At 38.1% G+C, this 576,716-nt stretch overlaps 1 protein-coding gene, 1 long non-coding RNA gene, 3 other non-coding genes and 1 pseudogene across 9 annotated transcripts; all 6 read left to right on the top strand.

Annotated features, from left to right (window-relative positions):
• Nucleotides 1-114,585: 114,585 nt before the first annotated feature.
• On the top strand, nt 114,586-114,658 carry TRNAW-CCA (transfer RNA tryptophan (anticodon CCA)). The gene has a single exon. It is a non-coding gene; the product is annotated as a tRNA-Trp (tRNA).
• A 75,216-nt stretch (nt 114,659-189,874) lies between these two features.
• BANK1 (B cell scaffold protein with ankyrin repeats 1) lies at nt 189,875-509,557 on the top strand. Of its 5 annotated transcripts, none has more exons than XM_061419553.1 (17): nt 189,876-190,334; nt 230,990-231,388; nt 280,465-280,619; nt 291,542-291,680; nt 300,631-300,770; nt 316,487-316,592; nt 338,002-338,198; nt 457,030-457,108; nt 460,508-460,810; nt 465,358-465,657; nt 481,126-481,191; nt 496,011-496,189; nt 502,656-502,719; nt 506,204-506,233; nt 507,245-507,300; nt 508,514-508,578; nt 508,841-509,557. In XM_061419553.1, the coding sequence occupies exons 1-16, from the start codon at nt 190,265-190,267 to the stop codon at nt 508,571-508,573; spliced, it is 2,343 nt and encodes a 780-aa protein (XP_061275537.1). In that variant the 5' UTR covers nt 189,876-190,264; the 3' UTR covers nt 508,574-508,578; nt 508,841-509,557. The 5 variants fall into 5 exon arrangements, with proteins under 5 accessions (XP_061275539.1, XP_061275538.1, XP_061275537.1 ...); XM_061419552.1 differs by having other exon boundaries at nt 465,355-465,657; XM_061419555.1 differs by lacking the exon at nt 465,358-465,657 and having other exon boundaries at nt 189,875-190,334.
• On the top strand, nt 501,926-502,028 carry LOC133250171 (U6 spliceosomal RNA). Its single transcript, XR_009737275.1, has one exon. It is a non-coding gene; the product is annotated as a U6 spliceosomal RNA (small nuclear RNA).
• Nucleotides 509,558-536,734: 27,177 nt separating the features above from the next.
• Nucleotides 536,735-576,486, top strand: LOC133249316 (uncharacterized). The gene is made up of 3 exons (XR_009736908.1): nt 536,735-536,939; nt 563,753-563,837; nt 575,992-576,486. It is a non-coding gene; the product is annotated as an uncharacterized LOC133249316 (long non-coding RNA).
• On the top strand, nt 538,310-538,381 carry TRNAC-ACA (transfer RNA cysteine (anticodon ACA)). Its single transcript has one exon. It is a non-coding gene; the product is annotated as a tRNA-Cys (tRNA).
• LOC133250070 (ubiquitin-like-conjugating enzyme ATG10) lies at nt 555,592-556,415 on the top strand (annotated as a pseudogene).
• Nucleotides 576,487-576,716: the final 230 nt, after the last annotated feature.

Genomic DNA, 576,716 nt, shown 5'->3' with positions numbered 1-576,716 from the left:
ACTGCTGTCATCGTTCACTCCCTTTATCATTCTTCCTCCTGCCGCCTGCCTCTGGGTGACTTATCATCCCTACTGATTTAATCCTGACTACACCTCCACATATGGTCCCCTCATTTAATTCTTTACAATTTAAATCCTTGGAGGGTAACATCTGTTTCCTGCTGGGACCTTGACAGTTGTGTATGTTATGTATCTCTTTGTTTTGTTTTAGTTTTGCCACATTTTAATGTTTAGATTTTGCTTTGTATCCATCTAGGATAGTTGTTTAGAGTAAGGGGAAACGCTCAAGTGTAATCTTATGATGTCATCTTCTAAATAAAAAAACGACGTCCTCAGTGATTACTTTGGAATGTATATCTATTTAATCAAATATTTCTCTATGGCTTTTTTCAATCTGCCATTCAGAAGACTGAAGTTGAAATAAAAATAAACATATTAAAAATGATTTACTTTTTTTTTTAGAATAAACAAACCAACAAAACTCCTCAATTTCCTTGCAACTTAGGATCCTGTAGAGAATGTTCTACCTTACCTTATCTGTTTCTTTGACACCCACTGCTTCCCTCTACTCTATACAACCTGGTATCTGATAAGAGGACCCATGGAAATACTCTGAGCTTGGATGAAAAGAGAGATTACACTTGGGTTTGCAACTTTAGACATTTTATGATGAGTTTCAGATCTAAAGCTAGACTGATGTTATGCATCAGTGTCTGTGGTGAAGGAAATATCTCTGCATTTGATAGAAGACACTTTGATAGCCCTTTATCTCTTTGCTTTGAAGCAAGAAAAAAGAAATCTTTAAACTAAAGGGACTATTTCTCAGGATCATCCCTATCTGTCAATCAGAAGTATGAAGGACTAATGAACAACAACTAATTTTGACAAATTAATAAAGTGGGGCATATAAAATGTCATGACTTTAAACCTGGGTGCAAATCCAACCTGAATAAGGAGGTTATAGAGAGGATGTGAGGTTATAGAGAAAATGCTCAAACTACCACACAATTGCACTCATCCTGCATGCTAGTAAAGTAATGCTCAAATTCTCCAAGTCAGGCTTCAGCAGTACGTGAACTGTGAACTTTCAGACCGTCAAGCTGGTTTTAGAAAAGGCAGAGGAACCAGAGATCAAATTGCCAACATCCGCTGGATCATCGAAAAAGCAAGAGAGTTCCAGAAAAACATCTATTTCTGCTTTATTTACTATGCCAAAGCCTTTGACTGTGTGGATCACAATAAACTGTAGAAAATTCTGAAAGAGATGGGAATACCAGACCACCTGACCTACCTCTTGAGAAACCTATATGCAAGTCAGGAAACAACAGTTGGAACTGGACATGGAACAACAGACTGGTTCCAAATAGGAAAAGGAGTACGTCAAGGCTGTATATTGTCACCCTGCTTATTTAACTTCTATGCAGAGTACATCATGAGAAACGCTGGGCTGGAAGAAGCACAAGCTGGAATCAAGAATGCTGGGAGAAATATCAATCACCTCAGATATGCAGATGACACCACCCTTATGGCAGAAAATGAAGAAGAACTAAAAAGCCTCTTGATGAAAGTGAAAGTGAAGAGTGAAAAAGTGGGCTTAAAGCTCAACATTCAGAAAACAAAGATCGTGGCATCCGGTCCCATCACTTCATGGGAAATAGATGGGGAAACAGTGGAAACAGTGTCAGACTTTATTTTTCTGGGCTCCAAAATCACTGCAGATGGTGACTGCAGCCATGAAATTAAAAGACGCTTACTCCTTGGAAGGAAAGTTATGACCAACCTAGATAGCATATTGAAAAACAGAGACATTACTTTGCCAACAAAGGTCCTTCTAGTCAAGGCTATGGTTTTTCCAGTGGTCATGTATGGGTGTGAGAGTTGGATTATAAAGAAAGCTGAGCGCTGAAGAATTGATGCTTTTGAACTGTGGTGTTGGAGAAGACTCTTTTTTTTTTAAATTTTATTTTATTTTTAAACTTTACAAATTGTATTAGTTTTGCCAAATATCAAAATGAATCCACCACAGGTATACATGTGTTCCCCATCCTGAATCCTCCTCCATCCTCCCTCACCATACCATCCCTCTGGGTTGTCCCATGTATAATATCATGTATGAAACAAGTTGCCAGTCCAGGTTCGATGCACGATACTGGATGCTTGGGGCTGGTGCACTGGAGAAGACTCTTGAGAGTCCCTTGGACTGCAAGGAGATCCAACCAGTCCATCCTAAAGGAGATCAGTCCTGAGTGTTCATTGAAAGGACTGAAGCTGAAGCTGCAACTCCAATACTTTGGCCACCTCATGAGAAGAGTTGACTCACTGGAAAAGACCCTTATGCTGGGAAGGATTGAGGGCAGGAGGAGAAGGGGACAAAAGAGGATGAGATGGCTGGATGGCATCACTGACTCGATGGATGTGAGTCTGAGTGAACTCCGGGAGTTGGTGATGGACAGGGAGGCCTGGCATGCGGTGATTGATGCGGTTGCAAAGAGTCGGACACGACTGAGTGACTGAACTGAACTGAGACAGGATGTGACTGCAGGTTGACCTGTGACCTGCACCCAGGTAATGAGGGGCTCCCGCCCCCTCCCCATCCCTGGAAAGGATGTTCTGCCCATGATTCCCAGAATGGGAGTGGGTGTTAAGGACTCAGCCTTGAGAGAGCAACGAGTGCTGAGACCATCTGGAGGAATATATGACTGAATCCAGTTAAGGCTGCTGTATAAACTTTTGAGATTCTGGCAGATGGATGTGGAGGTCTACTTGTCTTGTGGCAGAGACAAGCCTGGTAACTAAGTTTCCTTTGCTTATTAGAACCACTGCCTCCCGACCTGGAGTGACTGCCTCTTTCTTCCCTCATTACTTGTCCTCTGTGTTCGAGGGCCAGTTTGTGAACAGCATTATTTTACCTTTCTCCATCTCTTTTTTTGCAGAGTAATGCCTACTTTCCCCTGCTATGTCATGTAGGAAGGGATTAGTAAAGAACATTTTTGCTAACCCTATTATCTACAGAAGACTTTATGAAGCTAGGCTGAATAGAGCTTAAAAATCTGCTGTCTCCTAACTACCTTCAGCCCACCCTTGTTCCTTGCTACCTGGTAACCTTGAACAAGGGCTTAAACTTGCGTGGTTTCAGTTTCTTCATCATCAAAAGGAGTTTACATGTGCCACGTACCCAGCTCACTGCCTGGCTCATAGGAGGTACTCAGTAAGTATTTTTATTATTTTCTTATTAGAGAAATCACATTTTTGAGTGATATTATCAAAACAAAGTAAAGAGTCCTTAAAAGATAATATTGAGAACGCCTGAATAAAATAACCTAAAGAAGAAATATTTAGGGAATAAGAAGATATTGCATTTTGGCTTTAATACAATTATTTTTTCTTCTTTAAGATTTCATTGTACTAGTTTAAAACTGAGATCACCTTGATTAAATGCTTACAAAGTTATTTACCTGTCCCCCAAATGCCTAGGCATAAGCCTGCATGGGATAGTCAACAAGAGGGGAAGACCATTTTACTTTAGTAAAATACTTGCATTCTTATATTTACTATTCTAGTCCTCTTGGTAATAGAATTATAATATTTATCCACCTCATAGAGATGTGGACAAGGTTATTAACTTATTTCTTCTTAGAAATACATATTAAAATGTAAGTTCTTAAAATTATTTATTATAAGAAAACCAGTCTCTCTACTGTGAACAAACAACAGGATAGATTTTCTTGCATCTCTTGACAGTGATTTTGGGGTTTTCATGAATTCTGAAAGCTTATGAATAAAGCGAAGGGTGTAATCCCAGCAGTGAGTAGGACGTTTATGATGAAGGCTGACATCTGGATGGATGGCAGTAAGTTTCGAGAACATTCCTGTAGAGGTGAGGGAGACCACTGTGTGGGAGGAGCCGGCTCAGCTGTCTCAAGGTGCCATGGACAGGCCATCTTGAGTATCACCAAAGTCTAAGCCAGAAGGAAAAACATAAATACAGTATACTAACGCATATATATGGAATTTAGAAGATGGTAACAATAACCCGGTGTACGAGACAGCAAAAGAGACACTGATGTATAGAACAGTCTTATGGACTCTGTGGGAGAGGGAGAGGGTGGGAAGATGTGGGAGAATGGCAATGAAACATGTAAAATATCATGTAGGAAACGAGTTGCCAGTCCAGGTTCGATGCATGATGCTGGATGCTTGGGGCTGGTGCACTGGGACGGCCCAGAGGGATGCATGTATACCTGTGGCGGATTCATTTTGATATTTGGCAAAACTAATACAAGAGTCTTCTCCAACACCACAGTTCAAAAGCATCAATTCTTTGGCGCTCAGCTTTCTTCACAGTTCAGCTCTCACATCCATACATGACCACTGGAAAAACTTATATGCAGAGTACATCATGAGAAACACTGGGCTAGAAGAAGCACAAGCTGGAATCAAGATTGCTGGGAGAAATATCAATAACCTCAGATATGCAGATGGCACCACCCTTACAGCAGAAAGTGAAGAGGAACTCAAAAGCCTGTTGATGAAAGTGAAAGAGGAGAGTGAAAAAGTTGGCTTAAAGCTCAACATTCAGAAAATGAAGATCATGGCATCTGGTCCCATCACTTCATGGGAAATAGATAGGGAAACAGTGGAAACAGTGTCAGACTTTATTTTTGTGCTCCAAAATCACTGCAGATGGTGACTGCAGCCATGAAATTAAAAATTTCATATATTAACCATGATAAAAAGCCCCTTGGGGACTTTAATTTTTAACTCTGATAAATTAACCGCCTCCCCCCACTTCAAGTAGAACAGTTTTAGTACTATTCTGTGATGCTCAGTTGCTTCAGTGGTGTCTGGCTCTTTGCAACTTTATGGACTATAGTCAGCCAGAGTTCTCTGTACCTGGGATTTCCCAGGCAAGAATAGTGAAGTGGGTTGCCATGCCCTCTTCCAGGAGATCTTCCTGACCCCATGCCTCTTCAGAGGCATTATCCATGTACAACAGGTGATATTTGCTATTGCATAAATGGCTCCTTTTTCAGCAAGTAATCAAGGGCTATGCAATTGTCCAAAACCATTTTAGCCAGTGGGGCTTCCCAGGTGGCTCAGTGGGTAAAGAATCTGCTTGAGATGAGACGGTGCAGGTTCAATTTTCTGCTCAGGAAGATCCCCTGGAGGATGGCACAGCAACCTACTCCAGTATTCTTGCCTGGAGAATCCCATGGACAGAAAAGCCTAGTGGGCTACAGTCCATGGAATTGGAAAAAATCATACATAACTGAAGTGACTGAGTTAATATACACATGCATGTATTGTAGCCAGTGAGTCAAGGATTGTTGTTGAACTGCTGTTGTTTTGGCTGTGGCATCAGCTAGCCTTCTTAACTTTAGGGAAAGATTTCCAATTACATGTTCTTGGCACTTAATCTGACCCAAGGGAGAAAGGCTCTGTCAGTGGAGTCAAACCCAGAGTCAAGTATGTCTCTGGGTTGTTTTTGTCTGATTTTGTGGCTCAGGATTGGAAAGGTAACAGCCATGGAGGCCAGTAAAATTTTAAGGGTCTGTAGATCACACAGGGCTTCCCAGGTGGTGCCAGTGGTAAAGAACCCGCCTGCCAATACAGGAGACAAAAGAGGCATGGACTTGATCCCTGAGTCCGGAAGATCCCCTGAAGAAGGTCATGGTAACCCACTCCAGTGTTCTTGTCTGAAGAATCCCATGGACAGAGGAACTTGGCAGGCTACAGTCCATGGGGTCACAGAGTCATACATGACTGAAGCGACTTAGCATGCACACATACACGCAGATCACACAAGCAGTGTTATCCTGGTTAACTTCCCTTGTGTCCCTTTCTTTACTCTAAGCTGGAGGTAGAATTCCTCAAGGCTGAATGTTAACCAGACAGATAAATGAACCAGAGAGTCTCTAACATCATGAACAAATCAGTTTTTAACATTGCATCCAACAGTCTGAAAGATTATTCTCTACCGCCCAATCCCTCACTGCCCCACCACCCACCCTGCTTAGCAAAGACCTGAGAGACACAGGTTATGCCATCTTTCCAGGTCAATGCCAGAGTAAAGGAAAGAAAGGGAAGAATAAAGAGTTTTATGTTTAGCCAAAGTATGAAGTCTTGATCCAGGATCTTGGAAGGAAGTAGTCTACCTCAGTATCAAATGATCTATTCCTACTCAACTTTGTCTGGAGAGCTCTATCCTTTTACAACACCCAATGTCAGATGGAGCCTTTTTCAGCTGTGAGATGTGTATCTAAGGTCCAAGTCCCTAAAGCTTGGTCACTATCTGAGTAGTGAGGAGGACCCAATATAGTCCCCTCTAAGGAGACTCAAGAGCAATCTTTGTTCTTAGTGATTGAAATGTTTAGAGATTTGTAGCTAGGTATTTGAGGAAACTAGAATAATTCAGGAAGACAATAGACCCTCAAGCACAATTAACAGGGTTAGAATCTAATACGGAGAAAGGTGTGATTATAATTTCTCTTTTCAAAACTGCCCCCATTTTTTTATCAAAGATAATGACAGCCAAATTAATTTATTTGCATTAAATGTATTTGTATAAGTGCAGCAAGAAGAGTCATAGGCCATATAAGCTCTTTTAAGACTGCTTTAAGAACTTTTCATAAGGAATCTCAAATTGAGCTCTTAACAACCTCTCAAGACCAGGAAGCCAAGTCCAAGTAGTTTCTTAAAGCTGCCTGATCATATCTGAGTCTATGCATGTCTCTGTCATATGTGATATTCCAGTCAAAGCATTGTTAACATAGGCAATATTTCTAACTGCCCTGATATAAGAACAGATTTTTATTGAATTCATGTAAATAAATAACTATATTGCTGTGAAAAAAATGCTCAAAATTTCCAAGTTTTGGAGGGATCAGGTAGAGGAATAAAAACAAATATTTTATCTTTGTCTAGAAAGAAACAAAGTGAAAGTCTCTCAGTCCTGTTGGACTCTTTGTGACGCCATGGACAGTAACCCACAAGGCTCCTTTGTCTGTGGACTTCTCCAAGCATGAATACTGGAGTGGATTGCTTTTCCCTTCTCCCGGAACTTCTCCCAATCCATGGATTGAACCTGGGTCTCCTGTATTGCAGGCAGATTTGTTATCAACTGAGCCACAAGAGAAGCTCTATATCTTTGTCTACATAATGTATATTTTACCAAATTGCTGTAAGTCATAGTGTAAAAGAAAAGTATTCCTTAAATATTAAATACAAAAAAATAAAACATTAAGGAACCAGCATGGCTTCAAACAAAATGTCATAAAAATTATAATCATCCTCCTCAGTTAATTTCAGATCAGTTCAGTCGCTCAGTCGTGTCTGACTCTTTGCAACCCCATGAATCACAGCACTCCAGGCCTCCCTGTCCATCACCAACTCCCAGAGTTCACCCAGACTCATGTCCATTGAGTCAGTGATGCCATCCAGCCATCTCATCCTCTGTCATCCCCTTCTCCTCCTGCCCCCAATCCCTCCCAGCATCAGAGTCTTTTCCAATGAGTCAACTCTTCACATGAGGTGGCCAAAGTACTGGAGTTTCAGCTTTAGCATCATTCCTTCCAAAGAAATCCCAGGGCTGATCTCCTTCAGAATGGACTGGTTGGATCTCCTTGCAGTCCAAGGGACTCTCAAGAGTCTTCTCCAACAGTTTCAAACTTCTCCACAGTTCAAAAGCATCAATTCTTCGGTGCTCAGCTTTCTTCACAGTCCAACTCTCACATCCATACATGACCACAGGAAAAACCATAGCCTTAACTAAACAGACCTTTGCTGGCGAAGTAATGTCTCTGTTCTTCAGTATGCTATCAAGGCTGGTCATAACTTTCCTTCCAAGGAGTAAGCGTCTTTTAATTTCATGGCTGCAATCACCATCTGCAGTGATTTTGGAGCCCAAAAAAATAGTCTGACACTGTTTCCACTGTTTCCCCATCTATTTCCCATGAAGTGATGGGACCAGATGCCATGATCTTCGTTTTCTGAATGTTGAGTTTTAAGCCAACTTTTTCAGTCTCCTCTTTCACCTTCATCAAGAGGCTTTTCAGTTCCTCTTCACTTTCTGCCATAAGGGTGGTGTCATCTGCATATCTGAGGTGATTGATATTTCTCCTGGCAATCTTGATTCCAGCTTGTGCTTCTTCCAGCCCAGCATTTCTCATGATGTACTCTGCATAGAAGTTAAATAAGCAGGGTGACAATATACAGCCTTGACGTACTCCTTTTCCTATTTGGAACCAGTCTGTTGTTCCATGTTTAGTTCTAACTGTTGCTTCCTGACCTGCATACAAATTTCTCAAGAGGCAGGTCAGGTGGTCTGGTATTCCCATCTCTTTCAGAATTTTCCACAGTTTATTGTGATCCACACAAAGGCTTTGGCATAGTCAATAAAGCAGAAATAGATGTTTTTCTGGAACTCTCTTGCTTTTTCCATGATACAGCGGATGTTGGTAATTTGGTCTCTGGTTCCTCTGCCTTTTCTAAAACCAGCTTGAACATCTGGAAGTTCACGGTTCACATATTGCTGAAGCCTGGCTTGGAGAATTTTGAGCATTACTTTACTAGCGTGTGAGATGAGTGCAATTGTGTGGTAGTTTGAGCATTCTTTGGCATTGCCTTTCTTTGGGATTGGAATGCAAACTGACCTTTTCCAGTCCTGTGGCCACTGCTGAGTTTTCCAAATTTGCTGGTATATTGAGAGCAGCACTTTCACAGTCCCATGTAATTAACACTTGTTCTGCTTGAATTCAGTTTTCCATTAGTTCTGGAAGTTCTTAATTTAGTTTTATGACCTGAAAGTTATCAAAAGCCTACTCTTGTCAAAAGTCCTTTCCTTAAATTTCCTCGACAGTGAAGTACTTTTGCTGGAATATTTTTGTAAAAGCACCAGAATAAAACAATACCTGTCTATAAATGACAAAAGACTAAAAATGGCAATGGTTAAAGATCTGATGAGAGCTCTTTATATTGCAAATGGCAAGGCAATTTGGTTATTTCTGTGATACATATTTAAGATAGTAACTAGAATTATGACTGATAACATGACACCAGGACTTATCAGAATTTTAAGAATTTTTATACAGTTTATAGAAAATGTGTGTTAATAACATTCACTCATTCACCAGTGCTTTTTCATAGAAAAATTTCTTGGGATGGCATAAAACCTTTACTAACACAATCAAATATCTCTTATTTCTCTGTAAAAGTAGCAAAAAGTGGATAAACCTGTGTTCAATATTGAACTGAACAGGATGAACCTGGGTTCATCCTATTGGAAATTATTTAGATATTCAGTGAATTGAGCTTAAGGTTTAACTTGGGCTTAAAACATTAAAATATATTATTATTTATTTATTATGATAAAAAGCCTCATGTTTAAAACATTATATTTCTACTTCTGTGTACTCTATGGTGTGCTCATCATAAAAATTTAGTTTCCATTTGTTACCATTCAGTTGACCCAATTACCTGGCCCCCACCTCTCTCCATCTGGTACCACTACTTTGTTCTCTATATCTAGGTGTTTCTCATGGTTTCATTTGATTTGTTCATTTATTTTGTTTGTTTCTTTGCTTTTTATTTCCATGTAAGTGAAAGTGAACAGTTTTTGTCTTTCTTTGTCTGACTTATTTCTCTTAGCATCTATATTGTTGCAAATGGCAAGATTCTATCCTTTTAATGGCTAACTAGGCGATGGCACCCCACTCCAGTACTCTTGCCTGGAAAATCCCATGGACAGAGGAGCCTGGTAGGCTGCACTCCAGAGGGTCGCTAAGAGTCAGACACGACTGAGTAACTTCCCTTTCACTTTTCACTTTCATGCATTGGAGAAGGAAATGGCAACCCACTCCAGTGTTCTTGCCTGGAGAATCCCAGGGACGGGGGAGCCTGGTGGGCTGCCGTCTACGGGGTCGCACAGAGTCGGACACGACTGAAGTGACTTAGCAGCAGTAAGCCATTAAAAGGATGGAAAGGATAAGAAAGACTTCTTAAGTGACCAATGCAGAGAAATAGAATGGGAAAGACCAGAGATCTCTTCAAGAAAATTGGATTTACCAAGGGAACATTTCATGCAAAGATAGGCACAATAAAGGTCAAAAATGGCAAGGACTTAACAGAAGCAGAAGAGATTAAGAAAAGGTGGCAAAAATACACATAAGTGTACAAAAAAGCTCTTAATGACCTGCTGCTGCTGCTAAGTCACTTCAGTCATGTCCGACTCTGTGAGACCCCATAGACGGCAGCCCACCAGGCTCCCCCGTCCCTGGGATTCTCCAGGCAAGAACACTGGAGTGGGTTGCCATTTCCTTCTCCAATGCATGAAAGTGAAAAGTGAAAGTGAAGTCGCTCAGTCATGTCCGACCCTCAGCAACCCCATGGACTGCAGCCTTCCAGGCTCTTCCATCCATGTGATTTTCCAGGCAAGAGTACTGGAGTGGGGTGCCATTGCCTTCTCCCTTAATGACCTGCTGTTGCTACTGCTAAGTCGTGTCAGTTGTGTCCAACTCTGTGCGACCCCATAGATGGCAGCCCACCAGGCTCCTCCATACATGGGATTTTCCAGGCAAGAGTACTGGAGTGGGGTGCCATTGCCTTGTTAACCACAATAATGTGATCACTCACCTACAGCCAGACATCCTGAAATGTGAAGTCAAATGGGCCTTAGCAAGCATTACCACGAACACAGCTGGTGGAGGTGATGGAATTCCAGTTGAGCTATTTCAAGTCTTAAAAGATGATGCTGTTAAAATGCTGCACTCGATATGCCAGCAAATTTGGAAAACTCATGACTGGAAAAGATAAGTTTTCATTCCAACCCCAAAGAAAACCAAGGACAAAGAATGTTTAAATTAACATACAGTTGTACTCATTTACCATGCCAGCAGGATTTTGCTCGAAATCCTTCAAAGTAGGCTTCAGCAGTATGTGAACCAAGAACTTCCAGATGTACAATCTGGAAAAGGCAGGGAACCAGAGATCAGATTGTCAACATATACTAGATCATACAAAAAGCAAGGGAGTTACAACAACAACAAAAAAAACACCCCAAACCCATCTATTTCTGGTTCATTGACTATGCTAAAGTCCTAGACTATGTGGATCACAACAAACTGTAATATTCTTAAAGAGATGGGCATACCAGACCACCTTGCCTGCCTCCTGAGAAACCAGTATGCAGGGCAAGAAGCAACAGTTAGAACTGGATATAAAACAATGGACTGATTCAAAATTGGGAAGGAGTACATCAAGGCTGTATATTGTCACTCTGCTTATTTAACTTACATGTGAGTAAGAGTACATGTGAAATGCTAGGCAAGAGGAATCACAAGCTGGAGTCAAGATTGCCAGGAGAAATATCAACAACCTCAGATATGCAGATGATACCACTTTAATGGCAGAAAATGAGGAGGAACTAAGGAGCCTCTTGATGAAAGAGAAAGAGGAGAGTGAAAAAGTTGGTTTAAAATTCAACATTCAAAATTAAGATCATGGCATCTGGTCCTATCACTTCATGGCAAATAGATAAGGAAAACGTGCAACAGTGTCAGATTTCATTTTCTTGGGCTCTAAAATCAATGCAGATGGTGACTACCACCACAAAATTAAAAGACACTTGCTTCTCGGAAGAATAGCTATGTAAAACCTAGGCAGTGTTTTAAAAAGCAGAGACGTCACTTTGCTGACAAAGTTCCATTATAGTCAAAGCTATGATTTTTCCAGTAGTCATGTGAGAGTTGGACCATAAAGAAGACTGAACACCAAAGAATTTATGCTTTTCAACTGTGGTGCTGGAGAAGACTCTTGAGAGTCCCTTGGACAGCAAGGAGATCAACCCAGATAATCCTAAAGAAAATCACTCCTGAATATTCATTGGAAGGGCTGATGCTGAAGCTGAAGCTCTAGTACTTTGGCCACCTGATGCAAAGAACTGACTCATTGGAAAAGACCCTGATGCTTAGAAAAATTGAGGGCAAGAGGAGCTCGGGACAACAGAAGGATGAAGTGGTTGGATGGCATTACTGACTCAATGGACATGAGTTTGAGGAAACAGAGATAATGATGAACAGAGAAGCCTGATGTGCTGCAGTTCATGGAGTCACAAGGAGTCAGACATGACTTAACAACTGAACAACAAGTATTCCATTGTATATATACCGCATCATCTTTATCTGTTCATCTGTTAATGGTAACTTGGGCTTTTCCCCCTATTTTGGCTGTTGTAAATAATGCCATGATGAATGTAGGGGTCCATATATCTTTTTGAATTAATGTTTTTGTATTCTTCATATAAATACCTCAAAGTGGAATAGATAGGTCATATGGTCATTCTTTCCTACTGATAATTTTTTTGAGGACCCTCCATACTGTCTTCCGTAGTGGCTCCCCCAATTTATAACCCCACCAACAGTGTATGAGGGCTCCCTTTAACCACATCCTCTCCAGTATTTATTATTTGTTGTCTTTTCAATAAAAACCATTCTAACAAGTGTGAGTTTATATTCATAATGGCTTTGATTTACATTTCCCTAGTACATCATGAGAAACGCTGGGCTGGAAGAAGCACAAGCTGGAATCAAGATTGCCGGGAGAAATATAAATAATCTCAGATATGCAGATGACACCACCACCCTTATGGCAGAAAGTGAAGAGGAACTAAAAAGCCTCTTGATGAAGTTGAAAGAGGAGACTGAAAAAGTTGGCTTAAAGCTCAACATTTAGAAAACTAAGATCATGACATCTGGTCCCATCACCTCATGGGAAATAGATGGGGAAACAGGGGAAACAGTGGAAACAGTGTCAGACTTTATTTTTTGGGGCTCCAAAATCACTGCAGATGGTGATTGCAGCCGTGAAATTAAAAGACGCTTACTCCTTGGAAGGAAAGTTATGACCAGCCTAGATAGCATATTCAAAAGCAGAGACATTACTTTGCCAAAAAAGGTCCTGCTAGTCAAGGCTATGGTTTTTCCAGTGGTCATGTATGGATGTGAGAGTTGGACTGTGAAGAAGGCTGAGCACCGAAGAATTGATGCTTTTGAACTGTGGTGTTGGAGAAGACTCATGAGAGTCCCTTGGACTGCAAGGAGATCTAACCAGTCCATTCTAAAAGAGATCAGCCCTGGGATTTCTTTGGAAGGAATGATGCTGACGCTGAAACTCCAGTACTTTGACTACCTCATGTGAAGAGTTGACTCATTGGAAAAGAGTCTGATGCTGAGAGGGATTGGGGGCAGGAGGAGAAGGGGACGACAGAGGATGAGATGGCTGGATGGCATCACCAACTCGATGGATGTGAGTTTGAGTGAACTCCGAGAGTTGGTGATGGACAGGGAGGCCTGGCGTGCTGCAGTTCATGGGGTTGCAAAGAGTCGGACACGACTGAGCGACTGATCTGAACTAAACTGAATGTTAGTGATACTGAATACCTTTTCATGTGCCTGTTGGCCATCTGTATATCTTCTTTAGAAAAATATCTACTCAGATTCTCTGCCATTTTTTTTAATCAAGTTGACTTTTTTGTTTAATTTTATGAGTTTAAAGAAAGCATTTTGGATATTAGCCGAAAATTATTGAATATATAGTTTGCAAACATCTTCACAAATTCAGTAGGTGGCTTTTTGTTTTGATGACAGCTTCCTTCACTGAGCAAAACTTTTAAGTTTGGTGTAGTCCTACTTCATTTTTGCTTTTGTTTCCCTTGCCTTTGGAGTCAGAGCTACAAAACATTGCTAAAATTGAAATAATAGGTTACTTCCTATGGTTTCTTCTAGAAGTTTAATTGTTTTGGATCTTTCATTTAAATCTTTAATCTATTTTTATTTCATTTTTGTGCATGTTGTAAGATAGTGGTCTAGTCTCATCATTCTGCATTTGGCTGTCCAGTTTCCCCAATACCTATTTGTTGGAGAGACTGTCCATTTCGCTTCATATGTTCTTTGCTCCTTTGTTGTTGAATAATTGGCCATATACGTGTGGGTTTATTTCTGGGCTCTCAGTTCTGTTCCATTGGTCTATGTGTCCCATTTTGTACCAGGACCATAAGGTTTTAATTATTGTAACTGTTAGTATACTTTGGAATTGGGGAATGTGATACCTGCAGCTTTGTCCTTCTTTCTCAAGATTGTTTTGGCTATTTAGGGGTTTTGGTGATTCCATAGAAATTTTGGAATCATTTATTTTAGTTCTGTGAAATATGCCTTCAGCATCAGTAGGGATAGATACTGCATCAGGTCTGTACATTGCTTTGGTAGTATGGACTTTTTTTTTAAAGTAAGATTCATTTAAAAAATAGTTTATTTATTTATAGCTGTGCTAGGTATTCATTGTTGCATGGGCTTTTCTCTAGTTTCAGCAAATGGGAGTTCCTCTCTAGTTGCAGTATGTGGACTTACTGCAGTGGCTTCTCTTGTTGTGGAGCATGGGCTCTAAGATGTGCAGGCTTCATAGTTAGAGCATGTGGCCTCAGCAGTTGCAAAGCAGAGGCTCTGGAGCACAGACTCAATAGTTGTGGTGCATGGGCTTAGTTGCCATGCAGCATGTGGCATCTTCCTGACCCAGGGATTGAACCTGTGTCTCCGGCATCGGCAGATGGAGTATTTACTGCTGAGCCACTAGGGAAACCCCAGTATGGATATTTTAAACAGTATCAATTCTTTCGATCCATAAGCATGGAATATCTTTCCATTTTTGTGTATCTTCTTCAATTTCTCAGGTGGGTACCCCAATGGTACTAGGGATTGTTTATTCCTTAGGGAATTTGTCTCCTTTGGGTCTTACTTCAGACTCAAAACATTAAAGTAATGTTAATCTTTCAAACAAAAAGGTAAGTGATTTAATTAGAAAAGTTGAGTTTATTCAGAAAGAACAGAGAAATTACAAATTGGGACATGCAAACTATGGCAAAGCATAAGCAAGTCCACAGAACAAAGGGAGGACACATTATTTTACAGAGAAAAGGAGGAAGTCAAGAGGGACTGTTCTGAATGAAAGTTCTTTGGAGGAGAGCAAGAGTTTGGGGTTGTGGTTACTTATTGACTGAGTTCTGTCAACTTATTATTGACTGGGCTTTTGTTGGGCAAGGAAAAAAAATCTTCTTCTTGCTGGAATATGTAAAGTGAGCTGCAATGGATGGTACATATGTGAGAGATCCCTCTTCAAGGCTTTCTGGCTTTATTTTAAATGAAATTTTATTTTATTTTTTATATGATATTATACATGTTTTAATGCCATTCTCCCAAATCATTCCCCCTCCCTCTCCCACAGAAATTTTAAATGAAATTTTAAATATTAGTCTGGTAAGGTATTTTAATACAGAAGATATTTTTGAGTGATGCATTTAAGAAAGGAAGAATTCTCTTCTGTAGGTTTGTGAATGTGTTCAGTTGAATTATTTGAATGAGACTTATCCAACTTTAAGTTGTTCCTCACCTTTATTTTGTGTAAATGTAGCACATTAAGAGCTATTTCTAGCCTAAGACACAAAAGACCTTGAATAGCCAAAAGCAATCTTGAGAAAGAAAATCAGACCTGGAGGAATCAGGGTTCCTGGCTTTAAACTATACTACAAAGCTACAGTCATCAAAATAGTATGTTACTGGCACAAAAATAGAAATACAGATCTTTGAAACAGGATAGAAAACTCAGAAATAAACCCATGCACTGATGGCCAATTAATTTGTGGCAGAGGAGGCACGACTATACAACATTGGAAAGACAGTCTCTTCAATACATGGTGCTGGGAAAACTGAACAGCTACATGTAAAAAAATGAAATTAGATCATTCCTCAAGACCATACACAAAAATAAACTCAAAATGACCTGAATGTGAGTCCAGACACTATAAAAACTCCTAGAGGACAACACAGGCAGAACACCCTCTGACATAAATTGCAGCAATAGTTTTTTGAACTGTCTCCCAGAATAATGGAAAAAAAAACAAATGGAACCTACTTAAATTCAAAAGCTTTCTCACAGCAAAAGAAATAGTAAACAAAATGAAAAGATAACTCATAGATTGGGAGAAAATACTTGTAATTGATGTGACTGACAAGGGTTTAGTCTCCAAAATTTACAAACAGTTCATGATGCTTAACAGCATCAAAACAAACAACCCACTCAAAAAATGGTCAGAAGAGCTAAATAAACATTTCTCCAAAGAAGACATACAGATGGCCAAGCGGCACATGGAAAGATGTTCAACATTGCTAATTATTAGAGAAATACAAATCAAAACTACAGTGATATACCACCTCACATCTACCAGAATGGCTATTATCAAAAAATTAACAAACAATAAATGCTGGAGAAGGTGTGGAGAGAAGGGAACCCACCAATACTGTTGATGGGAGTGTAAATTGGTATGGTCCCTATGGAGAACAGTATGGAGGTTCCTTTAAGAACTAAAAATAGAGCTACCATATGACCCTGAAATCCCACTCCTGGGCAGGTATCTGGAGAAAAGTATGGTTCTAACAGATACATCCACCCCAATCTTTATTGTAGCACTGTTTACAATAGCCAAGACATGGAAGCAACCTAAATGTCCATTAACAGAAGAATGGATAAAGATGTGTTATACCTATATAATGGAATATTATGCAGTCAATAAAAAGTGAAATAATGCCATTTGTAGCAACATGAATGGACCTAGATAGTGTCACAATGAGTGAAGTAAGTCAGACAGAGGAGAAATATGACATCCCTTATATGTGAAATCTAAAAAGAAATGATAGAAATCAACTTACAAAGCAGAAAGAGATTCTCAGACTTAGAGAATGAACTTGTTGCTATAGGGGAGGATGGGGGGAAGAGATAGTTGGAGAGTTTAGGATGAACATGTACACACTGCTATGTTTAAAATGGATAGCCAACAAGGACCTACTGTGTAGCACAGGAAACTCTGCTCAATGTTGTGTGATGACCTGGACTGGAGGGGGAGTTTGAGGGAGAAATGATACATGTGTATACGTGACTGTCTCTTAGCTGTTCACCTGAAACTGTCACAACATTGTTTGTAATTTTCTATACCCAAACACAAAATAAAAAGTTTAAAAAAAAAGACAATTTTAAACTGAAAAAGGAGAAAGATTTCCAGCCTATATGAATAAAAGGTCTCACTTGAGCTGTGTTAAATGAGAATTTGCAAACTTGCAACCTACTTTAGCTTTAAGCAAAACTGAGATGTGTTTTGTGCATTTCATTGAAGAATATTAATTTGTACTTTTATTTCCCCAAGGCCAGAACAAATGCATACTGTGTATCTTCTCATCCAAATAGGAAAATTTTCCTCAAGAAAGTTTTGGTTTGCTTTGTTATTAAGGCATCATTTTAAAGTGATCATGGATATTTGTCATCTAAATCTTGAGAGTAGCTTTGGATCAGGAGAATGTAGTCATACATGTGCTGGAACCTGCTTGTACCAGTTCCTGAGGGCTAGATATGCTCCGGTCTTCCCAACTTTGTATCTAGTGACATTGCATAGACAGCTTGAACTTTGGCAAAGGTGGGAATAGTTACACCATGGAAATCAGTGAATGCTGTAAATCCCTTTACCACTCAATTTATCAGACCATTACTGATAAAATCAGCTAAAAGGCATACAATACACTGTGATAGTCACCTTCAGCTTATTTCCTCCAACCTACATCTTATAGAGCTTCCTACACATAATAACCATAATTTTGACAGAAAAGGGAATTAAGACCTTCTTTAAAACTTTCTTGCTTTACAGGTGAGAGAATGGATGTTTAGAAAGGTTAGTCAATGTACTCAGCATCACACAGTTGGTTTCAAGGTTGGAGCTAGAATCATCCTTATGACTCTCTTTGGTGCGTGTGTCCTCAGTAATGTCTGACACTGGGTGACCCCATGAACTGTGGACCCCAGGCCCCTTTTCCAGGCAAGAATACTGGAGTGGGTTGCCGTTTCTTATTCCAGGGCGTCTTCCTGATTTAGGGATCAAACCCACATCTCTTGCATCTCCTGATTGGTAGGTGTGCCAATCCACTGTTCCACCTGGAAAGCCCTAACTACTTGGCGAAAACAATGTTCTAATCATTCAGATTTGCAAGGTACCCCTACAGTTGTGTGGACTCGACTGTAGGATCCGAACCAAAGCTTTAAATATATTTGGGTCCAAAATCTATATTCAAGCTATTAGTTATGGAAAATTGTAAACAAGCTGTTGAGATTTTTTGTTTGTTTGTTTCATTGGCAATTTTAAGTCTTTTGAGAGCTGAAGAGCTCCAAGTGAGTTTTTTACCAGTACTTGTGTACACATACAGACTCAGATGTTCCTAAATGTTCCCTAAATGTCTCTTCGATCTCCTTGTTTTTTAAACTCACATGATTTATCGAATCTAATGATAAAAGAGAGCGATGAAGTTGATCTGATCATTGACCATCTTAATGTTTAAATGAATTATTTAAAAGATATAAAATATCTAAGACCAGAAAGACACATTTGTAAGTATATATAAAAATAAAGACAAAATATAAACAAAGTACTCTCAGAATCTTGGACTCAGTACTAAAAATAATTTTGATAATAACATCAGTACAACTTAATTAGTGATTTGCAACTTGGTAATTATTGGATTTAATTGAGTGTCAGGACAGTCTATAACTTAATGTACCAACATTGTTAGCACACTTCAGTGTTTCTGAGTGTTTTACAGATTATGGAGACTCCTTTCAGCTTGATATGAGAATGTTAATTTTCATAACAGGGATATGGAAAGCATAGTATTAGTTGGGGGAAGGCTTCCTGAAGAGAGTTTGTTCTTATCTCTGGATGAATTTGGGAAGCTGGTGTCTCCTACCCTTCCACAGTGAAGTTCTGAGATGCAAATGGTTCTAAGTATCTATCAGGAAAAACATTCACATTGTTCGCTGGCTTTACAAAGAATTCTATGAATTCCCTGAAGGTAAAGGTAAAGGAAAAGTCAATTAATTTTCATATGGTACCTTTTATGTCCATCATTGTACCAGACATTTAAATATCTGGTTGCATTTATTTAGTCTTCACAGTTGGAAAGAATACTTTTAATATTACCTGCTTCTGATCTGTCTGACTTACCTTTGTGATCTGCTCCAGGAAGTTCTTAACCTCTTAAGCCTCAGAGTTATTGCTAGTGGATTCTGTAGTTAATTGAGTAAATCAATGTATGAAACAGTAGATTGTTAATTTTATTTATTTTGCAAATCCTTATTATTCACTTTGCTTCCTTCGATTTATCATTATTTACCCACAGTGTTCTAAAGAATATTGACATCTTCTATTGGAAGCTTCCTTGGACAAAAACTTACAATCAAAGAAAGAAGAGAAGCATTCATATGAAGATAACATATTATGTAAGCTTTTTGCAACTGGCCTATGAAATGAACATGTAGAATTCTATACATAAAAGGCCAGTTTTCCCATTGAGTGTTCAGATTTTGAGTTTCTTTTTTTTTGTGGGTGAAACATGTGGCTGTAGTTTTCCAACATTCATTTGAAGGCTTTTGTCTGGACACAAAAGTCAGTAAAAACATATATTGTAGTTTGACTTGAAGTTTTCACCAAGTGAGCTGATGAGAAGGCAGGTGGTTACAATGAAGCAAGACAAGCCTTCGATTGCTGCAGGCATGACTCACTATGAAATACAAGTGAGCAATATATGAAAGCAGCAGAGGATTGAAAGGAGGGAATAATTTCATATTTCAACACAAAAGATTGCCTGGGATTTTTCCTGTTCAAAAGGTGAAATATGACCTTCTGTCCCGGCTCATAAACAAATCTATTCAACATTTTTCAGCACCCCTGCTCTTTCCTACATTGTTGAAAATATATCCCACAGACTCCGGAGAACACAGCAAGCTTAAGCCTGACAAATACCCTAATCCCTCCCCATCCATTTGAGAAGAACCTGAGATCCCAAAGTTCTACTCTTGTTACTGAAGTAGTTTTCAAAACCCATCTGAAAACAACTGGATTTTTTTTTTTACAAGAAAAATAGAAGTTGAACTTAGTGAGCTATGGGCACAGAAGTGGGTTTTCATGCTCTAAATATGCCTGAGAAACTGTGAGGCAGAGAGTAGGAATATAAGTACCTGTGGTGAATTGAGTTATATTTTAGAATGTCAAGCCATTGTATTCTTTGTGTGCTTAAAACCTTTTATAATGAATAAGTTAGGTGATTAGGGGAATACGCTCTCTTAATGATCTTTATAATCTTATTGACCTTTGGAGATTTATGGGTGCCTCACCTTTGTTCTTCTCAAGTGCTCAGTGGTAAAGAAATTGCCTGTTAATGCAGGAGAATCAGGAGACACAGGTTCTATCCCTGGGTTGGAAAGATCTTCTGGAGTAAGAAATGGCAACCCATTCCAGTACTCTTGCCTGGAAAATTCTGTGAACAGAGGAGCCCAGCAGGCTAGTCCATGGAATTGCAAAGAGTCAGACAAGACTGAGTGACTCAGAATGCACATTTGTTCTGTTGAAATTCTCGTGTGATATGGCATAGGTTAGTGTTTCAAGGCAAGGGCTTTGGAGCTAGAAAACCTGGACTCACATGTGGATTTATCACTCAGTTGTGACACCTCGGGAAAATTTGGTAATTTGTACTTTGCTTGTGTCCTGGTTTCTTCATGGATAAAATTAGAATCATAACAGCAACTGCCTTTGTGAGGTTATTTGCCAGGATTGCATGAAGTAATGGTTTTAAAGTTCCCGGCACAGGCCATTGCTTCTAGGAAACGCTTTGCATGTTAGTTCTTGTTGCAAAGCTGTTCTGTTAGTTACGGGAAGAAACCAGTACTGAGACATGTCCCGGCATCCTGGTTCTGCCAGATGCTGTCCAAATTGTCAAGGCAATTAACCTCTTTGGGTTTAGAATTCTCATCTGGCATATGAAAGGATTTACTGGATATAGCTTATATGACCAATATGATTGTAGGGTGATAATCATTAATATTTATTGGTTACTATTATAAGCAATTCACACACACTAATTTATTTAATTTTCATAACAACCCTATGAGATAAGGATTATTTTTAATGCCTATTTTATAGATGAAGAAATTAAAATGTAGAGAAATTAGGTAATTTAGCACATAGCTAGTAAGTGGCAGAGCTGGGATTAAGTGGTTTAAAAAGTAGAATATATAATATGATCCCATTTTGGGGAAAAGAAACATACATATATATAGTTGCATTTTACATATCTAAACTGTTGTATGTATACACACAAATACACACACACATGCACACAGTGTCCAGAAGAAAATGTAGAGAGCTTCACTTGATATAAATATTTTATTGAGTGAGAAACATATTCCTGGTGAACAAGGGGACTTTAAACCTGAAAGTGGTATGAAGCTTAGAGGCCATGATATTATAGGATGGCTTATAAAGAGAATAGCAAACAGAGATCATTGGAACAGGCCTTGGAAACAGAGATCCTTCTGTGTTCCTTGAGGTTGCACCCAAGTACTGCATTTCGGACTCTTTTGTTGACTATGAGGGCTACTTCTTCTAAGGGATTCTTGCCCACAGTAGTAGATATAATGGTCATCTGAATTAAATTCACCCATTCTTGCCCATTTTAGTTCACTGATTCCTAAAATGTTGATGTTCACTCTTGCCATCTCCTGTTTGACCCACTTCCTATTTACCTTGATTCATGGACCTAACATTCCAAGTTCCTATGCAATATTGTTCTTTACAGCATCAGACTCTACTTCCATCACCAGTCACATCCACAACTGGGTGTTGTTTTTGCTTTGACTCAGCCTCTTCATTCTTTCTGGAGCTATTTCTCCACTCTTCTCCAGTAGCATATTGGCCACCTACTGACCTGGGGAGTTCATCTTTCAGTGTCCTATATTTTGCTTTTTCATACTGTTAACGGGGTTCTCAAGACAAGAATACTGAAGTGGTTTGCCATTCCCTTCTCCAGTGGACCATGTTTTGCCAGAACTCACCACCTTGACCCATCCATCTTGGGTGGCTCTGTCTACACGGCATGATTCATAGTTTCACTGAATTAGACAAGTCTGTGATCCTTGTGATCAGTTTGGTTAGTTTTTCATGATTGTGGTTTTCATTCTGTCTGTCCTCTGATGGATGAGGATAAGAGGCTTGTGAAAGCTTCCTGATGGGAGGACTTGGCTGTGGGGGAATCTAGATGTTGCTCTAATGGGCAGGGCCATGCTCAGTAAATCTTTAATTCAGTTTTCTGCCAATGGGTAGGGCTGCGTTCTCTCCCTGTAGTTTGGTCTGAGGCCAAACTATGGTAGGGGTAAAGGCAGTAATGGCGACCTCCGTCAAAAGGACTTATGCTAGCATGCCATGGCTCCCAGGACCATGGCATTCAGTGCCTATGACTCCTCGGCAGGCCACTGTCGACCCGTGACTCTGCTGGAGACCCCTAGGCACTCACAGGCAAGTCTGGCTCAGTCTTTTGCGGGGTCACTGCTCCTTTCTCCTGGGTCCTGGTGCACACAAGGCTTTGTTTGTGCCCTTCAGCAGTCTGCTTCCCCAGTCCTGTGGGAAGTTCTGTAATCAAATCTCACTGACCTTCAAGTTCCCTGGGGCTTCTCAGTTCCTTTGCTGGATCCTCAGGTTGGGAAATCTGTTGTGGGCCCTAGAACTTTTGCAACAGTGCAAAAATTTCTTTGGTATAATTGTTCTCCAGTTTGTGGGTCGTCTGCTCAGTGGCTCTGTGGTGGGGCTAATGGTGACCTCCTCCAAGAGGATTTATGCCACACGCAGCTCCTCCCAGGTCTGCTACAGCCAGAGCTCCTATCCCCTGCGGCAGGCCACTGCTGACCCATGCCTCCTCAGGAGACACTGAAACACTCAAAGGCATGTCTGGCTCAGTCTTTTGTGGGGTCCCTGGGTCCTGGTGCACACAAGGTTTTGTTTGAGCCCTCCAAGGGTCTCTGATGAGTATGGGGTTTGACTCTAAATGTGATTTTGTCCCTCCTCCCATCTTCTTGGTGCTTCTTCTTTTCTTTGCCCTTGGACGTGGGGTATCTGTTTTTAGTGGGATCCAACATTCTCCTGTCTGTGGCTGTTCAGCAACTAGTTGTGGTTTAGGAGTTCTCACAAGAGACCTGATGCAAACAGCCAACTCATTAGAAAAGACCCTGATGCTGGGAAAGATTGAAGGCAGGAGGAGAAGGGGAGGACAGAGGACAAGATGATTGGATGGCATCACTGACTCAATGGATGTGAGTTTGAGTAAGCTCTGGGAGTTGGTGAGGGACAGGGAAGCCTGGCATGTTGCAGTCCATGCGGTCATGAAGAGTCAGACATGACTAAATGACTGAACAGATAAAGAGAATGATGAAGTTGTTTCCCTTTTACAATGATTTATTATTTCAATGGAGGTTTCAAGATAGCAGGGAATTGGTTAAAAGAGATTATTTTACATCATGTTAGGAAGACAACTTAGGTTTTATTTATGACTATCAGGGGCATTGATAAGGAATAACCTAAGTTAAATTTTACTTACACTCATGGACTAAGCAAGATTAAATTTTGTTTCTGTGGCTTAGCTAGTTTTGCCTTCTCAGGGGTTTTCAAGCTTGTTCTCCATTTGAACAATTCGCTCCTTTGGTCATTCTCTCAGTGAGCTGTTACTGTTGAAAACGGCTGTTCAGGTAGTTGCTAGGACGGAGGGTCATATAGTCACTATTACCAAGGGGTGTTCTCCAGATTGTCAAAATGTTAAAAGGAAATATATCCAGCAGGTGAAATCCAGGGCAACCTTACGTTTCCTCATTTTGCTTGATGATGTTTCTAACCCTAGTAATATTATAAATATGTTATTTGAATAATGAATACATTTTATGCATTAATAAATGTATGGGTTGGACCAGATGAAATTTCAGATCCTACCTTTCAATAATGTTCTGTGATTCTTCATACTAAATAAATACAGCAGGAAGGAGATTTTGTGTAGTGAGGTGGACAGTGCCTTCCCCACCATTTGTCTCCGAGAAATTTCAGGGTCACACACATGTGGGGAGTATCACCATTGCCTGTGCTGCCAGCAGCAGGGGAACTGCTGATATATGTGGAAGCTCTGCTATTCTATTGTGACTAGCGCAACCCAAGGCTCACTCTGTCTCCATTGTACTGGTTTCCAGAACAGCAGTGGAGTGACAGAAAGGCCTAAGGGATACAGTTTGCATGGTGTGTTTGGGACCATCATTATTCAGTGGCACACAATTCCTTTCCATGTGAATAGCAAGATATGATTATATTTAGATAATTTGAATGTTTCTATTAAAATCATTGCTAATTAAAGTACTCAAGAAGATGGGGAGAGAGGAAACAGATTAACTGCTGGAGTCTGGTGCTATTAGAGTTAATGTTTGAGATGTTGTCTCTCTGAAACCCCCAACAGATGAGTCAGGATTGTGTGTAGGGCTCAGCAAACAAAAATACCAAATCTGTTCTCAAAATAATTGTATATGTGATATTTAAAAAAAAATCAAAGTAACTTTGGGAAAAATCAGAAACTTCTTGTAATCTCTAAGATTTATTTTATAGTTTAGTACTAGTCTTGGTTTAAATGCATATGGAGTAATGTTCTCTTTATAGTATTTAGGGTTTCTAGAGGTCTTAAAGGAGCCCTTAGCATCATTACACCAAGTGATTAAAATGACTGTTGGAAACAGAGAATACAGAATAGTGGCTGGATGAGCAGAAAATAGGGTGTTGCATATAAGTTGATGGCTGAGATGTTTACTTAAGTAAAAATCACTGATTATTGATCACTGTATATAGCTCTTTACCAAAAGGCCCTTTACCTTTTCTTATAGGCCCCACTCCTTGTTTCTGGGATGGGAAAAATAAATGTAGCTGAAAGTAAGATTTTTGTATCTGTAACCAAAGAAACCTTGACGTTTTTCTCCTTCAGAACTGAGTGAAGAGGGAAGACATTTCTCATCTGGATTAAAGTTATTTTACTATCAATTATCATTTTAAGTGTTCCTATGACTCTTCTTTTCCATCAGAGGATAATCTAACCTAGAAGAGGCAAAGGGGGTTGTCTCAGATTGTTTTAGAGAAAAAAGTATGCATCCTAATTATATACTTGAAACGCAAAGCATTCCTCTTTATTAGCTAAATGCATTAATTTTAAATTTGTGTATGCAAAAATTAAATTTTTTCCCATCTGAATGATGGTTGGTCTTTGCATATTATGTATCATCTGATCCAGTCCTGTAACAAAAGAAGCATGAGATATCTATTTCTTTTTTAGAAGAAAAAGAAGACTTAAGAGTCAAGAGACCTTTTGAAGCAGGATTCTAAGGAAGAAAAGAATGCGTAGGTTAGAAGGAAAGGAGTTGGATTCAGTTTTCCTCTTTCCTTCCTCTTGCCTAATATGTAGGAAGCCAAAAATCAAGGAGCAAGTCACAGCAGTAAATTGCCATTTTAAAAGATGAAAGGAGTATGTGCTAGGAGAAACAGGCTTGATCTAGGAGATCTAGATTAAGAAAAAAGCTGGTGAAACATTCAACAAATGTTTAAGGGTTAGTAAGTAATGACCAAAATGCGATCAGTTAACTTTGTTGTAATCTGTACCTTGATGAATGACTCGCATACGTTTTGGAAGAAGAGACCCCGCTCAGCATTCCCCTGTGTGCTCCCAGCCCCCTGAGCTCCACTTATTTTCACTCCTTGGAACAGCAGCTGAGTCAACGTCAGGAAGCATGAGAGTCTTGCTTTCTGGAGAGTGTCCTCTGGTCGCTGCATCCTAACCCCACCAGGATTTAGAAAGAATAAATTAAAAACTGCTTTAGAGGGAGATTTAAAGAATTGACAGAGCAAAGCCAGTTAAGGTAAATGGACTTGCTCTGTCAATGATGCCGGTGATTGTTTATTTCATAAGGGAACTAAGCCCTAGCACGGCAGTATCAAGGCCCCGGATCTTGGCATTGTAGCTAAGAGTGTTGAGGTCTCAGTCCTTGATTGTTAGCAAATCTCTGACACTCCCCCGGTGAAAACACAGCTTCTGAAAATTTTCAAAAAATATCAGCAAATAACTCATTCACTCAATAAGTATTTGTGAGTACTTTCTACATGCCAGGTAAACCAGTTTTCTCTAATAAAAGATAAGGAAAAATAAGTGAGATTAATCTGTCTCCAAATATGGGGGGTTGTGCATTGTTCCTTCTCTCTAATTTTGAGAAGCATCTCTGACTGGACTTTTTAAAATGTGTCCAATTGATGCCTTCCTGATTAAAGTATAAAGATAGGACAATCTTTCTCAACTCTTGACTTTGATATAACACAGAAATCTCTAAGCCTCAAGTTTTTTCAAGTATATGTTGTTTATTGTGAATATATTTGTGATTTTCTTCTAAGGAACTGAAAAATTCAGTGAATAAGTAAGTGTACCAGAAATGGGATGCTCTGCAGTTGGTTCACAAAGTAAGATTAATGACACCGTGTCGTTGGTGATGACAAGGCCATGTGGAGCAGTCACGGGAGATTAGGTTGTAACCATCTGTTTTCCATGAGATGTCTTAATAAACACCGCCACCTACACTGAGGTGTTATTACAGTCAGCCTCCTGGGTATTTGTAGATCAGGGCACTTGGGCACAAGGAAGGAATTGTTGCTTACCACATGGAACGTTTGTGGCCTGTATTAAAACAGTAATCCCATTTTAAGGTTTTTATTTTTGCTTTTAATTGCAAAGAACATTTGGTGAAGGGACACTAAGAATGGAAAGTTCAGATGAAAAGATAGCTTAGAAAGAAATAGAAGAGAATTCAGAAAAAATAAGGCAGAAAAAATATCTCCAATCTTTGACAAAGAATTGAATAGAGAAAATGCTGGTTATGTATTATACTTAACATGAATGCGATAATAAAAATAATAAGGAGCTTCTATGATTATTTTCTAGTTAAAACTGTCTACTTATGACAAGCAATATATATATAAGTATTATCATATCATGTATTTATTCAATAAATATTCATATTTATGGGAACTTACCATATGCCAGGTAAACCAGTTTTTTCTAGTAAGAGATATCTATTTCCTCTAAAAAACAAGTCAAATACACACACCCACTCACACACCCACACACACACACACACACAAACACACATATATATACACTTCTCAGCTCTTCATTCATATCATATGATTTTATTTGTTTTCATTGCTATTAATTTTATTATTTTTAAATTGAAGTATAATTGATTTATGTTTCAGGGGTACAGCAAAATGACTCAGTTTTGTAGATACACACACACACGCACACACAAATATATATGTCCTCTTCAGATTCTTTTCCATTATAGGTTATTATAAGATATTGGATATAATTTCCTGTGCTATACAGTAGATCCTTATTTTCTTTCATCTATTTTACTTGTAATAGTGTATATCTGTTAATCTAATTCCTAATTTATGCCTCCTCTCGTTTCCCCTTTGGTAACCACAAATTTGTTTTCTGTATCTATGAGTCTATTCTGTTTTGCAAGTAAGTTAATATGTATGACGTTTTTAGATTCCATGTATAAGTGATATCATATGATGTTCGTCTTTCTCTGACTGGACTTAGCACTACAACGTCTAGGTCCATTCCTGTTACTGCAAATGATGTTTCCTTAAATACAGAGAACATTATGACAGCTTTGTTTTAGCTGCAGATTAGCAGGGAAAAGCTCAGGGGGAAGAAAAGGAAAGGAGCTTACTAGAGGGAGAGTAGTAAGTGAGAGCAATAGACTGACAAAAGCAAGAGAAAAACAATTAAAATCGTCACAATAAAGAAAAAGAAGTCAAAAAAAAAAAAAAAGAAAAAGAAGTCAATCTTGACCCATTTAGTTGAGGGGTAATGATCTTGCATACTTCAAGGGTAGTAGTATTTTTTTCAGTGGTCATATTATAACTGCAGCTTTTAACAATGACTTTTAAGTACCAGAGATATTATTATCTTTGTTTAGTAAGACAGGAAATGCTTAATAATTTTAGCAATATTTCCCTCTAAAATTGTGAAGAAAAATAAAAAGCTTGACTCAAGACTATTTGTGAAATTTTATTTTTGAGAAAAATGTTATCTTTGTGCAAGATAAGTGACTTTTTTATTATATAATAATTAATTATTGAAACAAACTCAAAAACTGTTCTTTCGTAGCCTATCATTCTTCCAGATTAAATGACTTTTAGATACCATAAATTCAGATTTGATTTTGCTAGCACACAAAGGGCAGGTCTCTTTTTAGAGCTTATTTTAGGAAAATTCTGTGCTTGTTAGATCCTTGTGAGGACAAAAAATATTACCTGTCATCCAGTAAATAAAGATTGTTATCTGCCATCAAGCCATCAGCCACAGCAGCTGCCCCTAGGGGGAATTCAGGATTGAGAAAAGCAAGATTCTGGCCCTGGTTAGTTAAGACACATATCAAAGGAATACATTCGGTGAGCCCAGACTCTTGCATCTTCCCATACAGAGAAAAGCACTCAAATTATTAACGTGAGATGTAAGGTTTTGTGTGTGTGTGTGTGCTAAGCAGTAATCTGTTGATATCTGATTACTTTTTTTTCTTTCAAAAACTTCTATATATTCTGGCTCCTTCCTTACCTCTTTGAAACAGTTTCTTCGAGCTATCTGAATGTCTCTCAGGCTATAGTCTTCAGTAAAGTGAAAGTGAAGTCTCTCAGTCGTGTCCAACTCTTAGCGACTCCATGGACTGTAGCCCACCAGGCTCCTCCGTCCATGGGATTCTCCAGGCAAGAGTACTGGAGTGGGGTGCTACTGCCTTCTCCAGGGGATCTTCCCGACCTGGGTCGGGAAGTCCTCAGAAAGGTCCCCAATGAAAACATAACTAGCACTTTTAGATTGTCGTTTTTTTTTTTTTTCCCCCAGTCAACACTGGATTTGGAGATGCTGCAGTTTCATTCGAGTGGCCAATGGCATTTATCTCTTTCTGTTCTAAAAGTCCATTTCAAATGGAGGGTGCAGGGTAAGGCCAGTGAGAAGCAGAAATTTTGCTATATCATTTCCGGTGTTTATGTGTGTGTGTGCTTAGTCACTCAGTCGTGTCCGACTCTTTGCGACCTCATAGACTGTAGCCCACCAGGTTCCTCTGTCCATGGGGATTCTCCAAGCAAGAATACTGGATTGGGCTGCCATTTCCTCTTCCAGGGGACCTTCCCGACCCAGGGACTGAACCCAGGTTTCCTGCATTGCAGGCAGATTCTTTAGTCTGAGCCACCAGGGAAGCCCACTGATGTTTATAGACATCCTGTATTCCTTGTAAGCCACCTTGCTTTTAGCAACTTCATATTTTTGCATCTCCCTGTCATTTTTCTACTCAATTTAATACTTTTGGTCTCTGCTCTAATTTGATACAGTGCTCTTACAATGCTTCAAATGCATTGTTTTAAAGGACACACGAAAGTAACTCAGGTCCAAATAAGAAAATGCTAAATTCTTTGCTGCCTCTTAGGGCCTTGTGTTCTACATTTCTTTACAGGCAAGAAAACAGAGCCTAAAGCACAAAGCTCATTTAGGAGACTGAGAATGAAGCGTCTTTCTTGATTAACAGTTGACTAATTATGAGTTACTGTTATGCCTGGAGGGAAATAGCCACTGCTTTAGCTTTTATAAACTCTAAAGTATATAAGTGCCTTTTTGAAAAACCTCATCCAAATTTCAATGAAATCTCCTCCTTTATTAGTCACTGCCCAGATTTTTCAAGTGGGAAAAGGCAAAAGCAAACCATCTAGAAAAAAATTTAGGGAGTGCCCTGAGGCTTTGAGATAATAGATCCACACCCTGCTATCCTTGTGCAACACAAAGACCCTGATAATGGGAAAGATTGAAAGCAGGAAAAGAAGGGGACAACAGAGGATGAGATGGTTGAATGGCATCACCGATTCCATGGACATGAGTTTGGGTAAACTCCGGGAGTTGGTGATAGACAGGGAGGCCTGGCCTGCTGCAGTCCATGGGGTTGCAAAGAGTCGGACACAACTGAGCGACTGAGCTGAACTGAACTGATCCTTGTGCATGATACACAGAGGAAAACTAGAACAATTAAAATATTTTGAGCCTTTTTTTGTTGAAAATTCAACTTGTATTCTAAGTTCATAAGGCACAATTAATATTAGGAAATTCTGTGTGTGTGTTTTCTTTTCCCATGTAGTTTCTTGAAGGACTCTGGAAGTAAACTAGCTTCCTTTGCTGTGTGTGTTGTCACAAATACTTGCTTAGAAAGTACAGGTCCTTTTGAGAAATGGGTAGCCACCTGATTAGCATTTACACAGAGGCTTCTGCAAGGATACTGGCAACCTCAGCTGAAAATCTGACTTTGGTGCCGAAAGCAGTGCTATCAAGACCTATGGAATTGCTGCAGCTTTTGCTAAGATTTTAGATCCTTCTGTTTATGATTTTCACCTTTTTCTTTTAGAATACAATTCACAGTACATATAGTGAAAGTGAACATCACTCAGTCCTGTCCCTCTCTTTCTGACCCCATGCGCTATACAGTCCCTGGAATTCCCCAGGCCAGAATACTGGAGTGGGTAGCCTTTTCCTTCTCGAGGGGATCTTCCCAACCCAAGGATCAAATCCAGGTCTCCTGCATCGCAGGAAGATTCTTTACCAGCTGAGCTACAAGGGAAGCCCAAGAATACTGGAGTGGGTAGCCTATTCCTTCTCCAGTGAATCTTGCCAAACCAGAAATTGAACTGGGGTCTCCTGCATTGCAGATGGATTCTTTACCAACTGAGCTATCAGGGAAGCCTGTAGTACTTACAGAGCATTATAATATTAACCTTCTCTAAAAATACAGACCTGATCCTATTAAAAATAGTTCTCAAATTTAAAATGTCAGGAAAGACTGCTTGTCATTCTCTGTAAAAAACTTACTTCAATAAATAAAATTCATTGTGCTTTCCTATATATAATTCAAAGTACTTCATTTTTGGTATTTTTAAAAACCATGTTTGGGCATATTGTGAAGCAAAGATGCTAATGCTTTAGCATCCCTAAAATCTGAAATAATTTCCAAAAAAAGGTTGAAATATTCTTATTGGTTTGGTGTTCTAAGGAATAGCCAATTAGAGCTACAATTCCAATTTTATTTTAAAATTATTGGAAATACTTGTGTGATGTTGAGTACCAAAAATTATGAAAACATCTTGATTACTTTCATTACAACAGTTTCTAATAAAAGGCCATGAGTTTTATTTTTCAATGCATGGTTTTCAATTCTGAAGTGTTAGAAGATATAATTCAATAGCAAGTAATACAAACAGGCCACTTTAATAACTGTTTCAAACAAATTATTTACTTTCAAAAAATGATTGGGCCTAAAATGTTCTTCCTTGAATCTTACAAATATAAAATGCAGATAGAACTTCATATTTTTAAAAAGTGATCAAAAGTAAATCAATATTGATGAAAATCATGAAAAATAAGATATTTGGCTTTATTGCGTTATTCCATATTTTAGAGAATATCCTTAGCTCTGAGTCAACTGTTTATTAAAACAATTATAATTGTCGTGAAGTGTTTAAGCAGGTATTACCTGTATGTGTGTGTGATGCATGTGTATGACCCGTAATAGAAACTTTGTATCTGTGCCTCTGAGCTCTCATTGTAACAGAAATAAGAACAAATTCAAGATGATCATTTATTTTCTCCCCAATATTATATTTAACCCAGTCCTATAAAATGTTAAAGCTTATAAAAATAAAGAGTTCTGCGGTGAAACACATTTTGGAAACGCTGCGTAAAATTTTAACTTGTCCTTTAAAGGTTCTCGGTTCTATTGATGGGTTAATGTGAACTCTGGATCTACAACAGAATGATCATTTATCAAATTCACTTGACAATTTTATTAGTCAGGGGTCTCCAGAGGAACAGAACCGAAAGGAGATTCTATCAGATTATTTTGAAAGATTGGTTCACACAAGTATGAAGACTGAGAAGTCCCTCCAGCTACTGCCTGCAAGTTGAAGGTGCAGGAAAACTGATGATGTAGTTCTGGTCCAAATCCAAAGACCTGAGAACCAGGGGAGCCAAGAGTGGAAATCATTAAAAATAATTGTGGAACGCAGGTATACCCGTGGTGGATTCATTTCGATATTTGGCAAAACTAATACAATATTGTAAAGTTTAAAAATAAAATAAAATTTAAAAAAATAATAATAATTGTGGAGTATCCCAGGGCCCATGAACCAGGGGGTATAAATACTGGTCTAAATCGGAAGGCCTGAGAACCAGAAGTGCCAGTGTCTGAGGGCAAGAGAAATTGGGTGTTCAGCTCAAGTAGAGAGTGAATTTGCCCTTCCTGTTTCATTTTGTTCTATTCGGCCTCTCCTTGGGTTGGATGATGCTCACCTGCATTGGTGATTGGAGGTCTTCTTTACTCAGATTGTGGATTCAATTGCTGATCTCTTCTCCAAACACCCTTATAGACATACCCAGAAAAAAATATATTTTACCAGCTATCTGATGTTTCTCAGCCCAGTCAAGCTGACACATAAAATTAAACATCACAACCTTAGAACTCTCTTCTCATGATGTATTCATGGGATTCCCTGGATGTTCTTTATAGGTTGCTGGCATATACAATATATATATACACTTGATCCTTGAACAATGGAGAGATTAGGGACAACAACCCTCACACAGTTGAAAGTCTGAGTATAAATTTATAGTCAGCTTTCCATATCTCAGTTCCACAGTGGTGAATTCACAGCGGTGAATTCCATTGTGGAATGTATAGTAGTATAGTATGCAAAAAAAAATTTATGTGTAACTAGACTTACACAGTTCAAACCTGGGTTGTTTGGGGATCAACTGTATGAAGCAGCTAAACTTTGCAATTAAAAAGGTAGAAGTATTTCAATGATGACATTTTTAGGTAATGAACTTTAAAAATATATAGCTCCCTCATTTTTAATATGGTATTTTTGTTTTATTTTATGTCATAAGATGCCTTTTCTTTTAACAATTGTTGGTCACTTATTTAAATTTTGATCACTTAAACTTGACTTAGGTGTCAAAGTATGTTTCCCTATAAATTAATAGTGTAACTCATGATGATTATTAATTACTCCAAGACCAAAAGAATAATGTATTGAGCTAGCAAAAGACCTATTGCTGTTAGGGAGAATACCAATTTGAGTCTTAGTGAAAAATGGGACCTTCTACAGCAACAAAACATAGCTATTAGCTCTAAGAACTGAGATGATGTGTGCCAACCTGACTTCATTCCAATAAATATTTGCTCTGAAAAGATAAGATTGCAAATCAGTAAATATTTTTTTACTGTTTGCTTTAGGAAATTTTATTTATTTATTTTTTTCTGAGATAACAATCTGCTTATCTGGGTAAATAGCTCATTTATCAAATGGCAATTTACTTATAAAGGCTTACTTAAAGAACTTCATTCACTGCACCCACCAACCCCAAACTATTACAAACTTTGCCCATTCCCATTTTATTCCTCTCCCTGGAAAACCGTGAAAGACCCACCTTAAAATCACTTGAACTCAGAAAACAAAACTCTATGAGTCTTTCCTTCTAGCTCCTCTCTTCTGAGACACAGCTAACATGGTATTCTGCTTTTCTAAAGTGAGTTCTAATAACTTTGTTGTTGTTGTTTTTTAGTCACTGAGTTGTATCTGATTCTTTTGCGACCCCAAGGACTGTAGCCCACCAGGCTTCTCTGTCCATGGGATTTCCCAGGCAAGAGTATTGGAGTCAATTGCCATTTCCTTCTCCACAGGACCTTCCTGACCCAGGTATTGAACCCACACCTCGTGCATTACCAGACAGATTCTCTACCTCTGAGCCCCCAGGGAAGCCCTCTAATATCTTTAGCTTTATTAATTATTTGCTTGGTGATATTTTGAAGAATTCAACAGTAGGACCTCAAAATATGGGAAATTAAGACTATTTTGAGAATTTTTAGATCCTGAGTAGGGTGATTTTAGGGGTTGGGCAGTTTACATAGTAATAATCTTATATTAGGCTTCCTAGGTGGTGTAGTGTTAAATAATCTGCCTGCCAATACAGGAGCTGCAGGTTTGATCCCTGGGTCAGGAAGATCCCGGGAAGAAGGAAATGGCCACTCACTCTAGTATTCTTGCCTGGGAAATCCCAGGAACAAAGGAGCCTGGCAGGCTACAGTCCAGGGGGTCACAAAATAATTGGATATGACTCAGCAACTGAGCACACACACACACATACACAGCTTTATTTTGGTGAGAATAGCACAGCAAGGTTTTGAAGCAAATCTTGAGACACAAACTACTAGTCTTAATGCATATGCTTTTTTCATTAGCATATAGTCATATCTTTTAAGAGCAAATACATTTCATTGAGCAGGCAGGTAATTATTTTTAACTTGGCCCCAGTGTTCATATAGTGACAGAAAAGTATTCATATAGGGACAGAAAAGTATTCTCATCCTTGTGTTTAAGAAAGGACTGAAAATTATGTTAGTTTTAGGTCTCATTGATACAGATAGAGAATGCACATGTATTTGTTCATTGAAACAACTCATCACAAGAGCATTTAAAAAAGGTTGAATTAAAATAAAATAGCTAGCTTAGCTATATCCTATGTGACAATAATACTGTAACTTTGAGACTGCCTTCTACTGAACAGAAATCATGTAAATTCTGTCAACTGAAAGAAAAGTACACAATATGAGAGCTGTAAATTGCCTTACTGAGGACTGTAGCTGTGAGACAGCCTTTCAGATAGCTTTGAGAAACTGCTCTGAAAAGGTGAGGGGTGGCCAGTATATTCATGATTTTGGCTAAAGGGAATGCGCCATCTGGCATACTCTGTCGTAGAAGGTTACTGATAGTTAACGCAGCAGAGATCTCAGTTAATGAGTTCACTCAATGATTTTTTTTCTAATAGGAAGATGCAATAATCTGGATTCAAAAAGAAATTTTTTTCTGAGATATAACAAGCTCCAGGAGTTGGTGATGGACAAGAAAGCCTAGTGTGCTGCAGTCCACGGGGTCTCAAAGAGTCAGACACAACCGAGCAACTGAACTGAACTGAACTGAACTGAACTATCTGAGGCCCTGTTTTACCTGTTTACCAAAGCACAGAGTGTGTCATTTTGATCTCCACCCTGAATTCCTTTCACATGTACTGTAGGTCAGCGACTGCAGTGGCTAATGACTTAATCCTTGTAGAACTGGATATCAGCAGCATTCTTTGTTTTACACGTCACAATAACTGATTTTTTAATCCATATATAAATAGCAATTTAAACAAAGACACCTTAGCCCAGATAACCTAATAGTCCTTGTTGGGCCTTTTTAACAAGTGTTCCAGTAGAATATTAAAAGGGTATGCCATCTACTTGATTTATTTCAAGTTTTAGACAATTTCTAAAATACCGATGATATGTCATTGGAAAAGAAATAAATCCTCTCATTTAACTATCCATGCTACAAAGCCTGGTGCTCTGTCTCATTAAAAGCTTTAGACTACTGTGCATCCGTTCAGTTCAGTTGCACAGTACACGCTTAAAAAATTCCTGCTGGATTGCCTTCCATTCAGCCTCTAAAAGTCTGTGTTCCTATGTATTTAAATGTGGCCCTGTTAAGTCTGAGGTTTGACTCAAGGTATTTACTATGCTGCTGCTGCTGCCAAGTCACTTCAGTCGGGTCCAACTCTGTGTGACCCCAGAGACGGCAGCCACCAGGCTCCTCTGTCCCTGGTGTTCTCCAGGCAAGAACACTGGAAATGGTGGCCATTTCCTTCTCCAATGCATGCATGCATGCTAAGTCGCTTCAGCCGTGTCCGACTCTGTGCATCCCTATGGACAGCAGCCCACCAGGCTCCTCTGTCCACGGGATTCTCAAGGCAAAAATACTGGAGGGGGTTGCCATTTCCTTCTCCAAGATATTTACTATATACTACCTCATTTCATGCTTTGCTTTTCCTCTTCCTAGTGACTGCCATTCTAGTTAATCAGAAAGCTTTAGTTCAGCAAGTTAAAGAGAGATGAATGAGTGCTATTGGTGCCTAAATGAGGTAATCTTCATAATTTTATCTGAATAACTAAAATATAATTTTAAATAAGGATGACTATAATTTAAGGGATCGGATCAGATCAGATTAGTCGCTCAGTCGTGTCCGACTCTTTGCGACCCCATGAATCGCAGCACACCAGGCCTCCTGGTCCGTCTGAAGAAAACGAATATAAAAACTTGAGAATGACATTGAGCATGGGATGTCTGCATATGATGGTGGTAGGAGGGGAATATTGGGCAAAAATTGGAGAAAGTGGTGAGAAAACATACCTGGAGAGAATTTTATGTTTCTTCTTTTTTTTTTTTTTAATTTTATTTTATTTTTAAACTTTACATAATTGTATTAGTTTTGCCAAATATCAAAATGAATCCACCACAGGTATACATGCGTTCCCCATCCTGAACCCTCCTCCCTCCTCCCTCCCCATACCATCCCTCTGGGTCATCCCAGTGCACTAGCCCCAAGCATCCAGTATCATGCATCGAACCTGGACTGGCAACTTGTTTCTTACATGATATTTTACATGTTTCAATGTCATTATCCCAAATCTTCCCACCCTCTCCCTCTCCCACAGAGTCCATAAGACTGTTCTATACATCAGTGTCTCTTTTGCTGTCTCGTATACAGGGTTATTGTTACCATCTTTCTAAATTCCATATATATGCGTTAGTATACTGTACTGATGTTTTTCTTTCTGGCTTACTTCACTCTGTATAATAGGCTCCAGTTTCATCCACCTCATTAGAACTGATTCAAATGTATTCTTTTTAATGGCTGAGTAATACTCCATTGTGTATATGTACCACTGCTTTCTTATCCATTCATCTGCTGATGGACATCTACGTTGCTTCCATGTCCTAGCTATTATAAACAGTGCTGCGATGAACATTGGGGTACACGTGTCTCTTTCCCTTCTGGTTTCCTCAGTGTGTATGCCCAGCAGTGGGATTGCTGGATCATAAGGCAGTTCTATTTCCAGTTTTTTAAGGAATCTCCACACTGTTCTCCATAGTGGCTGTACTAGTTTGCATTCCCACCAACAGTGTAAGAGGGTTCCCTTTTCTCCACACCCTCTCCAGCATTTATTATTTGTAGACTTTTGGATCGCAGCCATTCTGACTGGCGTGAAATGGTACCTCATAGTGGTTTTGATTTGCATTTCTCTGATAATGAGTGATGTTGAGCATCTTTTCATGTGTTTGTTAGCCATCTGTATGTCTTCTTTGGAGAAATGTCTATTTAGTTCTTTGGCCCATTTTTTGATTGGGTCATTTATTTTTCTGGAGTTGAGCTGTAGGAGTTGCCTGTATATTTTTGAGATTAGTTGTTTGTCAGTTGCTTCATTTGCTATTATTTTCTCCCATTCTGAAGGCTGTCTTTTCACCTTGCTAATAGTTTCCTTTGATGTGCAGAAGCTTTTAAGGTTAATTAGGTCCCATTTGTTTATTTTTGCTTTTATTTCCAATATTCTGGGAGGTGGGTCATAGAGGATCCTGCTGTGATGTATGTCAGAGAGTGTTTTGCCTATGTTCTCCTCTAGGAGTTTTATAGTTTCTGGTCTTATGTTGGGATCTTTAATCCATTTTGAGTTTATTTTTGTGTATGGTGTTAGAAAGTGTTCTAGTTTCATTCTTTTACAAGTGGTTGACCAGATTTCCCAGCACCACTTGTTAAAGAGATTGTCTTTAATCCATTGTATATTCTTGCCTCCTTTGTCAAAGATAAGGTGTCCATATGTGCGTGGATTTATCTCTGGGCTTTCTATTTTGTTCCATTGATCTATATTTCTGTCTTTGTGCCAGTACCATACTGTCTTGATAACTGTGGCTTTGTAGTAGAGCCTGAAGTCAGGTAGGTTGATTCCTCCAGTTCCATTCTTCTTTCTCAAGATCGCTTTGGCTATTCGAGGTTTTTTGTATTTCCATACAAATTGTGAAATTATTTGTTCTAGTTCTGTGAAGAATACTGTTGGTAGCTTGATAGGGATTGCATTGAATCTATAAATTGCTTTGGGTAGTATACTCATTTTCACTATATTGATTTTTCCAATCCATGAACATGGTATATTTCTCCATCTATTAGTGTCCTCTTTGATTTCTTTCACCAGTGTTTTATAGTTTTCTATATATAGGTCTTTAGTTTCTTTAGGTAGATATATTCCTAAGTATTTTATTCTTTCCGTTGCAATGGTGAATGGAATTGTTTCCTTAATTTCTCTTTCTATTTTCTCATTATTAGTGTATAGGAATGCAAGGGATTTCTGTGTGTTGATTTTATATCCTGCAACTTTACTATAATCCTTGATTAGTTCTAGTAATTTTCTGGTGGAGTCTTTAGGGTTTTCTATGTAGAGGATCATGTCATCTGCAAACAGCAAGAGTTTTACTTCTTCTTTTCCAATTTGGATTCCTTTTATTTCTTTTTCTGCTCTGATTGCTGTGGCCAAATCTTCCAAAACTATGTTGAATAGTAATGGTGAAAGTGGGCACCCTTGTCTTGTTCCTGACTTTAGAGGAAATGCTTTCAGTTTTTCACCATTGAGGATAATGTTTGCTGTGGGTTTGTCATATATAGCTTCAAACCAATGAAAGTTTGGAGAAATAAGTGAAACCTCTTTTTCATGAATGAAAAAGCCAGAATGAGAAATTTGAATTGATTTTATGAGTACTGAAAATAGGACTGTCATATATTAGAAAACTCAACTGAACACAGTGTTCAGGACACAGAAGAAAAAGAGCCTGAATTTAAACTGACCAGTTGAAAAGTCACTGTAATAACTCAGACAAGAAGCTATGAGAGTTTGGATTAAAATGAAAGGATGCATCTTAGACAGTTTGATGGATATGTTTATAGAATTTGATGACTGGATATAAAAAATGAAAAGTATATAAGAATCAAAGATAAATCTAGGACTTTTAATGTTCATCTCTGAAATGAGCAGTTTGGACTGTGGAATGAAGACAGAACTGTAGATCTAGTTTAGACATAGTGGTTTCGTGCTTTGGAGCATTCAAATTGTGAGACGGATGCTGAGGTGGAGAGAGAGAAGGCTCAAATTTGACAAAGAAATCAGAGCTTAAGAGATTTGAGAATCAGGCATCATTCACCTGTGGATGTGCATGATGTTTCTCATGGATAGCACAGAAAAATAAGAGCAAATGGTAAAGTTTGAGGCCACAAGAGATGGAGGAACAAGAACGGATATTAGTTTATTATAAGGAAGAACAGGAGAAAAAGCACTGAGGAAAGAATATTAGATTTTGCAAGAACAAAGCCTTTCTTGGCCTTAGAAGTTTCACTTAGGGAAAGTAGATTGCAAATGAGTTAATAAGAAATGGAAAGGTGAGAGAAAACAGCACTATGTATAGATAGAAACAATGCATTCAAGAAATCTGACAGAAATCATGCTAGAGCATGGATATGCATGTGGGAGATGATGCTAAATGCAAGCCTAGGAAAAGATGCAAACAAGGAAAGAAACTGCAAACAAGGAAAAGATGGTTGAAGGAGTGCATTAAATTAGAGAAAGAGTGAGTTCCCTCAGCAATAAGGAAAGAGTTTGGAAAACTCAGCAATGGCCACAGGACTGGAAAAGGTCAGTTTTCATTCCAATCCCAAAGAAAGGCAATGCCAAAGAATGCTCAAACTACTGCACAATTGCACTCATCTCACACGCTAGTAAAGTAATGCTCAAAATTCTCCAAGCCAGGCTTCAGCAATATGTGAACCGTGAACTTCCTGATGTTCAAGCTGGTTTTAGAAAAGGCAGAGGAACCAGAGATCAAATTGCCTACATCTGCTGAATCATCAAAAAAGCAAGAGAGTTCCAGAAAAGCATCTATTTCTGCTTTATTGACTATGCCACAGCCTTTGACTGTGTGGATCACAATAAATTGTGGAAAATTCTGAAAGAGATGGGAATCCCAGACCACCTGATCTGCCTCTTGAGAAATTTGTATGCAGGTCAGGAAGCAACAGTTAGAACTGGACATGGAACAACAGACTGGTTCCAAATAGGAAAAGGAGTACGTCAAGGCTGTATATTGTCACCCTGTTTATTTAACTTATATGCAGAGTACATCATGAGAAACGCTGGACTGGAAGAAACTCAAGCTGGAATCAAGATTGCTGGGAGAAATGTCAATCACCTCAGATATGCAGATGACACCACCCTTATGGCAGAAAGTGAAGAGGAACTCAAAAGCCTCTTGATGAAGGTGAAAGAGGAGAGTGAAAAGTTGGCTTAAAGCTCAACATTCAGAAAACGAAGATCATGGCATCCGGTCCCATCACTTCATTGGAAATAGATGGGGAAACAGTGTCAGACTTTATTTTTTGGGGCTCCAAAATCACTGCAGATGGTGACTGCAGCTATGAAATTAGGAGATGCTTACTCCTTGGAAGGAAAGTTATGACCAACCTAGATAGCATATTCAAAAGCAGAGACATTACTTTGCTAATAAAGTTCGTCTAGTCAAGGCTATGGTTTTTCCTGTCGTCATGTATGGATGTGAGAGTTGGACTGTGAAGAAGCCTGAGCACTGAAGAATTGATGCTTTTGAACTGTGGTGTTGGAGAAGACTCTTGAGAGTCCCTTGGACTGCAAGGAGATCCAACCAGTCCATTCTAAAGGAGATCAGCCCTGGGATTTCTTTGGAAGGAATGATGCTAAAGCTGAGACTCCAATACTTTGGCCACCTCATGCGAAGAGTTGACTCATTGGAAAAGACTCTGATGCTGGGAGGGATTGGGGGCAGGAGGAGAAGGGGATGACAGAGGATGAGATGGCTGGATAGCATCACTGACTCGATGGACGTGAGTCTGAGTGAACTCCGGGAGTTGGTGATGGACAAGGAGGCCTGGCGTGCTGCAATTCATGGGGTCGCAAAGAGTCAGACACGATTGAGCGACTGATCTGATCTGAGGACCTGGATAGTAGAGTTAATTTGATATACAAAGTATTATTTCTCAAACTATTGGAAAGGTAAGAGTTCAGTTCAGTTCAGTTGCTCAGTCATGTCTGACTCTTTGCAACCCCATGAACTGCAGCATGCCAGGCCTCCCTGTCCATCACCAATTCCCAGGGTTTACCCAAACTCATGTCCATTGAGTTGGTGATGCCATCCAACCATCTCATCCTCTGTCATCCTCTTCTCCTCCTGCCCTCAATCTTTCCCAGCATCAGGGTCTTTTCAAATGAGTCAGCTCTTCGCATGAGGTGGCCAAAGTATTGGAGTTTCAGCTTCAACATCAGTCCTTCCAATGAACACTCAGGTCTGGTCTCCTTTAGAATGGACTGGTTGGATCTCCTTGTAGTCCAAGGGACTCTCAAGAGTCTTCTCCAATACCACAGCTCAAAACCATCAATTCTTCTGCACTCAGCTTTCTTTATAGTCCAACTCTCATTCCATACATGACCATTGGAAAAACCATAGCCTTGACTGGATGGACCTTTGTTGACAAAGTAGTCTCTGCTCTTTAACATGCTGTCTAGGTTGGTCATAACTTTCCTTCTAAGGAGTAAGCGTCTTTTAATTTCATGGCTGCAATCACCATCTGCAGTGATTTTGGAGTCCAGAAAAATAAAGTCAACCACTGTTTCCACTGTTTCCCTATCTATTTGCCATGAAGTGAGGGGCCTGGATGCCATGATCTTAGTTTTCTGAATGTTGAGTTTTAAGCCAACTTTTTCACTCTCCACTTTCACTTTCATCAAGAGGCTTTTAGTTCCTCTTCACTTTCTGCCATAAGGGTGGTCATCTGCATATCGGAGGTGATTGACATTTCTCCTGGCAATCTTGATTCCAGCTTGTGCTTAGTCCAGCCCAGCATTTCTCATGATGTACTCTGCATATAAGTTAAATAAGCAGGGTCACAATATACTACAGCCTTGATGTACTTCTTTCCTATTTGGAACCAGTCTGTTGTTCCATGTCCAGTTCTAACTGTTGTTTCCTGACCTGCATACAGGTTTCTCAGGAGGCAGGTCAGGTGGTCTGGTATTCCCATCTCCTTCAGAATTTTCCACAGTTTATTGTGATCCACACAGTCAAAGGCTTTGGCATAGTCAATAAAGCAGAAATAGATGTTTTTCTGGAACTCTTTTGCTTTTTCGATGATCCAGCAGATGTTGGCAATTTGATCTCTGGTTCCTTTGCATTTTCTAACGCCAACTTGAACATCTGGAAGTTCATGGTTCACGTATTGCTGAAGCCTGGCTTGGAGAATTTTGAGCATTACTTTACTAGCGTGTGAGATGAGTGCAATTGTGTGGTAGTTTGAGCATTCTTGGCATTGCCTTTCTTTGGCATTGGAATGAAAAGTGACCTTTTCCAGTCCTGTGGCCACTGCTGAGTTTTTCAAATTTGCTGGCATATTGAGTGCAGCACTTTCACAGCATCATCTTTCAGGATTTGAAATAGGTCAACTGGAATTCCATCACCTTCACTAGCTTTGTTCGTAGTGATGCTTCCTAAGGCCCACTTGACTTCACATTCCAGGATGTCTGGCTCTAGGTGAGTGATCACACCATCGTGATTATCTTGGTTGTGAAGATCTTTTTTGTACAGTTGTTCTGTGTATTCTTGCCACCTCTTCTTAATATCTCCTGCTTCTGTTACATCCATACCATTTCTGTCCTTTATTGAATACATATTTATATGTTGATGATATACTATTTGTATGATATCTGAGAAAAAATTATGTAGATTGCACTTAGGTAAGACAGGATATGTACTTCACAGTGATGCAATATTTGGGGGATAAAAGGAGGTATGGAAGAAAAGAGGGTTTTTTTTTTTTTTAACATATATTTGAATATATTTAGTAAATATATTTAGCAAATAGTGTAGAGAGTTGACCTGATGCCCTTTCTTCCTGCTCATTGCTATAGGGAGCTGGCAGTTCTTGGTGAAAAGCTACAAAGCTTTGTTTTTTGAGCATAAACGTCTTTGGGACAGCAAGGGGTCAAGACCTGGAGTACTGATCAGATCAGATCAGATCAGTCGCTCAGTCGTGTCCGACTCTTTGCGACCCCATGAATCGCAGCACACCAGGCCTCCTGGTCCATCACCAACTCCCGGAGTTCACTCAGACTCACGTCCATCGAGTCAGTGATGCCATCCAGCCATCTCATCCTCTGTCGTCCCCTTCTCCTCCTGCCCCCAATCCCTCCCAACATCAGAGTCTTTTCCAATGAGTCAACTCTTTGCATGAGGTGGCCAAAGTACTGGAGTTTCAGCTTTAGCATCATTCCTTCCAAAGAAATCCCAGGGCTGATCTCCTTTAGAATGGACTGGTTGGATCTCCTTGCAGTCCAAGGGACTCTCATGAGTCTTCTCCAACACCACAGTTCAAAAGCATCAATTCTTCGGTGCTCAGCCTTCTTCACAGTCCAACTCTCACATCCATACATGACCACAGGAAAAACCATAGCCTTGATTACATGAACCTTTGTTGGCAAAGTAATGTCTCTGCTTTTGAATATGCTATCTAGGTTGGTCATAACTTTCCTTCCAAGAGGTAAGCGTCTCCCACCATCTGCAGTGATTTTGGAGCCCAAAAAAATAAAGTCTGACACTGTTTCCACTGTTTCCCCATCTATTTCCAATGAAGTGATGGGACCGGATGCCATGATCTTCGTTTTCTGAATGTTGAGCTTTAAGCCAACTTTTTCACCCTCCACTTTCACTTTCATCAAGAGGCTTTTGAGTTCCTCTTCACTTTCTGCCATAAGGGTGGTGTCATCTGCATATCTGAGGTGATTGACATTTCTCCCAGCAATCTTGATTCCAGCTTGAGTTTCTTCCAGTCCAGCGTTTCTCATGATGTACTCTGCATATAAGTTAAATAAACAGGGTGACAATATACAGCCTTGATGTACTCCTTTTCCTATTTGGAACCAGTCTGTTGTTCCATGTCTAGTTCTAACTGTTACTTCCTGACCTGCATACAAATTTCTCAAGAGGCAGATCAGGTGGTCTGGGACTCCCATCTCTTTCAGAATTTTCCACAATTTATTGTGATCCACACAGTCAGAGGCTTTGGCATAGTCAAGAAAGCAGAAATAGATGTTTTTCTGGAACTCTCTTGCTTTTTCGATGATCCAGCAGATGTTGGCAATTTGATCTCTGGTTCCTCTGCCTTTTCTAAAACCAGCTTGAACATCAGGAAGTTCACGGTTCACATATTGCTGAAGCCTGGCTTGGAGAATACTTTGGTGTAAAGTGAAAAGTTATCAAAAAGGTTTGAATAGTTCAGACATCTTTTAACAAGGTTGTATGGTGACAAAAGTACAAGACGGAAAGAGGAACAGTGGGCTGGTGCCTAAACTGAAAGTTGGAAGACTGACGGTCTCTTAGGTGGTTACACTGGAACCTGCTTTTACCCAGCTGTCCTGCTGGCCACCTTGTGTCCTAAGAAGGAACCATGCAAATGAGGAAGTAAAAATCCAAGTTACAAAGACCTATGACACTGGGCTAGATCTATGGGACACTTGCTATTGAGCATAAGATTGAAGACAAGTGTATCCTTCTTAGCACCTGAGAGAACACTGCAAGACCAGCGATTGCACTGAAAGGGCTTTGCACCAAACTGCTGGACTGTCCTAAACTTAGCAGCGATACCAGCCCTACTCTTCGCAAGGATTAGAGCTCCATTGTGAGAAACTGAGGTAGGCCAGCAGGGGGCACTGCTCAAATGTCAGGTCTGACAGGGATGGGTCGCAATGTGTACATCTGATTTAGTAAAATGGGTAATAAGCCCTAGAAGAATATGTTCATATGGTTAATTTGGGGGGATGTTTTTATGAATCCTTGGATAGGAACTCAGCAAAAGATTGTTCCTCTTGCCAGTTTGGACATATGAAGCTGAGTTTCTATAAATGGAACATCAGAACACTTGTGACTTGCTTTCTTATCTCATCTTGGAGAAATGGAATAGCTATACAAGAGTTTGTGCTGCTACAACAAAAAGTCTGTTATGTATGCCTAATGTTTAGAACACAAGCTTTATTTTGACAGATTATACTTAGGTTCTGGCTCTAGTATAAACTGAAAGGCTGTGTGATGTTTTTTGAATTATTTAAATTCCATGAGAGACTACATAAGAAGAATAACACCTGCTCTGAGATATTTTAGTAATACAGATAAAGGATATAGGTCAGTGTCTGACTCAATGTATGGAAGTGTGATTGTCATGATGGCGATTATTGTTATGGTTAATTCTAACCATGTCGGTCATCTACCATACTGGGTAAATTTCTGTTTCAGACAGCTTGCAAATTTGGGGGTTGAATAGGTAATTTTTGTCTATGTTCATTAACTAAAAAACATGTCCCAATCAGGGGTTAGTGCATTGGTCAGTGTTGGATGAGAGAGTCCCTCTTTCCCACCCTTGATGGTCTCCTTTCATGTGGAGAGATCTTCAACAGTGGAATTCTGGCCTCTCTCCACTCTCTTTCTTTATAGAGGATGATTTGGTGAGTTAATTTGATGGGTGAGTTTGGTATGCATATCTCTCCCATTTGTGTTCAATGGGATGTGAGCTGGCAGCGAGGATCATGCATTTCCATCTCCTCATCCATGCTGTATGTACGCTCTGCAGGGGGCCCTGCAAGTGAGGACGTCAGTCAGGATCAGAGCCGGAGGCCTGAGTGAACAGGTCTATCCTGTTCTGGATGTAACTCACTTGTTAATATATTTAAACCACATTTTTCACTTTTTCTTGCTCATAGATATTTTAATTTCCTCTTGGAAATAAGGTGGTTAGTTATCAAAGATTCATATATTTTGGAAATTAGGAAATTTTGAAAAAGCTACCAGGGAGAGAGAAGCCTAGGATTATGAAAGTATCCCAGCCATCCATGTTTCTCTTGAGGGAAAGCACTTTATACCTAATCGTATGTCTCATGTAATAGCAGCTCCAGCTCCAGCCAAGGGCAATATTAACACTGATGATTGACAGCATTTTAGAATCTGCAAAGTAGGTCCATAACAGGTTATGTCTTTGGACAGTTAACCATATTTGTTTTGAAGAGGCACAAGTAAGGAAAATCATGTTAAGTGAGTTAATTAGCTATTGTTATACATGCAGCATCTCCAATTTCTGTAAAAATCCTGCAGATTAAATACTATGGATCCCATTTTTCATATGTGAAAGTTAAGACTTTGAAAGGTTAAATAACTTTAACAGATTAGTAGGTTTTAAAATTAGGATTTTTTTCAACTCAGACCAAACTTGTATTCAAAGTTCATGTTCTTTCTATTGTATCATACCTTCTCTTTAAGACTAATATATTGTGAATTCAAGTCCTATTCTACTTTTATTATATTCCTTAAAATATTGAATTGGTTTGCATGTTAGTGACATCTGTTTACTTTAATCTGATAGCACCTACAGAGTTATTGCAGTTCCATTTCTAATTTTAACCTCAAAGAATGGAAACACAGGATGCTTAAATATCTTCCTTTCCTCAACTATTAACTCTGCACTGCATAGACCACTCTGCTGAGCACACCAAGTCTGAGGACTGAAAGAACTTTCAATCCTATATCTTGGAAAAGCTTATTTTATTTTAACCTGCTAGTGTCATTCATGTAGTTAGCAGCATGACTAAGAGCAGAGGACTGTTTTAACAGATACAGTTGGTCCTTAATAAGGTGTGACATGTGTGCAAGAGAGAGGAATTATTTTCTAAGAGAATTATCAAGAGAAGTTTATGAACTAATGTCCCACAAATAAAATTTGGGGTGAATATGGGTCTGCATGGGGTTAGTTTCTTGAAAGGAGTGTACAGTGCACACAACATTGTTCTGAGAGCTAAATGTAAACTGCACCTGAGAAATAAAAAAATAAAAATGACATTTAACCATTTTCTTTAGCCTTTCAGAACACTATCATTTTTACTCTATTTCTGCCATCTTATAGAAAATGAATGAAACGTAACTCTCTAGCTTTGGTGAAATATTTTGAAAAATTTGCCAAGAAGAAATCTGATAGGTTGATCATCCTTGCTCTTATAAAATTAGTTATTCCCTTGCAAATAGCATTAACTTTTACTGTTTAATTTGGATAGCTTTGTCTGGAGGAGGTAGTCTTAAATAACTTATGAAACAGGCTTATAGCATAGGAATGATTTTTCATTGCAAGGGCATGATTGTTTCCTTTTCTTGAAAAATAGAACTGCATCTTCAGCGAGATGAATTGAACACCTGATAACTAAGGTGTACCTGAGGTGCAGGTAAAGAATCCGCCTGCAATGCAGGAGACCCCAGTTTGATTCCTGGGTCAGGAAGATCCCCTGGAGAAGGGATAGGTTATCCGCTCCAGTATTCTTGGACTTCCCTGGTGGTTCAGATGGTAAAGAATCCACCTGCAATGCGGGAGACCTGAGTTCGATCCCTGGGTTGGAAAGATCCCTGGGTTGGGAAGATCCCCTGGAGGAGGGCATGGCAACCCACTCCAGTATTCTTGCCTGGAGAATCCCCGTGGACAGAGGAGCCTGGAACGCTACAGTCCACAGAGTTGCAAAGAATCCGACATGACTAACCGACTAAGCACACAGAAAGGCAGTGGAGCGTCGTTTCTGAGTGGACAGGCCATGGCTTAGTTCAGGTGCTAGCCCCTCATTAATGACTGTCCAACCTCAAATTCCTCACCAGTAAAATGAAAACAATGACATTACCTATTTGAAATATCTACATATGTAATTATTATCAACGATAATTCAAACAGTTTTTAAGACCTCAGACCACATGGTAATTATTCAGAGCATGTTGGACATGATAGTGGGTGTTGTCTACATTGTTCAACATTACAGTTGAAACTATGTTATAATTTATCAAGCTTTTAAAGAAAACCAAAAAAAACTGGGTATCACTCAAAGTAATTATAAACATTTACCAGTTTATCATGATTGCTGTTCTTATGCAAAATCCTTGGTTAGAATCTACTTTCTTAAATTCTGTCTATTTTTTATTGATATATACTTAATTTACAATATTGTGTTAGTTTCAGATGTCCAGCACAGCGATTCAATTATACATACGTGTGTGTATATATATATAGATAGATATACATACGTGTGTGTGTATATATAGATAGATATACATACGTGTGTGTGTATATATACAGATAGATATACATACGTGTGTGTATATATACAGATAGATATACATACGTGTGTGTGTATATATAGATAGATATACATACGTGTGTGTGTATATACAGATATACATACGTGTGTGTATATATACAGATAGATATACATACGTGTGTGTATATATATTCTTTTTTGGATTCTTTTCCCTTACAGGACATTCCAAAATATTGCATATAGTTCCCTGTGCTACACAGTAGGTCCTTGTTATATATCTCATATATAGTAGTGTATATATGTTACTCCCAACCTCCTAATTTATTCCTTCTCACACCCTCCTTTGGTAACCACTAGTTTGTTTCCTAAATTTGTGAGTCTATTTCAGTTTAGTAAATAAGTTTGTTTGTACCTTTTTTTTTTTAGATTCCACACATAAGTGACCTCAGATGGTGTCTGTCTTTCTCTGACTAACTTACTTCACTTAGTAGGATAATCTCTAGGTCCATCCATACTGCTGGAAACACATTGTTTCATGCTTTTTATGAGTAATATTCCCTTGTATACATGTACTACATCTTTTTTAATCCATTCATCCATGGATGGACATTTAGGTTGCTTCCATGTCTTGGCTATTTTAAACAGTGCTGCAGTGAACATCAGGATACATGTATCTTTTCCAATTATAGTTTTCTGTGGATTTAAGCCCAGAAGTAGGATTGATAGATCATATGGTAGCTCTAGTTTTAGCTTTTTAAGAAACTTCCATACTGTTGTCTGGGCTTCCCTGGTAGCTCAGCTGGTAAAGAATCCACCTGCAATGCAGGAGACCCTGGTTTGATTCCTGGGTTTGGAAGATCCCCTGGAGGAGGGCATGGCATCCCACTTCACTATTCTTGCCTGGAGAATCCCCATGGACAGAGGAGCCTGGAGGGCTGCAGTACATAGGGTCACAAAGAGTCGGACATGACAGAGCAACTAAACATAGCATGAAGTGAAGTGAAAGTCACTCCGTCGTGTCTGACTCTGTGATCCCCATCAACTATATAATCCATGGAATTCTCCAGGCCAGAATACTGGAGTGGGTAGCCTTTCCCTTCTCCAGGGGATCTTCTTAACCCAGGGATCAAACCCAGGTGTCCCACATTGCAGGCAGATTCTTTACCAGCTGAGCCACAGGGAAGCCTGACTGTTCTCCACAGTGAGAGAACACTGTGTGCTAATTTACATTCTCACTAATAGCGTAGGATGCTTCCCTTTTCTCCACTCCCTCTCTAGCTTTATTGTTTACAGACTTTTTGATGATGGCCGTTCTGGCCAGTGTGAGGTGATACCTCATTGTAGTTTTGATTTATATTTCTCTAATAATTAGCAATATTTAACATCTTTTCATGTGCTTTTTGGTGATCTGTATGTCTTTGGCTGCTAAGTCACTTCAGTTGTATCCGACTCTGTGTGACCCCAGGCTCCCCCATCCCTGGGATTCTCCAGGCAAGAACACTGGAGGGGGTTGCCATTTCCTTCTCCAATGCATGAAAGTGAAAAGTGAAAGTGAAGTCTCTCAGTCGTATCCGACTCTTAGCAACCCCATGGACTGCAGCCTACCAGGCTCCTCTGCCCATGGGATTTTCCAGGCAAGAGTACTGGAGTAGGGTGCCATTGCCTTCTCCAGTATGTCTTTGGAGAGATGTCTATTTAGATCTTCTGCCCATTTTTTGATTGAGTTTTTTTTATTGAGTTTATGAGCTATTTGTATATTTTGGAGATTAATCCCTTGTCAGTTGCATCATTTGCAAATATTTTCTCCCAATTTGAGGGTTGTGTTTTCATTTTGTTTATGGTTTCCTTTGCTATGCAAATGCTTTTAAGTTTAATTAGGGTCCACTTGTTTATTTTTGTCTTTATTTCCATTACTCTAGGAGATGGATCCAAAAATATATTGCTGTGATTTATGTCAAAGAGTATATGGTGCTCGAGTTTTCCTCTGAGTTTTATAGTATCCAGCCTTACATTTAGATCTTTAATTCATTTTGAGTTAATTTTTGTGTATGGTGTTAGAGAATGTTCTAATTTCATTCTATTACAATAGAATTTACTTTTATTAACCACAAATATACCTGGTATTTGGGTGTTTCTACCTAACAGAAGGAAGTAATTTCATTTGAATCAAAATCACAGCTTTCTGCTTTTTTCTTTCCCAAATGTATAATAGACCTTATGGTGGAATATGGTGATGCTACTAAAAAGACACAATTCTAAGACCATTTTCTCTAGCACAGGGTTCTTGGCTCCTTTGCTTGTTGACAGATGAGTGAGAGACAGTGCTGTTTTCCCACCTTAGCTTTGTCATCTTTAGCTTGAAATTTGCAATGGAGAAACTCACTGGAACCCACTCATTTGTACTGCCCTCAATGTCTGGATCTGAGTTTAACACTGGGGCTCTGAAAGGCTTTGCCAGGTTCACACAGTCAACTGGGGCAGAGCTGAGGTTGGGGCATAGCCCTCGTGAGTCTCCATCTAGTGTTCGTGCATGCACGCTTGCTCATTTTCCCAGTTGTGTCCAACTCTTTGCAATCCTGCAGATCATAGCCCTCTGGGCTCCTCTGTCTGTGGAATTTTCCAGGTAAGAATACTGGAGTGGGTTGCCATTTCCTCCTCTAGGGGAATCTTCCCTGACCCAAGAACTGAACCCACATCTCTTGCCAGTGCAGGCGGGCTCTTTACCCCTGAGCCACCTGGGAAGCCCACTAATTACCTGGAAGACAGCTGTCATTCTGCTTCCAGATTTGCCCTAGGTACTAATTTTTATGTTAAAATGAAACAAGCCAAAACCAAAACTTTATCTTTTTCACAAAGAGTATTTTTCCTCCCATCCCCTCTTTCTTTAGACCATTGTTTCCTGGATGAGAATGTGAGTGGAGATGTAGGTCTTGAAAGTAGAGCAACTAGCTCCTTTTCCAAAAATCTATAAGTTAGGAATTTTAGGGATGCTAGTATAAGTGTGTGCTATGGCTCTGAGAAAGTTGTTGCATAGATTTAGGTTCTTCTCTGTTTTTGATAAGATCCTTTAGAATATTGGTTTTCATCCATTCTTTTCCTTTGTTATAGCAATCTTTTAAATCCTTAATCATTAGAAATTCTCTCAGCCCAGTTTAATTAATTAAGAGAAGTTTGTGTGCATATGTTTGAAAAGAAAGGAAAGTTTAATGTTCAAATAATACAACTAGGGTCTTTGGATCCAAATGTATTTTTAAAGGAAAAGTATTTTATGAAAAGGACCTCTGGTCATCCTAGCCTTAATCATTTTTATTTTGGAAATGTTAGTTCTTTACAGTCTATGAAGAAATGAATTGGCAAAAGCACATTACTCCAAGTTAATGAAAATATGGAACTCAACTTTGAAATACTGGGACAGTTAGTTGAATTTCCTCAGCAACACTCTGAGTCAAAGCTGAAGGGCATCATTTGCTAGTTCTGGTTTATAAAGTCTCTTCCTCATAATGTCTTCCTTTAAGAAGGGAAGCTACTCAAAATGAAAAGGAGTGGGGAGTATTGAGTGGAAATGATGATTCATTGCCACAACTCCCAGCAATAGAATAATCCATTCACAGGGTTCACAGTCATCTGTTTTTCTATGCCATTATGCTAATGAATCACTGCTGTTTACTGCCTGGGGAGTAGGGTCTTTCAACACCTGTAAGAAAGAAACGCTGTTTGAAAGCTGGCTTCTTGGTTAGAATGCCAAAATGTTTTGTGACATGCTCTAGTTCCCCAAACCTAGTAGTAGAAAGGACTGCATTCATATTCTAAACTTTAAGAAAGTGTTCTTCTCTTAGGGAGGGCCCGTGTCCTTCCTGGGAGTGTGTCACTGGGATGAGATCTGAGGGCGCTTGCATCACTGTCACTGTCAGACTTGATCAGTAATTTGTCCCTGTTGACTCTGGCTCATGTAAAATAGACAAGTACAAATAAGCAGATATAATGCTCTTTTTGCATCTTTAAGAGAATTTATTATGTTTTGAATTCACTCTCTTGGCTTCAAACTTTCCAAGAAGCTTTGGGTCAAGATAGTAACTACCTCTTCTCTCGGTTATTTTTGGTCTGCAAATTGAGACTTTTGAAATTAATTCTAAAAGCAGTCGATTTAAAAAACATGTTGGAAAATAAAATAATCTCTGGGGATATCACATTTAACTGTATAACGTAGGGTTGTCTTGCTTAGATGTTTTGTTCAATCATTTTGTTTCTAATGCTGGTTTGATAGGGAGTAACACAGTCTATGTTCTGGTCCTTTGGAGTTGATAGATGAGGTACTTGGCCTCACTACTTGGAATGTTTATGACTATGGTAATTCATTTTTTGTTTCTCTAATAATGTATATTATTATTGCCCCAGCTGAGCTTCCTAGTAAGAAATCAATCTGTTGTCATTGAGATATTTGAAATTTTCATCTACATGAGTGATGGGATTCACTTTCAGAGTACGATGCAATCTTTCCAAAAGAAATAAAGAGGATTAGAATACAAAATAAGAGACCAGAGCAAACACTGTGTTTCTCAGACAATGCTGGGAGTAGCTGAGCAAAGAATTCTGGCTTCCTGAGTTCCAAACCAGCAGAAACAATTCCCCAGAGAACTGAAAAAGAGTAACTAATACAATTAAATCTTTAGGGATTAAATGAAAGCTCAACTAATCTCTTTCCTTTTAGGCTGAATAGGTTCGTTTTCTAGCGAACGGAAAATGGGTCCCCAAAATAGTATTTTAGTGTGGTGTTTTTCACTTAAAATCATTTAAGCCTAGTCTTAGTTCCAGATGGTCAAAATGAAAATCACTCAACTCATGATAGAGGTTATACTTAAATTGATAGCTGGGAGTTTACCAGGATTTTGTTGTATTCTGGGAATTCAGAATGTTTAAGGACCTCCAATATGCCTGAATATGATTCAGAGATTTAGTAAATAGACCTGATATAAGTATACTATGACAAAAGTAATTTTATACACGGCATTCATTGTCAAGTGGCACAGTATGGAAGATGTCAGCCACATCAACACTTGGTCACCCGTAATTCAAGTGGATTATATGGCAGCATAATAATTTTTTCATTCATGCCTGCTGGGGTAGATTCATTCTTTCAGAAACTATTTGTAACAAAGTAACAAAAGATAGAAATATTGACCATTTCCACGGGGATATTTCTTCTTAGTCTATTTCTATGGACCGTTGCTCCAGGGCTGATTAAAATATATGGAATTTTGTGGTTCTTGCTATTTGCTGAAAATCAGTATGACATAGTGGTGCATCTCAAATTGCAATAGGTTTTCTTGTTGTATGTTTTTAAACTTTTTATTTAGTATTGGGATATAGTCAAATAACAATGTTGTGATAGTTTCAGGTGAAAAGTGAAAGACTCAGCTATGCATACACATGTATCCATTCTCCCCAAGACCCCGCTTCCTCTCCAGGCTGCCATATAACATTGAGCAAAGTTCCCTGCGCTACACAGTAGGTCCTTGTTGGTTATCCATTTTAAATACATCAGAGTGTACAAATTGCAGTAGTTTACTTAATCTTTTTTTAGGACTTTCTTGGGTACTGACGTGTCTAAATTTCCCATAATTACTTATCATTCCAAGACATACAAAGGCATCCAGTGAATTACTTTGTGGATTGCTTTCAGTCAAAATATAATTTTCCTGCATAGGAAGAAGTTTGATTTCATTGAACTAAGTAAATATTTATACAGAGGTAAATACATGCAGGTATTTTCCAGATGCTTAAGATACCACCTAGGTGTCGGTAGTCCTTGAGAACTTACTAGAGTATAGAAAAGTAGGGGGACAAAAGGCTTTTATGTCTCAGATGTCTTTGTGGGGTTTGCAGGGGCTCACAAAGTCTCTGAGATATCTTTGAATTATGGGATTTCTAGCTTTGTAAACTATGGGATATTATGTTCCCTTTCTGAGCCTCGTGTCTATATGGAAAGTGGAGATAACACTTAACATTAAATGGTGGTTCTGAGGATTAAACTGTACATATATAAAGTTCTCAGTGTAGTAAATGGCAGAAAAGATGCCCTATGAAAACTGTTTATTCCTGTTATTACTCTAATGTTCTTAGGACGACCATGTTCATCTAAAAACACTTGGAATTTAGAAAAAAAAAGCATGATGATTTTGATTCACTTGGAAGTCTTCAGGCTTACTGAGATCATGAAAGATCTGAGGGGCAGAAAGGACCCTGGCAGCAGCCCAAATCCCTTACAAGAAGAAATGAGGATGAAGGTTTCCTAAACTCTTTTGGAGAATGAATCACTGAATAGGGAGACCTGTACTGAGTCAGAGAAGACACAAAGCACTGTGTTTCCCTTGGGAAGATTCAGTGAAGAGGCTCTGCTGATGCCAAATGGAAAAGCTCATCCTTTGCTGCTCAGCCACATCCTAGGGAATTATGTGTCAAGTATTCATTTTGCAAATACATATTTACTGTATGAGTACTACATACTGGGTTTCCTAGGTGGTGCAATGGTATAGAATCTGACTGCCAACCCAGGAGATGAAAGAGATGCAGGTTTGACTCTCTTGGGCCTGGAAGATCCCCTGGAGTAGAAATGGTAACCCACTCCAGTATTCTTACCTGAGAAATCCCATGGACAGAGAAAACTGGTGAGTTCAGCCCTTGGAGTCGTAAAGAGTTGACTCAGTACACAACTGAGGTACTGAGCATGCATGTGCGCTAGTGCACACACACACACACACACACACACACACACACACACAGTGGGTACTGGGCTTGGTTTTGAATGCTAAAAATAAAGCAGTGAAAAGTAATTGATAAAATTCGCTATTCTCATGGAACTTACATTGTTGTAGAGGGAAAAAGACAATAAATGTGGTCTCTAAATAAAGTTTGAGGCATGTAGTTAGTGCTTACTGAAAGTTGCTGAGTCGTATCTGACTCTTTGTGACCCCATGGACTAAACAGTCTATGGAATTCTCCAGGCCAGAATACTGGAGTAGGTAGCTTTTCCCTACTCTAGGGAATCTTCCCAACCCAGGGATCGAACCTAGGTCTCCCACATTGCAGGCGGATTCTTTACCAGCTGAGCCACCAGGGAAGCCCAAGAATACAGGAGTGGGTAGCCTTTCCCTTCTCCAGAGGATCTTCCCAACCCAGGAATCGAATCGGGGTCTCCCGCATTGCAGACGGATTCCTTACCAACTGAGCTATCAGGGAAGCCATGAGGCATGTAAGAAGATGAGAAGTGCCAGTGAGGAGAATAAATCTAAGAAGGGGATAAGAAGTGCTATTGATTGCAGCTTTCAACGGAATGGCCAGGGTAAGCTTCAGTGAGGATGTCTCCTGCAAGCAAATATTTGGAGGAAATACAGGAATGAGCAAGGTAGAAAATCAAAGTGAAGAGGTTTGGAGGGAAGGGAGGCAGGCCTGGTGTGAAGACTCTAAGTGGGAGCATGTTAGTGGTGTTTGAGGAGCGGGGTTGAAGATGAACAGGCTAGAGCAGAATCAGCAAACAGAAGAGAATTGGGACGGATAGGAAACCTGGTCACACGGGAGTGTGAAGGCCTTCGTAAGAAATTGGTGTTTACTCCCGCTAGTGTGAGAAGCCTATGGCGGGTTGATCAGATGAGCATCATGGTTTGATTTCATTTCTAGTTAATCCTTGAGCTAACTACTGGGTAACAATAGACTTTAGGGGGAGGAGGAGGGTACACAAGGAGGTTAAGAGCAATAGTAAGGAGCTCTCTTAGGAAGTTCTGTTGAGGAAATCATCCACTACAGTGGCCAGGCTATCTTGTCCATCAGTATTCTATAGATCAGGCCCTTCAAGGTCAACAGGAAGCCTGTTCTGCTGGAGCTAGGGAGTGGTGACCGGCAGGAAGCCCGGCAGTCGTCCTGTTTGGAGTTCTGGTGGGCCACCCTGAACAGCAATGTAGCAGTGTGTCCAGCACTAAACAGCCACTGTTCGGTTGGCACTGGGGAGCAAAGCAGCGGTAGCTGTGGCGCACAGAAGCACTGGCTGGTACACACCCCCACCAACAGGAAGGTGGGGGTGACCGCTGCAGGAAAGCATGACTAGGAGGGCGCCCTGGGTGGCCTCAGTACCAGGGTAGCCTCACATTTGCATGCATCAGCATGGAGCATTTTAGAGTTATGGGAACAGACACTGTGGCAGGATGAGCTTTTGTAATATTAACCAGTGATTTAGGCATCTAGGCTTTGCAGCATCAATTGCCTCAGGGAAGGAATGTTGCAGCAGAAGCTCAGTAAAATTTCAAATGTTCTCTCCCCCAAGAGAACTCAGGGTACGGAGAGTGTCTGATGCATCAAAACAAGTCTTCCAGCTCCCTGGGCCTTCGGGTTTGGGGGAGGATGAGGCGAAGAGGCAAAGACACAGCAAGAAGGGCAGTCACTGTGGGTGTCTGGGAGAGGGGAGACCTCTGCCCTGCTTGAGCAAGCTAAGATGCAGCAGTGAGGAGCAAACCCTGGAGAAGTCTGGGGGTGCCAGGGTCCAGCCCCGGCTGATCCAGGGTATTCGAAGCGGGGACGGCGTCGGCGAGGATCAGGATACAATAACTTCAATTAGATATTAATTAAAGATATAAAGAGTAATAGAATAAGGATAGCTCAGTAGGAAAATTCAGTGGAGAAAAGAGGCTGAGTAGCTTGGTTTACGCGGGAGACCAATAAAACTTCAAGACAAGAAGTTTGCACCACTTACGTAGGCCACAGGCGTCCTTCCGTTCTCCCGAAGGAGAGGAGACACTGAGGCCTCCCTGGTCGGATCTTAGAAGCCCAGGCATAATTAGTAAGCATGGCGGGTTCCTCGCTCCAGATGGAGACTCAGCCAGAGTGAACGAGAGCAACATGGGGAGACCAGTCTTTCGAGGAACTGATCCCAATTCTTTATTTTCCAGAGTCTGTTTTTATACACTGAGATGTTATACAAAAGTCACGTGGGGACAGCAGTCCTGACTTTTATTAAAGTCAGGTGCTTCATACAAATGTATACAGAGGTCTTAGGGGTGTTACATCATCTTCTGGCCAGGGGGGCCTGCTGACAATTTATGACCCTCTCCTTGTGACAGTGGTCAGTCAACCAGAACACTTTTTTCTCCAAGAGTGATTATTCTTAAAACAGATGCCACACAAATAAAGTTACATTCCTATAGGGTGAGGGTGTAGTGGGTTTTAGTTAAGGAAAGAATTTACTTAGCCTAAGGTCTAATGTGATTAATATCAAAGGTTAATACTTATTTCTTCTATATATTCATTAATGTGTGTAAGGGCAGGGGATGTGGAGACTTAGCAACAAACATTGGCTCAACAAATGAAAAACCCTTCACCAATACAATTTCTAATCAGCCCATTATACTTACACTAATAGTTTTCCAACTTTTCTAAGGAACCTGTTTTTAGAAGGTTTAAAGCATCTCGTGCCTCTCACGGTTGGGAGGCTGTGAGCAATCACATGTGGCCGGACAAGCCTGTCAGGCAGGCTAGAGAACCTTCAGAGGAGTTTGTAGGTTGAAACACTCCTGTCACGCCCAGGAATTATTATTAACTGGAGCTCTAAGTTAACTCCTTCTCCGAAAGAGGTGGTGGGAGACAGCCCCCCGTAAAGTCAGAGGTGTAGGTGACAGCACAAAGTAGTAAAGTAGGCAGGCTCTGGTTATGGGGGTAGATGCTCGAGGATGTCCAGGGGGACTCCTGAGGCTTGATCCCGCCTTTGCATATGTCAAGCCTCCTTCCACATGACCTTTGCCATGGGCGGAGTACCTCACACTGGCCCCCAACATGGGGGGATACGATAGTGGGAGGTACTTGTGTCTTTTTCCCAGGTAGACTCAAGGAGAGGACAAGAACCCTGAGAGGAAAGGCCTGCATGGTTTGTGGAGATATGTGCAGCATACTTACCAGGGCATTTGCACTTGGATGGACCTGAGATTAACACCTATTTGGTTCTCAATAAATAATTATTATTAGCAGTTTTTAACAGATTTTTGGGCCCTCTCACTGAGGCTAGTTCTTATGTAGAAGGTGTAGAGATGAAGGGGAGGAATAGGAATTAGGTGTCGTATACTTAGTGGTCTGGGTACCACTCTGTGACCACTAGGACATACCACATGCTGGCCACCCTTCCTGTAGACAGGAAGGTAAATGCTTTAGACAGAGCTGTGGGGTGAGAAAGGTGGGTGGATGCTCAGATCAATGCTAGGTAAATAATGAGAAAAACAGTTTATTATTGACATATTTTTTTCACAGCAAAACCTCTCTGTCGAAAAAACAGAAATATTTTTATCCTCAACCACTCTTCTGTTGATGCTTTCACTCCATACATGCATACACATAGGATCCATACACTCTTGCCTTTCTCTTCTTCCATTTCTAGCCAAGCTAATTTAACAGCAACTAAGATTCTGTCATAGTAGCATATTAACAGGTAACAACAGCCTGTAGTTTGGACTGCTTTCCTTCCTCTCCTTGCCCAGTGCATAGCTTTTGTTTCCAGGGCTTGATTTAGGAGAATTTGGCTTATATTTACTCATGGTTTTAAAGATGAAGGCAGAGAGATTTAATACCATTTTGTGACCTTCCTCTTTGAATCATATTTACTGTAGTCAGGTAGGAAGTTGGCCTCAAAGGTTGATTTCTTTTTAAACTTTTCATTTTGTATTGGGATATGCTGGAATTAAGATTGCTGGGAGAAATATCAATAACCACAGATATGCAGATGACACCACCCTTATGGCAGAAAGTGAAGAGGAACTAAAAAGCCTCTTGATGAAGGTTGAAGAGTGAAAAACTTGGCTTAAAACTCAACATTCAGAAAATGAAGATCATGGCATCTGGTCCCATCACTTCATGGGAAGTAGATGGGGAAACAGTGGAAACAGTGGTTGACTTTATTTTGGGGGGGCTCCAAAATCACTGCAGATGGTGACTGTAGCCATGAAATTAAAAGACGCTTACTCCTTGGAAGGAAAGTTATGACCAACCTAGACAGCATATTCAAAAGCAGAGACATTACTTTGCCAACAAAGGTTCATCTAATCAAGGCTATGGTTTTTCCAGTGGTCATGTATGGATGTGAGAGTTGGACTGTGAAGAAAGCTGAGTGCCGAAGAACTGATGCTTTGAACTGTGGTGTTGGGGAAGACTCTTGAGAGTCCCTTGGACTGCAAGGAGATCCAACCAGTCCATTCTGAAGGAGATCAGCCCTGGGATTTCTTCAGACGGAATGATGCTAAAGCTGAAAGTCCAGTACTTTGGCCACCTCGTGCAAAGAATTGACTCATTGGAAAAGACTCTGATGCTGGGAGGGATTGGGGGCAAGAGGAGAAGGGGACAACAGAGGATGAGACGGCTGGATGGCATCACTGACTCGATGGACGTGAATCTGAGTGAACTCCGGGAGTTGGTGATGGACAGGGAAGCCCGGCGTGCTCCGATTCATAGGGTCGCAAAGAGCTGGACACGACTGAGCGACTGAACTGAACTGACTGATTGACTATTAACAATGTTGTGATAGTTTCAGGTGAACAGTGAAGGGACTCAGCCATACATATACATGTATCCATTCTCCCCCAAGGACTTCCCTGGTGGCTCAGTGGTAAAGAGTCTGCCTGCCAGTGCAGGAGACAGAGATATTCCTGGGTGAGGAATATCCCCTGGAGGAGGAAATGGCAACCCTGTCCAGTATTCTTGCCCAGAGAATCCCACAGACAAAGGAGCCATGAGGTTGCAAAAGAGTCGGCCATGACTTAGCAACTAAAACTACATTCTTCCCCAAACTCCCCTCCCATCCAGGCTGCCACATAACATTGAGCAGAGTTCCCTGTGCTGTCCAGAAGGATGGTTATTCACTTTAAATATAGCAGTGTGTACATGTCCATTCAAAAGTCCCTAACTGCTTCTTCCTTCCAACCTTCCTCCTGACAACCATAAGTTCATTCACTAAGTCTGTGAGTCCATTTTTGTTTTGTTAGCAAGTTCATTCGTATAATTTATTTTTAGATTCCACACATAAGGAAAGTCATGTGATATTTCTCCTTCTCTGTCTGACTTACTTCATTCGTATGACATTCTCTAGGTCCATCCATGACATTGCTATGGGATTATTTCATTCTTTTTAATCTCTGAGTAATATTCCTTTGTTTATATGTACCACATCTTATTTATATTTAAAAAAGGAACAATGATTGAAATGTTAAGATTGTTGATATTATTGTTCAATTTTTCTTTGATTATTATATTTATAAATAAATTTAAAATCAATTGGTTGGATGACATGATTATCAAAACCGTCTATATGTTTTATAACATCACCCTTTTCTCCACCAAAGCTGTTTTTTATCCTTTTTATCCTGTTTTTATCCTTTTTAGCAGCATAAAAGCAGATCCAAGCACTGGAAATGTGAAAGTTGTTCAGCGGATGGACAAAATACTACATATATGTTACTGCATTCTCAAACTCAATATTGGCCAGTAGAATGGCCTAGTTAAGGGATTAATGTGATGTGTTTCAAAAGGATTTTGGTCCCCCAAATACCTGTAATTTAATATTAAGGCTTAAGTTGTATAGATGTGTTACATTATTTAAGGAGTAGACCCACATGAATGTAAATATCTGGAAAAATAATGCTTAAAGAATTTTTGGTCATTTGAATGTTAGTATAAGTGATTTGGGTACAGTAGAAAGAGCGCTTGAGGATTCCTGGGGTGGAAGTGGGTTTAGGAGAAAGTGACAAGAAGGGGAGAGGAGAGAAGACTAAGTGTTATTAATACTTCCCACGTTCTCCCCGGAGTTCACTCTGCTTCCAAGAGTGAGTTTTCTGTCAGGGTTGCAGTTGGGACCTGGAAAGGTGCTCCCACCAGGCTCATTTGGTGAGAATGTGGTCGGGGATTTAAGGTATGGATACAGGTGTGATCAGGGGTGAAGACTGCCATGTCCAAGCTGCCTCATAGTCTCTGAGATTCCTGAGCCAGTCGTGAGTCTATTGAGGGATTAGGACTTCACATTTCAGATGGCATTTGCAGTTGTAATATGAAGCCAGGATCACAGCACAGTGGTTAAGAGAATACTTCAGTTCAGTTTCAGTTCAGTTGCTCAGTCGTGTCCGACTCTTTGCGACCCATGGACTGCAACATGCCATGCCTCCCTGTCCATCACAAACTCCCGAAGTCTACTCAAACTCGTGTCCATTGAGTTGGTGATGCCACCCAACCATCTCATCCTCAGCGACAGAGGTTAAGAGAATTCTGCTGCTGTTGCAGCTAAGTCACTTCAGTTGTGTCCCGCTCTGTGCGACCCAATAGACGGCAGCCCACCAGGCTCCCCCATCCCTGGGATTCTCCAGGCAAGAACACTGGAGTGGGGTTGCCATTTCCTTTTCCAATGCACAAAAGTGAAAAGTGAAAGTGAAGTCGCTCAGTCGTGTCCGACTCTTAGCGACCCCATGGACTGAAGCCTGCCAGGTTCCTCCATCCATGGGATTTTCCAGGCAAAAGAATACTATAGTAGGAGAATATTAAGATCAAATGTTGATCTTAATATTTTGTTGATCTTAAGATCAAGTGTTTGATCAAATATTAAGATCAAAAGATTAGGTCTTTTAATACTGTTTTCTGCTATAGATTATGAATCTACAAATCTCAGCCCTTCATTCTCAATAACAGAAGAAATAGCTTAGGTATTAATTACAAGGCTTTGACAATGCATTACTACCCAGTCTCAAACAGTCCAAATGGTTTTCTTCTGGTGATAGTCAATCTGTACTTTCTTCTAAATGATGAACATTTTACTATTAAACAGAAGCAATATGTTTTATTTACTTGGAAGAAGTTTGTGCTTACCTGGTTAGTTAATTTTGTAACTGACTCTTTCTTGAAGTAATAAAAAATGAGACTCAGGCAGAGCTCACATACCGATGAGCCTTAATAGTTGCGTTCCTTGTTAAGAGAAAGTGAGTGAGTGTGTTTGTGTAAGAGAGAGAGCATGCACACACACATGCATGTCTAAGTGTGGCTACCAGGGAGAGAAAACAACATAGATATAATATGTAGTAACATTTTTAAGTGTTTATCATGTGCCAGACATTGTTAGGTAAGTACCATTATTTTTCCTGTTTCATAGCTTATGAAACTGAATAGTTAAATTACGAGTGTTTCTTTTTAACTATAGAAAAGCAGAGACTTATTAAAATAGGGGAAATTAGAAGGGAAAGGAAGCAGCAATTCTGTCATTTTTTTTATCCTTTCCAGAGTGATGTTTAAGCATGACAAAATGAAAGCAGATTTTCTGGGAGCAGTAACCCTTCCCATGGCCAGTATTGCAAAATCAGGTGAGCAATAGGCTTTTCAGGTGACACTTAGTGGTGAAGAATCCACCTGCCAATGCAGGAGAAGCAAGAGGTGTGGATTTAATCCCTGGGTCAGGAGGATCCCTGGAGTAGAAAATGGCAGCCCGTTACAGTATTCCTGCCTGGAAAATTCCACGGACAGTGGAACCTGGCAGACTACAGCCCATGGGGTGGCAAAGAGTTGGAGATGACTGGACACCTACAGGTGAGCTAGACAAGAACTTTGAATTGCAAGTTGACTTCTTTATTTTATTTGAATGTCACTGAAAATAGTTTGATATTTATTTCCTCTGTAGTAGATGGTATTATTGTGAGATGACATTGAAATCTGTACCAACTGAGAATGTTGTTTATATTCATGATTTTTTAATAGAAATAGACCAGAAAGGGTGTGAAATTAGTGACATTGCTTTCATAGGCAAAAGAGCACCTTGTGTTAATGTAGAGCTACACTAAAAAACTATATCCCCAGACTTTGTTCAAGGTCCAAAATGGGTTGTTTGGTGAATAAATTTTGCTATTTATTATCAAAGAAGCAAGTACCTAATCAGTTTGATTCCATTTCACATATACAACACATAGCATACAAACCTATACACATCTGAGAAAAAGACTATACCACAAAAATATTATACTAAGTGGTTACTGCTGAGTGGTGTATTGATTTTTTCTTCTTTTTGACTGACTTTTTAAAACAGTTCACAAAAAAAACAGGCCCCCATTTGCAGTAAGAAAATGAAGTCAATCTAACCAATGTTTATCACACTGCCATTGAGTAAGTGCTTTTGTATGCGGATTGTTGTAAAAGATACAGTCATATATTAGAGAGGCTCCTGCCCTTTAGAAATTATTTACTGAGGAAATAGACACAAAATGTGAACTACTCTAGTGTCTCAGATACTGATTCTTAATAAGAAAGCAATCTCTGAGAACAGTATTGTTCAGGGGAGACTACAAAGAGAAAAGAGAGATCAGACTGGCATGAAAAGATAGGTCCAATCCAAGGGGACGTGTGAGGAGACAAGAAATTTTTGTTGGATGTAATGGCTTCCATAAAAACACAGAGGTCACAAAGTATTATATTTATTTGAAGCTCAGGTATGGGATTCGTGGTGAAGAGAAACAGTAAGATTATTCCCCACTGTGGTGATCTTTGACTATCAGGTTCATATCTTCTCAGAGCAGCTTTTAACTAGCCCATTTAAAGATGCACAGAAACCAGATAAAGCAATCCTAAAGTTTCAGAAGAGAGATTCCAGGCCTCATCTTCCGATTTGTTTTGAAATTTGTCCTTCATCCTGTCATTTTGTTATGCCTGTTTGGTTTTAGTGTCTTGATTTCAAATTTTCTGCTTTCTTCTCATCTATAATTTCTTCAAGATACTGTTCCTTGAAACCACTTCTAGGCACCACAGGTTAACAATGCCATGCCTTCAGGACTATAACTTATGCACACTAACCGAAGCTTCATTTTGTCCTAGCATGTGTTTGCCAAATGAAGCAGATAAGAAAATATATTTGTTAGTTGTGTTGTTGTTGTTATGTAACAAAATACCCCAGGGCTTTGTTGTTCAGTCACTAAGTTGTGTCTGACTCTCTGTGACCCCATGGACTGCAGCACACCAGGCTTCCCTGTCCTTCACTATCTCCCAGAGTTTGCTCAAACTCATGTCCATTGAGTCAGTGATGCTATCTAACTATCTCATCCTTTGTCATCCCCTTCTCTTCCTGCCTTCAATTTTTCCCAGTATCAGGGTCTTTTTCAATTCAGCTCTTCCTATCAGGTGGCCAGAGTATTGGAGATTCAGCTTCAGCATCTGTCCTTCCAGTGAACATTCAGGGTTGATTTCATTTAGGATAGACTAGTTTGATCTCCTTGCTGCTTGAAACAACAAATATTTATTATGACACCAGTTTCTGGGAGTTAGGAATCTGGAGTACCTTAGCTACCTAGGTAGGTATGGTTCAGGTCTCTTAGGCTACAGGTGTTGGCTTATGTCTCCAAGAACTTTGATGAGAGCTAGAGGATCTGCTTTTAAACTCATTCAATCGGTCATTGCCAGGGGCTTCATTTCCTTGCTGTTTTCATAAGGCTGCTCACAAGTTGCTGTCAAGCTGCTAAGTCGCTTCAGTCGTGTCCGACTCTGTGTGACCCCATAGACGGCAGCCCACCAGGCTCCTCCGTCCCTGGGATTCTCCAGGCAAGAACACTGGAGTGGGTTGCCATTTCCTTCTCCAATACATGAAAGTGAAAAGTGAAGGTGAAGTCGCTCAGTTGTGTCCGACTCTTAGTGACCCCATGGACTGGAGCCTACCAGGCTCCTCCGTCCATAGGATTCCCCAGGCAAGAGTACTGGAGTGGGGTGCCATTGCCTTCTCAGGCTCACAAGTTGACTTCACCTCAAACAAATGTCTGTTCAATTATAAGTAACCAATAAGTTATTTCCAGTGAATTTTTGAAAGATTAGGATCCACTTGTGTAATAATATATATTTTTGAATATAGTTCCTATAAGAAATAATGGTGTCATAATTATTTCTACCACATATTTGTTGCCTAGAACTCTTTGATCAAAATGAGTCACCATATGAAGTCAAATTTTCCTTGAATATTTGTAAAAATACTGTTCAGGGTCCTATTCCATATCTCATTGGAAGGCAGATATCCTTTCTATGGTTTTTGGAAATTTTCAAGGTCTCCTGCATTGCAGATAAAGAATCCGCCTGCAATGCGGGAGACTTGGGTTTAATCTTTGGGTTGGGAAGATCCCCTGGAGAAGGGAAAGGCTACCCACTCCAGTATTCTAGCCTGGAGAATTCCATGGACTGTATAGTCCACGGGGTCATAAAGAGTTGGACATGACTGAGCGATTTTCACTTTCACTTTTCCTGCATCCCAATGAAATTCTTAGTTCCCACCTCAATCTGATTAGCATGTCCTTCTGCGATATGATCTCTGCATCCAAGATTAGCACAGACATGAACTACAAGTTGTTTTCTGTGACTCCCCCGCAGCATATAGGATAAGCAATATGCAACAAGTGGTTTTGGGGATGTTATTTAGTGGGGGCAGGTAAAGAGGTGCTCCTGGAGAGGTTTGATACCATCCATCGCACAGCTGAGAAAACAATTTAAGATGTAACATTTCTCATAAAAGATTCCACAGGGATTTGTACTACTAGGAATCCTCTGACCACAGCACCCTATCATGTTGCTGGGCCTATTTTCTTACCAACAGTGGCACGATTCCCACTTCTGCCTTACCTATTGTTATTTTTTTATGTTCTTCTTGACATTCACCCCTCTCCCCCGAACATGCCACATTTTTCTTCTGTTCTATATTCTCCTTCAAGACAATGCAAGGAAGGCTTCTTTTATACCCAAAGCAGCCACCAAGTTGTTTTTCTAAACAAAAGGCCGTTTTTTTCTCATATGAACAGCGTTCCCTAGTAGGCTGAAATCCAATACAATCTACATTTGTATTACAGATCAAATTTTCTTCATTCTCAAATGGAATACAAAAACATAAAATATTAAAATAAATAAAATTGCTCCATTATGTCTGACACCAGTACTTAAATGCTATTATTTTATTTTATTGATAATAATGTATTTAAAGTACTCAAGTTCATTCAGGCATAACACTTTACACATTGTACCTGGTCTATTTGATAAGAATAAGCCTTTCTAACAGTTGTCAACTCATGTAATTGCAAGTTCCTAACTACTTATTCCTATTTTGAATAATCATGTATTTTTACTTTAAATATAGTGTAAGTCTTACAAAAGAAGGTGACTTGCAGGAAAATGTCATAGAACAGGTTTTTATTATTTGTTTAAGTAATTCTTTTAAATATGCAGTCACCTGCTAATATATAGCATTTATTCATATATTTCCTTTTCAAAATACTTCACCCATATGAATTAATTTATTTCCATAAGCACCTCAGTTGAAACAAATGAGAACTATCCTCTTTTCCAGAAGGGAATATGAAACAGAAACTGCCTAATACCATACAGAGGGAGAAGTAAGACTAAGATATAAGCAAGACTTGCTGCTATATTCTACCCTTGCTTTTACAATATCTATATAGTTTTTCTCTTGAAGTAAAAGAGAAGTTGCATCCAGAGAATACAGTTTTTCTCCAAGACAGCAATGTCAGCTTCACTCTGTGGTCCTTACTTGAATCTTTTTGGTGGTATTGCTTATTCCTAATCTTCACTTTGCCTGTATTGTATTAATGTGAAAGAGAGAAAGATACCTTCTCATGCAAGGTATCTGTGCAGATAAGCATAAAATAGCAAAAGACAAATTTATTTATATCTTAAAGCTTTCAAAAGCATCATGGGGGACTCCTCATGTATCAAGAGTTCACCAAACCAGAGAAACCCCAAACGAGGGGGGCCCTAGGGCCAGGCTTTCATAGCTATGTTGCTACAGAGTAAGTTTTGTGTCACTGAAGATTCTCTCTTATTCAAGTTTAGATAATTTTCTAACCATCAAAATTTAATTTTTATTGTGTAAGTGACTCAAGTGAAAGGAAAGCTTATAATCCTTTTACTCCGGTAGCTAATAATTGCTGATTGTTTTGAGTGTTTGGTATACTTTTTATATTGTAGGTCGGATTGCCTCACTTTTCTCTTCAGAATCCTCTGATGACTCTTCGTTCCACTCAGAATAAAGTGTATGCTGTCATCAGGGAGCCCCGCTATAGCTCCCCTCTGCCTCTTTTGTTCCAGCTGCGCAGGCCTTCTTGACTTTCCTTAGGAATGGGACTCACCTGTCCTCTCCATCTCGCTTTGGGCCTGAGCAGCTGTTTTCCCCTCCGCTGTAATTTTCCAAAGACTGGCTGGCTTTTCTTTACTCCGAACTCTCCAAAGTAAGCCTGCTTTCAATACATCCTGCCATGTTTCTTGACAGAAAACTTCTGATAAGTAGTCCTTACTTTAACATTTACTCTCATGTCTGAATGTCTAATTGTAAGGCTATAGGTTCTTAGTGTGAACATTCATGTTGAAAAGATAGCATTCCCGTCTAGGATGGAAAATTATATCATTCTTAAAATGCAAAGAGGCATCCAAATTATATGAACTATTTTCTCTATAAGACATCTTTTGACATTTTTATCATAAAAGTACTGTAAGGGATTTTCTAGTTTGTCTCCAAATTTCATGAAACATTTGCTACTGAATCAGTCTTCACTTACAGATCAGAGTGTTTATTGAGCTACTATTTGTGTTCGAGTGAAGAAATAAAAGCCCCAAGTCTGCCTTCAATGTCTGTTCTTTCAAGTTACTGTGTCTTTGGAGACATAACATAATAAAATTAAACAGTCAAGCAACCTGCTGCCTTTCCCTGTGGACCCCGCATCAGTGATAAACAATGTCCCAGTATTCTTAAAGGTTGACTTTCTCTCTGCACATCTATTAGGAATAAAATTTACCTGTGCTTAGGCATTCAAGTGTTTGGGGCTAAAACTTTTTGGTACAGATTTAATGACCTTTGGTAAAAATTTATTAATCTGAATGTTTACTTCCAGATATTGTGGTTCAATTCTATCTGTATATGATATTTTGAGAATGGGAATTCAACATGGTAAAAATAGGAGTATCAGTTACCACATGCTCTAACGATACTACACATGGTATCGTTACACATGTGGGCAAATGACTAGCATAGATACTTACACAGTTTGAGTTTGCAGTAATGATACCTTCTTTTTTATTCTTACACATCCCTAGTGAAACTGTAGCTGAAAACCATTTCAAGTAATGTGATGCTGCTCTGCTCTTTTCCTGAAATGACTGCTGCAATAGACCCTTTAGCACCACAGGTATTTATATTCTGCTTTTCAAAGGACAGGCTCAGGAAATGTGTGCCAAGAGTGCACTGAAGGAAATTCTACTGAGCAGCGTCTTCAGCATGTTTGAGAATGTCAGTTACAATGTGACAGATTTAATTGTTCAGCAAAGTGGAAATGCTTGCTTGGTTAATAATGTCTCTTTAAAGCAGGGTCAGATTATTGTGGAATATTTCCAGGAAATGCACCCTTAGAAACAGAAGGAAAATTCTGATGCTATTAATTAATTAAAGAAGGAGTTATCACCTTCAATATCTTGAGGAATTAATCCACTGCTGTTATTATAGATTCTCAACTTTTGTTTTTCCCATTGGAACCTTTAATCAGATCCTAGATATATCAGTAAACTGAGATTAAGAAGATGGGCCCAGACAGCCAGACTCAGTGATAACTCTGTTATGGTTTTCTCTGAAGAGCTGAAAAGTGGAAATATTGGTATTTATTGGGTCATGCAGATAATGATGCCAGGAATCTATTCTATAATTCATAGGTTACAAATTAAATAAAACTATATCTGAAACAGTAGAGCAGAGCATTAGAAAAGATGGCAGTGGTAACCAAATTCCTCTTCTTTGGGAACCTAGGAATCTCACTGTCTTAGACTTTTCTTTTGGACAGACTTTTCCTCTAAAACCAAAGAAATGATTCTTTCTCTAGCAAACAGTTGTAGTTGATTTTAATAGTACTGCCTGTATTTACTTTATATAAAACCATTTGCTTAATAAATTAAAATGTAATTGACCTAAAAATTTGTTTTTAATTGAAGACTTGCATCCAATAGGATTTCTGTTACTTCATAATATAGTAAGACATCTGTCTGTGATTTGATATGACCCTGGAGTGAGAATACTGCAGAGATTTTTGAGGTCTTACGATTGTGCTGAATGGCCAAGCAGAAGGTATGATCATTAGGTAATTGAATGGCAAATCCAATTGGACAAACATCTCTATCATAGTTTCACCATCATCCCTAGGCATGAGTTGATGCACAGCATGAGTGAAGTTTAGCAATGTGATGACAGAGATGGGAGGGTGAAACAAAAGACTCAAGGAAAATCCTGGAGCTATTTCCGTGAAATTTTATCATTTGCTCAAGGGTTTCATTTATGTGGTCCTCATGTCATTCATTGAATTAGGGCTCTTAAAGAGATTGGCCAACTCCATATCTTGTGAAGGCATCTCATTCAGTCTAAGAAAGTACAAAGTTTCCTAGATTTGCCTAGTGGGACGCACTGTGGTGACTCAGGATCCCAGTTGACCTTCAACCCATAGCTGTCTCTCAACCAGATATTCCATTTGAATTCACAATACTAAGAAAATGAATAATATTTGGTATTCCAACTTTGTTTCCTCAAAAGACAGGATGGGCTATAGATATGTTTTAGGATGTTTTCAACAGCAAGTAATAGAAAATATATGTAATGATAAGGAAACTATAAGGAAAATCTACTATAATATGGAAGGTTTAGGATATGGCCTTTTTAATGTTGTTTGGCTGGAGAAGGCAATGACAACCCACTCCAGTACTCTTGCCTGGAGAATCCCATGGACGCAGGAGCCTGGTGGGCTGCCATCTACGGGGTCACACAGAGTCAGACACGACTGAAGCAACTTTTCTTTTTTTCTTCTAAGCTAGCATGTAATGACAGTATCAAGATCCAGGGTTTGCCCCCTAATTTTTCTTTTCTCTGTCATTTTTAGCATGTTACCGTCTTCCTTCATGGTTGCAAAGCAGCTGCATCAGCTCAAGGATGACATCCTGCACAATATTTAAAGGCCAGAAGAAAAGATAGTGCATCCTGTTTTGTTTTTCAAAGTGCAAGGGAGGTTTCCCCAGAAGCCTCCCAGCATCTATATTGACATACACCATTTGACAGAATTGCCCTTTTCTTCTAGACTTAAACTAGAGCTAGAGAAAAAAAATAGGTATAACTGGCTTAGATTAACCAAGGGGCCCAGAGTCCGATATTGACCTCATCCTTTAGAAAGTGAAGATTGTTTTGGCAGAAATATACTCAGCTTAACAAGAATACAGTGAAGGCACTGGCACATATTGAGAATTAGGTCAGGTCATTATTTTAAGAGCTGTCCTGTGCATTGTAAGATATTTAGCAGTCAGTACCCCTGGATTCTATTCAATTAATGCTGATAGCAACCCCCAGCTTATGAAACCAAGTTGTATCCTCATATAGGTGAGGGGAATGGGTTCAAAAATCACCTCCCACTGAGAATGTAAATTGTGCAGCCACTATGGAGAACAGCATGGAGAGTCTTCTAAAAACTAAAAATAGAGCTACTATGTGAAAGACGCTTACTCCTTGGAAGAAAAGTGATGACCAACCTAGACAGCATATTCAAAAGCAGAGACATTACTTTGCCAACAAAGGTCTGTCTAGTCAAGGCTATGGTTTTTCCTGTGGTCATGTATGGATGTGAGAGTTGGACTGTAAAGAAGACTGAGCGCCAAAGAATTGATGCTTTTGAACTGTGGTGTTGGAGAAGACTCTTGAGAGTCCCTTGGACTGCAAGGAGATCCAACCAGTCCATTCTGAAGGAGATCAGCCCTGGGATTTCTTTGGAAGGAATGATGCTAAAACTGAAACTCCAGTACTTTGGCCACCTCATGCGAAGAGTTGACTCATTGGAAAAGACTCTGATGCTGGGATGGATTGGGGGCAAGAGGAGAAGGGGACAACAGAGGATGAGATGGCTGGATGACATCACTGACTCGATGGACATGAGTCTGAGTGAACTCCGGGATTTGGTGATGGACAGGGAGGCTGGCATGCTGAGCGACTGATCTGATCTGATCTGATCTGATGTGATTGCCAATCCTACTCCTGGGCATATATCTGGAAGAGACTAAAACTCTAGTGTGAAAACCTATGTGTACCTCAGTGATCATAGCAGCATTACTTACAATAGCCAAGACATGGAAGCAACCTAAATGTCTCTTGGAGAAGATGTACTGTATATATACAATGGAATATTACTAAGCCATAAAAAGAATGAAATAATGCCATTTTCAGTGACATGGATGCAACCAGAGATTGTCATGCTAAGTGCAGTAAGTCAGACAGAGAAAGACAAATATCATTTGATATCACTTATTTGTGGAATCTAAAAAAATGATACAAATGAACTTCCTTATGAAATAGAAGTAGACTCACAAACATAGAAAACAAACTGTTATTAAAGGGGAAAAGGGGGAGGAGTAAATTAAGCTGGGATTAACAGCTACAAACTAACATATATAAAATAAACAACAAGGACCTACTGTATAGCACCGGGAACTATATTCAATATCTTGTAATAACCTATCATGAAAAAGAATATGAAAAAGATATACACACACATAACAGAATCACTTTGCTGTATACCCAAAACACTGTAAATGAACTATGTTTCAATTTTTAAAAGTGACAAAAAATTACCTCCCACTGAGATGCACTGATGTAGTGGGTAGGCATGAGAGAGGGAAATTTCTAATCAGTAGACTATAGAGGATTATTTTAGGCTTGACCACGGGTCTGTGAACTTAATTATATGCTGGGCTAGTTTCGCTTGAGTGATTTGAGGCCAAGTATGCCTTATGTCTCCTCCCGAAGGCTTCTACAAAATGTAAGGGCCTTGCTTGTCACAGATTTGCAGCTTTCTTTGACTCCATCAGATGACCTACAAGCCCTCCTGTGTGTGGAAATCCTCCTGGTAGTGATCAAAGTCAGGGAAGGTGCTGATTCAGGGTTTAGTGGGGAAAAAGCAGAGGCTGAAATCACTATTTTGGTGAGAAAACCATACTTTGTGTGGGAATGTGAAGTGAGCTGTTTTGATGGAATTTCATTTGGCCTGCTTATCTTACAGATGTCCTAGTACTTGATGAATTCTCCTAGTAAATGGTTTCAATGCTGTGGAAGGGCTAAGGACCTTGAAGAATGGTCCTCAGAAATCAGGGCACAACCTAGAGCCCTTGGTTTGAGAGCCACTAACTGGAATTGGTAGAGTTTAAAAGTTCACATTTCTTGATCTGAAGGTGAAAATAGTCTCTGTATTAGATAAATTGAATAGCTAAAATTTCCAGTTATTTAAAGAGTGTTACTTCAAACTAAAGTAATTCTGACTGCTTAGGATCCTCTCTCTCTTCATTATATTTTCTCTCTCATTTCAGGAGAAGAAAGCAATTTAAACTTTACAAGATGATGGCAAATTTGAAAGAGAGACAGCTGGGGGATAGAAATAAGCAAAGATATCCCTGGAGGGGAAATAAAATGGAGAAAAGGAAGTGAGGCACCAAAAAAAATGAATAGTCAGGAGGAAGCAGGGAAGACATATGGATAGAGAGATACATAGCAAAATATCAGTGGTACCATCCTGTGCATAATTTATTCAGTTAATTCACAGATTTTTTAAAATGTTGGTATGTATATTTTATAAATGATAACCCACTACATGTTTTGTGCATTGACAGTTGAGTTGATTGCTCTGGATCTTAACATTCAATTCCGTATGGCATAGTGGATAGGAGTAGGAGTGTGAAGCAGTCTCATCATCACTTGACAGCTGTGTGACATTGAGAAATGATTAAATTACATAACAACCCTGTGCCTCAAATCCTGCTAAGTGAGGCTGCTAATAGAACCTAGTCCACTGGGCAGCTGTGGGCATTTTCTGAGTTATATCAGAGTAAATTATTCATCATGTTGGCTGGCATAGAGAGACTATTTAACAACTGTTGTTGCTATTACAAATTTTTTTTCTTGATTTCCCTCTATCCAGTTTTCTAAATGTAACCACTAAATTGAACCCTGTAAAGCTGTCAGCATTTTCCGCACCAACTGGACACATCCTTAGTGCTTCTCAGTCTAATTCAAAGCAGTGGAGAGCAATATTGTAGTGAAAATGTCTAGATGGTGAACACTGAAAAGTTGCAGGATCCACAAAGATTACACTTTGGGATAATCAGATGACTAAATACCAGTTTGTGAAGAGATCACAGAAGCTCAAGAAGAGAAAACAAAATACTGCTAATTATTTTGATAATTGGAACTTTGACTTTGCTCAATTATGGAAGAGTTCATATATACAAACTTATATAATGATGGAATATATATGACTGTATATATATTCATAAAACCTAGTAAAACAGGCATCCGTGCACTCACAATACCTTTTTTGAAAAATAAAACATGCACTACTGTTCAAGATCCCTCTGTGCATCTTATTACCTTTCTTATTACCTCTATCATTCTGTTGCTTTTCTTTGGGATTCCCAGGTGGCTTCATGGTAAAGAATCCACCTGCCAATGCACAAGACACAGGAGACATGTGTTCAATCCCTGTGTTAGGAAAATCCCCTGGAGGAGGAAATGGTAACCTGCTCCAGTATTCTTGCTGGGAAAATCCCATGGAAATATACAATACATTAATAATCCCTAAGCAACACAATTGTTTGGTTGTACTTTTATTTGAACTTCATATAATAGTATCTAGATGCCCTCTATATTTTTCTGAAACTTCTTGCTTTTTATTAAAAATCAGCATTATAAGCATTATGTTTTTGATATTCATCCAGGTGGGCATATAGAGATGTAGTTCACTTATTATCTTTGCCATAAATATTTGTTTAACTTACCATTTCCTATTTATTTACCATTCAGTGGACATTTCAGTTGTTTCTAGCTGTTTTCTTTCCTAAAGATGCTGCAATGCACATGTCTTTTGGAGCATATGGGCAAAAATCTTTGGAGAAGAATTACTGGGTCAAAGTAATCTTGTGGTTACAAGATAATGTCAGTTGTTTTCCAAAGTGAATATGCTAATTTATACTCCCACCAGTAGTATATAAAAGTTTCACTTACTCTATATTTTTGCCAACGCTTGATATTGTGAGACTTTTTAAATTTTATAAATATGAGGTATGACATGCTATCTTATTTGGGGTTTCTCTGCAGTAAATTTGAGCATTTCTTTTAAATTGCATTTTCTTCCTTTTCTTCCCCTGTAAAATGCCTCTTTCTATATTTCCTCCATCTTAAATCACATTGTTAGTCTTATTGGTTTACATGATATGTTTTTACATTTGGGAGGCTAATGCATTGCCAGTTATATGTGTGGTGGATATCTTCACCCAAATTTTTACTTGCTTTTGTTATGGCTTAAGATATCTATGGTTGATAGGTATATTGGTGCCAGTTTTTCACTCTGCTATAATACAGTGATAGGTTCACAGCCTTTGTCCCTGTCAAAGGACATGGGTTCCTCATTCCAGTGGGAGTATGACACCCAATGAGATATGAGCAGATTAGATGCAAGTAGAGGCATTAACTCTGCAAGTACAGGTCCAGTTTCTGGCCATCTTGTGTTCCTGCCATACTCAATAAGAATAGTGTGCCCTGGTTTAGCTTCTGGTCCAAAGAAGATAGCTGGAGCAACTGCAACCCAATCCCGAGTCTGGAACCAAGCCCAACTGACATGAAGCTTGTATCTGCAGACCCAGGCACAAGAAAAAGAGTGCTTATAGTTACAAGACATTTGATTTGATGTGATTTATTACACCTCATTATTACAACAGCTGAGTCAGAACTAATGGGCAAGGTCCTTAATTTAACATGATTGATCATTCTTTTCCTCTAGAGTTTGCATATTTTGTCTTGTTTAAATTTCATTTCTTCCAAAATCATAAACATGTTCTTTGCGTGTTGTTCAGAAACGTATTTCCTGTCCCAAAGTTATCAAGATAATCTACTACATGTGCATTTGTAACTAGGAATTGATTTTGTGTTGTGTGTGAAATAGGGTTCAATTTCGCTTATTTTCTCACCTGAGTACTGCAGTCACTTCAGCACCATGTATCTGTTCTCTGCTGCTATACAATGCTGGCTTGTTTCCACACAGAGTTTTTATACCTATACCAATGTCACACTGTCTTAATTCCTGGAGCTCTTCAGTATGTCTTGGCATTGGGTAAGGCAAGTCTTACCTTCTTCCTATTACAGGAAGTTTTTAGTTATATTTCGTCCTTTGTTTATCATATGCATATTATAATTAGCTTGTAAAATTCTTGAAAACCCAGATTACTACTGGATCTATAGATAAATTTGGAAATGTTGGAGGGCTTTCCAACATTGCTTCATTATCCAAAATAATCATCATTTTTTGTCTATGTTTTATTTAATGCCTCGTATAAAGTTTTATAATTTAATTCATCATGGTCTTGCATCTTTTTAAAAAGAATTATTCTTGGTTACTTTTAATGTTGTCACTATTTTGCAGGTATTTTTTTTTAATGACATTTTCTGAGTGTATGTAGATATTGTATAGAAATGCAAATGAGTTGTGTATTATATAAAGGATATTTTTTCTCACCAACCAGATTAAAATCCACGATTGAATCTAACAATTTATCTGAATAATATTTTGAGTTTTCTAGTTAGAAAATTATGCACTTGCCAGGTGGTGCTAGTGGTAAAGAACCCGCCTGCCAATATTGTATGGGATAATGATTGGACTTTGTAAAATTCATTTACAATACACACATTTCTTTCTTTTTATTTTTCTCTGTTGTTGCCCTCAAAGGGTCCTCTAGTACAATGTTGAACAACAGTGAGAGTGGGTTTATTCTTTATTCATTAATTTAAACGAAATGGTTTTAATCTTTTGCCACTTAACTATGATGTATGCTTAGGGTTTTGTTTTTGTATTTCTATCAGATTAAAGAAGTCTCCCTACATGGTTAATGAATTTTGTTAAATGCTTTTTTGCATCTATTGAGATGACGATATAGTTTTTCTCTTTCTATTCATTAATGTGGTGAAGTACATTAATAGATTTTTTCCTAATGTTAATCCAAACTTTCATTCCTGGGATAAACGCAGGTTGGTCATGACATAGTGCATAATGTGTGTGTGTGTGTGTGTGTGTGTGTGTGTGTGTGTGTGTACATGCACATGCTTCCAGATACATGGCCAAGTTTATTTTATCTTGTTTGCACTACTTGTTTATACATTTTTTTCCTTATACTGTCCTCTAGCATTTTTAATTACAAATTTTTAATGTTAGCCTAACCAAATAAGTAGGGTGTTTTTCCTCTTTCATATTCCAAGAAGAATTTGTAAAAAATCAGGATTATTTGTTCCTTGAGTGAGTGGCAAAATACATTTTTAAGAGTCATTTGGACATGTTGTTTTTATGAAAATATTTTAAAATACTGACTGTCTTCAAATGTTACTGTATTACTCATACTTTCTATTTTGTTCTTTTAATAAATTGTAATTTTCTGAGCATCTGTCCGTATCATGCTAGTTTTAAAATCAGCTACCTTAAAGCATTTTTAAAAAACTCAATTATATCCTCAATTTGTTGTACAGATTTTTTTGGTTTTCATAACTGTAATGTTTCCTCTAGAATGGCTTTTGACTTATTTGATTTTGTAATTTTTATATTTTTTTATGTATTTTATATTTGTTTGCTCTCTCATTAATTTCCCCTAGAATTGTTTTTACATATGTCTGCTATAACATCATTTAACTGATGTTTATAGTTCATGTGAAAGTCTGAAAATCTTAATTTCTCACCTGAAATATTCAGGCCATTCACATTTAATTGTGATCCTTTATGTATTTGGATGTATTTCTATTATTTAATCTTAGACTTAAACTTAGACTTTTTGTTGCATGTTTTATTTTTTTCTTACAAAACTCATTTTACATTAATGATATTTTCCCATTATTAATATTTTCTTTCTATTTGCTTGAAAGTTACACAGTATCTCAAATATTTTTATGGATTATAGAAATTATGATGCTCAAACTTAATTTATAAAGGAATAACAGACCATCTTATCTGCCTCCTGAGAAACCGGTATGCAGGTCAAGAAGTAACAGAATTGGAAATAGAACAATGAACTGGTTCAAAATTGGGAAAGGAGTACATCAAGGCTGTATATTGTCACACTGTTTATTTAACATCTTTGCAGAGTAGATCAAGAGAAATGCCAGGCTGGATGAAGCACAAGCTGGAATCAAGATTGCTGGGAGAAATATCAATAACCTCAGATATTCAGATGACACCACCCTTATGGCAGAAAGCGAAGAGGAACTAAAGAGCCTCTTGATGAGTGTGAAAGGGAACAGTCAAAAAGCTGGCTTAAAATTCAACATTCAAAAAGCAAATATCATGGCATCCAATCCCATCATTTCATGGCAAATAGATAGGGGAAAAGTAGAAACAGTGGCAAATTTTATTTTCTTGGTCTCCAAAATCACTGTGGAGAGTGACTGCAGCTATGAAATTAAAAGACACTTGCTCCTTGAAAGAAAACCTATGACAAACCTAGACAATATATTAAAAAGCAGAGAAATCACTTTGCTGACAAAAGTCCATGTAGTCAAAGTTATGATTTTTATAGTAGTTATGGATATGGAGTTCGACCATAAAGAAGGCTGAACCTCAGAAAACTGATACTTCCAAATTGTGATGCCGGAGAACTCTTGAGAGTCCCTTCATAAGCAAGAATATAAAACCAGTCAGTCCTAAAGGAAATAAACTCTGAATATATATTGGAAAGATTCATACTGAAGTTCCCATACTTTGGCCACCTGATTGGAAAAGACCCTGATACTGGGAAAGATTGAGGGCAAGATAAGGGGACGACAGAGGATGAGATAGCTGGATGGCATCACTGACTCAATGGACATGAGTTTGAGCAAACTCAGGAAGACAGTGAAGGACAGGGAAGCCTGGCATGCTGAGTCCATGGAGTTGCAAGGAGTCTGACACAACTTAGCAACTGAACAGCAGCAACAATTTTCAGTTCATTTGGGTAAATACCAAGGAGTGTCATTGCTGGATCATATGCTTAGTTTTATCAGAAACTACCAAACTGTCTTCCAGAGTGCCTCACTGTTTTCCGTGTGCAGCTGTGACCAGCGCACTAGGCGCGGGAGGCTGCAACCAGCGCACTAAGCGTGGCCGAGAGGAGCTACCCCACGACCGAGGTCAGGAGCAGAAGCTGGGAGGACCCCATGCCCTAAGGGCGGCGGCCAAGAGGAGTTACCCCACATCTGAGGTCAGGGGTGGCAGCCGAGAGGAGTTACCCCGTGTCCGAGGTCAGGGGCAGCGGCCGAGAGGAGCTACCCCACGCCCCCATGCCCGAGGCCAGGGGCGGCGGCCGGGAGGACCAACCCCAGGTCCAAGGAGCGGTGGCTGCTAGGGCACAGGAGGGCCTAGAGGAGCTATCCCACGTTGAAGGTCAGGAAGGGCGGCAGTGAGGAGATACCCCTTGTCCAAGGCAAGGAGCAGTGGCTGCGCTTTGCTGGAGCAGACGTGAAGAGATACCCCACACCCAAGGTAAGAGAAAACCAAGTAAGATTGTAGGTGTTGCAAGAGGGCATCAGAGGGCAGACACACTGAAACCATACTCACAGAAAACTAGTCAATCTAATCACACTAGGACCACAGCCTTGTCTAACTCAATGAAACTAAGCCATGCCCCTGGGGCAACCCAAGATGGGCGGGTCATGGTGGAGAGATCTGAAAGAATGTGGTCCACTGGAGAAGGGAATGGCAAACCACTTCAGTATTCTTGCCTTGAGAACCCCATGAACAGTATGAAAAGGCAAAATGATAGGATACTGAAAGAGGAACTCCCCAGGTCAGTAGGTGAGCAATATGCTACTGGAGATCAGTGGAGAAATAACTCCAAAAAGAACGAAGGGATGGAGCCAAAGCAAAAACAATACCCAGCTGTGGATGTGACTGGTGATAGAAGCAAGGCCTGATGCTGTAAAGAGCAATATTGCATAGGAACCTGGAATGTCAGGACCATGAATCAAGGCAAATTGGAAGTGGTCAAACGAGATGGCAAGAGTGAATGTCGACATTCTAGGAATCAGCAAACTGAAATGGACTGGAATGGGTGAATTTAATTCAGATGACCATTATATCTACTACTGCGGGCAGGAATCCCTCAGAAGAAATGGAGTAGCCATCATGGTCAACAAAAGAGTCCGAAATGCAGTACTTGGATGCAATCTCAAAAACGACAGAATGATCTCTGTTCATTTCCAAGGCAAATCATTCAATATCACAGTAATCCAAGTCTACACCCGAACCAGTAACACTGAAGAAGCTGAAGTTGAATGGTTCTATGAAGACCTACAAGACCTTTTAGAACTAACACCCAAAAAAGATGTCCTATTCGTTATAGGGGAATGGAATGCAAAAGTAGGAAGTCAGGAAACACCTGGAGTAACAGGAAAATTTGGCCTTGGAATACAGAATGAAGCAGGGCAAAGACTAATAGAGTTTTGCCAAGAAAATGCACTGGTCATAGCAAACACCCTCTTCCAACAACACAAGAGAAGACTCTACACATGGACATCACCAGATGGTCAACACCAAAATCAGATTGATTATATTCTTTGCAGCCAAAGATGGAGAAGCTCTATACAGTCAACAAAAACAAGACCAGGAGCTGACTGTGGCTCATTCATGAACTACTGATTACCAAATTCAGACTTAAATTGAAGAAAGTAGGGAAAACTACTAGACCATTCAGGTATGACCTAACTCAAATCCCTTATGATTATACAGTGGAAGTGAGAAATAGATTTAAGGGACTAGATTTGATACATAGAGTGCCTGATGAACTATGGACTGAGGTTCGTGACGTTATACGGGAGACAGGGATCAAGACCATCCCCATGGAAAAGAAATGCAAAAAAGCAAAATGGCTGTCTGGGGAGGCCTTACAAATATCTGTGAAAAGAAGAGAAGCGAAAAACAAAGGAGAAAAGGAAAGATGTAAGCATCTGAATGCAGAGTTCCAAAGAATAGCAGGAAGAGATAAGAAGCCTTCCTCGGCGATCAATGCAAAGAAATAGAGGAAAATAACAGAATGGGAAAGACTAGAGATCTCTTCAAGAAAATTAAAGATACCAAGGGAACATTTCATGCAAAGATGGGCCCCATAAAGGGCAGAAATGGTATGGACCTAACAGAAGCAGAAGATATTAAGAAGAGATGGCAAGAATACACAGAAGAACTGTACAAAAAAGATCTTCACGACCCAGATAATCATGATGGTGTGATCACTCACCTAGAACCAGACATCCTGGAATGTGAAGTCAAGTGGGCCTTAGAAAAAGCATCACTATGAACAAAGCTAGTGGAGGTGATGGAATTCCAGTTGACCTATTTCAAATCCTGAAAGATGATGCTGTGAAAGTGCTGCACTCAATATGCCAGCAAATTTGGAAAACTCAGCAGTGGCTACAGGACTGGAAAAGGTCAGTTTGCATTCCAATTCCAATGAAAGGCAATGCCAAAGAATGTTCCAACTACTACTGCACAATTGCACTCATCGCACATGCTAGTAAAGTAATGCTTCAAAATTCTCCAAGCCAGGCTTCAGCAATACGTGAACCGTGAACTTCCAGATGTTCAAGCTGGTTTTAGAAAAGGCAGAGGAACCAGAGATCAAATTGCCAACATCCGCTGGATCATGGAAAAAGCAAGAGAGTTCCAGAAAAACATCTATTTCTGCTTTCTTGACTATGCCAAAGCCTTTGACTGTGTGGATCACAATCAACTGGAAAATTCTGAAAGAGATGGGTACACCAGACCACTTTACCTGCCTCCTGAGAAATCTGTATGCAGGTCAGGAAGCAACAGTTAGAACTGGACATGGAACAACAGACTAGTTCCAAATAGGAAAAGGAGTACGTCAAGGCTGTATATTGTCACCCTGTTTATTTAACTTCTATGCAGAATATATCATGAGAAACGCTGGACTGGAAGAAGCACAAGCTGGAATTAAGATTACTGGGAGAAATATCAATAACCTCAGATATGCAGATGACACCACCCTTATGGCAGAAAGTGAAGAGGAACTAAAAAGCCTCTTGATGAAGGTGAAAGTGGAGAGTGAAAAAGTTGGCTTAAAGCTCAACATTCAGAAAACGAAGATCATGGCATCCGGTCCCATCACTTCATGGGAAATAGATGGGGAAACAGTGGAAACAGTGTCAAAATTTATTTTTCTGGGCTCCAAAATCACTGCAGATGGTGACTGCAGCCGTGAAATTAAAAGACGCTTACTCCTTGGAAGAAAAGTGATGACCAACCTAGATAGCATATTCAAAAACAGAGACATTACTTTGCCAACAAAGGTGCATGTAGTCAAGGCTATGGTTTTTCCTGTGGTCATGTATGGATGTGAGAGTTGGAACGTGAAGAAAGCTGAGTGCTGAAGAATTGATGCTTTTGAACTGTGGTGTTGGAGAAGACTCTTGAGGGTCCCTTGGACTGCAAGGAGATCCAACCAGTCCATTCTGAAGGAGATCAGCCCTGGGATTTCTTTGGAAGGAATGATGCTAAAGCTGAAACTCCAGTACTTTGGCCACCTTGTGTGAAGAGTTGACTCATTGGAAAAGACCCTGATCCTGGGAGGGATTGGGGGCAGGAGGAGAAGGGGACGACAGAGGATGAGATGGCTGGATGGCATCACTGACTCGATGGACGTGAGTCTGAGTGAACTCCGGAAGTTGGTGGTGGACAGGGAGGCCTGGCATGCTGGGATTCATGGGGTCAAAAAGAGTTGGACACGACTGAGTCACTGAACTGACTGAACTGACCAAACTGTCTTCCAAAGTGCCTCACTATTTTGCATCCCTACCAGCAATGAATGGAAGGTCTTGTTGCTCTACACACTCACCAGCATTTGATATTCTCAGTGTTTTGAATTTTGACCATTCTTATAATGCGTGCTGTTATCTTATTGTATTTTTTTCTAATTAATTTACTTTTTATTGAAGGATAATTGCTTTACAGAATTTTGTTGTTTTCTGTCAAACCTCAACATGAATCATCATAGGTATACTATATCCCCTCCCTTTTGAACCTGCCTCCCATCTCTCTCCCCATCCCACCCTTCTAGATTGATACAACGCCCGTGTTTGAGTTTCCTGAGCCATACAGCAATTCTCATTGGCTATCTATTTAACATATGGTAATTTAAGTTTCCATATTACTCTTTCCATATATGTCACCCTCTCCTTCCCTCTCCCCATGTCCATAAGTCTATTCTCTGTTTGCTTCTCCATTGCTGCCCTCGAAATAAATTCGTCGGCATCATTTTTCTAGATTTCGTATATATGCATTAGAATATGATATTTGTCTTTCTCTTTCTGACTTACTTCACTCTGTATCATAGGTTATAGGATGATCCACCTCATTAGAACTGACTCAAATGTGTTCATTTTTATGGCTGAATAATATTCCATTGTGTATACGTACCACAACTTATTTATCCATTCATCCATCAATGGACATCTAGGTTGCTTCCATATTCTAGCTATTGTAAATAGTGCTGCAATGAACAATGGGATACATGTGTCATTTTCAAATTTGGCTTCATCAGGGTATATGCCTAGGAGTGGGATTGCTAGGTCATGTGGTGGTTTTATTCCTAGTTTTTTAAGGAATCTCCATACTGTCTTCCATAGTGGCTGTTATCAATTTACATTCCCACCAACAGTGCAAGAGCATTCCCTTTTCTCCACACCCTCTCCAGCATTTATTGTTTATAGACTTTTTGATGATAGCCATTCTGACCAGTGTGAGGTGATATCTCATGGTAGTTTTGATTTGCATTTCTCTAATAATGAATGATGTTGAGCATCTTTTCATGTGTTTCTTGGCCATCTGCATGTCTTCTTTGGAGAAATGTCTATCTAGGTCTTTTATCCATTTTTTGACTGGGTTGTTTGTTTTTCTGGTATTAGTCATATGAGCTGCTTATATATTTTGGAAATTAATCTTTTGTCAGCTGTCTCATTTGCCATTATTTTATCCCATTCTGATGGTTATCTTTTCACCTTGCTTATAGTTTCTTTTGCTGTGCGAAAGCTTTTAAGTTTAATCAGGTCCCACTTGTTTATTTTGTTTTTATTTCGGTTACTCTAAGAGGTGGGTCATAGAGGATCTTGCTTTGATTGTCATCCAGAGTTCTGCCTATGTTTTCCTCCAAGAGTTTTATAGTTTCTAGTCTTACATTTAGGTCTTTAATCCATTTTGAGTTTGTTTTTGTGTATGGTGTTAGGAAGTGTTCTAATTTCATTCTTTTACATGTAGCTGTCCAGTTTTCCCAGCACCATTTATTGAAGAGGCCGTCTTTGTTGCATTATATATTCTTGTCTCCTCTGTCAAAAATAAGGTACTCATAGGTGCATGGATTTATTTATGGGCTTTCTATCTTGTACAATTGGTCTATATTTCTGTTTTTGTGCCAGTAACGTACTGTCTTGATGACTGTAGCTTTGTAGTATAATCTGAAGTCAGGAAAATTGATTCCTCCAGCTCCATTCTTCTTTCTCAAGACTGCTTTGGCTGTGGGGTCTTTTGTATTTCCATATGAATTGTGAATTTTTTTGTTCTAGTTCTGTGAAAAATGTCATTGGTAATTTGATAGGGATCACATTGAATCTGTAGATTATGTTTGGTAGTATCATCATTTTCACAATATTGATTCTTCCTATCCAGGAACATGGAATATCTCTCCATCTTTTTATGTCATTTTTTATTTCTTTCATTAGTGCCTTATAATTTTCTGTGTACAGTTCTTTTGCTCTGTAGGTAAGTTTATTCCTAGATATTTATTTCTTTTTGTTGCAGTGGTGAATGGGATTGATTCCTTAATTTCTCTTTCCCATTTTTCATTGTTAGTATATAGAAATGAAGATGATTTCTGTGTATTGATTTTTGTATCCTGCAGCTTTGCTAAATTCACGGATTAGCTCTAGTAATTTTCTAATACTATCTTTAGGGTTTTCTATGCACAGTATCATGTCATCTGCAAACAGTGAGAGCTTTACTTATTCTTTTCCAATCTGGATTCCTTTTATTTCTTTTCCTTCTCTGATTGCTGTAGCTAGGACTTCCAGAACTATGTTGAATAATAGTGGGGAAAGTGGACACCCTTGTCTTGTTCCTGGTCTTAGGGGGAATGCTGTCATTTTTTAACAATTGAGCATAATGTTTGCTATAGGCTTATCATATTTGGCCATTACTATGTTGAGGTAAGTTCTTTCTATGCCCATTTTTTGAAGAGTTTTAATCATAAATGAGTGCTGAATTTTGTCAAAGGCATTTTCTGCATCTGTTGAGATTATCTTTTGGTTTTTGTCTTTCAGTTTGTTAATACACTGTGTCACATTGATTGATATATGTATATTGAAAAATCCTTGTCTACCTGGAATAAGCCCAATTTGATCTTGGTGTATGAGCTTTTTGATGTGTTGCTGAATTCTGTTTGCTAAAATTCTGTTGAGGATTTTTGCTTCTATGTTCATCAGTGATATTGCCCTGTAGTTTTCTTTTTTGTGTGTTGTCTTTGTCTGGTTTCAGTATCAGGGTGATGGTGACCTTGTAGAATGAGTTTGGAAGTGTTCCTTCCTCTGCAATTTTTTGAAAGAATTTTAGAAGGATAGGCATTAGCTCTTTTCTAAATGTTTGATAGAATTCACCTGTGAAGCCATCTGGTCCTAGGCTTTTATTTTGGGGGAGATTTTTGATCACAGCTTCAATTTCAGTGCTTGTAACTGGGTTGTTCATAATTTCTATTTCTTCATGGTTCAGTCTTGGAAGATTGAACTTTTCTGGGAATCTGTCCATTTCTTCCAGGTTATTCATTTTATTGCCATATAGTCATTCATAATAGTCTCTTATAATCCTTAGTAGTTCTGCATTGTCTGTTGTAAACTCTCCTTTTTCATTTATAATTTTGTTGATTTCATTATTCTGTCTTTTTTTCTTGATGAGTCTGGCTAAAGGTTTGTCAATTTTGTATATCTTCTCAATGAACCAGCTTTTAGTTTTATTAATCTTTACTACTGGTTCTTTAATTTCTTTTACAGTTATTTCTGCTCAGATCTTTATGGTTTCTTTCCTTGTTTTACTAATCTTGGGGTTTCCATTTTTTCTTCTTTTTCCAGTTGTTTTAGGTGTAAACTTAGGTTGTCTATTCGATGTTTTTCTTATTTCTTGAAGTAGGATTGTATTCCTAAAAACTTCCCTCTTTAGAACTGCTTTTGCTGCATCCCATAGGTTTTGAGTTATGTTTTCATTGTCATTTCTTTCTAGAAATTTTTTTAAATTTTACCTTTGATTTCTTCAGTAACCTGTTGGTTATTTAGAAATGTGTTGTTTAATCTCCATGTATTTGTGTTTCTTACAGTTCTTTTTGCTTGTAATTGATATCTAGTCTCATAGTGTTGTGCTAAGAGAAGATGCTTGATATGATTTCAATTTTCTTAAATTTACTGAGGTATGATTTGTGACCCAAAATGTGGTCTATCCTGGAGAATGTTCCACATGCACCTGAGAAGAAGGTGTATTCTTCTGCATTTGGATGCAATGTCCTGAAGATATCAATGAGATACATCTCATCTAATGTATCATTTAAGACTTGTGCTTCCTTATTAATTTTCTGTTTTTATGATCTGTCCATTGGTGTGAGTGGGGTGTTGAAGTCTCCTACTATTATTGTGTTACTGTCAATTTCTCCTTTTATGTCTGTTAGTGTTTGTCTTATGTATTGAGGTGCTCCTATGTTGAGTGCATAGATATTTACAGTTGTTATGTCTTCCTTTTGGATTGAGCCCTTGATCATTATGTAGTGTTCTTCCTTATCTCTTGTAATCTTTTTTATTTTAAGGTCTATTTTGTCTGATATGAAGATTGATACTCCAGCTTTCTTTTGCTTCCCATTTGCATAGAATATATTTTTCCATCCTCTCACTTTAAGTCTGTATGTGTCTTTAGGTCTGAAGTGGGTTTCTTGTAGACATATATATATGGGTCTTGTTTTTGTATCCATTCAGCCAGTCTGTGTCTTTTTGCTGGAGCATTTAATCCATTTACATTTAAAGTAATTACTGATATATGTGTTCTTGTTGCCATTTTCTTAATTATTTGAGGTTGATTTTGTAAATTTTTTTTTTCTTCTCTTGTATTTCTTGACTATATAAGTCCCTTTAACATTTGTTGTAAAGCTGGTTTGGTGGCACTGAATTCTCTTAACTTTTGCTTGTCTGAAAAGCTTGTTATTTCTTCATCAATTTTGAATGAGATCCTTGTCAGGTACAGTAATCTTGGTTGCAGATTTTTCCCTTTCAGTACTTTAAATATATCCTGCCATTTCATTCCCTTCTGGCGTGCAGAGTTTCTGCTGAAAGATCAGCTGTTAAGCATATGGGGTTTCCCTTGTATATTACTTCTTGCTTTTCCCTTGCTGGTTTTAATATTCTTTCTTTGTGTTTAGTCTTAGTTAGTTTGATTAGTATGTGTCTTGAGGTGTTTCTCCTTGGGTTTATCCTGTATGGGACTCCTTGTGCCTCTGGACTTGATTGACTATTTCTTTTTCCATATTGGGGAAATTTTCAACTACAATCTCTTCAAAAAATTTCTCATACCCTTTCTTTTTCTCTTCTTCTTCTGGGACCCCTATAATGCGGATGTTGGCATATTTGATATACTCTCAGTGGTCTCTGAGACTGTCCTCAGTTCCTTTCATTCCTTTTATCTTATTCTGCTCTTCAGAAGTTATTTTATCTTCCAGCTCACTGATTCATTCTTCTGCTTCAGATATTCTGCTACTGATTCCTTCTAGGGTATTTTTGGAGAAGACAATGGCACCCCACTCCAGTACTCTTGCCTGGAAAATCCCATGGATGGAGGAGCCTGGTAGGCTGCAGTCCATGGGGTTGCTAGGAGTCAGACACGACTGAGCGACTTCACTTTCACTTTTCACTTTCATGCATTGGAGAAGGAAATGGCAACCCACTCCAGTGTTCTTGCCTGGAGAATCCCAGGGACGGGGGAGCCTGGTGGGCTGCTGTCTATGGAGTTGCACAGAGTCAGACACGACTGAAGTGACTTAGCAGTAGCAGTAGCAGAGTATTTTTAATCTCAGTAATTGTGTTGTTTGTCTCTGTTTATTCTTTAATTCTTCTAGATCTTTGTTAATTGATTCTTACATTTTCTCCATTTTGTTCTCAGGGCTTTTGATCATCTTTACTATCATTATTCTATCTACTATCTACTATCATTATTATTGAGCTCTTTTTCAGGTAGTTTGCCTATTTCCTTTTCATTTATTTGGACTTTGGTGTTTCTAGTTTGTTCCTTCACTTGTGTAGTATTTCTCTGCCTTTTCATTAGTAGTTTTTTAAACTTATTGTTTTTGAGGTCTCCTTTTACCAGCCTTCAAGGTTAAATTCTCTCTTCCTTTTGGTTTTTGCCCTCCTAAGGTTGGTCCAGTGGTTTGTGTAAGCTTTGTATAGGGTGAGATTTGTGCTGAGTATTTTGTTTGTCTGTTTGTTTTTCCTCTGATGGGCAAGGCTGAGTGAGGTGGCAATCCTGTCTGCTAATAATTGGGTTTGTATTTTTGTTTCGTTTTTTGTTTAGTCCTGCACAGGGTGCTACTGGTGGTTGGGTGATGCTGGATCTTGTATCTTATGGCTTCCTTTTATTGAGTTCTCACTATTTGATACTCCCTGGAGCTAGGTCTCTGGTAGTCTATGATCTTGGAGTCAGTGCTCCCACTCCAAAGGCTCAGGGCTTGATCTCTGGTCAGGAACAAAGATTCACAAGTCATTTGTTATGGCATTAAGTGAGATTAAAACAAATACCCAAAAATGAGAAACCAGAGATGAACCCCAGACAAATGTCAGTTACAAAATTAGGCAAATAATCAAAATAATGGAATATACACATATACATATACACCCATAAACAAAATCAAAATAGTCCAACAAAAATAGAGTAGATTGACCCAGAGAACAAAGGAAATCAAAAATTATATTTACCAGTTAAGAACAAAACTAAAGCACAAAGTGAAAAACAAAATTAAAGCAAGGTGTCAAGTAGGGAATAAAGCAATGAAAACAAAACTAACAAATATGTTGGTAAGAAAGGGAAGAAAAAAAAAGAAAGTATAGATATGCAAAATTAAATAGAGGTAGATAAAAAGATTCATATCCACTAAAGATTAACTGACAGGGAAAAATAACAGTAGGAAAGGCAAAAAAGGAATAAATTTAGAAAAAATATAGTAGGCTTAAAAAAATTTTTAATTATAAAAAAAAAAAAAAGGAAAACTTTATAGAGCTGCAAAAGCCCAATGTAGAGTCACAGGTTTATAACAACAATAAAAAGTGTGACTGAATATACAAATATACATATACACCCATAAGTAAAATCAAAAGAGTCCAAACAAAAATAAAGTTCAATAGATTGACCCGGTGAACAGAGGAAACCAAAAGTTATATGTACCAGTTAAGAACAAAACTAATGAAAGGACAAACTGGAAAACAAAACTAGAGCAAGGTGACAAGTGGGGAATAAAGCAATGAAAACAAAATTAACAAATATATTGAGAGGAAAGGAAAGAAAGAAAAGAAAGAAAGGATATGTAAAGTTAAGTAGAGGTAGATAAAGAAGATTTATATACATTAAAGATTAACTGCAAGGGGGAAAGAACAGTAGGAAAAGCAAACAAAGGAATAAATGTAGAAAAAATAATAATAGGTTTAAAAAATTAAACATTAATATTAAAAAAAGAGAGAAAAAAAAGAAAGGAAAACTCCATAGAACTACAAAAGCCCAATGTAGAGGCAGAGGTTTATAACAACAATAAAAAAATGTGACTGAGAAAAAAAACAAAGCTCAAAAGCTTTATTAGATTTCATTGTGCCCATAAAATCGACAACTACAACAGAGGGGGAAAAGCAAAGGAAAAAAGAATCCAAAAGAATCTACAGAACAAGTCAAAACATAAGAATAATAAATGTTTTTCTTGAGTCACTGCTGTCTGATTCCTTTCCCTCGCTGGGAGTCACAGTCCAGCTCACCTCCCTAGGATGCCCTCAAACACTGTGCTGATCTCTGGACCTGCTGTGGAAGCAGATCAGATTCTAACCTGGTCATACTCCGTGTGTTCTTGCCTCCACTGTCCACAGCTATCCGAACTAGTGTGTTTTCTATTGTGGGTGCTCTCAATGTCCTTTTATATATTCCATAGACACAGAGTCTGCCTAGTTGATCATGTGGATTTAATCTGCAGCTTGTAGAGCTGGTGGGAAGGTTTGGGGTCTTCTTCCTTAGCCACACTGCCCCTGGGTTTCAGTTGTGGTTTTATTTCCACCTCTGCAGGTGGTTTGTCCACTGGGGTTTGCTCCTGAGCTTCCCTGGAGGACTTGGGTTTACCCCTGTGAGGACCAGGTGTGGAGGTGGTGCAGCTGCTTGGGTCACAGGGTTCTGGCAGAACCAGGTACTCAGGGGAGTTGGCGGCTAGGACAGCAGGAAATATAGAGCTCTAGAAGGGTATGGCAACCAGTATTGGCCAATACGCTTCAGTATTCTTGCCTGAAGACCCCCTCCTGACAGAGAAGCCTGGTAGGGCACAGTCTACAGGGTTGCAAAGAGTTGGACATGACAGAAGCGACCCTGCACACATAGACGCAAGACTTTTTTTTGCCTGTGGCAGCTCTGCCCCAGTGAGAGTTGAGCATGAAGGTGGCACAGCTGCTTGGCTTGCAGGGACTCTGGCAGTGCCAAGTGTGCAGGGACATGGACTGCTTCCACCACAGGAGTTATGGCCCCATCAGAGTCTTTTTACAAGCCTCTTGTAGCTGGTGATCAGAAGGCCTCTTTGGCCAGCCTTTCTCTGTAGCTCCACCCATTCAGGTACTTAGAGGGCTCCCTTGCATGGGGTCCTTTTCTATTGTTTGGCACATCAGGCACATAGAGAAGCCTGGCATATGTGGATTGGATCCTTGCTTCAGTTCCCCCACCTGCTGAGGGCAAGTCCAGTCCTACTAACACTCCTGTTTTCCCCCCTAGTTCCTTCGTCCTATGGAATTTTGCATGGTTCTGTATATTCTTTTCCACTGGTCAGGTACTCCTGTCCACTCTCAGCTGGTGTTTTGCATGCACCTTCTGTGTCTGAAGGTGTATTCCTGATGTATTCATGGAGAGAGATGTACTCCACATCCACCTACTCCTCTGCCATCTTGTTCTCTCCCCTTATTGTGTTTTAATTTCTATTTTCCTGATGACATAGGATGTGAAGCATCTTTTCATATGCTTATTTACCATCTGTATGTTTTCTTTTATGAGGTGTCCATTCAGCTCTTTAGCCCATTTTTCAAATTAATCCTACAATACAGAAATGGTATTTTATTTTTATGTCTCTAGAAACCAGTGCAGCATCGAGCATAAAATAAGTTTTAAGAAATATGTGTCAAAAGAATAAGAATGAGCAATAAAAACTCATTTAACACTTAAATATATTTTCTAATAATTGTACCCCCATAATGGAAGCACATCCTAATTAAAGTATATAGTTAACATGACACTGTTTCTCAGTTGCCCAATATTTAAAACAAGGAGGTTAGATGAGTATCTATCTACTCTTTGCAGTTCTTACATTGTGCCATTTTCTAAAGACTCTTCAATGAGAAACTACCAATAATACCATCAAAGGAACAGGTTAAACAACAATCCAGAAGGATGGTTGCCTCTTGGCTGAGTCAACACATGCTATCTTCCTACATGCTAAATGTACAACAACAGTCTAATTCCAGTTTTTCAAGGCTACCTTCAAGTCAAAGATCAATAAGGAACATTCAGAAGTCTAGACCATTCTAAAAAACCAGGACCATGTACATTTTTGAATCCTGATTTCATACTGCTGCTGCTGCTAAGTCACTTCAGTCGTGTCTGACTCTGTGCAACCCCACAGATGGCAACCCACCAGGCTCCTCTGTCCCTGGGATTCTCCAGGCAAGAACACTGGAGTGGGTTGCCATTTCCTTCTCCAATGCATGAAAGTGAAAAGTGAAAGTGAAGTCGCTCAGTCGTGTCTGACTCTTAGCGACCCCACGGACTCCAGCCTACCAGGCTCCTCCATCCATGGGAGTTTCCAGGCAAGAGTACTGGAGTGGGTTGCCAGTGCCTTCTATTAGTGTTTTAATGCTGAGCCAATATTATAAGTTTTGTGTCATTGCCTAAAAGTTACAACAAATGTAACCCACAGCATAAAGCTAGAGTGATATTTACTTGGAGTCAATATTGACTCCAAGTCCATGACTTGGACTCCATGGACTTGGAGTCATATTGCCTGGACACAAATCACTTCTCCTCCAGTTACCCACCATGCTGTACTGTGCTGTGCTTAGTCACTCAGTTGTGTCTGACTCTGCAACCCCGTGGACTGCAGCCCACCAGGTTCCTCTGTCACTGGGGATTCTCCAGGCAAGAACACTGGAGTGAGTTGCCATGCCTCCTCCAGGGGATCTTCCCAACCAAGGGATCAAACCCAGGTCTCCTGCATTGCAGGTGGATTCTTTACTGTCTGAGCCACCAGGGAAGCCATATTATTGACTTACCATTATCTAAATTATTTTCTTGTTTACTTAACTTTCAGTTAAGGGGATTTTCAAGATGAGAGGGTCTTCTACCATCTGTGATCTCCTTCCATCTGCCTTCACAGAGCAACCCCCTCACTGGACCACCAGATGTCACTGTTTCTGACAGTTTCCAACTTCTTGACCATCTTAAGATGATACGCTGTTTCAAAGGAAAGGTGTGTGAAGTTTCAAGGAGAGGAAATGTTTTAATACTATGGAATTTTCAATAAAATTTCCCAAAAGCCATATACAATCATTTTAAAAAATATTTTTTCATGTATTACTCAAGGAGTTCATGTTACACTTACCACTTCTGAGATGAAGCTGATGATAATGATCTGAGAATGACTTCTAAATGGAACATTTTGGATTTATTCAGTAGTTGCTGCTGCTGCTGAGTCACTTCAGTCGTGTCCGACTCTGCATGACCCCATAGACGGCAGCCAACCAGGTTTCCCCATCCCTGGGGTTCTCCAGGCAAGAACACTGGAGTGGGTTGCCATTTCCTTCTCCAGTGCATGAAAGTGAAAAGTGAAAGTGAAGTCGCTCAGTCATGTCTGACTCAGCGACCCCATGGACTGCAGCCCACCAGGCTCCTCCGTCCATGGGATTTTACAGGCAAGAGTACTGGAGTGTGTTGCCCTTGCCTTCTCCGATTCATTAAACCATTCAACAAAAGCCACTTTCATCAGTGGCTATGTTTAAAATACTTAGTAGAAAACTAAATTAAGTTGAAGGTGGATATCACCACTAGCTGGGCTTCCCTGGTGGCACAGATGGTAAAGAATCCACCTGCAATGGGGGAGACCTGGGTTCGATCCCTTGGTTGGGAAGATCCCCTGGAGGAGGACATGGGAACTCACTCCAGTATTCCTGCCTGGGAGAATCCTGATGGACAGAGGTGCCTAGAAGGCTACAGTCCATGGGTCACAAAGACTAATGACTGAGTAACTAACCACAGCACAGCACAGTATCACCACTAGATAGAGGCTAATGACAGACAAGAGTTACAAATGGCTCAAACCTATTTAAGAGTGGCAAATGTTATTTAAACAAGGAGAAATATTATGCTATGAAAGGGCGGCAAAGGAAAAGATATCTGTTGATAGGGGATTAGGAAGAATAATATGGAGGAGAAATATTTGCATGAAATCTTAAAGAACAATTAGTATTTGACATAGGAAAACAGGCTGGCGATGATTTTTATGTGCAAAGATATTTTTACTTAAAATAGTAAGAGGTTCATTTAGTCTCATGTAGGACATATAATAGAAAGTGATAAGAAAAAAAACAGTGAAACTGTATGTTGGGATTTGACTGAGTACCAGGGAATAAGCTTTAGAAGAGTAGCAAAAATAAAGTGAACACTAGAGATTTGTATAGAGTGTTTGAGTCCTGGTTTAGGCTTTGAACTATTTAAACTTAGACCAAACACCTCCTACCCCTTTCTGAAAAAGAGAGAGACAGAGAAGTAGAGAAAGGCAGTGGTGGTGAGTTTCTTGAGCTGCAGTCAGTTTTTTGATTGAGAAACCTGGACAAATAGCACTGTTGGGAAGTTGAAAAGGTTGAGGATAATTCACTGTATGGCACTCAGAACCTGTAAGCTGTTCCTCTACTTTAATCTGTAGATGATAGTTCTTCTGTTATCAGAAATCATATTTTTTTTGAGTGGAAAGTGAGAGACAAATCAAAGGTGTGTAAGAACAGATTCTCTCTTTTTCCCTGAAAGCATGTGGAGACCTGCCTTGGGACAGACACCTTGTGTCTGTGGTTGAGCCAGGCATTTGTGTAAGTGGAGCAAGTGGCCTGTAGACTCCCGATACATTCTCAGAGGTGCTTAAGTATTTGCTGAGATGCTTAACCTGCAATGGTCAGCCTTAAGCCATAGGTATCCCTTTCATGTTTCCACAGAAGGTTCTCCAGTTCTCCCATTATAGTAATTAGGCTCTTTACCACTTTCACAAACTCAGAAAATGTTCTCTGTTTTGAGAATTTTCATAAGCCTGCTCTTTTTGTTTTTAAGAATCAAAAGCAATTCATTATTGCTTTCTCTTTAAGGAGATCTTATGGTTACATATTTTGTCTTTTCAATTAAAAAATAATTATAGATCATGTGAACCAAATAGTCCAAACAGAGGCTGGAAAAGAGAAAATCTTCACACTCCTTTCGGAATGGTATGGCTGCTCTCATATTGCCTTTAGTATCTTGCAATGATTCACTTTTCCTTTGTCCTGAAAGACAGAGTTTTGCCTTCTTTTCAGCGACTATTCTGGAATATTGTAACTGAACTACTAACTCATTTTTTCTCTCTCTGGGATATTTCTCGTCACAGACTAAATTTTCTTTTCTGAATTTCATATCTACCTCTATTTCCTTGAACCAAGCTAAACATTTCATCCCCATTTCAGCTTTTTATAACACATAACCTGTTATTCTACTCCCAATTTGCTCTGCTTTAACCAAACTGCCCACCTTTAGGAGTTTGAATCTTCCTTTATTTTCCTCATCATTTTACTCTTAATTTTGTTACTTGTGCCACTGTAATATCTATAGTGAAAAAGGCACAAAGAGTCTCCAAGTTTGAAAATTACTTTTATGGCTATTGTTGCTAAGGCAACCACTTCACTGTATCCTTGTTTTATTTAGCACATAGAGTCCTTTATGAGCTAGATTTTGAAGAATCACTGTTAGATTTCTTGTCTCCTTATCTTTTTCTTTTAGAAAGCTGGACATCCATCTCAAGAAGAAGTTAAGGAAAACAGTAACTTCCCTGAGCATCAACTCTGAATATGCAGAGCTTATGAAACACCCAGAGGTAAGTGGAGACACTTGCTAGAGAAATATTTGGAATAAGAGCTGGGGAACTCATACATTTCTCACTGAATTTTTACATGAGCCTAAAGGAGCTAACCTTTATGAATATTATTTAAGCTTTATTTTTCAACTTAAAAAATGGTGGTGGCCTATCTCACCAAATTATTCTTTATAACCGTATCCATTCTTTGCCATGATAGCAGAATATTCTTCCCCATAAATATGTTTATGTTACTATACTTTAGGAAATGTTACACAATTATGAAAATGCTATACAATTATATATTTGTATATTTATATTAACATGCTACACACATTCATTTAAAATTTACCTTGCATGGTTTCCATTTACTTCAGTTAACTGCCCAGATGCTGGTTTGGTTTCTTTTCCTGTCAAATTCTTTCAGAGAAAACCACAGAAATCTAAGAACATGTATCTAACATTGAAAAAAAAAATAGGTGTTTGTTTATTACAGTGACTTCTTATGAAACAAATCACTACTTTCAGCCTTTAGCTGCCCAGATTTTTATATATCTGCTTCAAAGAGCCAGAGGCAGACAAGATTAAAGACAAATGAAATAAGCCTTCTTCAGTTATCTTTAAGCGTGTGTGAGTGTTCCCCACGGACAGGTGGCTACTTGCGGTGTGGAAGTTCCTTCTGGCATCTTCATTGCACATCCCACCATCTTCATTGCACATCCCACCCTCTATTATTCCCCTTCATTGGTTTGTGTGCTCAGCAGGCAGGGGTAGGGGGTATTTCTGCTCACTGCATCTATCTATTTTTGCACAGATGAATATTTAGATAAACTGGCAGGTCCTTGTTAAAACTGCATGCTCAGCCGCTCAGTAATGTCTGACTTTTTGTGACCCCATGGACTGTAGCCTGCCAGGTTCCTCTGTCAACGGGATTTTCCCAGAAAGAATACTAGAGTGGATTGCCATTTCCTTCTCCAGGGGATCTTCCTGACCCAGGGATCAAACCGAGTCTCCTGTGTCTCCTACATTGCAGGCAGATTCTTGGCTGCTGAGCCACCTGGAAAGCCCATTAAAACTGCGAAGGAGTTGATATTGGTCCATTCTAACCCTTCTTTAATTCATCTGTGACACACCTGCCCACCGTCTTTACACTGCCTACTGCCAACCTCTCTCCCACCACCCACAAAACAGGGACCCACACACTTTACTTGTCAAACAGTCAACTATCCTGCAGTACAATTACAATAGCGCATTTGCCTTCATTTAAATTTTTATTTTTCAATTCCAGAAAAATTTCATGTCACTTGCTACTTTGAACTTGGTCCTATATGAGCCTTTCATATACACTAACATATCAGTGAGATTGTGGAAAATGGTTTATCTACATTTAAAAAAAAATCACTGTTCTGAAATCTTTTTTAGAGGCTAGCATATGTACGCACCCACACAAACAGTTTTCCCCTTCTCTTCCCACCCCTACTCTAAAATTTGAGAATCTATTATGTTTGGGTGGTTTGTGGGAAAAGCCAGCTTCTAATTACTTTTGCTTTAGTTTTCTTTGAAGTTGCACAGGGGTGTGTAATGTTCTCTGAGTGCCTTCCCACTCCTGATCCCCAACCATTCCCAGGGAGTGATAAACCCCAGATATGGTTGTGCATTTCCCAGAGCTGATAGATACATAGGGATGTGTCTCAGCATCTAGTCTTTAAGGGCTTTACCTGACTCTGCCTTTCTGTTACCTCTTAACCTCCTTGTTCCTTAATGTACACCAGCTCCCCTTCTTTCCATCCTCTGTGGAGACATCTAGCAGCATTTACTACGGTTGTGCCTCAGGCACTGTTGAGCATTGGCATGATGACAGAAAAGAAAATTTGGTCCCAGGCTTAATGAAACTAACAGTATAATAGGAGAGAGGGACATAAATAGGTATTTGCAATGGGTTGTACAACAATAGGGCTAAGTTCAGAGGATTATAAAAGCTGCCTAATTCATGGAAAGTGAATTAGAACTAGCCAGAAAACGTGGGGACTTGGTCAGAAATGACCTGTGAAGAGGGAACAGTAGATGCAAAGGCCCAGGGGTGAGCTGATGGGAGCCAGTGGGCAATTGGTGGGAGCAAGAGGTATTTCTCTATGCCAGGCTTTTCTTTTCACCATGAGAAATGCTTATTAGTAGTTAGTTTCAGTATAATTTTAATACAGTTATAAATTCTACACGAAAAATTATTTTCAAGGTGGAGTATTCATGGGGCATAGGTACTTCTTCACCCTCAATAACTCGTTTTCTCCAACTGAAGTTGTTATAAAATAATCATCAAGTAGAGAGGCTCTTTTGTTTTGGGTTGTGCTTATTCCAGTGCTGTGGGTGTAAATTTGGATAGCTGAAATAAGGTAGTGAGATGTGGGCTATGGGTTATCAAATTGAATCTGTACAAGTAAAGTGTAGAGAGAGAATCCATAAAATGCAGTTCTGAAATTAATCAGTCCATTGTAGGGCTTTATAATGATAAGAGCCAGCATTTGCATTATTTAAGCATTATTATTGGCAGATGGACCACACTGTGCTTCAAACAGGACTCACCCTAATAGAGAATAAGATTAATCACTTATTGAAATAGTAAGGGTTGCACTAGAGCAGAGCAAATGAAAATCAATCTCAAGAGAAGCCAAATGGGTATTAAATGGGCCAATACCATAAGTGAATCCTCCCCCTTTTCAATCCCCAAATGCAAATGGCAAGTTGTTTTAAGGCAGAGTCTAATCTCTTTTGCATCTGTTCTCTCAAGCCTTGTGTTAGACAGATATTTTGCTGCAGAACTGGCAGGAAAATGAAAATCTAGCAGTGAAATTGAATCAAAGAATTATGAAATTTGATAATCATTTTTCCCCATTTTTGTATTTTTTATGTCAATTTCCTGACTTTGAGGAAGAACAACAGCAGTAAAGCCACACAGTTGTCATTAATGGAAAATGTTACCTTCTTTCAAGGCCGTTTTCTCAATAAAAGTGTACTGGAAACCTATGAAAAAGGAACACAGATCCTGAAAAACAGAGTACCTGAGTACCAGATCCCTATCCTTGACTAAGCACAGACCACTGTGTGCAGTCCCAAAGGCAAAAGCTATGTACACAAGTAAGATGGGATTAACATTTAACACTCCATTGCTAGAGGGAACATTACTCCAAACCCCAATTTAGTTTCCCAGAAAGCTAGGCTGAACCATGTGGAAACATCTTGTTGCTTTGACATAGATGCCTTTTACTTAAAACCAAATTTCTTCAAAGGAACTTTGTGTCTCACTTAAGCTTCTTCTGAATCTTGACTCTTCACATTGTAACTGTGGAAGCTGGCCTAGAAAGATGAAATCAGCAGCAAGAGGAAGCCTGAAGAAATGCAAAGGAGCTGGGACAGAGATGCTAGGACTTATCTTAAATATTACTTTCTTGTAACATACCGGCACTCTACCCTTCTGGAAGGGGAAGAGCATTCAAAGACCAGAAAGACACATTTATCCTCTTCCAGGTTTGCTTATATCCAGGTTTGCTTATACCTTTGTCAACAAAGTACCCTCAGTTCCTAACTGTGACCACCCTCAGGGCAAGAAGCAAAGCAAATCCTTGTCTCTGTCCCTTCAAGACTATTGGAGTATAAGATGAGGATTTAGGAATTAGTGGTTATCAAAATTTCTGTGACCTGGTTAGGTTTGCATAAAAACTAGCATTGACTCAGCATCTCATGTTGGGGCCTATGCACCAGACTTCCCCACCTCCATACTTCTGGTTCATAGCATGTCAGAACTGGAAGAGACGTGAAAAGGTAGAAAGGTAGTCTAGCTAACAAAATGCTTAGATCCCTTTTACAGCATTCTTGCAAGGTGTTTACAGTTTCTCCTTAAATACTTCTTGAAGAGTGAATGAAGATGGGAAAGATGAAAGAGAAAGGACATTTCTTGGTACTATATAGCAGGCCTTGTGTGAATGATGTATGTATTCTAGCATTTAAAACTTGAATAAGTTCTGTGAGTCCCTGTTGCAGTCAGTAAAAATTAACATATAAGAAAAGTTCAGTCTGCTGAGAGGTACAAGTATAAACAGTCATGCTTGGATTAGATATCCAGTCTTTCCAGACCCCAAAGCTCATTCTTTTTACACAGCAACTTTTACATTTTAATCTAGGGAATACTCATACTTGACATATTTAAAGGTATTATTGAAAAGGGGTGATGAAGCAATTTAGGGAAACACTGGGTTGAATGGTTGTGAATACATTCCTTTTACTGCACATGAAGTTCACAGTCTTTGATGCGTTGATGTTCTCTGTTTCTTTCACATGTGATAACAACTTTCCAGATTTATTAACATTTTATGCAACCTTCACAATGGCCCTATGGTCATGTACTGTTACCCCATTTTACATAGCAGGAGCAGGGTGGGTTGTTTTGCTTTTAGTCACCCAGTTGGTGATAGTAAAGCTGTGATTTTGAATCTGGAGCGTGAGACTCAGAAGTCTGAACTCTTACCCAGTACACAGCACTGGTCCTCTCTGTGGCATTTGATGCGTCCTTAGCTTACCTGTCACAAGCAACCTGAGGAACTACTGTTCCTTGAGCCAGCTCCAGTGGCCAGTGCAATTCCAGAGAAATCTTCAAGGACAGGAAATGTACCAGCGTATCCAATAAAATCCATGTAGGCTAACACCGACTGTGAGGTAGACACTCATTAATATTTCATCAAGTAACTGACCATTCTGGCCATAAATTACGTTAATAGCTATATTTTCAGAAGTTAAAACTACTATGGTAAACATTAAAGAGAGAAAATTTAATGTAATTATTATTTAAGGAAGCAAAATTTTAACTAGTAGCTTATTCTTTGTGATTAAGAACTTATTAATAAAAGTGGAGGCAAGTCCTGATTTGTTTGAAACTTTCAAAACTTTATTTTTGGTTAAAAAAGTGATAGTTCATTTGATAAAGTTAAAGCAAGCCATTCCTATTTCTACAATCTAAAGGCACCCATTTCAAATCTACTTTTATTTAAAATATAGTTAATTACATTATTAGAGCAGTAATTATATATAAGTATATATAATTACATGGCAATTATTATTGAGCTCATGCTAGGTACAAAGCACAATGGAAGCAATTTTCAGAAAATCTCTATGAAGTTGATATTTTATGTTTGTTTTGCAAATGAGGTGCCAGGCTGAAGATTTCTTTGTTTTGTTTTTAAAAACGAGAAAGAGGAAGAGCTGGAATCAAATCTACATATCTTTGAAAGAATGCTTAAATTTGTGTACCTAAAGAAAATTCATGACCTAAATGAAGTCATAATAGTGGATGAAGTGTGTATGTGTGTGTGTATATAATATGTATGTATATATACACACATATATATACATGTCTGTGTACACACATATATAAAAGAATAGACATATACATGTACATAAAATATGTGTATATACATATAAATATATAAACGTGTATATGTACACACACATATATATATAAATGAATACATATATATATGTATACATAAAATAACGGCTTACAGGATCATTACAAGGACCTATTAAAAGATCTGCTGCTGGTGATGTAAAGAGAAAGGAGTTGAACTTAACTGAGAATAAGGGAGTAGGTTTACGAATGAAGAGTACTAAATTTAGTTCTAAATACAGTACATTTGTGTTTGTGGCTTCTATGAAATTTACTGATGGAGATATTTGGTGGCCAATTAAAATGTAAATCTGGATTTAGAGGTTTCTTGGGAAGTTCTCAGAATATAGACAGTGGATAAGACCATAAATTTAATTGCATCATGAGAAATTAGGGAAGAGGAATGAATGTTGGAGTCTAGCAAGAAAGACATCATTAGATATTATACTTTCTTAAAGATTTGTTGACATATAGTTCTATAGACAGTGCACAAAGAGATGTTTGTTACAAGTATGCAGTTCATGCTACATAATTATGCTAATACTTCTTTATTCACAAAAATATGCTAAGGAAAGAAATCATATGTTGTTTTTCTCCTCATATCAAATAAAACTTCAATGAATGCATAAAAGACCAAACCTCAATATCTTTAATTTATTTACAACAAAATATATATAATCAAAGTAAAAACTTAGGTCTAGTTACAGCAACCATGAAAAGGAAATATGACTTTTAAAAAATTTTCCACCAACACTGGAGTGAGATGAACCAAAAGAAAGAGGAACCTAACATACAATATTTTTAGTGTGAAATGCAAATGATAAAACAGTTACACAACCTCTGCCTGAGTGTAGCATAATCTCAACACGGTAGCCAGGAGTGATGCATTTAAAGCTTAAGTAAGATCTTCTCACTCATCTTAAATCCTTTCGTGGCTCTTCTGGCTTTATCCAGAGTAAAAGCCAAAGTCTTTGCATCCACCTGTAAAGCCTCACCTGAACAGACACCAATCAATCTGCTACCTTCCTTTCTATCTCTTCTTGCTAAGCGTGCTCTAGCTACAGGCTGGTGGGCTACTGTGGAAAATGCCAGGCATGTTTCTTCCTCTGGACCTCTCCCCAGCTGTTCCTTCTGGCTGCAATGCTCTTCTTTTTAGTATCTGCTTAGCTACCTCCCTCACACCTCCAAGGCGTTGCTCAAATATCACTTTTTTTTTTTTAATAAGTTAGGACAAGGTTTACCCAGACCATCCTATTTAATATTGCCATCTGCTCCCTCCCACCTATGCCAACCTGAATCCCCCTTACCTGACTCAACTTTTTAATCCCTAAACTGTATCCTCTAATATACTAGGTAATTCATGTAATCAGCAAATCAAAGAACCAGCAACTTTAAAATATACCAGTATTTTAAGTAGGAAAAAAAGCTGCCAATCAAATCATGATATGCCATCAACTGTTATATGTACCCAGATATTACAGTCATTAAAAAATGTGAAAAAATTTCTATCTCAGACTTAACAAAATGCGTATTATTATTATGACTCACATTTTTTTCCATCTCCCTATGCTGGGATACAAGATTATAGGAGCACAGATTTTTATATGTTCTCTTTACTGAAAGACTCCAGGTACTTAGAACAGTGCTTGGCAAGTTATAGGTTCTCAATAAGTGTTTGTAAAATCAATTGTTAAATTTGTCATTTAGAGAGAGATCACCCTGGACTAAGTAAAGATTAATCAGAGGTATACTGGAAGTCATCCAGGGATTATAAACTGAGAACAAAGTGGCTCAAAGACATGTATTACCTCTGGATGAAGAATCAGTTCATGACTTCGGATGGCCGCCTTATAAGACTGGGGCGGAGTATATTTGCCGTTGTAGACAGGATAAGTAGAGCATGTTATACGCATTAGTTATTACTGGGTACCAAGTTGCTTCCAAACTTAACAACTTAAAATAACACACATTTATTGTCTCATAACTTCTGTGAGTTAGGAATGTGAGCACAGCTTAGCTGGGCCTTTGTTTTGGGATCTCTCACACGCTGCAGTCAAGGTATTGCCTGTCCAATTAAAATAAATAAATTTATACTAAAAAAAAAGATATTGTCTGACCATGTTGCTGTTGCTGCTAAGTCAGACAATGTCTCTTCAGTTGGGTCTGACTCTTTGTGACCCTATGGACTGCAGTCCCCCACCAGACTCCTTTATCCATGGGATTCTCCAGGCAAGAATACAGGAGTGTGTTGCCGTGCCCTCCTCCAGGGCATCTTCCCAATCCAGGGACTGAACCTGTGTCTCATGTCTCCTGCATTGGCAGGCAGGGTCTTTACTACTAGCACCACATAGGAAGCCCTTGCCTGACCATAGTCATCTCAAAGCTTGACTGGGGAGGAATGTGCTCTCAAGATTATATGACTGTTGGCAGGATTCACTTTCTCATGGGTCACTGGGCTGATAACCTTAATTAATACTTTGCTGGTTATTGGCCAGAGGTCCTCCCTCAAGTGGGCCTGTAAGGTATAGCACCTTGCTTTATTGAAGTGTGCAAATCAAGAAGACAATAGAAAGAATCTACTGACAATCCTGAAGTTTCAATCTTCAGTAATAGAATCATAGAAATGACATACAGTCACCTTTGCCATATTCTCTTGGTTAGAAGAGAGTCCTTACATTCAAGGGGGAGGATTATACAAGGACATGACTATTAAGAGGTGAAAATCACTGGGGACCATCTTAGAAGTCTGCCGACATTATGTGAAAGCATCTGGAATTGTATGTTGAAGAAGGGCATGTTTGTCTGTGGAGGACCTGAGGAGTACGCTTTAGTAGACACATCCCAGAGTGGATATTAAGTGATGTTCTTCAGTGGGAACTCCCATCTTTCACTTTCCTTCACAATGGTGGGTTTCTGATCATAATACCTCTCTGACCACAGCTGATGGGATAGAAGGTAGACGTCTGACTCAAGACAGTTAAATTCTACTCCATAATTTTTGACTTTGGACTAACAGACTCTAGTTCAGTATTGCTTGGAGAGATGTTATAATCTTGGGAACTGTGACTTGATTTCATCTGTCACACAAAATGGGAAGCCAGAAAAAAAAGATTTGCAGAGAAGAAAGGACAAAGATGTTTAGAGAACCACCGAAACAAAAATAGAATGTCTGATGGATATTCTGTTCACATTTCCAGGCATTCTATAATAAGCTTTCACAACCCCCTTCTATTTTGTTGTAAATTTCCACTTCCTTTTTAACTAAAACAAACTCAAGTTGGTTTTGCAACTTGCAGCCAGAGTTCTTACTAATTATCTCTTTTTGAAGACCTTCAAAGTACCCTTGTTACTGTGACTATGAATATAACACATTATGGTGATGTTTTGTAATAAAGATGTAAGGAAACTTGAAGAGAAGCAAAGAAGGCCTTAAGCCTTCAGTCCAAATTACAGAATGATTTAAATTTTTGGCAAAGTGGCTTTTATTTCACTCCTTCAATCTTTATAAGATTTTTAAAGGAAGCATGTCATGTAGGGATACGTTTATAACACCCTCTGTGGAACCAAAGAGGCAGGAGTTTGAATGGTGAGAGTTGTCTTAAAGCACATCTAAAGAACAATGGCATCTGTCTAGTCATCTCTTATTCATGGCAATGCAATTGTTTACTCAAAAACCTGAAACAAAAGGAAAATAGCAAGCTATAACCCTAGACTCTTAAAATATGGGCTGAAACTAATAAAATAATATTATTATGGTTGAGTGCTATTTGTAACAATGCTTTTGTAGAGCTTTTTTCTGTTTTGCTGCAGTGCAAAAGAAAAAAATCACAGCATATTCTAGGAATCTGGAAATACCTAGACTATAAAAGAATGAGTAATAAATGAAGTGTTGTCTGCATTGCACTTCCTCCGTATAAGTTGTTTAATCAGCCTCTAATCTTATTCCGGGATACCATTAAACACCCAGTCACCTCTTAATGCAGTACTGAGCCAAGGGCTCAGTTTGGACCCTTTTTAGTGAAATGTCAGTTCTCTTTCCCTTCTTTCTTGTCTTGGCTTGAACAGGACTTATATATGTGGCTCCTGTTTCATGCTCAGTTTCTGTAATGCACAGTGATACCTCACCCCACATGCAGTAATCCTAGTGACTTCATGCCAAGCTAAAGTTTTGGGTGGACTCCGGGAGTTGGTGATGGACAGGGAAGCCTGGCGTGCTGCAGTTCATGGGGTTGCAAAGAGTCGGACACGACTGAGAGACTGAACTGAACTGAACTGAACTGAAAGTAAAATATTAAAATAGAGGATAAACCCCCATGTAGAATACCTGCAGAACTCAGGGAGTTAGTTATGTTAGAGAACTTTCCCCTTTGTTCACATTCTCAGCTAGGACAAAAGCATTGTCCTTGTTTGCTGGAGGAACTCTGCCAAGCCAAAAGTGATAATTTCAGGTAACAGATCTTTCACTAACTGTATGTTCCTGAGCAAGGACAAAGGTTTCATAAGAAAAATCTCTGGGCTTGATTCACTGATGATTGATGTAATCACACTTGTGGAAAAACTGGCCATCTGTGAGTGGCATCCGCTGGGGTGTGTAGGTGTGAGTGGGTTGTACACAGGCCTCCTGGGCAAATCCTGCCAAGCTGTCTTCAGCTCAGAGACTAAATAAAGATGAGAAACTTCCATGCGACATTGAGATAGAGCCATTGTAAGACCAGAAAATATTGTCAGCTTCATCACAAATCAGAATTGTTATGAAACATAGCAATACCTCTATAATACAGTAATGCCTTGAAGCATATGATGAAAGTCTGTAAATTCACAATTTTCTCTCAACTTCCAATGCTGCCACCTTAGTTTCAGATAATTTCATGTACCCACCACTGTAGACGTTCATGTGTCCACCACTGTAGGTGTTCATGTGTCCATTGCTGTAGACGTTTTCACAGTTGTGCCTAACTGCAGTTTCCAGTATTTCTCACTCAGATTGCAAGGTTCTGCCAGATTAGTCACCGTTTATGAGAACTGTTTCACAATTCAGGGCCACAGTTTACTTGTGAAGAATGTTGATGGCATCAGACACAAGGCTCTTCTTGTGTCAACCCCCACCATTCCTCCTCCTTTTACTTCACTGTCTTTTTCTTCACTTGTTCATTTCTCCCTTCTCCTCCCCAGTATAGATAAACACACTCTATTAACTTTATAAAATCTGGAAAAACATCTGAGTTCTAAAAGCCATCTGGCCTAGAGGGTTTTAGATGATAGATTTAGGACCTGTACACGTTTTACTATAAATTACTAGTATTTCTAAAGCTGTGACTGCTTTCTCTTCTCCATTAACATGTTACATTTTTGTCCAAATGTCCTTTTCAAAAACTCTTTGTACTTTCTTTTCAGAAAAATTTATTTGAAAATTAATAGCCTTCCCTCCCCCCACAAACTTAAACTGTAATTCTGCACTGTTCTCACAAAGTAAGAAATAAAAATGAAAACTGCTGGCCCCTCTATCCAGTGCTATTCACCAGAATAATGACTATAAAGATTTGGGGTTTGGCATTTGCTTTGTATTTGCACAAGTAATATGTGCCCATGCATTACGTACGCTCTAAAATATCCATATATTTATGAAAGTGAAATCATAACTTTGAAAATACCTTTTTTTGATTTTGACATTCTATTATAATCATCTTGGGGCTTCCCAGGTGGCTCAGATGGTAAAGAATCGACATGCCAATGCAGGAGACGCAGGTTTCATCCCTGGGTCGGGAAGATCCCCTGGAGGAGGAAATGGCAAAGTATTCTTGCCTGGAAAATTCCATTGACAGAGGAGCCTGGCAGGCTACAGTCCACGGGGCCACAAAGAGTCAGCCATGACTGAACAATTAAACAACAGCAGCAGCAGCAGTGTGATCATCTTTTTAGCTTACTACCAACAGATCCACTCAGTTCTTTTTCAAGACAGCTCAGTATTCCAATACTGCATTTGTGGCATAATTTACTTCATTGTTTCCCCATGGATAAACAAAATAAACTGCCTAAACAACCTTAAACATATATTTTTTACTGATGAGGATAGATTTATAAATGTAAACCTGCTTAGTCAGAGATACTTAAATTTTAAATGTTAATTAAATGCTAATTTTAAAATGAATTTCAAAAGATTATATCTATTTATATGCTCACAAACAGTAAATTAAAGAGCCTGCCACTTTGCCAGAGCTTGATATTATAAAACTTTTTATCTCTTGCCAATCTGATAAGTGGAATATGCTTCATCCTTATTTATATTTGCATTTTCATGATTAGTGCTCTGGTAGACCATATATAAATATAAATATATATATATTTTTTCTGCTCCTATCTTCTTCCTCTTCCTCATTTTTCTTGAATTTCTGGTTTCTTTTTCAGGGACTTCCTTTTTCACTTCTTTTTCTTATTAATTTTTAAGAACATATTGTAAAGTACAAATGTCAACTCTTATCTATCATTTATGAAATGAAATTCCTGTAGATTTTCTATGACCTCTTAACATTTTTATGTTCATCATGGATACTTTCTTGTGACTAACACAGTCAAACCTCTCTATTTTCCGCTGTTTATGGTATATAGGTGTCCTGTTTTATTTAGAAATTCCATTTCTGTTCAAACATATATGTAGTTTTTCTCCAATATTTTTCAAGTACTTTTAATTTTTTTTAATTTATATTTTTAATTTCTCTTGACTTTGAATTTTTCAAATAGTATGATGATTTAGTTTTTAAAGCAGCAAATGTGCCTGCTCAGTCATTTCAGTTGTATCTGACTCTTTGTGACCCTATGGACTGTAGCCCGCCTGGCTCCTCTGTCCGTGGGATTCTCCAGGGAGGAATATTGGAGTGGGTTGCCATGCCCTCCCCCAGGAGATCTTCCTAACTCAGAGATTGAACCTACATCTGTGTCTCCTGCATTGCAGGAAGATTCTTTACCACTGAGCCACGGTTAAACAATTGAACTTCCACAGGTGAACTAATCTAGACACAGACCTTACACCCTTCACAAAAATTAACTCAAAATGAGTCATAGACATAAATGTAAAACACAAAACTATAAAACTCCTAGAATATACCACTGGAGAAAATCTAGATGACTTTGAGTGTGGTAATGACTTCTTACTAACCTAGACAGCATATTAAAAAGCAGAGACATTACTTTGCCTACAAGGGTACATATAGTCAAAGCTATGGTTTTCCAGTAGTCATATATGGATGTGAGAGCTGGACCATAAAGAAAGCTGAGTGCCATAGAATTGATGCTTTTGAACTGTGGTGTTGGAGAAGACTTGAGAGTTCCGTGGACTGCAAGGAGATCCAACCAGTCCATCCTAAAGGAAATCAGTCCTGAATATTCATTGGAAGGACTGATGCTGAAGCTGAAACTCCAATACTTTGGCCACCTGAAGCGAAGAACTGACTCATTTCAAAAGACCCCAATGCTGGGAAAGATTGAAGGCGGGAGGAGAAGGAGACAACAGAGGATGAGCTGGTTGGATGGCATCACCAACTCAATAGACAGGAATTTGAGTAAACTCCAGGAGTTGGTTATGGACAGGGAGGCCTGGCGTGCTGCAGTCCATGGGGTCGCAAAGAATTGGACATGACTGAGTGACTGAACTGACTGAACTGAATGACTTCTTAGATATGCCATCAGATAGAACCCATGAAATAAATATGGATAAGCTGAACTTTATTACAATTAAAAACTTTTGATCTGTGAAAGACAATGTCAAGAGCATGGGAAGATAAGTCACACACTAGGAGACCATATCTGCAAAAGGTATATCTAATAAAGAACTGCTATCAAAAATATACTAAGAGCTGTTAAAACTCAACATAAAACAGCCCAATCAAAATACAGGAAAAAATGATACGAACAGTCAGTCACTTTACCAAAGAAGATACAGGGATGGCCAATAAGCATATGAAAAAGATACTTTACATTCTATGTCATAAGGAAAGTGAAAATTAAAGCAACAATGAGATACCACTACACACATATTAGAATGGTCAAAATTGAAAACACTTAAAATACCAAATTCTGGCAAGGATGTGGAACAATAGAAACCCTCATTCCTGGTGGGAATGCAAAATGATACAGCCATTTTGGGAGACAGTTTAGCAGATTCTTTTTTTTTTTTTTTTTTTTTTAAACTTTACAATATTGTATTAGTTTAGCCAAGTATCGAAATGAATCCGCCACAGGTATACCTGTGTTACCCATCCTGAACCCTCCTCCCTCCTCCCTCCCCATACCTTCCCTCTGGGTCGTCCCAGTGCACCAGCCCCAAGCATCCAGTATCGTGCATCGAACCTGGACTGGCAACTCGTTTCATACATGATATTTTACATGTTTCAATGCCATTCTCCCAAATCTTCCCACCCTCTCCCTCTCCCACAGAGTCCATAAGACTGTTCTATACATTAGTGTCTCTTTTGCTGTCTTGTACACAGGGTTATTGTTACCATCTTTCTAAATTCCATATATATGCGTCAGTATACTGTATTGGTGTTTTTCTTTCTGGCTTACTTCACTCTGTATAATAGGCTCCAGTTTCATCCACCTCATTAGAACTGATTCAAATGTACTTTTTAATGGCTGAGTAATACTCCATTGTGTATATGTACCACTGCTTTCTTATCCATTCATCTGCTGATGGGCATCTAGGTTGCTTCCATGTCCTGGCTATTATAAACAGTGCTTCGATGAACATTGGGGTACATGTGTCTCTTTCCCTTCTGGTTTCCTCAGTGTGTATGCCCAGTAGTGGGATTGCTGGATCATAAGGCAGTTCTATTTCCAGTTTTTTAAGTACAGTTTAGCAGATTCTTAGCTTCTGAGATCAGACGAGATCTGGCACCTTCAGGCTGATATGACCGGAGACCAGTTTAGCAGATTCTTAACAAAACTAAACATTAACCAAATGATCCAGCAATCTCATGCCTTGGTATGTGTCCGAAGGAGTCAAAAACTCTATGCCCACACAAAACCTACCATGAATGTTTATAGCAGCTTTAGTCATAATTACCAAAACTTGGAAGCAACAAAGATGTCCTTCAGTAGGTAAATGGACAAATTCCAGACAAGGGAATATTGTTCAGTGGTAACAAGAAATGAGCTATTAAGTAATGAAAAAACATGGATGAATCTTAAATGCATATTGCTAAGTGAAAGAAGCCAGTCTGAAAAGACCACATAACTGTGTGATATCAACTATGTGACATTCTGGAAAATGCAAAACTATAGAGACAGGAAAAATGTCCGTGGCTGTCAGAGGTTAGAGGAGGAATAAACAGATGTATCACAAAGGATTTTTAAGGCAGTGAAAATACTCTGTATGATACCATAATGAAGACTCATGTTATTTTAGACTGTTCAAATTCATGGAATGTATTGCACCAAAAATGAACTTTCATGTAAACTGTGGCCTTTGGGTGATTATGATGTGTGAATGTAGGTTCATCAATAGTAACAAATGTATCAGCCTTGAGGGGAATGTTGATAATGCAAGAGGCTATGCTTATATGGAAACAGGAGGTATATGGGAAATTTCTGTACTTTCCTCTTAATTTTGCTGTGAATCTAATGCAACTTTTTTTTTTTTAAAGTCTTAATAAAAACAAGTATGCTATGAAAGGAGAACCTGGGACATTCATTCATTTACTCAGCATGCAGGCATTAGATGAATGAGTACTATGTGTCAGACACAGAGAATAAAGTGCACAATAACAATCTTTGCTATAAAACATCTTACTGTCTAGCAAGGTTCAGAAAATTAGTGCACAAAAATAAAGTAGTATGACTCAACACATATACAGAACTGGTATAGTCCAATGACTGCTATTCCATCAAAGGTGAAGTCTGGGAAAATTACCAGTTTATTTGTGGGATGCTATTTCCTCAAACCATTTTGAGAAATTTTCTTCTGAAACTTCCTTTAGAGGTTTTGACACATTGTAAACATTTTTAGTGGGATAGATTTAGAGTTTTAGAATGAATAAATGAAATGACTTTTCAAAATAGTCAACTACTTCTCTATTATTAATTTTTTTGGACAAGATTAAATTATTATGCTATGACTATAGATTTGTTTATGTTTTCGGTTTATTTTCCCTTTATATATTCCCAGACTGTGTTATTGGTATCATGCAACTTCATATTTTCTACAAATTCTTGAAGAGTTAAATCATTTTATGAAACTTACACAGTGTTATATGTCAATTATATCTCAATAAGGCTTTAAAAAATATGGGTGGATTATCTCCTTTTTTGGTGTGAAATATCCCTCTCTCTCCCTTTAAAGGCTTAACTTGCTTTGTGCATATTAATTATCATTTTATGCCAACAACCATGGATTCAAACAAATGCCAACCAAAAATATTTGGAAAAAAATTCTCCAGAAAGTTCCAAAAAGCAAAACTTGAATTTACTGAGTGCCAGCAACTATTTATGTACCATTTATATTGTATTAGGTGTTATCAGTGGTCTAGATATAACTTAAAATATATGGAATGAACAAGGTAGAGATTGTTGTCTTAAAAATACTGCCTAGATAATAGGGGCAACTTGGGAAAGGAATATATGGGAGCTTTCTGTATTATTTTACAAGTTTTTTGTCAATGTAAAACTATCCTAAAATTAGTGTTTGTTTAATAAAACAGAAAAAATAAAGTATATGGAAGGATGTATATAAGTTATATGCAAATACTATACCATTTTATATAAAGGACTTGACCATCCACAGATTTTGATATATGTGAGGGATCCTGCAACCAGTTCCCCAAGGATATTGAGGGATGACTCAATATAGTATAATTTATTGTTTTATATTTGTTTTAAAAATAGCCATAGCTGACCTTTACACTTTTTAGTTAGCTATAGAGTTGCCATCTTTTAATTGGAGGTTTTGGCCCATGGGGATTTTTTAATCTATATATCTATTAGATTGTTATCTGCAGTTTTATATTGTGCTTTATATTTGATGTATTTTTCTTTTGTATCTTTTCTTTATTCCCTTTGTTTCTCCTTTGTTCCCTTTGTTTCTTGCAAGCATGCTAAGTCACTTCAGTCATGTCTGACTCTTTGTGACACTATGGACTATATAGCCCTCCAGGCTTCACTGTCTATGGATTCTCCAGGCAAGAATACTGGAGTAGGTTGCCATGCCCTCCTCCAGGGGATCTTCCCAACCCAGGGATCGAACCTGCGTCTCTTATGTCTCCTGCATAGGCAGGCAGATTCTTTACTACAAGTACCACCTGGGAAACTCTTTCTCCTCTTACAGTTGGGTTAATTTTACAAAATATTTTCATTCTTTTACTGGTTACCTCTAACTTTTACAGTATAAATATTTAAATTGATATTTTCCTACCCAAATCCAAAGTTTATATCCTCTTTCTGAATGAGATACCTTAGCAATAAAGTTTGGGGACTTTAAATTGAGACATCTCTGAAGAAACATCTCAGCTTCCAGGGTTTTTTTGACATTGACTGAAATTGGGTGGCTGTTGCAACTGCACCTCAGTCCAGCTTCTCCCTCTGCCCAAATTCCACTTTCCTTGCTTCCTCGTAGCAGTCTGCAGAAAGTTTCCTGAACACAAATCATAGCAACTCAGAATGTGCTCCTGGAGAAGCTAACCCACAACACTCAGATTGTCCTCTGAGCAGTTTTATATAGTTTATAATGGTTTTAAAACAGTGGACAGAGGATGAGATGGTTAGATCATATCACTGACTCAATGGACATGAATCTGAGCAAACTCTAGGAGAGAGTGAGGGACGGGGAAGCCTGGTGTGCTGCAGTCCATGGGATCACAAAGAATTGGACACAACTTATCAACTGAACAACAAATAATGGTTTTCACCTATTTGAGCATAAGTGTAGTCTTTACATAATTGACCGTCCCTCGATTATGCCCAAAATAGTCAGCTACTTCTCTATTATTAATTTTCTTTTAGACAAGATTAAATTATTATGCCCTGACTATAGATTTGTTCATGTTTTCTGTTTATTTTCCCTTTATATATTCCCAGACTGTGTTATTGGTATCATGCAACTTCATATTTTCTACAGATTCTTGAAGAGTTAAATCATCTTATGAAACTTATGAAACTCCAAATTATGATTTGGGCTTCCCTGGTGGCTCAGATGGTAGAGTGTCTGCCTACAACACGGGAGACCCAGGTTCAGTCCCTGGGTCTGGAAGATCCCCTGGAGAAGGAAATGGCATTTTGATTTGACATAAATTCTCCCTTCAGATTTGATGGTCTTACAGCATGAACAAAAAACAGTAAAAGTCCAATTTAAATGGCCAGATTTCTAAGAGATTGTTTAAAGATAAAGTTAATTTTTGTGTTTAACATTATTTACAGAGGTTTCATGTTCTGCACAAAGTACACATAACAAGGGCAAATCAGCAATGATACAAAGTGAAATAATTTGATTTCCAACAATAACAGACGGTGGCCACCTGCGGTTTGTGTTAAATAAGGATCGTGTTCAGTAATGCCATCATTTACGAAATGAGAGATAGTTCCCCATTTTCCACAATATGCAGAATAAGCATAAATGAATAAAGACATGACAGGTTTGGTGATTAAAGGAATGGCAAAGTTCCAAATTCACTGCCTTAGGGAATTCATTATAAGTTGTCGCTTTGCATCCTAGTGGTACAGGGACAGTCAGTATAGATTAAACACAGCTATTTATAGTTACTGTCCTTTTGACATAAGGACTACCTAGTGGGACAATACCTGCTTGACTTTACAGAAGAAAATGTAAAAGAATAGGCATAAAAACATACTGGAAATTAAAAAGTAGATTAAATATTATTTTACTATATTACATAGTCCAGCACCAGTTGTAACTAAGATGTCAGAATAATGGATGCTTAACAAAGGTCCATCTAGTCAAGGCTATGGTTTTTCCAGTGGTCATGTATGGATGTGAGAGTTGGACTGTGAAGAAAGCTGAGTGCCTAAGAATTGGTGCTTTTGAACTGTGGTGTTGGAGAAGACTCTTGAGAGTCCCTTGGACTGCAAGGAGATCCAACCAGTCCATTCTGAAGGAGATCAGCCCTGGGATTGCTTTGGAGGGAATGATGCTGAAGCTGAAACTCCAGTACTTTGGCCACCTCATGCGAAGAGTTGACTCATTGGAAAAGACTCTGATGCTGGGAGGGATTGGGGGCAGGAGGAGAAGGGGACGACAGAGGATGAGATGGCTGGATGGCATCACTGACTTGATGGACGTGAGTCTGAGTGAACTCCGGGAGTTGGTGATAGACAGGGAGGCCTGGTGTGCTGCAATTCATGGGGTCACAAAGAGTCGGACACAACTGAGCAACTGAACTGAACTCAATTCTCCATAACCTAAAAAATGTCTTCTAAATCTAAGTAAATTATTTCTGAAATAAACCTGAATTATTATGCAAATATAATGTGAATCTGAATTAATTCCAAAGGAAGCTATGAATTGAGTGACAAGAATACTGGACTTTGAGATTCTGTTTACCAAGGATACAGTACTGTTCCCCATAGGCAAGTTACTTAACATCCCTGACACTGAATTTCTTCCCTGTAAAATATGTGATACCTAAATTATGGTGTTATTTTAGTGGATCTAGTAAAATTTAGTAAAAGTCTTTCTTCCTAGAACAAACTGGGTGCCTAGCAAATACTTGGTTTAAATCGCAACATTATTTAAAATAAGGAAATATTTATTTATTACCAATTTTCTTCCAAAACAAGAGTGTACTTTACAGTGATGCATAAAATATGACAAAAGAGAATACAGTGGGTCAGAGATGATAGAAACTTTAAACAATGAGGTAGAAAAAAGAGGAGTCAAGATAAGACGACAGTGATAACTACAAGGGCCTACTGGAGACCTCAAATTTAGCTCTTTCTGGAACTCACATACAAAAGTAGATATCATTCGGTACACAGATCTTTGCTCAGTAACAGTAATGATCACCCGTTCTTGATATTAAGAGCTGGCAAAGATTACTCTTGAGGTTGTTCATAAAGAGGACAATGTTGGAAGTAATAAACAGCCTCCTCAATGGTATCCTTAAAATAGATGCAGTGACAACAACTTTATAGAACAGTTTCTAGGTGGGTCCCTTTCATTACTCCAAGGAGTAACTCAGTAAACATACTTCTGTGGAGGACAAGCCGAGGGCAAGGCTATTAAGTCTTGCTTATTTTCTGAAGGGTGCTGAGAAATATAGGGGCAAACGAAGCAATTGCATTCTAGGTAACTGGCTTAACACGGGGATATGTTTTAGGATATCTGAAAGCAGGAAGGGCCTGTGCCCTTCACGTCAGTTATCTTGAACACTGTTTTTCTCACAAAGAAATTTTAAACAGGTGAAAAGAGAAGTCAGCTTAAATTGTAATCCTTGGAAAATGCAACAGAAGCTATTTTTTGTTACTCGTTCTTCTCATTTCACAAATGTTTGAGCACTGATTAAGAGCCATATTAAGGGGCTTCCCTGGTGGCTCAGAGGTTAAAGCGTCTGCCTCCAATGCGGGAGACCCAGGTTCGATCCCTGGGTCAGGAAGATCCCCTGAAGAAGGAAATGGTAACCCACTCCAGTACTCTTGCCTGGAGAATCCCATGGATGGAGAAGCCTGGTAGACTACAGTCCATGGGATCTCAAAGAGTCGGACACGACTGAGCGACTTCACTTAAGAGCCACATACTGTACTGGGGATACACGCTTTAGTATTGTAGTTCTGAAAACTATGTTAATGTGTATGTGTATGTATATGTCTACATCTGACTCTACATCTGCATTTATGCCTGTGCCTATTTCTAGATCTATATATCTCCCCCAACACATAGATTTCTGGGTAGAAATATCAAGTGCTGGTATCTGTCATCATCAAATTTAATACAGATAAAGAGGCAATGGCAATTGAGTTCCATAAATGTATGAAATTATCAGTCTGTACTGTATTAACATTCTTATAAGAACCTGTATATAGTATGACTGGCTTCCCAGGTGGCTCAGTGGTAAAGAACGGCTTGCCAGTGCAGGGGTCGCAGGAGACACAGGTTTGATCCCTGGGTAGGAAAGATCCCTTGTAGAAGGAAATGGCAACCCACTTGAGTATTCTTGCCTGGGAAATCCCGTGGACAGAGGAGCCTGGAGGGCTATAGTCCATAGGATCGCAAAGAGTCGAACACAACTGAGTGATTGAGCACAAAACAGTTTAACAGAATATGTGCATCAGTGGAAAGTTGTTGTGTTTGGTACAAAGAAGAGAGATGGCTACTGTTTCTTTCTTTTGCAGTATTATCAAAATTCACCCCACCATTCTACACAGTTTCTTTCAGGTCAATTAAACATGAAATATTTTAAGAAGTGGCTTTCTAGGAAGTGAAGCTTATCCCTTTAATTTATAATGAAAATGAATTCCCTTAGATGTAAACATTTATAAAATGGAATAGATGTGCTATGTGGACAACATTAAACATGTGAAAATGTCTAATGACTTGTTTCAGCAATATCTGCCAAGACCACTGAGGTGAGTTGATGCTTTATCCTCATCTATGTTGTGCAAAAGTGATGAAATTTTGTATACTTGGTCTACCTTAAGTCTGTTGTCTTATTTTTTACTCCTATTGTATGAGTCTAATTATAGCCCCTATTAGTTGGGAAGTCAGTCCAGCCTTTTAAAAACCATACAAAATGTGTTAAGAAGATCTGAGAGAGTATGGAAGAGGCTCCCTTATGAGGGCTGCATGTGTTTAGTGCATAGATTCAATTGCATCAATTTTAACTATTCAAAATAAAATTCTGTGTTTTTTCATTAGATGGGCTTCACACAGATAGATAGTTGGATGTCTTGGTTAAAGGATATTTGGATAAATTAAGCTCTATCGTAGTCATACTTCCAATTTTTTCTTATTGAACTTAGAGTCTTGCTACATATTTTGAGAAGGAATAAAACAAGTAAACTAATAGAACTTTTTAAGGAATAGAAGTTACTAAGGGAGATAAAGATTCTTAAGATAGTAATAATAATGTTAATAATAATAGTTACCATAATTACATTGAAGTCAATAATGGTAGCTTGGTGGCTAGCATGTACCAGACACAATATTGAGCACTTTATCATTAAAAGTTCATTTTCAGTTCAGTTCATTTGCTCAGTCATGTCTGACTCTTTTCAACCCCATGGAGTGTGGCACTCCAGGCTTGCCTGTCCATCATCAACTCCCAGAGCTTGCTCAAACTCATGTCCATCGAGTCGGTGATGCCATCCAAATATCTTATCCTCTGTCATCCCCTTCTACTCCTGCTTTCAATCTTTCCCAGCATCAGGGTCTTTCAGTCAAGTTCAGTCGCTCAGTCGTGTCCGAATCTTTGCGACCCCGTGAATCGCAGCACGCCAGGCCTCCCTGTCCATCACCAACTCCCGGAGTTCACTCAGACTCATGTCCATTGAGTCAGTGATGCCATCTGCCATCTCATCCTCTGTCATCCCCTTCTCCTCCTGCCCCTAATCCCTCCCAGCATCAGAGTCTTTTCCAATGAGTCAACTCTTCACATGAAGTGGCCAAAGTACTGGAGTTTCAGCTTTAGCATCATTCCTTCCAAAGAAATCCCAGGGCTGATCTCCTTCAGAATGGACTGGTTGGATCTCCTTGCAGTCCAAGGGACTCTCAAGAGTCTTCTCCAACACCACAGTTGAAAAGCATCAATTCTTCAGCGCTCAGCCTTCTTCACAGTCCAACTCTCACATCCATACATGACCACTGGAAAAACCATAGCCTTGACTAGACTTTAATCCTCCACAAATACATAGGGTTGAAACCATTTGTCTAAAAATGTCTTTAGAGTTTTAAAGAATTTTAAAGAATGAGACCATTTTGTTCAGTACAAAATTCTAGGGGCAAGTTGTACAGCTTTACTGTTGGTATATATGTAAATATCACTTTAAAGATGGTTGATGTGTCTTATTTTCCATTTAAAAGAATGTATACACCTGGCTTCTTTCATTTGGTACAATGTGAGATTCATATATCTTTCATATATCTATATATCTTGTAGCATAAGAATATGCTAAAAATTGTTTGCTTTATAATTCATTCTCTTGCTTGATAGGCATTCGAGTAGGTTTTAGCATCTAAAACTCTTGAGAAATTTGTATGCAGGTCAGGAAGCAACAGTTAGAACTGGACATGGAACAACAGACTGGCTCCAAATAGGAAAAGGAGTTCGTCAAGTCTGTATATTGTCACCCTGTTTATTTAACTTATATGCAGAGTACATCATGAGAAACGCTGGGCTGGAAGAAACACAAGCTGGAATCTAGATTGCTGGGAGAAATATCAATAACCTCAGATATGCAGATGACACCACCCTTATGGCAGAAAGTGAAGAGGAACTAAAAAGCCTCTTGATGAAAGTGAAAGAGGAGAGTGAAAAAGTTAGCTTAAAGCTCAACATTCATAAAACGAAGATCATGGCATCTGGTCCCATCACTTCATGGCAAATAGATGGGGAAACAGTGGAAACAGTGTCAGACTTTATTTTTCTGGGCTCCAAAATCACTACAGATGGTGACTGCAGACATGAAATTAAAAGACGCTTACTCTTTGGAAGGAAAGTTATGACCAACCTAGATAGCATATTCAAAAGCAGAGACATTATTTTGTCAACAAAGGTCTGTCTAGTCAAGGCTATGGTTTTTCCAGTGGTCATGTATGGATGTGAGAGTTGGATTGTGAAGAATGCTGAGCGCCGAAGAATTGATGCTTTTGAACTGTGGTGTTGGAGAAGACTCTTGAGAGTCCCTTGGACTGCAAGGAGATCCAACCAGTCCATTCTGAAGGAGATCAGCCCTGGGATTTCTTTGGAAGGACTGATGTTGAAGCTGAAACTCCAGTACTTTGGCCACATCATGTGAAGAGTTGACTCATTGGAAAAGACTCTGATGCTGGGAGGGATTGGGGGCAAGAGGAGAAGGGGACGACAGAGGATGAGATGGCTGGATGGCATCACTGACTCGATGGACATGAGTCTCAGTGAACTCCGGGAGTTGGTGATGGACAGGGAGGCCTGGCGTGCTGCGATTCATGGGGTCACAAAGAGTCGGACATGACTGAGCGACTGATCTGAATCTGAATATGAGTAAAATTTCTATGAACATTCTCATGCAATTCTGTTAATGGATATAGGTTTTCATTTCTCTATGCCAAACCTAGTAATACAGTTGATGAGTTCTAGAGGAGGTGTGGGCTTCCCTCCTGCCAATGCAGGAGACATGGGTTCAATCCTTGGATCAGAAGATCCCCTGAAGAAGGAAATGGCAACCCACTCCAATATTCTTGCCTGGGAAATCACATGGACAGAGGAGCCTGACGGGCTATAGTCCATGGGCTCACAAAAGAGTCAGACATGACTTAGTGACTAAATAACAATAAGGGTGGGTTTATGTTTTACATTAAAAAACAAACTGTTGATACTTTTCCCAAAGAGATCATATCATTTTACACTCCTATCAATGTGTAAGTTTCAACTGCCATATATCCTCACCAATATTTAGAACCATCAACTTTAATTTTAGCCACGCTACTGGATATGTATTGGTGTTTCTTTGTTTTTAATTTGCATTTATCTGATGACTTACAACGTAGATATACTTTCATGTGCTTCTGCTGTGCTGTGCTCAGTCACTTCAGTTGTATCTGACTCTTTGCAACCTGTGGACTGTAGCCTGTCTATTGGATTCCATGGTATTTTTAGATAAAAATTGAGGGAATTTATTGCCAGCATATATTCTTTATTCTTAGAATGTCAAGGAAGTTTACTGATTTTTTAATATCTCTTTTGGGATGTTTGTTTGAATATCTTGCCCTCTTTTAGTTTTGTTGATTGTTTCTTTTTTATTATTGAATGGTGAGAATTTTTTTAATGGTTTCTATTGACTGGCTGAATTTTTAATTTGGATGAAATTATTTATCATTTTATTCCTTTAGGATTGGTGCTTTCTATGTTCCCTTTAAGAATTTGCCTATGCTCAGGTCATGAAGATATTCTCTGATTCCTGTCTTCTAGTAGGTTTACAGTTTGGCCTTTATGTTTAGTTATTTTTAGGTCTAGGTCCATAATCCATTTCAAATAATTTTTCGTATAATGTAAGGTAGACGTTGAAGTTCACTTTTTTTTCCAAACAGATACCCAGTTGTATCAGCAACATTTATTGAGACCTCTGTTTCCATTGCTTTGGTTTCTGTCAAACATCAACTGAACATATACGTGAGGGTCTATTTCTGGAGTCTCTTTTCTGTTTCATTGATCAAATTTTCTGTTCTCATGCCAATATCATTATGCAGTTTTGATTATTATAAATATATACTAAGCAGCATTTTACCTAGAGTCAGAAGCCATTTCACATAACATGTAAGGCTCTTTCAACAATAAAATTCCATTTACCTCTTTCTTTTGTCCTGTTATCATTTCTTCTAAGGGATTCTTGCCCACAGTAGTAGATATAATGCTTATCTGAGTTAGATTCACCCATTCCAGTCCATTTTAGTTCACTGATTCCTAAAATGTTGTTCACTCTTGCCATCTTCTATTTAACCACTTCCAATTTACCTTGATTCATGGACCTAAATTCCAGGTACCTATGCAATACTGTAATTTACAGCCTCAGACTTGACTTCCATCACCAGTCACATCATGGGTGCAATCTCAAAAATGACAGAATGATCTCCATTTATTTCCAAGGCAATCCATTCAATACCACAGTAATCCAACCAGTAATGCTGAGGATGCTGAAGTTGAATGGTTCTAAGAAGATCTACAAGAATTTCTAGAACTAACACTCCAAAAAAGGCATCCTTTTCATTATAGGGAACTGGAATGCAAAAGCAGGAAGTTAAGAGATACCTGGAGTAACAGGCAAATTTGGCCTTGGAGTACAAAATGAAGCAGGGCAAAGGTTAACAGAGTTTTGCCAAGAGAACACACTGGTCATAGCAAACACCCTCTTCCAACAACACAAGACAACACTACACACATGGACATCACCAGGCAGTCAATACCAAAACGAGATTGATTATTTTCTTTGCAGCCAAAGATGGAGACACTCTATACAGTCAGCAAAAACAAGACCAGGAGCGGACTGTGGCTCAGATCATGAACTCCTTATTGCCAAATTCAAGAAAGTAGGGAAACCACTAGACCATTCAGGTATATGACCTAAATCAAATCCCTTATGATTATACAGTGGAGGTGAGAGATAGATTCAAGGGATTAGATCTGATAGAGTGCCTGAAGAACTATGGAAAGAATCATGACATTGTACAGTAGGCATTGATCAAAACCATCCCCAAGAAAAAGAAACACAAAAAAGGCAAAATGGTAGTCTGAGGAGGCCTTACAAATAGCTGAGAAAAGAAAAGAAGCTAAAGGCAAGGAGAAAAGGAAATATATACCCACTTGAATGCAGAGTTCCAAAGAAGAGCAAAGAGAGATAAGAAAGCCTTCCTCAGTGATCAAAGCAAACAAATAGAGGAAAACAATAGAATGGGAAAGACTAGAGAACTCCTCAACAAAATTAGAGATACCAAGAGAAAATTTCATGCAAAGATGGGCACAATAAAGGACAGAAATGGTGTGGACCTAACAAAAGCAGAAGAGACTAAGAAGAGGTGGCAACAATATATAGAAGAACTATACAAAAAAAATCTTCATGACCCAGATAACCATGATGGTGTGATCACTCACCATGATGGTGTGATCACTCACCTAGAGCCAGACATCCTGGAGTCAGAAGTCAGGTGGGCCTTAGGAAGCATCACTACAAACAAAGCTAGTGGAGATGGAATTCCAGTTGAGCTATTTCAAATCCTAAAAGATGATGCTGTGAAAGTGCTGCACTCAACATGCCAGCAAATTTGGAAAATTCAACAGTGGCCACAGGACAGGAAAAAGTCAGTTTTCATTCCAATCCCAAAGAAAGGCAATGTCAAAGAATGTTCAAACTACCGCACAGTTGCACTCATCTCACATACTAATAAAGTAATGACAAATTCTTGTCACTTATTTGTAAAGACAAATTCTTGTCTTTATTTGTAATGACAAATTACAAATAAAGTAATGTCAAACTTCAACAGTATGTGAACCGTGAACTTCCAGATGTTCAAGTTGGATTTAGAAAAGGCAGAGGAACCAGAGATCAAATTGCCAACATCTGTTGGATCATAGAAAAAGCAAGAGAGTTCCAGAAAAAAACATCTACTTCTGCTTTATTGACTACACCAAAGGCTTTGACTGTGTGGATCACAAAAAATTGTGGAAAATTCTTCAGGATATGAGAATACCAGACCACCTTACCTGCCTCCTGAGAAATCTGTACAGGTCAAGAAGCAACAGTTAGAACTGGACATGGACAACAGACTGGTTCCAAATAGGGAAAGGATTACATCAAGGCTGTATATTGTCACCTTGCTTATTTAATTATATGCAGAGTACATCATGCAAAATGCCAGGCTGTATTAAGCACAAGCTGGAATCCGGATTGCTGGGAGAAATATCAATAACCTCAGATATGCAGACGACACCACCCTTATGGCTGAAAGTGAAGAAGAACTAAAGAGTCTCTTGATGAAAGTGAAAGAGAGAGTGAAAAAGTTGGCTTAAAACTCAACATTCAGAAGACTAAGATCATGGTATTTGGTCCCATCACTTCGTGGCAAATAGATGGGGAAACAATGGAAATAGTGGCAGATTTTATTTTTAGGGGCTCCAAAATCACTGCAGATGGTGACTGCAGTGATGAAATTTAGACACTTGCCCCTTGGAAGAAAAGCACAGACATTAATTACTTTGCCAGCAAAAGTCTGTCTAGTCAAAGCTATGGTTTTTCCAGGAGTCGTGTGGATGTGAGAGTTGGACCAAAAGAAAGCTGAGCACCGAAGAATTGATGCTTTTGAACTGTGGTGTTGGAGAAGACTCTCAACAGTCCCTTGAACTGCAAGGAGATCCAACCAGTCAATCCTAAAGGAATCAGTCCTGAGTATTACTTGGAAGGACTGATACAGAAGCTGAAACTCCAATAATTTTGGCCACCTGATGCAAAGAACTGACTCCTTGGAAAAGACCCCGATGCTGAGAAAGACTGAAGGCAGGAGAAGGGGATGACAGAGGATGAGATGGTTGTATGGCATCACCGACTCGATGGAAAAGAGTTTTAGCAAGCTCTGGGAGTTGGTGATGGACAGGGAAGCCTGGCATTTTGCTGTCCATGGGGTCGCAAAGAGTCAGACACAACTGAATGACTGAACTGAACTGAACTGAACTGTTGTCATATATATTACATCATTATGTTTAAGCCCCACAATTCAGTGATAATTTTATTTTTAAAAAGCATGTATCCTGTAATGAATAAGGAAATTAAAAAATAGTTCAGTTCTCTATATTTCCTCAGGTACCATCTCATGTGCTCTTTATTCCTTCCTATAAATGTGACTTGTGGTCTTGCTTCATTTTCTTTCAGCCTGAAGAATTTTCCTTGTAATTTTAGAGAATATATGCTGGCAATAATTCCCTCAATTTTTATCTAAAATTACCTTTATTTTGCCAATATTTTTTTTATTTTATTTTTAAACTTTACATAATTGTATTAGTTTTGCCAAATATCAAAATGAATCCACCACAGGTATACATGTGTTCCCCATCCTGAACCCTCCTCCCTCCTCCCTCCCCATACCATCCCTCTAGGTTGTCCCAGTGCACTAGCCCCAAGCATCCAGTATCGTGCATTGAACCTGGACTATTTTTGAAATATATTTTGCTAGATATATAACCTTGGCATAACAGGTTTTTTTCTTTTAACATATAAAATTATTCCATTATTAGCCCTGTTCTCACTTATGTAATGTGTCATTATTTGCTACTATTATCATTATTATATTTTTGTCTGGTTTTTAGTGGTTCTGTTGTGTTCTACTCATGTATGATTAGTTTTTTTACTTATTCTTGGAGTTTACTTTGTTTCTTGGGTATTTAAGATTCTTGGACTAAATATGAATAATTTAGATCATTTTTTATTTGATATTATTTCTATCCTATTTTCTCTTTCTTCTTTTTCTCTGAGATTCTAATTATACATAAATTAGTGTGCTTGATATTACTAATATTAGGATCTGTTATTTTTGGTTTGAATATTTTTCTCTGAGTTCTTTAGGTTGAATATTTTCTTGATCAGTCCTCTGATGATTTACTATGTCATCTTTAATCTGCCAGTAAGTCATCCATTATATTTTTTTATTTCAATGTTGTACATTTTAGTTCTTTAATTTTCACTTAGTTCTTTGTAGTTTTCATTTTCTGCTAATATTTCTCACTCTTTTTTTAAAAAATTTTTTCTTGAACATATAATGCCTGCTAATTCCAACACCTGCATAATCTCTAGGTTGTTTTATAGTGACTGTTTTTAATTACATGCCTTGTTTTCCTCTTTTATTCACATTTCTCTGAAAAAAAATTTAATTTACATTCTAGAAATTGAGGATCTTCTATACAGACACTGGATTTTGTTATCTTCCTCTAAGGAGTGTTTATTTTTGTTCTATCAGGTATCTTTACTGGACTCGAATTCCAAACTGAATCTCTGCTGTAGAGGGCAACAGAAGAAATTTCTACTATTCTTTCAGCCTTGTAGATGACACTTTTCCCTGTGATCTCTGGATTCTCTCTGTCTCCCTCAAGTGCATTCCAGGTGTCAGCCAAGGATTTTGCAAAAGTGTATTTAAAGAGTTTGGGTCTTCCCCTTCTGTGGTTTATTCATTTTGAACCTTTTTATCTAACAACTCTGAATTCCATCCTCTGACTCTTTGAGACAGTAAAGCTGTGGTTCTCTGCTCTTGTATTCTAGCTACCCCATGCCACACTCTCATGAGAAAAGGATTTTTTTTTAATGTATATATAGTATATATTCCAGAGTGGATAATTGTTACTGTGAGAGGTTCCGTCCAATACAACATCTCTATCTTATTTGAAGCAGAAATTCTCACTTTGTTTGTGGCCTCTGAAAATATTTATTTATTCTTTGCCTATTCAGAAATACATTTTTAACTACTCATTTTTATATTGGCAGAAGTTTTATAATGTCCAGAATATTCTGAAAATAAAAGTTTCTAAACTACTTTTAGCTTGATAATATGATATGGCAGTACTATAATGTACTTACCTCAGGAAAAAATAAAATTTCTATAAAGCATTCCTATAATTTGATTTGAACATTACTATGTTCTAGAGTGAGCACCAAGGTAAACTATTTGTGAAGCAGACATCCAACTAAATGTTGAAGGTGTTTCAGAGTAAGTTCTCCCTAACATTGCAGTTCCTACCTTATAGCCCCTTCATGATCTAGAGACAAAAACCTTTCCATAAATACTGACTAACAGTAATGATGGAAACCTTAAACTTGTAAAATGTAGACATCTGAGGAAATGTGTGCCTTCTACTTACTTTTAGATATAAAAACAAAATATACTGTGATTATTCACAACAAATGAGTTTAACACTGAATTTTTGAAACTTGAAACCCAGTTTTATTTTAAAGCAGATTGTAGGAACAAATCTAAGAGATATCAGTAGTCAAAAATTGAAAAGACCAAATCCTTTGAGTGCCACTTTAATCCCAGATCAAATGAGGACAGCTGGTCCAAGAACTATAATCGATTTCATTTAAACACATCAGAGCAGTGTCGTGATTATTTCCATACTTCGCTGAAGGATGAGGGAATGTGTAGAACATAAATGTTCTTCTTAGAGCTAATTGTACCATGCCCAGATTGAATCAGCATTTCCAACAATTTCTGTATTTCTTTTCCACGTTTTTAATACTCTTTATCCCCCAGGGCTAGAGTTACCCAGCATAACTTGTCTTACTTTACTGCAAGAATGCGTCTACTGTTGTACAGGAAAAGATTTCTCCTCACAACAGCACTGCTCATTTACATGCTCCCTTGTTCTGGAAAGAGTTGTGTGGTAGCTTGGTGTAAGGGGACATTGCGGCCATGTAACAGGAGCCTAGGTGTACTGACACAATCTGGGTTGCAGACCTCAGAGCACATGGGGTGGGAGGTTGTGAGCAATGGCAGATCAACACTGGAACGGGCAGGACACCTCCTCCCATTCCCCTTTTCCTGACACCCTTCGAGAGCCACAGTGGGGCTGCCAAAGTCAAGGCACTGTTCACCAGTCTGAAGAAGGAGCACCAGGGCCGTGTTGTCAGGAAAACCAAGCTGTCTCCTCTGGAGCTGACTCAGATACTGTAAGCTCCTTTACAAAATGAGAGCTCAACTCTCACCTGTCATTCAGTAAGAATGGTTTCTTCAAATTCTGTCAGTCAGGAGTGATGTCAGGAATGCAAACTCAGCCCTTTCTCTGCCTGTGTGGTTACGAGACAGACGTGGAGGGAGGTCTGTGAACAAGGCAGCTCTGTGCAGAGCTGTGAATTAGAAGCTCATCTTCAGAACAGTTTCCTCAAGCTCCTAACACTGTGTTCCAGTGTTCTCCCTGGCAAAGCCCAGCTCAGGCTTATTTCCCACCCTGTCAAAACTGACCTTGATAATTTCCCAATTCCTGGAGCCCTTCTCCCTTCCCCGTTCTCTACATAAGGCTAATTAACCTGTTTGGAAAAAAAATTTTTTTCCCATGGCAGCACTATTTATAATAACAAAGACAGAAATAATCCAAGTGCCCATCAACAGACGACTAGCTTAAGAAGAAGTGATATATATAATATACATATGTATATTATAGAATATCACTCAGCCATAGCAAAGAATGAAATATTGCCATTTGCAGCAACATGGATGAACCTAGAGAATATCATATTAAGTTTAAGTAAGTCAGACAGAGAAAGACAAATATTATATGATATCACTTACATGTAAAATCTAAAAAATAATACGAATGAATCTGTATACAAAACAGAAACAGACTTGTAGAAACCTAACAGGGTTACCAAAGGGGACAAGCAATAGGGGAGGGATAAATTAGAAGTATGAGATTAACAAACTGCTACACATAAAACAAGTAAATAACATTTACTGTAGAGTTCAGTGAACTATACTCAATATCTTACAATAACCCATAATGAAAAATAATCTGAAAAAGTATATATATAACTGGATCACCCTGCTCTATATCCAAAAATGACACAGCATTGTAAATCAATCACATCTCAATTAAAAATTATGTTAGTTTAGCACCATCATTATCATTTTAATTCTCATGAGTTAAATATCACGTATATTTGCAAAAAAGTATTTTGAGCCTGTCATTTTTGGTATCTTAACCGTAAGACTTGTGTGTGTTTGGGGTCCAGTGTGAATTGTTCATGGCCCTAAAGGGACTAAAACAAACATTCATGGTCCTCCCTCCCTTTCTCCTAACCCCTCTTTTTTTTTTTTAATTGAATTATAGCTGATTTGCAATGTTGTGTTAACTTCTGCTGTCAGCAAAGTGATTCAGTTATACATACATTTTGTTTTCCCACTATGGTTTTTCACAGACTCTTCAGTACAGTCGTTTAGAAAATTATTAATAAAGATTTATATTCATGGTTATGTAAGCATTGGAAGGGAACTTAGAGCCTCTTTATCTTCACAGTCTCATTTTACAGATTACAGACCTTGTCTGCATGTGATCATGTAATTACATGAGAGGGGAGGGCAATAGGTTATGTTTATTATGAAATCATATGTAATTAAACAATTAGTTGAAATTGAAAAATGGCAGGTAGTGAGAGTTATTACTAGGGAACATTGATAGAATAGCTACCCAGAGACCTCTCTCATATCTGATATATTTTTTAAATTATTATGGCAATACAGACTGTCCTTAGCTTGCAGAATCTCATTGCTGCAAGTATCAAACAGTTAACTAAACTCAGGGCTTACAGAAGACTCAAGTGGAAAGCTGAGTGTCAGTGTATTAATTAATAAAGAGAAACGTAACTGTCAAGTAGACTGAGAAGAATCATCGATGTTGTAAAGAGTATGATATAGCTGAAATTAATAACATTAATAATAAAATTTAAAAATTAATAGAACATTATGTGCCAGGCACTGATTGATATACTTTAAAAAACATGTTATCTAAGCTTCTCAACAATGTTATAAAGTAGATACTATCATTGTTCCCATTCCAGAAATAAGGAAGTCAAGAAACTTGATCATGACCATATAGCTAGTAAATGGTATAGTTGGGTTGTGAACCCAGGTAATCTGGTTTTACCCACTCTTCAATAGTGCCTTAGTAATGGTTCAGTAAGCACAAAAGCAGAACATATAGTTAGATACCTGATTTACATTTTTTGGTGGTTGGGATAAGGAGCAAACCAACCCTAGTCTATCCCAGGAAGGGGGGCATTTGCCAACATCTGCAGGCATTTTCTTGAGAAACCTATATGCAGGTCAGGAAGCAATAGTTAGAGCTGGACGTGGAACAACAGACTGGTTCCAAATAGGAAAAGGAGTACGTCAAGGCTGTATATTGTCACCCCGCTTATTTAACTTATATGCAGAGTACATCATAAGAAATGCTGGGCTGTAAGAAGCACAAGCTGGAATCAAGATTGCTGGGAGAAATATCAATAACTTCAGATATGCAGATGACACCACCCTTATGGCAGAAAGTGAAGAGAAACTCAAAAGCCTCTTGATGAAAGTGAAAGAGGAGAGTGAAAAAGTTAGCTTAAAGCTCAACATTCAGAAAACGAAGATCATGGCATCTGGTCCCATCACTTCATGGCAAATAGATGGGGAAACAGTGGAAACAGTGTCAGACTTTATTTTTCTGGGCTCCAAAATCATTGCTGATGGTGATTGCAGCCATGAAATTAAAAGACGCTTACTCCTTGGAAGGAAAGTTATGACCAACCTAGATAGCATATTGAAAAGCAGAGACATTACTTTGTCAACAAAGGTTCGTCTAGTCAAGGCTATGGTTTTTCCAGTGGTCACGTATGGATGTGAGAGTTGGACTGTGAAGAAAGCTGAGCGCCGAAGAATTGATGCTTTTGAACTGTGGTGTTGGAGAAGACTCTTCAGAGTCCCTTGGACTGCAAGGAGATCCAACCAGTCCATTCTGAAGGAGATCAGCCCTGGGGTTTCTTTGGAAGGAATGATGCTAAAGCTGAAACTCCAGTACTTTGGCCACCTCATGCGAAGAGTTGACTCATTGGAAAAGACTCTGATGCTGGGAGGGATTGGGGGCAGGAGGAGAAGGGGACAACAGAGGATGAGATGGCTGGATGGCATCACTGACTCAATGAACATGAGTCTGAGTGAACTCTGGGAGTTGGTGATGGACAGCGAGGCCTGGCGTGCTGCGATTCATGGGGTCGCAAAGAGTCGCACACGACTGAGCAACTGAACTGAACTGAACTGCAGGCATTTTGTGTTGTCATGACTGGAAGATGAGCTACTACTGAAATCTAGTAGGAAGAGTCCTGGAACGGTGTTAAACACCCTGCAAAGCACAGGATATCTGCCAACAAAAAAGAATTACCCAGTCTAAAATGTCAGTAGTCCTGGAGCGGAGAAACCCTAGTATAAAGCAGTGGGAGCTGTATCCAACTCCACAATGGAAATCGCGCCCCATTGGGTCATTCTTGAGGGGTTCCTGGGTCCACGTGCTCTGTTATTTATAGCACTGTGCTTGGATGTGCATTTCAAATTTGCCTTTCTGACTTGCATTTTTCCATATTCTAAAATGGTTAATTCCCAATATATTCAATAATTTGTCTCATTAGATATAATTTAAAAAATTGTGTGCCCTTTCCATTTGCTCCCAAAGTTATTTGCAACTCTAATACTGAAACTATCAAATTAGTTACAAATACTGAATCCATCTACATGTTTCATGTGATTTAAGCCAGCATTCTGTTTTTTCATAGGCAAAGGTCACATTTTTTTCACTGGGATTGAAAATTGAAAACAAAACTCAGAATGATCATGAGCACCTTACTAACATTTAACCTAGAATATTTCACTCATGTAATCTATTCCATGCTACTTTTTCTTATCCAGACTGCAGATAAACCTTTCTGATTAACTCAGAGCCAAATCCCAGAGTGTTTCTGAATATCATTTCTTGAAATTAGAAGAGTCTCTAGTGTGGAGCAGAGCTATCATGGTCTGGGGATTTCTGCCTCTGACCCAGAACTATGATATGAAAAATAAATATACAGATTTGGGGTTTTTTTAAAAATCCTTTTAGGTACCAAATTATGAATTCTTCTGATGAAAGCTGCTAACTTTCACTTCTCTTGTGTGTTGAAAGAGGGTGTTTATAACCAGTGCATTTTCTTGGCAAAACTCTGCTAGCCTTTGCCCTGCTTCATTTTGTACTCAAAGGCCAAATTTGCCTGTTACTCCCGATATCTCTTGACATCCTACTTTTGCATTCCAGTCCCCTATAATGAAAAGGACATATTTTTTTGGAGTGTTAGTTCTAGAAGATCTTGTAGGTCTTCATAGAAACATTCAACTTCAGCATCTTCAGTATTGCTGGTTGGGGCATAGACTTGGATTACTGTGATATTGAATGGATTGCCTTGGAAATGAACAGAGATTATTCTGCCATTTTTGAGATTACATCCAAGTACTTCATTTCTGACTCTTTTGTTGACTATGATGGCTACTCATTTCTTCTAAGGGATTCTTACCCACAGTAGTAGATATAATGTTCATCTGAGTTAAATTCACCCATTCCAATACATTTTCTCTTCTCTTCTCTTCAACACACAAGAGAAGACTCTACACATGGACATCACCAGATGTCAATACCAAATCAGATTGATTTTATTCTTTGCAGCCAAAGATGGAGATACTCTATACAGTCAGCAAAAACAAGACTGGGAGCTGACTTTGGGTCAGATCACGAACTCCTTATTTCCAAATTCAGATTTAATTTCAAGAAAGTAGTGGAAACCACTAGACCATTCAAGTATGACCTAAATCAAATCCTTATGATTATACAGTGGAAGTGACAAATAGATTCAAAGGATTAGGTCTGAGAGTGCCTGAAGAACTATGGATGGAGGTTCACAACATTGTACAAGAGGCAGTGATCAAGACCATTCCCAAGAAAAAGAAATGCAAAAAGGCAAAATGGTTGTCTGAGAAGGCCTTACAAAGAGCTGAGAAAAGAAGAGAAGCCAAAGGCAAAGGAGAAAAGGAAAGATATGCCAATTTGAATGCAGAATACCAAAGAACAGCAAGGAGAGATAAGAAAGCCTTCCTCAGTGATCAATGCAAAGAAATAGAGGAAAATAATAGAATGGGAAAGACTAGAGAGCTCTTCGGGAAAATTGATACCAAGGGATCATTTCATGCAAGTTCAGTTCAGTCACTTAGTCATATCTGACTCTTCAATCCCATGGACTTCAGCACACCAGGCTTCCCTATCCATCACCAACTCCTGGAGCTTACTCAAACTCATGTCCATCTAGTCAGTGATGCATCCAACCATCTCTTCCTCTGTCGTGCCCTTCTCCTCCTGCCTTCAATCTTTCCCAGCATCATGCAATGATGGGCACAATAAAGGACAGAAATGCTATGGACCTAAGAGAAGCAGAAGAGATTAAGAAGAGGTGGCAAGAATACACAGAAGAACTGTACAAAAAAGATCTTCATGACCCAGATAACCATGATGGTGTGATCACTCACCTAGAGCCAGACACCCTAGAGTCCAAAGACAAGTAGGCTTTAGGAAGCATCACTGTGAACAAAGCTAGTGGAGGTGGTGGGATTCCAGTTGAGCTAAATCCTAAAAGATGATGCTGTGAAAGTGCTGCACTCAACATGCCAGCAAATTTGGAAAATTTAGCAGTGGCCACAGGACTGGAAAAAGGTCAGTTTTCATTCCAATCCCAAAGAAAGGCAATGCCAAAGAATGCTCAAACTACTGCACAATTGCACTCATCTTGCCTGCTAGTAAAGTAATGCTCAAAATTCTCCAAGCCGGGCTTCAACAGTATGTGAAGCATGAACTTCCAGATGTTCAAGTTGGATTTAGAAAAGGCAGAGGAGCCAGAGATCAAATTTCCAACATCCTTTGGATCATAAAGAAAGCAAGAGAGTTCCCAAAAAAACATCTATTTCTGCTTTATTGACTATGCCAAAGCCTTTGACTCTGTGGATCACAAGAAATGTGAAAAATTCTTAAAGAGATGGGAATACCAAACCACCTTACCTGCCTCCTGAGAAATCCGTATGCAGGTCAAGAAGCAACAATTAGAACTGGACATGGACAAAAAACTGGTTCCAAGTAGGAAAAGGAGTACATCAAGGCTGTGTATTGTCGCCCTGCTTATTTAATTGTATGCAAAGTACATCATGTGAAATGTCAGGCTGGATGAAGCACAAGCTGGATTCAGGATTGCTGGGAGAAATATCAATAACCTCAGATATGCAGACGACACCACCCTTATGGCTGAAAGTGAAGAAGAACTAAAGAGCCTCTTGATTAAAGTGAAAGAGGAGAGTAAAAACATTGGCTTACAACTCAACATTCAGACAACTAAGATAATGGCATTCAGTCCTATCACTTCATGGCAAATAGATGGGGAAACAATGCAAATAGTTACAGACTTTATATTTTGGGCGCTGTAAAATCACTGCAGATGGAGACTGCAGCCATGAAAGTAAAAGACACTTGCTCCTTGGAAGAAAAACTATGACCAACCTAGACAGCATATTAAAAAGCAGGGACATTACCTTGCCAACAAAGGTCCATCTAGTCAAAGCTATGGTTTTTCCAGTAGTGTTGTATGGATATGAGAGTTGGACCATAAAGAAAGCTGAGTGCCAAAGATTTGATGCTTTTGAACTGTTGTGTCGGAGAAGACTCTTGAGAGTCCCCTGAACTACAAGGAGATCCAACCAGTCATCCTAAGGAAAATCAGTCCTGAATGTTCATTGGAAGGACTGATGCTGAAACTCCAATACTTTGGCCACCTGATGCAAAGAACTGACCGTTTGGAAAAGATCCTGATGCTGGGAAAGATTGAAGGCAGGAATGGAAGGGGATGGCAGAGGATGAGATGGTTGGATAGCATCACTGAATAAATGGACATGAGTTTTAGCAAGCCCCGGGAGCTGGTGATGGACAGGGAAGGCTGGCATGCTGCAGTGCACGGGGTCACAAAGAGTCAGACACAACTGAGAGACTGAACTGAACTTTCCTAGCAAACACAAGCTTGTTACCAAGTTTTCTGTGGGTTTTATTTAAGTGGAACTCGGGTATCAAGGCTGTTTGACTTATATACTGGTTTACAATATCATAGCCTTACATTTGTATAATATGTTTATATTTCTTAAGTTCTATTTTATTTAATTTCTATCATAATCCTTGGAAATAGGTATGAATTACCATCTGTATTTTCATATGTTTTCCTTATAAGCATATTTAAAGAACTCAGAAATACAAGAGTAAAACATAACACCAATCAGAGATGTCACATTAGCTACTGGTTACATCTGCAATGTGTGTGACAGTGTGTTAGTTGCTTAGTCGTGTCTGACTCTTTGAGACACAGTGAATTGTAACTCACCAGGCTTCCCTGGGCTTTCCTGGTGGCTCAGACAGTAAAGAATCTGCCTGCAATGCGGAAGACCCAGGTTCAATCCCTGGCTCGGGATGACCCCCTGGAGAAGGGAATGGCAACACGCTGCAGCATTCTTGCCTGGAGAATCCCATGGACAGGGGAGCCTGGTGGGCTACAGTCCATGTGGTCGCAAAGAGTCGGACATGACTGAGCGACTACCACACACATACACACAGGCTCCTTTGTCCATGGACTTCTCTAGGCAGTAATACTGGAGTGTGTTTCCATTCCCCTCTCCAGAGGCTTCCTTCCATTCCCTTCTCCAGTGGCTTCCAGCAACTAAATTTTTCACTTTTTCACATATGCAATACTTTGTATTTTTAGCAAAAGTGAAGTCAAATGAATACAATTAATTGTAGCATATCTTTACTTAATAATATACAGTCTCTTTCCTATGTCAATATTAATTTTCTATTCAATTTATTGAATAGATGTTTAATATCCTATTGTAGGGACTTACTTATATTGATTTAGCCAATCCCTTAATGAAGAACAGTTGATTTTTGGTACAGCTTGTCTTTCATTTAAAGAAATGTAATTATGAACCAATACTTTATGCATACATTTTTATATATTTGTCTTGTTTCTTCAGTTTCTTATGTTTAAAATTAAGACCATGTTACCAAATTGCACTGAGAAAAGCCTTAATCAAGAGTCTTAGCTGTTTTTGATTCATTTCTTTATTCCCTTTATAATACTAGAAATTATTAATCATGTAAATATTGGCCAATTGATATTTCCTATTACTTTTCTTTTCCTTAATAATGTTGAACAACACTTCTTTTTTTATAGGCAGTCTACACTTACACTTTTTGAAATTAACTTCCTAATCATTCCCAAATTTCTTCAGATTTTTCTTTCCCATTAATTTGATTTGTTTTCTTGACTGGTTTACAGGAGTTCTTTGTATCTTGCTGTGCTATTCTTGGTTGCTCAGTCATGTCCAACTCTTTGTGACCGCATGGACTGCAGCCCTCCAGGTTCTTCTGTCCATGGGGATTCTCCAAGCAAGAATACTAGGGTGGGTTTCCATTCCCTCCTCCAGAGGATCTTCGCAACCCAGGGATCGAACCCAGGTCTCCTGCATTGCAGGCAGATTTTTATTGTCTGAGCCACCTGAGAAACCCAAGAATACTGGAGTGGATAGCCTATGCCTTCTCTAGGGGAATCTTCCTGACCCAGGAATTGAACTGAGGTCTCCGGCATTGCAGGTGGATTCTTTACCAGCTGAGCTACCAGGGAAGCCCCTTTATATCTTAGGGATAGTAAAATCTTTCTTATTATATGTTGTTAATGGCATCTTTGTCTTATAGAAAACAAGTAAGGTTCGAGAGGGTTAACTTAGGTATCCAAGGTACAAGTGTCAAAATCTTGACTAAATGCTAGATCTGATGCTGTTTTTTTTTTTTTAATTCACCTTTGTCATTGCCTTTCTTTTTTTTTTTAAAATTTTATTTTATTTTTAAACTTTACATAATTGTATTAGTTTTGCCAAATATCAAAATGAATCCGCCACAGGTATACATGTGTTCCCCATCCTGAACCCTCCTCCCTCCCCATACCATCCCTCTGGGTCGTCCCAGTGCACTAGCCCCAAGCATCCAGTATCGTGTATCGAACCTGGACTGGCAACTCGTTTCTTACATGATATTTTACATGTTTCAATGTCATTCTCCCAAATCTTCCCACCCTCTCCCTCTCCCACAGAGTCCATAAGACTGTTCTATACATCAGTGTCTCTTTTGCTGTCTCGTACACCGGGTTATTGTTACCATCTTTCTAAATTCCATATATATGCGTTAGTATACTGTATTTATGTTTTTCCTTCTGGCTTACTTCACTCTGTATAATAGGCTCCAGTTTCATTGCCTTTCTTAAATGAAGCAATTAGAAATACAATAGTTGCAAGAATAATTGCATTTTGAGGATGAATTCCTCCTGAGATATTTTTAGAGTGATTACTAGAATAATTATATGCTGCCCTATGGGAAACTAATATTTCTTGCATTCTCCTGAAGACCATGTGCCTGATATAATTCCTGACACATAGTAGACATCCTATAAATATTTGTGAATGGATGAATTAGTATGCTGTATCCTGTGGTTTGAGTGATAAAAGACACAGTCTCCACATTCAAAGAACTCCCAGTCTTGTGGAGGTGATAGATGAAAGATAGACAAAATGATCCAATATGGGATGAATGTTATTATGGAAATGAGCACAGAGTCAATATGGTACCTAAGTGAAAGTTAGAAATAATTGACAATGACTCTCAAATCCCCTTCTGCAAATATATTAGCTAAGAGCACACTGTCTTACAGTGTGACATTTTTCTTTAGAGAAAAGTAATGAAGTAATAAAAAGCACAGAGTCCTTAGAGTCAGATACAGCTGAACTTAAGGTCTAGCTGTACTACTTTCTATCTGAATAAGATCCCTTCTGTGAACCTGAACACTTTTACCTATTGACATCAATTTGTTGTTTAGTCGCTAAGTCGTGTCTGACTCTTTTGCCACCCATGGACTGTAGCACACTAGGCTCCTCTGTCCATGGGATTTCCCAGGCAAGAATACCGGAGAGGGTTGCCATTTCCTTCTCCAGAGAATCTTCCTGACCCAGGGATTGAATCAGTGTCTCCTGCATTGGCAGGCAGCTTCTTTACCACTGAACCACCAGGGAAGCCCTTGATATCAATAACAACGTCTATATCCTAGGTTATTAGGAAGACTAAACGACAATATATTCAAATGGCTTAGCTCTTAAAAAATGCTCTAGAGACACTGATTCTTTCACCTGTTCCTCAAACAAATTGTGTTAAAAATCACCCATTTGAAAGGTAACCTGCTGCTTTATGTCAAGGTTTATATCTTTTAAAAAACTATTAATAGTTCATTATCTTATATTGGTCTCTTCTTAGCAGAACTTTGAACAGTCTGCAACAGACTTTTACCATGAGACTTCTGTCTTGCACAGAACAATTTAGAGACATAAAGTATATACTAAGAGTTTAAATTCTTCAAAAATATAAATAGTCTGTGACTTTGATGTCCCCAAGAACGTTCAGTTCAGTTCAGTCACTCAGTTGTGTCTGACTTTTGCGACCCCATGAATCGTAGCACGCCAGGCCTCCCTGTCCATCCCCAACTCCCGGAGTTCACCCAGACTCACATCCATCGAGTCAGTGATGCCATCCAGCCATCTCATCCTCTGTTGTCCCCTTCTCCTCTTGCCCCCAATCCCTCCAAGCATCAGAGTCTTTTCCAATGAGTCAACTCTTCGCATGAGGTGGCCAAAGTACTGGAGTTTCAGCTTTAGCATCATTCCTTCCAAAGAAATCCCAGGGCTGATCTCCTTCAGAATGGACTGGTTGGATCTCCTTGCAGTCCAAGGGATTCTCAAGAGTCTTCTCCAACACCACAGTTCAAAAGCATCAATTCTTCAGTGCCCAGCTTTCTTCACAGTCCAACTCTCACATCCATACATGACCACTGGAAAAACCATAGCCTTGACTAGACGGACCTTTGTTGGCAAAGTAATGTCTCTGCTTTTCAATATGCTATCTAGGTTGGTCACAACTTTTCTTCCAAGGAGTAAGCATCTTTTAATTTCATGGCTGAAGTCACCATTTGCAGTGATTTCGGAGCCCCCCAAAATAAAGTCTGACACTGTTTCCACTGTTTCCCCATCTATTTGCCATGAAGTGATGGGACCAGATGCCATGATCTTCGTTTTCTGAATGTTGAGCTTTAAGCCAACTTTTTCACTCTCCACTTTCACTTTCATCAAGAGGCTTTTTAGTTCCTCTTCACTTTCTGCCATAAGGGTGGTGTCATCTGCATATCTGAGGTTATTGATATTTCCCCTGGCAATCTTGCCTTGGAATACAGAATGAAGCAGGCAAAGAGTAATAGAGGTTTCCCAAGAAAATGCACTGGTCATAGCAAACATCCTCTTCCAACAACACAAGAAAAGACTCTACACATGGGCATCGCCAGATGGTCAACACCAAAATCAGACTGATTATATTCTTTGCAGCCAAAGATGGAGAAGCTCTATACAGTCAACAAAACCAAAACCAGGAGCTTACTGTGGCTCAGATCATGAACTCCTTATTGCCAAATTCAGACTGAAATTGAAGAAAGTAGGGAAAACCATTAGACCATTCAGGTATGACCTAAATCAAATCCCTTATGATTATACAGTGGAAGTGAGAAATAGATTTAAGGGACAGATAGAGTGCCTGATGAACTATTGTCGGAGGTTCATGACATTGTACAGGAGACAGGGATCAAGACCATCCCCATGGAAAAGAAATGCAAAAAAGCAAAATGGCTGTCTGAAGAGGACTTACAAATAGCTGTGAAAAGAAGAGAAGCGAAAAGCAAAGGAGAAAAGGAAAGATATAAGCATCTGAATGCAGAGTTCCAAAGAATAGCAAGAAGAGATAAAAAAGCCTTCCCAAGAACGTAGAAAGCATTAAATAATAACATAAAATACTGAAATGTTGTTTAATGAAAGCTATGCTAATGCTGAAGAGATGGATTTCAATAAAGATTACATGATATTGCATTGCCTGTTCTTAAAAATCATAACCTGACTTTCTAAGTGGGTGATTGAGATATATTCTTTTTTTTGAAAAATGCAACTTTAAAACTGGTACATTTATTTCTAAAACATCAGTGCATTTCTGTGGTCACCAAAACAAACATTATTAATGTATTAATTCATTTTTCTCCTTCATCTCTAGGAAAAGGAGAATTACAAAGCCTTCTGACTCTGACCCACTGCTTGCTGAACACAGCATGCAATTAAGGTACAAATGGATACAACAAATTATGCTATTTATTTGTTTATACTTCTCATTCCTGACAAGATTTTAGACAGCTTACTGTTCATTATGATAGAGAATGCCTAGGAACAATTCGATCTTAGTTTGTTCAACCTGTTTAGAATGTGAGCTCTGGGAGGAAGGCGCCATCCTCCTGAGGTGCCATGTATAAGCTAGTGGATGCTCAAGAGGAAGATTTTCATCAGCAAAGATTGGGAATGTTTGAGTGTTAGTCACTCAGTCATGTCTGACTCTTTGCAACCCCCTGGGCTGTCCATGAAATTCTCCAGACAAGAATACTGGAGTGGATTGCCATCCCAGAAATATTGGGTGAGAGAAGCAAAAAGTTAGACTAAAAACAAATATCTTTGATATTCAAGAGCTATGTGAACTTTTAAGTTTTATTCTTGTAAGAGCCATGGCACACTCCACCCTCTGCTAATTGACATTATATGTTCCTGTTTCCTTCTCTAGTAGGTATTAGGCATGTTGTATTGGGTTCAGATGTGGTTGTCCCTTTGACTCAGTGGCATAATGAGCTACCTTCTGGTGGAGGGTGAGGACCTCTGAAGAAAATTGAGGGTTTTATTATCAACCACTAAAGAAAGAGGCCAGTTTCAGAACTTGGATGACTAACCTGGACAGGAGGGAGCAGAGACACCAGACAGGTGACACCAGAACATCCTCTGTTCTGGATCACTCCCTCGGGGTCTAGATGACAGGAGAGTGGAGGGCCAGGCTGGACATAGATCGTGATGGGCTCTTAGAACCTCAGGTCCTAAACTTACAGACAGATCCTATTTACTCGTATACTAGTCTCTCAGTTTATTTCTTCCCTCTATTTTTTTCTAAGATGAATGTTCTTGATTTGCGTATACTATGCAGAATATTTAACCACTGGCAATTCACAGAAGCTTGTTTGCATTGAAATGTCATGTATATCCTGCCATGAGAGTGTGACAAGATGGCCCTTGGAGGCCTATGTTCACATTTCCCAATTATTCTAACTTCACAAGGAGCTGGTAGCCTTCCTCCTTTGGCACCTGATAGCAACTGATATCTAACTAATAAGATCTCTTCTTATTTTTATCACTTTTCCAGGAAAATTTGGACAACTCTTATCTATTTTATCAATTATGTATGCTTCATGCTGTCAATCAAAAGAGAAATTTCAATAATGCTACTTTTAGCAAGTTTACTGAGTTTCTAAAGTCACTGGTTGACTAATTTAATGGTAGAATAAAGATGATTTTAAGGGAAAAGCTACCCCTGGAAGAAAAGCTATGACCAACCTAGACAGCATATTAAAAAGCAGAGACATTACTTTGCTAGTAAAGGTCCATCTAGTCAAAGCTATGGTTTTTCCAGTAGTCATGTATGGATGTGAGAGTTGGACCATAAAGAAAGCTGAACACTGAAGAATTTATGCTTTTGAACTGTGGTGCTAGAGAAGACTCTTGAGAGTCCCTTGGACTGCAAGGAGATTAAACCAGTCAATCCTAAAGGAAATCAGTCCTGAATATTCATTGGAAGGACTGATGCAGAAGCTGAAACTCCAATACTTTGGCCACCTGATGTGAAGAGCTGACTCGTTAGAAAAGACCCTGGGATGCTGGGAAAGATTGAAGGCAGGAGGAGAAGGGGATGACAGGATGACAGGAGGAGAAGGGGATGGCATCACTGACTCGATGGACATGAATTTTAGCAAGCCCTGAGAGTTGTTGATGGACAGGGAAGCCTGGCATGCTGTAGTGCATGGGGTCACAAAGAGTCAGACATGATTGAGTGGCTGAACTAAACTGATAATCTTTTCATTTAAACTGAACTAGTATAATCAAATATTCCATATTCAATGTTTTGTTAAGCTTCAGAAGCCTGATTCTTCAGATTATCTTCTTCTTTACTAGAGGAGAATTATTTTGGATTTCTTTCCCTAATACGGTGTGATTAAAGAGCGACAACAGGATCTAGAGCTAAAGATATATTTCTACAATTGTATTTTCAAATATAAAAATATGGCAGGCTATCTTTTCTTGCCTCTGAAATATTTTTCCTCAGGAAATTCCATTTTATGGTTCAGACTAATTTAATTGACAATCGCCTCAACGCCTCAAATTTGTGAAGACTGTGCTGATATTTATGAAACAAGATAATATTATGAAGCTTTCCTTCAAAAAGAAGTTAGAAACTTCTTATGATTCTTTTATTTGAAGATAACAAAATGCATTCCTCTCATGATATAAAATGAAAAAACTCAATTACTGAAGCAAATGACAAGGTTTTCTCTATAATTCTGATAAAGAGTTTCAGAAGTAGAAATAGAATATAACATTTCTTTTTCTTGAACTATTACCAACAAACAGTACAAAGAAATATAAAAAAGTAATAAATCATAATGCAATCATTCAAAACAGTGCAGAGACTGTTTATCCGTAGGCAAATTTTCCTTTCTCATTCAGAATCAAAAGCTGCAGTATTAAAATTATCTTTTCCTCATATTTTATTTGTCTTTCTTGCATCTCACCTTGAATCCCTTTTCATGAATTAAAAAGGTAGATAAGAATGGAAAGGGGTCTTCCTTTGTGTCTCAGCGGTAAAGAATCCTCCTGCAATGCAGGAGACCCAGGTTTCATCCCTGGGTGGGGAATATCCCCTGGAGAAAATATGGCAACCCACTCCAGTATTCTTGCCTGGGAAATCCCATGAACAGAGGAGCCTGGCAGGCTACAGTCCACCAGGTCACAAAAGAGTCAGACATGACTTAGAGACTAAACAAAATAAAGAATGGAAAAGAGCCAAATTTCAAAACATAGCATTTGTCTTATCCTGGGTACTAACAAGAGTTTGTTAGTAGTTAGTGTTAGTGTTAGTAGTAGTTAGTAGTGTTGCAAAAACTTCTGAAAACTTTGTAAGAGAAACTCTGGAAAGTCAAGTACAAAGAGAAATACAGCCAAAAATTAAGAGCTCAGTGACCTGGAAGACAGTATCAAGTTGTCTGCATATATGCAGTTTGAGTCCCAGGAGAAGAAGTGGGAGAAAGAAAGTCAGAAAAATGTATCTGTATAAATAATGAAAAGCTAGAACTAAATTTCTAAATTTTATGAAATCCATAAACCCACAGATCCAAGAAACTCACCAAACATCAAGAAGAGTATCTTTTAGTGATAAAAAGAAAAAATTTAAAACATCCAGAAAAAAATGGTATATTACATGTAGAAGCATAAAGGAAATAATGACCACAGACTTCACATCAGAAACCATGCAAGCCAGAAACATAATATCATTCAAGCCCTGAAGGAAACTGTCAAATCATAATTCTATTCCTACAGTTTCTTACAAAGTTTAATAGTTTTACCATATGATCCATCAATCATGATGCTAGATATAAATGTTTGACTCAACCCAATTGAGTCAAACATTTGTATCAACATAAAAACCTGCTCACCAGTACTTACAGCAGCTTTATTCATAAGCACCTAAGCCTGGAAGAAACCAAGATGCTCTTTAATAGATGAATGGATAACCAAACTGTGATACATCCAGTGGAATGCTATTTATAGCTATTTATTTAGACAAAAAGAAATAATTTATCAAGCCACGGAAGAAACTTAAATGCATATTGTTAAGTGAAAAAAGCCAATCTTAAAGGCTACGTACTGAATTATTGCAACTACATGATATTCTGAAAAAGGCAGAACTATAAAGACAGTGAAATGATCAGTGTTTGCTAGGTGTTTTATGAGTAGGGTGAGCTTCCCTTGTGGCTCAGATGGTAATGCGTCTATCTACAATGCGGGAGACCCAGGTTTGATCCCTGGGTCAGGAAGATCCTCTGGAGAAGGAAATAGCAACCCACTCCAGTACTCTTGCCTGGAAAATCCCATGGATGGAGGAGCCTGGTAGGCTACAGTCTATGGGGTCACAAAGAGTCGGACATGATTGAGCGACTTCACTTCACTTATGAGTAGGGGAGGGTAGACTAAGGATGAATAGGTAACTAAGCATAGGATGGGGAAACTCTTCTGTGTGACACTATAATGGCAGATACAAAACATTATGCACTTGTTAAAACTCATAAAACTGTATAACACAGAAGTGGCCCTTTACGTTGGCTCTTTACGTAAATTATGGACTTTGGGAGTGACAGCATATTAATATTGCTTTATTAGTTGTAATTAATGTACCACTAATGCAAACTGTTAATATTAAGGAAAGCTGTATATTTGGGGGGGCATATATGAGAATTCTCCATACAATATGCTTTTACTTTAAATACATTTCAAAACTACATGGAAATGAAATTTATAGGTTCACTGCACTAGAATGGAAAAGATAAGGATAATGACTCCATTTAAATTTTAATAGTACTTTTCCATAAACTCACTAGAATTTGATTTCTATGTTCAATTTGATTATAGACCCAAACTCTTTGAAAATCATTTACCTGTTAGATTTTTCTATGATAAAAATTTTTGGTGATCTATACTTTTCAAAATATAATAAAAAAAAAAAAACACAAAATAAGAAACTTCTATTGACGCTTACTCCTTGGAAGGAAAGTTATGACCAACCTAGATAGCATATTCAAAAGCAGAGACATTACTTTGCCAACAAAGGTCCTTTTAGTCAAGGCTATGGTTTTTCCAGTGGTCATGTATGGATGTGAGAGTTGGACTGTGAAGAAAGCTGAGCACTGAAAAATTGATGCTTTTGAATTGTGGTGTTGGAGAAGACTCTTAAGAGTCCCTTGGACTGCAAGGAGATCCAATCAGTCCATTCTGAAGGAGATCAGCCCTGGGATTTCTTTGGAAGGAATGATGCAAAAGCTGAAACTCCAGTACTTTGGCTACCTCATGTGAAGAGTTGACTCATTGGAAAAGACTCTGATGCTGGGAGGGATTGGGGGCAGGAGGAGAAGGGGATGACAGAGGATGAGATGACTGGATGGCACCACTGACTCGATGGACATGAGTCTGAGTAAACTCCGGGAGTTGGTGATGGACAGGGAGGCCTGGTGTGCTGCGATTCATGGGATTGCAAAGAGTTGGACACGACTGAGCGACTGAACTGAACTGAACTGATTCTTTGAAAGATTCTATAAAGAAAATGAAAAGCAATCTGTAAAGATTTTTTAATCTGATAGGAATTTAAGAAAAACTGAGGAGTAGTCTCAGACTTAAAAGTAATGGCTGGATGAAAAAACAAACCCCAGCACATGGAGCTTTAACCTTCAAGTCTGGAAAGCAAAGGCACTCTAGCTACTAGAAAGTGTGATGATTTATATAGATATAGTCAAACTTAGGAAAAAACTCTCCAGTACTCCATCACCCTTTTGATTAAACTGAGTTCTGGCTTTTTATAAATAATAGTAGCAAATGCAACAATATAAATCATAAACAGTAAATCATAAATAGGAAAAGGAGTATGTCAAGGCTGTATATTGTCACCCTGCTTATTTAACTCATATGCAGAGTACATCATGAAAAACGCTGGGCTGGAAGAAGCACAAGCTGGAATCAAGATTGCCAGGAGAAATATCAATAACCTCAGATATGCAGATGACACCACCCTTATGGCAGAAAGTGAAGAGGAACTAAAAAGTCTCTTGATGAACATGAAAGAGGAGAGTGAAAAAGTTGGCTTAAAGCTCAACATTCAGAAAAGTAAGATCATGGCATCTGGTCCCATCACTTCATGGGAAATAGATGGGGAAACAGTGGAAACAGTGTCAGACTTTATTTTTGGGGGCTCCAAAATCACTGCAGATGGTGACTACAGCCATGAAATTAAAAGGCGCTTGCTCCTTGGAAGAAAAGTTGTGACCAACCTAGATAGCATATTGAAAAGCAGAGACATTACTTTGCCAACAAAGGTCCGTCTAGTCAAGGCAATGGTTTTTCCAGTGGTCATGTATGGATGTGAGAGTTGGACTGTGAAGAAAGCTGAGTGCCAAAGAATTGATGCTTTTGAAGTTTGGTGTTGGGGAAGACTCTTAAGAGTCCCTTGGACTGCAAGGAGATCCAAACAGTCTATTCTGAAGGAGATCAGTCCTGGGTGTTCTTTGGAAGGAATGATGCTAAAGCTGAAACTCCAGTACTTTGGCCACCTCATGGCAAGAGTTGACTCATTGGAAAAGACTCTGATGCTGGGAGGGATTGGGGGCAGGAGGAGAAGGGGACAGAGGATGAGATGATTAGATGGCATCACCGACTCCATGGATATGAGTTTGAGTGAACTCCAGGAGTTGGTGAGGACAGGGAGGCCTGGTGTGCTGCAATTCATGGGGTCACAGAGTCGGACACGACTGAGTGACTGAACTGAACTGAACTGAACCTGTATAATTACTTGAAACAGGTACTATTCTAATGATTTAAATGCATGCTTGCCTTAACCAATTTTATTCCTACAATTTTATAAAATACCCACTATATTATTGCACCTATTTTGTGGATGAGAAATGGAACTTTATTTTGAATTAGAATAGAAGGTTTGAATTAACATATACACACTAGTGTATATAAAATAGTTAACCAACAAGACCTACTGTACAGTATGGGGAACTATACTCAGTATTTTATAATAAACTATAATGGAAAAGAATCTGAATGACTGTGTTGTACACCTAAAACTACCTTGATACTGTAAATCATCTATGCTTCAATTTAAAAAAAGAAGTGGAGCTTTAAAGATGTTCTATAATGTGTCTAAGAAACACATTGATAAAAGTAGTAGAACTGTCTTTCAAGACTAGGATGGCTGAGCCTGAACCCACTGTCTCTAAATGACAGTGCATTGCTACCATTTCTTATCTTAAATGATCAGGCTTGCTCACTTGAGACACTAATTGGTTGAAATAGAGAGTTTATTTTTTAATTTCTATTTTATACTAGAATATAGTTGATGTACAATGTTGTGTTAATTTCAGGTGTACAACAAAACAATTCAGTTACACATTTCAGTTCAGTTCAGTTACTCAGTCCTGTCTGACTCTTTGCGACCCATGGACTGCAGCACGCCAGACCTCCCTGACCATCACCAACTCCTGGAGCTTGCTAAAACTCATGTCCACTGAGTCAGTGATGCCATCCAACCATCTCATCCTCTGTCGTCCCCTTCTCCTCCTGCCCGCAATTCCTCCCAGCATCCGGGTCTTTTCCAAGGAGTCAGTTCTTCACATCAGGTGGCCAAAGTATTGGAGTTTCAGCTTCAGCATCAGTCCTTCCAATGAATATTCAGAACTGATTTCCATTAGGATTGACTGGTTTCATCTCCTTGCAGTCCAAGGGACTCTCAAGAGTCTTCTCCGACATCACAGTTCAAAAGCATCAGTGCTTCCACGGTCAGCTTTCTTTACAGTCCAACTCTCACATCCATACATGACCACAGGAAAATCGTAGCTTTTACTATACGGTCCTTTGTTGGCAAAGTACTGTATCTGCTTTTTAATATACTGTCTAGGTTGGTCATAGCTTTTCTTCCAAGGAGAAAGTGTCTTTTAATTTCATGGCTGCAGTCACCATCTGCAGTGATTTTGGAGCCCCCAAAAATAAAGTCTGACACTGTTTCCACTGTTTCCCCATCTATTTGCCATGAAGTGATGGGACCAGATGTCATGATATTCATTTTTTGAATGTTGAGTTTTACACCAGCTTTTTCACTCTCTTCTCTCATTTGCATCAAGAGGCTCTTCAGTTCCTCTTCACTTTCTGCCATATGAGTGGTGTCATCTGCATATCTGAGGTTATTGATATTTCTCCCAGCAATCTTGATTCCAGCTTGTGCTTCATCCAGCCCGGCGTTTGGCATGATGTACACTGCATAGAAGTTAAATAAGCATGGTAACAATATACAGCCTTGACGTACTCCTTTGACAATTTGGAACCAGTCTGTTGTTTCACGTGCAGTTCTAACTGTTGCTTCTTGACCTGCATACAGATTTCTCAGGAGGCAGGTCAGGTGGTCTGGTATTCTCATTTCCCGAAGAATTTTCCTCAGTTTGTTGGGATCCACACAGTCAAAGGCTTTGGTGTAGTCAGTAAAGCAGAAGTAGATGTTTTTCTGGATCTCTTGCTTTTTCTATGATCCAAAGGATGTTGGCAATTTGATCTGTGGTTCCTCTGCCTTTTCTAAATCCAGCTTGAACACCTGGCAGTTATACATTTGCATGAATTCAAGTTGGCCTTAGAAAGCATCACTATGAAAAAAGCTAGTGGAGGTGATAGAATTCCAGTTGAGCTATTCCAAATCCTGAAAGATGATGCTGTGAAAGTGCTGCACTCAACATGCCAGCAAATTTGGAAAACTCAGCAGTGGCCACAGGACTGGAAAAAGTCAGTTTTCATTCCAATCCCAAAGAAAGGCAATGCCAAAGAATGCTCAAACTACTGCACAATTGCACTCATCTCACAGGCTAGTAAAGTAATGCTCAAAATTCTCCAAGCCAGGCTTCAGCAATATGTGAACTGTGAACTTCCTGATGTTAAAGCTGGTTTTAGAAAAGGCAGAGGAACCAGAGATCAAATTGCCAACATCCACTGGATCATGGAAAAAGCATGAGAGTAACAGAAAAACATCTGTTTCTGCTTTATTGACTATGCCAAAGCCTTTGACTGTGTGGATCACAATCAATTGTGGAAAATTCTGAAAGAGATGGGAATACCAGACCACCTGATCTGCCTCTTGAGAAATTTGTATGCAGGTCAGAAAGCAACAGTTAGAACTGGACATGGAACAATAGACTGGTTCCAAATAGGAAAAGGAGAATGTCAAGGCTGTATATTGTCACCCTGCTTATTTAACTTATATGCAGAGTACATCATGAGAAACGCTGGACTGGAAGAAACACAAGCTGGAATCAAGATTGCCGGGAGAAATATTAATAACCTCAGATATGCAGATGACACTACCCTTATGGCAGAAAGTGAAGAGGAACTCAAAAGCCTCTTGATGAAAGTGAAAGTGGAGAGTGAAAAAGTTGGCTTAAAGCTCAACATTCAGAAAATGAAGATCATGGCATCCGGTCCCATCACTTCATTGGAAATAGATGCGGAAACAGTGGAAACAGTGTCAGACTTTATTTTTCTGGGCTCCAAAATCACTGCAGATGCTGACTGCAGCCATGAAATTAAACAACGCTTACTCCTTGGAAGGAAAGTTATGACCAACCTAGATAGCATATTCAAAAGCAGAGACATTACTTTGCCAACAAAGATCCATCTAGTCAAAGCTATGGTTCTTCCTGTGGTCATGTATGGATGTGAGAGTTGGACTGTGAAGAAGGCTGAGCACCGAAGAATTGATGCTTTTGTACTATGGTGTTGTAGAAGACTCTTGAGAATCCCTTGGACTGCAAGGAGATCCAACCAGTCCATTCTGAAGGAGATCAGCCCTGGGATTTCTTTGGAAGGAATGATGCTAAAGCTGAAATTCCAGTATTTTGGCCACCTCATGCGAAGAGTTGACTCATTGGAAAAGACTCTGATGCTGGGAGGGATTGAGGGCAGGAGGAGAAGGGGATGACAGAGGATGAGATGGCTGGATGGCATCACTGACTCGATGGACGTGAGTCTGAGTGAACTCCCGGAGTTGGTGATGGACAGGGAGGCTTGGTGTGCTGTGGTTCATGGGGTCACAAAGAGTCAGACATGACTGAGCGACTGATCTGATCTGATCTGATTCTTTCACTTTTCACTTTCATGTATTGGAGAAGGAAATGGCAACCTATTCCAGTGTTCTTGCCTGGAGAATCCCAGGGACGGAGGAGCCTGGTGGGCTGCCATCTATGGGATGGCACAGAGTCGGACACGACTGAATCAACTTAGCAACAACAGCAATTCTTTTTTAAGTTCTTTTCCCGTTTAGGTTATTACAGAGTATTGAATAGAGTTCTCTGTGCTATACAGTAGTCCTTGTTGGTTATCTATTTTAAGTGTATCAGTCTGTACACGTCTAAATCCCAATGTATCCCTTCCCCTGCTCTTCCCCACTGGTAACCATAAATTTGTCCGCTAAGTTTGAGAGTCTGTTTCTGTTTGTAAATAAGTTTATCTGTATCATTTTTTAAGATTCTGCAGATAAGCAGTATCATGTGATATTTGTCTTCTCTGACCTTACTTCACTTATTAAGATAATCTCCAGGTCCATCCATGTTGCTGGAAATGGTATTACTTCATTCTTTTAATGGCTCAGTAATATTCTATTGTGTATATGTACTACATCTTCTTTACCAATTCATCTTTCATGTACATGTACATGTACATCTTTCATTCATGTACATTTAGTTTGCTTCCATGTCTTGGCTATTGTAAACAGCACTGCAGTGAACATTTGGGAGCATGTATCTTTTAGAAAAGTGTTTTTCTCCAAATATATGCCCAGGAGTATTATTGTGGGATCATATGGTAGCTCTATTTTCAGTTTCTTAAGGAACCTGCATACTATTCATCATAGTGGCTATACCAGTTTACATTTCCACCAACAATGTAGGAGGGTAACCTTTCCTGCACACCACCAGTATTTATCATTGGTAGGTTTTTTGAGGATGGCCATTCTGACTGGTGTGAGGTTATAGCTCATTGTAATTTTGATTTGCATTTCTTTAATAATTTGTGATGTTGAGTATATTTCATGTGCCGCTTGGCCATCTGTATGTCTTCTTTGGAGAAATGCCTATTTAAATCTTCTGTCAATTTTTGATTAGGTTTTTTGTTTTTTTAAATATTGAGCCACATGAGCTGTGTGTATTTTTTGGAGACTATCCCTCATCAGTTGCTTCACTTGCAAATATTCCTACCATTGTGTGGTTTGCCTTCCCATTTTGTTTATGGTTTCCTTTGCTATGCAAAAATTTTCTAGTTTAATTAGGCCCAATTTATTTTTGTTTTTATTTACAATACACTCTAGGAGATGGATTGAAAAATATGTTACTTCAGTTTATGTCGAAGAGTATTTCTGCCTTTATTTTCCTCTCAGAGTTTATAGTATCTGGTCTCGCATTTAGTGAGGTCTCTCTTTAATTCATTTTGAGTTTATTCTTGTGTTGTAAAAAAAATGTTCTCAAGTCATTTTTTTACATGTTGCTGTCCAGTGTTTCCAGGATCATTTATTGAAGAGACTGTCTTTTCTCCATTGTATAGTCTTGCCTCTTTCGTAGTAGATTAATTGACTGTAGGTACACAGGTTTATTTCTGGGTTTTCTGTCATATTCCCTTGATCTATATTTCTGTTTTTGTGTCAGTACCATACTGTCTTGATGACAGCAGCTTCGTAGTGTGATTGTGGCTTTAAGTCTGGGAGCCTGATTCCTCCAGCTCTGTTTTTCTTTCTCAAGATTGCATTGACTATTCAGGGTCTTTTGTTTTGCCATGCAAATTTTAAACTTTGTTTGTTCTAGTTCTGTGAAAAATGAGATTGGTAATTTAATAGGAACACAACAAACACACATTAATTGTTTTGGGAAATTGTGTTCAGGATTACTTTTGGTTTTCCTTTTTAATCCTGGTTTTTAAGCCAGGATTTCCTCTAAAGCATCATTGGTTAAAAAGTGTTAACTGATTGATTGGGCAGCTTTCTCACATGCACACAGTGAACAATATGTAGTGAAGACCTGGGGACTTGTTACAGAATCCTGGAACTGTTTTTCTGTGCCACTCTCTCCGCTTCAGTATTCCGCTCTACAAATGTGTCACACTGGCCACCATGGGCTGAAGGTCAATGTCTGAATATCAGTCTCTCCTATATTTTGTCTAGTTTTAGTTGTTCTGGGGGAAATATAAATTCATTTCCTGTCCAGAACCACTAATATTTTTATTTTGTTTTGTCTGAATGCCTTGGCATATTCCATTGACTACAAATTGGGAAGGGCATTGTTTTATTATAAATGCTACGGTGAAGTAAGCAAAGAACATTGTGGAATCTGGATCAAAAAGAGTATGTGTGGGGCTAGGTGGAGAGAGGATAAGAGATAGACTAGATAGAAAGATAGATAGATAGGTGAAATACTTTCTCAATGGAGAATATTTCTTAAACGATTAAATTTTCTTTCCCATCTAGATTAGGTCTGATAGTGTTAGAAAACAAATAAACAAGAAAGCTTGGTAAACATAAAGCACACTAGGAGAGAAGTCAGGGAAATGAAATCGACGATGCAGAGGGCAGGTGGAGTGGTAGACATGTTATAATTTAAACAGAATGACCAAAGATATCAATGAAATAACATTTGAGTGATGTCCTCAAAAAGGTGCATGTGGGGCATTTTGCCATGCAGTAGCATTTTAATTTTTATGCAGTCAAAATTATCAATCCGGTTTCATCTTTAAAAAGGTCTTCTCTACTCTGAAATTTTTTTTAAAAGTCTTCCGTAACATTTTCTAAGAATTTGATGACATTTTCTATCCCAGTCTTTGAATGTGCAAACATTTAACTTCTCTGAAATTAATATTGAAGAAAGTTATGGAGACACAGATGCAACAGTTTTACTTCCCCAAATATTCAATTAGTTTATTCAGCACCAAAATATCATGTATGAAACAACCCTAATTTCCTGATTGGGAAGTTATCTTTTTCATAAAATCCATGATGACTTAGATCTACTTCTGGTTTTCCTTTACTAGCTCATTTATCTGCCCATGATATGAGTGTGCATGTTTAGGCATCTCCTCAGCTTACTACCCTAATCACTTAACATTTTTCCACAGATATCTTGCTGATTTTTCCAAATATAACACAATAAATGGCATATAAATACCAAAAAAAAGTGTTAACTGATAATTCTAGATGACACTCTAGATCCAAAGGTATAAAACTAGTTAGCTGTATCAGATTACTAAAATAAAATTTAGTATTGACACATATACAATCAAACACATTGTGTTTAAGGTCTATTTCAATTATCTTTGATTGTTCTGGCTTTGTAAATTTCCATCACCTATAATTTTATGGTTGCTGCTGCTAAGTCGCTTCAGTCGTGTCCAACTCTGTGCAACCCCAGAGACGGAAGCCCACCAGGCTCCCCCGTTCCTGGGATTCTCCAGGCAAGAACACTGGAGTGGGTTGCCATTTCCTTCTCCAATGAATGAAAGTGAAAAGTGAAAGGGAAGTCGCTCCATCGTGTCCGACTCCTAGCGACCCCATGGACTACAGCCTACCAGGCTCCTCCATCCATGGGATTTTCCAGGCAAGAGTAATGGAGTGGGGTGCCATTGCCTTCTCCGAATTTTATGGTATATCATGATAATTTATAACACAAAGTGTCCCAAAGTTGGTAGTAATTGGTTTGCCACTAATCAAGATTGAATGTATTTACTTGGTTTTCTCCAGACTGATAATAAAAAGTAGAATAATAACTACTATGAATAAAGTCCTAATAAATAAGAGACTTGGCAACTTTCTGTGCAAGTAGTTGAATTTTAAAATTATTTTTTTGCAGTGCTTAGCAAATAATTAGATTTTATTAGATCCATCAAAATCTTGATTGCCAAGAAGGATTATTGGACAAACTTGCATATTATTTACTTTGTAAAGAATATTTTATCTGTTTTCTAATTAGAAAAAGTAATAATTTCAACAAAATTTTCAATTCAGAGGTAATGAAATAACTCATTTTAAAAATCCTTTAATTTAAAAAAATGCTATATTATCTTCCAAAAAAATTACTTTTCCCTTAACTTTCATTGTTTCTAATTATGCTGAAAATGAAATTTTCCACTTCTCCTGCCTTCATTTGCTTGCTCAATCGCTCTGTTGTGTCCAGCTCTTTGAGGGCCCATGAACTGTAGCCTGCCAGGCTCCTCTGTCCATGGAATTTTCCAGCAAGGATACTGGAGCAGGTTGCCATTTCCTCCACCAGGGGATCTTCCCAACCCAGAGATTGCACCTGCATCTCTTGTGCCTCTTGCATTAGCAGGCAGATTCTTTACCACTCTGCCACCTGGAAAGCTTCACACCTTCACAAAGAGTCATCTTTTAATGTTCAGTCAGATAACACCTTCAGGTAGCTTAGATATCAAATAATGAGCATGAAATACTGATATAATCAAGGTGTCAGAAAACCTAAGCAAATGTAACCTGTATAATTTTAAGTATTTGGAAACTGTTATATTTCTGGATTCTTAAGAGCCCTGGCCTTAACTTCCTCTCCCTTATTTGCTGCCCTCTGTCCAGGAGCAGATATATGAGGTGAAACCCAAATCCATCCATTTTTTTCAGGATTCTCTTTTTCTTACCAGTTCATTGTCTTTTCCAGCCATGTTACCTGCTTTTATCTGTAAACCCTGGGTAGTTAATTTCTGAAAGAAAGTACATTATCTTCACTGAGTTTTCATCACCATGGATTTTTTGTCTGCCCTGATTTCATGCCTTCATTCTTATATCTGGTGGCCTCAGCCTGGATTTACTCTTCTTTTCGACTCCTGCATCCTGTACTTCTGTCTACAGCTTGACTTTCCCCCTTCTTCCCCTCTTCTGTTGGATGCTTATAGTAATTGACTGCATGCTTATGACTTTTTCTGTTCCTCTGCACATAGTCTCTGTGTTTGCCCAAATTCTGAACCTTTGCTTCTGTTTCAACCACTGAACTTCTGACTCTTTCTTGCTGGTTTCCTTTTTTTTTTTTTTCCTTTCTTGGTTTCCTTTCTTGGATGCTCCCTTTGCCATTACTCGCTGTCTCTTTACTCTTAGAAATTACATTTTTTGAGAGATCCTAGCAAAATATTTAATGGGATAAAAGGAAGGTTGAAAGTAAGAATTATCACAGATAAAAGAACTGTCTGATTTTGAAAAGTGAAACTTTGTGACTTTGGAAGACAATGATGCCAGTTGAAATTATACTCATTTTCACCCCACCTGGAAGCCCCAGACTCCTGATCATGTCCCATGGTAGCAAAACACACAGCTGGGAAATACAAGAACTTATGAGGAAAATCAACAGTAAGGGATCAGACACCATATATGAAAACTTTCAGAATATTAAAATATTTATATTCATTAAAAGATAACTTGCTAAACTAAATAATGTTGGTGACATTTTATGCATATAAGATGACAAAAACTGCAAAATTACTTTCCACTCATCTTCTCTTACCTTCTAGAAAATCCAAGGATTTATTCTCCTGAAGTCTACATAGGCTCCTCATAAAATTCTATTTTTATGTTGTTTTCATCTTACGTTGAAAGATTCTATTATTTTTTCCTATATCTTTTATCTAGATATTCAGTGCTTGTGCTAGCCCTGATCATCATAAATTGCCATTATCAATAGTCCAATGATTCAGTCTTTAAGCCAGTTTTACTGTTTCTTATAATGAATTTATCTTCCAATTCAACAATACAATCTTTACCTTCATTTTGTGATCATACCCTCAAATAAAATTCTCAGTAGATGGATTAACTTCCTACCTTATTACCCTTCTGCATGATTCTGGACTGTAATAACCTACTTGTAGACTGTTATTTTCAAAATGTGATTTATCTTGCTTTCTCTAGACTCTCCCTGGGGCTTCTCTCTGCTGTCACATGTCCTGTTTCCCACTGCCTCCATGACGGCTGAGACATTCACACGTCTTCTCTACCAAGACTCCACGACCTTCCTTCCTCATTGTTATCTCTTACCCTGATGCAAGTCTTTTCCCAGCGAATGCTTAAGCACCGCCCAGTGTCTTCAGGTCACCCTAGATATAGCCTGTGGCTGTGAGGGAACACAGGCTCCACCCAGAGGGAAGACAGGATGAAAAATGAGTCACCCTCTCAGATTTCCAACATGTGCTGGATCCTCAGATAGGAGCTGAGGCTGGCTTTCATCATATTTCAGTGATGTGGTAATGGCGATGAGAGAAGAGGACAAATTCAACTTTTATTTAAGACGGTCATCTGACAGAACTTAGTGACGGTTTCAGTGGGGCAGAGGGAGAAGTTGAGGATGACTCGGTTTCTGGTTTGGGGAAGTGGGTGGCTCACCATTTTTCATATGGACTGTTGCAATGACTTCCTAATTAGTTTTGGCCTCTTGTAGCTTTCTATTATCTTCCTGTATTGTTACATCTCCTCTCTGGTTTGAACCTTTCCATGACTTCATATTAACTGCAGGATAAGGTCTATCAATTTTGCAGTGACTGAGTTTCCCCACAGTCCTATCCTGAACTCAATGTCCTATCACACATGCAGTATCATGCTCTGACCAGCCCTGTGCTAACTATACACTCACATCTCTTCTGTCTTTGAAGGTGCCATTCTGTCTGTCTGGAATGTCCTTACCACTATCACTGCCTAGAAAAGTCCTGATCATCTTTCCAGATCTAGCTGATGTACCACCTTTCATACAGAAGTGGGGTCTTCACTGTGCCCTAAAATCACTATGTGTAAGCAACATATATTTCCACCATTAAGAGGCAATGTAATTCATGCAATAAACTTCTAATCTTATTCTACAAAGGAAATTGTGGACAATTTTTAGGTCTGCTAGTGAGGTGCCATCTTTTACTAATGATTTCAAGTATATACTTTTATGACTGGTCCAAAATCCTCAAAAATTAAGCCATGTATAATTTAATGTATGAATAAAATTTAGAGACTTATTTATTGTCCTAAAATAATTGTGTTTTGGATGTTTTCTAAAGAGCACAGGAATAGAGACACTGATGTGGGGGAGGGGATATTCTCTGGATATTTTAAAGAGAAGCCTCCAGAGGAGACTGGTAGAACACTGACTTTATTTTGTGTGGCTGGATTGAGAAGTAATTGGGTTAATTTACACTTGCACAATGTGAAGTAAAGCAAAAAATTCATGTCCAAGAAAGACATAAAGCAAAAATTTATGTCTAAGAAAAACAAGCAAAGGATTAAGAACAATGAAGGGCAGAGTTTGCAACTGAGCTGAAAATTGGAGCAAGTGGCTTTAAAAGTGAAAGTGAAAGTCACTCAGTAGCCCCTGACTCTTTGCGACTTCCAGGCCAGAATACTGGAGTGGATAGCCTTTCCCTTCTCCAGGGGATCTTCCAAATCCAGGGATGGAACCCAGTTCTCCTGCATTGCAGGAGGATTCTTAAGCAGCTGAGCAACAAGGGAAGCCCAAGAATACTGGAGTGGCTAGCCTATTCCTTCTCCAGCGGATCTTCCCGACCCAGAAAGCAAACCAGGGGTCTCCTGCATTGCAGGTGGTTTCTTTACCAACTGAGCTATCAGGGAAGCCCTATAAAAATATAAAAACCTGAGTTTGTGCTATGAGAGACTCCCTGGAACTTTTGGCAAAGGAGACCCATTTATGGCCAGTCTGTGGCCCTGTTCATGGGTGCAACCGATTAGGCTATTATGTGACCCTGTAGTTAGTATCAGGTCAAGGTGACACTTCTCTGGATCTTGTTGCAGGTACTAGGCTTCATTTCTAATGACAAAGTGTGCTCTGACCACTATGATTTTCAGTCAGTTTCACATATGTGTACATATAAGTACAGAGGGAGCGAGAGAGACAGACACAGGGAGAGATTGACTGATTGAAAGGAATCAGCTCACACAGTTAACAAAAGCTGGCAAGTCTGGAATCTGTAGGGCAGGCCCACAAGGTAGAAGCTCTCCAGCTTCAGTTCTGCTAGAGTCTTGAGACAGAATTTCTTCTTCTCTGGGAAACCTCAGTGTTTGCCTGTAAAGTTTGCCAACTAATTGGGTGAGATCCACCCACATCATTGAGGATAATTTCCTTTTCTTAAATTCAGTTAATGTAGATGTCAACAGCATATATGGAATACCTTCACCAGCACCTATATGAGTGTTCAATTAGATAATTGGTAGCCTACCTAAGTTAACACATTAAACCATCACAGTTCACCTTTCATCAAATTTGCACCCATACACATATCCTTAAACCAATACAATCTCCAATTAGCGTAACACAGTCATACACCTGCCTAACATGAAAAAGTTCAGTTCAGTCACTCAGTTGTGTCCAACTCTTTGTGACCCCATGGACTGCAGGATGCCACGCCTCCCTGTCCATCCCCAACTCCTGGAGTTTACTCAAACTCATGCCCATTGAGTCGGTGATGCCATTCAACCATCTCATCCTCTGTCGTCCCCTTCTCTTCCCGCCTTCAATCTTTCCCAGCATCAGGGTCTTTTCAAATGAGTCAGCTCTTCACATCAGGTGGCAAACATGAAAAAACTATCCTAAATATAGCCCAGAAAAAACCACTTTTTCTCTACAAAATGATATAAAGTCCTTGGGTGGGGTTTCTTCTTCTCAGTATCTTGTAACTTAATGCTATGATTAATACATCTTGCATTATATGATAAGGGACAAGAGAAGAAAGAAAACAGCCTAATATATATGTATCAATACTGGGTAAGATCTCAGATTTATTACGTCTGATTTAGCAATCCAATGCTTTGTGTGAGCTCAAATATTAATCTTAATCTGTGGTCAGACATGGTATTTCTTTTCCTCATTAGTTAGGTAAGTAAATGGAGAAGGCAAAGGCACCCCACTCCAGTACTCTTGCCTGGAGAATCCCACGGATGGAGGAGCCTGATGGGCTGCAGTCCATGGGGTCTCTAAGAGTCAGAGACGACTGAGCGACTTCACTTTCACTTTTCACTTTCATGCACTGGAGAAGGAAATGGCAACCCACACCAGTGTTCTTGGCTGTAAAATCCCATGGACGGAGGAGTCTGGTAGGCTGCAGTCCATGGGGTCGCTAAGAATTGGACATGACTGAGCGACTTCACTTTCACTTTTCACTTTCATGCATTGGAGAAGGAAATGGCAACCCACTCCAGTGTTCTTACCTGGAGAATCCCAGGGACCGGGGAGCCTGGTGGGCTGCCGTCTATGGGGTCACACAGAGTCAGACACGACTGAAGTGACTTAGCAGTAGGTAAGTAAATAAGACATAAGACTCTATTGTCAGGTTTCTTTCAAGTATTACATATCAAACAGGAAACTGCAGTCAATTAAAATGTGTAGCAGTAAATAGTAAGTCTGTTTCCAGAAATTAAACAGAACTCAGCCTCATGAGATGTGAAAAAGAAACAGACAATAACAAGCAAGGATACAACAGTGGGCAAGACAGATTTGGTCTTGTGAAGTTTTGCCAATAGGATGGGAGTAGAGAGCTTTTTGGAGCTCATACAGATAAAGAAAAGGCTTGTGAGTCTTGGAGGCAAATTAAATTTTGTTAGTATCACAACCATTGTTTGTAAGTCTGACTCTTACTGACTGTATTTTCCCTTTGGTAATCCCTTGGAGTTTATAGAGCTACTCAGAATACTCCAGAATTTTTCAGAGGTGAGGAATATAAGAATTTATTCACACTTAGACTGGAGATATTTAGAGAACATCACTTACCTTGAGACTCAGGGTGACAGGGGGCAGTGACTGTCACAGTAAGAAACTACCCGTGTTCAGAAACAGAATTAAATTAGGTTATGCTCTTAGCATGCAGTGGACACATTCGAGTGAGACTTACTGGAGGAATGTTACCCGAAAGAATGAATTCTGAGGCCAGTTTTTAAAGAGGTATATGTATTCCTGAAAGGAAGGGAATATTCAAAGGCCCAAAGCCATCATGAATGTGATAAAAGGTCACTTCATTGCCTATAAAATGTAATCCCCACTGTTAAGACACATTATAGCCTAGATACCATGATGTATTTTTCAATGTAGATCTGATCTTTATTTTTTAATTAATAATACATGGTAGCAATGCTGGAGAGCTGATCTATTATTTATGTGTCTCTTTCAAAAAGTGATTCATGCATTATATATTCAGACAGAAAATTCCTTTTATTTTATCTGAAGTTAGTTTTCAATAGAAAATATACTAAGATCTTATTGTATAACCTGCAGTGGAAAATAGGTATGCTAAAATTCGCAACTCTCCCAGATATATGCATGCTCTGCATACTAATTTTTTAACCATGCATACTGATAGTTAATGGCAGTTAAGTGGCCTAGATTGAGTTTTTCTTAGTGTTAAAGATTTTATTTAAAGATAAGAGGCTGTTTCATGTGTTAATTTAGAGCTAGAAACAAAAATTAAGGAAGAAATAAAGACAGGTTTTTCAAAAAGCTTATTTCCATAAGTTACTTGTGTACTTTTCCAGCCAAAGCTAATATGATTACCCAAACACTGTGCACTTGTAAAAAATGTTGTAACAAGATATTCTATAAAAGTTCAATTCAAATTATGTTTTCTAGCACTTAAAATGTGAACTACTTCACCCAATTTTGTCAATACACAAAGAAAGCATCTGCCAGGCTCTTCAATAACTTATAACCTTCTTTTAAACAATCATGTAGCATTATTATTAACTTCTCTTCTTATCAAGTCTCCTCAGTAACAATAGAAATTAAATTAAATTGGGAACAAACATAAAACTGAAAACTGGAGTAAAACAGTGGGAAAAGTATGCTGAGAGAGAGAGAGGAACTTAGCAAGTACTAATCTTCATGCTCCTGAAACATCATCATTCAGTCAACACTTATGTAGCCCTGCTGCTGCTGCTGCTGCCAAGTCGCTTCAGTCATGTCCGACTCTGTGCAACCCCATAGACAGCAGCCCACCAGGCTCCCCGTCCCTGGGATTCTCCAGGCAAGAACAATGGAGTGGGTTGCCATTTCCTTCTCCAATGCATGAAAGTGAAGAGTGAAAGTGAGGTCGTTCAGTCATGACCGACTCTTAGCGACCCCATGGACTGCAGCCTACCAGGCTCCTCCGTCCATGGGATTTTCCAGGCAAGAGTACTGGAGTGGGGTGCCATCGCCTTCTCCTATGTAGCCCTAACCATGGGCAAATTATTATTCTAGGCACTCAGAATACATCCTTTAACAAAACAACATCTACCTGTCTCAGAGCTTTTATTCTATTTCCATATAACTGAAACTTTTAATAACAATAAAAACCAAAAGAAAATTGGGAAATCTTTAGTTCTAATATAAGTAGTAGGACAATGTTGAGTGTCTTTTGTATTAATTGTAATCACTTTTCAAAAGGTTATTGAATGGAGGCTTTTCAGAAAGTGCTATATATTAAATATCTTGAATTTCCCCTACAAAATGAGGAAGGCTTATTTTGGTTGACATTTCCAGTAAGTAAGCTCTTCTTTTAACACTGTGTCTACAATACCAAATATCAAATCAAAAATTGAAGTATTCAATCAGTTGAGACATTTCTTAGACTCAAACTAGATACAAGAGAAAGTTTCCTTCATTATTTTAAGCTAGAATGGAGCAGTTGGGCAATTAGTATTTGGGTTGTTGACGAAGCCCTGCTGCTGCTGCTGCTCTAAGTCTCTTCAGTCCTGTCTGACTCTGTGTGACCCCATAGATGGCAGCCTACCAGGCTTCCTGTCCCTGGGATTCTCCAGGCAAGAACAATGGAGTGGGTTGCCATTTCTTTCTCCAATGCATGAAAGTGAAAAGTGAAAGTGAAGTTGCTCAGTCGTGTCCGACTCTAGCGACCCCATGGACCGCAGCCTACCAGGCTCCTCCGTCCATGGGATTTTCTAGGCAAAAGTACTGGAGTGGGGTGCCATTGCCTTCTCTGTGAAGAAGCCCTATATGACATTAAAAAAAATAAAGATTTTTTTCACAAATATATTTCTGCTTTCATTTATTTATTTTTCCATATGATCAGAGAGTGAGTCAGCCTTCTGATGTTTCATAGGGAAAAAAAATGTCTCTTTAAAAAAAAATCTTTATATTTAAGATTTGTGCCATTTCATTCTTTGAGCAGGTCTTAATCTGTATCTAAATTATTCAATCAAAATAACATTTACCCTTAATTACTGAAGTAATATATGCTCAAATCAGAAAATTTAGAAAATGCTGAAAAGCAGAGAAAAGAAAACTCTGAAGGCTCAGAGTTTTGGTGTTTCTTTCCTATCATTTTTTGTCATATAACATATATAATTTCATATTATATCATATAGCACATATAGCTTCAAACTCTAATTTACTTTCTTCCTTTTTCCTTAGCAATAACAAATCTTCCTATGTCAATAAATATTCATCTGTTTGTGGCATTTAGATTTTTCCAGAAGTATAAAAATGCATTGAAATGTGTAAAAATGTTGTAGATACTTCTGTTTATTTTCTAAGGGTAAATGGCTAAAATTGAGAGGTTGCAGATGAGTGGTTTGCTCAGTGGTAAAGGTTTTGTGTGCGTGTGTGTCCGTGTGTATGTTCCCATTTTATTCTCCAGAAAATCACCCATTGCTTCACCCGCCTCTCCATCCCCCCAGGACTACGACTCTCCAATATCTTTCTATTCCTTCAAAACTTAGGTCAAGTTTTTTTCTACTCACTTCATTTAACATTATTGTGCTTTCCCTCTCTCAGAGGAAAAAGAAGCCATTAGGAAAACTCCCTCAACTTCACTTCCTCATCTGCAAAGTTATTTATTTATTTGTCTATCAATTTTCCTGCTTGCTGAGAAGAGTTTTCACTGTGAGTGATTTTTCCATATGTTCTAAACCCCATCACCATGGTATCATATCTGAGTCCATGTGTCAGCATTTATCAAGGAATTTGTTTCTTTATCTACCTGGTTGCATTTCTTGGCAAAATGTTTTTCTCATAATGTTTTTACTGTTATTAAATATTGATTCAATTTCTGATTTTCCATTTAAATTTCTGAAATTAATAATTTATGTTCTCTAATTTTTTATCACATGCTAATTATTTATCAAATAGATAAATAATCTGTTATACTAGTTTTTTGAGTAAACTAATGTTTGGTTTGGAAAGCTTTCCTTTCATAATTTTGTATTTTGCTTTGATTGATTTCTGTTCTTATCATTGTTATTTTCTGTTTTAAATATTCTTTGAATTTAATTTACTGTTTTGTTTCTTGAAATAGATGTTTGAATTACTAAATTTCAGTTTTTGTTTATTTCCAATATTTAGAAATTAAAGATTTAGCTGCATCCTATAAGTTTTGATATATCATATTATCATTTTCTTTCCATTTAAAATATTTTCTAATTACTTTTGTGGTTCTTTGCTGACCTATGTGTTACTTACATGTGTGTTGCTAAATTTCTCCCAAATTTGGGGAGTTTACTCTACTTACTGTCTCTCATTCATTTTATAGCTCAACTCCACTGTTGCCAGAGAAAAGCCTCTGAATTATGTAAATCCAGTGATAATTTTTAAAATTTGTTTTATGGCCAGCACATGCTCCATTTTGGAAAATGATCACGTGGGTTTGAAAAGACAGTGTGTTCTGAAGCTCCTTGGTTTATATTGGATTTATGTAAATTAGGTCAAAATTGTGTTTCTGTTAATTGCATTTTTCAAAAATTTTATATTCTTAGTAATTTTTTATTTGCTTGTGCCATCAGTAACAAGAGATTGTGCTCAAATTTCTTGTGTTTGTGGATTTGACAATGTCTCCTGCCTATTTTGCTTTATATTTTTTTCTCTGAAGCTAGAAAACTCCACACAAACAAATTAAAGATTGTTATATCTTCCTGCTCAACTGATCCTATTATCATTATGAAATACCTTTCTTGATCTTGTATAGTGCTTCTTCCTTTAAAGGCAACTTTGCTAGATAGTGCATCCAGGCTCACTCAGTCGTGTCCAGCGCTTTGTGACCCCATGATGATAGCCTGCCAGGCTCCCCTGTCTATGGGATTCTCTAGGCAAGAATACTGGACTGGGTTGCCATGTCCTCCTCCAGGGAATCTACCCAACCCAGAGATCAAACCAGCATCTCCTGCATCTCCTTCATTGCAGGAGGATTATTTACCAGTGAGCCACCAGGGAAGCCTAGTAGAAATTGGTACTATAGATTAAATACTTTCCTTTTGTTAGTGCTTGCATGGTATTTATATTTCCATCTTTTTATTGTCAATCTGCCTGTGTCCTCAAACATAAGGTGAATTCGTTGTAATTAGCAAAATGTTGTTATTTTGAGATCCTTCTGTGTTAGTCATTCAGTCGTGTCCAACTCTTTGCCACCCCATGGCTGTCGCCGGCCAGGCTCCTCTCTCCATGGGATTTCCCAGGCAAGAATACTGGAATGGGTCGTCAGTCCCTTCTCCAGGGGATCTTGACAACCCAGGGATCAAACCAGGTCTTCCACAATGCAGGCAGATTCTTTAGCATCTGAGCCACCCAGGAAGCAGTCTAACAGTTCATTTATTTCATTGGGCTATTATACAATTTACATTTAGCTACAATTTAAAGCACATTCATTTGTGTTTAAATCTAAATTTTTATTACTTACTTTTTGCATCTGTTTTTAAAATTAATTTTAAAAATATTCTATTTCCTCCCCTTATTTGGTTTACAGCTAAGTATGCTACACAGTTTTTGCTATTTTATTAGTGCAATCTGGGGTAATCAAACTATGGCACATGGCTGAAGTCTACGTGAAGTCCATATTCGTCATCAGTTCAGTTCAGTTCAGTCGCTCAGTCGTGTCCGATTATTTGCAACCCCATGAATCGCAGCACACCAGGCCTCCCTGTCCATCACCAACTCCCGGAGTTCACTGAGACTCACGTCCATCGAGTCAGTGATGCCATCCAGCCATCTCATCCTCTGTCGTCCCCTTCTCCTCCTGCCCCCAATCCCTCCCAGCATCAGAGTCTTTTCCAATGAGTCAACTCTTCACATGAGGTGGCCAAAGTACTGGAGTTTCAGCTTTTGCATCATTCCTTCCAAAGAACACCCAAGACTGATCTCCTTTAGAATGGACTGGTTGGATCTCCTTGTAGTCCAAGGGACTCTCAAGAATCTTCTCCAATACCACAGTTCAAAAGCATCGATTCTACGACGCTCAGCTTTCTTCACAATCCAACTCTCACATCCATACATGACCACTGGAAAAACCCTAGCCTTGACTAGATGGACCTTTGTTGGCAAAGTAATGTCTCTGCTTTTGAATATGCTATCTAGGTTGGTCATAACTTTCCTTCCAAGGAGTAAGCGCCTTTTAATTTCATGGCTGCAGTCACCATCTGCAGTGATTTTGGAGCCCAAAAAAATAAAGTCTGACACTGTTTCCACTGTTTCCCCATCTATTTCCCATGATGTGATGGGACCGGATGCCATGATCTTCATTTTCTGAATGTTGAGCTTTAAGCCAACTTTTTCACTCTCCACTTTCACTTTCATCAAGAAGCTTTTTAGCTGCTCTTCACTTTCTGCCATAAGGGTGGTGTCATCTGCATATCTGAGGTTATTGATATTTCTCCCGGCAATCTTGATTCCAGCTTGTGTTTCTTTCAGTCCAGTGTTTCTTCCAGTCCAGTGTTTCTCATGATGTACTCTGCCTATAGTCCATCATAAATTAGTATTATCACTCCATGGACAAGGCAAGGTTATCAGAACATTTTAATCCTACTTATCTTCTCTTGTTTCTTGTATTTATATGTTTTATTTCCATACATATTTGAAACTTCAAAAGATATTACAATTGCTATTTTACATATTCATTTAGATTTACATAAATTATTATACTCTCTGATCATCTTTATTTACCTTCTTTCATTGCTGTAGTTTTATCTAGGATAATTATATTTCTCCCTAAAGAACTCTCTTTGTACATATATTTATTGTGGATTTACTGGTGAGAAAACTAGGGGTTTTTTTTCTTTTTTACTTGAAAATGTATTTATTTGCCTTTATTTTGAATGATATTTTTGTTGATTATATTGTTCTGGACTGACAAAAATGTTCTATTAGCATTTAAAAAATAATATTTCATTAGCATGAAGCTTCCATATTTTCTGTTATATAATCAGCTGTTGAAATACAGTTGTTGTTTTGAAAGTGTTGTGTGTTTTTTCCCCCTCAGGTGCTTTTGTATTTTGTTTCAAGCAGTTTTTCCCATGATGTGGCTCTGAGTAATTTTTTCTTTGTTTTTCATGATTGATTTATAGAAGTTCTTGAATTTGTGGTTTGATATTTTTCATTTGTTTTCGGAAATTCTCAACCATCATTATCTCTTCAAATATTGTTTCTTCTTTCCTCTCTTTTGTCATTTCCTGGGACTCCAATGAATTTTAGGAAGTATTATTGTCTCTATGTCGCTTCTGTTCCTTTATTCTGCTTATATTTCAATTTCCTAATAACCTTTCTTCTTCCTTTTTGCTGAAACCTTAATCTTAATAGTTAAATCTATTTATTAATTTAGGATTTAATATTTTTCAGCTTTAACATTTTTTAACATTTTTAGAGATTTATTTTATAGACATTTGGCTATTCTGAGGAAAAATTTTATTTATTAATTTTTAAAACATATTAATTACAGGTATTTAAGATCCAACTCTATAATTCAAAAACGAGATTAATCATGCATGCATGCATGCAATCATATTGCCTCATGTGTATTGTCTATGTATGTTTTCTCTTGGTTTTGGACATTCATTCCTATTTCTTGATGAGATTGTCAAACTTTATTAAATACATGGCATTGTTTATGAAAAATTGTAGAAATTCTGCTTGACACTATCTTCCAATGGATGAAATTTAGTATTTTTTTTAATGGTCAAACTGAGTAAAGTCAGCTTACCTTGAGATTCTTTTCTTCTTCAGAGCCTGAACTCTAATTTTTGACTCCTCAGCACTTGGAGACCATAAGAACTACTGCTTAAAGTTTTGCCACTTAGTAGCCAAACCGCCACATTCAGAAAACTAAGATCATGGCATCCAGTCCCATCACTTAATGGCAAATAGATGGGGAAACAGTGGAAACAGTGGCTGACTTTATTTTGGGGGGCTCCAAAATCACTTCAAATGGTGACTGCAGCCATGAAATCAAAAGACACTCCCTGGAAGGAGAGTTATGACCAACCTAGACAGCATATTAAAAAACAGAGACATTACTTTGTCAACAAAGGTCAAGGCTATGGTTTTTCCAGTAGTCACGTATGGATGTGAGAGTTGGACTATACAGAGAGTTGAGTGCCAAAGAATTGATGCTTTTGAGCTGTGGTGCTGGAGAAGACTCTTGAGAGTCCCTTGGACTGCAAGGAGATCCAACCAGCCCATCCGAAAGATCAGTCCTGGGTGTTCATTGGAAGGACTGATGTTTAAGCTGAAACTCCAATACTTTGGCCACCTGATGTGAAGCACTGACCCATTTGCAAAGACCCTGATACTGGGAAAGATTGAAGGCAGGAGGAGAAGGGGACAACAGAGGATGAGATAGTTGGATGGCATCACCAACTCAATGGACACGAGTTTGGGTAGGCTCTGGAAGTTGGTGATGGACAGGGAGGCCTAGCATGCTGCAGTCCATGGGGTCGCAAAGAGTCAGACACGACTAAGTAACTGAACTGAGCTGAACTGAGCCACTTTCTGCTTGATTTCCAAACATAAAGTTCTGTGAGTTCACAGTTTAGGAATTTGCAAATGTATCTAGGAAAAATTGTGATCTGTCTGTTGGATTTGTTTTTCTGTGACTTGATTTTTCGTGACCTTGATAACCTTGAATTTTGAATTCTCTTTCCCCAAGCCCAGTGAGACTGAGCTGCAAGCCCTAACCTACTTCCTGCTGTTCTCCACCTATAGTGTAGGGTGAAAATAAGCCACTCCCCAAGAGAGTGTGCATCTTGGCACCTAATATAGAGCTTATTGCTCTCATGCTTTTCCACTCTCCTAAGGATTTGGTTTCCCCTGTCCATGTAGTGTTATTCTTTGATGTCTTGAGGAACGGGAAAAGAAAGAAAAAAAAAAATCTCAGCTTTTAAAATACTTAATTAAATTTGCAGTTGTAATTAGTCGGGGGGGGGAGGGGGGAGTTAGTTTTATTTAGGTACTGTGACATGGCCAGAGGTGGTATTCCTATTTCAGTAACTTTTACTTTTTTTTTTTTTCTTCTCTAATTTTATTTTATTTTTAAACTTTACATAATTGTATTAGTTTTGCCAAATATCAAAATGAATCCGCCACAGGTATACATGTGTTCCCCATCCCGAACCCTCCTCCCTCCTCCCTCCCCATACCATCCCTCTGGGCCGTCCCAGTGCACCAGCCCCAAGCATCCAGCATCATGCATCGAACCTGGACTGGCAACTCGTTTCCTACATGATATTTTACATGTTTCATTGCCATTCTCCCAAATCTTCCCACCCTCTCCCTCTCCCACAGAGTCCATAAGACTGTTCTATACATCAGTGTCTCTTTTGCTGTCTCGTACACAGGGTTATTGTTACCATCTTTCTAAATTCCATATATATGCGTTAGTATACTGTATTTATGTTTTTCCTTCTGGCTTACTTCACTCTGTATAATAGGCTCCAGTTTCATCCACCTCATTAGAACTGATTCAAATGTATTCTTTTTAATGGCTGAGTAATACTCCATTGTGTATATGTACCACAGCTTTCTTATCCATTCATCTGCTGATGGACATCTAGGTTGCTTCCATGTCTTGGCTTGCAAATCAAAACCACTATGAGGTACCATTTCACACCAGTCAGAATGGCTGCGATCCAAAAGTCTACAAATAATAAATGCTGGAGAGGGTGTGGAGAAAAGGGAACCCTCTTACACTGTTGGTGGGAATGCAAACTAGTACAGCCACTATGGAGAACAGTGTGGAGATTCCTTAAAAAACTGGAAATAGAACTGCCTTATGATCCAGCAACCCCACTGCTGGGCATACACACTGAGGAAACCAGAAGGGAAAGAGACACGTGTACCCCAATGTTCATCACAGCACTGTTTATAGTAACTTTTACTTTAAAACTTCATCACTTCTGCTTTTTGGAGGTCCGTTTTCTTGCTCTTTTTCTTACTCATTACCTTGAAAGTTCTCTTCATCAATTTGCATTCTTTCTTGTATATTTTTCAAGGCTGTGCATTTCTTCTGAGCTTCACTTTAGCTATATTCCACAGGTTGTGGTTTCCAGTCTGTATCACCCACTTCTACCTGCCCCTAAACCACCTCCCTGAGTGCTCTGGAATTCCCCTTTAGGTTTCTTATTTAAAGTAAGATTTTGTAGGAAAAGTTGTATTGTTTCAAAATTTCTAGATGCTAGAGAATTTTTATTTCTGGCTTTGTTAATAATTTTCAATCCCAGGTAATAAATATATTATTTACATTTTGGAATTTGTTGAGGTTCTTTTTTAGCCTAAGATATGAATTTTAATGAATTTTTTCATGACACTTGAAAAGAAAGTACATTCTGTTTTCAGATTACTCTTCCCCACCTCCTGGCCCATCTCTCTGTCTCTCTTTATTTCTCTGTCTGTCTCATTGACTGGTTTCTGGCCTGAGTTCAACACTGTTATGATCCTTAGTTTCATTTTGTTTGTCCTTGTACTTTGCCCAATATTTTATTTTTAATCTTTCCAAATCAGATTTTTTTCATTGCCTCTCATAAGTAGCTCACAATTTTGTTTTTCGTTGTATTATTTTACTTTAAATAAGTTAGGCCACTTACTATCATTGATATTTTAGAGAAATTTGAGTTTAATTTGGCATATTATTTTATGCTATGACTTCTGCTTATATAACTTTGTTTTTTAAAACTCTTTCACTCTGCAGTGATTTGCATTGTTTCCTCTGAAAAGGACTTTGTATTTTATCTATAAGTTTATATATTACTAATATACACTACATATTAAGACTGCATTACTGCTGTATTATTAACAATGGTAACATTTCCATGTCCTCTCTTCTTGATTCTCTCACAATCTAACAAATTGAATTTACTATATTATTTTTGGTTTTATCTACCTTTGTGCTACATATTTATGCTTTTAAAATCAACAGTAAATGATAGTATTGACTTCCAGGTACTGTAAATTAGGATATAGTTTCATGTACATACATGCTAAAAACAAACACATGTTACTCCTTGCCTCTGGACTTTTTCTGATTTCTTGGCAAACTCTGGCTGCCAGAAGTGAGTCCTTTTATTTTGAAAATTATTTGTTTATTGCATTTATATTCAAGGACAGTTTTTCTGTGTATAGCATTCTTGGGTCAAAATTAAATATATAACACCTTTGTATTCTTGTGTTTAATATTGCTAAGGAAAAATGTAAAGGCAGCCTAATATTTCCACCTCTTTTTTTACATGTATTAAACTTTAAAGGAGTACTTCTATCTTCAAAGTTTAGAAACTTTATTGCAATGTATCTAATGGTTTTTTTAATTGAAGTATAGTTGATTTACAGTGTTGTATACATTTCTACTGTACAGCAAAATGATTCTGTTTTATATATATATATATATAAGGCAATGGCAACCCACTCCAGTACTCTTGCCTGGAAAATCCCATGGATGGAGGAGCCTGGTGGGCTGCAGTCCATGGGGTCGAGAAGAGTTGGACACGACTGAGTGACTTCACTTTCCCTTTTCACTTTCATGCATTGGAGGAGGAAATGGCAACCCACTCCAGTGCTCTTGCCTGGAGAATCCCAGGGACGGGGGAAGCCTGGTGGGCTGCCGTCTATGGGGTCGCACAGAGTCGGACACGACTGAAGCAAGTTAGCAGCAGCAGCAGCACATACACATTATTTTTGTACTTTTCCATCATGGTTTATCATAGGATACTGAATATAGTTATCTGCGCTATACAGTGGACCCTGGTGTTTATCCATCCCATATATAATAGCTTAGCCTCCCACTTCATCCGTCCTCCAACACTCCTCCCCCCGCTTGGCAACCACAAATCTCTTCTCTATGTCTGTGAGTCTGTTTCTGTTCTGTAGATAGGTTCATCTGTGTCATATTTTAGATTCCACATATAAGTGATATCATATGATATTTGTCCTTCTCTTTCTGACTTACTTCACACACTGTGATGATAAACAAATGAGATGTAATGAAACTTACAAGCTTTTGCACAGCAAAAGAAAGCACAAAAAAAGAGAAAAGACAGCATGCAGAATGGGAGAAAATATTTGCAAATGATGTGACCAACAAGGGCATAATTTACAAAATATGTGAATGGCTCACGCAACTTAACAACAAAACAAACAACCCAACTGAAAACTGGGCAGAAGAAATAGACATTTCTCCAAAGAAGAAATGTAAATGACCAACAGGGACATAAAAAGATGCTTGACATCACTAATTATTAGAGAAATGCAAATCAAAGCTATAATGAAATATCACCTCATACCAGTCAGAAAGGCTACCATTAAGAAGTTACAAACAATAAATGCTTGAGAGGGTGTGGCGAAAAGGGAACCCTCCTACACTGTTGATGGGGATGTAAATTGGTACAACCACTATGGAAACCAGCATGGAGGTTCCTTAAGAAACTAAAAGTAGAGTTACCATATGATCCAGGAGTCCTATTCCCAGGCATGTATATGGAGAAAAAACATGAAAAGGATACATGTACCCCAATGCATGTATGTGTGTTGTTCATTGCAACATGATTCACATTCACTATTCATATATACCACATTTTCTTTAGCCATTCATCTGTTGATGGACATTTAGGTTGTTTCCATGTCTTGCCTCTGTGTGTGTGTGTGTGTGTGTGTGTGTGATGGAATATAACTTAACCATTAAATTAACAAATTAATGCCAGTTATAGCAACATGGATGAATACAACTACAATATATCTAGCTTTAATTATTCTTACATATGGTATGCCATTTCAACATTAGCTTCAATACTTCTTTGATATTGGAAATTTTTCTTCAATGGAATCTATTTCTTTGTTTATTTGGAACTTTGGAACTCTGAATATTTTTCTTCTGGCTTTCCTAGCTAAATGTTTCCTTCTGTATTTTAACCTTTCATTTCCATTCTTTTCAGCTTCTTTTTTACTTATTTCTATTCTCTGTGTACCTTACATATATTCAGCAGTTTTAATTTTTATAGTGCTTCTAATTTTACTTTTATTTCAATTATGATTTAGTTTTTTCCTTTTACTTCTTTCCTTAGCTTTGATAATCTATGTTTTATTTTTTACTTATTTGTTAGTATCTTTTCTGAGGTCTTGTGTCCATATTTTAGATTCCTAATTAATAAGAGAATCACTACATTGAGATTCTGGAATAGTAATTCCAAGATATTGTGTTTCAATTTTCATTGTTTCTTGGCCATATTTTTCTGATGCGTTTTCATTATCTGTCTTGTTTTCTGTTCCTTTCCTCCTGTTTCACTAATTATTTTTGTATGTATGCATCCTTATATGAGGTGATTTTTCTCATTCATATATCTGAGGAATTTCACCTGGGAAAGGACCTGAGGTTGATGCAGGTTAATGGTTACTTTACATAAGATATAAAATAATCTTTATTTCTCCCAATCCAATACATAGGAGATATTTTGGCAGAACTTTTTATAGTACAAAAGTCCTATCTGCTCCTTCTCATATTTACCATGTGGACAGACTGTTCCTTCTCAATGGGACTTTCTAGCTAATTCTCTGTTTGACCCTATGTTCTCTGCTTTTCAAATATATGACATATTCATGTCAGGGAAATTTTTGTTGCCAAATTTTGCTTCTATGTCCTACAGTTGCAAACAAGAGTAGTCTGCATTCACTGTACTCTTTTTACCTTAAAAATAATATCTTATGGTTTTCTGGCAACCAACTGCAGTAAATACCCCATTTCTACCTTTTCCTCCATAGCTTATTTGTGGTTTTGGGTTTTACTGACACTTAATTTATTTAAAACTGGGCTTTGCCTGTTTCTTACTTTCCTTGATGCATTGGTTTTTAGGTAATTGGAGAAGGGGAAATTTAACTTTTCATCATCAATTTCAAATTGGATGGCTGAGCTGCATTTCAATCTTTGATATTAAGAACATAAAGGAAGTATAGAAAACTCCTATTTCAAGCAGAAGGTGAAATTCAGGCTACAGTAAAATGACTCCGAAGGCAATACCAAACCTATTATAAACAGTGAAATAAAAACCCATCCCATATCTCTTAACTGTCAATCTAATGCCATTTAAGCTGCACAAACTATTCAATTTCAAAACTTCTAGTGAAACATATCTCAAAGTAAGTAACTTGTTAGCAGGTTAGGAAAATATTTGCAAAAATTGGAACTATGGATGAATTTTCTCAGTAAGCAAGGAACAACTTTCTTCTAACATTTCCACTAGAATAGGGAAAAAAAGATATTTTGATGTAGGTCCAGTATTTAAAATACTAAGGTAGTTTTAGGGATTAATGGTGTGATGCTGTAAGTTTTGTAGATGATGGCGGAGTTATATTACTATTGAATGCTGTGGTGGTCAGTGCACCTAGAACGCTTGATTCTGTACCGTCTGTGCTCTCATTCTTGTTCAGGAGTTACGTGAGGAAAGCAAAATCAAGGGCACTTAATTATTTTCTGACACTTAGCTTGATATACACATAGATTTATTCTGGACTTGTGGGCTACTGTGTGCTTTGAAATAAAACCTCATTTTTGTTTCTAAACCCAAATTTTAATTTAGTATTTCATCAGTCTACATTTGTGCTACATGCAGTTCTGTACATGGGTTAGAGAGTGACTGGAAAAAAAAAAAAAGACAAAGTCTCAGCCTTCATAGTGCTAATACTTTGATACGGGAGATAGACGATAATCATATTTATAGGTAAATAGATTGAGAGCCAGATAACTGATTTTTGCCATGAAAGATGAAGTGCTGAGTGAATGTGGCTTCTTCATGTCCCTTCGCTAAGTCCTTTCTGACTCTTTTGTGACCCCATGGACTGTAGCCTGCCAGCTTCTCTGTCCACAGGATTTTCCAAGCAAGAATACTGGAGTGGGTTGCCATTTCCTTCTCCAGGGGATCTTCCTGACCCAGGGATCAATGTCTCCTGCATTGGCAGGTGGATTCTTCACCACTAAGCCACCAGGGAAGCCTCATGTTACTTAGAGCTATGCCCATGTTTGAAGAACTCTAGGGGTTTTAAGGGAATAGGTCTAAGGATTATAGAACTGCAGGCTCACCTGTATACCATTGCAGGTTGGAAGTAGCTGGTATTTTAACACTTAAATGTCTACCTTATTAGCATAACATGAACTTCATCTTGTCCCATGGCTATATAATTTAAATTTTATTTCATAATGTATTTCTGTGCCATCAGATCTGATTAAGCTACCAGTTCAATTAGACTTCCATGAAGTACCACAGAGAGTGACAGGGGTGGGAACAACAGTATTATAGAAAAAAAGAACCTTCTGTAGTGACATTTGAGTTGAAATGTAATTGATGAGAAAATGAAGGCTTGCAAAGACTTCAGTGTAGAGCGTGGGAATAACAGGCTTGACATGTTTGAGGCATAGAAAGGAGGATAGTGTGCTGAAAGATTAAATTTTGGTGACGGGCAGGAATCAAATCATAGAGACCTTGAAGGCCTGGAAGGACTAGGGATTTTACTCTCACTGTTATAGGACGCAATTGGTGGTTTTTTGTTTGCTTGTTTAGTGAAAGAGTAACAGGTTGGTTTATGTTTAGCTGCTGCATCGAGGATTAATTATAAAGGACAGGATGGAAGCAGGAAGGTCAGTTACGAGGCTTTTGTAGTAATCCAGGCTGGTCTTCATGGGATAGCAGTGGATGTGGAACAGTGTAGATACAAACTGGAAATTTGTATTCACCAGTTTCAAAATATCTGAAATATTCACCAGTTTATTTCAAATAAAACTGAAATATTCACCAGTTTCAAAATATGTGAAAACATAGGGGAAGCATTGAATTATTTTTATTATACATTTTTCAGGTTAGTGGTTGTATTTATGACTTTAAAGTAAGTTTTTCACCTGAAAATTTCTCTAGAGGCTGAAGGAAATGGTTCTCTGATGAGGGAAATTTGGCTCTGGCTTGAACTCTTCCACAAGCCCCCACCCTTAGCTCCTGCTGCAGGTGGTCCCCCATAGCCTTTTATTCTGGGGTCTACTGTTTCATGGGAATCTCTCCTGAGAATGATTGGAAAGATGATTCAGTGTTACTCAGATTCATGTTGACTACCCAACTTCTGCGAAATTTTAGATATGCTTGTATGAAAAACAGTGTTCAGGAGGCTTCCTTGCCGCCCCTACTCCACCCTGTAATTCTGATCCCTTTTTTTCTCTGCTTCACAGCTGAGCGGTATGCATCGCTCTGTAGGTTGAATTGTTGTTGTTCAGTCACTCAGTCGTGTCCAACTCTTTGCAATCCATGGACTGCAGCCTGACAGAATTCCGTCCTTCACTATCTCCCGGAGTAGGTGGGATGGTGAGCCAAACTTCAGAGATGAGATAGACATTTACTTTGACCTACTAGAGGGTGAAAAGAATCAGGGTTTTCACTTAATTTCTGGTGGGAGATGCAGCCCATGGGAAAAAGTAAGGGGAGGAGACGCAGCGATGTTCCCTCTCAGCTCTCTTTTACTGACTGACGTGATAGTGAGGTGGTAGTGGGATCGCTTTTGGGTATGAGGCTAGTTCCTTGCCCAAGCACACCTTAAAAAGCTGAACAGGGCTTCTTTCTCGGTGTGCACTCATTAATTCAACAAATATTTACTGAGTATCTACTTTATTTCGGGTACTACAGCAGGCGCTAAAGTCAGAGAAATGAAAAGACAACCAGAGTCAACTGCCCTCAGTGTCTTAAAACATCAACTGCTTTATAGTATAAACCTTAATGTCTTATAATATTTCTACCTGAAATCAGATGTTTTAACTTTTTAATGATTGTATACGCTTATGTGGGTTAATTGGAATATGAAAATGAATTATTTCTTGTTCAGTGATTCCATTTTCTAGTTATCTATAATCATATTTACCCTATTTATTCAGCTTAACTTCTCCACTTTTTTCCCGTTTCTTCGGCCAGTACAAACTTTATCATCTTTTGAATGGAATTTTAGCTCGGAACATCGAATAAATGATGACTGTGATCTTCTTATACATGGAAACTTTCTCATTTTCTAGATCAGTCTCCTGGAAGCCTATGCCATATTTTAGATTAGACTGTGAATTAAGTACCAGGCTTAAATGACTCCACTTTGTCAATAACCAGTTATGTTGTTTTTTTGTGCCTGCACTATGTGAAGATCTTTCTGAAGGTGTTTGATTTATTTATTGCTATATAAACAAACCTACCCAGATCTTAGTGTCTTAAAATTTGTTATTTCTCACTATTCTGCAATCTGAGCTGGACTTTGGTGGGTGGTTCTTCTGTTCCAAGAGGTGACTGCTCTTGCTTGACTATCCAGAATGATTTCTTTACTCATGTGTCTCACATCCACTGTGATGGATGGAATAATGAGGGATTGGCTGGATATTTCTCTTTATCCACATGTTCTGTCAATCAGGGTAGTTGGATCTCTTTAAGTAATAGTTCTGAGTTCCAAGGGAGAGCATTACAATACAAACCCCAATGCCCAACGAGCAAGTCCCTATTACGCCTCTGTTTGTATTTTGCTTGTCAGTGTTCTACTGGTCAAGGATAGTCAAGTGGTCTGTCTCTGAGTCATTGTGGAAGGAACTAGGTGAACACATGTATACCAAGCTGGCTGGTGCATTAGTGGGTCATAACGATATAATAGCTGTGGGCTTCTCTGGGGCTCAGTCAGTAAAGAATCTGCCTGCAATGCAGGAGACCCAGGTTTGATCCCTGGGTCAGAAAGATCCCCTGGAGAAGGAAATGGCAACCCACTCCAGTATTCTTGCCTGGGAAATCCCATGGACAGAGAAGCCTGGCAGGCTACAGTCCATGGGGTTGCAAGAGTCCGATGTGACTTAGCGACTAAACCACCAGTATAACAGCTACCACATGTTTCTCTCTGGCCTCTGATGATTCATTTCCCCTAACATCAAAAATATATTCAGCCCTTTCTAAGAATCACAATGTCATTCTATTATAACCTCAGACATAGGCTTGAAACTTAGGCTTAATATTCATAATTTCATCATCTAAACTGAGTCCAAGTGTGGCTGAGGCCCCTGGTGTGAAATTCCTCAGGTGCAACTTTTTAAGCAACTTGTCCTTTTTTTTAAATTTATTTTTTAATTAGAGGAAAATCGCTTTACAATGTTGTGTTGGTTTCTGCCATACAACAGTGCAAATCAGCCATACTGAATACAGAATATTATAAACTAAAAATTAAGTTATCTGCTCCTTCTACCCATCCCCAACTCCAACCCCAACATACAATGATGAGATAGGAGCAGGATAATTTAAATTAATAATTCTCTTCAAGAGCCGTGGTGGTATGTGTATAACATAGTAGTCACTGCTGCTGCTGCTGTTAAGTCGCTTCAGTCGTGTCCAACTCTGTGCGACCCCATAGACGGCAGCCCACCAGGCTCCCCCGTCCCTGGGATTCTCCAGGCAAGAACACTGGAGTGGGTTGCCATTTCCTTCTCCAATGCATGAAAGTGAAAAGTGAAAGTGAAGTTGCTCAGTCGTGTCTGACTCTTAGTGACCCCATGGACTGCAGCCCACCAGGCTCCTCCATCCATGGGATTTTCCAGGCAAGAGTACTGGAGTGGGGTGTCATTGCCTTCTCCGGTAGTAGTCACTGCTTCATAGCAATTCTGGAACCCACCTGGGTAAATATTTTCAGTTCCCTCTCCTCTGAGATTGGTATCTCAGACAGTAAAAAATCCACCTGCAATGTAGGAAAAGCAAGTTTGATCCCTTGGTTAGGAGAATCCCCTGGAAAAAGAAATGCTACCCACTCCAGTTTTCTTGCCTGGCAAATTCCATGACAGAGGAGCCTGGTGGGTTGCAGTCCATGGGGTTACAGAGTCAGACACAACTGAGCAACTAACAGAACACATTTCTTTCATATCCAAGGAACAAATACCAAGCTTCTGATGAAAACATGTAATGTTTAAATCAGTGTGTCAAGACTCTTGAGAGTCCCTTGTACTGCAAAGGGATCAAACCAGTCAATCCTAAAAGAAATCAGTCCTGAATATTCTTTGGAAGGACTGAGGCTGAAGCTGAAGCTGAAGCTCTAATACTTTGGCCACTTGATGCAAAGAACTGACCCATTAGAAAAGACCCCAATGCTGGGAAAGATTGAAGGCAAGAGTAGAAGGGGATGACAGAGGATGAGATGATTGGATGGCATCACTGACTCCATGGACATGAATCTGAGTAAGCTCCAGGAGTTGGTGATGGACAGGGAAGCCTGGTGTGCTGCAGTCCACAGGCTTGCAAAGAGTTGGACAAGACTGAGCAACTGAACTGAGTGGAATCATTGAGTGGGTTTCCCTGAGACTCAGACAATAAAGAATCTGCCCAAAATGCAGGAGACCTGTGTTCAATCCTTGGGTTGGGAAGATCCCCTGGAGGAGGGCATGGTAACCCACTCCTGTGTTCTTTCCTGGAGAATTCCCATGGACAAAAGAGCCTGGTGGACTACAGTCCACGGGGTCAAAAAGTGTCAGATATGACTGAATGACTAAGCACAGCCCAGGAGAATCATTACCATGAAAACTTGATATGATGCTGCAGAGATCTGGGGATCTCTTTCATTCAGTGGGTTTCAAATGTAGGAAATGGCTCAAGCCTGAAAGCTATTTTTCTTCAATATAGTTTAAACAATGTATAGATTGAACAATATCTTTGTTGTCTGCTTAGTTATTTTGTTCCATGTGCTTTGTGTTCTATTAGTCATCTCCATAGGTCCGTGAGGATCAGGCTCCCCTGTTTGTCATGACAATCTTGCTGCTAATTCCATTTATTGTGTCCATTATATTTCTGGTGATTATAATACTGAATTGACTATTTGGGGATTTTATCATCCCATTTCCTACCTGGGATCCTCCTTATGTAAAAGCCCTGGCCTTCAGAGGACAACTGCTACTGAGCTTGTCCATTTAGAATTTCAGAGTCCATTCCTTCACAATTACAGTCCTGATCTTGGCATAGCAGACTCACTGGGATTGAGAATTTAAACTTCTCTGGAGTTCTGCTACTCATAAAATTAAGTCTTGGCCCTGATCCTTAGCCTTCCCTGACCTTCAGGTACAGCAGATGAGACTCTGTTCTTTATATGCTGCCTAGGAGACTTTGTCTTTCACAATTTGATTTATATTCGTCATTCATCACCCTCAGCCTTTGCTTTCTTCTTTCAATGCACCAAATGGCTCTTTCTATAGTTATTCAATTCCGTAGTTCTCATCATTACTAGTTTCCCCAAACCTTTCATGTGCCTGAGCACCCATCCTTCCCATTGGCCTACCTTTCCAGTTCACAACTGAAATAAACTTAGGAACTATATTGAAACCACACGCTAGAAGCTCTCAGTGCCTGTGATGATGTTCTCAGACCTAGATTGAGATCAAGCTCCAAGTATCACTTTTCAGTTAGCTTCTTAGGGTCATTCGTGGTACCAACTGTCACAAGTTCTCTGGGGAATACATTCTGATATTTGCATGCAGAATCTTTGTTGAGAAATTGTTTCAGGAACAACACATGCACGAGATAAAGGAAGTAGGACTTGACAAAGGAAGATGCTGAGCAGAGAAGCAGTTGCAACAGAGACCTCAGGGCATATTATACTTCGGTGAGTTCTTATGCTGAATCTACGTAGTGTAGTGTGTTCGTTGCTCAGTTATGTCTGACTCTTTGCATCCCAGTGGAGTGTAGCCCACGAAGTTCTTCTGTCCATGGGATTCTCTAGACAAGCATACTGGAGTGGGCTGCCATTCCCTTCAGGGGATCTTCCCGACCCGGGGATCTTCCCAACCTAGGGGTCGAACCCAGGCCTCCTGCATTACAGGCAGACTCCTTACTGTCTGAGCCACCAGGGAAGCCCTTGTGCCGAACAACCCTTCAAAATGATTCAACTTGGGTAAGCAGTCCAGCCCTTGCCCTTCCACACTGAACTTCCACTGGAGCTGCTATACTCCTGGATACAGGTTGTCTTGTAGGGAAGGTGAGTAACCTTGATCAAGGCAGCTTCTTTTTGTGAAGGACAGACAAAACGAGAGAACACAGTTGTGAGCTGCCCTTAGCTAATGCCTCCAGGAATTGAGAGATGACTGTCATAGAACTAAGAAGTACATGCCACCGCACACAGTAACTAAGCCAACTGCTAGAGTCACTAGGCTCTTCAAGCTGACCTTTTATGCTTGTGTGCCTCAGTCATGTCTGACTCTTTGTGACCCCATGGACTGTAGTGGAGTGGGTTGCCATTTCCTTCCCCAGGGCTCATCCCAAACCCAGGCATGGAAACCGCACCTACGGCATCTTCTGCACTGGCAGGCGGATTCTTTACTATTGAACTACCTGGAACACCCACATCCCTTCTTAACTCTTTCTGAGAATAATATCTAACTTTTCCAGGGGAAGTGGTTTTCTCAAGTCCAACCATGTGCACCATCTTCTGAAATATCTAACTCCTCCTATAGCTGTTGTTTGTAGTCTCAAAGATGAACATCTGATGAGCGAGATGAATCAACATACTCCATGCATCCTTCCTTAACTGCAAACATTATCTCTTGAATTAATTTAGATCAAGTAAAGCACTTTATTAATTTTGAATAGTAGTTTTATTGAGATGTAATTTATATACCATAAAATTCACTCTTTTGAAACACATAATTCAGTCATTGCTAGTATATTCAGCGGAGAAGGCAATGGCACCCCACTCCAGTACTCTTGCCTGGAAAATCACATGGATGGAGGAGCCTGGAGGGCTGCAGTCCATGGGGTTGCAAAGAGTTGGACACGACTGAGCAATTTCACTTTCACTTTTCACTTTCATGCATTGGAGAAGGAAATGGCAACCCACTCCAGTGTTCTTGCCTGGAGAATCCCAGGGATGGGGGAGCCTGTTGGGCTGCCGCCTATGGGGTCGCACAGAGTTGGACACGACTGAAGTGACTTAGCATAGCATAGTATATTCAGAGTCCTACAATGACCTCCACTGTCTAGTTTTAGGTTCCCTTGTGGCTGAGCTGGTAAAGAGTCTGCCTGCAATGTGGGAGATCTGGGTTTGATCCCTAGGTTGGGAAGATCCCCTGGAAAAGGGAAAAGGTACCCACTCCAGTACTCTGGCCTGGAGAATTCCATGGACTGTATAGTCCATGTACTTGCAAAGAGTCGGACACAACTGAGTGACTTTCACTTTCTAATTTTACGTTCTAATTTTTACTTTCTGATTTTGCTAATTTTACTCTCTAATTTTACTTTCTAATTTTAGAATATTTTAATTACCCTAAAAAAGAAATCCTGGACTGAGCATTCACTCTTCATCTGCTGCTAACCTCAACCTCTTCACAAGTCTACTTTTTGTCCCTGATTGCCTACTCTGGACGTTTCATATAAATAGAATAATACAGTATGTGGTCTTTGGTGAGTGGCTTCTTTAACTTGACCTATGTTTCCATGTTGTAGTATATAGCAGAACTTCATTCTTTATATTGCATGATAATATCCCATTGTATGTTATACTGCATGTTTTTTAACCCATTCAACAGTTAATGGTCATCTGGGTTGTTTCCATGTTTTAACTCTTATAGATTACGCTGCTGTGAAGATTCATACCTCATGATTTTCTAAACTTGATACCGCAGAGAGTAACTCACTACCCTACTCATTTTGCCTCAGCTTGGACTATTTTCAACATTTCCAGGCAGCTGTTCTAGAATAGGGGCTTCCCAGGTGGTGCCACAGGACTAGAAAAGGTCAGTTTTCATTCCAATACCAAAGAAAGGCAATGCCAAAGAATGTTCAAACTGCAGCAAAATTGCACTCATTTCACACACTAGCAAGCTAATGCTCAAAATTCTCCAAGTGAGGCTTCAACAGTACATGAACCGAGAACTTCCAAATGTTCAAGTTGAATTTAGAAAAAGCAGAGGAACCAGAGGTCAAATTGCTAACATACATTGGATCATAGAAAAAAAACAAAAGAATTCCAGAAAAATATCTAATTCTGTTTCAATGACTAAACTAAAGCCTATGACTGAGTGGAATACAACTGTGGAAAATTCTTAAAGAAATGGGAATACTAGACCCCCTTACCTGCCTCTGAGAAACCTGTATGCAGGTCAAGAAGCAACAGTTAGAACTGGACATGGAACGATGGACTGGTTCAAAATTGGGAAAAGAGTATGTCAGGGCTGTATGTTTTCACCCTGCTTATTTAACTTATATACAGGGTACATCATGTGAAATGCTGGGCTAGATGAAGCACAAGCTGGAATCAAGATTGCCAGGAGAAATATCAATAATCTCAGACATGCAGATAACACCACCCTTATGGCAGAAAGCAAAGAAGAACTAAAGAGCCCCTGATGAAGGTGAAAGAGGACAGTGAAAAAGTTGACTTAAAACTCAACATTCAAAAAACAAAGATCATGGTATTTGGTCCCATCACTTCATGGCAAATAGATGGGGAAACAATGGAAAAACAGTGAGAGACTTTATTTTCTTGGGCTCCAAAAATCACTGCAGATGGTGACTGCAGCCATGAAATTAAAAGAGACTTGCTCCATGGAACAAAAGCTATGACAAACCTAGATAGCGTACTGAAAAGCAGAAACATTACTTTGCCAACAAAGGTCCGTCTAGTCAAGGCTATGGTTTTTCCAGTAGTCATGTACAGATGTGAGAGCTGGACCATAAAGAAGGTTGAATGCCAAATAATTGATGCTTTTGAACTGTGGAGAAGACTCCTGAGAGTCCCTTGGACTGCAAAAGGATCAAACCAGTCAATCCTAAAGGAAATCAATCTTGAATATCCATTAGAAGGACTGATGCTGAAGCTGAAGCTCCAATACTTTGGGCCACCTGATGTGAAGAGCCAATTCATTAGAAAAGGCCCTGATGCTGGGAAAGATTGAAGGCAGGAAAAGGGGAAGACAGAGGATGAAATGGTTGGATGGCATCACTGACTCAATGGACATGAGTTTGAGCAAGCTCCAGGAGATGGGAAGGACAAGGGAGCACAGTGTGCTGCAGTCCATGGGGTCACAGATGGTTGTACACGACTGAGGGACTGAACAACAACAGGTGGTACTACTGGTAAAGAACCCACCTGCCAAAGCAGAGACGTAAGAGATATGGGCTGGATCCCCGGGTTGGGAAGATCCCCTGGAGGAGGGCACAGCAACCCACTTCAGTATTCTTGCCCGGAGAATTCCATGGACAGAGGAGATTGGCAGGCTACAGTCCATAGGGTCACAAAGAGTTGGACATGACTGAAGTGAGTTAGCATGCACAGCACTGCATTCTAGAATAACAGAAAGGAAGTGGAGCGGGAGAGAACAGTCGTTTATTTCAGTTTTCCACAAAGCCTAGATACACGACTCTTCTTCCCACACTTTGATCACAGGATCTGTTAAAAGTTCCCACTTTACATAACTTGGTTTGGGCTGGGAATCTATCATGTACATACAAAAGAGTTCAGCATAATGCACGACCTCTGATAACACTCTGAAGAATGCTACCAGCAGTGAAGCTGTTTAAATAATAAAAGTCCAAAGTTTAGGCATAACTCACAGCTGCTTCTTCATTGTACCTCCTTCATCTCTTTGTGGAAATAACCTCTGTGGAAATAATGCCCAATTTTAAAGATCCAAACTCCAAAACTTACTTTGCTCAGAAGGCTCCCCAGTATTTAATCACCTCTTCCATTTCCGGCTTAAACAGTTTGTTCTGCACCTTTATTTAGGGTTTGTGGCTTCTGTGCTCAGTCATGTCTGACTCTTTGCAATCCCATGGACTGAAGCCCACCAGGCTCCTCTGTCCATGGGGTTCTCTAGGCAAGAATTCTGGAGTGGGTTGCCATGCCCTCCTCCAGGGGATCTTCCCTAGCCAGGGATTGAACCTGTGTCTCTTGCATCTCCTGCACTGGAGACAGATTCTTTACCACTGAGACACCTGGGAAGCCTATCTGGGGTTATATTTATGTGAATTAAATTACAATTGGTTTACATATCTGCCTTCTTCATTAGGCATTAAGATTTTTGAGACCTGGGACTCTTTTTGTTCAACTTTGTGTTTCTAATAGTTCTCACAGTGATTAATTCAACAAACACTAATTTTTATGTATGAGTCACCTATTCTATTCTTAAAACTATGATAGTCCCGGGGATAGAAAAATGAATAAGATCCTTTGAGGGGCTTACATTTTATTACAGGAAGGCTATATTAAAATCAGTAAGAATAAACTGTATGAGTGTTGTTATGATAAAAATAAGAAAAAGCACAGGGCACAGGAAGTCACAAGAATGTGTAGTCAATTCTGCTCAGATCATAGAATCAGATTTATAGGTGAATCCCCTCTTAAGCCCAAGGAGGGAATTCCCTTTAGCTTCTGACAAACAGATGTAATGGGTAAATGAGGATTAATCTGCACTGCAGTTGAGTTCACTAATGAGCCTACGTCAGAGTCACGGTGTGGCCACAAGTGGTCAACTGATTTATATTGTGATTTCTAGTTCACTGGGACACATATCAGACAGCAGATCTCTTCTCCCTTTGTGTCTGAATAGGAATTAGGGAGCTAGACCTCTTCCAGGGAATAGGAAGCATCCTAAGAAAGTCCTACTAGACCATTCTTACTGGTTATGCTTGTCTGGGAAGGACCCACCGCACCCTTGTGTAACACGTACTTCTTCAAAGGGCCAAAAAAGAAAAGGCTTACTTCACATGTAGCTTCTCCCTTTCTTCTTTAAGGCAGTATTTTTGATGAAAAAGAAGTTGGTGGCAAGATAAATTGCATTCTACCCAGTTAGTCACTGAAATCAGATCCCTTTTAACCAAATATGAAAGGTATATAAGGGGAAACTATCATACAGTTGGTAACTGTCCACTTCATTCAGAATTTCAAGAGAAAACTAAAAAATAATTACCACTTGTTAATGGTATTATAATAATGAATACGTTTCAGTAAAGATTTAGGAAAAAGTGACATATTTAGCTCTATGGTACAATAGCTTTACTGATCATTATCATTTTTTGCTTGTTTTAGTGTAGATTGGAATTCACTTGTGAAAATAGTTTCAGTGTATTAAGGAGCCCTTGCCTTTTCCTAAACTGAGATTTTACTTTAGAGATTGTATTTTAATTATTTAAAATTCGTCAGGCATATGGATAATTAATCCCTGGGAGAGTTTTCCTCACTATCACGCTAAGCTAGCCTTCCTATGCCCTGTCCTAATCTGTTTAATATCCCAAATAACCCAGGGCCTATTCTATAATAATATTATACCTTCTGTATTATAATGTTGGAATACTCTATACTTTATTACAATTTCTATTATTTGTCTTATGGAAAACACTCTAAGAATAGAAACTATGACACATAGTAGATATTTAATATACAGCTGCTGACTGACTGGATAATAATCCATTATGATTGCTTTGAATATTCACTTTATTTTCAAATTCCTCAGTGCTAGTTCATGGCAAGTATTCATTGTGCCTATAAAACAAGATTCTTTTATTTTTAAGTTGAATTTTTGTTAACTGTTCATTATTAGACTATTAAGATCATTTTATGAATTATATACTTTAACATAAAAAATGTCCATCTTTTATGTATCCTGATTAGAATATTATACACATAGAAAATGCTCAGTAAGTATTTAGAGTAAAAATAGCTTTCACTTTTAATCTTAAATTTTTTAATTGATTTTCTTCTACTTCAGTTACTTTCAATATTACTTTCAGTAATTTTCAAAATAAAAGGCAGATTTTTTTTTTCAGTAGGAAACAAATGTAAGAAAACTTATGCAAAATATTTGCAGTGTCACAGGACTAAATATATTTCTTAGATTCCCTCATCAAAATTTTTCAGAGTGCTCTCCCACTCACATCTCTAGCCATTAGACAAATTTCTCACACCCCTAACTTCCTCTGTTTCTGTGGCTGTCTAAGAAGCCTCTAGGGAGGTAGCTATACCAGTGAGTTAAATTCATCTTTTTTACAATATAGTTTTCAACATCCCTCTCTTATGTATATTTGACCTAGATTCACAAAAGAAAATCACCCCTTCATAATAAATATTGTCTTCTCTTTCCTTCAAAAGCATACATGATGTTTTTTATTCCAGCAAAGCTTAATGAAGAAATATTTTTCATTCATCCCAATAAGAATGGCCTGAGATTTCCTCCATCTCATCTTGGAGGCTCAGGATCCATGAACTCTATACGAGGTCTAGCAAGAGAATGGAGAGCCTGTGACATTGAGGCCCCTCTGTCCTGAAATCTCAGATAACTCATGAGGGCAGAAGTCTAGGATGTTCTCTTCAAAAGATGAATTGTGACCACACAACTGGTCTCTCAGAAAGTGGAAATGCACTGGTCATAGGAAAGGAGCAAATGAACTCTCAGAAGCCCTATATGAGCTAATACTCTCTTGATATTAGTTTCACATCACCAACATTTCTGTTACTGTTAGTAGTTCATAACATATTTATTATTCTACAGTTCAGGAGGTCAGAAATGTAGTCATTCTCACTGGCTAAAAAGTCAGGTATCAACAGGGGTGGTTTCTCCTAGAGGCTCTGGAGGGGAATGTGTTTCCTTGTCTTTGCCAGCTTCTAGAGGAGGCTTTGTTTTTGGAAAATGATAAGTCAATTTTTGGTGAGAATTCTCACCATAAGATGCCATTTTCTGTTCTGCTACCCATTTTTAGCTCTTTGTAGAGTCTGTTATACTAACTGCTTTTTCTTCTCTGAATGGGTTTTCTCAAAAAATGTCTGCATTCTCTTCTTTTCTGAACTGTTAACAGGCTATTCACTGCCCTTTGAAATTATATGGCAGATGTGGAAAATACCTTCTGTATGTTCTTCCAATTTTTGGATAGTTTCAGGGGCACAGTTCTTAGAAACTGCCCGAAGCACCCTAATAGCTAGTTACACCACTGTCTCAAACATTATCTTTGCTTCTCTTCCTGTTGAAATTTGCCTCCAACCACTTCCTGTTGTTGTCGTCTTGTTCCAAACTCCCAATTTCAATGTTTCTTTACTATGGTTTATTTATCATGGAAGCTGCTCTAACAATCACATTACTTACAAGAAAGAATATCCTTGACGTATCCAATGGACCAGAGATATTTTCAATTATTACAGAACTGTTTAGTATTACTTTATCCTATATAGTTAAGTCGCTTGCTCAGTCGTGTCCGACCGACTCTTTGCGACCCCGTGGACTGTAGCCCACCAGGCTCCTCTGTCCACGGGATTCTCCAGGCAAGAATACTGGACTGGGTTGCCATTTCTTTCTCCAGGGGATCTTCCCGACCCAGGGATCGAACCCAGGTCTCCCACATTGCAGGCAGACGCTTTAACCTCTGAGCCACCAGGGCAGCCCTTAATACTCCACAAAAACTGAAGCAGAATGTCTTGAAGGCAGACTTTATGGCAGCAAGGGCTACATCTTTTCATCACTACATGTCCAGTGCCTAGCACTGCATTTTGGGGTTAGCATTGGAGAAGGAAATGGCAACCCACTCCAGTGTTCTTACCTGGAGAATCCTAGGGACAGGGGAGCCTGGTGGGCTGCCGTCTATGGAGTCGCACAGAGTCAGACACGACTGAAGTGACTTAGCAGCAGCAGCAGCAGCAAGCACTTACTAAAATCTCTTTGAATGAACTAATAGATAAATGAATAATGAAAATGTGAAGAGCAATGTCTGCTTTTATCAATCCTGTAGATTGAAGCTAACAGATTTAGCTATTGAGAGACCTCTGGTGAGTTAAGTGCTAAGGAAAACATTATAAGTAGGGTACAGGGTAGCATTGAAAACCTTATCTAATCAATAATTTTGGCTAAACACAGAACCAAATTATCAGAGTTTAAAAAAAAAAAGTCAAAACAGCCAAAATGAGAAATAGAGAATTTTATATTTCTTGACACTTAAAATTTTTATAGTATTGTTTGTTAAAACTCAGATATAATAATCAAGCTCCATTCTAGCAAACTTACTTTCACTTGTTAACATAGGCAGGGGTGGCTGGGGAGGAGGGGATTGTCAGCTACTGTATAAGCAGAAAACTTGGTGAGTCCCATAAGTGATTCTCAACTGAGTAGAAAAGTGCAGATTCAGCACATGTGCTCAGCCACTAGAGAATAGAGGCAAGTACATAATGCAAATAGCCCTGCAGGAAGGAATATCAAAGAGCTACCACAACGACCAATTAACAGTGAAATGTTACTCCATAGGGACTTAGCAAATTAATGTGAAAAGGAGTTGAGTATTCTTTAATATATGTTTATTTAGAAGAAGATAATTTTTTCCCTATTAATGAATTATTTCCAAACACTCAATTTATCACCTTAGGTTGATATTAGTTTTCTATTGCTACTCTAACAAACTACCATAAACTTAGTAGGTCAAAACACATTTATTATTCTACAGGTCAGAAATTCAAAATTAGTCCCACTGGGCTAAATGTCAGGTTTCAGTAGGGCTGGTTTCTTCTGGAGGCTTTGGAGGGGAATGTGTTTCCTTGTCTTTGCCTGCTTGTAGAGGAGGCCTACATTCTTTGGCTTGTGGGCACCACCCCCCCTCCACCTTATTCAAAGCACATTACTCCAATCTCTGCTTCCTCATCACATCTCTTCTCTGACTTTCCTGCCTCCATCTTATAAATACCCTGTTATTACACTGATTTACTTGGATAATCCACACGACTCTTCCCATCTCAGTATCTTTAACTTAATCCCACATTCCATGTAATGTTAGGTAATAAATATCTAACATCTTTAGATCTTTAGGACATCTTTAGGGGGCCCATCACACAGTTAGGTTAGTATGAAAGAATTCAGTTAAATGTGAGGAAGGAAAAGAAAATGAAGAAAGTCTCTCAGTAACAATAGCAGGGAAAGTACCATTTCTAGGAAATACCTTCAAACCTTTGTAGTATTTGGTCTAGTTTTGAGCTAGAAAATAAGACACTCTATGAAAATATTATGGGCTTCCTTTGTGGCTCAGCTGGTAAAGAATCCGCCTGAATGCAGGGGACTTGGGTTCGATCCCTGGGTTGGGAAGATCCCCTGAAGAAGGGAAAGGCTGCCCACTTCAGTATTCTGACCTGGAGAATTCCATGGACTTATAGTCCATGGGGTCTGAAAGAGTCAGACAGGACTGAGCAACTTTCACTTTCATTTTCTTTCATGAGAATAATATAATATATGCCTAAAGATCTGGACATTTTCTTCAAGAGGAAAATTCTCTGATAATAAATAGCTATGAAGAAACAATGTACTCTTTAACTTTTATGATATCTTGCTGCTTAAGGAAAGAACCAGTTTGTTTTTTTTTTAAGCGATCCAGAATCTAAAAGTAGAAATGAAACCAGCAGAATTAGCAAAAGCATCCAGTCTGCAAAGGCACAAGGAATCAGCCATGCAGCTTCAACAGGGCAACAGGGCCTCAGCCATCCAGTTATTGGAACATAGAGTCAGCATGAGGCTCATAATCTCTACTGAGTGGGGTAATCAGACTGAAGCTGTCAATATGCTGTTAAAAAGAATACAAGGGAAGAAGTCAATGGATCCAAGAGTTTGATATATTGAGAAACTAGAAACCAACTGCGGATAGCATTTTTTGTCATTCTGTAACAGGGGAAAAATCAGGAACCTGTGATTACACGCTGCTGGTTGCATTCTGCCTGAAAAAGCATCTCAGTGTGAGGATTACTAAGTGCCTCTTGTCTGAGAACAAATGTGAACCAAGAGATTAACCCAGCATTTTAGACAGTATCATTTCCTTAGGGGAGAAGGTTGAGGGAAAATAAAGTCAACTGTGACTAAAGATTATCTGGCACTGAGAAGACCAAAATGAGTGAAAACATTTCTAAAATATCTTTTGATATGCATAGGCAAAGGTAGAATACATGTAAGACTTTGTTCACGATCTCTCTGTGTGTGATCTCCACACATTTTCTTTTCTTTGTGAAAGCAATGTCTACATATTCTCAACCGAATAGTGCCAGTATATTATAATGAATTATGAGTTCAATTCAAACCTGTTTTAAAGGAGATAGATGTTCATTTCTATGAGATTTTTGCTCTGTGGAAAGAAGAGGAAGCTATATATATATATATGTATGTATATGTATAACCTTGCCTATGACGTCCATGCAATCTTTAGCAATAACTATGCGACCTTAAAAGGGAGAGAAGGCTTATACTAAGAGGGAAGCCTATGGGGTCAGATTTGGGATTGAATTTCAGTTCTGTCTACTTAAAACTTTTAAAATCCAGATCCTTCAACTGTAAAATGTGGCTAAAGCCACATTGGTCTGAGAACCAAATCACATGAACATTGGGAATCACGTGGTGCTTGGCACACATAATACTTAAAACAGAGTAGCTGTTAATAGCAATATGAATTAAACAAGAGTGAACAAATAAGAGGCTAAACTGTTACATCAAAATCTTTGAACAAGAGTTGTGTTCTCATTCAGTACCTGAAACAAAAACAAAGCTAGAATAATTTTTGAACTTTATAGATTTTTAAGCTTTTCTAACACAAAGTCTTATTCAATAAAGTAACTTAATATAAACAGCTCCGAATTTTAGACACATTTTTGTTTTCATTTTTCCATTTACCAGGATCATACTGATAAAGTTGTGGAAGTATCTGAAAATACTTAATTATCCTATGTATTATAAATATGGTTATTAGAGGAGACAGTGTCATAAAACTGTAGAGCTGGCGGAGTCCTGAGTATAATTATTTCAATTTCCTCATTTAGCTGGGATTATGCAAGGCTCAGAAATAACAGAATTCCCCCAGCTGCCCAGATAGCTAGGAGGAAAGTCAAGCTGGCAGCCACAGCCTTCTGACTTCCAGTCCAGGTCTCTCCATACAAGAAGGCTACTCGATATGGGACAGATACAATTTGCTATCTGAAGATTATCCTTGTGAACAAGTCTTTGTGTGCCAGGAGGGAATGAGCATTGTGTATTTGCACAGAGAAAACTGGGATGCTTTTGAAGAGATGGACACTTAACTGGCGAGCAGGAGTTAGAAGGTGTTTATTACTTTCCCCTCAGAATCTTGGTCAAAGCATCTTTTGTGAAGATGCATCAGTGAGAACACTGTCTCCCCAATGGACTGGTTTAAGAACATTTATGCTTTCCTGAGAACTGAATTTCTGAAAATATTGACCAAGAGTTTATATACTCTTTAATCCAAACTCTCTGTTTTTACCTTATTGTACTGTGGTCTCTTGGTAAACAGACACTTGTAGAAGACAATAAATTTGTCAATATGATATTATTTCATAAATTAAATAAAATCTTCTGCTCCATTATTTCAAATACAGGAAATCAACTTAAAGTTAACAATGAGGCTAAGGGAACAATTGGAATATATATTGAATGTATATATATAAATATATCTATAATAGCTTTCAAATTTGCTGACATATTTCTCCCAGTTTACTTCATCATGATACAAAATGTAAAACAAGTTCAGCTATGTGAAAAACAAAGTTTTGATACTTGATTTGTATGCCATTCCTAAAACAGACTTTATGAGATCAATATCAAATAGTTGTTCTACAAATATAAATAGTTGGTATAAGCCTCCTTTCTAGGTTACTTATATAAAAAGAGAGAGGGGGACATTTAGGCATGAACAATTACCAACTCTTCAAATTGATCTTCAAAAATATTTTTAACTTCAGAATGTAAATTACTAATTTAGAAATCCTGAGAGAAGAAGGGATGTTTATTTTAAGGCTCTGGGGAAACTCTTGAGTATTCCAGTCTTTAGGGCAAACAAACAAAGAACCATTTAGATCCATGTCTATTTTGTTTTTTAACTAGGCCCAGTTTTGAGCAGGAGTAGGAAATATATAATACATAATTTATGGATCTAACCTAAAATGTTTGGGCAAAATGCAATATCAAAGCAAACAAACAAGCCCCCCAAACCCAAAACAAACCAAAAAATTCCAACTATGTATCTCTATCTACATTACTACCTATACCTTTAATGACTCATCCATATCTGTAGGTCTGCTGGATGGCATCAGCGATTCAAAGGAGATGAACTTAGGTAGACACCGGGAGATAAAGAGGGATAGGGAGTCCTGGCTTGCTGCACGCAGTCCATGGGATCGCAAAGAGTCAGATACGACTGAGCTACTGAACAACTATCTCTCTTTTCCAGTACGTGTCTGGTTCTGGTAACCCTATTTCTTCCAGGAAGAAGGGGCATCGCAGAAGCCCTTGAATGGGACAAGAAAGTCGACAGGAACAGGTAATCTCGCTCTAAAAACGTCCTGAGTGAAAAGGTGAGGAGGGAACAGGCCCAAATAGTGTTGCTGCTCCTGCTAAGTCGCTTCAGTCGTGTCCGACTCTGTGCGACCCCATAGATGGCAGCCCACCAGGCTCCCCCGTCCCTGGGATTCTCCAGGCAAGAACACTGGAGTTCTCCAGTGTTCCTTCTCCATTGCATGAAAGTGAAGAGTGAAAGTGAAGTCGCTCAGTTGTGTCCGACTCCTAGCGACCCCATGGACTGCAGCCTACCAGGCTCCTCCTATGGGATTTGCCAGGCAAGAGTACTGGAGTGGGGTGCCATTGCCTTCTCCGCCGAAGAGTGTTAGAAGAAACCAAAGTGGCCTAAAAAGGAGACCAGCGCGAGCCCCTGAGCAGTTTCACTTCCGCAGGGAGCCCAGCGCGGTGAGCCCTCGCCCTGCGGCCCGCGCCCAGAGGCTGCGTTTCCGGGACCTCGGCAGCAGCAGCCGCGGTGGGAAGCGGGCTGAGGACAGCGAGGCCCGGAGACCAGGTCGAGGAGAACCTCAGATCGGGAGAGTCAGGGCTCGGCGGGCACGCGTCCAGGCGCCTGGGCTTCAGCGGCCGCGATGCTGCCAGCAGCGCCAGGCTGGGCGCGCGGGAGCTGCGAGCAGCCTGCCGGCGGCCCAGCGCCCCCAGGTGGGTGCGCGCGCGGTCGGGAGGCGGGAGGGAGACCGGCCGGCCCCGGGGTCCCGCGGAGACCGTGCTCCTCGCGGTGCGGGATCAGGCTGCCGCTCTGCCGGCGCCTCCCGCGGGCTTCTTGGCGGGGGAACCCGGACCCGAGCAGGTGGAAGCACTCTTGAAATCTGGGCAGCGCGCCACCGCCAGTGCTGCAACTTCTAAGTAGCTGGCACTTTCCAGAGCACCTGGTACAGCCTCCTCTAGTATCCAAAATCACCTTGGAATGTGTTACAGTTACACATCAGCCTAAAAATTCTGTCAACATGTTACAGCAGAACTGCCCGTTTACCTGCCGGGGCTCCCCGAATCCAACCCGGTAAATGGCCTGTGACCTGCTAGTCAGAGAGATTACTTTCTGCAGAAAGTCCTCGAAACAGCTTTTCCTAACGCAAAAGGAAGAGCAGTCAATTCGTCTGAATACATAAATGCATTTACGGGTCAAATGGAAGTGAAGGCACTTGTTTTCACTTCTTTTTGAAATATGTCAAATGCATTTGTGAATTGTATAATGAATATAAAAAGTGTTCAGTTTTGAAAATTAAAAAGAAAAAGGCTTCACTTGCATATTAAGAGTACTGAAGATGTACACACTGACATAAGCGATAAAAAATCTGAATGAAATTCTATTGATTTGCTGAATGGAGTTTCTCATAGCTTACTAGCATTTAAAAAAATTAAATTATGGTTTTAGCTATGGGAAATGTGTTTTTTCATATACGAGTTTCAAAATACTGCTTTTTAGTTAAAATGGGAAGTGTACTTGTGGCAGTGGAAATGACAAGAAAAGAACTGATATCTTAATATGTTAACTTTCTGTGTAGTGAACACTGACATTCTGAAAGCTGTGGTCTGATGGACTGCATCTTGGCTTGCTTCAGTAAATAAACCAGCCATATCTTTTGAACCTTGAGCAGGTTAGCTCTTTTGTAATTTTGGTTGAACAATTTTGTTAAATAGAATCAGCTACAATTTGTTTCAAACTTCTAGATTGAGCAGTTTAGACAAAACATAACTATTATTTCACTTAATGCTCAAGTAATGCTTTGAAGTGTTTGGTGGTATGAATAATGCTGCAGTGATGTAAACCACCTTTTGTCTCATTCTGAGTATTCTTGTTCCTCCTGTGCATTTCCCCTCATCTCTTTTGGTCCTTCCAATACAATATTATTTCACTTGATTCATTTACCTCCTTATTTGGCTCAGCTAATGACACTTCTAACGAGCTCTCTTTTGTTATTAACCCATGCCATTCCTTGATGTGAATAGTCTTTTAAAAGAACTAGTTCTGATTAATCTCTCTCTCTCTCTTTTTTTTTTAACGAACACCTTTTTGTGTGACCTCTCTCTCTGCTTTGGGCAGGTGTCTCTGTAGCATCATAGACTTGAGCTAAATGTGACACATTAGGGGTTAGTTACTCCAACTGCCTCACTTTAGACATGAGAAAAGTAAGACTCAATGAGTGAGTTGCCCACAGTTCCATAACCAATAAATATCTGAAGATCTCATTCATCATTTCACCAACAGTCTTCTACCTACCCATCCCCAAGAGTTGTGTAGTAATATGAGTGTAAAATGGGCAAACACAATCTAAAGTGGTAAATAACAGTTTCATGCCTATGAAGATATATTTCCAGCAGTTGGTGTATTTTGTATTTGTAATGACAATACTGTATAAACTTCCATCAGAGTGTTCAACTTGTCCTTTAGTGGAAGCAGGAAAAATATGGTACCCAGAACTAAGACAGTGTGAAAATGATGCACAGTGGATAAAAATTCCATTTAGACTCTTTTTTCTGGTTTATAAGTAACTAGATACTGTCTACTAATGTCCAAAAGAGAAGTTCCTTCTTTGTTTTATTCCAAAACTGATGATTGTTTAAATCTAATTTTGACTGCTACCTTCAATAAAGACTGTTTACTAAAGCATAGAATATTCCCTACTCCATAGTTTCTGTATTTCTTATTAATATTACTTGAGGCCTCTGATGAAGACAGAGATGAATTGTTAGGTTAAAAGCAGAGCACATCTGTCCTGTCTCACCATATGCTAGATGCTTGTACATAGTTTGTGAGGAAGATAGTTTGTCTAAGTATTGTGTCTAAAGTTCTTGAGGATTTGAAGCTTTCCCTCCGACTACAATCTTCCAGCATAGTCAGTGATCTAGATTTCTACTATGGGAGATTCCTTTATTTAACTCTGCTGACTGATAAAACTTTCTTCAGACAAGCTGGAAAGGTTCTCTCTGGGTTCTGTCTGATAGGCTTATTTATGCTGAGATTTTAAAGAGAGGTGCTCTCTCAGGGCCTTCTTTTTATGGAATAATTGTATAATATTTAATTGCTTAGGATTTCAGGCATACAGCAGCATATTGGGCATAGGAACCTTTTTTTGCCATGTCTTTCTGAACACGTGCTATAGGCGATCATGATCATGCCCTACTTATGATGGCCTCAGCTCAGACTGGAGAGGCAATGGCAACCCATTCCAGTACTCTTGCCTGGAAAATCCCATGGCCGGAGGGGCCTGGTAGGCTGCAGTCCATGGGGTCCCAAAGAGTTGGCACGACTAAGTGACTTCACTTTCCCTTTTCACTTTCATGCATTGGAAAAGAAAATGGCAACCCACTCCAGTGTTCTTGCCTGGAAAATCCCAGGGATGGGGGAGCTTGGTGGGCTGCCATCTATGGGGTCGCACAGAGTCCGACATGACTGAAGTGACTTAGCAGCAGCAGCAGCTCAGACTGCTTTAAATCCAGTCTAGCTTCATTGCTTATCTGCTTTGTGATCTTGAATAAATAAATAAATCTATCATTATATCAATTTGCCCAGTTACAAAGTAAATGTGGATTGAACAATAGCATTTATTTGAAAGAATGTTTTTGAGTATTAAAGGGGAAAATGCATGTGAAGTGCTTTTCAAGGTGCCATAGCAAATAGTAATTGCCTAATACATGTTGGCTATTGTTTTACTCCTTTGGTCATTGATTGATAGTGTCATATTTACATGTAACAAGTAAAATTCTTCTGGAGAAACTGCCTCGTGTTGACTTGGGGAAAAACTTAAAAGGATGAAGTCATCAAACTCCCACATCAGAAAAATAAAACTGGGGAGTGTGGCTTCCTATAGAAAGATATTGTCATAATCTTGGGGAAATAGTGTAGTTAGTAGTTCCAGGAGGAGGGAAAAAAGAATCCACAATGAGAAAAAAAAGAAAGATTGATTAGACTAGGGCAGTTACAAGAAAGAATAAAATGGGAATTTAATAGGACAAAATGAGAGCTATATCATTATGGAATTATTTCTCCATATCACAGAGAATCAATTATGACCCAGTTAAGGAAAAAAAAATATATGTTTAAAAAGTAAGCATCAAATGTAAAATTGTGGGACATTTCATCAAATTATAAGAAGATAGAAGATCTGTTTTACCAAAATATTTACTGCTGGGCTAAAAACAAACTAATGTAAAGAATATCATTCCTGCCAAATATAAATCACATGTTTTAAGAAATTAAATGGCTGCTACCTGATCATCAGGGCTCTCCTGGTGGCTCAGATGGTAAAGAAGCTGCCTGCCAATACAAGAGGCCTGGCTGTGATCCTTGGGTTGGGAAGATCCCCTGGAGAAGGGAATGGCAATCCACTCCAGTATTCTTGCCTGGAGAATTCCATGGACAGAGGAGACTGGTGGGCTACAGTCCATGGGGTCACCAAGCAACTTTCACTCACTACCTGATCATCTAAGGTACAGTTGCTATTTTATTACTTTCTATATATATATATTATAGAATATCTTACAATAATTTTGGAGATGTATATGAAATAAGAATAGGAAGGACAAATATTCTAGAAGTTATTATTTAAAAATGAGTTGTTATATGGTCTTGTAATTCTTTCCTATTTTAAATATAAAGAATGGTATCTATGTTTTACTGCAGATACTGAAATAGTTCAGGTGGTGAAGATAACAGATATTGTATGGATTTATTTATTTTTCACTCTTGTATTTATTTTTCACTCAGAAATATAATGAACATTTTAGACCTTTACCATTAGGCATAGATTTCTTTGCTGCTTCCAAATGCTTCTGATTGAGATAATCCAGAAAGATTACTTCTCTTTGTAATCATGAGAAGTAATTCATTATTGCCTTGTGGTTTTTTATAAGATTTTCTTTGTATCCAGTTCAAGTTTTGCTTTATCATATGAATTATGTGTCATATTTCCTTTTCTTTTAAGCTTCATATTAGTAATTCTCATTGCTTCATTTTTATGTGTTCCATTTAATAAGGAAGACATACTGAAAAGCACGAGACATTCTTAACATGGAATTTCATTTGCCTAATTTTGTTTGGTCATGATCTAGGTTGAGGTGTCAACCTCATCCTTCAGTCAAGATCAATGGTCTCATTCCCTTTTTGTTCATATTTATCTGTAGGATCATGTCTAACTTTCAGAAAAACAATATAGTTTCAGACTACTTGAAGTTTTTGCCTTTTAGTAGCTACCATTTATTATGTTTCTACTTTGAATTTATGTGATTGAGATATCACATTACTTTGATAGGTGAGCATGTCAGAAGACTAGCACCTAATTTGGACAAGAAGTTATGTTGTTTCATATAATCATATGAAAACATTTAATAATTCATTGTGGCCTTTCATTTCCTAACAGTTTTCTAAACTATTAAAGTCTTTTTTTAGGGGATGGGGTGCAGGGTGGAGAAACATCAACATGTAGAAACTTACCACATCAAAGTGGTAAGATTCTATAAAATCATGGCACTGGAATGACAAATTGTAGAGTATTTCTTGTGACTGTATGAAGAATCCTTAAGATGTACACATTTTCTACATTGGCCAATCACATTTTATTTAGATTTAGAAGACCAGTGTAATTATGAAATCTCAGGAGACAACTACAGTTTTAATGTAATTCGTGAACTATTGGGTCCCTGTTGGAGCCAGTCCTTTGACTGCTTAATGGCCAGTGATGTGTGTTGTCTGGCATTTAAAGATTTGTTGGATTCAACAAAGCCCTTCTTTCCTTCCAAACAATAGATAATGAGACTGTTAGCAGTCGAAGGTCAATGTTCGGTGACATACAATAGAGAATGACAACTAGTTGACTCGTGTGGAAGATGGATAATTAGACAAAAAACTAGAAGAGAGAATTAAGGAGAAAGACAGAGGGAAGAGTCTTGGTTTCTGACTTTCCATTTGCAGGTCGTGTAGGACCCCGCTGCTCTTGTTGTTCTGATATTGTCTGTTCATGAAATGCCTGTGACATCCTGCAATGACTTTTTCTTTATATGAACTAGTTTGAATGAGTTTCTTTTTTTTTTTTTGGAGGAAAAAAAGAGTTTGGGTTAGAATACCTTTATTTCTCAAACACTGCCATTCCTGTTCCTGTAAGCTTTTCCTCTTTTAGAAAATTGCTGTTATTGTTAAAGCAATCTTTAAGAATCGTCTATTGAAAGTTAAAAATCATCAGAATTAGATCTATTCCTTTTATGTGCTAAAAATAGAGTGCCTTGTGAGGTGAGTCTGGTGAGTCCTCTAGATAAAAATATTTGGAGTTTTCTAGCTTTATGGTGCATGTTTGAAAACTTGAAGTCTCTATAGTTGGTGAGGAAATAATTCATTCAAAGGTTAGTATTATGAGTTAAGCACTATGAAGTCTAGAGTTTTGAACTGTGTAGTTATAAAATTATATTAATTATAAAATTTAGCAATAGAATTTTTATGCTTTGTTAATACAATGCTTTTACTTATATGAAAAGTTTGTAGCATGCTGTTTCTGACAAACTTTTAAAATGTGTTTAAATTGAGGCACACAAAGAGGATCCTTATGACATTTATCTTAGTAAAAAAGAAAGAGGAATTATAAAATTCCTCCAGCATAATTTACAAGCTATTATCTCAATCCTCCTGGCAGATGATAAAAAATAGCATCACTGACAGGCCATTGTGAAGCCTTTATCCACACTATCAGTGGGCTAATATCAACCTGAAGCAGTGTAATCAGCATTTTACTTCAGAGATCGGTCCTTGATTGAGATCTTTTGTAGTAATCGAGTAGGAAGTTTAGTATCCTCATTAGGTGACAGATGATACGTTATTAATAGTGTTAATGATCGCCTTGGAAAACAAGGTTAGAATTCAGTGTGCTCTTACCAAATTGGAGAGATAGACACAAATTAATGAAGTTCAGGTGTGATCAATTAAGTGTAATGATGTAAGTGAAGGAAGGAGACTCTGAGTGACAGACAATTTTTCAGATTTTAACAAGGTTACAGTCAGTCTTCTAATGAGCAAGGGGAGAGATGCAGAAGAAGAAGCTGGAAAAGTAAACTGAAACTCAATTACATAAGCCTGTATGAAAAGTCCCCTAAGTATGAGTAGATACTGAAGCATTTTAAAACAGAAGCATAACATGACTAGATTTTTGTTTTTAGAAGATCATGTGAAAGGTTATTCTTCTTCTAAATCACCTTCTGAATCAGTGAAGGTGAAAATAAAAAGAGCTTATGATCTGAAAAAAATAAAAGATCTTGTGAGGTGCTTTTGGTACAGTTAATTGGAAGAAGTCAACAATGGAAGTTTCTGAACAATTAGGGATTTATCCAAAAGTAAAATAAAGGGAGAAGTGGACGTGTTTATTGAGAACTATTACTTACATGCTTTTTGTGCTGTCGTAGTAGATACAGAGTCTGAGGGGGAAAGAGATGTGGAGAGTCAATGGTAGGTTTGTGGCATGGAAAACTGGGAAGGTCGTAAGTTGTCATTTACTCTAATGGAAAAGACTGAAGGAGCAGGAAGAAATGGCAAGGGCATGAACACATTCAATTTCAATTTTGCATATGTTACATTTGGGCTAGATGAGAAATACTCAGGTAGCGATGTCAGATAAGCATTTGATGTTATGATATGGAGCTCAGAAAGGGAGTTCAGGCTAGAGATATAAAATTGGGAAAAGTACTTGGCTCAGCTAGTAAAGAGTCTCCCTGCCAATGCAGGAGATGTATATTGATCCCTGGGTTGGGAAGATGCCCTGGAGAAGGAAATGGCAACCCACTCCAGTATTCTTGCCTGGGAAATCCCATGGACAGAGGAGCCTAGTGGGCTATACAGTCCATGGGGTCACAAAGAGTTGGACACGACTGAGAGCACAGGTATGCACAGTCTTTAAAATTGCATCAGTAAATAAGATAGCAGAAAAGAAGTGTCTAGAGTAGAAAGAAAAGATGACCCAGGATAAAGAACCACATAAAGTAAAATTTATATATTGATAGAGACAGAGGAGTTACCCTATATGATTGAGGAGAGGCTAAAAAGAACAGGAGGAAAATAGTATAATGGCAAGAATTCAAGAATGAGATGTTTTGGGGAGGCAGGAGTGGTGAACGGATTGAAATTCTTTGAATAGTTCAGGTAAATTGAAGACTGAAATTTAGCTGATGGATTTGACATGAAACTTACTGATGACTGCAGGGAGAGAGGTTAAGTAGCTTTAGGAGAGGGGATGAGAGTTGAAGGGTGAAGGTAGATGAGGATGTGGATACCATGTAGACAACTTTTGAAAGCTTGGCTCCAGTATGCAGAAAGAAAGTAGCCACTGCAGGAGATGTGGGTTAAAGAAAGGGTTTTGTGTATTTGTTTTTTGTTTTAAGATCTGTGCTAGTGTAATGGTTTATTTGTACTCAAAAGCTGATAGCACTACACCAAAGGAAATTTTTTCCTATGAAAAGGTTCAGAGACAAGTTCCATAAATTTCATTATGAACACATTTTAATGTAGATATTTTCTTATGTGTTTAAATATTCTGTTTCATCCTTTCCCTTCCTTCTTTCCTTCTCTTCTTCCATGATTCTGGAGTGCCTCTCTTCTTCCTCTCCTCCCCTTCTTTCTCCTCCTTCATTCCCTTTCCCCCTCCCCATCTCCTTCTCTCTCTAGGCATGAATGTTAATGGAAAATAATGAATATTTCTTTGTATTGAACCTTTATTTCCATGCTGGATTATTCCATAGTTTTGCTTTTATTGATCATCCCTTCCTTTTTATCCAAATCTGAATCAGTGCATCACTATTACAGTCATATCTTTGCATGTGCTTCAACTTGTACCCCCTTTTTTCCCGTCAGAGCTGCTTGATTAAACTCCAGCCCTGAATAAGTCTATCCAACTGTATTCTTCCTGTTTGAATCAAGTAACTGAATGTTGCCAAGTGAAAACACATTGGAGCAAGTTGGAATAGTTATACATTTGGGCAGTTCCTGTTACATACTACTTGTGTCATAGAAGATTTTGATAATAAATGACAGTGAGTTGAAAAAATTGTATTCTCTGAATGCAGATTTGTTCTATGATGTCAGATCAGTGAACTCTTACATACTTTCTGTCTGTTGATGGGCAAAAAACACTATACTGTGCTGCCTGACACTGTATCAACTAGACATGTGGCTCTTGGGCACTTGAAATACAGCTGGTTCAAATTGAGATGTGCTGTGAATGTAAAAACACTCACTAGTTTTCAAAGATTTAAAATAGAATGTAAAATCTTTCAGTAACTTTAATATTGATTTACATGTTTTACTGGATTGAATAAAATATATTGCTATAATTTCACTTGTTTCTTTTTATTTGTTGTTATATAGCTGTTAAAAAATTAAAATGACATATGGGATTTGCACTTGTGATTTATATTGTATTTTTTGTTGGATAGCACTGCTCTAAGTTTTCAAAAAATCCCAATGAAATCTGTTGAAGGTTTGGTTTCTTTCTTATGAAATATTGTTATAGAAATATTACCAATATCTGACATGAACAATGCTAACATAATTTACACTTCCTCCAATAGTTTAAAGAGACCCTCTCCCCATTCATGATTGCCCACAGAGGTATTTTAATAATGACATTATAGTATTATTTGAATGTTTAAATCATAGTGTAATACTAAAATAGTATAAATGCTAAAATTTACTTACCATTTTTCATATAATTTACTCATATTTCTATTATATCTTTTACCTTAATAATTTGTGAGGTCACATTACATATTGAAGACTTAAACTTTATCTTATCATCACAGATATTTTTCTTAGTCTATTGTAATCTTTCTAAATGATTTTGAGTATGGTGTTTGTTGCCACTGAATATATTTTAATGCTCATTTTTTCAAATACACTTATATTTTCTTTCACAGTTCTGTTCCCTGTCTTGGCTAGGGGAGTCTTAAAAATCTCTCAGTGACCATTGTAATTTTCTGTATTTTTTTCTAAGATTTTAATTTTTATAGTTGCATGTAGTATGCTTGGGATTTATTTTTGTGTATAGCATGAGGCTAAAATCCAACTTAAGTTTTTCTTTTTTAATATGGGCAGCTAATTGAGAAAAGCATTTATTAAATGAACCCTACTCTTGTAAGTGAATCGAAATACCACCATTGGCATACAGCAAAGTTTCATGTATCTGGGAATTTGCATTCTGAATTCTCTGTTCCACTCATGTTTTTGTTTATTCCCAAGCCAATTTCTGCTAAGGAAAGTTCTCCCAAGAAATCGCCTTTTCCATAATTTTCTTTTGGCTATTAATAGATATTTATTATTGGAGAAGGAAATGGCAACCCACTCCAGTGTTCTTGCCTGGAGAATCCCAGGGACAGAGGAGCCTGGTAGGAGGCCGTCTGTGGGATCACACAGAGTCAGACATGACTGAAGCGACTTAGCAGCAGCAGCAGCAGATATTTATTATTCTCTTTTTCCACTTGCATTTAAAGATGATTTTGTCCACTTCTCCTTCCCATGAAATAATTGGGATGTTGTGTAACACATACTTTAGAAGCATTTAATAGAAAGCCATCTAGCAGTTTTAATCAGAAAGAACTTTAAGTTAGGGAATTAAGTGTAAGTATAGTTGCTCAGTCATGTCAGACTCTTGGTGACCCCATGGACTGTAACCTGCCAGGCTTCTCTGTACATGGAATTCTCCAGGCAAGAATACTGGAATGAGTCGCCATGCCCTCCTCTAGGGGATCTTCCTGACTCAGGGATTGAACTCGAGTCCCTTGTGTCTCCTGTATTGCAGGCAGATTTTTTTACCATTAGCACCAATCAACGTTAAATGTTATTAACTATTCTGTTGGATTAATATGGATAGAAAATTCTGTGTCCAAAAGGTCCAAGGTTTCAGAATAAGTATATAGTAACTTGGGTTATTTAATTCAGTTGACAAAGTTGGAAACTTTCAACTCACTCGTATTGCAGTTACATGAAGATTGAACTTTCCTGATGTGCTTCTGTGAAAAAATGTAACAAGATATTACTTTCTATATTTGAGATGTCTTTCCAGATAATATTTTATCACAAAAGTAGTTCATTAATTCAGTTGAATCATTAATTGGAAAAATGTGACTTTTGCACTGAAATTATGAGATGGAAAATATCTAATATTTTATTAGTATTAAACTGAATAAGATGTTAAAATGAAAAAAAGACACATAATTCCTTTTTAAAAAGAACTTGATAGATCTTTGGACATACGTATAGAGTTTCAGTTTAAAATTTATCAAAAATTTTGTTTGTATTATAGACCAAACTAATCTCCTAATCTCTTACCTGTTTCCCATACATTTTTCCAGTTTTACATTGTTAAAATTTATCATGTTATTTGACAAGATAACTTAGGCTGCAAGTTGTGTTCACCTTTGTGGGTTGATTATCTGTCAGTTCAGTCAGTTCAGTTCAGTCGCTCAGTTGTGTCCAACTCTTTGCAACCCAATGAATTGCAGCACGCCAGGCCTCCCTGTCCATCACCAACTCCCGGAGTTCACTCAAACTCATGTCCATCGAGTTGGTGATGCCATCCAGCCATCTCATCCTCTGTTATCCCCTTCTCCTCCTGCCCCCAATCCCTCCCAGCATCAGAGTCTTTTCCAATGAGTCAACTCTTTGCATGAGGTGACCAAAGTACTGGAGTTTCAGCTTTAGCATCATTCCTTCCAAAGAACACCCAGGACTGATCTCCTTTAGAATGGACTGGTTGGATCTCCTTGCAGTCCAAGGGACTCTCAAGAATCTTCTCCAACACCACAGTTCAAAAGCATCAATTCTTTGGCACTGAATCTGTGTCAACTCAGATATAGGATCTGTCACTTGTGTGACTTTGAGCTGATTACGTATCTAGGATCCAATTCTTTTATATCTGGAGTGGGTAACACAACTATTTTATAGCCTCATGATGATAAATATAATTCTGTGTGTAGAGTACCTAGAGCATTCATAACAGGTGCTTAGCAAATGGCCGATATTATATTCAGCATAAGCTACATTCAACTTACACTTTTATTAGAAGGAATGCGTTTACATGGCTCATTCTCACACTTCTGGTGTCGCATACATATGAATCTCAGGATTGAGAGCCTCATATAAATGTTCTTTCAGTTCTCCTGTTTAATTTTTCTCAACACTACATTAAACAGTATAATATCTCAAACACATGTTTCTCTGGGTTTTCACTCCAAACTGAACTTGAAGAAACCTGTGATCTGTTATGAAAATAAATGCTATGGTTCTATATATGAATACTATGTAGTCTTCAGGGAAAATAGTTAATGGGTTAAGAATATTTTTCTCATTTTGAGAATTTAATTCTGTTTAAGCATCATATTTTTAAAAATAAAAATGTAGTAAACTTTCATTTCTTTATTCTTGAAGGAGACTTTGTTCATAGCTATACCATATATTATACTTCCTGCCCTCCCAGCCCTATGAAGACAGAGGAACATACAGAAAAACTGGACCGTAGTGTAGTTGACTCAGCCTCTGAACTTTTGCAATGAAGGCATTTCTTACATCATCATGTAATTAAATAATAGTTGATATAGTTGTGCAGGTAATGTTTTAGCGATATATTTGAAATTGTTTAAATTATGTCTGAGCAGTGTATTCCTTATAGGGTATAAATCTATACAGTGTTTCACCTAGACATCTAAGGGTAGCAGAATAACAGAAAGGATCCCCAAAGCAAATTTCTAGTTCTGAGTAACCCACAGTTCCTGTAATTATGGAAAGAAAGGGACAGATTTTCTATTACTTTTATGAGGGCCAGCCTTTCTGAGAAGCTAGCAGTTAAAACCCATTTCATTTCTGCTCTCCTTGTGAAAACATAGAGGAATCGTTAGAAAGTATGTTCACATGTAGTATTTTATTGTATGACCTCTTAGAATAATTCTCTGGTCTGGTGCATATAAAAATCTAGACTCTGAACTCCTCAATATGAATTCAAAGCCCAGCAGAATCACCTAGTAGTTAGTCATAGGACCTTAAGTTACTCTCTTACAAGACCTCTCTGTACCTCACAATGAAATGAGGAAAGAGCGTGTAGTAGTACTTGAAGCAGGCAGGTACTCTGTGATTGATGACTGTCATGGTTGCTGCAAGGCAGGTAGGCCAGCAGCCACATGGGACATTATGAAGGGCGACTCATACCTCTCTTACCTGATGGTCAATGCCTCAAAAATCTAAAGAGTTCATACTTCCGAGCTTCGTTCCTTTAATGCTGTGTTTCCCCTGTTACTGTACCATATATATTCCTTGGGAAAAAAAGATGTTCTGTGGTGAAATAAGTTTTTATATATAAATCGTATATAATATATATGTATAGGTATAAATATGATATATATATATTATATATATCATATATATAATATATATATATATTAGGTCATTAAAATAGCCTGAGAAATTCTGCAACTAACAGTGTCTGTTCAATTTCCTTGAAGCCATTGTCTCATAAATGTTTTTAACCATGGTATGCTTTGTTATCACAACACTGGAAGAGAAGTAAGTTCTTTTGCACAAAAATTATCATCCCTGTTAAATGGCAAAGAGTTCTTGAGATTCCTGAGTTCTTTCAACCAGAGATTGATGGCACTCTTTTTAGTTTTTTTCTTCAGTTCTGTTCATCCCATTGGGTAAATAAAGTTCTCACTTTGCTGTTGACCACACTTGAAATGAGCGGAAGGGAAGGAGGCTTATCATAGAAATAAAAGTGGAGGGGGCTATAGATAGGGAAATGGTGTTGGCAGGCTAAGTAGGGCACAGACAACTTGCTGATTTTTTTAATTCTCTTATGATTATTTCTGACTTTCCTGGTGGGACTTTTATTATGGGATGTGCCAGAGAAAACAGGAGGAAATGTGGGGATGAAATGGAACTGGGAAAGAACCTAGGGAATTCTAAGATAAGAGTATTTTGGAGTGTTGTGTTTATGATGTTGATATTCAGATAGCATGTGTGCATCTTAACTGAGCAAATAACCTAAAAGATATTTTCACATGTTAAATGTATAAATCTGCCACTGTCTCAATAATCATATATGCTATGTAAATGGCCTCACATTGTTTAATTATTGGGATTTCATTCATTAGAAGATTCTAAAATTAAGAACAACTTGACATGGCCATAAACAAATGTCTTTCATGTTAGAAATGTTTGTCAATGAAGCACATGTTTGAGGCAAATATATGGGCTAATAAGAGTCACTCAAATAAATTATTGCTGAAATATTTTTCTACCTAAAACAACAGAAACTGATATAAATGCAAATAACTTAGAGAATGAGTTTTATGTCTTGGAGATGGACTAACTTAGTAGGTCACATAGAAAACAAAGTTAATATGAAAATGACTGCTATTACTCAAATAGATTGGATGCTATTTAAAGGAATGGGTAACCTCCGGCATCCGTTCAGCAGAGAGAAGCACATTAATAGGTGCTTCCTGATGAGCTAGTACAAAGTGTGACATTAGAGTTGCTGATTAAGTTTATGAAAGAGAATAAGTAAAAGTGAAGCCATTTCTGAATGCCCTGTTTATGAATATCCCTGGAGTTCTATATCTACCCTTAGATAACCAGCCTGGGGTTTCCAAGTTCTTTCTTAATTGTTTGGTTTGCACATGAACTGCCTTTGATTATGAAAAAAGTTTAAAACTCAAAGAACCTTTTACACAAAGATAATTTTAAGGCAGTTCTCAGTATTATGTTAATGTTTAAATCTGATAACAAATACTTTAGTTATTTTTACTAACATTTCTATAACCTTTTAATATAACTTATTTAGTTAATTAAAATATCTTTTGGGGGTAAATAGAAAAAGTATTATTATTGTCTAAGAGTTTATGAAATTTAATATCCTGCATTTATGTCTAGAAGATTAAATCATTTTCTTTATTATTCTTTTTTTCTAAAATAATACATACCCATAGTTGAAAATATGTAACAGGCTTAAAAAAGTAGAAAAAAGAGATATATGTACTTCTAACTTTTGTTTGTCTATGTTTACTTCTAATACTTTTACTTGTTTGGCATTCTTGCTTCAATATATTTACTATGTGGATATACAATTTAAAATTACATTTGTATGGCTATTTGGTGATGTAGCATTTGTAAATATTTCTGCTGTGCTCTTGCCTCATTTAAATATATTGCACAATGTTTTAAAACAAAAGGAAACAAAAAGAAGGAAATCCACAGTGATTTATTGATAGAAGAACAGATCATCCTCCAGACAAGATTATTTTTATTAATCTAAATAATTATTTTAGTTAAGTAATTAAAATGAATTATTTTTATTAACTTAAAGAAAGACAAATTCAGTATGATTTAACTTATATAGAAGACAAAACAAATTATCCAATGTAACAAAGCCAAAACAAAGTCATAGATACAAAGAACAAACACTGGTTGCCATAGAGAAGGAGGGAGAGGGGATGAGTGAGTGGTGAGAGAGACTAAGAAGTGCAAGCTTTCAGACAAAATAAATGAGTCACGGTGCAGGGGTGGGGTGTGGGCAGGGTGAAATGTACAACAAGGGGAATATAGTCAATATTGTAATAAATTTGTATTTTAACAGATGGTAACTAGACTTATGATGATGATTATTTGTAATTTACAAAAGTGTCACATCATTATGTTGTGCACCTGAAATTAACACAGTGTTGTAAGTCAATTATATTTCAATTAAAAATAATATATGTATACTGTCTTAGCCAGTTTTAAGTATACAATTCAGTGTTGTTCCTGTAGTCACCATGTTACCTTCAGTGACTACATGGTGACATGTGGTCACCATGCTGTACATTGCCTAAGTTTCAACTCTCATTTAAATTATAATTATAAATGAGAATTATAATTTAACTTTCATTTAAATAAAGCATGAGTCTCTTTCCCAAATATTTTTCTTAATATTTCATAAGTTATGTTGCCATTGTTTTCAACATTTTCCAATGCTTATGTCACTTCGATCCCTTGAATGTATCATGATACAGTGGGAAGAGTACAGTTTTAGTATTTGGAAAGGGTTCTATAGCCAAGCAAGTCCCCAGTGTTGTCTGCCATATTGTTTTTTAAAGATTGATGATGTAAATTAACATTTACAAGATGCTCATTGGCCCTGCAACAGTAAAGAGTTAACTTTATTAACTCTTCTAAGCCTTATTCTGGATGGTTTTCATTGTAGAAAATTTGGGAAATATAAGGAAGAAACATAAAGTTCCATTTCATTGTACTGCCCAAACTTCATCTTGTTTACATGTTGGTGTTGTGTACACTTTTTTTACCTATAAGTATGTATATAACATTTTTAAAGGCAAAATTGGACCTAACTGATGGGCCTAAAATAATAAAGAAAGAAAACAATAAGTTTTTAGGAACATAAGAAAACATTTTTGTACCAATTGATTTGAAGTCATCTGACAGAACAGGATCCAATCCTGGCTTTGTCATTAATGGACCTTCATCTTTTACAGGCCATGCAACCTCTTCGATGCCCAGGAGGCATTATGTATATTGATGATAACATCAATTATTCAAGAGAATGATAAGCTCATACTAGTAATTCAATTAGTACCTCTTATCTTAAAAAAAAAAAACTACAGAAATTAAAATTGCTTTCTCTAGGCACTTGGAATTGAGAATATTTGTCAAGAAAAGGGTGGACTAATGCCTCTCTCTACATTCCTGTGTAGGAGTAATTATCCTTCTTTCATTTATCCTGCATCTCCTGTGCTAGGCTCCAGGGATATACACAAAGTTGGCTGTAGCTCTCAGGGACTGTATTTAAGTGAAATAGGATGGGACAAGCTGAGTAGCTCTATTTCCTTTTATTTTCACTCTAATTCAACATCAGGTGACTAAAAACCCTTCGGCCTGCCAAGATCTGAATAATTCAGTCATGAGAACTAGTTAGCAGGCCGAGCAGCAGCTAAAAATGTTTTCTCTGATGACTGGGGGTGACTACTGATGCGTAATTGCCATTCCAGAAAGTCACCACTCATTTTAAAATGCAGTCATGAGTAGTCTCTTGGGACAGAGTTTTGCAAATTTTATTCTCCTAAGACCTTCCAAAGCAAATAGAGGAAAACAATAGAATGGGAAAGACTAGAGATCTCTTCAAGAAAATTAGAGATACCAAAATTAGAAAGATTTCATGCAAAGATGGGCTCGATAAAGGACAGAAATGGTATGGACCTAATAGAAGCAGAGATATTAAGAAGAGGTGGCGAGAATACACAGAAGAACTGTACAAAAAAGATCTTCACAACCAAGATAATCACGATGGTGTGATCACTCACCTAGAGCCAGACATCCTGGAATGCGAAGTCAAGTGGGCCTTAGAAAGCATCACTACGAACAAAGCTAGTGGAGGTGATGGAATTCCAGTTGAGCTCTTTCAAATCCTGAAAGATGATGCTGTGAAAGTGCTGCACTCAATATGCCAGCCAATTTGGAAAACTCAGCAGTGGCCACAGGACTGGAAAAGGTCAGTTTTCATTTTCAATTTTCAATCATTTGAAATGAAATGAATTTCATTTCATTTTCAATCCCAAAGAAAGATAATGCCAAAAATTGCTCAAACTACCGCACAATTGCACTCATCTCACACACTAGTAAAGTAATGCTCAAAATTCTCCAAGCCAGGCTTCAGCAGTACGTGAACTGTGAAATTCCAGATGTTCAAGCTGGTTTTAGAAAAGGCAGAGGAACCAGAGATCAAATTGCCAACATTCGCTGGATCATCGAAAAAGCAAGAGAGTTCCAGAAAAACATCTATTTCTGCTTTCTTGACTATGCCAAAGCCTTTGACTGTGTGGATCACAATAAACTGTGGAAATTCTTCAAGAGATGGGAATACCAGACCACCTGACTTGCCTCTTGAGAAACCTATATGCAGGTCAGGAAGCAACAGTTAAAACTGGACATGGAACAACAGACTGGTTCCAAATAGGAAAAGGAGTTCGTCAAGGCTGTATATTGTCACCCTGCTTATTGAACTTATATGCAGAGTACATCATGAGAAATGCTGGGCTGGAAGAACTGCACAAGCTGTAATCAAGATTGCCAGGAGAAATGTCAATAACCTCAGATATGCAGAAGACATCACCCTTATGGCAGAAAGGGAAGAGGAACTAAAAAGCCTCTTGATGAAAGTGAAAGTGGAGAGTGAAAAAGTTGGCTTAAAGCTCAACATTCAGAAAACAAAGATCATGGCATCTGGTCCCATCACTTCATGGGAAATAGATGGGGAAACAGTGGAAACAGTGTCAGACTTTATTTTTTTGGGCTCCAAAATCACTGCAGATGGTGACTGAAGCCATGAAATTAAAAGACGCTTACTCCTTGGAAGGAAAGTTATGACCAACCTAGATAGCATATTGAAAAGCAGAGACATGACTTAGCCAACACAGGTCCATCTAGTCAAGGCTATGATTTTTCCAGTGGTCATGTATGGATGTGAGAGTTGGACTGTGAAGAAAGCTGAGCGCCGAAGAATTGATGCTTTTGAACTGTGGTGTTGGAGAAGACTCTTGAGAGTCCCTTGAACTGCAAGGAAATCCAACCAGTCCATTCTAAAGGAGACCAAACCTTGGGTGTTCTTTGGAAGGAGTGATGCTAAAGCTGAAACTCCAGTACTTTGGCCACCTCATGCGAAGAGTTGACTCATTGGAAAAGACTCTGATGCTGGGAGGGATTGGGGGCAGGAGGAGAAGGGGATGACAGAGGATGAGATGGCTAGATGGCATCACCAACTCAATGGATGTGAGTTTGAGTGAACTCCGGGAGTTGGTGATGGACAGGGAGGCCTGGCGTGCTGTGGTTCATGGGCTCACAACGAGTCGGACTTGACTGAGTGACTAAACTAAACTGAACTGAAGACCTTCCCCAGTTTTTGACTATACTACCCATAATCTTGTTTAAGAAAATGTTTTCTTTTTGCTAAATTTTTTTAGCTTAAATATGATACATTTAAAAAGATTCTATCACTACCATAAATATAAAATCATTACCTCTTGCCATTAGTAGATGGTGACCATACAAATACACAGATTGAAAATCAAATAATTTTGAAAAAAGTAGCTAAGTACAAGCTCTGGGCACCTGGGTCACTCGGTCTTTGATAGTGGTGGAGTTCATGAAGTCGTAGGAGCTCCAAACTGGAATATAGGCCTTGAAGGAGTCAGGATTGGAGAAGTGTTCTAAAGGGAGTGACATTCCCTCTATGACTTCCAGTCACTGTGTCCCAGGAATTGGCCTCCTACCTCTGACAAATGCCCTCTTGAAAGGCAGATCACGTTCCAGAAGTTTGAAAAGAAGTTTTATTTAGAGCTGACAGGTGTCAGGCACTGTGATAAATGCTCAACATACTTTATCTTATTTAATTTTCACAACAACCAATTTCATAAGTTCTATTATCCGAATGTTACAAATAGGTAATCTAGTTTCAGAAATGTTAATTATTTGCCCAATTGGACTCCATGACAGCCTGATTCCAAAGCTTGGCCTCTTGGCCACTGTATGTGTCTCTGTAGTGAATTCACTTCTTTCTCACGCAAACTCAGATATACATCCAGGTCAAGCAGGTATCCCTCCCACGTGAACATTTCCTTTTTTATTCAATAAAATAGCCATATATACAGAAAGTCATTTTAATAGAATAATGTACCACATATAAGATACCATTACTTATAAGTAGATCCACTTAGAAATATTCTTAATAAGTAATAGAATAGAAAACCACAGTTTCCAACTGATAATCATAAAATTTTAGAGAGTTTTGCTACTTTCGAGGTCCTTAGAGATGAATGAAGTAATAGGAAGTGAAATATCTACAATGAAATGCTAGAAAAAATGTCTTTCATAAAGGCCATTAGGGCATTTAAAATTATCAAAGCTGTAATACAGATGTGATTAAAATATACTGTAAAATGCCTGCAATAGAGTAGTTTAAGAATGCAAGGCTAATAATTTGCATCTGCCTAATACTTTGCATTCTCAAAGGAATTTTCAAACCCCTACTAATTGACTCTTAGAAAATTCTTCTAACATATCATTTCCTTTGACTCAATGAGAAATGTAAACAATGGTCATTTAAGCTGTTTAATCAAGGTTATCCTGCAAATACTGAGTGAGGAGAAGCAGAAAGTGTTCTTGCTTGTGTATGTATCTGTTTTATGTCAGAAGGCTGTAGGAAAAGGAGAGAAGGAACCAGAGCTGAAAGCAGAGTTCATATGTTGTGGTGGACACAGTAATGGTTCCCTAAGATTGTTGTTTTTTAGTTGCTCAGTCATGTTCAACTCTTTTGAGACCCAGTGGACTGTAGCTCACCAGGAATCCCTCTGTCCATGGGATTTTCCAGGCGAGAGTAGCCATTTCCTTCTCCGGACAGTCTTCCCAACACAGGGATTGAACCCACGTCTCCTGCATTGAAAGGCAGATTCTTTACCACTGAGCTCCCCAAAGATGTCTACATCCTAATCTCTGCACCTGAGAATATGTTCAGTTCAGTTCAGTAGGTTAGTCATGTCTGACTCTTTACGACCCCATGGACTGCAGCATGCCAGGCTTACTGGTCCATCACCAACTCCCAGAACTTGTTAAAATTCATGTCCATCGAGTCAGTGATGCCATCTGTCTTCCCTTTCTCCTCCTCCTCCTTCTACATCAGTTTACCTTGAGATGGGGAGAGTATGATGGATTATCCAGGTAGATCCAATATATGTGAAAGAGGGAGGCAGCATTCTCATGCTGCTGGAGACATGGTTGCAAGAGAAGAACTCAGCCCTATGTTGCTGGCTTGAAGATGGGGGAATGGGGCATGAGCCAAGAACTGTAGAGGGCTTCAAGAAGCTGGAAAAATGCAAGCAATGAATTCTTCCTTAAGGCTTCCAGAAGGAGCATGGTCCTGTTTATGTCTTGACTGTAGCCTAGTGGGACTCCTTTCACACTTATAACTTCCAGTACTGTAAGACAATACATTTCTGTGGCTTTTAAGTCACTGTTTGCAGTAATTTTTTACAGCAACAATAGAAAAGCAGTACAGACTTCTAAACACGTGTGGACTCAACAGGAGCAAAGAATAGCATGAATGTGGCAAATAAGACCCCATCCTTCAAAAATTCATACACCATCAGCCTAGTTAAAACACTGGATGTAACCACCGGAAGAAAACAACCATTGTAAAGCATGATATCATGGTTATCCTTAAGTAGACATCATTGGTAATATATACACTTATTCATTATTGGAACATCTCTCTGGAATTCGTTGTTTTAATAGCAATACAAAAAAGAAAGTCCCATTATTGTTTGACCATATTTGTTGATTTTACCAGCTTAGTACTCCTTGTCATTAACGCTACCTGATGCTGCTGCAATTATAATTTTTAATAGTACAGATGTGTGAACTTTTGCAAGCTGTTTACTTTCTTACTGCCTCATCACCACAACTGCAAAATAGGATAAGAACATTTGTTCACAGGGGTGCTAAGAGGTTAAAAGGAATTAGTGCTTGTCAAACTCCAGAATAGTTGGCACGTATTAGGCACTCGCTACACCTTTGTAGCCTTAATTATAATTATTATCGTCATTGTCATCATCACCGCCATACATATCAATGAGTGCTGGAAGCCAGGCCTGAACCCAGCACACAGGCTTAGTATTTTATCCCTAGGAATTTGGGTTCAGTTTCTGCACACTTTCAGGTAAAGAAACAGAAATAACCAAGATACAACCTAACCAGGTTGAAGAACTTCAAAAAGATGGAGTGAGGACTGTTCCTGAAATATTTGTCTAAAGTTCTGCTAAGCCTGGTGCTAGATGCCTTCTGCTTTCATTACATAAAGCTTGATTCCGTCCTAACCATTCAGGGGACAAAGATATTCTGAAAGACAACTGATTAAGATGTGCACTCCCTGGAAAAGGTCATTAATATTATTTTATGCTCCCACTTTGTTTTAATATCTGAGAACATGAACTATTTTTTAACCCTGGAAGGGAATTATTTTGAGGCCATTTTCTCCTACTGGTAAAAATTGGGTTGACATCAGGTTAGTTTGCCATGAAAAGAATGATATAGGATTGTTTTTAGGGGTGTTTTATTATAAAATGTAGAACATTTAAAAAATATACGATAGTGTAAGAAGAAAATCATAGTGTATCATAGCCCTTCACTAAAAAGTATTGATAATATTTGTCTGGAATTGTGAGTTTGTGTGTACATTCGTAAAGTAGTTCACATTTTAATACATGGTTTTATATGTTCACTGCGGTTTGCCTATTAATTCATGATACATTTTTAGATTTTTTAACGTGAAACAGGGATTTTATAAAATTTATATATTTTAGATGTGTAAGTTCAGTTCTGCATTTTGTTATATTTGTAGATTTATTGACATTTTATTCCCAAGATTGTATTTGTAATTAACCCTAGGATAAACTAGACTATTAAACCACAGGTCTTAATGAGATACTAAAATAAACTACCTTGTGTTAAGATAATTTGTAAAAATGCATTCCTTTTTTCTAGTATTTAAGTCCCTTTAAGAGTAAGAATTGTGCTCCATGATCTTTATATTTTCTAAAGTCTGAATAATTATTTTTTATGATAACCATTAAATGATTTTCAAGTAAACATATGAAAAATATAGATGATTAGGGAATTGATATTGAGGTATTTTTAATCAACATTATGATAATTATGGACAGTTATGATAAATTATCATGTTGAATTTCAAAACATCCAATCTGAAAATTGAAGTGATGAGTGAGAACTAGGAAATGTTAGAGTAGTGAGGATCAGGATGATACAAAGGTAAGGCCAATGGCCTCTTAAATATGACTGTCCAGAAGTATTGAGAATTTCTAGTAAATGAAGATATGGTCCATCTCTGTCTATATTTTCAAGTATCTGTTGATGATTTTCAACTTTGCTAACAATGTTAAGCTACATCAAGATGTAGGAATGCCTCAAGTTCAAGTAGTAAAAATTTTAAATACTAATAGTATGTTACTTGTACATGCTTAGAGAAAAAAATATAAGGGAAAATTCAGTATTTGGATAGCTATCCCTTTCCAACATACTTAAATGTAAGTAATTGAGCGATTAGAATAAAAAAATAGATTACTAAAATTGCTTAAGATTAAATATAAAACATTTATTTTCATACATTCTTGATAACAGCTCTGTCTTTAACACTTTTATATGATATACAGCTTCAGTTTTTAATGGACAGTATCCTGCACACTTTAATAAGAAAGAAGAAATACAGAAACAATTGTAATAATTCTTTCTGGTTCTTCACATTCTGAAGTCATCTTCTTTGTCTAGACGTTCACATTTTTATAAGAATTTGTACATAGGTTTTATAAATTTCCAGATGTCAGATATTAACATAGCCCGGTCAGGATTCCCCATTGCTTTATTATTTTAGTTTAGAAGACAGTTTAGAATTTAGTCTTGTACAAAATATTCAGTCAGTTCAATTGCTTAGTCGTGTCCGACTCTTTGTGACCCCATGGACTGCAGCATGCCAGGCTTCCCTGTCCATCACCAACTCCCAGAGCTTGCTAAAACTCATCAGTCGGTGATGCCATCCAACCATTTCATCCTCTGCCGTCCCCTTCTCCTTCCTTCAATCTTTCCCAGCATCAGGGTCTTTTCCAAGGAGTCAGTTCTTCTCATCAGGTGGCCAAAGTATTGGAGCTTCAGCTTCAGCATCAGTCCTTCAAATGACTATTCAGGACTGATTTACTTTAGGATTAACTGGTTGGATCTCCTTGCAGTCCAAGGGACTCTCAAGAGTATTCTCCAACACCACAGTTCAAAAGCATCAATTCTTTGGCACTCAGCTTTCTTTATGGTCTGACTCTCCCATCCATACATGACTACTGGAAAAACTATAACTTTGACTAGGTGGACCTTTGTCAGTAATGTAATGTCCCTGCTTTTTAATACACTGCTTATGTTTGTCATAGCATTTCTTCCAAGGAGCAAGCATCTTTTAATTTCATGGCTGCAGTCACCATCTACAGTGATTTTGCAGTCCAAGAAAATAAAGTCTGCCACTGTTTCCATTGTTTCCCCATCTATCCATGAAGTGATGGGACCGGATGCCATGATCTTCGTTTTTGGAATGTTGAATTTTAAGCCTGCTATTTCACTCTCCTCTTTCACCCTCATCAAGAGGCTCTTTAATTCCTCTTTGCTTTCTGCCATAAGAGTGGTGTCATCTGCATATCTGAGGTTATTGATATTTCTCCTGGCAATCTTGATTCCAGCTTGTGCCTCATCCAGCCCAGCATTTCTCATGATGTGCTCTGCATATAAGTTAAATCAGCAGGGTGACAACATACAGCCTTGACGTACTCCTTTCCCAATCTGAAACCAGTCCATTGTTCCATGTCCAATTCTAACTGTTGCTTCTTGTCCTGCATAGAGATTTCTCAGGAGGCAGGTAAGGTGGTCTGGTATTCCCATCTTTTTAAGAATTTTCTACAGTTTGTTGTGATCCACACAATCAAAGGCTTTGCCGTAGTCAATAAAACAGAATTAGATGTTTTTTTGGAACTCTCTTGCTTTTTCTATGATCCAATGGATGTTGGCAATTTGATCTCTGGTTCCTCTGCCTTTTCTAAATCCACCTTGAACATCTGGAAGTTCATGGTTCACGTACTGCTGAAGCTTGGCTTGGAGAATTTTGGGCATTACTTTGCTAGCGTGTGAGATGAGTGCAATTGTGCAGTAGTTTGAGCATTCTTTGGCATTGCCTTTCTTTGGGATTGGAATGAAAATTGACCTTTTCCAGTCCTGTGGCCACTGCTGAGTTTTCCAAATTTGCTGGCCTATTGAGTGCAGCACTTTTACAGCATCACCTTTTAGGACTTGAAATAACTCAACTGGAGTTTCATTACTTCCACTAGCTTTTCTTGTAGTGATGCTTCCTAAGACCCACTTGACTTCACATTCCAGGATGTCTGACTCTAGGTAAGTGATCACACCATCATGGTTATCTGGGTCATGAAGATCTTTTTTGTATAGGTCTTCTTCTTTTCACCTCTTCTTAATATTTTCTCCTTCTGTTATGCCCATACCATTTCTGTCCTTTTTTGTGCCTATCTTTGCATGAAATATTCCCTTGGTGTCTCTGATTTTCTTGAAGAGATCTCATCTTTCCCATTCTATTGTTTTCCTCTATTTCTTTGCATTGATCATTAAGGATGGCTTTCTTATCTCTCCTTGCTTTTCTTTGGAACTCTGCATTCAGATGGGTATATATTTCCTTTTCTCCTTTACCTTTAGCTTCTCTTCTTTTTCAGCTATTTGTAAGGCCTCCTTAGACAACCATTTCACCTTTTTGCAATTCATTTCTTTTTCTCAAGTTTTCAAACTTGAGTGAAGTGGAGAAGTACCCCAGTGTTTAGTTACCTGATGGGTGATTCTTTCCTAGGCACTGATTCTAGGAAATTCTAATTTTTTCAAGCTCCCTAAGTGATTCTGAGGCCAGTAGGTCCTTGACTACATGATAAGAAAAGAGCAAAGTCACAGTGGGGCCATGAACCTGTCCTCAAGTGTTAATGGAATTGAGAAGTTTATAGAGGTACCTGGTGTTTTAATCACTTGCTGTTGTGTGATCTCTATACAGAACTCATGTGTACTGTGAGCACAGGCCCAAGAGGCCTCAGGTTGCTTCTACAAGTGGAAGGAAAAACACTTTGCTAGGTCTGCTATTTCCCTTCTGGTCAAGAATAGCTACAAAACATCAGGAAAGAGGGGAGGGCTACATACTTGCTGGTATTGCTTTCAACAAATGGGCAGAAATTCATTCTCTTCTTTGTTTTAGTATGTACATATATCTTCTAGTATACTGCCATTTATAAGATATTTTACAATGCCTACAGAAGAATGTGAATCTTCTAAAGGTGCCTTCTCAGTTATATTCATGTATTGTGACCTCATATGTAATTCTGCACATAACAAAACCATTGAAAGATGTTAGTGTCTAAGTGATAATCAAACTCTTGCTGATATAATTAAATTGTGTGATTCCACTAAAAACTGAGGACATGGAGTATATTTATTGCATCTTTGGTTTACATACTTTAGTAATAGCATTCATTTTCATGAAAGGAGTTTAGGAAGAAAAATATAAACTATTTGGTCATTGTTCTCAATCCATCCATGGTTAGCCATGCTCTCCTTTTTTTCTACCATTCCCACCATGTTGTTTTTTGAGAAAAGAGGGAGACAAAGAAATAAGGGAATGCCAACATGGTTTTCTCCTGCTCAGAGCTAGAACAGTTGAATTAGATTTGGCAATGAAACTGAAGTTAATTGTCTTTTTAATCTGATCAACTGATCATGTGCTTTCTGTTCACTGGAAAGCCCAAGAAGGGGACTGCAATTTTATTCCATTTTCTCAGTAATAGAGAGCACCTGCAGGGTGCTCTGATACCCAAGCCAGAGTTGGCAGTAGATGATGTGAACTTAACCCCATCTCAGGACTTAATATTGATGTGACCTTGGACTATTCTCTCAAACTTTCTAACTTGTGTCTCCTCAAGCTTAAAATTTTGTTTTTGACTAAAATTGAATTAAAATATTTTTCTTAAAACAGTAACCCTGTGGATAGGAAAAAAAAAAACCCTCATAATATTCATATGAATGCATTTCTTATATTATTATGATTGACTGGAATTCCAGTGTACGTTACTTTGAAATGTTCCACATTTACGATCAAGTGTTAGGTTGTTACCTAATTAGACACAAGGCTCCACTGTAACTGAATCAAAGATGCCCTGGCTTGGTCAATGAATTCTTCCCTGCTCAGATTCAAGCAAGATGAGCTTTTATTCAGTTGTTTAAATGGGAATGGAGAAGGAGGACTCATGCTGTAAAGGTACCTTCTCCCCTAAGGGAGGGGAAGAGGGGTATTTTAAGGGGTAGAAGGCAGACAGGTCATCAGGGCTTTAGGAAAAGGGTGGACATTTCCTGGGGTAGCTGGGGGCAGCTGGGCGTGCATAGGCTTCCAGGTTCCTTTGCACAGGCAGACATTGTGCTCAGGAGAGCACAAAACCTGCTTTGGGCAGAGATCATAGCATGGCAATGAAGCAAAGATAACTTTAGGGCATCTCCAGCTTTCACGTGCACAGGCATGTCCTGTGTTCATCAGAGTTGGTTTGGGGTGGTTGACTGCTGTCTATGTCTCAGAGCATAGATCTCTCAAAATGCAGCTGCAGAGCATCTCTGCCAGACACCAGGTAGTTTTGAAACAAACACAGAGGTAAATCAGGGGAAGTGTCCTTCAGCTCTCAGGAGTTGGTATGGAAACACAGAGATAAATCAAGGCTGGGAAAGCAGTGATTTGAGCCTAATTTGCCCACTATCTTGAATCTAGCCAGTTCAGCCTGGTTTTGTCACTGATCTTTGTGGCATCCATTGGTAAAACACATCTAGCCTATATGGCTAAAGATGGTTTCTGCCTCTGGGGCCTGAGCTACATAGCATTAGTGACAAAGCCACTTTTCAGTAAAAACCTCAGGGACTTGTATTGAGGATGGAGGTGGGGATGGAACAGTAAATATCCTTCGTCCATGCATAAGTTGTTAAGCAGTTGAGATATAGGAGAAAAGAATAAAGTGGAGGGAAAATCAGATATTGTCTTTAGTATTCATAAAGTTGGCATTGGCTAATGTAGTGTCTGTCTAACTTGCTTTTAGATAAGCCACAAAGAATACAAGGGCGTTTGCATGGAAGAAAGTAACTTATAAGCACCTGTTCCCAAGATATATTTCCTTAATTAGTAACCTAGTCTAGGTTAGTGAAATGAGCATATTCTTTTCTTTTTCTTCTTTTACTTGAAATAGATCCATAGTTTAAGCCTTTTCTTCAAAGTAAAGTGGACAATTAGATACTGCCCAAAGTTCTACCAACTGGGAGAATTTCCTTTCCCTATTCCCTCTGGGAACAACAATGAGTGGGCTGAAATGCAGCGATCACTTACCTTGAACTAGTGCCAGTATATTTTCAGACACAAGTCATGTAGTAATTTGTTTTATCTTACTTACTATATGGGTAGTGGTGATGGGGATGGGGTTGAACAGTTCCAGAGACTTATATTTTTCACTTCCTACAATAATATCCTTTGGCCATTTGCTGCATATATGTATTGCCCACATACATCCCTGGCTTAAAATAAAAATCCCACAGGATAGCTCTGTAAGTCCACTGAAACTGTGATTAGATATATCCCCAAGCAAGATGTTATTTATTATTACATCTAACTTCCTTAAGTTCCCTTTTACCAGTGTGCTATTGTGGCATTTGGGCTCCATAAAAATATTGTAAAGTAATTAACCTCCAATTAAAATAAATAAATTTATATATATATAAAAAGAAAAAAAACTTCACAGGAAAAAAAATGATGGTACATATGGCTGCAAGTCTCTGGGGGAATGCTTTGGAAAAGATGTCTTGTGTTGAAAGCATAGAAGAATCTTTCTCAAAGAAATCTGGGCTTCCCTAAGTCAAAAGGGTCTGAGACTGTAAACCAGATAGGAGGCTGTGAATCTCCACTATTGCAGCTTAGGTCAGTTTCTGCACCAAACCTAGAGTGGTTTTGTTTAAAAAGGTGAAACTGAAGCTTCATAGGCTGTGCATATATTTCATTCCTAAGGACCTTCAGATCAATTAGTTACCATAACAGATCCTGCAGTGGAAAACACTTTGATTACTTAAATTGCCAGTAATGATGAAGTGTTGCTGTTTATTCTCTACCAGTCCAGACTTCATTATTCCCCCACTGACATCAAAAATTTCAGGTCAGCAGTCCCGTTGTCATCATTGTCTCTGGGCTACAGAGGACAGACATCACAGAGCTTTTCATGAGTGAATGTTTTAATGCTCACTGGAGGAGATGTCAGAATACTCTAGAGCAAGGGTCAGCACACTATAGCCAACAAGCGGAATCCAGCTGATGGGCTGTCTGTGTACAGCCTGTAAGCTAAGAATAGTTTTTACATTTTAAAGGGCTATAAGAAAGAAAAAAGTAAAGCAGGAGGAGTAAAAGAAGGAAGGGAGGGAGGGAGGAAGAAAGAAAGAGGAAGAAAAAGGTAAAAGAGGAAGAAAAGAAAAAAAAAGGAACAAAGAAGAATAATGAATATATTGTGTGTGGTCCACACAGCCTAGAGTATTATCTAGCCCTTTACAAAAAAAAAAAAAAAAAACCTTGCATGCTGACCTCTTCTCTCCATCATAGTAGGCAAATTCTAGCATTGTAGTCACATTTATTGGAAGCCACCATGGAGTCCAAGCTTTGATTATACATCATAATTGGCTGCAAATGCCACTTAGGTACTTGAGATAACACATCACATTCTGCCTCCTATATGAGTGTAACTATTTTGATGAATTCGGTTGGATTTAATCCTCTATTTTTCCCTCCTTGGTCTAATAACTTTTTTTTTTTCTAGTAACTTTTAAAATCCATTCCATAATACTTTCCAGGCTCATGCTGATATATATTGGTAAGGTCCTATAATAATTGCTATGTTTGAAATAGTTTCTCTAGAATATTCCTTTCACTTATGGGATCTAACTTTAGTTATTGGTATTAGAGGCAGTCAGTGAGGGATGCTGGCATGGATACTGAGAAAAGTTGACATCACTGATGGGGCAGTTGCCTCAAAAGCTCTTGAAAACTTTTAATTTGATTCAATTTAATTTTTATTTACTTGTTCTTACAAGGAACACAGATTCCCTTGGTTAAAAAAGATACAGGGATATTTGGGAGCTAAAAATTTTAGCCTCATCTCTGCCCTAGTCTTTCTAGATCTCAAGTCTTAGGATTCCACAACTTTATAAATAGTGCTTTTATATTAGTTTATGATTCTTGGAGGATTTGCCTACTACTGGAATTGTAGCTCTGTCTTTGTGTGAATGCTTGCTCTCTAGAACAGAGAAGTCATAATACCAACCTGCTCCATCTCTGTAACCCCTGTTGCCACCATAGACACTTGATCTCCCAAAACTTTCTCCTCCACTGACAATCTATCCCATTATACTACTATGGCATTATGGTGCTCCCATGCGCCTTACATTGCCAGAGTACTATTTTCCCTTGAAGAGATGTTGCTTGTGTTCTCCACAATTATTGAGATCAACCCAATTCTAAAATCCATTTTATAGAGTCTATTTCTTGGACCACCCCTGATATCTGTATTTATTAGGATCCCAGCAAGAAACAGATGCCGCTGTCAAATAATTCAACTGAAAAAATTTATTATGATGTGCAGGGAAGAACCCAAAGAGGGTTAGTGAACCATTTGAAGACTAAGAACAAATCTTTTACTCAGCCAGTGAGGGAAGTGGAGAAAAGATGGTTGCCAGAGATGCATGAAAATTGAAACCACAGAAGAATCATAGACGAAAAAACAGCTCTGCCAAAATTAGAATGGGGGAGTGAGTGACAGGACCAATAAATAACCTTACTGTTCCTTTCTTTCCCCTTCTGGTGTTCTGATGGTGCTTTCCATTGGAGTGGGCTTGGGAGCCTGGGTGATGAAATCTATAGGGAAGGACTCATTTTTAAGTGTGAGTTGGAGAAATGAGAAACACTGAAGATATTTTATGAGCTGATACTACTAGCATATTTAATTGATTCTGATAATGTGTTTTGTTTTAGGTAGTCAAATTCTCTGGAATCAGAATTCATCTTAAAATTTGCAGTATATCATATTTTATTTGATCACAGTATTCTTTTCTTAAAGGAATATCAAATAATGGGCTGCCTCGTGGTCAATGTTGTCCAATTCAGTAATCTATAGAGTAATGGCAATAAAAGGAGGGAAGGGATATGGACATTGCAGAAATAGAATTCCATAAATTTTTACTAAGTAAGTTTGAAACATTTTAAAACCTTACAGATCAAAAAAAAAAAAAAACCCTCACAGATCTAGCACCTTTTATGTTTATAATTTTAAATAAACTATTATAAATTTGCATTAGCAATAAAAAGTGATAGAGATGGGAGTTGAATGAGATTTGCAGTTTATATATGAGGGGATAGGAGGTCTTTGCAAAATAATCCTGTAACAATTAACACCATGCTTTCTTTACAGAAAAATTTCTCTTTCAAGGTTGTTCTGTGAAGCATAAAAGTATTTATTTGCATCTTAAAAGGAAAAAGAAAGGGGACGGTTCTGCATTTTTTGCTGGTAGCTATTCCTCCCCATGCTGAAAAGTATTATCTTAAAGTGATATGTTGGTACCTTGCTGTATTTGAAAAGAAGAACTAAATTAACAACTATGTTTATAGAGATTTCTCCTGAAGAAGACGCTAAGAAATGGGCATGAGAGCAAGTAGTTTAAAGATTAGCCCATGAAGCACTAGTAAGAGAATTGGGAATGTGAGACAAGAAAGGGAGAAAAGCGAATACTGTGTATATTAATAAGAAGAATAATATGATGGGCAAGCCTAATTCAGTACCACTGGGAACCTTCTCGTTACTGTGTAGAACAAACCTAAGAACTGTTGCACTGAAGGATGGGGAAGCTGACCTATTTACAAACTGACTTACATCCCTCATTGACTGAGGGTTGCCCCCAGCCCTCCATGGTCTAACTCCCCAGCACTTCCAAGCTGCTGAGTAGGCACACAGAAGCTCTCTCAGATGCAGAGGAAGTCTTCAGAGGCACAGTAGAGGTTGGAAGTGGTCAGTGTGGTTAACAACTGAACATGAAGCTGAACCTCCTGGGCCAGGAAGGTGTGGGATGCTACACAGAAATACACAGAAGATGCCTGGTACTTTTGAAAGTAAAAGTGAAGTCGCTCAGTCGTGTCTGACTCTTTGCGACCCCATGGACGGTAACCTACCAGACTCTGCGGTCCATGGGATTTTCCAGGCAAGAATACTAGAGTGGGCTGCCATTTCCTTCTCCAGGGGATCTTCCCAACCCAGGGATCAAACCCAGGTCTCCTGCATTGCAGACAGACGCTTTACTGTCTGAGCCACTAGGGAAGCTTTGGGCCACTATTAATAAGTGAAATTAACCAACTTTTGTGGAGGAGAAATATGAGTGATGGTGTATTTTGCTACCTTATTGCCTTTGGAAAATCCTTAGTTTTGTTCCCCTGTTGTACTAGAGTACAAATTAGAGTATAAGACCAATTCAGTTACCTATATAATTTGAATAATGATATACATTTGTGTATGATTAGATCATTCAAAAGCAGAGACATTACTTTGCCAACAAAGGTTTGTCTGGTCAAGGCTATGGTTTTTCCTGTGGTCATGTATGGATGTGAGAGTTGGACTGTGAAGAAGGCTGAGTGCTGAAGAATTGATGCTTTTGAACTGTGGTGTTGGAGAAGACTCTTGAGAGTCCCTTGGACTGCAAGGGGATCCAACCAGTCCATTCTGAAGGAGATCAGCCCTGGGATTTCTTTGGAAGGACTGATGCTAAAGCTGAAACTCCAGTACTTTGGCCACCTCATGCGAAGAGTTGACTCATTGGAAAAGACTCTGATGCTGGGAGGGATTGGGGGCAGGAGGAGAAGGGGATGACCGAGGATGAGATGGCTGGATGGCATCACTGACTCAATGGACGTGAGTCTGAGTGAACTCCGGGAGTTGGTGATGGACAGGAAGGCCTGGCGTGCTGAGATTCATGGGGTCGCAAAGAGTCAGATATGACTGAGCGACTGATCTGATCTGATGATTAGATCAAGATTAATGTTCATGTCATTTCTAATAAGTGCGTGATGGCTCTAAGTTATTTCTTTGTGTATTTTTGTTTTCTTCTGCACTTTGGTTACCAGTTAGAAAACTGTAATATTGAAAAGATGCATCATTCAGTCTTTCTCCATTATACACAAACATGGGTAAGGGATGAGATCTTACTCAAAAAGAGGAAAATCTGCCATTTGAAGCTGTGCATATATAATAGGAAATACTTAGATTCATGATCAGTCTCTTTCTTTTGGCAATATGTAGTCTAATTTAATCTCATAGCAAAAGCAATTATTAATATCAGTTATTAGTACAAATTTTCTTCAGACTTGAAGATATGTTCAGTATTTTGTAAGAGAAATTAAAAAGGCATCATTATGGAATCTTAAGGGACACTTTATAATAAATTTAAGTCTATTTTGTTCCTACCGTTGTAGTATAAGCTGGCATTTACTTTATGTTGCTAGACCTGAGATTTACATTTTAAATAATTTATTTGCAGACCATAATTGCTTCTTAATTAGCAATTTCCCTTTATCTTGATGACACTTTACAGGAATGAACATTCTGTGTTTCTATATTTCAGGTTCATCCTTTATGATTTCATTTCACAGCCTATAAAATTTGGCCAACATTAATAACAATAACCCTCTTTAAATGGGCAGAATAATGATTTAGGTTTGATATAATTCAAGTGCATAAAACGAAGTTCATTTCAAGGCTAGTAGGCTCCTCTTGAGAAATCATAGAGAACTGTTGTTGAGTCTGCAATTCAGTTGTTACTCAAGGATAGGCTTTTTTCTAGAATAAGGAAAAAGAAAGTCATGGCTGTGAAAGGCCTTTTAATTAACTTTTGTATTTTGAGTCAACACAATTTTATACAAAAAGATTGGAAGCTAACTCAAAGACCATTTACTATCTTCCAGCCATGACAAGTTAATCAATGTGATCATCAGTAAAACAAAAATAACAAGGCCAACTCCATACAGTTTTATGGATAGTAAATGAAGTAATGCATGTTAAATGCTTAGAAACATAACTGGTTCATGAAACATCTCAATAAACAATATTTGATAAAATTAAAAAGCCTGAAATAATGAAATCCATAGGAAAGAGAGGGATTTAATGCTATTCTTAGTTTCTGAAAATTGTCAAACAGAGGTTACTAAGTACAAGTCAAATATAAATTTTAAAGGAAGGCACAATTTTAGCTTAAGAAAAAAATGGGCTCTAAGTGTTGAGAGAAACTTCCTGTCTAATTTCCTCGGGAAATTTTGAAAGATAGGTTATGATTGTCTCTAGAATTGATTTTCTATGGTTATCTCCCTATGGTACTGTGATATCCAACCATATAATGGGGCAGTATTCATTCCGTGCTTTAATACATCCTTATAACTTTATCTATAATTTCAGTGATTTAAGTTCTAGTCAAGAAGGAAGTAATGTACATTCTTCACAGACATCCATACTCCTATAGAGTTGGTTTATTTCCTCTTTTTTCCTTGATAGGAAACCAGGCTCCCAGTGAATTTCACATACTTTCCATATTTGATTTTAACTCATAATCTGCTTAATAGAGACTAATCTAGCTCATAGCACTACAGAGACTCTATTTTAACCTTTTAAATAATGTTATTGTGTCCTCTGCTATTAGAGGTTAAAAGTGCAGACTGTAGAGTCAGACCACCTGTGCTGGAATCTTAATTCCAAAATTGAATTTAGTTTTCTCATCTGTAAAATAAGATAAGAACATTAGAGTAAATAGGGTAAGTTAATAGGGTAAATTTAGAAGATTAAGTGAAATAACATATGTAAAACAGCAAGAGTCCTAGTATATATTAAGCGCTTGATAACTTGTTATTAGTTTTATTTTTACTCTAATTATTCCAGAACTAAATGGCAACTTACTCTGGCTATGTGTAAGATAGGAAAATTCTTCCCCTACTGTTCCTCAAATATAGAAATGCTGAATTATAACACTGTTTGTGTTTGTTTAATAAATATTTATTTAGCATTGAGGCTGGGTGAAACACTACATGGAGAAAAGCAGAATTATGCTGATGATTCATATAGAACTTGTGTATGATTCCCATATGTTTTCTGCCAGATGTTTTTTCTCATTCTGTGATATAAATGTATTTTAAAATATATTTATATACATTTGTTGAATATCCATTCAAGAAATTATGCTATGCATTGTGTAGGAATCTGTGAATTGAAAGAGGCAGCATCTTCCTTGGAGATGCTATGTATATCATGAGGAAAGACATAGATAAATCAATAAAGATACAAAAATTCTCAAAGTCATTGTGTTATTAATTGCAATTTCAATGGTGTAGAAAATGCATATTATATCCAGAGGGAGAAAGATGTTTATGGAATACAGCAGATTTGGTGTTTTGTTCTTTGTGCTTAATACCTTAACAAATTAATTTTTAAGAATCATTGCATTGTTTTATAAAGTAATACAATTTTACTACAAAAATATTAGTGATATGGAAGAGTAACATGAAAGAAGTCATACATCTCTCAAAATTTACCTCTCATGTACAACTGTTGGTTGCTCACAGCCAATAGAATTATGCTGTAGTTTGAGTTAGATGGGCAGGATTATTTAAAAGTGAGAACATAATCTATACGCTATTTTTAAATAAAATAATAGGTCATTTACTATTAAGAAAACTGAAGTTACAAAAAATAGTGAAAGAATTGAGTCACTTTATATTCAAATTCGGTATTAAATGACTGAATTCTATGAAAGATGATGTTAATACTTTATACTTTCTTCTCCTCAAATGCTCAGTTTTTCCATTCTATGGTCACTTCTATTTCATCAAGATTTTTAACGTTTACATTTTGCAGTGCTATCCTAATCCTTATGATACTTAGTCTTTGACCTATATATACATGTATTCAAGTTACCATGTGTTCTTTTTCTAAAGTTTTTACATTTCCATTTTGCCTACTTTTGTTCTTCTATTTGCTGGCTGGATTTTCTTCTTTATTTAAATTTTGATTATAGTTATACTTGAATATTGAACAATGATAAAACATCTCTAATAAAAATCAGTAATTCTTTGCTCTTCCCCTTGCCAGAAACAATTTCATCCCCTCTTCATTCAGTACAGTTCAGTCACTCAGTCATGTCCAACTCTTTGCAACCCCATGGACTACAGCATGCCAGGCTTCCCTGTCCATTACCAACTCCCAGAGCTTGCTCAAACTCATGTCCATTGAGTCGGTGATGCCATCCAACCATCTCTTCCTCTGTCATCCCCTTCTCCTCCTGCCTTCAATCTTCCCAGCATCAGGGTCTTTTCCAGTGAGTCAGTTCTTCGCATCAGGTGGCCAAAGTATTGGAGTTACAGCTCTAGCATCAGTTCTTCCCATGAGTATTCAGGACTGATTTCCTTTAGAATTGACTGATTGGATCTTCTTGCAGTCCAGGGGACTTTCAAGAGTCTTCTCCAGCACCACAGTTCAAAAGCATCAATTCTTCAGTGCTCAGCTTTCTTTATGGTCCAACTCTCACATCCATACATAACTACTGGAAAAACCATAGCTTTGACTAGATGAACCTTTGTCAGTAATGTCTCTGCTTTTTAATATGCTGCCTAGGTTGCTCATGGCTACAGTCAGCATCTGCAGTGATTTTGGAGCCCCCCAAAATAAAGTCTGTCAGTGTTTCCACTGTTTCCCCATCTATTTGCCATGAAGTGATGGGGCCAGATGCCATAATCTTCATTTTTTGAATGTTGAGTTTTAGGCCAACTTCTTCTCTTTCCTCATTCACTTTCATCAAGAGGCTCTTTTGTTCCTCTTTGCTTTCTGCCATAAGGGTGGTGTCATCTGCATATCTGAAGTTATTGATTTTTCACCCGGCAATTTTGATTCCAGCTTGTGCTTCATCCAGCCCAGTATTTCTCATGATGTACTTTGCGTATAAGTTAAATAGGAAGGGTGACAACATATATCCTTGACATACTCCTTTGCCTATTTGGAACCAGTCTGTTGTTCCACGTCCAGTTTTTCCAGTTGCTTCTTGTCATGCATAGAGATTTCTCAGGAGGCAGGTAAGGTGGTCTGGTATTCCCATCTTTTTAAGAATTTTCCACAGTTCATTGTGATCCACACAGTCAGAGGATTTGGCGTAGTCAATAAAGCAGAAGTCCCTGTTTTTCGGAAACTCTCTTGCTTTTTCTGTGATCCAATGGATGTTGGCAATTTGATCTCTGGTTCCTCTGCCTTTTCTAAATCCAGCTTGAGTATCTGCAAGTTCATGGTTCTTGTACTGTTGAAGCCTGGTTTGGAAAATTTTGAGCATTACTTTGCTAGCATGTGAGATAAGTGCAATTGTGCAGTAGTTTGAACATTCTTGGCATTGCCTTTCTTTGGGATTGGAATGAAAACTGACCTTTTCCAGTCCTGTGGCCACTGCTGAATTTTTCGGATTTTCTGGCATATTGAGTGCAGTACTTTCACAGCATCATCATTTAGGGTTTGAAATAGCTCAACTGGAATTCCATTACCTCCACTAGCTTTGTTTGTAGCGATGCTTCCTAAGGCCCACTTGACTTCACATTCCAGGATGTCTGGCTCTAGGTGAGTGATCACACCATCATCTTTATCTGGATCGTGAAGATCTTTTTTGTACAGTTCTTCTGTGTATTCTTGCCACCTCTTCTTAATATCTGTGTTTCTGTCAGGTCCATACTATTTCTGTCCTTTATCGATCCCATCTTTGCATGAAATGTTCCCTTGGTATCTCTAATTTTCTTGAGGAGTTCTCTAGTCTTTCCCATTCTATTGTTTTCCTCTATTTCTTTGCATTGATCACTGAGGAAGGCTTTCTTGCCTCTCCTTGCTATTCTTTGGAACTCTGCATTCAAATGGGTATATCTTTCCTTTTCTCCTTTGCCTTTAGCTTCTCTTCTTTTCTCAGCTATTTGTAAGGCCTCCTCAGACTACCATTTTGCCTTTTTGCATTTTTTTTTCTTGGGGATGGTCTTGCTCACTGCTTCCTGTACAATGTCACGAACCTCCATACATAGTTCTTCAGGCACTCTGTATATCAGATATAATCCTTGGGATCTCATACCCTCCTAGGAACCTCAAGAACTGTTAGTTTTCCAAATTTTACTGTTACTCTATTTTGTGTTTCCTCTATTATTTCTTAGTTTACTAATTCTATTACCTATTTTTTCCTATTATATGCTAGATAAGGATTTCAATCTATTAGCCTTTGAGAGTCTTTCTTTATTCCCCAGTGTATTTAAATCACAACTTGAAGCTAAACCATTAGACATATTTTACATTATTATGATTGTTTAGTCCATTTGAGGCTGCTTTAATACAATACCATAGACATGGTGGCCTGAACAACGAACATTTATTTCTCATAGTTCTGGAAGCTAGAAGTCCAAAGTCAGGGCACCAGCAGGTCAAATCCTGGTGAGGTCCCTCTGCTGAGTTACAGATTGCTGATGTCTTTCTGTGATCTCACATGGCACAAGGGACAAGGCTCCCTGGAGCCTCCTTTATAAGTGCTCTAATTTCATTCATGAGGGCTGCATTCTCATGACCTCATCACCTCCTATCGGTCCACCTTCTAATTCCATCACACTGAGGGCTATCGTTTTAATATATGACTGTAGGGGAGGACATAAATATTCAGTTCATAACAATGATTATATGCACATTTATACTATTAATCCAAATAGTACATAATGACCCTGGTTTCTTTTTTGTTTTGTTTTGCTGTGTTTTTCTGCTATTTGTTTTACTTTTTTTGTAGTTTGCATGTCAAAGATTGTAATATATCTATCTTTAATTTTTTTCAAAATGTCCAATCAGAATTTTCAAATCATTAGCATTTTTCCTCAAATTTTCAAATATATGATACAATCTTACAATTGTTTTATTTTCTTTGGATCTCCCTCCTGAAATGCTCCATTCTTCTGTTATAAGTCCCTATGCCTCTCAAACAGCTGCCATCCTGAAACTATTTCTTTTTCTCTTGGTATTTTAATTTACTTTTTTATTGTAATATAACTTACATTTCCAGTCTAAGATATATAGATGAATAGATTTTTATGTAAGTGTACTTTGTGTAACAACCACTCAGATCAAGATATAGAACATTTTCAGAACCCCAGCATGTTCCCTCTTATCCGCTTCCATTCATTAATCCTACCTCAAATGTTTTGATCTATATCACGGTGGGGTTTTTTTTTTTTTCTGTTTTTTAACTTCATATAAACACTGTCATTCAGTATATACCTGTTTTTTCTTTCACTCAACATTACGTCTTTGGATTCATCCATTTGCGTTAGCAGTGATTCATTTTTATTGCTGTACAATATTCTGTAGTATGAAGATACTATAAAATATTTTTGTAAGAGCTGTCTTATAATTTATCATAATGTGGCCTTGAAACTGCTCTGTAAAAAATATATCAACCCGATATTTTTCTCCTCCTGGATGACTTGCTTTTCTTTCCTGGATATATGAAGAGGTTTTATAATAATAGTTAAACCAAGAGAAATTTAATCAAGGTATGTTTTCTCTAACAATTTTTCCATGAAACTTGTTTCTTTTTCTTCCATATTTTAAAGATTTTAAAACTATATTTAAATTTTTTAATATGTCCTTTTTTCTCTTCTATTTCAGGTTTTTGGAGTATCTTTATATTCATTCAATGTTTTCCTTTTTTGGCTCTTATCCATATATATCAGATTTTTCATCAATTCTTTAATTTTGTTCTCTATTTTTGTGTTTACTATGAAAATATAAAGCTTTACTTTGAGGCCAGAGATAAAATATTATCTATATCTAGTCTAGTCAGTGCTTTTTCTGATTTATTTTCTGAGCAATGGTACTGCTTTGGCTTTTGATCTTTTTATCTATTTATTATACCCTTTCAAATGATTCTTTTAAAAATATCAAATCAACTTGTTTTTGACCTTAGGTTTTATTTAATTAATTTTTAATACTCTGAAGAACTTTTCTTGTGTTTTTCTTCCCTGCTTATCATTTCTCCTAGTTTTTTTATGTTGTGCTGCTTTCATTATTATGATGATCATATTATTATTGTTCATATGGTTGCCATCATCTCTTTCAATAACTATGAGTTTGTATTGCTAATCCTTTTATCTTGCTCATGATTCTCTTAGCTCAGTTTAGACTTTCTATTTGCTTAATACTGTCTGGGTAAATTATCCTTAAGCTCTCTTCCCTACTGGCTACTTTTTATTTTTCCATGCAAGCTATAGTTTGAGAGAGAATATCTATATTCCAGTCAGTTGTTACGGCGTGAGAGAAAAGAGGAGAAGGAAGATCTGTCCAATGTGAGAGTCACATTGGAGGTAGTGGATTATAGTCTCTAATGAGACCTTTTCTGCAAGACCCCTCCCAGTGCTCAGGGATGCTCTTGATTTCCTGTGCACTTTGACTGGCTTCACTGCCTCACCTTGAGTCCCGACTTCTTCAGGATTCAGCCTTTCTTGCTTCTGCGGACGTCCCTGACCAGTTTCCAATTAGGGGAGAGATTCATGACCACCCTGACAGTTTGGTGGTTTGTAAGTTTTTCCATCAGTTCTGGTTTTAGGGTAGGAGATAGATAGGACTAGCATTGCCTCACTAAAACCTCCTATTTATTTCATCAACATTAACGGTTTAGTTTCTGACATAATATTCCCTTTGTTTTTTATTATTGAATTTTTTTCTTTAATTTTTTTTATTTTATTAGTTTTCTGGGCATGGAAATTCTATACTCTGCCTTGATGTACCCATCTTTACCTGGAAGAAGTATTTTTAAGTCCTCCAACATATATTCTCTTATTTCTTTTCAGAATAATCTGATTCATGAGGTAGGGCTTATTAAAAAAAAAAAAAAAACCTTCATTTAGTTGATGAAGAAACAATGACTGAAAGGAATTAAATTGGTAAATCTAGTTAAAATTACATGGTTACTGGTAGAGCCATGCTTGGTAGCCCAGCGTCCCTAATCCCCCAGAACAGTCTTTTCATTCTATCTCAAGGCCTCTCATTTACTTCAGTTGAGCTTCCTAGGTTCACACTTGTGCAGTGAGGACAGTGTACACTTGCACAAAGCATGAACTCTGTGTTGCATCTGAAGAATTATTTTAATCCCATAGGGTTACTTTGGGGATACTACAAATCATATTATTGCTCTCTAGTATAAACAAATTAAGGGGTTCCCAGGTGGCACTAGTGGTAAAGAACCTGCCTGACAATGCAGGAAATTAAGAGATGCAGGTTGAAACCCAGGGTTGGGAAGAGCCCCTGGAGGAGGGCATGGCAACTCACTCTAGTGTTCTTGCCTGGAGAATCCCATGGACAGAGAAGCCTGGTGGGCTGTGGTCCATAGGGTCGCAAAGAGTTGGATGCGACTGAAGCGACTTTGCATGCACACACATAAGCAAATTAACATATTCCATAAGAAGTACGTTTAATTCTTCAAGAACTGATAATATCATCTGCTTTTAGCCTGTCGATATAAGAAAAGTAATACATTATTTTCTCTTTTCCAGAAAATGCAAAAGACATCATCATGATATATGAAGGAGATGCTGAGGAATGGGCTCTGTACTTGAGCGAAGTTTTCTCACATGTTGTGAAAACGGAAGCAACCCTTTTATATTGCTTGGAGAATTGCTCTCTTCGGGATTTGGAATTGCTGAATTTAAGCTCCTACAAGTGTAAACTTTTGATATTATCAAATAGCCTGCTTGAAAACCTATCTCCAAAGAAAGGTCAATTTCTGAAAAACATACTTCATTCACCAGAAAGTGTGGTCACTCTGCTGTGTGGGATGAAGAGTTCAGATCAACTCTACAAATTATTGAATATCTCTAGAAGCAGATGGGAGATCTCAACTGAGCAGGAGCCTGAAGAATACATCTCTGTAATTGAGAGTATCATATTCGGAGGTAGTGTTGCCAAATCTTATTTGTTTGTTTTTGTTTGTTTATTTTTTTAATTAAAACTTTGAAAGTTTTTTTTGAACCAATGAATATTTGACAGTGGAACTAAAGAAAAGAAAAAGGAAATCCAACTTTATTTAACAGTATATTATACTTTCCTCAAAATTCATGAAGATTCTTAATTTTAGCTTTATTTCAGACAATGTTTATCAGTGGTTCAAAAAATGGTTTATAAACATATTCCTTAGGGCAGCTTGCAGGAGATCATACTTTGTAGAACAATATGCTAGGTTATATGTTAGTTTTTGTTTTAGTTTTCCTTTTTCTTATTTTTGGGAGGGGGGCTTTTTTCCGCAAGACATAGATTCAATATTATCCTTATTTCAGGCATAATCTCTTGGCTTCTGTCTTTAAATGTTTGCTCTATCTTATTAATATGATTTTCTTTTTCAGAAATTCCTTTTATATGTGTGTTTGATTTATTTTATCTTAATATACAGTTTCTAATTCTTTTTGATTCTTTATTAATATCAGTTTATTAATACTTAGCTTGTATTCATCATTTCAGTCCTTGCTACATTCTTATATTTTCTGTACTCTCTCTTCCCCTATATTATTTCAAATTTTGTCTTCATTTTTATATTGCTTTACTTCTTTCATTTTAACCTTTGGTTGAACACAGGAAGTTTGCAATGAATTTCTTGTTCTTCTTCTGAACAGCTTGATTTCTCCATTGTATAATAGGGTGATCATAATTTATTACATTTTAAAAATTCATGGAAAAATGCTTGGTCACAATTTTCTACTTTTATGGCAGTGAGATTTTAGTATGTGATTCTTTATGTGCAGTTGGTTTGCTCTTTCTCTCCTAGTTACCTTCATGTGGATCCTGTACTGGACCAGTTTTTCTTTTGTGTCACTGAATACAGTGAGTTTTTCCTTGGTCTAGCCAAGGGAGACAGAGAATGTGGGTTTTGTTGTTTGTTCTTCCCCACCCCCACAATGAAAGACTTTACTTTGTTTTCACAAGGCAGAGACTGCTTTCCACAGATTTGTCTTTTCTGTATGAGTTCTTCATTTAGCCTCACCTTTTCTGCTTTTTGGAACCAAAGCACTTCCACCTGAAACTGTTGCATCGTGCCTACAATATAGAAAGGCATGACCTCTAGACTTAGAGAAAGCTATGCTTGTTAGCTCTCTTTGAAATCTGATTTTGGAACCATTCTATTGACCTGGAGGTCTAAGAGGTCACTGTTTGCTCTTTTCAGTGAATAAGACATTTGCATAATTGTTTCTCATTCTCTATGTTTTGGGATGATTTGCAGTAATAAAAAAGGGAAAATGTTGACCCTACACTATGATTTTCAAACTGGCAGTCCTCTAATATCTAATAATCTGTTACTTTTAATTTTTGTTTAGTATTCCCCAAGTGCCTTTTGTATTTTTAGTTGAAAAGGAAAAATGTTGCAATTGGAAATGATAAAACATTTATTACAGTAAAATACACATAAGAACATAAGATGCAAGTAAGTTTATGCTCATTGTCTCCTCTGATACAGAGGAACACTAAAAATTTGTGGCAAAATTTTGAGTGGTTTTCCACATCCATTATTTTTACTTCCTTGAAGAATTCAAATTGTATTGGCCACTTAATTATGATATCACTATTGTGTAAAAATATCTGGGCATATCTTATTGTTGTTTTGGTTGTTTTGTTTTATGATGAGTACCATTGAGTGGCTATGTCAACTATGTTTTCAAATTGTATTCCCATTGATATTTGATAGGAAAAAATTCTTATAGCTATGGACAACATAGGACTATTTTTGAAGACATTGTTAGCTCTCATCTTCCCATATTCAGTTTTTACACTGATTTCTTATAATAGCTTCAGTTGAGTTCAGTTGCTCAGTTGTGTCCAACTCTTTGCAACCCCATGAACCGCAGAATGCCAGGCCTCCCTGTCCATCACCAACTCCCGGAGTTCACTCAAACTCATGTCCATTGAGTTGGTGATGCCATCCAACCATCTCATCCTCTGTTGTCCCCTTCTCCTCCTGCCCTCAATCTTTCCCAGCATCAGGGTCTTTTCAAATGAGTCAGCTCTTTGCATCAGGTGGCCAAAGTATTGGAGTTTCAGCTTCAACATCAGTCCTTCCAATGAACACCTAGGACTGATCTCCAGGATGGACTGGTTGGCTCTCCTTGCAGTCCAAGGGACTCTCAAGAGTCTTCTCAACACCACAGTTCAAAAGCATCAATTCTTTGGCGCTCAGCTTTCTTTATGGTCCAACTCTCACATCCATACATGACTACTGGAAAAACCATAGCCTTGACTAGATGGACCTTTGTTAACAAAGTAATGTCTCTGCTTTTTAATATGCTGTCTAGGTTGGTCATAACTTTCCTTCCAAGGAGTAAGTGTCTTTTAATTTCATGGCTGCAATAACCATCTGCAGTGATTTTGGAGCCCAAAAGAAATAAAGTCTGACACTGTTTCCACTGTTTCCCCATCTATTTCCCATGAAGTGATGGGGCCAGATGCCATGATCTTCGTTGTCTGAATGTTGAGCTTTAAGCCAACTTTTTCACTCTCCTCTTTCACTTTCATCAAGAGCCTTTTTAGTTCCTCTTCACTTTCTGGCATAAGGGTGGTGTCATCTGCATATCTGAGGTTACTGATATTTCTCCTGGCAATCTTGATTCCAGCTTGTGCTTCTTCCAGCCCAGCATTTCTCATGATGTACTCTGCATAGAAGTTAAATAAGTAGGGTGACAATATACAGCCTTGACGTACTCCTTTTCCTATTTGAAACCAGTCTGTTGTTCCGTGTCACATTCTATAATAGCTTAGATGTACCTAAAAAATAGTAAATATAATAATACTGTGTGAAAAAAAAATTCAAAGATAAATTTGTCTGAAACTGTAAGCATGCAATCAAAATACAAATCGATAAGCAATTGGCTAACCATGCCTAAAATAACTTTATGTGTTGGTTGAGTCACTTGAAAAAATTGGTATTCATTGCTATGGTCTATGCAATAATAATTTGTTTTAGTAAACCACTTGAATGTTGTGCTAAATTATTTTTGTTATCTGTTGCCATTTGTGTTGAATACATAAAGTCTGTTTTTTTTTTAAATGGGTAATTAGTATGAAAGATGTGGAATTCAATTTTAGTGTCCTTTTTCTATTTCCCTTCTATGCCACAGAGAATTATACAGGAAGAAAGGAAACTTATTATTCAGGGACATTATATGATAAAGAGAATAATAAAAAAGCCAGAAAAGTCTTAGAAATAATTACATGTTCTAATATATTCACAAAAGAAAGACAAATCAGAGGAAATTTTATAAAACTTAATGAATGAGAAAGATATTTTATAGTTAATCAAGACTCTGGAAAACTTTTCTTGTTAAAATTATGAAAAAATATACAGTAATTCATGTTCAATATGAGTGTTTTATTTCTATTTAACAAATGAAGAAATATCATTAATATTTCTTCATTTGTTAAATTGAAGAGACAATATAATTAAAGAGACAATTACCTGTCTCTTTAATTCACCAACTGGGAATAATACAAACCTGTGTATGTTTTCCACCTTTCTGTATGTGGTATAACCAATTTGACCATATGTTTTCCCTTTTCTGTCTTCTTAGTGAGTGAAGTCACTCAGTCGTGTCCGACTCTTTGCGACCCCATGGACTGTAGCCTACCAGGCTCCTCTGTCCATGGGATTTTCCAAGCAATAATCCTGGAGTGGATTGCCATTTCCTTCTCCAGGGGATCTTCCCAAACCAGGGATCGAACCCGGGTCTCCCACATTGTAGACAGACACTTTACCGTCTGAGTTTGTTTATTTTTGGATCTTTACCTTGTTTTCTCCTTCTAATCTTTTCACATGTATAGGTTTCATACAGCATAGTTTATATGTAATATGAATTATCTGATCTCAAATCTATATAAAATCAACTAACATTTCTGAGTATTATTATTATGTATTTTGCTGCTTATGAATCCTTCCCTTAAAAGAGTGTGTACCAGTTCCTGTGATCCCAGCTCATCCACTGGGTCACCTTCCTCTCTTTCTCTTTCTCCTTTTATCTTTTAAGCATTCTGGCCTGTTATCAACAGTTGAGTCAGCTCTCTCTAACCTTTATCATATTTTATATTTATATGAAAATATGATGTTCATATTTATTTCATATTTATCGTACTTTCTTCATTGTTGAATTGTAGATGTAATAGTACTGGGAGAGCTGCTAATACTTTCATGAACAACTTTAACATTTTGATTTGTTTTCATATTACCAAACCAAGGATTTCAAATATTTAACTTTGATGATGTAAAATAGGAATCATTAAATTATGAACAGCAGTGTAACAGTAGAGTTGTTGGAGAAACAAAATAGGAAAAATAACAATGCCACAGTGCATTGAAATAAATCATACAGAAGCATGTTTTCTTTCCTGTCATCTGAGCTGTGTATTGCTGTAAAAGCTCTAATTTGTTGGTCAGTGAGGTCTCATGGCCTTCAGATGAAGTCCATCCATTTTACATGGCCTTCCAGCTCCTCAAAAGCATGGCACCGACACAGATTTTCCAGAGAAGGCAATGGCACCCCACTCCAGTACTCTTGTCTGGAAAATCCCATGGACGGAGGAGCCTGGTGGGCTGCAGTTCATGGGGTCGCTAACAGTCGGACACGACTGAGCAACTTCACTTTCACTTTTCACTTTCATGCATTGGAGAAGGAAATGGCAACCCACTCCAGTGTTCTTGCCTGGAGAATCCCAGGGATGGAGGAGCCTGCTGGGCTGCCATCTTATGGGGTCACACAGAGTCGGACACGACTGAAGCGACTTAGCAGCTGCAGCAGCAGCAACATAGATGTTCAGGCCATTTCTGTCATTACCATTAGTATAGGTATGTGCTGTACACTAGGATAATTGCATCACCTTCCATTGAACACAGTCTCCCATTTCTGTCTTAAAACCATTGCTCCTATGCTGCCTTCTTTATGTGGAGTAACTTTCCCTGTATTTTTGATTGAAATCCTAGCCATCCTTCAAGATTCATTGAAAAGCTGCTTTATTAATGAATTCATCTCAGATCTTTTCTACTTGAAAATATACTCATTTCTAATTCTATTAAATTTTTATTATTGCTTATTTATAACTCTCATTATATTCTTTGTAATTGTTTTGACAATTTTTTCTCATTATTTTCTGTTTCAAAAATGTAATGCTGCTTTCTTTCTAAAATATTTCAGCATTTTGAATATCGAAAAAAATAGTAGAAGAATACAAATTGTGTTTCTAAGTTTATAAATGTTTACTGGTACAGTCGAGTTTCACTTTGTTAATGATGAATGGGTTTATTGTGGTATTTCTGTCAAGATTACAAAATTGAAATTTGAAAGAGTAAAGATGGCAGTGTAGGAGAATCCCACATTTACCTTTTCCCATGGATCAAGCACATCTATTAATACAACTATATTTGGAATAGTTCCCTAAGAAAGGGACCTGAAAACTGGATGAACAGCAAAGGGTAAAAGAACCGTACGGTTGGCTCAACAGGGAATATGTTCAAGAAAACTATGGAACTGTAGGAAATAGAAACCTGCTCATAAAGGGCTCCCACACAACACACTTGATATGAAAACCGGTGAAGAAATACCAGATTGAAAAGCATATGGTCCACAGGAGAGGGGACCCACTTACTAATCTTGAAGCATCTGAAGCATCTGCCAGGGAGGCAGGAACCAGTTGAGATGCTCCCCAGAGACTAAGACACTGGCGGGAGATGTTTTTGTGTGGGGGTGGTCTCAGGCTACTTTCCTAATGCTGTCACTGGTACTTGTCATGTTTTAATTCTCCCTCCAATCTGTCACCACAGCGGGCATACCCTACTGAGAGCCACACCTACTCCTGTGCCTCAGCTGAACCTTGAAGCCAGGCCAGAGCTATCTCTGCCCACCAGTGTGCTATGGCAGTTGGGCTGTGCCACAGCAAGACTTAGTAGATATATATATTGAACATTCCGTTCAAAAGCATCAGAATTGACATTTTTTTCAAGAGCACATAAACAGTCTCAAGAATAGATTACATGTTAGGTCATAAAGTTTCTATGTTAAAGTAGAATGGAGTCATATTAAGCATCTTCTCCAATCATAATGGTAGGAAACTAGAAATCAATCATAAGAAAAAATGAAAAAAAAAAACACAAAAACGTGGACCATAAACAACATGCTATTGAACAATCAATGGGTCATCAAAGATATCAGAGGAGATTATGGCATGTCTCCTAGAGATAAATAAAAACATAAATAGAATATATCAAAATCCATGGGGTGCAGCAAAAATGCTTCTAAGAAGGAAGTCCACAGCAATGTAGGCCTACATCAGGAAGCAAGAAGTATCCCCAATAAACAATCTAACTTTACAAAAGGAATAAGAAAAAATAGCAAATAAAACCCAAAATTAGTAGAAGGAAGAAAATAATATCAGAGAAATGTATTAGAGACAAAAAACAATAGAAAATATCAATGAAACTAAGAATTAGTTCTTTGAAATAATAAGCAAAATCAACAAATATTAGATAGACTAACCAGGAAAGAGAGAAAGAACTCATATAAATAAAGTCAGAAATGAAAGAGAAGTTAGAAGATCCACAAAGGATCCACAAAGATCATGAGGCTACCACAGTTATATGCCAACAAATTGAACAACACAAAAGAAATGGATAAAGTACTAGAAACATGCAATCTTTCAAGACTAAATCAGAAGGAAATAGAAAATCTAAGTAGACTGATTATTAGTAAGGAAGTTGAAACTATATAAAAAAACCCAGGACCAATATGTTTCACCAAAGTCACCAATACTGATGAATTGTGTAAAACCTTCAAAGAAGATTTAGCACCTATCCATTTTGAACTCTTCTAAAAATTTTTAGGGACAGGAAACGTTCAAAAGACAATTAACAAAGCCAGCATTACCCTGACACCAAAACCAGACAATGACACCACAAAAAAAGAGAAAATTACAGGCCAACATCCGTAATGAATATGGATGCAAAAATCATCAACAAAACATTAGCAAAATTAATCCAACAATACACTAAAAGGATGATACACCATGATCGAGAGGGATTTATTCCAGAAATGCAAAGATGGTCCAATATCTGTCTGGTCCAACATCTAAATTATCCAACATGACACATAATATTAACAAAATGAAGGATAAAATGTATACGATCATTTCAATAGGTGCAGAAAAACCATTTGACAAAGCTCAAAATATATTTATGATAAAAATTCTAAACAAAGTGGGTTGAGAGAAAGCATACCTCAATATAATAAAGGTCATACATGATAAACGTTTAGTAGCATCACACTCAACAGTGAGGAGCAAGCTAAATATGCCTCTCTTGCCACTTTTATTCAACACACTTTTGGAAATTCTAGCCTCAGATTTAGGAGAAGGCAATGGCACCCCACTCCAGTACTCTTGCCTGGAAAATCCCATGGACGGAGGAGCCTGGTGGGCTGCAGTCCATGGGGTCACTAGGAGTCGGACACGACTGAGCGACTTCACTTTCACTTTTCACTTTCATGCATTGGAGAAGGAAATGGCAACCCACTCCAGTGTTCTTGCCTGGAGAATCCCAGGGACGGGGAGCCTGGTGGGCTGCCGTCTATGGGGTTGCACAGAGTCGAACATGACTAAAGTGACTTAGCATAGCCTCAGATTTAGGCAAGAAAAAGAAAAATTGTTCAAATAAGAAAGGGAGAAGTAAAACTGTCACCATTTGCTGATCACATAATGCTGTATGTAGAAAACCCTAATAAGTCCACCAAAAAACTGCTAGAACTAATTAATTAATTTGGTAAATTTTCAAGATATGAAATCAACATACATATATCTGTGGTGTTTCTATACACTAATAAAGAAATATCAGAAAGAAAAATTAATAAAACCATCCCATTTACAATTTCATCATAAGAATAAAATACTCAATATTTTAAATTTAACCAAGGAGGTGAAAGACCTGTACACTGAAAACTGTAAGACACTAATGAAGGAAATTAAGGAGACACAAATATATGAAACTATGTTCTTTACTTACGGATTGAAATAATTAATTTTGTAAAAATGTCTGTACTACCCAAAGCAATCTACAGATGCATTACCATCCCTATCAAAATACCAAATGATATATTTCACAGAACTAGAACAAATAATTCTAAAATTTGAATGGCTCTGCTAAACATTGCAGAGAGTTCAAACAATATTGAGAAAGAAAAACAAAGCTAGACATATTACACTGGCTGACATCAAACTATATTACAAAGCTCTAATAATAAAGTCAGTGTGGTTCTGGCTCAAAATAGGCACAGATCAATTAAACAGAACTGAGACCTCAGAAATAAACCTACATGTATATGGACAGTTAATTTTTGATAAGGAGCAAAGAGCATACAATGGAGAAAGGATAGGTGGTTCTGTGGTGAAGAATACACCTGCCAATGTAGGAGACACGGGTTTGATCCCTGAGTTGGGAAGATCCTCTGGAGTAGGAACTGGCAACCCACTCCAGTATTTTTGCCTGGTAAAATCCCATGGACAGAGAAGCCTAGATGGCTACAGTCCGTGGTGTCATATGGTATCACAAAGAGTCAGACACAGCCGAGTGATGGAGCACACAGGTAGATAGCAGCATTGCACAATGTTCAGTTCTCAGAATTTTAAATTGTGAGATGATAAGCAAGAGAACATCCCTGTTAGGAAATATTTAGGAGTAATGGGGTGTGATGTCAACTGGCATGCATATGCACAACACAGACATACACATAGAGAGATACATCTATTTACAAAGATCTGTGTGTGTGTGTGTGTGTGTGTGTGTGTATGATTATTGGCTAAATATCCTTAGTTATCTCCTATACATATCTGTGGTTCTAAGAGATGAACAAAAGCAAAGTAAGCACATTCTAAGAGATGAACAAAAGTAAGCACAGTCTAAGAGATGAATAGAAAGCAAAGTAAACTGATAGTTGTGCATCTTTGAGAGGTGGTGGCTTTTGAAGGACATAGTTCAGTGCATGCACTGTGAAGCTAGACCTAATTACCCTGTAGGCAGCATTCTTGGAGCTTCCACATGTCTATTTTGTATGTAACAATATAGCATTTTACTGCCACTCTTACTGGTGGGATGGGGTTGGGGAAGTCATCGGGCATGAAGAGTTGTGTTTCCTCTGTATTGTTTACTGACTTTTTTCTTCTACATAATGTTTTAGCCCTTTATGTCAAATACCATGTCATATGTCTTATACTCTTGTTTGTTGTACTCTGTGTCTCTTAGAAATATTGAGTACTTCAAAACCATAAAATGATGTTTAGGTATAATAAACTCATGTTGAGTTTCTCCCCCAGATTTTCTGCGTAAGGTAAATGTTTAAAGGGGAAACTTACTGTTGTCAATTAAGCTGATATTGCTGCTGCTGCTGCTGCTGCTGCTAAGTCACTTCAGTCATGTCCGACTCTGTGCGACCCCATAGACGGCAGCCCACTAGGCTCCCCCGTCTCTAGGATTCTCCAGGCAAGAACACTGGAGTGGGTTGCCATTTCCTTCTCCCATGCATGAAAGTGAAAAGTGAAAGTGAAGTTGCTCAGTCGTGTCCGACTCTTAGCGACCCCATGGACTACAGCCTACCAGGCTCCTCTGTCCATGGGATTTTCCAGGCAAGAGTACTGGAGCTGATATTAAATAAATGTATTTCCCACAGAAACCCTATTACCTGTCTCTGAGCCCAGGATAGTAGGCATAGGGAAGAGCTGACTTAATACTGTCCACCTGATATTATTGTGATGATTCAATTATTTAATACATTTACAGTGCTTACAAGAGCTCCTGGCAAAAAATCTATGCTCAGTAAACATAAGCTAGTTTTATTACTTTTCTGTGTATTGATTAAATGAGAGGAAGAAAGAAAGGAAGGGACGGAGGGAGAAATAGAGAGAGGGAAAAAGACAAAAGTAGAGAGGGGAAATAAGGGAGGAGGAGAGGGGAGCCCACATCTGAGAGTGGGGGAGAGAGGCAGGGGCTCTGCTGCCTTCAAATAGAGGCCATGGTGTTATGATTGGGCTAGAAAGAGAGATCAGAGATGTGAATGAAAAGTTCAAGGCTGAAAGAGTGTCAAGGAAAGAAGGGAGTCAAATATCAGGTAAACAGTAAAACATCTATGAGAGGTCAGAGTTCAGGAAACAAGAAAACAGGTGGGAATTGAAGTAGGAAAAAACAGGAAAAGAAGAATTGATTTACGTCACTAAGGCTGATAACAAAAAATAGCTTCATTTATTTTGGAATTTACACCTACTCCTTGGGTGGCCCCAAGCCAATCAGCAGGTGAGGGCCTGAAGGCTTTGGACTAACTCAGAAAAAAATACCTTCAGGGAATAGAAAGGAGGAGCTCCGAGAGTTTCTGTTTCTGTAGCTTGTCAAACAACAGCGTGATTTTCTCCCTGGATACATGTGGTTATTTGCACAAAGGATAAGTACTCTAAAAGCAAGCAGGAATTCTGTTTTCTCGTGGTTCTAGTTGTTCGTTTTCACAATTTATTGTGTTTCGGCTTTCTCTAATATGATGAATGAATTAGAAGCACAATCCTGATTTCTTAAGTGTTTGTAGTTTTCAAAGTTTATTTATTTATATTTGGTAAGAAGTTCAGTTCAGTTCAGTTCATTCGCTCAGTCGTGTCTGACTCTTTGCGACCCCATGAAGCGCAGTACGCCAGGCCTCCCTGTCCATCACCAACTCCCGGAGTTCACTCAGACTCATGTCCATCGAGTCGGTGATGCCATCCAGCCATCTCATCCTCTGTCGTCCCCTTCTCCTCCTGCCCCCAATCCCTCCCAGCATCAGAGTCTTTTCTAATCAGTCAACTCTTCCCATGAGGTGGCCAACGTACTGGAGTTTCAGCTTTAGCATCAGTCCTTCCAAAGAAATCCCAGGGCTCCTTGCAGTCCAAGGGACTCTCAAGAGTCTTCTCCAACACCACAGTTCAAAAGCATCAATTCTTCGGTGCTCAGCTTTCTTCACAGTCCAACTCTCACATCCATACTTGACCACTGGAAAAACCATAGCCTTGATTAGATGGACCTTTGTTGGTAAAGTAATGTCTCTGCTTTTAAATATGCTATCTAGGTTGGTCATAAATTTTCTTCCAAGGTGTAAGCGTCTTTTTATTTCATGGCTGCAATAACCATCTGCAGTGATTTTGGAGCCCAAAAAAATAAAGTCTGACACTGTTTCCACTGTTTCCCCATCTATTTCCCATGAAGTGATGGGACCAGATGACATGATCTTTGTTTTCTGAATGTTGAGCTTTAAGCCAACTTTTTCACTCTCCTCTTTCACTTTCATCAAGAGCCTTTTTAGTTCCTCCTCACTTTCTGCCATAAGGGTGATGTCATCTGCATATCTGAGGTTATTGATATTTCTCCCGACAATCTTGATTCCAGCTTGTGCTTCTTCCAGCCCAACATTTCTCATGATGTACTCTGCATAGAAGTTAAATAAGCAGGGTGACAATATACAGCCTTGACGTACTCCTTTTCCTATTTGGAACCAGTCTGTTGTTCCATGTCCAGTTCTAACTGTTGCTTCCTGACTTGCCTATAGGTTTCTCAAGAGGCAGGTCAGGTGGTCTGGTATTCCCATGTCTTTCAGAATTTTCCACAGTTTATTGTGATCCACACAGTCAAAGGCGTTGGACTAGTCAATAAAGCAGAAATAGATGTTTTTCTGGAACTCTCTTGCTTTTTCGAGGATCCAGTGGATGTTGGCAATTTGATCTCTGGTTCCTCTGCCTTTTCTAAAACCAGCTTGAACATCTGGAAGTTCACGGTTCACATATTGCTGAAGCCTGGCTTAGAGAATTTTGAGCATTACTTTATTAGCGTGTGAGATAAGTGCAATTGTGCGGTAGTTGGGGCATTCTTTGGCATTGCCTTTCTTTGGGATTGGAATGAAAATGGAGCTTTTCCAGTCCTGTGGCCACTGCTGAGTTTTCCAAATTTGCTGGCCTATTGAGTGTAGCACTTTCACACAGCATCATCTTTCAGGATTTGAAATAGCTCAACTGGAATTCCATCACCTCCACTAGCTTAGTTCGTAGTGATGCTTCCTAAAGCCCACTTGACTTCACATTCCAGGATGTCTGGCTCTAGGTCAGTGATCACACCGTCGTGATTATCTTGGTTGTGAAGATCTTTTTTGTAAGAAGTTACAAATGCTAAATTAAATATACTGATTTTATGAAGTTAAAGGGAATCTTTTCAAATTGTTTCATTAAGTGAAGGGAGCCTTCCTACATTGATCCAACTTTGTGTATTAGCAAGAGGAATAAATGCACATCATTATTCTCTGTGGTGCTCTCTCCATCTCTATCAGACTGTTCAGAGTAGTGCAGAGGGGCAAGCCAGAATGAGAGATACCTGGCTCCTTCTAGTTCCAATGAGTAAAATCTCTGAAAGTAAGTCATGAAAGAACAAGTGGCAGTGGCCATGGAAATAAACATTAAATGAGTTCCCCTGTGGCTAGTCCACTCTTAAGCTTAAGAACCACTGATCGGAACTAATTGTCTACTGAATATAATCTTTATTAATGGATAATTAAGCATCACTCAAAGAATTAGAAATAGTGGCTTTGTGAAATTTAAATCAGTATCTCGCCTACGTTGTTTGAAATAGTTGGAATGCACCTCAATTTATCTATCAATTGTATTGTCCACATATTAATAAATAGTGACTGCAGAGGTTTGGGGTTTTGGTTTTGTTTAATTAATGCAGTTACAAATGTTGTTCTATGAATATTATTTTGTACAAGTCTGCTGGTCCACAAGTTTTAGTTTGGGGCCATATGTCCTGGAAGAAAGTTGTGCTCATAGGATTTATGCATATAAAAGGTAATGCAAATTGTCTCCCCAGGGCAGTTGTACCAACTTACCTGATAGAAATGTAAGTTCTCAGTGGTTCCCCATCCTCTTCAATACTTGGTATACTCAGAGTTTTTAATTTTCAATTTAATGAATGTGAAACTGTATTTCATCATAGATTTAACTTGGATATCCTGGTTACTAATTAGCATTTTCTCATATATTTGCACATGCATATATTCATAGATTTCAATCTCTAATTTTGTTCTATGAAATGCTTCTTCATGTCTTTTACTCATTTTGTCTTTTGGTTTATTGGATACTTTAGGAATATTTGGTTATATAGTTTACAAATATCTCCTTGGAGTTTGAGTTTGGGATTTTTAAGTTTTTAACTTTCTTTTTGATAGTTTTGATAAACAAATTTTTACTGTAGTTAAGTGTATTAGTATTTTTCTTTTAGCTTACTGTTTATTCAGTTCAGTTCATTCGCTCAGTCATGTCCGACTCTTTGCGACCCCATGAATTGCAGCACTCCAGGCCTCCCTGTCCATCACCAACTCCTGGAATTTACTCAAACTCATGTCCATCAAGTCGGTGATGCCATCCAGCCATCTCATCCTCTATCATCCCCTTCTCCTGCCCTCAATCCCTCCCAGCATCAGAGTCTTTTCCAGTGAGTCAACTCTTCCCATGAGGTGGCCAAAGTATTGGAGTTTCAGCTTTAGCATCATTCCTTCCAAAGAAATCCCAGGACTGATCTCCTTTAGAATGGACCGGCTGGATCTCCTTGCAGTCCAAGGGACTCTCAAGAGTCTTCTCCAACACCACAGTTCAAAAGCATCAATTCTTCGGTGCTCAGCTTTCTTCACAGTCCAACTCTCACATCCATACTTGACCACTGGAAAAACCATAGCCTTGACTAGACGGAACTTTATTGGCAAAGTAATGTCTCTGCTTTTGAATATGTTATCTAGGTTGGTCATAACTTTCCTTCCAAGGAGTAAGCATCTTTTAATTTCATGGCTGCAATCAACATCTGCAGTGATTTTGGAGCCCCCAAAAAAATAAAGTCTGACACTGTTTCCACTGTTTCCCCATCTATTTCCCATGAAGTGATGGGACCAGATGACATGATCTTTGTTTTCTGAATGTTGAGCTTTAAGCCAACTTTTTTACTCTCCTCTTTCACTTTCATCAAGAGGCTTTTTAGTTCCTCTTCACTTTCTGCCATAAGAGTGGTGTCATCTGCATATCTAAGGTTATTGATATTTCTCCCGACAATCTTGATTCCAGCTTGTGCTTCTTCCAGCCCGGCGTTTCTCATGATGTACTCTGCATAGAAGTTAAATAAGCAGGGTGACAATATACAGCCTTGACGTACTCCTTTTCCTATTTGGAATCAGTCTGTTGTTCCATGTCCAGTTCTAACTGTTGCTTCCTGACCTGCATACAGGTTTCTCAAGAGGCAGGTTAGGTGGTCTGTTATTCCCGTCTCTTTCAGAATTTTCCACAGTTTATTGTGATCCACACAGTCAAAGGATTTGGCATGGTCAATAAAGCAGAAATAGATATTTTTCTGGAACTCTCTTGCTTTTTCGATGATCCAGCGGATGTTGGCAATTTGATCTCTGGTTCCTCTGCCTTTTCTAAAACGAGCTGGAACATCTGGAAGTTCATGGTTCACACATTGCTAAAGCCTGGCTTGGAGAAAAAAAAATTTTTTTTTTTTGAGAATTTTGAGCATTACTTTACTAGCGTGTGAGATGAGTACAACTGTGCAGTAATTTGAGCATTCTTTGGCATTACCTTTCTTTATTATATCCTAAGAAATCTTTACCTCTTAGGTCATACAGATATCTTCTGAAAACTGGAAACTTTTGACTTTCTCATTAAATCTGACATCCATCTCCATCTGGAATTAATTCTGTGTGCAATGTGAGGTTGGACACCAGATTATTTTTTCCATTATGAATTAATTATCTGTTCTCTGAATGTTTCAGTTGAATATATTTAAGGGTTCTGCAGTCATTCAGGTTTTCTATTTGAGTCATTTTTGTTGTTTTATTTTTCTGAGAATTTGCTGATTTCACTGTTTTCAAAGTTTACCATTACAAAATTGTTCATAAAAATCCTTTATTTTTTAGTGTCTGCTCTATATAAAATTGTGTGATCTCTTTATTGCTAAGATCATTTTTTCGATGTTTGTCTCCTTTTGTTTTATATGAATTAATCTTCCCAAAATTTGTCAATTTCATTTTCCTTTCAAAGGAAAGGAAAAATCTTTTAAGTTTAAAAATTATTTTCTATTCTGTATTTTTCTATTTTAATTTTTATATTATACATAATATTTCTTTTTTCTGTTTCATTCTGTTTTAAAAATACTTAGCTCATGAATATGTAATCTTTATATTTTTCCTTTCAACGAAGACATTTAAGGCTATAATTTCTCTTCAAGTACTTATTTATTTATACCCAACAGGTTCTCATAATGCTTTTCATTTTTATGAAAAGTCCCATATGTTTTCTAATCTTATTTTGATTTATTTAAAAGTATTATTAACAGAAGTGAAAGTGAAGTTGCTCAGTTGTGTGTGACTCTTTGTGACCCCATGGACTGTAGCCTACCAGGCTCCTCTGTCCATGGCATTTTCCAGGCAACGGTACTGGAGTACATTGCCATTTCCTTCTCCAGATTATCTTCCCAACCCAGAGACTGAACCGAGGTCTCCCACATTGCAGGTAGGCACTTTACCATCTGAGCCACCAGGGAAGCCAAAAACAGAAATATGAGCTTTAATTTATTAGTACTTTCTGTTAGAGGATAGTTGCATTACAACGTGTTGGTTTCTGCCGTTCAACGTCAACCAGTCATAAGCACACATATGTCCTGTCCTGCTGGAACCTCCCTCCCACTCCCCCTACTCCATCCCACCCCTCTAGGTTGTTCACAGAGCACATAGTTGAGCTCCCTGTGTTATACAGCAACTTTCTACTAGCTCTTTATTTTACATATGGTAATGTATATATTTCAGTGCTATTCTCTCAATTCATGTCCCCCCTTATCCTTCCCCTTCTGCGTCCACAAGTTTAATTTATCTTCTGTCATTCACTTCTAAATTGAGTCATCAGAGAATGTGGTCTCTATTATTCAGGTAGTTTTAAATTTATTGAGTTCTATTTAGGGTCTTGTATTTGACTAATTTTTTAGAAAAATCCATGTGTGCTCGAAAGGAAAGCTTATCTCTACATTTGGTATGCCATGTAATTTATGGCCATTAGACCAAACTTGTTATCTGTATGGTATAACTTTTTACATTCTTTTATTTTGAGCTATCTTTATATATGTGCTCTATATATACTCGGTGTATATTTCATAAATGGTGCCTGCTGCTAAGTCACTTCAATCATGTCCGATTCTGTGCGACCCCATAGATGGCAGCCCATCAGGCTCCCCCGTCCCTGGGATTCTCCAGGCAAGAACACTGGAGTGGGTTGCCATTTCCTTCTCTGATGCGTGAAAGTGAAAAGTGAAAGTGAAGTCACTCAGTCGTGTCTGACCCTCAGTGACCCCATGGACTGCAGCCTTCCAGGGTCCTCTGTCCATGGGATTTTCCAGGCAAGAGTACTGGAGTGGGGTGCCATTGTTAGCTGGATTTTAAAAGCTCAGTGTTAGAATCATAGTCTTTTAATATATAATAATAAATTTATATTGATTTTGATATCTGATGCATATGGATTCAACTTTACCATCTTATTTATTGCTTTCATTTTGTTCCATTTTTTTCATGTTTCTCTTTTCTTTCATCTTTTTTTACCTGTTTTTGGCTTGAGTCCCTCTCACTTTATTTGCATGCTACTTTATTCTTTCATAATATTCTAGAAATTTATAGATATATACTTAACAAGTAAATTATTAATAATTACTTTTAGCTACTAACAATTATATTTATTATCTTTGCACTGAAAAATAAAAGCACCATTTTCTAATGTTTTAACTGTAATCATCTCCTTTCCAACTTTTCAGGATGATTATTCTTTCTTAGTTTTTCCACATTTTTGATGTTTATAGAATCAATGTTTGTTTAACTTAAACCATTGATTTATAATTTTCTTTGTATGCCATTCTTTGTTGCATCTTAAACTCTCTCCCTATCATTTTTTCCTCCCATGAAGTATATATATCTTTAAAGATTCTCTTTAGTGAGCTCTGTTGGTAATAAACCATCTCAGTTTCAATTTGTGCAAAAATGTCAGATTTGCATCATTGTTGAAGATAGTCACTGGATAGAGAAGTTCAGTTATTTCTTGTCAGTCCTTGAAAATATTATTCTACTGTCATTTCACACCCATTTTGCTGTTGAGAAGTTGGCTACTTAACAGCCATTTGTCTGTTTTCAGTCTATTTTTCTCAATAACCAACTGTTAAGATCTTCTTGTATGAATTTCTTCAGTTTTATACTGATGTGTCTAGATGTTACCTTTTTAATTTCTCCTGTGTGTAATTATTTGAGCTTCTTAGATCTGCGATTTCCTGTCTTTTCATAATCTGATAAAGCATTGATACCTTGAGGGTCTTCCCTCTTCTCTGTTCCTCCAGTTGTCTCCTGCAGCCTGATTAAGCACATGCATGACCTTCTCATTCTCTGTGTGTCTCTTTCAAACCTGCCCTCACTTTGTTCCTCTTGCTTCTTTCTACTTAATTTCTTCAGATTTATCTTTTGGATAACAGATTCTTCAGCTTTTCTCAGCTGCCTTTGAATCTTCATTGAGTTTTTAATTTCAGTTATCAGATGCAATTATATTTTTCATTTCTTAGAGTTCCGTTTGGGTGTTTGACCACAGCCAGGCCCATCTTAATAGTCTTTGATTTCTTTACAATTTCATTTTCTTTTTAAAATGTCTTTAATTATATTGACACTTATTTATATTTTTTCTGAAAATAGTAATATGTGGATTTCTGGCCTTAATCCTTAAGGCTTTTGTCCTTTCAAAATTTTTTTCACTGTAACTGATGTAACATGGAACTCTATATAACTCCACTGAGGCTTGATTTTAATGTACTTTGCTTAAAAAAAAAAGAAAAAAGATTTAAGTCTGCTTCTGCCAGGAAGTTGAATTTGCACCTGGGATTACTTTAAACTAAATTTTTGGCTTGAGGTTTTTTGGCCGTTTTTAAGGTCGGCCCTGTGTAAGTCCAACAACCAAGTGAATACTCTTAGTTTAGGAAATCTCAAGAAATAATATTTCTACTTCTCTGTTTCACCCAGAACAAGGCTGAAAAAGAAGATTGAGCATCTCAACTTATGAGAAGATTCCCTTTCTTTGCTCATGCCTTGATTTTATCACCTTTGCAATGAGTATGGTGTTCCTTAGAACCTAGGATCACCAAGGATGGGCAGAAAAACTCAGAGGAAATATGGGTTCCAATGTATTCCCTTAACACTATAAATCTGTGCTTATATATTGCTCTGGCTTCTGAGAAATTTTCTATGTTACATTCAGCCATTCATGTATGAAATATTATTATTATTTGTAGTATTTTAGATTTACTATACAGAGATTGGTAGAGATTGAATCTTTAATCTGTTATAGCTCTCTAAATAGATTACTTGAAACACTATTTAAAATTGAAAAAAAAATTAGTTACAAGTATAACAAGGAGTATGAACAATTACAAATTTCAACTAATTAAGATCTCTAGCATGCATCTTGAGACGTGTCCTCCAGGAACCTTTGAATCAAATACCTAAAATTACTTTTTTCCTTTGGTTTATGCTTACATGTTTCATTTTCATTTTCCAAATCCACCCATTAAATAAAAAATCTGTAAAGTTTCAGTGAATTGATAGTGAGAAAATTTTAGACATTAAATTTAAGAGGAAAAAATGTTTTTAGTGATTCTAAAATGCTGCAAATAAAAATTCTTTCAAACAATTCCAGTAAAACAGGAAAGTTGTACTTAAATATGTGAGATAGGGATGACTTAGAAACAGTTGAGATTTAATCAGTTTTCAAAATAAACCATACAGGTTTCTTTAACTGAAAAGAAAAAAAAATGACTGTGTTCTACCTTTCCCATCATATGTCAGTTAACAAAGATAATAAGTAGGCACATGTTATTATAGAAAAGATGTCATTTAATTAATTTTCATGTTTTGTTGGCATATATGATCTATATTAGGTAGTTGAATTCAGAGTCATATCAAAGAAAAAACTAATTTTTATCATGGACTTAAAGATGTAAGAAAACTTGCTGGTTTATGTTAATAACAATAGCACATTAGAAATAAATTTGTTGTGGCAATTAATTAAATTGAAACATTTGAATTATGGTTCCTTTGCAAATTCCTACCCTGGGGAAACCTTTTGTGGGCACTTCTTTTGTTAGAAGCTATGGTGTTCTGTATTCCCAGTAATAACCCCCCTGGAAAGCATGTCCGTATAAACTGTGCTTCTATATGCTGGCCTTTGGTCAGATGTGGTTAAGGGAAATGTGGCTCAAAATCTACTTTTGGCTTTACTGGTTTTCTTTCTTCTAATGCCTTCTCCTTCAATGTAGTGAGTCATAAAGTGGTTCAGACAGAAGAAGCCATATTATGGAATAAATGTACAGCTAAAAAAGAATGTTGTAGACAAATCCATAAACTCTTATTTTACAAATAGGTTACATAATTAGTAACAGTGCAGTTCATTACCTCAGTCTACTACAACTTTTCAGTTAATTGCAGTGGTTAGCAAATGTAAACATTTTATAGGGTTTTTGTAGGGTGATTGTTGTTCAGCCATTTAAACATTCCATCCAGATCATTTCTGATCAGCTGTATTATTGCATAGTTGCTTACTAGCTTAGAAAGAAAGACTTTGAGTAACTCTTGTCTAGCCACATATTTTTAACAATGTCTGTTATTCATAAATGTAGTGTCACAAAGATGACTTGAGAAAGGCTCAATTATTTGTTTTCATTTATTTACACTCTCCCATTTAGGGAGTATGGACTCTGAGGCTAGGGCATATCTGTTTCCCTGAGAACACACCATGTAGCTTTGAATGACAATAATTCACGCGTCGTTGTTTTTGTGTAAGGAGGCTAGAAACACAGACTGAACTAGATGCACTCTGAACGGCTTTCTCTCGTGGAGTTCGAATCTTACTGCTTGGGACTATTTTCAAATTCCTTTCAATTGTGGTTAACATATAATCAGGCTAGGGTGTTAGAAGGGTTATTCTGGCAGTGTGGTGTACAAGTAACGGCTGCATGACTGGTCAAGAGGATACTGCAGTGGTACAGGAGAGAAATGATAAAGGGCTGAATTAAGGAATTAATGGAGAGATGGATCCAAGAGGACAAATTAGCAAGCTACTTAAAGGATGAAATAATACATCTTAAGGACAAATTGGATGTATGGACATTTCAGCGACAGTAGGAAGGTGAGGGTGTCGCTCAGATTTCTGTCTTTGGAACTTGTGACTCTTCCCAAATGTGGCTTAAAACATTTTCTCTTATGTATAATATGATTATTAAACATTTTGTTCTCAAGAAACTTTATATTCTTAAAAACATTTGATAATCCCAAAGAGCTTTTATGTTAGTTAAATTTATTGACTTTTATTATGTCAGAAATTAAAATGTAGAATTAAGAATCTGATTCATTTTAAAATAGTAAATTCATTCCTGTCAGTGGGAGAAGTGGTATTGCTTGACATTCTTGCAAAACTCTAATGTCTAATGTAATAGAAGTCAGTTGGATTATCATGTTGGCTTTGGCAACATACTGTATGTGAAAAAAGTTCTGTCTCTGATTTGTAGTTAGAAAAGAGAGGAGTTACTGTTAATACTACCCTTATATGAAAACTATAAAACACTCTAAGAGAGTTACTGTTAATATTAAGAATCTACCTCAAACTTGACAAGTATTTCTTAAAGAGCTGCAATTTGTATGGTCGAATTTAGAATTTCAACTTACCTGACTACTTTATTATGGTACTCAGAAATATTGATCAATAAAATGTGAATCTTAAGAATATACAATGGATTAAAGACAATCTCATGCTTTAACCAATAAGAATGAAAGAACTCTGATCTAAACGTAAACATAAATAACATTTCTATGTAAAAGAGAAAACTTGGACAAGTGATAGTTTTTAAAGCTTAGCTGCAAAAATCAGTGGGAGAAGTGGTATTTTTCTTGACATCCAAAACTCTAATGTATAATGTAATAGAAGTCAGTTGGATTATCATGTTGGCTTTGGCAACATACTGTATGTGAAAAAAGTTCTGTCTCTGATTTGTAGTTAGAAAAGAGAGGAGTTACTGTTAATACTACCCTCAAACTTGACAAGTGATAGTTTCTTAAAGCTTAGCTGCAATGTGGCATCTAAAAATATATCAGTAGACTTTTTGTACTCTGCTAAATATACTCAGTTCTTTGGCCTGTCTTGCACTTTTAATGTCTCTTCTATCCATGCATGATTTTATAACATCATACATTGGTCATGTAGAAAATATTGATTTACTTGGATACAGATCTTCTAAGTATTGATGTATTTCATTATAGAGCATCCCCCAATCACATTCATTAATATCACCATTGATCTAATTAGAAAAGTATTATGTATTGGGAAGGTCTCAAGCTCATGGTTTGGATATAAGTTTTTCAATGTTCTATTTTTTGCTCGAAGTACAATTTTTTTTTGCTCAATGTACAAATTTCTAATTGTCAACAAACACTGTCAACGAGTTTTCCTTGAAATGACAAGTTCATTCACTTTCAAGAAAATGTCTGCAGGTGACCAAGTCTGAATAACCATAGTTTATCTGTTAGTTTTTCTTTCAAGTACAACTGTTGTTTCATTGGGAAGTAGGGGGAGCCTATTGCCTATTTTCAGCAGCAAATCAAAGAATTACATGGACACTTGTCCCTGAGATGATTACTAAACTTGAGTATGTAGCAGAAGTGCAGTATACGCATTTTGCCATGTAGAATTTTAAAAAGACAGGTGTTGGGCTTTCTCTTTCTGGCCAAGTGGAGTAATTATGATCCAGTACAGCTAAACAAAATAGACAGTATATATGAAGCAACCATTTTCAGATACTGGACATGAGGCCATTCAGGAATATCAGCACTGAGAGGGGAGACAGTAAAGTTAGTCCTATAATTTTCCCAGTTTAATACCTGGAGAGAGTTTCCATGACACCAGAGGGGAAAGGGTGACCCAGGTGGAGTCATTGGTTACTCAGAGTTCAGGAGATGGAGATGGGAGTACCAGAGGCTGAGGCATCATGAGTTCGCCAGGCACAGTGCTGAAGCAGAGAGAGCTGCTCAGAGAGGAGCCATGGAGAACTGCAAAGTATTGTTCATCTTCAGCTGAATACCAAACAAAACATGCCAGCAAGGAAACTACTCAAAACCAAAGAAAGAACCATCCTGAGGGACCAGAGGAACCTCTCAGGAGTTCACTCAGACATGGGAATAGTTTGTGTATCCATCCACCTCCAAGAGTGGAAAAAACCTTATAGGTCAAGAAACGTCTGGGAGGATACTTAGCCAAGTATCGCCTGGCCAGTGAGGGCAAAATCAGCCCTAAATGAAAAACAGTTTTGGTCATGCATAACAAAATTTAAAAGCAGACCTTGAAATATTATATTGTTATCAAGTAATGTAATTGCATCCTAGAACAAAGTTCAAGTATATTTGTAGGGATATAGCACCCATGATAAAGACTGTAATGTCCAACAGCAAACAAAAATTCTCCAGCTTTCCAGAAAGCAGGGAACTTTACATGTAATCAGTAGAGAAATCAATCATAAAAGACTTGTATCTGGAATATATGGAGAACTCTCAAAACACAATAATAAGAAAACAATCCAATGAAAAAAACTGGGCAAAAGATTTAAGTAGATACTTGACCAAAAGAGATATCTGGATTGCAAGCAAACACATAAAATGATGCTCAAAGTCATTAATCATTGTGGCACAAACCACACTACTATTTTCCAAAGTGGTTATACCATTTTACATTCTCACAAGCAGTGCTGAGGGTTCCAATTGCTCATCACCCTTACCAACACTTGGTCAGTCTTTCAATTTCAGCCATTCCGATGGTTGTGTAGTGGTATCTTATTGTGTGCTTTTTCCTTATATGAAATTAACATTTATTTTAAGCACAAGTGCATGGTGGTTAATCACACAGTTTGGTGCCACTGCCTTCATTATTCATGCTTAGACAGCATTTGTCTTACTATCCATTACTTTTGCCCCAACTTAGACAAACTACATTTTAGTATTATTATGAAAATTGTTTTGACCTCATGGACCCTTTGAATCTCTGTTCTAGTCTGCACTTTCCCCCTAGACTTCACATTGTTTATATATGTTACACCTTCAGATCTTATTTAAAACCATAACTACTACCCATAGCATCTCAGGGCTATCAAGAGCCCTCTCTTTCTCCCACATTCAGTGAACTTCTCTGCCTTAGAAATCTCTCTGCTTTCTCACTGCCCATTCCCATCAGCCTGGATCATCATCTTCTCTTTTACCTCTGGTGCTGGCAGCCTGTCTCCTCAATCTCTCTAGAATTCGCACTTGATTATGGGGCTCTACGTTACCTACAGAATAAAGTCAGAATGCCTTAGAGTAGCTGACAAGGCTGCTCAAAATCATATACTAGGTAACTTTTTAAAAATTAGTAGCATGGTTTGAAACACCTACAGTGCTTGTCCTCTAACTTAGACAATAATTAATTCTAACAGTAAATGTATGATGATAGCAGTACATTTAGGACAAAGGCCAATAGAACTGTTTTCGTAGTTCTAGAATGTATTAAAGTTTGAAAACTTATTAGCTGCCAACCTTTAGATTCAGAGATTGGATATCTGCTTTTATGCTTTCTCCAAGAAGCTAATAGTTCATTATAACTTCAGAATTCCAATTAAAATGATGGATTGTTTAAAAAGAACAGTACTCAAAAAGTCTGAATTATAAATGTGAGTTCAGGTATGTGATGCTCTACATACACAAGGGTTTTATTTTGTCCCAAAGAGCTTCTGTGACTTGCATGATTTAATAAAGTTGCTGAAACTACTTTTTGAGGCTGCAAAGACTAAGGTTTCAAGGTGTTTTCCTCAACTTATGGTCCATATTGGACTTTTCTTTGAAGAAATTAATCTCTTTTATTTTAATCAATTTATCTTTTTGAATTCTATTTTTCATTTTTATTATATTTTACATTGTTTTCTAAATATCATTTTTTGTCATTCTTATATATATCAAAGAATGAAACTCGAACACCAAACTGTTCAGTTCAGTTCAGTTCAGTCGCTCAGTCAGGTCCGACTCTTTGGGAACCCATGAACCACAGCACGCCAGGCCTCCCTGTCCATCACCAACTCCCAGAGTCCACACAAACCCATGTGGTTGTTGATGATGCCATCCAACCATCTCATCCTCTGTCATCCCCTTCTCCTCCTGCCCTCAATATTTCCCAGCATAAGGGTCTTTTCCAATGAGTCAGCTCTTTGCATGACGCGGCCAAAGTATTGGAGTTTCAGCCTCAACATCAGTCCTTCCAAAGAACACTCAGGACTGATCTCCTTCAGAATGAACTGGTTGGATCTCCTTGCAGTCCAAGGGACTCTCAAGAGTCTTCTCCAGCATCACAGTTCAAAAGCATCAATTCTTCCGTGCTCAGCTTTCTTTATAGTCCAACTCTCACATCTATACATGACTACTGGAAAAACCATAGCCTTGACTAGACGAACCTTTGTTGGCAAAGTAATGTCTCTGCTTTTGAATATGCTATCTAGGTTAGTCATAACTTTCCTTCCAAGGAGTAAGCGTCTTTTTATTTCATTGCTGCAATCGCCATCTGCCTTGATTTTGGAACCCCCAGAAATAAAGTCAGCCGCTGTTTCCACTGTTTCCCCACCTATTTCCCATGAAATGATGGACCAGATGTCATGATCTTTGATTTCTGAATGTTGAGCTTTAAGCCAACTTTTTCACTCTCCTCTTTCACTTTCACAAGAGCCTTTTTAGTTCCTCTTCACTTTCTGCCATAAAGGTGGTGTCATCTGCATATCTGAGGTTATTAATATTTCTCCCGGCAATCTTGATTCCAGCTTGTGCTTCTTCCAGTCCAGCATATCTCATGATGTGCTCTGCATATAAGTTAAATAAGCAGGGTGACAATATACAGTCTTGACGTACTCCTTTTCCTATTTGGAACCAGTCTGTTGTTCCATGTCCAGTTCTAACTGTTGCTTTCTGACCTGCATACAGGTTTCTCAAGAGGCAGGTCAGGTGGTCTGGTATGCCTATCTCAGAATTTTCACACAGTTTATTGTGTGAATAAATTTTCAGAATTTTCCACAGTTTATTGTGATCCACACAGTCAAAGGCTTTGGCATAGTCAATAAAGCAGTAATAGATGTTTTTCTGGAACTCTCTTGCTTTTTCGATGATCCAGTGGGTGTTGGCAATTTGATCTCTGGTTCCTCTGCCTTTTCTAAAACCAGCTTGAATATGCGTTAGTATACTGTATTGGTGTTTTTCCTTCTGGCTTACTTCACTCTGTATAATAGGCTCCAGTTTCATCCACCTCATTAGGACTGATTCAAATGTATTCTTTTTAATGGCTGAGTAATACTCCATTGTGTATATGTAACATAGCTTTTTTATCCATTCATCTGCTGATGGACATCTAGGTTGCTTCCATGTCCTGGCTATTATAAACAGTGCCACGATGAACATTGGGGTACACGTGTCTCTTTCCCTTCTGGTTTCCTCAGTGTGTATGCCCAGCAGTGGGATTGCTGGGTCATAAGGTAGTTCTATTTCCAGTTTTTTAAGGAATCTCCACACTGTTCTCCATAGTGGCTGTACCTGTGGTGGATTCATTTTGATATTTGGCAAAACTAATACAATTATGTAAAGTTTAAAAATAAAATAAAATAAAAAAAATAAAATAAAATAAAACCAGCTTGAACATCTGGAAGTTCACGGTTCATGTATTGCTGAAGCCTGGCTTGGAGAATTTTGAGCATTACTTTACTAGTGTGTGAGATGAGTGCAAATGTGCGGTAGTTTGAGCATTCTTTGGGATTGCCTCTCTTTCGGATTGGAATGAAAACAGACTTTTTCCTGTCCTGTGGCCACTGCTGAGTTTTCCAAATTTGCTGGCCTATTGAGTGTAGCACTTTCATAGCATCATCTTTCAGGATTTGAAATAGCTCAACTGGAATTCCATAACCTCCACTAGCTTTGTTAAGATCCATAGAACTCCATTCTCAAGTGATGATGGAGACACCCTCATCAAATTTGAAAGGAAATATTACATATGAGTTGTGTTTGACTTAAACACCCCTTCCTCTAGCTGGTAACCAACCATTTACTTGTTGCAATAATTATTTTTCTAGACAGAGATTTTAAACTTTATTTTCTTAAAATCAGTGACATTTTCTCATTCACACTGAGGTTTATTCTGGAAGATAATAAAACATAAGATCATATCAAATCAACAAACAGCTTGATACAAAGGTGTGCCTTTAACACTGATTTACCATATGTTTATATTTCACATAGGAAATAGGATAAGAGGCCCTTATATTTTAATTTTTAATTCTTCACTGAGAAACACAGTAGACAGTTTATATTATATTGAGAAATAAGTAAAGATTTTAAAAGTCAGACATTTTATGTTACCACCAAATAGGAGTTCACTTACACTCATATATTTAAGGACTTATAATTTTCTTTTTAACTTTGCATGAGACATTTCAAATTACTTTTTACTAATGTCTTAATATTCCTGTATATTGGAACAGTTTATTTTTTTTCAATTCCCATTTACAAATTGCATAATAGCAGAGTTGGAATTACATTTGTTCCCAAGAACTATATTTATCTATTAAATTTTTATGGTTGTACTACTTACTAGGCAATTATGAGTTTCTTTTGAATTGTAATAGGAATATTGGGGACAAGTGGAAATCGACACAGTTCTTACTCTTAAGTTCATCCTGTATCTGCATTTTGTTTTTAATCTTAATAGCATTATAGTGCTAGAAAATGGATATAAATAATGCTCATTAATCTCTCTAATAGTTTCTCATATGAAGAAGCTTAGCTTTTATTCAACTTTTCCTTTTATTCAAGTACCTCAACAGGAATTCTCTTTGACTAACATTATGGTAATTTGGTAATTGAGAACATGAATTTTCAACTCTACTAAAATGCCTCCCAACACTCTAATAAATGCTGTATCATTCCTGTCTCTAGTCTGAAGCTTCTTAAGCATGGGGGATTTTCTCAATCATTATTCCATTAGTCACAATGATTAGAACCATACACAAATAATTTTCTTATTCAACTGGCCAAGTTCTTTACAACTCATTGAAATTTGTTTAAAATATGAGAAAATATGATTTATATCTAATCATTAATTGTCAGTCTTTCAAAGATGTTTAGAATTTAGAAAGAGCTTAGAATTGGTGTTTTTTTCCTACTTTCTTTATTAGGAAAGATACTATATAATTTCAGATATTTAATTTTATAGTTTATGTGTTCTTAAATATATGAAACCAGCTTTGAAGTATGGATACGAATTTTAAAATCCAAAGAAATATATTTTAAAAAATCTAAATTTTTCTCTAATTATGAAAATAAGATATGCTTATTGTTAAAATTCTGAACTGTACAGAAAATATTAAAGAAGCCAGAAATAAAGATCACTCAGAATGACAATACCTTGAGGTAATGACTGTGAACATTTTGACAGTTTCATTCCAAAGATAAATTCTTATAATGTAGAATACAAGCTGTTTAATTGTTGAGAGAGTACTTCCAAACATGTATGTAGAATTGCTTTAAAACAAAATCATAGTTTTTGTTAGAGAAAAAGACCACAATGTCAAATTTTTGCCTTTGGGTCTGGAATGAAGGAAAAATGAAAATCTCACCAAAATTGATGTCTTACTGTGATGAAAGATTCTAGTATGGAACAAATACCTCAAAACAAACAAAATATTAATGTATGGAAGCATAGATTTAAACGGTAATGATAATCTCACTTACAGTTGCATAAAATATTGATGTAGGGGGAAGCAAAAATAAGCCATAAACAGATGAGCTATTAGAAAATGAAAGAAGATATAAATATATGACAGAGATATAAATATATGATGGGGATATAAATATATGATGAGGATTGTATTTCCTATAAAGGATTATTTTTAAAACCCTCTTTTTCTAAAGAAATCATAGACTCATTCTAGAGTTCTAGAGTTAAAAGTGGTCTCAAATAATATCTTGTCCAACATTGTCATTTGACAGATGAGATCTTGAGACATTAACTTGTTTATGCAGGACCCATAGTATCCATGTGGGCAAGAGTCCGGGAAAAATCCACATGGAGTCCAGATGCTGGCTCCTCCCCTTTGAATTCCAGTTCTCCCTTGGTGCTCGTGTGCGCATGAGGAAGCATATAGCTTCACTTCCATTATTTGTTCTTGACTGATCCATTCTTTCATGCCTTACATTTTAAAAATGCTTATTGTCTAATATTTAATGAATTTCTGTGAGTCACAAATTTCTATGTGTCAAACGCTGTTATAAGAACGTTATGCACATTTTTATTTAATTCACACAAAAAGTCTGGACACTAGTGACATTGTGATTTTTAAGTAAAAATACAAGCATGGGAGGGTCGGCAACTAGGAAATGACAGGGCTGAAATGTGGATCAGATACATCTAGCACCCAATTTAAAGTAAACAACTACCAAACAGATTTTTGTTAGATGTGTAAAAATGATTTTTAGGGTTCTTTGGGAGTACCAGCTCATTTTCACCTTCTTAGATGTACAGATACTCTTAAGTCTAATCAGAGTGTTATTAAAACCTGAGGTGGCAATAATTGGCATGAGCTTTGCTGAGGAAATACTGTCTCAGGTAAAATCCTCTTCTCTATCACCTATAGTTTCAATCGTGGGAAGATTTTCAGCTTTCATAAAACAATTCCACATTCTATATTTGACAGAAGGGTCACATTTGAACGTATTTTACATCTTAGGCCCTGTGACTTAATTTACATGAACAAACTTGCAATATATTTTATTTGAAGACAATATTATATAGTCTTATGAATTCAGTAACTTTCTTATGCTAAATGAACTTCAGAAAGTTTTCCCATCTGGAATAGTATAGCAGTACTTAAAAACTTTTAAAGTAGATAAGTTTCTGAATATTCCACTTGCAACATTTTCATTTTAGGCATCATATTTCAAAATTGCAACCAAGAAAATTATCTACTTTTCCTGTGTATCATCTTTCCAATGCGTATCATTTTTATTGGCCTCATTTCATTATTATGAGTTTTGTTTTCATGTTTCCTTGTCAATATTACTTCCCTATTTTGTAATTTTCATGATAAATACTCTATGATATTAATTTTGATTAGCATAAAATGATACCCCAGAGTGTTCTTCTTCAACAGTATTTTAGTCATAAACAGATTATTCTGATCTTCATCAATGTAGACACATTTTTCATATTAGCCTTTTGATCTCAAGGATATATTTTCATGCTGTTAATTAAAACATTAGAATCAAGCATTTTACCATTTTCCCCTTTATTGTTAACATTTAGATACTAATAATGTTTTTTTTCTCTACAATCCTGAAACATTTAGATATTAGGAGTGCTTTTTCCATAGCCCCCTAAATTAATATACTCTTTGTCTGTTTCCCCAGTTCCCAGGCAAGTCAGTGCCCTATCTGTGTAATTTATTTTTCCTCATTATTCAACTTTGGAGAATCTTCTTTGAATTATGTGTATTGGCTATAAGGCACAATTGCCTTATTTGGAATGCATTTTTTTTTTCCTTTGGCTTGGCTCAGTTTCCACTAAATAATGGTTTTAGCCAACTGACATTTATTGAACTTCTACTGTGTGGCAGGCTTTTAGTGGATACTTAGAGTTGACGTAGAAACAAAGACCACCCATCTTCTGCTATCAAGAGCTCACTAATGAAAGAGAAAGGAAAACAAATAATATGTAAATAATGTGATCCATGTGACACTTTTCTCTTTTCTTTTTTTCTGACCACACCACACAGCTTGTGGGTCCTTAGTTGCCTGACCAGGTATTGAACTTGAACTCTCAACAGTGAAAACATATGAGTCCTAATCACTGGACTCCCAGGGAATTCCTGTATTTGACACTTTCTAATCTAGTATATAGTACAGAGCCATGATCATGGATAATTTGGAAAAAGTCTTCTACCAGGAGCAACCAATGATAGGAGTGTTGAAAATTAATTAGGAGGATAAATGAGATTAGGCACAGCAGGCAAAGGAAAAGAGCATACATGAATGCATTAGAAAGATGATGGTTATGTTCAGGGACTGGGAGACTGGAATGGCTACAATGGGAGTACAGCATCCTTACAAATGAATCAAACGAAGTACTCATTAGGTTCTTCTTCACTCTTAACAGAAGCAGGCCTACCGATGAGGCCAAATGCTAGAGCATTTTGTGTGTGAAACTGGGGACCGGCATGATGTATGTGGACAAGCCAGACTATACCTCTGCGGCCATAAGCAAAAGGTTTGGAGTTGGATACTCCTGGATTGAAGTTCGGCTCTGTGAACTAGGGCAGTTCAACTTTTTTAAAACTCCATTTCTTTATCAGTGAAGTGAGAAAATAATACTATGTATTTTAGGACAATTGTGAGTATTAAATGCGATTATGTGTAAAAATCTCTACCTAGGGTTAAAAAAAAAGTGAAAAGTGTTAGTTGCTCAGTCGTGTCCAACTCTTTGTGATCCTATGGACTCTAGCCCACCAGGATGTCCATGGAGTTCTCCAGGCAAAAATACTGGAGTGGGTTGCCATTTCCTCCTTCAGGGGATCTTTGTGACCCAGGGATCAAATCAATGTCTCCCACGATGCAGAAATTTCTACCTAGGGTATTTGAGACGTAATCGGAACTCAATACACGTTACCTCTTGTTTTATCCCAATCTGAAAAGCTTCTTTTAGGATCTTGTCTTTCAATAAAGTGAGCTCCAGGAGAAACTTTCCTAGGCTTAAATGCAGTCATCTTTCTTATTAGTATATCTCACTGAATAAAAGGGAAAAAAGAAAACCAAAACTTATTGCTTCCCTAAAAGTGAACAGAGGTGTATAGACTCAGATTCTACTATTTTTATTCAAGTTAAAAAAGATGATGCTTATATACACTATTTCTGAGAGAATGAAAGTATCTTTTAAAGGTTGCTTTTGTGTGAAAGCAAGCAATTTCAAAGTCATTTTGTCTAGTCACATGAAAATAGAAAACCAAAACCTATAACACATGCTAAAATTATTTACACTTTATTTAATTTGGAAATTAAAATAAAATCCTCAGGTACAGAGTTCCTGGTATTTTGTGGAAATAGTCTTGGGTATCAGTTTCAAATGTTGATTACTATTTAAAATGCATAAAATACTGGTGGACATTAAAAAAAATACCAAGGACAGTCTGCTGTCCAAGTTCATGTTCTACTCTAGATGATTATAAAGAATTTGCAGATACTTGAAGGAAAAATGTCAGACTGTATCTGCTCCTTCAAATCTAATTTGGACTGAGAGAACCATCATTACCTACTGATAATGATTCCACATGTTTGGCACTATAAAAAGAGTCATTTTCTCTGGCAGTGAGAGTCAGTCCAACAACATACAAACCACCCCGGGGAATTCTTTCTAATATAAAACATTCTTGTGAGATAATTCAGTGAGCAGCAAGACTGGTAAACATATACCCTCACACGTAAATTGCCCTTTCTTTGTAAATTAAGGATTCTAACTAGAACATCAATTTAATGTCAAATGGAGTGTAATTTTATTTTGTCATAGGAATTAATGCCTTAGACATTTTCACTGGAGTTTTGGGCCATATGTTTTTAACAACTTTGAAAATTTTGTGTCTTTGATTCTGTAAGATTATTCTCATGATTAATGGACTATCATATGCAGGGATTTAACTTTGGGTGGGATACTGCATAGAGATTATGGATCCCTGAAGTCTGACTAGCTACTCCTCTTTGCTCTCTGTGTGTTCATCCATGTCCAGCTCATTTTGAGCCCTTGAACTGTAACCCACCAGACTCCTTCCTCTGTCCATGGGATTTCCCGGGCAAGAATATTGGAGTGGGTTGCCATTTCTTCCTCCAGGGGATCTTCTGGACCCAGGGATTGAATCTGCATTTCCTGTATCTCCTGCATTGGCAGGCAGAGTCTTTACCTCTGAGCCACCTGGGAAGCCCTGTCTTCAGCAGTAACTAGCTCTGTGGCCTTGGAAGTGTTCTCTCTGAAAGAGATAGCCAGCCAGACTCCACCGCTTACATTACTGTGATCCCTCAGTGCATAAAGGAGGAGGATGCCCCCTCAGATAATGATAGTGGTGTCTGTATGAGCCCTGATTCCTCTCTGGGCTCTCCCCAGCATAGCCCCTCCACCTCCAAGGGCTCTCCAAATAAGAGCCTGCTATCTCCAGGTACCCTCAGTGTCTCTTCCTGCCCCAAACCCTACGACCCTCCTGGAGAGAAGATGGTAGCAGCAAAAGTAAAGAGTGAGAAGCTAGACAAGAAGCTGAAGAAAATGGAGCAGAACAAGCCAGCAGCCCGTAGGTACCGCCAGAAGAAGAGGGCAGAACAGGAGGCCCTCACTGGTGGATGTAAAGAGCTAGGAAAGAAGAATGAGGCTCTGAAAGAGAAGGCAGATTCCTTGGCCAAGGAGATCCAGTATCTTAAAGATCTGATAGAAGAGGTTCGCAAGGCAAGGGAGAAGAAAAGGGTCCCCTAGTTAGGGTAGTCAGGAGTATGTGTGCTTGTATATAGGAAGCTGAAGCTGTGTTTTAATAAATTATTTTGTAGTGGGAAAAAAAAAAGGCTATTTCTTGCTCATAGCCTATTTTCCTCATTTGAAACATCACCTCCCTCCCTGTCTCCCAGAACTCCCCATCAGCCTTCCTGGCTTTAATTTTCTTCCTAGCATCTGCTACACTCCATATTTTGCACCTGTTTTTTTTTTTTTTTTTTTTGCCTCCACCTCTTTAGCTTGCAAGTCCTGGGAAGAAAGATTCACCTCAGCTCTTTGTAGATCACCTGATACATAACTGGTGCTTACTGAATAGTTATTCAAAGAATCAGTGGATTAATCTATAAAATGAGGTTAATATTAATACCTACTTCATCGAGTTGTAGACATTTCAATACATTGTATGTTAATGTATGCAAAACACTAACAGTACTTAGTACATAGTAAATGTTCAGTAGATTTTAGCTGTTATTAATACTCTTGAAGAAGTTTGTTAATAAAATCATAGGTAGTCATTCTAGAACAGATCTCTATTTGAAATTCTTTTCCTTTAGTCAATGAACTCGTAGCATTGTAGCATCCCTTTTCATTTGCTAAACTACAAGACATCATCACTAAAAACTTCCCAGCTTCCTGAGGGTAACTTGTGGTTGACTTTGCTACACTGGGAGGGGAAAGATGAGGACTCTATCCACTTGCTAGAATAATGTAGTCACTCACTGAAGATTGAACAGAAACTCAAGTCCAGGGTCAAGGGCGTGGGATTTGAAGTGAAAGATAATATTAATAATCTTATATTAATTTCTAATGCTTTTATTATTTACTTAAATTATTCATTCATGAGAGCTCAAAAAAGCTATTCTATTGTTATTTAGATTTAGGTAATTCATATGTGCAGTCTCTTTTTCTTATTCTTTCCAAGGGCAGTGATCTTGCATTAGGCATTCCAGAAGGATCCTGTCCTTGGCCTACCAGTATCTTCCCTTCTTTCCTTTTAGCCATTGAGTCACTTACCAAGTCTAGTGACTCTGTTGGCTGCTGAGCCATTGAGAAGATCAGATTAGCCATATGTGCCTTGTTCTTGCTTCTGTATATCTATCACTCTGTATTCTCCTGAAACACTAGGATCTTTTGCTATGTGTAAATAACCTGTAATAAGTGAAAAAAAGTGAAAGTGTTAGTTGCTCAGTCTTGTCTGACTCTTTGCAACCCTGTGGACTGTAGCCTGCCAGACTCCTTAGTCCGTGGGATTCTCCAGGCAAGAGTACTGGAGTGGGCAGCCATTCCCTTCTCCAAGGGTTCTTCTCAACCCAGGGATCGAACCTAAGTCTCCCACACTGCAGGTAGATTCTTTACTGTCTGAGCCACCAGGGAAGCCCACCTGTACAACACCAAAAATAGAAACATTAAGATTAACATTAATATGGATCGTTCCCTGAGTCTCAAAGGGAAGACCATAATAGATTCCTCACAAAGAGAGGTTGTCACTTTTCCACTCTTGGTCCACTTCCTCTAATCTCATTTCCTTCAAGAATTTCCAATTAAAATATATTAATTCATTATTGTAAAAATAATTTTTGAGCACCTATCATGTGTTCAACAACAAACAAGATAATCAATTCTTCAATCTCATAGAGATTGAAGAAAGACTGATTGAGCATTGTTTCCAGTGACTAGAATATTCTCTCTTTCTCCTCTTCATCATTTTACATTTAAAGCCTTCTTCTGAGAAGGCCAACCTGAGTGCCTGGTCCTCAGTGGTCTTTATCTAACAACTAGCATGTGGTGTTGGTGTCAGTGTTCCTAGCTAGGTAAAGAAGCTATAGAAACAAAGTAATATCCCCCTGATTAAATTATTAAAGCTTCTTAGGAGGAAAACGAATTCTAATAATTTTCTAAACAATATTGAAATTTCAAGGACCAGAAGAGTCTTAACATTTATTTTGCAAAATTTAAGATTTTGCTATTAAATTTACTGCTGCTGCTGCTGCTGCTAAGTCCCTTCAGTCGTGTCCGACTCCGTGCAGCCCCATAGGCGGCAGCCCACCAGGCTCCCCGTGCCTGGGATTCTCCAGGCAAGAACACTGGAGTGTGTTGCCATTTCCTTCTCCAGTGCAGGAAAGTGAAAAGTAAAAGTGAAGTCGCTCAGTCATGTCCGACTCTCAGCGACCCCATGGACTGCAGCCCACCAGGCTCCTCTATCCATGGGATTCTGCAGGCAAGAGTACTGGAGTGGGGTGCCATCGCCCTCTCCGATTAAATTTACTACTTAGGGCTTTATTACATTATTCCTGGGTTAACTGTATCTACATTTAATTTTTTTAACTCTGTTCGATAAGAAGTAATATGGCTCAGTGGTAAAGAACCTGCCTGCCAATGCGGGAGTCATTGGTTCTATCCCTGGGTCGAGAAGATACCCTGGAGAAGGAAATGGCAATATCCACTTCAATATTTTTGCTTGGGAAATCCCAAGGACAGAGGAGCCTGGCAGGCTATGGTCCGTACTGTGGTAATGTCAAACACAATTTAGCAACTAAACAATTTTCTTCACAGCTTTGAAACATTAGAAGAGGAATAAAATATTCTGTTTGGCTGAACAACTTATGGTAGAAAAATAGTTTCTGGCTCACAGAATTTAAAAAATATATACAAATAGTTTTAAATGGTTGACAGAAATTCAGTAATCCAGCATTGAAAAGGGATTATAATTTTAAGCGTGTATTCAAAATAAAATGCAGTGTATGTGAAAATTTTGATCGCAAAGAGCTGTTAGCATTTAAAGGGTTATTATTTCACCTAATAGTATACATACATATAAAACAGTCCCATTTTAGTTTTTCAAAAATATGCATTTATATTCTTAAAAAAACAAAAGACTGTAAGGTATATATCTCAAAAGTTAGGGAGGGTTATCTCTAGGAAATAATATTATAGATGATTTTATTTTCTTCTTTGTGTGTTCCAGATTATTCATTGTTGTTGTTCAGTCACCCAGTGGTGTCTGACTCTGCAACCTGATGGACTGCAGCATGCCAAGCCTCCCTGTCCCTCACCATCTCCCAGAGTTTGCCCAAGTTCATGTTCTGTTGCATTGGTGATGCTTTCTAGCCATCTCATCCTCTGATGCCTTCTTCTCCTTCTGCCCTCAGTCTTTCCCAGCATCAGGGACTTTTCCAATGAGTCAGCTGTTTGCATCAGGTGACCAAAACACTGGAGCTTCAGCTTTAGCATCAGTCTTTTCAGTGAATATTCAGGGTTGATCTCCCTTAAGATTGACTGGTTTAATCTCTTTGCTGTCCAAGGGACTTTCAGGACTCTTCTCCAGCACCACAGTTTGAAGGCATCAATTCTTTGGCATTCTGCCTTCTTTACAGTCCAGCTCTCACAACCGTACGTGACCACTAGGAAGACCATAGCCTTGACTATACGGACTTGTGTCTGCAGAGTAATGTCTCTGGTTTTCAGCACACTGTCTAGGTTTGTCATTGCTTTCCTGCCAATAAGCAGTCTGATTTCGTGGCTGCAGTCACTGTCCACAGTGATTTTGGAGCCCAAGAAGAGGAAATCTGTCACTATTTCTACCTCTTCCACTTCTATTTGCCATGCAGTACTGGTGCTGGATGCCATGATCTTAGACTTTTTGGATTGGGGGCAGGAGGAGAAGGGACAACAGAGGATGAGATGGCTGGATGGGATCACCGACTCAATGGACATGAGTTTGAGTGAACTCCAGGAGTTGGTGATGGACAGGGAGGCCTGGTGTGCTGCAACTCATGGGGTTGCAAAGTTGGACAGGACTGAGCGACTGAACTGAAGTGAACTGAACTGGTGCTGGATGCCATGATCTTAGATTTTTTAATATTTTTTTAATATTTATTTATGATTAAAGTCATAAGCTGGCTTTTTCACTCTCCTTCACCCTCATCAAGTTCCTCTTCATTTTCGGCCATTAGAGTGGTATCATCCACATATCTGAGGCTGTTGATGTTTCTCCCGCCTATCTTGATTCCAGCTTGTAACTCATGCAGCCTGACATTTCTCATGATGTGCCGAGTATATAGGTTAAACAAACAGGGTGACAGCGGACAGCCCTGTCCTACTCCTTTCTCTATCTTGAACCAATCAGTTGTTCCATACAGGGTTCTAACTGTTGCTTCTTGACCTGCATATAAGTTTCTCAGGAGACAGGTAAGATGGTCTGGTGTTTCCACCTTTGTAAGAGCTTTCCACAGCTTGTCATGATCCACACAGTCAAAGGCTTTAGGACCACTCCCTTGTCATGGCCAAGGGGCTTGCGTAACTCAATGAAGCTATGAGCCATGCTATGCAGGGCCACCCAAGACTGCCAGGTCAAAGCAGAGAGTTCTGACAAAAGCCCGATCCACTGAAGTGGGGAATGGCAAACCACCCCAGTATACCTGCCATGAGAACCTCATGAACTGTATAAAAGGCCCAAAATTATACACAATGAATATTTATTACTTATGTAAAAATACATAAATGTGATAATGAAAAATAGAATTGGTGCTGTCCTCTCACCTAGTGAAAATGATGAATAATTTTTGTTGATATTCCTTTTTGTCTGATTTTTGGAAAAGTAATATTTGTGTTGTTCGGAATGTGTTCTCAGTCATGCAGTCGTGTCTGACCCTGCTGTCCCATGGACTGTAGCCCACCAAGCTTCTCTGTCCATGGAATTTTCCAGACAAGAATATTGGATTGGACTGCTATTTCCTACTCCAGGGAATCTTCCTGACCCGGGAATCAAACACGCATCTCTTATGTCTCCTGCATTGGCAGGCGGATTCTTTACCAATGAGCCACCTGGGAAGCCCATATTATAAAGGATGAAGAAGAAAATTTTGAAAATAACTTTTACTCCTATCTCTCAAAAATAATCGCTGTTAAAATAACAGTAATTTTTTTCTTGCTCTAATATATATATGTACATACACAAATATGGCAGTATACTTATAGATCTGTATCATTTATGTATATGTAAAGGAGTACGTCAAGGCTGTATATTGTCACCTTGTTTATTTAACTTCTATGCAGAGTACATCATGAGAAACCTGGGCTGGAGGAAGCACAAGCTGGAATCAAGGTTGCTGGGAGAAATATCAATAACCTCAGATATGCAAATGACACCACCCTTATGGCAGAAAGTGAAGAAGAACTAAAGAGCCTCTTGATGAAAGTGAAAGAGGAGAGTGAAAAAGTTGGCGTAAAGCTCAACATTCAGAAAACTAAGATCATGGCACCTGGTCCCATCACTTCATGGCAAATAGATGGGGAAACAGTGGCTGACTTTTTTCTGGGCTCCAAAATCACTGCAGATGTTGATTGCAGCCATGAAATTAAAAGACGCTTACTCCTTGGAAGGAAAGTTATGACCAACCTAGACAGCATATTAAAAACCAGAGACATTACTTTGCCAACAAAGGTCCGTCTAGTCAAGGCTATAGTTTTTCCAGTGGTCATGTACGGATGTGAGAGTTGGATTATAAAGACAGCTGAGCGCCAAAGAACTGCTGCCTTTGAACTGTGGTGTTGGAGAAGACTCTTGAGAGTCCCTTGGACTGCAAGGAAATCCAACCAGACCATCCTAAAGGAGATCAGTCCTGGGTGTTCATTGGAAGGACTGACGTTGAAGCTGAAACTCCAATACTTTGGCCACCTCATGCGAAGAGCTGACTCATTTGAAAAGACCCTGATGCTGGGAAAGATTGTGGACAGGAGGAGAAGGGGATGACAGAGGATGAGATGGTTGGATGGCATCATCGACTCAATGAACATGGGTTTGGGTGGACTCCAGGAATTGGTGATGGACAGGAAGGCCTGGCGTGCTGCGGTTCATGGGGTCACAAAGAGTCAGACACGACTGAGCGACTGAACTGAACTGAACTGATTATATATAAATATATGCATACATCTACACACATGTACATATATATGCTTTTATATTCAGTGAACATCGTAACAAAAATTACCTCATTCATTTGGAATGCTTCTCAAACCATACTTTTCATGAATTTCTATTCAGATTAATCTGGTTTTTTTTTTTTTACATAATTCTAAGAAAAGACTAACAGAAAGAAACTGGTAAATTGCTGCATTTATCTGAGTTAAGTGTACATTATCATGTACTAGGTATTTCAGTGTAATATTTTCTAAGACCACAAAAAGTCATTTCCCTACTCATGAATTGTAAATCCTTTGTATTATTTAGCATCTAGACCTGCAATGATCAATTTATACACAAAGTTTTCTTGTAACCTAGACTTTAAAAATACAGCAACCAGAATAGAGTTAATATTTTACAGTGTCATTCATTAAAGGCAATAATCGAAAGTCTGATGGTCAGTTTTTGTTTGCAATCTTATTCAATAAATATGGATTTTATTTCATTCTGGATATTCTGCTGAAAGGGATTATCACTGATATGTGTTAAACTTCTTCAGAGAGGATGTAATTAGGGTTTATTTCATTAACTGGCATTCCAATTCTTTCATCCAAGTGTTTCATTTATCCAGTTGCAGGGCATAACAGTTGATAGCATTGTCGTTGTTGTTTAGTCACAAAGTTATGTCCAACTCTTTTGTGACCCGATGGACTGTGTAGCCCCCTAGGCTTCTCTGTCCTTTGGATGTCCCAGGCAAGACAACAGCAGTGGGTTGTCATTTCCTTCTCCCGGGGATCTTCCTGACCCGGGAATTGAACCTATTTGGCAGGCAGATTCTTTACCACTAAGCCACCTGGGGAGCCCGTCGATAGAATAGGTAATGCTAATATTACCTTAGCAACTCTCAGAAAAATTATAAACAATGAAAATGTGTAGGAGAGCAGAGGCAAGCTTAGTGCTTTCTAAGCTTTGATGATTTTCTCTAACTTTGTTCAGTTCCCACCTTTAGGGTTATACTGATTGAAATACAGATGTATTTCCTTAAAACAGCCAGGCAAAGAGTGTGGTAGATAGAACAAAATACTGTCCTTCAGATACAAGCTACAACTTCACTCACCCTCCAGATAAAAAACCAGGCATGGATTTATTTAATCATAAATCAAGCAACAAATATTTACATCTGCTATGTATATGAATACGCAACATCTTATCACTATGGTTACTCATATAAATATTGAGCATCTGCTGTGTTAAAGGGGGCTTCCAGTGTGGCTCAGCTGGTAAAGAATCCACCTGCAATGTGGGAGACCTGGACTTGATCCCTGGGTTGGGAAGATCCCCTGGAGAAGGGAAAGGCTACCCACTCCAGTATTCTGGCCTGGAGAATTCCATGGACTGTATAGTCCATGGGATCACAAAGAGCCGGATACGACTGAGGGGGCCCTATTATATGTACCAGAGATAGAAAGTGGTAAAAAGGACTAATTACTTGACCTCAAACAGTTGCATTCTAGATGGATGGACAAGAAACAAGGAAAAAAAAATACATGATATGATTTCAGTTCGTGGCTCATGCTTTGTTAATGTTATGGAACAGTATCACACCAAGGTACAAATTGTTAATCTACATCATTTCTCAAACTTCAGTGTGCATTCAAATCATTTGGGATCCTTTTAAAATGCAGTTTATGATTCAGTAGCTCTAGGGTGGTGGCTAGAAGTATGCATGTCTAATAAACTGCTGGTCTGAAGACAACAGTCTTGAGTTGCAAGATATAGTATCATTTTTGTGTAGTTAGTTTGACTAAGAGGTGGGTAATAAAATGTATCTTAAAGGAAAAGTGGGTAATGGGTGATGGACTATGAGAAGGGGAAAGGATAGGAAAAAGGAGAAAATATAATAAACAGAATAGAACAGAAATGCAGATAAAAATGGAACACACAGGATACCAAAAACAGCATCTCCTTACATATTCTCTGTCTTAGAACTATTCCTGCTTGTTATGGAATAAAATAAAAAAAACTAAAGTACTAAGAGTAAAATTAAATATATACTGATGTCTCCGTTTGCAAGAACTGGTAGAGTTTGTGCAGTTTCAGTGCCAAGATAAATGTGCATATTTAAATAATGTAGATTTATCTTTTTATTATTGGAAACCCACATTTACTTGGTTATATTGAGTATGTCTGTTTGTATATATATTTATTAGGTAAGAAATTTTACTATGATCATTATTATTTTTCTTTGGACATAGCCTTGAATGAAGTATTCCTTATTTTGTGTCTTTTATAATGCCCCACAGACAAAAAGATTAAGATACCTGAGGACTAGACTGAAAGGTTGGTAAAATTACATCTTTTTGTGCAGTTTATTTGTTTCCTTTACCTCTTGGAAAAGTACCTGTTTACTTCCCCGAGTGATAGGGAATGTTATAGTCTTTGGTATGACATTAAAACTCCAGAAGAGCATACTAGAATCTGTAATGCCTTAAGCATACTTAATGGTATTAGCTACATTATGATTAAAGAATCTTTTACTAAGTTATAAATCTGTCCAAAAAATGACGTTGTGTTGAAATTCCAGGAATATGTTGCAGTGCTTTCTGAATCATAGTTAGCCGTACAAACTTAGAAAGATAGATTTATGATCTTTTGAAAATAAAAAATTGCTTTTATTCAATTTGATATCAGAAATTAGAAAAAGAATGAGACTAATATTGAGTGCCTATCCTAGGCCTGACACACATTTTATTAAATGTAATCCAAACAATCCAACAAGGAAGTCATTTACTCCATTAAACAATTGAGGAAATTGAAGCTTGTCTTCCAAGGTTGCATGAGAAGACAGGAAGTTTTTTTTTAGCAGCAGACATATGTCTCCTATATTATTGCTTGCCTCTCTCTCTCTCTGTTCCCAAATTATAAACTGAAACCTTGCTTTGTTTTTGACGTATTGATAGATTTGAAGGGTCATTGGGTATTGAGGAATAACTTCTTTTTTCATCAGATCACTATAATGAAAGCAGTTCAAGTATGATAGCAATAAAGGATTCTATCTTTTTTCAGTCTCCACTGAGTTTTGCTAATTATCAGAAAACCTATCCTTATTCCAAATGAGGATTTAATCAATTGGCAAATAAAAACAAAAGATAAAAATACTACACTAAAAGTTAATTTTTTGAAAAAATAGTATTAAAAAGTTTCTATTTTGAAAAGCATTTGATATGTTTTAAAAATTAAATATATAATAATTTTTTCCAACTTAATTCATAAGGAAGTTTATTTTCTGATGCTTAACTATTTTATTGTTTTGCTAAGTTTACAGTGTAATATTGGGTGCTAAAAATTATACAGAATTATCTTGCCTTAGGATATCTGTAATTTTCCTCTAGGATTATATTTATTTTAAAAGAGTAAAGACAAGTTAATTTCAGTTAATAGTTTCGGCGATTGCTTAGATCACCTGAGCATGAGGTGATTTGTGGTAAGCTGGTTTATTTCGTATATTATCTGAATAGCTGCGTTTCCTCCCCATTTTTCCATTATCATACATAAAGATAATAATCTTTTCTGTAATTTCATTTGCATGTTGTAGAAGAGGGGTAAAGACATTTGCTCAATCTGTAATCTTGATCATTTTATTCCTGTATTTGAGGAATGTATATAGTTCAATCTATAAAACAAATATATTTTCAGTATAGAAAATCAGAATAGTTATTAGTATATTAGATATTAAAAATAACTGATATTATTAGTTATGTATGAAATAAAATTGCTCATGACTCCGTCAATCAGAAATAACCTCTAGGTATCTTGGATTTATATAGCTAGTCTATTTGTATGCTTTCAAAAATTTGTCTTGAGTTTCTACCACATAGTTCTGAATATGTATACATATTAAAAGGCTTTATTTTTTAGAGCAGTTTTAGGTTTACAGCAACTGAGAGGGAGATACAGAGATTTCCCATATAGTCTCCACCCTGTCACCCCCAATGACATATATGCTATGCTATGCTAAGTAACTTCAGTTGTGTCCGACTCTGTGTGACCTCATAGACGGTAGCCTACCAGGCTCCCCCATCCCTGGGATTCCCCAGGCAAGAACACTGGAGTAGGTAGCCACCCCAATTATCATCACTCACCACAATGGTACATCTTTTTTACCATTTAAGAATGAGCCTACATTAACATACCATAATCCCTCAAAGTCCATAGTTTACCTTAGGGTATACTCTTGGTATTGTACAATCTAAGGGTTTGGACAAATGTATAATGATATGCATCCATCATTAATGGTATCATAAACAGCATTTTTACTGCACCCCAAATCTGAGCTCTGCCTATTCACTCCTCTCCCTTCTATTCCAGACCCCTGGCAATCCCAGATCTTTTTACTGTCTCTAGAGTTTTGCCTTTTCAAGAATGTCATATAGTGGGAATCATGCTATATATGGCCTTTTCAGAGTGGCTTCTTTCACTTAGCACTAAGCATTTAAGGTTTTTTCCCCGTGTTTTTTCATTGTATAATAGCTTACTTCACTTATTAGTGCTGAATAATATTTTCTTGTGTGGATGAACCAGAGCTTCTTCATTTACCTGCTAAAGAATATCTTGATTGCTCCCAAGTTTGGGCAATTATGAACAAAGCTGCTATAAATATCTATATGTAGATTCTTGTGTGGACATAGGTTTTCCAGTTCATTTGAATACATACCAGGGAATGCATTTGTTAGACTGAATGATAAGAATATGTTTAGTTTTGTCAGAAACCACCAAAATGTCTTCCAAAATAGTTGTATCATTTGCATTTCCACCAGCGATTGATGACAGTTCTTGTTCCAAATTCTTGGTAGCATTTGCTATTGTCAGTGTTCCAAATTTTGGCCATTCTAACAGGTGTATAGAGCTATTTCATTGTTATTTTCATTTGCATTTCCCTGATGACATACAAGTGGAGCATCTTTTCATATGCCTATTTTCTACCTATATATCTTCTTTGGTGAGGTATTTAAAAACTTTGATTTAAAAAAAACTGATTTGGTTGTTTTCTTAAGTGTTGAATTTGAGTTCTTTATAAATTTTGGAAAACAGTCCTTTTCTAAATGTGTCTTTTGCAAATATCTTCTCTGAATCTATGGCTTATCTTCTAATTCTCTAGACATTGTCTTTTGCAGACATGTTTTTCATTTTAATGAAGTCCAGCTTATGAATTATTTCTTTCATGGATCACAACTTCAGTGTTGTATCTAAAAATGCATCATCATACCCAAAGTCATCTAGGTTTTCTCTTCTGTTATTAATGTCATCCAGTTTTATAATTTCATATACATTTATGTCTAGGATCCATCTTTAGTTAATTTTTGTGATTGTTGTAAGGTTTGTATCTTGATGGTTTTTTTTTTTTTTTGGATGTGATTATTTAGTCATTCCATCTCCATTTGTTGAAGTGACTTTTTTTGCCTCATTGTATTATTTTTTCCCCTTGCTTAAAGATCAGTTAACTATGTGATTCTACTTCTTGGCTCTTTATTGTGTTCCATTGAACTGTTTGATTATTCTTTTACCAAGACCACACTGTCTTGATCACTGTAGCTTTATCGTAAGTATTGAAGTAGTGTAGTGTCAGTCTTCCAACATCGTTCTTCACCTTCAATAATAAGCTGCCTACTCTGGATCTCTTGCCTCTCCATATAAACTTTAGAATCAGTTTGTCCATATCTGTAATTTTCTGATATTGTGATTGAATTGAATCTATAGAGCAAATTGGGATGAACAGACATCTTGACACTATTGAGTTTTTCTATTCATGAACACAGAATATCTTTCCATTTCAGTTCAGTTCAGTTCAGTTCAGTCACTCAGTCATGTCCAACTCTTTGTGACCCCATGAATCGCAGCACGCCAGGCCTCCCTGTCCATCACCAACTCCCAGAGTTCACTCAGACTCACATCCATCAAGTCAGTGATGCCATCCAGCCATCTCATCCTCTATTTTCCCCTTCTTCTCCTTCCCCCAATCCCTCCCAGCATCAGAGTCTTTTCCAATGAGTCAACTCTTCGCATGAGGTGGCCAAAGTTCTGGAGTTTCAGCTTTAGCATCATTTCTTCCAAAGAAATCCCAGGGCTGATCTCCTTCAGAATGGACTGGTTGGATCTCCTTGCAGTCCAATGGACTCTCAAGAGTCTTCTCCAACACCACAGTTCAAAATCTTTCCATTTACTTAGTTCTTATTTGATTTTGGTTATCAGAGTTTTGTGGTTTTCATCATATTGATATTGTACATATTTTTTTAGATTTATACCTAAGTATTTAACTTTGAGGAGGGACAAAGAAAAAGCTAGAAGGACTATTGTAAGTAGTATTCCATTTTTAACTTCCAATTACACTTGCTTATTGTTAATAAGACATTTTCCTCAGGAAAAAATATTGAAAAATTTATTATCAATGGACCTGCCTGAAAGAAAAGTTAAAAGACGTTTTTTAGTGAGAAGAAAAGTAATATAGATCAGAAATTCAGATCTGTAGCATCAAAGAAGGAATAACTGAAGATAAAATTTAAAAATATGAATATATATTTCCTATTTGTGATTGATCTAGAAGATAATAGTTTATTCAAAATAATACCAACAATGTATTTAATAATGTATGCTTATATAATATATGATGTAAATTTTACATATATATGCTTGTGTATGTTTATATATAATGACATAAATGAAAGCAGTAATATAAAGTATAGGAGGGAGGAGGAATCATTTTATTATTATAAGGTACTAAAACTATCTATAAAGTGGTACAATGTTATTTGAAAGTGGACTTGGATTAGTTGTAAATGCATATTGCAAACTCTAGGATAACACCACTAAAAATGTTTTTGAGTATGACTGATATGCTAAATAAAAAAGAAGAAAAATGGAATCATATAAAATGTTCAACAAAACACAATGGCAGAAAAACAGAAGAGAAAACAGGAACAAAGAACAGGGTAACAAAAACAGAAAACAAATGCTTTTTCCCTGGCCTCTTCAAATTGCACTCCCTTCCTTTTGGTATGTATGCCTTGTAATTTTTCTTGATAAGTAGACATAATGTGGGCTTCCCGGTGGCACTAGTGGTAAAGAACCCATCTGCTGGTGCAGGAGACATAAGAGACACGGGTTCGACCCCTGAGTTGAGAAGATACCCTGTAGGAGGGCATGGCAGCCCACTCCAGTATTCTTGCCTGGAGAATCCCGTGGGCAGAGGGCAGGCTACAGCCATAGAGTTGGGAAGAGTTGGATACAACTGAAGGGACATAGCACACAGAGCACAACGTAATATACTCTGTAAAAAGAACTGTTGCAGATAGACCTTTGGTAATGCAGTGGTGAAGTGTGGGGAGGAGGCTTTCTAGAGACCTGTGATTTAGGTCTCAGTCCTTTAGTAAGCCTACGCCTTTCAACTGTGAACCTCACAAGAGTTTATTCCCTTTAGGTGAGAGAGGATTGTTATAGTGGGCTACAGTTAGTTATTTCCCTTCCTGTGGTCAGTTCGTCTCTGAAAATACCTTAATAGATTAGGCTCTGATTAACTAATTTTTCCTGAGGGCAGGCCTTGTTAAGAAGACTAGAGTGCTCTGGAGTATCTAAGGTTGTTTCCATTTCCTTAGAAATACTGTTCCCCAATATTTGCTGTGGGAATCTGGTCAAGCTCCTAGAGCTAAATCTCAAAATAATGTGTCCCCTCCAACCTTTTAGCTGAACCCTCCTGGAGATTTTAACTCTCAGACTTGTCCTCTGTTGAGTGTCCAGCAATTTGTCAATTGCACTTCAAAAGCCACGACCACGAGGAACCCGTGCACCACAGGTAGAGAGTAGCCCCCACTTGCACAACTGGAGAAAAGCCGGCGCTGCACTGAATACCCAGCACAGCCAAACAAACAAACAAAAAATTAATCAAAGAAGAGTTGTCGAATTTTTAGTCTGTTCAGCTTTTTGTTTGTTAGGATGGAGTGGTGATGTCCAAAGCTCCTTAAATATGGAACCCGAAACAGGAAGTCCTATACTTCTTATTTTACTAAAACGGGAACCTACAAAATTGACAATTTTGTAACTTGAATTTTTTCACTTACGTCATAAACTTGTTCTTTACTGCTAAATGTTCTTTGATAGAATTTTAATTAGTGACAATACCTTTTATCACATTAGATATTTTTATCTGGTCTGTTATTGCTTAGACTGCTCCTAATTTTCTGCATTATAAACAGATCTTCTGTGAGAATTCATAGAGATAAATATTTTGAACATCTATGATTATGTCCTCAAAGTAAAGAAAATAGCTCTTCCTAACCTAATTCCACAGATGAATTAGCAGAAAACATCCTAGATACTGCTACGGTGGAACAGCATATACCTCTTAAGATACATTAAATAAAATCAGTTCTCCTGTTCTTTCATCAATTCACAAAATGATCGAACCAGTTCTATACAACCTTTCACTGTTTTGGGGTCTGTATGAAAGAGCGTGACAGAGAAAGAGAGAATGAGACTGCTTGTGGAAGTGCCTTAAATTGTTAGAAAAATAAAGTCTTTTATTCTGTAAATTTCAAAAGACAGAAAAACAACACAAAACAAAACAAAACCAACACGTCTTCTTAAGTGTGTAGCATGGGGACAGCTCCTTTCCAGAGGACATCACTTTTTTACTCTGCTTCTCTGATAGGAATGGTGACTTCACTTTTGAGATGCAATGACACCAAAATTCTAGCCACTTATTCTATATATAGATCTTCATCTATATTGCCTTTGACTCTTCTTCCTTGTCATCCTGTCAATTTCCTTTTGCCAGAGGAACTTGGAACACACCTGTACTTGAACTATTATTTACTTTTTTTTTGTCTAGTAGCAATGAAGTGAAGGCTACCATGGTGAACCATGGGGCATCTCAGTAACATTGTATTAAGAAAAAACTTACTGTAGGATTTAGAGTTGTATTGTGATTTGAGGAAGGGTTCATGGAAGCAGGGCTTTGCTATTGTTTGCTTGCTGTCAAAAAGCGGGTGTAATTTTATGGTTTGCGTAATTAATGACTCTTACTGAGAAGCTAGGTAACCAGCTCTCCCAGCAACTGAGGGGTTTCTGGGGCACAGCATTTTCAGCACACAACCTCCCCCAAATCCCAAGCAAACTGGGAGGAGTTGGTTACCCTACCTGGAAGGTAAAATGAAAGGAGGCTGAGGCTAGACTTGGTAAAGAAGCAAAGTCACTCACAGGAGCCAGGATCCAGGATATTTGGTTCCTTTTGTGGTTTGGATAATGTTCATGTTTTTGCCTGGATTCAGACATGAACGCAAAGTAGCCTGATCCCTGACTGGATCCATCATGGTGGCAGCGTGGTCTAGTGGTGGTGATTTTCTGTGAGATTGTTGGTGTTCAACAGGACAGGAGGCCACTGCCTAGCAACACCAAGGCCTTCAGAAGGTATCAGAACAATTTCTAGCTGTCAGGAGCTGTTTTCCTTTTCTCCAGTACCCTTCTTCAGGGATTTGAGGGGTACTTTTGTGGTTGGCCAAAGACAGACGACAGTTGTGAGTGTCCGTTGTGAGAGCCTTGGTTTCAGTCATATTGGTTCTGTGCCCTAAGGAAATGCTTTGGACTTTGGACAATATAAATATTGTCCATCTCTCTTCACACAACTCTTCTTCAATAAAGTTTTTTTAATGATTGGGACCAAATACTGAATTACTGTTACATTTTTAAACAATCGAATACTTTTCTCCTTCTTATATTCAAAATTCACATTAGCATATTTTAGTGTTCTTAATAATACTACCATAAAGAAACCCATATCATTTAATTGAAGACACTTTTTTCACAGGACACATTAGGATTTTGATGAACACTAATATTTCACTATTAAACTAACGTTTCATAGAAAAATTAGTTTGTTTAGTGATTGTCTCCTAGTTATGCCTATTGTTTTTAAAAATTAGAAATATACATAAAGGGTAAATAATTGTTCTGAGTTAAATTGTTCTGATTTTAAATGAATAAATTTTCTTATTTACAGTCATTGAAAGGAGATAGTTTCATGTTTTTCAGATTTACTGTTTTAATATAAAGTGGTATTTGGATTTTTGGGGGGGAAAATATTTACCTAGTAGATGAAAATATGTATTTGATTTAGTTTAATAGCTAAGGTTATAATACTAGTTAAATTATGAGGCATCATTTTAATTATTAACATTGGTTCAATTATTTTGACTATCTTAAGCTCAGTTTGGTTGTCCCATATATTAATTAAATCAACTGTTCCGCAATTAGTTTTCATAACGATGGAGGAACTTAATGTGGCCTTAGCTGTATTATAATCCATATTAATGAACTTTCCTTTAGGTTCTGCGGACTACCTGGAGATCATTATTCCACCAGACCTAAGAAAGGAACATTCTGGGCAAATCAGTGAGGGAAAGGAAGTTGAAGAATTATCAGAAGCTTCAGGAAGCGCCATATCACAGGCAGTGGTGCTTCCTGCTGAGATTCCATGTGAGGTCAGTAAAAACACCTCGTTATTGTTGTAATGGATACTGCATTTCACTAGAATGTGGCTAACACGAGAAGCTCCAATATAGAGGTGTTTTTGTTTACTCTGTTCTTGGCTGTGTCCTCAGAATGGCAGAACAATGTCTGGCAGTTAGTAGGCATTTGATATGTATTTGTTGAGTAATAGAATATTGAAACATACATGAAAGCACCATGTGATTAGATGTTGCTTGATATGTTGCAAACAGATTTACAATTGCTATATATATATGTATGTGTGTGTGCCTGTGTGTATTAAACTGTTCAAAGCAAAGTTGGATTCATATTAACCAGATCAAGGATTTTATTTTCATGAAAGGAAATATGTTCTTGAATAGAATTTGAAAATACTTTAGGACCACCTATCTTCAATTATAAAACATGTGTCAAAGGCCTACATTATGAAGTGGAAATATCATAAGAGGTAGAAGAACTGGTTTGAGAATAAAAATATAATGTTAGAGCAAGTAGATTTCTCAGGAGGTGTTATATGGATACATGTTGCTGACATTTCTTCTTCCTAAGTCTTCACTGGACTGAACCACTAAAATAAGCCATGCTAGAGCTTGACCAAAATTTGCGCTATGTAATCTCCAGGAACTAAAAAGATGCTGGCCCTCAACATCTGCAGTGTACTTGAGCAGAAAGAGCCAGAGATACAGGAGAAGCTTGCGAGTTGCATGAGAGGTCCTTCAGGTAGAAGCCAGTATTTAGGTGGCAGGAGCTGCACTTGTCTGCTTGCTGTACCATGCTTAGTCACTCAGTCATGTCCAATTCTTTGTAACTCCATGGACTATAGCCCACCAGGCTCCTTTGCCCATGGGGATTCTCCAGGCAAGAATACTGGAGTGGGTTGCCATGCCCTTCTGCAGGGGATCTTCCCAACCCAGGGATCAAACCCAGGTCTCCTGCATTGCAGGAGGCAGATTCTTTACCATCTGAGCCACCAGAGAAGCCCAAGAATACTGGAGTGGGTAGCCTATCCCTTCTTCAAGGGACCTTCCCAACCCAGGAATCAAACCAGGGTCTCCTGCACTGCAGACGGATTCTTTTCCAGCTGAGCTACCAGGGAAGCTCACTTGTCTGCTTACTGGAAGGCATATTTGGGGAGAGAATCCTCTGATCCTGATGGTTCCAGCAGCCCTGGCAGAAGCAGAATGTTCTGTACAATTTTGAAAAGCTTATTTCCCTCATCTCCAGACCCCATGCACAAGCAGGAGAATTGCCAATTTAAATTACTATGTTATCAGTGCCAGAGGAACAAAAACTTCTTTGGCACTCCCTTAGAGACCCCAGGAACCGGAACTGTACAGGTTGGAGGGAACCGAGACAGAGGAATCAGGCAAAGAAATATTACAGCCTACTTGAGGAAGGAAGACCAGGCCAAACAATCAGAACCAGAGGCTCCTATTGAGTGAGAAATAATGGAAGAGACAGAAATTAGTAGAAGAGACTATAAAAGGGAAATGAGGACTATTCTCAAGTAGGTAAAGTCAAAGTAAAAAAAAAAAAAAAAAAACTCTCTGGAACTAAAAATTGCTCACCAAGAATTATGCAATGAGTCTAACTAGCTGCTTTTAAAAATATCTGCAACAGTAAAATTTGAACAATATAAAGCCTTTCCATGATTAAATTGCAGAGACATCAAAATCCAAAAATTAAATCCCACTGTCCTCCAGGCAGAAATCACGCACTCAGGTGGCTGGGGAAAACCAGAGTTCTTTCCATAGCAGAATTGTGGACTTTTATTTATTGACATGGATATAATTCTATCAGAATCTTTGAAGAGTCTGAATTAAATTATTTCAATTCCAAATCTTTCTTGGGAGCCCCACTTTTTAAACAATCCTAAAAGTTGAAAGCTCATATAAGACTATTTTAGCACCAGCCAGCTTCCCAAGTGGCAATTCAGGAAATATAAGAGACACGGGTTCAACCCCTGGGTCAGAAAGATCCCCTGGAGGAGTGTATGACAACCCAGTCCAGTATTTTTGCCTGGAGAATCCCGTGGATAGAGAAGCCTGGAGTGCTACAGTCCATAGGGTTGCAAAAAGTTGGACATGACTGAAACAACTTAGCATGAACACACTAAAAATTTGAAACAGACTTATCCATGGACCAAAAATAGTCATCCAAGTCAAAATCTTGTATTCTTAGAACCTAGATCTTAGTATAGTCTAAATTCATGTCCCAGTTTTCATGCACCACAAGAAAGATAAGTGAAAATCACGTTTCAGATTACCAGGAACCTGCATCTCTTATGTCTTCTGCACTGGGAGGTGGGTGCTTTTACCACCAGCAGCACCTGGGAAGCCCAGGATAGCATTCAGTCTATACCAGTTGTCTGAAAGCTCCACCTTTGTGCTTACTCGTTTCTGAGAAGTCTTCAAGTTACTGGGTAAATGGAATCCACTTAAATGTATAGCTTTCTCTCTCCAGAAATGATATTTGAGACTTCTCTGCCATTGTACAAAATCTAGAAATTTACGAGACTGTCATTGCCAGTCACCAGGTCATATTTGCGATGTGCCTCTTCTGCTCCCAGTATCTTCAAATTCTATGAATTTCCCCTTTACACTTTAAAGTTTCTGGCATGCCCTTGTTGAGTTGACTGATTCAGTCTATTGGTGTCATCTTCATTCTGTCTGATGAACAGGGAATTAGTTTAATTCTCTCCTGCTGTCTCCTGCTGCAGAATGGCCTGAGTCTGTAGATCCGCCGCTAGCCAAGTGCTCTCCCTGAGCCCTCCTCTGTTCTGGAGAAGTGGCGTTTATTGGCGTAACTGAGGCTGCAGGTGAGCCTGCTGCGGCTTTTGACCCCAGGAGCCTGGCCCTTTTGATTCCTTCTGCCTAGTCATCTTTCCCAGCATTGTTCCTTCCCTGGACCTTGAAATTTGTGCCACTTTAAAAACAGCAGAAAAACATTTTTTTTCTTTTGACAGGTGTTTTTGTGTGTGTGTGTGTGTGCAATAGTGAAGATGTGCCTCCAGTGTTCTATTTATGTAAGTTATTCTCTGTCTTTTTAAGAAACACCTAAATGGGTCTTAACAGTTTAAATCTGCTTAATGTGGCCTCTTCTTTTCCCTTTTCTAGGATTAGCAATCTTTGTTCTGTTTTAGTGTTTGTTAAGCTTTTTGTTGTTTTTTATGGGCCAAGATACTTTGCTTTTCTAGCATATTCCTCTTGATTTTGTCTTGTATGGGGTAATATATCATGAGAGATATGAAATCAGTGAGTTCTAAGTCTTCCAAATAAGTCCATTGTTCAGAGTAATCTTACCCAGTTTTGTTCTTGATGAATTATCCACTTGGGAGGCATTCTCCCATTGAAATAATATCTAAACCAGAACTGAACCTGGTCTGTTATTTGCTAGCTTCTTTTCCCTTTGCTGTGTATTTACCCCAAAGTCCTAATTTCATTAATTTCCCAGGAAAATTCCCTCAGAACGATGGTTCTCATCTGGGAGTGATTTGGCTGTCCCTCCCAAGGAGATATCTGGCAAAGTCTGCAGACAAGTTTGTCATAACTGGGGTTGCTCCTGGCAACTGCTGAGTAGAAGCCAGGGATGCTACTAAAAACCCCATAGTGCACAGGGTGTTCCCCACAGCAGTGACTTCTCTGGTCCCAAAATGTCAGTAGTGTCAAGGTTAAATCCTGCGCCAGAGGATAGAAAATACATTCATGCCTCTCAGTAATAGGTCACCTTCAAATCCCCCTAGGAATGGCATTCAAGGAGGCAGTGCTCTTCTTCAGAGCCTTGTCTGCAGTCTGGGCAGTTCTGTGATCACTTGTTAGAGCTGTGCTATGCTGTGCTAAGTTGCTTCAGTTGTGTCCGACTCTTTGCCACCCCATGGACTGTGGCCCGCCAGGCCCCTCTGTCCATGGAATTCTCCAGGCAAGAATATTGGAGTGGGTTGCCACAAGAACACTGGAGTGGGAAGGGGATCTTCCAAGCCCACGGATTAAACCCACTTCTCTTACATCTCCTGCATTGGCAGGAGGGTTCTTTACCACTCATGCTACCTGGGAAGCCCTGCTTGTTAGAGAAACATCATCTCTAAGCAGTAATCCAGTCACTGGATAATTTTTTAATGGATTTGACCTGAAGCTTTAAGAGGGATCCTTTGAGTGTTTTCCTCAATGGCCCTTTCAGAAATACTGTGGTTTGCTCTAAATGCCTCCTGCCTCTCCTGGAGCCCCAATCATGGGTCAGTAATGGCCTCTCTATTGCTTCTTCCATCTTAAAGAGCAGCTAAGAGGAGCTTATTTTTATCTTATCTTATCTGTGTAGGCAGGACTTCAATATGGCATTCCCTTCCTTTTGGTAGAATCTGCTACAATCTCAGCTTTCCTCCACCCCTAACCTCTTACTTCCTTTCATATAGTTATATATATTTCTTTATGTTTATGTTATTCTTCCATAGCTATTGTTCAGATGAGACTGGTTACTTGTTGATTTTTGAGCAAATTTAGTTCTTAAACTTATAGTATCATGACAAAAAAACCTTTTAATGGGCTTTATCAGCAATTATAGCTATATTAATTTCATTGACTTGTTTTTCTGAGTCCTAGAACATGGCACATCCGCTGGTAAAGACCTTCATTTTATTTGACCTTCACTGATGTATATGTCTGTGTCTGTAACCATAATATGAGTCTCCAAACTCAAATCTGTTCAGATCACAGATTATATAACCAGTGAATCTAGAGAAACTCAGAGAATATATGAAGGAGTGTGACTCTTAGCAGGGCCCATGGGGAAGCTACAAAAACCTCTGAGATTAGCAGCTTCCTGTTCACTCCTTGGCACTGAACACAGTTTAAAACAATTCACAGAAACTTAACAGCACTGCCCACTTATTTCTGACATCAAGTCACACATTATATCTTGATAACCAACCTTAACTTAAAGTCAGGTCCTATGATTTAATTGAAACATAATAGTAAAAGCAGCAAAAGATTATTGTGTGTGTCACTGCCTAAAATGTCTATGTTGTGAACATTACCCCTTCAGTGCTAAGGTTTTACAATGACAAAAATGTGTTTTTTTCCCTTTAACCAAGTGTTTCTCAAATTAGGCAGCATATAGGGATGATTAGGGGAGGTTTTACAAAGTAAAAATGCCTGAATCCTACTGTTAGAGATTCAGATGTAAATAGTCTGAGTTTTGGCCTGGATATTGGGAGTTTTAAAAGCTTCCCAGGTGATTCTCCAAGGTGAGAATTAGCAGCCAAATTTGGAACCATTGCCATGACCTAATCCTTGCTCTGTCGTCACAGGTCAGGTCAGGGTCAGCTTTAGGGACTTGCACAGTGCTGGCTTAATAAGGCCCATGCCTGTGCAACTGTGCTTGCAGAGCTAGTTCCTATTATGAATATATGAAAAGAACCATTAATCTGGTTGCACAAGTCAAAGTAAGCTGATATGATCCATGAGGATCAAAATCCTTTGTTACCTGTGCTTAATGATTCATTAAAGTCTAGAAGGGCACCCACCCTGACAATCTAGAAACTCCACTACCAATGTGTTGTACTGCAGACAAAGTTCCAGCCCTTTTGGTGAGGTCTCACGGTTTGTTTACAATGCAGCAAATCTAGAGAGTTTGGTATTGATTATTATTATAACTCTTTCTCAATTTGAATGCTCAGAGCCAGATAAGAGGTAAACAAAGAAGTTAGATTGAGAGCAAAATAGCATCTTCTGATAAAACTGAATTTATGACCATTTGAGTGTCCTAATATTTCCTCCATTGAATTAAATATGTCCATGTAATTGTAGCTTTAATTAAGATGTCCATAATAATTAAGGCTTCCCCAATGACTCAGACAATTAAGAATCTGCCTGCAATGCAGGAGCCTCAGGTTCAGTCCCTGGGTCTGAAAGATCCCCTGGAGAAGGGAATGGCAACCTGCTCTAGTATTCTTGCCTGGAGAATTCCATGGACAGAGGAGCCTGGTGAGCTACAGTCCCTGGGGCTGCAAAAAGTTAGACACGACTGAGGCAACTAACACTTCCACTCTTTTCACTTTCATAATAATTAAGAACAGGGCTGGACGGGTGCAGGCCTTCCCTCCTCAGCAGCCCTCTTTGAGCATGGAGATGCAAGAAGCAGATGAAGCTGTGAGTCCTGAGGGGAATAAGGAATAATGCTTGCTCAATGTAAAAAAAAAAAAAAAGTCATATTTTTATAGGCTTATTCCATCTCAATGTAAAAATACATATAGATTGCCTCTTTTCAATTTTTTTTAAAGATTCTTTTTGATTTGGACCATTTTTAAAGTCTTTATTAAATTTGTTACAGTATTGCTTGTATTTTTATTTTTTGGCTGCGAGTCACGTGGGATCCTAAGTCCCCAACTCACACCCCCTGCATTGGAAGGTGAAGTCTTAACCTGGAACCACCAGGGAGTTCCCCAGAGCACCTCTTATGTACTTAATTCTTATAAGATGCCCCTGCATTGGAATGTGTGCATATGTGAACATTTAAATTATGACCTGTCAGTTGTAGAACAACTTCAAAGAGTTGATATTCTTTGACCAGATTGCACCTGGCTGTAAATTATGTGCATTTACTCTGTATTTATGTTAACTAGCTGAATATTTGAGTTGATTCCATAAAATGATATAAAAAATAAAAATACCTTCAGGGTGTTTAAAATCTGTCTGGGAAGCCTCAACACAGACATTAAAAACTTATTAAAAGGGCATGACTGAGAAAGGTTCAAATGAGGAGTACACGTGTGAAATGTTTTATGATCCCTTTGGAAGTTGTACGTGAAACCTGAGTTGGACCTTGGTGAAGAGGATAAGTATGAGATGGAGGGAGAGTAGGAACTCAAGAGCAGGCCAACATTATGTGCAAATAGGAGTGGCTTCCTAATTAGCAGGGCCCAGTGTAAAATGAAAAGGTAGAGACCCCAGTTCTAATTATTAAGCATTTCAAGGTGTGATAGCAGAATATTCAAACAAGTGCAGGTTCTGTGCACCTTCAGAGATTACATGCCCTTGGAGCTTGTCCCAGTTACAAATGAGATGTCAGTCCCTCCTTGGGGGTGGTCAGTGTGCTTATCTTTTGTTTAGGCCTCTTCTCTGGAGATGGTTGAAAGGTGGGAGAGAATCTGGTGCATAAGAAGCAGCCCATGGAAGCACCCGGCTTCCCAGGTGGCGCCAGTGGTAAAGAACCCGCCTGCCAACGCAGGAGACTTAAGACATATGGGTTCGATCCCTGGGTCGGAAGATCCCATGGAGGAGGAAATGGCAGCCCACTGCAGTATTCTTGCTGGAGAACCCCATGGACAGAGGAGCCTGGCAGGCTACAGTCCATAGGATCGCAAAGAGTCGGATATGACAACAGCAACTTAGCGCAGCACGGCATGTGAGCACCAATGAATGAGGATGAGTTGCTGGCTGAATATACACCAGGAGAGGATGCTCGGGTTTACTAAATTTGGAAGGCGAGAGGTCAGAGTTTTACATGAAGGGATGAACAAATAGAAGAAAACACCAAAGAACTTTGAAGCTGGATTTGAGCTAGAGTGAAAATGGGAAGTCATTAAAGCTGCAAAATAAGGAGACAGACATGAGCAAGTGAGGGACTAAGGAACTGCCTTGGAAGTGTGGTCTCTGAAGAGGAAGTGGCAGGCGTGAGGACCGGAAGGAGCTCCAGTTACTGACCTCAGACTCAGATGAAGTAGTGCATGAGGAGGCATAGGCAGAGAAACAGAAGCATTTCCCTGAGGCCGGATGTGTGAAGCCAGAGCAGTAGGTGGACTCATGGGATCTTTTCTCAAAGTGCAATTTAACTGATATAGAGAAATTTAGTTCAGAATATCCTGTAGACAAATACTTGGGAGCACTAGACTCTGCTGGAAAAATGCCAGAGGTGGATGTGTGTCAGCTGAAATGATTTTTTTTAACATCAACATATTTGTAAAAAACCTCGTAGTACAGAGCCTTAAAAATGTAAATTTTATTGATGGGTGATTTATGCTTAGGGAAATAATATTTAAATAAGAGAACTTTGAAATTAATGACTTTTGGGTAAACACAGTTTTATAAGAGCATATAAATTGGATTCCTGTTTATTTTGTGAAAGACTGAAATTCAGTTTGACTTTGAAGAAAGCCTTTGAAAGGTGATATCTGAGATAATCATAAAATATATTTAATTTTAGCTATTTTGAAGGTTAAAACAGCATCATGTAAACAGTAGTATAGAGTTTAATTTAAATAATTCTGATTGATTTTCAGAATGTAAATCTTTGTATTCATTACTCTAGTCTTAAAATAGAAATATAATAGCCTTCCATATTGGTTTTTGAGGTATGTGTGTGTGTGTGTGTTTTGGTTAGGATTAAAGGAAATGGCTTTATATAAAAAGTGATTAGCCCTCAGTCAGTCCTGTCTAACTCTTTGTGATTTCATGGACTGTAGCCCACTAGGCTCCTCTGTCCCTGGAATTTGCCAGGCAAGAATACTGGAGTGGGGTGTCGTTTTCTCCTCCAGGGAATCTTCCTGATCCAGGGATTGAACCCATATCTCTTACATCTCCTGAATTGGCAGGTGGATTCTTTACCACTGTTCCACCTGGAAAACCCAGTATAAAACAGATGCTCAAAAGATGTTTATCCCTTCCTTTTCTCTGTATTAAATCCAATCTTCTTATCCTTAGTTTTCTCTCAGGGTTTTTTTTTCAAATAGGGTTTTCAATAACCCCTTATATCTTTGTAGTTGTTGTTCAGTCGCTAAGTCACATCCAACTCTTTGCAACCCCCTGGACTGCATCACACCAGGCTTCTCTGTCCTTCACTGTCTCATGAAGTTTGTTCAAACTCATATCCATTGAGTCTGTGATGCCATCCAACAATCTCATCCTCTGTCATCCCCTTCTCTTCCTGTCCTAAATCTTTCTCTCATCAGGGTCTTTTCCAATGAGTCAGCTCTTCCCATCAGGTGGCCAAAGTATTGGCACTTCAACTTCAGCATCAATCCTTCCAATGAATATTCAGGGTTGGTTTCCTTTAGGATTGACTGGTTTGATCTCCTTGCTATCCAAGGGAGTCTCAAGAGTCTTATCCAGCACCACAGTTCATAAACATCAATTCTTCAGCACTCAGCTTTCTTTATGGTCCAACTCTCACATCCATTCATGACTATTGGAAAAATCATAGCTTTGACTATATATGGACCTTTGTCAGCAAAGTGATGGCTCTGCTTTTTAATACACTGGCTAGGTTTGTCATAGCTTTTCTTCCAAGTAGCAAGCGTCTTTTAATTTCATGGCTGCAGTCACTCTCTGCAGTGATTTTGGAGCCCGAGAAAATAAAATCTGTCAGTTTCCATTTCTTCCCCATCTATCTGCCATGAAGTGATGGGACTGGATGCTATGATCTTAGTTTTCTGAATGTTGAATTTTAAGCCAGATATTTCACTCTCCTCTTTTATTTTCAGCTTTTTGCCATTAGTGTGGTAGCATCTGCATATCTGAGATTGTCGATATTTCTCTTGGAAATCTTCATTCCAGCTTCTGTTTCATCCAGTCCAGCATTGCATATGATGTATTCTGCACAGAAGTTAAATCAGCAGGGTAACGATATACAGCCTTGACACACTCCTTTCCCAATTTTGAACCAGTCATTCCATGTCTGGTTCTAACTGTTTCTTCTTGACCTGCATACAGGTTTCTCTGGAAGCGGGCAAGGTAGTCTGATATTCCCATCACTTTAAGAATTCCCCACAGTTTGTTGTGATCCACACAGTCAATGTTTTTAATACAGACAATGAAGCAGAAATATATATATTTTTTCTAGAATTCTATTGCTTTTTCTATTATCCAACAGATGTTGGCAATTTGAATCTTATATACATAGATTTGGGCTTCCCTAGCTTTTCCACCTTAATAAAATCTTGAGACTTTTAGATTTATAGCCTCTAGTCAACCAAACAGCCTTCACTGGTATTCATCGTAAAGAGTAACAAAAGAATCCCTTATTGGTAAGATGAACAATACACTTGACACTTGAACAATAGGGGTTTTGAATTGCATGGGTCCACTTATACATGGATTTTTCTCAGTAGTAAATACCCCAGTACAACATGATCTGCAGTTGGTTGAATCAGGATACTGCTGTTGCAGAGGGTGTACTATTAATCTTATATGGATTTTCCATGGTGCAGAGGGCCAGTAGATGCTCCTAAAAGTTATATTGTTCAAGGGTCAACTGTATTAGACATCTAAACCAATTAATCATATTTAAAGTATAAGAGATCTTAAAGCTAAACATGTTCGATCCTCTTATTTATAGATAAATACACCAAGTCCTAGAAAGGTGAAGGAAAGGGATTTGGGGGAAAAAAAGAATTTTTTTAGCAATTGAATTACATTCCCTGCAGGTCTGTGAAGTGATGCTCATCACCTTCACAAAGAACCTCTCACACAGGGATGAGGTGAAAGGAAAAGGGAGCAGCTATGAACTCAGTCGATTCATTTGCAAAATATGGTGCTGGGGGAAAATAAATATTCAATAGACATAAGTTGATAAACTTAAAATCTTGTGAGACTCACCTTTACATATTTCATTTATGAATATGGCTGAAACTGTGGACACGATGGTGGTGGTGGCTTTAAGTTGTCTCCTACATTTGCAACCCCATGGACAGTAGCCCATCATGCTCCTCTGTCTATGGGATTTCCCAGGCAAGAATACTGAGGTGGATTGCCATTTCCTCCTTCAAGGGATCTGTCCCACCAAGAGATGGAACCCAGGTATCCTGCTTGGCAGACGAGTTCTTTACACTAATTACCATGTTGGACCTTTATCACTAATAAGTGTATTTGGTTGGTTAATGAAAACTTTTCAAATGTCTAACTGAGTTATATTTTTCATTGTATAGAATCCTGGTGAAATATTTATTATTTTGAGGGATGAAGTAACCAGTGATGCTGTGGAGGTTGAATTTACATCAAATAGTAAATGCATTAGAACACAGCCAGCCCTCTGGAATAAAAGTGTCTGGAGTATGAAAGCTTTAGGTAAGAAATTTTTTTATGCTTTAATAAATATAAAACATCATTCTGAGTTTCTTTCAATAAATTTCTGGTAAATGGTTTCACTTCTCTACAGAAACTAATATTGTTCTGCAGGTGTTTCCTGTGTTTAGCTTTCACACATCCAAGGCTGTTATTATTAATCTGAGTTTGCCAAAGCACGAATGTGTAAATTATGAGATATTAGCCTGTGTACCATGTGGTGAAATGACAGGCAGTAATATCATGTACTTTCAACTGTGTCAGCAAAGAGCACTTTAAATGTTAGCTATTAAATTAGGGAACTAAAATCATTCGCTTTATTGTAACAGAATGAGCAAACATTTGGATTTTCATTTGTAATTTTCTTCTTTTTTTGTTTTTTGTTTCTGCCATGCCCCTGAGTATGTTTTTGCTTGTTTGGAAAGCATAGTTCTTTTTCCCTATTTTATCATCTTGGTACCATATCTATATACAATCTTCCCTCTTTTCCTTTTAAAAATTATGAACCTAACCATTTATTATCCAAGTTTGCTTCAACATGATAAATCGTATCAGATTTAAAATTGCAGGTGAAATATACAGACTTGTCTTGATAATTGTACTAAAATCAAAATCTAATATATTAATTTCTGAATGTTTTGATATAAATGTAGGACTTGCTGGTTTTTTAATTTATGGTGTCCTTTTACAATCAGAGAATAAAACTTTATAAATGTTAATTTAAGTATTTTAAAGTACAAAGATATTCAATCTTATTATGAATTCAGAAATGTAGTAAAAAATTAAAGAGTATGTCAAACGCATCCAGAGCTTTTTTGTTTTCTTTTTAGAATATAATTCTAGTGAAATCCATTTACAGAGCATTTACAAATCTTTTCTGTTGTGTTGTGTAAGGTATGTGTCCCTTCTGTGGATATCCTCACACAGCTTAGATCAGAGTTGGATTATAGAAAGGGAAGACTCTATGCGAAGCATTTATAAACATCTTAGACACTGCTTCCTGTCATGGACAAGGACATGCAGAAGTGAAATGAGAAAGAATTCTCTTTCTTTTGCTTTTCTTCCAAAGCCTCTTACTTCCTTATGTCACATTTTTTAAATGATTTAATGAACAGTAATTTATAATTAGTTTAGAAGTTAAACTAAATCTAGTTAGACTAAAATCACTACAGAAATATCAGTATTGCAAATTAAGAAGTACTGAGGTAATACTTCCCAAATACCAAATCAAAATGTCAAATAAAATTATTCACATTCAGATTTTATGTTCAGTTTACCTAGTAGCTAAGAGCAGTGAAAAGAATAAAATGTCAAATTTCAGATGTTTTTCAGAAAAATAGAAAACTGTTATTCCATAATTTCCAAGATATATGAGACTATAATATTATCTATGTGATTGAACAACTAATTTATAGTAAAAATAAATAAACTATTATTTACCAGGTATGCTAATTAAACCTCTCCAACTCTTTTTTTTCAACGAGTGTATTCTGTACATTAATGATAGATTTTCTTACAAAATGTTGCCTGTTATGTAACAATATATAGGATAGTTCCATGAATAAGTATGGGACTATGGATGGGACATGGTTCAGCAGAAATGGCCTCAGAATCTTACTTTCTCTGCCTCGTGGTACTGTTTCTTAAAAAATTTGAACCCTAGCAAGAACTACATTTTACGTTATGATGCAATATGTATGCATGAATACATAATGAAAACAAAGGTTTTAAAACCAATACTTAGACTAATGGTTTCAGCCATTACACCTAAAGACCTTGAAAGTTGCCACTCCCATTCTTACAAGAAAAAACTGAACAAACTGAAAATCAGTGACTTTTCTTGAACTCCGAGAACCGAAGTTTGAGGGCAAACAACCATTACATGTGGAGAGAAAGGTAAATCGAGAGTGACATCTAAGATCTACTTCCCTGGAACGGAAGTCTCTGGAGCCATAAACTGGTAAGAACACCTAAACGGTAATTCTCGTGAATTGCTGAAGGCTAAGTGTGAACTAGCTTGAAAGTAAGAAACCCCTGGAGGCTGCCATCTTATGTGTGCTGTGTGCTCAGTCGTGTCCGACTCTTTGTGACCCCGGGGACCGTAGCCCACCAGGCTTCTCTGTCCATGGGATTTTCAAGGCAAAAATACTGGAGTGGGCTTCCATTCCCATCTCCAGGGGATCTTCCCAACCCAGGGATCAAACCTGAGTCTCCTGAGTCTCCTGCATTGACAGGTGAATGGATTCTTTACCACTGAGTTGTCTTATGAGGCACCTATAATTTTGTGGAATTTATCTCCAGGAATCCCATCAGATTCACACAGTGAAGATCTGAGAAAGTTCTGGAAGATTCTGCTGGGTCAGAGGAAGCATAATCAAGGGGAAATACTCTCCATGTGTTCTCTGTAACGAAGGTCTACTTTTCAGGGGGAAACACTTTACCAGAGTCTCATCCTACCTGAGGAAGGGAGCCCCCCTCTAGCCTTTCTGCCTTATTTAAGTGGGGGAGAAAGAAAGCTATGGCATGGCAAAAATGCTAGTGGAGGTCACAGCAAAAGACACAGGCCCACTAAAGACTGAGAATCATAAGATTAAAGTGCTCCCCTCCGCCCAACCTGACGATTACCACAGCGGTGTAATGACCGTGAGTTACATCTTGAAAGAATGCAAGATGCAGTGTCTTTCTGAGGAACAGTACTTAGGGAAGCACCAGATCAAGAGAGAAGACAAGGACAAGAGAGGAAGTTGAAAATTTTGGTACTGACAGCTACAGTGAACAGTAGATACAGTCTAACTCCTAGATAGATTACTCTCACTACACCCTTACCTATTTTACTTCTTATACCCCAAACAAATAACCCTGGTGGCTCAGTCAGTAAAAAATCTGCCTGCAGTTTGGTAGACCCAGATTCAATCCCTGGGTTGGGAAGATCCCCTAGAGAAGGAAATGTCAACCAACTGCAGTATTCTTGCCTGAGGAATCCCATGGTCAGAGAAGCCTGGTAGGCTACAGTCCATAGGGTCACAAGGAGTTGGACACGACTGAGAGACTTCACTTTCACTTTTCACCCCAAACAACATACTGCTTTTAGACAAGAAATTACAAGACATGCCAGAAAGCAAGGACAAAATAGTCCAGAGTGATAAAATGCACATCAGACCAGACAAGTGTGACACAAATGTTGGAATTATCAGACAGGAAATTTTATACAACTATGATTAATATGTTATGGGTTGTAATGGAAAAGTAGACAACATGCAAGAACATATGGGTACTGTAAGTAGAGAGAAACATATTTTTTCTTTTCATTTTTTTCACTGTTATTCAGAACCTCCTAAATTCATGTCATGATGAACTGCTGCTGCTGCTGCTAAGTCACTTCAGTCGTGTCCGACTCTGTGCGACCCCATAGACAGCAGCCCACCAGGCTCCTCCGTCCCTGGGATTCTCCAGGCAAGAACACTGGAGTGGGTTGCCATTTCCTTCTCCAATGCATGAAAGTGAAAAAATAAAGTGAAGTCGCTCAGTCGTGTCCGACTCCTAGTGACCCAATGGACTGTAGCCCACCAGGCCACTCCATCCATGATGAACTAGTGGGTCACAAACCATAGTTGGAGAAACTGTTTTGCAGCTGCACCAGCCAATATGGTAGCCATCGGCCACATCTGGTTATTTAAACTTTATTATAATTAAATAAAGTTTAGAATTCAGTTGCACTAAGCATATTTCAGGTGCTTCATTGGAACATATCCATCATCTCGGGAAGTTTGATTGGACAGCACTGTCTATACACTGGAGTTCCCTTTTCTCTACACCAGCTGCAGAGTAAGAGGGGGTACCCAGTGTGCTCTTGCAGGCTAGCTATCTGTGCAGAATCTGCAGTGAAGTTAAGGAAATACTTAACTGGTGGCCAAAAGAGCTGTTTTTATTCTGTATTGAGCCATTCACTGGGCAACTTTAGACAAGTCTCTTGATCTTTCTGCGCTTAGTTTTCTTACGGATAAAATAACTTCTGTACTTGTATTTTAAGTACTCATGTACAGAATGTTTGGAGATAAGGGAGATAATATATGAGACACCACTGAGACATCCAGCTGAGGAACAAAGTATCAGTCTCTCCCTCTAGCAAATCTCATAAACTTGAGTGGCTTTAAAACTTCCTTCTCTTCCTTTTGGGAGAGAATTGAAGCATCTTTCTCTATAAATACTGTACTCCTCATATTGCCCACTCCCTCCTCCTGTGTTCACATGCCTTGATATAAAATTTGTCCCCGTTCACTCTTGGGCAACCATGCTCAGGAGCACTCCCGGTTCTGAATATCTCACGTATAATTCCTGTACCTACTGATGACTTCCAGGGCAGGAAACGATCTCAATTGGTACCTCATACCATCTAATACTAGTCTAAACATATTTAAAGTTAAAAATTTTTTTTGTTCTGCTTCTTTGAATACCAAATTAAAATGGAGGATCTAACCTTGAAGTGGAAACATACCAGGGATGCTTCTCTACTCTCAGGGTTCTTTTGAAGAATACTGATGTTTCAAATTCAGGAGATGGCCTCTCTCTGTTGGTCTCTTTCCACCTAGAAAAAGTGCTCATGTGACTTCACTTTCTAAAACGCACACCTTCCTAATGATGTCCACAGATTCATCTCTGACAGGTACTGTTTTGTGTTATAGGAATTCGAAGCTTCTATAGTCCTCTTTTGCCAAAACTTATAAAAATACATGTGAAGGCTTTAATGAAAAATAAAATAATTTTAACTCAGAAAGAAGAAAGTATTCCTCTGGTACCTGCATCTCAGGCAGAAAATTATTTTACACAGCAGGGGGACAATCAATTAAAAGTTGAAAGGAATGTAAAATGTATCCACAAAGAGACAGAATTTCTTGATTAATTAAGAAGCTGTGTTCTGGATAATGTAAATGATAATTTCATATTTCATTTAAAAAACAAGGAAATACTTTAGGATGTGCTAAGTATGCTGAACATACTTAGAAAAGTAACAACTGTTAAGAAATTATTCTAAATATCATAATTCAGGTTTTAAACATGTATTAAATTGGTAGTAATTTTTAGGTGTGACTAAGATTTTGAAGCCACCAATATTTATTTAATAATAATTTCCAGTCAACAGTGTTATGTTTATTTCTGTTCCTATAGAAGCTTTATGTGGGTTGATTCAAAGTTTACTATGTTGTAAAGTGCTAAATTTGGTTAATAAAGGAACACAACTTCTCAGACAAAGGAAAACAGAAAGCAAAAAGCAATTAAGTTAATGGATTAGTGAAATATATATATTTTATGGAAATAGTGAATATAGTTCTGATATTCAGAAATACCTTTGGATTATATTTCCCATAAATTAGTTCATTCTTCCCCTGGAAAGATATGTGTGTGTGTGTGTGTGTGTGTGTGTGTGTGACTTAGTAGTGTCTGACTTCTTGTGACTCCTTGGACAGTAGCCCACCAGGCTCCTCCATCCATGGAATTCTCCAGGCCAGAATACTGGAGTGGGTAGCCTTTCCCTTCTCCAGGGGATCTTCCTGACCCAGGGATCAAACTTGGGTCTCCCGCATTGCAGGCAGAATCTTTACCATCTGAGCCACTAGGGAAGCCCCATCTGGAAGGGTAGACCACTTAAATAGTGGAGACAGAGATGGTTGTCAGAGATTCTTGAATGGCCTAGAACTTGATATTTAAAATTTAAATACAGTTCGTTTTTAACCATTGCTCCTCTGTAAGTATATTTTATTATGTATCTATGTCTGATGGAGGTAGGGAGTTCCATCTTTTCCTTCCATGATGCATCCTTTTTCATCTGCATAACTGACCCTCATATGCTTCCTTAGTTTGGTGATCTTGACCTGCATTTGTGTGTAATTCTGGTGTTAAATGTCACTTGCCTACTTTGTCTAGATAGTAAACAACAGAACTCACTTTCCCTCTCTTCTGTTGAGTCTTTAAATTAATTGGTTTTTATTTTTACTGAATAGTTATACAATGTAGACATCATAGTGACCACAGAGTACTGGTCAGGAAAAAGCCAATTAAATTAATATGTTACTAAGGAGGGTCTTTGTACCAGAGGAAGCCATAAAAGTTCTTTCTGATTTATCAGTGGAAACAGTAATTAGGTCTTGATTGAATAAATTCAATAAAATTTATTGAAAATTCAATATTGATTGACATTCAATAGATATGAAAGTCTATACAGCAAAAGCAGCACTTCAAATGGCATCACTTTGGAGGATTTCTCTAAAATCAACATCATGATCAATTGATCTAATGGTAAAATTTTGAGTCAACTAATGACTCAAGACATCAGGAATATATCAGTTTATTCTCATGTTAAATTCTAAAGAAATTAGAGTATTTTAAATATCCTATACTAAGCAATATTCTTACCATGTATCCTTCATGATTTATCATCTGACTTTTCAGAAGGTTAACATCCCATTGTAAAACTCCTGATTTGTTTACTGATAAACAAAACCAATATTTGCTTTCAAAATCGTCTTTGTGAAATCTACTGAAATTGATTTCATTTCACCCCAATAACTCTAGAACCACTTAACTATATACACACACAACTGTAACTGATAAGGTATACTTTACTGCTTCCAGTTTTTGAGATTTCTGTTAGATTCTCTATTGGATGAATACTTATTTTTGTAAGGGAGAACTTTTCTACATTTTTTTTAATAATGTAGTTTAAATGTCTGGTCAAGCAATATGAGAAGAGGAACTTCAGCTTCTTGATCTAGTTAAATCTAAGATTGCTATTTTGGCTTCAAATTTCCCTAAGCAATATTGTGAGAGGTCCTGTAGCCTCTTCAGGAGATAAAGTAAAACTCATGCTTAAATATCCGCTGGATCATTGAAAAAGCAAGAGAATTCCAGAAAAACATCTATTTCTGCTTTATTGACTATGCCAGCCAAAGCCTTTGACTGTGTGGATCACAATAAACTGTGGAAAATACTGAAAGAGATGGGAATACCAGACCACCTGACCTGCCTCTTGAGAAATTTGTATGCAGGTCAGGAAGCAACAGTTAGAACTGGACATGGAACAACAGACTGGTTCCAAATAGGGAAAGGAGTACGTCAAGGCTGTATATTGTCACCCTGCTTATTTAACTTATATGCAGAGTACATCATGAGAAACGCTGGGCTGGAAGAAACACAAGCTGGAATCAAGATTGCCGGGAGAAATATCAATCACCTCAGGTATGCAGATGACACCACCCTTATGGCAGAAAGTGGGGGAGGAACTAAAAAGGCTCTTGATGAAAGTGAAAGAGGAGAGTGAAAAAGTTGGCTTAAAGCTCAACATTCAGAAAACAAAGATCATGGCCACTGGTCCCATCACTTCACGGCAAATAGATGGGGAAACAGTGGAAACAGTGTCAGACTTTATCTTTTTTGGCTCCAAAATCACTTCAGATGGTGATTACAGCCACGAAATTAAAAGACACTTACTCCTTGGAAGGAAAGTTAAGACCAACCTAGATAGCGTATTCAAAAGCAGAGACATTACTTTGCCAACAAAGGTCTGTCTAGTCAAGGCTATGGTTTTTCCAGTGGTCATGTATGGATGTGAGAGTTGGACTGTGAAGAAAGCTGAGTGCCAAAGAATTGATGCTTTTGAACGGTGGTGTTGGAGAAGACTCTTGAGAGTCCCTTGGACTGCAAGGAGATCCAACCAGTCCATTCTAAAGGAGATCAGTCCTGGGTGTTCATTGGAAGGACTGATGCTGAAGCTGAAACTCCAGTACTTTGACCACCTCATGCAAAGAGTTGATTAATTGGAAAAGACCCTGATGCTCAGAGGGATTGGGGGGCAGGAGGAGAAGAGGATGAGGTGGATGGATGGCATCACCGACTTGATGGACATGAGTTTGAGTGAACTCCGGGCGTTGGTGATGGACAGGAAGGCCTGGCGTGCTGCGATTCATGGAGTCGCAAAGAGTCAGACACGACTGAGCAACTGAACTGAACTGAACTGAATGCTTAAACCTTTAGAACTTTAAAATATAACGTTTCATCAGTGGTTTCATCAGATGGCTTGTACTTAATGGCTTATTCCAAACCACAGAAATTTGGGTGACAATTTTTCAGGAGAATCTAGGAAATATCTCTGTGACAAAGAGTGAGAGTTTTTGAAGCGTGCTCTGTGAATGAGTTTAAAGTGCTGAATTTTGTTTACTTTTGTTACAATAAAACACAACTTTCCATTGAAGTGATTATTTGGTATTATCCTTTCATGGAGGGCACAGCAGTCTTAGGTAACTGTATATTTGTTGATGTGTTACAGCAGAATTTACAATGCAGTGTATCTGTCAGTCACTTTGAACAGCTTGTTCACAAAAAGGCTGCATGGTTGGTATAATGGTTGGTATACCATTGGTTGGTATAAATGGCACTCAAGTAACAGGGTACTAAACCTTCCTTTCCTGAGGGTTTTTCATTGTAATCAGTTGAATAAAAGTTTTTATAATTTCAATCAACTCTTCTCTTTCTTTTACCAGACAATTTTTTAAAACTTTCCAAAAATTATTGGGAACTTTCTTTCTCAGATTAGTAACAAATCCCTAACTTTTAATGAATAACGCTACTGTTCTAAATTCTGAAATATTACATAGTAATGATTATAGATTACCAAAAAAAATGGAGGTTAGAGGGTAAGGAGAAAAGATTTATTGCTTTGCTTTTATTATAATTTTAATGTATGTCTTTATCTGTTAAGTTTTTTTAAACAATTACATGCAAAAGTATACATTTTGTTTTGTGATTTCTAACTGCTGAAGATAAAAAAGAAAACAATTACATGTTAAAAGTTAGTAAAATTGTTATGAATTCTTAAAACCTCACTTCATATTGTCTAAGAGATGTAATAATATGGTACATGCATTTATATACTCAGCTCCTCTTATTTGTGTTTTATCAGATTTTCCCGCTGGCTCTGTCAATGTTGATGTCTACTGTGATGGAATCATTAAAGCCACAGCAGAGATTAAATACTATACAACCCCGAAGGCTATGAAATGCCTGTTGGGAGCTGCAGGTCCCCGAGATGATGTGTACCAGGTAAGTTGATCTTTCCATGAAGTCTGTAATAAGTCTAAGAGCTAACGTAGAATACATGAATGCATACTTTAGTGTAAAGTCTGAATTCTGGTTGAATAAAATGAATTAGTGATCAATAGGAAAGGAAGAAATTGACCTCTGTGATGCAAAAATGTAGATAAATTAGTTAGTATAGTCAAGTCATTTCAGATGATGTCACAACAGGTTATCCATTACAAAGTATTAAGGCTACTCTGATGGGCTCATTTTAAAGCTGTTACAGACCAAATAAAGACAAAAGGATTAAAGAGAACTCTTAAACAATGAATTTTCTCTTTAGCCAAATGTAGGTAATACAAAATAAAGTTTTGAAGTTAAGGATTCAGACAAGTCAAGAATACCACCAAAACAGAAGTGTGTGGTGTTAACCTGGAAATTATTATTTTCATGAGGACATTTCCAAGCTTGGTGTATTTTTTTCCTTAGTTTCATTTATCACTCTCTTCTGACAGTGAAAGTTATTTCTTTAAATTAATAACATTTGTTTGAAATTCCAGAAAAGCTAAACTTTTCTTGGAAACTCTACAAAGAGGAGTTTTCAGGGTTTTTTCACTGGTGTGACGTAGCGGTATTTGGCAGTGAGGACTTGCTGTGGAATTTACAGTCCTGTCCAGGGCCCTCAGTCTGGACATTTTCCAGTGAATGGTAGATACTGTGAGTGCCCTGCCCTGATGGACTGAGAAGGTAAAATGCGCATTTTGTTTGTTTGTTTGTTTTTTTCATTGATGGTTTATTTTTTTCTTTGATTACATAAAATGGGCTTGAGATCATAGTACTGTATTGGGATCATAGCACATTTTCTTTTTTTTTTTTTTAATTTTATTTTATTTTTAAACTTTACATAATTGTATTAGTTTTGATTCATTGTAAGCCATTCGTTTAATTTCTGCATTTTTTTTGTTGTTGTTGTTACATGATCCACTTTTAGTAGAAAGCTTGTTTAATGTGGAACTTCTTTATATGCTTATTACATCAAATCTTCACTGAAAAAACTGTCATTTCATTTAACAGCTATTTGATAATTAGAATTACAACCTTGCTTAATTCCCTTGGTTTTTCTGGGGGAAGGAGGAGGTAGACCAGAGAAAAGGTGAAGAAAGAGGTAGTTGAACTGTGCATGTCATCTTTAGATTTACCACAAAACACTGCCTTAGGTTTGTAACAAAACCATCAACGATAATGATGTTGACAGGTTGTCAGGAAGCCTTACTGTTTAAACTAGTTTGGAATTGGTGGCTTTGTTATTTGTTTTGTGTGACACATTTTTTTTCTATTAGAATTCTCCTTTATGAATGATATATTTTAGAACAATGGAAAAGATAAAAATATCCTAGAGAATAGAGAGTAAAATACCATTTGTCAAACTGAGGAGCCTGAGGACATTTGATGAAATGTCTATATTGTAATTGCAAAGCAAAAATAAAAGTAACAGCTTGAAATACAGATTTTGTTCATTTTCCTGTGATGTCTACCTTATTCTACTTTAAAAACTTTATTCATTACAAAAGGACTAATGAAGCGTTATATTGCATTATAAGGTATTCAGTCAGCATAGAAGTAAAGTAGTCCCCCAAACACATTTTTCTGTTGATTTTGCCTTTGGGGAGCAAAAAAAAAATATTTTATGTATAGTGAAAATGAAATGTAATTTATGACCCAAACAGTTTTTCAGAATGTTTCAAATATCCAAGTCATGATTTCGTCTGTAGCTTTGAATGAACACAAACTTTTTTGAGTAGTTTTTCGATAACTAGAAAAATTATCTGTTTCATTGTTACCCTCAGTGTCAGAAATGAGAGGTGAGGAAGGGTTCTGTCCACTGAGCCCTGGTGCCTAGTGAAAGGGGGATTGCAGGCAGTCACAGCTTGATTCAGGTTTTCACTCCTGGGAGACACTTTAAACCTGAGGTCTGAGTCCTGAGAGGTAGAATTATTCTAAGTTGGTGACAGTAGACTGCAGCTTGGCAAGAAACATTAAGAGATTTGGATTAATATGTACAACTTAAGATATTTTAGAGTTTGTGCTGCTGTCATAAGAAGACCTATACATGTTGTGGATTTAAAGTAAACAAATTCTGAGACTCAGATTTCAGACCAGACCAAGCGACACCATCACAATCCTGATGGAAGGGAAAGCTGCGTGTCACTCAGTTTCCTTTACATCTTGGACCAATGGGTTTCATCTCATCCATTGGCATCCAGACCATGTGAGGTGTCCCTACCATGAATTTGCTGAGATGGTAAAAATCAGACTCCACTCTTGATTAAAAGGAAGGAACTGCAGGGTCACAAAGGAACCTTGGTGTGTTTTAGGGTTACTTGGCCTCAGAGGACGTGTCCCAACCCACACTGTGCTTCTCCTTATGGGCTTTTGTTGGCTCCTTTTGACATTTTGCTTTGCTCTTATGTAGGTTATATTCTGAAAGTTGCAAAAAGTTGTGCTTTTCCTCTCCAGCATACAACACTACTATTTCTTTCATGTGCTTCTCAACTACTTAAACTGGGAAATTTGTGTATGTCGCGGATAGTCCACTGACCATCTCTACTCAAAGAACAACATACATTGGAATTTTATTCACCATACTTACTGTATATCTGTGAGGACATATACCAGTAGATTTAAGGGTTGTTCGTGTTTTTTAATATTCTACCCACTTAGCTGATCAGATCAGATCAGTTGCTTAGTCGTGTCCGACTCTTTGCAACCCCATGAATCGCAGCACACCAGGCCTCCTGTCCGTCACCAACTCCCAGAGTTCACTCAGACTCACGTCCATCAAGTCAGTGATGCCATCCAGCCATCTCATCCTCTGTCGTCCCCTTCTCCTCTTGCCCCCAATCCCTCCCAGCATCAGAGTCTTTTCCAATGAGTCAACTCTTCACATGAGGTGGCCAAAGTACTGGAGTTTCAGCTTTTGCATCATTCCTTCCAAAGAAATCCCAGGCCTGATCTTTAGAATGACTGGCTGGATCTCCTTGCAGTCCAAGGGACTCTCAAGAGTCTTCTCCAACACCACAGTTCAAAAGCATCAATTCTTCAGCGCTCAGCCTTCTTCACAGTCCAATGCTCACATCCATACATGACCACAGGAAAAACCATAGCCTTGACTAGACAAACCTTTGTTGACAAAGTAATGTCTCTGCTTTTGAATATGCTATCTAGGTTGGTCATAACTTTCCTTCCAAGGAGTAAGTGTCTTTTAATTTCATGGCTGCAATCACCATCTGCAGTGATTTTAGAGCCCCAGAAAATAAAGTCTGACACTGTTTCCACTGTTTCCCCATCTATTTCCCATGAAGTGATGGGACCGGATGCCATGATCTTCGTTTTCTGAATGTTGAGCTTGAAGCCAACTTTTTCACTCTCCACTTTCACTTTCATCAAGAGGCTTTTTAGTTCCTCCTCACCTTCTGCCATAAGGGTGGTGTTATCTGCATATCTGAGGTTATTGATATTTCTCCCAGCAGTCTTGATTCCAGCTTGTGTTTCTTCCAGTCCAGCGTTTCTCATGATGTACTCTGCATATAAGTTAAATAAACAGGGTGATATACAGCCTTGACATACTCCTTTTCCTATTTGGAACCAGTCTGTTGTTCCATGTCCAGTTCTAACTGTTGCTTCCTGACCTGCATACAAATTTCTCAAGAGGCAGGTCAGGTGGTCTGGTATTCCCATCTCTTGAAGAATTTTCCACAGTTTATTGTGATCCACACAGTCAAAGGCTTTGGCATAGTCAATAAAGCAGAAATAGATGTTTTTCTGGAACTCTCCTGCTTTTTCGATGATCCTGTGGATGTTGGCAATTTGATCTCTGGTTCCTCTGCCTTTTCTAAAACCAGCTTGAACATCTGGAAGTTCACAGTTCACATATTGCTGAAGCCTGGCTTGGAGAATTTTGAGCATTACTTTACTAGAGTGTGAGATGAGTGCAATTGTACGGTAGTTGGAACATTCTTTGGCATTGCCTTTCTTTGGGATTGGAATGAAAACGGAGCTTTTCCAGTCCTGTGGCCCCTGCTGAGTTTTCCAAATTTGCTGGCATGTTGAGTGCAGCACTTTCACAGCATCATCTTTCAGGATTTGAAATAGCTCAACTGGAATTCCATCACCTCCACTAGCTTTGTTCGTAGTGGTGCTTTCTAAGGCCCACTTGACTTCACATTCCAGGATGTCTGGCTCTAGGTCAGTGATCACACCATCGTGATTATCTTGGTCGTGAAGATCTTTTTTTGTACAGTTCCTCTGTGTATTCCTGCCACCTCTTCTTAATATCTTCTGCTTCTGTTAGGTCCATACCATTTTTGTCCTTTATCGAGTCATCTTTGCATGAAATGTTCCTTTAGTATCTCTGATTTTCTTGAAGAGATCCCTAGTCTTTCCCATTCTGTTGTTTTCCTCTATTTCTTTGCACTGATGGCTGAGGAAGGCTTTCTTATCTCTTCTTGCTATTCTTTGGAACTCTGCATTCAGATGCTTATATCTTTCCTTAGCTGAAATGGTATACTGAAAGGGCTATCCTGAGTTTTCTTGTAAATGTTAATGGCAGATGTGATTTAAGTAATCCTTAAAATTAGTAATTAGATACTTCCTATAATCATTTCAAAGCTTAACAGTCTGGAAATTTGAGGAAAGGAACAGTAATGAGAAATCTATGGATTTTAGTTTTCAGTAATCCTCAAATTTGTGGTAAGAGACTTTCTATTATCATTTAAAAACTGTAGGGCACATAGCAAAATGATCGTTCTGTGAATTTGAGGAAAGAAATGATAATGAGAAATTTTATTTTCTTAGTTTATTGTGAAGATGTCTATTAGGTTTCGGAAGACTTTAGCTAAACCAGCTTACCTAATTGCTTCCTAAATCATTTTGTATTGTTTTGCATAAATACTAAACCCCAGCACATAGCCTCATAAAGGGAAATTTCCAGACCATCACCTAGAACAGTGAATTCAGATGAAAAAATCCAAAGCCCTATTTGGGAAGATAATTAGAATTCAAGTTTTAGTGTTAGAAAAACTAGTAACTCCTGTTTAACTGAGATAATTAAAACCTTTGAGACTTCCATCTTATTTACAAAATTATCTAGGGCAACAATAAATTTAACTTTATATAGGAACAACTAGATATAATATAAAAACCAAACTAGGTCAGAATGCTGAACTATAATAGCAATTATTGATCAAAGTGTTAGGCTCTTATTTATCAAGAGAGGTTTTGGAATAGTACCAAATAATTTTTATTAGTTGTAGTTCTTATTGATTAAAAGGTATATTGCGATGAATATGTTTATCATCTTGCATGTTTTACTTTTACCTATTGAAATCTTATTTTCATCTTCGTGTTAGGTGTGCTTCATTGCCACTTTTTATTAAATTGTATGTATTATCCAATCTTTGGTTTACTGCCTACAAATATTTAATACACTGTGAAACCAGATAGGGTTGAAGTGGAGGATATGGACTAAGAGAACTCTCACGTCATGAGGAATTTCCCAGTTTTTTTGTTTTTTTTTTTTTAGTTCCTTTACAGATTGGTTTCTTCATTAAGTTAAAGCTTAAGCATTAGTGGCTATCTCCCTTAAAGAGGTCTTCAGAAGATTCTTCCTACTGAAAGAAACTGGGAACTTCCAGGCCTCTTAACTTTTCTTTTTTTTTTTGAAAGTCCTTGCCTCTCTCAAAAGGTTGATAAACACACAGGGCTTCAGGGTCCTACATATTTTCCAACACTGACTCCTCCACAGCATGCCTCCTTGTCTCCTTAATTTCCTCCATTATTCCTGTGTTCCAGCCACCCAGGATGGTGCCTTCTTTAAACACACAGTAAGCCATCTACCCGGAGAAGGCTCTGGCACCCCACTCCAGTACTCTCGCCTGGAAAATCCCATGGACAGAGGAGCCTGGTATGCTGCAGTCCGTGGGGTCGCTAGGAGTCGGACACGACTGAGCGACTTCCTTTTCACTTTTCACTTTCATGCATTGGAGAAGGAAATGGCAACCCACTCCAGTGTTCTTGCCTGGAGAATCCCAGGGACGGGGGAGCCTGATGGGCTGCCGTCTATGGGGTCGCACAGAGTCGGACACGACCGGAGTGACTTAGCAGCAGCAGCAGCAGCAAGCCATCTACCCTCCACTGCCTCATCATTAAGGGATGGCTTTGTGTTTTTCATCTTTGCATACTCACTTTCTTCACATAGTTATAGTTCCTGATGCATGTGACACAACTGATACTTAGGGTTTAAAAAAATGAGAAAAGAGTGATACCTTTTTTCCTAGTGCTATTTAAAAAAATAAGTGAAAACCTATAGTATAAGTATACAAATAAGAGAGAAATGAAATCTTCCCTTTTAAAAATTATACTGCTATTTATTTATAAAACTGAATAAATGAATCTGGTGTTTATGAAAGTAAGGAACTCTCAGAGGTTCACAATGCTAGGCACATTTGTACTACAAACCTTCCTTCACATCCTACCTCAGTCATGAACTCCATGTACATATACTTCATTGTTGTTCAGTCACTAAGCCATGTCCGACACTTTGCAACCCTGTGAGCTGCAGTACATCAAGCTTCCCAAATATACTTCATTACTGACTTTTAATGGCTGTAAATTTTTTTTTTTTTTTTTTTTATTCTTCCAATTTTATTTTATTTTTAAACTTTACATAATTGTATTAGTTTTGCCAAATATCAAAATGAATCCGCCACAGGTATACATGTGTAAATTTTTTGATTCCAATCTTGCCTTTCTTATGAACGTTAAGGAGAGGTTCATTACTCAAAAATGCCTAAGGTCTTACCTCTCTCAAAAGACTGCTTATTATCTTTCCTTTTTCCTACTGGACTGTGGCAGTGTGGTATAAGAGAAATAGTTCTAGATAGGGCAGGAGCAGGAGTTGGATTCTTTTATTAAGTAATCACTTCATGAGAGCTCATTTTCCCTAGTGCTAAAGGAATTCCCTCCTGTGAACAGTGAAGAAATTTAAGTATATGATCTCCAAGGTCATTTCCAGCTCAAATACTCCATAATTGTAAATCAAGAAAAAAAATGCTTATTTAGATTGAGAGCTATGACCATTCTCTGTTAAAGAGGATTGACTTGCAAATATATGGGCTTTCCATATAGCCTTTATTTCCATTTTATTTGTACTGATTCTTAATTCTACCCCCAGAGAAGGAAGTGATTCAAGTTTCATGTACCTTTGATCGGTTTTATTACTTGTCTTGTATTTCTGAGCAGAGATTTGGACTGTAGCCCACCAGGCTCCACTGTCCATGGGATTCTCCAGGCAAAAATCCTGGAGTGGGTTGCCATCTCCTTCTTCAGGGGTTCTTCCCAACCCAGGGATAGAACCTGTGCCTCCTGTGTCTCCTGCTTTGCAGGCTTTTGAAAGATTCTTTACCCACTGAGCTATCAGGAAGAAAACCATTAGAGATTTTTAATCAGACAAAGAATAGCCAAAATGCAATTTGAAGATGTATTTCTGGATTCATTTTTCATATTGTTTGTTCTCCTAATTGGAATGGACCAATAAGAGTAAAACAAACCCTTTGAAGTTTAGATGCGACATTTCCTGTGTGCTATGTCTCTACTTGCGGAAATGGTCAAGCAACGGTTAATGATGCCTGATTAGGATAGTTCAGACTTGATGATTATACTCACCTCAGTTACAAATCGTTGACTCAAACAAGAACACACAGCTAGTGCACTCATCCATTTATTTAGAGAAAAACAAGTAAATCAGTTGGCTTTAATGGTAGATACAGCAGCTGTTATAAGAAAAAAAGCATTTCTGAGCACAGAAATAGCCAGTGACATAACTATACTGTTGTTTTTCTACAATTCTTGATCTTATATGTCATCTTAGTCCATTTTCATAGTTATTGGTCCCATATGTTTTAGTTTATGTTTAGCTACTATTTAGAATATATTTTGTTAATGACTTCTTAATTTATAGTCTCTGCTCACTTGATGAAAATAAATGCTTCCTCAGTGTTTTATTTCTCCCAAACTAAAGTGTCTCTCTTGCAGCTTACATCCCCTTTCTTCTTGTCAAGCTGGGGCTGGCTTTGACTGCCCTCTGCAGAGGATGTCTGTGTGCTGGTGTGAATGGTGTCTGTAACAACCCCATCCAAGTACAGCCTTCTGCTTTTACTGTCTAGTTCTTTAGAGCATTCAGATCTTCAATCATAACGAGCATTTGTAAACAACCCTAAAAAACAGCACAAGTCAAACACCGTTAACAAGGTTCCTTCGTAGCTTTATTCATATAAACAACAAGGTAGGAACAAACCCCAAATATTCCATACCTCTTCAGAAATTAGAAGACTAAAAAACCTTGTGGAAAAAATGTGTTTGTTTACATTTACTAAAAGTCGTTATACATTCTTATGGTTCTCTTTATTAAGTAGTATTGATAATAAGGTAAAGAAATAAAGTAGAATATAATTTGGGAAATTTAAATTGTGTTTAGCACTCATGAAATATGCTTCTACATTAAACCATATCAAGACATAGGAAATTAAGTAACATAAATCTTTAATAAGGAAAATTAAACTTCTAAGAACTTATTATTTTTCAGAGATCAGCCATTTAGTTTCATCAACCTTATTAAGTATCAACACACAAACAAATATACATCAGTTATGCACAAGTCCCTCTCAATAAATCTGCTGAACATTTTTAAATTTAATGTAACTTGAATTTTCAGCAGCAATTAACACCATGGAACAAACTTACTGTCTTGATTTAATTTTTTCCCTTAACTTCCAGGAAGACATGTGTTCCTGGTTTTCTTCGTACATCCTTTGCCTTTCATTCTCAATATCCTTTGCAATCTCTTCATTGTAGATCTATAAAATAAAATCTTAAACTATCCAGTTTTGATTCTTAGACACCTATATTTTTGATGGATATTTCCTCTGCAGTTAATCGCATTGGCTTATGAGTTATACACCAACTGTGGATTTCCTTTAAGCCTATCTCTCACTGTTCTCTAACTCATGAAATTACATCATGGTCAATCTAGTTTAAAAGCCAGAAACACAGGACTTTCCTCATACCTTGTACTCCCTCAGCCTACAAATTCAATCCATTATTAAACCATAGCAGTTTTACTTACTAAATATTGCTCACTTCTCTACACATCTCTCTAGTTCTGACACTTTAGTGAACCTTTTCTTCTTGCCTACACTGCTAGACTAATCTCCTAACTGGTTCCCAACTGTAGGTTTTGCACACACCCTACTTATCTCAAGTCCCTGGGCTGTGAGGTTATTTTAAAAAGAATGATGTCAGCATACAATTCTCTTGCTCAAATAATTCAATAGATTCCAGTTGTTAAATGGATTAAAAAAATCATTAGCATGAAAAATATGGCCTTGATGTCACTGTCCCCTCTCACTTTCCAACTTAATCTTTTTAATAAAATAATTTATTTTTAGTTGGAGGATAATTGATTTACAATATTGTGCTGGTTTCTGCCATATATCAACATTAATCAGCCACAGGCATATGTATGTCCTCTCCTCCTTGAACCCCCTACTCCTCTAAGTTGTCACGGAGCACCAGATTTGAGCTCCCTGCGTCATATAGTAAATTTCTACTAGCTGTCTAGTTTTACATATGGTAATATATACGCTGCAGTATCTCAGTTTCTCCCACCCTCTCCTTCCCTCTCTGTGTCCGCAAGTCTGTTGTCTATGTCTGCGTCTCCACTGATGCCCTGCAGATAGGTTTATCAGGACCATCTTTCTAAATTCCCTGCTGCTGCTGCTAAGTCGCTTCAGTCGTATCCGACTCTGTGTGACCCCATAGACGGCAGCCCACCAGGCTCCCCGTCCCTGGGATTCTCCAGGCAAGAACACTGGAGTGGGTTGCCATTTCCTTCTCCAATGCATGAAAGTGAAAAGTGAAAGGGAAGTCGCTCAGTCGTGTCCGACTCCTAGCAACCCCATGGACTGCAGCCTACCAGGCCCCTCCGTCCATGGGATTTTCCAGGCAAGAGTACTGGAGTGGGTTGCCATTGGCTTCCCTATATATGTGTTAATATGAGATATTTGTCTTTCACGTTCTGACTTACTTCACTCTGTATAATAGGCTCTAGGTTCATCCACCTCATTAGAACTGAATCAAACGTGTTTCTTTTTATGTCTGAATAATATTCCATTGTGTATATATGTACCACAACTTTTTTATCCATTCATCTGTCGATGAAATCTAGGTTGCTTCATGTCCTGGCTATTGTAAATAGTGTTGCAATGAACATCGGAGTATATGTGTCTTTTTCAATTATGCTTTCCTCAGGGTATATGCCCAGTAGTGAGGTTGCTGGGTCATATATAGTTTTATCCTAGTTTTTAAAGTAATCTCCGTATTGTCTTCCACAGTGGCTGTATAAATACATACCCCACCAACAGTGCAGAAGGATTTCACTTTCTCCACACCCTCTCCAGCATGTATTGTTGTAGAATTTTTGACGATGGCCATTCTGACTGGTGTGAGGTGATACCTCATTGTAGTTTTGATTTACATTTCTCTAATAGTGATGTTGAGCATCTTTTCATGTTTGTTCAGTTCAGTTCAGTTCAGTCACTCAGTGGTGTCTGACTTTGTGACCCCATGAATCGCAGCACGCCAGGCCTCCCTGTCCATCACCAACTCCCAGAGTTCACTCAGACTCACGTCCATCGAGTCAGTGATGCCATCCAGCCATCTCATCCTCTGTCGTCCCCTTCTCCTCCTGCCCCCACTCCCTCCCAGTATCAGAGTGTTTTCCAATGAGTCAACTCTTCGCATGAGGTGGCCAAAGTATTGGAGTTTCAGCTTTAGCATCATTCCTTGCAAAGAACACCCAGGACTGATCTCCTTTAGAATGGACTGGTTGGATCTCCTTGCAGTCCAAGGGACTCTCAAGAGTCTTCTCCAACACCACAGTTCAAAAGCATCAATTCTTTGGTGCTCAGCTTTCTTCACAGTCCAACTCTCACATCCATACATGACCACTGGAAAAACCGTAGCCTTGACTAGATGGACCTTTGTTGGCAAAGTATGTCTCTGCTTTTGAACATGCTATCTAGGTTGGTCATAACTTTTCTTCCAAGGAGTAAGTATCTTTTAATTTCATGGCTGCAGTCACCATCTGCAGTGATTTTGGAGCCCCAAAAATAAAGTCTGACACTGTTTCCACTGTTTCCCCATCTATTTCCCATGAAGTGATGGGACCAGATGCCATGTTCTTAGTTTTCTGAATGTTGAGCTTTAAGCCAACTTTTTCACTCTCCACTTTCACTTTCATCAAGAGGCTTTTTAGTTCCTCTTCACTTTCTGCCATAAGGGTAGTGTCATCTGCATATCTGAGGTTATTGATATTTCTCCCAGCAATCTTGATTCCAGCTTGTGCTTCTTCCAGCTCAGCGTTTCTCATGATGTACTCTACATATAAGTTAAATAAGCAGGGTGACAAAATAAGCATGGTCAACAAAAGAGTCCGAAATGCAGTCTTGGATGCAATCTCAAAAACAACAGAATGATCTCTGTTCGTTTCCAAGGCAAACCATTCAATATCACAGTAATCCAAGTCTATGCCCCAACCAGTGATGCTGAAGAAGCTGAAGTTGAACGGTTCTATGAAGACCTACAAGACCTTTTAGAACTAACACCCAAAAAAGATGTCCTTTCCATTCTAGGGGACTGGAATGCAAAAGTAGGAAGTCAAGAAACACCTGGAGTAACAGGCAAATTTGGCCTTGGAATATGGAATGAAGCAGGGCAAAGACTAATAGAGTTTTGCCAAGAAAATGCACTGGTCATAGCAAACACCCTCTTCCAACAACACAAGAGAAGACTCTACACATGGACATCACCAGATGGTCAACACCAAAATCAGATTGATTATATTCTTTGCAGCCAAAGATGGAGAAGCTCTATGCAGTCAACAAAAACAAGACCAGGAGCTGACTGTGGCTCAGATCATGAACTCCTTATTGCCAAATTCAGACTTAAATTGAAAAAAGTGGGGAAAATCAGTAGACCATTCAGGTATGACCTAAATCAAATCCCTTATGATTATACAGTGGAAGTGAGAAATAGATTTAAGGGCCTAGATCTCATAGATAGAGTGCCTGATGAACTATGGACGGAGGTTCATGATATTGTACAGGAGACAGGGATCAAGACCATCCCCATGGAAAAGAAATGCAAAAAAGCAAAATGGCTGTCTGAGGAAGCCTTACAAATAGCTGTGAAAATAAGAGAAGTGAAAAGCAAAGGAGAAAAGGAAAGATATAAGCATCTGAAGGCAGAGTTCCAAAGAATAGCAAGAAGAGATAAGAAAGCCTTCCTCAGTGATCAATGCAAAGAAATAGAGGAAAACAACAGAGTGAGAAAGACTAGAGAACTCTTCAAGAAAATTAGAGATACCAAGGGAACATTTCATGCAAAGACGACTCGATAAAGGACAGAAATGATATGGACCTAACAGAAGCAGAAGATATTAAGAAGAGGTGGCAGGAATACACAGAATTGTTCGAAAAAGATCTTCACGACCCAGATAATCACGATGGTGTGATCACTGACCTAGAGCCAGACATCCTGGAATGTGAAGTCAAGTGGGCCTTAGAAAGCATCACTATGAACAAAGCTAGTGGAGGTGATGGAATTCCAGTTGAGCTATTTCAAATCCTGAAAGATGATGCTGTGAAAGTGCTACACTCAGTATGCCAGCAAATTTGGAAAACTCAGCAGTGGCCACAGGACTGGAAAAGCTCCATTTTCATTCCAATCCCAAAGAAAGGCAATGCCAAAGAATGCTCCAACTACCACACAATTGCACTAATCTCACACGCTAGTAAAGTAATGCTCAAAATTCTCCAAGCCAGGCTTCAGCAATACGTGAACCATGAACTTCCAGATGTTCAAGCTGGTTTTAGAAAAAGCAGAGGAACCAGAGATCAAATTGCCAACATCTGCTGGATCATGGAAAAAGCAAGAGAGTTCCAGAAAAACAATTTCTTCTTTATTGACTATGCCAAAGCCTTTGACTGTGTGGATCACAATAAACTGTGGAAAATTCTGAAAGCTATGGGAATACCAGACCACCTGACCTGCCTCTTGAGAAACCAATATGCAGGTCAGGAAGCAACAGATAGAACTGGACATGGAACAACAGTCTTGTTCCAAATAGGAAAAGGAGCATGTCAATTTTAAAGATAAGTGTTACTCAATTTAAAAAGAGAAACTAAATTATTTGTTCAGACTTCTTTCCCCAGACTAGCCTTTGCACTTAATTTCTTCAGTCAGTGCAAAGGCTAGTTTGGGGAGTGAACTCTCCTCATGAATAGATATGCACTTTTCTAAATCACAGTGATTGTATTTCATGTGTTATATCTGAGGGCTCACATCAAAGTATTTATTTAAACTCTTAAGTAATTCTGTTGGGTAAGTGTTATTAAGGTCCACAACTAATGAGTCCTGAAGCAGGCATTTCAACAGAGGTTTCTCAGATCTCAAAATATATTTTCTTCCTGGTATCATTGTTTTCAAGTTATTTAAAGATATTCTACAGCTACATGAATACCTAATCAATATAAATATACAATATTTGAAGGAGGTGTTAAATTGCATTGTTTTATACTTTTAACATTTATTTTTGCATATGTGGTCATGACATGTTTGAAATTCTTAGAACTGACTCACTTAAAACTTAGAAAAATTAATTTGACAAAGGAAAATATCTCTTTCATCTTAGCCCAATTTACTTGTTTATTCTTTTACATTAAGTGCTTAAAATTGAATACTTATAAAGTAAAAAGCAAAAGGCTTTTTATAACCAGAAAATATTTGTTCTGTTCTCTGTCATTCTTTTTACAAGCTGTAGGAGGAAATTTTGTTTAAGATATGTAAACTATGTATCAAATTTTCCTTTAAATGTCTACTGTGGCTGGCTTTCATAGCACACATTATGAACAATGGAATAAACGAAGTGAATCTTATTTTCTTTTACTAGGGAAACTTAAGGAAACATAGAAATTTGTTATAAGAAAAACAAGATGTTTTTAGTTCAACCATTGCTTTTCTTTTTAGATGCCTGAAAGTAAAATGCTGCAAATGATATATTTTGTTTCCTATTTTGAACATTTCACAGCCTTCCTATGATTATTTCACTGAAATCATTTCTCTTGTTAAGATTCTTTACTACTACTATATTTCTCTACCAGATTTTAAAAAATAGCTTAGTATTCTATAGTCAACCTTAGAGGTTTATTCACTCAACATCATTATTTTAAAACCTTTTTCCTTGCCTCTTGTCAGCTAGTAAAGGTGGGAAGACTAGATTTTTATATTTTTAACCATCCTTCTAGTTAGATATGGGCTTCACAAGTGGCTAAATGGTAAAAAAAAAAAAAAAAAAAAAAACTGCCTACCAATGCAGGAGATGCAGGTTTGATCCCTGGGACAGGAAGATACCCTGGAGGAAGAAATGGCAATCCACTCCAGTATTCTTGCCTGGGAAATCTCACAGACAGAGGAGCCTGGCGGGTTACAATCCATGGGGTTGCAAAGAGTCGGACAATACTGAGCCACTAACACTTTCATTCTGCTTTGTGTTACATGGCTATAACTTTCATCCTTTCTCTTCACTTCTAAACAGGACTTTTAGAAAATCCAGAAAGGCTTGAACCACTTTATTATTTGAGGTATGCAGATTATTGAAAAATGAAGAAATATAGTAACATCATTTTTTTCAACCCACTTAATTTCTGTGACTTCATATTGGCAGTCTATCTAATTTACCTGGAAATCATTTCATAAGTCTTTAGTAGATATTTTTGTTCCATAATCCTCTCTCCACCCCATGGCTTTTGTTCATTGGCCTACTTTCTCAGCTTTAGTCATCTAGGTCACAAGTCAGTTTAATCCCAGCCATTGCTTCACAAAACACAATTTAAAAGAAAGGGTAGCTTTTGCAGTCCGTTATGTCATTGGTAGTACAAGACTAGTAGCTCCTCCCAAAATCTTCAGATTAGGGAAATAAAGTTGATATATAATCATTTTATATCTACAGGGGAAAAAATAGGTCAAGATGAATATTCACCCTCACTTTGACACAGAAGTAAAATAATCTCATTTCTGACCCTTAAATTGAAGAATCAGATTCATCATTTTATCTCATTTATTAAAATGAAGCATATATTTTAACAGAATTTATTATTGAAACAAATTACAGTGTTATCATTGACTTCATATAAAACTCTTCTAAAATTAGTCAATTTTCAAGTCAATTAGCTCATCCAAAGAGAGTAAGTGAAAATTGCTCAGCCCATGGAATTCTCCAGGCCAGAATACTGGAATGGGTAGCTTTTCCCTTCTTCAGGGGATCTTCCCAACCCAGAGGTCAAACCCAGGTCTCCCACATTGCAGGGAGATTCTTTACCAGCTGAGTCACAAAGGAAGCCCAACCAAAAGCAAAGACTTATTTCTTGCATTCATTTTTCTATTATTCTAATAACTGGCTTTTTTCCAAGTCCCTAATATTTTGTATTATTATGTTTAAAAAGTTGTAAGGATTATTAAAGGTTACCCAGTATTTATCCCAGTCAATAATTTTTATTATATTACACTAAGGTGTTTCTTTGTAAATAATTAAACTAACAAAACATTTCCTTTTCATTTGAAAACAGAGTGACATTGACGAACTTGATGATATTCTCACATCCACATTCAAACATGAGATACCATACTATGAATTCCAATCACTCCAAACTGAAATCTGCCCTCAAAAAGAATGTGAGTATTTTCCAACTGCATCAATTATTCTTTTTGTCACATTTCACTCTATATAACTGCTTAATAAATATTATAGCAAAGAATATAGAATTGCTGATGAAATGTTTTCAAAAACTCCCATCCCCTGGTGAAAGAGCTGGTTTTTATTCCAAGGAAATATTTGGATAATGAATGAGGAAAATTGTTCATCATAGCATTATTTATAATTACCAAAAATGGAAATAACTCAGTCCTTTAAAGATAGGTAATTGATCAAATAAATTTTGGTATATATGTTAATGCAACCATCATAAACAAATTTTATTATAAACTGATTTGCTGACTGGAGTGGTGCTTTGATTTATACTTAATTGAATAAAAGTAGGATATATAGCAGGAGATAGAGTGTGAGCCTGTTTTAAGAGGTACATATGTTTAATAGCATATGTTTGAGTGTATATATATAAATGCACACATGCATATATATGTGTACATATACATATATAAATCAATAGTCTGAACAGATATGCATCTGCTAACAGTTATGCATGGGTTCTGCTCTTTCAGGGATTACATTTTTTCATTTTGCTAAATCTTTGTTTTCTACAGTGACTGCATATTATTTTTATCAAAGATATATACATATACATATATATAAAGGAAAATATGTATAGGAGCTACTATAATAAAAAACCGTACTTCTAAATGGCATCACAAGCTCAGTAGCATGCATTGTTTATTGCTTATTCCTGTGTTTTTTGTTGACACACTGTTTCTAATACAGTTTTATGCTCAGTATGCACACACAATGATGGAGATGTAATGGTGAGTAAGACAGGCATGGCTACAGGACATGAGAGGTCTCCTATAGGTATACTGTAGGGCTGATGAGCAGAGGTTTTCTTCTATAGAGTTTCTGTGCTATTTGAAATAGTTTTATCATCAGGCTGTCAGGCCTGAGGGAAGCAGGAAGAAAAGAATAGGAGCCTTAAGGCACAACTGATTATGATTCACCCAGATGTGCTAGAACGTGCATTATGTGTGGTAAGGTCACATTGTGGGGACAGGGCAATGGTAGGCTGCTTTTGAATAAGTAATCTTGTGAGAATAATCCACATTTATTCTATTTCCCACATACATTTTAACAATACACAGTTCACTTACAAAAGTTAGACATTAAGTTGGGATAGAAAAGGAACATGACATGATCCCTTACTTAAGATACTCATCGTTTAACTGAGAAAATAAGATATTATGTATGTAATCATACTGCTGCTGCTAAGTCGCTTCAGTCGTGTCCAACTCTGTGTGACCCCATAGACGGCCACCCACCAGGCTCCCCCGTCCCTGGGATTCTCCAGGCAAGAACACTGGAGTGGGTTGCCATTTCCTTCTCCAATGCATGAAAGTGAAAAGTGAAAGTGAAGTCGCTCAGTCATGTCCGACTCCTAGGGACCCCATGGACTGCAGCCCACCAGGCTCCTCCATCCATGGGATTTTCCAGGCAAGAGTACTGGAGTGGGGTGCCATCGCCTAAAAAATGTACCACACTCCATGAAACTGATTACACTGACAATAGAATTTTAGGGAAAAGCTATATTAGTTTTCAAGATGTGTTTCCTAAAGGAAATAGGATTTTACCTAGATCTTAAATGATGTGTCTCAATGAGAAAAGAGAAAGGAAACAGGAATTCTAAGGAATAGAAAGTGTATGTAAACGTATGAAGATGAAATGATGACACAATTTTTACAAATTCACTCAGCATTATATTTAAATTTGTGCAATGAGAATTGTGGAGTTGGAGAGGATAGGATGTCTTTGGTCTCTCATTTACAGATAAAGAATTCTGGGTAAATTTGAAAGTGCTTCTTATTGTCTCATTCATGTTGAAGGATCTGAATTTTAGAGTTGGAAAGGATGGAATAGACTTGGTCCTTTTTTTTTTTTTTTTAGGAAAGGATTCTTTATAGTTTAAATTGAAGCCCTGATAATATGGATCTGATTCAATGGGTACGGGGAATAGTTAAGCTTCTGCTTTTTAAACAAACTTCCAGGTAAAACTGATGTTGCTGGTTCTCAGACCTTGAGTATCAAGGGTTTAGAGCAGTGGTTCTGCAACTTGGTGCATATTGTAGTTAGCTACAAAGCCTTCAGAACATCCTATGCCCAAGCCACACCCCCAAATTAATAAAGAATCTTTGAGTGGACTCCAGCTATCAGCACTTTTTCAAGTTTTCCAAGTAATTCCAGTGGGCAGCCAAGTTCATCAGTCTCAATTGTTTCACTGTATCAGTATTGCAGACCTGCCAAATAATTCATCTTCATATTGATCTTTGACACCGAGAAAATATTACTCTTTATTAAACTTTCTACTTTATTAATTAGAAAGTTAATAACATATATGAAAACTTTGAGCCATTATTAGACTGTAATGATTATTTTGTATTTGGAAAAATATTTTTATGAAACAATTGCACTTTTGAAAAGAAGTTAAATATAGTCTAGGATAGTTCAATATAATCTAGGTAATTGATTCAAAAACCATATCATTGGTTATGGCTAGGTGGCAGAAGCAAACATAACATTAGGCCCTAATCCCTAGTGGAAGTACAAAATAACATAATACAAATTGCATAATAAAATATGCAACATAGACATGAATATGGCTGAATTAATGTTTTGCTTGCCTCATTGGCCCCATAATCTTGACTCAGTATCAGCTTCAAAATATCTGATCATTAAGACCTTGAACCTACATTTTCATAATGTTCAGGATGAAAGGATGATAAGATTTGAGAAGGCTTTTATACATGGAATAGAATTAATGATATTTTGTTGAAGAACTTCTATAGAAACACTACTAGAGATATATGTAGCCTAGTTCTACATAGAAAGAAAAATGTTTTCACAAATTTGAAATTACTAATCTTAGTACATCATAAGAAATGCTGGGCTGGAAGAAGCACAAGCTGGAATCAAGATTGCTGGGAGAAATATCAATAACCTCAGATATGCAGATGACACCACCCTTATGGCAGAAAGTGAGGAGGAACTAAAAAGCCTCTTGATGAAAATGAAAGAGGAGAGTGAAAAAGTTGGCTTAAAGCTCAACATTCAGAAAACGAAGATCATGGCATCTGGTCCCATCACTTCATGGGAAATAGATGGGGAAACAGTGGAAACAGTGTCAGACTTTATTTTTCTGGGCTCCAAAATCACTGCAGATGGTGAGTGCAGCCATGAAATTAAAAGACACTTACTCCTTGGAAGGAAAGCTATGACCAACCTGAATAGCATATTGAAAAGCAGAGACATTACTTTGCCAACAAAGGTCCATCTAGTCAAGGCTATGGTTTTTCCAGTGGTCATGTATGGATGTGAGTTGGACTGTGAAGAAAGCTGAGTGCCGAGGAATTGATGCTTTTGAACTGTGGTGTTGGAGAAGACTCTTGAGTGTCCCCTGGACTGCAAGGAGATCCAATCAGTCCATTCTGAAGGAGATCAGCCCTGGGATTTCTTTGGAAGGAATGATGCTAAAGCTGAAACTCCAATACTTTGGCCACCTCGTGCGAAGAGTTGACTCATTGGAAAAGACCCTGATTCTGGGAAGGATTGGGGGCAGGAGGAGAAGGGGACGACAGAGGATGAGATAGCTGGATGGCATCAGTGACTCAATGGACGTGAGTCTGAGTGAACTCCAGGAGTTGGTGATGGACAGGGAGGCCTGGCGTGCTGCGATTCATGGGGTTGCAAAGAGTCGGACAAGACTGAGCGACTGAACTGAACTGAACTGAATCTTACTCCCTGAAAAGAAAATTAGGAACAGAAAGAAGCAATATCAAAGGTATTTTGCAAAAAATATTTTTAAATGTTTTCCCCAAATATGAATTTCACAATGCCTGAAGTTCTGTGTACCTCTTTCAGTTCAGTTCAGTCACTCAGTCGTGTCCGACTCTTTGTGACCCCACTAACTGCAGCACGGCAGGCCTCCCTATCCATCACCAACTGCCGGAGTTCACCCAAACCCATGTCCATTGACTCGGTGATGCCATCCAACCATCTCATCCTCTGTCGTCCCCTTCTCCTCCTGCCCTCAATCTTTCCCAGCATCAGAATCTTCTCAAACGAGTCATCTCTTCACATTAGGTGGCCGAAGCATTGGAGTTTCAGCTTCAACATCAGTCCTTCCAATGAACACCCAGGACTGATCTCCTTTAGAATGGACTGGTTGGATCTCCTTGCAGTCCAAGGGACTCTCAAGAGTCTTCTCCAACACCATCGTTCAAAAGCATCAATTCTTTGGCACTCAGCTTTCTTCACAGTCCAACTCTCACATCCACACATGACCACTGGAAAAACCATAGCCTTGACTGTACGGACCTTTGTTGATAAAGTACTGTCTCTGTTTTTTAATATGCTATCTAGGTTGGTCATAACTTCCCTTCCAAGGAGTAAGCATCTTTTAATTTCTACCTATTTAGTTTTCATTTTAAATCACCTGAATAGAATATAGGGGCAATGAAGAAATCAATGCAAAAGGAAAGAAATTGGGGAGGTTATTCCTCATTCTGACATGAGAAGTAAAGGTGATAAAAAAAATAATTGTAGTCATGTAAACTCTTCAAAGTAGTTACAAATGCATCACTGCTAAAATAAAAACAGGAAATTAGGAACAAATTTACACATAACACATTATCAAAACTTGTAGTGATTGAGTAAACTGGAGTTTTGGCATATAAATTGCCTGTAATGTTATAGATTCTTCCAGTTCATTTTTTTGATAACACAGCCTCCAAGTATAGGTTTTTTCTTATATCCTCCCAAGAATATCTTTTGCATATTCTCAAGTAAATTTCATGAGCTGATAGTTTTTTTGTTGTTGTTCACTCAGTCATGTCCAACCTCTTTGCAATGTCGTGGACTGCAGGACACAAGGCTTCCCTGTTGTTCACTATTTCCCAGAGTTTGCTCAGACTCATGTCTATTGAGTTGATGACACCATCCAACTATCTCATCCTCTGTCGCCCACTTCTCCTCCTTCCCTCAGTCTTTCCCAGCATCAGGGTATTTTCCAGTGAGTGGACAGTTGGCATGAGGTGGTCCAAGTATTGGCACTTCAGCTTCAGCATCAGTCCTTCCAATGAGGGTTCAGGGTTGATTTATTTCCTTTAGGATTGACTGCTTTGATCTCCTTGCTGTCCAAGGGACTCTCAAGAGTCTTCTCCAGCACCACAGTTCAAAAGCATCAATTGTTAGGCACTCAGCCTTCTTTATAGTCCAGCTCTCACATCCATACATGACTATTTTTTGTGTATCATTACTAAAAACAAAAATAAACCCTCATGAATTCTTAGCAGTTTAACATACTCTGCGTTATACTAGGTACTCTTCTAGATGCTGAGGGAGGTATAGGAATGTGAGATAAATAAATAAAACCCATACACTCAGAGTGCACCCAAGAAGAGAAAATAAAATCACAAAAATTAGTATCACTAATATAGTGTGTTTTTCTCTACTAATAAGAGCTAATGCTTGCATGTTATGTACTCTGCGTTAAGAATAATTCTAAAAACCTCTCTTATTTTATATCATTTAATTCCTCTCAAAAAACCCATGGTAGGTACTATTTTCAAACCTGATTTACAGATGAGGCATTGAGAGTTTCTATCATTTGCTCAAATGGTGGCAAGGCTGGAGTGAATCCAGTCAGCCAGCAGAGGTTATTAACCACTCCTCGGCCACTGCCTCCCTATCCGCTGTGATGAGCTGTGGCTCTCTGAGGCTCAGGAGCCCCAGAGAAAGAGGGACAGTTGGAGTTAGCTTCTCGGGTAGGTGACCTTACTGAAGAGGAAAGGTTATGAATTATTTGTGCTGAATTATTTAAATTTATGGCTTTAATTAATAATTTATAAAGGCAAGTTTGAAATTATCTCAGACACTCTTTATGGTATTTTTTGCAATCCCCAAAACATAGTGATTTTTGTTTCATAGCACATTGTTTCTTCAAATCACCACTTTTGCCTCTGAGGGCAAATGCTGTCCTTTAGGAAGGAGCCCTGTCCATTTTGTTCATGAATTTATTCCTAATGCCTAAGAGAGTCTCTAGTACTCGGTAAATATTTACTGTATTAATTTGTTGATGGCAATGAAGCTAACCATAGATTAAAATCAATAAAAACCTGGTAAGCATTAGGTACTCTTGCCTGGAAAATCCCATGGACGGAGGAGCCTAGTAGGCTACAGTCCATAGGGTCGTAAAGAGTTGGACACCACTGAGCAACTTCACTTTCACTTTTCACTTTCATGCATTGGAGAAAGAAATGGCAACCCACTCCAGTGTTCTTGCCTGGAGAATCCCAGGGATGGGGAGCCTGGTGGGCTTCCGTCTATGAGGTCGCACAGAGTCAGACACAACTGAAGCGACTTAGCAGCAGCAGCAACCATTAGGTATCAGACTAGTATTATTCTTGTTTATAGGAATATAGGGCAGCTTATCTGGCTTCCCAGGCGGTGTTAGTGGTAAAGAAACCGCCTGCCAGTGTAGGGAGACATAAGAGATGTGGGTTCAATCCCTGGGTTTGGGAGATCCCCTGGAGGAAGGCATAGCAACCCACTCCAGTATTCTTACCTGGAGAATCCCATGGACAGAGGAGCTTGGCAAGCTGCAGTCCATAGGGTCACACAGAGTTGGACACGACTAAAGCAACTTAGCCTGCAAACAAGGCAGCTATTTAGAATATCACTTTCTTTTCTTTTCCTTTGTTTTCTATCATCTTCTACCTCTTATCTATGGCATCTGCCATTACCAGAATGAAAAATTGGCACGTGAGCCTTCTGAATGTGCTGCACCGAACTATACAGTGGCTCATGCTCATCGTGTCCGACTCTTTGCGACCCCGTGGACTGTAGCCCTCCAGGCTCCTCTGTCGAGGGGATTTACAAGGCAAGAATACTGGAGTGGATTGCCATTCCCATCTCCTGAACTATCTGCGCTCAAATGATTGAGACACATATGTTCATCTTCTCTGAGCTGACACACAAAAAATGTAGGTTTTTCAGGGTCAAACATAATATGTTTAAATATGTAAGTTTATCACAGGGTTAGGGAAAAGCATAGATACTCTCCATTAGGAACTGGTAACAAGAAATAGTCTCTGTAACATTCACTATTTTTATTAAGAAAAATGAACTCATGGGTTAGCCTTGATTACACACACACACACACACACACACACACACACACACACAGCAGAAAGGGGATTTTTTTTCTTTTTTTAATTATAGATTGAATAAGTTAATCCTTAAGGAACCCCCTGTTACTTTTGTAGCTGTTGTACAATTATAATTTTCAAACCTAGAGTTTCTATCCTCTGAAACGCTTGACAGGTCCAGAAATCCCCCAGACCGCTCAACTACTAACCTATCTGGAAACAATATTCATGAAGGGACTCCTTTGCTCTCTGGGTTTTGCCTTTACCAAATGATTACAGAATATCTTTTTAGTATTACTGCAGATGTGAATATTCACTGCATTTAGAACTTGTGTTTTTTATGTCTTGTTATAGTTTATTAGAACCACTGTAGCCATTTCCCTCATTGAGTTAGGATTTTCCAGAGAAATGGGATCAAGGGTATGTACCAAGAGAGACACAGTAAAAGGTTTACTTTAGGGAACTGACTCATGTGATTGTGAGGCTAGCAATTCTGAAATCGGCAGGGCAGGCCAACAAGCTGAAACTTCCAGCAGAAGTTGATGTTACAGCCTTGAGTCTGAAGGCAGTCTATAAACTGAATTCCTTCCTCTTTGGTAAACCTCAGTCTTTTCTCCTAGGGCCTTCAACTGATTGGATGAGATTTCCCCACAATATGGAGGGTAATCTGCTTTAAAGTCCCTTATGTAAATATTAATCACACCTAAAAAATACTTTCACAGTAACCTCAAGATTGGTGTTTGACCAACCAACTGCCCACAATAACCAAGACAGTTGACTCATAAAATTAACCATCACACTCACCATCCTTCTACTGTTCAGAGGTCAGCAGCTCTAAAAGACTGTAGTTTACCCACACACATTTAGGGATCCCCCAATAATCTGTTTGAAAAATCTTGGTCAATAGATTTGCAAAGCAGCAGTATCCAGTTGATAGAAAAATTTCTCATAATATCTTATCCTAGTTTAGACAATAAGGATATGCTGGTAGTTTGGTAACAGCTATCATTTGGGTCATATACATAATATTAACTCTTGGTCAAGGAAAAATAGATGTTGCTAAGAGTGTTAAGACATGCTGAATTGTGGAGTTATTACCACTTTCTTGTTTCATGAGAGTGCCTTTTAGTTTAACAACATTTGTTTACTATAGTAAGTGAAATAATTGCCTCCTAATGGTATTCACTGGAGAAGGAAATAGCAACCCACTCTTTTATTCTTCCCTGGGAAATCCCATGGACAGAGGAGCCTGGCGGGCTACAGTTCATGGGGTCACCAAAGAGTTGGACATGACTTAGCAACTAAACAGCAACAGCAATAACAAAGATATTCACATCCTAGTCCCTAGATCTATGAATGTGTTACCTTAAATGATAAAAGAAACTCTGGGACCCTATTTCAGAATACTTCCTCTTCCACAAAAAAAAAACTGTTCTGTGGTGATTATTAATGTTTAGTGATACAGGAGCTAAGTTTATAACCAATATGCTCCATTCAAAGACACATTTATCTTATATACTTTGCTGCTGCTGCTAAGTCGCTTCAGTCGTGTCCGACTCTGTGTGACCCCAGAGACGGCAGCCCACCAGGCCCCCCGTCCCTGGGATTCTCCAGGCAAGAACACTGGAGTGGGTTGCCATTTCCTTCTCCAATGCATGAAAGTGAAAAGTGAAAGTGAAGTCACTCAGTTGTGTCCGACTCCTAGCAACCCCATGGACTGCAGTCTACCAGGCTCCTCCATCCATGGGATTTTCTAGGCAAGAGTACTGGAGTGGGGTGCCATTGCCCTCTCTTCTTATATACTTTAATGCCATATAATTGTATTGCCAGCAGCTACCCCATCAACACTCCTGCTTGGACTTCTCCATGACAATGAAATGTTACCTTCTTTAATGAATACCCCTTCTCTTCTACCTCATAAGTTTGTAGCCATAAAGCTGAATATTATCTTAAATCCAACTCTTTCCTTAGGAGCCTGAACAGCCTTTTCTTTTGAGTGTCTAATATCTCAGTCCTTGTGTATTTTTACTGCCACCTCTCTAATTCATTCAGGCCATCAGTTATTCCTCCTTCCTTCTGAAAAAGCTTCCTAGCAGGTTTCTCTAAAATATTTTACCTTTCTTTCCAGCGATCCTACATGTAGATGCTTCCCTAATCATTCTCATATTTAATTTATATTCTGCCCATCCACTACATATGACGATATTCCCAAAGCTCTAACCAGCCCTTTTATTGCCCAAATTTCCAAGATTACTTTCCTGCCTTAATTCACTTTTATTATCAAAATTATTTAATATTTTTTCAATAATAAATCAAGTTCTCAATACTATAAGAAGTCCTCAAAAAATACCAAATGCTCCTAACAAAATCTCACACATTTGTCAGATATGTTGATTTACTACTTGGTAGCACACATTCTAGTAAAGTAATGCTCAAAATTCTCCAAGCCAGGCTTCAGCGGTACATGAACCGTGAACTTCCAGATGTTCAAGCTGGTTTTAGAAAAGGCAGAGGAACCAGAGATCAAATTGTCGACATCTGCTGGATCATGGAAAAAGCAAGAGAGTTCCAGAAAAATGTCTATTTCTGCTTTACCGACTATGCCAAAGCCTTTGACTGTGTGGATCACAATAAACTGGAAAATTCTGAAAGAGATGGGAATACCAGACCACCTGATCTGCTTCTTGAGAAATTTGTATGCAGGTCAGGAAGCAACAGTTAGAACTGGACATGGAACAACAGACTGGTTCCAAATATGAAAAAGAGTACATCAAGGCTGTATATTGTCACCCTGCTTATTTAACTTATATGCAGAGTGTATCATGAGAAACGCTGGACTGGAAGAAACGTAAGCTGGAATCAGATTGCCAGGAAAAATATCAATAACCTCAGATATGCAGATGACAGCACCCTTATGGCAGAAAGTGAAGAGGAACTAAAAAGCCTCTTGATGAAAGTGGACGAGGAGAGTGAAAAAGTTGGCTTAAAGCTCAACATTCAGAAAACTAAGATCATGGCATCCGGTCCCATCACTTCATGGGAAATAGATGGGGAAACAGTGGAAACAGTGTCAGACTTTATTTTTTTGGGCTCCAAAATCACTGCAGATGGTGATTGCAGCCATGAAATTAAAAGACACTTACTCCTTGGAAGGAAAGTTATGACCAACCTAGATACCATATTCAAAAGCAGAGATATTACTTTGCCAACAAAGGTCCATCTAGTCAAGGCTATAGTTTCTCGAGTAGTCACGTATGGATGTGAGAGTTGGACTGTCAAGAAAGCTGAGCACCGAAGAATTGATGCTTTTGAACTGTGGTGTTGGAGAAGATTCTTGAGAGTCCCTTGGACTGCAAGGAGATCCAACCAGTCCATTCTAAAGGAGATCAGTCCTGGGTGTTCTTTGGAAGGAACGATGCTAAAGCTGAAACTCCAATACTTTGGCCACCTCATGCGAAGAGTTGACTCATTGGAAAAGACTCTGATTCTGGGAAGGATTGGGGGCAGGAGGAGAAGGGGACGACAGAGGATGAGATGGCTGGATGGCATCACCAACTCGATGGATGTGAGTCTGAGTGAAGTCCGGGAGTTGTTGATGGACAGGGAGGCCTGACGTGCTGCAATTCATGGGGTCGCAAAGAGTCGGACACGACTGAGCGACTGAACTGAACTGAACTGAGCACACATTCTTTGGCTTTCTGTGTGAAACCCATACAAAGGACAGTGGGTAACTTTCTACCTGGAAGCCATGTCCTGGAGGTAGAGTAACTAGACATTTGATCCCAACCCAGCCCATCTTGTTTCCATACTCTTAGTGTTCCAAGTTTCCTGGATCTTTCTAGACTCTCTTGGATTATTTCTAGGTTCTTGGTCCCTTTGCTGTTCAGAATCAGAAGCAAACATACTTGTAATTTTCAAAAGGTATTTTTTAAATGAACATAAGAACAAAATACAATCGCACATGCATATACATAAAGTTTCTAGAGAAATAACAAACTGCACCAAAGAAGTTTAATATTCCATTATTACCCTTGTTCACTTAATTTACGGTATCAAGATTCTAGAAATACAGTAATCTCGGTGGTATTATTTTTTGTCTGCAATTCTAAATAGGTTATGTCTACTCTTTCAACAGGATAGGAAGAGTGACGCCTCATATGTTGCATATGTGCTCCTCCAAAGCGATCAGATTCTTAAACCCAGTCATGTGCTGTCTTATAGATCCACAGAAATAGTAACATTTCATCTGACTCCAAACCCTATGATGAAAGGAATAAGAATGGAAATCATTACCTTTATTCAACTTTGCAAATATCATCCTTACCACCTTAGTTGGTATCTGATTAGCATCCAGGGAAAATTACCCTAAAACTATCTGTGGCATGGCCTCCAGCCCAGAAGAGTATCCTAAGTCCTGCAATTCTGACCCCAAACTTATAATTTTATAAATGAGAAATAGAGGTCCAGGGAAGTGACAGAACTTTCATAAGTACCACAGATTTAGTGGCTGAGCTGAAATTAGAAGGCAGATCCCCTGACTTTTTATCTTCTCTGGTGTGTGCTTCATTGTTTTGTCCATCACACATTGAGGGAATAAAGATTTACTATTCCAGATAATGATTTAAGAGAACAGAGGATTACATGCATGCACTTCCAGTTTGCATATGCATCTTACTTAAAAATTTTAAAGCAAACCCTGGGCATATTCCCATTTTATTATTCTGGGAAGCTAGGTTAATCTTTTGAAAGCTTTGGTTTGAGAACTTCAATCTAATTATTGGCCATCTTTTATAGGGATTATCTTGAACTGTTAGAAATGGCTCAGCCTAAATAAATATGTGACTTGATTTCTTTACTAGGTTCCAGGTCATCTCTTTATTTTTATTTCCAAAGCTAATGAAATTGAATTTTTGTTGGAAAATTCCTCTACCAGACATTTAATTCTGTTCCTCTAAAATTACCATTTGAAAGACATTGGTTGAAACAACTGAAAACTGAAAATTTGTCAGGAAAAAAAGTTAAAAGCAATTTGGCCACACCCTAGTGTGAGTTATGGCTTTTTTAACTTATACCTTGAAGGAAAAAAAGTGGAAGCAGTAACAGATTTTATTTTCTTGGTCTCCAAAATCACTATTGACAGTGCCTGTGGCCATGAAATTAAAAGACTCTTGCTCCATGGAAGGAAGGCTATGGCAAACCTAGATTGCTTATTAGAAAGCAAAGTCATCACTTTGCCAAAAAAGGTCCATTTAGTCAAAGCTATGGTTTTTCTGGTAGTCATGTATGGATGTGAAGTGAAAGTTGCTCAGTCGTGTCCAATTCTTTGCGACCCCATGGACTATACAGTCCATGGAATTCTCCAGACCAGAATACTGGAGTGGGTAGCCATTCCCTTCTCCAGGGGATCTTTCCAACCCAGGTATCAAACCCAGGTCTCTCCCATTGCAGGTGGATTCTTTACCAGCTGAGCCACCAGAGAAGCCCAAGAATACTAGAGTGGGTAGCCTATCATTCTCCAGCGGATCTTCCCAACCCAGGAATTGAACCAGGGTCTCTCGCATTGTACGTGGATTCTTTACCAACTGAGCTCCCAGGGAAGCCCATATGTATGTGAGATGGACTATAAAGAAGACTGAGCACTGAAGAATTGATGCTTTTGAGCTGTGATGCTGGAGAGGACTCTTGAGAGTCCCTTAGACTGCAAGGAGATTAAACCAGTCATGCCTAAAGGAAATCAACCCTGATTATTCATTGGAAGGACTGATGCTGAAGCTCAAGCTCCAATACTCTGGCCTCCTGATGTGAAGAGCCGACTTACTGGAAAAAACACTAATGCTGGGAAAGATTGAAGGCAAAAAGGAGAAAGGAGTGGCAGAGGATGAAATGGTTACACAGTATCACCTAAATGGACATGAATTTGAGTGAACTCTGGAAGATAGTGAAGGACAGAGAAGCCTGGCCTGCTGCTGTCTGTGGGGTCACAGAGTTGGACACGACTTAGCAAATGAACAACAACAAGAGAACAAACAAAGAATCTTGATTAAATGAAAATTGCCACGAAATGAAATAGATGTATATTACAGATTAAGTACACTCTAAAAGTTTTTTTTAAAATATCTTATTAAGGAATCTATTATTTTAATCTAATAGGTGAGATAAACAAACTATTTATAAAACAAATGCTGTGAATTTAAGAAATGATAAGCTTAAGGTCTTTAGGTCTCATAGGACTTTGGCTTCTGATTAAGATGTACAACAACATAAGAGTCTACTATTCTTACTGTGATAGGAAGAATAAGCAAGATGATCTTCAAAATCATAGTAGCCTTTTTAAATACAGCAGAAAATGAATGACAAAAGAAATCTGAACGAACTAAGTTCCAGGAAAGAACAAGTCCTTCACGATAGAGAAGCAACTCGTAACTTCCTTCATCCCTTACAGAGCAAAAAGGTAATAACTCACTATAGATGAGGAGTAAAGAAAAACCAGCTGAATATTTAGCAAATATATAATGGCTGTACTTAAGCTAGTGTGATGAATGAAAATCCCAAAGAGCCCCAGTTACAGAGTGGGTCTGCATCACCCACTAACTCTTTTGTAGGTTGTCTTACGTGCACAAAGCTAGTATATCAATTCTGGAGGCGGGCAGTAGGTCAAGAAAGACCCTTAAAATACCTAAGGACCACTTGTTTGGTCTCTCAGTTGTGTCTGACTCTTTGAGAGCCCATGGACTGCAGCACTCCAGGGTCCCCTGTCCTTCCCTATTTCCCACAGTTCACTCAAATTCATGTCCATTAAGTCAGAGAAGCTGTCTAACCATCTCATTCTCTGCCACACCCTTCTTTTTTTGCTGCACTTTTCCCCAGCATCTTTTCCAATGGATCTTTCCAATTGGATCTTTTCCAATGAATTGGCTCTTTGCATCTGGTGGCCAGAGTATCAGAGCTCAAGCTTCAGCATCAGTCCTTCCAATGAGTATTCAGGGTTGATTTCCTTTAGGATTGATTGATTGGTTTGATCTCCTTGCAGTCTAAAGGACTCTCAAGAGTATTCTCTAGCACTGCAGTTCAAAAGCATCAATTCTTTGGTGCTCAGCCTTCTTTATGGTCCAACTCTCACATCTCTACATGACTACTAGAAAAACCATAACTTTGACTAGATGGGCCTTTGTCAGTAAAGTGATGTCCCTGTTTTTTAATATGCTGTCTAGGTTTGTCATAACTTTCCTTCCAAGGTGCAAGTGCCTTTTAATTTCATGGCTGCAGTTGCCATCCGTGCTGATTTTGGAATCCAAGAATATAAAGTCTGTCACTGTTTCCACTTTTTCCCCTTCTATTTGCCATGAAGTGATGGGACTGGATGCTATGACCTTAGTTTTCTGAATGTTGCATGTTAAGCCAGCTTTTTCACTCTCTTCTTTCACCCTCATCAAGAGACTCTTCAGTTCTTCTTTACTTTCTGTCATTACAGTGTTATCATCTGGATATCTGAGGTTGTTGATATTTCTCCTGGCAATCTTGATTTTAACTTGTGATTCATCCAGTCTGGCATTTCACATGATATACTCTACATATATGCTAAATAAACGGGGTGACAATATACAGCATTGACATACTTCTTTTCCAATTTGGAACCAGTCAGCTTTTCCATGTCTGACTCTAACTGTTGCTTTTTTACTTGCATACAGGTTTCTCAGGAGACAAGTAAGGTGGTGGTCTGGTATTCCCATCTCTAAGAATTTTCTACAGTTTGTTGTGATTCACACAATCAAAGGCTTTAGCGTAGTCAATGAAGCAGAAGTCAGTGTTTTTCTGGAATTCCCTTGTTTTCTCTGTGATCCAACGAATGTTGGCAGTTTGATCTCTGGTTTCTCTGCCTTTTCTAAGTCCTTCTTGTACATCTGGAAGTTCTCAGTTCTTGGACGACTGCTGCTGCTGCTAAGTCGCTTCAGTCGTGTCCAACTCTGTGCGACCCGACCCCATAGACGGCAGCCCACCAGGCTCCGCCATCCCTGGGATTCTCCAGGCAAGAACACTGGAGTGGGTTGCCATTTCCTTCTCCAATGCATGAAAGTGAAAAGTGAAAGGGAAGTCGCTCAGTCGTATCCGACTCTCCGCGACCCCATGGACCTCAGCCCACCAGGCTCCTCCTTCCATGGGGTTTTCTAGGCAAGAATACTGGAGTGGGGTGCCATTGGGCCACTAGTGGCTGCTAAAGAGCAGGAGTGGGACAGAGTTGCTGAAACAAATTCCATCAAAGCTTTTATTGTATGGAAAGCAGCAGCAAACAGATTCTAAATATGGAGAGTTGTAAAAGTGAAATAATATCCCCTATTTGGGATAGTAAGGAATCTACCTTAACTGGGTGTATACAGAGGCTGCACAAAATCTGAGTGAGATATTCTGATGTGAAAACTTCTGGAGGCAGAACTTGAGAGGAAAAAGAACCATCCAGTTACCCAAGGGCTGACAGCCAGTCTGTAAAGCAACAGAGATTTCTTGAGTCTCACCGAAGCTTAGATCCCAAGCTGTGCAAGAAAGTTAGGGTTCTGCCCTCAAAGTATTTGAAGCCAGTGATTAACTAAATCTAAGTGAAGTCACAAAAAAAAATGACCAAGTTCAGCTCATCTACAGATTAGTTTGAGTCCGCTCTCAAGTCTAGTTGTCTGACTGAAGAAAGGGTGTGCCTTTTCTTGGGGTAGATATTATTTACTTTGATCCTTTAGGTATATTGTTCAGCACCAGATATTAAATTACAAGAAATACAAAGAAGGAATTAAAGATGACCTGTGGTCAAGAGAAGATAGTCATTAGAGGCAAACATAGAAATGCTCCAGATGTTGAAATGATCAAGTAGGAACGTTAACATAATTACGATATGTATGTTACAGAATCTATTGTAAAATGGTACAAATGCATGAAGAGATGGAAATTTAATCAGAGCAATGGAAATTATAATTTAAAAAAAGGAAATTCTAGAAACATATAATATCAGAAAATTTTTGGATATTAGATGGGCATAATTGTAGGAAAAAAGAAAAGAATCAGTTTACTTGAAGACAGTCATAATAAATTATTCAAACTGAAAAAGATGAAAAATCCAGAGTCTAAGTAAAGCCTTAAAAGAAGAACAAACTCAGTTCATCTACTCAGTTTTGACTCGAGGTCTATGGGATAATACTACATATTAAGCATATGTGTAACTGAATTCTCAGAGTAAAGAGAGAGAATGAGCAGAAAAATATTTGAAGAACTAAAGGCTGGGGAATGATCCAAAATTGATGAATGGCATTAAACCATAGATTCAATAATACCTGTAACCCCCTAGCAGAATATATACAAAAATTTTATACCTACTCACCCCAGAGTTAAACTGATAAAAATCAAAGATAAAGAGAAAATCTTAAAAGTAGCTGGGGTAGGAGTTGAGGTGGGGATGTGTGTATTGAGGAAAGCACATGCCATACTGGAAAACAATAAGAATTACACCTGACTTCTGGCTCAGAGATTAAAGCGTCTGCCTCCAATGCGGGAGACCCGGGTTCAATCCCTGGGTTCGATCCCTGGGTTGGGAAGATCCCCCGGAGAAGGAAATGGCAAGCCACTCCAGTATTCTTGCCTGGAGAATCCCATGGTTGGAGGAGCCTGGTGGGCTACAGTCCATGGGGTCCCAAAGAGTCAGACACGACTGAGCGATTTCACTCTCATCAGAAATAGAGAAGAGAATGGAATGCAAGAGTATATACTGTATGATTTCAGTTGTGTAAAATATCAGATGAAATAAAACTCATCTGTTTTGATAAAAGTTAGACAGTAGTTGCCTCAGAAGTGGAGAATTGACTTGAATGAAAAAGAAGGGAACTTGCGATGGTGATTAGTTTCTTCAGCTTGTTTTGGATGATGGTTATATAGATATGTATAACTGTCAAAACTCCTGAAACTCGTGATCAGTGAAATTACACTTCTATAATTTTTCAAAAGCAATCAAAACATAAATATCTGTAAGCAAAAACATTAGTAATCATGTGGTCTAGAATAAAGTTAAGCACTGAAGAGGAGCAAGGGATAGATTGCAATAATCTCCTGAGTCACTGATACATTCTTTGATCAGCACTCATTCTCTGACGGCATCTCAGGTGGCTCAGTAATAAAGAATCCACCTACCAATGCAGGTGACTTAAGAGACACAGGTTCGATCCCTGGGTTGGGAAAATCCCCTGGAGTAGGAAATGGCAACCCACTCCAGTAGTCTTGCCTGGAGAATCCCATGGACAGAGGAGCCTGGTGGGCTACAGTCTATGGGGCCACAAAGAGTCAGACATAACTTAGCGACTGACCATGCATGTGTGCATTCTCTACACTGAGTGAATGCCCAGGAGAGAAGATAGGCTCACCCAACAAGATTTGTTTGTTTTTTTAAGATAAAGAACTTTCTTATCTTACACTGTTACAAATGTGCTTGTATGGTACACAGAGCAATTCATTCTTGTCTCAAATTCTTCTAGTAATCAAATCAAGGTAAAATATAAAAAGTATGATTTTATAAAAAGCATGATACCAGAAAACCCAAACTATTTCTTAGCATAATTATGCCTTTATTGACATGAATACCTTTATTCATATATAAATATAATATGTATACTGATATAATAATATATACACATACATTAAGTATATTTAACTTAATGTCCTGAAAAATAATGCTAAAGGTCATGATCTAATTAGTATTAAAACAACTAATATTACTCCTACAAAACATTTTAATCCTTTGAAATGTTAACTCTACCATATATTAATTAAAAAAAAAACTTAAATTAGAAAATTTCTAATTGTTGGTCATGTACCTTAGCAAGCTGAGCGTTTCTTACGTAATGAAACTAAGCAGCAGAAATAACCTCATCCAGGACCATGAAAGGGATGGCTGTAATGATCACATTGGGGCAGGTTTCAAAAAGATCCACCATTTAAAAAGTGGAGTCAGTCTCTTAGGATGATAACTAGTTGCAATAGTGAAAAGAATTTGTGATCATAAGATTGGGACAAAGGTGAGTTAGGACAAGGCAGCTTTAAACCATTTGATGCAAAAGAGAGAAAGAAAAGGAAACTAAGACTCTTGTGGGCACTTTTTAGAATATGTTGTCATTTAATTATGTCAATAGCCCTACAAACTTGGATGCTAAAATACTGAGATGCTGAAATACAGCTAGGCTCGAATACTGAGTGGCTTGCTGAAACTTCACACAGTGAACATATGGCAAAGCCAGCTGATTCTAAGCCCGCACTTTCATAAGGATCATATTCTGTATAGCCCATGAAGAGCAGGTAATTTAGAGGAAATACATTTCACCTCAACAGAAGTAAAAATGTCTAATGATCAGTGTTGTCTAATCAAGAAACAGGTGCCTTAGAAAGTAGAAAACACTCGATCATTAGGGCTATGCAGGCAGTACGTGGAAGATCATCTCTTATAGACTGCAGGAAGGCAATTCTCTTACTGGGTAGGAAACTGGAAAGATGACTTCCAAAGCTTTTTCATGTTTATAAGCTCGCAAAGCCTTCTAGTAGGTTAGTGGGTTTTCAGCTACAACTAAAAATGAAATAAAGAAATGGAAAATAAAGGAACCAGCCTACAAGCCTGTAGTCCCATTTAGTATACGCAACATAATCTTAAATCAGCAGAACTTCTTCCTTTTATGTGCCAGAAAACATAGAATATCAAAACTGTCAAGAAATGAGCCCTGAAAAACCATGTACACTTGGTCACTGTCTTTTTTATTCTTCCTGGTATATAAAAAGAGAGATTCTTAATAAAGTTTATCATAGTTGTTTCTAATACTATATCACCTTAAACTTGAGAAATTTACAAACAGGTTAAAAGGTGAATGTATTTGTACACTGATTAAACACTTATTTAATGAAAATAATATTTTGTGCTGCAATAACTGTGATTTAAAAGTATACCAGAATAGCAATGTGCAGGAACAATGCATAAGGCATTGACTGGCAAGTAATGATGGTATAACAGAAAAACATGACCAAGGGCATGTAAAAATCTGACATAATGCAAATATTTTTCTTTACTAACTTTAGTTTGGTTTAATTATAGCAGAAAATTATTTTATAGTTTATTTAAATGAAAATAAATAGAAAATTGCATCTTAACTCCTTTTTAAAAAAACACATTATTTTTAGTTTGAAAATTGCTACCTACCTTGAAGAGTTTCAGCTATTATAAGCTCATCTTTATAAAATACTTGATAATTTTTTGCTCACTGCACACCATACAAGAAGGGACCAGTGCTTTTGTCATTGAAATTCAATCATAGATCTACCTATAGCCATTTAGTTCTAACACATTTTGAAGGATAAAATATTTCCTTACCAGAAGTCTTTAACATGTCCTAAAGGTTTTTGTTTTGTTGTGTTTCCTGGTTAAACATACAAACCAAAAAACGAAATGATTTATTTAGCCCTCAAACACCCACACACTCAAGTGAACTGAAAGCACCAAGTTTAAATCCCCTCTCTTTTCCTTTTTTTTTTTTTTTTTTTTTGGTCTACAAAATGGCAAAGAGATAAATGAGGCCAGATTCACAATTTTCCAAAACATTATGAGGTGGCTGTTTTCACTGCTTCATAATTTTGCTGAAAGATAAGTGACTTCTGCTTTGATGGTTTTGTTTCTGTTACTATAAATCTTCACATTGCTTGCTTCTAATAATGCCACAGCTATTAAAGTAAGGTGATGTGTAATTTCTATAACACAGTTTTTCTAGCAAGGTGTGAAAGTATAGAATAACAATAAACCACCACTCAGCAGTTTGTGTATGTGTGTGTGTCATCATTGGGGTAGCAGTTTGCATTCATCATCTTATAGTTATGCATAATTAATACATGTCTTCTAACTAATATGTAATTAGGAAATTCAAACTCCAAAACATTGACATGAAACCTACAAAATCCTAATGGAAAATTCCATACTGAAGATTTTTATGAAAGTGCCTACCTGTATTTGCTATTGCAGTTACTTTTTTTTTTTTTTTTGTACACAAATGTTTATTTCTCAATTAAACATTCCCTTTAAACACAAGGAATGAATTCTAAATCTTCATAAACATGAATTAAAAATGAAAGCCCTCCAATATAGTGTGTGTAATCACTGTGTTCTTGGTCACTACTGGCGTTTACTGCTTAACATCAAAAACAAAGGTTATTTAAAAATCATGCTACTGGATTTCTAGCTCTTTACCTATGACCAGTTCTACGCTGATCTGCAATGTTTAAAAGTTTACATCACCAAATCAAAGCAAGTTTAAGGTGTGAAACAGCTGTGCATTAAACACAAAATAAACAATAAAGTTACAAGATATAGTCAAGTTCATAACGAATATAGGTGTTCTTAACTATGTATGGCCCAATGTGTTCGAGACATCTCCCCATGTAATTCAGGCAGTTATGGGGGCCCTGGAGGGTCTGAGAGTTGCGATTGGACCATGTAGAATGCTACAGTATTGTTTACAGGGTTTGTTTCACCCAGCCCAGAAAGTCAGAGATGTGTATTGGAAAATTTACAACTCCATCTACATCGGTTCACAGGATGCTCTCATAGCACATTACCCAAAAATCTGCAGTTGCTTTTTGAAAGAAAAAAACTCATACAGTAATCTAACATAACCCCTCCTGGAATTTCATGTTCATTTCAACTTCAAAAGGAAACAAAGTAGACGTGGAAGTAGAAAACACAAAAAAGATCTTATAGAGGAATTCATTTGTTATTTAAGTATTTGGTTAATACTGAAATACATTGAAAAGGAGTTTTTACAAAGTAATGTTTTTGTTTTGTTTTACATTTGAGACTGATATGGCTTTCTATATTAAATTTACCGTACAAGTAAGGGAGAGGCACTAATGCTAGTGAGAATATTGATGTATGCTTGATTTGAGATAAGGAATAGAAAGGGGAGAGTCTACACTGCTAAACCATTGATGGTTTCTTATTTGCTGACTCTACAAGTCAGCAAAGCTTTGTGGGTATTATTTTTTATTGGGGGGGGTTTGATTTTTTTTTTTTTTTTACTTTACAATATTGTATTGGTTTTGCCATACATCAACATGAATCTGCCACAGGTGTACACATGTTCCCAATAGATTGTGTTTGACTTTTTCTTATATGGTTCCAAATGTGATGAAAAAAATTATTCTGTTTTGCTTATTTCAGATTCTTATTTCAAAGAACTTCCAACTCTTCTCCACTGTGCGGCAAAATTTGGGTTAAAGAACTTGGCTGTTCATTTGCTTCAATGTTCAGGAGCAACCAGGGCATCTAAGATAAAAAATTTGGAAGGTTCAGATCCAGCACATATTGCTGAAAGGCATGGTCACAAAGAACTCAAGAAAATCTTTGAAGACTTTTCAGTAAGTTGTTTTTTTCCATTTTATCTTGAAAACTGTTAAAATTAGTGTGTTTGTACATGGGCATTGCTCTTTTGACAGTGATGCTACTATACGGCTAGTCTGTAGTGTCTGCTGGTTCTGAGTCATTGGTTGTCTTAAGCGTTTTGCAAGATTAGTCCACTTGTTTTAATATTGCCATGAACCAGCTCTGATTACATACTCCCACCCCTAAATAACCCTTTTTGAAACTTATCTGGCCTTTCTGGCTTCCAAATAACCTGTTAGCTGTTGTTAACCTGTTAACAATACCTGTTCAGTATTGGAAAGGAGTTGATACAAAGGAAATGAAGACCCGTTACCTTTAGTCTTTTGTTCAAAAGTCTTAAGTAAGACATTATTAGGCCCATGAAATGAGATAAATATTCATTATGTTAAAGGAATACATTTTGATAACCGTTCAAAAAGTCTGTCCAATAAAAACTAACTCGTGTTGCTTAAGTTTCTTTCTGGGATGTGACTCCTTTTCTCTCTCTGTTAAGTCCCAGTTGCTTTTTGTATAACTTGAGCTTGAAGCCCCAAATTTTAGAACACCCTTTGAAGGATATTAGCTTTGTAAGAATGACACCAAGGGACAATTCTTTTTGCAGTTTTTATTTTTATTTTTTAATGGGAGGAAAATTGCTTTACAAGGTGTTGTGTTGCTTTATGCCATGCAGCAATGCGAATCACCACAGTTTTACATATATCACCTCCCTCTTGAGCCTCCCTCCCCAACCCCAGCCTACCCCTCTGGATCATCACAGAGCTCCAGGCTGGGCTCCCTGTGTTATACAGCAGCTTCCCACCAGCTATCTGTTTTATACTTGATGGTGTATACATGTCTATGCTACTTTTTCATTTACAAGGGACAATTTTGAAGGAGAGGATAATACCTTAGTACATAAAACACACTTTGTGTTTCCATAGTCAAATTTAGAAAAGCAATTATTTTCTGTTTGTAACAAAGGTGTACACATTTTGCTTGAGAAAGTGAATTATAATACTTCTGATGGCTCTTAGGAAAATATAGTAGTCAATTACCGTGTTGGTGAATATGTCAAAATTTGTCTTTGGTTTCTCAAAAGATAAATAATTTTATTGCCAGTAAACAGTTAATAGAGAACATTGAAATGCTTCTGGTCATTTTAGCATATATTCTGATTATTAGATTAAGTCACTATAATGGTGGACTAATGAAAATCATTAGTATTTCTTATTTCCAGAGGACAAAATGATAACCAATCCAACTTTTTCCCCACTTTTAAGAATAGCAAATGGTCATTGGAGAGTATTGGTATCATCCACTATCTGGAATTATAATAGGATATCTTTTGCTTGTAAAAGAATACAGAAATTAATACAAAAATATATACAGAAACTAATAAACTACTTTTTAATCTTATATGTCCTTCAAATGAGGAATAAGCATAATTTTCCCTCCTGGAAAGGTTTTATATAGTGATTGTCATATATGTGGGGAGTATAGTCATTTTAGTCATTATCCATCATGTATAGTCATTGATGAATGCAACATGCCAGGTAAATCAATGAGTCAATTCAATTCAACCTTGTACATTGACACACAGTACTATTGTTCATTACATCCTGGGGACTCAATTCTACACAACTTTATTCTCAAAATTTTAACCACTGTTGGACTTAAAATTCCTCTTGAAAGTTTTCAACATCCAGGGTTACTTTCTAAGATAAATTGACTTTCAAAGGGTTATGCATTCACTTCTGGTTCTCCAGTGAGGACTCAACTTTAACAGATGCAGCCCCATGCACACTACACATACTTCATAAATAATATGGTACTAAATAATAATAACAGTAGGTTTGCAAGCTAGTATGAGGGTAGGATTCAGTGGATGTGGAAAATAAATTTTTCTCTCTCACATCCTCTGGGTATTTATACCTTTGCTTCTGCAATAATAGCTTTGATATTTGATTGATATCATTGTCTTTAGGTGACTTAGTATTTCCTCTTTCACTGTGGCTGCATTCTAATTTTGCAAGGTTATACTTGATAATTACTCTATTAAATTTGACAAACTCTTTTTTGTATTCTTTTTGTTAGTAGTTTGCATTTTGCCAGTATGTCTATAGTAGACATTGCCATTATAGCTAGGATGGAGCAATTATTTTGCAAATGTATGTTTTGCTGTCACTATAGCTGAAGGAAGTGCCTGTAGTTATTGTAAGGGACAGCATTTTTATAAGCACATTTTATGGCTATGAATAGTTTTAGGTACAGTAATTTTGCAAGCTACCAAAGGTTCTTTTGTAAATGTGTGTTAAGGAAATAGGAATGTATGAATTAGCTTGCGACATGCATGGTAAAGGGTGTTTCCTATTGATTTATTCTTCTAATATTCTTCTGATGACCAGTTTTATTTAAAATAAATCCAATAATCTTATCTGCTTGTTGAAAGTATGTCAGATAAACACATGATGAAATTTTATACTATGTTATAATAGTTATGTCTTTTTAAGAGTATATCTAAACTTAATAGAGAAAATGTGCAATCTATTTGCATTGCTAAAATGCTTTATTGTTTCTTTCATAATATTTATACAGCTTCAATATTATAATCACATTCTGATAGATCTCAGAGTTGTCACATATGCATTCAAATGTTCCATGAGCTATTTTCGGAATTGTTTAAAGAAATAGCTATTCTTTCAGTTTGAGGTTTATAATCCACCAATTGACCATACTTCTGCCCTGCAGAAATGTATATTTTTAAATTCAAACATACCCCCAACTGATTTACTGATTTCTTCAATTGTTCCTAGTCCTCCATCAGTGAAACACTGTTCATTTTAGAATCTCAGAGGGTATTACAATACAGTGATTTTGGTCATGACTGAATAAAATTGGTAGAAGAAAAAGCCAATCATGATTTTTTTAAATCAAGAAAAAAAAAAAAAGAGACTCGTTAGCAAACATTCATAAACAAAGAAGTGCCATCCGTATCTTAGTGTTAACTAGATGAAGAAGAAGGAAGGAGGAAGCAGAGAAGAAGGGGCCTCAAATCACTTTCCTGACATTTCTTCATGTCACTTTTTACTTTGAAAGGTTAATAATTTATACACAATCTATGAGCAGAGCCTTTCATTATTAATAGGTAGCTTAAAGAATCCTCCTGCCAATGCAGGAGATGCAGGTTTGATCCCTGGGTTGGGAAGATCCCCTGGAGACAGCAAGAGCAACCCTCTCCAGTATTTTTGCCTAGGAAACCCCATGGACAGAGGAGCCTGGCAGGCGACGGTGCATGGGGATCACAAAAAGAGTCGGACACGACTTAGCAACTAAAGAACAGCTATGTGAGACTTGGAACATGCTTTGCTGGTTATCTAATTAACACCTACACTTGTTTTATGCTTTCAGTACTATTATAAATAAAAATACCATATATTTCTATAACCCATACAGTCTTTTAAATAAACTATTCAATTTTCAGTTTCTAACAATGCCTTCTGAGAAAATTAATGTGAAAAGTGGATGGACAGAGGTAAAGGATTGGTATTTAAATCCACAATTGAGTGTGAACCACAGTTTGTTTCAAAGGACTCTTGAGAAAATCTAACTATTTCAGATATCAAGTAGCAATCCTTCAACTAATTCCATCCTCTAAAAACTTATCTTTTAAGTCAAAAATAACTGAAACTTTGAAACTAAACTGAAACTTGGCTACAGATTGTGAGATACGTTGTGATTTCAGAGGAAATACACAGCAAAAATTAGAATGTGTTTTAAGCAAAATAAGTGATATTTCTTTGTGTTATCCTCAGTATGTTACCCTATTTATCCCCATAAGTTTAAACATTTCACAAAATGATTACATCGTGTATAAATAGAGAAATACATCCTCCTCTGTGGGTTTGCTGTGGAATTGGAGAGCCAACAGATATTTGTTGTTCAGTTGCTAAGTCATGTCCAACTCTTTGTGACCCCATGGACTGCAGCACCCCAGGCTTCCCTGTCCTTCACTATCTCCCAGAGTTTGCTCAAACTCATGTCCATTGAGTCGATGATGCCATCCAACCATCTCATCTCTGTCACCCTCTTCTCCCCCTGCCCTCAATCTTTCCCAGCACCAAGTTCTTTTTTAATGGCTCTTCGCATCAGGTAGCCAAAGTTTTGGAACTTCAACTTCAGCATCAGTCCTTCCAATGAATATTCAGGGTTGATTTCTTTTAGGATTGACTGGTTTGATCTCCTTGCTGTCCAAGGAACTCTCAAGAGTCTTCTTGAGCACCACAATCTGAAAGCATCAATTCTTCAGCGCTCAGCCTTCTTTATGGTTCAACTCTCACATCCGTACAGTGTTCAGATAGCATCTTTTTTTCTCCACCACAGTGTTTAATCACGTAGTTTGGTGCATATATAAATAAAATCTTAGTGATACCTCATGTTCATGAAAATTTCAGAAATAGAAAATCAGTTTTTCTTGTAGTTTCTCCAGTGGACTTTTCAAGAAGACTCCTAACTGAATGTTTCTCTTGCTTACATCCATGATGGGATTCTTGTGACATCCTGCTCTCACTGACATAGCCTGACACTGCTATTTACACCTGTGGACAGTGGACTAGTGTGGGCTAGTGTGTCTGTGTGTGTGTGCACGTGCGCCAGAATGAGAGAGATGAAGATTGATTCTGTTGCCCTCTAGTGTCTGCCTGGTAGACAGTGACTCTGATCCTTTTCAAATGGTCAAGGGTTTGGAATGAAAGTACAGAAGAGGCAGATTTTGAAGTACCTGAAGTATCCATCCCTCGTACAGCACAATGATTGACTGACTGCTGTAGGAAGGTAGGCTTTATGCTTAGCCCAGGGAACATTCATTCCCTTTGGCCCATTATTTCTCTCAATATTGGCTTTGCTTATTTGATATCTTATATTCTGTTTTGTTCCCTAGTGGATTATTACATATAATTTAGAACACACTAGTATATAATAGGAGAAGGCAATGGCACCCCACTCCAGTACTCTTGCCTGGAGAATCCCATGGACGGAGGAGCCTGGTAGGCTGCAGTCCACGGGGTCGCTAAGAGTCGGACACGACTGAGCGACTTCACTTTCACTTTTCACTTTCATGCATTGGAGAAGGAAATGGCAACCCACTCCAGTGTTCTTGCCTGGAGAATCCCAGGGACGGGGGAGCCTGGTGGGCTGCCATCTCTGGGGTCACACAGAGTCGGACATGACTAAAGCGATTTAGCAGCAGCAGTATATACTAATTCCCTCTAAATGGCAGCATACCCTGCTCTACTTATATAATTTTTCTTCCTTATAAGTCTAGAAGTTGATGAGGGGAATGGACTCCTCTCTCCTCCCAACATCAGCTGCAGGGGAAATGCTCAGCACATATTTATTCATTGATGGGAAAAAAAGGCAAGTATCAAATTTAAGGACTTGTTTGATCTCACTGAACCAGTAATATCCTTAACTGGATCCCATGCTTTTAAAAATATGTTGCTCATGTTCTTTCTACATTCAGAATTTTTTCAAGTTTAGGTTTAGAGTATTCATTGACAAATAACATAGCTGCTATCTTCAGCATTTATTTTTAATAGGCCAGCCTACAGTGAATTTTAGAATTCTGGCCTTTGTTCAATATTGATGTTTTGTTAGAACTGAAGAAAGTGGAACAAGTCACATAACTGCACTTGACTGCACGCATTACAAATTCATGTCTCAGTTATGCTTTTGGAGCTACTTAGCAATCTCCTTCTAAAATCGCATTAAATGCACCACAGTGGTGCATTACAGATTTTTATTCTTCCCTAAGTCCTCAAACTCAGTTTTGATGCCCTAACTGTGCAGTTCTAAACATCCTATTAAACTCCCTCAACTCTGTCTTCTTTGTCAAATTCTTATCTTTCTTCTAGTCATTTGGTCTTGGGATTCAGCCAAGTTCAATTTGAATCCTAACTTCATCAAATACCACATTTCCATCCTTGAACAACCTCTTTGTTTTCTCTCAGCTTCAGTTTCTTTATCTGCAAATAGGAAAAATAATTCCTTACAGGGTGTTTTAGGACTTGATGACATTAATGTGAACACATAAAAGGTGTAATAGATCCACAATAAATGATATTGCATTCACTTTATTTTCTTTTGATTTATTGTTATTCATATCAACTTGAGACCTCAGCATCAATCATAGCCTCTCTCTTCTTCATCGTTAATCTCTCCCATTATGTTGACTCTTTCTTAAACAAACATGTTTGAATACACACACATTCCCATCAGCCCTGCTTTCTCTTTGATCCCTTTTTTTAGGTCCAGAACTAACTGAAAGAATGACTTTTCATTTCACTTATTTCTTTCCTCCTAACAACCCAAGTTTTGCATTCAGCCCAGTACTAAAGCTGCTCTGTCAAAGGCCATGAGTAATCTAGATGAGATCCATTGGATTGCTCTCAAACGTTGGCACTGGATTCCCCGACCCTGTCTTTTTTCTGAATCCCCAACTGATCCTTTCTAACTTCCTTCTCTTACCCCATCAGCTGTGGTTCTTTCTACACAGTCTTCTCTCATGATTGATAGTCATTGTCTTTAGCCTGGACCTTCCTCCTGAATTAAGGTTCCAATTTTAGTTAGCAAACTGAATGTGTACACATAGATATGTTACAGGCCTCTAGACCTCAACACACCCAAATGTTCCTTTTCTTTCATCCTTTCTAATGGCATAATTATCTGCAATATTGACTTGGTGAAAATTTGAAAGTCATTTTCAACTCCTAATTAGATAGTCACAAATGCGTATGCTATTTTCCCTTTTTCAGATGAGGAAATAGATTTGTAGAGATGAAGTACCTTGTCCCAAAGTCACCCTGCTAAAAAATATGTCTGATGTAACCCTGAACCCATTCATAGCCTCCCTCTTCCTCACACTACCCTGATTCAACTATCAATCCGGTTAACAGTTGCACTTACATGTCACCTATCACATCTGTTCCCTCCTTTTCATTCTCTCTGTGGCTCTCTTGGTTTATACCTTATCTCCCTTTTGATCAACTGTGCTGAAAAGGCCCCCAGGGAGGTCTTCCTTCTCAGTTTTGGTGGCCTCCAATCATCCCAGGTCAGGCTGCACACTGAGGACCCACCATGGCTTAGCCCAGCTAACTATTGTAGACATATCTTTTGTGCATACACCTCAGCCACCAAAGTCCATTTGTCCTTCCTTCATGTAATTATTAAAAGTTATTCCCTTTACCTAAACATTCCTTCCTCCTAAATAAAATATCCTGATCTCCTAACCATGCCAAAATCTCAATTCAAACCACCTATTCCAGGAAGCTTTCATAGAAAATGGCTGTAGGTATATACCTCCACTATTATACATTCAATTTCCATCACAAACTTTAGCCTAATTTAGGAACATTATGTGCTAGAGGCTGAGCACCTATGCTCAAGAGCTACCTAAATACTGGCTCTGCTGCTTTCCAGCCATGTGCCCTGACTAAGGGTTTCCCAGGTGTTCAATGATAAAGAATCCACTGCCAAGGGAGGAGACACGGGTTGGATCCCTGGGTCTGGAAGATCCCCTGGAGTAGGAAATGCAGCCCAGTCCAGTATTGTTGCCTGGGAAATCTCCTGGACCGAGGAGCCTGGTGGGCGACAGTCAGTGGGTTTGCAGCGGGTCAGACACAAGTCGCATGAGTCACACACACAAGGCACATGCCCTAAGTAAATCACTTCATCTCTCCTTGCTTAGGTTTCCTCATTTCTAAAATGGAGATAAACATCTGTTTTGGTACCATTGTTATGATAAACATAAGTACATATGAAACATGCACTAGAATACCTGATACGTAATAAGCACTCAATAAAAGTTATCTGTAATTATGTATTTGTCCTTCCTTCATGTAATTATTAAAAGTTATTCCCTTTACCTAAACATTCCTTCCTCCTAAATAAAATATTTGTCCATTATTCCGTTTCTGAGAACCCACTCCTCCATGGGACTTTTTATAGTTTGAAGTAAGTGCTGGTGAATAGCTATTTATTTGTATTTTCTTGTTGGTTTTTTATGTCTGTCTCTCCAATACATTATGAATTCCATGAGTGCAAGATAGTTTTACCTCTTCACCACAGTTCTTTAATATCTAACTAACACAGTTTTTGGCAAACACTATGTGTTCACTGTATAAGCATTGAATGAATTAATCAGTTAGTGTTGATTACATTAACTTTTCAGTTCCTGGAGGCAAGTGTCATGCTCTGTTTATTCCATATTCCCCATAGCATCTAACCTAATGTCTTCCATGTTGTAGATAATAAATGTTTATTGATTAATAACAATAGTAATGACTCTCATCCTAAAGAAAAAAATTGTAAGTGTTATTTGGATGTTTGTCCAAGATGAGAAATAAATATTTTCTTATAGTTCTCTAAGAGAAGAGACTATGGGGAAGTAAAATTTGGATACAAAAAACATTAAACCAGAAAAAAATTCTTGTAGCCTCCAGAAACTTACCATTAGTAAAAGATACATTTAAAGCTGTTCATTATTTCAGTGGAGAAGGAAATGGCAACCCACTCCAGTAGTCTTGCCTGGAGAATTCCAGGGATGGGGGAGCCTGGTGGGCTGCCGTCTATGGGGTCGCACAGAGTCGGACACGATTGACGAAACTTAGCAGCAGCAGCAGCAGCAGCATTATTACAGTGCCAAGTGGTTTTAACCTTGGCAAATATTCCAGTGTTTTAGTGTCAATACCCACACTTAATCTTCTTGAGTCTCTCTTCAAATCCTCCACAAACAATTTTTATCCTTTAAGAACTAGATTCAGGCCAACACAATACATTAAAACTTTATCCACCATATTTATCATTATTTATCTAAACATCTAGAGATATTTTGTGATTTTATTTTTATACTGTTCGTACTAAAATGTATTTTCTTAGAAAGAGATATGCCAGTTTTCTAATTTGTAAAATATCTGTCCTAGAAATAGTAGGCATTTACATGGCAAGGACTATGATAAATTATGCAGTAAATTTATCATGATAAATTATATGCCTCTTATTTTTTTGCAAATGACAAGACAAGGAGAGAGATAATGTACTTCTCTTGTGAGTATCAGGGAACTAAACAGTTCCATTTTATGTTTATTATTGTCTATTCAATAAGTATGTAGTTAATGAACAATTACTAAGCATGAGGATACCATTAACAATAGATAACAGAATAATATTATTTTCAGAAAAAATTGCAATTTTTGACCAGTAGCATAATTGTTAATGTGCAAGATCAGAATGGAGGTAATTTTTACTTTTCTTGATTGGGAATACTCGCCATGAAATTGTAAATTGGCTGTTCATATGAAGTGTACTGATTTAAGTAAGTTGCTTGAGATTAGTGGCCTTGTTCCTATAATGTATCCTGAAACGTGACTCAGCTCAAGCTCATTCTTTTTGTTCCGTATAGATCTGACTCAAGAAAGGAAAGGAAAGAAAATAAAACAAGCTCTCCTTTATTGAATGCTTCTGCATCAAGCATTATGCTTGGTGATAACATATTAGATCAGTGTACTAATCTGTATGAGTTTGACATTTTTACTCTCATTTTACAGATCAGGAAATTAGATTGTCATTTGTTGGAGATAGTGCACTAATCTGATAGAGCTGTATTTCTCACCTAAGCCCAACTAAGCTCCATTTAATGATTTTAAGTACTGCATATCTCCTTCTTCCTTAAAATCAAATACTACCAATGCATTATCTTTTAATTTTCATCCTTTGTATTTATATTCTGATAGTACAAAAGTATATTGATAACTCTGCTGAGCTTTGTATTTTAAAAAATGATAGTGAGCATTGGAGCCTAGGAACCAAAGAGGAGAGAAAGCTGTCCCTATCTGAACAGAGTTAAACTCAAGTGATTTTAAATGTTTTTGTTTAACTATTTTAACTTTTGAAAGTAGTCTTTGGTAACATATATGAAGCCTTTTTTCTCAAAGCAATTATGTAAGAAGTAAATACATCAGTCAGTCAGTTCAGCTCAGTCGCTCAGTCATGTCCGACTCTTTGCGACCCCATGAATCGCAGCACGCCAGGCCTCCCCGTCCATCACCAACACCCGGAGTTCACTGAGACTCACGTCCATCGAGTCAGTGATGCCATCCAGCCATCTCATCCTCTGTCGTCCCCTTCTCTTCCTTATATTTATCCTGAATTATAGCATATTGTATTTAAGTGAAACAATGGTCTCATGGAGCAGCATGTAGTCATTTCTGGTTGGAGTTAGAAGACTTGTCTAGAAGAAAACAGTTATGGGATTTGTAAGGAAATACACGAATTCAACTCCTGGTTAAAATTACATTTTTATATAACAGAGAAGGGGTATTTGCTTTGTAAAGGGAAAAGTTGTGCAAGGATCTCACTCCCTAAATCATGAATGCTTAACACTGAAGCCCTATGGCGGCAGTATACTCAATGAGCAAAGTACCTCCGGCAAAACAAAGTCTCACTGGTGCTGAAACTGCTCATGACAAATAAAGTGATAGCTAGTGACCCAGAACATGATGAAATAGATGAACATAAAAATGTCCAAAACATCTTCATAAATATTGAAAGACCCTGAAATGGAAGGCAAGATCATAATTGGAAAAGTTGAAATCACAGGAAATTTTTCCAAAGAAGATAAATCATGAACAGAATTTTAAATACTAAATATTTAATGGAGAAACATGAAGGACGCACCTGGGTGAAAGGAATGGAATGTACATTTGTGGGGAGAAGGCAGAGCACATGTAACCTCTGAGTTCTTGGACCAGAAAACAGAGTCATTTTATGCGTTTTTTTCATGGAATACATATTATCCTTTGACTTGTGTGCAGAAATGACTGAGGTAAGACCATAGACTTTTTTTTTTAATTTAATATTTAGTATGAAACTTTAATAAAATATATAGTAAGAAATGCTGTTTTTAGAGCTTATACACACATTCACAGTAGATATTTAAAAATCCAAGCAATAGGATATGTTTTACTAAAAATAAGAGTGAAAAATGTAATGAAATAAATCAAGATATTTTTCATTCTTTTATCTGCTCTTTTTGTGGAATGACTTTCTTTTCTGAATGTTTGTCATTATTTATCACTTCAAGGGAGAGAAAGAATAACAGAGTAGGAAGGAAAAATGATTGCAATTTAGTAGTATCTTTGATTTTATGCAGATTATCACAAAGCACCTTGTGAGACATATAGACACACACCCCAACTGAGAGAGAGAAACATCAGTTGCCATTTAAAAGAATTATTAAAGGAATTCCCTGGTGGTCCAGTGGGTAGGACTTAGACCTTTCATTTCTCAGGGCCTAGGTTCAGTCCCTCATCAGGGGAACTAAAAGCCTGCAAGCCATGTGATGCAGCCAGGAAAAAACAAACAAACAAACAAGGAATTATTATTATAGTCTAAATTTGTATTGGTAATAATAAAAGTAAAATTTTTGAAAATATATTTGTTGAATTTTATAACTAGTATCTAGTAGTAACCATGGTAACTGAAAATATGCTAAAGATCTATTTTGTTTCTCCTCCCATATGATATAGGTATGTTTCTAGGAATTTATTCAGTTCTTAGTCTTTATTCTTTATTTTTATGTTCAGCTTCAACATATTATACAAACAAGTTGATATTCTAGGAAAAAATATGTAACTATGTGTCCATTTTAATTTCTGAGAAATAGCAGACTGTTTTTTTTTTGTAAAATGATTAGGATATGAATATCACTTAAAATCAACATCCACATTTTTAAGCTCTCACTAGATCAGGAATTTCTTTTTAGTGGATTGTTTATCTACGCCAAGCTGAGATTTTTCCCTTTATAAACTTCAGTTTCATTATACTTAGATCCTGTTCACCTTTTTATAAATCTGTGTCTAGGCATGCAATTTGAATAAAGAATACATAAGGCAAAATTCCATGCGAATTTAAAACTGAATACCTTTCTTTTACATAATATTCATAAACCAACAGTAATACAGAAGTAAGTAAATTTTATGTTTCGTAGCTTCCAAGGAGAAAATGCATCTGTTTATTTTCATTTTCATTTAAAAATAATGCATAGTTATTTTAGAATATTTGGAAAACACAGAGAAATATAGAGGTTATTTATAACTCTGCTGCTTCTGCTGCTGCTAAGTCACTTTAGTCATGTCCGACTCTGTGCAACCCCATAGATGGCAGCCCACCAGGCTTCCCCGTCCCTGGGATTCTCCAGGCAAGAACACTGGAGTGGGTTGCCATTTCCTTCTCCAATGCATGAAAGTGAAAAGTGAAAGTGAAGTCGCTCAGTCATGTCCAATTCTTAGCGACCTCATGGACTACAGACTACCAGGCTCCTCCAGCCATGGGATTTTCCAGGCAAGAGTACTGGAGTGGAGTGCTGTTGCCTTCTCTGATTTATAACTCTACCTTCTAGAAATAACCACTTTACACATGTGTTTCCTTAAGTAATTCAAAACCCATTATTTAGCTAAACAGCGCTCATATTCTAATTATTCCTAGAACTTTTAAAGTAAGAGATTTCTTACATCTTTCCTAATGGTGCATACATAACTCCATGCTCTGGCTTCTTTTTTAATGCTTCCAGAATGTGGCATCCTCCTCCAGCTTTCCTAGTTCCCAGATAGTGTTGACTTTTCCCCTAGATTCTCACGAAAACATCATTCACAGAGACCTCTGTGTCAATACCAATTCTCACGACAGGTTTAGGGGCAGAGAAGGAGTTTCACTGTAGCAATGACCCTGGTACTAATCTTCATCCCTAATAATCAGCATTTTTTCCTCCAAATACTGCCCCACACAGACCTTACTTCTCTGCTCTTGCATACTCTCAGGAGTTTGGTCATCTTCTTTCATTCTTTTCTATTTATGTCTTTAAACTATTAATTTTTTTCTTTAAACAATTTATCAGAAAGCCTTCTTTATCCTCAAGAAGAAATTTGGTGTCAGCTATTGAGCTCGATAAAGGACAGAAATGGTATGGACCTAACAGAAGCAGAAGATATTAAGAAGAGATGGCAAGAATACACAGAAGAACTGTACAAAAAAGATCTTCATGACCCAGATAATCACGATGGTGTGATCACTGACCTAGAGCCAGACATCCTGGAATGTGAAGTCAAGTGGGCCTTAGAAAGCATCACTACGAACAAAGCTCGTGGAAGTGATGGAATTCCAGTTGAGCTATTCCAAATCCTGAAAGATGATGCTGCGAAAGTGCTGCACTCAATATGCCAGCAAATTTGCAAAACTCAGCAGTGGCCACAGGACTGGAAAAGGTCAGTTTTCATTCCAATCCCAAAGAAAGGCAATGCCAAAGAATGCCCCAACTACCGCACAATTGCACTCATCTCACATGCTAGTAAAGTAATGCTCAAAATTCTCCAAGCTACGCTTCAGCAATATGTGAACTGTGAACTTCCTAATGTTCAAGCAGAGGAACCAGAGATCAAATTGCCAACACCCACTAGATCATCGAAAAAGCAAGAGAGTTCCAGAAAAACATCTATTTCTGCTTTATTGACTATGCCAAAGCCTTTAACTGTGTGGATCACAATTCTGAAACAGATGGGAATACCACACCACCTGATTTGCCTCTTGAGAAATTTGTATGCAGGTCAGGAAGCAACAGTTACAACTGGACATGGAACAACAGACTGGTTCCAAATAGGAAAAGGAGTTCATCAAGGCTGTATATTGTCACCCTGTTTATTTAACTTATATGCAGAGTACATCATGAGAAATGCTGGACTGGAAGAAACATAAGCTGGAATCAAGATTGCCGGGAGAAATATCAATAACCTCAGATATGCAGATGACACCACCCTTATGGCAGAAAGTGAAGAGGAACTCAAAAGCCTCTTGATGAAAGTGAAAGTGGAGAGTGAAAAAGTTGGCTTAAAGCCCAACGTTCAGAAAACAAAGATCATGGCATCTGGTCCCATCACTTCATGGGAAATAGATGGGGAAACAGTGGAAACAGTGTCAGACTTTATTTTTCTGGGCTCCAAAATCACTACAGATGGTGACTGCAACCATGAAATTAAAAGACGCTTACTCCTTGGAAGGAAAGTCATGACCAACCTAGATAGCATATTGAAAAGCAGAAACATTACTTTGCCAACAAAGGTCCGTCTAGTCAAGGCTATAGTTTTTCCTGTTGTCATGTATGGATGTGAGAGTTGGACTGTGAAGAAGGCTGAGCACCGAAGAATTGCTGCTTTTGAACTGTGGTGTTGGAGAAGACTCTTGAGAGTCCCTTGGCCTGCAAGGAGATCCAACCAGTCCATTCTGAAGGAGATCAGCCCTGGCATTTCTTTGGAAGGAATGATGCTGAAGCTGAAACTCCAGTACTTTGGCCACCTCATGCAAAGAGTTGACTCATTGGAAAAGACTCTGATGCTGGTAGGGATTGGGGGCAGGAGGAGAAGGGGACGACAGAGGATGAGATGGCTGGACGGCTCACTGACTCGATGGACGTGAGTCTCAGTGAACTCCGGAAGTTGATGATGGACAGGGAGGCCTGGCGTGCTGCGATTCATGGGGTCGCAAAGAGTTGGACACGACTGAGCGACTGATCTGATCTGTTCTGATCTGATTGGGATATATATTTTTCTATATTTTATTCTTTCATATTTGTTGTATTGCAGAAACATTTTATGTTCTGCTGTTTTAATTTCAGATTTTATTCAACACTTCTTATTATTGCATACTCCTTGAAAACCCGATAGCCTGTTTTTTTAGTAGAAATATAATATGAGATGAATCCTTTGGAGATAAACTCAAGAGGTTGCTACTTGAATTGTTTGCTTTCACTTGCTTAAAATGTTTGTCAGAGAGGAATCAATGTAAACTGCAACAACTGTGCCAAAAAGTAGACATGGCCTTACCCGAAAACTGTAAGAGGTTTTGAACAAGTTAGAAACCCCAAATATTTGCTCATCAGGTGTAAGAGAACAGATTTTAGTATATCAGGCCTACAGCGCCAAGAGCAGCCCCAAGATTAGCTATGAGACCTGGAAGTGGCTTATGGAGCAGGAAGTGGCTGAATGCCCCTCCTTGAGAACAGAATAATCACCACATCTGAATCCAGCAGCTCTGCTTTGGACCTTCTAGACTTCTGACTTTAGGAGAGTAGGAGTTTTCCTTCATGAAAATTTCTGCCCTACTTTGGATTTAATATCCTTCTTAAAAGGCTGATGCTTTACTTCAAAGGAGTTCTCCCTGACTGATGGGCAAAAAGGAAAGAGTTGTGCAATTTAAGAGCACTTAGCAGTCCTATTTATTTAATCACACAGTGTACTGCTTTGAGCCTAGACAAGCATCCCGTGGACAGAGGAGCCTGGTGGGCTGCAGTCCATAGGATTGCAGAGTCAGACATGACTGAAGTGACTTAGCATGCACGCACCACAAGGAGAGATTTCACCTTATATCAATACTTACTTGATGCTGATTCAACGTGAAAATTGATTCAAAAGTGAAAAATTGTCAATCAATGAGTTACTTGATACACACAATACCAAATTTTACTAGTTTTTCATTAAAATTGTGTGTAAATGCCTTGGGTTTCAGAGATTGAAAATACACAAGAACAAAAATTTTCACTGTTTTGATTTTAGCAGTTACCACAAACATTCCCATTAAGCTCCAAAATCAGAAGAAAAAAGTAAAGAGGAAGAATAGAGAGGCAGGTGAGAGAAAGAAACAGACGTTTGTAGAATAGAAGAAATGGGTAAGGCAACTGTCTGTGTTTTTACCTACTCTGTTACTCTGAAAAAATACTTGATTTTTAATTAAGTTGTTTCCTTACACGTTTTTCAGGAAAGACATTTCTCCTGGTTAGTAAGCCCAATGTATGTCACTGCTTAAAATAGTCTTTCCCTGAAATGGTGTTAGTTTGGCTTAACAGAGTCAAGCAAAAACCCCATTTGTAATTCTCAGTAAGAACTATTCACAGATGTCACAGCTGCTGTATTTTTTTTCACTGTGTTGCTACATAATGAATGATGAATGATTCATATTTTCATAAAGTTCCTAGAAGAGCTAACAGGATCTGTATACTTTTTCTTCATATACACATAGGCTATAACCCTAAAAAAAAAGATTCCCCGAGTTTTTATCCCTTATTCTGGTTCCATACAGAAGGAGACAGAGGTCACAAGGATCAGGGCTGTACCCAGATGTTCTCCATGGCCATATGCTTTGGGGAGGGGGGAGTGGGGAGGGAGAAGGGAGAGGCAGAAATTGGAGCAAACACTCTGGGAAAAGCAAGGTGAGTAAAGTATGTGAATAGACTTTGAGTGTTGTTTTTTTTTCCAACTCAAAAAACAGGTAATTACATTATCAGTAGTATTACCCCAAATGAAATGAGCTCTTATTAAAACTCCAAGAAAGCAAAGATTTTATAATACAAATACAGTGCATGTTTTATGTTTCCAACTTTTTGAAAAGATACAACATAGTATTTCCATGAGTCAGGTTTTCCACATCAAATATGCTATATTTTCATAAGGAAGTGATACATAAGTTTCTCATAATATAAAAGTATTCATCCTCCTTATTCCAAGGTCTGTTTTGTCTTCTCTGTTTCATAATTATGAAGTAATCTTTTACACTGGTTGTATAATCAGTATTTTTTAAATGCTTTGTTGTTTAAACATTACTTTAAGAATTAATGATTCTTTGGATAAACCTTGAAGGGCACTTTGTCCTAGCAATAGCTGAACCCTGAGAAGTCATGCCGTATCACCCCAGGCAGAGGAAAGTCTTACCCTTTTGAGATGCCATAATATCATTCCTGAATGATACTGATTTTGCAATATTTGTTTGAATATTTGCTACTGCTGCTGCTGCTAAGTTGCTTCAGTCATGTCCGACTCTGTGCGACCCCATAGACGGCAGCCCAGCAGGCTCCCTCGTCCCTGGGATTCTCCAGGCAAGAACACTGGAGTGGGTTGCCATTTCCTTCTCATGAAAGTGAAAAGTGAAAGTGAAGTCGCTCAGTCGTGTCTGACTATTAGCGACCCCATGGATTGCAGCCCACCAGGCTCCTCTGTCCATGGGATTTTCCAGGCAAGAGTACTGGAGTGGGGTGCCATTGCCTTCTCCCGTTTGAATATTTATGTAGCCTCAATTTTTGGAAAGTATTCTTTATATATATTCAAACGCCATTGCCTTCTCCTGTTTGAATATTTATGTAGCCTCAATTTTTGGAAAGTATTCTTTATATCCACTACAAGCCCCTCAGTCTACAGTATAAGCCCTTTTCCCACTTTCCTAATTTCATACTTTATGGAAAACAGCTGGGATGGCAAATTCAGCCACAACAAATGAATATTTTGAAATACTTCTTTAGAATAATATCTCTGCTCTCATCTTCATTGTTACAAATACCACAGCTGCTTAGAATGCAGTCATGGTCTGTGAGAGCAAACATATTATTTTGATTACCTGTTGGTTCTATACAGTGATTTTAATGCTTATTAAGTTAAAATTAATTGAGTACCCACAGGTATTTTCAATTCAGTACCCAAGGCAATTCATGAACTAGAGGGGAATGGTATATATGTGTTACAGTTCTTCTTGAATAGAGACAATTAATGTCATTACAATTTTTTCAAGGTTGAAACAATACCTCATTCTAAACAGATAATTCATCATATTTAACATACTTGCTTTAGACACTGGTGGTCTTCAAGATCCTGACAAAGTTCATACTGCTGCATGTGGTGGCTCAGTGGTCTTTACAGTCCCATAGAGCCCTAGCTTTTTATAATCCTCAGACTTCTGATTTCTCAGAAACCTTCTGAACTTAAGTTCTTCGTTTTCCTCTGGCTTCTTTCAAACCAATTAGCTTGTGTAGAACAGAATAGTCTAGAGCTGTCACTTGCATGCCTGCTGGTCAAAAGGAAATGCAATTTCAGTGAGTATAAAATTAATCACAAATGTTAATTAGAGCAATCAGTATTGACATCGTAGCTTTAGACAGTGGACCTCATGAAATAAACACAATGGCATTATGCTTTCAGAATAAAAGCATTCAAAGGCAAATTGATTAAAATTTCGTTGGAAAAATATACTCTTGGAAATTCTTTTCTATTAATTGGCTTGAATTTCAGTCATTCTTGATGCTTGAGGATAGAAAAGGGTGTTTAATATAACTCAGTGTAAACTGAGTATTTACAGGGTATAACCATTGTGGCATGGTTTCTACTTTAAATTTATATGAAGGTCTGTCCAAGGTCAGATTACATATCAGAAAAATGCAGAACTAAATATATAAATATTTTTAAGGAATATTCATCAAGTATCAAAGCTCTGAGCCAAGCAATATGATTTCTTCTTCTTCTCTCCTTATATAGCAACCTCTTCCTTGTGATATATATGGATGTGAGAAATTAAAGATTATGTCTGACTTATTTTGTTTCCAAAAATATAATACACGGTACCAGTTGAAAGCTAAATTTTTGGACTTGTTTTTTTAAGTAAGTTAATCACCTCTTACTTGAGCCAGAAAAGCAGTTATTGTTATTCGGCTCTAAGTCATGTCCGACTCTTTGTGACCCCATGGACTGCAACACAACAGGCTTCCCGGTCCTTCAACAACTCCCAGAGTTTTTTCAAACTCATGTCCATTGAGTTGGTATGCCCATTCAACCATCTCATCTGTCATCCCCTTCTCCTCCTGCCTTCAGCTTTCCCAGCATCAAGGTCCTTTCCAAAGAGTCACTCTTCACATCAGGTGACCAAAATATTGGAGTTTCAGCTTCAGCATCAGTCCTTCCAATGAATATTCAGGACTGATTTCCTTTAGGATTGACTGGCTGGATCTCCTTGCAGTCCAAGGGACTTTCAAGAGTTTTCTCTAACACCACATTTCAAAAACATTAGTTCTTCGGCACTCAGCTTTCTTTATGGTCCAAGCCTCACATCCATTCATGACTACTAGAAAAACCATAGCTTTGACTAGACTGACCTTTGTTGACAAAGTAATGTCTCTGCTTTTGAATATGCTGTCTAGATTTGTCATAGCTTGTCTTCCAAGAGGCAAGCATCTGTAATTTCATGGCTGCAGTCACCATCTGCAGTGATTTTGGAGCCCCCCAAAAATAAAGTCTGTCACTGTTTCCATTGTTTCCCATCTATTTGCCATGAAATGATGGGACTGGATGTCATGATCTTCCTTTTTTGAATGTTGAACTTTAAACCAGCTTTTTCATTGTCCTCTTTCATTTTCATCAACAGGCTCTTTAGTTCCTCTTTGCTTCCTGCCATAAGAGAGATGTCATCTGCATATCTGAGGTTATTGATAATTCTCCTGGAAATCTTGGTTCCAGCTTGTGCTTCATCCAGCCTGGCATTTCACATGATATACTCTGCATGTAAGTTAATAAGCAGAGCGACAATATACAGCCTTGACGTACTTTGTTCCCAATTTGGAACCAGTCCATTGTTCCATGTCCAATTCTAACTGTTGCTTCTTGACATGCATACAGATTTCCCAGGAGGCAGGTCAGGTTGTCAGGTATTCCCATCTGTTTAAGAATTTTTCAGTTTGTTGTGATCCACAACAAAGGCTTTTGGCGTCGTCAATATAATAGATGTTTTTCTGGAACTCTCTTGCTTTTTCAGTGTTCCAACAGATGTTGGCAATTTGATATCTGGTTCCTCTGCCTTTTCTAAATCTAGCTTGAACAACTGGAAGTTCATGGTTCAGGTACTATTGAAGCCTGGCTGGGAGAATTTTGAGCATTACTTTGCTAGTGTGTGAGATAAGTGCAATTTTGTGGTAGTTTAAGCATTCTTTGGCATTGCCTTTCTTTGGGATTGGAATGAATACTGACCATTTCCAGTCCTGTGGCCACTGCTGAGTTTTCCAAATTTGCTGGCATATTGAATGCAGCACTTTCACAGCATCATCTTTTAGGATTTGAAATAGTGCAACTGGAATTCCATCCAGTAACTTTGTTCATAGTGATGCTTCCTAAGGCCCACTTGACTTCAGTCTCCAAGATGTCTGGCTCTAGGTGAGTGATCACATCATCGTGGTTATCTGGGTCATGAAGATCTTTTTTGTATAATTCTTCTGTGTATTCTTGTCACTTCTTCTTAATATCTTCTGCTTCTATTAGGTCCATACCATTTCTGTCCTTTATTGTGCCCATCTCTGCATGAAATATTCCTTTGGTATCTCTAATTTTCTTGAAGAGATCTCTAGTCTTTCCCATTCTATTTTTGTCCTCTATTTCTTTGCATTGATCCCACTGAGGAAGGCTTTTTTATCTCTCCTTGCTATTCTTTGGAACTCTACATTCAGATAGGTATATCTTTCCTTTTCTCCTTGCCTTTAGCTTCTCTTCTTTTCTCAGCTATTTTTAAGGCCCCCTCAGAATATCATGTTGCCTTTTTGCATTTCTTTTTCTTGGTAATAGTCTTGATCGCCACCTCCTGTACAGTGTCACAAACCTCTGTCCATAGTTCTTCAAGCACTCTGTCTATCAGATCTAGTCCCTTGAATCTATTTGTCACTTCCACAGTATAATCATAAGGGATTTGATTTAGGTCATACCTGAAGGGTCCAGTGGTTTTCCCTACTTTCTTCAATTTAAGTCTGAATTTGCCAATAAGAAGTTCATGATCTGAGCCAGAGTCAGCTCCTAGTCTTGCTTTTGCTTACTGTATAGAGCTTCTCCATCTTCGGCTACAAAGAATATAATCAATCTGATTTTGGTATTGACGATCTGGTGATGTCCATGTATAGAGTCCTTTCTTGTGTTATTGGAAGAGGTTGTTTGCTATGACAAGTGCATTCTCTTGCAAAACTCTGTTAGCCCTTGCCCTACTTCATTTTGTACTCCAAGACCAGATTTGCCTGTTACTCCAGGTATCTCTTAATTTTTTACTTTTGCATTCCACTCCCCTATGATGAAAAGGACATCTTTTTTTGATGTTAGTTCTAGAAGGTCTTGTAGGTCTTCATAGAATCGTTCAACTTCAGCTTCTTCAGCATTACTGGTCAGGGCATAGACTTGGATTACTGTGATATTGAATGGTTTGTCTTGGAAATGAACAGAGATCATTCTGTCATTTTGGAGATTGCATCCAAGTACTGCATTTTGGACTCCCTTGTTGACTACGAGGGCTACTCCATTTCTTCTAAGAGATGAAATAAGTATGCCACTTATGCTTATATCTTACCATAGCATAGTATTTTATAGAAGAGGCAACAGATCTGCTGTTTCTTTGGTTGTAGGATGTAAAATAAATTGAGTAACTACTGATATCTCCAAGGATTGTGATAGAAATAAAGGAAGGAATGAATTGTTGTTGTATTGAGATGAAGAAGACTTTGTGACGAACTGGTTTGCTGGAGAAGATTAGGAGTTTGTTTTAGAGCACAATAAATTTAAAATGCCTGTTAGTTATTCCAAAGTTTAAAAGTTAAGGTGATAGCTGATACAAGCAGAAAAGGCCAAGAATGAACAGCCTTTGAGGTACGAAAAGACATCAGAAATCTATTGTCCTGAAAGTCAAATGAAAGAATAATTTGACAGTGATTAGTTGTCAAAATCGTGTCTAGCACTCTAGCCCTCTCTTGCTTTGTGAAGGACTCAGTACCTGGTTACAGCCGAACAGCAAATGATAAAATGACATGATTAACCCAGAACTACAACAAGTGCTACTTACAAGTCAACTAAGATAAGGACAGAGAATCAGCCTTTGGATTTAGAGGTGTACCTGTCATTTGTGTGAAGTGCATTGAGGGAAAGGACATCAGAGGTGTGGGAGAGGTGAGAAAGCCTTGGCATGAATCTTAGAGGAAAGGAGAAGTGCAATTGGGGAGTGAGTATGCAGCAATCCTTAGGGCCATAAAGACCAAGAGAGAAAAGGTACTGTAGCTAGTATAGAACATGGGGTCAATAGAGGTCTTTGTTGTTCATTATTTTAAAGATGGTAAAAATTACATGTTCATAAGTTTATGAGAATGACTAATAGAAAGAGAAAAATTAACGGTACTGAAAAAGAGAAAGCACAGGCCAAACACCCTTGTATGTGTTAAACAGGACAAGAGAGATGCAATATGAATAGGTGTGAATATATATTTGTATATGTATATTTATATATTTCTTCTTCAAAATTAATCATAATAAAACATCCGTTAAATACTAAAAAGATTGAACAGTGATTTCTTGGGAGGAGAGAGAGAGATTAAGATAAAAAATTTCTAGTAAAGCAAATCCCTGTGATACTTTGGGAAAAACTCTGATGAATGTTTCACTCTCATTTAGTTTGTTCCAAATATGTCTTATTAACTGTTTGTGGAAACAAGAGTGAAGCCTGCTTCTATATCAGACACAGGTTTCCTGACAAGTGGTTAGGAATCCTTGATGAAAATCTTTTGGGGGAGGGGAGACAATGTAGCTCTGAGGGGTATGAGTGTCTTGAACGGAAAGTAAATGGTCATGGGAAAAACTCAGAGCATTTTCATGTGTCAGACATTAATATTCACTCACATTGACAAATCCTATAATCAGATCCTTGATTTGAGCCCATGACTGAGACTTCAGCCTAAGCAAGTGCGTTTCTCCCTTTATTAGTGTTTAATTTGCTTTTCTCAGGACTGCCGAGTCCACTTATTCAAATCTGGCTCTCACTAAAACATCAGTAAGCCAATTAATCCATTCCCTTAATGAGAACTCTCTATTACAAGAATGAGTAACGGCATAAATTTATATTGAATCTATCAATCTTGCATTTGGTGGGGAGAATGCCAATTATCCAAGCAATCTGGTTCATTACTGCAGCATTGGACTGCTTTGCTGAACAAGCCTACTGCTCAATTACAACAGCAGTGGGGATGGAGGGCTTGGGGTTGATTATTTGTTGAGGACCTATTATATAATAGGATGGCCTGGAAGCTCTGTGCACATTCCCATTTTCCCTACCTGTCTCTGAGGACCCGCTACATTATTTTACATTTTGGGAAACTGAGACTCACAAGTTGGAAAGTCAGTGAACTGAGAGGCCAGAATTTTCATCCAGTGGCCTCCGAAAAAGATGTCTAGCCATAAAATCACTAAGAAACCTACTAAAGGATCCCACTAAATGAATTCTGTTATGATTAAAATGATTCTTTTCAGTTTCTTCATAGATTTAAGTGTGGATCAGCACGAAGGGAGCCAGGATGACCCAAATTTAATAATACTCAGAGAGTAAGCCAGGTTCTCACCTCCCACCTTCTTAGACATTCTTTCCTTGACATTACAACCTCATGTCCAGATCATGCTCCTAAACAGAATGTCAACCTCATCACTACATTATTATTATATACTTCGTACTTTTGTTTCTATATGAAATCTACTTTATCAACTATCATAATGTTGTAAGGTTCAAAAAATATGTATGCAAGGTCTTTGGAACTTGTAAAGCTTTAGCAATGCTTTCTGTATTACTATGTTGTTATCATTTTAAAATTTCTGCATGAACACATTTTAATAGTTTAATGACTTTGTGAGGAAATTATTTTAACAGTCTTTTCTAACTAAAAAAAATATGTATGTGGCACATGAATATTCTGTATGATGATTTTTTTCCTTCCCAGTTAAGATATAGCTTCTGAAGTACATACAGGAAATAATAGTCATCAAATTTATTCTTGCTTTACTTTCTACCACTATCCTTTGATCTTTTCTTGACCTATTTTATCACTATGGTATTATCAACTCTCACAAGTTGTGTGATGGTTAACTAGATCAGACATTGGGTTGCCTAGATATTTGATCAAACAGCAAATTGGTGTTTCTGAGAGGGTGTTTTTGGGTGAGATTAACATTTGAATCAATAGACTGAGTAGGTTGCTCTTCCTGCTGTGAGGGGCCTCGTCCAATCAGTTGAAGGCCTGAGTAGAGCAGAAAGACTGATTTGCCTTTTAACTGAGACACCAGCTTTTTCCTGCCTGTGGACTCAGATTGAAACATCAGTTCTATTTGGGCCACAAGCCTGCTGGCCTTCAAACTGGAACCACACTATTGGCTCTCCTGGTTTTCAGGTCTTTGGAATCCAACTGTGTTAATTTTAACTCTTTATATATATATATATATTTTTTTTTTTTTTTTTTCTGAATCCCTCAGTGGTACAAATCAAATGAAGAAATAATCTAAGTGCTAGGTTAATCATGTCATTTTATCATTTGTTGTTAGGCTATAACCAGGTACTGAGCCCTTCACAAAGCAAGAGAGGGCTAGAGTACTAGACACGAAGTGATAGATGTACAGAACCCAGAAGGCAGAAAGAGAGAAGCAGACAGGTGGGCCACAGGCAAAGCAATAAAGATCCGTAACACTTCTAAAGTAGCTAACTAAAATTGTTCTAGGAAAATATCATGGAAAATGGTCAGAACTTTCTCTTAAAAGAAAATGCAGTTTGTTTAAGATCTTTGGAGGTTTTCAGGTACCTCCTAGGAGATATTTGGGAAAGTAGGGGATCCTATTTTAATGCCCAGAGAGTTTTACTGACTGTGAGTTGATGGATGAAGGACGAGCCTGTCCAAAATACCAGTGGAAGTTTTAAGAAGTACTAGCAAAAGATTTTTAGCTAATCACACTCTAACCTCAGTAGACATCGAATTCAGCTGTTTTCCATATTCTCTCTGATTTCCTTAACCCTTTGATGTATTCACTCACTTATAAAAACATCATGTGATATGGCCATCATTTTAAATTGAATTGATAAGGAGCTATATTAAATTGAATTGAAATGATGGTCATATCACATGATGTTTTTACAAGTGAGTGTATATGTCTGTGTATGTCTCTTGTTAAAGGATACATGGGAGAATCTTAAAAAATTTTATGAGTTTATTTGGTCAAAAGTAGATTTCAGTCAGGTAACACCAAAGCGGGGGTGCTTAGGAACACTCCTCTGACAGGAGCTGGAGGAAACACTTTTACATAGAAAAGGCAAGGAAATTACTAACTGATTATAGCTTAACAACCAGTTGGCTGGTTGTGATTGGTTGTCCTTGGGCTTTGATTGGGTATCCTTGAGGCATCTACAGGCTTAGGGTTTGGTTTACCAGAAGTAGGCCACCATGGTATTGGAGCCACCTCTGTGTAATGGCCTCTTTGTCTAATTAAGTAAACTGTATATATATCTGTGTTCTTAAAATTTCTCTCAGGTCATCTGACAATGAAGTCAGAATTTGGACTTTTATATAGGAACTTTTTTTACAGTTTCAGATTAGTTGTACTTTTGTAATTCCATTTCCTTAAATATTTATATAGGAAATGTTTAATAAATTGCAGTATGTCAGAAAATGGAGGGCTGTCATTTTGAAAGATACACCCACCACCACCATCATTGCTATAAAAGCACAGCTTCAGTAGCCTCTGAATGTAAAACTGAAAGTGAAATTACAGCTGATGTTGTAATACTGTCATCCACTAAATGGCCATTTCCTACTTTAATGAGCTGTCTCCCAGAAGGAAGAAATATGGTGAGACCACCCATTCTTCCAGGAAATATATGCATGTACTAGAGGAGATAGAATATAAAAGTGTTTCTTTTCAAGAGTTAAGCCCACTCCTTAAATGTAGATAATAGACTTAGTGGATGGGCAAAATTTACAGATTAAGACTCTGAAGCTGTGTGATAAGGATAATCATTGAAATAGATCTGATAAAGGTATTTCTATAGAGCTGTCTGATATTATTGTCTTTTTCCTGTGATTTTGAAATAACTTATAATATATAATGACTTAAATGATATAATCTGGAGAATATACATTGAAAAATATTCTTGCCTCTACAATTTATGCTGTGAATTAATTATACTGTAAACTCTGCTCCCTTCAAATGCAAGTGTGAGTTCTAGACACGCTGGTACCATGAATAATTGGCAAGTGGAGTGCTGTGAAATGTATCAAAAACAATGGCTCATAGTGGACTTAGGGCTATAGAAAGGGAGATCATTTGGAGAAACTAATGGAAACAAGATTTAAAGTTTTTTTTATGTTGAAGTAACAGATAGCATATCCAATGATCAGAGGAGAGTCAGATAAGAAAAAAAAAGAGTTAAGCATGAGGGTACCCACCAGGAGTATTATTTTTTCAGAGAAAACAAGTCAGTGGAAGAAAAACATATTTAAAAAGTGCAAGGTGATATGTGGCTTTAGAATCATGTAGCATCTTTGGCCTAATACAAAATGTTGTTAAATCTATACTTTAATAAGCAAGGTACTTAATTCCCAAGGCAGCAGTTCTCACTGCTGTGTTGCAGTCTCTTCACAAGTATATCATCAAATTTTGAGCCACGTGTATTTTTAAAAAATAGCTTAGCATATGTGATGTTATAGTGAAGTTGCTCAGTCGTGTCCAGCTCTTTGCGATCCCATGGACTGTAACCTACCAGGCTCCTCTGTCCATGGGATTTTTCAGGCAAGAGTACTGGAGTGGGTTGCCGTTTCCTTCTCCAGGAGATCTTCCCTACCCAGGAATCAAACCCAGGTGCCCCTCATTGTAGGCAGATTCTTTACCATCTGAGCCACCAGAGGTATAAATGTTATAGTGATGACTGTCATAGAGAATACTGATCCACGTAGTGCAATGTAATATAGAGACAAAAATAGCTGACTGCGAAAGCAAGAGTAAAGAAGTAGCATCCAGCGTGTACCAATAGAAGTTCAGACATTTATTGACAGAGTGACAATTCTTTCCTATCAGCTCAGCGGGGAGTTGGTTAGGGAAGGAAACAGTTTTACTTATGACAGTGCTGAAAGGTCCCCAGATGAATAGTACCATGACTGTGAACACTTTTATAAACTCCATGAGATACCGTCATTCTGCAGTCAGGATTCTCCTATAATTATTGCTGGCTTGTTTAGAGTGATTTGGGCCTTTTTATCCATTCCAGTTTGCTGCCAAAAAAGCTGGTGTCTGAAAATGTGTTTCAGTGAAACCACATAAATATTGTGAATTATGCCTTAGGGCCTGGATGCTACAGCAAGCTGCCCAGTGTAAATATAAAACCAAAGGAAAGGCAAAGTCATGGGCACAGAGACGGGATCTCTTTTTGCTAGAAAGAAGGCCAAGCATACGTTAATATTAACTATGGTGGAGCTTCCAGAATGAATTATAAAAACCTTCAAAAATCTGCTGAAATGGCTTTAGAGTCAACAAAGGAGACTATTGCCTGCAACTTACTTGTTTAAAATGGGTCTCTGAATATGTCTCTGCTGCTGCTGCTTCTGCTAAGTCACTTCAGTCATGTCCGACTCTGTGCAATCCCATAAACGGTAGCCCACCAGGCTCCCCGTCCCTGGGATTCTCCAGGCAAGGACACTGGAGTGGGTTGCCATTTCCTTCTCCAGTGCATGAAAGTGAAAAGTGAAAGGGAAGTCACTCAGTCATGTCCGACTCTTAGCAACCCCATGGATTGTAGCCTACCAGGCTCCTCCGTAGTAACTAGATGAGTAAACTGAGCTGTGTATTTATTTGATATGCTTATAATAGGAAACCGACAGCTGGGCAGAGTAAAGGGGAGATAACGTGTTGGCTATACTCTTTGAAGGAGAAACTCTTGATCTCTTTGATGGAAATGAAAGACAGTTCTGAGCAGTGAGAGCCTCCATTTAGGCTAATCCTAATCCTAATCCTCCAATTAGGCTGCATTCTAAATGAATCCTAGAAACCAGAGCTACCCCTTTGTTTTAGGTTTATGAAGAGATTTTTAAATGTCATTTCTGTCAAAACAAGACAATCAAAGATTAAGAAGGCTTCCTGATTGATGTGATCAGTGGCCTTACGGCCATAGTTTCAAGTGACCAAACAAAACAAAACCACTAACTCACCTACAAACTTTAGAATGATTCACTGATACGTTGAAGATTCTTTATGCAGCATTGTAAAACGGACTACTGTCATTGCACTGATGTTATAAGATCATTTTAAAACAACTTTTCTGGGGGAACCTCTTCCAAATTTCATACATATTTATCAATACCACAATTCTTCATTGACCACTTATTTTATGGGCATGTTCACCTACCCTTTTCATAATCAGGACCATGGCTAACTCCCTCACCTTCTTTGGGAACTTGGAATTAATAAAATGTCATCTCAATGAAGGCTGCTCAGATTACTCTACTTAAAATTGCCAACCACACTCTTCCTTCACCTGGTACTCCAATTCCCCTTTATTCTACTCAGTTTGCCCCTCTTCTATAGCACTTATCATTTTCTGAAGTTCTGCATAGCAGTATTTATTTCCTGCCTCCATTATTCTCCTTCCCCCACTAAGAATATAAGTACTATGAGGACAGGGATCTTTGTTTTCTTTTATTGCATTTTTAAAAAAGGGAAAAAAAAAACTTCCTAAAGTTGAAAAAAAGCATATTATCTAAATTAGCATATTAAAATTGGACACCCACGCTGAAATTCTAAAAGCAAAGCAATGAAAACCTTATAAGAAAAGTTTTTAAGGACTCAGTCAGGAAAACAGCTGTGTCAGAAAATTGCCTTGTGGATGTAAATTGAAATGTAAATCTTCTGTGAGCTCTTAATTTTCTGCAAAATACATTTGGCTCATTAGTGGGGCAGTGGGACTACCCATTAGCTGAGTGGAAAGAAATATACCATCAGTGCCCTAACCCAAGGCCCACAGTCTAATTTTTGAGAAGGTATCTATTTGAATTTTTAATCACTTCATGGCAAATAGATGAAGAAAAACTGGAAACAGTGACAGACTTAATTTTCTTGGGCTCCAAAATCACTGTGGACAGTGACTGCAGCCATGAAATTGAAAGACTCTTGCTCCTTGGAGGAAAAGCTATGACAAACCCTACTCAGCATATTTGAAAACAGAGACATCACTTTGCTGACAAAGATCTGTGTAGTCAAAGCTATGTTTTTTCTAGTACTCATGTACAGATGTGAGAGTTGGACCATAAAGAAAGCTGAGCACCAAAGAACTGCTGCTTTCAAACTGTGGTGCTGGAGAAGACTCTTGAGTGTCCCTTGGGCACCAAGGAAATCAAACTGGTCAATCCTAAAGGAAATTAACCCCGAATTTTAGTTGGAAGGACTGAGGCTGAAGCTCCAATAGTTTGGCCACCTGATGTGAAGAGACGCCTCATTGGAAAAGACTTTGATGCTGGGAAAGATTGAGGGCAGGAGGAGAAGGGAAGACGGAGGATGAGATGGTTGGGTGACATCATTGACTCAGTGGACATGAGTTTAAGCAAACTCCGGGAGATGGTGAGGGACAGGGAAGCATGTTGTGCTGCAGTCTATGGTGTCACAAAGAGTCAAACGTGACTTAGCAACTGAACAACAAAATCAAAATAAAAGAGGGAGAGTTGAGAGAAAAAGGTTCTTTCTTGAATTCAACACATTTATCATTCAATTTATCATCAAATATTGTTGAAAATTTCATATATATGTAACAATTGATAGAACCTGTCATAATTCCCTCAAGTAATTTGTTTATGCATGGCCTTAGGGCATAAATGAAATGTGCAACAAACCCTCTCACTTCAATCATACTAAGTTTAATTACCAGAAAAAAAAAAAAATGACAACACGTTTATCAGTCATGATTAGTGAATGGTAGGTAACTCTTGGGGAACCTATGTCCATGAGACCCATTCCCTGTGTTGACTAATGACACTATATTCCAAAGCTAGTCTGTGAAATTTTTGCATACAGAGTCTGAATATGCTCTTTCTTCATACTGCCATGGTTTATGAAAATTACATACAGCATTTTATAGTCCCCAAAATACAACACCCATCTCTCCTACTTCCAGCAGTAACATGGCTAAGTTTCCTTTATCCTCTGTTCCTGAAAATGAGTTCACTTACCTTCCCCTCCACCTGAGATATATTCTTCCCTGAAATACTATGGAATGAAACCTTAATCTTTTGCTGAAATCTCCCTTCTTTCAATATTTTGAATGGTTGTATTTTTTTGTGCCTTGACAGGAGCAACTTTCCTTCCCGAATGGGTTCTACAAAATTCTCTGTCCCTACTCAAAATCTCTATTCCTGCTATCTTTTCTGTTTTGAAATATTGCTTTTTGTCATAAGGCATTGTGATTTGAGATTGTGTCAAGTAAATCTTATATTAATCTCAAAACTAGCTTCTGACTACCTATAAACAAAATAGCCGAAAATGTAATAATGATTTCTTAAAATGCATGCAGTTTTCCTTACTAGCTGTACTAGGGTAATTAGTAACAACTATAGCAGCAGACAGACTCCAATGTCTTATGGCCTAATACAGCATGTGAAATATATCACTTGTTCAACATAGGCTGGCAGGATTTGAAGAGGAGGATCTGCTCTACACAATAACTCAGAACCTAGGCTAATGGAAGCCGTGCTTCTGTCGTATCTGACTCTGTGCAACCCATGGACTGTAGCCTGCCAGGCCCGCCTGTCTATGGGGATTCTCCAGGCAAGAATACTGGAGTGGGTTGCCATGCAGGTAATGGATGCTATACCATCTTATACCAACAGCCCTGGAAACATGGCTTCTGATGTTACAACGGCAGGGGAATAGAGAGATGGAAGGTTAGAGACCTGGACTCTTAACTCTCTGCCCAGAAGTGCCTGACATCACTTCATCTTAACAATCATTGACTAAAACCTGTCTCGTGGCCCCAGCCCAATTGCAAGGGATTCTGAGAAATGAAGTTGAACGCATGGAATATTTGGTGAGACCTGTCTCTGCCACAGATGTTTTGCCCATCAACTATTGGCACTTAGGATAAAGCAAGCTTCAAACTTAACATAATTTTAATAAAAATGCATTTTTAATCTATGTAGGAATTGTGACAGCATAATCAAAGACAAAATAAATTGCATAAATATAAAAGAAACTTTCAAAAATAACACTAAAACTACTGAAACTGATCTCCTCAGACAAGTTTCTCTGGTGCTACTCAGATATTCTCTAAATGACACAATTAAGTGAGCAGGAACAAATTCAGCTCCTAGCTTCCCTATTGACCATCAGATGGGCCCATAAACCAAACTGTTAATACACAGAGCTCATTTATCTGTTGTCAACTCACTCTAATTTATTTTTTCGATTATTGCCCCTAAGAGATAAATTCTTTCAACTTTTCCTCCCCTGCACATTATTATGAGGCATTTACTTATTTCTCTAGATAAATGAATGTAATTACAATGATTAATGTTTTGTACATTAAACATTACAATGGAAGGGACTTTTCCCTTCACTTTTGCAAATAGAAAAAAACATTATTTGTAATGTCATTGTATTAATTAAAAAATAACCTTTATATTTTAGAGTACCTTCAGATTTTTAAAAAAAGTTATGAAGATGGCACAGAGTTTCCATATACTCCCCAGCTAGTCTTCCCTGTTATTAGCATTCTACATTGTATGGTACATTTGTCCCAATTAGTAAATCAATATGGATATATTACCATCTACAAAAAGATATCCTTCATTGAGACTTTCAGATTCCCTTCGTTTCTACCTAATGTCCTTTTTCTGTTCCAAGATCTCATCCAGGGTATTACATCGTGCGTAGTTGTCATGTCTCCTTGGGCTCCTCTTGGCCGTGGCAGTTTCTGTTTGCTTGTTTTTGATGACTTCTCAGTGTTATGGATTCCTGGTCAGGTGTTCTGTAGACTGTCCCTCAGGAGGGACTTGTCCAGTGTTTCTCTCAGGATTAGGCAGAGGATATGGGTTTAGGCAAGAAAGACTACAGAGATGCAGTGCCAGTCTCCTCACAGCAGATCACATTGAAAGGTTGTTGCTGAGCCATGAAAGACTCCAGGATTCTTGGCCTCCAGACAAGAGGAATTCAATCTGGGGCCAGTGATGAGGCTTGATCGCTCAGAGCTTTTGTGTAATAAAGTTTTATTAAAGTATAAAAGAGATAGAGAAGGCTTCTGACCTAGACATCAGAAGGGGACAGAAAGAGTGCCCCCCTGCTAGTCTTTAGCAGGAAGTTATATATCTACTAGCAGGCTGCTAATTAGAGAGAGGAAATGTCTCAAAACTCAGAGACTGGCACTAGGACCCTCACCCACAACATGCATTTTGAAGTAACACTGGCACAAAGTGAGTCATACCGGACCATGAAAGGATTGACATGAATCTTGAAGAAAGGCAGGTTTCCAAGCAAATACATAGTCTCATGAACATAGACTAGGAGAACAATTGTAAAAGTAAAACATACTGGTTTGTTGAGCCATTATCAGTTCTGAGTCTTAGGCGGAACCAAACAGACTTGAAGAAGGAGTCTAGGGTAAATACACAGTTCATTAACAAAGCTTAAGAAAAACATTTCCGTAAGAAAAACGCATTGGTTAGCTCAAAGTTGGAGAAAAGTGAAGTTCAGGTGGAACCAGGTATTGCCCAGGCAACACAGAAGTTTAAAAGAAACCTCCTTTTAATCTTGTATAGAGAAAGGAAAAAAATATGACACTTGGAGTTTGTTTCCTCCTGCTTCTTAAGAGGGAAAAAATGTCTGACACGTGCAGCCTATTTCTTCCATTTGGGGGCGCCTAGCCTTCCTGCCTGTTACCCTCTCAACATCAGTGGTACAGACTGCCAACAGGACTTGCCAGAGCTGTTACCCTTGATCACCTGGCTGGGGCAGTGTTTGCCAAGACTCTCTGCTGTCAAGGACCCCCCCCACACACACACACCCCAACTCCCACATCATATAGTCCTCTGTGGAAAGAAGTCACCATGCACAACCCCCACTTAAGGGGTAGAGACTGATGCTCCAGTCCTCACCGAGGCCTCCCACCCCAGTTAGGGTCCTGGTGCTGTGGTAGATCACCCAGGGGAATACCAGTTGTCTACACTTTACCTCCTTGAGGGTTAAGTATTCACGTGAAGCATCAGAATCCTTCTGCACAGGTGGACTTCCTGTTCTCCCCCATTTCATTACTTGATACAGTCATTTGTATCAGTATGGACTCATGGCTGTTTATTTTATACTTTGGGCTATAATCCAATGTTGTTGTTTTTTTTTTCAAATTGTTCTAACTGGTTGTCGGGAGCTATTTCAGTTGGTTTCTTTGTCCTTTTGATACACACATCAGGTTTTGTTTTGTTTTTTTAACACTGCTTTCTGGCATTATGTTTTATATTATCTGTGTGTTTTCTGCTCTTGGCCTAATGTCAGTTGTTTCTCAAGGCACTCTGGCTTCTTTTATTGGAGAATGGTCCTAGAAATTGGTATCTGGGCAACCCGTCCTACTGGATTAGCATTCCTTCTAGCCCTCTCAGCTGACAAAGCCAAGAAAGATATGTTCATCTAGTTTTGACTCAGGTCATTCTCGGGTTTACAGGCATTCACAACAGTTTGTGTCTAGAATAAAAGACTTTTCCTTCTTATCTGAATTACTTTGATATTTGTAGAAACAAGAGGATAAAGAAGAACTGCCAGTTCTGAAAAATAAATGTGAAAGTCTTGTCCTAGAAGACTGTATCTGCCATTCATCAAAAATATAAAGTGGGACTTTGGAACTATATATATAAAGCCAGCATTCAAAGGGTGAAAAGTATGATAACTATATATATATATATATATATATTTATACACACACACATATATATGTAGTAATATATATGCATAGATTACTATGTATGTATGCTATATATACATATCAGTATACACATTTGACCTGGGGTGCTGTGATTCATGGGGTCATGAAGAGTCGGACACAACTAAGCGACTGATCTGATCTGATACACATTTGATAAAGGTGATAAAGATATATATCTCAAGAATATATTTGATTTACATATATTTGATAAAGACGATAGTAGAAAGTTTGCTTTCTAATAAAAATAAGCTTCAAATTTTATTTCAAATTTTTCATTTTGACAGTTGAGTTAATACTGCTATTAGTTCCCCAGTATTTCTTTAAATTGTTTTTCTTCCTTATTTTTTTGTTTTTATATGGACCCTCCTGATGATTCACTTGTTGGGTGGCTGAGACTCTGCGCCATGAAAATGGAACAATGGATATGGTTCTTACTGTACTATTTTGAGCCTCTCCAGTAATTGGATTTCATGTGAGAGTAAGAGCAGGACTTATTTTTATCATGAGGCATGCCCAAGAACCAAAGACAGAACAGAAAGAATGAACACTGATGTGCCAGTCAGCAGGGCTGAAACATCTGGGTGACTACCAGCTTCCGCATTTTCATTTTTCTGGTATTACTAAAATTGGCAACCAAGGGCTCTATTCAGTCTAATTGATTCTGCAGCTGCATCACCCAAAGTCATTCCATAAAATTTCTCTCCCTACATAGCCTCAGAGCCTGTATAAATGCACACAGGAAGTTCTCTGCCACCAGGCAAACCTATCATCATAGTGGGAAATACCTCTAATAAATCATGCAAGAGGATGCATTAGTAGCCTGTGGTGAGCATCTTGAGCCTGTCCTTCCTCAGAGAACTCAAGAGTCCCAGCATTCTCTGTAGGCTAGTATACGCTAAGGATTGAGTTGGAAAGCTGGAATTTAGAAAATAACATAAAGAAATGAAACAACCATGCACACATCTCAACATTGCTCTCTTATGGAAAATAAATGTGCCAGCTGAAAGGAATTCTGAAATTGTTTTACATTCCAAAGCTAAGTCACTGCATGCAAAAAAGTTGAGCTCTTTCTTTAAAAATATGGGTCCTAAACAATTTATAATTCTCATTCTTATAATTCCATAATTTAGGGTAAGTGTTCATATAAAGTCAGGCTTTGTAGCTAATTATGTACACAGACCTGGGAGATACAATGCAGAGAGGTAAAAAAGGGAAAAGGCAGACAAAATGGAAATGTGTCATTTTTAAGCACTTGAGATTGTATTAAAAAGAAATTGCTTTTTTCAACAAACATTTTACCCATTGTGGTACTAGATACAGTGGCATACCTTAAAGATGCAAATATAAATGAAATGCACTCTGTCTTGAGTGATGTGACCATCTCACATGTTTATAGTATGTGGGGTCAGGATTGGTAGTTGGGATGTCATCCAGACACTCTCAAGTATCATCCAGCCTATGAGTTGTTTTCCCATGAACCAGTAGGAGTTAGCCAAGAGAAGTATAGAATGGACATTCTAGGCATAAAGAGCAGGATGAGCAGAGGCTACAAGTGAGAGATTTCTTTGAAAAACTGAAAGTATTTTTAAAAACAAAGTAAATATGTGGCATGTGATAGAATTTGCAAGCAAAAAAGGCTAGAGAAGGAACTTCAAGTCAGTCTTCCTAATAGATTAATACCTAGTCCTTGTGACAGTGAAGGCTGTTAAAGCTACTTGGGCAGGAGAGTGATAGTCATCAGGATTTAGAAAGAAAATTCTGGCCACACTGTGAGAATGTGCTGTAAGGGAAATCAGATGCAAAGGGACCAATTAGATGAATGAGGAGGAGCCTGAATAGAGATAATAACAGAGGGAAAGATGGGAAGTGGTCCAATTAGCAAAACCTTAAGGTGGGAGGGTGAGGGGTCATGGTTCCTACATTGATATGGAGATGGAGGGGGCAAAAAGTTCCTGTCCTAAGTACCTAGATAAATAGTGGGGTGTGTTTAATAAAGGAAAAAGAGACGTTCTGAGAGGGAAGTATGGGTTCAGTTTGAGACATGGACAGGATGAGTTTAAGTGCCTGTTTTATATTCAAATTTAGATCCTCTTAGTGGGAAATTTGATGCTGAGATCTAGATCTAGATTCAGGTGAAAGGTCTGGACTGCAAGTCATTGTATAGTGGAGGAAGTGAAGAATTTAGTGGGAATCAGAAAGGTGACCTTTACAAAGTACATTTTAAAACAATTAATAGAAAAAACATAAAATATTTTCTAGCATAGTGATTAAATGCTCAAGCCCCGAAGCTTTACTACCTGGTTTTCTAGGTATTAAATACTATTTGGTAGATTTTATGTTTGAGAAAGTTAATTAATTTCTTTGAGCTTTAGTGTCCTCTGTAAAATAAGGATAATAGTAAAGAGGATTAAGTAAATTAATATTTGCCTTAAATTGTGCCTGGTATTTGTTGATAACCAATAAATGTGTAGGTGAGCATGTGTGTGCATAGACCCTAACTTGTCTGAAACTTCTCAATATGCTGGATTCCCTTATATGGTCAATGTGTCAATTAACACATTTTAGTGTGTGGAATATTGATTAAAAACCACATAAGAAGCATAAGAGATGATACTTGCCAGGAAATTCACTATTTACAAGGGTTGCAAAAGAATAAAAGAATAGTGGATAATGGTACCTTTACCCCAGTCTTCCTTCTCACCCTCAGCTTTAGCCGCATCAGACTGTCCTCGCTTCACTAGTGCCGTGGTCTCCCTTTCCCTAGGTAGGGGCTTAGAACCTTGGCAACTGGTTCCTAAGATATTTGACAACCCCATATACTTGACCAACTTCCACCATCCATATCTCAGTTTAAACATCACTTTCTCTGACTCTAGACTTAAATTCCCTATTGTGTTTCCCAGAGTCTTGTATTCGCCTCAGACCTCTTTAGTTATTCATGGAGATTCAAGCACTCTAGAGAAGGCAAAGAATTCAGTGTGAATGAGAGGGACCAGGAAGAAGCTAGTGTGGACAAAAAAATTGAAATTTCAAATCAGTTCCCAGATATTTTCTTAAAAGATACTCAGTTTTCCAAATGATATGGCAAACTTGTAGATGGAAAGAATTTTATAAGAGTTCTAAGAAGGCTGATTTATTACACCTCTCCTCTAAGGGCTATGCTGTTGATACATGTACTAAGAGCCTTTCACATTTTGATTAAATCAAAAATAGTTTTGGAAAATTTAATAAATATAATACTATGATGGATCATGACTAAACTTGCTTCATCCATAATTTAAAATTATTTTTTTATGGCCACATAGGTTTAACTTGAATTGAATTTGGAAGTTCACATCTGTCACTGGTAATAATTTTTTTCTATCATTGTGGGAGGGGCACATATTTATTGCATCCCTACTATGTCACAGGTGCTGTGTCATCCACAAAGTATTGATATGCCATTTTATTCACCATTCAAAACAACCTGAAGAGGTATTATTATCTCAACTTTACAGACAAAACTCACATCGTTACTTAAATGATGATAGCATTTATACTGAAAAGATGAATTCTTTCAAGTCAAAATGATTTAGTGAACCATGAATCAAAAGAATTCATGGATCTACAACAACAAAAAGATAGCTAGAAATAACTATATTTCTATAGTTAGAAATTATATTTCTATAATTAAAGTGAGTTATATGGGCTAGGAGAAGGCAATGGCACCCCACTCCAGTACTCTTGCCTGGAAAATCCCATGGATGGCGGAGCCTGGTAGGCTGCAGTCCGTGGGGTCGCTAAGAGTTGGACACGACTGAGCGACTTCCCTTTCACTTTTCACTTTCATTTATTGGAGAAGGAAATGGCAACCCACTCCAGTACACTTGCCTGGAGAATCCCAGGTCGGGGGAGCCTGGTGGGCTTCCATCTATGGGGTCGCATAGAATCGGACACGACGGAAATGACTTAGCAGTATATGGGCTAAATATCCTTACTAAAAGAACACTTTGTCAACACTTTTGCAGTTTTTGAGGACCCCTTGTACTTTCTATGTCTGGCCTTGTTCTAGGTCTTGTGAGGAATATCAAGTAGCAGCAATAAGAGGACAGATGTAAAGCACCTCATACTTTTGTAAACTTATTTGATAGGTCATCATTCAGACATGAGCAGGACAGCATTTTATTATGTGCATCTCATTCTTTATTCTAACTAGGAAACAGGCACATTTGGGAGCTTGTGTGTTATTTCTGTCTCCCCCACCTAGTTGAAGTTTGTGACTTTGGAAAAGAAATAAGGCATGTATGAAAAGAGCACAAGAAAATATACTAAAGCCTTTAAAGAACAGACTTTAGTTTTCTTGGCCTGCTGCATGATAACATAATGCCCATCTGCTGAGGAGGGAGGAATTATCTCATGAAGACTAAGAAAAAAACATTTAAAGCAGGTACATCTAGCATCAACTCAAAACTCCTGTAATCTGATATTTGTGGGGGAAGGGGAAAAAAAGGAACATAAAACACAAAACTGAACATCTGAGATGTTAAAGGCCAGTGCATTTTGGATATTTCAGTATAAGAATATTCTGAGCAAGAATACAGCAGTCTAGTCAAGTAAGTGACCACATCCCCGTATTTTGTCTCCTTCACCTTTCCTGTACTCGTGGCATCCTCCCATTAGTTGATACCTTTGTATTTGGCTACCTCCCATTACCTGTCAAGCTCTGCCATTCAGGAGTGACACTGAGGACCTTAGTTTTTAGGTTTAGTTTAGTCGCTCAGTCGTGTCCGACTCTTTGCGACCCCATGGACCCAGGGATCGAACCCAGGTCTCCCACATTGTAGGCAGACGCTTTATCATCTGAGCCACCGGGGAAGTCCTGAGGACCTTAGGTGTGGTGTTTATTTCTCATGGTAAAATCAGTGGTAGAAGAGATGTCCAATGATTTTCAAGAGAGAGTCTGATGGACTCTTTATAGAGTTAATAGGATGTTAGCTCTATAGAGACTTAGAATGCGTTAATAGAATGCATAAAACAGATGCTTTAATAATGTAAAGTCAAAGATATGTGTAAACTTCTACCACATCAGGTGAAAATAATGAAAAAGATTTTCATCTTACTAGATAGTACGCACAAATGCAGGGTTTCCCTGGTGGCTCAGTGGTAAAGAATCTACCTGCCAATAAAGGGGACGTGGGTTCAATCCCTGGGTCAGGAATATCCCCTGGAGAAGGAAATGGCAACCCACTCCAGTATTAATGCCTGGGAAATTTCATGGACAGAGGAGCCTGGCAGGCTACAGTCCATAGGGTTGCAAAGAGTTGGACACAGTTGAGCGAGTGAGCATGCATGCAGATGCTCTGAAAGATTTGTTGCTGCCTGCTGCCAAGTCACTTCAGTCGTGTCTGACTCTGTGCGACCCCATGGACTGCAGCCTACCAGGCTTCTCTGTCCATGGGATTCTCCAGGCAAGAACACTGGAGTGTGTTGCCATTTCCTTCTCCAGAAAGATTTGTTAAGTTGCATTAATTAAGCCTATGTTTGAGGAAAACATTCAGATCAAGCAGAGGAGTTTCTTTATCTGTGTTTCAACATAGACGAAGAAAGAAGGGTTAGGCACTCTGCTTGGAATTGTTGCTCTGATATTAATAGACAACAAAATACAGAGACTTTTGTTTCCATCTCCTCTGGCATGAAGCTTATTCAAACTAGGAAATTCAAAGCAACATAAATGATTTGAAGACATAGAAGGGATTAAAAACTACCTCACTCTTTTAAATGAATCCAAGTCTGCAGGTTCAGGCATATGTATGACATGCTAGATCATTAAGACAAAGAGATCGCTCTTGGTGATGTTTGAGAAAACAGAAATTGGAGCAATGCCAAGTTTGGCAATTATCTTGATTTTCCAAAAGTAACCTCACATCTTTGGAATAACAAATACAGTATGAATCCCCAGTGATATTTTAGAGGGCCATGTGATTTATGAATATTTAAGAGAGAAAAGACATTTACTACTAAAGTCATTATTCTCCGTAATATCAGGGATGCAAAGTAATGAACATTCTTTTATTGATAAACTTAATAGTTTCACAAAATTCTTTACATTGGGCATTTCATTCCATGGCTACATCTTGTACAAGACAGAGAAGCAAGCTCTGAAAAGTGAAAATAGGTAGATTCTTCACTAGTTAAATAGCATTCTCAAGTGTGGGTGAATGGATTGATAATGGCTTGGAGATCTTCTGGTGGGTTGCTAGACATCTTGTTACTTAGCTCTGTCCTAGCCAACCTTCCTTTCTTCACTGACTTCAGTAGATACCCAAATTCCTGAATGCTGGTTTCTCAACTGGCATACACCTAAGGAAAAAAAAGATTAATATTTAATAGAAATGCTGTTTTGGAGGCAATTTGCCCAAAGAAGTTGACTTCTTAATGTATTATAGGTTTAATGTCACATATGTTCTATGTGGGGGAATTTATTTTCTTATGCTCAAAAATTTTTTTAAAAGAAGGGCAGGGGCTTTTAACCTTCTCCACTCCAAATGGTTTTCCAGGGGAGAGAAGGAAAAGCCCTTTACAGATGTGAAAATACCATCCTCCAGCCAAGGACCGAATTCATCCAATTTGTTGTCAATTTGACAGGCATTTGTTTTTGCTGAAATGTATCCTAACCTCAGGATCTCAGTAACCTCTGAATGTTAGTTATGGTTTTACTATTCATTCAAAGTAGAGGTATTCTGATGCAAAAAAAGCAAAAAGCAATAGGAGCAGTGAAAGGGAGGTTCATGGTTGAAGATGAGGTATATATGTACCACGTATTCTTCAAACGATTCAAGAGTGATAACCCTCCATCTCGTAAGAGATTAATTAGTGTGTGAACCCTTGGGTGCCCATGAGAGTCTGGAAGTAGGAAACTTAACTGAAGAGTACATTTAATTGAATTTTTTAAAGATGTCTGTCAGGTTCAAAAAGAAACACAGATGCTTGAAGTCTGATTCATGAAAGCTCCGGTGTTATTAGTTTGCACTGTCTGTCCATGTACATTTTATATAGATTTAGTGTTTGCAAATTTGTTCCTTATGATTCACTTATTCAACTCTAAAATCCTAAAAATGTAAATTATAAATTAAATCCATGCAGACACAAGAAAAGACATATGATTTTGCTTAACATCTATTCTTCTGAATAATTCCACTGAACTTTGGTCTCACAAAGCTTTCTCTTTTACCCTTGCCAAATAACATGATATTACTATCAGAATTTCAAGTTTTCTCATGTTTCCTTGTCATTTTCCTTCATGACAACAGAAGAATCAATGATATGAACTATTTTTTAGAATATTATTCCTTCCTTTCTGATAGCCATTGAAAATACCCTGGGACTGATAAAAATTCAGTCAGTAATATTGATCCTGTTTTTATTTAAAATTTTGATATTTTGTCTATCATAGATTTTTAAAATTATTTTTCATTCTTGAACTATGGAATTAAAATATTATTTATTTTTATTTCTGGGTTTTTTGGTGCCTCCTTATATTTTGCACTCAAGGCAAGTGCCTCACTCTCCTCACCCTGGTCCTGGCCCTGATTGTGCTTATGATTGGTCAGCTGACAGGTCAGTGGGGAGCTGCCTTGTTCAGGATGTGGATGGCTTGGCCTTGCTCATTTCATCTCATATGTTTCTTTTATCTCTCCAGTAGACTAGATGGATCATATTCTTAGGCTAACCTGGGCTTATCCTCTTGATGAACACAGAGAAGTGACGTATAACACAGAAACACACAAGCTCTTTTTTAAGTCTCTGTTTGCATCAAGTTGACCGCTGACCCCTGGCCAAACCAAGTCACAAGGGCAGAAGTAGTGTGGGAGGGAACTACTGGGTTATAAGTTACAAGGCAAAAGACATGCATACAGAGAGGCCATTCATTAAAACCATAATGTAATGAATCTAACATACTCTCTAAACTTTGATTTCCTCAAATACATTCTTTACCAGTGGAGCGTACTACATAAAATTGTTGGGGTCACTGAATGAGACATTTCATGTAAAGCTCTTAGTATATTTCTTGGCACATAGTAAGCTTCAAAGAATAGCTATTATTTTATTATGCCTTTGACAATGTGTTACACTCTGAATTAACATTTTAAACAACAGAGAATAGAATTATCCCAGGGCTTCCCAGTTGGCGCTAGTGATAAAACACCCACATGCCAATGCAGGAGACAGAAGAGACTCGGGTTCTATCCCTGGGTGGGGAAGATCCCCCGGAGGAGGAGGGCATGGCAACCCACTCCAATATTCTTGCCTGGAGAATCCCATGGACAAAGGAGCCCTGCAGGCACGCACACGAACGAATGGGAGCAAAGAACACATTTTCTGTTTTCTTGTCTAATTAACAGAAGCAATAAATACACAAGACCAGTATGTAGAATTTAAAATATAACATATATGAATATGTTTAGCATTGTGTTCCACACCCAAGCACTCATTGCTATTTGAAATTGAGCCTGAATTTCTTTATCAAGAAGTACACATGGCTTACTACAGTGTAATTGTGGGTGAAAATAAGGAGCGGTAATATGCCACATGAGTTACGTGGAATTGAATTGTCTCTAGAGAATCTTGTTAATTTAACCATGGACTTCCCAGGTGGCGCTAGTGATAAAGAACCTGCCTGACAATGCAGGAGACACTAGAGACATGGGTTCAGTCCCTGGATTAGGAAGATCTCCTGGAGGAGGAAATGGCAATCCACTCCAGTATTCTTGTCTGGAGAATTACATGGACAGGAGAGCCTGGCAGGCTGCAGTCCTTGGGGTCACAGAGTCGGACACAACTGAAGTGACTAAGCACGCAGCACACATGGGCAGGAACACCTCATAAACTTAATTTAGTTTAAGGAAGTAAAGTGTATGTGTGTGTGCCTGCATGGGTGTGACCCTAAGGAATATTTTCCCCAGTGTTACTGGGATTGCTGGGTGTCTTACCTCTGGATAAGCTTACTGACAGAGGAAGGTGATGAAAGACGTCACTGGTTGGACCCACTGGTAAACATTTTTCATTATTCTGTTTCTAGTTTCTTTTACTACTAACTCTAAAATATGTAAACCACACAAAAAAGGCAATGAGTATTAAATTTAAGGAAGATGATGTTTATAATGTGCACTGTGGGTAAATGTTTGAAGAGCAGAGTAAGAGGTAATGGATGCATATTAAAAACTATGTTTTTTAATTTAATTCTCAAGTCTTTGCAAATTTAAAGAGAAACTGAAACCTAAACAAACAGATAAAATCATTGAGACTGGAAATTGTCCAGTGAATCCTCTTATCATCTGGAAGGTCACCCCTAGCCGTGCTTCAGTTAAGGAGGACACCTCTGTCCTATTCATAAGCCTGTCTTTGAAAACCAGGTATTTCAAATGTATTTAGTTACAGCATCATATTGGGAAAAATTCAAGTCAAATTTAAAGTTAAAAAATACTATATCTACACCCCCAATGTGGGCTGCACAGATTTTAGTGACTTCCTTCTAAAAACTTCAACGTGAAGTAGGGGTTTAGAGTCGCTTTACAGTGGAGAAATCTGACCAACATCCAGCTAGGTGATTAAGGATAACATTAACTTTGGTGAGTCCTGCTGAAGGCCTGTACCATTGATGTGATGTGATGTGTTGAGATTGACCCCACACCTCTGTGCTCTTCTTCCCTCCAACCTATAACCTCTGTCTAATCATAAGATAAACATCAGACAAGTCCCTCTTGCCGTCATTGAGAAAACCACCTGACCAGTAATTCTTATCACTGAGGAGTCATCAAAAACTGGGAAAGTTTGAGAAATGGTTACAGCTGGAAAGAGCTTTAGGAGCCATGACAACTAAATGCAATGTAGTATCCTGGATAGGGTCTTGGAACAGAAAAAGGATGTTAGGCAATACCTAAGGAAATCTGGAAACAATGTAGACTTTAGTTAATAGTAACGTATCAGTATTGGTTCACTGAGTGAGTGAGTGAGTGAGTGAGAGTCTCTCATTCATGTCTGATTCTTTGGGACCCCATGGGCTATATAGCCTGCAGGTTTCTCTGTCCATGGAATTCTCCAGACAAAAATACTGGAGTGGGTTGCCATTTTCTTCTCCCTGGGATCTTCCCAACCTAGGGATCAAATACAAGTCTCCTCCATTGCAGGCAGATCCCTTACCATTTGAGTCACCAAGGAAGCCTATTAATAAGAGACATTTCTTTTTTTTTTTTTAATTTGTATGGAAATACAAAAAACCTCGAATAGCCAAAGAGACATTTCTAAGTATAAAGACAGGTCAACTTAAAAAGTATCAGCACATACATGCTTGACTTTATCTTATAATCCATAGAAAACACATTAGAATATGTAATGAATCCATACACCTTTTCCAAAGGAATATCCAAGACAGAAGTAGCCAAGACAAATGTACCATACTAAGTCAGATCTTAATCATGAGAAACTGTGTGTTGAGTACATACTAATTGTACCATTTTCCTACTTTTTCTTTAAATCTAAAACTGCTTAAAAATAAAGAGATTATTTTAAAAGACTGATTCTAACTTACAGTTTGCTTAAGAACTCAGAGAGTTTTTTAACAAAATATAAAAGAATGACTTTTTAGAAAAATGCAAGTAATTTTTAGTATTTTTATTGTACTTACCAAGGACTGTTTTCCTAAACTTCAACCCAAACACCAATTTACAAGGAGAAGTTAGAGACAATTAGAAGCAGTTGCTTTAACAGTTAACACCTCAAGTTAGAGTATTTTATAACTTTTTTCTTAATATTTGCATTATTATTCTACAGTTTGTTGACCAAAATCTGAAGGACTTTTATTTTACTGTTTGAGATTTAAAAGACCTTAACTTTGAATATCCCTTTGTAAGAAACACAAATCCTTAGATTTACTCACTTATTTAAATCAGATATAGACTATGGGGAGAAATGAAACAAAAATGATGGTTTTAACACTTTCCATATTGTTTTTGCTGTGATAATCTCAAGTACAAGAAGATACCTGGAGTTCTTCCACTCTTTCAATTTGGAGACTAAGGATAATTATTAAATTGCATACAAAGCAATAGGAAAGAAAACCTAAAATATTTGCTGGGATTTTCCTTTGGCAATCTAGCCAAAATGAAAAAACTATTAAAGCAAATGATTTTTTTGTTTGTTTTTAGTTTTTATTCTGAGACCTTTCACACTTACAAGACAAAAGAATCATAAATGTATGCTGATCAACAGAAGAACATGAAACTTGTATTAGCAAGTTTCATAGCAAGTGGATGGCCATGTGCTCTTTTAGTATATTTCCCTCTAGAACAAAGTGAGTACCTGATGGATGTTTTTTAATAACTGTCTAGTTTCTTAGCCATCGATTCATGACTTTAATCTATTACAGAAAAAATAAATGATCCAAGGTTCTACTGTACACTTCATCTGGGTATGCATGCCGTTGTATGCATGCTAGTAGGGTAACAGTAATGCTACTCACTGTGATTATCTGTATTTATCTTCAGAGTGCAGTTTCCTGAGAATAAGAGCCATCTCATGTATACAGTATATTTCAACTGCTCTTAGTGAAAAATAAGACTTGAGCAAAAAGGACACTTATATTTAGTAATTCTACAGTAATTATAATGAAAACGGTAATGATAATACAAATAACTATCATTTACTGAGTGCTTAGTATATGCCTATAATTTGGTAAAACATCCATAATGAGGTTTTCCCAGGTGGTTCAGTGATAAAGAATCCTCCTGCCAATGCAGGAGACGCTGGTTCAATTCCTGAGTCAGGAAGATACCCTGAAGGAGGAAATGGCAATACACTCCAGTATTCTTGCCTGGCAAATTTCATGGACAGAGGAGCCTAGCAGGCTATAGGTACAAAGAGGCAGACATGGGTTAGAGACTAAACCACCATCATCACCATAATATTATAGGTCTGAAGACAGAAGTTTGTCTGTCTGGGTTACAGTTCTGTCTCCAGCATCTAAAACATTAACACATAAATATTTGTCAGTAAATATTTGCCAGAAAAATTAATCTCAGGCCTTGGTTACAACAAATTAATGAGGCAGGTATTTTGTGCTGGACGTGTTAGCATAAGCAGAATGCATGTGTGTATGCTCAGTTGCTAAGTCATGTCTGACTCTTTGTGATCCCATGGACTGTAGCCCACCAGGCTCCTCTGTCCATGGGATTTTCCAGGCAAGAATTACTGGAGTTGGTTGTCATTCCCTCCTCCGGGATCTTCCCCACCCAGGGATCAAACCCAAGTTTCCTATATCTCCTGCCTTGGCAGGCAGATTCTTTATTGCTGAGTCACTTGGGAAGTTTGTAAGTGGCATAAGATCTGTTTATAAACCTTATCACAGTTAAGGCAGATTTCCAAATCCATAGCTTGATGATGTCAGTCCTGTATCCCTCTCACATTCTTGCATTGCCATGTCTCATTCATGCCAGGTGATATTTTTAAATACTTTAAATAAATCATTTTTCTAGCTTTTTATCTTATTTCTTAATGAACTGACAACAGAGAAAAAAACAAAAATCCTTACACTAATGGTTAATGATCAGTGAGTGGCTAGGGAAGACCTTTTGCCTATATGCACACCAATAGAGGACACATAACATTTATTTAATCAGGTGAGATGGAGAGGTTGGAAGTGAGTTAGGGTTGGTCAAGGTTAGTTACTACACCACAGCTTAGATGACAGAAATAAAATGAAACAAATTTTGTTACCTGAAGTTTTACTATGTGTAAGAACCCTGGGGGTAATACAATAGTGTTCTTTCATCCATAAAGTTGATGTTATTAAGATGAGAACAAAGGTAGCATAAAATAATAGGTGAATAGGGATTGAAATGTTCCCATCTGTTTTTTGCCATCTCTTGTCATATTTATAGAAAATGCCTTGTGCAGAACACTTAATCTTCAAAGAGTGAACAATGAGAAACCTGCCCACAATTACAGCATCTCTGTTCTTGCTCAGTGAATATCAAAATCACAATATGGCAGGATTGCATGGAGAGAATAGACTGATTAGAAGAGATTTATAGAACAAATGATCATAGCACTTTGAGGTTTTGCTGCAGACTTACTAGCCTGCATTATTCCTTGCTTTGTGAACCCTTTTACAAGAAAAAAAAAAAAAGCCTAGTGTTTTGAGCTAGAGCAGATTAAGTATGCCAGCAGCTACCCTTCTCCTAACACACCTTCCTCCCTCCCATCTTGATGCAGACACTCAATATCTGATAGTTCACTTTAATATGAATCTGTAAGTTGTGACTTTTTAAAAAGTAGAGAGATTGCCTTGTGTTATTTTGAATGACAAGATTGTACGTTTGTTGAGCCTCATATCTCTCTGCTTTCTTGTATCTCTTGCCTCCTTATTTATGTCCTACAGCTGTTAGAACAAATTATCATAAACTGTGTAGCTTAAAACAACATAAATTTATTCTCTCACAGTCCCAGAAGCTAGATGTATGAATCAGAGTGCCAGCAAGGTTGATTCCTTCTCCAGGCTATAAGGGATAATCTCTTCCATGCCTCTCTCTGAGCTTCTGGTGGGTACGGGCATTCTTGGTGTTCCTCAGGGTCCCATGAAGTTCTCCTTGTGTGTATCTCTATGCTCTTTGTCATCACAGGGCCCTTTTAAAAGAATGTTTGTCATTGAATCTTGGGTGCATCCTTCCTAATCCAGCATGAACTCATCTTAACTCGATTACCTCTGCAAATACCCCATTTCCAAACATGGTCATGTTCACAGGTACCAGGAGTTAGGACTGAAACATATCTTTTGGTGGGGAAACAATTCAACTGACAGACCCTCCCCATGAAACCTTACTTTAAGGAAATAATGAAGATGATTTTTACCTTCTGACAAAGTTAGGGCTCATTTATGTGGTCTTGCTCTTCTCCATACTTCTATCCACAGTGAGAACGTCAAGTTCAAATGAAGCCCTTGGTAAACATCACTATGCCTGGAAAAGGTGGTGGTAAACTCCAAGGTTGGGCTACCCAGGTGGCTCAGCGGTAAAGAATCTGCCTGCCAGTGCAGGAGACCCAAGACACGAGGATTTGATCCCTGGGTTAGGAAGATCCCCTGGAGAAAATGGCAAGCCAGTCCAATATTCTTGCCTGGAAAATTCTGTGGACAGAGGAGCCTGATGAGCTACAGTCCATGGGGTCACAAAGAGTCGGACATGACTGGGCAACTGAGCATGAGCATGCAAACTCCAAGGTTACAGAACTTGTTTATCAAGGGATCAAACTAAGAAGGATTGAGAGTGGGAAGAAACTGAGAAAGGGTTTGGAGGGCTGATGTGTTGACAAAAGAAATACCAAGATAGTAGAGGGGAGAAACAGATACCGGTGAGTGTAAATCCACTGAGTTTTGTGAATATTTCTGAGTTGATTGTCACCACAATCCACCAAACATGCCATCAGTTTTCTGAGAAGAATGTTTAAAAACCACAGGCAATTATTTGAAATGTAATAGAAGCATTTTATTTAAGGCCACACACATTAAAATCACAAAGGGAGGCCACACACATTAAAATCACAATCTTGTGTTTCATCAAAAAGGAATCTCCCACTGCTAGATGCTACAGCAGTTTTGAGCACCCCTTTCCCCCAAATTCTAAATTTGTGTTTGTTTTCCACGTGGAGAGCCACGTGGGGTTTTGAGAGTCAAACATTCTAACTGTAAAGCTCTGTGATGGGTATGAGTTGAATTAATTAGTGAAAAAAAAAATAAGCCTTTCTTAACAAGTGCTCACGTTAATACATTGGCTCCAGTACTCCATGAGTAAAAGCAGTGGGGTCGGTCCTCATTTGTAGCTCGTAAGTGCTACAGTGACGATGCTCCAGGAAGATGACAGACGAGCTCCTGCACATACAGGTGCCTTAGACAGAAGGGGCAGCTGGAAACGGCAACAACGTCAGCACTGGTGGAGACTCCATGGTTAACACAGGAGGAACACATATCTTTCTGACACAACCATTGAATTTACTGATAGACCGTACTTTCAAACAGATTGTTGAAAGGATTGATTCTAGATGTAGATAAGAAAAAATTTCTATCAGGTCTAGGACTAGGTCTCTTCCTGTTCCTCAGTGTTACTGACATAAACTGGATTTTCATTTCCTAGTGCAGTACAGATGCCCTCCTCTCTATCAGTAATTCCAGCATGTAACTAGAGCCATGGTTTCTTTTCCTTTCATAGCATGTTTTAGTTGTTGTTGTTGTTTTGTTTTGCCGCTTCAGTTGTTATTCTATCATACAAAACAAGAAAAATGGTGCCCAGTATGTTGTTCTACCATCAACCTCCTGAAGGGTGATGCAGCATGGTTATGTAACAGGAATTTGATACTTGGTTTTTTATTGAGAGAAAATTGTCTCTTTCCAGGTCCTTTCCTTAGTTAAAGTTATGTAAGATCATTGACATTTTTGAGTTCTAAAACTTCTCCTCTTAGAAATGACATATAAGAAGCTATATTTAAGGCAAAATGAGCTAGAAAATGATTGAATAATAGCTTTATGATTAATAGTCGGTGTTTATGTCCCAGTTCCATAAATTAACAGAAGAGGTTTCCTGAGACAAAGTGCAAAGTAACTTTATCTGTCAAATGGACATAATAGTGCCTATTGCATATCTCATTGTATGAATTAAATGAGATCATTGATGTAAATTGTTGATCACAGAGTCTGAAGAGTGAGTGTTCTATAACTGTTAATCTCAGAAGAAAACTAGAATATTTCCAAAATAATTTCTGTGGGGCTTTTAAAATACTCTCCATTTCATTGAAAATAACATTGAATATTTTAAGATATAATTTTCTATGTGATAATTTGGGAATGCAAAGTCCAACAAATATAACCTGGGGACTCAAAATAAGTAACACTTTTCTAATATGCAAACTGATACAACTGGAAATTATTTTCTTTGCAAGGAACATGTTCCTTGTGTCTGGAATGTTTATGCAAAAGTGGAAGGGCCTGCTCAGGACCCCCTTGTAGATGGAAGGCAGAACTGAGTGACCTCTGCTTCCCCTCCTGCCGCTGCCTGGATTCCAAGGAAACCAAACCTATTATCTTGATTCTTAATCATCTTTGCCTTCAGAACATCCTAAGTATTCAGGCAAGTTTTATACCACCTTATTTTCACTTTGTTTTTGTCTTTCTTTTTAAGTACAATTTGAAAACCCAGAGCAGAGGATTGAACCAAATGGTCCTCACTCACAGCTAGGACATCCTAGACATCATCTCACTTGGGCAGTTTGGACAAACCCCTTAGTAACACTCCCACCACTAAAAGTGCATCAGACTCTGCTCAGTATCATATAACAACCTAAATGGGAAAAGAATTTGAAAAAGAATAGATACATTTATATGTATAACTGAACCACTTTGCTGTACATCTGAAACTATCACATTGTTAATAAACTATACCCCAGTAGAAAATTAAAAATTAAGAAAAAAAAGCACATCATTTATCACTCCAAAATCACTGCTGATGGTGACTGCCGCCATGAAATTAAAAGATACTTGCTCCTTGAAAGGAAAGCTATGACAAACCTAGACAGTGTATTAAAAAGCAGAGACATCACTTTGCCAACAAAAGTCTTTATAGTTAAAGCTGTGGTTTTTCCAATAGTCATATATGGATGTGAGAAAGAAAGAAAGTGAAATTACTCAGTCATGTCCGACTCTTTGCGACCCTCCTCCATCCATGGGATTTTCCGGGCAAGAGTACTGGAGTGGGTTGCCATTTCCTTCTCCAATGGATGTGAGAATTGGACCATAAAGAAGGCTGAGCACCGAAGAATTGATGCTTTCAAACTATGGTACCGGAGAAGACTCTTGAGAGTCCCTTGGACAGCAGGGAGATCAAACCAGTCAGTCCTAAAGGAAATTAACCCTGACTATTCTTTGGAAGGACTGAGGCTGAAGCTCCAATACTTTGGCCACCTGATGCAAAGAGCTGACTCATTGGAAAAGACCATGATGCTGAGAAAGACTGAGGGCAGGAGGAGAAGGAGCCAGTAGAGGATAAGATGGTTGGATGGCATCACCAACTCAATGGAAATGAGTTTGAGCAAACTCCAGGAGATGGTGAAGAACAGGGAAGCCTGTTGTGATGCAGTCAATGGGATCACAAAAGGTTGGACATCACTGAGCTACTGAACCATAAGTTGGTCACAGCCTGGAATGTAGTGCTTTTTAAAGACCAAGGCCAGCCTTGGAGAAGTGCCAGGCCAACACAGAAGCTGAAGTACTCAGCTTATTCAGAGAGGAAACCAAAAACCATTCCAGCATTCATCACTCCTGCTCGATCTCTGCCTTGCTCTGTCTTACTCCAAATGTAGAACAAAGAGAGTGATGAAATCTGCCCACTTGAAATTTATCGGGAAATTGGCCAATATTGTTTTCGTCTTGCAAGAAGAGTTTTGTGGAAAAGAGAAACCCCAGTCCTCACAGTACAATTGTAAATTTGACAGTTATAGGGGATGCCTGTGAGTTGCTGCATTTAACAGCAGATGCTTTGCAAAACCCAGTTCTCCTGATATCTCTATCTTTCCAGACCCTATTGCTGCTCAGTAAGAAAGAACATTTCCCATCATCTCCTTCAGATGTCCCATGGCCACTTTTTTCCCTATGATGACATGGCTAGTAAGTTTGTTCCCGCCCATTAGTTATGAGCTTAATTTCACCAAAAACCATATCTACTAATGAGAAGATAAATACAGACTCTTCTTTAACTCTTTATTGTTATATTCAGAGTAAGAAATGTCTTTGATGAACTGAACTATTTAAGCTGTATCTCTGCATTTTACCTTTTTTTATTAAGCAGCATAACTACCTTGGTCTATCATGTTCATCCTCTTCCTCCTTCAGTGTCATAACCACTCTTTCAGAGTTCTATTGATTGGAAGGATTACCACGTTGAAATTAGCTGTTTTCCTACAGTCCCAGAGTCCTGCTACCTACCATTAAAGCAGATTTATTCTTCTAATACATAATAAGAAGTGATTATATTATAAGTGGTTATAATAATAATAAATAACATGTGTGATTATTCAGAGACTAATGGACACCAACTGGATGTCTCTTCTCCAAGGATGCAACCAATTGGGCAATGCACAGCCCTTTCTTCCTTAAGTTGTGGTTTGTGAGTTTCACATGACTCACTGACTGAGGGGCAGCTTACACATCAAAAAGAATGTTGCAGAACTCACCCTTGGGACTTAGAAGGGAGGTTCTTGGAATGTTGTCCTTTGATTTTCTCAACCTTTTGAGATTACGTGGAAATTCTGAAAGTATTCCAACTTTCCGCTTAAAGTGAGAATCTTTTTTTTCTCTTCTCATTTTACTTAATGTATTAATCTTTGTGTTTGAAGATCTCGGTGCTATAAGCTTAATTGGAAACACAGATTTTGAAACCAAAACTTCTTTCTCCACTTTGTGCACATGGAAGCTATCCTTAGATTTTGCTATATAGGCATCAATGTTTGTTGATACTTACCATTTACCTTTTATCTGATAGGTGCTGCACACTAGGCTATTTGACTTACTGAATCCTCACAATAAAACCCACTACAAAAAACCCCACTACCATCCTCATTTTTTATAGATTTTTTAAAATTAAAACTCAGAGTTGCTAAGTAGTTTCCTAAAATGGGCTTGCAAGTTAAATAACTTAGATTTAAAAACAAGATTAAAACTAAGACCCTTTTTACTAAGTGATGCTTAAAACACTGTCTTCTTCTTTTTGCTTTACAGACTGTCCCCAATACATTTTTGCTTAAAATATTTCTCACTGTTTCTGATAGTTGTATGCCAGCTTGGCCCATCTGGTGCTATTTTCCCAGAATTTCACAGCACTGCCTTTCTATTCAAAGACATACTTTAACATTCCCTTAAAACAGTTCTTATGCTCCCCTTGCAATGGTCCCTCTACCATGGTCATCTTGCTGCAAAGCACATTCTTATGAGCTGAGCATGTGGGCATGAGGATGTCAGCAGGAACCCAAGAAATTGTGTGGGTAATGGCCATCGATATCCATCCTCTACATCCGCTCAGCTCAGCAGAGTTCTGAGGCGGCAAGCACTGCCTCACCGCTAGCACAGTGGCTGCATTCCAGAACTCTGGTGGTAGACTGAGTGGCAATGCAGGTATTTTGAGAAATTCTTAAACCTTAGCTAGCTGAAGATATATACGATCAAAGAGTCTGTGAGAGGACTATGCACTGTGTTGATAATTTTGATGTATAAAAACTCATGGGTTGTCTTGTAAAATCATCATTCCCCTCTAGATTCATGATTAGGGCACAGAAAATTGAAGGCACATGCTGTACGGAAGATAAACCTTATGTCCAGCTACAGATATTTACTTTCAATACTAAGAGCTATTACTATGCTGCTTCCTAGAGAGAAGACTTCTGATGTTCTGATTTATACAGACAAGCAAAATAGAGATAGGGCATCTTTTGAGAATTTGAAAAATCAACTATAGCATGAAAATGGCCACAATGCCAAGGCAAGGCTAAAAGTTTAAGGAGTAATGGCAATACCCATCAAAAGGTCATCTCAAGGCATTTCTCCAGTATATTTGCCCATATTATCTGCAAGCACCCCCTTAAGGTTAAAAGGAATGGCTCTGCTCCTTACATACATAAAAAGTTCGACAAAGACTTGAAGTAAAGAGACAGAAGTTGAGTTCTGCCTCTTGTGTTAACAAGCCCTTTGACCCCAGGCAAGTCACCTCTCAGAGACTTAGTTTCATCACCTCCGAGATGGAGCTATTTAACTGGATGATCACTAAAGATGTTTTTACTCTCTTATCTCAGTCTTTCTGACTAGACAGGGAAGAGAAGAGGAGGTATGTTGATCAAATGCTAAAAGATGTGAAGGGTAAATCATGATGCTCCTTCCTATATCCTTTCCCTAGTTTTTGATCACCTGTTTAGGATCGTATGGAAAAAGCTATTTGCCAGTAAATGTAAAAATGTAAATAGAAGTATTGAGTGGAGGATATCCATAATGGAGTTAATATCTTTCATTATTAACAGCAGTATCTTGAGCATTCTGTATTCAGGATACAATACTTAATGAACTTTGGTTAGGTGGATGTGCCTGTTTAATAAAATGGTGACAATGACGTGGCTTTTGTGAGAACACAAAGTTAACATAGCCGCGTCCAGACTCTTACATTGTCAGGTCACCTTGTTATGATGAGGGTCTTCTTTCCTACTTGTTACTGCTCAGGGGAAGTCTCCCACACATCAGGCATGAAGTCCCAACTCTGAGAGGACAGACAGACTCATTTTCCTGGTGACTTAAATCATATGTGTCTTAGTCACTCCTTTTATTCATCTAAGAAAATTTCTCCTCCTCTCAGATCTCCTTAATCCCTTTCATAGTCACCGTTTCCCTGCTTTTTTTATGACCACATTAATTTTACTGTCTGAACTCTTTTTCTAAAATAGGTTATTTTGAAGAAAATCTAAAGCAAATAAATGACTTTTTAAGTCAGTTTGCTTTAGGTGAAAACAGAAACCAAAGGCTTCAGATGGATTAGAAAAATGCATCTCGTTTCATTTATAATCTTCACTAGAGAGAGAAAGTAAATACAGCCCCTGCGGTGCAATTTATAATATTGTCATCCCCTGCCTTCTCCTCCATCTCTCAGCTCCATCCAACTGGGTCCCTTAAGAATGTGAAGCCATTTACCCTGCTAAGTGGTAGACTGAAGTGTCTGTTGAACAAATTGGAAAATTGTATAGGCAGGCCTACAGGTGCCTGTTTATGTAAGTTCAGTCACCAGGAATCATTTTACTGTCCTTGCTGTTTCATTTACTTTTAATTCAATTCACTGCTGATGCCTCACTGATGAAATAATTAGATGGTTATGGAACAAGTGGAGATATCAGTCAAATATATAATTGGGGGCTATCACCCACTCTCTTGTAGTCTTTCTCCGCTTATCACTCAGCCCCCTAGACTGTCCCCTCAAAGGTTATCAGTAATTCCAGTGTCTGTCACCTTTCAGGTCCGTGTCAAGCAGCTTCCTAGTATATGCGTTGTCGACCCTCCCTAGACTTGCTTGTCAACCAGTGGCAAGTTTTCCTCCTTTGTCTCTGGTTCTCTTACTCTGTGTTCTTTCCTGCCCCCTCTTCTTACCTAAGTACACACATATTGCCGCTGTTTTGTCTTTGGACAATATTTCTTTTCTGCTTTCTCCACCACCACAGGAATACTGTCCACTATGATTCAATGCTCATCTTTAGGTAGCTGACCCCAAATACTTGTCTCTTTCAAACTCTCCAGTGACCTTCTCTTTCAATTGCCTGTGTAATGAATTCATCAATATGAGCTGTTTACATTTAAAAAATTAGTTCACCATCTCTACCAAACCAATTTCCCACTCTTATTTCCCTCTTTCTTTTAACAACTCCACCATTTTCTCAGTTTTCTGAAGTTAAGTGGATACCTTTGGACTGTCTTTGATTCTTTTCTTTACACCAGCTTTGACCAATTAAAACTGTGGTGTAAACAACATTCTGTAATGTTCCTTTTTCAGCTTGAATATATGGTCAATATTTTCTATACCAATATTTTCTTGTTTGATGAATATGTAGTATACCAGAGCACCAGTATATGTTAATTTCTTTAACCTCCTGTTGGTTATATCATTTTCCATCTTTTTTTATAAGTAATGCTACAATTAATTGATAATGATATATTTATGTGGAACTGCTGCCATATCTAAAAGTATGAACATTTAAATTATGAAAAAATTGTAAAATTTACCCTCAAAACATACAAATGTGCCCTGTTCCAACAATGGCTTTGTTATCCATACTGTCTCTAGTGATCTGAAATATAATTTTACTTTCCAGTGTACATGTTAGTCTTTTATGGACTTATACACCCATTGATCTTTGTTGAGACTTTTGATAGTGCCATACAATCCTACTAATTATAGCTTTATAGAATTTTCTTATCTGCTTAGGCATGTAATCCCATGTTGCTCTTTCTTTTCAAAATCCCCATGGCTGTTTTCTAAGAATTATAAGGCCTCCTGTACTTACAGCTATCAATTAATATTTTGACTTACCTACATTAAATTTACACATTTTTGGATATCCACATTTTTTAATCTTTCCACTCAGAAGTAGGACATTTATTTTTCCAGTTATTTGATTTTTCTTATCACCTTTCATTAAAGTTTTATAATTTACTCCATTTAGGCCATGGATTCTTATTATTAGACTCACATCTAGCAATACTGTTGTTTACATAGTACAGGTTTTATTATATTTTCTAACTAAAGGGTGGTTTCTGATGCCATTAGTTTAATCAAGGTTTTGCCATAAAACCTACCTTGTTTATTCATTAATTCTCTTGGGCTTCTGTATTTTTCATCAAAAGATTCTGTGTATTTTAATTTATTTTACTATGAGATCTATTACTTCTCAAACCATAAACACAATGGTGACACTGATGATTTTCATCTTGGAAGAAGCAAATCTTCAATGAAACCAGTTATCTGGAGCCTGTTCTCATATCCTTTACTGAATTGACTCCCCCACATTCTTCCATCCACCTGTATTGTTCTTGTCCCCACTTCTCCATTTCAGTCTGCCAAAAGTGTGTCCATCTTTCAAGTTCCTTCTCTCCCATAATTCTTTCCTCGTGTTCTTAACATCACACCAGTTTTTCCTCCTCGGAAACCTCATCCTACATTGACAGCCTCTGTAGCTGTGTAGGAGTTAGAGGTGGGGCTATCTTTTGTCATCTCCGCATCTTCTGCAGCATCTAGTGCTGCTTTCTCATATGTTGTTAGCTCAATCGACATGTTTTTATTCAGTCTTAATACAGCAAGTGTGTGGAACCTAGAATCTTAGCCTGGAGGGCTCCATTATCTATTCATCCCATTGCTGTACCATAAATCATGGATGGACCAAAGTTTGGTGGGCCATCCATCACTGATGGGGTAATTAGATGATGAGGTCAACAGAACACAGGCTTCTTATATGCTCATAAAAAATGCTATTTGATTTATTCCTGATGAATAGTCTTTCCACCTTACCTTAAAAATACACCATTACAGCCTCATAGAAACAAAACATTCTCAAAAAATCTTAACTGATCTATAGAACTAGGGTTGTAATTGCTTTCTTTTCTGGCTGTTAAAATGTTCTGCTTTGGGGAAAAATGTTCATTTTATTTTTACAATTTAATTTTATATTTTATAGGTACATAATGTTATTTTATATTGCAATTTTAACTAGTATGTACCTTGGAGTTCAATTATGAAACTTACAAAATCCATTTATATTAAAAGCTATAACAGGGTATCATTTTTCACAAAGACTCTGCATTAAATGACTTCCTTACTGAAACAGTTTTTGGGTTTTTTTTTTTTTCCCTTCTTCCTTAGGGATGAAGAAGCTCAACTATTTTTCCTATTAGAGATGATATTAAGTTAAAATAAATATAAGAGAAGCATTCTAATGAAGAAATAGATAGACAAAATACTGACCTATTTCTGTTTATAGTGTTTGAACACCCATCTGCCTTTTAATCTGCTTTTTTTACTCAAAACACAACAAAGCATTTTCGATCTAAAACAGCAGGCTCTTTGAAATCCAGAAGGAACTAATAGCCTTTGCCACTATCCATTGCAGTGTTTCTGCCATGCATAACCATCTAAACAAAAAGCAGAACCACAAAGTATACAACCAGCCACAAATTATACAAACAGCTAGGTCTGGATTCAGGCAAATGTGACAGGTGTTGCTATATCCCCAGATGATGACCAAGCTGTTTCCTCTCAGTGAAATGGCACAATACCACAAGAATAAGATTTTCTTAAGATTTTCAAGAGTTTCAGGCTAGTTTTATATGCCAGCCTATTCCTCATTCAAAACCTTCCCCTAGCTAAGACATTGGAACACCAGGTACATTTCCCTGTGAAGTCAAATATTACGCCCGTAAAGCAACAATCTTTATGGTTATGAACCTCGAGTCCTAGCAAGTGATTCCTATCACATCATGATGTTGTGGATCTTCTCTGCAAAGCAGCTCCTCATTTTGGTTGGACACTCATGGAGATAGACCTAGATAGTTGGGCACCCCCTAGGCTTTCTGATTATCTCCCAGTGTTGTCATATAAGTTCCAATGATTTCCAGCTATTATATGGAACTGATATACCCTTTCTTCAAGATTTTTCATTTTATCTTAAAGCAATAGTGTAAGACATGCTGGAATAATGCACTTGGAACTAATTCATAGCCTAATGATATTCAGGAAGGTTTGGTGGACTTCTTGCTGCAAAGGTTAGTGTCTGTTCGTTTTGTGGTGTGCTGTTTAATCAAACCCAAATGAAATGGTAAACGCAAGAGTTTTTCTCTTCCTAACATGAGTTTATTTTTCTTACTTTTTCCTTCTTCTATTAAAATGGCAATGATTAAAATTCATACTTCCTGAAAATTATGAGATGCCAATCAAGAAGCAATTTTATTTTTAGTCAAACCACTTCAAGGAGGCTGTTCAACATAGTACCTGTAACCATTCACTGAATAATTTACTCTACTTTCCTTTTTTCTAAAAATCTTTTTGTGTTACTTTTCTTTTTAACGGAACAGTGGTCATGATATAGGGAAATTTTTTTAAAGATGTGCTTGAGTTTGATTTTAGGAAATGTTTATTAGTTTTCCTTTTAATTCGAGGAATCAAGGCAATAGCTTGTTACTTAGGAGAGTAATAATTGGACCACAAGTATGTAATTTAAATAATAATAATAGTAATGATAGATTATTCAAGCTGGCTCTGATAAGACATCATGGAAAGTGGCTAATGCAGTGGTTAATGCAATCCTTCGGCTTTTTAAAGCTTCTATAAGGTGGATAGGAAGAAAAACAAGCAGTTTTTCACTTGAATATCAAGGGTTTAGTTATTTTTATTGAATGGTATTTCATTAGGTCTTTGATTTGAAAATAGATTGGAACCTCAGGTGACCTCAGACATACTTAACATTGTCAACCACACCTCACCTTGTGCCTTGGCTCCCAAAGCCAGAATATTAGGTGAAAACATCTTTAAAGATAAGAAGTACTCACTATTAGCCAAGATGCAGGACTTGAAAGATGGGGGCCCAAGGCCCAAGTTCACCTCCCGAAACAGTATAGCTTAGCTTGACGTTGAGAACACCTGGGCTTCAGTACACTTGTGTGCTAAGTTGCTTCAGTCGTGTCTGACTCTTTGTGACCCTATGGACTATAGCCCACCAGGCTCCTCTGTCCATAGAATTGTCCAGGCAAGAATACTGGGGTGGGTTGCCATGCCCTCCTTCAGGGGATATTCCAGACCTGGGGATTGAACCCACATCTCTTATGTCTACCGCATTGGCAGGGGTTTCTTTACCACTAGCACCATCTGGGAAGCCCATTATATTCCAATTAATGTGCTACCGAATACACACAACTTTTCTAGGACAAACTTCCTCCAAATCAGAATCACAGAACTTGTGACAAGGAAAACAAACATTTGCCAAGTCCCAGACATGAACCAAAGAACAATCTAGATGCTGTTACTCAATTTAGTCCAATTCATTAAACATTAATTGAGCACATACAGTCTTCTAGACAATATGCTTGCTGCTAGGAAGAACTAAGTGGGTGGGATTGAAATGTTGCCATCAAAGAGATTACAGTTGAAATGAGATTTGTAATTTTAATGAAGCAGTTACTGTAGGGCACATACTATGTTAAGTACTTTACATACATTAAAACATAATTTATTCTTACAAGTCATATGAAGTAGATGCTATTACATTTCTCATTTTATAAACGAGAGAACCAAGACACAGAGAGTCTAAGAAAATTGCAAAGGGTATTCAGAAATTTAGAACCAGGATTCATGTCCAAGATTATGGCTTGAGAATTCACATTCACAACCACTTCACTGTCTCTAGAAAAGTAGTTACAGCTCAATGGTGTCTGTTAATATGGTCTAGAAAACTTAAGAGGCCCAGATCTGCATGGGGCTTCCCTGATAGCTCGGTTGGTAAAGAATCCGCCTGCAATGCAGAAGACCCTGGTTCGATTCCTGGGTTGGGAAGATCCCCTGGAGAAGGGAATGGCTACTCACTCCAGTATTCTGGCCTGGAGAATTCCATGGACTGTATAGTCCATGGGGTCGCAAAGAGTTGGACACAACTGAGCGACTTTCACACTCACACAGAGCTGCATAGAGGGGGGAATGATAGATTTACTCAAACTGAGGCTGGGGTATAGAGTGAGAATTCAGAGAAAATAACATTAAATCCAGTAAATCCACTAGGTCTTTATAGTTACCCTTATTTTGTGTTTTTACTGAACAAGTTGTTATTACTCTGAAAACTTTACAGTCACATAGCTCACATATAAAAGAACTAAGCTTCAGATCTCAGGTTGTCTGAATTCCAGTCTCATGTCTTCTGGTTTAAACCTTAACTTAATTATTACTCATGAGGAAAGAACCAAGCTGAAGTAGTAAGCATGAAAAGTCACTGGGGAGATAAAGGGGAGAGCATGTTGGGAGAAGTGAACTTAAAATTAAGCAGTATTTGTTTCTTTTCTTTTAGAAACAAAGAGCTTTTAGGATGATTCAGAATAAAATACAAAAGCATAAAACTTAGCTGTTTTCAAGCAACCGATTGCAGACACATAGCATTTGACAAATCAGGAGATGGGAGAAGTTGGTGGTGGCCTGGCCTGGAAGGAAGAAGGGCACTGGAAAGCCAGGAAAGCATGTTAGTCTCTGAAGGAGAAAAGAAACTCATACAACCTTTGAAACAACAACTTCATGTCAATGTAAGATATACAGATATTAAGGAGAAATCCCCACACAAGACTCTGTAGGGGAGCAGGTGGTGACATCAATAATTCATTGGGAATTATGTGAAAAGATATGTTGCAGGAAGGGGGACCCCTTCCAGGGCCTGAAACTGGGCTTTTTTGTTGAGGAAGAGGGACCCCTTCCAGGGCTTGAAACTAGGCTCTTGGCTAACACTCAGAAATGAATTGTCCGAGGAGACACATCTGCTGACAAAGCAAGAGATTTTATTGGGCAAGGGCACCCGGGTGGAAAGCAGTAGGGTGAGGGAACCCAGGAGAACAGCTCTGTCACATGGCTTGCAGTCTCGGGTTTTATGGGGATGGGATTAGTTTCCGGGTTGTCTTTAGCCAATCATTCTGACTCAGAGTCCTTCCTGGTGGTGCACGCCTTGTTCGGCCAAGATGGATGCCAGACAGAAGGATTCTGGAAGTGGTCGGACATGTAGTGTTTCCTTTTGACCTTTCCTGAACTCTTCTGGTTGGTGGAGGCTTATTAGTTCAGTGTTCCTTACCAGGACCTCCTGTTGTAAAGCAACTCATGCAGATGGTTACTATGGTGCCTGGCCAGGGTGGGCAGTTTCAATCAGTCTGCTTCCCCTAACAGATATTTACTGCAATTCAAATTACTGGCATGAAGCAATTTGCTTTAACCTTTGGGGATGAAATGGTACATGACAAATGTTAAAATAAGCATACTGGGAAGCTAAAAAATTTCTGGGAGTCATTTGCAGAGAAACATGTACCGGATGATTCAATTTAGGCATGAAACATAAAGAACATTGCTCTGTGTCTGCAGAAATGGCAATGTAATATTACAGACTCTCCCAAGGAAGGTTTGAATGGATTTGGATTTGTGTAGAAAAATTCAGGTGTGAGTGGAATTGTACAGAAAAGTTGCTTTTTTTTTTTTTCCTAAGTGGACAAAATGTATCGTCAAAAGTAGACTGCGGAGTGTACCAGCATGTAGAAAGTATTCAGTCCAGTGCTCTGCAACTTTGCAGAGACCAGTGTGACAGGATGCCCCAGTGAAAAGTAAACAGAGAAGTAGCAGGTTGAGGAGGAGTTGGGGGTGAGGGGTATTTATGCTTCTGAAGAACAAAATGTACAGGACATTGCTGAAGAAGAAAATGAGGCCAATTTGAATATGAATTGGAAAGTTTTTAAATTGCAGAAGATTACAGAGGAAAGAAAGAAAAATCCATAAGGATTCTTCCCTCACATAGCTTGAAAATGCTAGAAAATTTCATATGTAGGAGGTAGAAAGAGGAAGATCTAAACAGATAAAACTCTTACCTATGAGAAAGAAGGAGGAAAAACTGGCTGCAAAATAATGAAAGAATCTTTTGAAAAGGATGTGATGCTAAAATGTGATTGAGAAAGGAAACACCCAAAGGTGATGGCAGCAATACAGTGTGGATGAGAAATCATGCCCCCTTGCCCAGATGCGTGTGACTGGTGATGGTTTCTGAAAACAAAAAACTTGTTCTGAGATAATGTCTGAGATTAGAGTTCATCCGGAGAGTCACTGCTCCCACAGACTGTTCTCAGTGTGCTTAGGATTGACTTCAGTTTTATCTTTATCTTGTATTTGATAAAGATTAGATACCCACCTCCTCCGGAAATGGAGTCCAAATACAAAGAACAGGGTCAGACCAGGGTCCTAAACTATACCCTCCTCTCTACTTGACCTTGAGAAATGGAAAGCCAAAAATCTGGAAAAAAAATCAAACTAGAAAGTTAAGTCATCTGAAATATATATGGAGTTTGTATTTTATATTTGCTATTATAAATGAAATTGGAAGGAAATTGTATCGTTGGCTAATGAAAGTACTTGGACAACTAGTTATGAATTAATTTAAAAGTTGACAGAATGAAAAGCATATTGATGAAAATGAAGTTTCACATGTTACTTGATTAATATAAGTAGCTAAATGTATCACGATAAATGTTCTGTGAGCTAAGAAAATTCTAGTTAGGTTATTGAAAGTTAGCAATTTCATAGCAACACACTGCTTTCCATTCCAGATACTGTAAAATACGTCCAAATTCCTGAAAGTTTTTCTCTTACTAACATTTCACTAAGGCAGATAGCCAGTTGAATAGGAAAAAAAATTCCTCTCGCTAAATTTGGTGCTCAAATTTCTTTGAGCTAAGAGTGGATAGAGTCTAGAGAATTATATTTTGAATGAAATAGACTAACCACTGATACCATGGATGGACTGGAAAAAAATCTTCCTTAGTGGGTAGATTAAGCAGGGAGAGAGTGGTGATATATCCCCTTTCCACATCAGCAGACTGTAGGTAGGGACCATTTCAAATTTCCTCTATCATGCCATCTTCAGATAAATATAATCAGTGGTCAGCAAAATGCATCATTTCTCTGACTAAGCCATCATGAAAAGAGTGTATATTTAGGGCTAGTTATTTGTATAGAAGAGTTTTTAGATGCTAAAATAGTTTCAATAAGATGAGTTCTTTGCCTTAGTAGTACTCTAGGTCTGGAATAGAAATAGAGAAGGGTGGTTTTTTGTTTTTTTTTTAATTTTATTTAATTTTTAAACTTTACATAATTGTATTAGTTTTGCCAAATATCAAAATGAATCCACCACAGGTATACATGTGCTTGTACAGGAATATATTGAGCCCTGTCTTTGAAGTCAGAGAATCTTGAGTTTTAAAGGATTTACTAGTTATGTGACCTTGGGTAAATGAATCCATCCTTCTCAGTCTCCATTTCTCTACTTAGTTCCTGCCCTTCCCCTCACTGGCTGTCCTCGGGATTCATGCTGCAGTCAGGCACTTTTGTGAGGACTGGAGGAACTGGCATGTACTAGGAAGCCAATAGACAGCTGCTGTTACTCTTGATACTGTTCTAGTAGAGGAATAGAGAAGTTAAGTAAAGTGATAAATTAACAGAGTTTAAGATTATGGATTTTTAGATTATGGAGTTTTAGGGTTATGGAGACAGTTTTAGAAGAGTTGAGGAAAGAAAATTTGGCAAGCTTATAATGAAAGATGGCTAGACTATTTAGGAATTACCATAAGAATCAGAAGTGGGGAAATAAAAAGGGAGTGTGGAAAACTTTCAGAAACGAGCTGTCCCCAGCCTTATATTTTCTCATACCTTGGTCCCATTGCTACGACAAACTCTGAGGCAAGGGACAGCAGCGACAACCAGACAAACAAACCTGGAAATGAAAGCTTGTTCGCCTCATATTAGATGAATATTGACTTTGCGAAAGTCATCTTGGCCTGTGCAGCTTGACATTTTAATTAATTAGAGAATGGAAAAGGAAGGGAAGAGGTCAGCACATTCATTGTATTGAATTTCCACCTCACATGTTTGCACAGCCTTCAGCCAGTCTCCACAGCCCTCACTTGGGAAATCTCTCATGACCCCACCTTAATCCCCAGATAGATAAGGTTGGCTTAGAAGCAAACTGCTCGTAAGGGAAAATCAGTCAAATCTGGTTGTCCCTTCCTCCGGTTCAACCTACAGTGATTGATAGGAAGGAAATAGGATTTTCTTAAGCCTTTGTTTTGTCTATGATTAGTTAAAAATTTTCTGCATCATATTATTCTGCACATCAGCCCCCAGTAACTGGCTCATAGCCGCCCCCGCAACGTGTGCCCCAGCTCACAAGTGTGCAGTGAAGCTGCCAGATGATGGGTGATCAGGTGGAAAGTTGAGGTGAACCGTTCATGCCATGTGGTATAGACTGTGCTGTACAGTATAAGAAGGAAGTGGCAAGAAATATAACTTAACAGTGTCACTCAGAAACCTCGAACTTAGTATTCAGAGGGCTACTCTCTCTGTACAATAAATAACGGTGAAAGACAATAAAGTAAATTAAATGGAATGGGTCACTGAGAGATATATTGTATCTTTCACACACACACACACACACACACACACACACACACACACACACAATGCAAGTGTTCCTCCAAATATTCTATTAAGCAAAATGTGTCAAAAACAGAAAAAAAAGTTAAAATAACTTATCTATTTTGTAAAAATTCTAATGTGGCATCAAAGACATGTAAAACTAAGAAGCCAAAACTCAGGTTTATAAACAGTAAGAGCAACTTGGCTGGTGTCTTCTTATCTAAAACTCTCTTAGATTTTTATTTATAGAAATACTTAGTCTTCAAAAATTTTACAGAGAAAATTTCATTATGATCTTCATTTCACAGAATTGGAAACCAGTTTATATTGACTTGCTCAAAGCTTTATGGTTAATAATTTACATAGTTGAAATTTAAACATGACTAAGTCCAGAGCTTGCTTAATCACTAAAATCTACTGCCTTAGCTGTTAAACTCTTCTGCCTGAGATATTTATCAAGGGAGTAGATGATCAGTACACAGACTATTTCATGCTTTGGAAATTCTAAGGAGTGCTAAATTCTCCTGTAGTGATGGAATGTACTCATTATGCATTATTTTCATTAAAAGTTGGGTTCATTCACTTTTTTTTGTATTACGCAAAAATCCCCAGGGTTACATTATAATCTTGTTCACTTTCAGTTCAGTTCAGTTCAGTTCAGTCGCTCGGTCGTGTCCGACTCTTTGCGACCCCATGAATCACAGCATGCCAGGCCTCCCTGTCCATCACCAACTCCCAGAGTTCACTCAAACTCATGTCCATCGAGTCAGTGATGCCATCCAGCCATCTCACCCTCTGTCGTCCCCTTCTCCTACTGCCCCCAACCCCTCCCAGCATCAGAGTCTTTTCCAATGAGTCAACTCTTCACATGAGGTGGCCAAAGGACTGGAGTTTCAGCTTTAGCATCAGTCCTTCCAATGAACACCCAGGACTGATCTCCTTTAGAATGGCTTTGCTAATTGAACTCAATTCCTGGTGGAGGGTAGGTTCTCTTTTGTCTTAATGAGAGTAAGAATGCATATGTTAAATGAATTTTTAATAAATATTCCTATTTATAAATGTTTAAATACTTTGCTTCCTTTCCATGTAATAACCATGGTTTATGCTGAAAGATCTGACTAGGGAGAATTTAATTGAAACAAACTAAACAAGCTATTTGTTTCCTCTTCTATTTCTCTAAGGGCTTTCCTGGTGGCTCAGTTGGTAAAGAACCTACCTGCAAAGCGGGGAGACCTGGGTTCGATCCCTGGGTTGGGAAGATCCCTTGGAGAAGGGAAGGGCTACTCATGCCAGTATTCTGGCCTGGAGAATTCCATGAACTATATAGTCCATGGGGTCACAAAGAGTTAGATATGACTGGGCAACTTTCACTTTCTATTGCTCTATCTTGGGGCAGAATTAGCTGTTAGCTCCTTTCATTCTTCTCTACTTTAAATATTCCCCTGTGAAAGTATAAATATATTTCTAAGCATCCTGCTCAGTCCAAAACAAATTTCTAACATACTGGGTAAGAAGCAGGGGGATGAGTTATAGTGTTCATAATACCTCCAGCTTTTTCATCAGCTTAGTCACTATAGACAATGAAGGTTTATCTCATTTCACCACTGAATTTTGAGCATGAAAAAGAGGTTTGTCAACAATGGACAGATAATAGCAAACTTCCACTGCAACAAATGATTGTGTGATCTCAAATAGTTTGTGTACAATAATGGATTTTGCTAGGAATGTTATGTGACACTCCATTTATATACTTTAACCTGTGTATCTCATGTTACATCTTATAAGATTCTAGACCACCCGTGGTAGTGCCAACTTTTTCATTTATGAGAGCTTTACCTTGAGAACATAGCTTTCTAAAAACTGAAACGTTCAGAAAGACAACTGGGGTGGAGTTGGGGGGTGGGGAAATCTGTTTTATTCTAAACCCACTTTCATGGATATTAATGAAAAATTCTTTGAAATACATATAAGGAAATGCTAACCTCACAGTTTCTTTTGTAATAATGGCAGTGTCCATCAAAGATTATTTAAATATAGTATACAGATGGGTTTTGAGATAACATTGAGATTGTCATTAAACAAGTTTAGCTATTTTCCCTTTCATTCAAATTGGGAAAAAGTGGTAACAAAATATTCATCTGACTAAGTCCATCATATCCCAGATTAAAGATAAGTTCTTCTTGAAAGTCTAGACTAAGTCCTGTTTGCCTTAAGGGCCTCCTGACCCTTACATTTGCTCTGGTATTGCAGTCACTAGTTGATTAGAGAGCATTAGAGTGTGAGACATGCAGGCAGACTGCTGTTCTTCAGAACTTGACTTTGCCTCTTACTGCTTATTGTCCAGAGGCAGTTCTGTGTCTCACTTTGTCATCTATAAAATGGCAATGTTAATAATAGAGCCTCCCTCTTAAAATTATTGTGAGGACTAAGTAAGTTAAATGGGCTTCCCTAGTGGCTCAGATGGTAAAGAATCCGCCTACAATGCGAGAAACCTGGGTTCGATCTGTAGGTTGGGAAGATCCCCTGGAGGAGGGCATGGCAGCCCACTCCAGGATTCTCGCCTGGAGAATCCCCATGGACAGAGGAGCCTGGCAGGCTACAGTCTATGGAGTCGCAAAGAGTTAGACATGACTGAGTGACTAAGCACAAACACACACAAGTAAGTTCATACATTAAAAGTACTTTTACTAGTGGCTGGCAATAACACTCAAATGTTACATATAATTGTTATCATTTCTTTTATTTGCTGACTTTTCTGATAGGCTCTAAGCTCCATGAAGACCATTTTTCTTTTTGCCTCTATCTTCAAAATCAGCAGAGGTCTAGATGTGGCAAATGATTAATCACTATTTTTATTAAATTTATAAAGGAATGTGCAGGCCTTGCTATAATGAGAGTGGAACCGATGACTGATTATAACCACTAATGGTGTTTGATAACTTCTATTCTTTCTCTTTGCCAATTTCATTGTTAAGAGATGCTATTCTTTTTTGTAGGCCTTTCTCCAGAAAGACTTTTCTTAAAGACATTTTTACATGAAATGTCTTCCCCAAACAAGGTAAAGAATCAGGGTAGACATTAATTTATTCAGTAAATAATTTTTCAGCACCTGGTATGTATATAAGCTAGCACTGGAGGGCGTTTAAAGAAACTCAGGTACTCAGAGTGTCCAAAGGTCTCAAGTATCTGTGGTCATAAATGGTGAATTAGAGAGATTGCTCTTCGCTGTCTCTTTTCAGTATTCTAAGTACAGCATGGCTGTCTCTGGATCTATACTTCAGTGCCATGGGGAAAATCAATAGTAATAACACAAGATGCTGAGAATGGGGGTTAGGTTTCTCCATTTTCTAAACTAATCTTCTAAGTCTGATTCCTTCCTGCAAACTGGGAAAATACTGAATTATCTAGGGTTTAGATTAAGGCTGGCAAAGAATATACAAAAATAATATATAAAAAGATGGTTGAAGGTATTTTATTTTAGTCACGTTAATGAAATATATAATTTAGTGAGTACATGTAGATTTGGCATCCTGATATTTTCTTTAATTTTCCAGCCAAAGTAAAGTGTTGATTTGGCAGTTTTCTCCTTTAAGTGTTAATATTTCTAAAATGGAAAATTTGGGTAAGAAATAATCCAGTTTTATTCCCTTCATGTGCCAATAAACATCACATATTAATTGTCAACTACAAATTTCATTTGATCCTCACTAGACTGCCAGACATTTTGTATGAATATAAAAATTTTGTCTCTGAGGTTTATTCAGTTTTATAACTAATGCTTTTGAGAAGCTTATTCTTCAACAGTAATGTTAATAAAATACACTGTCTATAAGCTTGGTAAAAACAGGCTTTTTTCATGGGTGCGGTTTTTTAAAGATCTAGTAGTATCAGAGTTTTTATATGCAACTTGAATCTTACATACTGGAATATTCAGGGTAGGATTATTTTATAGGATGCAATATTTAACTTATTTCTATTGTAATAATAAAACTATTAGTCAGGAAATATTATGAATCAGAAAGTCAGATTATTTTAATGTTGTGAAAATCATTAGGACTGTGTACTTAATCAGGATTGGTCCATCTAGTCAAAGATGGAGAGAGTGTGAATTCTAAGTGCTCTAAAACCTTGTCTCTAATATGAGACAATGCCAAACTCTCTATAGCTTAAAACCAGACTAATTTACACTGTAAGTTGAGTGCAGTTTAGGCTGCCAGGGGCCTCTGCTCAGCAAAGTCACTAAGGAATGCAGGCTGGCAGACTCCATCACAACTCATATCTCCATATTTGCTGCCCCTGGAGGAAAGGAATGTGGTGAATCACTCACTGGCTCTTAACACTTCCTGACAAAGCAACCACATAGCCAAGCCTAACGGGAGGAGGAAAAAGAAGCATAGTCCTGCTTTATGATGTGCCCAAAAGAAGAAGCATCAACATATTTTGAACAGCCCTTATGATAAAAATTAGCCCTAGAATTGTTCTTGTCACTGGTTTCTTAAGTGCTGTCATTTGCATCTTTTGATATATACTTTATTCTTACTTATAAAATTGATATATTTCTGTGCTATGGCTCATTCTTCTACATTCAGTTCAGTTCAGTTCAGTCACTCAGTTGTGTCTGACTCTTTGCGACCCCATGAATCGCAGCACACCAGGCCTCCCTGTCTATCACCAACTCCCGGAGTTCACCCAAACTCATGTGCATAGAGTCAGTGATGCCATCCAGCCATCTCATCCTCTGTCGTCCCCTTCTCCTCCTGCCCCCAATCCCTCCCAGCATCAGGGTCCTTTCCAATGAGTCAACTCTTTGCATCAGGTAGCCAAAGTTTCAGCCTCAGCATCAGTCCTTCCAATGAATGCCCAGGACTGGTCTCCTTTAGCATGGACTGGTTGGATCTCCTTGCAGTCCAAGGGACTCTCAAGAGTCTTCTCCAACACCACAGTTCAAAAGCATCCATTCTTCGGCGCTCAGCTTTCTTCACAGTCCAACTCTCACATCCATACATGACCACTGGAAAAACCATAGCATTGACTAGACAGACCTTTTTTGGCAAAGTAATACCTCTGCTTTTGAATATGCTATCTAGGTTGGTCATAACTTTTCTTCCAAGGAGTAAGCGTCTTTTAATTTCATGGCTGGAATCACCATCTGCAGTGATTTTGGAGCCCAAAAAATAAAGTCTGACACTGTTTCCACTGTAAATTAATTTGAAGAGTAGGATCACAATTCTTTTTTGTTTGTTTGTTTTTAATTTTATTTTATTTTTAAACTTTACAATATTGTATTAGTTTTGCCAAATATCGAAATGAATCTGCCACAGGTATACCTGTGTTCCCCATCCTGAACCCTCCTCCCTCCTCCTCCCCATACCCTCCCTCTGGGTCCCAGTGCACCAGCCCCAAGCATCCAGTATCGTGCATCGAACCTGGACTGGCGACTCGTTTCTTAAGAACATAATGAAGTAGTTCCTCTCATTTCTTTTTTCCATGTATTTTCTGACCTCATATCAATAAGATCACATGAATTGCCATACTGAGTCAGATCCTTGGTCATTTCAGCCAAAAATCTTATCCTTGGTAAAAATTAGTCACTTCTATTATTTCTCTATTGTTCTTAAAGAAAAGTGATAGAACTATTATAAGATTTGCTCTTTTAAAAATTAATGACTCTGTTTAAAGTGCGTAAAGATGAATAGGCACTTCCCATAAAACCAAATATTTCTTTCTTGAATTCTAATGAATCCCAATGAAAAATACAAAGTATTAAAACTTAGTTTTACAGAAATATTTCTAGTACAGTTTTGAAAGTTAGAAAAAATTAAAATAGGTACTTTTGAATGAAAATAAAACAAAAAAACTCTAGTGACTCCATTTATCCAGTTTTGTAATTCAATGTCAAAAAAAAAAAAAAATGGTAGACTTAGTTTTCTGGATCACGTTTTAAAACAGAGAATCTCTCTAAGGCCACAACTCAGCCCAGTCATTTTACAAATGAGAAAACTAAGACCCAAGAAATAGTCTGCTGAACAGGATAGACCAATCCTGCCTTCCTGACAACTAAGTTCTAAGGGATAAAGACATCAAACTAAGAACCCTACAACTGTTAATACATACAATAACATATATGACGTGCCTGGAATATAATAAGTACTCAATATTATTGTTAGTCCTTTTAGACAGTCCTCTTTTCTGACTTTTCTCCCATTATTTTTGTTCCCAAGTATACCTGACATATGGGATTCCCAGGTGGCTCATTGATAAAAAATCTACTTGCCAAAGCAAGAGACATAGGACTGATCCTTTGGTTGGGAAGATCCCCTGGAGAAGGAAATGACAACCCACTCAGGCATTCTTGCCTGGGAAGTCCCATGGACAGAGGAGCCTTGCCGGCTACAGTCCATGGTCCATGGGGTCTCAAAACAGTCTACTATGACTTAGCGACTAAACAACGAAAGCAACACACTTGACATATAAACATTTAGCCTGTGATAAGGTACTTCCAGATCTGTAGAACTTTCAGGGCAGTTAGAATATTCTTTTGGTTATATTTGTAAAATATACTGAAAGAACTTAGATATTAGTGAGCATTATTTGTCACAGTTTAAGCCATTATACTTTTTAAAAAAAATTGGAAATAGAATCAGATCAGATCAGATCAGTCTCTCAGTCATGTCTGACTCTTTGGACCCCATGAATCGCAGCACGCCAGGCCTCCCTATCCATCACCAACTCCCGGAGTTCACCCAGACTCACGTCCATTGAGTCAGTGATGCCATCCAGCCATCTCATCCTCTTGTCATCCCCTTCTCCTCCTGCCCCCAATCCCTCCCAGCATCAGAGTCTTTTCCAGTGAGTCAACTCTTTGCATGAGGTGGCCAAAGTACTGGAGTTTCAGCTTTAGCATCATTCCTTCCAAAGAAATCCTAGGGCTGATCTCCTTCAGAATGGACTGGTTGGATCTCCTTGCAGTCCAAGGGACCCTCAAGAGTCTTCTCCAACACCACAGTTCAAAAGCATCAATTCTTCAGCGCTCAGCCTTCTTCACAGTCCAACTCTCACATCCATTATGTTTCATTAATTTTCTTATTTAATGGCCCAGAACATTTCTCCTCAAAATATCTTTTCTATTGAAATAGAGACTTCAATGGAATATATTCCTTGGAAACACTAAAATTTATGTTACATCTAACTGACATCACCAGATCTCAAAAGTTGAGATACTATGGTATTTGTTTTTAATCAGTGTGATGAATCATTGTTCCTTTAAGGTTTAGCTTTCTTCCTTAATGCAAACTTGGTAGATATCCTTTGGGAAAAAGGCTGTTGGATAATTATGTTTGGAATAACACGTCTTTTGCATCTAGTTATCTTTCTGGTGAGTTGTCAAAGCGTATAGGACATACAGAAATAATCAGTAATGAAATTGTTGAGCACAATCAGTTTTGTAAAATGGAAACTCAACATACCTGTGAAATATAAGACAGGAAGAAATCCATTGTTTGCAAAATAACAACCAGCGTAAAATCTTATTCTTTGAAAATAATGGCAGCATTGTTATATTACTGCAGCAAAACCTTTTTTAAGGGAAAAAAATGACTGCCTCTGGAAGCATTCAAAATTGTATAGCATTGGTTTGGGGCCATATAAAATTAATTTGTATAAATGATTTCAAAAGAAACCAAGAAAACTATGGATATAATCCAGAAAGAGAAAGAACAGTAAACAACCCTTTATTGTTCTGTGTAGGAAAACTACCTGGCCTTATATTGAAATGCTCCAAATGACTCACACTGCTATTAAATGTTCACTTTTCATAGAGTCAATTATCAGCATTTTTAAAGAATAAATTGCTTTCAGAAAGAGCTATAAACCGAGAGAATATCATAAAGTCTTAATAAATAATGTGAAATTTATTTCAGTTAGGTCATTAAAACAAAATATCAACTGTCTATGATTTTGCCACGTTCTTAGGGGCTTCTAGTTTATATATTTACATGTAGATGTAAATATAAATTATATAAATATATAAAGAAATAGATGAATTTTGATAGAGATTACCAGACTGCTCTCTATGCTTAGTGAAGTAGTTTACTCCATTATAGATCAGTGTAGAAATTTAGCTATGACTTATCAAACTTTTAGAATTTTGCCACTTTCATAGAAGTAGAGGAATATTTCACTTCTTTTGTTATAAATGCGATTAAACATTTTCATATGTTATAGAATAATTTGCATGACTTTTTCTGTAAACACTGTCAATATTATTTGCCCTTTTGGCTGTTGTGATTCCTGGCTTGTTAGTCTTTCTCTTCTCCATTTTGAGTAGTCATCTAGATTTGGGGAAATTAGTACTTTGTCTCTAATATAAATTGTAAAAGTTTTTCCCAGGTTCTCCTTTGTCATTTAATTCTTTTTTTGTGTTTATTGGGATGGTCAGTTTCTAGTCTTCATTTGTTGTAGTATATCATCTTTATTGATTTGTGGGTATTGACCATCCTCATATCCCAGGAATAAATTCCACTTGAAAACCCATAAGGAAACATTGGATTTAGACTACATATTATATCAGTTGCACTTAACAGAACATTGTAAAAAACAAGAGCAAACTACATTTTCTTCTCAACTTCACATGAAACAACCTCCAAGATAAATTAGATCACAAAACAAGCCTTAGCAAATTTAGGAATATTGAAATCATACTGAGCATCTTCTCTGACCACAGTGGTGTGAAGTAAGTAATCAATGACAAGAGAAGAAGTGGAAAACTTACAAATGTCTGGAGGTTATATGGAGAAGGCAATGGCACCCCACTCCAGTACTGTTGCCCGGAAAATCCCATGGACGGAGGAGGAGCCTGGTAGGCTGCAGTCCATGGGGTCGCTAAGAATCGGACATGACTGAGCGACTTCACTTTCACTTTCATGCATTGGAGAAGGAAATGGCAACCCACTCCAGTGTTCTTGCCTGGAGAATCCCAGGAACAGAGGAGCCTGGTGGGCTGCTGTCTATGGGGTCGCACAGAGTCCAACATGACTGAAGCGACTTAGCAGCAGCAGCAGGAGGTTATATACCACACTCCCAAACAACCAAGGGATCAAAGAAGAAATCAAAAGGGAAATCAAAAAATATATTCAGACAAGTGAAAATGGAAACAGAACATGCCAAAACTTATGGCATACACCTAAAGCAATTCTAAGAGGGAAATTTATAGTGATAAGTACCTACATTAATAAAAAAGAAAGATCTCAAGTAAACAATGTAACTTTACATCTCAAAGAACTAGAAAAAAACAACAAATTAAGCTTAAAGTTAATGGAAAGAAAGAATTAATATAGATCAGGTAGAAATAATTGAAATAGAAAGTAGAAAGATAATAGAAAAGATCAACAAAATTAAGCTTTTTTAAAGATAAATTGACAATTTTTTACTAGATTAATAAAAAAAGACTCAAGTAAATGAAATCAGAAATAAAAGAGGAGATATTACAACTGACATCATAGAAATACTAGAGACAATAAGGAAACTACTTTGAATAATTATACACCAAAAATTTAGATAACCTAGAAGAAATGGATACATTTCTAAAAATATACAGCCTACCAATAGTGAATCATGAAGAAACAGAAAATCCAACAGAACAATTACTAGTAAGGAGGTTGAATCAGTAAACAAAAAACAAGTGAAAATTGTACCAAACATTTTTTAAAAATTAGTGTCAATTCTTCCAAAACACAGACAAGGAAAAATCACTTCCAAACTCATTTTATGAGACCCACATTACCATGACACCAAAGGAAGACAAGGATACTATAAGAAAAGAAAATTATAGTTAATGTCCCTGATGAGCACTGATACAAATACTCTCAACAAAATATTAGAAAACTAAATTCAATAATACATTAAAAGGACTTTCCTAAATTATTTTTGTTTGTGTTATATTGTACTTGATTCTCATGAATTTTTCAGATGTAAAATATATCATTCTTAAATGGTAATAGTTTCCACCCTTCTTTCCAATTTCTGTATATTCAATTTTATTCTCATTAATTGTAATTATTAACTCAATGCAGTGTTAACAGTCATGATCCTGGATATCCCTGCCTTATTTCCAACTTTAGTGAAAATACCTTTATTATTTTCCCCATTGAATTTGATACTGTCTTTGGGCTGAAATAATTATGTTTATCAGGTTATATCTTGTGGTGTTTTATCAAGAATGCATATTCAATTTTATCAAATACCTTTTTAGTATCAATGGACAGAAGCATGTTATTTTTCTCTTTAGTTAGTCTAATAAACGAATGGATTTAATATCATTGAACTTCTTTTGTGTTCCTGGATTAAATCTCTCTTGGTCGTGATATAGTCTTATAAAGTGCTACTGGAGTCTAGTTGAGAAATTGTATTATTTTAATATCAACTGCAGATGGTGATTGCAGCCATGAAATTAAAAGACGCTTACTCCTTGGAAGGAAAGTTATGACCAACCTAGATAGCATATTAAAAAGCAGAGACATTACTTTACCAACAAAGGTCCGTCTAGTCAAGGCTGTGGTTTTTCCAGTAGTCATATATGGATGTGAGAGTTGGACTATAAAGAAAATTGAACGCAGAAGAATTGATGCTTTTGAACTGTGGTGTTGGAGAAGACTCTTGAGAGTCCCTTGGACTGCAAGGAGATCCAACCAGTCCATCCTAAAGGAAATCAGTCCTGGGTGTTTATTGGAAGGACTGATGCTGAAGCTGAAACTCCAAGATTTTGGCCACCTGATGCTAAGAGCTGACTCATTTGAAAAGACCCTGATGTTGGGAAAGATTGGAGGTGGTAGGAGAAGGGGACAGCAGAGGATGAGATGATTGGATGGCATCACTGACTCAATGGACATGAGTTTGGGTGAACTCCAGGAGTTGGTGATGGACAGGGAGGCCTGGTGTGCTGTGGTTCATAGGATTGCAAAGAGTCGGACATGACTGAGTGACTGAACTGAACTGAATATTGAAATTCATGAGTATAAATGTTGCACAGTGTATATTTGTGTAGTCATTTTTTAATTTGGGTATTCATCATTTAAATAGAATTTGGAAATATTTCCCTTTTTCATATGCTCTGGCGTATTTTACCAACACTAGATTTGTATTTTTAAATATTTATTCTGATATATGGCAGAGAGTTTTTGGTGAAAGCATCTTCATATGTTAAAAGGCTCTGTTTTCCTTATGATCATTTCTTTTGATGTACTTTCTTAACTATCATATTACTTCTTTTGTTAAAACTTGACATGAGTCCAGTTTTCCAATAAAATCTTCATCTAATTGCAAAGAGATCACAGTTGTTCTACAGACTAAGCAAGTTTCAGCTGTCACCAACTAAGACTGAAAGCATGGCTAGTCTGTACACGTCTGAGTGTACTCCAGTCCACCCCCATTCTGCTTTTTTAGACTAGGTATTGTCAGGGATGATGAGGAGTGTGGTTCTGCTACTTCTCAGTTCTTCAGTGTACCTCCTATTACAGAAAAGGCATTTGACCTTCAGGATGGGCCTCTCCCCTCGAGGAAGCATATTTGTATGGTTATTCCCTGAGATCTGCTGCAGCTGGAGTCTCTCCAAATGGTCCTCCAACTCCTTCACCTGCTTTTTGGTGACATCTATATGAACTCAGTACCTTTAGCTACCTTTTATGTTTATGGTGTCTTTCTTCTAGTTTAATTAACAATAGAGTTATTTAATTTTTTTTTCTTGTTATTTTTGGACAATTTCCAGGAAAACAGGGAAATTGATGAGCAACACAGCCATGAAGCAGAAAACCAAAGTATATTTTTTAAAGATAAGATTTTATCAACTCATGTGACATTGATGGTCTATGACATTGGCAGTTTTCTTTTAGAAGTAAAAATTGTTAGACCACTTAGGCACTTGAAATTGCTACAATTTGTGAAGTCTAATAAGAATTGCTTTTCTATCGATTGTGCTATATATCACACCTAAGGAATACTTCAGCCAAATTGGTACACCTTTATTTGTCCTTAACAAATATGATATATTTAGATGCTCAATTCTCTTTAACAGAAGTTGTGAGTGATCAATAACTTTATAAAGCAATTCTTTACTCAACAAAGTACTTACTACATATTCATAAAATACGGAGTTTGTATCCCACATTTGGATTATGTTTTATTGTACCTGATTTACTTCTAATGTTTCAAGAATATATCATTACTATGTAAAGAGAGAAGCAGTTTTATTATATTGTATTATGTTGACAAATATATTCAGTGGATATAATCAAGAAGTATAATTTAAGAATACCTCCCAAGCAATGCAACAAATTAAATAGATTTTATACAGTCAGTAAATTTATTCTAACATTATTTGTATTTGTAAGCATGGAACTTCATCAGAATTATGTAGAGGCTTTCCCCCCAAATTAGTCTTCTTAAATAATGAAAACTTGTAACTGGATATTTCTCTGAGTGATTTCTAAAGATTTTATTTTACTTTGACTGTTTTCTCTTCCAAGACACACTGTAAATATTCTGCAACAAATTGTGATTTGGCTCCACACTTTAGGATGTATTTTTCTTCTTGTTCCTAACTAGTAACAGTAACGTCACTGAACTATCTTAAAAATTTCTGCACATCAAGTGCAAAACCAAGTTATAGATAATCTGAAGTTAGAACTTTTTTTTTTTTGTAAATACACATTTACCACCTATTTTCAAATATGGTATTTACATTTAACCATTTTATATGTTAGGATAAACTACATAAAATGTGTGAAAATCTTTTACAAGTCATTAGTAATTTAGTATAATGTTCAAAAAGCCTGGATTTAAATATTGTCTCTATCACTTAGTAACTGTTGTGATTTTGTAAATTATTAAATCTAATTTCCTTATACATAAAATGGTACTTTCCACAATTTATTAAAAACAAATTCAAAGAATTGTAAAATGAGTTAAAATACTTGCAACAGTGCCTGACACAGAGTAGTGGCTACTGCAATTTCAGGACACTGCCTCTAGATAATTGGAGGCTTCCTGTTATAACAAGTCCAAATTATGAATACCTGATTTATCTGAAGCATAGCCTAATCTTCACAAATATTTAAAAGCTAGCCATGAGATTAAAGGAAATAGATAGATCCAATTAAATACTTCCAACAAAAGGAATTTTTAGAAGAAGAGAAAAAAGCTCTAAATATGTAACACAGAAGGAAATTATTTAGCTTGAAGCATTAGATTTGTCAGTGCTTCAGAGCTTCCCCACATTATCTTATTCACTTCCAATATTATTTTAATTCATTTGCCAACAAGTAATCCAAATATCATATTGGACATAATTATTGTTTTGGCATAGGCACAAGAGAGAAAAGAAGTACTCAAAGGATAGTATAAAAGCTCAAAGTACTTGAGAATTAAAATTACACAGCTAGTCATGTGTATGTTTCCAGTGTATTAAATCATGGTTACATTTACAAAAGGTAGGAAAGGGGAATGTATAGTGATAGCAAGCCATCCTGACATCAGATATGAAGCACATCCAGTCTCACTAAGCAGAGAATTTCATTTATGTTACAAAAACCCTAGATATTCATGTCATAATTTTACTGAAATGTTGTGTCTCACTTAGAGAGTCAAATCCCAAAAGAACAGAAAAGATCTGAGAATAGTTGAAAAAATAAGAATTTAAAAAATTGAAAAACTTTAGAAAAGAGGTCCTAAAGATGACAGTTAAGGATTATGATAGCTAGCCTACAAAGTTGAAGTCAAGAGCCATGTCTTTTAAAAATATGGTGGAATTTTATGAAAATGACAATAAGCAATTAATTGTTCTCTCGTATATAAGATAGCTAATCCCAGCTTGAGGGCCACTAGCTTATCAGGAAAGAGTCTGTGATGGAATTTCCTTATCCAAAAAGCAGGGAACATTTTTAGTTTATCACTGACCTCTCAGAATTATTGTACACAAGGATAAAAACCCGCCTGCAATGCTGGAGATGTGGGTTTGATCCCTGGGTTGGAAGATCCCTTGGAGGAGGGAATGGCTACCCACTTCAGTATTCTTGCCTGGAGAATCCCATGGGCAGAGAAGCTTGCAGGCTACAATCCATAGGGTTGCAAAGAGTTGGACATGACTGAAGCAACTGAGAACACATGCCTTGGATAACTATGGGATATTATTATTACTTTGATTGGTAGTTCTATAGAATAACAATAATTCTTAAGAAACCAATCTTTAAAGACAATTTCAAACAGATCTAAGAACAAACTTGCTAATTATCACTGTGCTAAATGTGAAAAGGAGACTCTAGAGTAAGGACTAACTGCCATTTCATTCTCAGAGACCCTTAAAAACACAAAGAAACTATCCTCCTGAGTTATTTTAAATTTCTCTCTACATAATAAATGGGAGAGTGGAAGTGTGAACAAGATGCTTTGAACATCTTAATAGTTATGAAATCATATGATCATGAATGTGGCTTGAAAATGATAGCTACTAGGGCAGATGACAATCTATAACATCATTGATCTTTTGAGGAAGATTTGCCCACATGCACAAACCAACATTTTCTTTGTTTTTTGTTTTTTGAAATTTGTTAACAATTATTATTACTGAATTGGCACAGCAGAAATGCATGGTGTTGGAGAAAAGGAGTTAAATTTTAACTTGTGAGCTTGAAACTCATTTTAACAGTGAGTGTTGCTCACTGGTGTTACTGTTGTCATAACTGCTTTATTAGCTGACTTAGCCATGTACTGCAAAAGTGTTTTTAAACTGTTTCATGTCAGAATATTGGCATGTGAAATCATGTGTTCCCATTAATGTTTATTATCAGTACAAAATGTCTTCCAATATAAAAATTAAATGAAGTAAATTGTTAAATAATTGTGTTCAACAAACAGTAGATTCCATGGTCTAACATTAATTATAATAACATTTACTTGCACAGTAAATATTGGTATATTTTATTCATTTCTTAAAGGCATATATCTTCTCAGATTATGAAACATTTAAGACAGCTTGCTAAAAGTCAAGAAAATGTTCAAGCATCAAAGAGTATATCTAAAAGAATGAATTCATTTACCTCTTCATTTACTCACTTATTCAATGAAAATTTGTTTAATATCTACCAATCACTATGATTGGAAGTTAGGGGTACAAAGGTGAATAAAGTATTCTCCTTCCCTTCAAGAAACTTGAAACTCTTTGTACTACAGACCCATAAACAATTTAAGATGCTCCAATAAATGAATGCATAAGAGGTGAGGTATATGAGAAGGTCTCAAATAAATGTATGTATAAAGGGCTACGGGACCCCTGAAGCAGATGTTTAAGACATTCAAGATGCACGTGTTCTCTGAATAGCTAAAACAATCCTGAGAAAGAAAAACAGAGTTGGAAGAATCAGGCTCCCTGACTTCATACTATACTACAAAGCTATAGTAATCAAAACAGTATGATACTGGCACAGAAACAAAAACAGAGATCAATGCAAAAGGATAAAAAGCCCAGAAATAAACCCACACACCAATAGTCAACTAATCTATGATAAAGGAGGTAAAAAATATACAATGGAGGAAAGATAGTCTCTTTAATAAATGATGCTGGGAAAATTGAACAACCACAGGTAAAAAAAAATGAAATTAGAACACTCCCTAACAGTATACACAAAAATAAGATCAAAATGGATTAAAGACCTAAATATAAAACTGGACACTAAAAACTCTTAAGAGGAAAAGGTAGTCAGAACACTCTTTGACAAAAATTACAGTAGTATCTTTTTTGGTCCGCCTCCTAAAGTAATGAAAATAAAAACTAAAATAATCAGACTACCTTGGTGGCTCAGTGGTAAAGAATCCGCCTGCAATGCAGGAGACATGAGAAACACAGGTTCAATCCCTGGGTCAGGAAAATCTCTGGAGAAAGAGATGGCAACCCACTCCAGTATTCTTGCCTAGAGAATCCCATGGACAGAGGAGCCTGGCAGGCTACAGTCCATAGGATCACAAAGAGTCGGACATGTCTGAGTGATTAACACAAACAAATGGGACCTAATTAAACTTAAAAGCTTTTGCACAGCAAAGGTAATCATAAAGACAATTAAAAGACAACCCACAGAATGGAAGAAAATATTTGCAAATAAAGCGACCAATAAAGGATTAATCTCCAAAATGTACAAACAGCTAATGTAGCTCTATGTCAAAAAGCAAACAACCCAATCAAAAAATTGGCAGAGGATCTAAATAGATATTTCTCCAAAGAAGACATACAAATGGCCCCAAAACACATGAAAAGATGCTGAACATCACTAATTATCAGACAAATGCATCAAAACTACAATGAGGTTTCACTTCACACCAGTCAGAATGTCCATCATCAAAAAATCTACAATCAATACTGGAGAGGGTGTGGATAAAAAGGAATCTTACTGTACTGTTGGTAGGAATGGAAATTGGTTCAACGATTATGGACAACAGTATGGAGGTTCCTTAAAAAATTAAAGATAGAACTACCATATGATCCAGCAATCTCATTCTTGGGCATGTATCTGGAGAAAACCATAATTCAAAAAGATGCATACACCCTAATATTCATTGCAGTACTATTTACAAAAGCCAAGACATGGAAGCAACCTGTGTCCATTGACAGAAGAGTGGATAAAGAAGATGCCGTTATTATATACAATGGAATACCACTCAGATTTAAAAAAGAATAAGATAGTTCCATTTGCACCAATATGAATGTACCTGGAGATAATAATAAATGAACTAAGTCAGGCAGAGAAAAACAAATATAATATGTTTTATATTATAATATAATATCACTTATGTGTGGAATCTAGTTTTTAAATGATATAAATGAACTTATTTATAAGACAAAAGCAGACTCACAGATTTTGAAAACAAACTTTTAGTTACCAAAGGGGAAATGTGGGGGTGGGGGATAAAATTAGGATCTTGAGATTAATATAAACACACTAGTATATATAGAATTGATTATCAATAAGGACCTACTGTAATATAGGGAACGCTTATTGGTATTCTGTAATAACCTATATGGGAAGAGAAGCTGAGAAAGGATTAATATATGTATATGTATAACTGAATCACTATGCTATACACTTTAATACAACGCTGTAAGTCAACCATATTCCAATATCTTAAATGCACATATTCTTGCAATTAGATTTAAGAATTAGACAATAGAAACAAATGATTTTAATACATGGAATAGACCTTTCTAATTGAATTCCTTCTAATTCCCTAAATAAAGCAAATGGACCTACGCAATCCCAATTGTTCCCTATTTCCTAATCTTACCCCTTACTTTCTCTCTTATTCATGGAGTGACATAAATGAAAGAAATAAATGGAGATTCAAGTTACACGGATCTTGCTAAGCACTGGTTTCCTTATTTTTAAATGTGGATAATAAATTCACCTTTCTGAATATTTTTGAGGACAAGAAATAATGAAAGTAAGTGTACTTGTCATTTTTTCAGCATTCAATAAAATGGTAGATGCTGATATAATTGGATGGTGTCATGCTGCATTCTGCCCTGGAATACCTTGTCACCCTCTCCCTGATGGCATTCTTTCTGATTCTGAAGGTCTACATTTCATGTCAAATTTCCTTCTCATTTACTCATTCTTCTCATGTGATTACTCCGCTGCAGCATAGTAAGGCTTTCACATTTTATACACTGTAAGATCCCTAATAAATATGTTTTCAGTTGAACTGAGCTCTTCTAGCCTAGAGATAATGAAGTTAAGAGAGGAGAGGAAAACGATACCAAGAAAATGTCCAGTGATCTACTAAAGGTCGCACAACCTATTAGGGGCAGAAGTGGGGCTAGAGCCAGGCTTCCTGATGCTTGGTCTAAATAACACTGCCTCTTTGGAAGTATGGCTATGTATCTTCAGAAACCAAATTTATCTTCAGCTCTCACTTATCCAGCCCTTATAAGGAATTAGTTAAATGGGTAATCAGTTCAACAATTAACTGTAGCAAACACAGCATTTACTAATATTTACAAAGTGATGTACGTATTATATTTATATATATATATATATACACATATGTATACATAATCCTCATAAAACTATGAAGAGGGTACTAAAATTATGTCCCCACTTATAAATGAGGAAACTGAGTCAGAGAGAGGATAAATTACTCCCTTAAGGTCATGCTGCTAGTGAGCGGCAGAGCCAGGGTTCAAACCCAGGCTTCATGGTCTCTACACTGAGTCTACTGACTATTGGTTTTCCCATGAACTTACATACTGACTTAAAAGTGTACAAATGCTAAAATATTTCATATCAATAAAGCTTATGTCTTGTGAATTATTCTCTGTCAGTGACCTTGGGGTCTTTGTACAGTCAGTCCCTGTTATTTTTCCAAGTAATTCTTAGCACTTCCTAAGCCTTTCTGATCACTGCACATATTAAAACTAGAACAGAAACCATATTCTACCCCTTATGCTCTTACTTTAATTTGAATCTGATATAGGTTTATGGGAGTCGTTAGACCTCTTTTCCAAAATTTTACAGTCTTTCTTCTGGACAGATAGTAGTAGTATTTTTACCCGCTTCTTTGAAGTCAGGTATAGATGCCTGGGGAAGACTCTTGAGAGTCCCTTGGACTGCAAGGAGATCCAACCAGTCCATTCTAAAGGAGATCAGTCCTGGATGTTCATTGGAAGGACTGATGCTAAAGCTGAAACTCCAGTACTTTGGCCACCTCATTCAAAGAGTTGACTCATTGGAAAAGACTCAGATGCTGGGAGGGATTGGGGGCAGGAGGAGAAGGGGACGACAGAGGATGAGATGGCTGGATGGCATCACTGACTCGATGGACATGAGTTTGAGTGAACTCTGGGAGTTGGTGATGGACAGGGAGGCCTGGCGTGCTGCGATTCATGGGGTCACAAAGAGTCAGACACGACTGAGTGACTGAACTGAACTGAACTGAACTGATAGATGCCAAGTTTGGTTGATCAATGAAGTGTGAGTAGCAGTGATGTGTGTTGTCTCTGGGAGAAAGCCTGAAGAGCCAGTGCAAGATTCGCCATAATCCCTCCCCACTGTGGAGTTGATCATGGAAGCAGACACTGAGATAAGCCTGAGTCCCAAAATGATTGTGTAGAGCAGAGATCACCTGGCAACTCATAGTGAACCCATAGGGTGACCAAAAAATAAACATTTCTTGAGTTAAGCTCCTGAGATCTTTGTGATTACTACAAGTTTATCCTGACTATTCCAAGGTTTAGTTACCATTAGAAATACTTTATATAGTTTATGTATTTATCTAAAACAGTTTTAGAATAGTTAGCAAATTACATGACATCGTTTGACTCAACTTTTATGCTTGGTAAGTTTTCCCAACATATGTTTTCTATAAATGTGAAGCGTGAAAACACTTCCTAGGAGTTAAGACAGCTTTCAAAGGCCTAATTAGGACTGAAATAGCCTATACTTTCACTTCTAGAGATGTTCCCTGAGATACAAAGTTATGCATAATTGCATATATGATAGTGCCATTAATGTTGGATTTCTGTTATTGTTCTTTTTGAGTTGCTCTGAATGTTATGTTCACCCCTCTCACTTATTTTCAGATGGCTAAACATAGGGTGCTCCAGTGAAGCACTTTTCAGAGTGTTTTAATACAACTTGCTGATATTTTCAACTTACATTTGTTTCCCACTATTATACTAGCTTCCCTGGAGAAGGAAATGGCAACCCACTCCAGTACTCTTGCCTAGAAAATCCCATGGACAGAGGAGCCTGGTGTCCATGGGGTCGCAAAGAGTCGGACACGACTGAGCGACTTCACTTTCACTTCACTTTATTATACTAGCTGTTGACTATAGATATGGTACAAAAAATATTTCCAGCACATCCTCCAAGAACCATATTTTGACAAGTCTTTGGAGGACTCTTTCAGGGACTGCATCAGTTGCTGACTCATCCCAGCTTGGATCCTTCTGGAACTTCATTTTTATAAATGGTCAAACCCTTTATTATTCAAACTCATGGAAGGAAACAGCACTATCCATAAATTCAAAACCAGAACTGATCCAAAAGGCATTAATATTTGGCTCTGGAGATCATTATATAACATTTTGTGAAAGCAGCCTCTTTATCTGCCCAGTTCTGTAGCTCCTGACCTTCCCTGGACATATATTAAATGAGCATTGAGTGGGATTTCTCCATCTGTGCTCTGTATGCATCTATCCAGAAGATGCAGCTTCTGGAAAGACCAGCCTTTCCGGATGTCATAAGCATCCTATCTGTTAGAAAGAAGCCATTCTAAATTCAGATTTTATTATGTTTCTGTCAAATATATCCTGTCAGGTAATTTCTTTTTTTTTGTTTTGATTGCTTATTATTTGCATTTGTTTTCTTTTGAAATTTGTAAATGCAGTAAACCCACAGTAAACTTGATGTAGGCCAAATAAAAGTATTGAAAGGAGAACCTTCCAAATCTTAAATGATAACTCTCTTTCTCTCTTTTAAACTATGGTGCTTTCTACCGCATCACACAGTGTTTTTAAGCTAATGGGTAGTTGAAAGCATTAGCATTTAATGAACATAATAAAAAGTATTAGAGTAGAATATTACATGAACACCCTAAAGTGGTGTTTCTTTAGAATCACTGTAGGATTCTAAAGTGATTCTGCACAGCTTAATCATGTAAGATGCTTTAAAAATATAGATTCCTGGCCTCATTTACACAGGTTCTAGTTAAACTGGTCCAAAATGGTCCCTGGGAAATCAGTATTTTAAAAATTCCCTTAAATAATTCTCACGTGCAGCTAAGGTTGAGAGCTATTGCTCAGAGCCATCTCTAGGACAGAATTGCATTCCATTTCTCACATTCATAGTGTGTTTTGGATGTGTTTTTGTATCCTCACTGTTTCCAACAAGGGAGATTTTATTATTTCTTGTGTAATATAGGGACTCATTTCCTCTTGCCTTCATGCTTAATTGTTTTCTAAGGCATTGAACAGTTTGGGAAAAAATCACTGTTTAATGATCCTAAAGTTACAAAATAAAATTCTGATGATTTAAAGGACTTTCTAAAACAACATTTACCATGCCGCTGGATGGCATCACTGACTCAATGGACGTGAGTCTCAGTGAACTCTGGGAGTTGGTGATGGACAGGGAGGCCTGGCGTGCTGCGATTCATGGGTCACAAAGAGTCGGACACGACTGAGCGACTGATCTGATCTGATCTGATCAGGTAAAGAATTCAAGAAACACATCTACAGACCACACAGTTAGGTTTATTACTTGCCGCCGCAAGAGAGAGACTGCCCCTCGTGGGTAACAGTGAAGAAGGCATCTCAAAAGAGATAATATAGGAAAAAGATAATTCCAGGGTTCAGTCTTGGCAGAATTCTGACAATGTTGGTCAGAATTTGCAAACTGGGGAGTTGCTGGAAGCGTCAGTGGTCTTATCTTTGGAACTCATCTTTGGAGTGAGTTTCTTTAGATCAGTTTGTCGATAGTCTCATTTTGTGATATAAACATTTGGATGAACTGGTGTTAAGAGTTTGAAATTCTGTAGTTTATGATGGACATCACAGTTCTGATTTGGTCCAATTTATCTCTTTTGAAATTGTGAACTTTAAGGCCCAGTTCAGCTGAATTATTTTTCACATGATAAGATTCATGGAAACAATAGTTTATCATCATAAATTGCGTAATTAATGCTTAGCTATCTATAACAACAAATCAATGATATCTTCTAAATAAAAATAAGAGTCTTTATAATCTATTTAATAGTTTTTAGTCTTATTGATTTTCATACCAAGCAAAATATTGTTTGCTTAATAACAAAATCCAGCAAGATAAGTTACCTTATCTTGTTATTTCTAACATGTGTATTGATACAGTTCTGGGTGACATCAAGGGTTGAGGTTTGCAATCCTTAAGACATTCACAGAAAAATATCCAAGGGATTGTGCCTCACTGGGAGTGTGTTTCCTACTAACTAACTCTATAATGCAGAGAAATGATATAGATTTAGAAGGAAAAAAATGTAATAAGTATTTTTTTGTTTGTTTTTGGAAATTTAGTATGGAAATTCAGGCCATATCCCTACACATAAAATGACAGGGCCAAATTTAGGGCTCATTTCAAATCAATGGTTTGTATCCATCTCCTACTGACTAATGATGTCCTTTCTATAAAATGATAAACATGAACTTCAAATGCAGCACTATAATATAAAAACTTAAGGGTGAAACACACTGCAGGCACTTTTCCTGTGTTCTCAGCAGCGTGACTTTGGACTTCAGGATGGAACTCTGAATGGGCCACAACTTACCACTGTATAATGTTAGGACAGTGACCTGTGGTTTCAAATTTACATTTTTTATTTTAAAAATTCCCATATACATTCTCCTAACTTTCCAACGTGTTAATGTCATTAAAATAACAACATAACATTAAAATATTCAAAATCAGGAAAGTAATATTGATACAGTATTAGTAATTAACCTAAAGAATGTATTCCATTTTTGTCAATTGCTACTAATATATTCCTTTTTTTGAGCCAGGATCCAACCTGGAATCACAGAATACATTTAGTTGTTATGTGACTCTCCTTAATCTGGGACAATTTTCCTTTTCCTTTCATGACTGACACTTTTGAAGAGTACAGTTGTTTTGTATAAAATCTCTTTGTTTGGGGCAGTCTGATTTTCCTCCTTGTGATTAAATTTAGATTATTTATTTTTGGTAAGAATGCAGGGCAGTGACTTTATGCCTCCTTCAGTGCCTTGTACAAGAGACCCGATGTTGTTTATTCTCATTACTGTTGATGCTAACTTTGCTCAGTTGGACAAGGTGGGATCTGCTGCAGTTCTCCACTCTAAAAGTGTTACTTTTTCCAACAAAGTAAATTTTAAATGATGAAAAAGTCTCTCTCTCCCTCCTTTCGGTTTTCTCCTCTTCCCAAATCTGATGTGAAATGGTGATAGTGGAAAAATTTGAGAGCTGCTAATAAGCAGGGAATTCCCTTCATTATTTTTCCTGCCTATTCTTTATCTTTTAGAATAGTGAATTTTTCTGAATAAAAGACTCATCTTTATAGGAAAGTCTTTATGAGTATGGTCTTTTACAAATTGTCCTGGGTAGTTTAGCCTAAGCGCACATTCAGTTCAGTTCAGTTCAGTCATCAGCCATGTCTGACTCTTAGCGACCTGGTGGACTGCAACATGCCAGGCCTCCCTGTCCATCAGCAAGTCCCAGAGTTTACTCTAACTCATGCCCATTGAGTTAGTGATGACATCCAACCATCTCATCCTCTGCTGTCGTCTCCTTATCCTCCCACCTTCAATCTTTCCCAGCATCAAGGTCTTTTCAAATGAGTCAGCTCCTCACATCAGGTGGCCAAGGTATTGAAGTTTCACCTTCATCATCAGTCCTTCCAATGAATATTCAGGACTGATCTCCTTTAGGATGGACTGGTTGGCTCTCCTTGCAGTCCAAGGGACTCTCAAGAGTCTTCTCCAACACCATAGTTCAAAAGCATCAAGTTTTCAGGACTCAGCTTTCTTTATAGTCCAACTCTCACATCCATACATGGCTACTGGAAAAACCATAGCCTTAACTAGATGGACCTTTGTTGGCAAAGTAATGTCTCTGCTTTTTAATATGCTCTCTAGATGGTCATGGGAGAAGGTAATGGCACCCCACTCCAGTACTGTTGCCCGGAAAATCCCATGGATGGAGGAGCCTGGTAGGCTGCAGTCCATGGGGTCGCTAAGAGTCAGACATGACTGAGTGACTTCACTTTCACTTTCCACTTTCATGCATTGGAGAAGGAAATGGCAACCCACTCCAGTGTTCTTGCCTGGAGAATCCCATGGACGGAGAAGCCTGGTAGGCTGCAGTCCATGGGGTCACACAGAGTCGGACACGACTGAAATGACTTGGCAGCAGGCAGCTAGATGGTCATAACTAGACATGTCTAGTTGGTCATAACTTTCCTTCCAAGGAGTGAGCGTCTTTTAATTTCATGGCTGCAATCACCATCTGCAGTGATTTTGGAGCCCAAAAAATAAAGTCTGCCACTTTTTCCACTGTTTCCCCATCTATTTCCCATGAAGTGATGGAACCAGATGCCATGATCTTCGTTTTCTGAATGTTGAGCTTTAAGCCAACTTTTCACTCCCTCTTTCACTTTCATCAAAAGGCTCTTTAGTTCTTCTTCACTTTCTGCCATAAGGGTGGTGTCATCTGCATATCTGAGGTTATTGATATTTCTCCCAGCAATCTTGATTCCAGCTTGTGCTTTATCCAGCCCAGCGTTTCTCATGATGTACTCTGAATATAGGTTAAATAAACACGGTGACAATATACAGCCTTGACATACTCCTTTTCCTATTTGAAACTAGTCTTTTGTTCCATGTCCAGTCTAACTGTTGCTTCCTGACCTTCTTACAGATTTCTCAAGAGGCCGGTCAGGTGGTCTGATATTCTCATCTCTTTCAGAATTTTCCAGAGTTTATTGTAATCCACACAATCAAAGGCTTTGGCATAGTCAATAAAGCAGAAATAGATCTTTTTCTGGAACTCTCTTGCTTTTTCAATGATCCAGCAGATGTTGGCAATTTGATCTCTGGTTCCTCTGCCTTTTCTAAAACCAGCTTGAACCTCTGGAAGTTCATAGTTCACATATTGCTGAAGCCTGGCTTGGACAATTCTGAGCACATTTGAAGGCACATTAGCACCTTCTTAAAATTTTGGTCCTAAATGAAACCCATACCCAGCAGCAGCCAGTGTGAAAGAAAAAGAAAAAAAAAAAATTAAAAGAAAATTTTGTTCTGCTCCATTCTGAAACTTAAAGCTTTCAGAATAAAATTGAAATTATATTTCTTTCGGGCTATTTTATTACCAAAAAAAAAGTCTAAAAGAAAATTGCATATATGGCCTAGAAATTTATTATAAATTCCTTGTATTTACTTAAATAACCCTTTTCCGTGGTTTTCTTGAGCAGCAGACTGAGCAGCACATGCTTAGTCTCCACCCATTCTACATTTCTTGAATAATTTAAAGACAGTACCTGGAAAGCAGAATCACTTAGAATCTAATATACATTTGGCAGTACAGATGAAGGATTCAGGCTTTTTACTTGGACAACTTGAGTATGACTGAGCCTGATCCAAGGTTCACAGAGGCCAGAGCAGTGATTTCACACTGTCAGAAAATGAGCAGTTAATGGCGCTTAGGCTGGCTGCAACCAGAATACAGCCTGACAAGAGGAAAAGCCACATGCTTTGCGGCTATGAAGCATGTTGTGGAAGAATGCCTATGGGGAACAGAATGGGCTGGACCTCTGTCTTGTAGTCAGCATCACAGGCAAGGAACAGGAGAGGAATAAGGGAGCCACAGATGTGTCAGCCAGTCAGCATATGAGATGCTGAGCCTGGAGCTCGCTCTGCTTAATTAACAAGGGGAAAAAATGGTCAACAGATTTTTAGACCAAACACTAAAGGTTGCCTGCCATCTTCCTAAAAATCATTCCATTTATGTCTTAGTACCTTATTTGGGAGTAAAAATGTTGTAAAATTTAAGAGTTTTGATTTAAATATTTCAAAACAATAATGAATTATGTTCTCTCCATGCATATATTTTAGCAGTGCTTTCATGTTTAATGTTTTGCTTAATCCTCCCAGCACCTATGTGAGTTAAGTATACTTGCCCCCTCCTTCCTTTTAAAGATGAGGAGCGTCTTGGAGAAAATATAAATGGCTTCCATCAGATGACATAAAAATATTGGTACCAGGAAAAATAAAACTTACCATGATTTTGCTCACATATTTTAGCTATGAAGGTATTTTTATTTAACTAAAGGAGGTTAGAAATGCTGAGTTCTAGTAAATTTTGATGACATACATTTGGGGTTTATTTTAAAAGCTTAAATACTGATTCAAGATATCTCATCCCATAAAAAGAAAAGAAAATTAGCAATTTCATTCACATGAGAAACTATAAGCCTGTGGATACCAAAATTTGGCTAACTTCTTTGTCAAGAAATTGAATTGTCTGTACAATTCAAAAGTGAACTTTTTTTTAATCTTTAAGCATCTATAATTCTAATAATATTGTCATTGACAGAAAATATTTGAAATTCATAACAATTGATCATATATATATATATATATATCGTATATACATATATATACACAAAATTTACTTCAACAATAGATAATGAAGTGAAAGTCATTCTTTCGTGTCTGATTCTTTGTGATCCCATTCATTATCTAGTCCATGGAATTCTCCAGGCCAGAATACTGAGGTGGGTAGCCTTTCCCCTCTCCAGTGGCTCTTTCCAACCCACAAATTGAACCAGGGTCTCCTGCATTGCAGGCAGATTCTTTACCAACTGAGCTATCAGGGAAGTCCCAATAGATAATGAGACGGTAACCAATTCCCCATATCCTCAAAGGGCAAAATACTACTGATATTATCTACCAGTTAAAGTTTATCTTTTCTATTTGTCGGAGAAGGCAATGGCACCCCACTCCAGTACTTTTGCCTGGAAAATCCCGTGGACAGAGGAGCCTGATGGGCTGCAGCCCATGGGGTCTCTAGAGTCGGACACGACTGAGTGACTTCACTTTCACTTTTCACTTTCATGCACTAGAGAAGGAAATGGCAACCCACTCCAGTGTTCTTGCCTGGAGAATCCCAGGGATGGCGGAGCCTGGTGGGCTGCCGTCTCTGGGGTCGCACAGAGTCGGACATGACTGAAGTGACTTAGCAGCAGCAGCATGGGATTTAAATTACCTCTTGCCCAGTTCTGAATGCATTCCTGCCTAAGAACTTGATACAGTAAAACAACCCATAACATTTCTGTGTTCTTATCATGAGACTGGATATACCAAAGGTCAGCTTCCTCAGTATGACTATCATTTAGCCAACTCATATTTCAGGTCTGTCTGAAGTCATTTCACATATGTAGATACACAATTATGCCTTTTTTTTTCCCTTTAATGCCAACCAATCTGTGCAAGACAATCCCATTTTAATTTAATGGGGCAAGATGACTTTCAGCTGTAAACCAAGATAAGAGAGAAGTCAAAACTATAAGTAGATTAATAGTATCTTCTGTGAGTCCATGGGTAGGATGTAAAATTTAACCTAAAAATCTATTTTAAAAAGGTTGAGTATGTGTGATGTGGTTGTAAGACACTAGAATAAGCCAGAAAAAGTGAAAGTGAAAGTCGCTCAGTCGTGTCTGATTCTTTGTGACCCCATGGACTACACAGTCTGTGGAATTCTCCAGACCAGAATACTGGAGTAGGTAGCCTTTCCCCTCCCCAGGGGAAGCCAGAATGGGTGTCAAATCTAATGTGTACAAACATTAGAAGCAGAGCAAGACAAACCAACAAGTTTGGTGTTGACAGGCCAATTCTGGAAAATGAGGCAGCCCATCCAGATGACATCACCAGAGCATAACTTGTTTGGAAAGAGCTCATCTCTAGACTCACACCTGAAGGTCCATCTCTGAGAATAATAAAGGCACAGCAGTCTGAAGCTGGCAAAGAAAAGCAGTGATCAGATGGGCATTAAATTGCTTAGTGGTTGAGTAGGCATGAGAAAAGACAAGGGTATCTGGATTTGAGGGTTCTGAGAAAGGCAAATAAATAGAAGTGGTTGACCATGGGGTCTGGATTGTTTGACAATTGCAATTGAAGTCATCATAGGACCAACAAAAAGGCTTCCCTGGTGGCTCAGTGGTAAAGAATCTGCTTGTCAACGCAGGAGATGTGGGTTCAATCCCTGGATCGGGAAGAGCCTCTGGAGGAGGAAATGTCAATCCACTCCAGTGTTCTTGCCTGGGAAATCCCATGGACAGCGGAGAGTGGCGGGCTATAGTTCATGGGGTTCCAAAGAGTCAGACACAAGTTAGCATACAAGCAAGACCAGCAAAATGGAGAAAAAAGAGAAATTGAAGAATTCAATTTTTAAGTGAGATTAAAGTACAGGCAAGACAGAAACAAAGTGTTCAAAATTATGGAGATAGTAAAAGAATCAGGATGCCAGGAGTTAGGAAGGAGGGAGGGAGGAATAAGTGGATTTTCAGGGTGGCAAAATTACTCTGAAGGATACTATAATGATGGATACATGTCATCGCACATTTGTTCAGATCTGTAGAAGGTACAATGTAAGAGTGAGCCTTAATGTAAACTACAGACTTGGGTTGATAATAATGTGTCAATATAGGTTCATCGGCTGTAATGAATGTGCCACTCTGGTGAAGGGTGTTGATAATGGGGCAAGATAAGTGTATGTGAGGGGAGGGGATATATGGGCAGTCTTGTGCCTTTTGCTCAATATTTCTGGGAACCTAAAACTGCCCTAAAAAATGAAGTTTTTTTTTTTAATTTTTCTTTCTTTTTTATTTTAAATTTTATTTTATTTTTAAACTTTACAATATTGTATTAGTTTTGCCAAATATCGAAATGAATCCGCCACAGGTATACCCGCGTTCCCCATCCTGAACCCTCCTCCCTCCTCCCTCCCCTACCCTCCCTCTGGGTCGTCCCAGTGTTTATTTTTAAAAAGAGAGAGAGAGAGAGAGAGTTAAAAGACAATGAGAGAACATGGCTTGAAAATGGGATTTCAGAGTTTGAGATGAAGGATAAGGATGAAGAAGATAGGCAGAGATGGCCAGAGGAGACATGGTTAACCAAATTATCATAATCTTAGTATAATGTGGTGATGGATTGAATGGCCCACCCCCATCCTGCCACTTCTAACCTTTTGCAGTGCACAGAGTGATTGCTTTAAAAGGCAAAAGCAGCAGAGCATCCAAAAGCATGGCACCTCTACATTTCACTTTACGTTGGTTCTAACGGTATGATTTTCCCATTACATATCCTTGGGAAAGCTTCCAGAATCAGATCCATACACTCTTCAGCCCCAGACTATAATAATTAATAACTGCATTAGTGAAAAAGCAAATGTTTGACTATGACTTTAGAGAATATCGGCATATAATCAGAAAGTGGCCTAGGCACTGCTGTGATTTACAGGAGAAATTCAATTGCTTTTCTTGTTCAACTCATAAAAAACAAAAGCAAAGGAACACACAAAAGTGGTATTCTTTGGCTCTGGCAGCAAATGAACATGAAAGACTATGTTTATAAATTTTCCTCACATTTGTTGTTTAGTCACTAAGTTATGTCCGACTCTTTGCAACCCCGTGGACTCCAGCATGCCCGGCTTCCCTATCCTTCACTATTTCCCTGAGTTTGCTGCAACTCATGTCCACTGAGTCATTGATGCCATCTAATGATTTCATCTTCTGCCACCCACTTCTCTTCTTACTCTCAATCTTTCAAAGCATCAGTGTTTTTTCCAATGAATGAATCGTCAGCTCTTCACATCAGGTGGCCAAAGTGTTGGAGCTTCAGTTTCAGCATCAGTCCTTCCAGTGAATCTTCAGTGTTGATTTCCTTTAGGAATGACTGGTTTGATCTTCTTACCATCCAGAGGACTCTCTTCTCCAGCACCACAGTTCGAAAGCTTTTGTATACTGAACATTTGATACAAGGTGTCATGCCAGGAGTTTTCCTATATTAGGCTGTTAATCTTTATTGCAACCATTATGTAAATAATATCCTCATTTTGTATATGAGAACATAAAGGGTTAGGATGGTCTTGTAACTTGCCAAAGCCTTCCAGCCAGTGGGATGTGAATCTGCTTGCTAGGCTCCAAAACCCATCTTCTGAGTCCCTTTGCTCTCCCACCTTCCCTAAGCTTGTGCCTGTGAGAACCTCCTCATTTGAAAGAAAATAAATCTAGAGTGAGTGATTACAACACTTTTTGCAACTGTGATTGCTTACAGTTTAAACTGTGAATGACTTTAAAAATTGCCAGCAGGCATGCTCACGCACAGTGTCCCAAACAAGCTCTTTATTTTTCCTAGTCGGGTAAATTGTTTCTTGGTTTTGTTTTGCTTTGATTGTCTTTTACCTTGTACATTTTTAGATCTCATGTCTAAGGTTTAAAGAGAGACAGAGAGAAAAGATGAAAATGTCTTCTGCTATATCCCACAGGAGTATCATGTCCTTGACACTGTTATTAAAAATGAGCCATGGGAAATGGTTTTATTGGCCCATGGACAAGTGACCATGTGGAATTCTTAACTCATGCAGGCTTCCACCAGGCTCTTAGGCCTCTTGAGACTTTCCAAACATTCCACAAGTGCTTTATACAAACCAGTTCCATGTATAGCTAGAAAAGGGGAAAGAAAAAATACCTGCCGAGTAGGACTTTTCAGAGATCAGTGAAGATGCATTTGTTATGTACGTGTGCATGTATGTGTCTGGTTGGGTCATCTTTCTATTTAATAAAACAAGTTTTGAAGGCTATACAGAGAATAGTTTGCCACAAAATCCTCACCAACACTTAAGAGTATGCAAAATTTTGTCTAAAGTCTGAGAGCAACTGAACAAGACCCTTTTCCAGTGCCTCTTGGCTCATATAGATACAAGGCAACAGGAAAGGTTTGGGAATCATATATGGGTGACCAACTGCAATGGACTCTCAAACAAATTATAACTGAAGAAGGAGGGTTACAATATAATGAAGCTATTTGTCAATAAATAGCTCCCTTCCACCAAAATTTAAAATGATGACATGGGAAATGAAGACACATGTATTTCTTTTGTTCAACCAAGAATATCTTAGATTTCATGATTTTAAATTCAAATTTGTTACCATTATCTTATTAGTCTTTTTGTAGAACTTAAAAGACTTTAAAGTCATATGCATGATGGCCATAGCAATTCATAGAAACTGTATTAGGACAGAGCGTAGCAGCATTATTCAGGATTTGTTTTTCTTTTTGCATATCTCTTTTGAAGATGACTCATTCTGCACATTACTCTTCCCCACCTGGCTTCTAGTGAAACATTTAAATTGCAAATAAAGAGCAAGATGGTACACTTTAAAAAGTCCATAACATATGCAGAATGACCTGCTAGACATCAAAAGGTTATGGAAATAAATGTCTATAATTTAAGATTCAAGCATGTTTTTTATTGAATGAGAAAGTATGATCCTATGATTTTCCCCAAGTACTTGAATCCCCAATAAATGGTATTTAGGGAAATAACAACACTTCATACAGTTGAGAAGCAGGTGCCCCCCGTTTGCCTAGAAATGAGGTGTGCCCTGGGGTTCAGGACTTTCTGTGCTGAAAACTGGACAGGCTCAGGTTTCTCAGCCTATAGTCAGCCCAAACCTGTATGGTGGTGTAAATCCACCCTCAGAAAGTGCCATTCATTCCTCCAAGTGGCTAATATGAGCCACTTGCAAAGGCCTAGTTTTTATGGAGTCTTGTAGATTATTTTCTATCCTTCTAGATTGCAATTTTTATGGAATCTGTTATCTGAGAATCTAGTCATTGATTCTGCAAAGGACCTGCCCCTTTATGTAGTATGCCCTTCTGAATACTCTGGGCATGAAAAATATAGAAGTAACTGAAACAGAACGGACCCTAAAACAATTGGGGAAAGTTTTGCATGTCTTCTAATACTTTTTTATTTGTCTTTCACCAGCAGTAGCAATCACGTTTTCTTTCAAGCAATTTACTTTATTCTCTCTTAAATTACTAACCTACTGAATCCTATAAACCCTTCCAGTTTTCTGATTCTAGAATTCTCTATAACAGAAAGCAATAGGAAGAGAGAACTACAGCTGAGAGAGTAAATGTGGCAGACTGGGACATGGGGCTGTAGAGCTTTCAAGGCCTGAGGTTTTTAAATGCATTGCCAAAGCTGATCCAGCATATTTCGTTCCCAGCATTAATAATTACTTGGCACTAAAGAAACACTTGCTGATAGAGCATTTTATGGTATGGTGTTTTATTATCTCTGTCTTGGAAAATGGTGGCCAGTGATAATCTAATAGAGAGGAGAAACTCACTTCATTAATTTATTATAGACCAGAATCCTAGGCAGGGTGTTTGATTACAAGCAATATTCTTTATTTCTGCCAAATTAAAAAGCTGGCACAACCCAGGAGATGATGTAAAGCTTTTGGTTAAATGCCTTCTGGATTCTAACAGATCCACCAAGAACTTGCAGCTTAAGCTTGAGTTTTTTCCAACCATTTTTAAATGTACTTGGTTTTCTCTCAATTTATTGTACTTAAATGACAAACTCATACTGGTTTGTTAGATAGCTAGGTATTAGATAGTTTTGTCTTTACCAACATGGTACTATGGAGTCAGATGCTGCTAATCATTGTCCGTGACCTTCGTCACAGCACATAATCATCCCAGACACCCAATTTCTTTATCTGTGAGATGGAAAGGTTGGACTAAGGTTTCTTCCAGCTTTAATATTTTATGGCTCATGTTTCAATGAAAAGTTGTGGATAAATATGTATGAAAGAAAATGTCTTTCAAAAATATTAAAGAGATATTTTTTAATTTTGTTAAATTCCAATTAAAGATTGAGTTATTTTATTTGAGTTTGCTGTAAAGCCTAGGGAGTGTTGTGAGAGATGATGCAGAAATGCTTACTGCTGTTCATGTACTATTCCTGATGGACTCTCTGGGGGATTTCTGTAAAAGCTGGGATTCACTCACAACAGGACCTTTGACTTTTGGATCGGGTTGTCCATTATGCCACTTGCTGTGCTTTGTCCTTTGTGACAATTTTACCCTCTGCCTGCTTGCAGTTATTTGTTTTCTTAACGAATTGGTAGAATCTATGATGTTTTTAAAAATGGATTTTTAAAAAGTGGATTTTGCATCCATTTTTTTTTAAAAAAGCAAGAGGATGTGTGCTACATACTGTTGCACACTGTTCATGACAATAGAATCAAAGAAATGGCACATTACCGCTGAGAGAAGCCTTAGACAGCAGTTCGCCCCACTCCTTCATTTTGTAGATCAGGAAAATGCCCAGCTCGTCATTGGCAAAACACAGAGCCTGTACCTCCCTTTGTGTTTTCATATGTCACCCGTGAATTCTGTCTCATTCTCAGGTGTCTGTGTCTTCTGATATTTTTAATTCTTTTGATTTCATAATGATAGTCAAACTAGAAGAAACAAAGTTCTTAAAGTATTTTGTTATATGAAAGTTTTATGTGGACACAGTTAAAAAGCCAGAATAGTTCTTTTGTTGTGCATTCTGCTCTTTCCACTGGCAACTGTGATGCCCTAGAAGCACCATATTCATTTCTTTGAGCTAGTTTTTTCGTGTGTTTGCATTTTCGTTTCTAAATAAATATTTACACTATTAGCCCTTGATTATTACACATCCTCTCTGGACTTGTACTATAGAATATGAGAATTTAACTCAATTTCATGCAGGTCTCCATCCAAACTTACCTTTCTTCCCTCTCAACCCCTCCCAATATTCTCAGTATAGTTATAGTACTCATTGTGGTTAGGCTATAGTCTGCTCACTCCAGTGTACTTGCCTGGAGAATTCCATGGGCAGAGGAGCCTGGCAGGCTACAGTCCACGTGGTTGCAGAGTTGGATACTTATGACCAACTTAGATAGCATATTGAAAAGCAGAGACATTACTTTGCCAACAAAGGTCCATCTATTCAAGGCTATGGTTTTTCTAGTGGTCATGTATGGATGTGAGAGTTGGACTGTGAAGAAAGCTGAGCGCCGAAGAATTGATGCTTTTGAACTGTGGTGTTGGAGAAGACTCTTGAGAGTCCCTTGGACTGCAAGGAGATCCAACCAATCCATTCTGAAGGAGATCATCCCTGGGATTTCTTTGGAAGTAGTAATGCTAAAGCTGAAACTCCAGTACTTTGGCCACCTCATGCGAAGAGTTGACTCATTGGAAAAGACTCTGATGCTAGGAGGGATTGGGGGCAAGAGGAGAAGGGGACGACAGAGGATGAGATGGCTGGATGGCATCACCGACTCGATGGACGTGAGTCTGAGTGAACTCCGGGAGTTGGTGATGGACAGGGAGGCCTGGCGTGCTGCGATTCATGGGGTCGCAAAGAGTCAGACACAACTGAGTGACTGAAATGAACTAAACTGAACTGAACTGAAGCTTCTAACACGTTAGCTCTTACATTTTGTAATTATTTAAATAATATTTGCAGCTGAACCATCCAGAGAGCAATTACTACATTTCATATCTATTCAAAATTTCCTCCCTGGAGTTAGTATGACCTAGTTTTCATTGCTGTTGTTTGCTCACTTACTAGCCTGCATCCCTATCACTGATTCATGTCCAAACCCTCTGACACAAATTAAGTCTCAACTCAGTATATTCAAAATCATCAGATAATCTATCAATTTGATCTGTTACTGAGCCGTTCTGTTTTAATATGCTCTGAGAACCCTCCAAATCCATTCACATTCTCCCAGCTTTGCTATCCTTGGGTTCTCATTAGCTCTCATGTTCGAATTCTCTTTTTCCTTGATCTCATATATTCTTGTTTCCATATTTTAAAAAGCATGTTCTTTGAGAAAAGGTGCATGGAATGTACAGTATTTTGACAATCACAGAGCTGGAAGTATCTATTGATATATTTCAAGCTCACCCTTAATAAGATAGCTAGATATAAAAAACTAGTTTGCAAATTATTTTCTCCTAGAAATTTTAAGAAGCTGCAACATTATCTTCTAGTTTTCACTGTTGTCCAAAAATTTCGTTGTGAAATGCCACAGTTTATCCATCACTTTTACTGGACTCTCCATGGAACACTGTCAGTACCAAAACTCTTGACTTTCAGTTTAGAGCTATTTTGCTGAATTCGTTTTTGTAAAGTTCTCTAACTGACTAACCAGAACTGTATCTCGTAACAATGGCAGACATGTACTTTTTCAAGCCTCTGCGTGTGTCAGTCTGCTTACTCACTAAATTTATTTCCTACGAATTAGTGCAAACTTGGTGGTTTCAAACAACACAGATTTATCTGCTTATTGTTCTGGAGGTCAGAAGTCTGAAATAAGTTTCACTGGGCTAAAGTCAAGATTTTGGCAGGGCTGTTTTTTGTTTTTTCCTTTGGGCTCCAGCGGATAAGCTGTTTCCTTGTCTTTTGCACTTTCTAGAGGTCGCCTCCACCCTTGCTTTTCTTGGCTCATGCTCCCTTTCTCCATCTTAAAGCCAGCAGTGTAGCCTCTTTAAACCTTTCTATAATTCCACTTTCATATCACCTTCCCCCTTTATTTTATCATGCCTACCCAGATAATCCAGGAAAACCTCCCAAGTTCCAGATATTTAATTTAATCAAATCTGTAAAGTCCTTTTGCCATAAAAGGTGACAATAGTCACAGGTTCTAGGGATTAGGACATGGAGGGCACTGGAAAATCAATGATCAACCTACTATGCACAGCATTGGCCACAACTGATTCCATTTCTGAACTTAGTATCAACAGTGAAATAGACATTACCTCTGTATTGAGAGGAACTGAAGAATAAAATGGCAAAGGCATCGATATAAAGAGTTGGGCCCACTTGTGTAATTAATCAATGGCATATGATCATGTCTACATTTATTTAGATCTTTTATGACATATTTAATAAAAGACATAATTTTTACCATGAAGTCCTTGCACATGTTTTTTTAGATGTATTCCTAAATGCTCAATATTTTGATGGTATTTAAATGGTATCTAATGGTATCTAATCCCATTTAAATAGTACCTAATGGTATCTAGTCCCATTATATAAAGGGCTTTTCCTGCTTCTTGTCTGGCTCACTATTGCTCATTGTTTAGGTACTCTGGGAAAATGAAAAAATTTTTTCTTCTTCCCCAAGACTAAGATATTGAATCTCTTTTGCATTCCCATAGCTTCCCATATCCAGTCCTACAGTAGCACTGGTTCTATATTATAGTTGTTTATGTATTTGTTTCACTTTTTCTTTATCAGTGGCATATATAAATGCAATTGATCATTTTATCGATTTTGCATGCAGTAATTTTATAAGCATTCTTATTAATCTCAATGTTTTAATTTTTCCTTGCTTTGTTTTGCTGAGATCAACAGTCAGTCTTGAATGAAGTAGTGATAGCAAGAAGACATGTTTTGTGCCATTGTATTTCAAACTTTTGTGATGTTTTCTATAGGGTTTTTATTAGTATTGATATATTTTGTCAGTTTATGACCATTATGTTTATTCCTAATTTGCTAAGCAAAAGTATTTCTTTTAAGATTAGATTCATTTGAGATATAGAATCCAGTTGTTTATATTTTGATGAGTAAATTCATCCAATAGCAAGAAGTTCTTACTACAGTCTATCTCAACTTTTGTTATCTTACTTACACATGTATCTTGAGGTTTATATAATTTTGTTTTAAATCACAGTCTTCCAAGAATCTATGAATCACTCACTAAATGTTCTCTTTAGTTAAAGTGAGGCTCAAAATGGATTGTTAACTATGTCTACCACTGACAAATAGAAAATAACAACTTCTAATAATACCTTTACTCCATTTACCAACTTAAAAAAGTGTATTGTGAAAGAATCTTGGAGTGTTTTGGTTCCCATTTAGAATATTCACAGCCTTGGCCTGCCAAGGCTGAAGTTTCCTAACAAAGTTACACAAAAGACTGTGAATATAGTGTATTCCACGTTTAGAAAGGAACAGAAGCTTATCTAATTCAAAAGAGTTCCCCCTCCTTCAGAGAAGTTGGAAATCAATAAAGCATTGATGCTTTAGCAAACAGTTTTTAAATTGCCTGGATATATAGCTACTCTTCCAAGATAACTCTACTAGAGTTTAGATTTGTTCTTTTATTTATTGTTCATTCATTTAGGAAATATCTTTCTAGAATCTACTTGCATCTTGGGTGGTGTACACTCTGGGATGCAACAGCAAGCATGACAATGCAGTTTCTGGATGTTAAGCTGTTTACGATTTAGTGGGTAAAACAAACAGATACATAAACAACTATAATGTAGAACCAGTGCTACTATAGAACTGGATATGGGAAGCTATGGGAATGCAAAAGAGATTCAATATCTTAGTCTTGGGGAAGAAGAAAAAATTTTTTCATTTTCTCAGGGTACCTAAACAATGAGGAATAGTGAGCCAGACAAGAAGCAGGAAAAGCCCTTTATATAGTGGGACTAGAATGTGCAAAGACTCAGAAATGAAAGAAATAATATTTCTAGAAAAATTACTCAGATAATCGGAGGCTTAAACAAGTGGAAATAATCCTGAACAGACAAATCAACAAAGGACTTTATAAACTGGGTAAATCATAGAATGTATTATCTAAACTACTATGCTTTCAAAAGTGAAACAGATGATACTAATAATTATGCTATAAATAAATAAATTGAAAATTGCAACAAATTAGGACTATTCCAGTCAAGCCAAGACATGTGGCTTTCCTTGTAATTGATGTATAATCCTCTTATCCTGAGGCTATTGAAGAATCATTGAAGGGTCTTAAGTAAGAGGGTAGGGAGGTGACATAGATTTTCATTTGACAAAAATTATTCTTCTGTGTGTGTTAGTTACTTAGTCGTGTCCGTCTCTTTGCAACCCCATGGCAGCCCACCAGGCTCCTCTGTCCATGGAATGCTCTAGGCAAGAATACTGGAGTGGGTAACCATTCCCTTCTCCAGGGGATCCTCCCGACCCAGAGACTGACTCCAGGTCTCCCACATTGAAGGCAGATTCTTTACCATCTGAGCCACCAGAAAAGCCCTGTAGTATGGATCACCTGTGGGTGAAGAAAGTAGAAGTGTGCAAAAGGAAGAGAAATAGAGAAGAAACAGATATGTGTGGCTTTGCTTCAGGTAAGCGAGGAGATTTCCTCTGCATGCAATCATGAAGGTGGTAAAGAGTTGGTAAATTTTTTAAATATTTAGGAAGTAAAATTAACAAAAGTTTTGGATTGAGCATTTGAAGGACTTAGTAGTGAAAAAGGAAGTTGCAAACACAAGCACAATGTTCATGTTTCTGCCTGTGCAAACTGATTGGACTATAGGTTCTAACACACAGGGAGCAGCCGTGGAAAATGTTTATAAGAACCTGCACTGTATTTTGTGTACAAATTATTGTGGATTGGGGTAGTTGGGGAGGAGGTGTTGTTCCAAAGTGTGTGTGTGTGTGTGTCTGTGTGTGTTCATTTGCTCAGACACGTCCGATTCTTTGCAACTCCGTGGACTATAGTCCACCAGGGTCCTCTGTCCATGGAATTCTCCAGGCAAGAATACTGGAGTGGGTTGCTATGCCCTCCTCCAGGGGATCTTCCTGACCCAGGGATCGAACTCTCATTTCTTGCATCTCCTGCACTGGCAGGTGGATTCCTTATGACGAGCACCATCTACAAAGCCCTCCAAAGTTAGACCAAGCCCTAAATGATCTTCTGAGCCATCCCAGTGAATGGCTACATTTGATGCTGGGACAGAAATACCGGAGTCAGTAGGTAGAAAGCCCAACTCCTGTAGAATACCCAACAAAGGCACACATGAGCCACGGAATGGCTGATTTCTAAAATATCGAAGGAGCAACCCTGAAGTCTGTGTGAATAAAGCAACATGTCCATTCCCGAGACTCAGACAATGGAGAGGTCACATAATCTGAGTGAGAGCTTGAACAATGTGTAGTGAAGTCCCTTTAAAAAACTCAAGGTTCTGGCTTACTTCACTCTGTATAATAGGCTCCAGTTTCATCCACCTCATTAGAACTGATTCAAATGTATTCTTTTTAATGGCTGAGTAATACTCCATTGTGTATATGTACCACTGCTTTCTTTATCCATTCATCTGCTGATGGACATCTAGGTTGCTTCCATGTCCTGGCTATTATAAACAGTGCTGCGATGAACATTGGGGTACACGTGTCTCTTTCCCTTCTGGTTTCCTCAGTGTGTATGCCCAGCAGTGGGATTGCTGGGTCATAAAGCAGTTCTATTTCCAGTTTTTTAAGGAACCTCCACACTGTTCTCCATAGTGGCTGTACTAGTTTGCATTCCCACCAACAGTGTAAGAGGGTTCCCTTTTCTCCACACCCTCTCCAGCATTTATTACTTGTAGACTTTTGGATCGCAGCCATTCTGACTGGTGTGAAATGGTACCTCATAGTGGTCTTGATTTGCATTTCTCTGATAATGAGTGATGTTGAGCATCTTTTCATGTGTTTGTTAGCCATCTGTATGTCTTCTTTGGAGAAATGTCTATTTAGTTCTTTGGCCCATTTTTTGATTGGGTCATTTATTTTTCTGGAGTTGAGCTGGAGGAGTTGCTTGTATATTTTTGAGATTAGTTGTTTGTCAGTTGCTTCATTTGCTATTATTTTCTCCCATTCTGAAGGCTGTCTTTTCACCTTGCTGATAGTTTCCTTTGATGTGCAGAAGCTTTTAAGGTTAATTAGGTCCCATTTGTTTATTTTTGCTTTTATTTCCGATATTCTGGGAGGTGGGTCATAGAGGATCCTGCTGTGATGTATGTCAGAGAGTGTTTTGCTCAGTCGTGTCTGACTCTTTGTGACCCCACGGACTATAGCCTGCCAGGCTCCTCTGTCCATGGGATTTTCCAGGCAAGAATACTGGAGTGGCTTGCCATTTTCTTCTCCAGGGGATCTTCCTGACCCAGGGATTGAACCCAGATCTCCTGCATTGCAAGCAGATTCTTTACTGTTTGAGCTACAGGAAGACCTTTTTAAAAATAATTATATGTTTACTAATTTATAGAGCTTCCCAAATTGCTCTAGTAATAAAGAATCTGTCTGCCAGTGCATGAGATGCAAGACATGTGGATTCGATCCCTGGGTTGGAAAGATCCCTTGGAGTAAGAAATGGCAACCCACTCCCATATTCTTGCCTGGAAAATCCCATGGACAGAGGAGCCTGGTGGGCTGTAGTCCATGGGGCACAAAGAGTTAGACACAACTGAGAGACTGAACAAACACACACAGGCAAACTAACACCTCGGAACAAACCCTCCTCCCCAACTACCCCAGTCTACACTAATTTATACGTAAAACACGGTGCAGGTTCTTATAAACAACATTTGTCTGTCCTCCACTAGAATGAAGTTCCACAGAGGCAGGAACTTCATAATATTTTATCTACTGCTATATCCTTACTATTCTCAACACTGCCTGGCCTGGCACATAGTAGGCACTCAGTTTGTTGAATGGATGAACACATGAATGGATCCTGCCTCCAGTGTGCAGGGCCATAAGTTCGCCAGCACAGATAGTGATTCTCAGGCTGGCCACTGAGGCACATCTGTTTAAAGAAAGGTTGGTGTTGGTCTCTTCCAGAGATAACACACTTGGCAAAGGACAAAGAAAGAACATTACTGAAGCTCCTGACACCTGCATTTGCAACCCCATGGAAAATATAACTCTGTAATCACTTTTTCTCTGCATTTCATTTCTCTTTCATAGACCAGCCATTGCCAGAAGCTTCAGCAGAGGGATTTTTTGGATGGCAGCTGTGAAGTATTAAGAAAAAGGCAGTGACAGATATAAGGGTTTTATTTGCCTTCCACAAGATGCAATGTGTGAAGTCTCATAAAGTCATGGTTAATAAGTTGCCTGTGTTTGCCTGGAGGTGTTTTCAGTAGCTCATAATAGTATTTATTTCCGAAAGTATATCTTTTGGCACATTAAGGGTCAAGTAAAAATAACGTGAAAAGACCTTCTTTGACTTTTGAAAAATTAAAGCCCTCAAAGCATAGAAAGCAATAAAAGATTATTAATGTGCCTTTTGTCAGGTATGAGATACGTTATGATGAATTCCTTGTGACAAGTATCTCCCAGCTTTGGTTGTAAACACTTACATCGGCTGCTAATTGTGCTCTCCAGCTGGACCCAGGTGCTTCCTCAATAGGCATTGTGGTTGTGATGAAACACTAATAGTTAGAGTTAGGGAACAGAGATTAAATTCATGAATTACATTATGTTTCTCTGGTACAGCATTTTTCTAAATCTTAAATTTTGATTTAAAGTGCCAAAAAACACAAAATGCTAAAAATAGGATAGTCAACACTATCAGAGAATGTCAAATGCCTCTTTACTCAAGATCTCTACAGATGTCATTGTTTTTTTTGTTTAGCACTGTAGCAGAGCAGTAATTTATGAATTCTCTTATTCTTTTCTGTTAATATCAACATCAGTGTTATATAACCATATGATATACAACCTAGACATTAATAAAATAAATGCATATGGAAAGAAGATACTACTTGTTAACCAGTATTAGAACATGATCTTTCAGACCATTTTCAAGAAGTGGTTATGGATTTGAATTATCACTTCCAAAAAAATCTGTGAACTGGTAAAGAAATCAGAGAATATCCTTTCAAATTATCTTTGTAAACATTATTCTCCAATGTAGTTCTAGTGGACATGGTGTGGGAGAACCGCTAAGAATGATGGAAAGATCCAGTGGGCAGTGTTAGATTTGGAAAATTAACACCTTTGGTTGAAACATCAGTAAAGGATTTCACTACTAACATCAGCAACATTATCATCAGCATGATGTGCATGTTTGTTAGGTGCTCAGTCGTGTCCAACTCTTTGCAGCCCTATGGACTGTAGCCAACCAGGTCTCCTATATTACAGGCAGATTCTTTACAGTCTGAGCCACTGGGGAAGCCCCATCTATCTTGTGTATATTAATACATTTACTCACCAACAATAATCCTCTGAGGCAGATAATGTTAGTAACCCATTTTACAAATGAGCAGATTGAGGGAGAGAAAAATTAAGTGTTTGACCAGTGTCACAGGGCTACAAGAAGATGTAGTCAAGATTTGAACCTAGCTGTTGTTTCCTGTGTCCATGCTCTTAATCACGTTGCTCTGCTGCTTCAAGAAATCACAGCACTGCCTCTAAAGAAAATATAAAGTTCTAATTCAGCAGGTGATCTTATAATGAAAGTTTGGAATGCCATCAGGGATTGGGGTACAGGAACTGAACTGCAATTTGAGACTTGGCATGTGCATAGTAGTAATAGTATTTAATCTATGACAGGAAATAGCTCATCTAACCCTTGAAACAACCCAAAGTAGTAGGTACTTGATTTTTAGATAAAAACTAGTTCTGAGAAAGATTCAATAACTTGTTCATAGTCAATAGTCAGGAGCCACTATGAATTTAGGCTATCTCATTCTAAATCTGTGCTTGTATTCACTGTCCTCATGGGTCTCCATGCTAGAAGCAGAGTAGAATCCTCAGCAGAGCCTTTCATGAATACTTCAGCCTAGGTCCCATTTCTGATTATTCTAATTAGTTGGTCTTGGATGGGGCCAAGAAATAGGGAGTTTATGAAAGCTCCCGCTGGGAATTTAATGTGCATTGAGAGCCAAGATCACTACACTATTTGATACTGTTCCTCGTCTTAGTTATCTTTCATCTCAGCCTCCTAAAATGCAATAATCTAGGTTATCCTTTCCAGGATGGGGTAAGGTATGAAAAGAACACTTCCGTGGTTGAAAATATCCAGTGCTTTCTTATATAGGTTTTACTGTATAAGACATGGACATTAGATGTGAAGTGGAGTTCTTTACCCAGCCACATATAACAAGGTATCTGAGTAGGATGTCATAATTTTAAATTCATTTTTTTCCTGATTTTCCTGACAAGTAATCTTCCAGAACATATGAGCTATTTAAATTGCCTTCTGAACTGTATTTTTATCTTTAGTACACCTGGCCCACACATCCTCTGATTCACAAAAGGATAATATAGGGGTCACCTGAAATCATGCTGCTTTACATTTGGTTAAAGAAAGTGTCTCACCAAACTAGAGTTTAGATAACAGTAGAGATTTGTTAACTCATTATATGAAAAAGCCTGTCATTCATGGTTTCATTTATTTCTTTTTAAAAGTCAAAGGAAAAGAAAGAAAACATTGAGCTAATAGGCAAGTCTGAAAAGAATAAGAATGAAGAAATACAACCCCTAAAATATAAAACCTGACATCTGTTTATCATGTGTTAACTATTTGATGAAGTGGAAATGCATATCTGGGCTGTTTATGTGACCGGATAAAAGTGATTAAAAGAAACAAGCACAAATCCAACATCTCTGTTTTAGCAAATGACCTGTCTGTATAGGCTTTGCACCGGAAGGGTTAATAATAACGCTTACAGAGGCAGTCAAACAGAAGTTGGTACTGCGTTGCAGAGATAAACCAGTGTCCAGTGGCTAAGTGCTTTGGCTTATCTGTGAAATGTGGCTAAAGACTCAGGAAGTAAGAAAGAAAGCATGGATATAAAATCTGCTGTGGTAATGGGGGCCAGGGAAGCAAGGTAATATGAAACCATAATTTTAAGTAAATTATAGTCTTCCTATCACAAAATGTACTATCATAAAACAAATATAACTATAATGTGTGGAATTTTACTTTCATTTATCTTTTTATTACATCTATCAAAAAGCAGGTTAAGTCTACCTGATAAAAATGTTTCTCCACTGGAAAGAGTTACACTTTCTTGAAAATTCAATTGCTGGTAAATAAACAGTAAAATACAGACTTTTCTATCTTTAGAAATAGAGTTATGTTTTAATGATTTTGAAGTCATAGAGGTCATCTTTCATCCTAAACTGTATAATAGAATTTAATTGATTACTAGGTTTTTTTGGATTAACTCCATAATTTTCTCCTATTCACATTCTCTAGAAAATAGTCTATTAGTCAAAGATAGAGCCTCTGAATTTTAGCTTCATTTTTACCACCAACATAAATTTTTAAACTTCACTATCATTTATAGAACTTTGATCTGCAGTCAGACATGATTTCTTCATTGAGTAAAGAGTTTCGTTTCCAAAAATATATTATTTTCACTCCATCTCTTTTAATGTCATATTTACCTGGTACAAATAGTTTTAATAAAAAGCAACATATTCATAATATAAAGAACACTTGACAAGGATCCACAGGATATAAACCCCCCAGTTCCTGGGTTATCCTGGATTTGAATCTCTGCTTTATACACTGTAAGCTGTGGACAAGCCACCATCTCTTCATCTGTCTTCACTTAAGTCTCCTTGTGCCTGACTTGCAGTGTTGATATGAAGATGGTGATATATGTGAAACTGCTTTGAAAATCATTAATTACTTTATAAATGTAGACACTGTAATCAAAACCTTCCTAAATCATGACATCTGCATCTCATTCTTTGGCAGCAAGATAGAGAGAAGCGCTTCTAGTCATGTATCTTGTGTATCTCAAGAGTTGTGGATAAAACCCTGATTAGAAGAAACTGGCTTCATTTAGTGCCCTTGAACAACCATTTAAAAACTTCTCTGCCTCTCTTATCCCATTTGTGATAATTGTATACATTCCCTGAGGTGGATTTAGAAGGAATAAGAGCCACACACACTTTTGTTCTGTGCTACCAAGGAGACATATACCATTAAGTTATCAAACGATATCACTGTGCAACCCATATGTTCTTACTTCTAACATTTTCATCTTACAACAGTTTTTTTTTTCTTCTGAAAGATTGGGCCTAAAACAAGATTCTCTGATTAGAACATATCTCCATTCATCTCATTTTTCATTTCTCAGAACACAAGAAATGTTTATTAGATATTTTCACTGCATTTGTATCCAAGCCAAATGTGAAAACATAGCTGTCTCCTGCTTCTCAAAGGCAGGAGAGGAAATGAAAAGGGAAGCCTGGAGTATCTTTGCTGGGTTGCATGTGTTTTCTCCCCACCTCTATCCCTGACCCCACTGTCCCCATTAGCACTTTCCTAGCAGCATCTATGGGCTTCCCGGGCGGTGCAGTGGTAAAAGAATCCGCCTGCCAATGCAGGAGACGCAAGAGATGCAAATTGATTCTGGGGTTAGAAAGATCTTTTGGAGTAGGAAATGGCAACCTGTTCCAATATTCTTGCCTGGAAAATTCCATGGACAGAGGAGCCTGGCAGGCTACAGTCAGCGGGGTCTCATAGAGTTGGACACAACTCAGCATACACACACGTATTGGCATCTATACAGCCGTGATATGGTTTAATGATATCTGTGTGTGCTTTCAAAGGCCATTATTGCTGTTTTGACCATCTCTTCCGTGGGGACTGGGAGCGGGCCTTCTGTTTTCTTGTAATTCAGACAATAGCCAAGACAGTACTCAGCATATGCTTTACAGGCCAACTGGACAGACAGCCTGGCTCCCCACTACCTGGCCTGAGGGCCAGAAATACTGAGGAGACAGAACTGGGCAACTAGGGATTCTGTGCACCCGGTAAACAGACATCTGTTGCTCTTACCTGCTAGTCAAGCAGGATGATCCAGTGTTTCCCAAACACAACCTGTGCTTTCCCAAGCCCACGTTTAATTATGTTACTTTGCTCATGACGCCCAACCCCCAGTTTTAAATATTTTAATCATCTTTCAAAGGTGTCTCCAGTGCCAGCCACAGCCCTGAAATTTGTGCATTTCTTCCAAAATTTTGTCAGCTATCTGTCCTATGATGGGGCTTCCCTATTGGCTCAATGGTAAAGAATCCATCTGCAATGCAGAGGACACAAGTCCAACCGCTGGATCAGGAAGAGCGCCCGGAGTAGGAAATGGCAACTCACTCCAGTATTCTTGCCTGGAAAATCCCATGGACAGAGGAGCCTGATTTACAGTCCATGAGATCACAAAAGAGTTGGACACGACTTAACAACTGAGCATGCATGCATCTGTTCTGTGAATCTCTATGATTCTTGATTCATTGCCATCTTAGGTGACGACATATTCTTTCTTGTAGACACTTTTTATTTATTTTCCTATTGTTTGAGCCCTCTAATAAGAGACATTAGCTGTTACTTAACCCCACTGTAAGTTTTTTTTGAGTCATTAAGTGAGGATTACAACAGTAAACCTATCTCATAAAATTGTTTTGAGGCTAAAATAAATTAACATAATACAGAACTTAGACGAGTGTCTGTGTGTGTGTGTATGTATGTGCTCAGTCACTCAGTCATGTCTGACTCTTTGTGATCCTTTTGGACTGTAGCCCACCAGACCAGTGCTAATACATTGTAAATATTATATAAGTTATTATTTTTAATAATAATGCCATTGTACCTATCATATGTATTATGAATATGTATGTGGATATTTTCTGTGTTTTTTTTTTAAACTTAACTTATCCTTCATTATGCTCCCAGACTAGCCTAGTTTCTAATATTTAGTAAGTTCTGAATAAATGTTTTTAAATAAGTAAATAAAAAAAATACAGCCCCATTGCCATTGCTGCAATTCTCTAGGGATAGCATTTTGCCTAAACTAAATTGACATTAGTTTGATGAATTTCTAAGCTATTCAGTGGTTTAGTAAGGAATATATCTTTATAAAACTTCCAAATGTCCTCAAATACAGGGTATAATATGTAATTTTTTATTCATTCACTTAGCTCAGCTGTTAATTTTTTATTCATTCGCTTAGTTCAGCTGTTCATAAATGCAAATCTCAGTTAAAGTACCTCAATCCTTATCTTACTATTTTAATTACATGATCCATAACAATGTAAAGTGATTCAAATATCTAAACAGAATATTTATAGTTGGAAAGCTAGTTGACCTAGGGATTCAACCATTATGTTAATATTTGTATGTGCTAACCCATTATTGGTTTCTATAGAGTTTTATCCTGAACAGTTTCAGGAGCTCTTGCAGACGAAATTAATAACATTAAATCCACTATCTATTTGCATATGAATTTCTTTTAAATTTTTAACAGACTTGATTTTGTAGACAAGTTTTAGATTTACAGCAAAACTGAGAGCAAGATACAGAAATTTCTCATATATCCCTGCTCCTACACAGACATACTCACCCCCATTATCAACATCACTCACCAGATTTGTCTTTTTTTTTTTTTTCAACCAAGGATGAATCTAATTTCATAACATTGTAACCACACAGAGTCCATAGTTCACCTTATTATTCACTCTTGGGGTCATACATTCTGTGCGTTTAGGCAAAAGTATAATAACCTATATCCAAGATTTTCATTGCCAAATATTATTCACTGCCCTAAAAATCTGTGTTCTGAGCGTCCAGTTCAAAATGGTGAAGTAGAAGGATGTATACTCATCTCCTCCTGCAAGAGCACCAAAATCACAGCTAGTTGTTAAGCAACCATCCACTGGAGAACAGTGGAACCCACTTTAAAAAGATTCCCTATGTCCAAAGACAAAGAAGCCACAATGAGATGGTAGGAGGGGCGCAAACATGATAAAATCAAATCCCATACCCACCGGATGAGCAACCCGCAACCTGGAGAGCAATAATGTCAAAGTTTTCCCACTGCTGTGAAGGTTCTGGGCCCCATGTCAGGCTTATCAATCTGGGGATCCAGCAAAGGGACTGGGAATCCTCAGGGAATCTATCTCATTGTTGTTTTAATTTGCGTTTCCATAATATCATATGGGAAAGATGGGGATCATTTTTTCATATGCCTGTTTGCCACATGTGTATCTTCTTTGCTCTGGTGTCTGATAAGATCTTTGGCCCATTTCTTAATCAGTTTATTTTCTTGTTGAATTTTAAAGGTCCTTCATATATTTTGTTAACAGACTTTTATCAGAAGTATCTTTTGCAGATATTCTGTCTTAGGCTGTGGCATGTCTCCTGTTTGTCTTGAGTTTGTCTTTTACAAAGCAGTTTTTATTTTTGATAATGTTCAGGTTATCAACTATTTCTTTCATGGAACTTGCTTTGGTGTTGTATCTAAAAAGACATCACCATAACCAAAATCGTCTGTTTTTCCCATTATTGTCTGTGAGTTTTGTAATTTTGCTTTTAGGTCTGTGATCTATTTTGGGTTAACTTTGTGAAGGGTATAAAGTCTGTGTCTAGACTGATGTTTCACATGTGGATATCCACTTGTTTCAACACCACTGGTTGAAGAGACTCTCTTGGTTCCATTGTATTGCCTTTGTTGTTCTGTCAAAGATAAATTGACCACATGTATAGAGGAATTTCTTTTTAATTTAAGGAGCTATTTTAAACTTTATATATTCTATTGTGAAACCCCTCTTCAGGCAAATGCCATGGCCTGCTATTTGGAAATGAATAACTGTCTAAATTAAGAACCAGAAAAATCTTTCTCAGAAGATATGTAAAGCTGAAGATAAATTTCATTAAACTAATTTATCTAAACTTCATGTAAGATTACACACTCATGAAGGTACTTCTAGATGAAAATGGATATCAGACACACCCTGATTTCCATTAGACCAGCCCTGGTTTTCTTTAGGCTATGAATATGAAGATTAGGAATTATTTTCACAAGCAACTGAAATCTGCCAAACAAATCACTTGAAGCGTGAAAATGCTAAGCTACTGCCTCACAAGATGTTTGCACTTAGTGGCAGAATGAAGAGGGATGAAGCTCTTTTTACAGTAATTTTAGAATAGAAACAGTAGCAGCTTTAGTGTTTTGGTTGGGGCCCCCACAAAATAAAATTTATTTCACTATTACAAGTTAAAAGCTTTCAGATTTCTGGACTAAAGAATATGATGTTTTTTTCCCCAAAGTGAACTTACTAGTTTTATTGATTCTCTTCTATTTTGATTTTACATGCCAGAGTAGGGGAAATATGTTTCTTTAACATATAACAATGTTGTTTTTCCTACCACAAAAGTTTTCCATTTTATTTTTACCTTAAATGCACTGCATATTACTTTCAATAGGTTTGTTCTATTATTAAATTGTCAAATCTAGTAAAACTTTTGGTTGTTTTTGGTACATAAAAATATATATTCTTCTGTTTCTTAAATAGATCTATATTTAGGTAAGATCTAAGTATCTATCCTGTCAATGTACTTACTCATCAAAACTAAGTGGGAATGGTAAACGTCTGGTAACTTATTTGAATGGAAGCTAGTAAATTGAGATGGGGTGAAAATGACTTTTAATAAGCAAAATTATTTATTGAGGATACATATGTGTCTCACAGGTTTCTGTGATTAAGAGATACTGCTCTGCTACTAAATGATATTGATGGGGTTGCTAGTTCCATTCCACAATTTAAACGTAAAACTTAAAATGGGAATACTTAAGAGTATTATGTTGTGTTGCCACATCAAAAATATATAAATCTATATATTTATAATTAGTAATAACAGCTTTGTCTCTAGTGACTTTTCCCCAAAAGAAGAGCCTCTTCTGAATTTTACCTGCCTTCAAACTGAAGGTTTGAGGCTAGAAATTTTATTTGCTCTTCTACCGTGTCTTCATTAATTTATGATTCATCTTTTCTGACTGTTGATCCTTCATATTTTAAATTCTCTGATCAATAGAATTGACTCTTCTAATTCTGTATGTCAAAGCTAGAAATTATTCCAGCCTTATAAACACCTCCTGGGGACAGATTAGCAACAGTATAAGTTTTAAGAACCTTTCTATTTAATTTGTTCAAAGAACACTTATTTTCTGATAATATAAACTTAGAGGTCTTTTGTCTCATTTGTCAAATAATGTTTATTATCTAACAACTGAAGAGTATAATCTTTGGGGGAAATTGCTGGGTCTCTAAGTGGTGTTTTATGTTTGCTTCTGGCTTAGATTTCAGAAACCACTTGGTTTTCTGTTTTTAGATAAATGACATGTGCAACACTGTGATGATGACAATGTTAACCTTTTATTACTCAGCTTGGATTTTTCCATTTGGTTCTCTTTGACCCTCACTCAAATTATCAAAAGCTCAGAAAAAAAAAAAAAAAGACAGCTGTTAGCAATAGTCAACATAAATGTAAACCTGGCTACCTCTTCACTGACTCCAATCTGTCAACTTGGAAACATGTAAATGTATCCATTATTTAGCTTCTATTTAGTTTTACTCCAAATTAAAGCATGTTTTTAAAACATTTGATATAATTGGAGTACTCAAAACACCATAATGATTTATATTTCTGACATACTGGTATTTTGTGTTTCCTTTACAGAAGTTTACATTTTTTAAACTTAGGATTTTGAAACTAAAACTGATTTCAAGGGTTTATAATTGTCAGTAGCAAAGCTTTACATTTATGTCTGGTATATGCTTTTGTTCTTATTATAGGAATAGAAAAAAGACCTGCAGTAATGCACTCTTTCAGTAACATCTTTAACTCATTGTTTTAAAAACAAGTCTTAAGGAGTGTTGTCCTGTAACCCTTACTCACATCATAGATCCTAAAAGGGAACTCTGTATATATAATGCCCTCCATTCTTCACTCCCATATTACTCCCCAAGATTCAATCCAGGATGAAATCACACAGTTCCATTGTAGTTCCTCTACTCAGGGTCACCAATGATCTTGATTTAAAATGTTTAGAAACTGTTTTCAGAACTTTCCTTTGTTATCCTTGGTGAAGCAAGGATTACTTGAAATTCTCTGTCTTTGGCCATTCAAGCTGCTCTAACACAAATATCATAAGCTGGGTGGCTTATAAACAAAAAACACATATTTCTCACAGTTCAAGAGGCTGGGAAGTCCAAAATCATGGTGCCATCAGATCTTGTATCTGGCGAGGGCCCTCCTCCTGGTTCATGGATAGCTATCTTCTCACTGTGTCCTCATATGATGGAAGGGATAAGGAATCTTTGTGAGGTCTCTTTTATCAGCGCACTAATCCCATTCATCAGAGCCCCACCCTCATGATCTTATTACTTTCCAAAAACCTCCACCCCCAATACAATCACTTTGAGGGTTAGGATTTTGACATATGAATTTTGAAGGGACATAAATATTTAATCTAAAGTATAGTCTCTCCTGATTTTTCTTCCTCCCTCCAGGTTTTTTCCTTTGCTTCTGTGAATAGTTATTCTAGTATCCTTTGCTGAATGCTAGAATATAGACCCCAGAAAAATTTGGAGCAAATTACATGTCTAGGAATCATCATGATAGAGATATAAATTAAAGACATTGCAGTGGATAAGATCTCCCAGACAGGATACATTCTGTAAGAATAAAAGAGGGACAAGTGTGGAAATCAGGAAAAGCCAGTTTATAAAGAGGGCTGGACAGTGCAGACCATAGATTATATTTAATATTTTTTATTGAAGTATAGCTGATTTACAATGCTGTGCCAATCTCTGCTGTAAAGTGACTCAGTTATGCATAAATATACATTTTTAAATATTCTTTCCCATTATGGTTTATCACAGGATATTGAATATGGTTCCCTGTGCTATACAGTAGGACCTTGTTTATCCATCTATATATAGTAGCTTGAATCTGCTAACCCCATACTCCCAGTCCTTTTCTCAGCCACCCTCCTCCCCCTTAGCAACCACAAGTCTGTTCTCTATGCATAGACCACATTTAAAAACAAACTTGTTGGATAAATATCCAAATTATTACAGTTTTATTATGACACATAGTTTCAGCATTATATCAGTGTATGAACAAGAGAATAAACTAGTTGTTCAGGTTCCTTTCAGACTTTGGATTCCATAATTGTAAATGACAATAACATTTTTACTTTTACAGCTACCACCTTAAGCAAGGAATGGATTTTAGTTATATCATTCACATTTTAGTGAAAGATGGCTGAATTCAAACCATGCGTGAAGCGAAAGTCAAAGTGTTAGTAGCTCAGTTGTGTCTGACTCTGTGACCCCATGGACTGTAGCTCCCCAGGCTCCTCTGTCCATAGAGTTCTCCAGGCAAGAATACTGGAGTGGGTAGCCATTCCCTTCTCTAGGAGATCTTTGCAACCCAGGGATCAAATCCAGATTTCCTGCATGGAAGGTGGATTCCTTACCTTCTGAGAAACCAAGGAAGCCCTGGTTCAGTAAGGGTGCTGGTACCTCACAAATGCAATCACAACTGTGATGGATTAGAAACAAATATTATCATATAGGGCTGGAATGTAGTTAAAAGGGTCAGGTGTGCAAACTTGAAATTTACAACTGTAGTTAGAACTGATGGATCTGAGACCAGAAGCTGCCAGCCCTGTGTGTCACCCCTTAGGGAGACTGGCTGGAGGTGGCCTCAATGTGTGAGGAAAGACTTCAAAATCCACTCTGTCCTCTGCACCACATAACAGAGTATCAAAGTGCTTAAACGTCAGAATGCCATCATACTTTTGAGCCATCCTTGATTTTACCAGTTATTAATATGTCATTAGATATAACACATTTTTCCATAGTAAATATGATTGTAAGTGTAAAGAATTCTAGAAAGACACAATTTTTTTCAGTGTAAATAAGTCTAGAGATCCTTTCATTCCTGAGAAAACAATTGCTTTCTATATAGCCTGATTATACAAAATACCAGTTTTACATAATAATTATGAAAGTGCTCAATCAAATTTGGCTATTTTTGTATTTGGAAGCCATTTCCTTCAAGACATTTTTAGGCTTTTGTGTTTGTTTATATAAATGCCATAAAGCTTAAGTTATAATGTAAAAATTATTCCATTAGGTTTCAACCTCAGTACACACACACACACACACATACACACACACACACACACATAAACCCTTACACAGTTGCCCACAGTCTCTTTATTAAGAGACTGATTTTGAGCTTGTGGTGTCTAGGTTTGTGAATAGGATAAAGGAAATTTTCACATAATTCCTGAAATCTTTGAAAAGCATTCCTGTTACTCAACTAGTAAAAACTCCCTTGGTGTGATTTTAATATTATAGATTTTTAAAAATATATTCTTGATCTACTTTGTGAAATATAGAGGTCAGGCTAACTGAAAACAAAAAATGGCCATATCAACAATGCTTTTAATACTGAGTATACAGACATCAACCAACTTGTCAATCTCTGTAGTAAAGTTACATGACTTTTCACATTAGCATTTAATTGAGTCCACAAAGGAGAAAATATGATTTAAATAGAAAAGAATGTGAAACACATGTTATATGTATATGAAAAACAGAGTCACTTTTTTATACACCAGGAACAAACTCAACATTGCAAATCAACTAATACTTCAATAAAAAAAAAGAAAATGAGCTTCTGCATCAAGCTCACTATAAAAACATTAAAGAGATTTTTTAGTTTCAAGATTTCAATGCAAGTCAAAGACTGTGCTGCTTCTGGCTTCCCCAGTGGCTCAGTGGTAAAGAATCTGCCTGCAATACAGGAGACTTGCAGAGCTGCTGGTTCCATCCCTGAGTTGGGAAGATCCCTGGAGTAGGAAATGGCAGCCCACTCTAGTATTTTTGCCTGGGAAATCCCATGTACAGAGGAACTGGCAGGCTACAGTCCATGGGGTTGGCAAGAGTCGGACGCGACTGACTAAACAACAACAACAACAAATAAAATAAATTCCATTGAGCTCTAATTGGCCAAAGTGGGTAACAAATCAAATTGATGAAGTCATGATGCAAGTCAAATACCCTTGCACACCAAGTCTGTTATAAATTTAATAATGCTTTAATGTGAACACTTCTAAATTTTAAAGGGACATACCAAGTGTAGAGCAATGGCCTAATCATTTCCATCAGTTTTATTAAATAAAAAAGCATTTTTTGAATAATCACTTGGAGTTCTTGGTAACAAAATGTGATCTATGCTAATGCAACCAAGCTCCATCTCTTTCTCAACATGCTTTTGTCCAAATAAAACTGTCACTGGAATTACTTAGTTTTCTCTACAACCACCAATGTGTTCCAGTAATTTAGATTTCATGCCTCCTTCAGAGATTATAAGCAAAGGCTAGCAATTCCAGCTTCCCAGGTGGCTCAGTGGTAAAAGAATCTGCCTGCTAACGCAGGAGATGCAGGAGACATGGGTTCGATCTCTGGGGCAGGAGGATCCCCTGGAGAAAGATATGGCAACTCACTGCAGTATTCTTGCCTAGAAAATCCCACGGATAGAGGACCCTGGTGGGCTACAGTCCATAGGGCTACAAAGATTTGGACACAACTGAACAACTGAGCACAGCAATTCCATAGAAAATAAAGCAGGTTCCTATGCTTTCTCAGCAATTCCCACTTCTAATTGTAGTGGAACTGATTTACGAAAGAGGAGCATAAATTCCTTTACTCAGTTTCCTTTTTCTTTTTAAAGAAACTTCTTTAAAATTTCACTGCCTTTCACTGTGTTTTAATCCTTGATGTAATTAATTGTTTTTTGAACTGGTAAAAGATACAGAAATGTTCAAAGGAAGCAATGTTTATGGTTTCTAAGTGAAATAGTTCGATTCAGTTTTATTCAGGAGTTATCTATTGTAAAAATTTCATAGTTATTGTTGTGGATCTTAAAAGTATTGCAAGAAGTTCCATTTAAAATATATTTATTGTTTATTATGAATGTTATATTGTTCTAGTTACACTTTTTTAATACTATGTTTCATTGAAAAAATTATAGATGGCCCAAATATAATAGCTAAGATATATAATATAATCAAAGTATTTAAATTAGAATTTAAAAACTAATTCTTATTTTTGCATGTATCAGTTCTCCATTTGGTATATTAAAAAATACAGGTTTATTAATATTAATGCATGTTATTGAAAGTTACACTCCTTTATTTCAGATCCAAGAAGTTAGCAGAGATAATGAGCAAGAAAATCGCTATGAAGAGGGTATTACCTCATTTTCTACATGTTCTCCTAGTAAGTGCTCCTCTATGTTACATATATACATAACACTTAAATTAAGGTATTTGTAACTGGTAAAGTCAAACTGAAGAGAGTGTGGAAAAACACAAAGAGCATTGGACGACATCTAATTAATGGTATGACTTTGAGCATATCATCTGGTAGAAATATTACTACATTATCTTGCTAATTTAAATAGTTCTAACAAGTTCAGTGTTTAATAATCAAACCAGCAGTTTTTCCTACCCAAAGAAAGTACACTAGTCAGTCTGATATAAATGTTCTGTGATAACTATATTTTTTTGATTTTTTTAAACAAAGTCACATTATTTTCAGACCTTAGTTTTCTCAGATAAGAAATGAGTTTGCACTAGTTCTCTCTAAGGTCCCCGCTAGCTGTAATAGAATGTAATTCTATATATAACGACTGAAGACAACCAGAATCTTCCTCCATGTACATAATTCTACCCATCATGCCTGACTCCATAGGTTCACAACAGCTTGCTCACTGGGCTAGTCTGATGGGCATCTCCCACTCAACATTTCTAAATCTGAAAGCCCCCAATCATGCCCAAATCCACTCTACCTGCTGATATTGCCATGTCAGAAAATGAAGATTTCTTCCTTGTTCAATTCAGTCCCAAAACTTGGAGTCACCCTTTTTTACTTTCTCTCCTATCCCACTTCCAATGTGTCAGATAGTACCGTGAACTCTTCCTTCACAATACAGCCAGTATTTCCTTACCCTATCACTGTTATTTATCCACACCGTCCACTCTGGCATCAGCTCTCCCCTGGATTGTCGCAATAACGCAGTGGCTCTTAATGGAGCACTATTTTCTGTTTTCAACAGAGAATGCATGTCAGTGAATGGAGATTTTTGTTGTGGTCATGAGTTGAGAAGGGAGTTTTGCTAAAAATTCTGCTAAATATCCTGCAATACACAGGACATGCCCCAGGAAACACAGGATTATCTTCTCAAAAATGCCAGTAGTACTCTGTTAAGAAACCTTGAAACAGCTGCCTTCTCATTTGCCCCTAATATTCTGTACTTCATGAAGGAACTATTCACACTTCTGCTCCAAATTCTCCTGTTCTTACCTCAAGTCATTTGCACTTTGAACAGGTCACAGCTGATGCTCCACAAAACTGCCTACCAGTTTTTCAACTGATGGGATGACTTGCAAATCAAATAATATTAAATGCAATTCCTTAACTAGCATACTTTGGCAAAATCAGTAAACTCTTCAAACACTAGGGCAGAACACAAAATCATGCTAAATGATAATGTAATCAATTGATGCACTAAATTTTAAAGTTATACATTTAATATCATTTTAATGATTTATTATCATTTTAGTGGTAATGAAAGTGATGTAAAGGCCATCATTGATAATGACCATATATTTATTATGACATTTATTCTCAGAAGTACTACCTATAATAAGAAGACATTATTTCAGCTATTGGTACAGAACAACCTCAATTCTACAGACTGTTGGGACCTGAAACTGTCACCGATATGAAATTCTGTGCGATTGGACTCAGGCCTCTGACTCTTTCCTTAGAGAAGAGGTGAAACATAGAACACCCTAAGTCAGCAAATTTCCATTGGTATCATTTCTGTGAAGTTTCCTAAAACCCACTGACCCACCATGTATGACTCTAGGGCTGTATTCCAGGTTTGGGCATATTTGACAAGGACTAAGGAGACCCTGTTGCTTAGACAGTGTTACATAAAATAGACTACATAAACTGAGCATGTTGACATAAAGGTAGCTGTAAGGAATTGCCTATAGCATGAATGTAATTCTAAGTTGATGATCAATTTGCCCAGACAGGAACAGTGAAGTCCTTTTGCTAGCCTGAGCAATGATTTCTTTCCAGCCACTCCATCATTTACTCCATCAGCATATCTAGAAACTCCTTTATTTCAGGCTGTGTTTGGGGTTAGAGGCAGAAAGATGAATGAGGTCTGTGCAGAGATCTGTGCAAGAACGAAACACCGTCTGCTCTGCCCCAGCTGATAGTTAAAGAATCTTGGTTGCAGTTCTAATACTGGCAGCTAGACCTTTCTTCTTTCCCACAAGAAAAATGAGAGAAATTAAAAATAAAATTCATGTAGAAATATGTAGTACCATCATGGACATGATTTTCCCACATGATTGATTTTTTTCTCCTGTTGCTAAAAAACCTCTACAGTGTAACTCTTCATATAAAAAAAATTCCTCTTTGTCTGTACTCTGCCATTTGTCTTCCTTAGCTGTGTTTTAGTTTAACAAAACTTTGAAACAACAGTTATTTGCTTTTCTATTGCACTCATGACAGCAATTCGCCTTTTCCCTCCAGTATAGATTCCAAAGTTCATTTCAAACTTTTGTGAATACTTTATTTAGAGCAGAATTTCTATAAAGAAAATATAAACCACAAGTTTTAAGATTTAAAGTTATTGCATTATATATTATTCTATTTTCTTCCTAAGTGGCTAGAGGGCATTTATCGTGTACAGTGTAAACACAAATAATGGAATCATGATTCTTAGAGTAGAGGAAATTTGCCTGAATCATTTGGTTAAATTTCAAGATAGAATAGATTTTTTTGGTGAGAGAACTGAGCCTTAGCAATATTTACCTACTCAGCTCAGTGCTCTGTGATGACCTAGAAGGATGGGATAAGCGGGTGGGAGGGAGGCTCAAGAGTGAGGGGATATGTGTATATTTATAGCTTATTCAGAAACCAGCAGAATGTACAGCAGAAACCAGCACAACATTGTAAAGCATTATCCTCTAATTAAAATGTTTGAAAAAAAGTTTTAAAGTAGAAATTTTTTTTAAAGTAGAAAAAATATTTACCTATTGTTGGTAATTTAGATGCATTCCCAATGGAAAAATATCAACACTTTATCAAATAGTATTTTTAAGAATTAAGATGTCATCTGGTGATAAATGTTAAATAATTAAGAATCACAGACTCATTTGATCACAGTATTTATAAGCAAGATAAGATTTTTGTTCCTTGTCTTTACCTTTTGCATCACTTACTTATTACTTGTTAGGTTGGTTATATTGTTGTCTACTAAAAATATGGTAATGCAGTCATATACTGAATCTGCTCAAACAATAACTTTAGAGAATTGCAATATTATTATATATGTAATATCAGAATATTACATATTATTATTGTGTATGAGAGTGTCATAAACTGAAGTAGCAGGATGTAATGGAGCTCTCTCGGTAAATATTTTAAAATCTCAACAATGGCTATTCACCAAAACTACGCGTTTGTTAGCTTTCTCCTGTATCAGTTGATAAAAGTTTAATTAACATTACCACCACTTCTGTACCAAGTTACAAAACATTTACTGCCTCCAGATGGAGTGTTTAAATGAAATCCTACAATCTTTATCATAAACAGCCGTACAGAGCCCAGATCTCCACCATAAAAGCTGGCCTTACAGGCAGAGGTCAGAAGAAGCCAAAGTGAATGAAACGGCAGAGGAAGAAGAAGAGCATGAATCAGGCATGGAGGCAGAGCATGGCCCTCCAGAGGTGGACAGTGAGAGTGAGAACCAGTACGATGACTTGTATGTGTTCATTCCCGGAGACAACCCTGAAAATAATTCCCAAGAGCCCCTTGTGTGCCCCAGACCACCTCTCCCCCCACCACGACCTGTAACCACTGCCTTCCAACTGGAAAAACCTCACTTCCCAGTACAAGGTAAGTTTAAGTTTAAAACAACTTTGAAACTTTGACACGCTTACACAGCATACAGTATAGCAGTGGTGAAGCTATACAAAGATCACCATTTAAAACCAAAAGAAACTTTCCTCCTGTTCTTTAATATCTAAAACCTGCTGCTGCTGCTAAGTCGCTTCAGTCGTGTCCGACTCTGTGCAACCCCATAGACGGCAGCCCACCAGGCTTTGCCATCCCTGGGATTCTCCAGGCAAGAATACTGGAGTGGGTTGCCATTTCCTTCTCCAATGCATGAAAGTCAGAAGTGAAAGTGAAGTCGCTCAGTCGTGTCCGACTCTTAGCGACCCCATGGACTGCAGCCTACCAGGCTCCTCCGTCCATGGGATTTTCCAGGCAAGAGTACTGGAGTGGGGTGCCATTGCCTTCTCCGGATCTAAAACCTGAGAAATCAGCTAAGAGGTACCTGGCACTAACTCCCTTCCTCCCTCCCTCCCTTCCTTCTTTCCTCCTTTAGTCCTTCTCTCTCTACCTTTCCTTACCCCTTACTCCTCTTCTCTCTCCCTCTCTCTTTTTCTTGCTTTCTCCTTCCAGGAAAGAAGTCTCATTACAAAGCTTTCTGTAAGTAAAGAAAGAAAATTTGGAAGGAGTCTGTCACTCTTCACATAAAACGAACCTCAAGCACCATGTGGAAAAGTAAATGACAACTTTGGGTTTTAAAAATACTCTTAGTTTTCTGGCAAAAGAGAAAGGCTAATGTGTTACAGATTTGAAAATGAGCTTGGGCACAGTCCCTCAGTCAGGAGCTGCAGGGGAAGCAAGTGGTAAAGGGTTTATCACACTGTGCATTGAGACCAAAGTCTAAAAGCACTCTGTCTCGATAAAGTGGAAGAACAGTTAAATGACTGTGATAGCATTGTTCCCAGATGCAGGAACGAAGCTGTGTAGCAGCAGAGGTGGGAGTGGGAGTGGGGATGAGGGGCAGGAAGCATCCCCGGGAGCTTCCACGGTAGGCTTATCTTCCTGGAATGTTCCACAGCCTGGCAGACTTTTCTGCTCACTCCTACAGTCACTAATTACCACCCACTTTACTGATCATTCTTTCATGTTTATTTTCCAAATTCATAAAATATTCTTACAGAGAAAATTTAATAAGGATGAAAGAAGCATCTATTATTAAAGCCCCATTTGTCACTGTACTTGAGTTGTCAAGTCCTAGAAGGCTGTAAAGTCTTTAAAGACTATTTTTAAAAAGTGAATTTTGAAACCATGAAATTCAGCATTTGTGTTCTTGAAGGCATTATCCCTATAAAGGTTCAAGTTAATCAACATAAACCCTTACTAAGATTATGCACTTTATAAGAGATGGAAAGTACTTCTTAATGAAAAGTGCGGGAAACCTAGTGGGTACTTTCTCGATTCATTCATTCATTCAACAAACACGTATTGATTACCTACTATGTGCTGAGCTCTTATAGACTGCTGAGATAGATCAAGGATGTAGGTATATCAATATTGGGAGTTGGGGGAGAGATGTAAATTAGTATCTGCTTGCTTTTGTGCATGCTCAGTCACTCAGTCATGTCTGACTCTTTGCAAGCCCACTGAATATAGCCCTGACAACAAAGTTTTGGTGTATTTTTCCCACTTTTATAGATGTGAATAGTTTTATGTAGTTATTAAAATCAGTTATTAAGAAAACAAGGATGTCTTATATCAGGTTAAAGCTATTAAAGGAGTTAATTTTTAGCTACTTTTTAAAGGGAGCTAAATAGTTTAAATAAAATTTTAAATCCTGTTTTTTCTAATGTGAATTTCCATATATGGTATGTTGGTTAGGAGGTTAAAAATTATTCCATAGAGAGGAATTTTCACCAGATATCTAGGACCACAAGTATAATGTTGGCCTATATATCTTCTGAAGAGTACTAAATATAAAAAGCAACATCATACAAAAACTCACTCCTGTTATTTAAAAACCATATTATTACATTTTCAATGCAGTGTTACTTTTAATTACAGTAGGAAATGGGTACCCTTTCTAGTATTCATGCCTGGGAAATCCCATGGAGAGAGGAGCCTGGCAGGCTACATACAGTCCATGGGTTTGCAGAGTCGGACACAACAGAGTGACTGAGCACAATTTTAATATCATATTTTTTCATGGGGCTAATACTGGAAGTGAATTAAAAGTAAAATGCCAGTATTTTTTCTTAAAATTTTTTGATTGAGGTCTTTGAAAGTAAGACTAGAAGCTCCCACTTATTTTTCGCTGGAGACTTTAGCTAGTGATAGCTTCAGGAATTGTTCTGTACAAGTTTTTTCCTGCCTTCAAGTCACTGATAAAGAGATGCCACCTCATGAATGCTCTAAGCATCAAATTTCTTATGATGGATTCATGAGCATATTCATTGGAGAAAACAGTCTCATAGAACACTTTTCAGTTTATAACTGACATCCTGTCTCTTTGGATCTTCACAACAAACTTTCAAGGCAACCGTCATTATGATCCCCCTTTGATTTGGGCTTCCCTGGTAGCTCAGCTGGTAAAGAATCCACCTGCAATGCAGGAGACCCTGGTTTGATTCCTGGGTCGGGAAGATCTGCTAGAGGAGGGATAGTCTATCCACTCCAGTATTCTTGGGCTTCCCTGCTGGCTCAGCTGGTAAAGAATCTAACCGCAATGTGGAAAACCTGGTTTCAATCCGTGGGTTAGGAAGATCCCCCAAAGAAGGAAATATCTACCCGCTCCAGTTTTCTATCCTGGAGATTTCCATGCACTGTATAGTCCATAGGGTCGCAAAGAGTTGGACACAACTGAGTGATCACTTTGATTTAGATCCAAGACCCTAGAGCTTGTAATTAGAATGTGTCAAATTCTTCCATGGACAGGTTTCCTGGGCTTTTAGGATTCTTATCTTTGTTTTACATTCTTTCCCAATTATTTCAAAAATTGGATTATAGGAGTGATATATTTTAATCATTATTTACTAGTGTGCAATCTGAGTTGAGAAAACTCAGATCCAACTCCAACATGAAAAGTATAATCTAATACACTGGGAAATGAAAAGTGAAATGTTTTCTTTCTAGTGCAAGCCCAACTTTAGAAAGAGTTGAGAAAGGAGGTAGGAGGAGAAACAAAGAGAGTTAACAGCTCCGGAAACCAGTTCATAAAAGTAAGATAGTTGACACATTCCGCTAAAAATGAAACACTACACGTGTTTCCCACACACTTAATCTGGTTTCACCTAGGATGCTGTCAGTGAAACAGAAGCCATGAAGTCAGAATCTCAAAACCATATTATTCACAAGGGAAAAGGAAAGTCTTGGACATTTTAAAGTTAATGCCAGGCATGTTGGCATCCATACTTCTTGGGTTAAACTAACTGAAATAAGCTAAGACTCGGCAGGGAGGTGGTCTTGGGCTCTCCTTTGGTCTCTCCTCATGAGTCTACCTAAAACAGTTGCCGAATCTTCTTATAATAATACCTTTTTATTCTGCTTTTAACTGTTTGTCTTTCTCCCTACCTCCTAAGTTTTCCCACTAAAATATCCATTAAGTAAGCTAAAAGTTTTTGATCAGATTCTTACTAAACAGAAAGGAGACTAATTCTTCCTTAGTTCATGAGCATGAATCTCAGAACAACACAGAGAATTAACAATTTTTCAGTCAATAACTGAAATAATTTCCATTTTTATTGTGTTTGTTAATACTTTAACACTTGTCAAAAGGACACATTTAAAAGATTTTTCTCATCGTCTGGCAGAGAGAGCCAGCGAGATTCTCTTCAACTTATTAATTGACCACAGTATATAGTATCTTTGTCTTCCAAATTAACTGCTGCTAGAATATTTTAATATGATCTTATAAAAATATGTAAATATTTTGCTGAATATGAAAACCATAAAAGATTACTGAATAAAGACTATTTATTAACCATAAAAGATTAATTCTTGGAAAATTAATCTTCAAGCCATTGATTTTCTATGCCATCTTTTATTTCATGAACCCTACTTTCAATATCCTTTATCAAGGAATGAAGTTCATGTTGGGCTATAGAAATCAAGAGAGCCGGATTGAGACTTAGTATAAGAAGCTAAACAATGGTACTTTGGGCTATTCTCCTCTGTCATTTTCAGAGAAATCAATTTTAGACAAAATACTTGATTCAATCCCTATAAAAGGTAAAATGACTTCAAATTAAAAAAAAAAATTGAGAACACTAGGCTTGAAAAACACAAGCTTTCAAAGTATTTGATACTTGAGGCTTAGTTTTATGATTTGATTTCCTGATGTTAAATTATTCATAATCTATGTGGAAGGTAGTTATATGCCTATTTGTATGTTTTCAAAGAATGCCATGTCTTTAACGAACTTATTCTAAGAAGTTAACAATTACAGACTGAAGGAGAATATGTTAGTAAATTACATGATTCACTTTTCTCTTTTTGGAATTTATAGAGTAATATGCAAATTATTTGGGGGGGTGGAAATTCAAGCAACTGACAAATGGACACCAATGATATTGTATAAAATATAAATAATTACCATTCAAATATTTTATAAGCAGGGAAATTGTTGGAAGGCCAAATGGAGAGAAGTCAAAGTTGGTGTGATTTCAGTGCAAGATATGAAACAGGAAGTGATTCCGAAGAAGAAAAGAAAGAAGATGAAAAGGATCAGGAAGAGGAGGAAGACCCATACACTTTTGCTGAGATTGATGACAGTGAATATGACACAATACTGGCCAATAGGAGTATAAAGAAAAAAATTGGAAGTCGTTCATTCATTATGAACAGACCTCCTGCCCCCACACCACGACCCACAAATATCCCTCCAAAAGAGGAAACTACACCTTACATAGAGCAAGGTAATTTGTTTTGTTATTGATGTTACTGTTTGTGTGTGTGTGTGTGTGTGTTTGGAGGATGTCCTGTCTTTTGGTAGGATCTAAAGCCTCAAAGATTAAAAGTATGTTTTAGAGTCATAGTTAAGTTGTGTTGGCCCATTTTTTAATTTAAACACACAATGGATAAAGAAAATAAGGACAATGTGTGGGGTTCTGGTTTGTAACTGTTCACTAAGAAGGATAGTTTTGACTATGAAACCATAGTATGTGCAAAGAAATACTCTTTGGTGCTTCTTCCATAATTCTATAAGAGCAAGCTCAATTCCCATGAATAACATGCAACACAAGAAAAACATAGGTACCTTAATTTTTGCCCGTCTTCCATTCACAATAACTTAAACAATCTAAACAGTTTTGAATACTAGAATCTTAGATATGCAACGCCAGTTTCTTTGATAATTGTACTTCACCCCCAATGATTAAGATTCACTTCATCCATGATAGAATTTTTGCTTCATTTTAGATTTCAATTCTTTGTCATTCTCAGTTAAATATAAATATAAAAAACATAAAAAAATCCTTAGAGCTTTCTTGTATCTATAACCCCAGTAGGATGTGTTGACTTTGCTATTATTTCTAACATTCTTGTGTACTCTGCTTTGGTGCATTCCATGAGTCACCGGTGTCTAAGACATGACTTTTATTCATCAGTGTATCACAGACACACGCACTTAACCCTACATTTGGGGTTAGATACCACCCTGCTGCTGCTGCTACTGCTGCTGCTGCTGCTAAGTTGCTTCAATCATGTCTGACTCTGTGTGACCCCAGAGATGGCAGCCCACCAGGGCCCGCCATCCCTGGGATTCTCCAGGCAAGAACACTGGAGTGGGTTGCCATTTCCTTCTCCAATGCACGAAAGTGAAAAGTGAAAGTGAAGTGGCTCAGTCGTGTCGGACTCTTTGCGACCCCATGGACTGTAGCCTACCAGACTCCTCCACCCATGGGATTTTCCAGGCAAGAGTACTGGAGTGGATTGCCATTGCCTTCTCCAATGCGTGAAAGTGAAAAGTGAAAGTGAAGTCGCTCAGTCGTGTCCAACTCTTTGCGACCCCATGGACTGCAGCCTACCAGGCTCCTCCATCCTTGGGATTTTCCAGGCAAGAGTACTGGAGTGGGTTGCCATTGCCTTCTCCGAGATACCATCCTAGGGACTGAAAATGTGAAGTAAATCATTGTTTCCATCTTTGAGGTGTTCTAAGCAACAGCTATCCAAATAAATATATAGTACAATTTGACCTTTTATTAGAGATTTTTGAATAAAATATTTGGGATTAATCAAAATGTTTGGGTGACAACTAAAGATGAGAGGCAATCTATTATACATTCAAATAATCTAAACGAAGTACACAAGCAGAACATTTAAATATATACCACAGATTCACTCAAAAAGAACACAGTTATTCATCTGTGATCAGTATGTGCAAAAAAAGCCATTCTATTGTGTAAACAGTATGTATTGAGAGATTTGTATAAGAAAATTGAGCAAGTTTGTCCACTATAGTTTTACACCTACTTAACAGTGATATGCTGATAATGTTCAAGACACTATTAAAAAAATAGAAACCAATAACAAATTAATAAAGATTTCACCTAAAATAAAATGTCAGCTGGAACAATTATTAGATTATTAAGGCAAGGGATAAGTTGTAATTAGAATTTTTCACATTGTCTAACATAGTGGCTCTAGGATATTACATACAGGCCTTCATATCAGCAGATTCCACATCTAAGGATTCAACCAACTGCACCTCAAAAATATTCAGTAAGAGAAAATTCCAGAAAGTACCACAAAGCAAAACTTGAGTTTGCCTCCAGGGCAACTGCTTACATAGCATTTAGATTGTATGTTCAGCTAATTATATAGCATTTACATTGTATTAGGTATTATAAGTAATCTAGAGTTGATTTGCAGTAGACAAGAGAATGTACATAGGTTATAGACAAATACTGTACCACTTTATAAAAAAGACTTAAAAAGTGAAAGTGTTGGTCTCTCAGTCATGTCCAACTCTTTGCAACCCCATGGACTGTTGCAACAGGCTCCTCTGTCCCTGGAATTCTCCAAGCAAGGATACTAGAGAGGGTAGCCATTCCCTTCTCCAGGGGACCTTCCCAAGCCAGGGATCGAACCCCAGTCTTCTGCATTGTAGGAAGACTCTTTACTATCTGAGCCACTAGGGAAGCCCAAAAGAGACTTGAGCATCTGCAGATTTTGGTATGGAGAAAGGAGGTCATGGAACTAATTCCCTGCAGAACCCGAGGGACAACTGTACCAGCTCTTTGACAAAGTTGTTAAATCCCAATAAATATTTTTTTAAAGAGAGAAGATAGACATATAATTTAATGAAAGAATTTGGTTATATTCTAGAAATTTTTCAACAGGTACATCATCTTCGGCATCTCAATCTTTAGGGAATTCTCAGGACCACAAAGACCATAGGGTTTCTCTACTTTTTGCTCTTTATCTTCTCACCCTTCTGTCAACTGTCATATTCTTGTTTTCCATGAATTCATTCTTGTGTTCTATTTTTTCTGTATCATTCATTTCTCTTTGTTTACTGGTAGCGGGGGCAATGGAGTTTAATTTCTTTGTCATGGCTTTTGTCTCATTTTGCTTTGATTCTAATTTATAAATTTCTGTGATATTTATTTCTCTTTAGTTCTCATATCATCTGTATTATCTTTCCTCGTTGCTTGTCTGTTTGGTCTGGAACTCTTGATACCCCCATCAGATAGGTGGCTCTTCTTCACTATGCTTTCATGTTGAAGAATGAAGCACCAAAACCTAAATGGAAACTTGCCCTGCTCACTTGGGGACTGCACTGTAGGGCAGTGGGTAACCAGCCTTTTCATTGAATTATCCCAAAGTGTTAGTTTTGATAGATCTATTCTTCCATTTTTCAATATATCTAGAATAAATTCCAACTAATTGTAACCTAATTTATATACCCAGTTGCCAGCACTCTGAGATCAGAGTCTGGGAAGAAGACTGGGAAGTTTCACCACTCGGAATGCACTATTTACCTTGTTCTCGCCGTGTTCAGTCCAGTGCCTGAAACTCCTTTCGCCCACTGTGCCTTGTGTGCCATGGTCCTTCTATTCACTTTCTCCAAGAACAAACTGTTCATCATAGATGATTGCCTTATTTCACTGAAGAATGAATTAGAAGCAATGCCTGCTTTAGACTGCCAACCAAGCTCCATGTTCTGTAAGAGCATAGGGATGGTTCTCCTTCTCCTTCATAGGTTTATTAATTACATAAAGTTTTATTAAGAACCACATGATAAATTCTTTCTGTGTATTAATAATTCAAATCCCCTACATAACCATGGTAAAATTTGTCTTTTATACAGACACACAGGAACTTTAAAGAATCTTAGAAATCTTGAGTTTCTAAGAAATTTAAAGGCTATTTATCTCACCTACTCATCCCAAGTCCAACTCCTGTCAATATTTACAGGAAATCTTTCATTCAATTACACAATCAAATTTGTTCTCACAGCATTTGTGTTATATGCAGACAGGGATCACTGTTAGGTGATTTATTTTGTTTTTGTTTTGTGCTTAAGTAATGGCACCCCACTCCAGTACTCTTGCCTGGGAAATCCCATGGATGGAGGAGCCTGGTAGGCTTCAGTCCATGGGGTCGCTAAGAGTCGGACACAACTGAGCAACTTCACTTTCACTTTTCACTTTCCTGCACTGGAGAAGGAAATGGCAACCCACTCCAGTATTCTTGCCTGGAGAATCCCAGGGACGGGAGCCTGGTGGGCCGCTGTCTATGGGGTCGCACAGAGTCGGACACGACTGACGTGACTTAGCAGCAGCATGATTATTTTCCCTATATTTCAAACCAATAGCAAAAACTGAACTATAAATGAGGTCATCAAAGTCTCTTTCCATTATTTCTTCCTTTTCTCTTTTACTGGGATATCCTTGCTGGCCTCTTCCTTTTATGCTATTGATTGTTGATCATATTGTTCTCACATTAGGAAAACATTACCTCATCAGCCAGTTCTTTTTTGATGTTCTTTGCATTTCATGGGATAAATGTCTTTCATCATGGCTTCCTTTTTTCTTTCCTAGCTCAGGCAACTCTATTAAATAGAATATCCACCATTTCCCAGAAAGCCATCCATTCAATTTGAAGAATATTAGTTTGCTCTAGTTCTTGCCAGAGCACAGAAGCAATAGCAGAATGTTGGCACATCCGGGGTATGTTAACGTAGCCAAAAGAGAAGGGTGTGGAGTGGGGGATGGAAGAAGAATGCAGATGCCCAACTTACTGTTTCAAAAACTCAAGAAAGTAATAGCAAAGTGACTAGGCAAATAAACCAGAGAGATACAGGAAAATCATGTTGGCTTTTGTGGGATAATAGAATGTGTGTGTGTGTGTGTGTGTGTGTTTAGTTGCCTAGTCATGTCTGACTCTTTGCCAAGGAATTGAACTCACATCCCCTGCATCTCCTGCATTGCAGGCAGATTCTTTACCACCAAGCCACTGGGGAAGCCCCATCCAAGTGATTAGAAGCTTGAAATTTTTACTCTCTAGAGAAGGGAGAAGGACTGAAAGTGGATTAAAGATCAATCATGACTGTGTGGGGAAGCCTCCATAAAGTGCTTATATTATGGGTTTTCAGGAGCTTCCAGGTTGACAAACACATAGAAAGGGAGGCGTGCCCCCAGATGCTATGGGGACAGATTCTTTTGTGCCAGAGACTCCCAGACTTTGCCCTATATATCTCTTTATCTGGCTGTTCATCTTTATCCTTTATCATATTCTTCAATAAACTGGGAAATAAGTGTTTCCTTGAGTTCTGTGAGCTACTCCGGCATTTTAATAGAACCCGAGGGAGGTTGTAAGAACCTCCAATCTGTAATCAAATCAGACAGAAGTTGTAGGAAACCTTGGGACTGGCACCTGCAGTAGAATGGAAGCAGGTTTATGGGACTGAGCTCTTAATCCGTTGATCTGACACAATGTCCAGATAGATACTCTCAGAATTGAATTAGAATGATGGAAATTGTGGTATATTCATACAGTGTTGTAGGACTTGGTGGGGGGAAAAGCCCACACATTTGGTGACCCGAAGTGTCTGAAATGAAGGGTGAGAGTGGTGTGAGATGGAGGAGACACACAGAAAAGAAAAGCCCAGGAGGAAAGTTGGGTTTTCCCAATACTGCTTTGAAGGTAGGATTCAGATTCAGCTGATACTACCTAAGCAAAAAACTTCATATACTTGAGATTCAAATTCCTCATTGTAAGTTGGGAACAGAAACACTATGTACCTTAAGGATTGTTTGGACTTCCCAGCTGTCTCAAGTGGTAAAGAAGCCACCTGCCAATGCAGAGATGCAAGAGACATGGGCTCGATCTGTGGATCAGGAAGATCCCCTGGAGGAGGGCTTGGAAACCTACTCTAGTAATTTTGCCTGGAGAGTCCCATGGACAGAGGAGCCTGACAGACCTGGGTCACAAAGAGTCGGACACAACTTAAGTGACGGAGCACACAAGCAAGTACAAATAAATGACAAAAGGGACAAGAACCACATCAATGTGGGTAGAACAGACCTCACTAGCACTACAGAGGATGATCAGAAGAATATGTCAATTTACTAATTTCTAAATTTCCCATTTTAAACTAAGTATTCTAAGTACTCCTAGTTTGAAGAGGGGAGCCCATACGTAATTGGACAAACTTCTAGAATATTCACTTACAGCTAAGCATTCTAATTTCTTTCATGCAGCATGACATATCAGACAGAACATCTATTTCTACCATCACCACTGTCCCCTGTCCACAGAAATGTAGCTTATTAATACAAAATTGAATCCATGGTTTGTTTTATCAAGAGATATGTTCCTGGGTTTTTAAAATTCTATTCTTATTATACTAAACCTAATTTTATGTTAACAACCAAAAAAGAATAACTCATTTTTCTTAATGAAAAGTTTTTGAAGTCTGCCTGCTTCTAAATACCATATTCTCTCCATCTTTTGCTCCCTATAACATTGAAAAGGATCAGATTCATCAAGCTTAAAGAATAGAGAGGAATTGACAAGGATTTACAATCCTGAGTGAAAGAATTCTTGATTTAAGGCTAATCAAGGAAACAAAGTGAGAACTTTTCATAGTATAGATAGATTGATAATAAAACTATATCCATAAATCATGCATAGAGATAGCTGCCTATTGTGGAAAATTTTTCAACGTCAATGAAAAATTTCCCATTTTCCCCTCACACAATTAATAAAACCAAGATCATTCTTCAGAGTCTATGTTGCTGATTTGGGGTAGAATATAATTTCCCTTTCAATTCTCAATTGCTACTGAGTTACCCTTGGCATTTTACAGTGCAACAAAGTTGTATATGACCTTTTTGAGAGCTACTTAGCTACTGGGACCCTAAAATGTCAAGTACAACTCAGTTGCTCAGAAATTTTCCACTTGCAATTCACTTGTACTTGAAATTGATCACGTCCAATGCAATTGAAATGCAAGCAGAGAAGAAGAAGAAGGAAAAAAAAGCCTTGTAGAATCACTTAGGAAAATTAATCTATATCATTGTAAATGTGACAGAATGGAATGGCTTCTATCTCATTGTTGTTATTCAGTCACTAAGTTATGTCCTGCTGTTTGAACCCCATGGACTGCAGCACACCAGGCTTTCCTATCCTTCACCAACTCGGAGCTTGCTCAAACTCCTGTCCATTGAGTCCATGATGCCATCCAACCATCTCATCCCCTGCCACCCTCCTCTCCTCCTGCCCTCAATTTTTCCTGGCATGAGAGTCTTTTCCAGTGAGTTGGTTCTTTGAATCAGGTGGCCAAAGTATCAGGAGCTTTGATACTTTGATACAAATCAGGAGCTTCAGCTTTAGCATTACTATCTATCCTCATTAGTGAAGACATATGGGCACATCTATTAAAGTAAGCCTTAGATCAAGTGCCTTGCATTCTATTCTCTAGCCCAGTGACTTTGTCCAAAGCATTATCTTCAGGACTTAGTATATCACAGGTGTTCTCAAGATAGAAGGACATATGTATCATCTGTTTGTAAGATATGGATTAGGGTACTGGTGCAGCTCTGCAAAGGAACAGTTCAAGTTGTGCTTACACTGGGAATTCTGGTCTTTACCCCTTAAAGTACAATACTCTGTGTGCCTGATGAATCACTTTAGTCATGTCCGACTCTTTGCGCCCCTATGGACTATAGCCTGACAGGCTCCTCTGTCCATGGAATTCTCCAGGCAAGAATACTGGAGTGGGTTGCCATGCCCTCCCCCAGGGCATCTTCCCAACCCAGGGATCAAATCTGTGTCTCTTTACACTAGAATCTCTGCTAAATTTGTATTTTAATAAGAAGCCTGATTGACCTAGAGTAGTAGTTCTTAACTGGTGGTGATTTGACTTCCAGGAGACATTTGGAGACATTTGGCAATATTTAGAGACATTTTTGATTGTCATGGCTAAGACATAGATGTTACTATCATATATGCCAGGCCACAAAATGTGTCTCAACAAATTTAAGAGGATAGAAATTATATCAAGCATTTTTTCCAACCACAATGGTATGAAAATAGAAGTCAATTACAGGGGAGAAATGGGAAAAACACAAACATATGGAGACTAAGCAACATGCTACTAAAAAAACAACGGGTTAATGAAGAAATCAAAGAGGAAGTCAGAAAATAAAATGCAATGAAAATAAATACACAACTTTCCAAAATCTATGGGACGCAGCAAATGCAGTTCTAAGAGGGAAGTTTATAGCAATACAAATCCACCATAAGAAACAAGAAAATCTCAAATAACCCTGTCGTTTTGAAATTTTCAATCTACATTTTTGTGGTTTGAATCTTATTGGCAGAACTAGTATTTAATGTTTATTCAGAGTGAGAGTGACCCAGTCTTATTGGTTACTTATTAGTGTAGTGAAGTCGCTCAGGTGTGTCCGACTCTTTGAGACCCCATGGACTGTAGCCCACTAGGCTCCTTGGCCCATGGGATTTTCCAGGCATGAATACTGGAGTGGATTGCCATTTCCTTCTCCAGGGGATCTTCTCGACCCAGGGATCGAATCCAGGTCTCTCGCTTTGTAGGCAGACGCTTTACCATCTGAGCTACCAGGGAAGCCCCAGTTACTTATTAGGACAGCAATATTTCCTGATAGAAAGTAAAAACAAACAAACAAACAAACAAAAAAGAAGCCAGAGAACTGAAAGGTAAACTCATCACAGCTTCTAGAGGATAGCAGTGACTTCCTAACAACCCAAACCACTTCTCTTTGCTTTTCATTTTTTTCTTTTGCAACTTGTGGGATCTTAGTTCCTCAACCAGGGATAGAATCAATGTCCCTAACCGCTGGACCATGAGAGAAGTCCCCAAACCACTTCCCTTTGAAACAAAAGAAAAATTACTAGGGACATCACTAATGTCTACACTAATATCCTTTTTTATTGAATACAGATGTTCAAAAAGTAAAGTCAAACAGTGAGTCCACATGAAATCCTATGTGAAGAAATTAGCCCCTAGTTCAGTGCTCTGTAAGCAGTAGGTATTCAATAAATGTTGTCTGCCTGGTTCAAAAGGAAGACAGACCTGCCTGCCCAGTAGTGGAGTGAGACTTCGCTAAACACTCATTATAATGGACTCAAGCTCTAATGACACAGAATTCCATAAACCAACTGCTGTCATTCTCTGAATGTCCCAACTTCCTTAATAAGAAACATTTCAAGAACAGAAATATTCTTATTTGCATCAAAAAGGATAAATATGCAAATCAAAGCAGTTTGTATTCTACTTAAATAAAAATTAAGTTCCTTAGAAGTAGAAAAGGTAATTTATAGTGAGATTTCCTGGTTTGGGAGAAGATTTTCGTGGGAACACATCGATCAGACTTAAAAGTTTCCATTACAAACTGGAAAGAAAATTAATGTTTTCTCCTTAAGAAACCAAAGCATTCATTGATATTTCCACTGAATTAGAATTTCTGTACTATTTTCCTTTATGCAGATATGTACTCTCCAACTTCCCATCACCACCAGTCTCCCAAGTATGCTGTAACCACCTGACTTCACATGTGCTGGCTGACCATTTGTAGATCCTCACCATCCTCCTCTCCCCCCAGAATCCCACAACTCCTGGCTCTATGTCTGCCAGTCAGTAAACTGCTTTCAGATGAAAGGCCTTCATATCACGTGGCTGATGTGACTATTTCTGTTTGTGACCATGCCACCCCTCACAACCTATTCAAATGTGGTGACCTGTGTTCGATAAATTTGTTGAAATTGGCAACCCACGACTATTGCTAACAGAATGAAATGGTGCTTTTAAGCTGACTGGAGTGCTCAGTCTATCTTGATCCATTTGCAAAGAGGCTGCATCTCTTCCCTGAGCTTCGATTTGATTAGTGAGCATGACTACTTACAGGGTTAGAACGTTCTGTTCCCTGCCTTTGCTGGCTAGACAGGAGCTGTTTACATTGCTTGACTTTACCTCACTCTGCCTTTTTGTCATTAGCATGCTCAGGGTACAGATTGGGGAACAAGGCAGGCAGAGTAGGGCTGTGGAGGTTGCATTATGGCCCCTGCCCTTCCTGCCTGTTTCTCATCTCTGTCCTCTCATCAGTAGGCACTAATGACACGTTTGACTCTTGCTTAAAATAAGACACCAAAAATGGAGGACAGAATGAAAACTGACCGCGTCTTGTTTACCTTTGCATCCTTAGGACCTAGCACAGCACTTAGCTACATGGTTACCAATCTAATGAAGTTGGCTGAGCGATTAATAAATGCTACTATACTATGGACCTGAAGCAAAATACCGATCTGTATATTTCATTTTATATCAAATCCCTGGTTTCAGGAACTATCAACAGTGATAGGTATACAGCTCCAAACAACATTTCATGTCACACTTCTAATGGGCATGAAACATCAAGGGCTTTGTGGTTTATAATTCATTTCTTTATGAATGCACTTGGCTATTGCACAGACTTTCCATTACCTTAGCCACTTATAAAATAATTCCAAATAAGCTTTATCAGATTTTCAAAGAAGGGCAGCCCTGGAAGAATCTGTTTGCTTGAAATAGGCCACTAATGAGGTTGACATGAAGAATGTTCCTGCAGAAGCAACCTGCAAAGACAAATAGTGCAAGTGAATTCGTTATATTTCACTTTCTCCTCCTCCTCTGCTCTTCTGATAGTTCTGCTTTGCTTAACATTTTGAATATTTAATACTATGCAAATTTTTCCCATTCAGTATCATTTCTATTCTAGAGAAAATTTTATAGAAGTCATTCTACCAACATTTAAAATAAATGGGTTGGTATTTGGGGCATTTGCATTGTTTGAGATTATTTTGAGCCTCAAAAATTGTTTTTCTTCCTTTATGGACTTTTTTAATGTTTAAAGGTAGTGAAAGGTACTAATAATGCATTCATTATTCTTTCTTCTTAAATTCCAACTTTAGGTAGGAAGAGAAAAACAAGGTTTCACTCGGTCAGAGAATCATCAAAATTGACGTTATGTCATAATTGCCTTGACAGCATCATTTGAACGTTGATGCAATAAAATACTGTCAAGAATAATATTCTCCAAGATCTTAAACACATGGGAACAGGACCACCCCCATATATTACAAAAACTAACATTAGTCTGTGACTTAACTTTCTATTGTTTCTGTTCGTCTAAACCTCCACTAAAAAGAATTGCTTCCTCAAAACCATGCATTTTATTTAAATTCATGTGCACTTAAGAATTTATCCAGGAGCTGTTTGGCCTGGGCGGGCTTGGGAAAAAAGAATTGGTAGCATTTTAGCATGTCAGAACTAAGTAAGACCCTAGAGATCATCTCATCTTAGCCTTAACTTCATTGGCAAAGGAAATAAAGGCCTGAGGGAAAAAGTCATTTTCCCATGTCATGCATGTTGTTAATATTAAGATAAAACTACACTCCTTCCACTGTCCCAAGTTGATTACCATTCTGGTATTTAGATTTTTTTCAGTTACTATATGTTTAGAACAGACTCTCATCTTACCACAAATCCTATTGTACAAAAATAATACTTTCAAATCTAAACCTGAGTGATCCATACTCAATGTTTGGTTCTCCCTATAGCATGGGTTTTCTAGTTGTCTCCTATAAACGTTATGCATTTTATGATTAAAATGCATAAAGCTTTCTAGGACCAAGATTTTGCTGGCAGACACAATTTAAATGTTTCAGCTAATGTTTACTGTAAAAAGAAACATTAACAAATTCGGAATTTATATCTTTTCTTAAGGCTAATAGATGGGCTTCCCTGGTGGCTCAGATGGTAAAGCGTCTGCCTGCAGTGCGGGAGACCCGGGTTCGATCCCTGGGTTGGGAAGATCTCCTGGAGAAGGAAACGGCAACCCACTCCAGTACTCTTGCCTGGAAAATTCCATGGACTGAGGAGCCTGGTAGGCTACAGTCCATGGGGTCGCAAAGAGTCGGACACGACTGAGCCACTTCACTTTCTTTCAAGGCTAATAGAGCATGTGTCCTTGGTATGCATGTTTGTACTGGGCATCCTTTGGGTGGGTTGGCTCTTTCTTCAGGAAACGAGTTAATATAAGTATCTTCCCAAGATAAACTCATATTCAAAAACACCTCCTAACTTTCATAGCAATGAGAAATGGTGTGTTTGGAAATATGTTAATTGCTAATTGAGCTTTGTAAGGAAATGAGGTTTGTCTCTAGGTGGAAGGAGGGAAACAGTTGTAGTGGATGGAGCCAGAAATGAGTTAGGAGGGAATTTTAAGGCAGATTAGACAGATAGAGGGGCTTCGCAGCGGCTCAGTGGTAAAGAATCCGCCTGCCAACATAGATGTGGATTCATTCAATCCCTGAATCGGGAAGATCTCCTGGAGAAGGGAATGGCTACACGTTCCAGTAGTCTTGCCTGGAAAATCCCATGGACAGAGGAGCCTAGCAGGCTACAGTCCATGGGGTCACAGACAGTCAAACACAACTTAGCAACTAATCAACAACAATACTATGGAGCATGATTTAGTGCCTATCCTTCTCTTAAAGAGTTCTGTGATCAGCACTTTCATCATCATCCTACTCAGAGCATCCTATCCCCCACCCCAATCCTACATCCCATTTCACGATGTTATGGCTAAAATAGCTGCTTAAATATCAACATTAAATACACTGCTGTAACTTCTCAATCTAGAAACTGAGACTGTTTACCTGTTTAACATTTCCTATATTTCACAAAGTCTGGATATTTATTGTCAGCAAAATGTATTTCAACAAAATATAAGGTGATTTTTAACAAATTAATGCCAAAAGCTGGAAAAAGTAATTCTATTTACCAGTACTCTATCATAGCTTCACAATTTATCAGAGTTCTTAAAGCTTATCAGTAAATGTGCATTTTATTGGACAAATTTGTTTTCTGACTTTATCTTTGGATTCAGATGTTTATTCATTTTAATGATTCCATATTACACCGTTTTTTTGTCTGAGACAGTCTCAGTTTCTGTCTTAACAATATTGGTGAAAAAACCCAGAGTGTCTGCATGTTATTAAAATTTCAAAAGTGTTTTATGTTTTCAAGACTTTTAGAACTGGCCAATGAAAAAAATCAAGTACCGCTCATAAAAATACTTTTATTATCCTAAAATATATTCATATACCATATATCCACCAGTATATTTTATTTGAGAAAAAAATGTAAGCCACAATCCCAGAACTTGCCAGTATGTTATATTTAGCATGTTTTCCAAATACTGACTTGAAGCAGAAAATTGATTTTCAACCAAAAATGTTATTTCATGTGTGTAATTTCTCTTAAACACATCATACACTTAAAGTATATTTGCTTCTCCTATTTGAAGGAAGACAGTAGAGCAGGGTCGGAGAAGGCAATAGCACCCCACTCCAGTACTCTTGCCTGGAAAATACCATGGACGGAGGAGCCTGGTGGGCTGCAGTCCATGGGGTTGCTAGGAGTTGGACACAACTGAGTGACTTCATTTTCACTTTTCACTTTCATGCATTAGAGAAGGAAATGGCAACCCACTCCAGTGTTCTTGCCTGGAGAATCCCAGGGACAGGGGAGCCTGGTGGGCTGTCGTCTATGGGGTTGCACAGAGTTGGACAGGACTGAAGCGACTTAGCAGCAGCAGCAGTAGAGCAGGGTACCCTTTCTATTGACAACAGCTTGCAAAGTATAAATGCATAATAAATAACAGTTGATTTGATATGGTTTAAGGAATGTTCTTGGGGCTTCCCAGGTGGCACTAGTGGTAAAGAACCCACCTGCCAATGTATGAGACATAGGAAATGTGGGTTCAGTCCCCGGGTCAGGAAGATCCCCTGGAGGACTCAGGCATTCTTGCCTGGAGAATCCTCATGGACAGAGCAGTCTGGTGGGCTACGGTCCATAGGGTCGCAAAGAATCAGACATGACTGAAGTGACTTAGCATGCACACACAAAGGGAACTTCCTTAAATTTCATAAAGTGCTATCTGAATTCATCACAGATATGACCTTGATATTAGATCAGTTTAAAGAATAAAATCAAAGAAGCCAAAATACTGCTGGGATGCATCTCCCAGGCAGAGTGGTCAAGCACCATCCATCCAGTTGGAACACTCCCACTCCTGTGTGCCTCCGTCGGGTTACCCCAGGGACTCCCATGCAGCTGTTCAGGGGAGCAGAGACAAGCATGTGGGAAATGCCCTAAGGTTCTTTTTTTTTTTGGCCACACCACATGGCATGTGGGATCTTAGTTCCCAGACTAGGGACTGAAGTGCTTAAGTGAAGTCTTAACCACTGGACCGCAGGAAAGTCCAACCCTGCCGCTGCTGCTGCTAAGTCGCTTCAGTCGTGCCCGACTCTGTGCGACCCCATAGACGGCACCCCACCAGGCTCCCCGTCCCTGGGATTCTCCAGGCAATAACGCTGGAGTGGGTTGCCATTTCCTTCTCCAATGCATGAAAGTGAAAAGTGAAAGTGAAGTTGCTCAGTCGTGTCCGACTCTTAGCGACCCCATGGACTGCAGCCCACCAGGCTCCTCTGTCCATGGGACTTTCCAGGCAAGAGTACTGGAGTGGGGTGCCATTGCCTTCTCCGAGTCCAACCCTAAGGTTCTTTTTAATCCTCTCTCTAGGGCTCCTTCTTTGCTGTTTTTCTTTTGACAGAACATACTTATTTTACAGTTTCTTTCAGAGTGTTTCATTACATTTAGTTCTTGATATGCTGTTTTGCTGACTTTGTCTCACTGTGGTTTGTTTCCTTGTGTGATTTCTAATTCTTTTTCTTTATTGGAGAATAATTGACCTGCAGTGTTCTGTAAGTTACAGATGTACAATATAGTGATTCACAGTTTTTAAAGATTAGACCCCATTGATAGGTAATAAAATATCAGTTATATTCCCTGAACAGTATGTCCTCAGTTATGGATTATGGAAGATGAGAGGCAGCAGTGCTGTGAAGAACCACGCAATAGACTGAAGTGCAAGCCTTGAGAGTCCAACTCACATCTCCACCAGCAACAGTTCTGGGATCATTTCGATATTATGTAGCCCTTTTAAATGTTAGTTATTTCCATCTTCCTCATCTGTAAACATATGACATTGGATCAGTCCTCCAAGGCCTCTTGCAGTTCCCAAACTCTGTAGTTTAGCCTACGCATTAAAAATAAATGGAACTCTGGGATGTTCAGTTTCTAGAATCAAGCTCTAAAGGCTATAGACTTTTCCATTAACAAATGCCAGAAGGTATACAGAACTTTGTGGGTACTCAATAAATATTAAACAATCAATCTTATCTTTCATCTGCAAAATGGGGTGAGTAATGCTGACTTGTCTCACAGAATTCTGTGTGAGAAATAATAAATGAGAACAAAGCACTTTTCAGATAATGAAGTAATTCGAATAAGCTGCTTTAATAGGTCTGAGGTCTAGCTAGATGATGCAAGAATAAAGTGTCTTTTTTATTATTACATCTGTGAAATACAGCAGTCTTTTCATCTGTTTAAGAAGAAACAGTCTATCATCCTTGCTTATCACCAAAAAGTCAGCATGAGTAATTTCTATACAAATGGAATTTTTCATGTGATTTTACCATTAATCACTTTTAACAAAATGCAGCTTTTATCTTTACCTGATATCAAAATGGAATCATATCTTGATTTAAACAGTTTAATGAGGCGTTCCATCAGTATTATACTACTCTGAGCAAAGAAGAGGCTTTTTGAAATGACTGATAAGCTGCACAAATGAGAAGATTGTAAATCTAATAATCCTCCTACTAAAAAAATAATACAATTCAGGAATTGTTACTAAGGAAAATGAAGTATTGCATTCTAGTTTCCTAGAGTCTTCTACAGGATGTTCTTTTTAATGTTTCTGTTCAATAAATATGTGTTCTATTTTTTACAGTGTTTCAACAAAAAGCTGCCAGAAGACAATCTGATGGTGACAAGTTGCACGGTCCTAAGAAACAAGGTATTGATATGAACTTCAGCTTTTTAAATAATCTTTAAGAGTTAAAGAAGTTTTATGAATACTGACTAAAGTCTCCTGAGATAGAAGTAAATAGCTGTGTACTTGATTAATTTTACTCTTAAGTCACTGTCTTACCCAAAGTAACTTTTCCATAAAAAGATGATGGCAAGATAATTCTTTTAGTTAATAAAAGCAAATTATTTTAATTAACAAAAGGAAAGAAATTAACAAAGGCCTTATGAGGATATTTGTGGTGATGTTGATGATGTTGTTTGTTATCACAGCTCTAGGAGGGTCAAGTAAGACAAATTCTCACAGACCTTGAGAGAGAAGTCTCTAGAACGTAACTTGGTAGGAGGGGCAGATGGCTGATTCCCCAGAGGAGACCAGCATGGGTTTTCTGTGCTCTGCGTTGAACTCCAGGCAAAGATTGTACCCTTTTCTCACAGTTCTCTTGCCTTAGGCACTGAATCCCACGTTTTTTGTTCTTTATGTTCTTCTTTTTTGTTGTTTTGTTTTGTTTTGTTTAATTTTATTTTATTTTTAAACTTTACATAATTGTATTAGTTTTGCCAAATATCAAAATGAATCCGCCACAGGTATACATGTGTTCCCCATCCTGAACCCTCCTCCCTCCTAAATACTTATTTCTAATGCAGAAAAGAAATAAACATTGTAGCTACTGAGGCATCTCACACAGGAGGAATGTTTTCCTCTGGTTCCATAGGAGGTGGCTGCTTCCAGTCTTTTCTGATACACTTGGTTCCTATTGAAAAGAGAGACTCTAGCAGGTGATTTATAATAATATTTTTCTGATAATAAGGCATTGGTTAAGATTCAGAAATGCAGAATATAAAAGGTGGCAGAAATGGAGGTAGTGCTGGATGGTTTGATAATCAAAGAACACGTACTGATGCTTTTAACCTCAACCCACTTCTGAAATAACGTCCCTCCAAAGTCATTCAGTTCAGTCACTCAGTCATGTCTCTTTGTGACCCCATGGAACACAGCACACCAGGCTTCCCTGTCCATCACCAACTCCCAGAGCTCATTCAAACCCATCCATTGAGTAGGTGATGCCATCCAACCATCTCATCCTCCCTCATCCCCTTCTCCTCTTGCCCTCAATCTTTCCCAGCATCAGGTTCTTTTCCAATGAGTCAGTTCTTGGCATCAGGTGGCCTAAGTATTGGAGCTTCAGCTTCAGCAACAGTCCTTCCAATGAATTCTTGATTTCCTTTAGGATTCCTTTAGGATTGAATGGTTGGATTTCTTTGCAGTCCAAGGGACTCTCAAGAGTCTTCTCCAACACCACAGCTCAAAAGCATCAGCTTTCTTTATAGTCCAACTCTCACATCCATACATGACTACTGGAAAAACCATAGCTTTCGCTAGATGGACCTTTGTTGGTAAAATAATGTCTCTCCTTTTTAATATGCTGTCTAGGTTGGTCATAGCTTTTCTTCCAAGGAGCAAACATCTTTTAATTTCATGGCTGCAGTCACTATCTGCAGTGATTTTGGAGCCCAAGAAAATAAAGTCTGTCACTGTTTCCATGGTTTCCCCATCTATTTGCCATGAAGTGATGGGATCAGATGCCATGATCTTACTTTTCTGAATGTTGAGCTTTAAGCCAACTTTTTCACTCTCCTCTTTCACTTTCATCAAGAGGCTCTTCAGTTCCTCTTTGCTTTCTGCCATAAGGGTGGTGTCATCTGCATATCTGAGGTTATTGATATTTCTCCTGGCAATCTTGATTCCAGCTTGTGCTTCATCCACCCTCGCATTTCTCATGATGTACTCTGCATATAAGTTAAATAAGCAGGGTGACAATATACAGACTTGATGCACTCCTTTCCCAATTTGGAACCAGTCTGTTGTCACATGTCCAGTTCTTACTGTTGCTTCTTGACCTGAGTACAGATTTCTCAGGAGGCAGGTCAGGTGGTCTGGTATTCCCATCTCTTTCAGAATTTTCCACAGTCTGTTGGGATCCACACAGTCAAAGGCTTTGGCATAGTTAATAAAGCAGAAATAGGTGTTTTTCTGGAACTCTCTTGTTTTTTTGATGATCCAACGTATGTTGGCAATTTGATCTCTGGTTCCTCTGCCTTTTCTAAATCCAGCTTGAACATCTGGAATTTCACAGTTCACATACTGTTGAAGCCTGGCTTGGTGGATTTTGAGCATTACTTTACTAGCGTGTGAGATGAGTGCAATTGTGTAATAGTTTGAACATTCTTTGGTATTGCCGTTCTTTGGGATTGGAATGCAAACTGACCTTTTCCATTCCTGTGGCCACTGCTGAGTTTTCCAAATTTGTTGGCATATTGGGTGCAGCACTTTCACAGCATCATCTTTCAGGATTTGAAATAGCTCAAATGGAATTCCATCACCTCCACTAGCTTTGTGTGTAGTGATGCTTCCTAAGGCCCACTTGACTTCACATTCCAGGATGTCTGGCTCTAGGTGAGTGATCACACGGTTGTGGTTATCTGGGTCATGAAGATCTTTTCTGTTCAGTTCTTCTGTGTATCCTTGCCATCTCTTCTTAATATTTTCTGCTTCTGTTAGGTCCATACCATTTCTGTCCCTTACTGAGCCCATCTTTGCATGAAATGTTCCCTTGGTATCTCTGATTTTCTTGAAGAGATCTCTCGTCTTTCCCTTTCTATTGTTTTCCTCTATTTCTTTGCATTGATCACTGAGGAAGGCTTTCTTATCTCTCCTTGCTATTCTTTGGAACTCTGCATTCAAATGGGTATATCTTTCCTTTTCTCTTTTGCCTTTAGCTTCTCTTTTCTCAGCTATTTGTAAGGCCTCCAAGTAATGTTACCTTAAAATTGTTACCTGTAAATCATGAGAGAGACCTTAAAGCTGGAAGTTATTTTACCAGCAGCCACTAACCACTTCCATAGTCTCTTTATGTTCCATTATGTAAATGGCGAGGTACTGGTTGCACCAACTTCTAACACCTGTCAACCTGTTGAATACATAACCTCAATGGACTTGGTCCTGGGATGCCCTGGATCATCCTCCAAAGAAAGGTGTGTCCTTAAATGAATAATCTTCACCCATCACGTCAAGTGGCTTTTCTCATGACAGCGACATTGTGCTTATATCGTTCTTGCAACAAATACATGGTATTTGAATGCAGCACATGATGAGCCTGAACTTCCAGTCTCCCACAAATCACTTGGATATACTGCTTATAAATTCATATGCAAAAAACTCCTTACTGGGCAGTTTTTTATATCTAATGATTCTTATTTTGAGGGGAAAGAAATATCTTTTTAAGTCTACTGTTAACCTCCCACTGTGCCTTTAGCTCTCTTAAGAAATAGTTGCAGAACTCCATGTGAGACCATTGTACAGCTTGGATCAAACAGTTATTGAAGAATTAAAGTAGAGAAGATTATTCCTATCTGGACTCCTCCACACATCTCATAGAACTCTGGAAAGAATAAAGAGAGGGGATGCTTTGAGCTCTTTGGGAGAAAGTTCCCATGAAGCATTTTTAGCAAATTATTCAATTATCATACTTTAATTAAATCATGTTAGAATTAAGGGGATGATGTGAAGAAGGCCACAGGAGATGGAAGAAGGTAACAAGTGGCAAGTGTAAGGAAGGGATCTCAGAATGCCTGATGTATTATCCTCTGGTTGTCCCACAGAGAGCAATATAAGGAAAGGCTGCTGATGTTTTGGAAGCCTGTATGAAATCTATTATTATTCTACCATAAGTATAGAAGAGTAATCCCTTGTTTACTCAGAAGAAAGGGGGCAGAGGGAATGATGAAAGTAAACAAGAACCTAAATTATAATATATTTTATTGGGTTAACATCTGTCCATGTCTTGTTACTTAATTTGCTTCCTCAAGATCAATGATAACTTGATTTATTTTTTAATTCTTGGGGATTAGGATACTGAAAATTTTAATTGAATTTTTGTGTGAACTTTTCTGTCTAGATATTTCAATCCAATTATTGATGATATTTTTGATTAGTCAACTTAAAGGAGTTCATTTCTTGGTTCCTTTAACTGTGGACATCCGTAATTCAGCAGAATGGAAAAGAATATTGTTCTGTTTTCAAGGATAGAGGAACATTAAATCTTACAAAATGTAAAGAAAAAAGCAAAGCCTTCCTGATGACTGCAATCTGAAATCAGAATCTAGAGGAAAAAAACAAGAATAATTGGGAAGGGGGACTTCCCTGGCCGTCCAGTGGTTGAGACTTTACCTTTCAATGTAGGGGGTGCAAGTTTGATCCCTGGTGGGGAAGCTAGGATTGCACATGCCTCTCCACCAAGAAACAAAAACATAAAACAGGCACACTATCGTAACACATTAAATAAAGATTTTTTTAAAAAAAGAACAATTGGAAAGAAAATTTTTTAAAAATCAAATACCTAATGGGCTTACTCTGTCCAACCATTCTTCTCTAAACCTTTTCAGATATTTATGACCATCCAGACCATAGGACATACTTAGCAATCAAAACAGCTTATGCCTAAATTAATGAATACTCTTCAAATATCCTGGGATTTCATGGTATAATAGGAAAAGTAATACATACTTCACCAATGATAAACTATTCGGTAGAGAACAACAAAAACAAAAAGACCCTTGTGTGAAGTGTTTGTCAGAGTCAAGATTTTTTAAAGGGACTGGACAGGTTCTCTAAAGGTTAAGGAAATTATTCAATTATTTCAGTATATATTATTTTTTTACTGAAAGGAAAGGAATTATGAGAGCCAACTAATTTTCCATTGTAAGTACAGACATTTCAGATGCCCTGTGTTGAAGACTGCCAAGGGATTGCCAGGAAGTTTCATTGTTGCTAAGTCAAGGAATTTTCCTGAGGAAAAGGAAAAAAATTAATTGGCACCATTTCCATGGAAACTAAATAGATTTCTTCAACTCAGTTTTCACATTTTGAAAAAAAAAATAAGAAAAATGCTGAGGACTTTGAATCACAGATTAGAAGTTTCCATCAAAATTCAGTTTTAAAGTCAGTTTTTCCAAATTACTTTTAAAATTAGAAAAATTTTAAATCAATACCAGAGCGTTGTCCCCAGAATATGCTGCTACCACCCACTTCCCAAAATTGAGCACCATAGAGTGGTCAAGAGTTTGTTCCTCAACGTGGCTAACCAGAGAACTGAATTTTGGCAGTGAGTTTGGAATCAATCACAGTTTTGATGTCTGAGTCTTATTAACTAAGCTCATGGAGGACTGACTTCTAACCCTCAACTCCAATCTATTAAATCTATAATATGGGACAACTCCTTCCAAGTGACAAGAATGCTTGCATTCATTAGACACTTGCCAAATAATGAAGTTTCTATAAAACGTAATTAGTGATTAGAAGACTAGCAGGTGAACTTGATCAAGTCAGAGGGTGCTGGAGGAACATAAGAGCTTCAGGGACATGGAAATATCTGGTTTATTTTTCCTGCCTCACAAAATAATATAATAGTCTGGGGTAAAGATTGTTCATGTCTCCCAGACCTGTTACAACTTTTTTCCCCATTATATCTTTTTTCATGGGCTGTACCAAGGGGCCTTTTTCTATCTTCGCCAGAATCATCCCATTTTATTAGCATAGTCGGACCTCAAAGATGATGCCTGGCAATTGAGGAGGTTTAGCGTTCTTAGCATCCTTAACTGCCCCTCTGGTCATGGCCACAAATATGTCCAGTCACACAGTGAAATAATAATAATCCCTCAAGCGTGTGTTGTTGCTGTCATGCTTGGAAGGCAAACTGTATTTTTGAGGGATTGGGGTAGTAGGTAGGAGGGAGGAGGATCACATCCACCCTAGCCAGCTGCCTATCCAAGTAACTCTCAGTCCTAGGTGAGCATATGAATTATTCGTAGGGCTTCTAGAATTTGATTGCCTATGTCCTATTTTAGACATGGACAGCAAGTGGAACACATGAGAACAGCCATGTGCTATAATAATAATCACCTCACACCAACACAAAAAAAAACACAAAATCTAACCAAAAGGAACTATTTCTCAGGCCATATTGTGGTCAAACCTGGCCTCTAAATGTATTATATTTAAAAAATAATGTGCACAATGTAATTTCAACTCTTTTTAATGTTTAAACCTTTCAATTTTTGCCATGTTTAAACCATGTTTTAATCTGTCTCATGTAAAAATTCAAATCTCCAACCACTCCCTATTGTATTACTATATCGTTTGCCACAAATGACTTTTGATATTCTCATTTATCATCATGCTTTCCATATTGTTTTCTTATACTTGAGACACATTTCTCTAAACTCATAATTCTGTCAGAACTGGGAAAATAAAGATATATCATGAGAATCATGCTATCAACAAAAACCTAAAAGAAAAAATATTGATAATGAAGACTATTCTGATGTGTTTAACAAGCAGGCACTAAATCTTCTCTGCTCAATAATTCTATCTGGCACCTGTAAGCTTTGGAGTTTGCAACTTGTAATATAATCTCTACCCACTAATTCTTCAACGCAGACTGAAAAATCGTTATTGGCTGGTCTTTTCAAGGAGTGTGCATGCTCTTGGGAAAGATATAGTCAGGGAATGCACCTTATATGAGCTCTCTAAGTTCCCAGTGCCATACCAGTTTGATGAATCTTAAATAATAGAATTTTCTGTAAGTAGGAGACCTAGGGAAATGCAGATGGTATTACCCATATGTGGGAAAAAGAGAATACTGGTCCCTGAGGTATTTTCATCAGGTTGCTTTTGCCAATACTTGATATATTAAAAAGAAAAGGGGAAATTATCAAAATGTGGTTATGTGTACTCTACAGAAGAATAATGGCTTCAATTCTCTTTTTCAGTATAACGTACATTTCTATTTGTCATGTTGTTTATGGAAGATTTGTTTTGGTTAAAGTCATACCTGGAAAAACTTGTGTAATAGCTGGGGTCTTATCTAAATGGTGATGTGTCAACAGCCCACGGTGGCCTTTCAGAAATGCTCCTGAAGGAAAGGCATCAAAATGATGGAATTCTTAATAACAATAGAAACAAAGACTTAAAAAAAAGCTAATAGTGACAAAAAAATGCTAATAGTTAAAAAAAATGATACTAATTCCAGTTAATTTTAAGGTTGAACAAAGGAGATTGAAACAGATAAAATGAGTAGTTCACCTGCTGACCCCCAGTTATCACCCGATTTGTTGTTGTTGTTCATTCACTAAGTCGTGTCTCTCTGTGAGTCCATATGCAGCCCATGGACTGCAGCATGTCAGGCTCACCTGTCCTTCACAATCTGAAATTTGCTCAAATTCATGTCCACTGAGTCAGTGATACTATCTAACCATCTCATCCTCTGTCACCCCCTTTCCCTTTTGCCTTCAATCTTTCCCGGTATCACAAGTGCTAGTTTTTGAAAGTTCTCCCCACTCCAGCTCTGGTCTTTCCATACACATATGGAAAAAGTAGTTCTCTTAAGTAGAAAGCAGGCTGAGATCCTGCAATAAAGAAAGCTGTGTGATGGAAGGATGGGATGGGCAAGAACCACTGTTTGTTCAGGAAGTCAGTTGCTTGTAGACCTATGAGAACATAGTGCCAAAGAATCACGCTCCCCCGTACGTAACAAAGTTACACTAGACAAAACCACTAAGCCCTGGGATTTTGAGTTGTGAATTGCACCTGCCAAAGTCCTGTGTAGTCCTGAAGCAGAAAACAAAATTTGATCTGAACACAAGGAAAGGAAACAGAGGATAAACAACCACCAAGTCTCTTGTTGAACAAGATTTTATGAAGAAGAGGATATGTAAATAACTTCAAAACCCATGTCAAAGGAAAGAAAGAATTCATCATGAAGACTCAGGTTAATTATACTTTGATAAATGATTTATTTAATGAGTGAGGTTGTATCTTCCCAAGAACCATCAAGCTATCAGAAGAAAAACAATGTGAAATATTCATGCATGCCCCCCCACACAAAATGAGATCACCTCAACTAATGACTGGTAACTGTCTAAGTCTGAAACATTTTACAAATATTTTAATTTTTTAGAAGATAACTGAAAAGAAGTATGAGTTATTTTGAATTTTCATTTATTAAATTAAGCTAAACTATTCAGCTTTCAGGATCAGTGCTAGATTGTTGTTGTTCAGTCACTAAGACGTGTCCGACTTGTTACAATCCCATGAACTGCAGCACACCAGGCTTTCCTGTCCTTCACTATGTCACAGAATTTGCTCAAACTCATGTCCATTGAATCAGTGATGCCATCCACCCATCTTATCATCTGCCGCTCTCTTCTCCTCCTGTCCAGAATCAGGGTCTTTTCCAATGAGTTGGCTCTTCCCATCAGGCGGCCAAAGAATTTTAGCTTCATCATCAGTCCTTCCAGTGAATACTCAGGGTTGATTTCCTTTAGAATTGACTGGTTTGATCTCCTTAAAGTCCAAGGGACTCTCTAGAGTCTTCTCCAATACCACAATTAAAAAGCATAAATTCTTCAGCAGTCAGGTACTCAGCCTTCTTTGTGGTCCAACTGTCGCTGGGAAAACCATAGCTCTGACTGTACAGATGAAGAAACAATCCCAAAATAATGGTGAAATATCTTAACTTAGATTTTCTGTTTTAAAAATAAAAGTCAGTTTTAAAACTTAGAGAATGGTGTAACAAGAATTTGACATAATGGACTACATGATTTATTGGGAAAAGATCACAACCTAAGAAGTTTATATTTAGTTTGCTAATTAGTTTGTTAGCTTGCTGATTAGATTTTTAGTTTGCTAATTAGATTGTTAGTTGTTTAGTTTGTTCATATAAGAAGAAAATAAATATATTTTTTGGATATCCAAGATTTTTAAAAAAGATAGTGTTTCTATGTCATCATCAAAGTATTCCCCAAAATATCTTCTAAGTAAAGGAATGACAGTAAAATTAAAAGCTTGAATAAAAGTTATAGTGTTAAAGAATTTGTGGTGAATAATGAATTCAATAAAACATGGAATTAAGTGTAAATAATTATTAACCTTTGCAACAACCCTGTAAGTAACGGTATTAGACAAACTGAAGTTTACAGGGGTGGGGTAAGACAGAGCTGAGATTTGTACCTGTGCTTGCTTGGTTCTAAATGCCATGCTATGTATTTTCTTTTATAACAGATGTTGGTTCAAATTTGGATAAAAGACAAAATCAAACTACATCTTGCTTTTAAAATATATACTGCATAAATATACTAAAGAAAACAAAAGTTGAAAATTTATGGTCAGTAATGACTGCTTACAGAAACAGAAACAAAGGTATTATTTTCAGTCTTAACTTTAGAAAAAATATAATTCAAGGCAAAAGTATTAGACAAAGAAAATGACTTCATTTATTTAAATTCTGAAATCCAAATAAAAGCATGTCATCCAAATAAAAGCATTCTTTCATGAGGCAAATATTAAAACATTATAGTATTTAAATAAAGTGTGGTAAAATAAAAGAACCTGACAAAACCCTCAATAGTAGTGACATGTTAGAAATACTTTGAATCTTTGATAAAATAGTAAAAATGCAAAAAAAAAATAGAATAGAAAAAATTAAGATAATGTCAGTTGGTGCTTAATAAAATATATGCTTTTCAGGGTCCTTAATTGATAATATGCTGTATGAGTTTTTTAAAATTCATTAAAAATATGACCTATTCAACCCACTCTCTGATCTCAATATGTTAAGCAGAGGCAACGTCATACCCTAAATCTTTAGTGAGTAACAATTAAAGGAAAGCAAAGGAAGCAGACACTAAGAAAAAGAAAAACTGGAATAAAACCAATGAAATAAATCTAGTAAAAGTTGAAAATTAATAGAACTTGAGGAATTCACAGATATGAAATGTTGACTAAATCTAAAAGTTTATTTTTAAAAGGAGTAAATTAGCAAATCCTCTGGCAAATCTAGCCAAGAGAAAACACCAATAAGAAAACCAGTCATGAGAAAATGTCAGTATATAGAATCAGAGGAAATGTTTATTTTATTTTCTTGTATCTAAAAATATATGACTTTTCAAAGAGAAATGCTAATTAACAGAATTATGTCAGATGATAATGATGTGTCAGTATAGGTTTATCAGTGGCAACAAATATCCCACTCTGGTGGGTGATGTTGATAATGGCAGAGGCTACACATATGTGGGACTGGAGGTAGGTGTCGATCTCTGATCCTTCTACTCAATTTGACTGTGAACCTAAAATTACTCTAAATAATAGAGTATATTACTAGAACAAAGTCAACTTAATAAAAAAATTATGTAAAGTGATGAATGGAATTTTTTAAATACTACACAACTAATAGCTAAGGAATGTTTGTATGAATTTTAACTCAAAAGATTACCCAGGACAAGTTTTGTCACTGCATTATTTCAAACTCAAGTAAAACAGAATTTTCATATTTTATGAATCATCCCATCATCACTGACTTGGTGGACATGAGTTTGCGCAAACCCTATGAGATAGTGAAGGACAGGGAGCCTGGCCTGCTGCAGTCCATGGGGTCACGAAGAGTTAGACACAACTTAGCAACTGAACGATAGCAACAATATTACTTTGCAGACATCATAAAAGAAAAAAAAATATTCACTATAAAACAAAAAGTTCCTGCTAAATAGGGCCAGGATACCATTTTCTCACATGTGTAGATTAAATAGACTAAATTGTTCCTAAAATAATTTATAAATTTAAGGAAATCCCAGTCATTTTGAAAGGACTTTTTTTCCTTTGCGGAGAGACACAACAGTTTGGAATAATGCATTTTTTTTTAAACTTTACAAAATTGTATTAGTTTTGCCAAATATCAAAATGAATCCACCACAGGTATACATGTGTTCCCCATCCTGAACCCTCCTCCCTCCTCCCTCCCCCTACCATCCCTCTGGGCCGTCCCAGTGCACTAGCCCCAAGCATCCAGTATCATGCATTGAACAATGCATTTAAATTTATAAAGCTGATAAATAAATAAGAGCTGAAATGAGGTAACCATTTAGAAAAAAAAGAGATTTGGGCATCACCATTTCCCATGTGTGTTGTCTACTACTTATGCAATGCAAAGCTGTAGTATCTAGTGTTACATTGGTGTGAATCCCCTAACTGTGAAAGAATGGTTTAGATTAATTGCTAGAAGTTTTTGTTCTTTTTTTTACTGACATATGTACAACATTGATATGGTTAACACTTTACCATATATACAATTTTGCATCCTGCTTTTGTACTTGTCCTTATATAATAAGCACACTCTTCGTTGCACGTGGTCTTTTAAAGTATTGATATTATTTTAATGACTACGTAATACTTATTAAGTAAATACTTCACATTTTAAATTCTTTGGCATTGACCAGTCAAGTTGTTTGCTTTCAATTTTTCAGGAAAAAATGTTCTTCTAGCCAGTCCCTTGGTAATAGAAAGAATTTTTATGAAAAGTTTAATTTGTTTTCTTACCTAATCTCTAGGTTTATATGTCCATCAGATGAATTCCTTGATGTTTATTTGACCAAAACTTGATCAGATGGAAAATCTTGTAAAGAAAAATTGATCTGAAAGGAACAAAACTTTAGAAACTGTAGTTTGTCTTGAAGCTTTAACAATAAGAGAATAGGAGTCTGTCTATATGTACAAATAGTCTGACAAATGCTTTTCAATGAAAATTATGTTACACTCATACTATTATGTTATTATCTCATACTAACTCTTATGAAAATAAACTAATAATAAATATAAACTTGAGGAGGAAGGAAAAACCTTTACATCCCCATAAAACAATAAACTAAATGCAATAAAGCAATCTATCAAAAATTATAGGTTGCATGTTTTGGTTTGATTAGTTTGCCCTTAGGAAGAAAGGTGGTAAAATGCCTAATCATTTTTCTTTGCAACTTCGTCATACCTAATAGTAATTTATCATGACAGTTGTTTTTAATATTTTTAGTGTGGAAAAAAAAGAGGAAGAAGCAGATGTATGTAAAATTAGTCTAGTTGTACAGCTCACTTTCAGGACTCGATCTGTCTAGAATTTTGTCACTCCTAAATTGTGTTCTTTTGTTCTGTCTGCACAACCATGCAAAACTGAACCCTGCCTCCTCAAAAAAAAGTCATCTTGCTTATATTTTAGCAGCTAACATTTGAAATATGAAAGGATAATTGAAATGAATGTTAATAAAAGAATTCAATATTTTGGATTCAGTTAAACCCGCACGTGTAGCGAAACTGAAGCTGGGACCATTTTCTGGGAAGACTTGGCTTGAGATAACTTCTATAAAAGCAGAAAATCCAGCTGCACGGGTTTTTGAGATAAAAATGGATTCACACTTAGGCAAAGGGATGACAGAAGTGAGGTGCTAGTTAAATGGTATAACTGTTAAATGACGAAGCTAAACCTCCGCACTCTGGCAGGAACGGCACAAAGAATTCTACTGCAGAGGGCATCTCACGAATTGAATTGGAGCGTGGAGGCTTATAAAAAGCAAGTGGTATAAGAAGCAAGAGCTCAATTCTTATGTGTGCTTTTGGCTGCTAGCTGACTTTTGCTTCTCCAGTTCCCCTGAGATTGCAGGCTCCACCATCCCTGAAGGAAAAACTTTACAGTATGGAATCTGTTGGTACCTCGTTAGTCCTGGGGAAATAGGACTTCTGAAGACAGAAGATAAGCCAAGAAAGCTCCCATGGGAATCAGAATGATTGGCCATGGAGCAGTTTTATGTGCTTGTGAATCTTTACAGAAAGGAACCCTCTCTGTGGCCCCCTTTCCGAGAGTCACTGATGCGATCTCAAAACTGACAGAGACAAGAGAGGCCATTCCAAGACTGCCTTGCGGCTCAAGTTCCCATCAAATACTTAAAACTGCTATCAAGTACTCGAACTTGTCATTTCTAGACTAACCCACCCTATCAATGAATCTTTAATACTATAGAATTTGAAATAATGCCCTCCCTGTTTCCCAAATATTCATCAATCTGGTCTGGATACAATGTAAATGAACTACTTTTTTTTTTTTTTTTAATTTGCCACTCTCTTTTATGTAAGACCAAGGTACATTAGCAGGGGAGAGCTGTGTACACAGAGAGAGCACCAAGTTACAGGTTCCAGTCCTTAATCAGCAGCAGGAAGTTATTCTCACCAGCCCTAATCAGTTTCAGCAGAATTACTGTTACTTCCTTAGAGTGATAATCTCAAAGAATATCTATTTTACTGTAAATAGTTCATAATTTTTTTAATTTATTTTATTTATAGTATAGTGATCTACTTCTTTCTTGAAAACGAGTTCCCAGTAATGAGCAGTTTCTCCAGGGACATACCCACCGTACTCACCACCAACCTGCCTGTAGCTTGGTGGGACTACCTCTTCTCTCCTTCTAGACTCTGGGCATATTTGGATTTGATAGCACATAAGATGTGTGCTGCCGTGTCTTATGCAGTAAGTATGGACACAATAGAAATATGTAAATGAGAAAGTACAAAACTCAAATGAGTTCTGCAGCCAGGCAGGGAATACAAGGGTGATGTCATCCAAAGACTTAGAGGGAGTAACAGAGATGAGGAGAGTAGAGAGTCCCTATAAGCATGCACTTCACTTATGGCTTGAAGCACTGTGTGGAATAAATAGAATGCTGACTTCACCTGTGGTCTGCAGCTTGCTCTCAGTGTGCCTCAGGCCAGTGTCCTCTGTGGTATTTGTAGCCACATGTGAAACATCAGGCCACCTACTGTTCTCATTGTGCCAGACAACTAATACATTTGTTGTTATTGTCATTGGGTTCAGTCGCTTAGCCTTATCTAACTATTTACAACTTGTTGGACAGCTCCCCTGTCCTCCACTATTTCCTGGAGTTTGCTCATGTCCATCGAGTCAGTGATGCCATCCAACCATCTCATCCTTCTGCCCTCAATCTTTCCCAGCATCAGGAGCTTTTCCAATGAGTTGGCTCTTCGAAGTATTAGAACTTCAGCCTCAGCACCAATCCTTCCAATGAATATTCAGGTTTGATTTCCTTTAACTGGTAGATGGCATGCTTCAAAATAAACACTTTTGAAAAGGAAGCACTTCACTACTACAAAACAACCAGAAATTATTTATTTAAAATCTTTCAGGAATAAATTTTCAAATGATCCTAAACCTCTTGTGACATTTGGATGTTGGTTGAGATCTCTTTTCTCAAAGCTGGAGAGATTATGTTTATTCCATAAATATTTATTAGTAATAATAATATTACCTTTTATTTAGCTTTCTATGTGGCAAGGCCAATGCTAAGTATTTTGTGCACATGTGTGCTGTGTGCTGTGCTGTGCTGTGCTTAGTCACCCAGTTGTGTCCAGCTCTTTGCGACTCCATGGACTGTAGCCCACCAGGACCCTCTGCTCATGGAATTCTCCAGGCAAGAATACTGGAGTAGGTTGCCATTCCCTTCTCCAGGGGATCTTCCTGGTCCAGGAATCAAACCAGGGTCTCCTGCACTGATGGCAGACTCTTTACCAGCTGAGCTACCAGGGAAGCATAATTAAAAGTAATTCCCCCAAAGGAACATGAAATTGGCACTGCCCACAACCAGTGCAGTGCAAAACTTTTGTTGTTGCTCTTTCTCTCTTCATCCTTTTATGTTTTCAGTGATGAGACATGTTCTTTTCACCTGTAACTCTAGGTCTGAGGCATGACAATTTTTAGAAATGCATTAAAAAATTTGTTCTGATTTGTTCTGTAACTGCCTGTAGACTAGCTGGAACGCGAAACTCAAACTGCTTATTTTTTTAAGTGTTTTTTTTTTTTTTTTTTCTAGTTGTCATTAAAACACTTCTCATGAAAACACCCTTCTCTCATATTGTAGACAGAGGTCGGATGGAGAGTCAGACCTTCTCCTCCATAAGGGACTCCCTCGCTGCAGGGCAGGAGGAACTCATCCTGCTGCAGGAGAAAGTCAAGAATGGGAAACTTTCTATGGACGAAGCCCTGGAGAAGTTTAAACACTGGCAGATGGGAAAGACTGGCCTGGAGATAATTCAGCAGGTAATACAGACCCCATTCTACTGTGGATCGTTCCCTCCTGTGCAGAGTCCTAGTCTCTTTGTAAATATTTAGTCTTAACAAAAAATACAGGCAATTGTTCTTTCTTTCATTTTTAACTAACCACAAAAAGAGGCTTTAAATTACCGATTAAAAGTTAGCAATATCCAGGTTTCATGTTTACAAACAACTAATGAGATTAGTGCTAAGACTGAGTGTATCATAGCTAATATCTAATCAACGTATAAGGCTGTCCTTAGTAGAGTGAATGTTTTATGAATCTCATTGCTGAAATTAAGGTGAAGCGTCTTTACACTAACGTGCTTAGAATTCTGAAGAATGTATTATTTAGACCAGACTTAAAGGGAACACGAAAATGATTACAATCATATCAGACAATAATCCTGAATAAATCTAATGTTTTATATTCCCCTTTACCTTTGGAAAAATAAATAGATATGTATCAGAATTTGCATATGTATAAATATATACATATATAAATATATATCATGATTTGCATATAGATCAGTCAAGATTTACAGGGAAATTATGCCAAGAGTATTAAATTCAGATAAGCCTGTCTTCTATAAAAATAATTTACATCCTGAAAGGGGATTGGAGTAGGTGGTTCCAAGAGGAGAATGAAAAAAATATATACTATACATGTAATATAATATACAGCCTGTGACAGTCCTCAGTGAGGGGATTCAAGACTGTATTCTATCTATCCAACAGGCCGTACCACTCACAAAATATTTCACCACTTTTTTTCTTCTCCTCATATAAAGCCCCAGTACCTCAGCAGCCAGTTCTCAGGCAGCCATTTCATTAGCTACGTTAGGCCCAAATATCAATAATTATTAATAGCCTAATATGCTACCTGGAGAAGGCAATGGCACCCCACTCCAGTACTCTTGCCTGGAAAATCCCATGGATGAAGGAGCCTAGTAGGCTGCAGTCCATGGGGTTGCTAAGAGTCGGCCACAACTGAGCGACTTCACTTTCACTTTCACTTTTCACTTTCATGCATTGGAGAAGGAAATGGCAACCCACTCCAGTGTTCTTGCCTGGAGAATCCCAGGCTTGGAGGAGCCTGGTGGGCTGCCGTCTATGGGGTCGCACAGAGTCGGACACGACTGAAGTGATTAGCAGCAATATGCTACCTTTCCCAAGGGATCATTTTTCCTTTAAAATAGTGCTTAAGAAGACATTTTTTAAACAACAGAGAAATGAATCAGAATAGTGATTCAAGTGATATGGCATATAGATAGGAGATTGTTTAGGTAAGGGGACTTCCCCAATACATGTGTGGTCACACACCTTGTTAGAAGTCACCCATCTTGCAGGATGAGCTCTTGTTGCAGTTTGGTGGCTGAACCTGGTCAAGCTTTTGCAGTGTGAAGCAAGGGCAGTTGTTTTGCCAAACAAATGTTAAGAATGCTAATTGTGGAGTTCTGTAATGATGGTCGTTCATGGTCAGAACTACAGCATTGCTTCCCAGTCCACACTGTTGCCATCACCATCAAGCATCCCTCATCCTGAAGTGGGTAAAGTGTGCCCAAGCACCGAACTGCAGATCACTCTCCTGGCAATGCTAGAAAATAAGTTTATATAAGTTTGGTTGAGATAAGTCAATTGTACTTTATCCTCCTTAGACCTTTCTGTAATAAAGTTTACAATTTAAAATGATCCAATCTAAATACCTTCTTGTTAGTGATTTCACTAGTTGCCTAATGAAACCCTCAGTTGTTTCTATTTTATTTGTGTATTTATATTCAGTTATTGTTGCTCTGTCACTCAGTCATGTCCAACTCTTTGCGACCTCATGGACTGCAGCATGCCCGGCTTCCTTGTCCTTCACCATCTCCAAGAGCTTGCTCAAACTCATGTCCATTGAGTTGGTGATGCCATCCAACCATCTCATCCTCTGTCATCCCCTTCTCCTCCTTCTTTCCCAGCATCATGGTCTTTTCCAATGAGTGGACTCTTTACATCAGGTGGCCAAAGATTTAGAGCTTAAGCTTCAGCATCTGTCCTTCCAATTAATATTTAGGGTTGATTTCCTTTAGGATTGACTGGTTTGACTTCCTTGCAGTCCAAGGGACTCTCAAGAGTCTTCTCCAATACCACAGTCCAAAAGCATCAATTCTTTGGTGCTCAGCCTTTTTTAAGGCCCAGCTCTCACATCCATACAAGACTACTGGAAAAATCATGGCTTTGACTATTTGGGCCTTTGTCTGCAAAGTAATGTTCTACTTATTAACACACTATCTAGGTTTGTCACAGCTTTTCGTCCAAGGATCAAGTGTTTTTTAATTTCATGGCAGCCATCACCATCCTCAGTGATTTTGGAGCCAAAGAAAATAAAGCTTTCACTGTTTCCATCGTTTCCCTATCTATATGCCATGAAGTGATGGGACCAGATGCCATGATCTTAGTTTTTTGAGTGTTCAGTCTTAAACCAGCTTTTTCACTCCCCTCTTTCACCTTCATCAAGAGGCTTTTTAGTTCCTCTTCGCTTTCTGCCATAAGGGTGGTGTCATCTGCATATCTGAGGTTACTGATATTTCTCCCGGCAGTCTTGATTCCAGCTTGGGCTTCATCCAGCCTGGCATTTCACATGATGTACTCTGCATATAAGTTAAATAAACAGGGTGACAGTATACAGCCTTGATGTACTCCTTTCCCAATTTTGAACCAATCTGTTGTTTCATGTTTGGTTTTAACTGTCACTTCTTGACCTGCATACAGATTTCTCAGGAGGTAGGTAAGGTGGTCTGATATTCCCATCTCTTTAAGAATTTTCCACAGTTTTTTGTGATTCACACAGTTAAAGGCTTTAGCCTAGTCTGTAAAACAGAAGTAGATGTTTTCCTGGAACTCTCTTAATTTTTCTATGATCCAGTGGATGTTGGCAATTTGATCTCTGGTTCCTCTGCCCTTTCTAAATCCAGCCTGTACATCTGGAAGTTCCTGGTTCATGTACTGTTGAAGCATAGCTTGGAGGATTTTGAGCATGACCTTACTAGCATGTGAAATGAGTGTAATTGTGCAGTAGGCTGAACATTCTTTGGCATTGCCTTTCTTTGGGATTGGAATGAACACTGACCTTTTCCAGTCCTGTGGCCACTGCTGAGTTTTCCAGATTTGCTGGCATATTGAGTGTAGCACTTTAACAGTGTCATCTTTTAGGATTTGAAATAGCTCAGCTGGAATACTATCACCTCCACTAGCTTTGTTCATAGTGATGCTTTCTAAGGCCCATTTGACTTCACATTCCAGGATGTCTGGCTCTAGGTAAGTGATCACACCATCATGGTTATCTGAATCATTAAGATCTTTTTTGTATATTTATTTTCAGTATAGTTTTAGAAAGAATTAACAGTGGTCTAAGGGGCTTTCCATGTGACTCAGTGGTAAAGAATCCTCCTGCCAATGCAAGAGAACTGGGTTCAATCCCTGGGTCAGAAGGATCCCCTGGAGAAGGAAATGGCAACCCACTCCTTGCCTGGGAAAGTATTCTTGCCTGGGAAATCGCATGGATAGAAGAGCGTAATGTGCTACAGTCCAGGGAGTTGCAAAGAGTTAGACATGACTTAGGGACTAAACACAACAATACTCAATTACTTCAAGACTGATGTGGCTTATCTAATACATAGGAACAATGGAATCATGAATACAGTAAGCACTTATGCAAAACAAAACCAAAAAGTAACCTGTAGATGAAAGGACAAACCCTAAAACTACTTTCCATAAAAGCCCAAAGTTTGTGACTCTGACTGAGTATGAGGATTTATTCTTTTCCCTTTCCTTCCCAACCTTCCTGATATAATTGACTTAGAACATTGTCTAAATGTAAAGTTTACAGTGGATTGATTTTACATACCGTAAAATGATGACCACCATAGCATTAGCTAACACCTCCATCATGTCACAAAATTAACATTTTTGTGTGACAAGGACATACAATATTAACTCTTTTAGCAACTTTCACATTGCTATATATAATATATATGTAATACAGTACTGTTAAATAGTCATCTTGCTGTACATTGGATTCCCAGAACTTTTTCATCTTGCCCTTTGACCAACATCAGCATCTCTGAATTTCTTCCACTCCTCAGTCCCCGATAACCACCATTCAATTCTGTTTCTATAAATTGGCTTTTTGAAGAGTTCACATATATGTATGATCACACAGTATTTGTCTTTGCCTATCTGACTTATTTCACTTGGCATAATGCCCTCAGAGTCTATCCATTTTGCCAAAAATGGTAGGATTTCCTTCTTTCTCATGGGTGAATAGTATTACATCATGTGTATATATGTATACAGACATATATATAATATGATCTTTATCCACTCCTAGACACTTAGGTGGTTTCCATATCTCAGCTAATGCAACGAACGTGGAAGTGCAGCTGTTTCATTGAGATCATGATTTTATTTCCTTTGGATAAATACCCAGAAGTAGGAATGCTGAATCATGTGCTGGTACTATTTTTAATGTTTTGAGGAAGCTCCATACTGATTTCCATAATGGCTGCACCGATTCACATTTCCACTAACTCTGCTCAAGGCTTCTTTTTTCTCCATAACCTCATCTCTTACCTGTTGTCCTTTGATGATAATCATTCTAACAGTTCTGAGGTAAGATCCTATTGTGGGTTTGATTTGCATTTCCCTGAAGATTAGTGATGTTGAGAACTTTTTCATTTATCTGTTGGCCATTTTTATGTCTTCTTTGAGAAATGTCTGTTCAGTTCTTCTGACCATTTTTTAATCAGATTATTTGGGACATTTTTGCCATTAAGTTCTGTGAATTCTTTATCTATTTCAAATATCAACTCCTTATCATATATATGATTTGCAAATATTTTCCCTCAGTCCACAGGGTGACTTTTCATTTTGTTGGTTGTCCCTTTTGTTATGCAAAATTTTTGCTTTTGTTGCTTGTGCTTTTTCAGTCATATCCAAGTATCATTGCCAAGATGAATGTGAGAGAGATTTCTCCCTGTGTTTTTTCAATCAGTCCTTAACTTAAGGACCTGAACAAAAGTCGTGTCTGCTTAGTCACTCAGTCATGTCTGACTCTTTGTAACCCTATGGACTCTAGTCCACCAGGCTCCTCTGTCTGTGGAATTCTCCAGGCAAGAATACTGGGGTGGGTTGCCATTTCTTCCTCCAGGGGATCTTCCAGATCCAGGATCGAACCTCCATCTCCTGAATTGCAGGCAGAGTCTTTGCCCACTGAGCCATTGGGGACAAAAGTCAAAACATCAAAAAATGAATGTTCTCCCTATTTTCCCAATACACACTGCCCATACACTTTTCAATCTTACTCTTGTAATTTACAAAAAATATTAATTTTAATCCCGAAGATGAATCTATGAGGCGGCTGTGAAATTATATTCTTATTGACAGAGAGGTATTATCCCAGGAAAATAAGAAGGAAAATGGCACAAACATAGAGTTGGTAGTAGAAGAGTTTCTAGAATAATGAAGACCCCAATAGAATCCCTGGAGTTGAAGGTGAGATGATTGAAAAAAACCTTGCCTTTAGCTCCCCGCTCACAATCACTGAGTCCCTAAAGAAGAATGTTTGCTCCACTCATAGGAGAGGATCTTTAAGGCAATGAACACAACTCTATTTTAGGAAAAGTTGTTTCTAGGTTTGCAGGGCAGCCCTTAAGAAAAGTGCTACTCTTAAATTCTCTTCTAAAAGTACATTTATTGGTGCTCCCTTTGGCGGGACATACACTAAAATTAGAACAATACAGAGAAGATTAGCACGGCCCCTGTGCAAGATGACATGCAAATTCATGAAGCATTCCATATTTTTAAAAAATAAATAAAAGCAGATGTATTGAGCGTTAGCTTGTTTTACCTTCCAGTTAAAAAGGTAATAGATGTTCAGTATAGAACATTTGGAAAGCAAAGAAAGATCACAAATGAGTTAAAAATGGAAATCCAGTTATGTATCATTTGTTCCTGAGTCCCTGGTTCTTAGAAGGAACTGTTAGGAAAGCATGTACCCTGCAGAGGCTGGAGATGGGCTCAGGCAGCAGCTAACCATTGTTATGCTGGCCTCCTGCTTTGAGGCACCGATAGCCAGTGTAGATGCCCCAGGTGTTTGTTTGGGAAAGAAGCTCCCAGAAGAATTGGGCTCTGGGTTCCCACCCTGACTCTACAACCTCTGTGTGATTTAAGAAAGTTACTTAATCTTCTGTAACTCAGTTTCCATATCGGTAAAAGGAGATGATGATGTTTTTTATCCACCTCGTGAAGTTGTGAGGATTAAGTAAAACAGTACGTGCAAAGTAGCAAGAATGGTGGCTGGAACACTGCACGCGCCACGTTAGCACTAAGTTGTAGTGGTCTTACTGGCCATAGAAGTTAAAGTTTCCATCTCAATTCATGACAAATTCGTGAACCTTGACTTCTCCTTCCTGGTTGTCTCCTCATTAAGGAAAAACTACGCCAACTACGAGATTGCATTGTTGGGAAAAGGCCAGAAGAAGAAAATGTCTACAGTAAGTAAAATTTGCCTGCTCTTCAAAAATAATAATGAAGTGGAAACAACAAGAATGGTGAAATAAAACAGGCCTGAGTTCAAATTTATATCCAGTCACTTCCCAGCTGCTTAAATTGGAGAATGTCTTACTCCTTGGTACTCAGGGTCCGTGTCTGCAAAACAAGAATAATCAGACATATACCTGGGAGTGGTTGTACAAGTTAACACATAAAATACTTTTCACCTTATCTGGCCCATAATGTAAATGTTAGTTACTTCCTTTCCTTTGATTTCCATATAAGTTGCAAATAAGATAATTCTGCTTTAGTTTTGTGTGTATGTGTATAAGTCTCAATACAGGGTATTAAATTGTTAAAGAGTCACACTTTTTTTTAATAAGGTAGAATATTCTCAATATAGTCAATTCTCACAGTTGTCCACATGTGGATCATTTTAAATTGTAAATCTCATGTTGCCTTCCCCTGAAGCTAGCATGCTTCTTCTCAACACAGATTCCCCTTGCTAATAATTAGCAGTTGCTCCCAGGGGGAAAAAGCACTCATTTTAATGTTAACACAAACCAAACATTATTAAGATGGTAAATCTTCTCCAAAGATAAACAACACATTCCAAAATTAAAAATAAATTATGTTGTCATTCTCTGACCACCCTATCCCCGAGTCCCTACCCCTGCACAGATAATTAAAAACTGACAACTACCAGTAAGGTTTGAAAGCCTCTCTTCTATTCTCAATAATACTGCATAACTTTTAGATAGAACTTCATGCTGAAATGCACTATGCTAAAATTCATTTTCTTTTTATATTATTGGATTGTTATCCATCTCTTCATAGAGAATTCTTTAAGCTCTCTTAGAAATGTTTTCTAAAACATAAATATGCTTTCTAAAATATTTAAGGTCCCAAACACAAAACTAATTTACAAATAACTGAGTTCTACAAACCTACATTCTAATGTGGAATAAGAGTAAAATTTTTTAAATGTATACAATTATAAAATATATAAATAATTTCACTAAGGAACATTAAATAGTAGTAGTAGCTAATATTTATTGTCTTATCTACTATGCACAAAATCATCCCATTAATAACCCTTTGAGATAGGCATTAGTCTCAATTTATAATAAGGAAACTGAGAATCTGAGAAACTAAGAAGCCTCTAAACACATATTGGAATCCAAAGTTAACACTCTTAATCGTTGGTGTCTTAATTAGGAATCAATTAGTTCTTCTTTCAGCTAAAATGGAATAAGCAGTACCAGACAAACCCTCCCACTGTAAGGATACAAATAATAGGCAAAAAAATATGAAGCAACTGATTTCAGGGAGTAAATGATAGGCAGACTAAGACTGTAATCCCAGAGAAAAACAAAATATATGAGATGTCTCTCACCATTACCCATAAGATGGTTTTCTGACTACAGTCTTCGCAAAGCAGTCAAACTGAGGTGGCAAAGATAAGAGTTCAGGGCAGCCAGAGCTGCTGGAATGTGTGTGGTGAGTCACTGAAGAGGAGGTAGCCACCAAGAGAGGTAGCCTCAGAGGGAGGGAGGGATTCCACAAGTCTGGCTGAAAGATGAGCTGGACATGTGCAGACAAGACCAGTCAAAGCATGTAAGATAGCAGCTTTTAGTGCTGTGAAGGCAGAACAGAGACATTGAAGGTTGGGCAAAGCCAGGGAAAAGCCAAACTGGGGATGTTTCTTTGAGTTCTGCCCTGCCAGAGAGGAAAGGTCTCCTAACACTTTGTTAAAATGCCTGGCATCCTGCTGTGACACCCAAGAGATGTAAAGAGTAAGGACCATGACTCAGAGTAAGACCTACTCTAGACTTGCCCCAGCAAAGCCTAGAACCAAACCCCTACAAGAGCCTGGTGGAAAATGGAATTCATAGGCTTAGTCCTGCTGTTGTTGGCAAGAATACTGGAGTGAGTTGCCATTTCCTTCCCTAGGGGATCTTCCCAACCTAGGAATTGAATCCACATCTCCTGCATTGCAGGCGGATTTTTTTACTGCTGAGTCATCAGGGAAGTTCTACTAAGAGTCTTAGCAAACATCTTGAGCTTTGTATAGGTTGACACTGAAAAAAAGCAGGAAACCAAGCCTACCACAGGTTCATGACAGTAATCAAACTGCCTGGTAAAACAAGAACCTATATTCATCAAAGGAATATAGAATATGAGTATGAATATAGAATCCAGAATATGCTACAGATTATCTTTAAAATCCAGTATTCAGGGATTTTTTTTTTTAAATGAGGTACAAATAAAAAGAAAGTGCAATTCTCAGAAAAGAAAAAAGAAAGCATCAATAAAAACTGAACCTGAGATAATCCTATTGTTGACCTTAACAAAATTAATGAAAAATATGGTTTTAAAGAGTGAATAAATATGAAATTTCAACAGGATAATTGAAACTATATAGAAGAACCAGATGGAAATTTATAAAAATTAAAATTACAATAAAAGAAATGAAAAATTTATCAGAAGAACTTATCAACAGATTGAATATAGCAAAAGTTAGAGTTAATCAACTTAAAGACGGATCAATAGAAATTATCCAATATGATGAAAAAGGAGATAAAAAAACTTAGAAATGAATGGAGCCTCAGAGACACGTAGGACATAACACAGTCCAGCATGCACATAGTCAGAGTCCCAGAGGAAAAACTAGTGAGTTTAGGCAAAGCATTTTAAAGTAAATAATGGTCAGATATTTTCCAAATTCAATATAAACTACCTCCATACTGTTTCAAGAACTTAAAAAAAAAACCAGTTAGCCTGTTAAGCCGAACTATATTTGAGCACTAGTAGTCAAGCTACTTCAAGTCAAGGTAAATTCTTGATAGCAGCCAGAGAAAAAGACATACATCAAGAGAAAAGCATAAATGTATTCCATATTCACTAATTTCTTGTCAGAAACATGGAGGACTAAAGACGGTGCAATAATATCTTTGAAAGTGCTAAAGTAAAAACAAATGACCACTTAGAATTGTATATCCAGGAAAAATAACCTTCAAAAATTTGTTGAAATTGAGACATTTTCAGATAATTGAAATCAGAGAATTCATAGACAGGAAAATTGCAATGTAAGAAATGCTAAAGAATGCCATACAAGGTGTATGAACTGTACTGTATGTAATTATTTCTGAATAAGGTTATTTTTTAAAAATACTTGAATAGCTCAGGCTAAAAGAATATCAAGGCTGAGTAGGAAGCTATTATTAAGCATCAAATATATCTAAAATCGTGATAATGTGGGACAAACATCAGAAGGAAAAAAAGACATAGTTTCACACTTAGTGATAAAAAAGTAATAAAAGACATAGTTACACACTTAGTGGCCAGAGGTATTTTTTTAAATCTGACTGTGAAACTTCATAGTCATCTCAAGACAAGAAGTAGTCAAATGATAAGAAGATATGACCCTAAGATAAATATGGAGCAAAACTCAGTAGAATGTGCTTTTTTTTTTTTGTCTTGTAGATAAGCTCACCATTGTGCACCATCCAAATGGTAAGTGGTGTTTATTGAAGAATTTAAAACTAAACAAAGCCCAGAACAAACCAGCTTTTATATTAATGTAAACCTAATGTGATTAGGCTGATCAGTGTAAAAATTCACAGAGATTTTATATTTATATGTAAAACAATTTGATATCCAAAATAAATGTGAGTTGATTCTAGAATAGCAATGCTAGAGGCATTGTGATATGGTAAAAGAAGCATGCACTTTGAACTCTGACTTGGCTCTTCAAACTTAACTAGCTGTGACCTTTGACAAGTCACTTAAACTCTTTACACCTCAGTTCCCTCATACATAAAATATAGATAAGAATTCTATCATGGGGAATTGCTATAATGACTGATGATGACTGATGTAAATGGCGCTAACTTGGTAAGTGGGAAATGTTGATAAAGCAAATGAACTTCGAATAAAACTTAACAGTTGGAAGGGTTCACGTTAGTGGAATGAGAGAGAAATGTGTGCAGAAAGTGGGGAGGGCAGAGAGGAGCTGCAGGCCAGCTGGGGGGTTGTCTAAAGGCTGTGAGCTCTGCCTCCAGCCTGAAGCACGGCACTGACTGTGGGAATTGCAGAAACAGGAGAACAGAAGTGTGTGGCTGGACGGAAAGTCAGAAACTCGTGATAGAAGCAGGAAGTGGCATGGGCCACGGTGCAGTGTTAGGAGCAAACTTATAAAAAAGTGTGCTTTGCAGTTACCTGATCCTGGTAAATGGGCAAGAGAAGAAGGCAAAATCAAGTGGAGGTTGTTATTCATGGTGTTAGATAGTTTCTGAGCTCATCAACTCCTCAGTATGTAGGTATGATAAATTAATGCATACATATTAATACAAATTAATACATAATTGCCAAGGATGCCTTTTCAACATGCACCTTTTATCTCTTTAGTGTTTTTTATCTTTACCCATCTCCTACTCTTTGCATATATATTTTTTAAATGCTGAATAAAGGAATTATTAAATTTGTGAATGAGTAAAGAGTTAGTAACAGAGTTTGTATTTCTAGGTAATGAAAGTGCTCACAGTGAAAGTATGTTACATAACGTACCCTTTGGCAGTAAGGTGGGTTGTGTTTATCTTAATTTTTATAAAATACAAACAAAGAACTTATTTGTTGAGAAAGAACATGAAAGCCTTCTATTCTGACTATGCTTTGAAACATTCCAACAGATATGAACTAAAAAGGTTACATAAGCATTTGTGTGCAAAATACACGAGCAGTAATTTTAAAAACATAACTATTTGGAAAAAAGCAAAGAAAGAACTTAAAGAGAAAGGCACTGAAGCTAACATGTGCACAAACATGTACAGACCAAATAAATTGTAGAGGAGTTATAAACACATCTTCTTTAGCAAAAGGAATATAATGAGTCTATTTGAACCACAGTTTACACAATCCTTGAAATCTAGTTTTAGGAAAAAATATAATGTGAAAATATTGTTCATATAAATATGTGTTGCTTCACATTGTAGTGTTAACTGAAAGTAAATTGCTGATGAGAAGCTAAAAATAACTGTAAAGAAAGAGGGTGCAAATGGAAAAGCCAAGACCAGTTCAAGACAATATCCTTGATGTCCTGACCACACGCTTTTCTTCATAAAAAATTGTACTATTCCAACTGTCTACATATGTGATGTAGGAAATTTACACTATTACCCAAGAACGTGTGGCAGCTGGATTTCTTGCTAAAATCCTGAATTAGGGCCCATAACAAACTAGTTTTTGTTTACCAAATTTTGATAACCCTTAAGTTCTCCCATCCTTCAATACATCATAACATAAAAGTTATGTTATGTTAAATACATAAACATAAAAGTCATTCACTCTTAAGAACTGTTTGAAGTATTTGCATTTCTGGATCATTCTGTGGTGAGCTGTAGACCTAATGGGTCTGTAGCGCATAGACTCATGAGACCCATTTGACTGTCACAGAATTGTGAGGTACCATCTAGCTTTAGGAAGATGTCTTTGTCAAGCAAGGTTCCTTCTACACAATCTGAAGGACTATTTTAAGAGCAAGCTTTTGGGTAAGAGGAAAATAATATACATTCCCAACACTTTTTCTCCCTCAAAAAGGAAATAAAATTTGAACTCAAGGACATTGACGTGGTTGAACTTGACCGTGATTCTTTCCTTTTAAGATGGGGCACTGTCTTGCCAGTTGCCTCTACAAAGCTGTTCTCCTGTGACTGCGAAAGGCGGCTATGACTTTGTCGTGTTTCTTTGTTCAGCCTTAAAATGGAGAAATGCTAACTCTGTGTATTTTTTCCTTAGCTTCCTGCTCGACCCCAGGTGGAAAAAGATTTTGGTTTCTGTTGCAGGAAAGATCACTAAAGATGGTAAAATATCAGCTATATATCAACCATATTTTTTAGAAAACCTAAAGCTGGCTTAATAGGAACTTGAAAGATCATTTGTCTAACAAATGGAATACCTTAAATATTTCATTGTCTTCTCCTGAAAGGATAAACATGTATTTTTCAAGCTAAAGGTGATTGTTCCTTAGAAAGATTTATGTGTAGGGGTGATTTTATGCTAGCTAATCAATTTCAGTTGATGATCCATTATTCACTAATACATTTCCTGCGATCTTATTTTCAGGTTATTATAATGAAACTCAAGAATCTGCAGACACTTTCTGGGTGAAGCAAGCTTGCTTTTGGATTGCCTGCTGTCTTAGGACAAATCTATGCTATGAAAACAGAAGCAAGTTTTGAATTTCAGAATGTTATTGCCACAGTTTATTGGCATTGTGCCTGCTTCAAATGAGTATATCAAGATTAAGTTTGAATGCTATAGAGCAGTTGCATTCTTTGAAAATTCTTGCATTTTACCAGGCACTTTGCCTGTGAAGCAGGTATTTCCCATTTTTTAAATTAAAAACAAGAACACAGAAGTTAAATGCTCTGTCGCAAAGTTATTGGGCCTAAGGGGCTAACCTTATAGTTTACTCCTCCTACACTGGGAATAAACATAAAAAAATACAAATTTGTTTTATACATATTGGCTTTTCCAGTGGATAATCTATTTTCTGAATTTCTCATGTTCAAAACTCTAATTGTTATTATCAGATCATGCTTACAGCAACCTTCCATTTTTCAGAGCCTGTTTGCATATAACCTTGAGAATATTATTTTTTTAACTTTCTATATCTCAGATTAATATACATTTTCACAACCTATATTCTCTATTAAAAGGCCTACAATTTCATCAACCAAATTCTTAGAAGCAATTTATAAGCTTAAAATAGAATGCAGTTTTACCATTCTATGATTTCTGCCCACGGTTGCTACAAATAAAATGAATGTTTAAAGCTGTTGTCTGACTTTTCAAAACAAATGTATGAAATTAACCTCTGAAGTCTTTTGCTTACTAGTTTACAGAGAGAAGTCCACCAAGTTTTTTTTAATAATTTGTGTAGGGTTCATAAAATAAACACACAAATTATTTTTCCTAGCTTCTAAACAGTGAGTGATAGGAATATCCAATATTGTAAAGTAATTAGCCTCCAATTGAAATAAATAAATTTAAAAAATACACACATACTATATATACTTAATACATACAATAATGGAAATTTTAAATACATGTAACCACCATTCCTAATGTGATTTATAAGGGGAAAAAATGCAATTCAATAAACAATTTAGGATTTAAAAAAAATAGTAATAAAGCGATTCTGCAAAACACTACCCGTAAGTTTCTTGTGACCATTAACACTCAAACTCAAGTTTTAAAAAATAATATAGTTGTTTGATCAGTCCCTAATAGAAAGTGATTTCTGATTATGACATTTGGAAATTCGGTCCATGGTTTCACATTTAAGTTTTCAAGAAATGGAATGCTCCCATTTGGTGCCTCAGGTGGTAAAGAATCTGCCTGCAATGCAGGAGACCTGGGTTCTATCCGTAGGTTGGGAAGATCCCCTGGAGAAGGGAACGGCTATCCACTCCAGTATTCTGGCCTGGAGAATTCCATGGACAGAGGAGCCTGGCAGGCTGCAGTCCATGGGTTCACAGTGAGTTGGACACAACTGACCGACTTTCATTTTCATTTCTGTGGACTGTCCCACCCAAAGACTCAGGAAAAGCAATAGGAAAATTGACTACTTTTCTGTAATTTTCTAAATCTGTAAAATTTAAGTGTGTCAATTATCTCTATTGGGTTTCCCCAATAGCTCAGCGGGTGAAAAATCCTCCTGCAATGCTGGAGACACGGGCTCAATCCCTGGATTGGAGAGATCCCCTGGAGGAGGAAATGGCAACCCACTCCAATATTCTTGCCTGGGAAATTCCATGGACAGAGGAGCCTGGTGGGGTACAGTCCATGGGGTCACAACAAGTTGGACACAACTGAGTTCTAACATGCTATGTAACTCTAAAGTGAGAATTTCCATACAGGCCTGTGACTACTGTGTACAGTTCTACTGTCGACTTTATTCTTATTGAAAATGTGAAATCCAGTAACAGGTAAAATGGCAGCTCTTCTAATTACAGACGGATTAGATCATTTCTTACCTGAGACTCTGTTAAGGGTGGAAGTGGGAGTTAAAGCATGAATGTTATTCAGTCCTTTAACATAGAAAGAAATCTAAAGTCAGGACCTGTAAGTCTACCTTCTGAACTGGGCTAATTTAGAATAAAACAATAGGAAAAATACCTTTAATCGTCTCTTCCCTAGAGTTCTGGCCCTTGACGTTTTTTGACTTTGTCATCACAAAGAAAGGGAGAAAAAGAAACCTAAAAATAACTGAGGTCCCCACTATGCCTCCTAAGCCATGGCTCCTCCCCTGCTTGACCTACTGGGGCTTCCCAAGTGGCATTCGTGGTAAAGAATCCACCTACCAATGCAGAAGACACAAGAGACTCGGCTTTGATCTCTAGGTTGGTAAGATCCCCTGGAGGAGCAAGTGGCAACAACTCCAGTATTCCTGCCTGGAAAATTCTATGGACAGAGGAGCCTGGTGGGCTGCAGTCCATGGGATCGCAAAAGTTGCACACAGCTGAGCAACTGAGCACAGAGGGCAGAAGAGAGTTTAGAATCAGGGGATCAGAAAGGAGTTCACAACATGCCTGTTGTATGGAAGGAAGAGATGAAAAGTGGAAAAATGCCAAAGCAGAGGAAGGGTAATGCAAATTTAGGAATGATCCCAACTGAATGTGTCCAGAAGGAGGCTCTTTTTTTCTCTTTGGCTGCACAGGCTCTTCATTGGCACACGGTTCTCCTAGTTGTGACCTGCGGCCTTAGTAGCCCTGAAGCATATGTGATCTTAGTTCCTTACCCAGGAATCCAGCCCACATCCCCTGCTTTGGAAGGTGGATTCTTAACCACTGGATCACCAGGGAAGTTCCAGGGGCTATATTTTTAATTTCTGGGCTTTATCCCTAACATACAGAATACTCTCCATCAAATCTGAGCCACATTACAGAAGCTTTTTTTAGTGGTAGAAGAGATCTGGACTAGTAGACTAGGAAGGTATGAACTTTCCTTGGCGATTTCAGGCATTTGTTTAAGAGCCCCAGTCACTACCAGGAAGGGAAGACCTGCATGGGAAATCTGATGATTTTGTGCCGTTTCTGGGACCCTGAGCAACCAGTAGGTAATATACCCTAGCTTTCCCATCATCCCTTCCTCAGTGTGGATTCATTCCTAAGCCGTTGCTCTTAACATACACAAGAACTAGCCCCTTCCTTAGTTTTTAAATTTATTCGACTCCAACTTCTAGAGAAATTTGGATTGGAATTGAATGTTATCATAAGAATTTTACATTTAATATTCACTTTTTTCTACTTAGTTTTGTAGTTTAAAAAAGCATCATCTAGACAAGTCTTCTCACCTGGGGCATTTGGCAATATCTGGAGACATTTTCATTGCTGTGACTGTGGAGAAGGTGCTCTTGGCATCTAGGGTGTTGAGACAATGAACCCTAATAAATATGCTATAATCCACAAGACAAAGAATTATCTCATCCAGAATATCAACAGTGCGAGATTGGGAAACTCTGATCTACACTATAAAGTAAAATGGGATCAACACTTAAAAAGAATGTTGTTAAAAGTAAAAACAGTTAATTTTATATGGAATTTTCTGGAAGTGGAACCCTCATGATGGTATAAATCAATGTTTCTATTTTTAAGTACATATGGCATAATTTAAATGGACCATTAAAAACAAAAAAATAGATGACTCTAATACATTTTCATAAATCAGATTATTCTACCAGTGGAGACTCCAGTTTTTAGAAAATAAGACTGTTCTCAGTACTGTTCTAATGAAAATGACCTTGTAACTGGAGTCACGGTTATATCCTATTCATGCTCCCTGAGTTCCTTCTTATAATGCTCAGGAGGTCTGATTTTAATAACTTGGACTTCCCTGAATTTTTATGCATAGAAAAACATATTGCTTTTCTAAATTGGTAAATATTTAGGAAAGTGGTCTGCTCCTGAACGTGACCTAGTAGCTCTCAGCCAATTAACACAGGGCTGGTATGAGACCCCACTTGCCGTCTTTCTGTAACCGCACCTGCCAACCATACTTGTTGGCCTGCCTTGTTTTATGGGGCTGACGTTTAAGGCAAGGACCGCCACACAAAAGACAGCACAAGCAAGATTCTAAATACAGTAGACTTGGAACTTCGGTGGTCCAATTGTTAGGACTCCCCACTTCCACTGCTCAGAGCATGGGTTCAATCCCTGGTCAGGGAGATCCTGGAGATCTCACAAGCTGTGCAGTAGGGCCAATAAATAAACAGGCCTCAAATTTATAAATTACAGCATATGATTTCCTCAATATTCTCATCTTCAAAAAGTAGATTCTTACATAATTTCACAGGTATTAAATGACTTCCTGTACTACATGCATTCAAAAGTGTGAGCTTAAGGACTGATCTAGTTTGAATATAGCCTCAGCTATATCCCAGCTATCTAAACGATGCCAGTTTTTCAGTTTCCCAGGGCCCTATTTAATCATTAGTAAAGTGGGGTTATCGATACCAACCTCAGCACAGGTGGTTTGAGAATTAAAAGTAAAAAAATAAAAATGTATCATCCAAAGAAGATACTTTTAATGGTAAAATGAAGTATTGCTAATGATTATGATTTTTTAAAAAGCAGACATAAATTTGGACTACCTTCAGCATAAGCTGAGATATATCATCACTCTTCTTAAATGAGATGTAGATGCTTAGTACGTTTTTGGTTCCAAATGAATGCTCAGTGAAGACAGTTGGCAAAAGATAATCCTCTTTGAAATGTGAATACAGTGTGATACACTAGGCTAACTTGTCTGACTGGCTCTTGGGCACAGGGATATAGCATATGATTCAAATCCATATCATTATTTAGAAAACCAATGATTAAAAAAACGTTGACTGACCATCTGGATCACCCATAACCATCAGCAGCCTCAGGTAGAAAATCTACCCGTGGTACAGTACCTTTTCCAAACTGTGTTATAAGGAACTCATGAATATTCAATTAAAAAGGGTTTCTGGGACCCAGTGAGGTGGGAAAGGGCTCTGTATTTTAGTCTCTTTTAGAAGAGCATATTAGACATCCAAGTATTGAAGACTAGTCCTGCAATAAAGAAATGATACAGTTTGAAAAACACTGGCTTACATTTTATGTATACATAAGCCAGTCTCATTTTCCACTTAATGGAAGAAGGAAAACTGGCTGAAAGACGCTTGCTGTAATATGTTGAGATGGAGTCTGAAACCAGGGTTCAATGGGAAACTGAAGATCAGTGATTATCAACATCAATCAGCGATGTTTGTCATGGAGAATGGTGGGGGATGGTAAGGGTTGTGATATATGCATGAGACTTATTTGGCACACACTATTTGCACTTGGTTAGCAAAAAGCTACTTCCTTGGTGGCTCAGGTGGTAAAGAACCTGCCTGCAATGCAGGAGACCTGGGTTAGGAAGATCCCCTGGAGAAGGAGTGGCTGCCCACTCCTGGAGTATTCTTGCCTGGAGAATTCCATGGAAAGGAGCCTGGCGGGCTACAGTCCATGGGGTTGCAAAGAGTCAGACGCAACTGAGTGCCTAAAGCTTTCACAGCACTAGCATACAGCAAAAGATTAAGTCCTGAATTTTGCAAAAGATAAAAGTTGGTTTCAGTCAGAATAAAGATCACTTGTCTTCAAACAAATGAATTAGTGAACAGATTTCTGAATACAGCACAGTAGTTCCTGTTGTATGATTCTTGGTATATCTTCAAATCAACATTAAATTTTGTTCTAGTCAGAACTAAGGTAAGACCACTCAGAGATGTTATGCAGTGAAGTGTATCAAACAGTAAAGCAATTTCTGAGTCCATGGAAAGGAGTGGGATAATTTTGCTCAATTTGCTTTCTGTTGCAATAGGTAATCCTTGGAGAGAGAAATTATCCTTAGCAAATTAACCAACAATGTCCAATGGATTATTTCTGTATTTCTCAAGGTAGGAATGGAGTTATGTCAACTATGATTAAAAATGCTTCAGTTTTGCCTCTAGTACTTTCTCTTTTCTTCACTTGAGAAACAGTAAAACAAGGGATGTGGGAAAGTGTAAGCTGAGGCTGTGTTCATGCCTGGTACTCAGTGAAAACATCTGCAGTCACAAAGGAGCCTTAAGCATCCTTGCAGGACACTGACATTTGTTGTAATGTTGCAAAATGAGATGTTTTGTAACTCAGACATGGCAAGTCCTGCCCAGTACCTCCCAGATATTCTGCATTAGCAGACATGCAGAATCCCAGCAGAAGACTTGTTACTAAGATTGACACTGAAGGGCATAAGAACCTTACTTATGATCACCATATGTTTTCTTTACCTTGACTTCCATATGTTATAGTACTGTGACTATATTTTATTTTGTAAGAACACTTATATAAGATCTACCCTTTTAACAAATTCTTAAGTGTATAATACATCATTATTAACTAGGTACAATGTTGTACAGAAGATCTCTAGAGCTCATTTTTAGTGAAATGTTTATACCCCTTTGCAGCTGGATTTTGGTCTCAGGTTATCTTTCAGGGTTTAACAAAACAACTCATCTATATCCATAAGCACTATTTGCTTCATCACCTTCTTGAAAAGCATAATAGAGAAGCAAGCATTATGCTTTCCTGTAGAATAAGCTAGTTCTTCAGCAAGAAAATGTTCATTAAGGTTGTGCTTATGTTTCAGCCTCTGAAATGGAAAGGAAACAGCAGAATTCTTTGGAATGTGGCAGAAAAATATTTCCTGAAAACATCTTTTAAAACCGCAATAGAGAAGCAATAGTTTAAGACCAGAGAGAAGAGAAAGTCTAAAAGCCCTGTGGCATGAGGGAACAAAGAGCATCTGAGAAGCTAAAACCCTCAGGATGCCCAGAGCACAGACAGCAAAGGGAACACAGACTATGGTAAGAATAGACCGTGCAGGGCAATAGGAAGGATTCTGTTTTTTCCAGAAAACAATGGAAATCATTAGTGAGTGTTCAGCAAAGAAGATGAGACATTTGCATTTTGAAATGAACACTTCAGCCACACTAGGGACAACAAACTGGAGAGAATATAACAAACCAGATAGAAGTGAATTGTTCAAGAACAAAGCCTCCTATTTGTTGCTAGTGTTGAAGCTACACGTGTTCTATGCTATACAATGAATTGCCAAAAACTTAGTAGCTTAAAAGAAAACATTTGTGATGTTACAGTTTTGATGGGTCGTGAACCTGGCCATAGCTTAGTGGGGCCCTCTGTTTAGGATCTCACAGGGATACCAAGGAGAGGTAAACCAGGCTGAATTTTCATCTGAAGGCTCAGATGGGAAATAATCGGCTTTCAGGTTGTTAACAGAGCACATTTCCTTGTGGCTGATTGACCGAGGGCACCTGATTATTCTGGCTGGAGGCCGCCCTCATGTCCTAGAGACCTCATGCAAGTGCTTGCCACATGCTGTTGTTTTTCAGTCTCTCAGTCCTGTCCAGCTCTTTGTGACCCTGGACTGCAGCACGCCAGGCTTCCCTGTCCTTCACTATCTCCTGGAGTTTGCTCAAACTTATGTCCATTCAGTCAGCGATGCCATCCAACTAACACATCCTCTGTCACCAGCTTCTTCTCCTGCCTCCAATCTTTCCCAGAATCAGGAAGTTTTCCAATGAGTCAGTAGTTTGCATCAGGAGGCCAAAGTACTGGAGCTTCAGCTTCAGCATCAGTCCTTCCAATGAATATTCAGGGTTGATTTCCTTTAGGATTGACTGGTTTGATTTTCTTGCAGTCCAAGGGACTCTCAAGAGTCTTCTTGCTGCATGGATGTCATCAATGTGACTGCTTACTCCATCAAGCCCACAAGAGCCTCTCATTTCAGGAGGGCACAGCCCCTCATTTACAGCTTTTACCTGAGAGAGACAGACTTACCCCAGATATGTATTTTTATTATCTGAAGTTGAACTGATTTGGGACCTTTAATTACATCTGAAAAACCTTTCACATTCCCTTAGTCTGCCTTGTCTAAATTCCTACCTACACACATTGGGGGAAATAGTTAACACCAAGTGTGGCCACCAGGGGGCAGGAATCACAGTGCTGCCTTAGAATTAACATTCACCACCAAATGCTTATATTTAATATAACAAACTATTGAAAGCTAGTTCCAGGTACCAGTGGGACCTTCCCACACAGACATGATCTTTGCATGTTAATAAGAACAATACTGAGAGAAGACTCCTTTCCTTGAAATATCCATAATGCTTCTCCATAAATGTGTGTTAGTTGCTCATTTGTGTCCAACTCTTTGTAACCCTGTGGACTGTAGCCCGCCAGGCTCCCCTGGCCATGGAATTCTCCAGGGAAGAATACTTGAGTGGATAGTCATTCCCTTCTACAGGGGATCTGCCCAACCCAGGGATCAAACCCAGGTCTCCTGCATTGCAGGCAGATTACCATCTGAGCCACCAGGGAAGCCTGATGATTCTCCATACTACAGATTTATTCCATTTTTTATATCATCCACCAAGAAATGACTGCCCTGTGTTCCTTTGATATGTTTCAGGAAATTGTAATATCTCCCTTAGTATTTTCTGGTTCTTTGGCCAACTGCATCTGCTTTTACATTTGTGTTAGCTAAGAGTTTTCCCCAACATCACAGTCCCTTAGTATAGCTATACGTTCGGCATTGAAAACCAAGACAGTAGACCCAAAAGAGTGGTGTGAATAATATTCTATCAGTATGACTTTCTTGAACTCTCTAAGTTTCCAATATATTTGCCTATGTGGGATTCCTCTGAATTATGCAGACCCAACATGGTATCCAACACTGTTCGCAATGATACTCAAAACAACCAAAAATTTCAGAAAACTAAAATTTCATCTTCTAATTTTTAAATCACTCATTACTTTCCTGATAATCAAAGTAGCACTTTAAACCCTATTTAAAGTGCTCAGTACAATTTTTTAGAGTAGCAGCGAAAAGCCATTGGAATATTTTAAGCAGAAAAGTTCATTGTGACTGCAGAAGAAAGAACGGATTATAGAGAGGCAAGAGCAGAGAGTCATGGGGCTAGTGTGGTATTCACAAAGTAATGGTGGCTTGGATTAGGGTGATAATTCAGGAGATAAAAAGGCTTATTTTTATACATATTTTGGTAGTAGTTTCAACAGTGTTTGACATGGAAGTAAGAAAAAGAGAATATGAGTAAGCATAGGAATTTTTTACTTGAAGTTTGGGGATGTTGGAGAAGGCAGATGAGGGGAAGGTTTGGTGGATTATATGACATTGGTCGAGTCAATTTGTCTAATTCTGGAGACTTCCTTGGCGGTCCAGTGGTTAAGACTGCATGCTTCCCATACAGAGGGCAAGGGTTTGCTCCCTAGTCAGGGAAATTTGATCCCACAGGCCACAAGGCACGGTCAAAAAAGAAAAATCCAATTCTCAGTTTCCTTGTGAAATGGAACCAACAGAAGTAGCATCTCATTGGGTAGTTTTGAAGATTAAATAAGTAATACTTGTGAAACACTGAAACTTGGTAAATGCTCAACAAGCCTTGAATTATCATCATCTTTAGTCAGTACTTACCTTGAAATACAATAAATAAGTAAAGCTGAATTCAGTATCATTAGGGACATTACAGTTGAGGTGATAATAGTTCTCTTTGTGACAAATATGGAAGTTAAAATTTTATTTTAAAATAATTTTTGGATTATGTGTCTAAAGTCCTTTAATCCATAGGGATCTGTATCACATTTTGACAGTTAAGCTTTCGACACTTATTAAGTTATCTGTGAATTTAGAATAGTTTGAGGAAAGGTTCCTGATATTTTTGTTCATCTCGTAAAAAAAAAAAAAAAAACCCTACTGAATGCTATTCCGAGCCTTCAAAATAGACTAAGGGTGTAGGATAGGGATTCAGCGTCCATTTTCATCCCTTTCTAAGAAAACGCTGTATTTAAGGTCCCGGGAGGCTGTCACATACATTTGTCAGGCTCTCCAACAGGAAGAAGCTCCATGTATCTCTCCACCGGTGAGATAGTCTCAGGGGAGATATGGAAGCTGCAGAAGAGAGAGCCTCTCCCTCTCCAGCTGTGGAGGCTGGCCAAGAAGTCAGACCCCTGGTGTCGGTGTTGGTGGCCAGTGGGATCTGTATTCGAGGGTCTGGTCACCAGCTCCGAGACTGAGGCTAGTATGGCGTCAGTGATGGTAACAAGCACAGCTGCTTCCTGACTTCCGGATCCTAGTGACAGTAGTGTGAACCTAAGCCAACTTTAGCTCTTTGAAAGACGTTATAATATATTCATTCCTTGTCTTAAATTCCTTTTTGATTTAAATATCTAGAATGGTTTCTGTTCCCTAAATGGAACTCTGACTGGAACATTGAGTCACATTGAGTCAAATTTAACTCTGTTTTTCACTAGTTTTTATCTGATAACATTTTTCATGACTACAGTTTCCAATTTATTGACCCTGTTGCCTAATTTTCATTTCAGTCACTCAATCCACATTTTAGGCTCTTATTTGGTGTTCATTAAATAAATGTTATGAGGTCATCATCTGGGTTATCTGATTCATAAAATAATAACTTATTCCTCCTCCAACTGTCAAATCAATCTAATATAATATTATCAAATTACTCAGAAATTTATAATCAATATAAAATCCTTTGAACTTTATATAATCTAAGCATATCTGTAATACCTTACAGCATAATTTTAGTAAATTTAATTGCCAGTATTACTACAGGTGCAACCAAATCTTTATTCATTGACTACCTAGTTATGGAATTTATATTTCTCTTTATTTCTTAAGAATATTTAGTTAAATCAAATGACCTTTATTAAACTCATTTTTCATCAAAATCTAAAAATACCAAGTTACAAATTCAGGAAGAATTTCACTTACATCTATAATCAAGGCATCAGCATTAAATGATTCACTGGTTAGTTCTTGTTTTGCTAGTTCTCTTTACATAAAAATTTTAGATTGTGTTGAATATGATTATTTCCTCTTTAAATATGTTCAAACCCTTATTATTCATAAGCTTATAATCTGACTTTAACCATACTTTGAAGGTCCAGATTGCAGAAAAACAAACTTTAGAAAGCCTGGCACCAAATGAAACATTTATTAGATCTGTGGCTGGATCTGATTTAAACAATAGTGGATATACAAAGGTAAAAATAAAAGCTTTTTAAAAGTCAATGATTTAAATACTAATGGGTGACCCAGATTAGTTCGAGTCTCAATATCATCTGCTCAGATCTATTTTCCTTCCCAGGCTGTGAGACTGAGCAGAGTAAAGTGATCCTGACACCAGCACTTAAAGGAGAGCCCTGCCCATCAAATGCAGTGGTCCACAGAGGAAACTTGGGATAGCCTTTTGATCCATTTTATTTACCTTGGAACTAAATACCAGGATTTTCTTGAGATCAAGGGCCATTATAGATTTGATAAAGAAACAATAGAAAGCTGGGAATAAGCTCTTCTTGAAATGATGACAGTCGCCCAACGGTCCCTGAGCACCATGGTTTGATGTCCTTGGAGGAAAGGGCATGACCTTATCAGTGTTACCAGAAAAATATGACTCTGATCTTTTGGCACAACATTTTACATCTGTGTTCTCCACAGAGAGGGGATAGTGCCAGACTGGGCACTGTGTTCATCGTCTCTTACTGAAAATGTACTTAACTTTTGCCTTTAAGCTGTCTGTATTCTTCTTTAACCAGCAAAATCCCCTCTCTCACACAGATTTACTACATGCAGAATCCTTTGATCTTCACTAAATCTGTCCATTATGGAAGGGTTTTTTTTGGATTGTTCCAACTGTACCCATACAAATTTACCCACCCCATGCATGCTAGGCATGCTGGTACAATGGAATATTAATATTTGACCAATATTAACATTAGATTTTTAACATATTTTTGAAAACAGTTTCCTTCCACTAGTATCAGCCACCAACACAAGGCACAGATAACACACTCATAGTTGGTACTTTTTAAATGGCACTTTATCAATTGCCTATTCTCCATTAAAAAAAAGACTGCATAGAAAACAATCATCAAGCCCCCTTATCATGCACTGTGAACCTTACTTAACTCAAAAGTATGTAGGTGGCTCTGCTGATCTCTACAGGGTTTGCTCACGTATCTGGGGGTCAGCTGCCTGCTCTAATCTGGGATGGCCTGGGCTAGCACTTCACAACGTGGCTCCTCCCTGAGTGCTGTCTACCTGCAGCATAGCCCCAGCACAGTCTTAGAGCAACTGCCGGCGGCAGGAGAGAGATGACAATTGCGTGAGTACTTTTCCTGTTGTTTCAAGCTTCTGTTGTTGCCACTTTTACAGCATGCGACTGCCCAGAGTAAGTCACATGGCGACCCAAAGTCAATACAGGAGAGAATAAAAAATTGTATGGTAAAGGACAAAGAAAGAAGATGAAAACACTAATTCAAAAGGATACACGCACCCCAATGTTCAATGCAGCATTATTTACAATAGCCAAGATGCAGAAGCAAACCAAATGTCCATTGACAGAGAAATGGATGAAGAAGATGTGGTACATATATACAATGGAATATTAGCCATCAAAAATGAAATTTTGCCATTTGCAATAACGTGGATGGACCTAGATGATATTATGCTTAGTGAAGTGAGTCACATAGAGATAGACAAATACTATAGTCTATCACTTACACATGAATCTAAAAAATAAAACAAATGAATAAAATAAAACAGAAACATAGTCATAGATAAGGAGAACAAACTAATGGTTCCCGGTGAGCAGAGGGAATGGGAGAGGGACAAGATAGGTGTAGGGCATTAAGAGGTACAAACTATTACATTTAAAAACAAATTAACTACCAGAATACATTGTATAGCTCAGCAAATATAGCTAATATTTTATAATAACCTTAAATGGAGAATAATCTATAAAACTATCAAGTCACTATGTTACATACTTGAAACTAATATTGTAAATCAAATATAATTTTTGAAAAGAGGTGGATATATGGAGGGGTGAAAAAAATCAGGCTTAATACATTAAGTCTACCAGAGATACTTCTTAACATCAGTGTATCTCATGAAAATCTACACAAAACCAAAAAGAAAAGTTATATTATTAAAGCAGCAAAACCCAAACTAAAATGATAAGGACACATTGGGAGAAACACTGATACTTGTATCTCTAATGTTAAACACATTCAAATCTATAGGAAAGCACCAAAATTCCAATGGTAAGTTCCCAAAGGACAGCAACACAGAGGTCGTGTAAGTAATGCAAGTAGGGAAGAAATACACAGAACTAATGTTTATCCTCATTTGTGATCAAAGACATCAATTAAAGCAAACCTAAGGTAGAATTTACAATTAGTATATTGCCCCCCCCCCATAAAAAGCCTAATCTTTCTTATTTATGAACTTCAGGATCTTTCGAATCCCTAAGAAATGGAGCATTTTAATTTAGTGCCATAGACCTTTCCTCCTGTGAGCAAACATTTGTTCTGTTGGGCTCTCCAATATCTGAATTTCCCACCCCTCTTCCTATTAGGACTGCCATCATTCTTTTTAGAAAATTTCCCAATTGACTGTATTTTTCACAAGAAAATTCCAGTTTTCTCACTCCCACTGCAGCCTCCCACTTCATAAGCTAAGTGTGGTAGACTCTTCCTCAATTTTCCCTTGGCACAGTTCCTACATTCTCTCCATCACTCATTCCTGGGCTGCAGATTCAACAGCTGAGGTCAAAGTAATCCTCATACACGATAGAGGTCAAACTGTTCTTATGGCATGACCTTGGCTGCAATTCTGCCTGCTCATCCCTCAGAGGACCCCTACTTCCTGTCCTTTTTCCTAGTTCAGTCCTCTAGGGTCCCATTTATTATGTCATTTCCCAACCTCTGAGACGGAGATAAATACCCACAATAAATATCCATTTGCTCAGATGGCCGGGGTTGTTTTTGTGCTCATAACCAACACTCTAGTCTGGAGAAATTGAAATACAGAGATTTCAGTTGGATATATCCCCCTAAAAGATACAGTGTTCTATCTCCAGGGCCTGTGAGTGGGACCTGATGTGGAAAGAGTCTTTGCAGAAGCTATAAAGATAAGATGAGGTCCTACTGACATAGGGTGGGCCCTTAATCCAATAAGATTGATGTCCTTTTAGAAAGAGGAGAGACACTCCTCTGCCACAGGGAGAGAACACTCTGTGAAGACACATGCAATCAAGGGAAGAGCATATCATGCTGCAGCTCCAAGCCCAGAGCTTCTGAGGATCACTGCCAAACCACAAAGACAGGAGGAGCCAAGGAAGCATCTCTGAGAGGTTTCCAAGGGAACATGGCCCCAGCAACATCTTCGTCTCAAGCTTCTGACCTTCAGAATTCTGAGACAATGCTTTTGTTAAGTCCCCAGTCTGTAGTACTGTGTTACAGCATCGCTGGGAAATATGTGATTTAACTTATTACCAACGATAATTATGAACCACTTATCATGGAAACATACATTACCATATGGAAAACAGACAGCCAATGGGAATTTTCTGTATGACTCAGGAAACGCAAACCAGGGTTGGGGAACAACCTAGAGGGGTGGGGTGGGGAGAGAGGTGGGAGAGAAGTTCAAGTGGGAGAGGACATGGGTCAACCTATGACAGATTCATGATGATGTTTGGTAGAAACCAATGCAATACTGTAAAGCAATTATCCTTCAATTAAAAATGAACAAATTAAAAAAAATTGTGAACCACTTATCATGTAAGAAGCTCATTATATATCTGTAACATAAATCTTTTCCTAGATAACTGCTTGTATGATGTTTTTCATCCACCAAACCCAAACTTTTGCATATACTAAACATATAAATGAGAACCCAATTAGTAGATAGGACCACACAAATGAACAGGAACCACGAGACAGAGTGAGATTACCCTAAGAAACTAAGGATTTTCTACATTATCCTCTTCTCCCCAATACTTTACTTACCTTGTTATCACTAATGAGTAAAATGTCCCTCCGATCATCAGTCAGGTGACTTTCTGAATATGTTCACTCACTAAGTTGTGTCTAGCTCTTTGCAACCCTATGGACTGCAGCACTCCAGGCTTCCCTGTCCTTCACTGTCTTCTGAAGTTTGCTCAAATTCATGTCCATTGAGTTGGTGATGCTATCAAACTTGTTGAATACCATATAAATATTTACCAAAATAAATTGAGTGTTTGACAGACCAAGAATCAGGTACCATGTAGTAGCACAAGAGTTCTAGGAGATCTGGGTTTTCACCAAACCAAAGCATCATATCATTTCATCATAGCCAAAGCATCACCAACCCTGAAATATATATGAATAGGAAAACTAGGTATGACATGTCTTCAGTTATATTCATGGTCAATATCCTATAAAATGATTAAGATAAGTAAGATGGAAGGACATTAAAACAGAATGGACATGGAGATATTCACTGAGTATGTCCAGAAGGTCTTAAACACTGACTGTGTTACCAGTTGGATAGACAACAGTCAGGGTAATTAAAGTGAGCAATGGTAAGATTTTTAAATTTTCTTAAAGTTTTATTATATTTGACAAAGTTCAATTTGCCTGCAGTTTACTGGGCAAACACAAATATGTGTTATAGGTATTACACTGGCTTTTTTATTTTCTGCTGAGATTTTCATTATACATTAGCTTCTCAGTCATTTCAAAATTCCTCGAATTTCTTTCTGATTCTGTCATTTCATTTAGCAACTGGATAGAAGCAGCTGAAAGTATTTCTTGGTCTTAAATTAGAGTTGGCCATGACAAATGTTCCTGCAAAAATATAGGATGAATCCCACACATTTATCACGGCATCTGGGCCATGTTTGTTTCTGTAGGACAGAGGAGAGGGTAGAAAGGATTCTTATGTTGGTAAACTGAAAATCTAAGAATTACACTTGCCATCTGGGATTGCTTTGACAAAGATACTGGCCTGTTCTTCCCACTTAATTACCAGAATGAAGTATCATCCTGCAAAGACAATGATCTTCATGATCAAGACTTAAGGAAAGCCAAAAAGAAAATAATACTTTGATTTAAAGGTGGTTGGATTTTTTACTGTGACATTCAACAAGCTTCTCAAGTTTTGAGCAAAAATTTCATGCACACATTTAGCCTATACAAACAAGAAGAAGTTACATAAACCCCACATAATTAAAGCAATTTATATAGGGCATAAACTTCATTTTACAGTCAACTTGTAAGTAAAGAAGTCAACTAACAGAAATAACTTCTCTCAGCAAAAACACTTATGTGGTTTGCAGAGTTCCAAAATACCAGTCTTTAAATATGTACTATTCCACTAAGTGCCGAAAGAACAGCAAACTAAATAGAGTAAAAGATGGCCTCAATTTAGAGATTTTGGTAAGGAAGGAAAATGAAGACCTATTTTTATATGTGCTATCATAAAGAATCAACTTAATTTCTCTAGCACTGTAATTTCATTAACTCCATTAGGGAATACAATTTCAAATGAAAAGCTTAGGTTCACCTAAAACTACTAAACAATTAACACAATGCTAATACTTCTGGTAATAAATCTATTGCATTCCAGATATACTCAAACTTTTCCACTGCAGGATCTTCCTTGTTTTATAATAGAAATTGTATACTTTTCAGGCCAGATGGGCAACTAAGAAGCATGCTAAGTGGCTGCCTGAGGTCATAATTGGAACAAGGACTCGGAAATGCTGTCCCTTATGGAAATAACACTAATTTGGGTTCCTTCCTATTAGCTGCGTATCTGAGTAAACCTTAGCAGTAGACCCGCATTAGAGCCCTTTATTGAGCTGATGTCCACCAGTAATATTTCAGGGAACATGCTGTCAATCCCCAAGATTGCTTTGACAGAATTATTACAACAGTGAACATTCGCCCTGAGCACCAACTTGACACAATCCTTTGACAAGCAGTTTCACTCATGCAGTGAAGAGAACAGATACATATGCTTCTTGCCTAATTGACTTAGTGGGTAGCTTAATTTAGAAATGATATGGATAAAAGCTAGTAGTAGTATCAATAAATTTTCTGATTCTGTATCTCATAACAGAACAACCAATTGCTTTTCAAAATCAAGTCTCAAAAACATTTTAAAAAATTAACTGTACTTTTTTGATACCACTTGTGAGGACACTGAGCATCTTATGGCTCACAATACTTTATTTTAAACCAAGAATTTTCATCTTTAGAAAGTATCTTTAACTCTTCATAGGAGAGTGGCCAAGTTATTTGGAAGAAATCCTGGGTCTACACAATTGAGGCTTCCCCATGGCTCTGCGGGTAAAAAATCCATCTGCAATGCAGGAACCACAGAAGACGCACGTTCGATCCCTGCGTCAGGACGATCCTCTGGAGGAGGAAATGGCAACCCACTCCAGTATTCTTGCCTGGAGAATTCCATGGAAAGAAGGGCCTGGCAGGCTATAGTCCATAAGATTGAAGAGAGTTGGACACAACTCAGCATGTCAACAACAACGACAATGTGACTATGTGCTAGCAAAAAAATATATCAGAAATAGCATATATTTTACACCACTTCAGTTAAGGCATGCAGAGTAGTTACGACTCTCTGGCAAATTTTCTTTAAGTCATACACTTCATGGAAGCAAAACAGCCCAAATGAGCAGAGCCATTTGGGTACATAAGCCAATTGCAGAATAATAAATGGAGGAGGCTTACTGAAACATTTGCTAAAACTCTCAGGCCTCAACATAGGAATGGAAAGTCTGAAACTAGCAAAAATGCATGAGAAAAGATATAAAATTGCTAGGTTTTAATAAGGAGTCAAGCCTATAATTACAATGTGTTAGCCATGGGTTGGGGGGAGGGGCTAATGCTGAGGTCCTCCTTCAAGAGAGAACCTGCTGCAAAGAGTATGGGGTGCTGAGAGCTCAGACTCCCAGCTAGGGCATTCACACCGAGGCCATGCTGCCTGGACCGCTCCCACCCTCTGCCCCCACCACCATTCCAGGCTGCTCCGAGCTGACAGGTGGGGAACTGCAAGCCACCACGTGTAACCAGCGCAGGAATACTTTAACAAACAACTTTGGCTTTGGACGGCCCAGCATCCTCACCGAGACTTTCTGGGAGTGGCACAGCAGCCTTCCTCTCTCTCAGCCTAATGATCCTCCTTGTTTTTTCACAGGCTTTGGACATGCAGTGCAGTCTCCATCGTCTCCTCACCTCACTTCTCCCCTTTATTTTTCACAGGCAATCCCTTCCCCTCCCCACCCACCGCCCCCACACCCCACACCCCACTGTAAATCGCTTGCATTTCTGATTCCATCACTGTGTCCACTTACTGGAGGATCTGAACTGATGCCAATAAATACATAAATTAATGTTTGTTCTGGCTTATCTTGCTGAGAGACAGAACAATAGCTGAAAATTTTTATTGAATTGTAACCATGGAGAAAAAATACCAACAGCTCTCCCCTTTACTGAAGCATATACCATTTCCAAAGTCTTGTTTCTTTTTTAAGCGGTTGCTTCCCCTTAACTATTTCAAATAGAACCTTCCCTTTTCTTTTCCTTCCTACTGTACCCATTACTGCATCTCTCTGTCTAGTTCAGAGTAAAATACATTCTGTTGATATTGATGTAGAAGTTATATGGATGAGGAGCAAATAGACTTTTTCTAATAGACTTAAGCAATTAATACTAAGAATAACTTCACACTAGATACACATTAGATTCTAAACTGCCATGCTTTCGTGTTTTGTGCTTTTCAGTACCAGGAGAAAGAGGTAAGTATATATGTAGAAGTGAATTTAACCTCAATATAGGAGCATAAAGTCTGAAATTAGCAAATAACCTTGGCTTCAGTGGTGGTTAATGCCCCAAAGCTAAGTCATCTGATCACAACCATCAAATAAAGTCTGCATTAAGATTCATTCAGGACTGTAAATTTGCTTTTGGAAAGGACATTTGGAGGCAGTTCAATACTTCTTTAGCAATTATTTTTCAAGCTTCCATTCATTCCAGGTTTGTCTACACCATCAACCTCCCTTTCCCACACGGTTCATGACTCTAGATTATCCATTTGCATCACTTCCGTATAAACTCTTGTTTTCTTTGTAAACAGAATGGAACCCGTGGGCTAATCAGACCCCCCATGATGCTGTAAACATGGAGGATGAATATTTATTAGACATTTGAGTGGGAGAATAGCGAACAAGCGCCTGCTCCATCCCCTGAGTGCCATCTGCATTCAGGGGCACAAAAAGTGCCCACCCAGGGAGCTCTCCTGCCCACAAAGAAGCCCACACACTGCACCACTGACAGCTATGTGAGGAAGAGACACTAAAGCTGAGCAAAACATGGGAACTGCACATATCGGTCATCAGAAGATGCTGAGTAAGCCCCCAAGGAGCCAAAATATGAGGCTCATTTTAAGTTTTAAAATCAGCTAACTCCTCTGGCAAAAATGAGTTTTTCTTTTTTAAAGCCTACAGAATCTCTAATTCCCAATCTGTTCAGAGACTTACCTCCCTTTACAAACTAACAAAAATAGATATGCAACCAACCTCTGAAACTCAGAAGAAATAGAAATTGCTGCTTTAGAGTTTCTTTGCAACTCAACATCTTGAATTATATATGAGGAAGCAAGTCGCCTTTTCTATCCTTTGAGAAACGCAGAGAAACAAGGTGGTCTCTGGAGTTGATCTGAGTGAGAAATCCCACCTTTCCTGACTCTAAAACAGGAAGGATGTCCGTGACAGACAAGTGAAAAGCCTGAAGGAAATTGATTGGAGAACTGTGTGAGCATCAGGAATGGGGCCGGGGTGGAGGTGGGTGGAGGTGGGTGGTGGTGGATGGACAAAAACGAAAGAAAAAAAAAAAAAGGAATGGGAAATGAGTGAATGTAAGTTAAATCCATGCTTGCTTTCTCCTACTCCTATAGTGACATAAAAACACAATTTTTTGTTTGTTGTTGAGTCCCTCAGTCGTGTCCAATTCTTTTCGACCCCATGGACTATAGCAATCAGGCTCTTCTGTCCATTGGATTTCCTAGGCAAGAATGATGAAGTGGGTTGCCATTTCCTACTCCAGAGTATCTTCCTTACCCAGGGATCAAAACTGCATCTCCTGCAAGTCCTCTGCATTGCAGGATTCTTTACCACTGAACCACCAAGGAAGCGTAAAAACATGTTTCAGTTCAGTCGCTTCGTCATGATCAACTCTTTGTGACCTCATAGAGTGCAGCGCACCAGGCTTGTCCATCATCAACTCCCCAAGCCTACTCAAACTCATGTACATCGAATTGGTGATGCCTTCCAACCATCTCATCCTCTGTCATCCTCTTCTCCTCCTGCTTTCAATCTTTCCCAGCATCAGGAAAAAATACATTTAGACCATGCTTAAAAAAAAACAAAACACTTTTACTTATAACCATCTTACTTATAAAATGATTCCAACATTCTAATGAATGTTAGTAGATTTATCTGTGACTTCAAAGTTTAGACTATTCTTGTTTTAATCATTATATTGTCTAGTGTTTATTTCTTCAGAAGATTGCTGAAATACATACCAGAAAAATATTATCTTACTTTTTTTGGGGGTGGAGGGGAATGGTCCAGAAATAAAGTCTGTGTTCAACTCCTTATTCAGTATCAACAGCAGATCTGCAATTAGAGCTCAGAACCTCTTTTTGGATTCATATATAGTCATACGATAACTGAATAGAAAACCAAACATTAGTGACAATCATGAGCTACTTGGTTAATAGAGCAATTTCGCCCTGTGTGTGGCCTCAGTCTCTCATGCAAATTGACTGCTGGTGGCTGCTCCTCCTATTTACTGCCTCTGTCTGGCCATCAGCAGTGAAGACAGTTGGTCCCCAGCTAAGATCTCTGGAACCTAAGGCAGTACAGAGATGAATACTGATGCAAAGCTGAAAGCTTTATAGAAATTATCATTGCCAGTATTCAGTTGTTCTTTTCTTTTCTAAATTGTTAACATATCAGAACTGAAAACTACCCTCTTCACTAAATTTGAATCTATGCTAGATGATAGTGAATTGCTTTCTGAAAAATCATACTTGGTAAGATGGTGAACAATCATTTTCTATTTGGGGGAATCAGAGCGATAGTTCAGTCTCTCATACGGTTTCTTCCCACCTGTTTCATAAGTCCAAACTCTTCTTATCACCTACAGCCTGGCCAATTCTCCATATAAGTTTATGATTACATCCTTAATAAGATCTGCATTGCTAGTACCACAAGGGTCACTATAAAGCATTCCATAAATAATTTTGAGTAAAAATAGATAATCAGAAGCCTGGGAGAACCCTGTCCCTCACCAACTCCCGGAGTTCACTGAGACTCACGTCCATCGAGTCAGTGATGCCATCCAGCCATCTCATCCTCTGTCGTCCCCTTCTCCTCCTGCCCCCAATCCTTCCCAGCATTAGAGTCTTTTCCAATGAGTCAACTCTTCGCATGAGGTGGCCAAAGTACTGGAGTTTCAGCTTTAGCATCATTCCTTCCAAAGAAATGCCAGGGCTGATCTCCTTCAGAATGGACTGGTTGGATCTCCTTGCAGTCCAAGGGACTCTCAAGAGTCTTCTCCAATACCACAGTTCAAAAGCAGCAATTCTTCAGTGCTCAGCCTTCTTCACAGTCCAACTCTCACATCCATACATGACCACAGGAAAAACCATAGCCTTGACTAGACGGACCTTTGTTGGCAAAGTAATGTCTCTGCTTTTGAATATGCTATCTAGGTTGGTCATAACTTTCCTTCCAAGGAGTAAGCGTCTTTTAATTTCATGGCTGCAGTCACCATCTGTAGTGATTTTGGAGCCCAAAAAAATAAAGTCTGTCACTGTTTCCACTGTTTCCCCGTCTATTTCCCATGAAGTGGTGGGACCGGATGCCATGGTCTTCGTTTTCTGAATGTTGAGCTTTTAGCCAACTTTTTCACTCTCCACTTTCACTTTCATCAAGAGGCTTTTGAGTTCCTCTTCACTTTCTGCCATAAGGGTGGTGTCATCTGCATATCTGAGGTTATTGATATTTCTCCCAGCAATCTTGATTCCAGCTTGTGTTTCTTCCAGTCCAGCATTTCTCATTATGTACTCTGCATATAAGTTAAATAAACAGGGTGACAATATACAGCCTTGACGAACTCCTTTTCCTATTTGGAACCAGTCTGTTGTTCCATGTCCAGTTCTAATTGTTGCTTCCTGACCTGCATACAAATTTCTCAAGAGGCAGATCAGGTGGTCTGGTATTCCCATCTCTTTCAGAATTTTCCACAGTTAACATCAACATAGGGAGGATTTTAAAGACAAGTCACATCCATTTCACATGTCCACCTAAGTCTCGTTATTGCTAATCTTCTGTGCTCATCGCCAGTTTTAAGGTCAAGTGCTTCAAGTATATTTTCCTGAGATGGGCTGATATAGAACCACTTTGCATTCTTTGTCTTTTGTTTTAAAGAGACTCTAGGTTGAAAAGTAAAAAGTCTTTATCCTTGACTTTAAATGGATTGAATTGCATGTGAGAACAGAGTGTACTGTTTCCTCCTCCTATGTTTTCATAATTGGTGACCCAAAATCAAAATAGAAATGGTAACACGTTCATAGGACAAGTTGATATATTATGTTCAGATCTTGCTATAACACAATGTGACAGATGACCAAAAAAAATAATATTGACAAATTCGTTAAATAGAAACCTAACATTAGAAAGTCATTAAATTATTCTACTCAACTCATCAAGTAATGCAACTGAAATTCACTCCTAGTCTAATATTCTACATCTGTGAATAAAATGTGTTACTCAGGTGATATATTATACTACCTAGTACAAATTTAATGCATCTCCTGATGTAATTGTAAAATCTGTTTATAATTTTATTTGGCCTGTTTATTTACTCAACATGCATTTATTGAGAACTTACTTTGTTCCAGGACTGGGTATACAGTAAAGGACCAAACCAACAAATTCTTCACCCTTAGAGATGCTTACATTCTCTTCCTGGGAGACAGACAATTTTAAAAAATAATATATAATAACTTTAAGCTAAGTGGAGATAAGAACTATGAAGAAGCACAAATCAGAGGAAGGAAACTGAAATGACAAATTGCCATTTTCTATATTGTGGTCAGGGGAGGAAAGATGATTAAAGACAGAATAGCATGAAGGGCCAAGCCCTCTACTGATACAGATAAAGAACCTTCCAGACCCAGGAAATTGCATGTCCAAAGCTGTAAATTTGGGAATATGCTTAAATGTTTAATGAAAATCAGGTGTGCTTAAAGTAGAATGTGTGAGGGGGAGATTATAGAAATGTCAAAGAAATATTTGAAGGGCAAATCACCGAGAGCCTGAAAAGTCATGACAGGGACTTCCCCTGGCAGTCCAATGATGAAAAATTTGCACTTGTACTGCAGGGTGCGTGGGTTTGATCCCTGGTCAGGGGACTAAGATTCCATATGCTGTGGAGTATGGCGAAAGAAAAGGAAAAAAAAAGTCATGATATACGGAATGCTGCTGCTGCTGCTGCTAAGTCGCTTCAGTCGTGTCCGACTCTGTGCGACCCCAGAGATGACAGCCTACCAAGCTCCCCCGTGCCTGGGATTCTCCAGGCAAGAACACTGGAGTGGGTTGCCATTTGCTTCTCTGATATAAGGAATACAATAGTAATTAAGGTGTATATGTTTTAGAAGACATATAGAGCAAATTTCGATGAGGACTTTTAGCTGCTGCAGTGATCAATGGTCTTTGCACTTTAAGAGTTGACATTTGGCTCTTAACATTGCAATGAGCTATAGCAGAAAGAGAGGGGAGTAGAATGGAAAAGTTAGGAAGGGGGAAAATGTTTGGATTCGTGGTAGAATATAGGCTTCCCTGGTGGCTCAGATGGTAAAGAATCCGCCTGCAATGTGGGAGACCTGGGTTTGATCCCTGGATTGGGAAGATCCCATGGAGAAGGGAACGGCTACCTACTCCAGTATTCTTGCCTAGAGAATCCACGGACAGAGGAGCCTGGCGGGCTAGAGTCCATGGATTCGCAAAGAGTCAGACGGGACTGGGCAACTAGCACACACATGGTAGAATACACTTTCCTTACTGTTGTGCAGAGTAACCCACCTCATTATTAGGAAAGGTGTCCATATGACAGATTTTCTCCACATGCTAGAATCTGGTCTTACTGAGTTCAGGTTCTAGGGACTTTTTCTACTAAGAAATAGAGTTTTACAATCTAGTCAGTATAGATTAAGAACATCAGTTGTGTCCGGTTGTACACATAACATCTATACATTATAGGCAATCTTGTCTTAATGATGCCAGGATTATAACATTGGTTAAAGCAGAAAGTGAATTGAAACCTCATTCTTAGATGATGAATTAAGATGATGAACAAAAAAGAAGAAAATGTGTTTTCCTATTCTACAATATTTTTCAGGTTCTGGTCACTTCTGTAAGTGACCCCTGCTTCTTAATCCAATTTGGATGGTCCAATAATTTTTCCTCATGAATCTATTGTGGAGAGCTTCAGTAACAATATTAAATGTACATGCACCAAACTCTTTACCAGTACTGAGAAATCTTGCTTACAGACTACTTAAGATATAGGCTTTTGCTTATGGAAAATAAGAATCTGTCTCATATATGATCCAATTTATACATTGATCACTTCATGGGAATAGATGGGGAAACAGTGGAAACAGTGTCAGACTTTATTTTTTGGGCTCCAAAATCACTGCAGATGGTGACTGCAGCCATGAAATTAAAGGAAAGTTATGACCAATCTAGATAGCATATTCAAGAGCAGAGACATTACTTTGCCAACAAAGGTCCGTCTAGTCAAGGCTATGGTTTTTCCAGTGGTCATGTATAGATGTGAGAGTTGGACTGTGAAGAAAGCTGAGCGCTAAAGAATTGATGCTTTTTAACTGTGGTGTTGGAGAAGACTCTTGAGAGTCCCTTGGACTGCAAGGAGATCCAACCAGTCCATTCTGAAGGAGATCAGCCCTGGGATTTCTTTGGAAGGAATGATGCTAAAGCTGAAACTCCAATACTTTGGCCACCTCATGTGAAGAGTTGACTCATTGGAAAAGACTCTGATGCTGGGAGAGATTGGGGGCAGGAGGAGAAGGGGATGACAGAGGATGAGATGGCTGGATGGCATCACCAACTTGATGGACGTGAGTTTGAGTGAACTCCGGGAGTTGGTGATGGACAGGGAGACCTGGTGTGCTGCAATTCACGGGGTCGCAAAGAGTGAATTGGGTCACACGACTGAGTGACTAAACTGAATTGAACTGATACGTTTAAATTGAGAGAGAAGCCTGAAACCAATAGTTTGAGCATCTGATTTGGAAAGAGAGCACATCAGTTGAAACCAAACTTCATCTGCCAGTAATAAGGTGTTTGCCAGTTATCAAGTATAACTATCTAATCAACGTAACAATGTGCTTTCTTTGGACAATGCTCTCTCTCAACCAAATTCCAAATGGACAGTCAGTTGCGAGATCTAATGAAGCTACAGTCCTGAGGACAAGCTAAGTTTGGAGATATTAATTTCAGACTGAATGAGCCCGAGGCACCCTCTCCGAGCAACAAAGTCAGCTTTCCACACATCTCAGGGGGTGCCACGCATTTCCACTCTGGCCATACCTTTCCACATTTCCTCTAAATGTTGTTCTCCCACAGATGGAGTTTGCACTGCATAACCCTGCCCCATCCCTGGCTACAATTTATTGGACCAAATTACCACCTTGTCATAATAAGAGAGACAACTTATTGACTCAACAGAAGGCCATTAGGATGTCTTCAGACTTTTGAACAGAGACACAAAGTTGGAATGTGATTCCAGCACTAGAATGAAAGTCCAAGAGCCTCCTAGAACTACCCTGAATTCTTCCTGTGGCCTTATGCTTCAATATTTCCTTGAATTTCACAAGCTACTATAGGATTCTGGCTTTAATTTGTTTAATTCTGAGAGGAATTGCCGTGGTTTGAAGCCACAAAGATTTGATGGACAATGTCACCCTGTGAAAACTATGGACATGTTTGGTAATATCACTCATTGATTCAATGGTGTAAACCTAGCACCTCCTGTGTGCCAGGCACTGTTCCATGTGTTCATGATACAGAGGAAAACCAGACAGAACAATCAACCACTTTCACAGAGCTTATGTTCTGGAATTCTTGCACAGTGGTTCTCTTCTTGACATTTTGTCCAGATGACTACATAAAAGCCTGATTCTTGTTTCCATGGTGTTTATGCCTAAATATCAACAATTCAAGGATGACAGAATATCATTAAGCAGATGTGTTTGTCTTCCTTAATATTCTCCATAATACCTAGCAGGGGACTCACTAATTTGGGAGTCTGCTTATAAGCATGTGTTTTGATGTCAAACTAGACTCAACTTCATGTCGTAGCTCAATATTTACAAACAATGTGACCTGTGTTTGAAACCAACTTTCAAACATATACGCAAATGGAGCTCATGACAACATCAATTCATTCTGTAAGAGTGAAATAAATTAACCTCTGCAAAGCACTTACCACACGTTTGACACAAATTAAAGAAGCAGTGATTTGTAGCTAATACAAGTAGAAAGAACAGCATAAATGAGTCTTGAAGTGAAAGGAGGCATACTGCATGGCCCCTCACTATTGCCCATCAGTCCTGCTGAGAGAGTATGGTTCTTTTTGAGCACATCCCCCAGAGTTGAAACGTTCCAGACAAGGAGGCAAGGCTCAGGGAGAAAGTCTTCCCGGGGAGCTGGTTTTCTGAGTGCTCACTTCTGCCAGCTGAATCTCTGCAGCCCCCTGGTGCCTTTACACTCTTGTTTTCACGTAAATGTGTCATCTGGGAAGGGGAACTGACCACATGGTCTGCCATCATCTCACAGTGGAACACAGGTTTCTCCTCTTCAGTACTATTGACGTTTTAAGCCAGGTGACGTGATGAGGGCTGTCCTGTGCATGTCAGGATATTCAGCAGGATCTGACTGGCCTCTACTGGCTAGATGCCCATAGCACCCCAATTCTAATAACCAAAAATTGCTTCTCAACATTACCCAATGTCCCCTTGGAGGATAAAATCACCCCCAGATGAGAATAACTGGGTAGCCAGATCATCAGGGTGAAGGGTCATCTCAGCAGCCAATCACTTGGAGTCTGAACATAATGTAGATGCTTCAGAGTTGAGAAATGCAGCTTCTTTCAAGGCTGGATTAGGGAAAGTGGTTCACTTATATGGCTGGTTCTAGAACCAATTGGAAATGAGACCCAAAGGTACCACAAATTTTAACATTCTTCTGCGTATATAGACAATTGTCAAGACCAAAGAGACGGGTTCAGAGTGCATGGATGCCCAGACACACATACCGCTCATAACTGCACTGAGGGAGGAAACCTTTCAGCTGTTGACACAGCTCTGCAAGTATTCCTTCAAAGGGATGCACCACTTTTGGTTTTGTCTATTTGCTTTTTTTTTTTTTCAAAACAGTTTTACCACCCTATGGAGAACACCAAATTAAGCAAGATGCCTGGATAACATTTTAGTGATTGAAGAAGTGATTTGCTTTCACCCCCAGAGGCTTACAGCAGCTCTCAAGGTTGACTATAGGATAAATCTTAGAGGTTTAGAGGCCTGTGCTCTCTGCCACAGCTGATTTGATACCTCAAGGCTGCTGTCATTGACCTGTCATACTCAGGCTTCTTTTCACATACACCTTGAACACTCCTGCTGTCAGAACATATAGGTTTAGATATTAGAGGAAACTCATCACAAAACTAAATTAAAAGTGGTCCATCAGTGGCCCTCTGGTTTAAAATGGGGTTATTAGTGCTTTTTGGAGAGTGCCAAGTATCCCTTCACACCTGTCAGGACAAGCAAATTATCTGCTCTAAAAAGGCACTTATCTGAGTGTGACTATAAAGTCTTATACAATCCCTCTCCCCAGGTCTCCATGGCTGTGATGGAGTCTGATGTATTCCAACCATGTCACAAACACATTACTGTCCCTTCTGAATCAGAACTTCCTGGCTAAGTTTTCTGGAGCTGCCTGCCAGAGTCCATCTCAGCTAACATCCTCAGGACACACTTGGATCTCTTAATGATGTAGTCTCCATAAGGACAGAGTGTATCATATGCTGCCAGGAAGTGAAGGAGAGAAACTGTTCTCTTGCCCATCTCTGACATACCTAGTCAGGAAAGCAGCCAGCGCTTGCTTAAAGTGAGTCCAATAACCTAGTGTTATTCTTCAGATTTTTTTATAGCTCAGAAGCTTGATGTATTTTCCCCAACTCCTAGCTTAATATCTGTTTTCTATTAAAACAAAGGGAAACATATCTTTTGATTTTACAAGTTCCCAACAGTGCTAACTTTGAATATTTCCTACTATGTGTGGGATGGCAGGACAAGCTGTGTTCCAGTTCTTTATTATTCCTGACTTACAAGGAGCTGAAATTGGTTTGCAGTCTCTTTTTTTAATATGACTGGCAAGTGAGGTAAGGTTGCAAGGAGAAACCTTATTTGTTATAGAAAAGAAACAGAAAACGTATGTAAAGGAATAAGTGCAAAATTGTACAATAAGCACTTTATCATTATTCTAATGTATCTAATCATGTGGGTAGTCAAGTATACATGAAGTGCCTACATATGAATGAGTTCTGTCCCATGAGCAGGTTCATAAATCCAATTTGTTCCTAACTCCAATAAAGTTAGCTCAGGTACTCAATGGGCTTCCCTCATAGCTCTGTCGGTAAAGAATCTGCCTGCAATGCAGGAGATCTGGGTTGGATCCCTGGGTCAGGAAGAGCCCCTGGAGAAGGAATGGCACCCCATTCCAGTATTCTTTCCTGGAGAACCCCATGGACAGAGGAGCCTGGCGGGCTGCAGTCTATGGGGCTGCAAGAGTTGGACACGACTGAGTGGCTCAACCACCACCAGGGCCTCGACTAACACAGCGGGCTATGTACTACTGTAATAGGCTTATAATACTTTTCACACAAATTATAAATAAAAAACAAACACAGAAAATGAAGAAAAAAATTTCAGTCTTACAGTAAGAGCCTTGAAAAGTGCAGTACAACATTTGGCACACAGGGGCTGGCATTGAGTGAACAGGCAAGAAGAGTTACTTACTGAAAGAGGGAGAGAAATTGAGAGATGGCAGAGCTGAAGTTGTGTCCGACTCTTTGCAACCCCATGGACTGTAGCCCACCAGGCTCCTCTGTCCATGGGATTCTCTAGACAAGAATACTGGGGTGGGTGCCATTTCCTACTCCAGGGGGATCTTCCTGACCCAGGGATCGAACCCATGTCTCTTTTTTCCTCCTGCACTGGCAGGCAGATTCTTCACCACTAGTGCCAACTGGCAAGCCCAGGGCTGAAGGATCTTCAGCAACAGAAGTTGGAGGACAAGCTGCAATTTCACTCATGCCTGATGTTGATAGAACACACCTTTGCATCTTTCAGAGTTGAAGGTTCTTATGTAGGAGACTCACTGTACTTCCTTCCAATCAGTTTGACAGTAAACAGTGCCAATGGTATGAAAAGATTTACTTTTCCCTGAAATTTCTCAAAACTATAGAGTATTTGACTTCCCTGGTGGCTCAGATGGTAAAGCATCTGCCTACAATGCGGGAGACCCAGGTTCAACTCCTGGGTAGGGAAGATCTCCTGGAGAAGGGAATGGTAACCCACTCCAGTATTCTTGCCCTCCCCCAAAAAGGGCTCAAAGAAATATTTGGACTTCCCTGGTGGCTCAGACAGTAAAGCGTCTTGCTTACAATGTGGGAGACCTGGATTCTATCCCTGGGTTGGGAAGATCCTCTAGAGAAGGAAATGGCAACCCACTCCAGTACTCTTGCCTGGAAAATCCCAAAGGAGCGTGGTGGGCTACAGTCCACGGGGTCACAAAGAGTCGGACACGACTGAGTGATTTCACTTTATAGAGTATTTAGAGGAAAAGATGAGGTACTTAGATATTTAGATTTAAAAAAAAAAAAAAACTATAACCAGAAACTATTTCTAAAAGAAGAATTGGCAGATTAATTTCCTTGAGTTTTCCATCTCTCTTTCTTCTTTAGCACTACTTTTGAGGGAACAGAATTTCAGGCAACCTGGAGCCAATGCAGTCTCAGTCTCTACATCTAACTTCAGGACCATAGCAAAATAATATTGCTTTGTTCTCATCTCAGGATACCCACCTTGACCACACTCACAGGAAAAGTTATAAAATCAAAGCCTAAAGAACATGACTTTGATTACCTATTCTTCTCAGTTGTTGACAGCATCCAGTTAAGGAAATCAAAATAAGGAGTCAAATCTAACCCATATTGAGATCAGATGTCCCCATTCTGTACTATAGCTGTACTATAGCTATAGGTCACTAAATCAAAAATATTTGTCCAGGTAAAATGAGGATCAGGTGAAAAGATGTGAGTGGTTGCATTAAATCCTCCATTGTCAGCAGAAAAACAACCCCAGGGCATGTCCACAGACAGAGATCAGCAGGTCCAGCCCCTGGCAAAGAGAAAAGTATGCTGAGACACCTTGAAATGACTTAGCCACTGAGAATAATACAATCCATAGAACACAAGTATCACTTACAGTGTGAAGTGATTGTTTTTCTAAGTGATTATATGAAACATTGCCTGTCATAGGACACTTGGTGAATCAGAGGCAAGAGAAATGTCAGCTGAATCCCAGGTTCAACTCTCTTCTATGGCACCAAATGGAATCTTCTGACTCCATACCCCAGACCTCACTAGTTGAACCAACAACAACAAGAAAATCATTAGTTCTGCTATTGCAACCACAATTGTAACTCATTCTCTTTATTTACATGTAACACACTTACTAAATATGCAGTATATGAAAATAAAGACACAACAGCACCATACTTTGCTGTAGTCTAAAACACTGCTCTATTTTTTAAAGGCTTAAAGATTCCTTATCATGGCTTTCACATAACCTAAATGACAAAAGCTTCTGTAAATGACATTCCAATCACTTCTCCAAACTTATTCCTGACTTAGTTCTAGAAGAGGAAATAAATTAAAATACTTTGAATAAAAAAAGTTATTTTCCTTTTTGAGTCTCCTTCAACTGGAAGAAGCAAAATGTTCTTCCATCACTTTACAGCCACCCCATCCATATCAGAGTCAACTGGGCTTGATGATATATTAAACTCTGGCCTTTTTTTTTTTCTGATGACATGTGGCATTAGACTTTGAAATCTGGACAATTGTTATCTCTTCTACATTGAAACACTCCTTGATCAACTATTCCATTTCGAAGGCTGACATATTTCAGGTAGAAAAAATAACTATTTTATTTATACTCCCCAAATAGTCACTCTATTCTATAATCTCCAAGAATTCTCCTGTATTCAAGTTATTTTCATGATCTCATTCACAGAGCATTGAACATATATTTACTGAACCCCTGGGAGTCAGTTGCTCTTACCTAACAGGGATACCATACACACAAGACCAAATTCCTTCTTCCCAACAGCTATCTAGGAAGACAAATAAAGCAGAGGGAATTGCAATGCATCATGACCCATTATATTCTATAACTCAGTGATGCTGATTAGCACACTCTATGAAGTAATTATACTTGGCTTCATTTCTGTCTTCTTTTAAATTTAGCACTGTCCAATAGAGATGTCTGCAATGATGGAATTGTTCTATAGCTTCATTGTCCAGTACAGTAGCCACTAGCCACATGGGACTATAAAGCACTTGAAATGTAATTAGTGTGACAGAGAAATTGGTTTTTAATTTTATTTCATTTTAACTGATTTAAAACAGCCTGCTATGGCAAGTGACTACCATGTTCGACAGTGTATGAATAGACAGAGATCCATGGTGCTAAATACAAACCATATTATCTGATTTAGCTATAAATTAGTCTTTGAGCTATAGAGATCCCAGGGAACTATTCATTACAAGCACTGTGTAGTAATGGGGGAAATGCATCAAATGGTTCAGTCAGATCGAAGGTAGCTTCCTCGCGGGATCAAATCTATAGATGTGGTGGTTGTATAGGGTCAAAGACATAATTATTTTATTCGATTAGAAATGTTAAAGAAAGAGAATCTAGAAAATACAAAAAGTAAATGAATAGTCTTGTGCTATGTTTGCACATGATTCCTGTCCTTCCACCTCCAGCCCAATGGTCAACTGATGCAAGTCTGAATTCACTCAAAATTATTGAGCAAGGAAATGTTTGATTTAGAGAACTGTTAAATGTGCTCTGAAAATAAAAACACAGATTTTGGCACTGGATTTCAGTGTTTAAACTCCTCATAGCCAAGGTGCTGACCGACAGGGTACCAAGGAATAAAGACTATAAAGGCAATGAATCAGCACAGGAAAGACAGGTGATGTTGCATTAGACTGTGGGGGAGGTAACGAGAGGCATTTAAGGTAGGTCTCAATATGAATCCTAGCTCTGATGTTTATAGCTGGGTGCCCTTGGGATATTTCCTTCAGTGTGCTCATCTGTAAAGTGAGGGTAATAATATCTGCCTCACAGATTGTTGAAAGAACCATAAATAATGTGCTCCAAATTCCTGATGCATCTCAAGAACCAGCAGTTATTATTATGATGACAGGTACATAACTGTAAGAGTTACAGCCACAACAGCAAGTACCAATTGAATGCCATCAAGCCAGTATTAAGTTCAGGACACAAGAGCCTCTTTTTTTATAAGTGAACAACTATAAATAAAATGGAGTTCTGTCCCAAACCAACGGGAGATTCACACATGTACAGTTAAAAGGATACCAAAGAAACAGATCTCTCATCCATAAGTTTTACCTGTTATGGTCAAAATTCCTTTTCCCTGCAGTAATACTCTCTCAGGTTCAATGCAGAACGTGTAAGATATTCAAGAGAGAAATGGCAAAAAGTGAATGGCTAATCAAAGAACTGAAACACTACTTTTTTACTTGAAACTCAAATCATATGTATTATTAATATTTGGAGGGTATAATTTAACCTCAGAAAAAATTATCTAGGAAGCGAGTTGTTCTAGAATCAGCATTTGAACTCTCCCCACTTCTGCCCCAGCATCTTACCCATTTGATTCTGCTACTATAGGCTGCCTTTCTAGCCTGTTATCAGACATTGAGGAGCGATATTACAAAAGCAGTTAACAGGACAAATGGATGATAAGTGCAAACTTCTATTGACAAAGACAGAGAGGCTTAGAACCCTGCCCACAGCTCTGTTAGCAATCTTTCTTCTTTCAAATGTGGCTCTTACACTTATTGTACTAATAGTGAGATTATTTCAGTAGTAACTACAAGATGGCAATTTGCAGAGGGAAAATAATGAGCAAATATTGCCTCTAAACCATGTCCTTTGTACAGCCATTCTGACTCTAACACACAGCAATTAACATCACTGTTGTGCCAAATTATTAAATTAATCTCAAAGCAATTTGTATTTAAGCTCTTCCTCTCTCTCCCCTTGCCTTCTCTCTACTTACACACATATAAATACAAGTAATTAGGCAAGTTTTTGAAAGTCGCAAGTAAATAAAATTCTTTATTAAAAAAAGTAAATTTTGAAACTAAAGGCTATATTTGTAAGGCTTCCTCAGACAACCATTTTGCTTTTTTGCATTTCTTTTCCATGGGGATGGTCTTGATCCCTGTCTCCTGTACAATGTCATGAACCTCCGTCCATAGTTCATCAGGCATTCTGTCTATCAGATCTAGTCCCTTAATCTATTTCTCACTTCCACTGTATAATCATAAGGGATTTGATTTAGGTCATACCTGAATGGTCTAGTGGTTTTCCCTACTTTCTTCAATTTAAGTCTGAATTTGGCAAAAGGAGTTCATGATCTGAGCCACAGTCAGCTCCCGGTCTTGTTTTTGCTGACTGTATAGAGCTTCTCCATCTTTGGCTGCAAAGAATATAATCAATCTGATTTCGGTGTTGACCATCTGGTGATGTCCATGTGTAGAGTCTTCTCTTGTGTTGTTGGAAGAAGGTGTTTGCAATGACCAGTATGTTCTCTTGGTAAAACTCTATTAGTCTTTGCCCTGCTTCATTCCATATTCCAAGGCCAAATTTGCCTGTTACTCCAGCTGTTTCTTGACTTCCTACTTTTACATTCCAGTCCCCTATAATGAAAAGGACGTCTTTTTTGGGTGTTAGTTCTAAAATGTCTTGTAGGTCTTCATATAACCGTTCAACTTCAGCTTCTTCAGCGTTACTGGTTGGGGCATAGACTTGGATTACCATGGTACTGAATGGTTTGCCTTGGAAACAAACAGAGATCATTCTGTCATTTTTGAGATTCCATCCAAGTACTGCATTTTGGACTCTTGTTGACCATGATGGCTACTCCGTTTCTTCTAAGGGATTCCTATCCACAATAATAGATATAAAGGTCATCTGAGTTAAATTCACCCATTCCAGTCCATTTTAGTTCGCTGATTCCTAGAATGTTGACGTTCACTCTTGCCATCTCCTGTTTGACCACGTCCAATTTGCCTTGATTCATGGCCCTGACATTCCAGGTTCCTATGGAACTCTTCACATGAGGGGGCCAAAGTATTGGAGTTTCAGCTTCAGCATCAGTCCTTCCAATGAACACCCAGGACTGATCTCCTTTAGGATGGACTGGTTGGATCTCCTTGCAGTCCAAGGGACTCTCAAGAGTTTTCTCCAACACCACAGTTCAAAAGCATCAATTCTTCGGCGCTCAGCTTTCTTCACAGTCCAACTCTCACATCCATACATGACCACTGGAAAAACCATAGCCTTGACTAGACGGACCTTTGTTGGCAAAGTAATATCTCTGGTTTTCAATATGCTATCTAGGTTGGTCATAACTTTCCTTCCAAGGAGTAAGTGTCTTTTAATTTCATGGCTGCACTCACCATCTGCAGTGATTTTGGAGCCCAGAAAAATAAAGTCTGACACTGTTTCCACTGTTTCCCCATCTATTTCCCATGAAGTGATGGGACCAGATGCCATGATCTTCGTTTTCTGAATGTTGAGCTTTAAGCCAACTTTCTCACTCTTCTCTTTCACTTTCATCAAGAGGCTCTTTAGTTCCTCTTCACTTTCTGGCATAAGGGTGGTGTCATCTGCATATCTGAGGTTATTGATATTTCTCCTGGCAATCTTGATTGCAGCTTGTGCTTCTTCCAGCCCAGCATTTCTCATGATGTACTGTGCATAGAAGTTAAATAAGCAGGGTGACAATATACAGCCTTGACGTACTCCTTTTCCTATTTGAAATCGGTCTGTTGTTCCATGTCCAGCTCTAACTGTTGCTTCCTGACCTGCATATAGGTTTCTCAAGAGGCAGGTCAGGTGGTCTGGTATTCCCATCTCTTGAAGAATTTTCCACAGTTTATTGTGATCCACACAGTCAAAGGCTTTGACATAGTCAATAAAGCAGAAATAGATGTTTTTCTGGAACTCTCTTGCTTTTTCCATGATCCAGCGGATGTTGGCAATTTGATCTCTGGTTCCTCTCCCTTTTCTAAAACCAGCTTGAACATCTGGAAGTTCACGGTTCATGTATTGCTGAAGCCTGGCTTGGAGAATGTTGAGTATTACTTTACTAGCATGTGAGATGAGTGCAATCGTGCAGTAGTTTGAGCATTCTTTGGCATTGCCTTTGTTTGGGATTGGAATGAAAACTGACCTTTTCCAGTCCTGTGGCCACTGCTGAGTTTTCCAGATTTGCTGGCATATTGAGTGCAGCACTTTCAAAGCATCATCTTTCAGGATTTGAAATAGCTCAACTGGAATTTCATCACCTCCACTAGCTTTGTTCATAGTGATGCTTTCTAAGGCCCACTTGACTGTCTAGTCAAGAGTATGGTTTTTCCAGTGGTCAGGTACGGATGTGAGAGTTGGACTGTGAAGAAAACTGAGCACCAAAGAATTGATGCTTTTGAAACTGGTGTTGGAGAAGATTCTTGAGAGTCCCTCGGACTGCAAGGAGATCCAACCAGTCCATCCTAAAGGAGATCAGTCCTGGGTGTTCATTGGAAGGACTGATGCTAAAGCTGAAACTCCAGTACTTTGGCCATCTCATGCGAAGAGTTGACTCATTGGAAAAGACCCTGATGCTGGGAGGGATTGGGGGCAGGAGGAGAAGGGGACGACAGAGGATGAGATGGCTGGATGGCACCACTGACTTGATGGACATGAGTTTGAGTGAACTCCAGGAGTTGGTGAAGGACAGGGAGGCCTGGCGTGCTGTGATTCATGGGGTCACAAGGAGTCAGACACGACTGAATGACTGAACTGAATTGAACTGAAAGGAAGGCTATATATTGAGAGTACTAATCAGTTAAGTAGGAAATTTTCTCATAATGTCTGTATAGATAAAAGTACAGAGTAACACGGTGTTTTAAGAAAGCTCTTGAGTTAAACAACCTGGAACTAAATCCTGCCTTAGATTCACTATTTCTTAGCTAAGTTATCTTGGACAAGTTATACAAGTGTTCTAAACTTCCAATTCCTCATTTTATAAAGAAGGAAATTACATTAGCAGCTATTTCATGAAGTTGTTGTCATGGTTATAAAACCATGTATGTAACTATTATGTATAGAATATGTTAACAAGATCCTCCCATATAGTACAGGGAACTTTATTCAATACCCTGTGATAAACCATGATAGAACAGAATATGAAAAAGAATATGCAACTGAATACTTTGCTGTACTGCAGAAATTGACACCGCATTGTAAATGAACTATACTTCAAAATAAAAAATTAAGAAAAAAAACCCCATAAAACTCTTTGTATAGAGTCTAACATAATAAGGATCAACAAATGGATAAGTATCATTGTTCAATATATATAATCATTGTTTCTCAGGTGGTTTTAAGCAAATAATGAAAAATCATTCATGCAGGTTAATATGTTTGGCATTATGTTTATGCAGCCAGTCACATCTTCTATTATTGTTCAACATATAAAATAGTGTCAAAACAGAATCAACAATTTTTAAAAATCCACATCTAAATACATTATCATAATTTATAAGAACATCAGAAACAAAGGGAAAATTATATAAACTATACCCTAGAGAGAAAGAACAGATAACCATAAAGAGAACAATAAAAATTGCTGTCACATGTCCAGGACATTGGAAGAAAGGAGACAATGAAGTAACATTTTTACACTGTAAAAAACTTAATATTTGAACTTAGGATATATTCTGCTAAAATATTAATTTCAAAATGAGAGTGAAGTAAAGATATGTTCAGACATAGAACTCAGAAGATTTACTACACACACACACACACAAAAAAAAACACTTTTAAAATGTTCTCGAAGAAAGTACTCATGTAAAAAAGAGAAAGCAATGTAAAAATACTTTCATAAGAAATGAGAAACAAAAAAAAAAAAATGAGAAACAAGTGTGAATAAGGAAATTAAGACCTTTTTGAGGTATAATATAAATAAGCAATTACCAAACAAGAGGCAGAAGACCAATTACACATAAATTGAAAGAAATACCAAACCACAGCCAAAAAGAAGAAATATTCATAAGAACCAGAAAATCAATGTCTAAATGGAGAATTCCGTGGTGGTACAATGGTTAAGCCTTGGTGCCTTCACTGCTAGGGGCCTGAGTTAGATCCCTGGTCAGGGAGATAAGATCCCACAAGCAGCACAGCATAGCCAAAAAAAAAAAAGTCTAAATGATACCAACATAAAAAAAAAACTAAGAAAAACCTGAGCATGGAAACAGAACAAGGGAAAAAATGAATAGTGCATTGACCTTTAATCTTAGGAAAACCCACTCAAAGAATAAACAGAATATATAACTTTCAACTTCAACCAAGAAAAATTCACCTGTTCAATGAAGTGTAGGGATAAAAAATGATAAATACACAAGTTAAACTTGCAAATTAAATTAGAAACACAGATTATAAAATAAGAAACAGTAACATGTTATCTGTAATACAAAATGTTAAAGGAAAAGAATATTAAAAGGTTTAAAGTAAAGAAGTGATATTTCAGACAAATCTGAACCATGGAAGCAATACAGAAGACAGACACCACCAGAAGGACCATTATACACCTGAGGAAGGAAGAGTAAATCCAAATATAATCCTATGTTCTATATATTAGATACTTATATATATTAATAATACCTTGTAAACTATATAGTATAATATATAACATATATTGTGGCTTCCCAGGTGGCACTAGTGATAAAGAATTCACTTGCCGATACAGGAGACAGAGATGCAGGTTTGATCCCTGGGTCGGGTCAGGAAAATCCCCTGGAGGAGGTCGTGGCACCCCACTCCAGTATTCTTTCCTGAAAAATCCCTTGGACAGAGGAGTCTGGTGGGCTACAGTCCATGGAGTTGCAGAGTTGGACATGACTGAAGTGACTGACCATGCACACATAATTTATAATATTACTGTATATTACATATAAGTATATTTATCCATATCTATGCCTGGAAAATCCCATGGATGGAGGAGCCTGGTAGGCTGCAGTCCATGGGGTCGCTGAGAGTCGGACACGACTGAGCGACTTCTCTTTCACTTTTCACCTCTATGCATTGGAGAAGGAAATGGCAACCCGCTCCAGTGTTCTTGCCTGGAGAATCCCAGGGACGGGGGAGCCTGGTGGGCTGCCATCTGTGGGGTCGCACAGAGTCGGGCACGACTGAAGCGACTTAGCAGCAGCAGCAGCATACACTCAGTGGAGTCATTACATCTCCAAAAGGAGAAAAATCACATATAACTTAATTGGTCAGAATTTTTCTATGATCTAAAAAGAAAACAAAAATATAAAGCTAAGATTTCATCCTTGATTATTCCTGTCCCCAAACATTATGCAAATATCTCCCTGAGATTTATTTCCTTTCAGAGGAGGAAAAAAGAATGCTCACTGTCCCCTCCACTGTTCAACACTGGTCTGGAGAATAAGTAAAAAGAAGTATTAGAATTGGAAAAGAAGAGATAAAGCTGGAATTAGTTGCTGATGATATGATCATTTGTAAAGACAAGCAAACAAAAGTCCAGAAACTACTAGACATAGTTAAGGCTGACAAAAAAGGTTTTGGTACAAGATCAGCTTAGAAAATAATTCTCTTTACACCAGAAATAACAAAACATTTAAATAGAGACAGAGATTATAAAATAAGAAGAAATTAACCTAATAAAGGTAGACAGCTTTGATGAAGAAAAAGCAAATATCTTTATGAAGCAATATAAAAGAGCATCTGAGTAAATGGAGAAACATTCCATTGGTCTTGGTTGAAACAAGTTGTTATTAAGATATCTTATTTCCCTCAATTAATCTTTAAAGATGTTGCATTCAAAATAAAATTCCAGCAGGCTATTTGTAAAACTTGACAAATTGAGTCTAAAATTTACTGGGAAGAACAAAGGCCCATGAACAGGTAAACGATTTTGTAAAGGAAGCACAGAGAAGAAGGACTCATTAGTGACAGACCATAGAATTTTGAGACCTGGTGTCTCTTTTTGGTTATGTCTCCAAGCAAATTGCTCAGCTTCCTAAGCCTTGGTTTTCTCATATATATGATGAGTGTAATCATACAGCCTTTCTTAGTGGACTAATGTAAGGATTAAATGAAATAATGTAAAGTTCCTGAAATGTAGTAAGCATTCAATAAATTTAAGCCACTGTTAATATTATATTGATACATAGTTATTTTTGTTTCTTACCTTCCTTGCAACACCAGAATTGTTTAGCTATGAGCATTGGGAGCTATGTATTTTTTTCTTCTGGAGTAAATAGCCCTTACATATGGAGCCTCTTTTTTTAATTTACAAAAGGAGAAGAAGAAGACTGCTTCTTCTTTACTTAAGGTAAGAAAATGAAAGTCAGGGACATTCTCTTCTTTTCTAGCCTTTAGAATATAATCTCAAAAAGACAAAAACCTAAGAAAACAAAGCATGCAAGTAGAGACTTTACTGGGATTGGGTGATGTATGGCAGAAATATTGAACCCAAACTCTAACTAGACTGCCCCTCTTAGAATCTGGTATACTGATTTAGAAAGAGACAGCACAACTCAGTCAATAGGAAAACTCAATAAGCTTAATAACAAATTGGAAATTTTAAGGCCTAATAACTTACTAAAATATTCATAACAAGTCATTTCCCTTTTGTCTCTCACTTTCTTTATCTGTAAAATGGGAATAACAAAAAGTTCTTGCTTCCCAGCACAAACTCCTAAAGAGATTAATGACGATGACCGTGCTGTACAAATACTTACTTTAAAACAGAGATAAGTGGTGGTGGAACAAAAGTCTGGCAGAATTCCCAGGGCGCTCTGGGGTCAAATGGATTGCATATTGAAAAATTATCATCAGTGTTTCAAAGAAGGAGCACCACCAGCAATTAACATCAAAATAGCACAGATTTTTATTCTCCCCTCATTGGTCAACTGACTCATTCCTACCCATTGGCAAAAACTGCTTATGTCTTGAATGATAATTTTTTCCTACGTACAGATCGATCCAGGAGAAAACAGTATGCCCTTGAAAAATAGAAATCATATTGAAACAAGTGGATCCCATCTGCTAAAAAATAAATATCACGGAAAAAAGAAAAAAGAAACTGTACTCATTTGAATAACCACCAGGCATCCTGAAAATTAAGCAACATAATCCAGCTTGATCTTTTCAGTGATTTCTTTGACAGCCTGCATTTCATGCTGTTTCCAGAGTTTATAAAATGTATATTTGGAGTGATGACCTAGGGGCTAGTATCAGGCACTGAACATGTGCAGGGCAGTGCCAAGATTTCACAACCTGAACACTGGCAGTGACACTGAAGAACCGCTACTGATGGCATTCAGGGTTCTCAGGGCCAGGTGTTCTCATTTGTACTCCTGTGATTAAGGTGATAACCAAGGGAAGCACAGGTTCAGAGTGGAGCAAGCAAAGGCGGTAGAGCCTTTAACTGTAGAGTAGAGCAAACGAGAAGCAGAATTAAAGGCTTTTGGTGGAGGATGGTGCATTAGCCTGGACCATTCTAATCTTGAGGAGGGTGAGGAAATCCAGGGATGTAAATGAGTTTATGAATTGCAGCCACAAGGACTGTCTAATAGCAAGAGAAGCCTTCTTAGAGATCAAGGTGGTCTTGGCTCCTTCAGTTCAGTTCAGTTCGTTCACTCAGTCATGTGCAAATCTTCGCAACCCCATGGACTGTAGCACGCCAGGCTTCCCTGTCCATTACCAACTCCTGGAGCTTGCTCAAACTCATGTCCATGGAGTCAATGATGCCATCCAACCATCTCATCCTCTGTCGTCCCCTCCTCCTCCTGCCTTCAATCTTTCCCAGCATCAGGGTCTTTTCCAAGAGGTCAGTTCTTTCCATTAGGTGGTCAAAGTACTGGAACTTCAGCTTCAGCATGTGTCCTTCCAATGAATATTCAGGACTGATTTCCTTTAGAATTGACTGATTGTATCTCCTTGCAGTCCAAAGGACTCTTAAAAGTCTTCTCCAACACCACAGTTCAAAAGCAGCAATTCTTCAGCGCTCAGCTTCCTTTATGGTCCAACTCTCACATCCATACATGACCACTGGAAAAACCATAGCTCTGACTAGACGGATCTTTGTTGGCAAAGTCATGTCTCTGCTTTTCAATATGCTGTCTAGGTTGGTCATAACTTTTCTTCCAAGGAGCAAGCATATTTTGATTTCATGGCTGCAGTCACCATCTGCAGTGATTTTGGAGCCAAGAAAATAAAGTCCGTCACTGTTTCCATCGTTTCCCATCTACTTGCAGTGAAGTGATGGGACCAGATACCATGATCTTAGCTTTTTGAAAGCTGAGTTTTACACCAGCTTTTTCACTCTCTTCTTTCACTTTAATCAAGAGGCTTTTCAGTTCCTCTTCACTTTCTGCCATAAGGGTGGCGTCATCTGCATATCTGAGGTTACTGATGTTTCTCCCATCAATCTTGATTCCAGCTTGTGCTTCTTCCAGCCCAGCATTTCTCATGATGTACTCTCCACACAAGTTAAATAAGCAGAGTGACAATATAGAGCCTTGACGTACTCCTTTTCCTATTTGGAACCAGTCTGTTGTTCCATCTGGTTCTAACTATTGCTTTTTGACCTGCATATGGATTTCTCAGGAGGCAGGTAAGGTGGTCTGGTATTCCCATATCTATAAGAATTCTCCACAGTTTATTGTGATCCACATAGTCAAAGGCTTTGGCATAGTCAGTAGAGCAGAAGTAGATGGTTTTCTGGAACTCTCTTGCTTTTTCCACGATCCAACGGATGTTGGCAATTTGATCTCTGGTTCCTCTGCCTTTTCTTTTTTGTTGCTGTTGTTGTTTTGTTTTTTTGTTTTGTGTGTGTGTGTGTGTGTGTGTGTGTGACTTTATCTTTATTTTTTTTTATTTTATTTTATTTTAAACTTTACAAATTGTATTAGTTTTGCCAAATATCAAAATGAATCCACCACAGGTATACATGTGTTCCCCATCCTGAACCCTCCTCCCTCCTCCCTGCCCATACCATCCCTCTGGGTAGTCCCAGTGCACCAGCCCCAAGCATCCAGTATCGTGCATCGAACCTGGACTGGCAACTTGTTTCATACATGATATTATACATGTTTCAATGCCATTCTCCCAAATCTTCCCACCCTCTCCCTCTGCAACAGAGTCCAAAAGACTGTTCTATACATCAGTGTCTCTTTTGCTGTCTCGTACACAGGGTTATTGTTAGCATCTTTCTAAATTCCATATATACGCATTAGTATACTGTATTGGTGCTTTTCTTTCTGGCTTACTTCACTCTGTAAAATAGGCTCCAGTTTCATCCACCTCATTAGAACTGATTCAAATGTATTCTTTTTAATGGCTGAGTAATACTCCATTTTGTATATGTACCACTGCTTTCTTATCCATTCATCTGCTGATGGACATCTAGGTTGCTTCCATGTCCTGGCTATTACAAACAGTGCTGCGATGAACATTGGGGTACACGTGTCTCTTTCAATTCTGGTTTCCTCAGTGTGTATGCCCAGCAGTGGGATTGCTGGATCATAAGGCAGTTCTATTTTCAGTTTTTTAAGGAATCTCCACACTGTTCTCCATAGTGGCTGTACTAGTTTGCATTCCCACCAACAGTGTAAGAAGGTTCCCTTTTCTCCACACCCTCTCCAGCATTTATTGCTTGTAGACTTTTGGATTGCAGGCTTTCTGACTGGTGTGAAATGGTACCTCATAGTGGTTTTGATTTGCATTTCTCTGATAATGAGTGATGTTGAGCATCTTTTCATGTGTTTGTTAGCCATCTGTATGTCTTCTCTGGAGAAATGTCTATTTAGTTCTTTGGCCCATTTTTTGATTGGGTCATTTATTTTTCTGGAGTTGAGCTGTAGGAGTTGCTTGTATATTTTTGAGATTAGTTGTTTGTCAGTTGCTTCATTTGCTATTATTTTCTCCCATTCTGAAGGCTGCCTTTTCACCTTTCTAATAGTTTCCTTTGTTGTGCAGAAGCTTTTAAGTTTAATTATGTCCCATTTGTTTATTTTTGCTTTTATTTCCAATATTCTGGGAGATGGGTCATAGAGGATCCTGCTGTGATGTATGTCAGAGAGTGTTTTGCCTATGTTATCCTCTAGGAGTTTTATAGTTTCTGGTCTTACGTTTAGATCGTTAATCCATTTTGAGTTTCCTCTGCCTTTTCTAAATCCAGCTTGAACATCTGGAAGTTCTGGGTTCATATACTGTTGAAGCCTTGCTTGGAGAATTTTGAGCATTACTTTGCTAGCGTGTGAAATGAATACAATTGTGCAGTAGTTTGAACATCCTTTGGCATTGCCTTTCTTTGGGGTTGGAATGAAAACTGACTTTTCCATTCCTGTGACCACTGCTGAGTTTTCCAAATTTGCTGGCATATTAGGTGCAGCACTTTCACAGCGTCATCTTTTAGAACTTAAAAGAGCTCAGCTGGAATTCTATCACCTCCACTACCTGACTTCAGACTCCAGGATGTCTAGCTCTCAGTGAGTGATCACACCATCATGGCTATCTGGGTCATGAAGATCTTTTTTGTACAGTTCTTCTGTGTATTCTTGCCATCTCTTCTTAATATCTTCTGCTTCTGTTAGGTCCATACCATTTCTGTCCTTTATCGAGCCCATTTTTGTATGAAATGTTCCCTTGGTATCTCTAACTTTCTTGAAGAGATCTCTAGTCTTTCCCATTTTATTGTTTTCCTCTATTTCTTTGCATTGATCACTGAAACTGAGATCTTTGGAACTCTGCATTCAGATCTGTATATCTTTCTTTTTCTTCTTGCCTTTAGCTTCTCTTCTTTTCTCAGCTATTTGTAAGGCCGCCTCAGACAACCATTTTGCCTTTTTGCATTTCTTTTTCTTAGAGATGGTCTTGATTACTGCCTTCTGTACAATGTCACGAGCCTCCGTCCATAGTTCTTGGCTCCTTAGCAGAACTTGTACAATTTCTCTGATCTTCTCCAGCTCCAGCCAGAACACTAGGCCTGGCCCTAAGGTGGTGGTTGTTGTTTTTTAGTCATTAAATCCAGTGAGACTCTCTGTGACCAATGAACTGTAGTCTACCACGTTCCTCTGTTCATGGAATTCTTCAGGCAAGAATACTGGAGTGGGTTGCTATTTCCTTCTCAGGGGGATCTTCCCAGTTTTGTATAGTTTCTCTAATCCTTTCCAGCTCCAGCCCAAACCACAGCCTGAATGACAGCCCAGGCCCTAAGGAGCAACCTCTTTTTCTATGAACAGGCTCTTTCTCGGGTCTGGGTCTCTGTGCCTGCTCTACTTAGAATTGCCCCAACCCTTCCATTTCTGGCCAGCCTCTACTTGCTTTCTCTCTACTAAACACTAGCTTCCAGGCTGCTGCCATGCCCCCTGCTCATCCCTCATGAGCAGAGCCTTTCTATCTACTTCCATAATGCCACATGGTTACTTACACACCACGTATTCCTCACTCTTTATTACCTGTGCATGTGGTTTCCCCCAGATGATCTGCATGATCTAAGAGCTTAAATGGTCAAGCTGCTCTTCCCAAAGTATTAATTGTATCTCACACATATAAATGCTCAATAAATAACTGCTGAGCTTGTTTGGGGGTACCAGCAGAAGCTCAAGAAAAAAAAAAAAAAGAGGGAGATAGAGAGTAGGGCTGCATGCCTGAGAGAGACAGAGAGAAGATAATTTGAATCAGAAGAAAATCTAGAAAGAAGTTAGCTATTCAGGATATGTATACATTTTGTTGTTGTTATTTCAAAAAGGTAAATGTTTCCCACTTAAAATTAAGTAAACAAATAAACTGATGAATATTCAATGTCAGTAAGACAAGAGGGCGTGTTCAAGTTCTGGAACTGGATCAATGGTCTTTGAATGCTCCCTAGGACATGGAAAAGCTGTGTGTCCCCAATCAAGATAGTCTTCTTTCCTGTAAAAAGAAACACAGAGTTGTTGCACAGTTTATGGTGAGCATTAGTAGAAGGTAATCCATGGAAAAAATTTAGTTTACACATAGTTTGCTGATACATGGCATAGTGCATGCGTGAGAGCTCAGTTGTGTCTGACTCTTTGTGACCCCATGGTCTGTAGCCCCACCAGGAACCTCTGCCCATGAAATTTTCCAGGCATGAATATTGGAACAGGTTGCCATTTCTACTCTAGGGTATGTTCCTGACCCAAGGATTGACCCTGAATCTCCTGCATTGGCAGGTGTATTCTTTACCATTAAGCCACCTGGGAAACTGCATGGCATAGTACATGGGAGCTTTTTTGATAGTAATATTATTAGAGATAGCTAAAGTTGAATTTAAGCATATTTCTCTACAGGCAGTGTTCATTGAAGTCATAAAATATAATGGTTACCATAAATACATGGACCTGCTCTAAGTTTTCCTTAAGGGTGTTTATTCAGCAGGTTTAGGCTTTTTAATTTCATAACAATAATCTCTTCTCTGGTTTCAATCAACAACAAGCTACAATGAGTCTTGTTTAAAGCAAAAACCTACAAAATAGGGCAAAAGGGTAAGGGTAGACAGAGGAACTGGATCCTCCATGGGGACAGAAACCCAAAGAAATCTAGATTTTGAAGTGCATGTCCATGTTCACAGTACTCAGTGTCTTCAAACTCCTTTTTTAAGATTTAAAGACAAATTTTTTATCATGTGATAAAAGTGGCAGTTTCTTAGCACAGAATTTAAGCTTAAATTTAGAAATGGGAAGAGGTGTGTAACAAAGACAGCAATTTAAAATGACAGCCTCAAGGAAGGTCAAAGTGGAATTCTCATGGCATATTCTACCCAAGTTAGAACAACTACCACCTAACTTAAGAGCTCTTTTTTCTACCAGCATTCAAGGAGGGGAAATACACTTTCCAAGGACAAGTTTCCTGGCCAGTTTGTTTCAAAGTTTTATGTTGGGATTTGCAGTTGAAGACAATTGAGGAGATTTTTGCTTAAATTCACCCGGGCTTTTTTTATTGCCATTTTTATAATAACTATTGGTGCTTTGTTTTAGGAAAAGCTGCCCCTAACCTGTCTTGACAACTTATGTTCTATCAGAAAGTCTGGGAGACTTCCTGTTGGTCCAGTAGCTAAGACTCCCTGTTTCCACTGTAAGGGTCCTGGGTTCAACCCCTGGTCAGGGAACTAGATCCCATATTCCACAGCTGAAGGACCCAGCACGCTGTCACTAAGGCCTGGCATGCCAAGTAAATAAACAAATATTCTTTAAAAGAACCAAGAAAGTCTGCAATTATATCGAGAATACTATGTGGACCTCAGTGGCTGTTATATGAACAAATTATTACTTAACAGGTATGACTTTTCCATTACAACAATTATAAATGATAGGCCAAAGAACAGAAATATGGTCTATAAGCATTTATAAGATTTGCCATCAACTGAGCTGGGTGGCAGGTTCTCATTTAGTATGGAAGAAGATGAGTTCTTTGGAGAAAAAACATTTCAGCATTATGGTGCAGAATTCATTAAACCTTCACAAAAGATAGGTGATGATTGGGAATGGAGAGCTTCAAAGGACTGTTCTAATGACTATATATGCAAAACACATTTTCAAGTTAAAAATGGAACTGCAATGTCACATCAAGGAACATCTGTCCATGTACAGACATTTCTTCCTGTGGAGGAGGCTTTAGATTCCCACCCCCCGCCACCCCGCTCTGCCCCCGGATGATTTTGATGTAACCGAGACCACCACAGCAGCCAAAGTGATTAAATATGAATATCATGTCGTATATTCCTGCAGCTGCCAAGTGCCTGTGCTTTGCTTCAGGGCAAGCTTTTTAGATGGAAGACCTTTAGCTCTGAAGGACATCTGGGAAGGAGTTCATGAGTGCTATAAGATGCGGCTGCTGCAGGGACCATGGGACACTATTACTCAATAGGAGTATCTGATACTTGGACCAGATGCAATCTACAGATTCAGTATGATCCCTATCAAATTACCAATGACATTTTTCACAGAATTAGAACAAAAAATTTCACAATTCATCAGTTCAGTTCAGCCTTTCAGTTGTGTCTGACTCTTTGTGACCCCATGAATCGCAGCACGCCAGGCCTCCCTGTTCATCACCAACTCCTGGAGTTCACTCAAACTCATGTCCATCGAGTCAGTGATGCCATCCAGCCATCTCATCCTCTGTCATCCCCTTCTCCTCCTGCCCCCAACCCCTCCCAGCATCAGAGTTTTTTCCAATGAATCAACTCTTCACAAGAGGTGGCCAAAGTATTGGAGTTTCAGCTTTAGCATCAGTCCTTCCAGTGAACACCAAGGACTGATTTCCTTTAGAATGGGCTGGTTGGATCATATGGAAACCCAAAAGACCCCGAAACCAAAGCAGTCTTGAGAAAGAAGAATGGAGCTGGAGGAATCAACATTCCTGACTTCAGATTATACTGCAAAGCTACAGTCATCAAGACAGTATGGTACTGGCACAAAAACAGAAATATAAACCAATGGAAAAAGATAGAAAGCTCAGAAATAAACTCATGCACCTATGGGCACCTTATTTTTGACAAAGGAGGCAAGAATATACAATGGGGCAAAGACAGCCTCTTCAACAAATGGTGCTGGGAAAACTGGACAGCTACATGTAAAAGAATGAAATTAGAACACTTCCTAACACCATACACAAAGGTAAACTCAAAATGGATTAAAGACCTAAATGTAAGACCAGAAACTATAAAACAGAGGAAAACATAGGCAGAACACTCAATGACATAAATCAAAGCAAAATCCTCTATGACCCACCTCCTAGAGTAATGGAAATAAAAACAAAAGTAAACAAGTGGGACCTGATTAAACTTAAAATCTTTGCACAGCAAAGGAAACTATAGGCAAAGGGGAAAGACAACCCTCAAAATGGAGAAAACAATAGCAAATGAAACAACTGACAAAGTATTAATTTCCAGAATATACAAGCTGCTGCTCATACAACTCAATACCAGAAAAACAAACAACCCAATCAAAAAGTGGGGAAAAGACCTAAACAGACATTTCTCCAAAGAAGACATATGGATAGCTAACAAACATATTAAAAGATGCCCAACATCGCTCATTATTAGAGAAATGCAAATCAAAACTACAACGAGATATTACCTCACGCAGGTCAGAATGGCCATCATCAAAAAGTCTACAAACAATAAATGCTGGAGAGGGTATGGAGAAAAGGAAACACTCTTGCACTGTTGGTGGGAATGTAAATTGATACAGCCACTATGAAAGACAGTATGGTGATTTCTTAAAAAACTAGGAAAAAAACCACCATATGACCCAGCAATCCTACTCCTAGGATATATCTTAAGGAAACCAAAATTGAAAAAGCACACGTATCCCATTGTTCATTGCAGCACTATTTACAATAGCTAGAACATGGAAGCAACCTAGATGTCCATCAACAGATAAATGGCTAAAGAAGTTGTGGTACATATACACAATGGAATATACCTATTACTCAGCCATAAAAAGGAATGCCTCTGAGTCAGTTCTAATGAGGTGGATGAACCTAGAACCTATTATACAGAGTGAAGTAAGTCAGAAAGAGAAAAATAAACATCATATTCTAATGCATATATACAGAATATAGAAAAATGATCCTGAAGAATTTACTTACAGGGCAGCAGTGGAGAAATTGACATAGAGAATAGACTTATGGACATGGGGAGTGGGTGAGAAGTATGGGAAGAGTAACATGGAAACTTACATTACCATATGTAAAAAAGACAGCAAATGGGAATTTGCTGCATGGTTAAAAAATTCAAACAGGGGCTCTGTATCAACCTAGAGGGGTGGGATGGGAAGGCAGATGGGAGGGAAGTTCAAAAGGGAGGGTATATATGTATACCTATGGCTGACTAAGACTGAGGTTTGACAGAAAACAAAAAATTCTGTAAAGCAATTATCCTTCAATTAAAAAAAAAAAAAAAAGATTTGTCATCATGATTAGAGGCACTCAGCACTCAGGGGAACCAAACCATCCTGGCTCATTAGATCTGCAAGACCAAGTGTGTCTTCTGCCCTGTGGAATCCCCACTCACTACTCTGTGCCTAGCACAGTGTTTATGCTCAATGAACATTAATGGAATTGATCAAATGGGTTCTGTTGAGTTGGCTCTAAATCTTGCTAAAAGTTCTTGTCCAAGTTATTCAACTCCTCTGACCTTCGGTTTCTTTATGGGCAAAGTTAAAATAAGACCATCTATTCTATATCATCTTAGTGAAAATTAAGGTGGCACATAAAGCCGTTAGTGCAATGTCTGGTATCACAGGGATTCAATAATTGATGCTATTTTCATTTTCACTCTTCCAGTTATCGAGAATTGATCAGGGAACATTTTGGAGCTTATTTTCAAGTCATCACAATAGGCAAATGAAATGTATTGACAGTTATAGACATGCAATTATAACCACCTCAATAAGCTGAAATGGATAATCCTGGAATAAAATAAGAAGTGCAATAGTCAACCTCTGTTGTATTTGATGGCTGGAGGAGCTTTCTGAGGCTTGAATAGAAATGGACTCTAACCACAGTCCTAAGTCCTCCTTAACACATTTTCAGCAGTCATCTCACAGTTTTGATAAAGCTGCCTAATACCATTGATAAAGTCTGCTTTTTGTGGTAATACCTGTTAGGAAAAAGAAAAATTACAATAAAAAACACCTCATGCATAATATTAATAGAATGAGATTATGAATCTTTATGAACACAGACCACTGCTCCACTCCTAGCTCCATTATGGGGTACTATTAGACAAGTCAGGGCTTCCCAAGTGCTGCGAGCAGCAAAGAACCCACCCGCCAACACAGGAGATGTAAGAGACACGGGTTCTATCACTGGGTTGGGAAGATCCCCTGGAGGAGGGCATGGCAACCCACTCCAGTATTCTTGCCTGGAGAATCCCATTGACAGAGAACCCTGGAAGGTTACAGTCCATAGGGTAGCAAAAAGTCAGACACAACCAAAGTGATTTAGCACGCACACACACATTAGGCAAGTTAATCTTTCTAAACCGCAAGTTTCCCACCTTTAAATTGAGAGTGATTGTTACTCCAGATTGTTGTGAGCAGTGGATGAAATAATATATGTAATACATGTACATAATAAGTGTCTCTGTGCCTGTCAGATAGTAAGTGCAAAATGTTCTTCATCATCATCATCAAGATTGGGGAAATGTGAGTAGCTTTTGGTTGGCAAGACACTTTGATGTTACTTGTTTTTAGCTGAATCTAGACTGTTTAAAAATACTCACATTCATTGATCTTGTAGAAAAAGGAGGCAAGAAGAAAGTGTGAGTGTCTAGAACTAGGTTTATGCTACTTAGTTTTGTTTGGAAACTTAACCTTTATAATCCAAAAATGGAAGAGAGTTTACCAGTTTGCCTGTCCTAGAAGTCTTCTCCAGGATTGTCCAGAAATGTCCAAGGAGCAAGAACAAAACTCACTCTTAGACATACTAGTTTACATGTACACGAGAGCTAATCCCAGCACATTACGCATTTTTTCATACACAAAGTGTTTTTCCATTATAAAATACTCACAAAATCAAAACATTACCACCTCAAAACTGAAATGGTAAAGCAAATGGAAAAGGAAACCACCAGCAACAATAAACCCCTTCGTACCCCACCATCTATTTCCACAGAATGAATCTCTTGACCCCACAGCTCTTCTCTGCCAATTCTCCAGGACCCACCCCACCACCCCCAAATCCTGCTTCTCCCAAGTCTGTTCAATCAACCTTTCCTCCTGCCTCCATCCCTACCCACTCCTTTTCACTGTCAGCCTGCCTACCCATATGAGTGAGGAATTACATGGTAACTATCTTTTGAGATTTATCTTGATATTCAAGAAAGAAAAAAGGGGAAAAAAAAAAAACAGAAGCACAGAGAAAAGATAATGGTGGAAATAGCAGCCAAGTTGCTGACAATATCACTGAGATTCAGGACCTGATTGGACAAGAATGAAGGAAACTCAAGGTCCTTAGAGGAGCGAACTTTCAGTTCTAGAAAGAATTTTGGTTTAATCAACTCTGGAGAAGGAAGGCCATATAGTATATATGGGGCAAAAGTTCATAGTCATATGTTATCATCTGAAAAGGGATATCACAGGGGAAATTCTTGGCAGTTCACTTTATGTTTGGCTGGAAAAGTTCAAAGCCATTTGTTGCTTTCATAGCTGTATTTTTCCAAAGTCATTTCCTATTGATTCAACACACCAGGAAACCATGGCTGGGTTCGCCTTGCCAAATATGAGTTTCTACTTTGCTGACTGGACAGCATCCAAGAGCCACATTATATTGGAGACAATAAGCACCTTACCTTTGAAAGGAACCATTTGTGTAGGCCAGTGGGGAATGTCTCACACATTTCTTATCAATTCTGGGATTGAATTATCACCTTCCATCCTACTCTGCAATTTAGGCTGTTGGTTGCCCTGGCGTGGAAACAAGTTCTCTGTTCTGGGATGAGATGACCCAGTCCTGGTTACTTTGGGGGTCTTCCCAACAGATTCCCCTAAGGGATCCAGTATATTGGAAAACAAGTGTGTCAAAAACTATATACTTTAGAAACAGACTCTGGATGAGAGAATAACACAGAAGCCACTGATGTAATATTCAGACATACCTTTTGTAGTTTAGGATGCTTGATAGCATGGTATGGCAGGAGATTAACATAATAGAGGAACTGAATATGACCTTTAAAAGATTTCTGAGTTTTGGGATATTTATTTGTTACATGAGGATAATAATGCTTGTCCTTTTTACAGTGTTGTTGTGAAGAAAAAATAAAAATGTGTACAAAATCACTATGCAAAATAGACAAATGGAGATTATTTTGTTAGCCTGGAAAAAAATTGCACAGTTTGATTTAGCCAACAGGAAATTTGTCCTTTAGAGACTGAGTATTAGAGAATAAATGGCTTGTTCAAATGCATTTCCCAAGCTTACTGCTTTTACAGGTAGGAAAGGAATGGCATGACTGTTTTTATTTTGCTTTTATAAAACCAGGTAGATGGAGCTGAATGGACACTTAAATCTCCCATTGGGAAGTACAGCAGAGCCCAATCAATCATTTGGAGGCTGTTAAATGACAAGGCCAGACTAATGACTCAACTTATTTGACAACTGGCAAATGACAGACTGGCCAAAACCAAGACTTGGAAACATCGGAGAGGATCCAAAATAAATCTTTGAGATAGCTCCAAATCCAATCCCATCCATTACCAACCACACCTGCCTGCAGCTAGGGTATCTGCCTTATGCCAATGGTGTTGCCAGGAGTTCTATGCTAGGAAAATAAAAACAGATTATAGAGAAAACATTACTGGAATGATGCAGAATGGCTGATGTTTTCCAAGGCAAGTTGATGAGCAATTACAGAATCCAGCTCTAAAATAACCCTCACAATGCCACTTCACTCATGTCTCTAGACAAGCACTTGCATTTTCACGCAGAGTTGAGAATGAAGTACATAATTTCCATCCATGAACTTTACTAAGAAGAACTATGTACAGAACATCACTTAGTGCCAGGATGACTTTGCATCCTAGTGATGGACATAGACTCTTCTTCTTTGACCACAAGATTGCAGCATTATGGGCAGGGTGCTATAGGAACCAAAACTGTAGAATTTTATTTCTCCCAGGATGTGAAAGGAAGGACAGGAGAGGCTTTGTAAAGAAAGTGCCATGAGCTGAGTCTTGAAAGATGAGCAGAAGTTAGCTAACAAACTAAGGGAAAAGAATTGTAGAGATATGGACCATGCAAAGGCAGGAGAGAGCAGCTACACCCGAGAACAGAAGGTGGTGAGTGTCGTGTGCAAAGACTAGTGTAGCCCTATATTTTCAGTCATGCCTCCCATGTTTCTCAGGAAGAAAAAATATTTCCTGAAATGCTGGGAGTGGTTGTGGTGGGAGTTGGGGTGAGGCAGTGAATGATTGATAGGAGTAGGTCAGACCTGAAGAATAATCAAACTAGGTTTTTCTGAAAGTCAAGTTTCTAAATACTAGTGTGTCTGTGGTGGCTGTTAGCAAGTGCAGGGCTATCAGAAATGCCCCTGAGTTCTGGAGGACAAGACAAGTCTTGTGCTGGGAATAAGATGCTTAATCCTTTGAAACTTGCATAAAATATGTCTCTCCTATGACATTCCTTGTATCTCGGCTTCTACCTGTGTCTGCTCCTGCATTTGGATTGGGCCTCGCATTATATTTGTGTTCATCCTCTGGTTAACACCACCTAAATCATTGTCGAAAATGAAAGCAAGTGATCCATCCAAGCATCAAGGCCATCCAAGTCGAGGGACTTCCAGGAGTATGAATGATCTCTGTTTGTTTGATGGTAGGAACAATCTGTCCTTTTTATTCAAGTTGTCTATGGGCCATTGACACAGCAGTGATATTAGACTTAGAACTATATCCTAGAAAAGTGGTAAGAATAAAATTTTTAAAATTTAAATACAGTTTAGTTGTTGTATATGACCTTTGTTTCACCAAGATTGGGTAAAAACAGTGAACTGCATTATAAAGCAGAAATGAATTACTTCACAGAGGCCTCTAGAGCTATTTGATCTAGATTTCAAAAACATAAAATTATTAACATGATAGCAAAATAACTTATTTCTAAATGATTTGTACCAGATTCTATGGGCTCCACCATATGTGATATTTGTTAAGACCACACTGAATAAAAAGATACAGATCAACCTAATATAACTAGTTAAAAACTAGCATCAGCATAAAGGAGGGATTTTTTATTTTATTTCTCAGAAAAATAGGATAGTTTTAGTTTTTTACATCAGAGAACATAAAGGTATAATGAGTTAAATTGCCTAACTCATTCTTTGTACATGTACAAAACCTTTAAAATTTTCCCAAGGAAAATAAATTTGAAGTTCAAAAAGACAATCTTTGGAATTTGAAAGAAAATAAGGCTGCTTCCATGTTCAGAAAGAACTGAGCTAATTATTGCTCCTAAAGGTGACATCATCCAATCTTGATAAGAAAATCTGACCACACTGTTTTATATCCAACTAAACCTGCCTGACAACTTGGAATGCCAAAATGATCATTGTAGATTAGTGGAGAATTATATTGAAAAGAATTATAAAGCTGTATGTGGGCCCAGCAATGATTGTCATGGGCTGGGCGAAGGGCCACAGGCATATATTTGTCATCCCTAAGCTGGCCCTAAGCTAGGCCATCCTGAGCTGACATTTCCCTGTGCCCACCTGTCTGTCAGTTAACTCATTCTTCAGTTTTCTTTCTGAATTTGTCTGCTCATCAAATGCTAAGTCAGCACTGTTCAATTTCGGGTAAGTCCCCAAATGAAGCAAAATCTCTGGAGGATACAGAAGCTGAAGACATTTCAGAGCTTGATACAGTGCAGGCCGTTTTGTTGTTGTTTATTCACTACGTTGTGTCCAAGTCTTTTGCAATCGCATAGACTGTAACCTGCTAGGCTCCTCTGTCATGGGATTTCCCACGCAAGAATACTGAAGTAGGTTGCCATTTGCTTCTCCAGGGGATTTTCTTGACCCAGGGAATGGCCATTAAAAGAAAATTTTGCCTTCTACCAAAGGTCAACCTTCCAACTCCAGAGTATCATGGTAAGTGTATTACTCGCTGTAACCTATTGCAAGTACGGTACAGACTGCAATGCACATGACAATAGCTTATGATATGGAAATGATGTTAACAAGAACCTGCACTAAAAAGACAATTAAATAATTTGGAAGTAATTTGGTAAAGATAAAAGAAATTGATGGTTGCTAAATACCCTCAGCATTTTCAAGTGCTCTGTCTTATTTAGCCCTTGCATCAGACCTCTGAGTAATAATAACAATCATTGCTGAGAACTTACTATATACCATGTAGCTGTTTCAAGCCCTTTATTGTTATTAAGTCATTTAACTGTCACTTGGTTTTCACAACTCTACACTATAGTTCTATTACTATCCCATTTTATAGCTGACAAAACTGAGTCACAAAAAATCTAAATGATTTGCCCAAGATTGTTCAACTAAGTGATGAAGCTGGGATATGAATGCAGGCAATCCTTTGAACTGTGGTGCTGGAGAAGACTCCTGAGAGTCCCTTGGACAGCAAGGAGATCGAATCGGTCAGTCTTGAGGGAAATCAACCCCAAATACTCATTGGAAGCTGAAACTCCAGTATTTTGGTCATCCGGTGCAAATAGCTGACTCATTGGAAAAAGCCCTGATGCTGGGAGAGATTGAGGGCAGAAGGAGAAGAGTGTGTCAGAGGATGAGATGGCTGAATGGCATCACCGATGCAATGGAAATGAACTTGGGCAAACTTTGGGAGATGGTGACTGACAGGGAGGCCTAGCGTGATGCAGTCCATAGGGTCACAAAGAGCCAGACATGACGGGGCAACTCAACAGCAACAATAATCCGAGGCCAGAGCCCACACTCTTAAGCAGCTACGGAATTTATTTTTCCAGTGAAGATACTGAGGCTTAGAACAGTGAAGGAACTTGGAGAGCTAGTGAGAAGGCTAAGAATTAAAACTCAGATCTGCCTAACTCCAGCCTCCACATTCAATGGACCACTCCACGCTGCTAAGCACAGAAATACAATTTGTTTGAGTATTTAAACTACAAGATGCTTAAAGAAGGTGCAAACATCAAGCTCTTCTGTTAATTTTTTTTCTTATTAAGCTTAATTCTGCAACTAATCAGATATAAAACAAGTGAGGAAACTCCCTTCTAGTTCACTAGACAATAGGCTTTTACCGGCTAGAAGCCAAGCCCTGAGTGGATTTCTCTATTACCTGAGTCAATTAAGTGTGCTTCAGACAATAAAATGTCTAAGAAGGAAAAAAAAAAAACAGTTTCAAGAAAAATAAATACAATTGTTTTCCTAAACAGAAGGGGATGCCCAGTAGAGGATGAAGGAACAGTGAAAGAGGCGCAGTGAAGCCCTTGGTGGCTCTACTCATTCACCTTCCATAGAGGGGATGGAAATGACTGAGAACATTTCCCACTCAGTCTTTCAAACACAAAGAAATACCAACTAGAATCTGAAAATACACGGAGGCAACAAAACAAACTAGAAATGAGCAAGCAAAATGGGCAGAATTGGACAAAGGATTATTTAGGTAAACTGAATATGTTCCGATTCACATAATAGCATCCTGATGTATAATTTTCTTATTCAGAAGTGTTTTTACAGTAGCCAAAATATAAACGAAAGCATATTATTCTCTTACTGAGTGAGGCCAAGTGTCTATCAAGTTAAATCCTTTCTCATTGTGTCTAGATTCTCAAGAATCCCAACGCAATGACATCTTCACATTCCTAAACTATCATTTCTTTACTGTGTAATCAATCTGTAATTCTTCCAAATTTTTATCTTCATAAACAATCAATAAACAAACAACAACATAACTACCAGTAGTCGACTCTGAATTGCTGGCTATTGCAATGCTAGATTTTGTTAATCATATGTTGCGAGTGTAGAAATCAAGATTGAGTATTTCAGTAGTCCAGCTTTCTAAGTGGAGCCTGTCATGTTTCAAGACTCAAGAACTATTCACAAAAGCAGAAATGCCAGCACTGTCCAGGAAAGAAATGTGTGTAATGTCTCCCAGCGTTTTCACTGTCTATCAGGGTTCAGAAGTGACCGTGACCAAACAATTATTTTAAAAATAAGAATACCTCTCAATCAAAATCACTGAATGTAACTAATCATTCTCCCCATGCATTTTAAAATGAACATGTCATGAGGTCTGAGACATTGACTCTCATCTAAATAAGCTGTTGGGGAAAAATTCTCAGCTTTCCCTTCTGCCCTGGTCTCCTGTTGGCAGTCAGCTTTCTCAGCTCACTTACCTGTTGACTCCTGGATCATTTCAACATGTGGGCTTTATCATGGGCACACTGTGCTTTCAACTAAAGCAAACCCCCATGATCTTGGAGCCTCTGTCCATATCTCTTAGCTCAGATTCCTCAGTGATAGAAAATAATGGATTCAATACCTCCATCTCCAACCCTATAGGGGCTGGGTCTATGTCCTGCCTCTGGAGAAGCCAAAGATATAGCCTCTTTTTTCTAGGATAGTTTCATCCTTTCTTTCTTTACCACTGACATCATTAAGAACTGAAAAACAAGACTTTCTATTCCTGCCTTAACTTCCATGAAACTCAGGGAGAAGTTAAAGACCTAGATTATGATCATAGGGAAACCATAGAAAATTCCTACATTAGAAGGTTTTTTCTCATACCAAGATATCCCATATTAAAGGTAATCCAATGCAGACTGTGATAATATGGTTAAAATGTTATTGCATGCTTCTTGGACTTAATAGTAAGTATATGTTTTCTAGATATTCAGACATGTGAGTTATTAAAAATGTGTTACTCATTTATTCATTCAGTGTTTTCATTCATTGATATTTATTAATACTTTCTAAGGTGTACGGTTACGCAATGGACAAAGCATATTCCTTGGCCTCATGAAACACGTTCTAATGGGAACAGAGGGTAGCAAGATAAATAAGCAAATGATATAGTATGATAGACTAATTTCCAAGAAAAAAAATATAAGAGGGAAAGGGATATGAGTACTGGGGGAGGGGGAGTGATTTTAAATAGGAGTGTGCTTTTTTCTAAGCATTCCTTAATTATAGAAATTTATAGCATAATATTTATAAAAATAAATCCTCTAACAAACTGGCCATTTATTCTTTCTTTCTTCATGGCATATGCTGTGGGAAATTTTGAAATACCACAGAGATCAAAGGTGGAAAATAGTTCAAGTTGATAAAGTTTATAAGCAGAAAGTTGCATGTTCCATATTGCTAAAGAATTACGAAACCAAAAACTTATTTTTTACCCAGTTAATCCCTGGATTCTACTAGAAGATAGTCTGTTGAAGCAACATAAAATGTCAGTTTGCAAGGAATGAACAACTAAGCCTAACCTTTTAAAGAGCTTTCAAGCTTTTGGCTAAGTTTATCTGCTCAAAGAATTTCACCGTTAAGTTCTAAACTCTCCTTTCCTTTGATAGCTAAAACTGCAATCTGAATCTCTCTCTATACGGACTGCAAAAAACTGAAGAAATCCCCTCTAAATGTAGCCAGATTCCTTAAATACAAGACTTGTAGCAAATTGATGGCTAGAACTTTCCCTTTTGTCCTTGAATTGCAGCTAAGTCCTAGAACTGAAAATAAGGTGCTGCGTACCACATTTTCTAAAGAGAACTGCCAAAAACAGGGGCCATGGAGCCCCCCTCAGGATTTTCCAAGCCATCACAGAAGTGCTGAGTATAGTCACCCAAGGCTTCAACCATCTTCTCCCAAGTCTGTAAAATCAAAGAGCTGGGAAAGGAAATGAAATCAGGTATAATCTAACTCTCCACTCATTACTTGATAATTCTAAATTCTGAGATGGGCTTCCCAGGTGGCTCACTATCTGATAAAGAATCTGCTTGCTAATGAAGAAGATGCAAGTTCCATCCTTGGGTGGGGAAGATCCCCTGGAGAAGAAAAAGGCAACCCACTCCAGTATTTTTGCCTGGGAGATCCCATGGATAGAGAAACCTGGCGGGCTACAGCCCATGGAGTCAGTCATAACTCAGAGACCAAACAACAAATTCTGAGATGCGAAGATTGGATTGATTTGCCCAAGATTGCACAGCTGGACAGTGATAAAATTGGGACTAGATTGCAACTAGTCACCTCCTCATCTCACTGCTGCTGCTGCTGCTAAGTCGCTTCAATCGTGTCTGACTCTGTGCGACTCCACAGACGGCAGCCCACCAGGCTCCCCCATCCCTGGGATTCTCCAGGCAAGAACACTGGAGTGGGTTGCCATTTCCTTCTCCAATGCATGAAAGTGAAAAGTGAAAGTGAAGTCGCTTAGTCCTATTTTCGCGACCCCGTGGGCTGCAGCCTACCAGGCTCCTCTATCCATGGGATTTTCCAGGCAAGAGTACTGGAGCAGGTTGCCATTGCCTTCTTCCCATCTCTCTACTGCCTCCAAATCAGACCAGTCCTTTATGCTACACTTAAGCAAATTAGGGCTTCCCATGTGGTTCTTTGGTAAAGAATCTGCCTGCTAATGCAGGAGACCTGGGTTCAAACCCTGGTTCAGGAAGATCCCCTGGAGAAAGGAATGGCTACCTACTCCAGTATTCTTGCCTGGATAATCCCATGGACAGAGGAGCCTGATAGACTACAGTCCATGGAGTCACACAGAGTCAAACTGAGCGACTAACACTTTCAACCAAAGTAGGCTAAGTCAAACAGCTTATGCTAAAGTTAATAGATAAATTCCCATCCTTGAAACTCATTTACATTAGAAATCTTTACAGCTGTCCTCAAGAGATATTAATCACAGATGTTCATATAGATTAAATGGCATAAAAAATTGTCATTTTTTCCAGTTTTTTCCAAAATAAATTATAAGTGCCTTGTAGACAACTATTTTGAAAACACAACTCATTTGAAAAGACCCTGATGCTGGGAAAGATTGAAGGTGGGAGGAGAAGGGAACGACAGAGGATGAGATGGTTGGATGGCAACACCAACTCAATGGGCATGAGTCTGAGTAAACTCCAGGAGTTGGTGATGGACAGGCAGGCCTGGCATGCTGCAGTCCATGCTGTCGCAAAGAGTCTGACGCAACTGAGCAACTGAACTGAACTGAACTGAGACAACTATACTCATGCCTCTCTTTGGTTTTCACTCACTCCATAATCTAATATTCCAGGATGGAAAGTGCTCCCTAAAAGATTTAAATTTGTTACCATTACTTTTCTTGACTGCAACAAAAACAAGTAATTGAGGCAACTGTGCCCTTTCTTAAGTGTGCAAAGAGGGGTCAGGAAGTGAAGAGTTTTGAAAGCTGCTTGTCATGCTCCCATTACTACACTGATTACTGGAACAAAAAAGGCCAGCATGGAGCCACCCTCTGGGTTCTCATACACAAAATCATCAGGTTCCTTTCACCTTGTTTTTTTAAGGCTTTGAAACCAGATTTGGCAAGCTGTATGTAGTCTCAAATCCTTTACAGCGGGTACCAAAATAAATATATAAACTCCTGTAGATCCCCACAGCTAAAGAAGAGAAAGGTTTGAATTAGGGCTTTGCCTTAAATCAAAGGCTGCCTTGCTGTAATTACTGCCACAATCGAGATAAGAAAGTGCATCAACAGTTCTATTAACATAAGCTTTGTGCTTCCTCCGATTGCCAGCACCCCTGTCTAATTTCTCCCGAATTAAGGCTGTTTCAGATTTCTCTGCAACAGATTTGGAGTTACTATAGTTGCCATATACATAATAGTGCAGACTTCGTTGACAGAAAGCCCAAATCAAATAGGAGCAGTCAAGGAAATTTTAGGTAGGAATATACAATTATAATTAATAAGTCAGAAATACACATAAGAATCCTTCAGAAGCAGCTTTGGCCAGAGACAATGGCTTTGTAAAAGAAAGAACAGCTTAAGAAGCTCTAGTTGCTATAACATCAACTTAACAAGACTTATTTTTCTAATAAAGGGCCTCAGAGTTTAATAAGCTCGAAAATTACTGTTACACCCTAAAGGTAAAAGTTAAGATCAGAAGAGTTTAAAAGTTAATAATAGTGAAGGCCTTAATAACAATTTACTCAGAAATGTTTTTGAGACTAAATTCAATACTGAAAATAACAGCCAGTTAAGTGAGAAAAAAATGTTATCAAACAAGAATATGGGTTCACTTAGGAAAGCATAAACAAGCAGTCTGGAAGAAGTATTTCAATGCTCTGTAATCCATCCCAAGAAGGGCTTGTACAAACTGTAGAGGAAAGAGCAGATCATAGAAAATATAAGGTTGAAGCAAAATTCTAGAGCTGCAATGCTGCTGCTAAGTCGCTTCAGTCGTGTCTGACTCTGTGCGACCCCACAGACGGCAGCCCACCAGGCTCCCCCCTCCCTGGGATTCTCCAGGCAAGAACACTGGAGTGGGTTGCCATTTCCTTCTCCAATGCATGAAAGTGAAAAGTGAAAGGGAAGTCGCTCAGTCATGTCTGACTCTTAGCGACCCCATGGACTGCAGCCCACCAGGCTCCTCCGTCCATGCAATACCTGCACTCTAATGTAAAGATAAGGGTATAAAGACCATTATCATAGAATTCATGAATCAATTTAGAATTCAGTAAGCAGACAGCATTCCTGGAGGAGGGCACAGCAACCCACTCCAGTATTCTTGCCTGGAGAATCCCATGGACAGGAGCCTGGTTGCAAAGAGTCAGACACAGCTTATGCAACTCGGCACACATGCAAGCAGAAAACATTAACAGCCTGTGATACAACACCGTGGGATTCATTATGGAAAGACTATAGAATAATTTTTTAAAAGTTACTTGCCTAAGAGAAATTTCAGTTTATGAGGTGGGAAATAAGGGAAGAATAAATATAAAAATGAATGTAGGAATATAAGTACTGGAAACATGGAAACATATGTTCAATTACTCTCTAGGTTGATGACTACTAGAGAAATCACACAGGAGAAATTCTTTCCTTCTTACTCTTTCTGTCTTTCTTATTCTTTGTTCTATATGGCAAGATTTGCATAATTGAAGAGAAAGTGAGTGTCAGAGTGATGTGCTTGTATAACTTATTCTCCTTATGTATGACAAACTAAACTTATTAGCTTATCTTCAAAAACTGGAGCTCTCAAAGGACATATGGTTAAAGGGCACTCTCTTATTCCTACATCTCTTTAAAAATATCAACAAAAACCTAAGAACCTATGGAAACATGTTCCAAGACTCTCAGCTTTTTGACCCAGCAATAGGAGCTGAAAATGATGTCATTTTTTACTACATTTGGCCCACTGATAAGATTCTGATTTGGTAGAATTTGTTTCCAATTTTTGGAAAGACTTTTTTTTTTTTTTTTTTAGTTTTTTTAAAATGTTAAAGCCCTTAGGTGGAAAATGCTCTCTCCAGCTTGCTATAGACACTACTGCTCCCAATTATTTACAACTGGTCTAATTATCTCATTTATTTTTCACCTGCCAGTCCCATGTCCATATATGAAATTATGATTCCTATCTTAGGGTTACCTCCTATGCTCCAATTTTTTAACTCTATATACATATAAAAAGAACCTATTACACAGATCATACAAAAATTTAATCAGCTATCTTTCCTAGATCTTTTGTATGTACATACACACACATATGCACATACATACGAAAGATTTAGGAAAGGTAGCTGATTAAATTTTTGTATGATCTGTTTAATAGGTTCTTTTTTAAAAAAGCCAATACAATCTCAAGTTGCACTGAGAAATGTCCAATAGCCACATTTCTAAACTTGAGTGGACAATGAATTTAGATTTTGAATTCTGGATATTAAAAAAAGAGAACTTGGACAAATTAGAATATGACATGGATGTAAAAGATCTGTAAATCACATTTTAAGAGAACATTTGACCAAATTATGGATAGGTAACCTTCAGAAAAAAATGTAGGAAAAACTGCCAAAAATTGCCACGAGGAAGAATATATGGATTTGTTATGGATTTGTTTTGCCTTACTATATAGAAAGCAGAACTAGAACCAAATTTGGTTATAAGCATAGCAGGTTAAAGAATATTAAAATTGTATTTAATGTAACTATGATTTTTTGAGTATTATAGCCATTCAATAATAAAGTTGGTAATCCTAGAGATGATGCATTTTTCCCTATACAGATATTTTGATGAGTGGAGACACTGGGTGAGTGGTTACACTAATTCAGTACTTTACAGTTCTGTCCATCAGAATCACCTGAGAATCCTTTTTTTTTTTTTTTAATTTGATACTACTGGCCCCATTCCAAACATACTAAGTTAGAATAACTGGGACTAAAACCTGGAGGTCTCTATTTAAAATGTCTCACCAAGACATATCTGACTGTGCAGCAAATTAGTGTTTGGGTCTCCAACTGCAGGATAATACATCTGTAAGACATGATTTCTGTCATCTTGTTCAAATATAAAAATCTAGAATCATATGAAAGTTATTTGTTTCAGGATCTATAGTTCAAGAAAAAAAACAGCTTCTTCTGTACATTTATTTGGATGACCTAGAAAGTCATGCCATCCCTTTGAAACCTCAACTGTAGAATTAAACTGTTGCTATAAATATTTATAAAACACTATCTTTCAGTAAGTCTTTCCCCTACCAAGAGAGTAAATTCAATATCCTTAGGAGCATACTTTGAAAGAATGAATTGAACATGATCATACTTCTCTCTGCACATATAAATGCTGAAAAATTATTTGTATCTCTGTTATACAGTTCTAATCTTTTGATTATATTCCTTACATTTTATAAAGAGTAAGAACCTGCCTGAATCAAGAAGGTAGGCATTCATATTTAAGGTAGCAGTCATGGGCTGTTGGGATAGAGTTTCTTTCTCTGCATTTTTATGAGGCTTAAATATTTTTTTTGATGGAGATTAATGTTCCCTCTATAATTAAGTATAAACCAAGAATTCAATCACCTCCCCAATTATCAGTCTGTACTTAACTCGTCACCAACTTTAGATGAACATGTTGATAAAGTGTCTACTGAATGAAGATTTCACTTTCAAAGAGCTCTTTTTCTGCTTGCTGTTTACTACGTATGAATTATAATTGACAACTTGAAGGTTTTTTTCATGTAATTCACTTGTGCCAAACTGGCCGGTTATCACAGAGATGGAAGAGTCTTTGGTTGTGACAGACAGTAAAAGAAGGAAAACAATTAAAAGTTCAATAAATCTTTGAACCAGGTGATAGCTAACATGCTTTTCAGCTCTAAAAGTCTAAGGCTCTCTGATGTCTAAACAAACATATTGATTCTAACAATACAGCCTTTGGTAACTGACATAAAGAGCAAATAGGAAAAATAGCTTATGTTTGAGAGACAATAACTGTGGCCACAAAACCAAATGTCTGGTCAGCTGAAAGAGAAAAGAGAGAAAATATGCAAATAAAAGGAGATAGGCTTTGGGAGTCCTTTTGTGAAAGACCCTGACTATTCAATCCTCATCTCTTCATTAAATGATTTATCTGACTGTTGCTCCAAACCATGGAAACTAGAAGTATTTGGAGTCTACATACATATTAATTCAGCCAAGTGGGTCCCACAAACATAAATAAATTGCCACAGACTGGCAAATAAATTACCTGAAAAACAGACATACGATAAAGAACAGATAGATACAGATGGATAGATAGTCAGTTGATCTCTGAAATGGCCCCCAAAAATGGTGGTCAAGTGTAACAGAGGTGTGGGTGGTATGAGTTTACAGCTTTCTACTCACAACACAATATTCCCATTTGTCTTACAAAAAGTGAAGAATGAGTAGAATACCTTCTATTTCACTAGCCCTTGTGTGTGTTTCCATGGCCTTCCAAATGAGCTAGATTTCTTGTTTGGATCCCTTCCAGAAACCTCAGAAGACCTTCTCTCTAATAATAGCATGGTTCTTCTAGATTCCTCTTGCTTCCACCTCACCTGATCACATGGTTATATTCTTCATTTTTTTTTCTTTCCCCACCTATTTATTTGATCATCTCAGTTCTGTTCAGTTGCTTAGCCATGTCCAGCTCTTTGCAACCCCTTGGACTGCAGCACACCAGGCTTCCCAAATGAGAGCTCTTTGCAGGGATTTTTATAGATTTTGAGATGCCATGAAAATCAGCTTCTGTAAGATGACACTGGAAAAGTTTTACAGGCTAAATTGAGGAGGGAAAGGTTGTAGGAAGCAAAATCAATTAGGAAGACTTCACAGTGGCCCAAGTGAGAGCAACTGAGGGCCTGGACAAAGTGAGGCAGTGGGCGCAGACAGGCAGAGTGCAGTGAGAGGAGGGAGAGCATGGAGAAGGGTGCAAAGAGATGCTCCTCCCTCCACCTACCGCCTTCTGGACCAGTCCAAGAAGTGCAACAGGGAGGAAAAACCACGCAGTCTGACAAATAAAGGTGTGGGTGGCCCGGGAACAACCTATTGAGAGACTGAAATTGTGGTTCTTTCCCTATAATTTACATTTTTTTCCATCCTACTCACAGTATTTAGATATTTGTTTTTGTTTTCTACAGCCATGTACATTTCTGTCACAGTAAGGTAGCATTGAAATTAAATGCCTTGCAAATTTTTCTTTGTCAAAGAAGGTTTTACTATAGCTGGCTACTATCAGGAAGGTTATTATTACCCTGCTGTCCTCTTTCTGTAATTCCAACTTCTCCCTTTAATTTTTCTGATTATTTTGTGTGTGCTCTTTCCATTGCCTACACAGTTGACAATGTATTTTTTTTCTCTTTCTTTTTTTTATTAGCTGAATTTTGTAGCAGGTTTATGAAACTTAACCCCCTGTATAACTGAGATATGAAGAGAAAATGAAAGTTCTTTAGGGTTCTCTGAATCTGGTCCTCTGTTTTTGGTTCCCTCCCCACTCCATAACCAGAAACAAATTAACTAAATTCGGTTAAAACTTAATCTCATCTAATAGTGTTGGCTTCCCCTTTAAAATATGCAGTGTTTCAAAAAATATCATTTAGTCTCTAAGCTAGCCCAGCTCCCTGCACTTCCTTCTGTGATGACATGTGGAGTGTGATGGTGGGTGTTGGGGGTGGGAATAAAGCTTTTGAGTCCTCCTGGAAAAATAATCAGAGTCTTCAGTACAATGTTCTCTGCTTCCCCAGGTCTCCATGGCAACACCCCTGGCTCCTGGGTGCTGTTTGCCCTGCTGCTATGCTGCATAGCTTCACTCTGTGTCAGCAGGACTCTGATTCAGTCTCCCCCAGCTTTGACAATGCCCAGCACTCTATCCTGGTTAATTAACCCTGTATCAGCATCATTCCCATTGGCCACAGTTTTCTGCAAGACGCCTTAAAGCCTCCTTTCAGTCCATGGTCCAGGTGGTCCCAGCCTCACACCACCTGAAGAATCACTTGGTGGGCCTCTGGCTGGCTCTTGGGTTAGTTTCTCACTGCAGGTCCCTGGAGGCAGTTCAGGACTGTCATACTGAAAGATCTCCCTCTTCTGACAATCAGGCTATGTAGCTTCAGCCAGGCCCAAGTTTGGTGCAATACAAAGCTCAGAGGTAATTTCCTATCCCTGGATAGGGAGCAGGGAGAAAAACTGCTGCCAGCCCTCTTTGCCTTCAGCATTACCCTCAATAACCCGACTCCTTAGGAGCTGATGGGGTAGACAAGCCAATGCCACTGTGACGTTCATTAGATGCATGATCTAACGAACATGGTAAGTTACCGACTGGCTCTGTGTACCAGTTTCCTCTACAATAAAATGGGAATAAAATAGTAACTGACTTCACTACGTCACAGAGTCATTGTGAGGATTAAACAAAATGATATATTCATATACACAGAAGTCGTGTGTGCTCACTCAGTCATGTCTGACTCTTCGAAACCTCATGGACTGTAGCCCACCAGGCTCCTCTGCCCGTGGAATTCTCCAAGAAAGAATACTGAAGTGGGTTTCCATTTTCTCCTCCAAAGGATCTTCCCAACCCAGGGATGGAACCCCCAACTCTTGTGTCTCCTGCATTGGCGGCAGATTCTTTATCCCTAGAACCACCTGGGAAGCTCATACATAGAGGGACATAGACCCAAAAACATAAATGCTATTTAGTAAGTTAACACTTTCCTTCTTACAAATCTTTGGGGATAAAAAAAAGAGGAAGGTTTTTATTTCCTTCTTCATTAATATCCTCTTCCAGACTCCAGTCAATCCTAATGGCAAATGTTACATTTTCTCTGCGCCACAGGAGAGCTTGAGAGACTGAATCCTCCAAGCTTGGTTGTGGCAATGCTGAAGAGGAGATCGAGGAAACTGGGAGAGTTCTCTCTCAAGGCAGAAGGCTAGAACTACAATCCTGCTGGATGATCTTACGATGGCATAATGGAGGCTCAACATTCTCTTGGTCTCTCCTCAGTGTTCCTTCCTAACAAGTTATAATCTCTGCCCACCTACCCACTCCCATCTTCCAGGTAATTCGATGCTAAAGCAAGTTAGGTCAGAGGTCTCAAGAAGGAAAAGGAGAACAGTGCATTCAAAATTTTTAATGTTAGTCTCTTTCATTTATAGTCCAGCCTTACTGTCTGTATCTTAAAAGCTGAACAAGTAATGAGAATTATGTTCAAAGTTCTCTGATCTACCAAGTTTAGCATTGGTACAGCATGCCCTTCAGTTTTAAATTCAATAAATGCAACCTCATCTGTTGCCAATAGTATGTGCCAAAATATACATATGTTATAAACTATCTCTTACTTTTTTCCCCTCAGGGTATTCTCTGTATGATTAAATAAGTTTCATTAAAGGTGACCTATTATGGACAAATTATCAAAGAACAGCAAAAGAGCTCAACAGATACCATATAATATGACTATTTAACTCTTGCTAAAAGTAATAAAGCTAACTATGATATTAAGTAGAAAGGAAACATAAAAAAAACTTCATATCCTTAATAAAACTCATGAGTAAATTATAATG

This window comes from Bos javanicus, chromosome 6, assembly GCF_032452875.1.
Source record: "Bos javanicus breed banteng chromosome 6, ARS-OSU_banteng_1.0, whole genome shotgun sequence".
Classification (NCBI taxonomy): Eukaryota; Metazoa; Chordata; class Mammalia; order Artiodactyla; family Bovidae; genus Bos; species Bos javanicus.
This window is presented reverse-complemented; position numbering and strand designations above follow the sequence as displayed.

What these genes read in the sequence shown, in the direction of transcription:
- BANK1 (XM_061419552.1), top strand. Translation starts at nt 190,265, where the DNA reads ATGCTGCCAGCAGCGCCAGGCTGGGCGCGCGGGAGCTGCGAGCAGCCT. An exon ending in TACACCTTACATAGAGCAAG is followed by an intron (nt 465,658 to 481,125) that starts GTAATTTGTTTT and finishes TATTTTTTACAG; the next exon opens with TGTTTCAACAAAAAGCTGCC. An exon ending in ACGTACCCTTTGGCAGTAAG is followed by an intron (nt 507,301 to 508,513) that starts GTGGGTTGTGTT and finishes TTTTTTCCTTAG; the next exon opens with CTTCCTGCTCGACCCCAGGT.